Source organism: Agelaius tricolor, unplaced genomic scaffold, assembly GCF_023055355.1.
Source record: "Agelaius tricolor isolate 1412-34295 unplaced genomic scaffold, bAgeTri1.0.p SCAF_29, whole genome shotgun sequence".
Lineage (NCBI taxonomy): Eukaryota > Metazoa > Chordata > Aves > Passeriformes > Icteridae > Agelaius > Agelaius tricolor.
The window spans coordinates 2,214,899-2,667,171 of record NW_027269289.1 but is presented as its reverse complement, the minus strand read 5'-3'; the positions used below and the strand labels follow the sequence as shown (position 1 = coordinate 2,667,171).

At 50.1% G+C, this 452,273-nt stretch overlaps 4 protein-coding genes across 12 annotated transcripts; 3 read left to right on the top strand and 1 right to left on the bottom strand.

The window, feature by feature from the left end:
- The first annotated feature begins 1,984 nt into the window (after nt 1–1,984).
- TIRAP (TIR domain containing adaptor protein) lies at nt 1,985–4,357 on the top strand. Of its 3 annotated transcripts, XM_071449836.1 has the most exons (5): nt 1,985–2,068; nt 2,538–2,605; nt 2,805–2,859; nt 3,132–3,743; nt 3,884–4,357. In XM_071449836.1, exons 3-5 carry the CDS (start codon nt 2,853–2,855, stop codon nt 3,925–3,927), a joined length of 663 nt encoding a protein of 220 aa, XP_071305937.1. In that variant the 5' UTR covers nt 1,985–2,068; nt 2,538–2,605; nt 2,805–2,852; the 3' UTR covers nt 3,928–4,357. The 3 variants fall into 3 exon arrangements, with proteins under 3 accessions (XP_071305937.1, XP_071305938.1, XP_071305936.1); XM_071449837.1 differs by lacking the exon at nt 1,985–2,068 and having other exon boundaries at nt 2,558–2,638; XM_071449835.1 differs by lacking the exons at nt 1,985–2,068; nt 2,538–2,605; nt 2,805–2,859 and adding an exon at nt 2,868–3,015.
- On the top strand, nt 4,275–23,945 carry DCPS (decapping enzyme, scavenger). 3 transcript variants are annotated; one of them, XM_071449832.1, is made up of 6 exons: nt 4,513–4,680; nt 7,227–7,395; nt 15,732–15,877; nt 18,434–18,547; nt 22,577–22,687; nt 23,498–23,945. In XM_071449832.1, exons 1-6 carry the CDS (start codon nt 4,513–4,515, stop codon nt 23,762–23,764), a joined length of 975 nt encoding a protein of 324 aa, XP_071305933.1. In that variant the 3' UTR covers nt 23,765–23,945. The 3 variants fall into 3 exon arrangements, with proteins under 3 accessions (XP_071305932.1, XP_071305933.1, XP_071305934.1); XM_071449833.1 differs by lacking the exon at nt 4,513–4,680 and adding an exon at nt 4,994–5,592; XM_071449831.1 differs by lacking the exon at nt 7,227–7,395 and having other exon boundaries at nt 4,275–4,680.
- Nucleotides 23,946–28,165: 4,220 nt separating this feature from the next.
- On the top strand, nt 28,166–46,337 carry ST3GAL4 (ST3 beta-galactoside alpha-2,3-sialyltransferase 4). Of its 3 annotated transcripts, none has more exons than XM_071449861.1 (12): nt 28,166–28,270; nt 36,522–36,591; nt 42,736–42,808; nt 43,293–43,374; nt 43,929–44,012; nt 44,116–44,213; nt 44,567–44,627; nt 44,870–44,965; nt 45,037–45,226; nt 45,324–45,467; nt 45,564–45,707; nt 46,108–46,337. In XM_071449861.1, exons 3-12 carry the CDS (start codon nt 42,793–42,795, stop codon nt 46,192–46,194), a joined length of 1,002 nt encoding a protein of 333 aa, XP_071305962.1. In that variant the 5' UTR covers nt 28,166–28,270; nt 36,522–36,591; nt 42,736–42,792; the 3' UTR covers nt 46,195–46,337. The 3 variants fall into 3 exon arrangements, with proteins under 3 accessions (XP_071305962.1, XP_071305964.1, XP_071305965.1); XM_071449863.1 differs by having other exon boundaries at nt 28,179–28,270; nt 43,293–43,362; XM_071449864.1 differs by lacking the exon at nt 28,166–28,270 and adding an exon at nt 33,998–34,236.
- A 1,112-nt stretch (nt 46,338–47,449) lies between these two features.
- Nucleotides 47,450–447,428, bottom strand: KIRREL3 (kirre like nephrin family adhesion molecule 3). 3 transcript variants are annotated; one of them, XM_071449858.1, is made up of 17 exons: nt 447,181–447,428; nt 190,279–190,356; nt 161,353–161,502; nt 157,325–157,474; nt 113,143–113,300; nt 108,300–108,450; nt 101,959–102,064; nt 77,423–77,571; nt 76,988–77,115; nt 72,745–72,871; nt 66,347–66,447; nt 66,068–66,266; nt 64,635–64,670; nt 61,712–61,819; nt 56,127–56,236; nt 49,267–49,353; nt 47,450–48,354 (listed from the first exon to the last, which is right to left on the bottom strand). In XM_071449858.1, exons 1-17 carry the CDS (start codon nt 447,239–447,241, stop codon nt 47,911–47,913), a joined length of 2,343 nt encoding a protein of 780 aa, XP_071305959.1. In that variant the 5' UTR covers nt 447,242–447,428; the 3' UTR covers nt 47,450–47,910. The 3 variants fall into 3 exon arrangements, with proteins under 3 accessions (XP_071305959.1, XP_071305960.1, XP_071305961.1); XM_071449859.1 differs by lacking the exon at nt 64,635–64,670; XM_071449860.1 differs by lacking the exon at nt 190,279–190,356.
- Nucleotides 447,429–452,273: the final 4,845 nt, after the last annotated feature.

The window sequence follows — 452,273 nt, the reverse complement described above, 5'->3', positions numbered from 1 at the left end:
CAAGCTGCCTCCCAGGGCTCAGAGATGGCTTGGCTTGGGAAATCCTTGGGGATGGAGAGGTGTTTATAGCAAGGGGGCAAAGCCATCTGGGAGCCCCCCCATTTCACAAGGTTTTGTGTTTTGTGCTGCTGTGCCCTGGTCTGTTGTTTTGCTGAAGGTGGTGGGTGAGTAGACATGGAAGCACCTGTGGAAGCCACAGCCAGGTGGTGGCATGGAGGAACATTGTGTCCTATGGGAGCTCTTCAAAGACCTGTGAGACACAGTGGTGGGGTGGGCATGGAGTCCCCAAAAGCCTGACAGGTGCTGGTGGGTTTTGGGGGATCTCCTGACCTTCAGCCCTCCTTCCCAGGAGACTCCAAGGTCCCTGGGGGGGGAGGAAGCAAACAGCAGTGTGCTCAGCAAGGAGGTGGAGTCAGTCCTGGGGCACAGCTGGCTCATGGTGGCATTGATGAAGGGGAGTCTTGACTAGCCGTGGCATGGGATGTTGAGGTTAAATGGGGTCAGAGGACATGGGACTTTCCCTGAGGGGAATGCTTCCCTTCAGGCATGGAGGTGTAGGGGTTGTTGTCCCAGTCAGCTTGCAAGCAGATAGGGGATGGTGGGATTGGGTTTTGGGGACTGGTGCAGCAGTCCAGAAATTGGGGTGATGGGTATCTTCATGAACACACTGAGTTAGGTGAGCATGGCCATCTGCCAAGGCCAGGCCTTCAAAGGCCAGTGCTTGAAGCTAGCTGGATTGCTGGAAGGGACTTGGAACAAGATGGTCTTTAAGGTCCCTTCCACCCCAAACTCTTCTGGGGTTCTACAATTCTCTCTGCTGGGCTAGAGGTGAGGACCCACCTTGGTGGATCCTGGCCCAGCTCCTGGGGTTTGGGGACCCCACAGCTGGAGCTGTGGTACTGTGCACAGTGGGGTGTGATCGTCACTACTCTGCTTCAGGGTTAACAGTGAGGGAGATGCTGACCCAGCTTTGTGCTCTGGTCCACCCTGGGCTCACTCTGGAGATGCTCCTGTGTGAGTGCCAGGGCCAGCTTCTCTGGGGATCTGAGGTCAGGGGGCTTTGCTGTTATCCAGGGTGAGGACTCGGATGGGAGAGGGAAGGACACATTCAGCAGCAGGGCTGGACCCCAGGGCCCCTTCTCCTGGTGTCCCATGGGGTGTGGGACAGTGTCCACATCAGAGGTCCAGGCATTGTCCACTAGGCAGGGAAGAGATGGGGAAACCTCCTGTGCCAGGAACAGCCTGTCAGGGAGCTGGATGGGCATGTGGGCCCTGGAGACCCCCCCAGGTTCTTGGGGATGGAACTGGACTCACCTGGAGCTCATCTCTCACAGGTGGTTCCTCCTCAATGCCCTGTGAGAGATGAGCTCCAGGTGAGTCCTGGTTCCATCTCCCAAGGAGGAGGGGTTGAGGATGATGAGGAGATGAAGGCAGTGTCAGTTGTTGGCCACCACCAGCAGCACCAGGAGAACGAGACCTGGGGAAGGAGAAATACAGGGGTGATTTTGGGGTGAAAAAATGACTTGTTAGGTAAATTTAACTCATGAAGTAAGTGTGAGTGGCAAAGATGGACCTGTCTGTATTTAGTCAGGAAACCAGGGAGGAGAAGAGAGCAGGGTGCTGGTGAGGGCTGGGCACTCTGACACCCATTAGTGACGGCATGTGGCGGATGTGGGAGGGAGGCCCCTGGTGAGGCTTGGCTTCCCCTCCCTGCAGTCCCAGCCCATTTACCCTGCCTGTGCTTTCACATTTCCCAGCAGAGGCTGGAGCTGCTGGCAGCTGGGGACACCTGGGTGCTCAGGGAGCTCCTCCACTCTGTTCCTGGGGAGGCAGGTGGGTGCCCCTGCCCTCATTTCCACCCTGGGGGGGCTTCACTGGGAACCGCTCCTGGAAGTGGCAGCTGCAAGGATGGATCAGCCCCACCATTCACTGCAGACCCCATCAGACTGCAGAGTGAACATCCTACCTGTCCTTTCCCACCCAGGTAATCCCAGAAGATCTTTCTTTGCCAAACCCAGGGGCTGATGCATCCCCTTCCCTGCTCCAGTGCCGGACTCCTGCATTCCAGGTAAGATCCCTCCAACTTCCCCCACTGCTCACTGTCCCTGCTCATTGTTCCACTCACACTTGAGCTTTTGGCTGTCACTGAGTGGTGACTCTTGGGCACTGTGGTTTCCGTGGGTGTGCTGGGGTTTTGTGGGCATTTCCTGCTGTCCTGTGCTGTTTTTGGAGTAGGGGAAAGGCTTCAGCATGACGTGGGGTGTTTCAGTTCGGAAGGGATGATGCCAGCAGTGGAAAACAGCAGCTGTTTGCCGTGTTGCTGTTCCTGGGTGTCTGCAGGGAGTGTCTGGGCTCCCTAAACCGTGCTGGGAGCACAGTGTCAAGGATGGTGTGAGCTGGCAGGGAACAGACAGGAATGCTAGGGCAGGCAGCACCAAGGATGCACAGCTCTGGGCATCACACACACTGCCTTTGGTTTGCCAGCACCCAGTCCATCCCTGGTGATCCCAGCTGATTTCCCCTTCTCCTCTCCACAGGATCCTTTTCCCACTGATGGGAATGAGGGTTTCTCCTCCCCATTCTCTCTTGGCCTCGCTTGCTGCAGGTGTGTATCTCCAGTGGAGAGAGCCAGTAATAGGTAAATGTTCCTTCCTAGCACATTTTGGGGAGAGGCAGATGTGCTGGGGGTGATTTTGGGGCTGTAAGAGGACCCCAGAGATGCAGATCCCTGGAACAGACTGGGCTGAGGCCTGCCATGAAGCAGTTATTGCTCTCAGTTTTTAATTCCTCTTTTCTGCTCTCAGGAGAGGTGTCCTGCTGGCAATCAGTGGCTGAGCAGTGTGCTGCCCACTATGGCTGGTGAGTCTGGGAGCAAACCTGGCTCTGTCCCCTCCCTCACAGCATCCCTTCCCCAACAGAACACCAGGGTGCCCATGGGCTGCTCCTCACGATGCCATGGCATTCAGGTGTTGGTGGCAGCTCAGTTTCAGGGACCAGGATGGTTTTGGGGTCAAGGTGAGATCCTACCCACCCCTTTCCATCTGGGGGCATCCTGCTGATTGAATGATGCTGTGCTTGGGAAGTCCAGGGGCTGCTGAGCCCCCAAAACTGACTGTGACCTCACTCTGCAGGTTGGTTTAGGAGGCTCCTGCACAAACCCAAGCCCAGCTCAGTGGAAAGCCTCAAGTCCAGCCACTCTGCTTCATCCTCACCTTCCTCCTCCTCCTCCTCATCCTCTGCCAAGAGCTCCAGCTCTTCTCCTGGCACGAGCTTGGCCACCAGCTCCATCTCCCTGTCTCCTGTGTCAGCAGTGGACATCAGCGCCTCGCACAGTCCCCGGTGGGACAAGAGCTACGACGTCTGCATCTGCCACAGTGAGGGGGACGTGGAGCTGGTGTCAGAGCTGGTGTCCTACCTGGAGGGCCAGCCCGAGAGCTTACGGTGCTTCCTGCAGCTGCGGGACGCGGTGGCGGGGAGCGCGGTGGTGACAGAGCTGTGTGATGCCGTGCAGAACAGCCACTGCTGGGTCATGCTCATAACCCCCGGCTTCCTGCAGGACCCCTGGTGCAGGTACCAGATGCACCAGGCCTTGGCTGAGGCTCCCATGGCCAACGGACGAACCATCCCAGTGCTGAAGGACGTGGATCGCAAGGACTATCCCAGGGAGCTGCGGAACATCTACTACATCTACATGGCGCTGAAGGAGAAGAGCTTCAGGCAGATCAGAGACACTGTCATGCGCTGTGAGTATCCTCTGGGATGCTGGTGAAACCTCAGTCCGTTGGGGTGAGGACTATGGGAATGGACCACATTCCATACGTTTATTTAAAGTTGATTTTTAGAATAATTGTTTGCTAATGGAGCTCATCTGCTGTCCCTGCAGACCTCCAGGAACTGTGCAAGAGCTCCACAAAAAGCATGGAGTAGTGCTGGGAGCAGGCAGATGCATTCTCATGGGCATCATGGAGCTGTTGCCGTTGGATCTGGATGTTGGCATGTCCCATTGGACCTTGAGGTCAAACCTGAGCTGCTCAGACCAGACCTGGGACCAAAGATAGGGAGTTCTCCACATCCATGAGGGACAGCAGACTGGAGCCCACCACGTCATGGTGGCCAAAATCTCCTCAGCGGGAACAGGGACATCCATCACACAAACACTAAGCTCTGGTATCGGGTGGTTCTCAGGGTCATGAGAGCTCTTTACTGTGCTGGCATTCTCTGTCCTGGGGGCTCTGGAACCCCTACTAAGCTGACAAGACGCCTGCTGGGCGCCTATGGGCAGGACAAGATATGAGACAGGCAGTGACGCTGCACGGAATCGTTGCGACTACGAAAATGCAGAAGTTTTACATTTTGATGGTGTTGGGTATTTATTTTTGTCTCAATCTTCGGTTCGGGCGTTTGTGGGAGGAGGAGCCGCGGGGGTGCGCGACCTCCGAGCCGCCAGGGGGCGCCATGGCTCAGCGCTCCCCGAGGCGCCGCGCGTGTGCAGTGCGGGGGCGGGCGCGAGCCATGGCGGAGGGCCCGCAGCCGAAGAGGAAGCGGGAGGAGGAGGAGGAGAAAAATGGCGGGGCCGCCACTCAAGGCGGCGCCGCCGCCGCATTCACGCTGTCGGACCTGCGGGTGCGGCGCGTCCTGCGGGAGTCGGCGCGGGACAAGATCGTGTTCCTGCACGCCGAGGTACCGGGGAGTGGGGGGGCGGTCGCGCCGGCCGCCATCTTTCCCGCTGAGGGCACGGCCCCGCCCCCGGCGGCGCGCTCGGGCAGGCCCCGCCCCCGGCAGCGCGTGCTGCGAGCCCCCGGGCAGCCCGGCCCAGCATCGGCTTCGGCTTCGGCCCCGGCCCGCTTTTCCAGCCCGGCCTCGGCCCCGGCCCGCTTTTCCAGCCTAGCCTGGCCCGGCCTCGGCCCCGGCCCGCTTTTCCAGCCTAGCCTGGCCCGGCCTCGGCCCCGGCCCGCTTTTCCAGCCTAGCCTGGCCCGGCATCGGCCCCGGCCCGCTTTTCCAGCCTAGCCTGGCCCGGCCTCGGCCCCGGCCCGCTTTTCCAGCCTGGCCCGGCTCAGCCCCGGCCCGCTTTTCCAGCCTGGCCCGGCCCCAACCAGGCGGAGCTGGCGGCCGGGGAGGCGGCTGGAGGCCTTGTTGCAATCCTCTTGTTAGTATGATTTGGTGCCTTTGGGTTCCAGCACGTTGTTCGTGCTTGGTAGGTAAAGCGGCACTGGATTGCAAGCAGCTGTTACAAATAAGAAACTTGACTAGGCCAATATTCAAGCAGCAATCATTTTATTAATTAATATGGTCAAGTATGAGCAATACAGCACTGGGTACAGTGGGGGCAGTTTTCCCTCCAACTGCACACCCATAGTTGAGGTTTACAGGTATTTATAGGGGTACTCATCAGCTTTCTCAGCAGTTTCTATTCCAAATTTTCCTCATCAGCAGTTTCTATTCCCAATTTTTTATTGCATCACAGTTCTATGCACTATTGTGATTTAGTTTTTCTCAGGATGTATCTCAAAAGGAGTATCCCCAGATGGTGGTGGTCCAGTTTCCAAAAGAAGAAAGACGAATCCCGTCTGGTGAAGTCCAGCTCCCCAGATGTGGGTCCACCTTTTAATTACAAGGACTATAAATCTCATAACAGTGATGTCCAGCTTCCCTTGGTCAAAACTATAAATCCTTGAGTTGATGTTCATCTTCCTTTCTCAGGCTGTTTTTCTCTGCTTTATTAAGGTGTGAGATAAGCATATTTCCTTTATATATATTCCAAAGCTATAGTTTCAAGGACAGAAGCAGTATTCTAAAATTATACTTTAAAAGGTTATTATTGCAGAGCTCTTTGTCTTAACTGCACGCAAAAAGCAACATTCTTAACGCTTTAATTCCAATGCTCCTAAATCAACCAAGGTTAATTGCAAACAAAAGATGGGTTCAAAGGCCTTCTTCCATGCTTTACTTTCCTCAGTTATTATTAGAATTTGCAACTATCCCATTGTTGGTCTCCACACATATCGCAATCACAAATACACACATTGCCTGTATGTACCTGACATGAAACTCAGCTTTGTATTTCACACAGCGTGCTGATTCCGGGACTGTAAATAGTACAGCCATTACAGGAAAATGTGCAGTAATTCTTGGGGTTGTGCATGGCGAGGTTACCATGCAGCTGTCTCGGCCTCTGTCTCCTGAAGATGTTCAGCCAAGCAGGAGATGAGGACAGGGAGGTTCCAGGCTGCTGCTTTGGTCTCGAGTCAGTGGGTTCCTGCAGTAACAACTGGGCACAAACCTGCTCAGAGGTTTATGTTTAGAAGGAGATAGAGGAGTCCTTCAGCTTTATTCCAAGGGAGGGAGCCCACTGGGCCACATGACCGCAGGGTTTTCTCTCGAGGTTTTGGAGGGCGCAGCCTCCCTTTTATCCTAACTCCCGGCCGCATGTTTCCCTCTTCCACTCCCGATGGGCTGAGCTACTAGGGAGGTACAGCCTTCCCAAACCCCTTACCCCATATCCCCCCTTAAACCTGCCATTTTCCCCCGAAATTCAGGCTTGTGCAGACCCTTGTCTCTTTCTGGAGCCAAACTGCCCAAAGTCAATAGAGACATTAGGACCCATTTCAAAGCCATTAACACCCATCAAACTGTTTGTAAAGGCATCAGCACACATCTTCCTTCTCAAGCTGACAGGGTTGGGAGCCCCGTGGCTCTCCCCAGGTGGTGTGGTGAGGCCTCACCTGGGTTTTGTACAGACAGGAGCGAGGCTGGAGGATGTTCCACTCCCAGCATCTCCCAAAACCAGTGCGCTGAGGCCTCTGGATCAGGGGCTGTGGTTCCTTGGAGCAGAGCAGCTGTAAGGCCCCCTGCCCCAGAACTTGTTCCCTGACAATGATGCAAATCCCCAGGCCTGCCTTTGCCCTCTTCCTGGGAAGTGTCAGAGATGAAATTGGTGATGTGGGTCAACAGGAAACCTGGGAGCATCCGGGGAGGTGCAGATGGGCTGAGTCATTGACCACATCCCCAGCTACCCCAAAAACCACTTGTGTTCCCATGTGGGAAGCAAATTCCTGCTGTGCTTCCAGGCAAATGTACTGTTTGTTTTTGGATGGATGTCTGTCCTACAGGGGGTTTTGGGCATGAGGGCTGGGGGCTGCGAGGAGTCTGCCATGATCCCTGACCTCAGACTGGCCACCCAGTGCTGGATCTGTGTTGCTGATGACTTTATCCATTTATATTCCAGAGGATTGGCCTCTCTGGAGAGGGCACAGATGCTGTAGTCATCCTGGAAAAGACTCCTTTCCAGGAGGAGAAGATCCCAGACCTGCTGAAGAAGCCCATGCACGCAGAGCTGCAGATGCACAATGACATTTACTGCACCTTCTACCTGAGCCCTCCCCCAGAGCTGAGTGGTGAGTGCCCTCAGCCCTGCCCAGGGATCTGGGAGGGCAGCTGGGATGCCAGGATATGGTTCCTGCCCATTCCAGAGGGGAGGATGCAGTGAGATGGGCAGGTGCCACTGCTGGGCCTGGCTGTGTCACCCTGGTTGTGGTTTGGTGACAGCAGCACACCTGGCCCAGGTGGGAAGTGTCACTATAGGACATGAAAGAACACAAGCACACACACTGCTGCTCTCAAGGTGAAGAGAAAAGGGAAGTTTATTTTCTGACTCCAACATTTATAGTTTTCTAAAAGTGACAGTGGATTGGAGGGTGACAGTGCCACCTCTCCAATGACACTGGACAAACCAACAGTCCATCAAATTTCTCCTCCTCCATAAAAGAATGCAAAACAATGAGTTATTTACAGAAAGTGTGTGAGAAAGTTTGTTACAAGAATGCAAACATCAGAAGGCTTAGAAAATCTTAAAAAAACCAAAGCAACAGGGGAGGTCAGTGGGTTGTTGCCACACTAAAGGCAATGTCTCATCCTGAGGCTTTGAATGCTGCCCTGTTTCTTCCCTTTTTCCCATGCCATGGAGAGGTGGCTCAGCTGATGAGGCACTGAATGGCCATCGCTTGGTGCCCTCGTACAGGAAGGTGCAGAAAGGCTCAGGGGTGTGGGTGATTGTCAGTGCTCTCAGTGCTCTTACTTGGGTGAGAAAGAGTTGTCTCCTTCCAGAATGTTTCTCTTGAAACAGTCTGCAGGGCACATGCAGCTGCTTCTCATCCCATGGTGGCACCTCATGGGCTTTTTTGTCTCCTGGTAAGAACAGGCAGTTTGTATTTGGGGCAGGATTTAAGGGCTGGTAACCTTGAGTGCTGGGGCAGATGAGCCCCATCCCCCTTAGGACTTCACACATCTGTGTGTTATAAAACTCTGCTGATAACCAAGTGTGACAAAGACTGATGAGCAGGTTGGGGAGCTGCAGTGCAAGGCTCTCACCCTGTGGAGGGGACTCTGTCCCAGTGGGAAGGTGTCCTGAAGTGCTGATGATTTCCAGCTGCCACTGAAAGGCTGGGCTGGTCTTTGGGCACTTCAGTTTAATCACAGAATTCCAGACTGTTTTGGGTTGGAAGGGACCTTAAAGCTTGTCTTGTTCCAACTCTCTGCCATGGCAGGGACACCTTCCCCTGTCCCAGGCTGCTCCCAGCCCTGTCCAGCCTGGCCTTGGGCACTGTCAGGGATCCAGGGGCAGCCCCAGCTGCTCTGGGCACCCTGTGCCAGGGCCTGCCCACCCTCCCAGGGAACAATTCCCAATTCGCAATATCCCATCCAGCCCTGCCCTCTGGCAGTGGGAGCCATTCCCTTTGTCCTGTCCCTTCCTCCCTTGTCCCCAGTCCCTCTCCAGCTCTCCTGGAGCCCCTTCAGGCCCTGGCAGGGGCTCTGAGCTCTCCCTGGAGCTTTTTCCTCTCCAGGCTGAACACCCCCAGCTCTCCCAGCTTGTTCCAGGGCAGAGCTGTTCCAATCAGAGCATCTCCATGGCCTCCTCTGGACGTGCCCCAGTGGCTCCATGTTCTTCCTGTGCTGAGGACCCCAGAACTGGGGGCAGCCCTGCAGGTGGGGTCTCACGTGAGCGGAGCTGAATCACCTTCCACAATTAATTCCATCTGAATGCTGATGTATGTTTAAATTCCAGAAGTGCAGTAATAAAAGCCAATGCTTTCGTAAACAATAACACCCAAACAGGTTTAATTGTCAAAATTAATCTGAGTCCTTTAAGTAAGATGTTGTTGCAAGGCCAAGTTAAATATTCAGGATGTTTGATGTACCTTTCCAAAAATATTCTTGTTTTAGCTCTGTTCCCACGGTGTAGGAGGGAGCGCTGTCTGGATTTGTCAGCTTGAATTGTGCAAAACTCCTTTTCTCCTGTGAAGGACTCAAAGATTTTGTTGTTGCAGTGAGTTTGAGTCTGAGGAAAACACCATAACACCACGGGTGTTGTTGGAAGAGGAGTTAAATCTCCTCTTTTTTAGCTGGGAAAGCTCTTGCTTGGGTGCTTGCTGTGTTCCAGCCCGGCAGGAGTTGCAGTGATTCCCACGAGGTGGCATTGCAAGACTGAAATCCCCTGGGCTGCCTCCAGCTCAGCCCTGCCCGCCTTTGCCTTCCTCACAGCACTTGGCTGCAGGGCTGTGGAGCTCCTCATTGCTCTGATAACAGAATTCCTTGTTTTGTTTAAGGCTTATGCCAGGTGCAAAACCCCTCCTGCATGTTTGAATAGGGAAGAAGCCTCTGGCTTTCTTCTGCTGAGCTTTTATCTTTTTAATGACTTTTAAATCTGTCTTTAAAAGGTAATTTTTTGCAATATTTGTAATATTACCCAGTGGTGTATCTTTGCTTCCCACCCCTGTCCTTGGCACCCCTCAAGTTGTTCTGGATGCTGAGCAGCCCCAAGCAGGAGATCAGGAGGGGGCTGTAGACCCTGGAGCTGCTGTCCAGGCTCCCTGAGTTGGAGTGGAGAGCAAGGAGGCTTCTTTTGAAGCAATTAGCAGCAAATAGCTGTTTGGTGGGCACATTGCATGAGCTACTGGTGAACAGCTGGGCTGGCACTGGGCAAACAGCCCTGTGTGTCAGGAGGAGAAGGAATTTACCCTTTGGAGCTGAGTCAGCCCAAGGACATAGTGTACAGTTGACATGAGGAATGTGGCTTAAAAACATAAACATGAGGAATTGCCTGTAAAGCTGCAGTCAGGGTTTGACTGACCTGGGATGTCCAGTGATAATGTGGAGACCCAGGGAGCCCTTGCTCAGGGTCTGTTGGCTCCTTAGTTGCAGGGTTAGAGTTCCAGGGTTTTATCTCCTGGTCCTCACAAGTTTACACTTGGTTAGAAGATAACAGTAAAATATTTTGTAGAAAAGGCCAGCCTTTGGCATTAAGCAGTTTCATGGAACAGTCCTATGTTGTGTGATGAAGGAATTTACCTGGGGGATTTCACAGCACCCTGGGCAACTGAACCCTGCCACACTCAGCCTCTTGCTTCTGAGGTAAGATAACCTCAAGGCAGAGGAAGTGGTGACTGAGTGCTGATGCCATGAGGAGCTGCCTCCAGAGCATGTTTCTCAGTGCTGTCTCTGTGCTCCCAGGCACCTGGGGCTCTTCATTCAGCTGGAGACTTCCTTCACTCTTTCCCCACCTCCATATTGGCCAGCAGGAGCAGGGAGGTCATTCTTCTCCTGTAGTTGGCACTGGTGAGGCCTCACCTCACCTTGAGTGCTGTGTCCAGCTCTGGGCCCTCAGTTTAAGAAGGACATGGAGGGGCTGGAGCACGTCCAGAGGGGGCAACGAGGCTGGAGAGGGGCTGGGAACACAAACCCTGTGAGGAACCCCTGAGGGAGCTGGGGGTGCTCAGCCTGGACAAAAGGAGACTCAGGGGTGCCCCCATCACTCTCTACAAGAGAGATAGGCCTCCTTTCCTTCCTGAAAGGTGCCTGTGCTCAGCTGGGGCTGGGCTCTTTCTGCAGGCAGCACTGACAGAACCAGAGCACACAGCCTCGAGCTGCACCAAGGGAAATTCAGGTTGGTATCAGGAAAAAGTTTTTTACAGAAAGAGTGATAAAGTTCTGGAATGGCTGCCCAGGGAGATGGTGGAGTCACCATCCCTGCACGTGTTTAAAACAAGCCTGGATGTGGCACTGGGTGCCAGGGTTTAGTTGAGATGTTGGGGCTGGGTTAGACTTGATGAGCTTGAAGGTTTCTTCCAACCTGGTCATTCTGTGAGGAGAGTTGGGTGCTGCTCCCTCTGTGCAGTCAAACCAGCACAGACCCCAAGCAGTGATGACTTGTTTGGATGGTGACACAAGGAAAGGGAGGCCAAAGCATGTTACTTGAGCAAATGACTCCCCTCTGACCTCAGAAGGGACATTTCACTCTGATGAGATTTTTGGGTCTGGGAGCACACTGGTGTGAAGGCAGCACCAGATGAGTCTTGCTCATCTCATTGATTTTGCTGCATGTGTCAAGGCTAAAATGGGAAATAACATTTGCAGAGAAGCCAGTTATGTTCAGAGTTTGTCTGAAGGGCAACCCAAACCCGTGGAGTTAGGAGAGGGGACTGAATTTGTGGGGAGTAGTGTATCAGAGCTGATGTGACTGTGCTGCTACCAAAGGCAGGCATGTGCATCTAAAATAAGATGCATTAAAATAAAGGCCACTTTCTGGATGTTGCTGTGATTTAAGAGGCAGCTTAAGCCTAGATGTGAGAGGAACCCCCAGCTTTGGCTCTCCCCTGCAGGGAGAGCAAGGGCTGATTTCACAGGACGGGAAAAATTTTCCACTACCAAAGGTTGGATTGTAAAAGCCAGATGGTTCAATATGCATATTGCCTGATAACATCTAATTCCTCACACCCATTTGCCAAGGAGAGCTTGATGTTTGTGGCAAAAAGCAGCCTCTTTGTGCCTGGCTGCTGTGGGACTGTTTTTCCAAAAGCTGTGCTGGTGTGATTTAAGGGCTCTTATCAGTTCTCTAAGGATCTTTGCTCCCTGGCTGCACGCCGAAGCTTCTTATCTTTTTATCTTAAGATAATAACATCTTAAAACAAGCACAAGGGGAGAAGCTGTGGCTCCATTGCTCCAACATGGGGTGGAGAAATTGTGGGAAAAATGGGAGAGTGTGGAAGGAAAGTTTTCAGTCATTCAGGAAGTAATCCACATCCCAAAAAGTCTGGTTTCGGGCAGTGAGGAGCTGGAGAAACTTGCAGGAGCTGCAGTGGGAAGGCTGGTTCTTCTCCCTGAGTCTTCATACTTTGGCTGCCTCTGGGGTGTGCCCAGCCAAGGAAACGTCTTTCATTTGCACTTAAAATAAAAAGCTCAAGCCTGAAGCTGTGGGAGCATGTGGGGTGGTTTGGAGGAGGGTGGGGGGTGTCACTGTGCTTTGCTCTGTGTTTTGCAGGGGTGGTAAACTGCAGCTTTCCTCTTTGCAGTGCCTGTTACAGCTAAAGTCCCCTGAGCACCCCAAGTCCTCCTGCCATGATCCCCAGGGGCCAGGCAGCCTTAGCTGAGTCCCTGGCAGCTTGCTTGGCTTGCCCTGGCAGGTGCTGGCCTTGGAAACTGTGAGCTCTTGCAAGCTTTATCCTTTGCAGCTTTAATTCATTCACTTAAGAGTGCCCCTGCTCTCTGGGACAAAGCCATAGGCACACCTGGCTGGGGCTGGGTTGGAATCCACTGTTCCTGTGTGACTCCTCTGCAGTTGTGACCATAAAATCAAACAGAAGCTGTTCATGCAGAAGGGGAGGTTGTGTGTTAGATATTTACTTAGGGCATTATATATTTAGTTATGTCTGCATTCAAGGTGCTGTCTTTTCACCTGATGATGAGAAGACTGCTCAGAGCTGTGTGCAGCAGGAAACATGAAAAAAAAACCTGCAAGAGCTCAAATGTTGACTTGCCTGTTGTTCTCTGGCCTTGGCACCTTCCTGCATCTGATGGTGAGGTTGATTAGGGAGCTTATAAGTGAAAGCTCTGCTTCCTGCTAGCAAAGAGAGAAAAATGCACCCCTGCCCAAAAGGAGAAATAAGTTGTGCCTGCCCTGTGTGCTTCTCCTGGCTCCCTGGCAGGGTTACATCTGTCTAAAACAGGCTGGCAGTAGGTGTTAATGCTGCAGTGGGGTGGGAGAAGAGAGTGTGAGGCCTCTCCTCACTGATGTGCTGAGCTGGAGTGGGATTTTGGCAGGGCCTGGGGACAGTGTGGCACAGAAAGGGATGAGGCATCATTAGTGAGCTTGGTGTGCCCTTTCCTACCTGCACAAGCTCTCTCTGCTCATATTTCATCCTCTCCTCCTGACAGCAGCTGCCTCCAGCCCTTTTTCCCTTAAGTTCCCCAAATGGTGTTCTGATTTTCCTTTTGTCTTGGGTTGTGTTTTCCTCTCTTGTTTTTAGCAGGAGAGGGGAGAAGTGTGTGCCTGGTCAATCTGAGCCTCCTTTTCTCCTGGGCAGTTTCCCAGCACTGTGGTGATTTCCCTCAAATGCCTGTCGTAGAGTTACCAGCCTGGGCAGTTGTTCTCTGCCTCCTGCTCACCCAGGTTCCTTCAATTAAACCTCCTGGCTTTTTATAACCTCCAGTTAGTTGATGGTCAGTCCTGTCTTCCAGAACAAACCACAGCTGCTCTGTGGTGGCCCCGGGCCGGCGTTCAGGAACAGGCTGGCTGATGTGAGTCAGATGTGAGCAGAGACAATCCCTGATGCTTCAGCCAGCTTAGGAACCCACATCACGTGTCCAGCAGTTCCCTACCCCCATTTCCAGGCTGGGGCAGGCTTTGGGTGCCCCACGGTGTACGTGCTGCTCCGGTGCACGTGGAGCCTGCCAGGAGCAGACTTGGAAACTGGAGTGTGGCCGTGTGCCAGCACTGGAAAGGTTTTGGGGCGAGCCTGGGCTCGCTGTGGATGTTTCCTGCAGCCGAGCCCAGGCTCAGCTGTGACTTGGCATCCTGTGTGCAGCTCCTAAGGACTGTCAGGCTCTGAGCAGGTATCAAACAGCCTCTCTGGCTGCAGTGATTGATGCTAATTAGCATTGCTGGGGCATTTTGGGGTTGATGAGACCTTTAGAAGGGAAATAATCATAAGTGAACCACAGCTTTTCCCCTGCCTTCTCTTCCAAACATCTGCTCAGCTGCAGCTGCACATTAAGGAGTCCTATGATCTCTCATTTAAAGCACCCTGAGCTCTCTCCTCACCATGAGCAGCCACCCCCCAGTTGGGGAGGTGCCAGGGAAGCCATTATGGGTCTCCTGAACCCCACGCACTGTGGTTATCACCGCCCAGCACTGAGGGGCTTTTGCTGCAGTTCTTGCTCTATTTTTGGGGTATAAAATCAAATTGTGAAAGTTTCAGCCTGAGGCTGGCTGTGGTATTTTATCTTTTGCCTTTTTTGTTTTCTCCCCAGTGCTTTGCTGATCTTTTTAAGCGAGGAGAGCTACAGCCTTGTCTTTTTTTCTTTGGTATTACATCACCCTGCTAGAAGTGCTAATTGAGTCCTGGAAAACAACCTTGTTTGAACATGTGTATGGTGGGAATCAGACCAGACTGCCCTTGTGGTTTGCATTTTCATATTTCATGTTACCAGCATTTTCCTGTGGATTTCATTAAGCTGGGTTTGGCATGGAATGAAAAGGCAGAGTCTCTCAGATTGTGCAGCGCTGACCTTAAAAAAACAGAAAGCAGAAAACTAAAAAAGACTCAAACCATCCTAAATCCTGGCTCTGAGAACAAATAGGTGTTTATATTCTGTGTCTAGCTAGCCTGTATACGCACTTAAGGCATGAAGCACAACTTTGGTGCCCTGCTGTGTGTGCAGCCCCTGATTTTCTGTGGCAGACCCTGGGCACAGACTGCAGTGTTCACAGTGCCTCAGTCTGGTCTGCCTGGGGTTTGCTCAGGCTCATGGGGCTTTTCTCCTTCATGCACTGAAGTTTATAGCAGCTTTGTCAGCTGGGAAGGCAGAGACACTCCTGTGCCCTTGGAGCACCTTGGAGCTGTGGCAGACTCCTTATCACACATCCAATCTTGGCCAAAGACGGATGTATTCCGTGTGTTTTGGCCCTGTGGGTAGGATGTGCTGCTGCTGACATCACAGCTGCCAGGTTGACAAGGTGAGCACTTGCGTTCTGTTCAATGCCACAGAAATTACCCAGCAAAGTTCCAATCCTGAGGCAAACAGAAAATGTTTTCTTTTTGCCAGGGTAAATACTGAAATTATTTTTGTGGGCAGAGCATCACTCAACCCTCTTCCCTTGGCTCATCCTGGGCTGTGTTGACCTATCAGGTCACGTTGTTTGGTCTGGATCTGTCCCTGTGCCCTTGACTTCTTTGCCTCCTGTACTTGGGGCTTGAGGCCAAGCACTCTGAGCTCTGGGAAGAAGCTACTCCTTGGAATTCATCTGGGTTTGTGGCTGGATGAAGTTGCTGGGTGCGTCCTGTGAGCTTTGAATTTAAGTATGAAGAAGATGTGTCTCTGTCCCCAGGGTGGTGTTTCTGTCCTGGTTGTTGACTGCACATAAACACTGCCCTGGGAGCCCCACCTCTGCCCCAGTGTTGCTAATAGGCGTGAAAGAGCGAGTGTGGAAAAACTCAGACAGCCAACTCCTCCACCTGAACTGGAAGGACAGGCCCTGGCTGTGCCCTTGGCTTTTTCTTCCTCCAGAAAAGCAGCAGCAGTGCAGGAGGTTAAAGCACTTGTTTGCTTTCCATGTCCATTCTCCTTCACCCTCTCTTCAAAATGTCTTAGTGTGGCATTTTTTGGAAGGGAAAACAGGTTTGTTGGGGACTGAAGGAAGCAGCATGGTTGGTAACTCAGTCACTGTGTTTGTTCCTAGAGATCAAAGCCACAGTGGTGTACCCTGCCACAGAGAAACACATCCAGAAATATCTCCGTCAGGAAGTGCACCTCATCCGGGAGACCTGGGAGGATTACAGGAGCATAACCCTGCCCTTCATCCAGTCCCAGAGCTTCAGCATCCAGGTACGGCTACCACGCCCTCTCCTGCAGACACAGATGGCTTTGGTCTCCTCTGTCAAAATGCTGCTGTCAGAAGGTTTCTCTGAAGCCCATGCTGGAGAGCTGGGAGTGTTCTGCCCCATCTCCCTGTTGGTTGTGTTGGTGTCCCCAACACAACCAGCAGGGAGTCTGTGTCTGTGGTGCTGTCCCCTCTTATTTGGGTGGCTGGGACATCCTTTTCCATCTTTGCAGAAAAACATTTGCCTTAGAGCTGGACTTCAGGTTACCTTCCCCAAGGTTTCTGGAGAAACTGAGGTTTGTTTCTCCTTTCCAAGGTTGGTTTCCTGGGCATTGGTGCTGTTCACTGGGCTTCCTAGGAGTCTCTGGGTTGTTGTGGAAATGGAAAGGCACAGAATGTGCTTGGATTTCTGCATCACAACTCACTCCTCCTGCCATTTAGCCCCTCAGTTCATATTCCATGTGGTTACTTTTAGTGTGCTACTTGCCCCAGGCAGCCCCAGCTTTTTCCTTGGCTTTATCCTTTTAGACTGTTCATCTCCCTGTCTTTCTCCTTTAGTGACCAAAGGAATACAAGTCTGTAGGGATCAATTCATGCCAGCCTTTGCAGAAGGGGGAATAAACCAAATCCTGGGGCTGCTGAGGCTCTCCATTAAAAATAACTCCCCCAAACTAACCAGGAGCCTTGGATGCTCCCCCTTGCCTTCCCCCATCTTTCCTGCTGCCTTAAACTGCAGCATTTATTAGCTGGAGAAAGGCAAGTGTGTGTTTCTACCAGGCCACAGCCTTCATGGAATATTTTCTCTGTGCTTTTGATCCCAAATTTCTTATGTTTTCTGGTGTAGCAGCTGCCTTCAGGAATTACTTGAGCTCTCACTCTGCCTCTTGCCCCAAATGCTTGTGGCTGGTTTCAGTACATGGAAACATGTTCCTGGTGACCATCAGGAGCATCTGCTGAGAAATCATGGTCAGTCCTTGACCTCTGGGGTTTAATAATGCTGTTCCTTGTCTTTATCCAACTGGCTTTGCCAAGTGGAAGAGGAAATGTGAGGGGTGACAAATACCAGGGGACTACAGAGGCGTCTGTGTTTCCTGCTGGAAGAGACAAAGTGTGGATGCTTTCAGGATAATGGTTTCATTGTGGTGCCAGTCCCTGGACATGTGTTCTGCTTGTGCTGGGAGCAGCAGGAGCAGTCAGCCAAGGACCTGCCCATCACGAGGCAGCCTTGGGTTTGAAATTCAGCTCATCTGATCAGTGAACTTATTTAGGGCACTGATAGCTTGGCACTTGTGATCAGAGCAGGCTTAAAAATCCCAACAAAAGGCAAATGTCAATTTTCTGCTGAGCTTCCCTCTGAACTTCCCTCCCAGGGTTATGGAACAGAGTGAGCTTGTGCTGTGATTTTGAGAATCACTTGAAGAATCTAATCTCTAAGATGATGCTAAGGAGAAAAGATAGCAATTTAAGTCAAAAATCCCAGATCAAGGTACGAGAAGTAGTTTTTTGCCTCCAGATGTATTCAGGTCAGTTCACAGCAATCCTAAGTTTTTATTAGATTAATGAAACTCTTGATGGATTTCCCCCAAAGTGTCTGGGGGGAAATCCAGCCCAGCTCATTTGGTGTACTTGTGAAACTGGCTGCACCTTCCCTACCCACCTGGGGCAGCCAGAATATTTCAGACCTATATTTGGTGAGGAAAATGATGTTTCCAAACAACATTTTCAGCTTCCAAACTTTAGCAATTTCCTGCTGCCTTGTGTTACCACCTTCCAGGGACCTGGCTGAGGACTCCCTTGCCAGTCCAGTACTTAACCTAGGCTTAAGCTAGAGCATAACATGTATTTTGGAAGTGTAAAGAAGGATGCTGGAGCTGAGGCTGGGAGCCAGGGAGAGCAAAGATGCTTTTCTCTGGTCTTACTCTGTCACTTATCCCTGGTGTCTTCCATTTCCATAACTCTTCTCTGAATGGTGCTTTGCCTTGCAGGAGGAGCACGGGGGGATAACCAGAGCAGGGATTACAGGCAGGCTGGAGGCTGGAACCTTAAGTATGGAAGAAGAAGAGTGGTGAGCTGTTTTCTAATCAGCCAGTGAGCCAAGAGACATGCATTGCCCAAAAAAACCACAGGCCTTTGGTATCCCTGCAGAGAGCTGCCAGCAGCCAGAGCCACATCCAACTCTGCTCCTTCCTCTTTGAATAGGGAACAAAATCAGCCAAGTTCCCTTCCCAGACCTGATTGTAAAGAGTTTGCTGCAGCTTGGGGGGTAAAAAAGATGTAAACAGCCCCATGGTGCTGCAAGAGGTGTGTGCTGAGCCCCACAAGAGCTGGGTTCCACTGCTTTTTACTGAAGTGCTCATAATGTTCTGGAGTTTATTGGTTGATGTAGTGTTTTATGGCTAATTAATTACAAATTATTTGGTCATTTAAAATAAAATTGGCAGGTTTTTTATAAATTCTAGTTGCAGAGAATTTGCAATAATCCATGTGCTAGGGCTAAATACACCTGAGGTGTTGTTTTTTTAATTCTCTGCTGACTTCTAAATCACATATTTCTCTTTCAGTGGGTGTATAATATCCTGGAGAAGAAAGCTGAGGCTGATCGAATCGTCCATGAAAACCCAGATCCTTCCAATGGCTTTGTTCTGGTTCCAGATTTAAAGTGGAATCAAAACCAGGTTGGTTTGCTCCTCTAATGCTGCCTGTCTGAAGGTAATCCAGAGGAAATGTCCACTTTCAGGCTACTAAGAGCACCCTGAGAGAGTCTGAGTAGGTTTCTGTGCACACTGTTGGTAGTGATGACGTTGCCAGGGCCTTTTAGCCCAAGCTGATTGGGAATGCTGCAGACCCAGGCTGTTCTCTCCTGCTGAGATGCATTTATTAGATTTACTTTCTCTTGTCCATATCAACCCAAATGTTGTCAGGATGTGTTCAAACCAAAACCCTGTGTATTTCTTCTGCTGAACTTGTCTGGTTTTTGGTTTTGGTTTTTTGTTTTTGTTTTGTTTTGTTTTTTTTTTTTTTTTGCAAACCTTGACTTGAGGTGTAAACCAGGCAGCTGTGTTGTCCTTTGGTTGCTGCAATTAACTCTCCTCCACAGTGTTAAACAGATGGTTCTTGGCTGATGAGCAGCTGCTTTACCCCTTGTGGGAGTGGCCACTTGGTGAAAGTGATTTCTAAGACCAGGCTGTAATCCTAAATTGAGAATTATTTCTTGGGTTCTGGCTCCCTTTTGTGCTTTAAATTTGGGGAGGTGAAACTCCATACACACACCCCTCCCTTGAAGTTAGTGGCATCAAAAAAAGTTCCCATCATGTTTCTGATCCTCATATGCTTCACAAGGGGGCATGTGGGGAGAGTTGCTGAATGATTAAGACTTAGAAATGGAAATTAAAACTCAAGAAAATGGGAACAGAAGGCTCTGGTGGGCAGCTCCATCCTGTGTGTGTGTGCAGGGAGCAGCTGTTTGTGGTGCAGAGCTGAGCTGTCTCGGGGAGTCCCTGCAGGGCAGTGTCTGCTCCCTGTGAATTCCTTGCACATCACTTACTCCAGAAATCCCCTGTCACGAGCTGATGGGAAAGCTAAGCTCGAATTTCCACTTGGTCACCAGAGGCACACCCTTCTTCCTGATGAGGTTTTGCAGCACAGGGGATGCATGTCCAGCTTGTAGGATGTGCCCTGTTCAGTGCCCTCCCAGTGGAGCAATATTTAAAAACATGCAGCCTGTTGTCCCTTTCCTTGCTGTGAGCAAAGCCTTGGTGGATATCGTGTGCTGCAACCAAGCTTTGCAACTCACATCAGGATTGGGCTAAATCAGAGATGGGCTAAAATTTGTGTTTGGATTTCTCTAAAGACCTGCTGCATCCACATCTCCCAGCTGCTGTGGTCAGGGAGTGCCTCAGTGGTAGGATTTGTCCTTAGGGGAGGTTTCCCCATGTTCCTGTTGCCTCTTGGAGTGCTGAACAGGATCTTCTGGACTTCTCCACGACTGCTGGGCTGCTGTCTGCACCCCAGTCATCCCTGGAGCTATCTGGGCCCTTTGCTCTGCTGATCTCCTTCCCAGGCAGGCAGACAGCATCCAGGTTGCCTTTGAGTCAAGGAATTTCTTCTTGGCTGTGGGTGGCACTGAGCCAGAGCTGATCCTGACAGCCCCGGGGCTGCCAGGGAGCACAGGTTCCTTGTGCCACATCCCACCTGACAGGCAAGGCTGCTGAATGAAATCAGGGAGGTGAGATGGTGAGATGCAGCTCCCAGCAGGACTCTCCCTCAGAAGTCCTTTGAGCAGTGTGGCCTCACTCCTTTAGTCCCTGGCCCACAGATCCCACAGGTGAACTATGAATTCACCTGCAGTTATTTCAGACTACTGGATGGGGGGGAAATTCCCTTTAGCACTGTGAAATCCTGTGAAATCTGCTGGTCTCAGCCTTCTGGGTGCTGCTACCCAACCTTGATAATGGTTTGAACTGGTTTTTTGGGCCTTTCTTTTTTTTCTCTTTTTTTTTTTTTTTTTTTTTCTTTCACAACTTTTGAGTTGGTTTCAAATCTGCAGGAGCCCTGAGGCGTTGCCTGAAGCGATGCCTGGCATGACATCATTCCAGGCCTTTTTAGCAACAGGCTTATTTGTTTCAAACAGCAACATGCAGATGTTGTTCTAAGGAGAAGAGCTGTTTGCTTTTCCTCTCATCAGCCAGCCTGGAGCCAGAGAGCACAAGCTGATACACTGTCTTTTTCTGGAGCTGTGCATGGGAATCAAATAGAACCCTGAGCATGGCTGTGCTGGCTGGTGCAGGAACAGCTCTGTGCTTCAAGAGCTTTGTGAAGGGTTCTGAGAGCATCCTCTGAGACCAGCATCTATTTCCAAAGAGCTGCATTGGGTTTCTCACAGCCCTGAAGAGATCTGCTGGATCTTGAGTATCCAAACCCTTTACTGTCCAGTGTTTATATTATCAAGCCACTAACTGAGCTGGAGGAGACTGGGATTTTAATGTTTTTTAAAGTGTAATGATCCGCAACTTTGTGTCATGTTAAACATAGAATGTGCTGAGTGCTTCAGGGGATGCCAGAGGTTTGTCTGAGAGCTGCTCAAGGGACATATTTTATCTGCCCTGGGTTTGCACAGTGACCAATTAGGCCTTGAAAATTGTTATTTATAGACTTGATGTGATTCAAAAGTGGCCAGCTGTTTGCACAGTGGAAAAGTAGTGAGCTTATCACTGGGAAAGGTTTCAGTTTTAGCCACTTTAGTTTGTTGTAGTCCATGGTGGTGGTGGTGGACACAACCTTCCCTGAGACCAATGGGCAGGAGCAACAAGAGCACCAGCACAGACACACACAGACTCTCACACACAGACAGACAGAGCAGCTCAGCTGGGAAGGCATGGGAGGGTCCAGGCATGGAGCTCCAACATGCTGGAGGTGTCAGGGGACAAAGACAAAGGAGGGTCCAGGGTATAAATCCAGGGAAAGAGGGGGCCGAGGAGAGCCTCAGGGTCTGAGGCTCAGGGGTGGTACACAGGGAATGCCAGGGTACATGGACAGGGTTACACAAACCAATGGGATAATGGGGAAGGGAGAACTCACCAGGACATGAACATACAAGGGTAAAAGGGGTAGGGAAGGCCAACAGGGAGGACAGAACTGGGACAAATTAACATAGTGCTGCAGAGCACCATGGGGGAAGCTTCTTTGCTCACCCTGAGGTGTGAGGAATGCCTGGAGCCTAAGGTGCAGCTCTCCAGAGCATCACTGTTGTCTTCTCCCCACTAGGCTCATGGCTTTCCACAGTGGTTCACTGTAAATGCTCATCTCAGCTGTCACTGAGAATGCTGTGGGCTGTGCATGGGGGTGCTGGCAGGGGCTTAGTGACCCTACATGTCTGGGTGGGTTCCTGCACTTGGTCTCCAGCCTCCAGTCATACAGAGAAAGCATTTTTGAGGTGCTCAGGAAGATGTGAAGGTGGGAAGGGCAGCACCGAGTGCAATGCTCACAGTACAAGAGGGCTGGTCACTCCATCTGCCTCTAATGCTGAGAAAGTTGTGATCCCACTGTTTATGGGTTGGGATGAGGCTGTTCCCTTCTGGTCATGTCTGGACAAAACCCAGAAATAACGCTTTAAGGTGTAGTGGGATTGTGGGTGAGCTCATCCCATACTGGGACATTCAGCCCCCTGTGGTTGTTGAAGACCAGTATCCCGGTATGACACAAGGATCCCTTTATAACACAAATATCCCTGTGTAACAAAATATCTGTGTATGACACAAGAATCTCTGTATGGCACAAATATCCCTGTGTAATGCAAATAACCCTGTATGGCACAAATAACTCTGTGTAACACAAATATCCCTGCATGGCACAAATGTCCCTGTGTAACACAAATATCTGTGTATGACACAAGAATCCCTGTGTGGCACAAATGTCCCTGTGTAACACAAATATCTGTGTATGACACAAGAATCCCTGTGTGGCACAAATATCCCTGTGTAACACAAATAACCCTGTGTAATGCAAATAACCCTGTATGGCACAAATAACTCTGTGTAACACAAATATCCCTGCGTGGCACAAATGTCCCTGTGTGGCACCAGGATCCCTATATAACAGCCTGGGAAGCTGTGAATGGTGTGTCAGGCCCAGAGATGGGGCCTGAGCCAGCTGGGATTTATTTTTTCCATGTGCTGTTTGTGTGTCCCCTCCATGCCCACCTGCAGCTGGATGACCTGTACCTGATCGCCCTCGTGCACCGCCGGGAGATCAAATCCCTGAGGGACCTCACGGCCGAGCACCTCCCACTGCTGAGGAACGTCCTGCAGGAAGGGAAGGTGAGTGTGAGCCTGGTCCCACGCTGCTGCCCTGGCCAGGGAGAGCTTGGCTGCCTCTGCAAAGGCACGCCCTGGGTTTTCTGGCACAGCATCTGCCTGGGGACTGCTCCTCAGGAGATAATGACTCATGAAACAGGGCTGTGTTGCCCTCTCTGCCTGGACAGCCTGGCTCCTGCTCTCCATCAGCACCTTCCCCAGATCATGCCACATCCAGGTGCTGTAGGAATGCTCTATACTTCCTGTTAGCAGTGAGCTCTTCATATTAACAACCCCATCCCAATCCCTTGCCTGTTCTCACTGGCTGATGTGTTTTTCCACAGGGTGTGTTTGGGAGATGGATGTGCAGTAGCTTCTCTTTCTTTCACTGTGTTAGAATTTGGAAAGTAATTGCACTAGGGAAGGTGGGAGATTAATTAAGAGATTAGTCAGGGGATTGCAGCGAGCGGAGCCGGAGTGCCGGAGTTTGCTGTTGCTGTTCATAGCTTTAATTACACTGGCTGGTAACGGATCCCTGTCACTTTTCCAATGAGTTGGAGTGATAAGGGTGAAAGGGAAAATGATAGGGGTGGATAGCACATCCCATCATGGAGAGATAAAAGTGGGGCAGCCGGAGGCCTTGCTCTGTGCCTGCAGAGGCTGAAATGGAGGGTGGGGAAGAGTTCTGTCCTTCCCAACTTTCCCTTTTCCCTTGCTGTGAGGAAGCTGAACTCCCTTTTACCTTTCTCCACACCTTTCCTGCCATCCAGGGATGCTCTCCCCCATCCATTCCAAGGTTTTGCCAGTGCTGAGCTCTCTCTTTCCCCTCTGCAGGAGGCCATAGGGAAGCGCTTTGGTGTGCCCGGCTCCCAGCTGCGGATCTACCTGCACTACCAGCCCTCCTACTACCACCTGCACGTGCATTTCACTGCCCTGGGCTATGATGCACCAGGCAGCTCCGTGGAGAGAGCCCATCTCCTGGCTGATGTCATTGACAACCTGGCCATGGACTCCATGTACTACCAGAAACGGGCTCTGACCTTCCCCCTGCGGGCTGATGAACCCCTGTTTAAGAAGTTCCAGGAGGCAGGAAAAGTGTGAGGAGGCAGAGGTGTTTTTGTATAATTTTTTAAAAAAATAAATACCCATTTTTGGGATTTTTTTTAAGGTTGTGTTCCTTTTATGTTTTTAAACTCTGTTTTTGTACAAGGTGGGGCTGATGATCCTTTGCTATGGAAACGGTGTTGTCTGTTCAAGTCCATTAAAACAGTGATTGAATAAACCCCTTTGAGTGTGCTGGATTTTACCTCAGACTGGGTGCCTGTGGGATGCTGTGAGCAGAGGGGTTTGGGTGGGAGTGGCTTTGTGTATCCATCTTTTCCACCTGTCCCCAGATGTCAGCCCAAATAGGGTAATAGGTAGATGGACAGGTCCAAAAAACCCTGCTATCCTCAGAAAGCTTCATGTGTTTCTACAGATTTACCCCTGGGAGTGAGATTGTACTTTCCTTGAGCAGGGAGGGGTGCCTTGCTCCAAAGAACTCCAGTGACTAACCCGAGTCCTCACCCTTCCTGTCTGGCTGTGTGGAGACAAGTGCTGTGTGCTGCCTGATCCCCAGCCTGAGAGCCATCACCCCTCTGCTGCTCCTTAGTCATCTGTGTCTGAAACAGCCTCTTGTGCAGGGACAGCCCTTTCTGACAGAGGCTGCTAAGGGTTTGCAAGGATTATGGGTTAAAACCCCCCAGAAATAAATAATAGTGCTCTTCCTTCTGCTGAGGTGGTGGCAGGATGGGAGAGTGCCAGGAGTTGGATTCAATGATCCACTGTGGTGGAAGACCCAACTTCTCTGGGTGCAGGGAGCTTCCTTGGCCACCCAGCCGTTGGTTCCCTGGCAGCCTCTCCACTGAGCACCAACCTCTGAAAACTTCATGAGTTCTTGGTGTCAAGGAGGGCTCTGGTTTCTGGTTGGTAACCAGGGATGTAATTGCAGGAATCATCTTGCTGCTTGCTACCCCAGTTCTTCGCTCCTTTCCACACCCTGAGCTCTAAGAGGGGTTTTTTTGCTGATGGTGGAAAACCCAGATGGGATTTATTTTTTCCAGGCTGCTGGCTGTGCTGGAGCAGAACCTGGAGCTGGCTGGAGCAAAGTGCCATCATTGGAGCTGCCCTGGGGCTCTGCTCAGCTCATCCCATTTATAAATATTGAGGTCAGGCAGCTCCCTGATGCCTTTTAGCAGCAGGGAGAGGCAGAGCAGCTGGATGCAGCCACCTTCTGTTATTTCTCTGCAGAAATTCCCATTTCCTGGGTGAACACTTGGGGTTGGTGATCTTAGAAGTATTTTCCAAATTATTCTTGGAGTCTAGAAATGCAACCCATAGTAAGAAAGCTGCAGTGATCTGCTGTGGGAGCCTTTCCCTCTTGCTTCAGCTCTCCCCACCTCTAGAGCAGAGCAGAGCAGGCCAGTTGATTTGGGGAGCTGGGGAGCTTTAGGATGTGGACATGGTCAGCGGGGTTGCCTGTCCCATGGCTCTCCCCTTCCCTAGGTTTTATATTGCTAAGGGACAGGGATGATTTTTTTCCCATACCAAAGCATTTTCTCTGCCAAGGGGAGCTTGGTCTCTTTTGGTGAGGGAACATCCCAGTTTTATGTCTCCACCCAGGCCAGCCCAGGAACAGAGATGGTTAAACAACACACAGGCCCATGCTGTTTCTAAGGAAGCCTCCCTGGTCCTCAGGTATTGAAAAAACACCCTCAGTCTTGAAAATAGACTCTCAGAGGGCTGTGACAGACAACCAAGCAGCACATCTTCCACAGACCATCTGCCTGGCTCCTGCTGGATTGATCGTTTTCCTGGGAGACTGCACTGGAGAGCAGGGAGTGCGTGGAGCCTCTGCTGTCCCAAAAGAAGGGGTCAGGGGGAGGCATTCTGATGGATTTGCAGCCTTCAAAGGATTAACTGAGGTCCTGGGGCTGGGCCTGCACAGCCAGATGGCATTCCCAGGCTGTGGCTTGAGGAAGGGTGAGCCTGAGGTGATCCAGGACAAAGCCGGCTTGTGCTGGGCATGAATTGCCACATTCTTGTCCCTCTGGAGCAGATGCTGCTGAGGGCATTCCCTTCCTCCTTTCTGAACAGATCCTGCTTGCCTGGCTCCTGCTTTGGCCTCATCACCCTCTTGGGAGCATTTTGGCTGTGCTGTGATGGATGGCACAGCCTCTGCCCGTGCCCTGGTGGGGCAGGACACCAGTCCTGTCCTGCACTGGTTCCCCAAACCTTTCTGTCGGTGTGAGTTCCAAAGGGTGATGGCAGAGCTCGTTACAAATTCACTTCTCAAACTGCCAGCAATTTTTCCCTCTCTTTTCTTCTCCAAGTTACTCAGCGCTCATCATGCTGAATTAATCCAAGTGGCAGTTTATCCTTTGTAAATTAAATATTAGGGCAGGGTGTAGTCATTCACAGTGACTAACAACCCAGCAAAGCTCCTGGCACTCTGCTACAGCAGCAAATATATTCCCATTTTCTGGTGGGCTTTGAACCCTGTTGTCTGCTGAGGCTGTGGTGGCCACAGGGAGCTTGTGGTTGGTTTTTGGGGTCCACCCAAGGGAAGACAGGTACCTTGTGACTGCTGGTGTCTTGAGATCCCTTGGGATGGACACACCTGGTGTCCAACACTTGGAATGGGATCACCATGGCTTCCCAAACCTTGGTGGTGCTTGAGCCACAGCACCGTGACTGCAGAGGTCTGGGCCATCCCTGATCCTGGATTTGCATCTCTGCAAGGGCTTTTATCCTGCTCCCAGTCCTGTTGATGTTGCCCTGGGCCATGGGGGGATGCTAGAGATGGAGACCATCACCCCAAAACAAGCCCATCCACCATCACCAGCAGGATGCAGCTGCTGGGGACTGAGAAGATCTTGGGAAGAGAAGCTTTGCGGCCTTTTTTAATATTCTTTCTGTCTTGGGGGCACAGCAAAAATAGACATTTGGGATGCATTATTATTGCTGGAGTTTCATTGAATGCTGTTTATTATTTTCAGATGCAATAAACCAAGATGTGGAACACATGAGACCAAAGGGTCAAAATATCCTTCAAGCAAATCCCTGCCGAGCTGTGGCCCCACTAATTATCCCAGATTGTCTACAAGTCTGTGGCAATTAAAACCTAATTATAGCAAGTTCTCCTGTCACCACGGGTAAAACTGCCCCACTTGTTAATAGCAAGGAAACCCCATCTTAAGAAGGATGAGAAATGAGGCAAAGATTCTCTTCAAATATGGATGTAGTTCCCTTGGCAAAATCAGATGTGTCAGCTTGACAGATATTTTATCAATTTATATTGGCACTGGACATGTTGTCTCAGGGATTGGCAAAACTCACCCCAGGCAGGAGGGATGAGTTTGAGGCTGCAGACATAAAAATAAAGTTTTGAGGGGAATTAAAAATACTTCAAAAGTTGATTGCTAATTTTGTGTATTGTGGGGCGGGATGGAAATGGAATCCCATGGGAGAGCACGGTGGCCTGACATGGGGCATTCCTGTGGTGAAGAGTAATTAATTTTCAGGAAAAAGAAAAATACTTAATATTAGTTGATGATTTTAAGCAAAGCCATCCCCAGGGTGTTTGTGTGCCATCTCACAATGGTTTAGAGCTTAATCTCACGAGGCTTCCAGCATCATCTCATGGGGGTTCAATGAGGGAACAGTGCAAACCCCCTGTCTCCGTGTCAATCTCTGGGGAAATTTCCTTTTATCCCATGGAAAATGGCCTCTGTTTGCAGCCACTCGCCCTGTCCGACAGGGCTGTGCCATGCTCCAAACGGGCAAACTTTGCTGGACTTCTCCAAAACTAAAGCTGCCAGCAACTGGGACCCTACAAGTCCTTAGAGGCCCAAGGCCACCATTCATCTGATAGCAAGACCTTGGGGAAAGGATTTCTTTTTCCATGGAAAATGGGCTCCCTTTGAGGCCACTAGCTCTGACCAAAAGGGCGGTGCCAGGTTAGAAATTGGCAAACTTCGCTGGATTTCTCCAAAACTAAAGCTGCCAGCAACTAGGACCCTGCAAGGCTGCAGAGCCTCAGAGGCCACCATTCATCTGATACCCAGACGGTGGTAAATGACTTCTTATTCCTACAGAAAGTGGACTCCCTTTGCTGCCACAGGCCCTGCCCGATAGGGCAGTGCCAAGCGTGAAATTGGCAAACTTTGCTGGATTTCTCCAAAACTAAAGCTGCCAGCAACTAGGACCAGCGAAAAGGATGAGTTTTGCCCACCCCCAAAATCTGCTGCGAGCCAGTTTTGGCGGGTTTTGGCTCGGGGTTTGCCTTGGGAGGGCCTTCCCCCAGCCCCGTGATTTCTGGGGGTCCGAAGGACACGGGGAAAGCGTTGTTGCCCTCCCCAGCCTCTCCCGTGCCGGGCACGAGGGACCGCGCGCCTCCAGCTCCCGGGATGCTCTTCCCTCCTTCCTCCTCCTCCTCCTCCTCCCTCGGCCGCCCATCCCGCGCTGTGCGCAAGCGTGTCCGCCCCCCGCCCGCCCCGCGGGCCGGCCCCGCATCCCGCGCCCGCCCCCCGCATCCTCCGCCGCCCCGGCCCCCCGCGCCGCCCCATGGTGAGTCCGCACCGGGGATCCCCCCCGGTCCCCCCGGTCCGCGTGTCCGGAGCGGGGCTGCGAGCGGGGGGTGCTGAGCAGGAGCAGAGGGTGGGGAGCAAAGCCCCGGTGGTTTTGGGGGGCTGGAGGGGGCGCCCCGCGCTGGGAGGGCGCAGGGCAGGGCAGGAGCTTTGCCCGCCTGGGCAGGGCTGGCATGGGGGTGCAAACTGGGGGTATGGGGGGGCTCCCCGTTCACCCCAGCTCGGACCCCCCCTACCCCCCGCGAGCATCCCACGCCTTTGGCATCGATGTCCTGGCGAGCGCGGCACATGGGAAAGGGAGAAAGTGGCTTTATTTCTACGTTTTGTGGGTTTTTGAAAAATAATTATTATGATTATTTTTCTAATTAGCGCGATTAATCAGCGCCTGAAGTGTGAGTGTGGGCAGCGGCGAGAGGAAAGCCCCCGCTCTGCCAGTGCCCTTCCATCTGCTGTCTCCCCATTCCTGGCAAAACAAACCCCCTCATCTCGCCGGGAAAAGACGGCCCTTGGCATCGCTCCTGCCCGTGGCCACTCCCGGCGAGGAGATCCCACCCCGAGAGCCCCGGGGAGAGAGGGTCTGGCATCTCCCCATGGCACGGGGGGCTCCTTGCGGTGGCTCCGGGTGATCGGGATGCCCGGGAGCCGGGCTAGGGAAGGGAAAATCCTCCCGGAGGCCCTGGGAGGGGAGGACGTGCCCCGTGTGCAGCTCAGGACTCAGGACGGCATCGCTCCCTGAGGAACAACGGGCTGAGGAGGATTTATGAAGTGGTCTGAGGGTTTTCTCCCCATCCCTGAGCATCCTGCCTGCTGGGTGGATGTGCTGCAGTAGCCTGGTGATCCAAAAGGGGTAGGAGGGGTCCCTGCTGGTCCCCCACTCCATGCTGGTGTGGACAGAGCTGCTGGCAGCGAGATCTGGGCATGTTCATGCAGGATAAACCCCGTCCTGTCTCATCCCACTCTGTGTGCCTGGAGCCCTCTTCTCCCACGGGACAGGATTGCTTCCAGGCAGAGATGAGGATGCTTGCCCCCAAACCAGCAGGAAAAGGACCAGCTGGACCTTTCCCCACTATCTTTTCATGTCAGGTCTTTGAAGGGTGAACCAGTGGTGTTTTATTGTTCTGGGGAGTGGAGAACAAAGGAAAGTTCTTCCTCTGGGTGGTTTTTTTGTGTTCCTCAGCTTGGACACCATCTCTCCTGTTGGATCAGTAGGGTGGTGCCTGGTGGGTTGATGCTGGCTGCTTGGCAACTCTGATCTCCATCTCTTGGTGAGATGAGCTGAATAAAGTCTTGTGGTGGAACTTTTTGGGAAGCTCTGCTGGATTTCCCCATCTTTTCTGCTGGGCTCTTCCTCTGGATGCTCCTGGAGGCAGGTGATGGATTGCCCAGGCTTTGCCAGCTGTCTTTGCCAAGGGTGTCCCTGGGAAAGGCCCCCAGGCAGGCCAGAACCTGGGATCAGTGGCAGAACTGATGGTTTAGGTGTCCTCTTCCTACCCTGGCTCCTAACGATGTGTCCAACGTTTAATAAGCTCCTTGTGTTGCTATAAGCTCTAGGATGGGATCAACGCGCTTTGCTGGACTCTCCCTAACCCCTGTCCCTATCTGTCTGCATCATTAGAGGGCTGCTTGCTCATCCAGCTTCAGGCAGGGAGTTAACAGCAGCTGCTCCAGCAAGGCACCAAATTCTGGGAAATAATGCCTCTGCAAATGTAAATATAAAAGGAGGAGCTGTCTGTGGACACAGGTTTTAAGGGATGTCCACTATGGAGGTCTGCAAGTAGGGTGTGTTCCACATCTGGGATTGGAGCATCCTCCTGGAGGATCCACCCTGGAGGGAAAACATCCATTTGGAACTCTGGAGCAGCTGTACTCATGTCTACAAGCCTGTGTTTTTGTAGCTTGTGTCATCCCCATTCTTGCAACCAGCATCAGAGGTGGATGCCAGGCTGCAGGGTGTGGGAGTGCTGAAACCAGTGCCCTCCCCATGTCTGTGTTCAGGGGTTTTCAGCTGGCAGTAATCCTCAGGTTGAATCCTGCTAATTAATTATTTGGCAATATCTCTAAATCCCATGTATTCTGTTGCTTATTCTCTTTGATGAAGGGATGGTCCCATTGCTTTAGCTTCGAATATTCCAGCGCTGATGCAGGCTGGCAGCATGGAATCTGCTTCTCCACAGCTTTCTCTATTGTGAATTTTTTTTTTTTTAAGATTTATTTGATGTTAATTTTCCCCTTACATTTTTTTCCTCTGGATGTAGCATGATGGCTACATCATGGAGCAGGGATGTGGTCCTGCTCCTGCAGAGGTTGGCATCCTGGATTCACTGGGATCCCTCTGGGATCTCATCCTGCTTTACCCATTCCAGGCTGGGACCTCCTCATACTCTGCCCCCAGGGACACTTGCATGAGTGGTTTTGGTTTTACAGTGAGGAAAGGAAATTATTTGATGCTTTCATGCTGCTCGTTGCAACTTCTGGTTCTCTTATTTTTGGTGTTTCTTAAGTTCCTGTCACTTTGCTTTCACATTTCTCTGTCCTCCAACTGTAATCCTCATATTTATTGAGCTTTTTCTAGGAAAACCCTGCGTCTTCTTGGGAGGGAAGAGGAAAAAAAACCCAGTACTTGCTAATCTCTTGCTTTTCCAGCTGCTGACCCCTTGCATCTGACTGGGGTTGGGCTGGAAAGCTTCCTTGGAGGAAGGAGAAAGGCATTTGGCTGTCAGGGAACGGAAAAAGCAAAGGAGCCGCTCTCCATCCTGGTTTTCCTTCGGGCTGGCGGATGCTCGCAGCGGTTTCGGGCTGGCTCAGCTGCGGCTGCTCTCCAGGATGTGCTCTGTGTCTGCCGAGCCCCCGGGGCTGCAGCCGCTGCTCCCGGCCCCGGCAGGGCCCGGGCTGGGCATGGCCCCGCGGGGAGGTGCAGGGGAGCGGGGCAGGGCTGCTCTGCCCAGGGCTCCTGGTGCGGGATGGGGCTGAAACAGCGATCGGGGGAGCGGGACAGGGCAAGAGCACAGCGGGGCTGGAGTCTGCCCGTCCCACGGGGATCTGCCCGTCCCACAGGGATCTGCACTGCGTGGATTGCTCTGCTGGGATGTCCAGTGAAGGTGGGTTTGACCAACTGCTGCTTCCTGTCCCTTGGAAGGGGCTGGGGACTCCCCACTGCATCAGCTCCTGGTGGAGGACTGCTCTGTCCAAGCTGGGCTGGCGATCTCCATCGGCTCTTCCATGCCATCCTGAGGATGCTGGGATGCTCCTGGACCATCGTGGGATGCAGCGTGTGCCGGCAAGGGATGCTCGGAGGTGGGATGCACTGGTCCAAGGAATGGATGGTGCAGTGCTGATTGGTCAGTCTTCACTCCTGACACCACACCAGAAGTTAGATCCACAAATCCACGGAAGGATTTCTGCACCGTTTTGGAGTTTTGGTTTCTTTTTATTGCAAGTCAGAACAACCTTAAATCACCAAACCATGTCTGGATATGACCACGCAGGAAGCTGGTTTCCTTTCCCCTGTTCTTTGTAGGTTTTAAAACACATATCTGTGCTGAAGTTTGGTTCTTCTCTTTAATCCTGGGTCTGTGAAGGAGGCTTTAACCTGAGCTCACGCCGTTGGAATTCCCTGCTGCGCCAGGGAGAGGCTCCTTGCCTTCAATCGCTTCCAGATGCCATTCCCGTTCCGGCTCTTCCCCTTGCAAAATGTCTCCCCCAGCCCGCTGAAGTTTTCCCGGCTGGATTTGACATCCCCATATCCGGCCAGGCTGAGTAAGCTGAGCCTTAATTTTTTAACCAGAGCCTGGTGCCAGTGGCGGGAGGTTGGAACTCACCCGCGGTGTTGCACAAGCTGGAGCCCCGGGGTGGATCCTCCGCCGGGGTTTGAGCTGCTTGCGACATCGGGTGGTTTTTAAATTTCTTTTAAAACGGAGGTAAATGAGCTGGGATGGAGTTTGGGGTTTGGGATCCCTTGCTGCACCCTCTGCCCTCATTGCCAATGGGACAGATCTTCCCTCAGCCCCAAAATGGCAAGAAACTGAGGCAAGAGAGTGCTGAGCAAGAGCTGAGGAGTCTTAAACGCTGCTCTGGGGCTTTGCTGATGCTGTGTGCACCCAGCCAGCCCAGCATTCCCACCCTGGGTCATAAAACACCCCTGGATGGGGATTGAACCCCCAGCACAGCAGCTCTGTGGCTGTTGGGCTCCTCTGACCCCCCTGACTTGTGGTCTGTGGATGAGATTCTGTGGCATGAGGATGGATCAGACCTGTCTGTGTTGGGAATAGAGGAGAGCACTGAAGCATTGAGGGGAAAAATGAGGTGGAAAGTGAGAAGTGAGGGAGAAAAATGCAGAGAGGGGGGATGCAAGTGAACTTTGGGGATGCAGGACTGAACAGGCTTAGGGTGTGGGAAGTGGGATAGTGTCAGAAATGAAGGGCAGTGAGGGACTTTAGGGGTTAAATGTGGTGCTGCCTTCGAACAAGGCATCAGGAGCAATGCCAAGGGCTGGGAATTCCTCGGACCCATCCCTGTGCGATCACCAGTGCTGCTTCCAAAAAAATAGATGGGAAAAAAAAAAGAATCACAAAGAAATGTCTGTTTGGGCATATTCGGGCTCAACAGGTTTTGCTCCCAGGCGGGGTCTGGTATTTGGGGTGGGGGAACTGAGGGAGGCCAAGAGCCTGGCTGTTCAGAGCAGGCTCTTTATGCAACAAAAAGATGTGATTTGTCCTCAGAAATCTTACCCCGGGCTCCTTTCCACTGCCTTTTTTCTCGTGGGGTGACGGCAGCCCTCGAGGGCTTGGGTGGTGCAGGCAGTGTGGGAAGGGATGGGCAGCTCCTGATGAAGGGCTGGGGGAGCTGGGGGGGATTTTCTTAAAATATGGATAAACACAAGGTTTTGGAGCCCTGACACCTCAGCACCTGCCCCAGGACCAGATCCCACTGCCAAAGCCCTGCATCCCCCACACATTTGGCTTCTTCAGCATCCTGGTGGTCCATTGGCATCTGCCCTGGAGCTGGGGCTTCCCCGGCCCCTTTGCTGCCTAATTAACAACGTTGCTGCATAATCCCCCCTGCATTTACAAGTTAAATCGACAGATTATCTGTATTATGCAAACGCAGCTTTAAATCTTAATTATTTATTTGCATGGGGTGTCTGGAAATCAGCAGCACTAAGCGTGGGGATGCTGTTCTCTTGGAAGTGCAGACTTGTGCTAGGAAATGAACCCAAAGTAGGCTTTTTTTGGTGTGGTGGGTGATGCTCAACACCCCAGCTTGGGAATATGTCTATTTTTTCCTTTAATTTTTTTTGGGGTGGGGGGTGGTTATTGTGGGAGGCTCATCCTTAAATAGCAGTGGTTTATTTTTAGGTCGGTCGCTGCTTTGGATAATCCGGCTTGGCTGGGCAGCTTTGCTTTTCTTCCCATTCTCAGGGATTTGATAGAAATAGGTTTATTAAATTATTTTATTTTTAATAAAATGGTTTAATAAATTTAATTAATTATTAATAGAATTAAAGAAACACAGGGTTGAAGTATGGGGGTTCTGCTGGTGGTTGCCCTTTTCTGCTGTCCTGGACAGGGAGCATCCCCTGGGATGACCATTAGTGAAACCTCTTCCCAAAGTGTAATTCCCACACTGGAATTACAACTTAGGCTCGGCCAAAGGATGGTTGGGAAGCAGCTGGATTATCTCCCATTAAATACTTGCTGGATGAATACACTGCTGGTCCCGGGGCCACAGCGACTGTGGTGACGTGAGGGATGTGCCGGGCTTGGAAACACCTTGCTCCTGCCAGCTGGAGACGTTTTCTCTGGAGGAGGATGAGCTCACCTGGATTTTATTCCCCTCCCAGCCTGGCTTTTGCTCTCTCCCCCCTCGGGAGGTAATTTTAACCGAGGGAGGCTGGCGCCGGCGATGGAGCACCGAGGGACAGACGGACGGACAGCTGCCTCCCTGCAGGTTTGAGGGAGACTCTTCTCCATCTCCCCCTCCCCTATTTTAACAGCCCTGGGGAGATCTGGTTTTTGATGGGGAGGATGATGACAGGAGGAATTTGGAGGCTCATCCCTGCCCTGTGTGTCCCCTCCTGCCTCTGTAATATCTGTTCCTGCCGGGATGCTCCTGCACTGGGGCTGAGCCCCTCAAAGGGCCACTTCTGGCTGGCTTTAGTCTTTAGCACAGGAAGGGATGTGCCTACTGGATTTTTGTTTTCTTTTGCTCAAAGCCATGAACATCCCAGAGTGAGATGTTGGGGAGTAGGCAGAAAGTGCCTTTTCCCCCTCAAATTTGGATATTATTATTTAAATTATTAAACTGAGAGGCAGGAGAGAAAACTGAGGCCAGCAACAGAGCTGGAGAAGGAAAAGAGCAAAATCCAGCTTGTTTGGGACTTCTTGAGGAGTCTGGGATTTGCAATGTTCATTTCCTGCTGGGATCAGCTGCCGGATGGGTTGAGCTGCCTGTGGCTCCTGACCTGGTGGACACTGGAACCGTGATGGGGCTTTTCTGGACCTTGGGCTGGGAACAACCCATGAGCATGGGCTCATGGCAGGGAAACCACTCAAGTGGCTGGAAAACAACCCTGGGAAGAGCGGCAGCAATCCAGCTCCTGGCTCCTCCAGTCAATCTGGAAAGACCAGCATAGGGCAAGACCTCGGATCCACAGGATCCTGCCTGGCTGATGTGCTTTACAATATCACAGTCTGCTGCTCACCCAGGGCTGCAGGATCCTCCTGGAACCCCCAGGCAGCTCTGAACATCCTAATCCTCATTTTCATGGCAGGGGCTGATGCTGTGCCATGAAGTGCTTTAGCAGGAGCTCCCCAGGGAGAGTTTAACCTTATTAGTGGATCCTATAATTCACAGCTCTGAATGAAAAGGTTCTGTGTCAGAGGCAGCAATGTTGGATGCTCTGGTAGATTCAGGGGTTCTGGGAAGACCCTGGTGCCAAAGGTGAATTTTATGGCCTCAAGTGCATTTGGTTTGGCTGCTCATTGCCCTGAGCCCTCAGGATTAATTGCCCCCCAAGGCAAACAGCGATGGAAGGAGGAAGAAAAGATTCTTCGGGTGGAGAGGGAAGGTGACACTGGGATGGAGCCATCCCTGTCATCCTGGGGCATGTGAAGAAAGCCTGACCCGTGACGAGAAGAATCCATGAGAAACTTTCTCAGGCTCCTGGGTGGTTTCCATCCCCACCCCTTGGACAAGGATGTACCTCTCTTTGTCATATTAATGGGATATTAAGAGAGGAGCATGATAACGTCAGGCAGCTGTGGGGAAGGCTTGCACCTCTCTCAGCTCTGCTTTTTCTAGCTGGAGGAGATGGAGGGAGGTGAGGAAACCTCTGGCCCTTCAGAGCTTTCCCTTGGAAGTGCCTTCCCTGCCAGGGCTTAATGAGCAGCTGACAGAGAGAAGCTTGTGTTCCTCCCCTGCATCACTGTTTCTTGCACTGAAACGAGCTGACATTCCCTCTCCTGTGTTTTTCTGGGGGGAGCCATGGCTCCCACCACACCCCATCCATCCCAGGGGCACAGGCAGAAGAGCAAAGCTGCTGCCCTGGGGTAACTGGGACAGCAGTGGGCTCGCTCCACTGGCTGCCTCATTTCCCCATACCTTGGGATGCAGAGCAGAGAGGCTTTCTCTGAGGGGCAGCATGGCAGCAGGGTTTCTGTGCATGGCGGGGTTTCTCAGCAGGGCTTTTCCTGCCCCAAATCATAAGGATATTACAGTGCTGGGCTAGGATGTGCAGTTTGGAAAGTTTTGGGGGAAGAGATGCAGGAGTACGGAGCATTCTCTGTGCAGGAGGGCAGGAAAGCTGCATTCTCATTTCCCTGGGCAAGGGCACCGCTCCATCTCGTGGGGTCTTCCTAAAAGCCCGAGTGAGTCACGGAAGGGGATTTCGGTGTGAAAGGCCAAGGGGTGTTGGGCAAAGCTGCGGCGAGGTCTGCGCTGCGATCGGCCCCACCTCCTGCTTAAAGAGCGGCGGGACCCGGCCCTGGGTGCCGCTGCCGGCCGAGGTGGGTGGGAGGTGGCAGGTGGGAGGTGGGAGGCTTTCCGGAGGTGGCAGCCTTTCCGGAGAGCTCCCACCTCGGTGCGCCCTGTGCCGGCTCGCCGGGGCCCCGCTCCCCTGCCCGGGGCCGGCCCCGCCCGGCGCTCCGGGCCGCCCTGCCCGGGGATGCGCAGCGATCCGTGCATCCTCCGGAGCGCCCGCAGCCCTGAGGATGCTCTCCCTTCTCCTTTCCTAGGGGAAGAGAGGACGGCCGCGTAGATCCCGCCGAGCTCCCGCCTGCTCCGCCTGGACCAAGAGGACGGGCCGTAAGTAGCCGTGACTCGCTGCCAGCTAATCCCCGCCCTGCTGGGACTGGTTTCAGCCTCTCCCGCCGCTGGGGATGCAGAAAAAGGTCTCCCTGCCATGGGAATCCTCCTCCCTGCGTGGGTTAACGGAGCACTGAGGTGTTGCTGGGGGTGCAAAGTGATGGACTGGGTTCTTGCTGGGAATCTCCCTCTGTGCATGAGAGAAAAGAGCAGAGAAGAACCCAGACGATTTAGGGCTGGCCAAATCAGGCTGCAGGGTTGCTCTCGGGGCTCTGCTCCTCTGAATCTGGTACAAAACAGGAAACAGAGGAGAAACCACAGGGCCACGGTTGCAAGTGAGCTTTGCAAGGGGAGTGGTAATGTCAGGCAGCTTCTGAGCCCCAAAAGGGAACCCCCAGAGTCAAAAGCCATTGGGAGCAGGAGCTCCCTGCAGGGTAACTCAGCCCTGGATCCTGGACCTTGATATCCCTTAATTTCCCCCCCCCCCTCCCCCCGCCACCCTTTTCCCAGAAGAGCTGGGGCATTGCTTGAGTTTGGGTTGGGGATGGGCTGGAGCATCTCCATGGTTTAGTTTTTACCTTCCAGAACTGTAAGGGAGTGGTGCTCCCAGTGGGTGTTCTGCCTGCTGCTCCCAGGAGAGCAGGGAGAGGCTGCCAGCACCCTGCCTGCACCCTGCCTGCACCCCCAGCTCACTGCCTCCCCCTTTCTGCTGCTTTCTGGGGGGATTTAGCCCAGAACATGGGCTCAAAGCTGTGTTGCCAAAGCCGCTTTTGCTGTTGCTGCTGCATCCCTGGGTGATCCCTGAGGATGGAGATACCGGAGAGTAAACACGGCACTGAGGTGAGCGTGGCAGCAAAGGGGGGCTGGACGGGGCAGGTAGGAGAAGGGTGTGCCTGGATCGATGTCAGGGGATCAGGGATGAAATCCCACAGGATTATCACTGCCCTCATCTCCTTAGCAGGGGCTTGGCACCCCATGGGTGCTCTGCTCTCTTCAGCAGCTCGGTCATAACCTCCAGGATGTAGCGAGCTGCATACAGCAAGAAAAGGTCTTTATTTTAGTGTCTTAAATAGCAAAAGAGTGATTAAACCTATATAATAAAAATAATAATATGTTATCTCTAACATTATAGCTCAAGTGTAGCCCTGTAGCTCTGTGATGGCCCAGGGTTACCCCAGAGCAGTGAGATAAACAGGTATACCCACATAGCTGGTGGTTTGGGGCTGTAGGAAGGGATTTGTGTCCCATACCTTTGTTTTTTCTGCTGTGAGGATTGAAAAAGACATAGGGGGAGAGGAGAGGATAAACCCAGGTCTGGTCTGAGTTGCTCTGGAGCACATTAAAACCAACAGTGCCGTGGGAAGGCAGAAGCAGCTTGGATTTATCCTGAGGACCTGCCACTGTGAAAATACTTGTTGGACCTGAGCTTATGTGCTGTTGCCACCTTGAAAATTGCAGCCTGGTCATGGGTAAATGTTTTGTTAAGACTCACATGCCAAGGAGGGCTTGTTTCCCCTATTGTAAATCTTTCGCTGGGTTATTGTGTGCCTGGGATACCATGGTAAAGGAAACAGAGCTGCCTCTCTGAGTAAGAGGCAATTAAGATTCCTTTAAAGATTCCTTTAAAGTGACTCGCAGGGCTCTTAAAATAGGATAAATGTGGGTATCAGTGCACAGGCCAGGCTGGCTCCACACCCTCTGTGGGGTTGTGCCCAATGTCCAGTGGAGCTGATTTTTGCAGTACTGTGCCCTCATGACCCTCTTCATCCCCCCAGCCACGGCACTGCAGCTCTGGCTCTTGACATTGCTCTGCTCTGTGGTTTTTGGCATCCCAGGATCCCTGGTCCCCCCTTGGCATCCCTCTTTCCCTGCCATGCACCATCTCTTGGAGGGGGCTCAGATCTGATCCCTGCTGCCTTTTGCCCTTGCAGTGGTGGTTGTTGCAATCCCACAAGGATTTTCTCCCCGGCTTGGAAAAAAACCTCCCCGGGCACCCGGAGCTCACAGCGGCCGGGGCGAGGAAGGTTTGGGATGCCAGGCTGGGGATTTGGGTGTCTTTGATGCTGTGCCAAGCCCAGGCAGTGCCTTTCCCTGGGTGCTCTCCCTGCAGGATGGCCCCCGGCCGCCTCCCAGGTTGCGCTCAGGCTGCGGCAGGCGCGGGCTGTGCCGGGGCAGGGCGCGGCGTGGGGCGATCCCGGCCCTACCGCGCACGGAACACCCGCGGGACGGGGGCTTGGAACATCCCGGGGCTTCAGCTGCTTCTGTGGGGGTCATTGCTGTCCTCCAGGGAGCACAGGGTCTCCCTGCTGGTTCCCAAAAGCTCTGTGTGCCTGGAGAGCTCGGGAGAGATGGTGTGGCTGGGCTGAGGGGGTCTGGGCTGGCCTGGCTGTCTGTCTGTCTCCCTTTGGTTCCCACTGCTGAGAGTGAATCTTTAGGGACTGCCAGTGCATCCCTTCCTCGGGTGCTATCCAACTCTCCTCCAGTTAAAAATAAAGGCATGTTTTTTTGGGATAAACTGTTGGAGATGCCTATTTTTCAGTGAGCATTCTTCTCACCCAGGGAAGCTGGACCAGGCAGTGGGTGGCTCCGTGTCCCATGGGCATGTGGGATGGGACAGTGGGAGCACAGGAGAGGTGTCCTTGCCTCGTGTCATGCTTTCCCAATCCGCAGGTTACCATGGGAACATAAAAGTACCAAGCCTGCTGGTCCATGATGCTTTGCCAGGATGGCCTGGGATCACTATTATGCTGGGGGAATTTATAACCACTCCCCACCTCCATGCTTGTTCTGTGCCTTTAAATTCCTTTTTCCCCCCCCCTTTTTTTTTTTTGGCTGGGAGCAGCTTGGCATGTACTTTCTTCCACTTTGTGGATTGACATGACTTAAATCTGGAAATGCTGGAGCCATTGAGGCCATGGGAGGGAGATGGGAATGGGTGGATGGAGATACAGGGATGAACCTCTCTGCGTTTCCCCCCTGTCAGGAGGGTCGGTCTGTATGGGTGTTGCTGGCATCTCCCAGGGGACATGGGAAACTGGGGGGCAAAATGCTGCTCCAGGTCAGAGGCAGACAGGGAAACTCCATGAGGCTTGGCCATGAGCTGCCTCTGCAGCATCCTGGGATGGGGCTTTCCCAGAACACAGGGTGGGGAAGGGAGTGGGAGATGGGGAATGGGCCATGGGGCTTTTGGATCCTTTGTGCGGCAATAATTGCAGCCTGCGGTGCTGTGGGGGTGCATCCTCCAACATCAAAGAAGGGCTTTTCCAGTCACTTCTTCCAGGTGTGGGGAGCTGAATCCAGCTGGGACTTTCCCCCCAGCTTCAGGGATCGGTGGGGCAGGCAATGCCCTGGAACAACCCTGGGGGAGCCAGGGTTGATCCCAGTGAATGCTGAGTCTCCCCTGCCAGACAGGGATGCTGCAGTGCGGGGTCCAGGCAGGATGTTGTGGTGATGGTTCTGTGCTGGGGGGTCTGAGGGAAGCTGTGATGGGACAGGGATGCTGTGGGGGCACTGAGGATGCTGCAGTGGCTTTGAGGATGCTGTGATTGGGACAGGGATTCTCAGGGAGGCTCAAAGGATGCTGTGGGGGCTTTGAGGATCCTGTGATGGGATGAGGATGCCAGTGGGAGGGGACTCTGAGGACATTGTGGGGGACCAGGGATGCTGCAGGAACAGAGATATTGCAGGACTGGGGATGCTGTGGGAGGGCTCTGAGGATGCTGAGAGACCGAGTTGCCAGGGGGTGCTCTGAGGATACTGTGATGGGACAGGAATGTTGCAGGGGGCTCTGAGGGTGCTGTGATGGGACAGGGATGTTGCAGGGGGCTCTGAGGGTGCTGTAATGGGATAGGGATGTTGCAGGGGGCTCTGAGGGTGCTGTGATGGGACAGGGATACTCAGAGGTGTTCTGAAGGTGCTGTGATAGGACAGGGATGCTGCAGGCTCTGAGGATGCTGCAAGACTGGGGACCAGCAGGACCAGCAGGACCCTTTGGCATTGCTCACTCCAGCAACCCTACAAGGAGAACACAGGACCTGGCTCAGGGTGTTCAGACCTTCCTGCTTTCACCAGCTGCTCTGGTTTGGGCTGTGGGTCTGGGAGGGCTGTGGGGAGCTTGAGCTCATTCCAGAGGCACCAGGGGTGCGGGGGCAGCCGGGTGTGCTCTGTTTTGCTCCACATTCCCTGATCGCTTCACTAAACAAGGTTCCTTCTCCTCAGGGATTAAATGCCATGTTTGCCTTAGATAAATTTTGCATCAGGCCCAGCTTGTGCATACAAGCCTGGGAAAAGATCATAAAGCTTTCAAAAAATATTATTAAGAAAAGCTGGTATGTAAAGGCAAACATTGCGGGCAGAGAAGATTTCCCAGTGCTTTCACTGGTGGAAGGGGTGAAGTGTGCTTGGTTGAGTGTTTTGGCACGCAAGGATGAAGCTGGGCGGTGAATGTGGTGCTAAAATCAGGTCCTGATGCCCAGCACTTTCCCAGCCCTGGGCAAACAGGGGTACTCAGCCCACCCAGGAGCAAACCCAGCCTCCAGCTGAGGCAGTGGATTTCCCCTTGGAGCTTTTGTGGCCGGTTTTACTAAGAACAAAACTCCCCAGGAAGCAGAAGCTGCTTTTACCTTCCCCTAATTTTACTTTTTCCAAGCAATTGTAATATGTAAAAGGGTGAGACCCCCTGTGCCTTCTTCCTGTATTGCTCCCACCTGTGAAGATCCAGCTGTAGGTTTCATCTTCCCAAGCAAAAGGGAAGTTGGGCTGGAAATTTGGACGCAGGATGAGAGCCAGTTGGGATAGGGGGGTTGCTTCCCCTTTCTGGAGCCCCCACGTAATGATGGGGCACAATTATCCATGTTTTGTGAAGAAGTGGTTCAGAAGGAGGTGCTTTCCTAGGGGACCTCCTCACCTGCCCCATCCCTCTGCTGTCAAATGGACACAATTTTCTTTTTCTAATATCCCGTCCTTTTGCTTTTAGTGTGGTTTAATTGTCCTTAATTGTCTTTTAATTGCCCTTCCTGCCCTTTTTAATTAATTGCTCTCCTGTCCTTTTAACTTCAGAAGCCCGTGACAGGGAGGGGAAGAGCCTGGCTCTTGTGGGACCATCCTTGATCCCATTTCTCCTCATTCTTGATACATTTTTGTCCCCAAACCCAGTGTTCTTAGCTGGCTGCTGGGTGTTTGGCAGGTGTCAGGTTTGTTAGTGGCACTTCCCTGGGTAGGGAGGGGGATGAGGTGGGGGCCCTCCCTTGGCAGGTGACTAATCCCTGGAGGATCTGATGGGCAGGCTCTGACTGAGAGACTGCATCGCTCAGCCCCACATGCACCTTTCCCCTTGGCTGGCATTCAGCACACCGAGACATGGCTGGTCAGAGGCAGGAGCAGCTCAGTTACCAGGGGCGCAGCCAAGCCCAGCTCTGAGCCTGGCTTAGAGCAGGATTCACCCTGGGAGAAAAGCCTCCCCTGTACCCCAAAGCTTCTCCCTCCCGGTAAGTTCATTTTCCACCCTTGCCATGTCCTGGTGGGATGGGATGAGCCCATCCTGGGATGGCTCCAACCACAGCTCTTTGCTCCTTATTCCAGGAGCGAGAGGTTTCAGAGGAGCACAAAAGTGTCCCTGCTTCCCTGGGCAGTGTTTGTGTGGGCACTAAGCTCCAGCACCTCCTTTCCCCAGGCCGGGATGGGTAAATCCAAGGCGTTGGAGGTTCCCCAAGTACGTGATGCTCTTTGGTTTGATCCTGCTTGGCTGCTCCTGTCCTTTCTGACTGGCTTTGTGGTGGCACATTGGACTTCATACCTGCTGGTGCCAGGTGGATCCTTAAGCTGGGTTTTAAGTCTCCCCCATGGTATTTTGTGGTTGAAACCCCACTGGGGGCTTGCTTTTCCTCTCTAATTAATTTATTTTTTTCCTTTGGCCTCTAACCTGTAGGGCTGAAGCTCCTTGGGAAGTGCTGCTTGCTTGGCTTTGATAAGCTCTCTAAACCAACCTTTTTGCAGCAAAGAAATGTGAATTTAAATAAATAAATCCTTTGGGGAACCCTTACACCTGCTTGCCTGCAGATGCAGATGGGCAAGCAGGGGGTGATGCCTCTTGGATGGGGTTTTAGGGTCAGCTTTGATGGGTTTTCCCCTGTTTTCCTGCTGCAGGTGACCAGCCACGATGAGAGCTCTGGCCCCCGCCTGATCCCTTTCCTGCTGATAAAAATGATCAACAAGTCTCGTGAGTCCTCCAGGGATCCCCTCTGTCCAAGCAGGGATGGGGAGCCTGGGGAATTTGCATTTGGAATTCTGGGGGTTGGATTCTACTTTGCTGTGGTTCCAGTAGAGTGATGGAGTGTTGGGGTATCACAGGAGAAGGTCGCAGTGGGGAGGGTGGGTTTGGGCACCGGAACCCCTTGGACTTTGTTGTATGGAAATGGGATGGAGGCACACAGGAAAAGGGATATTTGCCTAGTCTTTGATGAAAAGCAGGAAGGAGGAAACAGAAAGGTCAACAAACAATGGCTTTTAAACCTGATATAAACCCACCTGGCTCATCTTAGAGCCCCTCCTCTCTGGGCCGTGGTGCCAGCCAAACCTGCTCCCTGAGGAGAGCGTTCTGCCATCCTGGGTCTAGCTAGGGGTGCTGTGGGACCCCACAAGCAACCATCTAAACCCCATGGCTGACACTGGTTTATCTCTCCCCCTCCCCACTGGGCTTGCAGGAGGGAAGATACTCGGGGTGCTGGCGCTGTTTCTGGTGATGGTTTGGTACTCGATCTACCGGGAAGACAGGTACACGCAGCTGTGAGTGCTCCTTACTCAAGTTTAAAGGCCCTCCTGCCCTTTCCTTCACTCCTGGGAGGCAGTTCCTTCCTGCCCATCCTTCACAGGGATGCCAGAGCATGGCATATTCCCTGGATCCGAGGGGACTGGGGAGGTGGCAGCATCCTTGGCTGCTGCTGGAGAATGGGGGACACAAATGGGGCTCCCCGTTGGTGGGTGGTGGTGGTGGTTGGGCTCTGTGGGGTTTTTTGCAAATGCTGCTTTTCCCAGTGCTTTTCTGAGCCCGGGAGGATGGGAAAGCCCTGCTCTCTTCCCAGTGCCAGCGATGCTGACAGAGATGGGGAAAGTGGAGTGTGAGGTTCATGAGCAGAGCAAGAGAGACCTCTTCTGATGCAAGGCTGCAAGCCCAGCAGATAAATGCCCAGGCAGTGCTGGCCTTAAATCCCACTGAAAATCTCTCTCTCACAGCTTGAATCCCGCAGTGGGGATGCCTGGGGGTGCTGGAGCCCCTTTTGCCAGGAGGGGGCTGCAGAGGAACAGGCATCATTTGATCTAATAAACCTCTTCCTTTACAGCTTTTATTTCCCTGTGCAAGAAAACAACAAGACAACGTGTCCCCTTGGGGAGGTGGAAAAGAAAGCGGCGCAGCTCATCGGGAAGTGAGTTTTGGGGCTGGGAGCAGGGAGTGGGGATGCAGAGCCAGGACCCCCCTCCCTGTGCCATCCCTGATCCCAGTGTCACTGACCCTTTGCTCCTTGGCAGCTACACGAGGGACCACCCACTGTTCTTGCAGCTGAAGGACTATTTTTGGGTGAAGACGCCGTCACTCTACGAGCTGCCCTACGGCACCAAGGGAAGTGGTAAGCCTGACAATGCTCTGTGGGATCTGTCTGTCTGTCTGTCCTGCTGCTGCTCCTGGGGTTTCAACTTCCCTTTTCCTAAAGACATCTGCAGGTTGATTTTGCTGGAGACTAGTCCCAAGCTATTTTCTTGGTTTTTAGAGTCTGCAGTGAGTATCTCCTCACACATGGTGCCTCTAAAAGAGTTTAGGGTGGACCAGGTTTTACTAAGCCCCAGCAACAGATTATCTGCTTGAAATTGGGATTAACAGTAGGAGCAAATTTGGCAGGGATGGGGCAGCACTCAGAGTGTTGTGCCAGGCAGGAGCTGCCTTCCTCACCTTCCTCACCCTATCCTTGCCCTTGCTTTGCAGAAGACGTCCTGCTGCGCCTGCTGTCCATCACCCACTACTCCCTGCCCGAGAGCATCCAGAGGTAACACTGGGGTGGGTTTAGGGGCTTTTCTCTCTTTTTCTTCATCATTGCTCTCTTGGGGGTGGTTGCAGTTTGTCTGCTGTGGGCCCAGGATTTGGCAAAATGAACCTCTGCAACCCAGAGGTGGTGGATGGAGCATGGGAAGGTGTGGAGACTGGACAGCACCAGATTTAACTCCCCCAGGGGTTAAAATCAGCCCAGTTTTGGAGCAGGTCTGGTTGAGACAGGGTTTTCTCTCACAGCCTCAAGTGCAGGAGGTGTGCCGTGGTGGGCAACGGCCACCGGCTCCGCAACAGCTCCATGGGGGACACCATCAACACCTACGACGTGGTGATCAGGTACAGCCCCGGCCCCCCGCTCCCTCCCCAGTGCCACCGCAGCTGGGGCTGACACCTGTGATGTCCCTAAGGCTGAACAACGCCCCGGTCCATGGTTATGAGCAGGACGTGGGCTCCAAGACCACCATGCGCCTCTTCTACCCTGAGTCAGCCCACTTCGACCCCCGGACCGAGAACAACCCCGACACGCTGCTGGTGCTCGTGCCCTTCAAGCCCATGGACTTCCAGTGGATGGAGGCCATCCTTAACGACAAGAAGAGGGTGAGTGTGGTAGGGAACCGGGTCCAGCCCCTCCCTGGCTGCTCCAGACTCCAGCTGTCATGCCACCCCACCCCTGGGGACATCCGGGCTCTTGCAGGTTCGGAAAGGGTTTTGGAAACAGCCCCCACTGATCTGGGACGCCAACCCGGAGCAAGTTCGCGTCCTCAATCCCTACTACATGGAAGTAACTGCTGCTAAACTGCTCAACCTCCCCATGAAACAACCACGGAAGGTCAAACAGGTAAGGGGTGGGGGTGGCCAGTGACCCTGCACACCCTGAGGGGGGTCAGCCTGTCCCTGTGCAGCTCCCTGAAGGCTGTGGCTCTGTGTCCCCCAGAAGCCCACCACAGGGCTGCTGGCCATCACCTTGGCACTGCACTTCTGTGACCTGGTGCACATTGCGGGCTTTGGCTACCCCGACTCAGCCAACAAGAAGCAAACCATCCACTACTACGAACAGATCACACTCAAATCCATGGCCGTAAGTGTTTGCCCCACAGTTTTGTCCCTGTTCCCCCCATTTTTTCCCCAGGAGGGGGGATGGCAGCCCAGGAGAGCAGTGCCATGATGCTGAATGGCGTGGGAGGCTCTTCCCTCTCACTCCCCTCCCATGATGAAGGTTGAAGTCCACCTTTGGATGGTCATCATCCAACTTCTCTTGGTAGCCAAATGTCTTTGGAGGCATGGCGAGTTGGATCCATCCCCAGTTTATGTGTGAGGAGAAGAGCTCATGGACAGAGGGATTGGGTGGGGAGGGTTCCCTCCCTGCTTTTGGGGGGCTGAAGTCCCTGCTGGTGGGGTGGGCAAGGTGGAGGGTGTGAGGACTGGAAGGAAAATGTGTGGCCCAGACTCTGGTGTCACCCCTGCTCCCTGTCCTGCAGGCGTCGGAGCACAACGTGTCACACGAGGCCGTGGCCATCAAGAGGATGCTGGAGCTGGGACTCGTCAGGAACCTCACCTACTTCTGAGGGCAATGGGGCTGTGCAGGGACAGCGTCCCCAGGGCGAGGGGACACCATCCCCTTCAGCGAGGGGACACTGCGCTGGCATGGCCGGAGTGACCGAGGGCAGAGCATTGTTGTCACCGCTGCCACCACGGCCTGGGACTCCTGGAGCAGGGCTGGGGCTGGGCCCGTGCTGGACCGCGGGTGCCCAGGGTGGGGCGGCTCTCGGGGTGCAGGGAGCCTGGCGGGGCCGTGGCCCAGCGCCTTTTCTACTGACGCACTGAAGCTACCGAGGACTTGAGGGGGTTTTTGGGGTCGGGGGGTCCTCCCTCCCAGCGGGCCTGAGGGGGTGAGCCAGGGCAGGAGCCCTTGCCCTGGACATTCTCTTTCCCTTAATTCCCTCATACACTGACGAGGGCCCTGCTGAGGGGCTGATTTTGGGGTCCTGGCCCCTCCCCGCCCAGGGAATGGGAGCCTTTGGAGGCTGATGTTGCCTCCTCCCTGTCCTGGACCTCCCTCCAAATATTTAATTCCCTCCCTTTTTTTTTAATTTCCTTTTTTACTTGGTGGCCCTGTCCTGTGCCTTAGCGCTGGCGTAGGGACTCGTCCCCACAGCCCCCCTGGGTGGGGGCACCCTGGGCTGCTTGGCTTTGGGATCTGCCAGAGCCCTTTGGTGGTGCAGATTAATTTAATTAATTTAAATGCTTATTTATGGTGGAGCCTTCACCCAGGGCCTGCATGCCACTGGTGTCAGGGACAAGGGGCCTTGGGTGGGCTGGTGTGTGCTTGGCTCCAGGGGTGGGCATCTGGGATGTCCCCCACCATGGAGGGGTTGACCTGGTGCCTTCTCCCTGCTGGTGTAGGGTCCCCTCTGCCCCCGTGGGGCTGCAGGTGTTGGGGGGACCCATGGATGGGGGTGTTGGGGCTCATGTTGGCACCCAATAAAGTCCTTGTGAGGCTGGGATGGGCTGGGTGCTCCTGGGGCATGGTGGGGGGTGGGGTGTGAAGGAGTTTTGGGGCTGTGAGATGCAGGGAAGGTCGCCTGTCCCCATGTCATTGTGTCCCCTTACCTGTTTGTGATGCCCCAGCTCCTGGTTCCCACGCTGGGCTTGTGGGGTCCCAGCTGACCCGTGCCTCAGTTTCCCTCCACCACCGGCCGTTTCTGCCCCATGGGGCCTGCCCCAGGAGGCCATGGCACAGCCAGGCTGCAGGCCGGGTGTGTGCCGGGGCAGAGTGCCGGGGAAGCCGATGTCCCCGCGGGGTGGCCATCAGCCCAGGCGTGCCACGAGAAACACCTCTTGTATTGACCGCGGTGCCGCGATACAGCGGAGAGGCCCTTCCCGGGGAGTCCCTGTCCCACCGCCGTCCCCACCTCCCGTCCCCATGGCGGGACCCCCCCGACCCCCCGACACGGACTCTATAAGTATGGACACCGAACACCACGAAGGGAAGGGAGGAGCCGGGGGCAGGGGGCAGCGGGAAGCGGAGGCGAGCGGCTGTGGGGGCGCGGTGGGGCCGGGGCCGTCCCCAGCCCCGCCGAGGGAGCGGCTCCCCGGGGCTCAGCGCGTCCTCGGCGGGGTTGTGCTTAGCGTGTGCCAGGGAGGGGGATGCTCGGCCGGTCCCCTGCCCCAGCCCTGCTCCAGGGGCCTGGATCCGGCTGCTCCCAGCGCCGCTGCCGGCGGTGCCGCTGTCCGAGCAGAGCACGGCGCCCACGGGAGGGTCCCGAGCGTCCCCGAGGGGCTCAAACGTGCGTCTGCATCCGCCTCTGCAGGGGCCGGCTGGGGTCTGAGTTTTGGGAAGACGACTGGGAGTGGTGGGAGGAGGACGCGGAGGCCTTGCTGGCCTTGTCGAACTGCACGTAGCCGTCCTGCTTGCCGCTGCTGCTGATGCTGCTGTCGCACTGGGTGTCGAGGAAGGAGCTGCTGTCGCTCATGGAGCCACGCTGGAACTCGCGCTCGCACAGCTCGATGGAGCTGCTGCCCATGCCCAGCACGAAGCGCTGGCTGTAGTCGTAGAGGCGGCTCTGCCCGCTCAGGGTGCTGTAGATGTTGGTGAAGGACATGCCCGTGGGCACCCGCTGCTTGCCCGCCGGGCGCAGGTCAGCCGGGCAGCCCGACAGCGAGATGGTGGGGGTGGAGTGGTGCTCCTTGAAGGTGTTCACGCTGTAGTAGCCGTTGGTGGGGTCCTGGGGGGTGGGAGAAGCGGGGCAGGTTGGTGGTGGCCTCTCTGGGTACCTCCCTGGGCATTTGGGGTGCCCACCCTGCCCATCCACCTGGGACACGCGAGACTTGTCAGAACCATGGAATATGCTGAGCTGGAAGAGACCCACAAGGACCATCCAGTCCAACTCCTGGCCCTGCACAGACACCCCCACAATCCCACCCACTCTCTGTGCCTCCTGGAGCTCAGGCAGCCTTGGGGCCGTGCCCATTCCCTGGGGAGCCTGGGCAGTGCCCAGCACTCTCTGGGCAAGAACCTTTACCTGATACCCAACCTAACCCTCCCCTGGTACAGCTCCAGTTGCTCTCTCAGGTCCTGGTGCTGGTCACAGAGAGCAGAGGTTAGAGCTGTCCCTCAGGAAGAAGCTGCAGACCCTGATGAATCTCCCCTTGGTCTCCTCTAGGCTGAACAAGCCAAGTCACCTCAGCCACTCCTCATATGAACCCTCCAGACCCTTCCCCATTTTCATAGCCCCCCTCTGGAGGACACCTCAACCACCAAACCATGCAGCAATGTCTTCTTGTGCCACCAGTGAATTCCAATCTGCTCAGCCCTCTCCAGGTGGGGATACAAGTGCCCCTTGCATGCCACTGTCCTGACACCAGACCTTTGTGTTAGCTTTAAAAGCTGCTGGGGCCACAAAACATGCCAGAGCCTCTCTCCCTGCACAGGGACAGCCCTCTGGGACAGGCCACCACCGGGGACACGGCCCAAGGACAGACAGCCTGGCAGCAGCAGTGCTGGGTGAGGCTCTGCCCGGTGGTGGGCACGGGGAGGGTCCCCAGCTCCCCGGGTGCAGCCCCTCTGCCAGGAGTGACGGGGGGCTCTGACCCCATCTCTCGCTGGGGACAGAATCAGGCCCCAGCATCCAACCCACCTTCAGGTTTTGAAACTCCTTCTCCTCCTCCTTGAGCACCTCGAGCTGCTTCAGCACCGAGTCCTGCTGGAACTCCCCCCGGTCCATCTAGGAGAGGAGGCAGGGTCAGCATCCAGCACCGCCCGACCCCCGATCCCCATCGCCCCAAGGCCATGGGGGTGAGCCCCGCATCCATCACCAGCCCCGGGGCACTGAGAAGTTGCCACCAGCCGGGTTCAAGGACTTGCCCAGGGGTGCCCCAGTGGTGTCCGAGGGCGGATGCCCCAAAGCCACACGATTCCCTGGGTTACAGATTGTTTTTCCAATTGTTTTTCCCTGTTTAGGACAGAAAAAGGCAGGCTGATGCAGAAAACGAATTATTTACCGAGATGAGGGCTGGGGCTGCACCCGCCTGCCCAAAGCAACACCCCCAAAATCGCCTGGTTGTTTTTTTGTTTTTTTTTTTTTTTTTTTTTTTTTTTTTTTTTTTTGTTCCCCTTCTTTTCATCCTTTCCTCCTCAGCTGAACTTGGCCGCCTTATTAGTTTTCCTTTGAAGGCTGGCTGTGACCGGGGGGAGGCGGAGAGGAGGGGCAAGGTGCACATTAATTACACCACAGCTTTAATTACCCTTCCTTCAGCACGCGGGGCTGTGCAGGAAGCAGGATAATTATCAACCAATTCCTCAGTTGCCTTTTTTTAGCTTCTCCCGTATTCGCCCGACGCCTCCAGCCCAGCTTCTCTGGGATCACAGCCCCACAGCAGCCCCAAAATCCCCTTTTATTGCCCAAATTCTCTCCTCTTTAAGATGGTAAGTGGCTGTGGAAATTCACCCCGCGGCACTTGCTGTTCATCTCCCGAAAGCCTTTGATGTGGCTGTTAAAGGCAATAAATTAAAGTACCTGAGTTTTCCTAGGGAAAAGAAAGCCTGTATCAGCCATTGATTTACCAGGATAAATACAAGTGTCGCCGAGGATTAAACGAGTGCAGCTAAAATGGGACGTGGAGGGTTTTTTTTGCTCTGCCAACCCCGGCGACCCCCTCGATTCTCTAAAGCATCTCTGCTAAGGCAGACTGGGGCTGTTAACCCTATCGGAAGGGTTTAACGGGTCCCAGCTCGGAATGAAAAGCAAAAAACACTTCTTGGATTTGGTTTGGTGGGTTCAGATCCAGAGATGGAGAGGGCAGAAGGGAGGTGGGAACCAAAGGAACAATGCCACTGTGACCAAACCTCCCTGGAATTAATGATGTCGGGTTTGATGGGGTGTTTGAAGCCATTTTAATTGAGCCATTTATTTTATTTAAGCCATTGAAGTGATGGTGGGAATGATCCAGGTACTGGGATGCTCCCTGCGCTCCGTGGGGACCCTGCTTGTCCCCTGTCCTCTCTGAATTCGGCTGCACCCCGTGGATTTGGGGACCGCAGGGAGTCTCCACATGAGGTCCACAAAGCGCCACCACATCACCGAACCTTCAACTCCCCCATTACAGCCGGTCATTAACGTCAACTTTATTAAAGTTTTACACCGTTAATTAGTGGGCGGTGGGATCCTCGTTAGTGTGATTTCCTCTTTGTCATCACTGAGTCAACACCGGGAAAGGACCGACCTTAAGTTCACTCCACCACCAATATTAACGGGGATTATGAAGGGGGAGAGGAAAATAGATGGAAAAAGATGCCTGAGAGTCCTGGCATGGGATGCCCCAGCGGAATTCCCGGACTTTTTTCCAGAGCCGTCCTTTCTCCAGCCAGGTGACAGCACCAATATGCTCAAGTTCATTCCATCACCAATATTAACGTGGATTATGGAGGGGGAGAGGGAAATAGATGGAAAAAGAGACCAGAGATGTCTGAGAGCTCTTGCATGGGATAGCCCAGTGTCATTCCTGGACGTTTTTCCAGAGCCGTCCTTTCTCCAGCCAGGTCACAGCACCAAAATGCTCCGGGCCTGATGGCTGGGGGTACACCCGGCTGTGAGTGCCACCATTCCCCCTGCCAGGACCTCATCCTGCCTGGCACTGCCAGGGGCCAGCAGCTCTCCCCTGCCCAGAACAGCGGGCACTGCAAAGCCCTGCCCGTGTCCCAACCCTGCTCCTGGGTCAGCAGGGATGTGACAAACTGCACCCCTGAGTGTCACTGCCTCAGTTTCCCCCGCTGCAGAAGGCAGGGACCCCCTCCAGGTCCTGAGGCATCCCCTCTGTACCCCAAAGTACAGAGATAAACAGATTCAGGGAAGATTTCAAACCGCAATTTTCAAGCCTGAAGATCTCCTTTTGGCAGTGCTCATGGAGGGAAGCATAAAGAGAGGCTCAGAGCAGGACAGTCTGACAGAATGTAGCATGTTTTAGCAAATACACACCCAGCAAGGCAAAATGCAGCTGACAATAACTGCACTCGGGGAAAAACTGAGCCCTTGCATGAACAGATGAAATAATTGTGAGTGCAGTTTCCCTGGAACAGTGCTCACAGCAACAGAGAGTTCCAGGCTGGCAGTGAGTGGTAACATTTTGTGTTTGCAGCCTGTGGGATTAATTTTCAGAGGAGATCTCCTGACCTTCAGATGGGCATGCCATTTGACCCAAGAAGTCTCCTAAAACCCACAGTGTTAACTTTTATTCAAGATGCTCTCCACTCCAGCTCACGGCTGGGGATTTTGGATTCTTCAAAGGATTCCTGTAATCAGGGAGTGACAGGGGCACTGTTCCTTCGTGACCTTAGGTCCCCACTGACTGTGAAAGACAACTTTAACTGGCTCCCCCCGCCCCGGGGCAGAGCAAAGCGCCTGCCCAGGCTCCCCCAGCGCCGGGAGCAGCGGGCAATGCCGAACCCCCGCTCTGCTGGTGCGGAGCTCTCCCGCGTTTCACGCCACCAAACGAAGCCTCTGAGATGGAGAATCCGACAGGATATTAAATTCTTGGCTTTCATTAGTGGACACAATATGTTTTTTAAAATGCTGCTTCAGGTTCCTGAGTATCCTCCAGACCCGGCGGGCTGGAAGTGCCTCCCCCCGCCTCGCTCCAGGTTTAATGACAATATTTCCGGCTGGGTGGGTAATTGGATGCCACCCGGCTGCCACTTGTGCGGGCCAGACGTTACCAGGGTGAGGGATGTTGATGGCGATTCTCGAGCAGCGAGATCCTCTGCTCCCAGGGAGGGAACAAACCCATGAATAAAGAACCCCTCTGGGAATTCCCAGCTCCATGAAGCTTTATCACCTTCAAACACCGGCTCTGGCGTCGGTCGCCCAGTGATGTTGGCTGCCCGCCTTGTCCCACCTCTCCCCACAATCCTGCTTTGGGATGGGCTGGTGCCGCTGGAGGGGCCGGTTGTGAGGCAGGGATGCTCCCCGAGCCTCCCGGCCGAGGCTGGATGTTGTGGAGACGCAGTTCTGCCCAGTTCAGACCCGCTCTGACAGCTCAGGGCTGCCCGTGCTTCCCGGGGTGGGCACATGGAACACGTCCCGGCCCGCGGGCACGGGGGAAGGCAGAGAAAGGGGCAGAGAAAGGGGCAGAGGAAGGGGCAGAGAAAGGGGCAGAGAAAGGGGCAGAGAAAGGGATGCCGAGTCCACTGGGCTGCAGGTAGGAAGGAAAATCACCCAGAATGGAAACTCTGCTTCTTTGATTTTTCCTCTTCCACCTGTCTGGAAAAGGTGTCTGGTGCTGGTCACCTGTGAAGGCTGTGAACGAACTGAGAACGGCCCTTGGAGCAGAGGGTTAAAGGAGACAGGAAAAGACAAACCTATCACTGGATTGATTATTTTGACTGTCCCAGTCCAAATATGAACCACAGGTGATGCCTGAATCTGCCTGGCCGCAGTGGGGCATGAATGATCCAGAAGGGAGGAATGATCCAGGGCAGGAGATCTCTGTCATTCCCTTGCCTCCCTGTCACTTTGGGATCGTCTCTCTCTGCTCATGGCAGTGGGGATGGCTCCTTTGGGATTATCGGCCCCATTTCACAGGTGGGGAGGCACGGGGTCCCATCAGCCAGGAATAAACCCAGCCGTGCTAAGGGGCTGACCACACTCATCATCTTCCTCCTCACAGCTGCCGTGCCCGTGCAATGCGTCCCGCAGCAGGGAGAACGCGGCTGTTGTGGTTTATTTTCCCCAGGATCAAACCCTTTACCGGGCTCCTTTGCCTGCAGCCACTGGAGCTGGCAGCCTTTTCCCTGCCCGTAGGCACCGCCTGGCAGAACAGCTCTCGGAGCAGGGGGTGGAACGCCGCTGAGGCAATGTGAACATAGGCAAATCAGCCAGCGTGACGCGTATCTGAAGGTGTTAATGAGTTTATAGATGCATGAATAATTACTCGTGAAAAGCACGGTGAGCTGCCGAGGTCACAGATGGCTGGAGAATGACAAGACAGCGTTTGTGGGGACGGAGAGTCCCGCTGGCACCTGCGGCAGAGCGGGACACGGGGCGACCGAGCACAAAGGCACAACCACGGCGCTGAGGAGCCTGAAATTCAGCAGGAGCAGCTCCGGCTGTGCTGGAGTCAGGGCCTGGGATGGGGTTGGGATGGAGAGCAGCGAGGAGCTGTTTGCCAGCGTGGCTGCTCCTCATTAACATCCCCGTTAATGATCTCGAGCCCGAGTGCGGCACTGACGGTCACAGATATTGAACTGCAGGGTGCGATGGACACCGTGAGGGCGAGATCATCCCAAGGGATGGAGATCTCACAGGACGCTCGCAGAAGGCAAATGGGGAAGCAGAGGGAATAATGCTGGCACTGGGAGGGGGGAGAGCTGGATAATCCCGGGGTGAGGGGAGGGAGGTGCTGGGCACTGCCCGCCTCCTCCTGCTAAAGAGGTCTCACTGTTCCCCGTCAGCAAGGAGGAGTTTTTAACTTGATCCTTCATTGCATTGACAAAGTTGGGGCATTTTATCAGGAACTGTTTGGCATCCAAAGCTGGGTGTCTGATGGCTGGAGGAGGATGCCCACACCAGCTGTTGGACACAGCAAGGAGGGGGATGAGGGACAGAGGCAGGGGGCTCTCCTCAGACTCTGTGGAGAGAAGGAATTGGGGAGTATTTCCTGGGAACGTGCTTGCTGAGGGCAGATGAGGGTGGGGAGGCTCTGATCCAGGCAGGGGAAGGGGCTTTGATGCCTTCTCCCAGCAGGTAGGATGTCCCAGCTGTCCCAAACCCTGCCAGCACCAGGGTCAGAGATCATGGACCGTCTCTTCCAGCTCCTGAACGGCACTGATCCAATGATGTCATTTCCAACTGCTCTATTTTCAGGAAAAATGCCTGGATTTGGCCAGGAAAGGGAAGAATTGCCCTCCTCCAGTCCAGCCAGACAGGGAGTCTCTGCTGTGTCACATCTGAAAGTGCTCAGCTTTAAGTGTGAACCCTGTTTGCACTTACACAGTTCCACTGTGCTGTGACCAAACCACCTCTCACCAGCCTGGCTGATTAACCAGAGGAGCTCCACAGCCTCTCCCTGTAAGGCATTTTTTCCCAGCTCTCAAACAAATATTGTCATTTTTTCTGCACCATTTCCACCCTGCCAGAATCCTCATTGCAACGTGCCCAGCACAGTTCTGCTCCCAGCCTCACCAAGGCCCAAGCTGATGTGAAATCACCCCCTGGCTCCTGCAAATAACCTAAGAAAGTGCCCAGGATGGCTTCCAAGATCCTGTGCTTGAGCTCCCACCACCATCCTCTTCCTTGTTCACTCAGAGTGGGAAATGTTCCATTCTGCTGAGGCTTTGTGTGTATTTCCAGTTATGGTCTGGAGTGGGATTTGGGTTGATCCCAGATGCCCCTGTGGGAGCCAGACCTGGGCTTGGAACTGCTGATCCCACAGATGATGTACAGGGTCCCATGAGGAGAAAACTTCTCATTTCCCTTCATCCCAGCAGATTGTTCCAAACCCAACCCCAGCCTCCTCTGTCCTTCCAGCCTTCCAAATCCCACCATGGACTTGCAGATTTCTCAGGGCAAAGCCCGACTGGGAACGAAGGGTCGTGCACAGGAACCCCAGTGGTGCTGGGATAAGTTGCCAGATCTCCACCTCCTCCTGCCTCATTGTTTGGAGGCTCCCTGGCTGTCTAAATACTCTGGCAATCCTGACAATTGCAGCGAGCAATTCCACCCACTCTACGATGATCAGCTTTGCCTTCCCACCAGGCATTCATGGAACAGCTTTTGCAGGCAGGACATACAAGTGCTGCCCAAAAATTGAGATTTAGAGGAGGAAAAAAAACACCCATCAGCCTAGAAAGCAGCCACTGGCTTCTTCAATCCCTTCCCCCTTTCCCATCTGCTCTTTTATCTCTTTTTTTTTTTTTTTTCAGGATTCTTTGCCATTTTTCAGCTTCTATTTGTCACCAGCAAGTGAAAGCCAAGGCAGACTGGGGCTGAGCCACCGAGAACAGTGACCACAGCGCACAGAGTGGTGAGGATGCTCAAGCTGCGTTTCCCGGCTCTCAGCCATCCACCCCTTGCCCTGCCCGTGTCCGTCGGTCCCCTCGGGTGAAGGCGGTGGCCTCGGGAGGGTGACAGCTCCCCGGTGTTACAGACCCAGGGGCCGGCGGGCCGCACACCCAGCCCCGTGCTCGCCTTGGGCACAGCCCCGCTGGGTGATAAGCTCGTTATCACCCCGTGCTCGCCCTGCCCTCTGCAGCTTTCCAGGTGCGAGGTGGCAAATTTGCTTTGCAATTAGCCCGGCAATAAACCCTTAGCAGCTCTCCCTCCTCGTTAGCCAAGTTTCACTAGAGGAGTTTTTATGGCAAGAGAACGTGGATCTCGAGAACAGCATTTTTGGAAGAGCATCTTTGCCTCGAGTGGTTATTAGGGGGCTGAACGACACGTGTCTGGGTTTGTTACCATCAAACCTTGCCCGGAGCAATTGCCTGGGGAGGGAAGGAATTCCTTACCATCAGCTGCTTGATGGTCGGGTGCTCCTCCGCCTCCCTGCCCGAGGCCGGCTCCTTGTGCACGATCTCCACGCGGATGTCGTTCTTGGCAGACACCACACCCTTGAGATCTGCGAAAAGAGGGAGAGGGACGAGGGGCTGAGCCCGAGCTTCTGCAGGGACATCACTGAGGAATCCCCGCAGCACCTGAGAAAATAAACCCGGCTCAGCGAGCCCACTGGAGAGCTGAGGAGCAATATTTGTGTTGCCAGAAGGTACGGACAGCTCAGACTATTCCTACAGGAATTCCTTTTGGAGCTCACGGTGGTGAAAAATGCATGTATTTTATGATTGGCTTTTCACAAATATTAAAATGAATATTAGATGTGTTATGTTAAAAAGTAATGCTGTATTAATTCTCTTAAGTAGTGTGTTCAATATAGTTTTAGGTTATTAAAAGTGTTAAAATAGAAACTATGCTATGTAGGATACTTTTTTAAAGAAAGGACTCACAGCAAAATAGCAGCCACAGGACACCTGAATCTTTCAGAGAAAAATAATTTATTGCCCCATTATCAGAAGAAACTTCTTCTCACCTCGAAGGTGCTGTTAGGATTCAGAGGAAGCAGCTGACACTGCCCAGACAGAATCCTGTGTTTGAATGGAATTTATCCATTTACCTCATCATGGATGAGGTGTATGAATATGCAACAGGCTGTTGCTTTTAAGGGTTAATCCTCTGTTAACGTGGGGCCTTTTTTGGGCTCGTGTTGCCCAGAAAAAGGTACCCGGACGTCTGGAACTCTTGGTCTCTATTGTCTCATATTGTCCTAATTCAATTTGTCCAAATTATTATTACTCTAATTGTATTACTATTTTTATAACCATTTTATTACTATTAAACTTTTAAAATTTTAAAACCAAGTGGTTGGCGTTTTTCACATGGTGCTGTTACCAGGGGCTGGGCTGTAGCAGAACTGCTCCCACAGGCAGTGAAGTCATTGTCCAGCCTGCTGATCCGTAGGAAATACTGCTCCTGAGGGATGGACCAGCTCTGCCCAGGCTCTGGGAACCCCTGAGAAAAGCCTCCCCCAGTCCGGGGTGCAGACAACACACGGAAAAGGCCAAGCCATGAGCACAGATGTAGCCAGGGACAGCTTTATCATCTCCAAGCAGCCTGGAAATGACAATGAGAGAAGAGAGCAATATTCTTGGAGAAACTCCCTGCCTTCCCTGAAGGTGTCAGGCGTGCTTTGAACAAGTCATTCCAGCAGGAGGAAAGCGCGGAGCAGCGGGAGCAGAGCGGCGGCGCAAAGCCGAGATGAGAAGCAGAGATGGAGGCAAATCTGAGCAGCGAGACCTCGACAGCTTTGAAGCTGTCCCCCAGCCACGGGCCTGGCTCTCACCTCCCGGGATGGCTGTGCCAGCCCTCCCAGACCCAAAAACTGCCTTGAACCACCGGTTTGTCAGATCTACCTCCAGCTGACGGATCCAGCAGCGCCCTGCCAAGCCAGGATTGTGGGGACCAGTCCAGAAAAGGCTGGACTGCCCGGGAGTTTTATCTCTAAACCAAATTGAATGATGCAACTGACACCAGCTCGAAGCTCTGTCCTTGAATTCATCTCTCCCAGCATCCCCTGTCCTCCACACCTCACCAAGTCTCAGGGCACAAGGCAAAGCCTTGCACTGGGAACTTACTACAGCTTCTTTTTTTAATGTTGTCCAGCTGGGACCACGTTCCTGGTGCTGGAGCCTCTGTCTTTAATCACAAGGAGATGCTAATCAGTGTCTTGCAGCTCCTCTCCCAGGAGTGTTCCCCCTCAAATAACTCTGGGCCGTTTAGTCACTGAAGATATAACAACAGTAACAACAGATGTGCAGTAAATTTTTTTTTCTTTTCCAGAGCCTCCAGGCTCAGTGTGTCTGCATCTGGTCCTTTTTTTTTTTTTTTTTTTTTTTTTTTGCTGCATTTTCCCAAAACATGGTCAGGAATTGCCTCCCCCATTGCTGTTAGTTGTGGTCAGTGGCTGGGGCAGGAGATTCCTTTCCTTCTCCAGAGTTACTCTGGGTCACTGTGTCCCCCTGACACAACAGTGCCTGCAGCCTGCACCAGGTTGTTGTTATAAATGATGGCACAATGCTCCAGTATTTGTCTTGGGAGAGGAATCTGCAGTCATCCTGGCAGGAAATGAGTCCTTCTCCTGCTGTCCAAGTGCTCTATCAATCCCATCATTCCTGAGCTGATCTGTGTAATAACTCTGCACATTGCACATCACTAACAGTGATGAAATTCCTTTCCTCACCTTTCAGCCTGGTGTTCCCACCCTCCTGCCACCAGAAACAGTGGCCACAGCATTCAGCTGCCATCAGCACCTCAAAACTGGGGTGAAAGCCCATCCACCTGGCACATCCAAGTCCTTCCCTGCAGGGCTCTGCACCCTGAGTGTCACTGGGCTCTGGTGCAGCTGCTGGTGCTCCCAGTTCCCCCAAACCCAAGGAGAGATTGTTTTGGCAGCTTCCAGTGGCTTTTGGAGCCAGGTAAAGGGGAACTGGGTGGCCTCAGTGCCACCAGCACCCCATGCATGGAACTCAGGCTGGGGAATCCCACCTGCACTCTGGATTTGCTGCTGTCCCCAGCTGGGTCTGGTTCTCCCCTTCCCACAAGGTTTTGGGGAGCTAAGAGAGATCAGGGCAGGGATCTTCACTGATCTCTTGGCTGATCTTGTGGTGGTGTTCACAGGGGTCCCAGGAAGAGAGAAGAGATGATCTTGACTCCATGTTTCAGAAGGCTTGATTTATTATTTTATGATATATATATATATTATATTAAAACTATAGTGAAAGAATAGAAGAAAGGATTTCATCAGAAGGCTAGCAAGCAAGAAGAATGGAATGATAACAAAATCCTGTGACTGACCAAGACAGTCTGAAACAGCCAGACTGTGATTTGCCATTAATTAGAAACAACCACATGAGACCAATCCCAGATGCACCTGTTGCATTCCACAGCAGCAGATAATCATTGTTTGCATTTTGTTCCTGAGGCCTCTCAGCTTCTCAGGAGAAAAATCCTAGCAAAGGGATTTTTCAGAAAATATCATGGCTACATGATCTCTTACTTATTCTGATCCCAAAGTGAAGCCTTGTAGGGAGCACAGGGACCCCTGCCCTGGCCTGGGGAGGCTGCTGACCTCTCCCTGGGAATCACACTGCCAGGGGAGCAGCAGAGCAGGGAACACCCCCAGACCCAGCAGCCTGTGGTGTATTGGAGACCCAAAAACCTTTTCTGAACAGGATAGCACCAGAAACACAGCAGAGAAAAGGGACTTCAAACCCTGCCACCACATCCCCAGTGCCTTCTTTCCAGAACCTATCTTCCCAGCCCTGGTGAGGAAAATGCCTCTTTTTCCTGATTTATCAATGGGGTAAATAACACAAGGCATTTGGCTGGGATAGCCTTGTCCCCTCTTGGCTTTCCCCTTGAAGAGCAGCCCATCCTTGCATGCCTCCAGCTTGTGAGGGTCTAAATCCTGGCGTTTCCACCACGTCTGGGATCTGTTGTCATGGCATTCCTGTGAAACTGTGTGTCCTGTAAAGAGCCCTGCACCATCTGGTTCCATCAAACGAGAGGGAAATAATGAACCACACGCTCTCTGTTTCTCTGAAGGATGTGGCATGGGGAAAAAACTGCCCATGGGCATGGGAACACAGCTTGGCCCTGCTTCCTTCAGGTGCTTGCATTGGCTCTTGCTGCCAATTGACATCACACTGGCCTGGTCTTGGGTGCTGTCCATCAGCAATCCTTCCCAAAAAAGCAAGATAAATGGCCTCCCCTATTTAATTCATTAATTCTTGCTAATAGAGGCTGTGGGAGTTCAAAAAAAATGGGATAAAACAGGGAGAGGCATCATTATCACACTGAAAATTAAACACATTTCTGCAGTGGGGGGTCGTGCGTCCTTACTGAATCCAGGAGCAGCCTGGTGTCTTTGATGGCTTTGTAAACCATCAAGGGGGGAAAAATAAAAGAACAACAACTGGGTTTTCTGGCACCCACGTGAGGAGTTTGGCATCCCGGAATCCGCACCACGCGTCTGGCGCGCCGGGAGCAGCGCCAAGGATCTCCTCCTCTCCCCAGAGGCTTGGAATGCTCCAGACAATCACACTCTTCTCCCTCCTGCTTTGGTGCCTTTTCACGGAGCCAACAATCCTCCTTTAATTTCCCGGTGTCTTTTTAATGAGGCCAGACAATGCTGCACTGCTTCCCTCTCCTCCTCCTGTACCTGCTTCTCTAATGTCACTTTAACTTGTATTCCCACTGCAGCCAGACTCCAGAATGCACAAGTCCCATGAAAAACCCCTCTGCTGGCTGTCATTCCTGCCAGGAATATGCATATCAGGAAAGTTGGAATTAAAACAGAAGCAGAACTGTGGAGGGTTTTTAAGCACCGATGTGGCACAGTGAGGATGCTTCTCCTTCTTGTACCTCAGGATTCCTCCAAGGGAGAGATTAAGAGGTCCCCTGCACACCTCCTGAGCTGCTAACAGGGATCAGCAGTTACCCTGGCATGTCTTCCATAAACCCTTCCCTTTTCCCACAGGGCTGCTGTTTGCAGCAAACACTTGGTAGACCAACAGGAGAAGCAGCTTGTGCAGAGAAGTAAATTCAGTAAATTGTGTTGGTAAATTCAGGCTCTGATTTCTCCCTGCTCCACTCAATTCACCCTCTCCCCAGAGTTCTCCCCCCAGCCCTTCCAAAGGGGTGCAGCGAGTTGGGGGTGACAGTTACAGTGTGATCTCAGGGTTTACCTCAGAACCTCGGGTCCCTCCCCTGCAGGTTCCCTCCCAGGTGTGTCAGTCCCCTCTCCTTTCCCCTCCCTGACCCCTCCCAGCACTGTCTGTCAGTCCTGGCATTCCAGAAGGGCATCAGTGATTGGCAGATCCAAAGGATGCCCTCTGTCCCTGGGGGCACTGGGCCATCCAGGTGTCCTTTGTCCCTTTGTCCCTCCCCTCCTGTCCCTGCTTGGTGGCTCCCTGCCCCTTCCCTGCCCCTCTCCCCGGGGTTCAAAGGAGCAGCAGCCACGGGCTCAGGGAGTTCTGTGGGAGCTGGTGCTGCATTCAGAGGCCTGAGGGCCAGAATAAAGCTCTGGATCCAAAGCCTCCCTCAGAACCGACTCCTTTCCTTCACCATGGCCTGAAAGCTTCTCCACAGAGGGAAACCTGAGGAGCAGCCCCTGTTATGGGGGGAAGCTCCATCCCAGCACCACCAGAGCTCCTGCAGGCCTGGACTTGTCCCCACGTGCCAACTGCAGCACCCAGGCAGGCAAAAGTGTCTGTGGGGTGAAACACCACACACCCAGCCAGCCAAAAGTGTCTGTGGGGTGAAACACCACACACCCAGCCAGGCAAAAGTGTCTGTGGGGTGAAACACCACACACCCGGCCGGCCAAAAGTGTCTGTGGGGTGAAACACCACACACCCGGCCGGCCAAAAGTGTCTGTGGGGTGAAACACCACAGTGCCACTGTTTGGTTCAGCAGCAGGGCCAGACAAGCCAAGGCATGTCCCGTACACAATATTGGTGATATTCCAGGAGGTGACACTTACTCCTCTGGGAGCGGGCGCAGCAGAAGGCGACGATGGTGGCCATCAGCACCAGGAACGCCACACCGGCCCCCACGGCCACCCCGATGATCACTGCCATGGGCACCGACTCTGCAAGAGCAAGGAGAGCAAGCGTGAAGCGGGCTGAAGGTCACAGAGGGGCCTTTTCCCCCAGGGACCCACCCCTGGCTACTGGCAAGAGGCCCAGTGATGAGCCCAGGGAGGGTTTTGGGGCCTCCTTCCCTGCTCCCCCATCCCTGCGTGGTGATGTGGGCACGGGCTGCCCGTGGGATGCTGCAGTTTATACAACCCTGCTCGTTCTGTGCCTCAGTTTACCCTGGGAGGAGAGGAGGGGGGAGCCAGAGGAGCAGATTAGCAACTGCTTTGTTAATGCCCTGCAGGTTAATGCATGAGATTCTCTAAAGGATGAAGTGCAAAAGAAGATTGTGTGTTAGTATTATAAAGAAAGAGAAATGACATCTGGGCAGGCTGATGGATGACTTAACCCAAGTCATCATTCACAGCCCCTCCCTATTTTATATACCAATTTCCTGCCTTCTCCTGTGGCTTATCAACTGTCATCCTTCCAAAATTCCTGAGGGTGCTACAAAGACTGGGACAGGAGGGATGGCCCATGCTGGGGCTGAGCACTGTGGGGTGGGATGTGTGGGCAGGGTCTGGGGGAGGCAGAGCACCCTCACATCCTTCTGCCTACAAGAACTCTGTCACCAAATTCCTGGTGGGGATTTTGGGCTGTGGCTCAGCCAGCAAAGCTGATTTATCTACGCAGGCCCTGACAGCAGCTTGTGAGGCGTGGGGAGGGTGGAATGGGAAATCACATTTATGGTGAGGGGGTCAGATTTGGAGCCCCAAAGCCTTTTTATCCCCCTGCTCTGTCTCTCCAGTTCCTCCAGGCACAGCTCTGACTTTGCAGTGAGTGTTGGTTTGGATTAAGGAGGGGCAGCAATGGGCAGCACTCACACTGTAGGACACCACAGCTGTGGGTACCACAAATTGCCTTCCTTGGCTGGGATGATAAAGCTGCATCCCAAAGACCCTCTCCCCTAAAGCTGCAGGTATCTCTAGGTCCCCATTCCTCTCTTTCTAAACACTCTGTAGGATCTTGTGAACCAAAAGAGGGATAACCCTGTCTGGGATGGCTGGATAAGGTGGGTGAGTGTGTCCTCACAACTTTCCTGGACAGCTCCTTGGAAGGTGTTTCCTTCTTGGAGGCCTTGCCTGGGAAATGGATGGGATGAATTTATGGAAAAATGTATGCAGAGAGGTGGTTCTCCTCAGAGGTCTGTGCAGGTGGGGACATGGATGCTGCTGGACCCTGGGGGCACAGGGGTGACCCAGCTGAGAAGCAAAGCCCAGGGGTTGTCACTTGACTGGGTGATACAGGAACTATTTCCCATTACCCATGAGTGTGGGGCTGGGGGTGGGCACGAATTTCATCCTGGACCTGAGAGCACAGATCCCACCTGTGCCTTCCATCCTTCCCAAGGGGGACACTCCCCTACTGGTGGGACTGGGGGCAGTTCTCATTCCACCAGCATCCACTGTGTAGTCAGCAAAGGGTGTCTTCCTTGTTTGTTATCCCTCTCCCAAGTGGGACAGGAGGGTTCTAAAGCCACTTCAAGGTACCCTTAAGCCATGGCTGTGGAGCTCCTGGGTCCTGAGCCCTAAGTTGGGAACTGCAGGTGATAAACATGTGGTGCTGATTGAGTTGAGGCTCTGCTCACACTTGATCAAAACAGAACTGACGTTTCTCACTTTGTGGCTTGCTCATGGATTTCCTGCTAGGGCTGCTGGTCCCTTGATGTGTCACATGTCACTCAAGCCAGGCCACTGGTGACACGACTCAAGTGGCCCTGAACCAATCCATCACCAAACCTCTGGGAGTGCCCAGCTGGTGAAAATCCCTTCAGTCCTCTGCTGGAGCTCAGGGAACAGGGGCTGCAGCTGGGTCCAGCTGCCCCAAGAAGCTCACCCTAAAATCAGCATCCTTTAGCCACCCTAAAGAAGCTCACCCTAAAATCAGCATCCTCCAGCCCAGCAGCTGGGCCATGGCACAAAGAAACCAGGAATTTTTGAGGCCGCCTGCTAGGCAGTGCTCCTGCCAACAGTGGCAGCTCCTCATGGGATTTTTTTGGCCTTCCAAGGGGAATATGGAGCAAGGGGCTGGAGAGGCAGGAGCCTGGCTGGCTCTCAGTTCTAGGGAATGGGATCTGCAGGGCAGAGCTCAGAGAGAAGCAGGTGGTGATGGGGATGAAGATGATGAAGAACCATGCAGGGAATGGGGTGTGGAAAATCTCCAGGGCTCTCCTGGGCTGGGATAAAGGAAACTGCAAAGAGGCAGTGACAGATGGGGATGGTAAACTCCTGTAGGGCTGGGTGAGCTGAGGGAGGGGCAGATTGCTGGCTCCCCCAGGAATTCTGCTCTGGGGCACAGGACGAGGAACCACAAGGACAGCACCTCCTGCAGATCTGCCCCAAGATCCATCCAAACCTGCTCTGGTGCCAATGGATGCTGGCCATCACTCTCCCACTATGCTGAACCAAGCTGATGTCTGCAAATGACCCTGGAAACATGGACTTTTCCCTCCGTTTTTGTCCCAAAGTCACACTCTGTGGGACTTCTGCAACATTTTAAACACGGCTGAGAAACAGCATCCCCCTTCCAGTGACTGAGGAACTGGGGCAAAGAAAGTGCTGGTTTCCAGAGTGGGTCAGTGGCACAGGGGGACTGGACCACTCCAGCTCCCCAGTCCTGCCCCAGTCACTGCCCTGCAGCTTCCCTGCACCCCTGCCTGCCCTGCCTGCCCTGGGGAAAGCTGCCGGGCCAGGAGGAGGACGCTGGGCCCTCAGGTGTGGTGGTGGCTGGGGACAATTCACGTTCACCGTCAGCTCATGATTTCCATACCTGCTTGAATACCAGCTCCTGATTTCATTTCCGTACCTGTTTGAAAATAAAGCAAGTGTCCACAGCCTTGCACAGCCCACGCGCCCACCGCAGCCTTCCTGAGCGCTCAGCCCTCTGCTCTGCTCTGCTCTGCTCTGCCTGCTCGGGGGCTGGCCCTGTGAAGGGGACCCTGCAGTGTCCCCTGTGCCACCCTGCGGTGTCTCCTGGCCTGGGCAGGGCTGTCCCCTGTGCCACCCTGATCTGGGCAGGGCTGTCCCCTGTGCCACCCTGCGGTGTCCCCTTGTCCAGGCAGGGCTGTCCCCTGTGCCACCCTGCAGTGTCCCCTGGCCTGGGCAGGGCTGTCCCCTGTGCCACCCTGCAGTGTCCCCTGTGCCACCCTGCGGTGTCCCCTTGTCCAGGCAGGGCTGTCCCCTGTGCCACCCTGATCTGGGCAGGGCTGTCCCCAGTGTCACCCTGCAGTGTCCCCTGGCCGGGGCAGGGCTGTCCCCTGTGCCACCCTGATCTGGGCAGGGCTGTCCCCTGTGCCACCCTGTCGGGGCAGGGCTGTCCCCCCTGGTGGCCCTGCAGGGACGCTGGGTGTGAGCTCGGCTGTCCAGCCCCCTCTGCTGGGACCCAGGCTCGCCGCCGAGCGCTGCCTCTGACTGGCAGACGACCTGGAAAAACCACTGGCTCTGTTTGCATTGGAAGAAGCCCAAGGCTAATTTTAAGGGGTTCATTTAGCTCTGATTTAATCTGGACGCCAGCCTTGCCTATAAATCACGGCTTAATGAGAACAATCCACCTGCCTGCCCTGGCATTTAATAAAATAGAGGAGAACTGGAGTTCCTCCAGGAGCTAAGCATTCCTCACACAGGCCATCTCCCTCCCCTGCTGTGGAGAGCCCCGAGAGTGGAATTTCCCTGGCCATCCCCTGGGAATTGCTGGGTGTGTGAGCCCAGCCCTGTGGGACACGCTGGCGTTGTGGCTGGTGGCCAGGATGGAGAGTTGCCACCAGTCCAAACGCCTTCCTCTGCTCACCCCATCACCGTGGAGCAGGGGCGTCTGCTGGGAGCAGCCACTCCTCTTTCTCCAAGGCTGTAAATGATCCTCCAGCCTGGGCAGTGACATCACCTTGTACTGTGGGACAGGGAGTAAGGGGTGCAGGATCAGCCTGTGCCCTCCAGCTTTGGCAGGACAGGTAAAATCAGCAATACCTTACCAAGCAGAGACTTTACAGGGTTTGCCCCTGCTCCTGCCCCTTTACCAAGATCATGTGCCTTAAGGATGCAATCCTGCAGCTAGCACAGCTGGAGCCTTGTCACCATCCTTCCTAATTTCCTCTGGCATCCCAAGAGCTCTCTGAGCACCTCCTCACAGCATGTCCCCACTCTCAGAGCCCAGCCAGGTGCTAATTCCCAGTGCCCCCAGCCCCAGCAGCCCCCAGCAGTGCCCACCTTGCTCCTTGAGCCGGATGATCTCGGTGTCAGAGCCAAAGCTGTTCCAGGCCGTGCAGTTGTAGATGGTTTGGAAATCAGCACGGACGATGTTGCTGATGGTCAGCGTGGAGATCACCCCCTCATCTGTGCTCACCGTCTCCACCGTGTAGCGCCCCGAGGTCCCAGATTCCAGAACGTTCTCCTTCCAGGACCAAGCCTGCCAAGAGAGAGAGGGGTGAGCCTGGAGCAGCCCCCCGAGGTGCTGCAGGCACCCCCTGTGCCCAGGGTGATACTCACGATCCGGTCTGGAGGCGGAGTGCTGCGGATGAAGCACTTGATCTGCCCCTTCTGGCCGTGCAGGGCGTGCTGGGTCTGCGTGCTGGAGATTATGGGGGGCCCTGTGGAGACAGGAGAGGCTGCTGGCACCCCGTGGGACTGCTGGGGATGGGGAGTGTTAGGGGAGCCCCAAATGGATATTGGAGTCCATGTCTGAAGGGCAGGGGTGGAGAAACAGCCCCATCTCCTCCTGTGATGGAGAACATTGAGTGGAGGCTTTGGGCTCTGCTGGGTTTTTGCAAAACCCCCACGACCCTCATCTCTGTACACCCATCCCTGGTGTAAAGGGTCCTTCTCCCATCTCCTTGGGGAGCCTGGCCTCTGAGAAGGGCAGTTTGCTGCAGGAGCAAAGCAGGATCCCATCCCACCTGCTGTTCCTCTTCTGTGCCCTCCCAGATTCATTAGCAACCATTAAACTAATTGCCCTCCAGGGCATTAAGGAAGATGTGGTGGAGAAGTTTCTGCTGGAAAACTTTAACACCCATCAGCTGGGCTCTCCTGTGCCATGAAAGGGTCATGAAAGGAGCCAAGGAGACAGGGTGGGAAAGGCTCTTCCTGAGCCAAACACCAGCTTGGGATGGGAAATGTCCTTGTGCTGCCTTGGTGAGCATCCTATGCTTGGGAGAAAAGGGATGGGAGAGGAGAGCATGTGGTGTGTCCCTCACTTTTCTAACAGCCCTGACGGCCCCAGGGGAGCAGCACAAGAGCTGGGATCCTAATTGCTGTTTATTAACCTCCTTAATTAAAGCAGATTTGCATTTCCATGAGTGGCTTGCTGCTGGCAGAAAAGACAACAGCAACAACTGGGCTGCAGGGCAGGGAGAGAGGGGTGGCAGGGGATGTCAGAACTCCCCCTTTGGGTGTTCACTTGGGGTTGCCACGCCTGGTTTGGAGTATGTCACTGGGTTTATCAGTAGTACAGCCTTGTGGATTTTTTCCCATTTTCCCCACCTCCCTGCCCTGCACCTGATGTGCTCCTTTTAAAAAAAGTCTCAGGGATTTGGAGTAAAGTGGAAAGAAAGATTTGCCTGGGTATTCCTGCCTGATTCTCATCCAAATCACCCATTTATAAATTTCAAAAATGCACAAAAATGTACCAAAATGCTAAATCCTTCACTCTCGGGCATTTGTACATACAGCTGCCTTTTGGAACTGTCCCAGTAACCCCTTCCTGCACCAAACTTGCACACTCCCCACACACTCCCCACTGAGGCACAGCCCTGTCCCTGCTTCCTTACACAGCTCCAAGGGGAGATGGATGGAAAACAAGCTCATTGAAGCACAATTCACTGACCAGTGACCACGGTTCTGGCAGCTCAGGAAATTACTACTGGAAGGGAGCCGCCATCAACATCAGGAATAGCAGGAGCTGGGCGTGAAGGTCAGGACTTGTTTTGCTGTAATGGACACAGCAGTACGGCTGTGGAAGCTTCTGCCCTTTTTGATCGAAGAAGGCAAAAAAAAAAAAAGACACTTTGTTGTGTTTTTCTCTCTAAATGCTCAAGATGTTGTTCTAGGCACGATCCCAAGGTGTGAGTTCTTGTTTATCCATCGCTGAAAGCTCAGCTTTCCCAAGGGTCTCAGTGGAGGTGACTCCTTGCTTTGCCTGAGGAGCCTGCTGAGGCCATTGATGCTCCTGCCCACCTGATGATTCCAAAGCCAGCAGAGGCAAGAGCAGTGATGGGATCTGCAGGCCAGACCTAAACAGTAATAAAAAGAACTGTCTCCTTTCCATTTTGATGGTTGTACGTTACTTATAAATTCTGGAAGTGCTCCAAGACTGGGTGACGCTAGAGAAAAATGGCTTAATAATCATTAAAAAGATCATTTTCCCCAAGGCGAGTGGATTTTAAATGGCACAAATGCCAATGGCTTTGGCTTTTATTATTGCTTCAGGAGTTCAGAGTCGAAGGCTTATCATCGTGATAATAGTAGATGACTAAAGACTATTTGTGAGATGAACATGCCCAGAAATAATAGCACAAAGTTGCAGCCTCTTCGCATTCAGGGCTGGTGTTTGATTCTCCACCAGGCTCTGGCTCCTTATGAAAGATGCCAATCTCCAGCTTGGCATTCAGCACTGAGTGTGAGACAGCCCACAGGCAGGGAAAAGGCTCTAAGCAATGTTGCTATGGATATAAATGATGGAGCTATTGGTGGAGGTTATTTTTAGCACCTCAGTGCCAATTTATTTGTGCGGTCCTGGCGGCTCACACAAAAGAGAAGTCTGAGGTGGAAGCCTTCAGGAATGAAAGGATAGGATGGCCTTGGCTTCTCCAGTCTGCTCGAGTCCATCTGAACTTTTCTCTCAAGCACTCAAAATGATTTTGGCAGGAGAGTTTTGTTTAACTCCTTGCTTCCTGCAGAAGTCTTGGGCTGGCTGGTTCTGCCTGGTGTTGATTACAAAGGAACACCACAGAATTATTTGGGTTGGGAAAGACTTTTAAACCCATCTCATTCCTGATCCCCTACCATGGGCAGAGACATCTCCCACCAGAGGAGGTTGTTCCAACCTGCCCTTGAGCACTTCCTGACACCCAATGTGCTCCTGACCAAGCGGGGTGGCAGGTCAACCCCTGCCCTGCTCCCAGCTCTCACACATGCCCAACTTCCTTGTTGGGGTGAATCCCAGGCAAATGATATCCTGAATTAATCACCTGGAGCTGTTCAGCCATTCCAACAAACTTCTCTTGCAGAACAAGGTGGGCAGGGGTGGTGGTCCCTGCTCAGCAGCCCCTGCCAAGCCTGGATGGTGCAGTGACAGATGGGATTGCTGCCGATCTGCCTGTGAAGGTGACCTTGGGGTGCTTCTGCTGGGGTGGGAGCTGTGACCAGGCTGGGTGCAGTCAAGAGCATCGAGGGGCTTTGGCTGTAAATCCAGCTGCTGCTGATTTATGATGGCACCAAGTTCCTCCTTTCCCTCAAGCCTCTGCTGCTCTGGCTCTGCCAAATGCTGCTGCTTTGCATAATCCTCCTTCCCACTCACCAGACTCTGAATCCTATCTGCATCCTTGCAGGCTGGTGGCCTTGGCTCTGGCATGGGGTTGGGCTGCTCGGCAACCACAGCCCTGTCTGAGGGAGCTGGGTGGGAAGGGCACAGGATGCTCTCCCACCCCACCATCACCATGCCATGATTTTGGATAATTTTGGGAGTGGATGGGCTGGTAGGACCACAGGCTCAGAGTGGGTTGGGTGATCCCTCAGTTGGGATCTCTGTGCTCGGTGAGATGGATCAGCCCCCTAAAATCCAGGTGCCCTGACCAGGGGCAGTGCAGCCAGCCCAGAACACAACTTCTCAATGCCTGATTTTTCTGTGACAGAGGGAAGCATCTGGTAATAACAGACAATTGTATCACCTTCTGGATTTAAAATCACTTCAAAATATGAAGGCATTCAGCTTCCCCCTTGAATTACATCAGAGCAGGCTTCCATCAGAATTCATCAGCTGGATTAAACACACTGTGCCATGCTCTGGAGCTGGAATGCTGCTCCCACTGCAGGACAGGCTGCCTCTTGTTCATGTGGGATGTGGGGATGCTGCTCAGGGGCTCGGTTCTCCTCACTTGGAGGGCCAGGAGATCATCCTGACCCGGAGGTGTGGGATTCTCCCTTGGTCCAACACCTGCAGTGACAACCTTGTCACCTTTGGGGTGCACCTGGCAGCATTTCCCATGGGATGGGGTGTACAGGCAGTGAGTTCTTGGCAGATGCTCAAGGCTGAGCAGTGAACTCCATGCATGGATTTCATTTGCTGCCCATCAGTTTGACCAGGCATAAACTGGGGGAAAAAAACAAGAATTGCTGGAGAGAAACTTTTCCAGTCAGTGCTGCATGCTCCAAATGCCCTGAGCTGTGGGGAGCTTTGCTCTGCTCTGCTCTCTGCCCTGTCCCTGGAGGTGTCAGGGAAGGAGCATGTTCTTCGTGCTAATTTGTTGCTTTGTTTTCTGTGAGCTCATTTAATTGTAATTAAAACCCAGCAGCTGCTGGGGAAGGAGACTGAAGGCACGAGGAGCTGAGTCCAAGTCAGGGAGTGGTTGGTTTTCAGTGGTTGGTTTTCAGTGGTTGGTTTTTAGTGGCTGGTTTTCAGTGGCTGGTTCTCAGTGGCTGGTTCTCAGTGGCTGGTTCTCAGTGGTTGGTTTTTAGTGGCTGGTTTTCAGTGGTTGGTTCTCAGTGGCTGGTTCTCAGTGGCTGGTTCTCAGTCCCTGCGTTGCCCTCAGCTTCCTTTTCTAGGATTATAGAAACCTGGAATAGTTTGGGTGGGAAGTGACCTTTAAAGGTCATCCAGTCCAACCCCTTGCCACGACAGGGACATCCTCAGCTAGATCAGGTTGCTCAGAGCTCTGTCCTTGAATGTTTCCAGGGAACTGGGGCATCCACCGTGTGCATTATCTATGTTTGAAATCAATGCTTGCCTGAGCTGCCTCCTGCTTATGCTCTCCTCTTGCAACAGTGAGTGGGGAGTGAAACCTGCCAGTTTGTCATGCAGGTGAGAGACAATGGAAAATTCATCCTCTGCTTACACCATTTGCAGCCTGCCTGGCTCTTTCCCTGCTGTATTTATGCTGAAATTTGTTACCAGCTGCTGTGAGGTCCTGGCCAGGGCCTCATTAAACTCCAGAGATGTGGCTGTGAGTCCAGAGCACATCCTGACACGGTGCTGGATGAGCCCCAAGCAGCCATGGAGATATCCTGACAGGAATCCTGACAGGAATCCTGGCAGGCAGAGTGTTCACAAGTATCCTCACAGGAATCTCACAGGTATCCTCATGTGGGATGGAGAGTGTGATTAGGCTGCTGGTCTTGGATCCAGACTCAATTCCCATCTCTCCAGGAGTACAATAGAGACAACAGCACTCTCCGACCTCGCGAGGGTTTTGCAAGATTAATCTATTAAAGATTTAAAGCTGCCAGCTCCCAACTACTCAATAAATCCCTGTTGATAATAGGGAACTGTGTGGGGCTGAGCAAATGTTGATTTTCTTTTTGATTTAACTTGTACATTTCCAGGCAAAATAATGCAAAATCCACTTTACTCCAATTGCCTGTATCTGTGATTCAACTGGGGGTGGGATTTGCTCCAAAAGGAAGTATCTGAGGGGGTAATTTGGGAACAGGAGCTGTCAGAGCAACAGGATCAAGGCAGGAAGGGAATGGGGGTAGGGAATGAATGGTGGTAGGGAAGCAGGAGAGAATGGTGGAAGGGAAGAAGGAAGGAATGAATGGCAGGAGGGAAGGAATGGCAGAAGGGAAGCAGGAGGGAATGAATCACAAATGGGAAGCAGGAGGGAATGGCAGAAGGAGAGCAGGAGGGAAGGAACGGCAGGAGGGGAGCAGGAGGGAATGTCAGGAGGGAATGTCAGAAGGGAATGTCAGAAGGGAGCAGGAAGGAAGGAATGGTGGAAGGGAAAAAGGAAGGAATGAATCACAAATGGGAAGCAGGAGTGAATGGCAGAAGTGGAGCAGGAGGGAAGGAATGGCAGAAGGGAAGAAAGAATTAATGAATGGCAGAAGAGGAGCAGGAAGGAGCGGCAGAAGGGAAGCAGGAGTGAATGGCAGAAGGGAAGCAGAAGGGAAGGAATGGTGGAAGGGAAGAAGGAATGAATGAATGGCAGGAGGGAAGGAATGGTAGAAGGGAAGCAGGAAGAAATTGCAGAAGGGAAGCAGGAAGGAATGGCAGAATGGGAGCAGGAGAGAGGGAATGTCAGAGGGAAGCAGGAGGGAATGAATGTCAGAAGGGAGCAGGAAGGAATGAAGGTCAGAAGGGAGCAGGAAGGAATGAAGGTCAGAAGGGAGCAGGAGGGAAGGAATGTCAGAGGGGAGAAGGAAGGAATGAATGTCAGAAGGGAAGGAGGAGGGAAGGAATGTCAGAGGGAAGCAGGAATGAATGTCAGAGGGAAGCAGGAGGGAAGGAATGTCAGAGGGAAGCAGGAAGGAATGTCAGAGGGAAGCAGGAAGGAATGAATGTCAGAGGGAAGCAGGAAGGAATGAATGTCAGAAAGGAGCAGGAGGGAAGGAATGTCAGAGGGAAGCAGGAGGGAAGGAATGTCAGAAAGGAGCAGGAGGGAAGGAATGTCAGAGGGAAGCAGGAGGGAAGGAATGTCAGAGGGAAGCAGGAAGGAATGAATGTCAGAGGGAAGCAGGAGGGAAGGAATGGCAGAGGGAAGCAGGAGGGAAGGAATGTCAGAGGGAAGCAGGAAGGAATGCCAGAGGGAAGCAGGAGGGAAGGAATGTCAGAAAGGAGCAGGAGGGAATGAATGCCAGAGGGAAGCAGGAGGGAAGGAATGGCAGAGGGAAGCAGGAGGGAAGGAATGTCAGAAAGGAGCAGGAGGGAAGGAATGCCAGAGGGAAGCAGGAGGTACCGTTGACGGTGAGCGTCACCTCCCGCTCCCCCGCGCCCACGCGCGGCACCACGGCTCTGCACACGTATTTCCCGGCGTCTTCCTGGCGCACTGACTTCAGGATCAGCTTGTTCTCATTGCTCAGGACCTGAAAGAGAGGAGGGGGCTTTCAGGTGGGCCATGAGAAGTTACAGACAAGACAAATGACCTGAGTGACCAGCTCCTGAGCATCCTTGGCAAAGCCGAGTGGATGAGCCCAAAGTCTGGCATCGCATGGAAATACCACTTGCTGCTATTGCCCAAAGAATAAAGAAACACCACAGGTGTTTTGGGGTAGAATTAGAAATCCTGTTCCTATTCATTTGAATTTTTACAAACTCCAGTTTTGTAACAAGTTCAAGATGCAAGAGAAAAATTTTGGTGGCTGCAGTGGCACAGGCAGAAAAACCTCAGAGAGAACCAATCTCCACACTTGCACCTCCACATTTACAGGCACAGGGGAGGCTGCTGGGGTTGACTCAGGGATTTTAAGCTCAGAAGTGGTGGCAGAGGTGGCAGACACCTTGGAACAGGGTCTGGATACCCAGGGAAATCTCAGCTGGCTCTGGCCAGCCCCCTGCTATGGACTGGCTGACTGCTGCTCCCCTGCCCGGCTGTGCTTTAATAAACCTGGAGAAGCACAGAAGCTGTGGGATCTGGCTGAGGCTGTCAGCAGAATCTTGGCACTGCTGGGTTTGAAAAAATCATGGCAGATCTCAAACAGAGACTGGTCTCTGGAGCACACTCCTCCAGTTGCCCTTGGCTTCCTCCCCCAGGGCTCTGCAGGTCACAGCCCATCATCTCTCCTCCTCCTCCTCCTCAGCTGGGTGAACCTCAGGCTCTGCTGGCTCTGCTCCCACAGCTCCTGGAATCAGCAGATGCAGTGGTTGGATGTGCATCTGGGTCTCCCTGTAGCAAGGTGGGGGTCTCAGCCCTAACCTGGGACAAGGCAGAGGCACAGAGGGTCAGATCCCTTTAAACCCACTGTGTTAGCATTGATTGCAAGTTAGCCATAAAAACACCTGTGTTTACTTGGCCTCAACCTCTCTTTGGTCCCTGATTTGCTTCCTTCTTGTGAGAAAAGGAGAAAAGAAGGCAATCTTGAGGGACTTCAACCTGGTTCTGAAAACAGAGGGGCTAGGGAAGAAGCAGGCGTGATCCCAGATCCCACTGGGATTGCTGGGTGCTGATGGCTTCACAAAGCAGCATCCTCTGCCAGGATCCCTCTGGGGAGGTGGAGGTGGCTCTGGTGACCACCATAACCATCTCTGCTGGGCTGCACCAGCTGGAGGGTCTGTCCTGAGTCACAGAATCATGGAATTGTTTCGCTTGGAAGGGACCATGAACACCTCGAACACATCTCATTCCAATCCCCTGTCATGGGCAAGGACCCTTTCCCCCTGTCCCAGGGTGCTCCAAGCCCCATCCAACCTGGCCTTGGACACTTCCAAGGATGGGGCAGCCACAGCTTCTCTGGGCAACCTCTGCCAGGGCCTTCCTACCCTCACAGAGAAGAATTTCTCCCCGATATCCCATCCATCCCTGCCCAAGGCAGCCATTCCCCCTTGTCCTGTCAGTCCAGACCCTTGTCCCCAGTCCCTCTCCAGCTCTCCTGGAGCCCCTTTAGGCCTTCGCAGGGGCTCTGAGCTCTCCCTGGAGCCTTCTCCTCTCCATGTGAGCACCCCCAGCTCTCCCAGCCTGGCTCCAGCCCTGGAGCATCTCTGTGCCCTCCTCAGGACTGGCTCCAGCAGCTCCAGCTCCTTCTGAAGTTGGGGGCCCCAGAGCTGGACACAGCACTGCAGGGGGGTTTCATGAGGGCACAGTGGAAGGGCAGAATCATCTCCATTCTGCTCCAGGAGAGTTCCAACGTGATGGAACTCAGCTGGAGAGAGGCAGATAAAAAGGGAGAAGGGGGCTGTGCCTGGGCACTGCTGGAGAGCAAAGCCCAGGTGGGAGGCTGGACTGGAGCGGGGGGGGAGGCAGCCCTTGCTCCCAGCTCCTGCAGCCACCTCGAGGCAGCAGAACAGCAATGTGTGTGTGAGAGCCTGCAGTGATAACCCAGAGAAACCCCCCAGGAATTACTGACCCACTGGGACTCCTTTGCTGATTCAAGCCATCAGCTCTCCCAAGTCTATAATTTCTTCCCAGGAGATGGCCTTCACCAAGGTCATTATGGTTGGAAAAAGCAGCCCAGCAGTTAATGCCTCAGTGTCCCTGGAGGAGGACAAGACTCAGCCCCTCTGTGGGGACCCAGCTCTCCAATTACAGCCTTGAGCATTCCCCATCCACAGATCTGCCCAGGTGGAGCTGGGAGATGCTTTTCAAACCCACACCTGTGTGTGCCTCTGAATGAGTTTCACACCTCAGCCCTCCTTTAGCTTTTTCCCATGGCTTTGCTCAGCCCTCCTGTCTGTAAGGAGGGATCAGAGCATCTCCTGCTTCCTGGGCCTGACTGAGCTGAGATTATGATTGGCAAAGCTCCTTAGGATTTCCAGTACAAAAGAGACGTGGAGGAGTCTGCTGGGACAGATCCAAACTCCTCCCTGGAGCAGGCTCTGGCTGACAGCAGGGAGTGCTGGGGTGAACATGCAGGGGTGTGAGATCCCAGGCCTGGGGGGCAGGAAGGTCCATCCCAGAAAGGTCCATCCCAGAAAGGACCATCCCTGGGAAGACCATCCCTGGGAAGACCATCCCAGGAAGGACCATTCCAGAAAGGACCATTCCAGAAAGGACCATCCCAGGAAGGACCATCCCAGGAAGGACCATCCCAGAAAGGACCATCCCAGGAAGGACCATCCCAGAAAGGACCATCCCAGGAAGGTCCATCCCAGAAAGGACCATCCCAGGAAGATCCATCCCAGGAAGGACCATTCCAGAAAGGACCATCCCATAAAGGTCCATCCCAGAAAGGACTATCCCTTGGAAGACCATCCCAGGAAGGACCATCCCAGGAAGGACCATCCCAGAAGGATCCACACGCAGGTGAACTGCAGAACTGCTCCCCATCAGTGAGGTGTTCAGTGATGCTCTGGTTCAACCCTTCTGTCCATCATCATTAAATAAATTCCCCCACTCTTAGGACCCCTTTGCATTTGGAGGAGCCAGCACTCATGCAGCCTGGAGCACCCAGACCACCTGGTTCTGCTCCATGGGAAGGGTCCTGCAGTGTGGGAATTCAGGACATCCCTCTGGCTGTCCTGGGGTGCCAGGACCCCTGCCAGGGGGCTCAGAGACCCTGGCACAGAGCCCAAGATGCCCCTGTGGTTTTGATTATGACCCATGGAGCAAGTTACCAACCTTAGATAAAAATCTGCAAGCCACAAGAGTATAAGTAGAATAATAATTAGTTTGTCATAGGGTGAAAAATAGATTTTTGGGGTTTTTAGCATGGGGGTTCAGGGGGCAAGATGGAGGGATCTGGGCATGTCCAGCCTTTCTCCTTCTTCTTCTTGGCCTCCATCTTCTGCTGTGATGGTGGCACTTTTAGATTGGTTTGGAGTAGAAGATCACTGTCTAACACAGGTGATAGGTATTGTGTGATGGTGTTCACAGAGGTCTAAGGAAGAGGGAAGAGATGAGGATCTGACTCCATGTTTCAGAAGGCTGATTTATTATTTTATGATATATATTATATTAAAACTATACTAAAAGAATAGAAGAAAGGATTTCATCAGAAGGCTGGCTAGGAATAGAAAAAGAAAGAATGAATAACAAAGGCTTGTGGCTCAGATAGAGAGTCCCAGCCAGCTGACTGTGATTGGCCATTAATTAGAAACAACCACATGAGACCAATCCCAGATGCACCTGTTGCATTCCACAGCAGCAGATAACCATTGTTTGCATTTTGTTCCTGAGGCCTCTCAGCTTCTCAGGAGAAAAAATCCTAAAGAAAAGATTTTTCAGAAAATATCAAAGCTACAGTATTGGAAAGTTATTGTAAATATTGCACATGTAGTTTTTAGTATAAAGACATAACACTGCCCTAGGGGCAGGCAGAGTGCCTCTATCTGTCCTGCTGAGCAGACCTTGGCAGAACAGGAGAAAGAATTTTATAGATAAGAAACAATAAACAAGAAACAAGAACTGAAGAGTTCTGACTCCTTCTTTGACTGCTGGGCTGGGAAAAGAGACTTTCTAACACATCTGGGGGTCACTGTGAGCAGCAGAGACCCCGAGAGTGCAGCCCCCCTGCCCTGGCCGTGGCCCTGCCCCCTGAGGTTCTTACCACGCCCGAGCCTCGCTTCATCCAGACGATGGTGAGAGAGGGGTTCCCAGTCCAGGCACAGTTGAACACCGCGTCCGAGCCCAGGTCCACCAGCAGGGACTGCGGCTCCGTGGCCATCCTGGGCCCAACTGTGCAGAGGAAACATCAGAGTTACTGCAGGGACGGGCTCTGCCAGCCAGGAACCCCAGCCAAACAGGGCACAGGGAGCAGGGGTGGATCCTGATGGGCCCCAAATAAAGAAAAGCCTCAGGACGGTGCCTGCTGCAGCTCCAGAGGGACCAGCTCCCCAGTGACCACCCCACCAGAGCATTTACAAAGAGTGAGCTGCAAGTCCTGCCACCCTGGGCAAGTCAGACTGAGCTCTGTCTGCTTCCTGCTGATTCTCAGCAGCTCTGCTGAGCCTGGAAGCCAGGCTGAAGCCATCAGGTTACTCACAGTAGACATCCACAGTCCTGCTGATGTTTGTGCTGCCCAGAGCATTGGTGACCTCGCAGGACACGGGCTCAAAGAAGAACGTGTGGTCCACGATGGTTTCGTAGAAGTCACCAGAGGCTTCCTTTATAACCTGGCCTTTCTTCGCCCACCTGTTGAAGGAAACAAAGCATTGTTGAGGTGCTGTTTTGTGTCTCTTGCCATGTCCACGTGTAGCTGTCACAGTGCTGGGGGCAACAGACCCAGAGTGCCCCTGACTTCAGAAGGGACAGGAACTTGTTGTCAGCATCATCCCCTTCCCTGGGGATTTAGGGACTACAGGCACAGAGAGGAGAGGAGCCATCAGAGACATACAGACATGTACCCCTACAGAAACCTTTCCAAAAGAAACCAACATTCTATTACTCTGTTTCACTGGGAATACACCTAATTTTTTAGGATTGTGAAGGACCTCAGTGATGGGAGGAATGGGACATGGGGGTCTCTACTTGATGGGGATGACAGTCTCTTCCTGAAGGCTTGCCAGCAACACTGGTGGTCCTTCCACATCAAAACCACTAAAAACATTTTCTGCTGCTCTCTGCTTTGGTCCTTTTCTTTCTTTCTTTTTTTTTTTTTTTTTTTTTCTTTCCCCAGTCAAAGAGAACTTTATCCCTTTAAGGCAGCTGAAATAACATTTCCCGAAAAGCCAAGCTGGCATTTGCAACACTGCAACTTGCAAATTGTCTTGGAGAACAAGCTGTCAACTCAGCACTTGAATTAAGCCCTGTTTGCCAAACAATGAGCAAATGTGACCTAATGGGGCACCATCTGGCAACCTGCCACTCGGGAGCGGGTGGGAAAGGCGGGAGATGCTGTCAGGCAGTCTGAAACTCCAGCCACTCTTCGGGAAAGGGAAAAAAAGCCTGGGAAAAAACATATAATAATCCTCCCCAAACAACTGACAGGTAAATTGGAGGGAAGAGGGTTTCTCTGAGGAGTCTCTGCCTTGTTGTTTTGGGGCTGCCCTTCTGGTGGTGCTGGGTGGGTTGGGAAGGATGCAGGCACTGGGAGCTGGCTCTGGAGAGGGGAAGGAGCCGCTGAAGGAGGCTGAAGGAGAAAGAAGGAGCTGCTGAAAGAGCTGCAGAGGCTGCTCCCCACACGGGGTCGGTGCCGTGGTTTGGGGAAAGCTGTCCCCTTCAAGGCAAGCAGCATCTGCTCCTGCTCCTCCCAGCGGTCTCCTGCCTCCCTCTGCTTGTTCCTGTCACTCTGCCATGGCTCCCCGCTGCTCCAATGCTGCCCCAAAGGCAGCCAAGGACAACTGGAGCTGCAGGGAGCTCCCGCTGAAGGTCCACAGGCACTGGCGTGCCTCAGTGGGGCTGCAGAGAGCAGAATGCGGGTGCATGGCAGAATGGAGAACACCCCGAGTGCTGCCAGAGCCAATTCCCCGAGCACTGTGAACCTCAGTGCCTCCTGCCAGTGACCTGCTCTGCCTCCCCCGTGGTGACACAGCCTCTGAGAGGTGTTCCCCAGTGGATGGCAGTGATTTGTATGCACTGACCTGCCCTCGCCCTCCATTTATCTCTGCACTTCTAACAGATGCTGACTGGCCACTTCAGCTTCCCTCCCCTGCCTCCCTCGCCTCCCCCTCCAATAATTAATCAGGAGATGTTTTATTTCTAGGGCTGATTTGTGTGTTAATGAGGGAGGTTCTGTGTGGAAAAACCTGCCCAAACAGAGCTTTCCAGGTGCTGCTCCCCAGGTCTGAATGGGCAGTGATGCTTTGGTGATGCCTTTCTCCCCCCAGAGGGAATTGCAGCCCAAGCCAAGCCTGCAAGGCTGAGCTCAGCATGCTGCTCCCCTGCCTCCCCATGGATCTGCCTTGCCCTGCCACAGGAACACTGCTGGTGGCTGTGGGAGGCACCTGCCAGTGCTGTGAGAGCGGCTGTTCCTTGGGAATGGGGCAGCAGAGGGACAGGGACATCTGCCCCAGGTCTGGCATCTCCTGCCCAAAGCTTAGCACAGCTTGGGGGATGGACAGGAGACATTCCTGGTGTCTCCTGTTTGGTTTGCTGGTCCAAAAGGACTGAATTCCTATCTCAGGAACTGCAGAGGAATGAAAGAGAAGAGGGAGGGAGGGAGGAAGGAAGGAAGGAAGGAAGGAAGGAAGGAAGGAAGGAAGGAAGGAAGGAAGGAAGGAAGGAAGGAAGGAAATGGGGAAATGCCCCATGCTCTTTGTCAGGAATATTTCTGCTCCATTAAGCTCCTTTTACACTTTGTCCCTGTAGAGATTCCCAGCCATGAGCAGTTTTCCAGCCTCTGGAGGGTCTTGTTCTGCCCCTTAGGTGCTCAAGGGAGGCAGAAGGTAAATGAAGTAATTTTTTTCAGCAGTCACTGGGACAGGGTGCGGCACCAAACTCGGGACAATCCAGAGCTTCTCTTGTGCCAGTTACTTTGCACAAATGCACCTTCCCTGCTGTGCAAAGGACAAGAAAGAGGCTCCAAGATGAGGATAAAAGTGACTTGTGGGGTCATGTCCTTGCACCTGCAGTTCATCCTCCCAATGTTCCTGTAGACCACCGGGAATTGGAACCAGATGGAGAAGTGTCTGGAGGTGGGTTTGAGCTCAGATGAGATCCTTCTGGATGTTGCAAAACAGAGAACAAGGTTTCCAAGAGCTGTTTGACATCGCAGCTGCTTGGGAAAACACCTCCCAACAACTGTGGCACGGTGCTTTATGGATTTGTTCAAAACCCATCGCTGCTGCAAAACTGGATTTCCTGATGTGTCACAAACACCAATTTTTTGTGCTTCAGCAGAGATCAAGGTTCTTGCTCCAGTTTTCCAAGGCTTAACATGGCTAAATCAATATGGCTGAACGAGCAGTATGGATCTTTTATAATGTCAAATTGGTTTTTAATAATGGCAGCTGATAACTCTCTTGTAAAGCTTCCTGTGATGAGCTCGTGGACAGCCAGAAGGGTTTTAACTGAGGGTTTTAACAAGCCCATAACGTGCCTTGCTCACCTATTAACCATTCAGTTGTTATTTATAAACAGAACCTGAATAAAAAGGGGCAGAGAAGAGGGGAGGATGCTCCTGCAGCCCCATCCACTACTTCCATTGTTGTGGCTCTCTGTGATTTCTTCCTCCTGTGTCCATGGCCTGCACCAAGCCTGGCTCCCAGCCAGTGCTCCTGGTCCTGCCTGCCTGGAGATCAGGGGCTCCTTTCATTTATGTTGTTCCCTTGAAGGTATTTATAGATTGCAAATGTGCCACTCAGGGTCTTTTCCAGACTCTATAAATCCACCTGCTTTAGTCTCTCCTGGGATGACTCGGCCACTACCTCACCTGTCACTGCTTGTGCTGATTTCCACCCTTGGCCAGACTCCAGTGCAGGGGCAGGGCTGGGCAGGGGGGCTCCCTGTGCCAGGAGAGGGGTGAGGCTCTGTCTGTGGGGACCCTGCCCACAGGACCTGTGACTCCCTTGGGCTGAAGGGCAGCACAGGCAGGGGGGATGCTGTGGGACCTCTCACAGCACCCATGAGCCCTTGGGTGGTCCCCACTGGGTGACTGGGGGGTGTCTTCATGTCCTGCCCTCTGCCACTGACAGGCACCCTTGGAGTACCCAGCTCCAAATTCACCCTGCTCCCATTGGGACCAATGCAGATCACAGAATCATAATCCCAGATGGGTTTGGGTTGGATGGGACCTTAAAGCTCATCTTGTCCCATGGCAGGGACACCTTCCTCTATCCCAGGCTGCTCCCAGCCCTGTCCAGCCTGGCCTTGGGCACTGCCAGGGATCCAGGGGCAGCCTCAGCTGCTCTGGGCACCCTGTGCCAGGGCCTGCCCACCCTGCCAGGGAACAATTCCCAATTCCCAATATCCCATCCAGCCCTGCCCTCTGGCACTGGGAGCCATTCCCTGTGTCCTGTCCCTCCATCCTTGTCCCCAGTCCCTCTCCAGCTCTCCTGGAGCCCCTTCAGGCCCTGGCAGGGGCTCTGAGCTCTCTCTGGAGCCTTCTCCTCTCCAGGTGAGCACCCCCAGCTCTCCCAGCCTGGCTTCAGAACAGAGATGTGCAGATTTTCTCATCTTTATTTCTTTTCACTGAGCACCATCTCAGTCTGTGTCCCCAGATGGGCATTTCTTCCCCTGTGGGCTGGGTTTCATTCTGTTGTTTCCTTTCTCATATTTCTAATGTGCTTTTGTTTTCCTCTGGCCTCTCTGGAGGGAGTACCAGGTGCCTCCCAATTCAGTATCTTTTGAAAATTGAATTTGCTCGGGTGATGGAAGAAAACAAATTTCAACCAGGAAAGAGATATTTTGATCCAAGTTTCAAAGGGGTTATTACAGTCAGCACTGAAAACCGGTGATTAAAGAATGAACAAAAAATAGAATACCTGCAGTGGATCCTTTTAACACTGAAGAGGGAGGGAGGAACTTTTCTAAGGAGACATTCTTCAGGGAAATAGCATTTTTCTGACTCCATCGATTGCTTCCCAGCTAAGAGTGCACACAAGCAAATAAGGGAGGACAGTTTGGGATTTGTCAGCTCCTAAACAATGCCGGGGCTTTGTTTTGGTTTTCATGTCTTGGTGTTTTTTCTTCTTCTGCTCTGCTTTCTGAAGGAAACCTGCCAAGAGCTGGGATGCACACCTGAGCCTCTTCCCAGGCATCAGAGGGATGCTCAGCTGCGTCTCCTTCTGCAGGAGGTTTTGCCCAGCAGTTCCATCCCTTTTTCCCATGAATTCTATTTCTGGCTGGGCTGCCAGGCTGGTGAAGCCTCCACAGAGTTCCCCAGTGAGAGCACAGCAAGCCCCACTGTCCTAGGGTGACGTTATGATGCTTGTATCCCCATTCATGTGTTCTGTTTATGCTGGATGTTATGTTCTGTGCTTTAAGACTGGCTCTGAAGAGTGAAAGTTTTGTTTGGGTTTTCTTATCAGCCTGGTGGGACACAGAGACAGGGCAGTACATGGTGCTGCTTTTGCTTTTTGCTTTGCTTTTCGCTTTGCTCTCGCTCTTGCTTCTGCTTTGCTCCTGCTTGCTCTTGCTTCTGCTCATTAGTTAGTTTAGCTAAGCAGTCCACACTTCTTCCTGGACTGTTTCTCCTTTCCCTTTTTTGGACCAACTTGAACCTGCTCCGGACGGGGACCTGGGAACACGGAGAGTTTGCACCTTGTGGCTGCAGCAGCTGCCCCAGTGCTGGAGGGACTGAGAACAGAGTGACCACCCCCAGGAGAGACTTTCTGAATTTGTCATCTTTTTTCAGAGCGGTGAAACAGTGGTGTCATCTGGTATTGTTAATTTTGTGCGCTGGGGGGTGCTGTGTCTGTTAAATAAACAGGTTCTTTCCACTTGTCTCCAAGGAATCCTTCCCAAACCAGTGTGGGGAGGGGCCATGTGGGTTTACCTACTGGAGGGGCCCCCCTTTGGAGATTCTCTACCAAATTTGCCCTAAACCAAGACACCCACAGGGTGTCAGTCCGTGGAGGAGCATTGCGAACATCCCTGCTCATGAATACTTCATCCCTGCCCACGCTCACCTGAACAAACACCCCTCTCTGTCTGCCCTACAGGGGCTTGTAATTCTTCAACACCCAGTGTGTGGGAACAAACTACCGACTTCCCAGCCCTGGGAAAGCTGTAGGACTCAACAAAATCTTCTTTAGAAAGGTTTTCAGCAGGCCACAGCTCCTTACAGCAGCACAGGGACTCCTGGCGAGTAACAGGGGCTGCTGGGGCTCTGAAATGCCCCATCAAGCACTGCACAAATCCACCCTGCAGGTTCTGAGGGAGGATTTTGGAGCTGCCAGCAGCTCTGAAGCAGCACTCCTGGCTGCTCTGGTGGCGAATAACCCGGGGAAGTGGAGTGTGTCGTCGGTTTTAATTAACAATGCAAAATAAAGTGGTTGCTTGCCATATAAATCGTGTTTACTAAGAATTACTTAAAATGGATAAATATTTTCTTGGACGCATTTTAATTGCTTAATAAAAGTACCAAGAACACCCACAAATACCTTAAATAAATGCATGGCTCAGAGAAAGAATTAATTAACATTTCATTCCTGGGAATGGCTATTAATTGCTACAAATTGCTCAGAGAATGGGTTTTGTTGCTTTATTGCCAGCAGTACCTTCAGTTCCTGGGTGTGATGTGACAGTCCCCTCCCCTCACCCTCACAGGAGAGCTGTCCCCAGCGGGATGCCCTGAGCACCACCCCAAACCCCCCGAGGCCCCAGAGCCTTGCTATCCTCCACAGGATGGATGCTTTGAGGATGACATTCTGGCATCCTTTGGAGGTCCAAAGGGGACAGGGACAATGGATGGCTCCTGCTGGTGCCAGCCTTGTGACAAATGATGGAGCGAGGTTCCCAGCCCGAGCGGTGTCGCGGACCCCCTGCGCGGCTCCGCCGTGATGCATCGCACAAATTATTTCTTTATTACGGGTAAATTTTCATAATGGTGATGTATGGGGTTGTTCCTCTTTTCCCTGCCTAATGAAGACGTGTGGGGCTCGTGTGGCTCCTCCACCTCCCCCTCGGAATGTGGGTTCATTTATCAGCCCTGGGCAACCTCTCCCCATCTGCATTACACGGCTGCGCCTCCCAGCCTGGGCTCCATCCAGCTCAGAGCCCTGAGGATTCTGGCTGAGCCTGGGCTGGCCCCGCAGCACGGGGCTGGGCTGTGGAATCACAGAGCCAGGGAATTGTTCAGCTTGGAAAGGAGCTCTGAGATCACCAGTCCAACTGCTGACCCAGCAGAGCCAAGGTTGCACTGACCCCAAGGTGTCCCTAAGCAGCACAACCACACGGTTTCTTTAACACCTCCAGGGATGGTGATGCCACACTGCCCTGGGCAGCCTGTCCCAATGCCTGACAATCTTTTCCATAAAAAAATCTTCTCAAATATCCAACCTAAACCTGACCTAGGGCACCTTGAGGCCATTTCCTCCTGTCCTGTCCCTGTTCCCTGGGAGCAGAGCCTGCCCCCCCCGGCTGTCCCCTCCTGGCAGGAGCTGTGCAGAGCCACATCGTCCCCCCTGAGCCTCCTTTGCTCCAGGCTGAGCCCCTTTCCCAGCTCCCTCAGCGACTCCTGGGGCTCCAGCTCCTTCCCAGCTCTGTTCCCTTCCCTGGACATGCTCCAGCACCTCAATGTCTTTTTTTGTAGTAAGGGGCGCAAAATTGGATGCAGAATTTGAGATGTGGCCTCACCTGTGCTGATTACAGGGGAAGAAAGCACATAGAAAGGTATTTCCTTGTGTATCGTATCCATTGTACTCAAGGAAATGTTTCCAAGCCTTCAGCTCCCATCCTGACAAACCTCCATGCACACACAGCTGCTGCAGTGATCACCTCTTCCCAAACCTCTCTATCCCAATTTAGGGATCTTGGCTCCACCACGAAGTGAACCTTGAGTTCTAATGGTGGAAATGCCACAGCTTAGATGCAGAGATGCCAACTTTGCCCATCTCCCCTCCCTACTTTTTCCCCATATGTTTTTTAATTTTTTAATCAAATAAACAAGGAGAAAGATTGCAACCTTTCCCAAAATTTCAGACTTTTACCCCTGACAAGGACATTTTTGGTGTCTGATTGCGCTCACCACGATGCACCAGTTGCTGCTACTGGACTTGGATTGTTTTTAAACACTCCAGGATTTTGATGATAATAATAACACCTCACTGCAGAGGAAAATTCTGGCTTGATTTTTCATCTCATCTCAGCTCCAGTGCTCCCACTCCTGCCAAGCCAGGAGGCTGGGATGAACCTGATTGCTCATCAGCCACAGGCTTCAAGGGCAGTGCCTGGGTTTTGCATCTCCTCCTCACCATCAGCAGGTCCCGTGGGTGGGAAAAATCCATGAGGAGCTACTTAGAGCTGCCCAAATCACACCTGAAGATGTTCAATGAGAGTTCAGCTGGGGTACTGGAGGAGAGATTATCAGGGACACCCTGGGGTCAGGTCTGTGCTGCCCAAGGCACAGACACCTGAAAGAAGTGGGGTGAGAAGGTTTCTCTCTCCCAGGTGACACAATTAAAGCCATGCCACCAGTCCATGCACCCACCATGGTTCATTTTGGGTGAGAAACCAATCAAAACAGCCTTTCTCTCAGCACAGTGATCAGAACAAATTGGCTGCAGAAGCGAGAGGGAGAAGTAAACAAAGCTGTTAACTTGTCAATGACTTGACTGATCAACCGTGGGGAATAGTTGGAGAGGGCTGATGAGCCGTGCAGGTAATCAATGGACCAGCACTGCCAGGGCTGCAGCTGGGCTGCACAGAGCTCCAGAGACACCGAGGGGTCCCAGAGCCCAGGGGCAGGGCTTGGCCAGGGCATGGAGGGAATAAACCTGCCTAAAAGTGCAGGTGCACCCAGGGTGGGGCAGACCCGCGAGGACTGGGGATGCTGGATTGAGCAGCAGGGAGGGTGCCCTGGGTTGTAAGGTATGGTTTGGGGGATTCTATTTCCCATCTGTTAGAGGTGGGGCAGTTCTCTGCTGTTCATTGGGCAATTTTTTTCTTTCCCACAACCATCCCTCCCTCCTGGAGATCTCTGCTGTTCATGGCCAGGGAGTGTGGGCACTTCCCACAGCACTGAGGTGATGCCAGCTGCCAGCAGCACAGACTGACCCTGGCCATGGATCCTTGGCTGCTGTGCTGTGGTCTGGCCCAGCCCAGGGTAAATCATCACCTCTCAGGTGTTCACTGATGGGGGCCAGAGATCAAACCCTGGTGGTGTCTTAGGCTGGAAATGGGGCTGTGTGTTCTATTCACCATCTCTCAGAGCTGGGGCAGTTCTCTGCTGTTCATGGGGCAGGTTTTTCTTTATCTCTCCCACAGCCAATCCTCCCTCCAGGAGATCTCTGCTGTTCATGGGCCATTAATTATTTATTATCTTCTGTCCATGGCCAGAGAGTGTCCCTGCAGGGCTGATCCAATCCCATCATCCCATGGGGAGATGCTGCATTGCCCAGGGGAGGAGCCAAGCATTCCTACCTGGATCCAATCTGAGCTTTGGGCCAGCACAGCAGCCTTTGCCCAGTGCATTGCCAGAGGAGCAGCTTCTGCTGCCCTGCATGGCCAGAGGGAGCCCAGGCCCATCTGCAGCAGCCCTGGAGCTGCAGAGGAAAACTCCCCCCTTGTGCAGGATCCCTGCTCCAGCAGAGCCACAGCTGGCACTGCAGGAGGGCTGAGCCCCCATGGGATGGGGCTGTGCCACCCCCTGACACACAGGGGGACAGGTTGTGGGGTTTTTTTTTTGTTTGTACTATTGCATTTGCATTTTTAATTTTCCTAGTAAAGAACTGTTATTCCTCCTCCCATATCTTTGCCTGAGAGCCTCTTAATTTCAAAATTATAATAATTCAGGGGGAGGGGGTTTACATTTTCCATTTCAAGGAAGGCTCCTTCCTTCCTTAGCAGACACCTGGCTTTTCAAACCAAGACAGAGGGGTCACCAAAGCCCATCCCACCGTGTCCCCCTGGTCCTTCCCTGCACCAGGGGCTGGGAAGGACCCTCATCCCTCCCTTGGAAGGAAACCAGAGAGGCCCTGCTGGAAAAGCTGTTACAGTTTCAAAGGGAAAGCATCAAACTTCATGGACTAGATGATACCTTCTGCAAATCGAGCTGTTTTTGTGACAGATCAAAACAAAATGCAGATGCTGTAAAAGTGCTGTTTTAATCCTGCTGTTTAAAATCCCCCCTCCTCCTCCACCCCATCACATGACAGGGCTGGGCACCAAACCTGTCCCCATTAATCCCTGTTTGGCACTTCTCTTGCCACTGTGGATGTTTTTCTGCCCCTCCACTTCCACAAATTCACCCTCTTTCACAATAACTTCTCTTCCCTCTAAGGAGGGGACTTAAGATTTAAGAATCTTTGGCCCCAGACTCATGGAATCATATGAAAATTGTACTTCTCCCCCCAAGTTAAATTATGAACATTAAATTCCTCATTTTAATGTATGCAGGGAAAGTTTAAAACCATTCAGACTATGACAGCCAGCTGCCAAAACTGCTTATCCTGGGGAAACACTGGGGCTGTGAGTCACCCCCCAGTCCTGGATGAGCTTGGAGGTGTCACCTCTCCTCGGGGAGTTTTCTACCCCTTTGGCAGTGATGCTGCATTTCATTTTTCCTGCCTACATCATCTTGACTTAGCCAGCCACACAATAGACATGACTAATAGCTTAACTATTATTTTGGGTAATCCAATTTCATCACGTGGTTTGTGTTTTCTCAAATCGTTTAACAGGATTAGTCTTTTCTGGGGTCTTCCTACCCCACTCCACCCCCGTAGCAGAATGTCTTTAGCCAGATTTATGGATGCTGGCATCTTGAAGAGCTAATTCTCTGCTGTGTTTATCCTCCTGCTCAGTGCAAAGTGAATCCTGGTGCTGTGAAGCTGCTGGAACTTGCCTTTCCCTCTATTCCAGTTCTTATTTTCCATCTGTGCTTGAGGCCTTTACAACTTTACACCTCGATGTGAAATTCCTTTGAGATTGGCAGGAAAAAGACAATGGTGAATGGAGACAGAAACTCAAAGGTCTTCATCAGAATAAGAAAGCTGCTCTTGAGGATCTTGAAAGTGGTGCTGGGCTGGGACCTCATGTTCCAGATCAGTGGAGCTGCCAAATCCACACATTTCAGGGCAGAAATGATTGGCAAAGCAGGCAGGAATGGCTTGTGCCTTTCTGCACATGGAACTCATGCAGCAGAGAGTTGCTGGGTGTCTGGGTCTTCTCCAAGGATTTTCTTTTTCTTGGCTGGCTCCTAAAGCTCCTCTGAGGCTTTGACCTGGTCCTGACTTTGGGATGTTTTCAAGGGCTCTGTGGTTTGATCTCTGCAGCATGAGAGGGTCTGCCCTCTCTCTGGCATGGCAAGAGCAGACAGACCTCGGGCCAAGTTTGTGTTGACTCTTCAAGGATAATGGCCAATCTTGGACATGTGAAACAGCCCAGGCAATGCTTTGGGCCACCAAAAATGGTGCCCACCAGCCTGAGCCAGCGCTGACTGACTGTCCAGCCCTAGCAGTGCCCCTAAAGCCTCTCCTTCCCTATGACAGCCACTGTTCCCATCCCTTGTGCTCTGTCTGACTCCTGGCACGTCCTCAGGTTGGTGTGAGGTACAGCTCCTTCTCTGGCAGGTTCCCTGGCCTGCCCTGCCAGGACAGTTAATTATTCAGGGCTCAACTGTGTCTAGATCAGATGGTTCACATTAGCATTATCAACAGGATATCAGGTTCACGTCAGGATTATCAACAGAGGCAGCTGAGTCATCTGGGTGAGATGGGCTGAGAGCCCTCATTTTGTGAGAATCTCCTCATAGAAGATGCCAAGGGCAGGGATTTCTGTGTAAGGAACTTGGATTTCTGCTGGATGGTGTGTGAGCAGCTTGGGGATCTGGCAAGTCATGAGGAGGAATAATAAATATCCAAAGTGTTCCCTTGTGCTAATGCAAACACACAGGCAGCTCACAGGGGAGTAGGATAAAGCTAGGAGTTCACCAAAAATCTGTTCATCTTTTCAGTAGGAAGTTCATCCATGGAATCACAGAATTGCTCAGTTTGGAAAAGACCTCCAAGATCATCGAGTCTGGGCATAACTTGGCACTGCCAAGGCCACCACTAACCCCTGTCCCCAAGTGCCACAGCTACACACCTTCTAAATCTCTCCAGGACTGGGGAGACTGTGCCAGGGCTGTTCAACCTTTTTGGGGAAGAAATTATTCCTAACATCCAATATAAACCTCTGCTGGTGCAACGTGAGGCTGTTTGTTCTTATTCTAGTATTCGTTACTTGAGACAAGAAACCAACCCTCACCTCACCACAAGCTCCTTTCAGGCAGCTGTAGAGAGCAATAATGTCTCTCCTGAGCCTCCTTTTTGTCAGCTGAAACAACCCCAGCTCTCTCAGCCATCCATCCATCCATCCATCCATCCATCCATCCATCCATCCATCCATCCATCCATCCATCCCCAAAATTATGGTCAAGTCCCTCTTCTCTCACAAACCTCTGGAGTGCCCTTGACACCCTGGCACAGCTCTGCCCTTCTCAGCCATGTCATGGGAAAACAACCCAGTGTGGTTCTGTCCTGGTACAAGAGACTGACCCAGAGAGCCCTGTGATTATTTATCGACTTCTCCATAGAACAGCATGAAACAGTATTAAAAAAAAAAAAAAGACATCTCCAAAAGTAACGACCATGAAGTTTTTCACTACCCACTGCAGTAACAAACTGGAGCTAAGCAATAAATGCTGGTTGATCCTTTACAAACAACTTTCTAACCCAGAGACAACACCCTGCCTTTTCTCTTTGCTTTAATATTTGCCTGCAGCTTCTGGAGCGGAACAGAAAGCCAAGGGTATTTCTGAGACCTGAAGTAACCCTGAACAGGGTTACTCCTCAACCCCAGAACTCCTTTGGGGTCTCTCTGTGATGGGGTGTGCAAGGGTAGGTGCTGTGTACCCCAAACAGTTGTGCCAAGATAACTCCATGCCAGGTGGAGAGGATGCTCAGGGTGCACAGCACGTCCTTGGCACAGGTACCACTGTCACATGGGTTTGGGGAGGAAAGGCTCCCCTGCCCCAGCTCAAGGCCAGCTTGGCCCTTGCTTCTCCTCTTTTTGCTGTTTCCTGATGAACTCAGCCTGACCTCCAGCTCCAGCTCAGCAGTGGATCCACGTTCCAGCAGCTGAGCCCTCTGCCAGTGCCCGGTCATGGTACTGGGGAGGCCACAGGACACGGGGCCCTGGAGGGCACCTGGGACCCACTGGGTTTGTTGGGGACCCACTGGGTTTGTTGTGGGACCCACTGGGTTTGTTGTGGCACACCAGCACCCACTGGGTTTCCCATTCCCCTGCCATGCCTGCTGGCCCACATTTTGCAGCTCTCCTGACTGCTCTGTTGGCAGAGACATCTCCAAGGGTGGCACTTGGGGAAGGAGTCACATGAACAACAACTGATGCTGCTGCAGTCACCAAATCCCCACTGGTTTACTGGGGCAGAGACAGTGACAGAAGTAGATGCTCACAGATTTGTTCTCCATTTAAACACATCTCTGGCCCCAGCAATCTGCAATAAAGGAGCAAAGAGGGAATCAAGGAGGGAAATCCCTTAGAACAGCTCCTGCAGGGCTGTGGTGGGTGCCACCTCTGTCCCTATCCCACATCCTCCTTGCACACTCTGCTTCATCCTTCATGCCTCGCTCGTCCCTGGTCACATTCCTCCCTTTCTGGCAGAAAAGCCTCAAACAGAGCTGAAGGCCTCTTAAATCAACGTCTTTCCTGACTCAGAAGCTGTAAGAGGATTCATTATTTATGTGGCAGAAACACAAAAGCTTAGCATATTTTAAGCTGTCTGAAACAACTTCAAGGCAACTCTTCCTCTGTCTTCTTTTTTTAACAAAACACATTGAGATGTCTCTGAACCGAGCAGCAGGGGGAAACTGTTTTTTTAATTCCAAAAGATAAAATAATATGCACAGATTGAGGGAGAGAACGAAAAAACCCCATGATCTATCTTGGGATCACCAAGGAATGGCCATCAGGGGATGTTGCCTGTGAGGTGTTGGCATAATCCTTGGACAGACTCTGCTGTGATGTGGCATTGATGTTATGGCAGTGGGAGAGGTCAAGAAGACAGCTCTGCCCCTTCACAAGCACATGCAGCTGTAGCCTTCAGAGGCAGCAGCAGAGGAGGTGCTGGGTGTCTTTTTTTCCCCTCTTTCTCCCCATTTTTACATTTTCAATTTAGTCACAGCATCTCTAATTTCCTTAGATCTGAAGCCACCTCGTGAGACTGGAAGGGAACGATATAGAAGAAAGATGAGGGGGAAAAAAACCACCAGTAATCTTGTAAAAGTCAGTTTTGAAAAATCAATTTTCTTGTGTGACAAGATTTGCTTAAGGCTTTTCGTTCTGTGAAATCAGCCCATCATCCTGCGGGAACGCATGAAGGAAGTGGCAAGTGTGGTTTGGAATAACTCAGATTAAAGACTGCTAAATTAGGCACAAAAAGCTGCCACTTCTTGCAAAGGGAGAGGAGATCTGGCCAGAGGAGGCAATGATGCTCCCTTCTGAATCACATTCCCAGCTCCAGGAGCAAGTCTGGAAGGAGGGGTGACTGACAAGGCTGGGAGCACACAACCACAGCCCCAAGGGCTGCTGGAAATGAGATGGAGACAGGTTCACTCTGAGGCTGGGAGCACACAACCACAGCCCCAAGGTCTGCTGGAAATGAGATAGAGACAGGTTCACTCTGAGGCTGGGAAAGGGCTGGAGCAGAGTTTGGAAAACTCCCGATGCTGCCGACTCCTGGGATGCTGCTGGTCCTGGCTGGGATGGAGATGAGCACCACCCACCATGGGGCATCCCATGGTTCTGTGAGCTCTCCTGGAACCCCCAGCCCCCTCTGGCAGCCCCACCATGGCAGAGCTCCATCACTGTGCTCTGGTACCTTTCATCATCTCTGTGTCAGGGATGGTGCTCACCAGTACAAAGCGTTTTCCTTCCCCCCGCCTTTCCCCCCTCCATCAGACTCTCTCCCCTCTATTCTCTCTCTAATTAGTTCAAGCTGCCTCTGAACATCTCCCACCTGCTTGTTCCCATTACCTTGACAAGCCAGGGAATGGGAAGACAAATCTCCCTGTCCTCACACCTCCATGAGTGAAGGCTCTTCCAGCCCTGTCTTCCCAGTCTCACCTGGAGCTCTGTGCCTTGGCAGAGCCCCCCCAGCAGCCCAGTCTCACTTCCCAGCTGCAGGGATAGTTGTGCCTTTTATTTTACTTTATTTCCTTTTTCTAAAGCCTGTCTCTCCACCTGCCACCCAGCCACGCTCTGCTCCCTGTCACAGAGAGCTGGCAGATGGGGCTGATGCATCACGAAGGAGATCTGAAGAATTCATTTCCTAGTATTTTTTTTTTCCCCCAGCTTTCATTTTCACTTCAGAGCAAAGGTCCAGTTGTCTGGGAGGAAGCTACAAAGACAAACCCAGGCAGGAAAACAGAGATAGTCAGGAAAAATGTTACAGTGCCGATAACTTGAGACCTCGGTGTGCTTTGCATTTATTTCAACTCCTGCTTTAGCTGCATTTTGCTATGTCTATAAATTAGATTTATTCTGTTACTGCTGTGAAATGCCTGCGGGCCCCTTCCCCACTCCAGCTTCTCTTCCCTCCCCTGCCAGGTTTGGCTGGGGAGGCAGCAGGAGAGGTGGCAGCCCTGCCCAGGGACAGCAGATGGGCTGCCAGCGTCCTGCGGCTGGACAGACGGCAGCCACGGCCACTGCAGGGGAGGCAGCAGATGGGAGAGGGGGAGCAGGGCAACAAAAACTGCACACTGGCAGAAATGAGAACTTTCCCAGGCTAGACTGGAGGAGGGAGCTGGCTGGGCGGGAGAAGGTCCAAAGGGTGCCAAGAAATGGCAGCAAAACCAAAGTGACCGTTCAGTTTCAAGATGCTGAAGTGCATCTGGTCTGGACCAGACATTTGTTGAGCTGCTCTCCACTCTCCTCCTCATCTCTCTGCAGCCTTCTGGGAACCCCTGAGACTCTGCAGAAGCTCTTATGGGGCTGCCCCAGAACAGAATTTGGGGTGGAATAGAATCACAGATGATCCCATAGAATCCCAGAACAGTTTGGGTGGGAAAGGACCTTAACGCTCATCTCATTCCAACACCTTCCACCAGACCAAGATGCTCCAAGGCCCATCCAAACTAGCCTTGAAAGGGTCCCTGTGCAGTCCCTGGAGGAGAAGTCTGGGTGATTTTCCTGTGAGAGGGACACTGAGTGCAATGAATGTGGAGAAAAGTGCCCATGCACCCACAGACTTCACACCTTGTCTGCAGCCACCGGGGCCCTGCAGCATTTCAAACCCTTGACAGTCACTTTTAAATATTAAGAGAGGCATGATTGTAATTTAATAGGAATTAATATGGCAGATCCTCCTCCCTGGTTGTGGTCCTGGTGATCAGAAGCTCTGGGAATGCAAGGCATGAGGGGTTGATCACTTTTTCCTGGGCCTTCCAGGAACAGGCAGAGAAAAGCAAGAACACAAAAACACACCAGCTCCCAGGAGACACCTTTCAAAGCCACCAGAATTGCATATTAAAATATATCCAGGTTTTATAGTGCCAGAAGAGGGAAAACAACCCCGGCTCTGGCTTGGCTGGAGGCAGTGCCCATTAAATGGATCATTTGCCACTTCTCTCTCAAAAGTTGCCAATGAAATCATTGCCCTGAATCTCTGATCAGCTTCCCACGATCCAATAATCCCTTCTGGCCTTTACAGCCTATGGATTTATTCCATACAGTGTGAATATATTCAGCTGACTGGAAGAGGTAGGGACAACTCTGAAAGGGTGTTAAACCCCAAACATGCCTTTCCCCGGCCTTTCACCCAGAACAGGGATCTGTGCACATCCAGAAGCTTGAGTGGCCAAGCAGAGAAGCAATGGAGATCTAACTGGAACAGAGCCATCTTGCTCCCACTGTCTGGGGTGATTTCTCCTTCTGCTCATCCCACCTGGCAGCAGCAAACAACTCCTGTGTCTCCTCTTTCCCTGAGACCTGAAATCCTTGACTCTATTATAGATATTATAGATCCTCATGCATGATGGAACAGGGTGCACCAATTCATGAGCACAGCTCTCCTCGCTGCCTGGATGTGGGAGGCAGTTTTATTTTACCTTCCCTTTTATCCTGCTAAGGATGTCTCCCTGGGGACAGACCTCTGGCATGGGAACAGATCTGATCCCTGGGAAGAGAGTGTGAGGAATTAGGGATGGGATTCCCTGGGCTCTCCATGTGAATCAGTAATGTGGGACAAGGGGAAACAGCCTCAAATTTCATCAAGGGAGGTTTAGATTGGATATTAGGAGACATTTCTTGGCTAAAATGTGGGTCAGACATTTGAACAGGGCAGTGGTGGAGTTCCCATCCCTGGAAGAATTTAAAAGATGTGTGGATGTGGCACTTGGGGACATGGATTAGTGGTGGCCTTGGAAGTGCAGGGGTAAAAGTTGGACTCAGTTTTCGAGGGTTTTCCCAACCTAATTGATTCTGTGATTCCACAACTTGCTGACCTTCATTCTGAGCTTCCCCTCTGCCATAACCAACCACTCAGGGATGGCAGGGAATGTCTCTTGGCTCTTTCCTTGGGATTTGTTTTGGACCAGCTGGGTCAGTGTGCTGAGCCCACGACTGACGGATGATGGAAGTGCTCCTGGCAGGGAGTTGGTCCATCCAGCCACATCCACTGGGGCAGGGAAAGTGCAGTGATTCTGCCAAGCCAAGCAAGGGCTCAGCAGCTGCTCACTCCCTCCTCCATTCCTCATCCCTTTGGTAAGGCTTTCCCAGATTTCTGCTGCTTTTCCTGCTCTTTGCCAGGCACCAAAGCAATGCTGAGCCACGAGGGAGCTGGTTCAAGTGTCTGAGCAAACTTCCAAGGCATTTCCAGCAGGACATGGGGCAGGTGCTCTTGCAGAACTTGACTCCCCCATGGGAGCTGAGGCATGTCATGAATAAATCTGGTGAGATGCCAGCAGGTCCCCAAATGGTGCAGCCAAGGCTCAAAGGATAAAGAGCAGCAAAGCTCTGTGGAGTTTGAATTTCTCCCCAGGTTTGTTCAAACCAACTGTGGGAATGTGTCTCCGTGGGAGGAATGCCTCCAAGCTGCACAGTGTAAGGCAGGCAGGTCAAAGCACAGATGATGCACATTGTGATTTTCTCTTTCTCTCTCACAGCTCCTTGATATCAGATGAAATCTTTCTGTATCTACCTAAATCCACAAAATTCTGCCAAGGCCAGTAGCCAAAACACCCCGAACCTGTACCTGGGCATGTGCAATCCTTGGAGACACCAAAGGTACTTGGGCACTTCATCCACTTGTTTTCCTAAAGCTGGGTGGGAAATGCCTATCCTATAGAGATGGGTGGAGGAACCAGACCAGGGAGCTTTTCCCTGTTGTTGTCCCTTTGTTTTCCCTGGGCAAAGCCAGGGGGAAGCCAGGACTGCCTCCCACCAGGTGTGTTCCAGCCCCAATGCCTTCAAAGAAAATCTCGTTAAGAAGCAGTTGAGTTTGGATTAATATTTGATGAGCGACAGTGAGCTGCTGTTCAGAGATAAAACAGTATTTACTGAGCAAGGGCTTTCCTGCCTTACTGAGCCAACAAACAAACAGTGCTCAGGGGGAAGCACGTGGAGGTGAGCACAGGGCATGCTGTGGGATGGCTCTGAGCTTGGGATGGCTGTGGGATGGCTCTGAGCCTGGCTTAGCAGGACCAGGGGATGGTGGGGCTGCCACTCACAGAGCTGGGATTCAGGCAGCAGCAGCCTGGGCTTCAGCCCAGCAGGGGTGGCTGGAACTTGCTTGGACTGCACTTGCTGTGATCCCTGTCTGGCTATGGGATGGGAAGAAGTGGGGCAGCACAGTCTCTTGGGTGGCTGGCAAATAAATGTCCCCTGGCTCCTCCTGACCTCTGCTCCTGCTGCAGCACCTGCTGGAGCTCTGCAATATCCCTCAGCTACAAAGAGCTGCTCACAACTGCTGTGCTCAACACCATGCAGCAGCTGGGAGGGCTGTCTCCCTCTTCCCAGCTATGTCTGTGTGCCTGTCTGTCAGTCCCACACCTTCCTTTGGAAGTGCAGTGGTCCCCACACTGCAGCTGGTGCTGGAGGGTGGCTGCACATGTCTCCCTCTGCCTCCAAAGATAACATTATTTGCAAAGGTCTCTGCCAGCCCTGGGGGCGAGAGCTCTGTGTGGATGCACAGACTGAGATTTGTATCACTGCCCTCCCTGCCTGCACCAGCTCCCCATTGCTCCACAAAAATAATCATCAGCTCAGGAGCCCGAAATGCTCAGGGACTCTGCCTCCTGCAATATTAAACCTTCCCATTTTCTTCTGCCACTTTAAAGATTCTCTTTCTTACTGTGAGTGATAAATAATAACAGCAAAAAAACACCCCACAGACACACAACAGACATCAAAAGCCACGAGAAGATTGGCAAATAGAGAGATCTGAAGGGAGCAAAGAGGAGGCCTGGTTGGGAGTCGGTTCACGTCGCCCTGACTTCTGCTGCTTCCCATTAATTTCACCGCCATCGCAGGTACAGAACAACGGCGACAGCTAATTACTCTCCCTTTCCCCTTCCTGCCCGCTTGCTTGCAGCAAAAGAAAGCCTGTAAATTCCCAAACTCCCTCCTCCCCATCCCAGAGCTGCCCAGGAAGCTGCAGAGGTGCATGGGAGGGGGTGTTGAGGTGGGATGGGCACCGGAGCCGTTTGCTGCTCCAGCCTGGCACAGCCTGGCACCGGGATGCTGTGCCAGCAAATGGGCTGGCAGGGGCTGGCAGTGGCTCAGGGAAGGGGAGAGGAAAGGTTAATGTGGTCCCCTGCCACCCTTGGGACACCAGGGAGCCTCTTTGGGCTTCCAGCCCCATGTCCATGGTGCTAAAGCAGATGGGGACACATCCATGGAAGCGCTGCTGAGGAGCCCAGGTCTCCTTGAGCCTTTGCCAAGTGGAGGATGCTGCACTGGCAACACCCAAGGAGGTTTTTGGTGGACTGAGCTGCTCTTCAGCTCCAAAGGGAACCTGACAGAGGTGGGATGAACCCAGGCCACATGGGTTTACCCCACCTCAGGGTCTTATGGGTATAAGACCCCTACAGAAGCTGTAGGATGTATCTGTGCAAAGTTTGCTGTATATGGAAGGAGGGAAAACATCCAAATGAGCAAACCCCTGCTGCCAGAGGGTTAATTCACCCTGTGCCAGAACCCCCTGCTCAGGATCACTGTGACACCTCACCAGCCTCTGTCCTCCCCTTGCTTTTGGTGACACTGGCCTGTCCTGTGTCCAAAAGCGAGTGACAGCCCAAGTGACACCGTGGGCACACAAACCTCCCTGGGGAAATGCTGCTCCTCAGCAGGAAACTGCTGCCAGCAAGGGAGCAGGGCTGGCATTTCAGCTCCAGCCTCGTCAGCTGGGAAAGGAGCAGAGGAGCTGTGCCTCCAGCCCAGCACAGCCTGCCCCTGCCCTGCCCGCCTCCAAACATCATGAGATGCCAGCAGGTTTTAGGGAAGAGGGATTCTTGCTTGGAAAATGCCACTGAGGCCAGAGATTTTGTGAAAATCTGTCAGTTTTGAGAAAATGCCATTAACCCTCTGCCTTCAGAAGAGAAGACAAGGTGCAGGCTGTAACTTTCCACTCTGGCTCTGGGAGTGGATTGCTCCAAGGTCTCTTTTCCAACCAAGTTTTTCTTGCATTAAAATCGACCTGTGTGTGATTATATAAGCAGGCATGAAGAAAACTTCCTAAGGAAAAAGCAGCTCAATTTAATCAGAACTATGTTCTCTATAGGGGCAGAGGGGCCTTTTCATCTCTTGGGAAATTGTGTTGAATTTTATTTCTTTTCCCTTGCCCTCCTAACTATGAGAATAGGAGGTCTGGGCTTAAAATCTTGGGTCAGCAGGACCACAGAGGTGGTTTAGTGGCTTCATCCTAATGAAGAGCCCAGTTCATGGATACTTCTATGGGTGAAATATTTGACCTCATGTGCTTTTCCCAGGAAAAAAACCCAGGATGCAACCCCAATGCAAAACCTTTGGCTCCTCAAAATCTCCAGCAAGGTGAAGCTTGCTGGTGTCTTAGTGGCAGGGATGGCCCTGCAAAGCTGGCTGTGGATTTATGGCCACAAAAGGGGATTTAGGTTCTTTAAACATTCTTCTTTTGTGTTTAGAGTTATTTACTGACATTTGGGGCGGGGGGGGGAGGTTAAAAATAAATATTGTCTGAAGATCTGGGATCTCTGTCCAAACATGAGGGAAGCCATAGGAGATACATCAGAGTGGTCCTTGCCCAAGGCAAAAAAAAAAAATAATCACACTTCCTATTTTTTTTTAAGGCAGAACTAAGCTCATTTTCACCAGTGGTGGGGTCCTGAGTGAGCCTGGGGATGGCACCAAGCTCATGTTCTGCCTTCTCAAACCTCCAGATGTCTCAGTCCTGGGGCTTTACAGTTCCCATCCTTCTCTCCTGGCCAGTGTCAGGGTGCAGGGGGCTCCTTGTTTGGATGACCCACTCCAGAGAGCTCCAAGCTTAGGTGCAGGAACATCTGCCTCTTTTACATAGTGAAGAGCTTTGGGATCTTAGGGAAGGAAAACAAATCCCCCCTCCATCAATCAGAGCCTTTAAGCAGAAGGAAGCCCCAGTGAGCACTGCTGAGTCCTGTTTGCTTGTCACAGTGGTAGGGAAAAGCCTCGTGTGAAGTTTACATGCTAAGGGAGCTCAAGAAATGAGAAATCCAAAGTGATTGAATTTGTCATGCCTCTTTTTTTTTTTTTCCCTGCCCCAAACCCTTTTTATAGGAAAGCATAACCTGAAAAAAATGCAATTACTTTTAAGAGTAAAATCCATCATGAAATGAATCCCAAAGCCATTTGAAGCAAAGTAGAATCATGGAGGCTCAGGGGACAGGAAGGGTGACAAGGCCCGTGGCCTCAGGATGGGTGAGAAGGGAGGAAGAGGGCAGAGGGTGGCATTTGCAGCCAGAGGGGACAGCAAAAACCTGTTCTACCAAGATGGCAGCAAAGATGGGAGAGGAGTGCTGGATCGACCTCTGCTTGGTGGAGAAAAGTAACTCAGATCAGCTTGGACATGGATCCCAAGGGTGGAAACAGCCAAGAGAAATCACAGAATGCCAAAATGGTTTGGGCTAGAAAGCACTTTAAAGCTCTTCTTGTTCCACCCCTTCCCCTGTCCCAGCTGCTCCCAGCCCCATCCAGCCTGGCCTTGGGCACTGCCAGGGATCCAGGGGCAGCCCCAGCTGCTCTGGGCACCTGTGCCAGGGCCTGCCCACCCTCCCAGGGAACAATTCCAAATTCCCAATGTCCCATCCATCCCTGCCCTCTGGCACTGGGAGCCATTCCTCTTGTCCAAAGTCCCTGTCCAAGGAAGTGGAAACCCTGGACTGGAGCCTTCTAGGCTGCTCCAGTGCACAAGGGATCAGCCCAGCTGGGTTCAGGGATGACGTAGACGGTTCCTTTGTTGAGAATCAGGCTGATGGAGCAGAAGTTTTGCCAGGATCTTGCCACTGTCTGGCTCCTTGACCAGAGATGGTTGTTTTGCCTTGTACCAGAATCAGTCCTGGGGTAAGAAGCACGTGGGTCCTTCACCCAGGCTGCCATGCACTTTGTTTTCCTTCCAGCTGTAAATATGAAACCAGGGCTATTTGTATCTTTGACATTAATTGACTTCTTGAATTAATAACTCTTCTGTGTAACCAAGAACACAATTACTGCTTTGTTGTGCTGCTATCCAGCTGGAAGGGATAGTTCCTACCCAGAAACTTGATTGTACTAATTAAGCTGCACGAACCTAACAGGAGGAGGGTCATGGTAACCTGTCCCCGGAGGTGCCTCCTCTGTTTTTATCCATGGATGGTTCTGCAGAGGCAGAATGGATGGTGAGCCTGTGTGTGCATGCTCAGGCCTTCCAGGCAGGAGGGGTGAGTGGCTGATGGATGAGGCAGGACAGGGCTGTACCTGTTATACAAAGCTCTTTTCTCCCAAAGTGTGCTGACAGCCTGCCCTGCTTCCCAGACCCATATTTTGTCTGCTTAGACAAAAAAACCTGTGATAGGAGGGGTGTTTTCTGATGCAGGAGACCTCACACCTGTGGGAACCCAGAACATCCCTCTGGCTGTCCAGAATGGCCAGGACCCCTGCCAGGGGGCTCAGAGACCCTGGCACAGAGCCCAAAATGCCCCTGTGGGTTTGATTATGACCCATGGAGCAAATTACCAACCTTAGATGAAGATCAGCAAGCCACAACAGTTTAGGTAGAATGATAGTGAAGTTATCACAGGGTGGAAAAGGAGATTTTGGGGTTTTTGCTATGGCGGTTCAGGGGGCAGGATGGAGGGGACTGGGTGTGCCCAGCCTTTCTCCTTCTTCTTCTTGGCCTCCATCTTCTGCTGTGATGGTGGCACTTTTAGATTGGTTTAGAGTAGAAGCTCACTGTCTAACATAGGTGGTAGGTATTGGGAAGTAATTGTAAATATTGTACATGTAGTTTTTAGTATAAAGACATAACCCTGCCCTGGGGACAGGCAGAGTGCCTGGAACTGTCCTGCTGGATGGACCTCGGCAGGGCAGGAGAAAATTTTTTATAGATAAGAAACAATGAACAACCTTGAGACCAAGAAATGAAGAGCTCTGACTCCTTCTTCAAGCGCTGGGCTGGGAAAAGAGACTTTCTAACTTTTCTCAGGGTTGAAGTGACCAGAAAGGCCCTGAAACACATCCTGAGCCAAGGGCCCATGGCACAGCATCTGCTCTCCTGCCCATCAATCCCTGGGTGTGCACTCACAGAATCACAGAATCTCCTGAGCTGGGATGCACCCACAAGGGTCATCAAGTCCAGCACAGCCCCTGCCCAGACCCCCAACAATCCCACCCTGGGCATCCCTGGCAGCGCTGCCCAACCCCTCCTGCAGCTCTGGCAGCCTCGGGGCTGTGCCCATTCCCTGGGCAGCCTGGGCAGTGCCAGCACCCTCTGGGGGAAGAACCTTTCCTGAAATCCAACCTAAACCTCCCCTGGCCCAGCTCCAGCTGTTCCTTCAGATCCTTTCTGTGGTCACCAGAGAGAAGAGAGGGCCCAGGGAGGCTCAGGGCTGGCAGGGACCCCATGCACTGCCTGCACCCCAGACCTCCATCAGCAAAACCAGACACATTTCCTGCTGCTCCAATTCTCCTCAAGCATCTGTGCCCTGCTCTGAGCTCACCGTGGCCAGTGCAGGGGCACTGCAGACTGTGTCCTGCAGATGTGACCCCCCCCCCACCCAGGGAGAATGTCCCACTCAAGGACATCCCATCTCCTGTGTCCCCTCACATCTCTGCCACCTGCACCTCTGCTCTGGCCCCTCCTGGGCTCAGCTCCACCATGCTGGGCACAGAAAGGCTTATGGTGGTTCCTTAAGGGTTACACGGAGATGACAACAGAGCTGCTCTGTTCAAATCATAAAAGAGTGTGCAAAAAAGGGAGAGGAATTCTCCCATAATAGACTTTTCACTCAGCATGCATTGCTCATGATGTCCCCAAACAGATGGCTCTGCCAGCTCAGTGCCAGGCCTCTTAATCCACTCCAGGTGCCCATGAATCCCTGACTGAGAAGCTATAGAATGCAGCAGACACTGGTGAATGGCAGAAGAGGAGCCTCTCAATGTGCAACAGCACCATCGAGGCCAGAGTGGCACCAGGGAGCCCCCAGAGTGGGGACAAGGACCCTGCCACAGCAGGGAGGGGGGCTGGCTCCAGCCATTGCTACAGGGGCAGCAGAGACCATGGGATGAGCCACAATAACCCAAGCTATTATCTCATTTAATCTGCCCAGTTCTGTCAGCACCAAGAGGTGAGAAACACAGGAGGAGGAGGTGGAAGGGCCACCAGAAGCCACAGCCAGAGGTGCTGAGCTCTTCTGGGTCACCTGGAGGGGATGTGAGATGCTCTCAGCAGAGGGCTGCACTGAGGTGCCAGGGGTGCCAGGAGTGCCAGCTCACCTGTACTGGGTGACAGCAGGGTTGGCCTTGGCAGAGCAGTGGAACTTCACAGTGTTGTCCTCCAGCACCGGCTGCGGCTCCACAGACAGGTTCACCAGGGGGGGGTCTGCAAAGAGAGAGAGCCCATGAGACACCCAGGACAGCTGGGGCACCCCCTGCCCGCTGCCTGCCAGCTTCTCAGGCTGTCAAAAGCCTGGAAAACCACTGAGACTCCTTGGAGCTGTGATATCACAGAATCCCAGAATGACTTGGATTGGAAGGGACCTTAAAGATCACCCAGTTCTGTCCCCTACCATGGGCAGGGACACCTTCCACTAAACCAAACTGCTTCAAGTCCTGCCCAACCTGGCCTTGAACACTTCCAGCTTCTCTGGAAGACCTTTCCAGGGCCTCATCACCCTCACAGGGGAGAATTTCTTCCTGAGATCTCATCTAACCCTGTCCTCTGGCAGTGGAAGCCATTTTTCAGTTTAAAGCCATATAAGGTTTGTCAGACAAGCTGATGCCACAAACGCTGCTCTTCTCTTGAAGGGCTTCAGCAAATAAGACAGGAAGAAGAGCCACAGACACCATTTGATGTAACATTTCACTTGGAAAATGTGACTGCTGGCTCTGATTCTCATTTAAGGACATAAACTTGCCTGCTTTGAGACACTCCAGTTTAATATCTTGCTGTATAACAATGATTTTTTGTCTATCCTCTAACTTTAAAGTGACATTTCTGCTCTTTCATCAGCCTAATCATCTATGCCAAGGCCTTACTGGTGCCACAGGCTGCTCCAGCCTTCCAGCTGCTCCTCGATTTCTCTCCTCCTTTTCACATGAGAAGCATCTAAATGCTTTAGCACAAATAAAATTTAGGAAAGAACCAATAAAAGCAAGCAGAAAATGGGTGAAATGTTCAGATGCAGAATATCCAGAGTTGTTTTATTTTTTGTGATGACTGAGGCCTTTTTAAGCATGGGACCTTATTTGAGGGCAAAAAGCAGAAAGAAATGACTTTGTGGGGGGGGTTTTGGTGCCTGAAGAACGAGCTGTCCCATGGCAGAGGGACTTGGGGCTCATCAACCCAGCTGAGGGGCTCTGCTGCTCTTGAGGTGGGAGTCTGCTTCACACATGCAAAAACACATCCTAAAACAGGACATGTTACATATTCAGCTTTCCCTGCTGCCTCTCTCCTCTTCCAAGTGCTCCAGCAATGCCCTTCCCAGCTGGAAAACAGGGAAAGGCTGCAGGTGACAGGGCAGGGGGCAGAGAAGCTGGGTGGTACCCCCTGGTCCAGGGTACCTCCTGTCGCAGACATCTTTTATGAAAAATCCTTTCCTTAGGATTTTTCCTCCTGAGAAGCTGAGAGGCCTCAGGAACAAAATGTAAACAATGGTTATCTGCTGCTGTGGAATGCAACAGGTGCAGCTGGGATTGGGCTCATGGGGTTGTTTCTAATTAATGGCCAATCACAGCCCAGCTGGCTTGGACAGAGAGTCCGAGACAGAGCCTTTGTTATTCATTCTTTTTGTATTCTTAGCCAGCCTTCTGATGAAATCCTTTCTTCTATTCTTTTAGTATAGTTTTAATGTAATATACATCATAAAATAATAAATCAGCCTTCTGAAACGCAGAGTCAACATTCTCATCTCTTCCCTCATCCTGTGATGACACAGGGACCCCTGTGAACACGGTCACAACCTCCCTTGGCCTCAGGTGTGCTGGGGCATCCCAGAGCCCTGGGCTGGCTGTGGGGTCAGCCCTGGACACCCCAGTGCTCGAGTTCCTGTGGGGATGCTCCAGCCAAGCCCAAGGGGTCTCCTGGTTTTCCAGGGATGGAGGTTTCCCTGCTGGCCTCTCCCTCCAGCATCCCCGGGTCAGGTCCTGCTGGAGTCACCTGCTCGGTGCCTTTGCTGGAGGGTGTGGGCTCCAACTGGGCAAACCGGTGTGGGAACTGCCTGCACAGCAAGGCTGGGCTATTCCAGCCCTGCGAGGTGCCAGGTCAGCCCCAGCCCTGCTCGGGGACACGGCAGAGGTCGGAGGTGGCCTCGGCAGTGACCTTGGCTGGGCGGGAGGGGAGAGGGAAAGGCGGAGTCCCGGCAGCGCTCCAGAGCCTCCCTCTTCTCCGCCCCGTGGTATTTACCCAGCCGGAGCCTGGCTTTGTTGTGAGCAAAGCCACCTGCCTTCCTGATGGGAAATTATGACGGGGAAATTATAGGTATTTTCAATTTACCCTAATTTCATTTTAAAATGTGCAATTCAAATGACAATAAAGATGGGCGCAGTTGGGAATATAAATGAGCTTCCCTGACACAGCAGCCCAGAGATGTATAGAGGGCTCCTAATTCATTCCCAGGCATCCTGACACTTCCCTATTGTTAGACAACAACAGCTAATCACCTTCCTTTGTTAAGTATGAATCACACTTCTCTTTAGTAGCTTCCCCATTGTTTGATGGGTTAGGAGCTGTGCCTACGATTTACAGAGAGGAACCTCTTTGTATTAAAATGAGCCCGGCTCCCTCCTGCACTCAAAATAATAAAAAAAAATAAAATTAAAAAGACAAAAAAAAAAAAAAAAAAAAAAAAAAGCAAAGGAAATGAATTAAAGTCTTTGATCTCGCCTTTCAGAAATGGGATTGGGCTTTCGAGTATTGTGGATGCTGTGATAGCGTGGGTTGCCTGTGCCACTGTGTTTCGGGGCATTTTAAAGGGAAAAAAGACACAAATTGTAACTCATCAGGATGTAATTCCACTCAGTTACAATTATAATTCCTGCCTGGCTTCTTGTAATGAATTTGAATGATGGAATGAGATAGAGCCAGCCCACAGTGCTTGTGCAGGTGCTGTGGGGACAGGCACTGGGACAGGTACTGCGGCCAGCATCACTCCTCAGCAGCCCTGCAGCCCAGGAGGCACCTTGGCAAACCCCACAGCTCCCACTGTTCCCACTCAGCACCTCAGGAATGGCTGCAGGCTGAGCTCCATGGGCTGCAGGTGCTGTGCTGGCACTTGCCCTGCCAGGTGCAGATCCCTCTCCGTGCTCCTCTCCCCTCTGGACAAACCCTTCCCAACCTCTTCACTAAGGCTGAGGTGCCACTTCAGCCCTGGGCTTTCCACTCCGCAGTGGGAAGCACAAAAGGGAATCAAACACTGCAAAGCTCCAAGGATAAACCCAGCAGGAGACCCTCCAGCAGAGCGATGTCACCCCTCATCACCCTCCACTTTCCTTCTCCTCCTCCCACCTCCTGCAAAAACATACAGATGCAGCCAAATCCCTTCTTGCCATGACAAAAAAAGGTGTAAAAATGAGCAACTGTACATGTGTGTGCAGAGGCTTGGAGCAATGGCTTTGGATAAGCAATAACCCTGCTCCTCCCATCCCAGCACGCTGGGTGTGCATTTCCATGGAGCCATTGGGCTCCTGCAGTATAAATAGTTTATGGCATATCAAACTATTAAACATGATTTTAATCCCACTTGTGATGTTCGGCGCATAACTCACAGGAGGCTGACTTTGATGTGGCTGGTGGAACGGAAATCACATTGAACAGATGTTCCAGCTGGAGCTGCTTAGTGTTTCCATTACAGAACCTGCACTGGGGTTTTTTCCAGCCCTTTCTGCCAACCCCCCTTTTTTTATATATTGGGAGGGGAGGGTTTTATGACTCAGCTCTTTCATTGCTGCTATCATGGTCAGGCATGAGATTGATGGGACCCCAACTTCAATTTTCCATCAGCTGAAAGAGGATAATCTCTCCCACCACACACACCCTTCCTGGGGATAACCTCCATCCTGGTGTTCCTCTGCTGCCTGTGAGCATTGCTGATGTTCTTTTGAGTTGCAGAAGAAAATGAAAGAAAGCAGTAGGAGTGATTTACCAGGCTGCTGCTTCCTGGGAAGGATTATTTTTCGTTCTCTGGGATTTTTTTGCAAGGCCACCTCTCAAACCACACAGCTGGGTGATGTTTGCTATGCTGTGAATTCAACCTGCACTGCTGGAGGCAGAGAGTGCAGGGTCCAGGGGGATGCTGCAGCTCATGCCAGGCTGGGAAGAGCTCCCCAGCCAACAGCAGCTGCCTGCTTTTCCTTAATCCTCCACAAACCACTTCTTTCTCTCCCTGAGGTGCTGCTTCTCTGCTAGATATTGGAAGAAGATCCATGAGCAGGACTTCCCAGAATAATTCCCTAGGGAAAAATGAGTGGTCCAGATACTTTTTGCTTAAGAAAAGCACCTTTAGCTCTTTGCAAAGTGAATGCAGCTGGTTGTCTACAAGGCTGGGAATGAGACCTCATGAGCTAGAACTGGGTTAATAGCTTCACTTGATGATCTTAGAGGTCTTTCCCAACTTTAACATTGCCATGATTCTGTTACTAGATGCAGCTAGAGCAGGCTTTTGCATCCAGGTCAAAATCCACCCCACCTCAGCTTGGTTAATCCATCTTAGTATTTTTCTCTCCCATCACCCATCCAGCTTTGGAAAATTGATATCCTCATTAGCCACCATTAAGAACAACATACTTTTAATAGCTGGGTAGAATATTACTGTTATTATATTCACAGCATGGAGAATTTAATAGCTCAGAGTGGAAATTGGTGTTCTTTATTGGGCTTTTCTCTTTTCCAAGCAGATTCCATGTGGCTCGGGGATTCAGCTCACGTCTCCAGCCCACACTGTACTGCCCTGGTGTAATGATGTCTCTGCTCCACGTTGTTTGTGTGAGTGTGTCTCCAGCTATTGTAGCTGTTTGCTGGCTGTGAAATAACCCAAGCTATTATCTCATTTTATCTGCCCAGTTCTGTCAGGACATGCAGGCAGCAACCCAAGAGCCTGGTAATCTTCCGGCAGCAAAAGCTGGAAGTCTTAAATGGTGAATTTTCTGCTGTGCTTGAGTTTGTTCAGTTGAGTTTGCCAGTTTTAATTGGTCTCTGGAAAGCAGCTGGCATGCTAATATTGAACATCCTGCTTTTGCAAGTCGTGGGTAAATACAGCTGCAGGAACTGGGTGTGTGAATGGAGCGTGGCTGGAAGGGGTTGGGAGGAGCCCAAGAGCAATGGCTGCTGCAGAGGAGGAGGGAAGAGGCCTGTGAAATGTGAATTTTGGAAGATGGCAGATTTTGCTCTGTGGATTTACAGCACAGGGTGAGTGGTACAGACCTGACCACAGCCCTGTTCCCTGAGATGGTGACTGGTGCTAGCTTTGTGTCATTAGGAGGGACACTGTCCCCATCATGTGTCTCACAAAAAACATCACACTGAACTGCCTGTAAGTCTGGAAACATGGATTCTGCACCAGAAACCTGAACAGGACTTATCTCTGCTACTGGCCATGCCCAAAGGTGTTGCTTGCTCACCCAAAACCCTTTGGGATCCATCCATGCTCCAAAGACCCCCGAGGGCCTGGATCAGGGCATAGTGGGGACGCCCAGAGCACGGCAGCTGGTGCTGCTTTGCTCAGATCCATGGACACACTGGAAACAGGATATATCTGTAGTGTGGGTGCTCCTCAGGGAGCTCAGGGGTCACGAAATCTCCTGGCTGTGACTTCACTCTGTGATACTCCGGTGTCCCAGATTACAAGGCAAGATGTATTCTATTACCATCTGGATGGCAGTTGTCTTTTGTCAAGTGGGCAGTTTGCCTTATCTCTTCCACACCCACTCTTCCCTTGGGAGGGGATATCTGCTGATAACAGCTATTGAATATCACTGCATGGCTGATAAGAACTACAGCATCCCATTGGGAGATGTGAGCCCAGAGGGAGGAGCCAAGCATTCCTACCTGGATATAATCTGGAGATTCTGGAACACCAGGTCAGCTTCTCCACTGGATTCCCCAGAGGAACAGCAGCTGCCTCTTCCCCTGGATCTTCAGAGGCAGAGACTGCACCTTTCTCCAGGATCCCTGCTCCAGCAGAACCAGCCCTGACACTGCAGGAGGGCTGAGCCACAATTCCAATGGTTCTGCTGCCAGCACCCTGACCCACAGGGTGTCAGGTTGGGTTCTGACTCTGTCAGTGCTGTTTTAGTTTACTGCATTGTTTATTTTATCCTTTTATTTTCTTCCCTATTAAAGAACTGTTATTTCCTGCTCCCATATTTTTTTGCCTGAGGACCCCTTAATTTAAAATTTATAGCAATTCAGGAGGGGGGTTTACATTCTCCATTTCAGGGGAGGCTCCTGCCTTCTTTAGCAGACACCTGGCTTTCCAAACCATGACATCCAGTATCCCAGTAAAGAGAAAGCCCCAGTTGCAGCATGCTGCTCCTGCCTGGAGTCAGAGCCCTGGCTGGAGAGGGCAGAGAGGCCGGGGTGTCCCAGCAGCCAGGGGTGGCTCAGCCAGCTGTGTACTCACGCTGGATGTCAATGGTGACCGAAGTCTCCTTCCCGCTGGGAATGGCTTTGTTGGTGGCTCGGCACACGATGCTCTCCCCGTTCTCGATGTCGGACGGCGCGATGAACAGCGTGCTCATGATGCTCTCCCTCTTGCCGTCACGGAGGAGTGTCTGCCAAGGGAAACAGGGAGGAGGAAAGTGCTGGAAATGAATTTGTTGCAAACTCCCAAAGCCTGACAGAGGGCTTACATCTGTATGCAAACCTTGAGATAAAAAATGTTGACTTAGAAATGCCATGGACTAGGACAGATATTGTAGAGAGAGAAATGGAACTAGAAACAAGTTTCAAAGGGTGGCCTTGCAAATAAAACTAGATACTTTGGAGAAAAGTACCATGAAAGATGCACTGTAATAGGACCCACGAGGGGTAATTTTAGATGATTTGCCTTAAGGCATTTACAGCATGGTGTGGTTAAAGCTGATAGGCTAAGAAACGCTTATGGTGTTTTGTAAGTGGGAAATAGTCGGCTTCTGATTGTGATGGTGTGAATTATAACGTCTGTATTGTTTCACCCTTCACATGAGATTGAAAAAGGAATAAAAAGTTTTTAAAATGCCTCTCAGTTGCCCCATCTCTGGGTCAGAAAAGGGCCTAATCTGACAGAAAGGACTTTCCTGCTGGAGAGGGGCCCTTTCCCCATCCCCAGGCTCAATAAGAGCTTCTCAGCCAAGCAGCTTCCTGTAATAACAGTTCCTCTGGCTGGAATCTGCCAAAAGCCTCAGGGGGAATAACAAAGACAAATTTCACTGTGCTTCCCTGGGAATTGGGCTCTTAACTCCCATCTGCTTCCCTGCAGCTCTGCTGTGCCTAGGCCAGGCAGGAAAGCTCCAGTGAGACACCTCACCCACCAGCCCAGCAAAGAGGGAGCAGAGGCAAATGGCTTTGTGACCCTGCCGTCATTTTCTGTCAGGTGAGTGCACAAAGCTGCCTGGGCACTTCCCACAGCACTGAGGTGATGCCAGCTGCCAGCAGCACAGACTGACCCTGGCCATGGATCCTTGGCTGCTGTGCTGTGGTCTGGCCCAGCCCAGGGTAAATCATCACCTCTCAGGTGTTCACTGATGGGGGCCAGAGATCAAACCCTGGTGGTGTCTTAGGCTGGAAATGGGCTTTGTGTTCTATCCCCATCTGTCAGAGCTGGGGCTGTTCTCTGCTGTTCATGGGGCAGTTTTCTTAATCTCTCCCATAGTCAATCCTCCCTCCAGGAGATCTCTGCTGTCCATGGCCAGGGAGTGTCCCTGCAGGGCTGATCCAATTCCATCATCCCGTGGGGAGATGCTGCATTGCCCAGGGGAGGAGCCAAGCATTCCTACCTGGATCCAATGTGAGCCTGGCACAGCCCAGCAGCCTTTGCCCAGGGCATTGCCAGAGGAGCAGCTTCTGCTGCCCTGCATTGCCAGAGGGAGCCCAGGCCCATCTGCAGCAGCCCTGGAGCTGCAGAGGAAAACTCCCCCCTTGTGCAGGATCCCTGCTCCAGCAGAGCCACAGCTGGCACTGCAGGAGGGCTGAGCCCCCATGGGATGGGGCTGTGCCACCCCCTGACACACAGGGGACAGGGCATGGGCTGACTCTGGCAGTGGGGTTTTGTGTTACTGCATTTTTATTTTATTTTTATTTTCTTCCCTAGTAAAGAGCTGTTATTCCTGCTCCCATATCTTTGCCTGAGAGCCCCTTAATTTCAAAATTACAATAATTCAGGGGGAGGGGGTTTACATTTTCCATTTCCGTGGAGGCTCCTCCCTTCCTTAGCAGACACCTGTCTGTTCAAACCAAGACAGGTGGTACCAGCTCTGCCTGCTCAGCCTTGGCACCTTGCTTCTTCCCTGGATTTATCTGACTTCAGCTGTAGTGCCCTGCTGTGCCTCTTTTGGGAGCACAGGAGCCTGGGAGTTCTTCCTTACCACCCCCTAATCCTCCTGCATGTTCTTACAAGAGGTCACGTCACCCTGTAACCCTGACTTTGATAAGCTGAGCCCTCAGAGCTCTCAAGATGTTGTGTGGTTTTCAGCCTTTGAATCATTCTCTAACCTCTGACCTCTCTTTGGTTTATCCACTGTGGATTTTGGACCCTGCCAGGCAGTTTTTCCTTCTAAATCTTTATCCTTCAAGTTTGTTGCTCACAGTGTAAGACAGGGCTTTACTGGGAGATAAACAGATGTCAGCAAGCTGTGTGCATGTGGCACTTGGGGACATGGTTTAGTGGTGGCCTTGGCAGTGCTGGGGGAATGGTTGGACTTGATTTTGGAGGGCTTTTCTGACCTTAATGATTCTTTGATTCCAAGACTAATGCTTTCCCTGGGTCATGGTGGCACAGCCTTCATGCACACAGGTTTGTGCCTCTCAAGCACATGAGACAAGGAAGGATGCTGAGAAATTGTCACCACAATCAGCCCAGAATCCCAGAGTCATGAGGGTTGGAAAAGCCCTCTGAGATCGAGTCCATCCATTTACCCAGCACTGACAGCACTGACCCACTAAACCATGTCCCTCTCCACCATATCCACAGGTTTTGGAACACTTCCAAGGATGGGGAATCCACCACCACCAATGGGCTGAGAGCCTGTTCCAATGGCTGAATATCATTTCAGTAAAGAAATTTTCTCAATATCCAATCTAAACATCCCCTGGCACAATTTGAGGCCATTTCCTCTCATCCTGTCCCTGCTCCCTGGGAGCTGAGCCCAACTCCTCCCCTGGATCCCCCTCCTGTCATGGAGCTGTGGTGGAGAGCAAGAAGGTCCCCCCTGAGCCTCTTTTTCTCCAGGCTGAACCCCCACAGCTCCCTCAGACACTCCTGGTCCTCCAGCCCCATCTCCAGCTCCATTCCCACCTCTGGACACAACTGCAGGATGCTGCCCTGTCCTTGCTTTATTGTCACCCTGTGTGCTCTTCCCTTGGGGAACAACACCCCGTTTTGTGCTGGGGTTGAGGTGAACCTTAAGTCTGTGTGGAATTGCCCCTATTTGAGGTTAACCTCCAAATCCTGCAGGATCTTGTAATGTTCCCTGTCCCCTTCAATAGGGGTCAGGGGGATTTCAGTCAGCTGTGGCTGTTCTGTGCTGCCTGGCTGGGATTGCAGGGGGCTGCATATGGATCATTTGGTGGACTGGAAATTCAGAGTAACAAAGAAATTATCACTCAGTGTAAATGGTTTCAGGCAGTCAGTAACCCAAACAGGACTTCTTTTTTTGGTTGGCTGGAATATCTGGATCAAAGGAAAGCTGGGTTGAGTTTCAGTTCTCTTGAAAAAGCAGAAAGAGGCAAATTGAGGAACTATATTAAAGGGAGCTTCAAAAGGGAAACGTTTCTGAGAACCCAAAAATCCAAACTTCCAACTCAAAAAATGTCTAAAATTGTCTGCTAGTTTTTCTAAAGGCTGATTTTCTTTTTTCATGTGGAAGGGCCTCATGGAAACCTTCAGGAAGTCAGAAGAAAATGAGGTTCAGCCTCAGAAACAGAGGTTATCCTGACTCCAGAGGGAGAGAAAGATGCTTCCCCTCAAGCAGAACAGGGGTCCCCTCCCAGCCCATCCCAGCCCATCCCATCCCTGCCACCTGCTTAAAATGCCATGGAGATCTCTGTGCTGTGGGAGATGGATCTGCAGCCTGGAAAACTCTGCTTTGGAAGGGTGTTTTGTTGGAAATACTTTGAAGATGGGCATTTCGCCTTCTCTGCTCCCCACTGCTTGTGGGTCTGAAAGGGAGAGGGCTCAAAATTTGTCTCCTCAGGGCCTGGCAGCCCTGGAAGGGAAGGCTGGGATGAGGGGGATAAGCTGTGAACAACTGTACATCAATGGCCTGGATTTTAATTAATTCCACTCCATTTGAGAGACAGAGAGAGAGGGGTCAGTTCTCCCTGGCTCTAATTAGTGCTGTCTCTCCTCTGCATGGCAGGCAGGGAGCTGGGGCAGGTTCCCCCTGCTCACCCCTGGCTGCAGGGAAGCAGCTCAGCTCCAGCAGGGAGGAGGAGGAGAGGGAGGAGGAGGCAGGGAGGGTGTTCTGCCTCCTCTGCTCTCCCCAGCAAATCAGGATATTGCTGGAATGAGGCTGGCTGGAGGCTGCACAGTGGCAGCCAAGGATGAAATGTTTATTAAAGATCTTTGGGAGCTCGAGGAATAGCTCTGACTGCCCACTTTGAAGTTTTGGCTGCAAACTGACCCATTTTAGGTTTTGATTTTTGCTGTTGAGAAAATGTCATTAAAACTGTCAAGTGTTACTGGATCTTTCACACTCACCAGCCATCAGGAGCCCATAAACAGGAGAACATTTGGGGTCCCATTCCCAGAGTGCTGCTGATTGCTCTTTGATTATTTCCTTCATGACCTAATAAAGACTTTCTGTCTAAATTAAAAAATGCCAAGAACCCTGACAATTTTTCATGGAAAACTGCAGTTGGAGGAGGGGACACATGTCACTGCAACCACCCCTTTGATCCAGAGCTTCTGCTGCAGAACCAGAACCAGGGCTGGGCCAGTGCTGCTGTACACAGCATTAACACCACACCCTGAAGGTGGGATTAACGGGGGAGAAGTGGCCACACCAGGTGATGACAAGCTGTGAGAAGGTTCAAAAATAAAGGTACAAATTCAGAGCAGAGCCCATTTTGGTGAGAGTTCATGGCTTCTCACTTGCATCCTGCTGAGTGTTCTCCTCCCAGGCTCCCCAGTGGGAAGGGCTGCAGGGCGACAGTCTGAGCTTGCAGAGCTGAGGGTGCTGCCCCAAATATTTTGGGGTTGTGTGAAGTGTCAGGCCTGGTGCCCCTTTCATGAGCACAGGCCTTGTCCCAGCCCCATCCTGCCTCACCTTGGAATAGGTGGCTCCATTGATGACTTCTCCCCTCCTCATCCAGATGATGGAGGCTGCTGGCTTGGCGTTGTCTGCGTGGCAGGTCAGGTTCAGGGGGTCTCCTGCTCTCAGGCTGATGATGGGCCCCCCCAAAATGACAGGGTCATCTGGAGGAACTGCAATCAAACAGCACAGAGGAGACAATGTCATTAGAAGCATGAACTCCACCTTCCTGGAGTCATCTGTGGGGGCTGAGCTGCCAGGGCTGGCCTGTGACCTCTTGGGCCCTGCAGATGGTTCAGGATGGCCATGGCAGCGCTACCCCTGTCCCCAGTTACAGCCACCTGCCTTTTGCTGCTCTGCTGCCTCAGATTTGACCTCCAGCAGCAGCAGCTTCTGAGGGGACTTGGGCCAGGTGGCTGAAAGCTTTGCAGGAATGTGAGGGATCAGGTCTGTGGCAGATAAATCCACTGAGGACTACTAAATACTCAACGCCGGGTGTCACCACATTTCTCTTCACAGAGAAAAGCAAGGCACAATTCTACCCAAGAATATTTCTGGGTTTCATGTTCTCTGAACCTCAGAGAAAGGAAAAACAATTCTTATAATTTGCTGTGCCTGTGTTTGTGCCAAAGTAGAATGCAGTATGGAGATTGCTTACCCAAAGTGTTTTGTTTCCTTGGCCTATCAGGTGTGTGTGTGTTGGGACTGTTGGCTGACAGTCATGAGATTCTGGGCAGTTTTGTGCAGTTGAGTGCTTGGCAGATTCAGTTTAGATTAATGTAATATAGTGTAATATAGTATAGAATAATATAGTATAATAAAGTAATTAATTAGCCTTCTGATAAGATGGAGTCAGATGCATCATTTCTCTCCCCCTCATTGGGGTTCATCCTGTTTTGATAGCCCTGGATGTCCCTGAGCTGCAAACTCTGCAGATGGGGAGTATTGAAAGCAATATCCCTGCTTGAAATAAATATCCCTGCTTCCTGTTCCTGCTCCTCTTTTCCTCCCTGAGGATCTCTAACTGGCTGCTGCTGGACACAGATATGGGGCTTGGAGAGGACTGGGTGTGACCCCTGCTCTGGCTGTGAAGTGGGAGGGAGGTGAGGCTGGTTTGGGGTGGAAGGGCAGGGAGGTTGGATTTGGACCTGCAGGACTCAGGGTGGAATAACCTCTGGGCATCAGGAGTGTGACCTCCAGGCCTGCCTTTGAGGAGGCTCCCGTGGCAGCTCTCTGTCCCAGAGGGACCCCGGGGGAATGGGGGCACGCCCTGCTCTCTTTGATGTCCCTGTCACTCCCACAAGCAGGTTGTGGTCACCTCCTGCCACAGGGAGGCTCCTCAGCACCTCCCTCTGGGAATGCAGATCTACACAGGGGGAAACAGACACATTTAAGACCTCAGCCTTCCTTTGAAGACACCTGAGAGCCTGTGGGAGGCTGCAGCTCCAGGTTCTGCTGGTATCTCACAGCCCTGGGCATCTCTGCTGGAAATGAAGGCAGAGACAGGGACAGGTGAAAACAGGGAAGCACAGGAGGAGCACCTGAGCGTGGTCTCCTCTTTTGGGACCAGCTCTTGGACCTGGCACCCCAGAATGCCAAGAGATGGGAAATCCAGCTGGAGAGAGGGGCTGCTCTTTAATCCTGCAGGGAGGAGCTTTTATCTCTGCTACCCTGATGGGTCTGCTCCATCCAGGATCTGTGCTGGGGATGGAGCTTTGTGCAGCTCCTCATGGAATCAGAGCATTATCTAGGTTGGAAAAGACCTTTAAGATCAAGTCCAATCATTTCCCCATTGTGGTAGCAGGACCCCAGCTGGGTAATAATTAGCATTGACTCCATGATCCAGAAGGCCTGAAAGACACTTTATTATTAGAAATCTACAGTTCTTATACAAACAATGATGGACCTAAGACCTGCTTGGTCTCAAAGTGAAAACCTTTCACACACTATTGGTGGCTATCAATAACACACTCTAGAGAACCCTATCTATAAACAATGGTTACAGAAAGAGAGATAATACTTTTTTTATTTTTTTTCCTCTAAGTTTCCCACAGCTTCTACACAGCTCCCCAGGATTTTTCTGGGAAAGTCTGTGCCTGCTCTCTGTGGCCAGAGAGCTGCTGCCACACCCCATCACTGCCAAGCCCACCACCAAACCATGTCCCCAACTGCCACATCCACATGGCTTTTAAATCCCCCCAGGGATGAAGACTCCAACCTGTTCCAGAGGTGAACCATGAAAAGTTTGGCCATTGGTGGGTGTTTCATCAAGAGATACAAAGTTCCTGACTAAGTAAGACAAATGCACTTTTATCTCTGTTCTGAGAGACCTGAGCTCAGCCCTCCCTCTCCCTGGCTCTTTAAGAGCATCCCCAGTCCCATGGATGCCCCACAGAATTCCAGGAGAACAGCAGGGAACCTCCTTGTGGCTGAGAGCTGCTGGCAGCCCCCTCCTTGAGAGCCCTTCCAGCCCAAAGCACTGCCCAAAGGCACTGAGCTCTTCCCAACCATCACCCCTGGAAGCCAAATTCTGTTCTTGCCACAGACAGGTGTGTTGGGGCACATCTGTCCTGGGCCCATGTGGGGCTGGGAGGCCACCAGGAATGTGAAGGACACATGAAAGCCATTCTCAAGAAATGGGAAATTGCTCCTTCACACCCTGCTCAGAAGTGGGTGGCAGAACCCTCTGACCCTCATCATCCTTCAGAGGGATGCAGTTGGGTGAAATCCAATGGTTTTCTGCCCAAGTGGAGCTGGTTTTGTTCCAAGCCAGTGCTGCTCCCCCTCAGTGTTGGAAGCCAGGACATCCCTCTGGCTGTCCTGGATGGCTCCAGCCCCTGACTGGTTCCAGAGCCCAAGACCCCTGTGACTTTGATTTTGACCCATGGAGCAAATCACAACCTTTATATGAAGAATTACAGGTCAAGAGATTTTAAGTAGAATAATAGTTTTTCATGGGGTGAAAAATAGATTTTTGGGGTTCTAAACCCCCCATTTTTAGAATGGGGGTTCAGGGGGCAAGATGGAGGAATCTGGGTGTGCCCAGCCTTTCTCCTTTTTCTTCTTAGCCTCCATCTTCTGCTGTGATGCTGGCACTTTTGGATTGGTTTAAGGTAGAAGCTCAGTGTCTAACATAGGTGGTAGGTATTGGGAAGTTATGGTAAATATTGTACAGGTAGTTTTTAGTATAAAAAGATAACAGCAGTGTGCCTCAGCCTGACCTGCCAGACAGACCTCAGTCTGTCAGAGAGTCAGAGAAAGAATTTTATAGATAAGATACAATAAACAACCTTGAGAATGAGAACAGAAGAATCCTGACTTGTTCTTCAATGGCCAGGCTGGGAAAAAGAAGCTTGTGCATATCTCAGAGTCACTGTGAGCAGCAGAGATTCTGAGACCTCGGAACCAAAGCCCCCTCAGAAATCCCCAAGCCTGGCTTTGCTCCCGAGCTGCCCCTGCCTCGTGGTTGGCTGAGGAGGATTTGAAATCTCCAGCACCGGGCTGGGGTGGGAGCTGGGAAGGGATTATGGTCCCTGACAACGCACAGGTGGCTGCGTGCCCCAGGCTGGGATTTGCAGATGTGCTGTGGGCACTCCCTGCTGTGCACAGCGGCTGCCAAGCACTGGGAGTAATGGGATTTTTCAGCTCAGTGGGTGGAACCCAAGGACCGGGGAAAAAGCTTTTCTACACGGATCCACGGATCCAAAATGTACTTTTTTTTCTCTCTCTCCCTTTTTTTTTTTTTTTTCCCCTCAGGCTAAAAGAGTGGAACAAGAAAGTGAAAATCTGTGGTTTGGGTTAGTTGGCTCGGCTGTCACTGAGATGTGAAAATGGGAACAATTCTGCTCCATTCTGATGTTATTTAACTATAAAAGAAGTATGAATTTTAATTTTTAAGACTTACTTATTTTATTTCATTGGATGAGTTTATGCTGTTTACCACCAAATCTGGCATTTTTCAATAGTTTTTTCTCCCCTCACTGAATCCATTAATTGAATTTGACCTCTGCTTGTAAAAAACATTGAAAATTCATCTTTTAGAGTGGGGAAAAAACCAACCTACAAATCTTTCTCTGAAGACCAACTTGGAATTTAATGAAGGAACTTTTATGGGGGGATGTTTGACATTCCTGACTTTTTTCCTGGCATTCCTGCAGCATCATCTCCCCTGCAAAGCAATCCATCGTGTCCACCAGGGGATATTGTGGGACAGGGGAGAACATAATGCAAACAAACATGGAATCACTTATTAGACCTGTGCCAGAAATCCTCAGTTTTTAGTTTTGCTCCTGTTTCTCTCTATGGGATCAGCAGCCAGCCTTGAGGAGCTGCTTATGGCAATGAGGAGAGGATGGGTTCTGGTGATCTCTTCCCAGGTAAATGGTTTTCATCACCCAGTCCTCCAGGTGACTGTGAATTATTGATGTCTCCAGGCTCCCTAACAGGGAAGTTGCTTGGGGTGGAGGGTTTGATGAAGAGGAATCAGTGATGTCTCTCTAACTTCTGCAGTATGAAGGATGGCTGTATTCTTCCCCACCCCAACTCCAGCCTGGGAAAAGAGGCAGAGGAGGAGGAGGAGGAGAAGAATGAAAAGATGAAAAGGGGAGAAGAAGAAAGGAGGGAAAGCAAGAAGCCATGATCCATTATTCATCCACTGTGCTCCCAGGATTGGTTGTTATTATGAGGCACCACTACAGAATCTGGTCTCCTAATTTTTAATCACGCAGCTATGGAAGCTCTACCCTTCCTGATTAAACCAGGGATATAAATAGGAAGAGTTGTTTGGGGTTGCAGGGGGGGGGGGTTATTCCTGACAGCAAAGCAAATGAAGTTAACCCACTCATGGCCAGGAAGACTGAAATGATGGAGAAGGGATCCAGGACAGCTCAAGCCCACAGGAGCAGAAAGCTGGAAGGAAAGGGCCTTAAGGTGCACCAGGAAGGTGTGGTTGGGATATTGGGGAAAAATCCTTCACTGAAAGGGTGGTCAGGTGGGAACAGGGTGCCCAAGGCAGTGTGGAGTCCCCATCCCTGGATGTGGCACCTGGGGATGTGGTTAGTGGTGAACATGGGACTCCATGGGCTTTACAGGGCTTTTCCAACCTGAATGGTTCCATGAGTCTGTGACATGCAGCTTTTTATGGGGTGGGAGTGCCCATAAATTATCCCCAATGGACACGTGAGTGATGTGAAGGTGAATCACCCCAGCTGAAGGTCTCCTGTTCCTCACGTTGCCCTCAAGACCTCAGCTGGACACTTGTCCCTCTCTTCACTGCAGACAAAACTTTCTAAAGAAATGCTGACAAACTTCTCCCTGCCAAACCCCTCATTTTCTGTCAAAATACAGGAATTGCTGAATATTTTTAAACCAGTCTTGGACAGGCTTCAATCTATTCTCCATAGCTCTGGGCTGCCTGGATGAGAGGGGACAGCTCGGGGTCTCTGCCCTTTGGAAAAGTGCACTTACAGCACATCATCGTAAAGAAACACAATTAAATGATGGTGCTCTTGGTGCATTCATCAGCTTTTTAAATTACTTGTTAGAGGCTTTCCTGCACACTGCCCCACCCTGCACAACTTGGTTAATTAGTGACCCCCACAGAATTCTTCTGCTGGGCTGAGACCCCAGGCTAAGGCTGCCTTTAGGAATGACCTGGATGTCTTAAATGCTCCCAGCAGCTGGACAAGGATGTGGCAAGCAAACAGAGCCTCAGTCATTAGCAATAGCTGCTGGGATAACAGGATCCTGCAGCAGCCAGGTCCTGGAAGTGCAGGAAGCAAACAGCCCTGCAGCCAGCAGCACATTTTCCCTAATTAAGGCTGTTTTCCTGGGTTGTGCCTGGTACCTTACTGCTGCTGGGTTTCTGTAACCACCTCCTCTTCTTCAGTGTTAAGTGATTCAACCCCAACACCTGCTGGTGGGCAAGGGCCACCCAGCTGCTGGGCTGGAGAGGCAGACACAGCAGCCCCTGAGGGCTGCCCTGAGCCAAATACCTGCAAGGAGTGTTCAGGGGGTGTGGACTCAGCACAAGAGTCCCCTGTGCAACCAGATCCCTTGGATAACGCTGTCACAGGAATCTTTTCTGAAAAATCCTTTCCTTGGGATTTTTCCTCCTGAGAAGCTGAGAGGCCTCAGGAACAAAATGTAACCAATGGTTATCTGCTGCTGTGGAATGCAACAGGTGCATCTGGGATTGATCTCATGTGGTTGTTTCTAATTAATGGCCAATCACAGCCCAGCTGTCCGGACTGTCTCTGTCAGTCACAAACCTTTGTTATTCATTTTTTCTTTTTATATTTTTAGCTAGCCTTCTGATGAAATCCTTTCTTCTATTCTTTTAGTATAGTTTTAATATAATATATATAATAAATCAAGCCTTCTGAAACATGGAGTCAACATTCTCGTCTCTTCCCTCATCCTGAGCCCCCTGCGAACACCACCACAAAAGGGTTAATTTGCTGTGGTATCATTTCTGTGCATCCTCTTCTCTGCCTGAGAGCTGCAGGGAGATGCCTCCTCTTCCCAGACAGCATCTGCTTTCCCCACCAGCCTTGGGGGCATTTTGGAGCTTTAGTGGTGTTGCTCTGCATGATGCTTTTGAGATTCTGGGGTGTTTGGTCACACTCATGGATGCAGAACTCCCTGGAGCTGATCAAAGGAAAAGAGCAGCTCCCCTACCAGGCAAAATCAGCAGAGGTTGGGTTGTTTAATTGGTAAAATGAAGGCTGGGAGGCTTCACTGGCATGAGTTACAGTGAAAGAACCAGGAGTAGGCTGGGAGAAGACAAAGGAAAAAGCAGGAAAATTTGGATGCTGGGGGAGAAAGAAGGTTCTCTGTTTCATCAAGTGTCTCGGAAAGATTTCCATGGGGAGGAAAAGGGGCTAGAACACAAAACTGCTTTTAGGATGAAGCTTGCTACATGGGATAAGAGAATCCCCTTACAGGGATTGTGTTTCTGGCAGAGTTTTCCAGCAGACTGCTCAGGGTCTTGCTGTATTATCAACCCTGAAGGCTGCAAATTGTGAGGACCTAAACCACTGCAGAGCAGCTTACAGCTCCAGGAGTGTTCAGCTTTCCATTTATCAGGCCTTTACACATTTAGGATTCAGATTTCCAGCAGTTCTTCAGAGCTAGGAAGGATATAAACAGACTCTTAGGTTTTGTCCAACACTTGAAAGGCAGGGATTTTGCTGTCTGAGCATTGTCACGGGCTGGGCTTCTCAGGGCAGCACAAAATGGGGACTTGGGGCAGGACTGTGGGGCTCAGTGACCTAAGATCTGGAGGAAACCTAGCCCTGGATGCCAACTGCATCCTCCCCTCCACTATCTTGAACATCTGTTCTACCTCTCCCCTTCCTGATGCAATTAGGATTTCAATCCTTTTCCTTTGGCAGGTAAGGAAAAACAAACAACACAGAGTGAGTGGTCAGAGTTTAAATGGGGGGAGCACAGGGCTCAAAGTCCTTCCTGACTCCAGAGTGGAATATTCCCCCTTCAAGTATGACTGAGCAGATCTTCCTTGGCATCCAACATCTCAAAGCTGGAGACCAATCCTGTCTGCAGCTGGAGGCTCCACTCTTCTCATCGTCATCTTCCCATGCTGGGCTCATCCCCAGCAGTGTGGGCAGCAGGGTGGGTGAGGGGATTCTGCCCTTCTGCTCTGCCCTTGTGAGCCCCCATCCACAGAGCTGAACCTGAATCCAGCTCTGGAGTCCTCAGCACAGGAAGGAGCTGGAGCTGCTGGAATGACACCTTGGAGATGCTCCAGGGCTGGAGCCCCTCTGCTCTGGAGCCAGGCTGGGAGAGCTGGGGGTGCTCACCTGGACAGGAGAAGGCTCCAGGAAGAGCTCAGAGCCCCTGCCAGGGCCTGAAGGGGCTCCAGGAGAGCTGGAGAGGGACTGGGGACAAGGGATGGAGAGACAGGACCCAGGGAATGGCTCCCACTGCCAGAGGGCAGGGCTGGATGGGATATTGGGAATTGGGAATTGTTCCCTGGGAGGGTGGGCAGGCCCTGGCACAGGGTGCCCAGAGCAGCTGGGGCTGCCCCTGGATCCCTGGCAGTGCCCAAGGCCAGGCTGGATGGGGTTTGGAGCTGCCTGGGACAGGGGAAGGTGTCCCTGCCATGGCAGGGTGGGACTGGATGATCTTTAAGGTCCCTTCCAAGCTAAACCATTCCATGCCTCTGTGATTCTATAAAACAATCCCTGGAGCTGTCTGCACCTTCCCTATGTAAGACAGGCTGAAAACTGCTGTCCACAGTCAATTTACAGAGGCCACACTGGCTCTGGGATGAGCTCTGGCATTGCTTGCAAGCATCCAGCCCCCCCCTGTGTGCTGCCAGCCTCTGGCCCTGCTGAGATTGCCATGGCATGGAAGGCTGGTGCTTTGCCTTCCTGCCCCCCTCCCATGCCAGGCCCTGGCAGGGTTGCCTACCCTGGGCTGGGATTCTTGCTCTGTGCAATACAGAGCTGTCCCCCAGTCCTTGCTGGGTCAGGGATGGATTGGAAGAGGAGGATTTTGTGTCTATAAGTTCCTGTTGTCCCTGCTGTGTCCTGGCCACATCTTTCCCAGGCTCTGCTGCCTCATTCCTCCCCCCTGCCCATAGGAGCTGAGCCTGGAGAGCCTGAAAAATGCTGGGCAGCTCCTGGTGCTCCAGAACTGCTGCCAGGAGAGGGAGAGGAAAGATGCAGGCAAACAGCACAGCCTGGGGAAAACACACTAAAAAATAAATCAAAAGAAACAAGGGGAGCCAGGGAGAAAAATAGTGATGAAAGTTTAAATAGTGCATCTCTCTCTCGGTCCTATTTGTCTTGTGGCACCTCAGGGTGTGTGTGTGAGCAGGAGGGGCTGGGGGGCTGCCAGGACTGCTGCCTCCTCTCCACCCCAAGCACCTGTGTCCCTGTTTCCCTCCTGTCTCTGCAGCTGAGCCTCATTCATGGACCCTCCTCACATTAAGGAGCTCATGAGAAACAAGCCACTAATATTTCCTAAAATTCCCCCCCCCTTATTTTTTTGCTATTTTCTCCTAATGATTTGTCTTTTTTCATCCAGTCTCACATGTTCCACATTTCTAGGGTCAGCAGGATGGATTTCTCCAGTGGAACAGTGTCTTGCTGGAGAATGAAGATCCCTAAAATTCAGAAATGATTCCTTGAGATGGTTTCATCTCACTGCAGCAAAGCACAGCTCAGCTTTCCCACTCACTGCCCTGGAGGGGCTGATTTTCCTCCATCTAAGCCCTCTCCAGGTCATTTTGAGGAATATCACTGGAATACTCTTTGCTTTTTCATGCTGAGGTTTGCTCCCAGATTCTTGGCTGGAGAATGTTTTAAATATTCAGTTTTCACAATGGATTGGAATTAAATCAAATGTCAAAGTTCTGAAATCCTTTGTGAGAGCTGGCTCTGGGCAGGATCCATTTTGGAGAGCACACAAACAGATCTGACATGGGATAAGTGAGCATTAATTTTTATTCCACTGAAAAGCCTTCTATGCAAGGAGAAAGAAGTTTTGGCAGCCCCCTCCACACTTTAACAAAGATCCAGATGCTGTGCAGGCAGGTAGCTGGCCAGGTATGGATTGTGTGAAAAATGCATGTATTTTATGATTGGCTTTTCGCAAATATTAAAATGAATATTATATGTGTTGTGTTAGAAAGTAATGCTGTATTAATTCTCTTAAGTAGTGTGTTCAATATAGTTTTAGGTTATTAAAAATGTTAAAATAGAAACGATGCTATGTAGGATATTTTTTTTAAAGAAAAGACTTGCAGCGAGATAGCAGCCACAGGACACCTGAATCTTTCAGAGAAAAAGAATTTATTGCCTCATTATCAGAAGAAATGAACTTCTTCCTGCCTCGAAGGAGCTGTTAGGATTCAGAGGAAGAAGTTGATGATGACCAGACAGAATCCTGTGTTTGAATGGAATTTATGCATCATGTATGAGATGTATGGATATGCAACAGGCTGCTGCTTTTAAGGGTTAATCCTCTGTTAACGTGGGGCCTTTTTCGGGCTTGTGCTGCCCAGAAAAGGTACCCAGACATCCATAACTCTTTGTTTTTGTTGTCTCATATTGTCCTAATTCAAAATGTCCAAATTATTATTACTCTAATTGTATTAGTATTTTTATAACCATTTTATTACTATTAAACTTTTAAAATTTTAAGAACAAGTGATTGGCGTTTTTCACAGATTGTTTATGTGGAATGTTCACTCTACAAAGCGTAAAAAACTTAAAATTTTCCTCTCCCAGTTGAAAGGGCAGCACAATGCCCAAGAATAGATTGCATTTGCCAGGTCCTTGTTAGATTCTCCCCACCAAGGCAGTGGTTTTGGATGGATCATGTCAGATGGAACAGCCATGCCAAGCCCTAACTCAGGACAGATTTGGAGGGAGCTGTTTTGCTTTGCTGGGTCTGCCCTGCCTGCCTGGAAACTGAAGATTGCTGCCCACAAAGAGAGAGGTGGGCCCCTGCTCCAGGACAGCCATGATTAATGGTTCCAATTCTGCCTGTCAGGATGGTGGAGAGTCAGGGTAAAGCTTTCCAGACGTGTCAGCAGGGATGGGAGAGGAGTGGAGGAAAAATTACCTGCCCACCTGGCCTTGTTACCACTGATGTAATCAAATTTACTGATAAGAGCTCCTATCACACGCAGGATCCCTGTGCTGGGGATGCCCCTCCAGTATAAAATCGTGGAATACTGGAACAGTTTGAGCTGGAAAGGACCTTAAAGCTCATCTTGTTCCACCTCCTGCCATGGGCAGGGACATCTTCCCCCATCCCAGAGTGCTCCAAGCCCTGTCCAACCTGGCCTTGGACACTTTCAGGGATCCAGGGGCAGCCACAGCTTCTCTGGGCACAGGGGAAACTGAGGCACAGATAGACCAGGTGTTGTGAATCCCAGAACTTTCCCAGCTGGAATATCCCCTCATCCCTGCTCTTGTGCAGGCCTCCTGCTCTGCCCAGCTGCCCTGCACCAAGGCCTGTGCCTGTCCTGTGCAAACCCCCCCTGCACTGGAGGGATGGCAGGGGGCTGTGGTTTGGGTGTCCCAAATTTTTGGGATCTTCTGTGAGAAAAGGAGGCTCAGGGGGAAAAACTCCCTGACAGGAGAGGGGAACCAGGGGAAGGTGTGGCACTGCTCCCAGGGAACAGCAGACAGGACAAGAGGAATCAGCCCCAGACTGCATGAGGGGAGGGTCAGGCTGGGCATCAGGAGGAATTTCTCCATGGAAGGGGAGCTCGAGCCTTGGCAGGGGCTGCCCAGGGTGGTGTTGGGGTCCCCACCTTGGGAGGTGTTCAAGGAACAGTTGGATGTGGCACTCAGTGCTCTTGGATTCGTCACAGGTTGGACTGCATGGTCTGGGAGGTGTTTCCCAGCCAAAATGGTTCTGGAACTCTCCAAATGAATCTGGGACTGTACAGAAGCTGCAGTATCCTCACTGATCCTACAGTGATGGGTAGAGATGCTGAAACTAAAGAGCACAGCCCTGGGTCAATCTTCTTTGGAGGCAGCAGGGCCCTGGTGGATCCAGGAGCCCCTGGGAATCGGGAGATTGCAGAGATGCTCCAAGCACATCTCACTTTGCTGCAGCTAAAAACAGCCTCCCACAAAGAGAAATACAAAGCTGAAGGAAAAGGCTGAGCCATACCCTGGCTCTCCTCAGCTGCAGGACATGGCTGAGCCTTCTCCTGGGAGGGGGATCAGCAGGAACATCATTATCTCCCCAATGTAGGCCAGCACCCCTGCCTCCTCCTCCCCCTGCACGCAGCTCCCGGGTGCAGACTGACAGATCAGAGAACGCAGGCGAAAAACTGAATTCATTATTTTTCCCATATGTCAGATAGTTTCAAATTGTTAAAAAAAAAAAAAAAAAGACAAAAAAAAAAAAGAAAAAAAAAGAGGGGGATTATTACTGTTCATAAAAAAATAGGAAAAAAAGGAAAGCAGGAGCAAAAGCTTGAGCTGGTCCCCTCCTTCTGGTGAGAGCTGCTCTTAGATGCCCTCTCTTGCAGGATGGGGGGGAAGAACTCCTGCCTGTCTCCTTCCAGGAGGTGCCAGGGAAATTCAGTGATGCACAGTGGGGTGACATGGGAGACTGGGACCTGCTCGTTAAGGTTTGGGGCTTGATTATGTGGATCTGTTTTGAGGCTGCACGTGCCTTGAACTCGTTAGCCAACACCTCTTCTGTTAATTAGCTGTGGTATTTGCTATCCTAACAGCACCTTACAGGCCTGGGAGCCTGAGCACAGCAGAATCCTGCATTTCCCTTGGGATGGGAGCTGAAGGGTCTGAGAGCAGGGCAGGCACCACCTCCCTGTGCAGCACCAGGACATCTCCCTGTCTCAGCCTCCATCCAGGGCAGGGTGGGTGGGTGATCCCAAGCATGGGCAGAGCCCCTCCCAAGGCCCTGCAGGCTGAGGAGAGCGAGGGGAAGTTTGTATTTTGAGCCTTGCTGCTTATCTAGCCTCAGCCCCAGGCTCCTGTCTGGTGCTCAGGGACGAGGAGACAGAATTAAATGTGGGTTTCCAGCTCAGGAGCTCATTTTCACCCTTGTGGTCCCCGTGCTGATTCACTTGCTCAGTGCAGAGGCTTTGCCCTCCCCTCTCCCGTGGCATTTCCCTGCCTGGCTGGGATGGGCAGGTTCCTGGTCTGATCCAGCTGTTCCAGTGTCAGATGGCAGAGAAGTGGCTGCTGTCACCAATGCCAGGCACACCAGCACGGGATGGAGACATCCCAGGGGCACTTTGTCATTCCTAGAGTGCACTTTGAAGAGTGGAGGGATTCTACCTTAGGGTCTGGAAGGACTGATTTTATTTATTTGTTTTTAAGGTGAAAGGCAGATTTTTGCTTTTTTCTCCTCTTTCCCTTGAAGGCCACAGCTTTGACATGTGCTGCCCCTTAAACCACTCCCTGCCCCAAGCCATGGCTATTGCTGCTTTTCCCAGCTGCAGCCCAGGGCTGGAGAAAACCCAGATCCAGCTGCTGGGATGTGTCACCGAGGAAACTGGGAACAGGAAAGGGTGAGAAGAGACGAGACTTTAGGGCCAGGCTGGGAAAAATCTCCCTGGCGCTTCCTGTGCCTAGGATTTAAAGTATGACTGCCATTTCAAGGGAGAAGGATTCAGCCTTTTCATTTGTACAGTCTCAGAATTGGTTTGGGTTGGAAGGGACCTTAAAGGGATCTCATTCCACCCCCTGCCATGGGCAGAGGTACCTCCCACTGTCCCAGGCTGCTCCCAGCCCTGTCCAGCCTGGCCTTGGGCACTGCCAGGGATCCAGGGGCAGCCCCAGCTGCTCTGGGCACCTGTGCCAGGGCCTGCCCACCCTCCTAGGGAAGGATTTATCCCTGTGGTTTCTCTGTCCCTGGCTGTTTGCACAGCAGGAGGGTCAAACTGAAGGAAAGGATGAAGGTTTTTCACACCTGTTCAATTTGGGTCACTATCAATTGGGGAAGGGTGGAGGTTCCCCAGGAGCTGTTGCCTTGTGCTGCTCTCCATGGACACACTGGGATGGACCCACCAGGGCTGGGAAAGCTCCTACCTCACTCTGCAGGAATGATGAGACAATTTCTTGACCCAACCACCCTTCCTTGGACATGGATCCTTGTTCCCAAGTGCTGACATCAGCACAGACTGAGTTTGGAGGGATGGAGATGTTCCCAAGACCTCAGAGCATGGTGACTGTGATGGAGATGGGCTAACGTGGGACCAGAGGAGGATGGGGGGTGTTGCCTACAGCTCATGTCTATGCTGTGGCTGTTGGAAACAAAGGACAACCATGACAGATCTGTCCCTTTCCAGTGTTGGAACTCAGGAAATTCCTCTGACTGCCCTGGAGGACTCAAGACCCTGACGGGGGGCTCAGAGACCTTTGCACAGAGCCCAAGACCCCTGTGCCTTGGATTTAGCCTGTGGAAAAAATGATTACCAACCCTACATGAAGAATTACAAGTCAAGAAAGTTTGAATAGAATGATAGTGAATTTATCACAGGGTGAAAATGTAGAATTTTGGGGTTTTTAGAGTGGGGGTTCAGGAGGCAAGTTGGAGGAATCTGGGCATGTCCAGCCTTTCTCCTTCTTCTTTTTAGCCTCCATCTTCTGCTGTGATGGTGGCACTTCTGGATTGGTTTAGAGTAGAAATTCACTGTCTAACATAGGTGATAGGTATTGGGAAGTTATGGTAAATAATGTACACATAGTTTTTGGTATAAAAAGATAACACTGCCCTGAGGGCGGCCACTGTGCCTCAACCCAACCAGCCAGACAGACCTGCAGCGGGTCAGAGAAAGAATTTTATAGATAAGAAACAATAAACAACCTTGAGAACGAGAACAAAAGAATCCTGACTCCTTCTTGGACTGTCGGGCTGGGAAAAAGAGACTTTCTAACATATGTCAGGGTCACTCTGACAAGCAGAGATTCTGAGATTCCAGCGCCCTTCCCAGGCCATGGTGGTGAAGCCCTGGCACAGGGTGCCCAGGGAAGCTGTGGCTGCTCCTGGATCCCTGGGAGTGTCCAAGGCCAGGTTGGATGGGGCTTGCAGCAGCATGGGGTAGTGGAAGGGGTCCCTGCTTGTGGCAGAAGGGGATGGAGTAAAATCAACTTTATGGTTCCTTCCATCTCCTTCCATTGTTGGGTTCTGTGATACTCTCATTTGCAGATCACCAATTGGAAATTCTTGCATCCCTCCTTCCCTGGCAGGAACAGGCTGTGCACTGTGTTGAGTGATGCTCTTTCCAGCCTCCACCAGGAGACAATCCCCCTCAGATCCCTGGCTGTGCTGCTGCAGAGGAATCGAGGGCAGCTCCCACCAGGGAGCCCCACAGGGACACGGAAATTCAGTGCTTTGCTCCTGCCTTGTGGTCGCGCTGAGATGGACGAGGCAGGAAGGGCTGGGCTGGGAGCTGGGAGCTTTGATTTGGGTACCAGCCAAACCCTCCCAGGTGTAAGACACCACCAGAATAATACATGAAATAAATAAATTAGAAAAAGACTAATCCCATGTCCCAGATCTGTCAGCGGCTTGCTTCCCTCCCCTTCCCAAGCACCATGGGCCTGCAAACAGCTGGACTCAACCCCCCTGTGGCAGCTCCAGCCAGATTAAAACACTCCCTGTTCAACACACCTGGGAGCAGATCACACACCTGGCCCGAGCCACCTCAGGCCTCACACCCCACATCCTCCCACTGCTCTGCTGGACAGGATCGTAAACCCTCTCCCTCTTTCAGGACATGGTGTTGGGGAAGATGAAGCAGGAAAGCCTTATCAATATGATTGCCTGGCAAAAGATTTGAGAATATGGAAACTATAAACAAGATTGAAATGAAAGCAAGCTTTGAGATCCCTCAGTTACTGAACAACTGGAAAACAATGGTGTGGCTGGCTGAAGGTGATCCCTTTTTGATGGAACAACACCCTCTGCTTGCAGACAGGCCCAAGGGTCAGAGCAGACCCTACAGCTTGGCAGAAGGGGCCCAAAGAGGAGTTTTTAGGGTTTAAAATGTAACACAGTATGGTAATGTAATGATTCTTATAGGCTGTATGTAAATGCTGTAGGATTTGTGTATTGTATTAGATTGGTTAGTGAGAATTAGAATATTCAGCACAGAAGAAGATTTATGGTATTGTGACAGGAACCTCGCTCTCTCATCCTCTTTACCACACTCTTGCCTTCTCTCTCTTTCCCTCTCTCTCCCTCTCTCAGTCCTGCTCTGAGCTGTGGCTGGCAGCTCCCAGCAGAGCCCTGTACCCAGGCCCCTTGCAATAAACCACAAGTTCCAAGCCCTGGCTTCAGAGATCTCTCGTCTCTGTCCATCCCATCCTACCCCCGTCATTCCTACAACACAGGAATCCCAGGGAGGCCATGCTGACCATCTCCTCAGGGAAAAGGGTGGCTGGAACTGGGCATCCAGCTCTGGCAAACAAGGAACATCCCCAGCTCTGTTTTAAGCACCGTGCAGAGCATTTAAAGATCAAACAGCCCGACACTGATGGTGCTGTGGCAGGTCCCTTGTTGGCACCAGGGAGGTGTCCCTGAGCTGCAGAGGTCACAGGCTCTGCAGACCTTCAGCTGCTCTGCAGTGAGGGCTGAGCAAACCCCCAGGGATGAATCCAGCATCCATCAGCTGACTTTGATCAATGCAGTGCAATTCCTTATCTCCAATGTGGCTGGGCCACACATTCAGAGCAAACCAAGCCCAGCCTGCCCAGGATGGAGCACGATCAATCCCAATGTCCCTGCATTGACACATGTCTGGGTTTGGTCTGAATCCCTTATCAGGCTGCAATACAGCTCCACAGGGAAAAGGTTCAGCCTCACAGACACTTTAGTGCCCTTGTCTGCCCTCCAGTCTCACAGCCTTTCCCAGGATAATTCATCCTGCATAGACCATTAGCATAGACCCATTTTAAGATAAATTACCCAAATCTTTAAACCTCTGCTCAGAGGGAATCCCCTGGGGTGGCTGTTCACTGTCAAGTCCCTCTGTGAAGGCATCCCCATGGAGCCAGAGCCGTTAATACAGCATTCCCAGAGAGCCTGCAAATTGCATAGTAGCAGGAAAATGGGGCTGGAAAAGCAGGAATCCTGACCCAAGGATCCTGGGAATACTGGCTTGGGGTTTGCTCTGCCTCCATGATTTACCAAAGGTTTTCTTGGAGAGAGCACAAAGATAGAGGTGTCACCCATCCTTAGGGACATGGTGCCTGTGCACAGGACCCTGCAGGGAAACAGGCAGGTTCCCTGGGCCTCACCCTCTAGAAATAGTGACAGCCCTGCCAGAAATGGTGGGATTTGTGGGAAAAGTCCAGAGGAGAGGATGCAAATGAAGAGAAGAGGGACTGGAGAGCATGGGAAGGCAGAACTAACAGAACTTGTTAGAAAAGGGAGTAGATGTACTACCTGGGGCTGCTCCAAAATCTGCTCCCAAATGTGTTTTTTTATTTTTTTATTTTTTAATAGGATATTGATTTTGTTTCTTCTTTTTTTTATTTTTATTTTGACGGATGGAGTGTTTCAGAGAAATGTCTGCTTTGGTGGAATTTTATTCTTTTTTAATTAAGGAATCAATAGCAAAAAAAAGGCAGCAGCATGTCAATAGGGGAAATGTTTTGGTCTCGTTCCTCTTGAAAGGTGATGGTGAATCTGAGCAGGTTTGGCCTGACCTGGGAAATGAGGCGAGGAAAGAGCAAGGGAGGGAGCATCAGGTGTCTGAGTGATGGCTCCCAGGAGCTTCTGCAGCAGAAATAGTTGTGTTTCCTTCTGACTTTTTTGCTTGATTTTTTTGTTGTTTTATCTTTTCTGGCAGTTCTCATTATGGTTTTCTATCCAACACCTCTGAAATGTTATGGGCTGAGAAGCAGCAGCTCCCCTGGGGTTGTTCCCCTCCTTAGACTGAGACATGCACAAAGCAATTAGGACAGCACTAATGACATCCCAGCTCTGGCTCCTGCTCACCTGTTCCTGCTCCCACTGTACCAGGATCCTGCTCACCAATCCCACCACACCCAGTTCTGCTCACCAGGTGTTTGGCTGTACCAGGCTGGAGCAGAAATGACCTTGCTCAGTCACAGCAAAGGAGCCTCCAAGGACACAGAACAAGCTGGGAGGTGATGCTGCTGTTGGTAATGGAGTATCAGCTTTTTATTCCATGGGAAATCCCACTGTGAGGGGTTCTACCAGACCTTTTCCCATTATTCCCACTATCCAAGTGCATGAGGAGCTCTTTCTCAGTTTGACTCACAAATTGATCCCAAAGTTTATGTATCATAAACCCATAAATGATAAAGAAACACCATCATTGTACCCCTGGTCTGGAGCCACAAGGTGCTCCCATACTGGGGAGATGGATTTCCCTGGTGGGGAGCACAGAGAGAGGTGCCACTGGCACTACCCAAAGCATCCATCAGCATCCCCCTCCTGCCTCCTGAGGGTCTCATCAGTCGGGTCCTCCTGCCAAAAGGAAGATAAAGGGAAGAGAGATGAGAAAGCCCAAAGCTGGCTGGCCCAAGGGGCAGGACAGAGCCCAGCTCTGTCACAGCTGAATGGAGAAGGCAGGACAGAAACTGTGCTGGATGGGAAGGGAATGGAAAGAAAATCCTACTCAGGAATTTAGGTTGTTTTTTTTTTTAAACAAGAAGTGCTGAGTTAGCACAAAAGGAGAGGTTTGGAAGATGTCAAAACACTGGATTTGGGTTTTTCCCTGCCTAGCCTTTCATTTCGGAAAGGCTCATGTGAAATTTTTGGCCTTTTTCAGGAACATAAAGCCCTCTGCTGCCCTGTCCCAGCTGGAATGCTTTCCCAGGTTTGACTCACACAACAAACAGCTTCCAGTGAGTTTATCAGCAATGGAAAAGCAGTCACCCAGCTCTGGACCACTGGCTCCATCACTTTGTGAGCTCTCATTTTGGGACAAGCTGTGCCTGAGCAGAGAGACTGGGCATGCAGGCCTGGAGGTGATGGGTTAAATAGAATAGACTGAGCAAGAAGAGGCAAAAAGCTGTGAGAAGGGGGATCCAAGTAGTGGTTGGTGGGAAAATGGCTGGAAAGGATGAGGTCCTGTCTGGACATGTGGGCTTGGAAGGCAGGGGAGTGATGCAAAGGTCCTTCCTGAGCTCCCCACTCACCCCTGTAGTCCATGGAGCCACTTCCCAGCTCTGTCCCTGGACCCTCCCCATTATTCATGACAGCCTGATAGTGCCATTTAACAAGGCTAATAATTAGAAAATACCATGAGGTTCAAAAGCAGAGAGGCTGCTCAGAGGTCGATGAAGGAGGGAAGGGACAGCAGGATCCAAGTCCTACTGCAGCAGGAGGGGACAGTCAAAGCCTGGCTTGTCCCAGTGTGACCAACCTCCTCTGGCAGCAGCAGATTTAGGGGCTCAGCACAGGATTCAGCAGGGCCCTGTGTGAGGGCTGGAGTGACTCTGAGCTCCCCTCAGCCCATCCCACTCCCACGGATCCGGCAGCATCTGCGGCCCTGAGCCGGCTCTCAGCAAAGTTCTCTCCTTCCCTCTCAAAGTGCACATTGGGGGAGCTCCCAGCCCCTGGGTACTTGTCAGTTATCCCTGAGATGCTCCAGCTAATTATTTTTATCCTTCACAAGTCGTGTGGCATTCCGGAGGTGCAGAAAATAGGCCATTCTCAGCATCTCTGTCTCTCTGGCGTGGGCTAATGGTGCCTGTAAATTGCTGCTCCGTGTCAGGGGATCACTGTTCCTAATCAGACTGAGATTTCTGATGGGCTCCACGCTGACCACACTCCCCTGCTTTGCTCCAGGAGGAAATGCAGGATGTTTTTTCCAGTGACAGAAGATTTTCCTTCCCCTTGTGCCCATCTCAGTTCATTATGGGCTTGCAGGACTCTGGCAGGAGTCCTGGAAAGGGATGTATGGACTGGGATGTCATTCCTTTTTTGGCCTGCAGACCACCAAAACCGTCTGAAAAGTGTCTCACAAGGAGGCAAACCACTGCTTTGGCTCTGCCAGCACATGGTTGTGTCCTGTTCCCATCTGTTTTTGAGAAGTGGAAGGTGGTGAAGACCGGAATGTGAATTTGTGCTTTCCCTGGGTCCGTTCCTCCTGTGCTGAAGAGCTTTGGCCCTGAGGGCTGTGAATGGTGCAGGGTTTTTCAGGGATGGGGGGCAGTGGTGGGGGTGAGCTGTGGGTGCTCTCCATACACAGAGAGCCTCCCAGGCGTGTTGTGACCACGGCATTGCATGTGCTGGGGAAGGATGGTGGTCACAGCCCTGGTGGTACCACAGTGACCAGGGAGCTCTGCCCACACACAGGAATTCAGGTGGTGAAAATACAAGGCAGAGGAGAAGGTGTTTGTTTTCCATCAAACAAACAAACAAACCAAGCAGATCTGCTTGTGACTATGTTCCAGCTGCTCCAGGCAGCGACAGAGGAGTTGGTTTGTTGTTTACCCACTCGGAGAGGAGATAAGGTCAGGAAATCATAGTTGGCTTCTGCAATCCTAAGGGGGAGAGCAAAGCTCAATCTGGCAGATGAATCACTCGCTATTGACTGCTCTTCTTCTCAATTATTCCTCCATTTCATGAGAAACTTCCAAAACACACACAAATATTCCCACCCACGCCACAGCGATGCTCGATGCTCTCCCAGAGATCCCATTCTCCCTCACCAGGAGGTGCTGCAAGTCCTGTTGCACATTCTGGGTCAGGGCAGGTCCCAAGACAACCTCCTGGAGAAGATTTTTGGAAGTCAGTCACTGCCATGCCAGCCATGGGACAGGTAGGAGATCTGCAGGCAGGGATGTTGGGCCTCAGCACAGGTTGCCTTGTCACAGCTGGATGCAAACTACTATTTGCATTAGGTTAAAATCTTGAGTAAATTGAAATCACAGCAACATCTGCTGCATTTTTATTAAGCTTGTGTTGACACCGGGGGAGGGGGACCTTGGAAAGACAGATGGAAAGGAGGGGGAAAGGTGGATTGACTCAGCACAGCTCTTGAATTGCCTCTGGCAGGAGCCCTGGGCTGGTCCCAGGCTGGGCAAAGTGACCTCATACAAGAAGGTCCCTCCACCTTGAGCTTTGCTTTCCACCCCAGAGAGGGGTCAGGGAATGCAGGGCACAGCTGTCCACCCTAGGAGTCACCCCCTTGCCAGAAATGGGGCTGATGGCACTGCCAGGAGAGCTCCCAGGGGTGTTGGACTGATTTAGAGAGAGCCTTGCTCGGCTTCTGCAGAGCAGAAGGGATGGGGATGAACATCTGCCAGCAAACTGAGCGTCACCAAATCCACAGAGCTGTACCCTGCTTGTCACATCATCTCTCACTCTTCTTCCAGCCCAGATTCCAAAGCCATCAGAGGCGAGGAGGAGCTGAGCTTTTCATCACAAGAAAACCAACACATTGCTTGTCCTCAGCACTGCAGAGCTTCAGAACATGACCCTGGCATGCTCCACCAATAAGAGAGGCAAAGCAGTTTTATTTTCACTAGAAATTCCCTCACTCCTTCATGCAGTCTCAAGGCTTTGGGGAGCTGACATCTGATTCTGGAGTGCCACTTGTGCAGCGCAGCTGTTTCTGAGCCTCATCCCAGGGCCTCACAGCAGCCGCTTCCCAAAAGAACCAGCTGAGATAAAAAGGGTTATACATGTCTGCAAACAGCCACCCTTGTGCCAGAGCTTGTTTAGAGGATTGTTTGAGGAGAAAAAAACACACTGAGGAGCTTTTGTTGGGCTGTCCAGCTCCAGTCACTATAACCACCGACATGGGGCTGTTCCCACTGCATTCCATGCTGGGAGAGCACCCACGGCACACGCTGGGGTCCTGGCTGTGGCACTGCCAGCACATTCACACCATCTGCAGCCATGGAAGGGAGGGAAAGCCTTATCTGTGTGGGAAATGATGGACTGGCACTGGTTTTTGGGGAGCTCTGCAGTATTCATGGGCAGGGTTATGCTGTGGGTTCGGATGGGGCCCCTGGGAGCACAGACGTGATGGACTCACAGTCCCAGTCCAAGTACCAACATACTGGGACTGTGCTGAGACACAGGTGCCACTTCTACCTGCTGGAGAGACACCAGCAAGTGCCAGTGGCCACCCCAGCCCTGGTCACTGCACTCCAGGGCTGGAACCAGCACCGTGCCAGCTCACAGTGCAAAACCAGCAGCATCCTCAGAGCCTGTGGCTTTGCTGCACACACAGAGCTGTCCCTGCAGGCCCCTCCCTCACACTGTGCCACCCACCAGCATCATTCCATGATTTCCCAGCCTGTGGCTCATCCTGGCCATGCCAAGTCCTGCCAGCTCCTGTTGGGGGCTCACAGGAGCTCATTAGGACTGTGCTCGACACTGGGATTTGCCACGTGAGGCAGTCATTGGTTTGTTACTTCTGTGGTTTTGGTTCTGTGGATTTTGTTCTCCAGCATCCCTAAAGAGAAAGGGATGACTGTTCCCATTTGTCCAAGAGGAGTGTCCAAGTGGCCATCAGGTGGCCTAGCAAAGCCAGGGATTAACACAGCAATTCCTCTGTCCTTGCTCTGCTCTTGTCCATGTTTGGGGCCCAAGCAGAGAGCAATTAGGGCTGACAATGAGCTGCAAAGATCATCTGGAGATCCTGACCAGGATGAGCAACACTGTGAGGTCAGGAGAGCAGGAATACTTCAGAAAAAATGACTCATTCCAGTTGAGAAAACGATGCTGCTGCTCCTGCCCTGGGCTCATTTTGTACCAATTCAATTCACCGTTTGCTGTGCTGCACTAATGCAAAGGCAGCATGAGGAGCAGGGCAGGGAGAACACCTCACATGGGGGTTCAGCTCTGCCTGCCTGGAGCAGTGTTGGTTTCTCCTTTGTTGGATCCTCGAATGGGTCGAATAGATTTAGAAACCTGGCTTGAGGTGGCTGCCTGTTCCCAACAAACCCTGAGTGCTGCCGGCAAATAAAATACCCAACACACGCCAGATTTCAAAAGTGATTTGGATGAAGGAAGTGTCCCCAAAAGAAGTGCTGTTAATTTTCTCCTTCACTGCAGCAAGGCTGCTGGAGGAATGGGGTGCGGCTCCAGGCAGACATCCCAGCCCTGCCCAGGTGGCACAGCTGGATAATTCACAGCTCTCGTGAATATTCAGGTGTGATGTGAATAAAGAACATCCACTTTCCTCCTCTGATTCCCCAGGGCAGGACCTGCAAGGGGAAAATCCTCTAATTCAGCCATTGCCAGCCCCCAGGGGAAATGAATGTGGTGCAGGAATGGGAGCAGCACCAACACCCTTGGAGGATTCTGCCCTTCCCACCTCCCTCTTGGTACCTGTCCCTCTGCCCTGGCACCCACTGAGGTATCATATTGTTCCAGATTGCAATGCAAGATGTTTCCATTACCATCTGTATGGCAGTTGTCTTTTGTCAAGTGGGCAGTTTGCCTTATCTCTCTCTTTGAGTGACCACAATCACAACTCCCTTGGTAGGGGACATCTGTTGATAAGAGGCTATTGAATGCCACTGCATGGCTGATAAGAACTACAGCATCCCATTGGGAGATGTGAGCCCAGAGGGAGGAGCCAAGCATTCCTACCTGGATATAATCTGGAGATTCTGGAACAGCAGCCAAGCATTCCTACCTAGATATAATCTGGAGATTCTGGAACACCAGCACAGCTTCTCCACTGGATTTCCCAGAGGAACAGCAGCTGCCTCTTGCCCTGGATCTTCAGAGGAAGAGACTGCACCTTTCTCCAGGATCCCTGCTCCGGCAGAACCAGCCCTGACACTGCAGGAGGGCTGAGCCACAATTCCAATGGTTCTGCTGCCAGCACCCTGACCCACAGGGTGTCAGGCTGGGTTCTGACTCTGTCAGTGTTGGTTTAGTTCACTGCATTGTTTATTTTATCTTTTTATTTTCTTCCCTATTAAAGAACTTCTATTTCCTGCTCCCATATTTTTGCCTGAGAGCCCCTAATTTAAATTTTATAGCAATTCAGAGGGGTGGGGAGGGTTTACATTCTCCATTTCAGGGGAGGCTCCTGCCTTCCTTAACAGGCACCTGTCTTTCCAAACCAAGACACACATGTACTCCCAATGGACACTGCCAGCACCAGCCCCTCCAGTCCTGTCACCCCATGAGCAGGGCAGGGGTCCCTGCTGATTGCCAGCTCTGCAGGCACTGAGAGGAGCAAGCAAAACCCCAACAGAACTCATCATGCCTGCATAGAACGAACAATAAACTCCAGCATTTCATTCTGGACAGACAAGATGGAATTTTTTCAGTTTTTCAGTGACAAAAAACCTGAAAATGAAGGTTATTCACCTAATTTAGCTCAGTCATTTATTTTCTTTCTTCCTCTCTGGAGAAAAGAAATGGAGGAAAGAGGAGAACAAAGCTTAAAATCTTATCAACAACTTCACGTGAGTGTCTTCCACTGAAACCAAGGAGGAAAAAGAGCATCTTGGCCTGTTCACTGATAAACTTTTCATCCCAGCTGCTGCATCTTTCTTTCATCCCAGCTGCTGCATCTTCCCAAAGTGTCTCCCAAAGCCCATGGGAATCATGCCCTGTGTCCATCTCCCTCCCACACCGATGGCACTGTCTGCATTAACAGCATCCTTGGCACTGCAGAAGTGCCACCACTCCCTGCTTGTGGCACTTCTAGAGGCCAGCTTGGAATTCCAGTTCAAAGTGGAGCTGCCTGGATGGAGGATCACCCTGCAGGAACTGCTGATGAAAGGCTAAACCAGAACTGGGGTGGAGCTCCTGGATTAAGGGAAAAACCAGGAGTGGCTAAAGATGCAATAAGGGCCCCCATGTTCAGTGGGGCTTTGATATGGGGATTAGGGATGAAGCAATCAGGTAAAGGTGGAGAAGCTGGTGAAACTGTAATAAGACACAATTTTCAAAGCCTGTCAGATTCATGGGTTTGAACTGGCAGGATGATTTATCCAAAGGCTTGGGTCAGAGACTCTGCTATTCATTCCCTCCAGCAGCCTCTGCTATACTATTCTTCAGGATGATTCAGCCTCCTACTCAGGAGAAGCAAAGCAACACATGTACCCACCCCACACTGCCACTGCCAAAAGTCTGATCATCCATTTTCTGGAGCCCTACAGAGAGAGCTGGCCTTCCCAGAAACCACACTCTGCTCACCAGTAATTCCCTTCATGCTGAAGAATAAATGAAAAACTCTCAAACCACCTGATGATTGTTTTGTTTGGCCCACTGCTACTAAAAAAATCTCCCAATTCCTCGTTGGATGATTGTTGGTAATGCTGAGCACCAGCCTTGGTTCTGGAGCTATTAAGCTGAGTGTGAAATGTGAGCAAGTGTTGGGTTTAGGATCGCTGGGGGAAATCCACCCCATTTCTGCTATTGCTCTGAGCAAAGCCGTGCCCTGAGCAGGAAGTGTGGGATGAGCACTTTGGGATGCTCTAGGCATGGCAGAGACTCACAGGCAGAGCTCATTCACAGAATTCACAGAGTCACAGAATGACCAGGTTGGAAGAGACCTTCAAGATCATCGAGTCCAACCCAGCCCCAACACCTCAACTAAACTTTGGCACCCAGTGCCACATCCAGGCTTTGTTAAACACACCCAGGGATGGGGACTCCACCACCTCCCCAGGCAGAACATTCCAGAACTTTATCACTTTTTCTGTAAAAAACTTTTTCCTGCTATCCAACCTGTATTTACCTTGGTGCAGCTCGAGGCTGTGTGCTCTGGTTCTGTCAGTGCTGCCTGGAGAAAGAGCCCAACCCCACATGACCACAACCTCCTTTCAGGGAGTTGTAGAGAGTGATAAGGTCACCCCTGAGTCTCCTTTTGTCCAGGCTAGACAAGCCCAGCTCAGTGAAGCTGGGAGAGCTGAAACACCAGAGGTTTGGTTCTGGCCCTGTATTTTCATAGAATATTCTGAGTCAGAAGGGATCCACAAGGATCATGGAGTCCAGATCCTGGCCCTGCACAGACACCCAACAGCCCCACCCTGTGCCTGGGAGCTCCTTGAGCTATGGCAGGCTTCAAGCTTGAGCTTTTGTGGAGCAGGAGGAGGTGGATGAGTGAGGAGATGTGAATGCAGATTTTACTCTGAGGCACACCAGAGAAATGAGTTGCTGCCACTTTCAGTGGTTTTTTTACCCAGTCAAATACCACAATCAACACACAGAGCATTATAACCAACCCAGAGGCAATTCTGTGGCAGAAAATAAAGGGAAGCAGATGAAAGAAACCCTCTTATTCTTAATTTACTCCAGTTAATTTTAGTCTAATTTGATCACAATGTTCTTCTGTAAATATCAGCCCTTCTTTAATAAGGCAGGGTTGGCCACAGAGGCTGTGACTGCGATGTAATCACCTGGTGTGTCGTAAAAGACTTTCTCTGTTAATTGTTAAGAGGAACTGGAGCTATTCTGAGGCAGGCATGGGATTTCAAAGAGAGATGATTATAACCCGATCTAATTAGTAATTATAACAGACCTCTCCTAGAAATTGTTTTTTACTTAAATATTCCCCTGGTCCTCCTAAACAGCTGTCGGTGCTGCTGTCAGGAGGTCCCTGGGTGACACTGGGGCCAGGACAGGGTGTGGGCACTGGGCTGCTGTGTCCCTGTCCCCATGGCCCCAGCCCAGGATGTGATGGAGCCTCGGCCCTGGTATCTGCCAGGGGAGGAGCAGGGAGACAGGCAGGCAGAGCTGAGACAGGAGAGGGTGCTCTCGCTGCAGCAATGGGTTCGAGGAGGGACATGGGGTGTGTGGTGCCCGGGGCTCACAGGGTGAGGGGTCCTGCTGCCATCCCAGGAATGCTGCTCCTCCCGGAGCCTGCAACAGCAGCAGAAATCAGAAAGGGGTCAGGGGAGATGGGAAAACAGGAGAGGCTGCAAAGAAAGCTGGGAGCTGGCTGGGAATGGCTCCTGTTTCATTTTTTCAGTTGTGTTAATGGATACAATCCCCCCAAATCTTCCTGTGACACAGCTCCAACTCCAGGACAGAGCCCGGGGCTCTCGGCCACCAAGACATTTCACAGCACATCACGGGAGGCATCCAGGTCCAGGGAATCCAAGGGCCCAGGCACACCCAGGGTGTGGCAGCTTTCCTGGGGGGTGGGATTGGATGAACTGGTTTTGTCCCTGGGGAAGTCTGCCCAAATCAATTGTTTTTCAGTTCAGTTCAGTTCAGTTCAGTTGTAGCAGAATCCTTCATTCCAAAAGGGAATTTTTTCAAATCTCTGCAATTTTCCTCTCCCACTCTTCTTGCTGCCTCTGCACCAGCCAAATACCTCCAAGTGCTGTCTGGAGAGCTGAGACAGAAACCAACAGTGCCAGGAAAGGGAGCAGCCTGACCTGAGGAGCCTGTGCATAGAAATCCTTGCTACAGAATGTTTCCTGAACCTGTAGCCCCCTTTTCAGCTCTTCCAGAGGTACTGCCAAGACTGGGTTCTCCCTTTCCTCCCCACCCCAATGCCATCCTACTGTGAATCCTTGTGATGCCCTGGGACCACCCAACGTGCTTTGGAGGAGTTGCACAGCTTGGCCTCTGCAGCACGGACAGGCAGGACTTTGCTGCCAACCTGCCTGGATTGCCAAGGAATGGTGCAGCCTCAGGAATTAGGCAGAAAAGTATCAACAAGCAAGAAACCTCAGGGATGGAGCAGGAGCTGTCCTGACATGGTCCTTTCTGTGAAGACAGGGCTGGGAGATGCGAGGAGTAATTAAACACAGCTACTGAAAGCTGGCCTTAAAGGATTTAATCTCTGAAATCCAGGCTCTAATTACAGGGCTGCACCAATTTTGACCCTGAACTGATGTGCTATTTTTTAATTGAGTTATTTCTTCCAAGCAGAGCTGTCTCCAGGGGCTCGCCTGGGCAGCAGTGTTAGCTCACAGCTGGGAACGGGCTAACTAGGCCAGCACTGCAGGAATTCCCTGGGATTGGTTTTTTCTGCATGTCTCAGTATCATTCCAGCAGGGAACACCCACAAACAGGAACCTGTGGGCAGCACACGTGTGTGGGGTGGAGGGAACCACCGTGAGAGGAGCGGGAGGCGGCAGGTAAGGCATGGGACTCACGGTGCCACTGTGTCCACAGGGATGCTGCTGTGACTGTGGGATGGCTCACGGTGCCACTGTGTCCACAGGGATGCTGCTGTGACAGTGGGATGGCTCACAGTGCCACTGTGTCCACAGGGATGCTGCTGTGACTGTGGGATGGCTCACGGTGCCACTGTGTCCACAGGGATGCTGCTGTGGCTGTGAGATGGCTCACAGTGCCACTGTGTCCACAGGGATGCTGCTGTGACAGAGGGATGGCTCACAGTGCCACTGTGTCCACAGGGATGCTGCTGTGACAGAGGGATGGCTCACAGTGCCACTGTGTCCACAGGGATGCTGCTGTGACTGTGGGATGCTAAACCTGGATGCTAAACCTGGAGCAGGACATTAATTTGAGAGCACAATGCTAGTCTGAGAGTGGGAAGCTAATCTGAGAGTCACATGCCTAAGTAAGTCTGGCATGCTAAACCAGGAGCAGGACATTAATTTGAGAGCATGATGCTAATCCAAGAGTGGGATGCTAATCTGGGAGTGGGAAGCCAATCTGAGAGTCACACGCTAATCTAAATCTGGGATGCTAAACCAGCAGCAGGATGCTAATCTGAGAGCAGGATGTTAATTTTAGAGAGGGATACCAATCTGAGATCAGGATGTTAATCTTAGAGCAGGAAACCAATCTGAGAGTGGGATGTTCCATGGAGAGCAGGATGCCAATCCCAAGGGCAGGATGTTAATCCAAGGCTGGGATGCTAATCCAAGCACAGAGATGCCCATTTCCCAACCTGAAACATCCCTGAAACAAAGGAGATCCCCCTGAAGCACCTGACTGTGGTTCAGCTGCTGTTGCTGTGTGTGGAGGGACAGATCACCACCTCCACCTCCACCCTGAGCTGGCCTGGCACAGGATGTGCCTTATCTCGCTGTGTTATCACCAGGGCTCCACCTCTAATCAGGGCTTCTCGCTCCCAGACAGAGCTGCTGACCTTGATCCCTTCCAGTTCAAGGCCCCTCCATGGCAAAGTGATTCAATTAAGCCCTGGTTCACAGAGAGGGCTAAAAACAAGGAGGGAGGAAAAAAGAAGTGCCCAACAACAACAAAAATCCGCACTCCTGAGAACAATTTCCTTCTATGGATTTTTAAGACCAGCGGCTGGAGAATCGCTTTCTCGTTTCTGTGCTGTCTCTCCAGTCAATAAATAAGAGGGAAATAAAGGATTTCAGAGAAAATAGAATGCAGTCAAAAGGTAAATTGTGGTCTTAAAAGCCCCTAAGAGACTGTCACCGACTTTGAAATGTTTCCTAGTTTGAGACCATTTCTTCCTGACTACATGGTTTCCGCTCCTTTATTTGCATCTCTGGGAGGTAATCTTTAAAACTGATTTTCCCCTGGTTGCATTTCATTGGCAAAGAAACTAAACAGGCTGCTGCATTACAGTAATAACATCAACACTGCAGCCACCTTCGCCTTAATTATTTCTCTGTCTTGCCAACAGAACCAGTTAAACAAGATTTATATTGGGGTGGGGAGGAGGGGGGTGAAGTGGCAAGTGTGTGGATGGGTAAGATAACCTGGAAAAACCAATTTCTCCCTTGTTATGTGTCACCAGCAAAAAAAAAAAAAAGTAAAATAATAATAAAAAATACATGAGGTAAAAGGTTTGGGCCATTTAAGTAATAATAATGCCAGCATTTCACCTGTCTTGCTTAATTATTTCCTTCTCTCAGCTCTGCCACCTGAACCAGTTTAGATAAGATTTCAGTGTGGATAAAGAGGAAGAACCTGTATTCTCCACAGCAGATAAGCTGCTTTTTCCAGTCAAAAGGACGAGAATACATCACTAAAGCTTTCCTGCTGCCTACTCCAGATTTATCAACAGCCTCTTAGCAAAAGTCTTGCCACTAAAAGCTTGTGAAGTTTTGTAAAATACTACTAGATAAGAGAGAAGCACTTGTAAAGACAAGAAAGAGGCTGGATGTGCAAAGTAGCTCGCCATGTCCAGCCAACCCACCTTCAAGGTCACTCCAAAAACCCCAGGGAGGGGGAACCTGTGTTTAAGGAGAGTCCACAGGCTCTGTGAAGGTCTCCTTGCACATGTAGGAGTCCAAGCTGCCTTCTGAGCTGTGCTTGAAAGTCAACTCATTCCAGACCTCCTGCTCTGCTGTTTTAGGTCTCTCTCCTTTCCAAGACATCCACATCCACCTTCGTCCATCAGCAAGGGGCTTTAGAACAGTGCTGACTTGCCAGGAAAGGAGCTTGATGGAACATAAACCCATAGAATCATGGAATCCCAGAATGGTTTGGGTTGGAAGGGACCTTAAAGATCACCTTGTTCCAACCCCCTGCCATGGGCAGGGACACCTTCTACCTGACCAGGTTGCTCCAAGCCTCAAGCTCCAGAAAATCCCATTGCCACCATCCCTCCCATCCACCTTCACCATAAATACAGCTTCGATCTTCCATCTGGTTCTCTCTCTCTGACAGAGACAGAGACTGACATCACAGAATCTTCAGAATCCCAGACTGGTTTGGGTTGGGAAGAACCTTAAAATCCACCCCCTGCCATGGGCAGGGACACCTTCCACCAGACCAAGTTTCTCCAAGCCCCATCCAGCCAAGCCTTGAGCATTTCCAGGGATGGGGCAGCCACAGCTGCTCTGGGCAATTCTCACAAGGAAGAATTTCTTCCCAATATCCAACTCAAATCTCTCTCAGTTTAAAGCCCTTGCCCCGTGGAGCCCTGCGTGCCCTTGCAGCCAGGGAGAGGAGCTCGGACCCTCCTGTTGCAGGATTGGTGATATTTTGCCTGATTGGTGGGAGGAATGATGAGCAGGACTCCATGATATCAGAAGGCTAATTGTTGCCCTGATTTTTTAAGATTTTCTAAGCTTTCTGATGCTTACATTCTTGTAACGAACTTTCTTACACACTCTATGTAAATAACTCATTGTTTTACATTCTTTTATGGAAGAGGAGAAATGTAATAAACTGTTGGTTTGTCCAGTGTCATTGGAGAGGTGGCACTTTCACCCTCCAATCCACTGTCACTTTTGGAAATCTAAAAATGTTAGAATCAGAAAAATAAAAGTTCCTTTTTTACCTTAAAAAGAGCAGCAAGTCCGCATCATGTTGTTTCGGGTCCTATAGTAACAGCTAATTAATTACTTTATTATACTATATTATTCTATAGTATATTACACTACATCTAAACTGAAATTGCACAAGCACTCAACTGAACAAAATCTTGTGACTGTCTGCTGACCTTGGACACGTGCTTGGCCCTGATAGGCCAAAGAAACAAAACCCCATCACTCTGGGTAAACAATCTCCATATTGCATTCTACTTTGGCACAACACAGGAGAGCAAATGAAATAAGAATTGTTTGGATCATTCTTTTCTCTGCTTCTCTCAGGTTCAGAGGATGTGAATCCCACACTGCAGGGCTGCGGGTCCGGCAGGCTGAGGCCCCGTGGGTTGGGACTCACAGCTCTGGGTGCCTGTGCCCGCTGCTCCTGCAGCCCTTCCAGCCAAACCCTGCCAAGCCACGTGTTCCTCTGCTGCCGAGGCACAGATGGGCCTCGAGGGCCTGTGTGCAAACATTCCCCCACACCTCGAGGCGCCCGTGAAGCCGCGGCAGGCGGCTGGAACCCGGCCATCCGCGGGAGAGGAGCAGCCGTGGGGAGGGCTGGGCTGCGCCGGAGCTGCTGCTGGCAGAGGATGAGATGCTCTTGGCTGCTCTGCACTGCATGACACCTCTAGTACTGCAGAGAAGCATTTTAAAAGGGAGAGAAGCAGCTCCCCAGTACAAAGCCAGGAGTTTTTCCTCTGCTTGTACTGCAGAGTTTACTTTTATTATACAATTTTCACCCTTCATGGCTCAGATGTTTTGCTTGCGTTTCATTGCTGACCCACAGGCCAATCCTCAAAGCAGTATTTGCTCAGGGTTTTGTGTGTGTGTGGCTTTAAAGTTCTTTTTTTTAAAAATAAATTCAGTGTGGGCAAAACTTTTTTTCTTCATTTATGACAGGCAGGGGAGTGATGATGGGTTTTTCTGCTGGAAGGCAGGAGAGCAGGAGATGAGGAGGGTGAACCTGAGCAACCTGGGGTAGTGGAAGGTGTCCCTGCCCTGGCAGAAGGTTGGAATGAGGTGGCCTTTAAGGTGCCTTCCAACCCAAACCATTGTGGGATTCTGTGACTGTGTGGTGCTTTCTGGGCTGTGATGCATGTGCAGGGTGGAGCAAAGCCCTCGTTGCAGGAAGGGTGCTTGTCCCTGTGCACTGCCTGTTCTCAGCTGCTGACCCATGAGAAACTTCCCCCACGAATCACTTCCCAGCTCTGTGTTCTCCTTATCATATCACCCAAACCTGGAAGCTAATTGGCTGCTCCTGCTGCATCCAGCAGTGGGGCTGGATTTGGGCTCTTCCCACAGAGCCACCCTGCTGCTGTTTTTGCTTCTGAGCTCCTCCAGCTTCCCTTCCCCGGCCTTGCCTTCCCACCCTGCCTCATGCCTGATTATATTGGGTCTGCATGTGTAAGTACAGCCTCCTGCCATCCTAATCATCCAAAGTGGCTATTTGAATAACAGTTGTTGGTGCCTGTAGCTTCCTGTAATTTTCCAAAGGAAACAAATCCATGCAGACTGCAATTTTGCGCCCATGAATTTTGAATGAATGTCTCTGAGAGCCTTGATTTCTCTCTGCCTTCCGTCCTCCCCTCCCCTCGCCTGCCTCCCAGGCCCAGCTGAGCCAGAGGCTGCCACCAAAGGGGCATAACTGAGGGGCTCCTTTCAGATTCAGGAGGACTTTGGGCTGGAAAGGCTTCATCCCTCCCAGGACAGGCAGCAAAACACAGTGACATGGGCAGAGCTTGCAGGGGGAAGGCTGAGTTGCACCCAACACATTTGCTCCACAGCAGGACAAAGCAAAGCATGGAAGAAGAAGCATCATTTGAGCATCAGGTGTCAGGATTTTTCTTTCTGTTGCTACCTCCAAAGTAATTTTGGGAGGTCCCTGACTACCCAGCTCTGATGGTACCCATGCTTTGGGGCTGCTCCTGCTGGCCAAGCTCTCCACCTTCTAACTCAGAGCAGCTGCAGGACATTTCTTCTCCAGAGCTGATCTTCCTGATGGCAACTGTCCCTATTCATTGTGGAATAATGGAATGGTTTGGGTTGGAAGGGGCCTTAAGGCTCATCTCATTCCACTCCCCTGCCATGGGCAGGGGCACCTTCTATTGCCCCAGGCTGCACCAAGCCCCGTCCAACCTGGCTTTGGACACTTCCAGGGGCTGGGCAGCTTCTCTGGGCAACCTGTCCCAAGGCCTCCCCACCTTCACAGGGAAGAATTTCTTCCCAATATCCAACCCAAACCTACTCTGCTTTATTTTAAAACTGTTATAACCTTCTCCCTCTCAAGTTTCCCCTCCTGTTCCTCTGCGTGTCGTTTTATGACACTGAGGGTTCTCCTTTTTTATGACATTCTTTTTAAAGTGTTTTTATCACCTGGTTTTATTATAAAATTACTGTAGAGCACCCCAAGTGCTGTAGGAGTGAGGAGGGAGAGCAGCTCTGGAAATGCAGCAACTCTTTCCTGAACAGCTTGCAGGCTCGCCAGGGAAGGGGCTGTGATTTGGTGATGGATGGAGTGCTTGTTATCCAGTATATTTTTATCCATACATATATAAAGCACTTTGTGATCCCAGCGGATACAAGGCACTATATAAATGTAAATCATTATCATTATCATTAAATACCTTCTGTATCTTTTAAACCTACCAGTTGGAATCAGATACGTACAGGGCAGCTGCTATCTGGGTTTTGTTGGGGAACCAAATGTGAGAGCTGTGATTTTTGTCTTCGTTAGCAATTAAATGGGATCTCATGAAAGACTCTTATTTTTCCATTGCAATTTTTTCATGCTGCTACTGATTTGAAAGTCACTTCTCACCCACTAGGAGAAATCTCTGCAGAACTCCCTAGCAACAACGTGAATAAGAAACAGCCACCTCAGGTACGAGGATGTTCCTGGGATTATCCGAACCCACCGCAGGCTGTCCGGCGCTCATGAGGATGGGGAGAGGATCCACGGGGTCACGGGGAGGAGAGTTCAGCTCCTCCATGATTTATGACTCAGTGGAGATTACAGACACTTGTCTCCACAAATCTGCAGTGTTTCTGCTTGGCCGCTGCCCAACCCTGGGAGTGAGTGACTGCACCGAGCTCCTGGATGTGCTCCTGGTGCAGCGGGAGCTGCAGTGAGCACAGGGACCATGCCCATGACCCAAGGGCTGCTGTTCCTGCCTCACCCTGCTCCGTTTTCCTGCTCTTTAAGGGAGGGATTTGAGCCTGAGGGATCTGAAGGATTGCACATGGGGGCTTTGGCACCACAGAAATGACCCCAGGCTGTGTGTGTTTCCATTATGTTTAGGCCATAAATGACCCAATTCCCTTTCTGCCCACAGGACAAGCCAAGCAGGCAGCACTCTGGGAGCCCCTTCCCTGATTTTCCTCCCCTATTTGATTGCTGAAGCCTGTCTTCCTTCCTGCACTTCCAGCAAAGCCACTCAGTGACAGCTACTGACAGCTTCTCCCTGTGGGAATTCATCTCCAGATGCATTATCCCAAATCCTGGAATGGTTTGGGTTGGAAGGGACCTTAGAGATCATCACATTCCACACCCCTGCCATGGGAAGGAACACATTCCACCAGACCAGGTTGCTTCAAGTCCTGTCCAACCTGGCCTTAAACCTCACACTTGGGAGCCAGGAGCCTGCTCTAAGATAAAAATGAATTTTTCAGTGCATTTTTTTATCTGTCTGATGCTCCATTGGTATTTCCCAAAGGGAAATGACAAGATGCAGGGTCAGGCTACACTCAGAATGTAGTGAAGGGCAGGTCCTGGCCCCAGAGACAGGGGATCAGTTGTGCTGAGCCCCCAAGGGACCATCATCAACAGCATTTCATTTCCCCTTGTCATGACAACTAAGGGGATGGATTTAAAAATCTTGGATGTGTCAAGAGTGTAAGCCCTGGCCTTTAAACCCCACTAACCTGCATGCAGTGGCTTGCAAAGGTTTTGCAATATTTAGTTAATGGAACAAGGTTTTTCCTAGTTCTCTATTTTTTCCCCATTTTTTTCATTCTATTTTCCCCAGCCTCTCAGGAACTGCAGCCTCCTGCTGCCCAGGGGAAATCTTCCATTTAGCTACATTTTCCTTTCTCATTTCATGCTGTAATGGGGATTCATCATAGGTGTTAAATCCATAATTTGCCATGAATCCCTTGTCTCTCTCTGTGGAGGTCAGAGTTGAGTTTAAAGGAACCCGATATTGTGGCTTTGTGGCTGTCCCTGTGGGAGAGCACTGGCCCAATTCCCTGGAGCAGGAGGCTGGAGAGTCCTGGGTGGGTCACCCAATGCCATGTCCATGCTTTCCACCATTCTTTGCCACTGAGGGGGGCAAATTTGAGCACATCAGGGACCTTTAATGTAAAAAAAAAAGAGTAATAGCTCCTTCCAGAGGGCCATTTGTCCATCTTGGCACGTGTGAAATATCCTGAAGCAGGAGAGGTTATTCTCCTGTTAATTACCAAGGGCACCCACAGGTCAGTCAGTAAGACATGACCATCCAGTTTTACAGCCCAGCTGAAGCCAGCAGGAATGGCACAGCTCCCAACCCATCCCAGTGCTCCTGCAGGATGGGAGGCTGGAATCCATCACACTGACAGGGCCCTGGGAATGCTCTGTATGGATGTGTAACTGAGAGATTCATTCCTTCACCACGGGCTGGGAGATGCTGGCTGAGCTGGGAGCTGAGCTGGGAAGCCTGAACCATCCAATGATGACAGAGTAGCTCAGGCACAGTGGGGCAAGGCTGGGCAACGCTTCACGGAGCAGGGAAAGGCAAGACAAGCAAAAAGGGCTGGCCAAGCTCTTGGAGCCAGGAAACAACATTCCTGCAGGCTGGGCACGGGCAGGGGGCTGGCATCCCTTCAGGCAGCCTCTCCCAGAGCGGCTCCGGCCCTGCCCTGCCGAGCCGCCGCTTCATTTGTCACCCGGGCGATCGATGGCCGAGCGGGGGCTGTCGCTCAGGTGATGTCACGCTCCGAGAGCCTCGTTCTTTGCCAGCTGACAAGGGAGAGACAGTCAATACCTGTGTCAGGTCACCAACAACCCACCGGGCTCCCGGCATCGCCTCCGTGCGCAGCTGGGAGAGGCACAAAGGGCTGCTGCGAGCACAGATGCAGATGCAGAGGAGCACGGGCAGGATGCAGATGGGGGAGCTGGGTCTTGATTGGCAAGAGGGAGAATCGTGCGTAGGAGTGAAAGCAAAGCGAGGTTTGCTCGTGCAGAATGTGAGGTGTCAGCGGTTCAGCAGCGCATGAAGCAAATAATGCCCGCTGTCCACGGGCACCCCAGGCAGCTGGAGATGCTGGGTGGGGAAAGGGAAAGGCTGGTGGGGCGTGCAGGGAGCTGCTGGCCCCCAGCTGGCTTGTGCAGTGAGGTGCAGAGGGGCCGTGCCCAGAGCAGGAGGGGCTGCGGGAACAGGAATGAGTGGTGAGCACGGCAGCACAGAGGGGTCCTGACACCAGCACCCCCACCTCACTTCACAGCACCCTCATGGCCACCACAGGCAGAGTAACGGGGCCAGGGCAGTGGCAGAGCCAGCAGAAGAGGCTGGGAAGAGACAAAGGCATGACTAAAGATCAGGAGGGTTTTTTTATCAGCCCTCTGTGCTTTGCATCCATCAGGTCAGCCCAGCCCAGCAGACTGCAGGGAAAAGCCAAATGCTTGGTGTTCGATAAAACCACGGGTCAGAACCACGATGCCCTCCCTGCATCAAGACAAGGAATCACAGATTGGTGCAGGAACACGAACATTAATCATTTCTATCTGTGTCTCTGTGGTACTTCAGTGTGCAGGTAGGAATGCTGGTGTGGCTCTGAGGGCTTAGGGAAGGGAAGCTTTGATGAGAGAGGAGGCATCAGTCAACCCCAGGGCATTTAGGAAATACAAAGTTTGTAAGAACTGTGTGAGCCCATCTGGAGCAGGGTTTGAGGGACCAGAGGCAGCATCTGCTTAATGCTGACCTGGCCCTGCTGAACTTCCCTGATGTGACTGAACACCAGCCCCTGCTCACACCCAGCCCTGTCCTGGCAGAGGGGCCCAGAGGAGGCCACGGAGGTGCTTCAAGGGCTGGAGCCCCTCTGCTCTGGAGCCAGGCTGGGAGATGCTCACCTGGAGAGGAGAAGGCTGCAGGGAGAGCTCAGAGCCTCTGCCAGTGCCTTAAGGGGCTCCAGGAGAGCTGGAGAAGGAATTGTTCCCTGTGAGGGTGGGCAGGCCCTGGCACAGGGTGCCCAGAGCAGCTGTGGCTGCCCCTGGATCCCTGGCAGTGCCCAAGACAAGGTTAGAGGGGGCTTGGAGCAGCCTGGGATAGTGGAAGAGCAAGGAAGCAGAGCTAAAGGATCTTTAATATTCCTTCCAATCCAAAGCATTCCATGGTTCTATTATATTTGCCATTTTTAATGTCTGTAAGGTGAAACAAACCCTTTCCTTAGCTTTCTTTTCCCCATGTTTGTATGACTGCAAAGTTGTTACTTCACTGCTGTGGCCCTGGCAGAGCCTGAAATGGATGGCTCTGTCCCACTGAGAGTTTCATCCTGGCACCCACCACTAGCTCAAATGTACTTACTGGGGATGTAAAGATATAATTTTGCTTGTCTCCTTCAAAGTAAGGAGAACAGAGCTCATGCAAATGCTGCCTTCTCTTCTCCTCCTCCTTCTCCTCACAGACAAGGTGCAAACCCCTTCAGAAGGGGGGAAGCAGCACTTCCCAACACCCAGGTGAAATGTTGCAGTAAAGTAGAAAAATTATAAAAGAAAATCCTCATAAAAGCAGGCCTGCTCTGTTAAGTGGATGGCTGGCCTTGTCAAGCTAGCACTTTGCAAGTTCCCATGTGAAATCAATCCTGTTGTGAGCAGTTCATTAACATAACAATCTATTCCTGGGTGAAAAACCACTAACACCTGCATAAGCATTAAACCTATCCCATGAAAACCAGTGAAGAAAATAGGTAAACAATTGAAGAGTAGAGAGATTTGATGGACAAGTAAAATACCTTTTACTAACCAATAATTGGCAAGAAGGCTGCTAACCCATTGGAGTCACACACAAGGTCTGTAAACTATATAAAAATGAGTTACACGGATAAAGTAGGGGCTTTTTCCACCATGAAGAAAATGGAGTTTTGTGTGATTTATTCCAATAGTGAAACCCACCTAGGGAGATCTCAAGACCCAGTTTTTTAGCCCTCTCTGTGGTCTGTTTTCCAGCTCTAGACTGCTCCAGGCAGTAGCTGCCTTTCACCTCTAAGCCCCTGGTTTTTTCTGGAATGGTCTATCCCATGGAGATGCCTTCCCACCCCAGAGCCACACAGGGATGAGAGCAAGGAAACCTGGCCACCCTGCTATCAGAAGGAGCTGGCTCAGAGAGCTGTAAACTTAAGCTGCTCAGACACGACATCAAATATTTAGGTTATTTGGGATTTGCGCTCAATTGTTTGATGTTTCTGTTTCGTTCCCAGTAGAGCCACTTGCTGTTTTCCCACTGAAAATATTCCCAGCAGAAAATGCAGCTTTGTGAAGACCTAAAGTTGTTCAAGGAGAAGAGACTGTCTGGAAGAAAATGATCACATTTTCACCACTTTTTTTTTTTTTTTTTTGTTCTGAATTGACATCCCAGCTCTACATGCTCTGAATTTTACATTCAGATAACTGAATTCTATTAAAAAGAGTGGAAAAAGGGTTCCAAGCTGAACTGTTTCTAGATTTGAAACATCACCTCCTCACTTTTTTTCTTGCAGCTCAGCATTACAAACAAATGTTGAGAAAGGGCATTTACTCAGGACATAACCTCTTTATTTCCTGATCAAACTCCACTAAAGAGCTTGAAAGCTGGGAAATGCAGATGTCTCAAGCTGCCAACCATCGTTTTGGTAATGGAAATGCTTACTCTGCTCTGCAGGGGAAGACTGAAAAAACTTGGCAAGAAAGAGGATTGGAATAAAATAAAAAAAAATAAAATAAAAAGAGGAAAATGGCTGTGATTGAATGTGGATGCACTTGACACCCCAATGACCCTCCTCCTGTCCCTGCCTTGTGCCATTGTAAAGAGACAGGAGCTCTCACTTCAAATTAACTTAATCTGTAGAGTTAAATAATTCATGTTGATTTAAGAAAGCTTTATTCCTAATGGGACACACGTGAAGACAGAGTTAATATTAGAAGAGGCCGTGGAGGGGAGGAGAGAGGGAATTAGACTATAAAAGGTGAAGGTACAAGTTAATTGCTTATCAATTATTCACCTTAAGTCTCTGGAAGTAGCTCCCCTGCCTCCCTCCTCACACCCTCATATTGCCTTTTCCTGCTTGTGGCCAATTTCCCACTGGCACCTCTGGGACCAACCTTTCCCCTGTGCCAAGCAAGTGCTGCCTGGGAGCTTCCTGGGACAGCCTGAGGTATGTGGCTGGTGATGCCTCAGAGTTTAGCTTTTATATTTTTCAGATTCTGTGCTGCTTTAGTGTGTGGGTCTAGGCTTCACATTATGGGACGGTGAGCTCTGTGCACAGAGCAGGGAGACAAAACAATTCCTTCTGTGCTGGGGACCAAGGACAAATGATCCAAATCTCAGGCCCAAGAGCACAAACAACGTGGGCTGGAGAGAGAAAAACAAGAAGGATGGGACTTCATAACCTAAAGCTGGAATTGGACAATGAACTGCAAGATGCAAATGGAGCAGAACTGATAAAAGTGTGAGACCTCATGACCGACCGGTTATCCATTTTTGTGACCATTTTGGTTCATCTTGGATGTAGCCCTGGCTGGGCTCTTGTGCTGCCCAAGGTGTGTCCATTGAGGCCTTTTAATAAATCCCTACTTTATTCTTTAGCTCTGTCCAGTCTCTGTTCTAGGTCAGCCTTCACAATGCATCACTGGGCTGGAGGTGCCATATCTCCTGATGAGGAGGACAGACCAGGACAGCCTTGGGATGCTCCTGCCAAGGTGCCACAAAGGAGAAGAGCCATTCAGTTTCCCAACACCTCATCCATCTGCTTCATTGTCCTTGTTTCTCTATCCTCTGGGCATGGTGGGTCCTGCTAGCCCTGGTCACCACAGGCCGAGGTGTCACTAGGCTAGGCTGGAGAATCAGGACTCCTGGACAACTAACCAATATGATTAAGCAGAATCCCTTTATTGTTTACATTATGCACTTATTTATATATTCTAACCCTCCTGCACACACTGATCACACATCTCTTGATTGGTGCCTCTGGCTTGTCCACATGTTCTGCACGCACTTCTCAGAATATGTCACTGGTTACACTCCAGGTGGTTCACCACCCTCCTTTATCTACTTCTTGTGGTCTTGGAATTCTGTTTCTCAGCTTCTTCTTTCTTAATGTAGCACAATTTATATCTTAGTAACCTTGATGAATTCCAGAGGACTCTGATAAGAATAACTACAAGCAGCATGGCTGGTGCTCGATGTGGCCTCAGTTGTTCAGATACATTGCTACAACCACAGGCCCAGGCGTTACCACAGGCCAAGATGTCACTGCCGATTGACATGTCGCTGCAGGCTACGGTGACACCACAGGCCCAGGTGTCACTGCAGGCCCAAGTGTCACCACAGGCCGAGGTGTCACCGCAGGCCAAGGTGTCACTGCAGGCCAAGGTGTCACCGCAGGCCCAGGTGTCACTGCAGGCTGAGGTGTCATGGCAGGCCAAGGTGTCACTGCAGGCCCAGGTGTCACCGCAGGCCCAGGTGTCACCACGCTGTGGCCACATCGGCCTGGTGAGCCAGGGCTCCCCTCTCCCTCCCCACTCCCTCCCAGGGAAGCCAAAGCTCTCTTCAAAGTTTCTCCTCGCTTGGCTGCCTCTGAGATCTGGGAACTCAATGCTAATTAACGTGTCTGCAAATCCCAGCTCGGCTGCCGGGGCCTCAAATTCCTTCACGGTCCCGCGAGTGCAGAAGGATCCACGAGCGAGCCCTCTGGCTCCTGAAGCTACACGGCTGGCAGATGCATATTTTAACAACACACATCTGTTGGCAATATAATCTCTTGTATTTGCCCTCCCTGCTCTGAGCTTTGATGGAAGACTGGAGGGAACTCTCCAGTGGTTACAGCCAAAGTGTTTGCTTTGCAATTTCGCTCGATTGCTGCCTGATTTTATTTTTAAATTTCTCCAAGTCCTAATCAGGCTCTTACTTTATTTAATTAATACCCTGGCTTAGTTAAATAGATCATAAATTAAGCAGCCTGCCATTAGAGATGTACCAGGTAGCAAATAGCCCTCCAGTGGCTTCCCAGAGCCTGCCTGGCTTGGGCTCCCCTGCCAAACTGCCTTGACATCCTTTGCTTGCAAAAAATCTGAATGCCTCCATATGTCCCAAATCCCATCCCATCAGATTTATGAACCTTCCCTGCTTGGCGCAGATATCCTGAGGAGATTGGGCAGGGACTCCTTCCCCAGAGAGTTTGGGCAATGGTTGGAGGGAAGGTGAGGGAGACCTGGAGAAGGGGAACCCTCCAGCTTTGGGACGCATTAACAACATTTCCCAGCAATATTTGTCCCTGGAACTCCACAAAGAAAAGACTTTCCCTGATGCTGATGACAGTAATAGGCTCGTCTGTTTGAGTGTTTGGACTTCCAAGGCTATGGAATGATCTGTTCCACTACATTTAACCATGTAGATTTGAAAACAATGTGACAAAACCTTAAATATTTAATTAAAATATGGTGTAGCTCTGCATCTGAGCAGGGAGGTAGGAGGCATCAGCCCCATAAAGCTGTTGTCAGACATGAATGACAGCAGCTGGAGCCTGAATCTGGAGGCATTAGGGGATTTCTTGATACCAAGGAAGTGGAAAATCTGGCAAGGATAGACAAGGCAGCACCAACACATACAAAAAAACCAGGCAGGGTCATTTTTCCAGAGACAAGGCTGGGGGTGATAGAGCAGGATAGAGTTCCCCAGAACTGCCTCTAACACCCAGCTGCCTGAAGAGTCACTGAGAAACCAAGTGAGTCCCTGAGAAACTAGCAGCAGATATTGGGCTCCCAGCCACCAGAGCCCCCCCAGCCACCAGAGCCCCCCACAGCCACCAGAGCCCCCCACAGCCACCAGAGCCTCTCAGCTCTGCCTCAGCTGTGACTGATCACTTCCTAGAGAGCTGCATGGTTTGCACCCAGCTCCAGGGATGCCTCAGGGATTCTCTCCTGCCCAGGGGAAGTTTGCAGCCTCAGTGAAGCTGGGCAGACTGGGATGAAGGAACGTCCCCCAGGCATCTTCTGTGAGCAGCTCAGGCAGCCTGGCACATCCCTTCCCAAGCCAGGGAGATGAAATCTGGGAGATCCAGCTTCCTCCAGACACAGCTGCTTAGCTCACAACTACAGCAGGCTCACACACTGCATGCTAAGAGCAGACATGCCTGCACAGCTGGTGGTGCTGCACATCTGGAAGCACCAGAAATGTCTCTCCCCCTTCACAGACACGTGTTACCCCCCTGTCATGCAGTGAGTTTAGCCTGACAGGCTGCACATTGTTCCCAGCTGTCAGAAACACAGGGGCTTAAGGCTTCTACTCTTCATGTGCCACATCTGTCCCCTCCACTGGGGTGGCTAAAACACAGAGCACGGGTCCCACAGCAGCCCCTGCCCTCGCTGCCAGCACAGGACACCCCATCCCAAAGGAGCAGTGTGAACTACTGATCACCAACCCCCTGAAAAGGTGGGATCATCACTCCTACCTCACCAATCTGCCTGAAATGTCATAGAATCACACAATTTCCTGAGCTGGAAGGGACCCACAGGATCATTGAGTCCAACCCCAGGCTCTGCACAGACACCCCAACAGTCCCACCCTGTCCATCCCTTAGAGCATTATGCAAATGCTCCTGGAGCTCTGGCAGCCCTGGGGTTGTGATCTCTTTCCCCCCCTCAGAACATCTGCATAAACACCCCTAAAGTTAAAGATGAGCTACCAGTCAGTTCCAAACCCACACTAGCTCATCGATTTGGCCTAAATTGAACATGCTGTAACTTTAATTTTCTTAAAAGGAAAACACTCTGCAAATATAAGCTGCTGAACATCTTAGGTAAATGTACCAATTAGCAACTACTATGTATATCCACATAAACATTAACTACCATCTATTCAACACATTCCATAACCCCAAAGATAATAACGATTTCCTTTTGATCCACAAAAACATCTCTCTGCTCAATCAACGCTTCGCAGCATCTCTGACGTACGCCCTGGGACTAAATTAGTTTTGAAATCTTTAGCTCTAATTAAATAACATTATTTCTTTTGTCTGGCTCCCACAATGTATTCTGCTTTCACAACAGAAGGAGGGAGCCCAGGAGAAGGAGGGGTTGTCGGTGAGCAAGACAATGTTCCCCTTTCCTATTCATTTCCAGGATTATTTCATATATGGCACATGTCAGAGCTCTGAGCTGCTGCCAAGGGTTGATTGAGAAGAAGGAGGAATCAAAGGAAAATCATCATTATCATCAGGGTCAGGGAAGGAAGGGATGGCAGCTGTGAAATTTGGGAGTAGGGAATGTTGTAGGGTTGTGGAGGGAGGAAAACAAATGCAAGGGAGATTGCAAACCAGGAATTGGAACTCATTTTCATAGTGCAGACTCCAGAGAAGTGCACCTTCAACCACAGCTGGTACCTTAATTCACTTCTTTTGGGTGCTTAGAACTAATCAGTGTTGATCTGACTAAAAGCACAGAAATTCTTGATTTGGATCTTTTTAAAATGTGGGGTTTTTTTCTCCCTAGAAACTAACCAGGAATAAAAACAACAAGGAAAAAAGAAATCCAATCTTCAATTTAAACAAACTTAAATATGCAAATGGTTTCACTTTGAGGGTTGAATAATCAGGATGAATGTGGGAGCAGCAACACAGACTGGGTTTTGTCCAAGCTGCTTAAGAAAAATACCATTTTCATTGAGCTCTCTGAAGCCACGTCCATGCTGGGAAGCCTCACTGACGTGCCTGCCTTTTCCCAGCACTCCTGTGGGGAGAGCCTCCCTCCTGCTCTGCCAGATGGCCAAAGCCCTCCAGCTCTGCCAGTGCTCCCCACCCACCTCCCACAAAAAAAAGTCCTCAACATGATTTTGGGATTCCAGGTAATATCCTCCTGTGCTGCTCATGGGAAAGATGAATTGCTGAGAAACACAGGGTGATAAAATATTAGTATGTAGATAGTTTAAAAATACTGCATAGTATGAAACCAGTCTTTCCTCAGGGGTTGGAGTTGTCCTGGTCCTGTAGGCAGGGTAACGCATAAGTGATGGCACTGACACTCTTCATATGCTTAAATTTATGGACAGACTCTCTTGAATTGGGGCATAAATCTGTAAAGCTGAAGTGCCAAACACTTGGCAGCTGTGTTACTCCTAGAACTGTCATACTCCACCCCAGAGCTGCTTCACTCCCCAAGCAGCTTCCTTTGATCCTGTTCTCAGGACTGAGCTGCTCCCCCACTGCTCTCACCATGGATTCATTCCCAGCCCTCTTGATCCAGCAGCAAAACATTTTGTCAAAAGCTACTCAGTGTGAGCACGAAGGCAGTGAAACCCCAAGAAACCCCGAGGGTGTGAGAAGCCAGGACTCACCGAGGACGGTCAGCCGGGCAGGTCTGGATCGGATGGCGGCCTGGATGGCCTGGCACTCGTACACGGCGTCATCCTGGAGGTCAGCTCGCAGGATCTTCAGGTGGTGCTGACCTGACAGGTGGTCTCCTACGACCAGATAGCGTGGGTAACCTGCCCAAGGCAAAGCACGGGTCAGGAGGCAGCTGGGGTAGGCACACAGTTTGTGATGATTGGGATGGGGCTGAGCCTCATCCCCCATGGGTACAGCTGTGAGCAGCACTGACAGCAATGAGCCATGGAGTGCCCAGGTGTGCTGAGCAATCACCCAGGGAATACAGGTGTAAGGCATGAACCATGAGGACTAAAGAACAAGAAGTGCTGATGCTTGAAGCCTTCTGAAGTGGTGTGGTGTTACTCTGTATGGGTTGAAGCTTTCTGAAATTGTATAATGATACTCTGTGTATCGTGGCTGTCTTAACTGCAATATATGCTGCAACAAGCTGGAGCCACGAGCTCAGGGATGAGGAGAGCAGAGCATGGATCCAGAGCCCCAGCATCCCACAGCAATTCCCAGGATCCAGGCAGCTTCCTCCTCTCCTGGGCACCCAGCCCAAAGAGAGAGAGAGAACCTGCCAAATCTAGGAAAGAGACTGCATGTTTTGCTCTACAGGTTCAAAAAACTGCTGATGAAGGAGCATTAACTGAAATCCCAAGGAATCATGGGATCATAGAATGTTAAGTGTTGGAAGGTTTGGTTTTGGCCTTAAAGATCATTGGGATCCAAGTCCCCCTGCCATGGGCAGGGACACCCCCCACTAGATCAGGTTGTTCAAAGCCTTCTCCAGTCTGGCTTTGAACCCTTCCAGGGCTGGGGCATTCACAACCTCCCTGGGCAAGAAAAAGGGGTGAGCCCTTCCACCAGGAAACCCACCACCTCCTGCTCCTCTGCAACCCACCATGGAATAGCCTCAGCTCCTGGAGTCAGCTGAGGTGACACCCTGGAATACAACCATGATTAGCTCTGTGTAAAGCTTGGACAGGGGTCTGGGGGTGTAAGAATCCGTGTCTGGGTGGGCTGTTCAAGTCATAGGATACAAATCATGTGAACAGTGCAAATTACCAAACACTCAGTGCAAACAACTAAATAACAATTTAGTGCAAAACAACATGGGGGCACCTGCAGCCCTGGTCAGCCTGGCTGGACACACAGGATGGACACACGGGAGGAAAGGTGCCACCCCTGGGTCCTCCTGTGCCCTGTGTAACACAGCACTGGCACACACTTGTGCTTCTGTTGTTTCTCGAGTTAGCAACAGCAGGATTTGCTCTCCTGAACCGCGAGGAGTACAAATGATGGGTTTGTTTGTATTGTGCTAATTAGACACTGGCTGAGCTGGTATCACGCGAGCTGGCAGCTCCTGTGGCTTCCAGCAGCCCTGGCTCTGTTAATTGTGGAAGTCATTCACATCAGCTCCCTACTTCACTGGAGCTCTTGTTACTCAGTCGTGTTGCAAGGTCTTGCATGGGAAGCTCAGCTCTCTAATAGATGCAAAAATTGTGGCTCAGAGCTCTGAAAAACAGGCGAAGATGGGGCTGCTCACTCAGGCATGGCTCTAAATGAGCAATTATATGTATTAATAAAAAACTGAGGGGAAGAAGGAGCAGGCACTGCACTCTAGGGGAGAGCAGGGTCCCTGGAGACCAAAAAGCATGGAGCCTCCCCTGGTTTCTCAATGCTGCTTCTTGCCTTGGGGAAAACTCTCCCAGGTCACTGGGAGCTGAGCGGTGTCACACGTGCACAAACTCTGCAGAGCCTGGGGGACACTGCAGCTCCTGAAGGGCTCCATGTCCTCCCAGGCTGTTTCCAGCAAACACTCTTCCTATTCATGTGAAATAGTTCCAAATTAGTGTTTTCCAGCAAAATGTACAGAATAAACTTGAAACTTCCTCAGTATTGCCCCAGTCTTCACCAGCTGCAATTAACCCTCAATCCCAGTGAGGATGTGGGACTAAGGAATGTGACTTCTGAGCAATTTGGTCACCAAACTAAAATTTGTCAAAACGAAAGCCTGAGGAAGCCACAAACACTTGTCCAAAGCAAACAGAGGCTTGTGGGTCCCTTCAAAATCAGGATATTCTATGGTTCTTTTTGTTTTTGAGAATATCAAAACAGGCACTTGCAACATTTATAAAACATTTCATCCCATATTTTGGAAAGGTGACGTTAATTTCCAAGGAAATCAAGCCAGGCCTTTCCAAAGGGTCAGGCGACATCTGTGGGAGCCAACAGATTTGTTTCAGGTAAGAGCAAAACAGATTTTAATTTATTCCAGGCATCAGTGCCTATGTTTGGGTGGACTGGAAGGTGTTGGAGTTGAAATGAAAACATTATTCCCCAAATAAATGTCGGACGAGGAGAGCTCCTGCTTTCCTTGTTTATGGAGGGTGGGAGGGGATTTTTTTTTTTCTTTTGGTTAAAGTTGGGATTAAATGTGTGAGATGGTATTTTTCATTTGGATTTAGATGTTTATTCATTTTTATTTATATTACAGTTTTATAAATTATGAGTTTTATTGTATCTTATTTTAATATGTTAAAAAGGGAGTTGTATTTTATTTATAAGTTTTTTTAAGGATAAATGGTTTAATTAAGAAATGACACTGAAATTAGTTTTATTTTTACCTTAATAACGAATTATTTGTGACTTGTTTTATTTTGTTTATATTTAAATTTATAATTTATAATTATAAATTAATTATTTATTTTATTTAGATCTATTATTGCTATTCTTATTTATTTTTATTATGGTTTTATTTATATTTATTTTTATTATTAATTAATTTTAATAATTTATTTTAATCGTATTTATTTTGTATTTAATGATATAATCTTATTTAAACTTATGAAGAAGGATTGGTTTTTGTTTAAAAACTTTTATTTTGTTATATATTAAAAGTTATATTATTTTATATTATATATAAAATATATTAATAATTTAAATTTTAAAATTTTAAGCTTTTTATTACATGATATTATACACTTTTGTTTAAAGTATACATACATAATTTTCATTTTATTATTTCATTTTGGAAGGTTTTTTTATGGTTTTAGGTTAAATGTAGTGTTTTCTTTGGGGTGTTTGTCAGTACAGAAAGTTTAAAATTCTTAGTAACTAGAGTTCTAACAGGTGGGTGCTGACTTATTTTTTAGAAGATTTTTTTTACAGTTTTATGATTAGTAAGAGCCTGATTGAGGTATGTGGGACTCCAGGGGCTCTTCAAAATGCAGTTTAATGTGTCCAAAATGCAGTTTATTGTATACAAAATGCAGTTTATTGTATCCAAGAGGTTACAGCAGTCCGGGGTTGTGGGTGACAGAGCTGTGCCTACAGCTGTGAGCTGCAGGCAGGCCTGGAGACCCTTTGGATTTGGTTACAATGCATTATAGACTTTTCTTTTGGTTACAATGCATTATATACTTTGCTGAGCATCTTAATACAGTAGAACCAATCTATACCGTAACTATTATGTATAGCCTATCATAACTACTGTAATTACCATATTCATGTTACTGTTCTCCAATCACTCAAAGTCAGTACATTACAGTTTAAGCTAGAAGTTGCTTTTCAGTTTCCTTGCAGTGGAAAATTCTGAGACCTTTTTTCTATTTGCCACATTTGCTGACTTGTTTGCCTGGCTATTTTTCTGCTTGGTACAAACATCTTCTTGTTTGGGGTGGGTTTATCCTTTGCTCTAAGCCATAAAAACCCCTTCTAACTAACACACCCTTTGCCTCCTTGGTTATCCAGTGAGACTGGCTCAGCAATTCTTGTCTTCTATATCAAAACTTGCTTCCATCTCTATTCCTTCATCAGACTCTACATTTAAAAATCTTTCTGCCAAGCACACATTTCTGTGAGACTTTCTTGTCAAACTTTCATCCTTCTCAACAATGGTCAAATGCAGTGTTTTCTTGAGGGTCAGTGTTTGCCAGTACAGAAAGTTTACAGTCCTCAGTCCCCAGGGTTCTAACAGGGTGTCCCCACTTACTTGAGAGGTCCCGTCCGACGCCGAGGGCCAGCCCGTCCTTGATCCAGAGCACGATGCCATTGTACTCGGGGATGGCGCAGAGCAGCGTCACCGGCTGCCCCGCGATCACCACCTGGTCCTGCGGCTGCTGCGTGAACGAGGACGCTTGGCCTGCAAGGAACAGAGAGGAACAGGACACTGTCAGCTCTGCAGTGCCTTCCCACACCATGCACTCCTTGGGATGCAGCAGGCCAGGATGCTCCTGGCACAGCACAGATGGGAGACTGAGCTCAGCAGCTCTTAATTATGTGTTTGCTTAATTACGTGATTGACCCATAGAATGATAGAATGGGTGGGAAGGGACCTTAAAGCTTATCCTGTTCACAGGGAGGAATTTCTTCCCAATATCCCATCCATCCCTGCCCTCTGGCACTGGGAGCCATTCCCTGTGTCCTGTCCCTCCATCCCTTGTCCCCAGTCCCTCTCCAGCTCTCCTGGAGCCCCTTCAGGCCCTGGCAGGGGCTCTGAGCTCTCCCTGGATTCTCCTCCAGGTGAGCACCCCCAGCTCTCTCAGCCTGGCTCCAGAGCAGCCCTGGAGCATCTCTGCAGCCTCCTCTGGACTCACTCCAGAAACTCCACATATTTCCTGTGCTGAGGACCCAGAGGTGGACACAGCACTTTGTGACAGACAAATATTTGCAATATTTTTGCTCCCTGGGGAGGGGGAAAAAAGCTCCAACCAAGAGGCACCAGCATTTCTTGTAACAGTTTTATTCCAAATTGTGGTGGTAGTGTTTCAGCCACAACGATCACAGACAGAGAAGCAGCAGGATGTTCAGCAGCAGCAATATTTTATATTACACATAATAAAAGAGGATGTTGATTCTCTGCTTCTGAGCCTTGCTCCCACCTCGTGTGCTCTCTGAAATCAGGATGTGCAAGGAAACAACCTGCTATAAAACACACTGGGAAACAACCAACTGCTGCTGTTCTGCTCCCTCCCCAGGTGTCACCTCCTGGCATTTGCTGGGAACTTCCCACACATCTGGAGGGGAAGGGAAGGCCCAGCTCTGCTTCAGCACTGCCTTTCTCAAAGCTGCATTGTCAAACTCACAAATCTCTCCTCACCCTTCCCTACCTGCAATGCTGCAATAACAAATCCCAGCCCCGGGTCATCTCCTGCCATGGTGGGATGTCTCACACCTCAGGTGTGACATGGCACTTCTCATTTTCCATGGGAAGCACTCCAGTCACTTCTTCCACAGCAGAGTTTACTCAGTTTTATTTTCACTCTCCCTTGGTTTTGCCATGATTGCAAATTATTCAGAGAATCAGAGAATCCCAGAATGGTTTGGGTTGGGAGGGATCTTAAAGCTCATCTCATTCCACCCCCTGCCATGGGGGGGGACACCTTCCACTATCCCAGGCTGCTCCAAGCCACATCCAACCTTGGACGTTGCAGGGATTGAAAGTGTTCCAGGGATTCAAAGTGTTAAATCCTGCTATTTCTTTTTCTTTCCATAATGAGAGCATGGGACAACCCCAAAATCCCCCTGCAAAGCCACAGTCTGAAGCTGGAAGATCCTAAATGTGGGGCCATTTCAAATCTGCTGATATCTGGGCTGCTGTGGGTACAGTTTTTTGTGTGAGTTGGTTGTAGAGCATCCCAATTGCTCTGCCCTCACTTATTCTTGCTCTGATTCTGGATTCAGGAGATGATCTGGGAAAAAGGTGTTGGGGGGAAGGCAGAACCACTGAATTGCCCCTCAGTGAGTTACCTGTGGGGTTTGTAGGACCGGGAGCCTCTCTGGGTAGGAATTATGGCCCTGCATCAGGCAGGAATTCAGAGCCTGTGCCCTCCACTGAGTGTCTGTTCAGTCCACGGAAGGGAACTGGGCTGGAGGAAAAATTCCTCTTGAAAACCAATTTGTCAAAGCGGGACAATCTCCATGTGATCCACCCCAAATCAATTCAATCCTAATTTACACTGACTACATTTAATCATTGCCTGATGATTAATCCAGAACCAAGGTTAAGTGTGACACAAGTTCTTGCATCTGAACTTGTTTCCAGATGAGCTGCAGAGCCTTTCCTACAGGGCAGGGCTCCAAAGCTCCATCACTTTTCAGCTCATGCTGTTGAACCAACGTGCGCCCCTACATGAGTGCTTATATTTCAATTTAATTTATTATAGCTTCAGCTCACTCTTAGCCACCTAAAGGAGCACAGGGAAAAGCAGAGCTGCCCTTTTGAAATTCCAGATGTGTTAGATTACAGGAAGGTAAAAGGCCCAGCTGGAATTTTTGCAGATCTCCAGGAGCACCTTGGGCACCTTGTTTGTGGGTATTTTGGAGATCCCAGGTCTCCAGCACCCACATATCTCCAAGGAACTCTGATTTTCACCCCAGATACTCCAAAAGGCCACAGTGGTCTTTTGGCATGGTGCTCCCTGCACAACAGGGCAGGTTAATTCCAGAGGAGATTCCAGTTTTTCCTGCTGGGAGGCACTCGCCAGAGGTCATGGTGGCCTCTGACACAAACCTTTGTGCTGAGATTTGAATATTTGATTTCAAAGGGAATATGAGTCAGCTCTGTAGCTCTGTAATTTTTTTTTTTTTTTTTTTTTTGGATTCATAAAGGACAAACACTCCTAGGACAGCAGGGAAAAATTGAATGAGAGAATGAGAGAGAAAACTCAGAAAGCAGAAAAAGTGGGTGTTTTGCTTTGTTGTTTTGTTGTTTTATTTTAATATATACTTTCCACCCACTAACTGGGTTTTCACAGCTCACTCTGTAATCCTGACAATTCTCAAGGCAGAGCTGGGCGAGCAGGGACAGTGCAGGAATGCAGCAATAACCCAAAAAGATTTGTTTTATCAGTGAGAATTATCAGGTTGTCAGCTGGGAGCTGCACGAGCTCTAATGAGAACGCAGAGGCACAAAGTGGTGTCTGTGCCCTCTGCAAATGCCCATTAAGCACAGGCTTCATTTGATAATTGCTGCTGGAAATGAAGCTCTTTTTATGTTTTATTTTTCCTTTTTCTCCTATTTCTTGATTTGTTTTAAAGACGAGCTGATGGCCATGGAAAATCAGAGCAGAAACATGGCATATGTCTCCTGTATTTTCCTTCCCTGTGTTTGTTCAGTATGAAGAATTGTCACTTAAACCCATTTTTTATTCATCCAAGGCTCCATTTCAGCTACAAACAGCTCAGATTCAGTCACAGGAGAGGAAAGATGGGTGCAAGGACCTTAAGAGCATTACCTGGCCCAGTCCCTGCTCCACAGCAGGATCATCTCTCCCTAAATCTCAGATAAAATAAAAAGAAAAAAGTACTGAAGACAGAGCTCAACTCACTTTCAAATCAGCTTAAAGTCTGATTACTGGGTTTAACTGGGTTTGGAAGATCAGAGGCCTGTCCACGTTGCAGCTTATGTCTTAATGTCAAAGGAACAAGTAATTTGCAGAAAAGTTTTAAGGGAGATAAGATACTTGACAGAAAATAACTGAAAATGAGGAAAGATTGGGAAAGGGTGATTTACAAATGCAGGCTGAGCGTTTTCAGCTACAAGAAAATGGGCTGAGAGATGTCAGTTGGGTATTTTTCTAGGAATGTTTAAAATGGAATTACAAAATGACGCTTTGGTTTCAAAGCAGGAGGTTTCACTCCAACCTGTTGGGAAGCAGGAGCTTCCCAGCTTCTCCCCTTCCACTATACAGAGTTTCAGCCATACATACTGGTTAATCCAAATCTCTGCAGAATAGGAGCTCATCTGAGAATCATGGAATTGTTTGGGTTGGAAGGGAATTTAAAACCCCATCCAGTTCCACCCCTGCCATGGCAGGGCCACCTTCCTCTGTCCCAGGCTGCTCCCAGCCTTGTCCAGCCTGGCCTTGGGCACTGCCAGGGATCCAGGGGCAGCCCCAGCTGCTCTGGGCACCCTGTGCCAGGGCCTGCCCACCCTCACAGGGAACAATTCCCAATTCCCAATATCCCATCCAGCCCTGCCCAAGGGAGCCATTCCCTGGGTCCTGTCCCTCCATCCCTTGTCCCCATCCCTCTCCAGCTCTCCTGGAGCCCCTTCAGGCCCTGGCAGGGGCTCTGAGCTCTGCCTGGAGCTGCTCCTCTCCAGGTGGGCACCCCCAGCTCTCCCAGCCTGGCTCCAGCCCTGGAGCAGCTCCGTGGCCTTTTCTGGACTGGCTCCAGCAGCTCCAGCTCCTTCCTGTGCTGGACCCCAGAGGCAGATACAGCTCACCACATGAGCCCAACAAGAGTCCAGGCATGGCACCCTCATCACCCCTGTCCTTGTCATCTCCTGCTGCACAAAGCATCCCCAAATCTGGATTTGGGAAGTGCTGCATAACAAAGCAGGGAGATGCAACAACATGTCCACGTGCCCCCAACCCAAGTGTAGCCCTGTTTTACTTCCACATCCCATCTTTCCTTAAGTGTGAAGACTTGGAATATTTTCAAGGAAATGACTGAGTTGATGCCTGGCTTCCTGGGAACTTCACTGGGAGTCACTGGGCACTGACTCTGCCCCTGAGAGTGTCCATTGAGGATCTGCCCATCCAGCACAGACATGCTCTGAGCAGAAGCAAAGCTCAGGGCTCTGAATTCGTTGTTGAATTTTTTTGTTTTGTTTTAAAAGCAAACAGCTATGGAAATGAGATGCTAATGAAGCCACTTGGCCAGGGTCCAGCGCAGTGTCCCACTGCACTCTGGAGCTGCCCTGCAGCTGGATGTGCGCTGTCACCACAGGTCACCTGCTGTCACCACAGGAGCTCTTGGTCCCAGAGCCTTCCCATCTCCTCCTGCTTGCTGCTTTGCCCCTCTCCCTGAGGAGCTGCCAGTGCTGCAGACATATTTTATGAAAAATCCTTTCCTTAGGATTTTTCCTCCTGAGAAGCTGAGAGGCCTCAGGAACAAAATGTAACCAATGGTTATCTGCTGCTGTGGAATGCAACAGGTGCATCTGGGATTGGGCTCATGTGCTTGTTTCTAATTAATGGCCAATCACAGTCCAGCTGGCTCAGACTCTCTCTCTGAGCCACAAGCCTTTGTTATCATTCCTTCTTTTTCTATTCTTAGCCAGCCTTCTGATGAAATCCTTTCTTCTATTCTTTTAGTATAGTTTTAATGTAATATATATCATAAAATAATAGATCAGCCTTGTGAAACATGGAGTCAGATCCTCGTCTCTTCCCTCATCCTCAGACCCCTGTGAACACTGTCACACTGCCAGGCACCAGCAGGACCCCCTTGCTTGCCCCAAGCTCCTCAAGGAGCCTCTCTCATGGGGGGCACTTCTGCAGCCACTGAAACCCCCAAGGGCAGGAACAAAAGGGGACAATAAAGGCACCACGGTGAAGAGCAAGAAGGCAAGAACACTAACCCTGCTTTCAAAAACCCCAGGCTGGATCCTTGTGAAGTCACAAGCGTGTCATAAAAGCTTAAGGAAGAAAAAAGGAGGAAAAAAGAGAGAAGCACTTTAGAACTCTTTCTATTTCCTTAATGGATTTTGTACGTGTGGCTCCTGTTTCTCAGTGTTTCTCTGTAATGTTGCCTTGTTCTTTCAAACAAAGGCTGAGACTCTTCTCTGTTTGTGACTTCCAAGGGAAATAACACTGCCAGTGCCAGGGCATTGCTTTTCAGATGTCTCAACGCCCACGGATGGCGAGAAGGCCCGAAAATCCTGTTTAACAACCCAGAAAACAGAGGAAGGCACCTACACAATGACATTGCCACGGTCTGTGCTGCAGCAGGACCTTGAAGCCCCTTCCATCTCTAAAGCCAGAGTCTGTGACAGGCTTTTAAAGCTCTCTGAAGACTGAAATCTGTTTGCATGAGTTCCTGGCTGAATTATTTCAGCTTGCAGCCTCCTGTGCCCAAACCAGCAACCGGGAGCAGCAGAAAGTTAAATTTTCATTACCCAAGAGGAGTGAGTATTGTAGTAGGAAGCGAGGGACTCACCGAGGGAACAATGACTCATTAGAAATGGAGACATTGTGGCTGCTTTTATGTAAGTGAAGCTTTGAATGTCCATTGTGCTCTGAAAAGAATTAGTCCTTTTTGTTGAGGAGAGCATAGAAGTGGAGAAGGAGGACTATGAGCTCCTTGTCAAAATATTACTGTTCTGAAATGAAAGGCCTGGTGATTAGGAGTGGTGGGACATTCTCCTTGTCCCTCAGTGGGAAGAGCTGATCCCTCCCTCAGCTTGGAGCCGTCACGAAGCGTGGTGGGAGGATGATCAAGGGCTGCTGTGAGACATCCTAATCCTACACAACATCCCAGGAGGGGCTTGCTTCAGACCAAGCAGATCCCACCTGATGGAAATCTGGGCATTTTGGCCCAGGGGCTGAAATTACAGCTGATTTCAGGAAAATCAGCCCAGCTTGGGGCTGGTTTCTTGTGGCACGACACCTGGAGATGGAGCTGTCTCTTGGTCATGGAGAGGGTTGGGAAGAGATGGCCCCGTGCCCACAATCCCCAGCAGAGCAGGGCCTGGCTCTGCACCACCCCACACAGCTCCTGCTGTGGCTCTGTGACAAACAGGCTGGTTCCCAGTGCTCCTTTGGGTCCCCTCCCTGGAGCCAAGGACACTGAGCCCCTGCACAGGGCCCATCGTGCTCCAGAACACGCGCCCACATTGATTTTCAGATGAGGAGGAAGAGCAAGCAGACAAAAGCTTTACATTATTTACAAAGCTCTCTGGAATTGTCAGTCATGGGGAAGCACAGGGAGGAGCTGTGCAGGCAGCAGAGCTGCTCATGACCTGCCTGCAGCCCAGTTCCCTCCCTGGTGGGACACAACACCCAGACCTGCACTGAGGTGGAGCCCAAGGCCTGGCCGGGTACAGAGCACAGGGAAGAGGGAGCCACGAGTTCCCAGGGGCAAGGATTTCTCCAGACAAGGACAGAGATGAGCTTTTCCTACAGCATCAGAGAAGCAAAGAGCTGTGGCTGCCCAGACAGGAGCAGAGGTCTGGCACAGTGATGCTGTCCTCAGTGAGGGGATGTGGATCAGCCTCCCCACAGGACAGCCCTTTGCTGGTGATGGCCACAGCCATGTCAGACACTGCCTTGGGCTTCACTGCACAAATAAGAGAGGTAGCTTGAGTTCAGCCCTTGCATAAGATTTCTGTTTTTTAAAATTTGGCTTCCTTGGGGAGAAAATAAAATCAAATCTGTTTGAACAAAAATGTCAGTTTGGCCTTTTTTGAAGAGACTGCGTAAGTCCAGCTCACATGGCCTCAGTGCTGAATTATTCAACTTGAAAGAAACCAAAGCACAGCACAAAGTCAAGGGATGACTCAGGTGTATGCATGGTGCTGGTCACTGACCAGCTGTGTGACCTGGCAGAGGAGGGAAGCAGGAGCTGAGCTCGTGCCTTGCTCACCCACAGGCACACAGGGAAATGAGGCTTTCCCTGGAAGCACAGCCTGGGGGTCCCCATTGGTTCCACCTCTGCAGCTCCCAGGGGAAGGTGTGGGATGCACTGAGGTGAAATCAAAGCCAAAGGGATGCCCAGGAAAAAGCAATGAAAAGTAGGGCAATGAATGTGGGGAAGGGGCTGGAGGAAAGGAGGCTCAGGGGGGACCTTCTCCCTCTCCACGACTCCCTGGCTGCAGGGGGCAGCCAGGTGTGGGGCAGACTCTGCTCCCAGGGAACAAGGGACAGGACAAGGAAATGGCCTCACGTGACAGCAGGGGAGGTTCAGGTTGGATATTAAGGAAAGTGTTCTTCACAGAAAGGGTTGCAAAGCATTGGAAGGTGTGGTGGTGTTCACAGGGGGCCCAGGACAAGGGAAGAGATGAGAATGTTGACTCCATGTTTCAGAAGGCTGATTTATTATTTTATGGTATATATTGTATTAAAACTATACTAAAAGAATAGAAGAAAGGATTTCATCAGAAGGCTAGCAAAGAAAGGAAGTGGAATGATAACAAAAGCTCGTGAATCTCAGAGAGTCCAAGCCAGCTGACTGTGATTGGCCATTAATTAGAAACAACCAATATGGACCAATCGAAGATGCACCTGTTGCACTCCACAGCAGCAGATAATTATAATTTTTCTTTTCCTTTGAGGCTTCTCAGGAGAAAAATCCTGGCAAAGGGATTTTTCAGAAAATATCATGGCTACAGGAAGGGGCTGTCCAGGGCAGGGGTGGGGTCCCTGTTGCTGGGATGTTCACAAGAGATGTGGATGTGGCACTTGGGGACATGGCTTAGTGATGAATATGTTGGAGGTGCTGGGTTGAGGGTTGGACTTGATGATCTTAAGTTGTTTTCAAATAAATGACCCTGTGGTCCTAATGCCAGCTGCCAGAGCAGAGTTTAAGGTGCAAAGCCAGTGCTCTGCTCTCCTGCCTGGCCCCTGGGAACGCGTGGTCTCCTGGCCGTGACCAGCTCTCAGCAAGCCCACGTGCTGAGCTGAGCTCATCCCACAGTGATGTCAGATATTTTCCTAGCACTGCTTTGAGAGGAACCATCAACATCCCACTGTGTCCACTAAGTAGCTTCAAACAGGAAACAGGGAAATTTTGAGTAAGATATTAAACCTTTCAGAGTTCTTTTTGTCTATTAGTCACAGAGGCAAGAGATCTGAACTATCGAGTGTTCTGCTGGCTTTGATACCCACATGAAATCCCAGCACTGCTTTCAAAGTCGCTGTGAGGAGTTTGATCAGCCATGCAGAAAGGGCTGAAATGTCATCGCTGCTCTGCTATTAGCTGCCGATTGGGAAAGGTGTAAGAGTATCCTTACCGTGGGATATTTATTAGCAAACTCTTCCCAGCAGCAGCCTGGAGAATTACCTCTTGTGAGATTAAAGGCCTGCTCCTGGGAGCTGCACTGATAGGAAACAAACTAATGTACTGCATCGAGGTGCCAAAGAGCAGCATTCAAGTGACCTTACAGACTGGATCACACTGAATATTCCAGCTGCATGCATGGATCCAGGCTCCATGGATGGTTCCAGGCTCCACAGATGGCTCCTGGCTCCATGGATGGTTCCTGGTCTGTGGATGGCTCCAGGCTCTGTGGATGGCTCCAGGCTCTGTGGATGGTTCCAGGCTTCGTGGATGGTTCCAGGCTTCGTGGATGGCTCCAGGCTCCATGGATGGATGGCTCCAGGCTCCACGGATGGTTCCTGGTCTGTGGATGGCTCCAGGCTCCGTGGATGGCTCCAGGCTCCGTGGATGGATGGTTCCAGGCTCCATGGAAGGCTCCTGTGAATGGCTCCAGGCTCTATAGATGGCTCCAGGCTCTCTGGATTCCTCCAGGCTCTGTGGATGGCTCCTGGCTCCGTTGGATGGTTCCTGGTCTGTGAATGGCTCCAGGCTCTATAGATGGCTCCAGGCTCTCTGGATGGCTCCAGGCTCTCTGGATGGCTCCTGGCTCCATGGATGACTCCAAGCTCCCATGATGGCTCCAGGCTGCTCCGCTCTCCCAGCCTCTCCTGCTGCCCAGATACACCAAGCTCTGAGCAGGCAGCGTTATCTCCTATTAGACAAGCTGCCAGAGCTGGGATGTGTGCTTTGGAGCACACAGGACTTTTGCAGAGTTGGAGACAGAGGCAGCAAACTGGATTAGGTGGTGTTTTACCCACGGCCAGCATGGGAGGAGGGGGAAAAGCAGGCAAGCTGTTGCAGGGGGGTGTCAGAGGAGCTGAGGGGTCAGCAAGAGGCAAAGCTGGTGGTGTCACTAAAGCTGTGGCAGAGAGGTGTGAGAGCTTCCCAGTGCCTGGGCTGGTGTGGCTCCCTCTCCAGGGGCAGCTGTAAGCTTTGAGCCTGTGCCAAGGCTGCTCAGGGCACAGGTGATGCCTGTCCTTGCTGGGAACAGGGACAGTGGCACCAGCAGCTGTTCCAGAGGCACTGGAAACCCTGGGCAGGCCCTGAGCACCAATCCCTCATGGAGACAGGAGCAGAGGGGAATAGATTTCCTCCCATTGATCCACCTGCAGGCCTGGCTCCACTGAGCACTGCCAACGACTCTAAGAAATATTTTGTTACCAGTGGCACAATAAGAAATCACCATTTGTTCTCCTGTCAAGCTGCAGTGTCCTGGCACAGCTCCCCAGGCCAGGCTGATGGGCTCAGGGGGGAGAACAGAGCAGGGGAGGCTCCTGCTCTGGTAATTCCAGCCAAGCCAAGCAGCTCTCTCTGTGGCAACTCCAGCTGCTTTTTGGATGATAACTATTTGTAGCTCAGAAAGGAGGTGGCAGGTCCCCAGCTGCAGGAGTCTTGCACAGATACTCTTGGGACCTAAAACCTCCCACCTGAATCCACAGAACTTTTCCTTCTAAAAATAACAGCAGATGTGCAAAGCAGTGGGCAGCAGCTGCCTGCACCAGGTCTTCCAGATAAAATCCTTAAGGATTTTATCCCTTGTGACCTTCTGAAATCTCTCAGGTGATCCCCCCTTTCCTGGATTACAGTAAATCCAAGTGCCTCCCCCTTTGCCCACCCTTTGTTCCCAGATCAGGGCTGCTCTTTTGAAATAGAGTCCTTTAAATCTCAGCTCATCTTTGAGTTAGAGGGCACAGAGGACACTTGTCTGTAGGAAAACGAGAAGGATGAATAATCCATTTCACAAACGATTTGGAGATTTCAAAGTCTGGCTCTGCTCCCAGGAAGAGCTGCAACTGGAAGTTGTGCAGTTCACGGGGTGGAAAATTAGAGCAAAGAGCTTGCCTTGGGTCGCACCATGTTTCACTTCCATCCTCGTTTTTCAAAATCTGTTATCACAAGCTATGAGGCATGGAGAGAAATCAGAATGAAGATGCAGCTCAGAACAGAAAATGCAGATATTGAATGTTACATTCTCTGCATATGGAAGTGGGGTTGGATGATCTTTAAGGTCCCCTCCAACCCAAACTGCTCTGGGATTCTATAATATTAAAATGAGTGGAAAATTCTGCTCCTTCTCACAATAATTTTAACTAGTCTTGCTGTGATTGGTGAGACATTGTATAGATTGGAGAATCCATCCAAGGAGGGGTTAAATGAGTCTCTCTACAGGGTGTTTCCATCTCTGCAGGTGTTGAAAGTTCCACCATCAAAGATTTCCCGTCAATACTTTCCTGAACAAGAAATTCCTTGGTGGCACCAAAGCTCACGGATGGAGGGAAGAGAAGGCAGGAATAAATCTTATTATTGCCCTGCAAGGCTGGGAAGCTGCTGTCTGCATGAAACATCACCTGGGTGGCTTTTGGGGGAGCTCCTGGCCAGATGAGCTCTGGGATATTGCAGAGCAGGCTGTGGACTCACTCCAGCTCCTGCTGTTTACCAGAGCAGGGCGGGATTGCTCGGGGTTGTGCTGTGTGAATTATCAGCTCTGAAGATGAAGTGGAGTGAGAATTAGCAGGTTTCTGCTATAATTATTGTTTGCTTGGATTTTTACAAGTGGAAGTGATTGTAAATATGTGCATTTTTTTTTACACATGTAAGATTCATATTTAAAATTAAAACAAATTATTCTGAAAAACAGCCTAAAGTGAAGTATATGCAATATAAACACAAAAAAAAAAGTGGCAGGGGGGAGGCAGGAGGGGTTGGAGATGCTGAGATGAACAGACAAGGAGCAGATCATCTCTGAGAAGGAAATATTTCACACATGTGTCCATCTTGTTATCCCAGGAAAGTGCTTAAAAATTCACTTACTTCTCTGTCTATATGTGGGAGTGTAATAAAAGCTCTCCTCCACGAAAATCTTGGCTACACTATCCCCAGAGCCAAGGAAATGCCTAGAAAGTTCATTTATCCATCACAGAAGAGGCCAGTGACCTGCACCACTGCTGACAACAACCAGCTGGTGCTTTTTACCTGGGTTTTACCCAGTAAAGCAAAGAACCATGAAAAATGAGAGGCAACATGAATCCAGTCAATATTTACAGCCCTGCAAGTGCTTTGTCAGCCCAGGTGCAGGCCTGGGAGAAGGCCCAGGGAAGGGGCTGTGCCCTGTCAGACAGACCCCGGGGCTTCTCCCCTTCCCTGCTGGAGAAGGAGGCTCGGGGGGGACTTGGATTATTGAACACGGATTTTGCTTTTTGTTTTGTCACCAACTCCTTCTCAATGTTCCCCACTGCAGAGTCAATGGCTGCCTGGTGCAAAAGCCCGGTCCAAGAGCAGATTAGCACATTGCAGCCTGCTGTGTTAATTAGCAGGTAATGAGAGATGCTGTCAATAAACTCAGCTGTGTCTGACCCCCCTCCTGGGCGCTGCCTGCAGGACTCAGAGTGAGGAGCCCTGCTGGGGTCACTTAGGAGATGATGTGCTCTCAGCCCAGAGCAGAGGCACAGCTTTGGGAGAGCTCACACAAGCAGCACAGCAACAAATGCCTTTCACTCAGGTTCTTGGGGACAGGGGGGAAATGCTTTTCCACCTGATTTGCTGGTAGAGGAGCCCTTGCTCAGGGTTCAGAGCTGGGAGTGTGAAGCCAGGAGTCAAAATGAAAGGAACTTCATTATTGTTAATCAGGAGTTGGACTCTGTGATCCTTGTAGATCCCTTCCAAGTCAGTGTATTCTAGAATTGCATTATTCTCTAAGTATAGAATTATACTCCCCTGGAGTAAATCAGTGATCTCTCCCCAAGGATTTCCCCACTCTTGAGAACTTATCCGCAGTGGGGATAAATACCCCCAAGGAAAAATAAACAAAAAACCTACATAAATAAAGAAATAAGGCTCTTTTGCAGCTTAAATCAGAACAAATTTCAAATGCAGGTCCCTTCTCAGGCTGAAATCCTGAGGAATGGTGAGAGGAAAGTCCCCAAACAGTAACAGTTGCCTGTGCCACGTCCATCTCTGACTTGAGGAAAAGCTCCCTGCCTTCAAGGTGGCAGGAACATAACCTGTTTGAGGCCTCAGAGAGAGACACATAACCATCATCATCATCGTTTTTAAGGAGCAATGTGCACCACGGTGCCTTATGGACACCTATAAATTACCCAGCACCCGCCTGCCAGCTCAGCCTAAGCTCGATATTGCCTGCAGTAATTATTTGGATCAAATGCAGTTTATCTGCTTCATATTTGTGTTTCTGTGCTCTCTGGTAACTTATAAATGTCATTGCAGTGTTTATTTGTTATAATGAAACTTAATGACGTTTGAAACCAATAGCTGTGGTTGCAGGCTGCAGGTTCGAAGTAATCTCTTCATCTTTGGAGCAGGAGGCCCAATGATAACATTAAATTATCCCACAGAAAAGGAAGATGTATGCAGACAGATATTCAGGCCTGTGTATTATTCATTGGAGAGATGACTAGCAATGAGCCACAGTGCCTAAGGCGACGGACTCAAAGCATTGTCACCCAGCAAGGCAAATGTTCCTGTCCAAGGGGAGCCAGTTGTCAAGCCACGAGCCCAAGTGCATCTCAATCTGTTTTATTAAACCTTCGAAGGCATGCTGGGTGCCAGCCGCCCGTGTGAGATGGCTGGCAGGGAAGAAATGAGGTGGGGCTACTGTAAAACAGCAGAGCTGTGTCAGGAGGGGGAGCATCCAGCTTGGGGAGGCATCAGAGGGGTGGGTGTTGGAAGCCAGGACATCCCTCTGGCTGCCCTGGATTGCTCCAGCCCCAGCCCGGGGGGCTCAGAGACCTTGGCACAGAGCCCAAGACACCTGTGCCTTTTTTTGAACCATGGAAAAAATTACCAAGCTTATATGAGGATCTGCAAACCACAAAAGTTTAAGTAAAATGATAGTTTGTCACAGAGTGAAAAGTAGGATTTTGGGGTTTTTAGAATGGGGGCTTGGGGTCCCAAGATGGAGGAATTTGGGTGCACCTTGTCCTTCTTCTTTCTTCTTCTTGACCTCCATCTTCTGGGTGATGGTGCCACTTTTGGATTGGTTTAGGGTAGGAACACACTGTCTAACATAGGTGATAGGTATTGGAAAATAATTGTAAATAATGTACAGGTAGTTTTCAGTATAAAAAGACAACACCACCCTGAGGGTGGGCAGTGTGCCACTGACTGACCTGCTGAACAGACCTCAGCAGGCCAGGGAAAGAATGTTACAGATAACAGAAAAATAAACAACCTTGAAAACCAGAACAGAAGAATCCTGACTCCTTCTTCGGTTCTGGGCTGGGAAAAGAGACTCTGCCACATCTTGGGGTCAGCCAGGACCACAGAGACCCCTGAGAGCTGGGAGCAGAGCAGGAGCTTGGCAGTGCTGGGACCCCACCCCAGCCAGCTGCTGGGTGCTGCTGGCTGTTCTCCCTCCATGCAAGACCCAGAATAAACTTTTCTTGCTTTGCTTCAGGCACAGCTCCTTGTCCTCCCTCCTTCTGAATAATTTCCTCCCTTGGTTTCTATTTCTGTGTGTATTTATAGACTCTGGTCGTGTCTCCCCTTGAGCCTCCTCCAGACTATATAAATTTACCTCCTCCAGTCTCTCCTCTTACAACCTGCTGTCGAATCCCTGGGCCATTCCTGGCACTGCAGTCAGAATTCTCCCTGGCTTTGCTCCGTGCTCCCCCCTGCAGGTCCCGTCCCACCGCAGCCCACGTGGAGCTGCACAATTACTGCTGCTGAGCACCTCGGGACCTGCTGAAGCAAAATGCCCGTGGCAACAGCCAGGAACATCTTTTCCCTCAGCTCCCTCCGTGCTGTCAGGAGTGTGGAAGTACCCAGCACACAAAGAGCTTTAACCCCTGCAGCACAGCTGAGCTGTGCAACTTCTGGTTTTCAGCTGCTTTCCTTCACATGAGCTGGGCTGGGGCTCCCACACCTCCTGCTCAGGCTGCTGCATCCCCCAGGAATATGGAAACAACCTCACTAGAGCCCTCCTCACAAGGGCAGGGAAACTTTAGGGTCTGCAGGAAAGTGGACCCTGGTGAAGTTTGGCTTTTTGTCTTCACCTGCTTCTCCTGCACAGGGTCAGACAGGTCTGGAAACGCCCGTGCTGCAGCAGCTGCCCCCAGCAGCAAAGCTCCATCCTCTGCTCTGGCCCTGAGCAATGGGACAGCTTGGCCAGAGGGGGAGGGAAGGGGCTCTGCCCTGCTCAGATGAGACCCCACTTGCAGAGCTGCCTCCAGCTGGGGGGCTGTCATCATTGGAAGGACATGAACCAACTGGAGTGAGGCCAGAGAGGCCATGGAGCTGCTCCAGGGCTGGAGCCCCTCTGCTCTGGAGCCAGGCTGGGAGAGCTGGGGGTGCTCACCTGGAGAGGAGAAGGCTCCAGAGAGAGCTCAGAGCCCCTGCCAGGGCCTGAAGGGGCTCCAGGAGAGCTGGAGAGGGACTGGGGACAAGGGATGGAGGGACAGGACACAGGGAATGGCTCCCAGTGCCAGAGGGCAGGGCTGGATGGGATATTGGGAATTGGGAATTGTTCCCTGGGAGGGTGGGCAGGCCCTGGCACAGGGTGCCCAGAGCAGCTGGGGCTGCCCCTGGATCCCTGGCAGTGCCCAAGGCCAGGCTGGATGGGGCTGGGAGCAGCCTGGGACAGGGGAAGGTGTCCCTGCCATGGCAGGGGATTGGAACAAGATGGTCTTTAAGGCCCCTTCCAAACCAAACCATTCCATAATTCTTTGATTCTGTGACACCCATGAGTCTCTTTTCTTTCCCAGGGCTGTTGTGTGAAGCCATTCCACATCCCTGAACTACCCTGAGAGTGCCAATGTTTAGAGCTTCATCTCATGTGATTGCAGGGCAAGATTGTTTCCCCCCAGACCCTCCAAGGACCAGCCCATGGGGCACATCCATCCCTGGCATCTCTGGGGTCCCTGTGGGGCACCTGTGGGGCAGGGAGGTGACCCCTGCCCAGGGCAGACCCTACAAGCAAGCCCTGGTCAGTGCTTTATTCAGTGAGCACCAGGAGTGCAGGGAAGCCTGGGCAGCTCACTCACTCCACCCCCTGAGCACCTGGATGGCAACCAGAGACCTTTACTGGCAGACAGGCTACCTGATGACAACTGACAGGAGAAATTCATCTTCGTTACTCGCAATCCTTACACAGCCAGAGCTAAAGAACCCCCTGCAAGGCTCCCACCACTGAGAGCTCATCCCAGCCCCCAGCTCTGATTTCCCTGTGAGCAGACCTCTTTTCCAGCTGGGAGCACCTTGGATTAACTGACACAGCTGTCCCTGGGTCCTTGCAGCCCCCAGAGCCTGGGCAGGTCTCCCATCCACACTCCCACTGGGTCTAACATTGCTTAAAACCTCAGTGACATCGATTAATGAGGAGGAGAGACCTGTGCAGGGCCACCTGCAATGCCCTTGATGGAAACCCTTGAAAAGGGAGTTAATTCTGGACTCTGGCCGCGCTCAGCTCGGAGGGGATGCAAGCTCTGCCACCTCCCAAGCAGCTCTGGGAACAAACAAGTTGACAAATGAGGCTGCCTCTTAATGAAGCTGCAGCCAAAGTCAATACTCGGCCCTTCTATCAGGGCACAGATCAAAGATGGTCTCAAGGGCAAACGACCTGGCAGGGGTGGGACAGCTGTCACTCTCAGGAGGGAGGGATGGCTCCAAATGAAAAGGAGCAGCCTCAGAAGCAGAGGGAGACAAGGGCAACTTGCAGGAGCAGAAAGGAAAAGGATTTAGAATAGGAGACATACAGAAGGTGGGGGAAGCTTTGCTTCCAGGCCTGGAGTGCCCTGTCTGCAGTTAAATTCTGGTATTCTCTCTGTCTCCACCATCACTGCTGCACATCCAGAGCTACATCCTCACAAACCTGTATTTCAGCTATTTCCCTGCAGAAGTTTTCCTTTTCCTCCCAGCCAGCTGACAAAAGATGAGATAGGGAAGGATTAAGGTTCCCCCATCTATTTACAAGTATCTCGAGGGGTTTAAAACTTCACCTCCAAGTTAGGTACACTTGGGGTGATTTTCTGGGGGCAGGGATGGGCAAGAAGGAAGGAAAACAGCACAAGAGATAAAGAGACCCCTCCCACAACAGCAAATCAGCTCCTCAAAATCTACAGCTGTTTGTAGCTTGGAGGAAGGATATTCTCACCAGGGAGAGAATGACCTTTAGATCCAGCAATATTCACTGCACCCTCCAAGCCAGCACTTCAGGCTGTCCCCTGTCCCACAGAGCAGCCTCACTACAGGGAGTGGCTGGGACAGGAGCCCTTTGGTGGATGGTGGCAGCTGGGACTCACCTGGGACAGGACAGGAGCCCTTTGGTGGATGGTGGCAGCTGGGATCACCTGGAGCAGGACAGGAGCCCTTTGGTGGATGGTGGGAGCTGGGATCACCTGGAGCAGGACAGGAGCCCTTTGGTGGATGGTGGGAGCTGGGACTCACCTGGGACAGGACAGGAGCCCTTTGGTGGATGGTGGGAGCTGGGACTCACCTGGGACAGGACAGGAGCCCTTTGGTGGATGGTGGCAGCTGGGATCACCTGGGACAGGCCACCCCTGATCCCAGCCTGGCTTGGACAAACCCCTGGATGCAATTCCATACCCGGCTCTGGCTGGCTGGGAGCAGGCTCCTGGGGCAGGGATTGTTCTCTCATGTTTGGGAGGTGCCACAGCACCTGGCCCAGCAGGGATCTGACCCTCAGCTGAAGGTGAGCCCACCCAGTCCTTTCCTGTCTCCAGAAAAATCCATGGGCAGCTCGGCTCCCCCTTTGAAAGCTCCAGGATTGAGCACTGGTCTGAGCTGATGGCAACAGCGACCCAGCACACTTATCTCCAGGTCAGCTGAAATATTTCATTTAGCTTCTAAAGGAGTCAATGCCTTTCTCTCTTTCTTCCTTTATTTTAAATCTCGGAATGCTACTGACTCTCATGAATATTGATGAGAATCATTAGTCACTGAACATTTCACTTCCCTTCTCTTTTCCCGTCTATATAAAAGCTTCATCTTTGTTAAAGGGAAAAAAAAAAAAACCCTCCATCTCAAGTTATATCTTTGGATATGCTTTAAGATTAGCTCCATTAATACATTTATAGAGGAGTAAATACCCATGGGAGCAAATAAAGGGTATAAAAGGGCAGGGAAATACTGACTCTGAGACTGGTGCTGCACTGGAGGGAACTGGGAAGGTTTGTGGCTGATGTTCTTTGCCCTCTGAAGGTTCTAAATAATCCTTGCATTGACTGCCTGGCCCGGGGGATTCTCCTCACACACGATCCCTGCCTATCCTGCAGGTTTTTGACCATTCCCACTCCTTCCACCTTCATCATCAGCCTCAGCCTGAAGGCTTCAATCACACTGAGTGAACACAGGTGGGAGGGTTTGGCCAGATACAGCAAATAATTTGGGGCAAACAAGAAAAGCAGGACTTGCAGCATTCAGCTGGACACTTCACAACCAGATTTTCCTATTTCCTTATGATAAGAATTTTTAGAAGGGTTTAAAACAAGTCGGCTCAAACACAGCTGTGTGCATTGCTGGGTGCTTGGCAGTGTCTTTCACACAGTCCCACTTCACTGAGGAATGGAAGCAGGATCACTCTGCTGGCCTGAAACACACAATTTCATCCCATTTTGTCATTACAGCAGTGAAACAGAGCTGCCTCACACTGCTCCTGTAAGAGAGGAGCTTCATGCTGTGGGTTGGGACTGCAGGGATGGTGTTATGTGGCACACAGGGAAACCCTGGGGAAGGAGCTTCAAAATGAGTTATTTAAGCCTTTTCCAAGCACAGCAAAGCCACCAGCTCCCCAGTGCCCAGAACACCAGAGGGTTTCATCTTCACACCAGTCTTAGCTCCCACCCACAGCCTGTTGGGCTGGAAGTTCTCCAGTTTCTGCTCACAATTGCACAGCAGATTTCCTTGTGCTGGTTCAAGAGCCATTTCAATGGCAGACCTGGCTGTTCCTTGATCTGAGGGTGTCTCAGGGTGGGACTTACAAGGCTGCAGTGGTTTTAAGTGATATTCTAAGTGACAGGAGCTTGGTACTGCTTCATTGCTCCAGTCTGGGCATCAGCAAACCATCTCTGCCTGCAGAGAGCATGTGGCTGCCTCCAGGAGAGGGAGGTTGGGGATCCAGAGCAGGCAGGAACAGTCCTGCTGTCTCCTTGCAGCCATGCCTGTGCCACACAGGTGCCCCCCAAAATAGCAGAAATTATGCTCTCCCTTTCTCCAGCCTTGGGTAGAGATGTGCTATCACAATATTACCCCCTTTCTGACCAAAATCTGGATTGTTTTCTTGAAAGCAATGGCTTCCAGATACCTTGAGAGCTGGAGACTTCCACACAGCCAGGCTATTGTGTCCATGTCAGGGGAATTTACTGTGACTGTGTTTACAGGGGTCTCAGGATGAGGGAAGAGACGAGGAACCTCACTCTCTTACCTTTTTTACTCCCTTACTCTCTCACCCTCTCATCCTCTCTCCCCCTCTCTTCTCTCAGTCCTGCTCTGAGCTGTGGCTGGCAGCTCCCAGCAGGGCCCTGCACCCAGGCCCTTTGCAATAAACCACAAGTTCCACACCCTGGCTGCAGAGATCTCTGGTCTCTGTTGGTCCCCACTGTCCTATCCCCTCACATCCCACCACTACCTGCTCTTGTGAAGAGCCTCTCCAGCCTAAGACTCTGAAATGTCTTTAGTGGGCTCCCCAGAGGCAGTCCCTGCAAGGGAGCAGTGCACAGATCCCACAGGATCCAGGTTCTCCTGTACACACCTGCAGGCTGAACAGCAGCTCCTGGAATGTCTGATGCTGCTACTCAGGGAGTGAGGAAGGATCGTATTCATTTATTTAAGACCATGCAGCAATAGCTTTCCACAGGGGACTGCTGCTCAAATCAATAGATAAAATGATACCCTTCAACCATTAACTGCTACAACAACACTGTTACCGTAAAGCTCCTGAGCTCTGATCAGATTTATGACCAGCAGAGTTGTTCAGCCGCTCCACAGCTGCTGTAGATGACTGGAACATCATGGATGGAGCTCTGCTCCCCCTCTCCAGAGGAGCAGAGAGCAGCAGGGAGCTGGGGAGAACAAAGAGCAGGTAACACAGGAATGCATTCCCTTGGCAGCATCCCTGGGAATGTGTGTGCTGCACCAGCCAGGACTCAGCTCATGGCCGCAAAGGTCCTGCCTTTCCCAGTGTTCCAGCTCACCCAACCCAGGCACAGTTTCCCCTGACACCAGACACAGGCAGCTCCTACACTGGTTTTCCTCAGGTTTCACTTACATCCCTGCCTTGTTCAGCTTCCAGACACACAAAACATCACGGAAATATCAATGAGACCTCTGAGATAACAACGCATCCTTAACAACTCCTTAAGAACAGCTCTATCCACTCTCCTCTTCCTTCCCAACGCCTTTGTCAGATAAAGAACAAAAGGCTCAGTGCAGCTCACCCAGAGCTGCTGGCCCTAATCAATTGCTGAGTGACAATGCTGGTGAGGGAGCACCCCCATCACAGAGCGGGTGGCACCTTCACTGGGAGTGACAGCAGCCTGAGCAATGCAAAGTTCCCACTTCATCCCGTGCCTGGAGATCAGCTGATAACGGAGCCACCATCCCTGGAGATCAGCTGATAACAGAACCGCCATCCCTGGAGATCAGTACAGTGTTTTTGAGGTACCCAGGACGAGGTGAGAGATGGGAATTTGACTCCATGTTCTCAGAAGGCTGATGTATTATTTTATGATTATTATATTATATTATATTATGCTATACTAAAACTATGCTATAGAAAGAGAAAGGATATATCAGAAGGTTTAACAAGAATGAATAATAAAAACCTGTGACTGACTCAGAGAGTCTGACACAGCTGGCTGTGATTGGCCATTAAGAAAAAAACAATTCACATATTTGGATAAACAATCTCCAGACCACATTCCAGAGCAGCAAACACAGGAGAAGCTGAGGCTTCTCATCTTCCCAGGAGAAGAAATCCTGGCAAAGGATTTTTCAGAAAATATGACAGTGACAGATCAGCTGATAACGGAGCCACCACCGCTGCACCCCTTTGTGCCAGGGTTCCTGCAGCTTGCAGCAAAGCTTGGCAGAAATCCCATTTCCAGGGGGCAGACCATGCAAAGCCCAGAGGGCACAGCTGTGGGAAGATGCTGGGGTGCTGTTGGAGCTGCTTCTGGGCTGTTGAGATTTGCTGTATTGGCTGAGCAGAGGCAACACTGTTTGAACTAAACCAAGGGACACGTCACAGGTCTGCTCCCAAAGGACAGAGCCTTTCCACTGTCAGGCCAGAGAACCAAGAGCAGTTTGACCTTCTACAGCAGCACTGAGGTTGTTGGCATCTGGTAGAGGAGAAAGGTCACGTTTTACAGGGATAAGAGGACTAGCTCCTATTTATCCTTGAGGCTCAGGAAGATTCATGCTCAGCCTGTGCTGCTGCAGATGTAAAAGTCACTTGCAAGATCCAGATTAAGTGTTCCCATAAATCCAAGTAATTCTGAGGCAGCAACTGCCTTGCTGGGCTGTTAATGGGTGGCACAAATATGCCACTGTGCCTCAGTGCCACGCTCTAATCAGAGGTTTTCCTGGCAGGAAGGGTTCACTGAACCCAGTTTGAACTATGGCAGGGAGCAGAGGAGGCGGTCAAGCAGAGAGACATTTGGAGCAGAGGCACAGCCAGCCTCTCTGAAATAGCCATTTTTCCCCAAAAGAGCAAGGACTCCATCCCAGAGCTCAGCTGGTTTCTCTCCAGGCAGTAACATGGGGCCTGACAGAGACAGGAGCTGCAAATCAGACCATTGCAGAAAGGATGCTCAGGCTCTGGGAGGAAAAAATATTGTGAGTCCCTCTGTTCTCCACTGGAGAAATGGAGGGGTATGGTGGGATGGATGATGAGGAGTGGGACATCAGAGGGACATGGAGCTGCAGGAGTGAGTCCAGTGAGGTCATGGAGCTGCTCCAGGGCTGGAGCCCCTCTGCTCTGGAGCCAGGCTGGGAGAGCTGGGGGTGCTCACCTGGAGAGGAGAAGGCTCCAGGGAGAGCTCAGAGCCTTTGCAGGGCCTAAAGGGGCTCCAGGAGAGCTGGAGAGGGACTGGGGACAAGGGATGGAGGGACAGGACACAGGGAATGGCTCCCAGTGCCAGAGGGAAGATGGGATATATGGGATATTGGGAAGGAATTCCTCCCTGGGAGGGTGGGCAGGCCCTGGAACAGGTGCCCAGAGCAGCTGTGGCTGCCCCTGGATCCCTGGCATTGTCCAAGGCCAGGCTGGATGGGGCTTGGAGCAACCTGGGACAGTGGAAGGTGTCCCTGGCACAGCAGGGGTGGAATGAGAGAAGCATTAAGTCCCTTACAAGCTAAACCATTCCATGACTCTGTGATTCTGTGACTGAACTGGGCACACATCTGCCCACAGCTCTACAAGCAGCAACGCATCCACACTCCGTGCCCACCACATTATCCAGGATTTCAATATTTGTGACATGCTTGAAAAATTTAACCCACTTTGGTGTTTAGATCCATCTCCTTCCCTCTTTGTCCTCCTTGGTGTTGTGTTTCCCCACCTCAGCACTGCTGCCCAGCTCCCCAGGGACCCCAGCTCTGCCCCGCAGCAGCGCTGCTGCAAAGGAGCTGCAGAAGGAGCTGCAAAGGAGCTGCAGAAGGAGCTGCAGCCCTTGCTCCTGCAGGAGCTGCAGATTGCCTCAGAGAAGCTATTAAGAAGCAGTCAAATAGAGCAACCTTTCATTGACAAGGCACTTGGCCCTTTAAACGATTCCAAATAGTGTTTTCTTTTTATTGCTTTCTGCAGTTTAACAGCCTTGATTTCAAGTTACTTTGGCTTATGATAAACTCTGGATCTATAACACCTCTATTCTCTCCCTCTTTGGTCTCTCTTGCCTGCTTCTTCTTTATGTTTTTATTAAAAAAGATTCAGGAAAACAGATAGCAGATTAAAAGGGAAACAAATTGAAATGGGTCAAATGTATCTTGCTTAGATGACAGCCACCCCATTAGATACTTTTAAACAGGACAAATAATCCTTTTGGAAGCATAAGTGGGCTTTTACATTTATTCTAAATTACAAACCAAATGATTGCAGCCTCAAATGGAAGCACTGGCTAATTGCACTAATATCTCACTAATTCCAGCACCAAGGAATGGGGGAAAAAATGAACAATTTTCACCATTTTACCAATTATTCAATTTAGGCCAAGGTACATTATGCAAACCCTGGGCTGAGCTTCCTCTCCATTTTGTGATCTATGACAAGGACTGGAATTCCAGTTATTAATAATGGAGGAGCTATAATTATTCTAAGGATGGGTATGAGATAATTACAAGCCATAAACCCAGCTTTCATATGCACACACAATTCTCTCACTGTTTCTGGCAGCACCAAAACCTTGCTGCAGACTGGAGACACCCTGAAGCTCAGGACAAACCCCCCATGCAGAGCTGCTCACAGGTCATGATGTGAAGCCAGAGCTGGGAACATGAGCAGGAACATGAGCAGCTGCCCAGCTCTGCAGGCAGGCAGGGGCTGGTCAGAATCAACCTTCCAGAGGTGGAATTGGGTGATCCTGAAGGTTCCTTCCATCCCAAACACTGTATGACTCCATGGTTCTGTGATCCTAGAAGCTGCAGTCTGTGAGGGCTGCATGGATGCAGGAATCACCCCAAACAGAGCAGGCTGGTGGCTCTCCTTGCCTTTAGGCCACCACTGTCCCTGTCTCTCTGGGCCAACTCACCCCTGTCCCATATTTGATGTATGTGGATGAATTCCATCTTTCCCCCTTCCCCCAGGAACTTGCTGTTGGAGCAAGGCCAGAGGAGGCCATGAACTTGACAAGAGGATGGGAGCACCTTCCTGGAGAAGATTGGGTTGTGTGGAGACCTCACAGCCCCTGCCAGTATCTGAAGGAGCCACAGGGAAGCTGGAGAGGGACTCTGTCAGGAACTGTAGTGACAGGACAAGGGGGAATGGGTACAAATGGAAATTTAGATCAGATATCAGGAAGAAATCCTTCACTGTGAGAGTGGAGATACTGGCACAGGTTGTCCAGGAGGCTGTGGATGCTCCATCCCTGGAAGTGTCCAAGGCCAGGTTGGACAAGTCCTTGAGCACCCAAGTCTAGTGGGAAGTCTCCCTAAACATGGCAGGGGAAAGTTGTGACCAGATGATTTTTAAGGTCTCTTCCAACCCTTAACATTTTGGATTCTATGAACAAAAGAACAGAGCTTTCCATTAGTCCCTTCTAATAAGATCCCAAACCTTCAGAACAGAAGAGTCAAGGTGAGATTGCAGCTCAGACTGTGAAACTTTCAAAGCCTTACTCCTTACCCTCCCAAAACTGAAGATTCGTTTTATGCTGCCCAACAGCCCCAGGTGGCTTTTAAAGAAAAGTTGTGCCCCCAGGATCTGGGCAGCCCTTCTCTGAGCTGATTTCTGCAGCCCTGAGCAGCAGAGGTGACCTGCCACGCTCTCCCTCTGGCACAGAAGGCAGAGCACTCGTTGCTATGTGGAGCTGCAGCTCTGCAGCACAGGCTCCTGGCTCTGCTGTGCTTTGTGTGGTGACTGGAGACACCTTGAATGCACAATCCACCAACGGAGAGCGGCTGCTGCTGGAGATAACTGCGGCACAGCCTCCTCCTGGCACAGCAGGCAGGGTTTGCATCCCTCTGAAGAGGAGAGTTTGTCCTTCCCTCAGCACAGATCATTAACCACTCACTGCTCCAGGAGGAAGAGGCTGCACCAAATCCTTCTGTCCCTTTCCCTCTCCATGCTGGGCACGGGGATGGAGCCCACCCCTCATACTCCAGGAGCTGTGTCCACCCCATGGAGATGCCACCTGTGGGGACATGAGAGCCAGCAAAGTGACTGGAAGGGGAGGTCAGAGAAGGGCAGGGAGCTGCCCTGCCCCGCTGCCCTGCGTGGGGGGACGTTGTTGTAGGACCTTCCAGCAGCTGGTGGCTGGTGGGAACAGGTGGTGGAGGTGAAGGCTGACACCTCTCAGTGCTTAATCGTTCCCGTTAGTAGCTTTATGAATGGCAGCCAAAAAGTGCCATAATTGCTGCAGTGACGCTTGCTAATGACTCGAGTTAGATCTGGCAAGTAGTCAAAGGCAGGAGACAAGGAGTAAAATTGCAGGAGCTTGCATCTGAATTCCTGCCTTGGACCACTGCAGAGGAGAGCAGAGCAAACCCGGCTTGGGACCTGCAGGTATGGACAGGGAGGGACCAAGCATGATGGGTGAGCAGAGAGAGATATTCCAGCACACCCCTGCCTGCCCCTGGGGAGAGAACTGCATGAGAAAGGAGAAGTGGGAATAGAAGAACAAGCCCAAATTTTCAGAGGAGCTCAAAATCCTTTTTCTTGGGGGACGAAGGTGACCCACCCCTAGAAAATATCTTCCAAAATCACCTTGAATCAGGGGGGCACAAGCCCTGGGAGAAGCAGGGTTAAGTCAGCCCACAGCATCACCTCCAGCCCCAGCAGCACCTCCCTTGCCCTGCAGGTGCCTCGGGACATCCAGGCCACCCGCCGGGGCTCCCACTGCTCCACACTCATGGCCATGGCAGAGCTGTTCCCAAGGAGCAATCCAGCCCCTCCTGAGCTAACAGCACGCTCCTCCTGATTATGTATCTGTTTCTGAATGTTAACAAACAGTTGGCAGCAGCTGATTGAGTGGGTTATTAGCAGAATGAAGACAGATGGTGGAGGATTAACTCCAGAGCGTCTTTATTGCGAGGCCGTCATTGCAGACAGCTCTCCCTCTCCCTCTGTCTGCAACTGCCACCAGCTCCATTTCACCCCACAGCTCCCAGTGCACACCAGAGCGTGGGCCCAGCACGAGACGAGCCCATCATCAATCACATGAGCACAGAGCAGCCACGCTGGAGCTGTGCCTTGCTGTTCCCCAGCCAAATTCCACCCCCAAATCCAGACTTTTCCTGCTGAGGGCTTTACAAAGCGAGAAGTGGTCGCACCTGATACAGCACAGCAGGGCAAGGACAGTGCCCAAACTGTTTGCTGTGCCCATCATGTGGGGCCTGACAGCTGGGAGAGGCTCCAGCATTGCACCTGGGCCTGTCTGATCACTACACAGAGAGTGAGATGAGGAGCTGATGGAGCTGATGTGGGCAGAGGCACATCCATTTGTAGGGGGATAGAATATAAGTAAATAAAGATAGTATAGAAAGTAATCTTAACCCCTAAAGAGTTGCAGCTGGGTTAATTATTAAAGATTAGGAGCAGGCCTGATTTTAACAGGCCACAGTTGTAGCCAATAAGAAGAGTGTTATAAAAGAGTGGATTGGTTGGTTGAGGGGAACTGGAGTCAGCTGGCTACTGTGAGGACAAGGAAGAGTTGGTGCCTAGAGGAGCTGCCTACAAAAAACCATCAAGGAGGTACAAAACTCTGGCAATATGGAACCCTTGCAATGTAATGACAATAGAACTCTTGTAATATAGTAACAACCAATGGTGACCCTGATGTGATTTGGGGAGAAGGACTAGAACTCTTGCACTATAATGACAACATTCATGGATACTGATCTTGGCTCCTCATCCTGGGGCCAGCTCAGCTGGAAGAGCCACCACTGCAGCCAGCTGGTCAACAAAGAGCACAATGCCACCAAAGGCCCTTGCTGGGCACCTCTAACCCAGATCTTTTTTATCACACTGGGAGAAGTTGCCCAACTGATCTATGAGCATCCAGACTGGATCTTCTCTGTGAAGACAGCAAAAACCACCATGTTCACAGAATCTCCTGAGCTGGAGGGACCCACCAGGACCATCCAGTCCTACCCCTGTCCCTGCCCAGAACCCCCAACAACCCCACCCTGTCCATCCCTGGCAGCGCTGTCCAAACTCTCCTGGAGCTCTGGCAGCCTCGGGGCTGTGCCCATTCCCTGGGCAGCCTGGGCAGTGCCAGCACCCTCTGGGGGCAGAACCTGTTCCTGAAATCCAACCTAAGAAATTATTTCCCATCAGAAAATTATTCTTCCACACTGTCAAGGCTTCTAACTCCTCTTTTACCTATCTCCCTCCAAGCCATTGTAGGTGTCTCCAGTAAATGACAGGAATGTTCTAATGGTCCCTGCAATTACCCGTTTCCTCTGGGATGGAGAGCCCACACCTCATATTATCCCACTGCCCCACTGCCTTCCTGTGCTTTCAGTTTCCTCAGCTCCCTTGTAATTATTAATAGAGCTGCTCTTCAGCCTTTTTTTAAAGGGAGAAAAAGCTCTCACTTGGCACAAATATGAAGGGGGACCTGCTCTCTCTCCTCACCCTGGCAAGGGAACTGGCCCAAAGAGTCTGGCTCAGGCACCTTGGGCAGGAAATTCCTGTAGATGACCAGACACTGACCCCACCCCAGCTCACACACTGTACAGTGTGGATCTGTACTGCAATCCACCAAAACCCTGGGAAGCGGGATGTCTGCAATTGTCATCTGTAACTGCTTCTAATGAAAACACAAGTCCTAGGTGGTCTTTGTAGCCATGGAAATCCCCCTGACTTTTGTTTTTTGGCAGATTGTACCTTTAAACATAATGGCCCTGCAGCCTGCAGGGGCCAGAAACTGGCTGCATGTCAGGCAGAACACTTTGTTCCCTTTCCCTCACAAAAGCTTTACTTTTGGCCTTTCATGTTTCTTTGTTCTCTCCACACAAAGCCACGCTCAGCCTGAAAAGGGGGCTCACTTTGGCTGACGCAGGCTCTGAATCCATCAGGGGACAGAGCAATCCCAAAGGATTGGCAGGATGCCCAGGGTCCTGCCAGCTCTCCAACACTCTGTGAGCATCCCAGGGTCTGGGCACAGCCACAGACAGCCTGTCCAAGAGGCTGGAGGGACAGGAAGGTATTGAGAGGGAGGCTGCACCTTCTCACAGCATTAGTGTCCCATGGGGCAGCCCCTTCCCATTAAAAACAGCCTCTAATCAATGTTTAAAGAGCGTGTGGTAATTAACAAGCATGAGGTGAAGCCTTGTGAAGTACTTTCCTCATGTTATCAGCTCACTATCAGGGCTCCTGGGAACGTGAAGGAACCTTTGATCTTCTAACTGATATTTGAACCATAAACTTGCCTCTATGAGAGTTTTACTTCATGGAAACAAACTCACCTTTTACTCTCATGGAAAAAGGCTTCCTGCAGGAGCAGACACCCCCACAGCTAACTGCTGGCTAAACTCCATCCCATGCAGGGAAAAAGAATCATGCAATAGTTTGCTTTAGAAGGGACCTTTCAGGTTCACCCAACCCAAGCAGTGAGCAGGGACACCTTCCCCTAGACCAGGTTACTCAGAGCCCCATTCAGCCTGACCTTGGACGTTTCCAGAAAAGGAAGCACAGCAGGGCAAGAGATCACACCCTTTGTCCGAATTATTTTCAATCAGAATCCCTAAAAAGGGTTAAATCCATGCTTGGGTCAAGTTTCCAGTTCCTAGAGTGACCTCACAGAAGCCAAACTCCCTGTGACACATCCTGGAGACCCTCCCATCTCGCAGGGCTCTGGGCTTCCTTCTCTCATCCAACATTAATCAGAGGGAGCTGCACCAGGGCTGGCTCCAGGAAAAGAAGCTACCAGAAGCAAGGATGGCAGTTCTTCTGAACATAAATAGTTTTTGTTTAGTTATTATGCTTCATAATTATTTATGATATTTCTATGGATTAATCAATGCTCATAAAGTACTTGGGGAATGACTGGAATATAAAATAGGGAGATTTTAGCAGAGGTTTGAAGAGCAATGTAATGGTGACTCTGAGAGGTTCAGAGGCACTGGAAACTGGATTCTGGAAGTGGCATGGTGACCACTGCCACCCTACTAGAACAAGAAGAGTAGATGCAGCAATTGCTGCAAGAGCTTCCTGTGGGACAAATCCTTTCTGTAGGAAAAGACAGTGGATTTTGGATGGATGGAACTACAAAGCTCCTGCTCTTCTCTTGCAGCTTCACACAGGGGGCTCCCCACATGCCCTCTAAGATGTTCCCAGAGATCAAAGGTGAAGCAGGATTTTCTCCTGGGTGGGAACAAGAACCCAGCACACTCTCAGAGGTGAAGCCCCTCACAATGAGATTGCTAAAGAGGAAGAAGAAGAAGAGAAGGTGAGAGAACTGCTCACCTTCAGTCATCCTGCGGTACTTCTCCTTGTACATGAACCCCAGTACTAGGCAGCATCCTCTTCCTGGGAGCCCCAGTTCTGCAAGAGAAGAGAGCGTGGGGTTAGACTGGGCTGAGGACAGGAGCAGGCTCCTGGGGCTGCTGCAGGGAGCAAATCCTGCTGGAGAAACCCTTCAGGAAAAGCACCAGGAAGGTGGGCACCTAACTGAAGTCTTTGGTCAGCCTCACAGAGCTGAGCTTGGCTGGGCCCCAAGACTGTATCTAAAGACAGGAGGGTCAGCATCCTCTCCCTTGCCTGTCCTTAAGCTCTCCTCTATTCCAAGTGAGGCAATGAGCTGCATCTTCTTCCACAGCAGCGTGTTGCAACAACAGGACTCTTTCATCCCTTTCTCCCTTAGTGGGCAGCAAAGGGAAATGGGAAATGGGCCTCAGTAGGGAAGAGAATTCTGGCCTGAGGAATCTTGCTCTTTAGAAGCAAGCAAGTGACCCTGTGAGCAGGAGAGTGCCAGAGTCTGAGGAGGCACAGGCCTTTGATGCCTTGATTTGTTAATGGGGCTTTTTGACTCTTGGTAACAAACAGAGAGATCTGAGCGTGGGTTTTTCCAGAAGTAGGCTGCGAGCACAGGCGCTCTCCCCGTGCGCATCTCAGAGAGGCAGAGAGCTCTCGTTCTTCAAACAAATTCTCCTGTGTCACAGTGCAGAAAATTAAGGTACCATGTCCCCAACGCTGCCTGCGGACTTGCAGAGCTCCTCGGGGGCTTCTGTGCTCTGCAGAGCCCTGCTGATCAAAGCCCCTTTGATGTTTACTTAATGTGGCTGTGGACTGTGCAGAGCCCCCTCTGTGGAGTTGTGTCGCTCTCTCGCTTGCAGGAGGGGAAGGCAGCGGGACCAGAGCCTGGAGAGCAGAGCAGGACCTGCCTGGCAAGCTTGGCTTTCAGTGCCATGAGGCAAATTTGGGGCTGAATTGATCTGGATCGTGTCCAGAGGAAGAGGGATGTGTGATGTGATGTGATGTGATGTGTTGTGATGTGATGTGTTGTGATGTGATGAGGGAAGATCCCCAGACCCATGGGGTGGTGTTTGCAGGGGTCCCAGGACGAGGGAAGAGATGAGAATCTTGACTCCATGTTTCAGAAGGCTGATTTATTATTTTATGGTATATATTATATTAAAAGAAAATGATATATTCAAACTATACTAAAAGAATAGAGGAAAGGATTTCATCAGAAGGCTAGCAAAGAAAGGAAGTGGAATGATAACAAAAGCTTATGACTCTCAGAAAGTCTGAGCCAGCTGACTGTGGTTGGCCATCAATTAGAAACAACCACCATGGACCAATCAAAGATGCCCCTGTTGCATTCCATAGCGGTAGATAATTATTGTTTTTCTTTTCCTCTGAGGCTTCTCAGCTTCTCAAGAGAAAAATCCTGGCAAAGGGAATTTTCAGAAAATATCATGGTGACAGACCCAGACACAGAGAATCCCTCCCTAGCAGGGCTCGCTGCCACGGCATCCCAGCAGAGTGGTTACATCCTCCTCTTGTGCATAGTATGAGGTAGAATTTGAGCCTAAACCTAGGAAAAACCAGACTTCTTTTGATGCCACACACAAGCCCAGTTAAAGCACTTTCTCTAGCTTTATAGAGGGTTCCACCTTGCAGGACGCCCCTGGTCCTAAGGCTCCCACCAGGGAGGAACCAGCATCTAACCAAACCAAATCACACATGCCAATCCACTGAGGCTGATGATCAGACAAAGGCAAGGCTCTTGAAATAATCAGAGTAAGATGAAATTTAATTGCTCCCCTAAATTGTCCTTGTCCTGGAGGGCGTGCCCTGGAGAGAAACAGGCGTCTCAAGAATGTGACTCCACCTTGGACAGTGTCTTTGGGGGTGCTTGTAACTCCTTCATTGGACATAAAAGCTGGTGACTAACTCGGGTGAAGATGTCTAAAGATCAGGGCAGATGACTCAACCACCAGAACTCTCAGTGGTTTCTTGAATTAACAGGAAGGAGTAATGAGCAGCCATTGTCCAGGTCTGATGGTGGAAGCCAGTTCTCCTGCTCTCCAGGACAGAAATAACGTGCTCCACCATGGTCTGCACCAAGTGCACAACCACAAACACACCCAGAGAGGTGTCAGCCTGCAGGTGTTGGATGCCTCTGACTGCAGGGCCAGCCAGCTCAGGCTGCCTCCCTCAGCCCTGGCTGATAAGGAGGATCGATAAGACCTTGCTGCCCTTGGTTCCATCAGGATCCTGTGAGGACACACACTCCGTGTGCCTGGCAGAGCCCCGAGCCTGCCTGAGCCCCCGGGGCCGCCAGCACAGAGCCAGCACAGCAGGTGAGAGCCTTCATGTCTTTATTGATAGGAAAACAAAACCACATCGATTGCTATTGAGCCTCCAACGAGCACCAAGGTATCAAAGTAATTAAAACAACACAATTAGATTAGTGTCAGACAAGGCAGCAGAGCCCACAGTGCAGCTGAGCAAGCCAGCTCTGCTTGCTCAGACGTGCGCACAGGGCCTGTGAGTGGATGCTGGATGGGTTTTCCTGGACACAGACCTGGGCTGAGGGGGCCTGCCACACACCATGAGCACAGACATCACCAAGATCATGGAATGGTTGGGTGGGAATGGGCCTTAAAGACCCTGCCATGGACAGGGACACCTTCCCCTGTCCCAGGCTGCTCCCAGCCCCAATGTCCAGCCTGGCCTTGGGCACTGCCAGGGATCCAGGGGCAGCCCCAGCTGCTCTGGGCACCTGTGCCAGGGCCTGCCCACCCTCACAGGGAACAATTCCCAGTTCCCAATATCCCATCCAGCCCTGCCCTCTGGCACTGGGAGCCATTCCCTGGGTCCTGTCCCTCCATCCCTTGTCCCCAGTCCCTCTCCAGCTCTTCTGGAGCCCCTTCAGGCCCTGGCAGGGGCTCTGAGCTCTCCTCAGAGCATTTTCCTCTCCAGCTCTTCCAGCCTGGCTCCAGAGCAGAGGGGCTCCAGCCCTGGAGCAGCTCCATGGCCTCTCTGGACTCACCCCAGCAGCTCCAGCTCCTGATGATGATGATGGTGGCCCCAGAGCACCCCAGGCCAGGGCAGTGCTGGGGGCAGCAGGAGCTGCAGTGTCCTGGGACAACCCCACCACTCAGGTGTCCAGCTCTCACCTTCCCCTTGCAGTGAGCAGAAAGCTCCCAAAAAGGGGGTTGTGGGCAGGGGCTCTGCCCCAGGCAGTGGCTGTGCTGCCCCACAGGTCCCAGCCCAGCTGAGCCCTCAGGGAGGGAGGGAGGCTCAGGCTGAGCTGGATCTCAGTGAAATGTGGGTTCTTGCCTCTCTGGAGCCTGGCTCAGATGGCTGCTGTGGGTGCCTGGCTCCCGTCTGCCTCCCCAAGGGGTGCTATAATTAACACTTATAAACCACTTTGATATCCCATGATGAAAGGAGCCGTACAAAAGCACTGCATTATAATAATTCATACCAGAAATTTGTGAGAACATGCAAAAATCTTTATAGCTAAAGGCATCTTTAAATACTTGAGAGTTCCTTTAAAAGGTAAAATACTTCAAGATGATTCTGCTGCCTAAGGATGTCTCACCATTTTGGCTTTTAGTGGCTACCTAAAGCTAAAAGAGTTAAGCAGATATGCAACATTTTAAATGTCTTGGCTTTAGGGGGGCTGCTGAGACACACCAAAACCAGAATGTTTTAACCCTTGTGTGTCCTCATCTCCCCCAAATCAATCCCATCCATTTCCTTGTGATGGTAATTGAATTTCTCAGCATGGCAAAAGTAGTTATAGCTGAAGTTGATCATCCCACGGACTGTGATGAAGTGGGAGCTAAGGTCTGCTGGTTGCAAAACACCCAGCAGAACCATGGTTTTGACCCTCTCAGAAGTACCTGCATTAATTCACCCCCAAACTGGCAGAAGAGCCACTCACTGGGCAAAGCAGGAGCAACTTCAAACCACAAATTGCCAGTGACAATGAAGCAAAAGCCAATTAAAAGAAACAAGACCTTGAAGTCTTGGAGAAATGGATCCTCACCCTGGGAAATGGAGGGGAAAGATGCTTAGGAAGAAAGATCTCTCAGTGCTGGCCCAAACTACACATTACTTCTGCTTTTTCCTTGGTTCTTTCATTGTATGCCATTTCTTGTCTCAATTTCTAGGCAATTCCTTCCCTCACCACTCAGGAAGGGAAGGAAATATCAGATCACCGGTGCACTAAAGGCTAAAGCTGCAAAGCTGTAATAAGGGTTTATTAACATAATCATAATATGTACTATTGTGTAGCTGTATCCCACCAGGAATGATAATAAACATTTAATAGCCCAATAATACCTGTTTAATAATTTTTCAGCTCACCCTGTCTAATTGCAAGTTTATTAAAGAACGATAAACTTTATAATCGTTGTAAAGGCATAATTGCAATTCCATTGCTTATTTAATATTGAGCTAATGATATTACAACTAAGTTATATTTTCCCATACATATTAAATATCAATTAGCTGGTTTAAACTATTGATTTGTATTTAATTAACTATGCTATTATATACCAATTAAACTCTTATAAGAGAAGCAGAAACAGCTGGTCTCTAAAATTAAATTTTTAAAACTTTGTATTAACATAAATATCACGTTTCCATTTTGTCATGTTTTCCTTCTACAGCGATGGCAATTTTCTACCTGTAAATATTTTTTCTGATTGCATGTTATATCCATGAGTTTAACTCTGCTTTTTGGGATGGGGAATGGGCAACCTCCATGGTAGATATCCTACTGTCAGTGACATCAAAATATGGAAACTGGGCAAGGCAGAGGGCTGGAAAAGCCTTATCTCACCTGGAGATCCCAGAAGCAAAGAATTCAGCTGGGAGCTCTTCAGAGAGCATGAAATTCTCCAAGGAAAGAAGATTGACACATTCCTAAGTTGGTCAGCAAGGAGAAGATCCTACTTGACCAAATCTAAGAGATTTTGGTGGAGAATCCTCATCCTCCCACTCAGGAGTTTCCTGTCCTGGTGGATACAGTTGCCTGCTGTACATGGGTGCCTTGGTAAAGAAGCAATAGGGACAGAAAATCCTGATTTCCCAAGGATTTCCATGCTCTTGGCTTCACTGTGTCTGGGGATGCTGCATCCCAAAAGTTTGAAGAAATAGGTGATGGAGCATTGTAGCAGACCCCATGGACCTGGCGAGAGCTCCACGGAGGATTGAGACTTAACAGTAGGAGCTGCTGAGTCATGATGAGACAGCAAAATAAGCTCCTGTCTCTGACCCTCCGCCCCATAGCCTTATCTCTATAACCTCATAGGTCATTCTCCCTGACCCTTACTATTGGACAAGTTTGGATCCCCCTATGCCCTATAAAAAGGGGCTGTTTTAGCCCATTCGACAGAAGAAGAGCTGTCGCTGGAACCCTTCACAGACTCCCCAATAAACCATCGCTGTGGAACACCAGGACCTCTCCTTCTCTGCTCTCGCGTCTGCTTCTGCCTCAGCCAAAGGTGCCCCAGTGAGCAAGCAAAGAGCTGAAATCTTAAGAGAGCTGATAATCACTAAAGAGCTGGCAATCACCAAGCTTGCTTAGCGTAGCCTGTGGCGGCTGCGAGCTGACTGGGTATTCGGGCACTCTGTCCCCAGAGGGATTGAGTACCCAGACCATCCTTATCACTCGTTGATAAGGCCAAGATCGGGGCTTTATCATAGAGCATTTTCTTTGTTTTTCATCATTTTGATTTGCAGGCTCTGAACCATCCCAAACATCCCTGTAACCTCTCCTTCAGAGGACCCTGCCCTGGGCAGCCATGGAGCACCTTTCCTCCAAGTTCTCCTGCCATCAGTGCTGGGTTCAAGCTTCCCCCCTCGATGTCATTTGCATCCATGAGCATTCCTGAGCCATCCAAACTCCTGCTGCCATTTGGCAGAGAGCAAACAGATCCTTTGGCACAGAATTCCTATATTACACTGTTAAGTCTGCAGAGCAATCCAAGATCTTCAGAGATGAAAAAAGCCATGCAAATTCATGTTGTTATTAAATCTGTGCCTGGTTAATTTATAAAAATGTATTAAAAAACCTAAGAGTCTTCCCAGATGAGAAAATGGGCACATTACTATTTGAAATATGAATGAAGCAGAGATCAGTGTTAAATGCTGGAGTGGTATTGTATTTTATTCTACAGTGCTCTGCAAAAAAGTTGCATTTATAAACCCATTTATTGTATTATGTACTTGCAAACCACCTTGTCATCCATTTATTGCACAAATAAAATCTTAAAAGCAGAGGATTAGTTGAGTGTGTCCCTGTGGGACCACAATCTGACTTTAAAGAATCCATCAATGAAAGAAAACAGATGGAGCAGAGATGTTTGCCAGCTCATTGCTCCGAGATGGAAAACACAACTGGCTATTCTCCCACAACCCACAGACCTGGAAAGAGAGAAGGACATCCACAGGGCTTGTGGGAAACTACCCCCATTCAGGAGCCAGGTCTGGATGAAGAATTTATTATTCCAGTCTCCTCTCCTATTGCTGTAAAGGTGAAGACCTTGGAGAGGACAGCTCAACTTTGCACGGTGAGAGAAAATTCCCCAAAACTGAAGCCCTGTGTAGAAACTCTTGGTAGGTCTGTAAGAACCTCTAGGTAGGTCTGTGTAGAACTTCTGTTAAGACCTAAATTTGCCTTAAACACCACTGGAGGGGCACCTACCTGCATTTGGGGACAGCAACAGCACAAACCAGTGCCAGGGCTGTTGTCCCTACTGGGAATTTGAAGAGTGAAGGTCTGGAGGATCCTTAAAACTTCTCTCAAACATTTCTTTTGGATTAAAAACCATAATGGAAAAAGACAGGAAAGCTTGGATGTACTGATTTTTGCCATGCCTCTTTCAACCCAGTAGAAAACCTGGGTCTCCATAACCCAGGAGGGCATTTTTTGGGACAAACAACTTTGGACAGGTACACATGCCTTGAATATTGGAATTCAGCTTTCCAGGTGCCTTGAAAGGCAGCAACACTGGAAACTTCAAGAGGAAGAGCAGAGAAACACCCAGGAGGCAGCTCTTCCCAGGAACAAGCTCTGCCCTGGTACCAGACAATTAAAAGTTGTTCTTAGCAGGAAACACAACTGGCAGGAGGGGAAAGAAAGAAGAGGGATTTGTGCTGCTGAGCAAAGAGAATGATATCCCTGTGTTCCCTGGCTAATGAAGGGAAAAGAGGCACCTCCAAGTTGTAACTCAGCACTGGAGTGTTTTGAAGAGGCTTTTTTCTCTAGTGGCAACACAGAACCTTTGGTCCCTAAAGTTCAGAACTGAATCTGTCTGTATTCCCCACTCTCCTCCCCAGCCCTTCATGGCTGATGCACTTTTTCTGAACCTCTCACAAACATGTCCAATTTGGGGAGCATCTGACAAGTGAAGAAAAATCTTCACAAACCTCAAATCCAGTTATTCTTTGGATTATTTTTTTTTCCTTTTCCTGAAGTTAAGAAATCTGATGGAGCTGCAGTAGGAAAAACAATTCACCCCAGAGTAAGGTGGCTGTTGGTACTTGAACCTTCCCACACAAACAGCTTTCACAGCTTTGTGTGCACAGGCATGTGTTTACCCTGGTCAAATTGTCCAAAATGCTTTGTTAAGGCCTTGGGGCAGCAACTCCCACAGTTTAACTACACCTCATGTGCAGGAAAAAGTATTTTTGCTGTATTTCCTACGATAAAAGTTATAACTTCTACACAGGGTTTTAGTTGAAAGAAAACCAAGAAACAATCTGTTTTTTTCACTACTGAATATCAAACCCAGTCCTGTTTGCTCTGCTGAGAGCTGGGTCAGGTACCCTACACAGTCAGAGAATCATGGCAAAAAAAACCCCACAGCCAGGCATTGGAGAAGGCTGGGGGGGGTGCTGATGATCCCAATATCATTGGTGGGGCTGCCCATGATCCCAAATCCAACTAGCACTCCCATGGGAGTTTGGGGTGCACCTGCTCCCTCCTTACCCCACTTCTGAAGGCTCCACTCTTGTGGGGTTGGTGTTTCCTTCCACAATCTCATAGGATGCAGGGGTAGCTCCAGCATTTTCCCCCAGTTCACCCAAGTTTTGGAGTATTTCTCAAGAGCTGCTCTGGCTCAGCCTGGCTCAGCCCCTCTGGTGCTCCTGGCTTGGCTGCAGCCCTGGAGCTCAGATCCTCCTTGAGAGGTTCCTGAGCTGTTAAACCAACTCCCCTGCTGGTGCCTCTGACCTGCACTCCAAGGGGGATGAACGTGCTGCACTCCAGCCCCTTGTACCTGCAGCTCCAGCCAGCCCTTCAAATGCTCTGTTCCAGTGCAGGGAGCTGCTCAGGAAGGGCTGGGACAAGCCTTCCAGGGAAATTAAAGCAACAGGCAAGCACCTGGCCAGGCATTCCCCAGTCTCTCCTAGTGTTTGCCCAGGTCAGCCCCTGAAACCAGCACACGTCACCATCCATGCTGTCCCACCAGGAGGAGATCTGAACTGACAGGATCTGCTGATTCTGGGGAGGTGGCAGGACAGCCAGGGACAGGGCAGGACATCCAGGGACAGAGCAGGACAGCCAGGGGCATGGCAGGACAATCAGGGGCAGAGCAGGACAATCAGGGACAGAGCAGGACAATCAAGGGCAGAGCAGGACAGCCAGGGACAGGGCAGGACAGCCAGGGACAGAGCAGGACAACCAGGGGCCTGGCAGGACATCCAGGGACAGAGCAGGACATCCAGGGACAGAGCAGGACAGCCAGGGGCATGGCAGGGCAGCCAGGGACAGAGCAGGACATCCAGGGACAGAGCAGGACAGCCAGGGGCATGGCAGGGCAGCCAGGGACAGAGCAGGACAGCCAGGGGCATGGCAGGACAGCCAGGGACAGAGCAGGACAGCCAGGGACAGAGCAGGACAGCCAGGGACAGGGCAGGACATCCAGGGACAGAGCAGGACATCCAGGGACAGAACAGGACAGCCAGGGGCATTGTAGGGCAGCCAGGGACAGGGCAGGACAGCCAGGGACAGGGCAGGTGTTGGGCACATCTGTCTTGGCCTCACTGCAGGGGCAGTGGCTGCTCCCACCAGCCCACACGGATCCATGTGCTCCATGCAGCTCCTCCATGGCCAGGGCAGGAGAGGGGAACAGGCAGTGTCCCTCACCCTGTCTGGCTGCTCCACCTCCTCCAGGGATTCCTCTGCTCCAGCCAAGGGCTGGAGTGGCCCTGGCCTGGCTGTCACCTCCCCCCATGCTCTATTGGCAGCTCAGCCCTGCACTTGCAGGGACTTGGGGACCTGCCTGGCAAAGGCTGCAGTGGCACATAGATTCCTCCACCCACCTTCTCCCACCCCACCAAACCCAGGAACTGCACATTCAACTCCAGACAGCAGAAAAGTGACCCCACCCTCCGTGTATGAAACCCATCCCACCTTTCTGCAGCACTGAAAAAAATCTCTCCAGGCAAAGCAAATGCCCTAATGGGGCCATGGCCCAGGGACTGGTGAAGCCCCAGGGTGTGCAGCACAAGGGGTCTGTGTGAACTGGGGGGGCTGCAGGGGAAGGGGTGTTTGGATTGAGCTGCTCTAAAGCTGTGTTGAGCCTTCCTGCTCCATCTCCAGTGATGTGATCAGGATGTGCTCCTGCAAACTGTGAGGGCTTTCAACAGCAGGGATTGTGAGACTGAGATGGTCTAAAACCAGCTTAGAACAAAACTGACAAGGAGAAAGACACAAAATCCACATATTTTGATTCCTTTAGAGTGCAGTGTTTTCTCTGAAGGCCTGATTTCACTGGGGCTTCTCCTTTCACTGAATGCCCCACCACTGCTCCTTGCTCCTGCTGAAGGACCCTTTGTGTGTCCCACCCCAAGACAAACAGCATCAGCCACAGCACTGGGGCCTGGTGGGAACATCTCATGGTGGATGATAATAAATAACATTGTTTGTCACTCAGAGAGCCACATTTACATGCAGGTCTAGAGCTCCACACAACAACAGGAGTGTCCCTGACTCACTCCCCATCCAGAGCACCTTGTGAAAAACAAACAAACAAACAAACAAAAAACAAACACCAACCAAACAAAAACCAACCAACCAAACAAACCAACCCCCTAAGGTGAATATCCAACACAATAAAACAAGCTCAACTGGGAGGAGAACATGGCAATGGAAACACTTTGCAATAAACCCTGGAAGTCCCCACGCTGCTCTGACAGATTGTGGATAAGCTGGAGAGAAAAATAATAAAAATAAACCCACAGAACCGTAAAGGTCACATCTACAGCCGTGCTCTGGATCAACAATGGCTTCTCACACCTCCCACCTTGGATGTGTTTCTGCCTAAGCCATCCTTGTACAAGTCTGGAAGATGGACAGCAGCACTGGGAAGCCCAAACCACTTCTGCCCTTGGAGACGTGCTGGGATCACAGCTTTCCTCTGCCTGACCTCAGCCACTGCCTTCAAGGCCATGTGCCCCAGATCCTGCTGCCCCTGATGCAGAGACTCCCATTGCCCAGCTGCTCCAAAGGCTGCACGTGCTGCCCACCCCAAGGAGAGCCCAGCTGGTCCAAGCTGGAGGAGCTGTGGCCATCCCTCCCCTCTGGAGGCAGGGAAAGCACTGCAGCACCATCCTGCTCTCTGTGAGCACACACACAGCCCAAGCAGGGATCCCTGCTGTCCTCCTATTACTGGGAAATCACACTCCAGCCTCACAAGCTCCATTACTCCTGTGTTTTGTATAATTAAATTCTATTTGCTGGTTACCTCACAGCACGGCTGCAATTCTTCCACATCTGAGGCGTTTTAAAAATATTTCTGATCTTCACTTTCTATTTCATTTTTCCTCTCCTTGGCAAGTCTCAGCCATCTCTATTAGCTGCCTTCCTGCCTGTGAGGTGGGAAGGGGCAGGGGACCTGCTGTGACCAGTCCTTGCTGTGCTGTCTCCTCTCCAAGATGAAAGAGATCAGTGACGTGAATGTGTAACTTAGGGCAGGCCCACGGCACAGGTTAATCCCCATTTCCTCCTCAGATATCCAAACTTGAATCACTTCCCAGGAATTTGAATGGGAGCTGAGGTTCCTAAACAGCTTGGGGAACCTTGTGGTGGTGTCACCAAACCATCACAGATGAGTAAACTGGTCAAGGAAGAAGCAATTCCAGGTGAATCCCACTTGGAGGTGCATTTGCTGCAGTCCCTGCTCCCCCCACTCTGTTCCTTTCTGGAGGAGCTGTGGTGCTAAATGGAAGGGGCAGCGTGAGAACAGGCACCAACCCTCCAGCAAGGAACAAGGCACCAATTACAGGGAGAGGAGAAAGCCATAAGAATTAAGGGATTATCTCATCACCACACTCCCGTCCCTTTCGGCTTTGATTGAGGTATTGAGGTTCAAGGCGCTGGCAGGGAAGGCTTTGGCCACGCTCAGCAGGAGGAGAAAGGAAAGTGAGTGGGCAAATCTCAGGCTGTGGGAGGCTGATTGCTGCCCTGTCCAGACCCTGCTCCTTCCATGTCCAAGGAACAAATGCATCCCCCAGGCCACGAAGGCATCCACAGCAGTGCCCTCAGGCTGGGGTGCTTCAGCTCACCCTGCCCTGGCACTGCTCAGCCTGCCCAGCTCCAGAGAGGACACCAGAGACACTGAGCATCCACAACAGCTTCTGGCTGCAGCATTCAGCCTAAATCTTCTGTGATATTTGTGTATCATGATCATCCCTCTCCCCTTTTTGAGCATTTTCAGTTTCCTAATTGACCTGAAAACTCACAGTTTCTGCACTTGGTCCCACTAGCTGGATCTCCATGCAAACCCTTTGCTAGCCATGCTCAGCTGCCTCAGCTGAAATCATTGAAATCACACCACACTAAACCCTCCTTCCACCTCTGCACGTGCACTTAGCACAGGTAAGGGGCAGGAAGGTAAACCAGGGAAGATGGGTATGAGGGAGGGACCAAAGCAGGCACAAAACAGGGATCTCCCCCCCAGCAGCAGGGATCTCCCACATCCAGCAATGGGATCTCCCATATCCAGCAATGGGATCTCCTACATCCAGCAATGGGATCTCCTATATCCAGCAATGGGATCTCCCTCACCCACCAATGGCATCTCCCATATCCAGCAATGGGATCTCCCCCACCCAGCAGCAAGATCTCCCTCACCCACCAATGGGAGTTCCCATATCCAGCAATGGGATCTCCCCCACCCAACAATGGGATCTCCTACATTCAGCAGTGGGAATTTCCCTCACCCAGCAGCAGGGATCTCCCCTTCCCAGCAGTTCCCCTCCTTGTGACCAAAGGACCAAAAGGACCTTGTGCCCTGACCAAAATCAGCCCCCAGTCAGGGCTGACTCGTGGCACTCTTGCCTTTATTACCTTCCCTGCTCCCTCCCTGCCAAGCCCTGTCACTGCACACAGCTCCTGCTGCCAGGGGGGCATTTTCCCAGCATTGGCCATAACTTGGATCATCTGTGGAAACAACTCCCCTGCTTCCCCCAGTGCTGCTCCCCATGCACTCTCTCAATCCCATTAAAAGTAATGGGATGAGATTGTCCAGCCCATTACTTTCAATGGCTTAGTTTCAGGCAGACAGCCTAAAGCTCCCTTATCCTCCAAACAGCCAGCAGAGGAGCTCCAAAACTCCCCATTTCATTAGCACATCGTGCATTCCAGCTTGCCAGGGTTTAATTGGAAAGAGAGCCAAGCCTGCGTTAAGGTTTGCTAATTGCTGCAGGAGAGACATGAGCACTCCTTGCACCACTGATGATTATTTCCTTGCTCAGCAATTTTGGGTTCTCCAAGGTGTGAGGTTTTATGAAAATAGTCCAAGTTAAAAAAAAAAAAAAAAAAAGAGAGAGACATAAGCAAACACAGCCACAGGAGAGGGACTTTATGGAATGGTTGTGTGCTCCAAGATTCTGCTGGGCTTGCTGGTGCTGGAGGGCAAATACAGTTACAGGAGGATCTGCCAGGATGAAACATTGGTCTTGCAAAAAGCCAAGTGAAAATGGTATATTTAAGATGCATCACAGGAGCTGCAGTTTGAGTCTTTCTGAACTGTAAGTCCAATAATCCATTGAGGCCAGAGACAGGCCAAAAATCAAACCACTTTACTTCCAAGACAGTTTGATATTACAAGATGCTCAGAAAGCTGCACAGCCAAACACCTTTCTTTGGGAGGCAGAGAAATCCCACTTCTGGTCTGATTTCTGACCTCACCTTCTGCTCCAGGTTTATAAAAGCCTGTCAGAACTTGATAATGTAAAGCCACGTGCCCTGTTACAGCCAGGGAAGGGACCTATCAGGGATGTACATAATGATGTATCTGGAAGATTGAAATAATGATACCTCAACAGCTGGCTAAAAAAAGTGGGAAGAGCTGAGTAGTTAAATCATAGAATATCCTGAATTGGAAGGGACCCACACAAGGATTCAGTTGATCTGGCTCTGCACAGGACACCCCAAGAATCCCACCAGGTGCCTGAGAGGGTTGACAAATGGTTGATAAAAATCTCCTCTAACCATAAAACACCAGGAAGATGCTGGTGACGCTCACAGCCAAGTGCTGGAAGCTTCCAGCCCAGCCTGGACTTTGCCTCTGAGCTGAGCCAAGAGCAGATAAGGAAGTGCAGCTCTCCTGAACGAACGCCTGCGAGGTCTCTGGTGGCCCCAGGGGCAGGGGCTGTGCCCTGCTGTGATGTTGGGTCTCTCTGCTGCTGCTCCAAAGCTGTTAGCAGGGTGATGCTCCAGCCCTGTCCAGTCCAGGACAGATGGTAATAAATTTTTCAGTGACTGGAGCAGAGTGCAGCAACTGTGTGATTAGCATCTTTTTCTCCACTGCACATTTCATCTGTAAACTAAGATTAAATACCTGGAGGAAAAAAGCTTCAGGAAAAGAGAACTTTAATATGTTTTCACTGCAGAGCTCCCACGAGTGAGTAAACAGCTCAGATCCAAGGCTGGGGCAGCTCGTGGGGCAGGGAGCTTTCCCCATGTGCAGAGTCAAGTGATCCACGTTTCATGAAGGTGTTCTGTTAGAACCATGAAAAGGATGGGTTGAGAGGGACCTTAAAGATCATCTCATTCCACCCTCAGAGACACCTTCCACTGTCCCAGGGTGCTCCAAGTCACTTCCAGCCTGGCCTTGGGCACTTCAGGGATCCAGGGGCAGCCCCAGCTGCTCTGGGCACCCTGTGCCAGGGCCTGCCCACCCTCCCAGGGAAGGATTTCTTCCCAATGATGCCTTGTGAAGGGTGCCCTAGAACAGAGGCTGGACAGAGCTAAAGAATAAAGCAGGGATTTATTAAAAGGTCTCAATGGATGCACCTTGGGCAGCACAAGAGCCCAGCCAGGGCTGCACCCAAGATGAACCAAAATGGTCACAAAATGAACAACCAGTCATGGGGTCTCACACTTTTATAAATTCTGCTCTGTAATTGTACAATTACACCTTTAGCCCATGCAGTCCCACTCTGCTTGTTTTTCTCTCTCCAGCCCACGTTGTTTGTGCTCTTGGGGCTGAGATTTGGATCATTTGTCCTTGGTCCCCAGCAGAGAAGGAATTGTTTTGTCTCCCTGCTCTGTGCACAGAGCTCACCATCCCCTGATGTGAAGCCCAGACCCACACACTAAAGCAGCACAGAATCTGAAAAATAGAAAATCTAAACCTGAGGCATCACTAATATCCCCCCTAACCCTGCCCCCATCAGTTTGAAGCCATTCTCCCTTGTCCTGCACTCCCTCTAACCCAGCTGCACCTCAGGATTCTCCTGGCTGGAGCAGGTGCCTCTGAAGCAGCTCTGTGAGGAGCAGCAGGGTCTGCAATCCTCTCAAAGTGAACAAGGGGAGCAGAACCGCTCCATTACCTGCCTGGCTTTGAACTCTCAACTCATTTAAACCCAACAAAACCTATTCCAAATGCCTGTCAAGCCTCACCGACCTCACTCGCCTGCAACCTCAGCCAGAGATAAAACAAGGGAATGAATTTCATGAATCGCATGGGAGATGAGGAATGGTGCTTGCTGTTGAGAAGGAAGAAATCATCACCTACAATTTCAGCAACCATCAAAATATTGCTCTTCATCACTGTAACACGAGTGCCAGGGCAGTGATGCTGATAGGGCACCTCAGGTGGTGAGCACATCACCATTTAAAAAAAAAAAAACAAACACAAAACCTAACAAAAAGTCATACACACAGAGAAAAAACTACCACACTTTTTGTATTGGAGTGCATCCAACTGATAGCCATAGAAATGGTGTCAGGGCTTGTGAGCCATCCTTCCCAATCCCAAAATAAAGGCTCTGCACCCCCCAGGTGTTGTACCAAGCTTTCATTTTGCTCACATATAGACATGACCAGGGCACCCTGCACATAACCCACTTCTTATGGGAGATATTGTCTGCTCTGAGAGGGAAGGACAATGAGATTTCAATGCTCTGGCTGCACCTGTAGGAAAATTTTTTCAAGCACCTTCTTGCCTAAAGGAAAATTCCAACGTGCTGAAGGCCAGGGAAATATCATAGCATAGTTCGGGTTGGAAGAAAACTTAGAGCCCATTCAGTGCCACCCCCTGCTATGGGCAGGGATATCTCCTGGATACCTGCCCAGCCTGGCCTTGGGCACTGCCAGGGATCCAGGGGCAGCCACAGTTTCTCTGAGCACCCTGTGCTGGGGTGTCAGCACTGTCACTCAAAACTTCCTCCTTGTGGGCTGATACTGCCCTTTGCTGTTCTATCTGCAAACAGCTGTGAGCCACCTTTCCCCACTCCTGCCCCTCACCTCTCCCAGGGAGCCAGGCCAGCCAGGCACACAGAGCTGACCTGCCCTGAATCCCCAAGGAGCAGGAGGGTGATGGTGTTCACAGGGGTCTGAGGATGAGGGAAGAGACAAGGATCTGACTCCATGTTTCAGAAGGCTTGATTTATTATTTTATGATATATATTATATTAAAACTATACTAAAAGAATAGAAGAAAGGATTTCATCAGAAGGCTGGCTAAGAATAGAAAAGGAATGGAAGGAATAACAAAAGTTTGTGTCTCAGACAGAGTCTGAGCCAGCTGGGCTGTGATTGGCCATTAATTAGAAACAACCTCATGAGACCAATCCCAGATGCACCTGTTGCATTCCACAGCAGCAGATAACCATTGGTTGCATTTTGTTCCTGAGGCCTCTCAGCTTCTCAGGAGGAACAATCCTAAGGAAAGGATTTTTCATGAAATGTGTCTGTGACACAGGAGGATCCTCATTCGGAGCGCTGATGGATGGGCAAGCACCACCTGCCTTTCAAAGGACATTACATGCCACTGCTGTAATCAATAATGTATTATTTCCTCTGTGTTTTATATCCTCGTGTTTATTATGTGTAAATAGGGATTTACAGTGATCTGAGCATGTTCATTTAATGCAGCTGACACCCTGCACGTGAGATCTGCCAGCCGCCCCTCGGGACCTGCGCGGAAATGAAGCGAGGCTTCTCTCACAAAGCCTTCTGTTCCAAAGAAATGGGGAAAGAAAGGAAGAAAAAAGGGAATAAAACAAGGCCAAGGTAGAGAGATCAGAGCCTGTGCACACGGGATGGAACGCAGAATGAGTGCCAGTTCTGGGATTCAGAGTCATGCTGGCATCACTGTGAAAAGGACGTCAAACACTGCTCTCATCTCGAGTCCAAGGTGCTGCTTCCAGGGGGAAAAGGAAGGCTGGGCTGGGGGGAGAAACTTCCCCTTGAAAGGCATTGGCATACCTATGCAAAGTTCCTTCTTATTTGATCTCGGGCACAAAGAGCAGAACAGAAGCATATCATCCTTTGCAGCTAAAATGAAAAAATAAAGAGGACTTTTATCCCAGATCCATTTATCTCAGGTAATAAATTCTGCTCCTGCCTGCAGCCAGTCAGTATTTTCCAGGTGGATAACTTTCTCACTGGAAAAATGAACAAAGCAATCAAAATAATTTGCTAATTCATTTCATACTCTCTTTTTTTTTTTTTTTTTTTTGGAAACCTAAACTGCAAGTTAAAACAAACCTGAATAGCCTGGTGTGTTGTGTCAGTGTTTTGTTCAACAAATATCAAAGCAACACTGAAATTCTTAATTGTCTCTTAAGAGATCTTAAGACACCTCCAGAAGTTTCACAGCACGTCCCAGCAGGAAGTGGCACCACAGCTGGGTTGAACAGCCATGTGTGGTTCCTGTAGGATGGCAGCAGCCTGGAAGTGCCACCAGTGCCACCCCTGCCATGGCAGGGCCACCTTCCACTGTCCCAGGCTGCTCCAAGCCCTGTCCAGCCTGGCCTTGGGCACTGCCAGGGATCCAGGGGCAGCCAGAGCTGCTCTGGGCACCCTGTGCCAGGGTCTCAGCACTGTTACTGTCAAAACTTCCTCCTTGTGGGCTAGTATTGCCCTTTAGGAAGTGCCTTGTTGGCTGATATCTCCCTTTGGGGACTGCCTTGAGGGCTGATATCACCTTTTGGGAAGTGCCTTGAGGGCTGATATCTCCCTTTGGGGAGTGTTTTGTGGGCTGATATCACCTTTGAGAAGTGCCTTGTGGGCTGATATCACCCTTTGGGAAGTTCCTTGAGGGTTGATATCACCTTTTGGAGACTGCCTTGTGGGCTGATATCACCTTTTGGGGAGTGTTTTGTGGGCTGATATCACCTTTTGAGAAGTGCCTTGTTGGCTGCTATCACCTTTTGGGGAGTGTTTTTTGGGCTGATTCCACCTTTTGGAGACTGCCTTGTTGGCTGCTATCACCTTTTGGAAGTGCCTTGTTGGCTGATATCACCTTTTGGAAGTGCCTTGTGGGCTGATATCACCCTTTGGGAAGTTCCTTGAGAGTTGATATCACCTTTTGGAGACTGCCTTGTGGGCTGATATCACCTTTTGGGGAGTGTTTTGTGGGCTGATACCACCTTTTGAGAAGTGCCTTGTTGGCTGCTATCACCTTTTGGAAGTGCCTTGTGGGCTGATTTCACCTTTTGGAAGTGCCTTGTGGGCTGATTTCACCTTTTGGAAGTGCCTCTGCCTGTCTCCACAGCAGCTGCAGCCCGTCCATCGTGGAACACCTTGGGATGTGAGGACATGATCCTGCTCCCACCTTCCCAGTGGAGCCACCAGATGAAATGAAGCAACCTGACCTGTCCCCAGCCCGTTCTCAATCCTGATCAGCAGAGCAGCTCAGCAGAACAGTCGAGCACACCGCTGGGAAATGCAGGCTCTGAGCAGCTTTCCTGTGCCAAGTGATCCCTGTGTGCCTTTCCCAACATCTGTGCCCTGCCTCGTGTCCTCTCAAGCTCATCTTGGTGCATCCAGCCAAGGAAAAACACGGCTCTGCACCAGAAACAAACCCCTTAGGATCAATCTTCCCTTCTGGCTGTGCCAAAGCCTCCTCGTGCAGCCCAGTCTGTTATTATTTACTCATCTGTGTTATTTACTCCCAGCTTAGCTATGAAACGCAAGTAATAAACGACACGATTCTGAGGGTTTCTTTTTAGGTGAACAGAGAGGGGGAATTGTGGGAATCCACAAAATCAGAGGGTTTTGGAAAAGCTGCAAAAGGCAGGCTTCAGAGACAGCAGAACTGTGATTGGAGCTAAGCAGCTGCCATGAGATTGGTCAGCAGAAAAATTATTTAAACTGTAGAAAAGTAAGGACAAATAGAACAATGGTCTGTGTATTAACACTTGTCTAGAATAACTCTCTAAGCTACAGAAAAGTTTATCTGGCAAGATATTAGAAAAGTTGAAGCTTAATAATGGAGCTCTGTGCATTGTATCTTAAGGCTTACAAGTCGAAATAAGCAAGCATTGTTTAACCAAAGGTATGTGTGCTTGTAGTGGTTAGGCAGAACTACTGTCAATGTGCTTTTGCTTTGTGTGATTGGTCAAAAAATTTATAAAGTAAGTTGTAACATTAAATTCTTGGTCTGCTGCCTGGGATGTGAGCTTCTGGCATCTTCCCATTGTCATAATGATGTAATGAGACTGATGCTGGAAAATCAAACAGCTCAAGGCACGTTCCACAGCAATCCCATCCCGTTTGTGATTTGTACAGAGACCCCTGCCAGTGTCAGGAAAGAGCAGCCACAACCTTTTTTTTTGCTTCTGGGAGGATGTGGGACCATGTTTGTGTCACACAGGAGACTTTCTGCAGCACTACAGAGGGGAGGGAGGCTTTCCTCACTCCCTGAGCTCATCTGCCTCGCCAGGCTCCTTCCTGCACCATTAAACAGCTGCCACGTTCCACCTCAGAACTTCTTGCAACTCAGCAGAAAAAATGAAAAAAAAAAAGAAAAGAGGGAAAAAAAGGAGGCCTAGCAGAAAAAAAAAAAAAAAAAAAAAAGATAAGTGCCATAAAACACTGGAGAAAACAGACAGGCCCCCATTGGTCAACAGCTGTGCACTGCTGTGGCATCGTCCTCGCTAGGAGACACTGCATCAGGGAAGCAATGATCATCATCATTAAATGCCTTGATGGAACTCAGGCATCTGGTTTGCAGCATTTAGCTGATGAAATAAATAAGGGTGCTTTTGGCAAACACACAGGGAACAAACATGAGAGGATCACAGATGCTGGAGGGATTCCAACTTCCCTAATAGTGTCCTTCCCTTTTGCCAGCTCAGGGACTTCCCAGAGGAGAGTCCTGCAGCACATGAGGGCACTCACACCAGGGCCTGAAGGCTCTTTGGGCAGGCAGATCCCATCACCAAGGGCACTCAGCCCTCCTGGTGTGGGAAAAGGGGCAATCTGCATTAAACAATCTGCATTAAAGCCTGACAGACACACTGAGACTCCATGGCACAAGTGGAATACCCGCTGTCCCCACAGCCCTGAACACTGAGGGATGGATCCCCAGGGCTCCTTCAGGAGGACATGAGCAGAGTTCTGGTCACCCTCTGCCATCTGCCCACATGAAATTCCCTTGTTTGGGACTCTCTTGCTGTTTGAGGAAACTCTTCCTCATCCCTGGAAGTGTCCCAGGCTGGGTTGGACAGGGCTTGGAGCGACCTGGTCTGGTGGAAGGGGTCCCTGCCCCTGGCAGGAGGTGGAATGGGATGGTCTCTAAGTTCCCTTCCAACCCAAACCATGCTGGGGTTCTCCAATGCTGTGGGCATCCCACAGGGAATTGCACTGTCAGCCCTGCCTGCAGCGAGGACAGAAGGAACATCTCCATCTCCACGTGGAGCAAGTCACTACTCACAGACCAGTTGCTCCTTCTTCCATTCCTGTCCCAGGGATGCATCTCTGATCTGTGGGACTGGTCTGGGTAACCCAGCAGTGCTCAGCACCTGGGCTCTCCTATCATCACAAAGTTGCCCAGCCCCAGACACTCTTGTTTCCTGTATTTCTGTCTCAGGATGGGTTTTTACTTCTGGCTGAATGCAATGCAGGACAATCTTGGTGACAGATTGGGCCCTGTGATGCAGTCCCTGCACGTTGAGATTAGAAATGATTATGACTTTCATGAAATAGCTGAACACAATTTTCATGGCCATCTATTTCCACCCCTCCTCTTTCAAAGACAGCAAGTGGTGCAGAGCAAGTCTAGAGGGATAATAAAGATGCCAGGATCCAGTTCTTGCCCTGCACATTGTGTTAGGGCAGCTGAGGTGCAGGAATGCAGCTGGATTTACAGCAGATCAAGACAGTGTCTTTCACCTCAACATTCTGTAATCATCCTCTCAGGGAATGGCAGAAACATCTCCCTCCCTTCCACAGCCAAAGGAAGGAGGATTGGGCACAGAGGACAGCCCACACAGACCCCAAAATCCCCTTCTTGGGTAAAATAACACAGGAACAACTTTGGAAGGAGGAGACAGAGTTCCTTTGTAAAGGAGGGCTGGTAGGTTCCCTAAGGAGCATGGAGAAATGCTGGACCTCCCTCATCACAGCATCAGAGCAGAGCAGAGCAGGGAAGGTTTTCCCTGGACTATCAGATGCAACACAGGGACATCCAGAAGGCCTTAAAACAGATATTCCCTCAGCAAGCTTTAAATGGTCTGGGGAATAAACTGGTGACCACATTCCCTGGCATTCCATGGGCTGGAATATTCCCATGTCTGCAGCCAGCAGAAGGCTGCTGAGACTGGTGAGAATGTGCTGGAGGGAATGGACAGAGCTGCTGACCTTTCCCAAGGCTTACCCCAGTCCTGCCAACGCTGTGGGAGGGTTTCTTCACTTGGAGCTACATAAGATGGAGTGAAGGAAGCCCATGTTCTTTTAAAGTTCCATCAGGCACCACACCTTAGGGGAAGTCTTTGGAAAGAAGTTTATCCATTACCAGGAGGCAAAGGTGACATTTCAGGGAGACACAGGCAGTGTCACAGCCCTGCCAGGCCATGGAAGAGAATGGGATCAATGAACTTTGAATGTCTGACCTCAGGGGGACCTCAACACCTTCCTGCTCTCAAAGCCACCAACAGAGTGAAGCACACATCAGGAACTGCCTGCTGCAGAGAGGGACCCCAAAAATGCACCCCCAGCCCCTCCTGACAGAAAACACCTCCCAGAGCACTTGTGCTTCTCCCATCAGCTCCCACCCCCATCTCAGCACATGACCAGCCTGAGGGAACAGCAAGGTCTTGGGTAAATTTAGGGCTGGATTATAGCCCAGCTGGCTGTGACTAACCTTCTGAAATGAAGGTCAGAGCTGCTACCTTGGGATGTGCTTTTCTTCCATTTATTTCTTGATGGGAAAGCGATGGAGAGTGTAATTACTGCACACAAGTTGTGAATGTCCTAGTCCAGGGAAAATGAAGATTTGGATACAAGTTCTGTGCCAAGAGGGGGAAAGAGGGATGTTAAACACTCAGAAAGGGGGTGTTAAACAGTCAGAAAAGGAGTGTTGTGACATTCACATCATCTGAAAAATCCCTTTGCCCAGGATTTTTTTCCTGGGAAGCTGAGAAGCCTCAGAGAAAAGGAAAACAATTCTTATCTCATTTGCTTCTCCTGTGTTGTGCTCATCTGGAATGTGTTTGGAGATTGTTTACCCACAGGTGATTGTTTCATTGGATTCTGCTGTGAGTTGTTTTCACTCTTTGGCCAATCAGGGCCAAGCTGTGTCAGGAGTCTGGAAAGAGTCACAAGTTTTCATTATTATCTTTTCAGCATTCAGTAAGTATCATTTCTGTATTCTTTAGTATAGTTTAGTTCAGTATTCTTGAATATAATATAGTGTCATAAAATAATAAATTAGCCTTCTGAGGACATGGAGTCAGATTCATCATTCCTGCCTGCCATGGGGATCCCTGCAAATACAATAGGGTGTTAAACAGTCAGAAAAGGGGTGTTAAACAGTCAGAAAAGGGGTGTTAAACAGCCCCTGCCAGCTCCCACTGCTCTGAGGGAAAAGCCCCCAGGCTGTCCCATCACCCCATGTGTGGGAGATGCTGCACAGCAGCTGAAGTGCAGGGATATGGGAAGCAGCATCCATTGCCTGCTCTCAGCTGTGCACTCCTGAACCTACAAAAACCTTTTAAAAACTCCCTGTGACCCAAGCAGCTGCAGCACCACTCAGCAAGAGCTTTGGAGAGGTTACAGAGATGATCACAGCAAACTCTGGGATCCTCCAAGGCTGGGAGCATCCCAATCCCACCTCTCTGCAGCTATGGGCACATCAAATCCAGGTGCTGTGGATGGCAAACTCCTCAGCAAATCCTACTGGGAGCTCAGGAAAAACAGAGCAGCTACTCCAGAAGCAAAATAAAATCCAAACCCAACTGAAATCCCACAATTAGTGCTTCAGCAACAGGCCAGGAAAGAAGAAGTGTTTTTACCTGGACTGAGACACCCCCTGTGCCCAAAGCCCCGAGGGAGGGCAGCCAGTAGACCCCAGCACACCCTGGAGCTGCAGAGCCTGTGGGGTTTGGGAGCCAAGCCCACATCCACACCCTTCCTGCAGGGCCTTTGGAGGGAGGGCACTCTGTTTGGACAGGGTGCTCTGCAGCCAGAGAGCAGTGGCACAGCCCAGGCTGCCTGCCACAGCTGCCACTGGGGTCTCCTCACCAGGGCACCTGTCTCACCTCCTCACCTCACCATGGCATCACCACAGCATCACCACAGCATCACCATAACATCACCACAGCATCACCACAACGTCACCACAGCATCACCACAGCCTCACCACAACATCACCACAACCTCACCACAGCATCACCACAACATCACCACAGCATCACCACAGCCTCACCACAACATCACCACAGCATCACCACAGCATCACCACAACCTCACCACAACCTCACCACAGCATCACCACAACCTCACCACAGCATCACCACAGCATCACCACAGCATCACCACAACCTCACCCTGGCATGGCCACCCCCAGCAGCAGAGCCAGGGCAATGGAGGGAGGAGCTGCCCCAGGGCCCTGCTGAACTGAACCCTGGCACCTGGGACTGAGGAGCCCCCATGCTTGGGGCACCTGAGAAACAGAATCAGAAAATCACAGAATATCCTCAGCTGGAGGGGACCCACCAGGATCCAGCCCCTGCTCCTGCCCAGACCCCCAACAACCCCACCCTGTCCATCCCTGGCAGCGCTGCCCAACCCCTCCTGCAGCTCTGGCAGCCTCAGGGCTGTGCCCATTCCCTGGGCAGCCTGGGCAGTGCCAGCACCCTCTGGGGGCAGAACCTTGCCCTGAGCTCAGCCTGCCCTGCCCTGGCCCAGCCCCAGCCGTGCCCTGGCTCCTGTCCCTGTCCCAGGGCAGAGATCAGAGCTGCCCTCGGGAGGAGCTGCAGCCCCTGAGCTCTGCCCTCATCTCCTCTGCTCCAGCTGCACAATCCCAGTGCCCTCAGCTGCTCCTCCTGTGGCCCCTCCAGATCCTTTCCCCTCTCTGGGTCCCTCCTTTGGACGCTCTCCAACACTGGAGATTGATTCATTTTGTGGGGCCTCCCCTGCCCCCAGCACGGGAGCTGAGGCTGCCCCAGGCCCAGCCCAGCAGGACAGTCCCTGCCTGGCCCAGCTGATGGCCCCAGGGCACGGTGGCCTTTGGGCTGCCAGGGCACTGCTGCCTCATGCCCAACCTGCCCTCACAGAGCCCTCAGGTCACTTCCCTCTGTTCTACTCTTCAGCTCCTCCTTCCCCTTCCAGCACCTTCCTCTTCCCTGGGACAAAAATCATTGTGAATGATCCCAGCACAGAGAACCTGAGGGGGAAAATTCAATTAAACTCCACAAAGCCCCTTCCCCTCACTACAGGTGGCTGAGGGCTGAAGGCATCTTGCCTTGAACATCCCCCTGCATGCGGAAAGGGACCCCAGGGAGGGTTTGTACACATGGTTTTGCTTCCCTTCATGCTTGTATAAAGAGAAAAGGACAAATAAATTGAGATTTATGGGATGCCAGAACAGCTGAATTTTTTAAAAATAATTTTTCCCTCCCCCACCTTGAACTCAGTGTGTTATTTTCTCCCCTGCAGTGGCTGTTGGAGGCTGCAGATGGAGCGGGGAGAGCAGCTGGGATCTCCTTGAAGAGAGATCAGTGACAGCAGGATGGGCTGGGATGTGTGTGGTGCCCTCCCAGCATCTCATTCACCTCCATGTGCTACTGGATATCTTGGATATCCTGGAATCCCAGGATGGTTTGGTTTGGAAATGACTTTAGAGATTGTCTCATTCCACCCCTGCTGTGGGCAGAGTCAAGTGATCCATGTTTCATGAAGGTGCTCTGTTAGAACCATGAAAAGGATGGGTTGAAAGGGACCTTAAAGATCATCTCATTCCATCCTCAGAGACACCTTCCACTGTCCCAGGTGCTCCAAGCCCTGTCCCACCTGGTCTGGGACACTTCAGGGATCCAGGGGCAGCCCCAGCTGCTCTGGGCACCCTGTGCCAGGGCCTGCCCACCCTCCCAGGGAAGAATTTCTTCCCAATATCTAATCTGATTTCCCTTCATGTGCTTCTTCAGGAGGCACCTGAGCAAGGCCCAGCCTGGTTCCCAACATTTGAGCATGAAATAATGTAGAAATTATTTTCCTACAGCTGCTATGCAAGTTGTTGTGGGGTGTGCTTGGCACAGGGGTCCTGTGTGCTGGGAATCAGAGGGAAGTGGGAATGGCTGATGCCTCTTGATGGAACCACGTCCTGCAGCACCTCCTGAGCTCCCAGGCAGGAGCAAGACACCATGAACAGAGAGGGGAAGGGGCTGGAGCATGAGAGGAGCTGGGGGGGCTCAGCCTGGAGAAAAGGAGGCTCAGGGGGGACCTTCTGGGTTTCCACAAGTCCCTGACAGGAGGGGACAACCAGGTGGGGATGGGGTTCTGCTCCTGGGGAAGAAGTGACAGGACAAGGGGAAATGGCCTCAAGCTGCACCAGAGGAGCAACCTCACCATGGTGTCTTTAACCTCTCCATGGTCTCTACAACCTCACCATGGTGTCTTTAACCTCTCCATGGTCTCTACAACCTCTCCATGGTCTCTACAACCTCTCCATGGTGTATTTAACCTTACCATGATGTCTTAACCTCACCATGGCGTATTTAACCTTACCATGCATGATGTCTTTAACCTCACCATGGTCTCTACAACCTCTCCATGGTCTGTACAACCTCACCATGATGTCTTTAATCTCACCATGGTCTGTACAACCTCCCCATGGTCTCTACAACCTCTCTATGGTGTCTACAACCTCACCATGGTGTCTTTAACCTCTCCATGGTCTCTACAACCTCTCCATGGTGTATTTAACCTTACCATGATGTCTTAACCTCACCATGGTCTGTACAACTTCTCCATGGTCTGTACAACCTCACCATGGTGTCTATAACCTGCCCATGGTCTCTACAACCTCACCATGATGTCTTTAATCTCACCATGGTCTCTACAGGGTAATCAAGTCTCTACAGCTTCACTGGTCTCCACAACATCATCATGCTTCATCCTCAGCACGGTTTCTACAAGCTCACCATGGTCCCTTCAGTCTCACTAAGGTCTCTTCTGGTCTGTCTGGATGCACACACGTGCAGAGGCACACCCTAAAGGTGTTCACTGGGTGCACACCTGTCCTGTGTCACCCAGGTGTGTCCCACAGGTGCAGCCCCTCCATGCACAGCCCTGTCAGCACAGACATGAGTGCTACAGCCACACACAGGAATGAGAACATCTCACAGGTATGTCCCTTTTCAGTGCCTGGTTTCTTCTTTTACTGGGAACCACAAACTGGTGTTGCATGGATGGTCTGGATTTTCCACCCTGCTTTTAAGCTGCTCCTGAATCTACACTCCTCTGGGTGTCCCACCCCCCAAACCATCTCTGTAGCTGCTCCTTTTCATGTCCCAGCTGACTCCTCAGGGATGGGAGCAATGATTAATATTACATTTTCCATCTAAACATGCAAATGCCCAGAGTGGAGCTGAAAACAAGTGACTTCTGACCAGAGTGATGTGATTAGGAAATGCAGATTTTCCCTCTCCCTCAATTCCTGGTGGCTGGAGGCAGGTCTGTGTCACATCTGCACACTGGCTGTGTCAGGCATCTGCCTTGGCTGCATCTCTTAACGAAGCCCCAGTGACTGATTGCTCCCTGGCCTTACAGGGATGCTGCTGCCCCCGACCGCTCCTGCCAGCCAGAGGGTTCAGGCAGAGGGGGGCACAGACATCTTTTCTGAAAAGTCCTTTCCTTAGGGTTTTTCCTCCTGAGAAGCTGAGAGGCCTCAGGAACAAAATGTAACCAATGGTTATCTGCTGCTGTGGAATGCAACAGGTGCATCTGGGATTGGGCTCATGTGGATGTTTCTAATGAATGGCCAATCACAGTCAGCTGGCTTGAACTCTCTATCTGAGACACAAGCCTTTGTTATGATTCCTTCTTTTTCTATTATTAGCTAGCCTTCTGATGAAATCCTTTTTTTCTATTCTTTTAGTATAGTTTTAATATAATATATATCATAAAATAATAAATCAGCCTTCTGAAACATGGAGTCAGATCCTCATCTCTTCCCTCATCCTCAGACCCCTGTGAACACTGTCACAGAGGGGCTCAGCCCACGCCAGCCCCAGGCCTGTCTCTCAGCTGAAATTTCCTCCCTTCCAGCACGGATGTGCAGCATGAGCAAAGTGACAAGTTTGAGCTGCCGTCAGCAGAGGAGCCCGTGGTCTCATCTGAATAGCGGTGCGCGGGTTTAGGTTTTAATTAAGCCCCTGTGGCTTCCTTGAAAGGTTGGAGATGACACAGCCTCCTCTGAAGCTGGCCCAGGGAGACATCCAGAGTCAGCACCAAAGCCTGCCTCCTCCTTCAAATGATGTGAAACTGGGACCCTGGAAAAAAGGATGAATTCTGAAGAGCAGCAAAAATGTTGTGGTTTTCTTTTTCCTGAGCTGAGGTCGGCTCTGAGAGGAAGGCAGGCTCCTGCCAGCTCAGCTCCTGTGCCAGCACTGTCCATCCATGCCTGGCCAACCCTTCAGGCTCTTGCAGGGACCAGTGTGATCTTTCACCCCCAATTTATCGCTGCTCTCCATGCAGATGCCAACAGGGAAGGGCTCTCCTGTAAGAGCCGAAATGAGGGCTGCGGGACTCCAGGAGCTCTCCAAAATGCAGTTTCTTGTATCCAAAATGCAGTTTCTTGTATCCAAAATGCAGTTTATTCCATCCAAGAGGTTACAGCAGTCCAGGGTGTGGGTGACAGAGCTGTGCCTACAGCTGTCAGCTCCAGCTGCAGGCAGGGCTGGAGCCCTTTGGTTTTGGTTACAATGCATTATAGACTTTTCTTTGCTGAGCATCTTAATACAGTAGAACCAATCTATACCTTAACTATTATCTATAGCCTATCATAACTGCTATCATTACCATATTCACGTTACTGTTCTCCAATCACTCAAAGTCAGTACATTACAGTTTAAGCTAGAAGTTGTTTTTTCAGTTTTCTTGCAGTGGAAAATTCTGAGACCTTTTTTCTACTTGCCACATTTGCTGACTTGTTTGCCTGTGCTCTCTTTCTGCTTGGTAAAAACATCTTCTTGTTTGGGGTGGGTTTATCCTTTGCTCTAAGCCATAAAAACCCCTTCTAACTAACACACCCTTTGCCTCCTTGGTTAGCCAGTGAGACTGGCTCAGCAATTCTTTTCTTCTATATCAAAACTTGCTTCCATCTCTATTCCTTCATCAGACTCTACATTTAAAAATCTTTCTGCCAAGCACACATTTCTGTGAGACTTTCTTGTCAAACTTTCATCCTTCCCAGCACTCTCCCTTGCACTGGCACTGCTGGACACACTGCTGGACACACTGCTGGACACACAGCCATCAAACACCCTCAGTCAGAGACCTCTGGTAGTGCCCAGCCAGTCCTGGACCAGCCTGTGTCTGTGAAATCCAAACACGCACCGTCTGCTCCCTGGACAGATGAATGTGCATCTTCCCTCCCCCTCCTGCTCCACAGTGTTTTATTTCAGTACTGACTGGAAGATTCCTATCAAACAATATAAGCACATTTGTCAAGACTGGGCTTCTCTGAGGAAACGATGGAAAAGGAGCAATGTTTAATTCCCAGGTTGGTGGGATTTGCAGTGATGTTTTATTTGAGATTTGTTTCCTCCACACTTCCTTCTCTGCTTTTTTTCTTTTCAGGATGGAAAATCCCTCAAGCTAAAATATTTTTACCTGGCTTGCACTCATTTCTAACCCAAACAACAACAGCAACAAACAAACCAGCTTGGTAGTTTTGAATTGGTTTATGAAGAAAACAAAACAAACAACGATGCAGAGCAATTTTTTGAGAAGGGCTTGCTTTGTTTCTGGTTCAAACAAGAACAAAATTGTTCATTTTCCCCACCAGTCCTCTGGCCATTTTAAAAAGGAGGGTAAAGAAATAGGGATAATGGGGAGAAACATATTTATAGCTGGAAAAATGAGATGGGAAAGCCCCAAGGGAGGAGACATCATGGATTTGCACAGGGAAGGAGACGCCTCATCAAAGCAACCCTGAATTTCACAGGGGCAGTTTGAGTGATGAACGTGGGGGAGGAGGAGAAGGAAAAGCAGAAGGATGAGGATGAGGAAAAGGAGAAGGAAGGCTTCTACTGACAGAAAGCAGATAAAGTGGAGCTTAAATGTCACATCCTCTCATGGCAGTGCCCCGTGTCCCCCGCTGTGACCTCCTGCCCCTCCGATCCCTGGCTTTGTCTGGAGGGGAAGTGGAGACGTCTGGATGCTGATGTCACACAGTCCCAGGTCTGCACTCCCGGGGCTCTGTCTAACAAAACACCCAGAACAGCCTCTGCAAACGTCCTCTGGACAACGTGGAGTGAGAATTGACACTGAACACCCTGAACACCATTTCTAGAGCCACTTGTGCCATGAAGCTGAAGAGCTCTTCTGTGCTGTCTCCTGCTTTGAAGAGCTCTCTGTGTGACACAAGGGTTTAGGTCAAGCATTCTCACTTCCTCCAGTTCCATCCACTCCTGGGAAACACATTTCTAGGAGGAGTGGATCTGTGCTTCTCCCTGTCACATCTTTAGGCAGCTTTTCATTCCCTAGTTCTTGTTTTCCTCATTTCTAGCAGGTTAAGGAACAGCCCAGAAGATGCACAAAAAAGCCCAAATCCTGCCATTATTTACACATCTCCACTCCCCAAAACCACTTCAAGCACTTAAAAAATGTGTGTGAGGCCAAGGTGCTTTCAAAATAATAAAAAAAAAAAAGAAATGATGAAATTTTTCAGAAATAGAAATAAATAGCAAACGACTTCTATGTCCTTTTTATTTGCTCCCTGGCTCTGCAGAATGTAAAGGTTATGTTTTCCAAATTTTCCCTGCTGCTGTAAAGATCAAACAGTCAAAAGGCAAGGAAGGCTGAGCCCCTCATTTCATGTCATGACTTCAGGAACCCTTTGGAAAAGCAATAAATATCCTGGGCCTGATGCTCTAGAGTATTGGTGAGATTTGTGAGTAAGAACAGAATTTTATGGGCCTTGACTGTCCTTAAGATCCTTCAGGGAGACTTTTGGTTATTCTAAATATAACTTGCTTCTTTTCCAGAGTCCTTTCTCACCTGGCTTGTGCTAAAAGCTGTGCATGGGATTGTGAGCTCTTCCACCCTGACAGCAGAGATTTCCCTCTCTGCTTTCCATAGCTGTACCTGGGCCCATGGGATGCTGCCTTGGCTCATTGTGCCTCTGTGTGTATCTCACAGCCTCAGCAGCCTCTCTGAGACATCAGGGCCATTTCTTTTCCCTTTTTTCCTGCCATAGGCCAAGCACTGAAGGAGGGCTCTGGCCCCAGGGGATGCTGCTCTTGAGATGGTTCCAGCGGGAGCAGATGGCGATGGCACATGAGCATTTCAGGCATCACTACCACCGTGGATGGGCTCACCTTAAGGAAACAGAGAAACCCATTTGTCCTGCTATTCAAACCATGTCTCTATCCTTGGCTGACACAACTCAGCCTTGTCAGTGCATGCAGCCAGGTTGTTGAATTGAGCTCCCTGCAAGCCAGGAAGGGGAGCAGGAAGGATCCCAGCACCTCCTGTTACTACGGTAACACAGCAGCCCTGCTCGGTACCACGCTGGTGACTGCAGCAATACTTTCCTCTAACAGTTTCCACTCCTTTCCACTCAATCCTGCCTGGGAAAGAGCTCAAGCCAAGGGGAGGGATACAAACAGCCCCCCCTCAGCTGAGGGGGCAGCTCTCCCCACTGCCCACAGCCACCCCGACAGCCACCCCAACCTTTTATTAAGTGTCGAGCCATTCCCTCTGCCTGTCGCTGTGTTTTATTTCCATTGCCTTTCAGCGGGGAAGATTTAGGATCCATCTCCCTGTTTAGCAACATCCATTTGTAACAGCGGGACCGCTGGGGAGCAGTCAATAAGTGCTACACCGGTCCATCCCTGCAAACTGTGCAGCAGTTAGTGCAGAATATGAAATATATATGGCTGCCTTCACCTAATCTAAAACTGTATCAAATGGCTCTTAACCTTGCCCGAATGAATTCAATTTGGCTACCGGATGCGGATCCAATCCTTGGGCTAGAACAGAAAAATCACTTACTAAAGCAATGCTCCCGAGGGACGAGCTTCTGAAAGAAAACTCGGGAAGATTTCCAGTTCGCTAGTGCTGTGATAGTTCACGCAAGACAAATCTGGAATGATGAGATCTTTTCGTCAAACACAAGCAAACCCCAGGAAACACGGGAATAGCATTACAAGTGCATTGGAGGGGGGATTGTTAGGGAAGCTCAGGGGAATGCAGGAGAATACAAGGATGGGCAGAAGATGGAGATGTGAACCAGAGGATCTTTGTGTATTTCTGGGGGTCTCATAAGAGAGGGGGTTTGTGAAGAGAAGCAGAGAGTGCTGAAAGTGAGGGGAACAAAAGCATCTATCCCTGCCCTCTGGCAGTGGGAAGCCATTCCCCCTTGTCCTGTCACTCCAAACCCTTGTCCCCAGTCCTTCTCCAGCTCTCCTGGAGCCCCTTTAGGCACTAGAAGGGGCTCTAAGATCTTCCCAGAGCCTTTTCTCCAGGTGGACACCCCCATCTCTCCCAGCTTGTCTCCAGAGCAGAGGGGCTCCAGCCCTGGAGCATTTCCATGGCCTCTCTGGACTCACTCAAACAGATCTGTGTCCTTCCTGCACTGGGACCCCTGAGCTGGACACAGTATTCCAGGTGAGCTCTCGTGAGAGCAGAGTAGAGGGGCAGAGTCTACACCCTCAAGCTACTGGCCACACTTGCCCATTCCTGGGCTCTATCCCTAGAGTACAGACAGCTGTGGAGAGACCAGGCTGTTCTCACAGACAAGGCTGCCTGTTCCCATGGGGGATGCTCTGGGAGGTGCTGGTCTGTGCAGCACAGCTCTGTGCCCCATGGCAGCCCCTGGCCAGCAGGCAGCAGGATGATTTCCTGCTGCTCCTGTGGGAGATGCTCTGGGAGGTGCTGGTCTGTGCAGCACAGCTCTGTGCCCCATGGCAGCCCCTGGCCAGCAGGCAGCAGGATGATTTCCCCTGGCTCGGGAAGCGCCGCGCTGTTGACTCCCGCTGCAGTTAATTGAATTGTCTTGTACTACACTTTGTTTAAGCTGATGAGTGATGGCTCTCACTCGAGCCTTCAGCTCCCGGTGAAATGAGGACAGAGACAGGTCCTCAGTGCCAAACCCCCTGGCCACCAACACCGTGCCCAAAAGCTGCTCCCCCTCCCTGGGGACCCTCTGTGCTGGGCATGGCTGGAGCTGATCCGGCTCTGAGCCCTTCTCCCGTTGAGCATCAGAGGATGGTGCTCTGGGGGAAATCGGGATGGCTGCCCCAGGGATGCCACGGGGCTGAGCAGGGAGCAGGTGAGAAGGTGCAGCACAGGCCACGACCAGCAGAGCGGGGAAGGGAGAAGGGTGTGAGGAGAAGGGAGGTGAGCAAGGCGAGCTCAACAGCTTCATCTGGAGCCGGAGGCCGCGGGGCCCTGGGCACAGCTGGGCTGCGGCACAGCCGTGGCTAATGAGGCATCTGCTGGGGCTGACAGGCGGCAGCTGCTGCTGCTCCCTCCTCCTGCCCAGCTCCTGGCAGCCAGGCTCAGCCTCCCACACAGCCAGGTGTGCCCACCTGTGCTGCTCCCACAGCCCTGGGCACAGCCAGGTGTGCCCGGGGCAGGGACAGCTCTGCGAGGGACGGGAGCAGCCAGGGATGCCTGCACATGGAGAAGCCTCTCTGCAGGGAGGGAGCAGGAACCTTTGCTCCAAAGCATACCCGTGTTCCCCTCTAATTGCTGGTATTAAGCCATAAAATTTTATGTTTGCCGTCTCTCCTTTTATGTCTGACTCCCTGTTTACAATCACTTAGGCCAAGCTGCCAGGCCTGGCATTAAAATACCCTGTTCAATTACTGAGGGAGCCCAGGGCAGCAGGGGCAGTGGGAGCAGAGCTGTGGGATGCACTTCCAGCCAGGAAATGGGAAAGGCTGACCAGGACTGGCTTTAACTGAGGTGGAACTTGGCAGCTCAGCCAGAGATGGCTCAAAAACAAACCCCAAAACTGGAGCAATGTGAAGATGAGGAGAAAATCTGGATTCAGCCTCTCTCTAAACTAGAAGTGTTGGGGATGGGAGGGTTTTATTTTCCTTGGGAAAAGGGTCAGTCTAGAAGCAGAGGAACCTGTTGGCTTTGTTTAGGGGCTCTGTGGTGCAGGCCAACAAGGAGCAGGGAGGTTTGGCTAACAATCAGAGGTTTGCCATTATTTTTTAAGGAGGAGCATCTGCTGGTGCTGCTGGAAACCTCTGTCCTCTTCTGAGTTGCAGGTGCCTCTTGCCCAGGGCAAATGAATTATCAAGGGTTCTCTCAAGATGAAATTCTTAATCAAAGTTTTGATCACTATTGTTCATCCCACACCCCACATGGCTTTGCTAATCATGGATGAGGAAATCCACTATCTCAATCAAATCCTGGTTAATTAGATTCCCAGTTGAAACTCGATATTTTCACCATACTCATTTCCCGGCCTGTTCAGCTACACTGTTGTACCACGTGGGAAACATATGGGAAATCTTTCCAAAGGTGTGGGTCTGTGCACGTGGTAGCTGTGAAATCCATCTGTGAAGCTCCTGAAGCACTGAGAGATCCATCACAAGCAAGTGTGGAATGGGAGACATAAATCCAAAGACAGTTTGAGCACCCCACCTGAATGGCAGCACTCCTGCTTTGATTTTGCCATCTTTAAGGGAGAAATATGTGTATCAGGGAGACAGTGCATATCAATAAAAGTAACAGAGGGACCAGTGCTGACATAACAGGGGCAGGCAAGTGGTGGGTATAAAGCCCAACCTGATTTCCATATGAGGAACACAAGGCACCTGGGCTGCTCCATGCTCTGCTACAGAGGCTCTTGACCTTTGACAAGGACCAGTTTTCCTTGCTCTGCCTCACTTTCCCCAGCTAAAAACTAAAAACCTCACACTATTGACACTCAGTGCCCTGATGATGATGAAGCCCTTTCACAGGCACTGAGAGGGGCTGAAAGGGAAGTTTGGCACCCCCTGAGCTCTCCTCAGCTGGGCAATCCTTGTTTAGTGTAGCACCTCCCACATATGAAATTAATGCAGTGCCCATGAGAAAAGGGAGGAAAAATGGGTCATTGCCATGTCCAGCCCAGCCTCACCACCAGCTCTGCTGCACAGGGACTTTGCACCCTTCAGAGCCCCTCTGCCACCTCCAGCACCACAGGTGAGGCCCTGCACAGAAGCTGACAGATCACATGGCCAGGCAGGGGACGAAGCCTGGGTTTGCTGCATTTTAATCCAGCCTGACTCTTCCAGCCTGGGTTTTGCTGCATTTTAATCCAGCCTGACTCTTCCTCTTTGCCAGGATCCCAACAGCATCTCCTCTTTGCCCAGGACCCATCTGGCTCCTGTCCTTCTGCAGCCCCATGGCCCTGCTCCTCCCTGGCTCTGCACCAGCTGCTGTTAACGGAGCTCGTGACTCTCGGAAACTGGGGCTGTCTTAAATCCGAGGCCCTCCCTGGATATTTCCATATTTCGGCAGTTTAATGCTTTGTATTTAATGTACTCAATTTGGAAGCCAGCAGGCAGCGCAATTTTCAGGTGCACACAATGTGAATAATGAAAGTCTCTGAGTCCCCAGTTCTCAATCCACCTGAGTCCCTGGAACTGGATGAGAGGAGGGAGAGAGGAGGGCTGGCCAAATGAAACTCAGCAGCTGAGGGATGAGGGACAGAAATGAGTCAAGGGCTGATGGATGGATTTTGGATATCCCAGCCAAACTGGAGGACACGCTGTACTGAGCTCATGCTGGGCACGCCATCTCCAGGAGACATTTAACTGGCCTTAATAATGTCAGTGTCTCTTAATGAAAATAGTCTGCTCCACTTAATAAGTACAGTGCAAGCTGGAGCCATTAATCCACTGAACCTGGGGTTTTCCAGCATGGGAAGTTGGTTAGTGCCACTGCAGCCTGGAGCTAAACCAAGAGATGGGAACAGGAGAGCATCTTTTCCCTCAGCCATTTCCAGATTAATCCCAGCCTCTACAGAGCGGTCACCAAGCCCAGCACCAGTGTGGTTACTGGTGTCAGTGATGTGTTATCCACTGGGAGGGAGGGAGCCCTGTGAGGCTGTGGGACACAGAGAGGCACCAAAGCTGGGTGGTGGAAAGCCCTGCCCTGGGTGTGCTGCCTTGTTCACGTCCCATTAACTCCCAACCTGCTCTGAGGGTGAAGGCAAAGCCACTTCCCTCAGTTACCTCACGCTACACAAAATGAAGATTAATTTTAGGCAGCTGTTAAACCCACAGAGACTGTTAACTCCATTCACTGGAGTGGAATAAACATCTCAAGGCACATTATCGGCACGGGAACATCATCCTCTGGTCCTCTGGGGACGGGGCAAGAAGCAGAGGAAAATACTCCCCCTGGAACACGTGGGCTAAAGCAAGAGAGAAATTCTGGGATGCAGAATTAGCCAAGGATAAGGGACCTGCAGCTGATGGAAGAGGAGTTCTATGGGAAATAGGCCCCCCAGCACAAAAGGCTCTCAGCCCATAATTGGGGCTGCCAGGCTCCAAGTTAATAATGCCAGTTAACAACAATGTTAATAATGAATCCACTCATGCAGGATTTGCCTGCGCTGTGCCATCGGGGTCCTTCAGAAAGCAGCACGGAAGGGAAATTGAAACTACTGAGCAAAGTGATAGTCCAACCTCCCCCGTAACTCGCTCGGTTATCATGATGTAACTTAAAATCTGCTTTAGCAATTACATTCCTCACAAGATCTGAAGTGGTGGAAAGGAGAATTATAATGATAATATTAATATACAGCTTCTTCCTAGCGAGAGCAAGTCATTAGGCAGCACACGGGGAAGATGCACAGGCAGAAACAGATGGGAAAAGCGCTACATCAAGAGTTTAAAGGCAGGCTTACAAAGGGGAAAAAAAGCTGCAAATTCTAAGTGGATTATGGAAGGCAGACTGCAAAGGGGAAGCGAGAATTGCTCTGTGCCATGCCGGAAAAGGCTGTTCACACATGGCGTGTGAGAGGGGGATGGATGAGGGGAAAACGAGCACTGATGGCAGAATAAGTATTCTGGGGATGTGCTTTGCTCCCTGTAACTCCAGGTGCTGAATAGGTTTTTGTCTCACGGATTTGACCAGGATGTTTCTCCTCAGCACAGACAGATCAGTACCTCTGCCAGGTGACACATCCTGCCTGTGACAGATGGGCAGCAAAATTTAGGTGGGATAAATCTCAGTGTGGTAGCAAAGTGCATGAGGCTGCACCAGGTTTGCTGGGGAGAGTCTAAAATCAGTGTTGTCAAACCCACAGTGCTCTGTGAGGTATTTTCATCCAGGACCAGTAAAAGCAGGAAATCAGAACTTTAAACACACACAGGCTTTATCTCCCCTTCCCCCTAAAATGTGGGCATTCCCAAATGGTCTTCCCAACTGCCTTGTGGCTATCAGCCCATGGGTGGGTTCATTAAACACAACATTATCCCCACTTTTGTCTTCATCCAGCTCTTTGCACCTCTGCCTGCTGAGGAGAGGGAGTCCAGGCAGCTCCTGGGTGGCTTTTCCTCCTGTTCCTGGCTAGAAGGAGCCTCGATTTACACACACACACACACACACACACACACAAACACACACACAGACACAAACACACACAGACATAGACACAGACACAGACACAGACACACACATAGACACACACACACACAAACACACACAGACACACAGACACACAGACACACAGACACAGACACAGACACACACACACACACACACAGACACAGACACACAGACACACAGACACACAGACACACACACACACACACACACACACACACACACAGAGCAGCAGCAGAATTCCAGCAGCACGGAGCTGTCCCTGGTGCTTGTGATGCTCCCTGAGCCCGCTGCACACGCAGGGGTGGCAGCAAAAGGATGAGGCTCATCCCCCACCTGGGTTTTCAGAACATCAGCAGGGACCCCAAGCCATGAAAATAAACTCAGTGACCCCCAGCAGTTTCCCTGGGGCGAGGGAGGACAGCTCTGCAGCCCAGCTGGGGTCACCCCCTCACCTGCTGGGCTCTCAGATGCCACTTGGATCTTCCCAGAGCTGGGCACTGCCCAGGCTGCCCAGGGAATGGGCACGGCCCCGAGGCTGCCAGAGCCCCAGGAGGGGTTGGGCAGCGCTGCCAGGGATGCCCAGGGTGGGGTTGCTGGGGGTCTGGCAGGGACAGGGGTGGGACTGGGTTATCCTTGTGGGACCCTTCCTCAGGATATGCCATGATCTGTGATTGCTTCTCTACATGCCAGTGCATGTGATATTAATGATTTTGGGTCTCCACCCCAGCCATTCCCCCCTCCCTGGCTGTCCTAGAGGAGCTTGCAAGCCCAGCAGTTTCCTCAGCTGGGGTTACACCGAGCCCAGCTGGGGACACTTCAGCAAAGAGCAATTGGTGCAATTATTCTCAATCTTTCACTCCTCACCAAAGCAGCAGAGATCCATCACACACAATATTCCTCCAGAGCCTGCAGCCTGCACCTGCCCAGGCCCCTCAGCTCAGCCAAGGCCTCTGCAAGGGATGCTCTCACATCACCTGGTGACAGCAGACATCAGGGCACTCCCTGGCTCAGAATCCCCAGGAATCCAGGGCTCAAGGATGACACAAACCCCCCAAACCACCCTGAATCCTCAGCAGAGTGGGACAATGTTGCCACATTTCTCTTCACAGAGAAAAGCAAGGCACAATTCTTCCCAAGGATTTCTGAGGTTCACATTCTCTTAACCTCAGAGAAAGGGAAAACACAAATCTTATCACTTGCTGTGCCTGTGTTGTGCCAAAGTAGAATGCAGCATGGAGATTGTTTATCCAAAGTGAGGATGTTTTGTTTCCTTGGCCTATCAGGTGTGTGTGTGTGGGGACTGTGGGCTGACAGTCATGAGATTCTGGGCAGTGTGAGCAGAGTGAGTGCTTGGCAGATTCAGTGTAGATGAAATGAGTATAGAGTAGAGTATAATAAAGTAATTAATTGGCCTTCTGATATCCATGGAGTCCCCATCATTCTCTCCCCCTTGTCGGAGTCACCTTTGATTTACAATAGGACCACATGGGACAATTTGGGATGAAGATGAAACTGCTGCCATCAGGAGAACTCACCAAGAATTCCAGTGGCTTTGGAGGAGGAGGAGCACCCAGCTGGAGGTGTGAGGGGTGTTTTTGTAGTGGGAGTGAGAGGGCAGAGGCCTCCTCTGCCACACTGTCTTAATATTTCAGCCCGCTCTGCCATCAGCCAATTGAAATGCAATTATCTCCCAAACACTCAGCTATACATTACTCCCTTATTGTTATCTTACTGGATTTTTTCGGCTGTTCCATGCCAGATAACCTTAATTTTTCCCCATTTGTTCCAGCATATAACTATTTGTTTGCAATCATTGCCTATTAGATAGACAGATCCTGCAAAGAAGCCAACATTCTCCCCCCATAATGCAGTCCCTAAAACTTCTAATAGTTCATTTGATCAAATAATCATTGCCATATCAAAGCAAAACTATTTTCTCTTCAAAACTATGCATTTATTAAAATGTAAAGTAGTCTGATCATATTTGGAGCAAAATATAAAAATAATATTATGGTCCTTTGCAGGAAAATATTGCATATTTATTTTGGATGGCTTCCCTGGAATTTTAATTTAGGTCTTTATATATTTATTTCCATTGCCAGCCAGCTGGAGAGTAAACATAGAAGGTTTGATGTTCAATTTTTTTTTTTATAGAACTGTGTTCAGGACTTCAAATTTTATTTTTAAGAGTGGTTTTTGCCTTTGGGCAGAGACTCTTTTTTTTCAGACTAAGATCCATGCAGGAAACAGAATGTCCTGCTGCTGGAAATGGAGGGGCTGGCACTGAGAGGATCGAGCTGCTTGGAGAAGTAAGGAAACTGGGAATTCAGCTGGGAGCTGGGCTCTGGGAGCAGCTCTGTGCTAGATGAGAAGTCCATTTGAAGGGGCTTTACAAGCTCAGAGCATCCATTGCTCTCTGGCTCCAAGGAGAAAGAGCTGCATTTCCCAGCCCAAGCATTCAAATAAAGCCATGATTTATGTCCCCACCTCATGGGACCAGCTTAAAAAAAAAAGAGGAAATAACAGGCATTTATAAAACAAGTAAATTTTAGTGGTTTCTTTCTATTTCCCTTCTGAGCCTGGAGCTTTTAAGGGGTTGTATTTTAAAACCTTCTCTCTGCAAGTGCATGAGACCAGAACTTTTTAAGATGCTGTTTATCCCTCTTATTTACACAGCTTCAAGGATTTTCAGACACTGACACAAACAGGGTGATGGGGCTTTTCCTGATGGGGAAAGGAGGTTACAGTGATGGGAAGATGCAGCTGGACCCCGTCCTTCTCCTGCAGGTGTGACCCTTGGGACATATGGGCACAGTGGCACAAATCTGCAGGTGACACTGAGCTGGGATCTGTGTCCATCTGTGGGAGGGTAGGAGGGCTCTGCAGGGAGACCTGGAATGGTTGGAGGGATGGGCAGAGTCCAATAAGATGAAGTTTAATAAATCCAAGGGCTGAGTTCTGCAAATTGGCCACAATAACCCCTGCAATGCTCTGGGCTGGGGATGGTGGCTGGACAGTGCCCAGGCAGAAAGGGACCTGGGGGTGCTGGTCAGCAGTGACTGACCATGAGCCAGCAGAGTGCCCTGGTGGGCAAGGAGGCCACGGGCTCCTGGCCTGGGTCAGGAATGGTGGGGCCAGCAGGAGCAGGGAGGTCACTCTGCCCTGCCCTGGGCACTGCTGGGGTCACACCCTGAGTGCTGGGCCCAGCTCTGGGCCCTCAGCTTGGGAAGGACCTTGGGACACTGAGCACATCCAGAGGGGCTGGGAACACAAACCCTGAGAGGAACCCCTGAGGGAGCTGGGGGTGCTCAGCCTGGACAAAAGGAGACTCAGGGGTGCCCCCATCCCTGCACAGCTCCTGAAAGGTGCCTGTGCTCAGCTGGCCCTGGGCTCTTTCTCCAGCAGCAATAACACAACCAGAGCACACAGCCTCGAGCTGCACCAAGGGAAATACAGGTTGGATAGCAGGAAAAAGTTTTTCACAGATAAAGTGATAAAGCTCTGGAATGGCTGCCCAGGGAGGTGGTGGAGTCCCCATCCCTGGGTGTGTTTAACAAAGCCTGGATGTGGCACTGGGTGCCAGGGTTGAGTTGAGGTGTTGGAGCTGGATTGGACTCAATGATCTTGAAGGTCCCTTCCAACCCAGTGATTCTGTGAAATGCCTCATTTTACAGATCTGGGCTTGTCCATGTACCCTGGGGTCACATGGACAAGCCCAGAGAGTCCCTCTTCCCATCTCCAAGACCACCCTGGGTCCCAGCACCCAGCAAGATTAACAGCTGCTCTCAGCAGGATTAAAATATAAAGAGGATGCTAAAACCATAAGGCCTGGCATTCATAAATCTCCCTTTTTTATGCCACTTACAGGCAAACAAATGTTCTTAACAGCACAATCTCCACACCAGATGGGTGCCAGCTCTCTTTGGAGAGTGGACATTCTCTGCTGGAGCAGTTCTGGTGCAGGACAGGGTTCTGGTGCCTGTCCCTAAACTGGCCAAGCAGCAAGGGCTGCTCCAGCTCAGCTGAACAGGAGAGAGAATTGAGGTGTGGAGACGCTCAAAGATTTTGTAATCCCACTTTAGCCTGACACTAATTTCCCTGGGGCCACATCAGAGCTGGGTCTGCTGCACACATATGTTGGGTCTTAAATTCAGCCTCCCCCTGCCGTGACCTTGGCAAAGCCCTGGCACAGTTGGGTACGTGTAGCTCCACACTTCATAATAAATCAAAAGGGATGTTTGTAGCAAAAAGCTGCTTGCTTTACACCAAATGTTGTCTTTGGGGTTGTCCTGTGCCAGGCCAGAAGTTGGACACTATGATGCTTGTGGATCCCTTCCAGCTCAGGAGGTTCCATGATTCTATGAAGGAACCCCCCTGTTTGCTTTACAGCAGGACCTGGGGTGAGCTCCTGGCTGATTTCCAGCCTCCACTGCATGGGTTCCCCCACTGCAACTCCCATTCATGCTGGTGGAGCTGGTGTGCACGTCCTGGGAGCACTGATGGATCCAGGAGGATTAAATCCATGCACAGCACAGGGATCAGCTCTCCAAGTGATACTGGATGAGCCAGAGGGGTGAACCAGTGCCTGGTTTCCTGATGAACAGCACCCTCAGTTTCTCATCATGTTGCTCCATCACAGTTTTCCTGCATTAATAGATTGCTTAGGAAATGTCATGGCAGGGCTTTGATCCCAACTCTCTTGGCAAAGCTGTGAGTGCTGAGGGGATGTAAAGACTCCAGCATGAAGGCCTGGCCCCTGAAGGCATTGTCCTGCTGGAAGGGATGTGAGATTTTCAAAGGGAAAAGCCCCAGCCTGGGTACCCCTGGTGCCTCAGGGGCAATGTCCCCTCTGCCAGGGCAGGGGTCACATCAGGGCCCCACGAGCTCATGGGACCACGAGTGAGGAGTTTAGAATCACAGAATCAACAAAGCTGGAAAAGACCTCCAAGATCAGGTCCAATCTGTGACCAAACATCACCACGAGCACTGAATGACATTGGCCAGTGCCACATCTGCCACTCCTCTGTTTTGGATGGTGACCCCACCAGTTCCCTGTGCAGCCTCTGCCATCCTGGCTGCTGCCATGGACAAGCTTTTGCTCAGGGTTGGAACTGATGATGGGGCAGGGTCAGGATTTGGGCACCTCCTCCCCCACCTCCCTAAAAATTAAACTGAGAGCTGGGTCTCATTCAGCTGCATGGGGCTGGTTGTGAAAAAAGGAAAGGATATTAAATTAAAATATTTTCATTTGAACAGAATGCACCATAACTTGGGGGGTGGAAGAACAGGGACTCTTTAGATCCCAGCTATTTAATAGGTAAAGAAAAAGCCACACAAAATGTGCTTCTATTTCCTGAAACACCCATATAATATCTTCAATTAGGGTCCAAGCACAGGAAAGATCATTATTAAAAATGAGACCCTCCAGGAGTTTCCCAAAGTGTTTGCTTTTTGCTGTGGTGGGGAAGATTGCTCGGAATAATATAATTTTGTGTGTTCAAAGACTCAAGAGTACGCTGAGTGGGGAACAGGAGAAAAACCCAGCTAATGGTAAATGACCTCTTAAAAGCAAAGGAGAGGTTGGAAAAGTGGATCCATGCAGAAAATAATACACTATTATTTAAAAAAGTGAATTGCTGAAATGACACTCTTCCCTGATTCTGTCTCCAGAAAAACATCTTGGCTGAATCCTTAATGTACAAGGGGTTGGGATTATTTTTTTTTTTAGTGACAGTGTAAAACCTGCAGAAATATCTTAGTTATTTACCAAGTGATTAAACCCCAGTCATTTATTACAGTTTTACTAGAACATTTTTTTCCTGGTTCTTCCAGGGTTTATTGCTTCCAATATAACACGCCTCCCCCTTTAATAATCCCCATTGCTTTGCCTCTATTGCCTTATATTTTTAGATTTCTTTTAGCGTTTTGCATAAAATTTCAACTCTAATGGGCTTTATAAAATGAGATGTATTGTCATGGATCCAAGCCCTTATGAAGATAATTATCTTGTCCATTTGTGTTTTCATTATGTTGAGAAATACTTTTTCTCTCTCCCCCCAACATTTTATTTCCCATCCCAAAACACAAGGGTCCTTTATTTTTTAATTTTCAATCCATTGGCAATGGAAGAAGGAATTCCAAGCAATCGCCATCCTCTGTTTTTGGCTGATGGAAATTCATGAATCCTGGAGCAGAGAGGGGAGGAATGGTGCTGTTTGTAGGATGTGAATGACACCATGGTGGAACACAGGACAAGGTGGAGGAGGAGGATGGAGGAGAGAGTTGACATGGAGCCAGGTGTACTCCAAAATGGAATAAAGAGCCAGAATACTCCAGTAGGTGATGGGAACACCCAAAGGTGGAAGCAGCTCAGGGGGGAAATCCAGAAAGGACACATGAGGTCCAAAGCACCAAACACCCCATGTATTTCTGGAAGGAATAAAAGCAATCAGGGAGGTCCAAGGCCAGCAAGGGGAAAGTGGAGCCCAGAGCTGCCTGTGGCACCCAGGGTGGGGCACTGGGCCAAGAGGGATTGAGCCAAGGGTTCAGAGAGAAGGATGGGACTGGCTCTCAAGGAGAAACCTGCCCTTTGGAGCTTCCAAATTGGCTCCAACACATGATTTAACCACTGGGAAAGCTTCTCCAAACTGCCTGAGGCTGTGTTTTCCACTAGGATCATTAATTCCATAAGACAGAGCCTGTGTTTCCCTGTGGATATGCACTTATCCTGACCCAGTCATGGCACTGGTCTCTTCTGGGCTCTTCCATATAAACATGGATTATCATCTGAGAACTGACTACACCTTCCAGGGGCCTCATGGCTCTGGAGAGCCAGCACCAGACACAGAAAGACAAGGCAAGAGAGCACCTTGCAGAGAGTCCTCTTGCAGAGGCTTCTCTGACAACCCTGAAAACCTTTTGTCTTTTCCCTGAGGGCTGTTGTACGGAAATGGGAATTTGTGCCATTTGCTCGAGAAAAGCTCCCCTGGAGCCATGGAGAGCAATCACAACTGGTGCGTGGGGGAGGTGGCTCTGCCCTTGTATGGAGTTAGGCTGGGTATATATTTCCACATTCCCATAAAACTGGGGTTATTATTTCCACTTGAGATACATCCAGAGCTCCTTGTAGAGCAATGACAATTAGAGAGCAACAGCGACGTGCGAGCTGCACCATTCACCTGCCTAACAGGGCCCGTGTGCATAGTCCAGAGTGTACTGGGAAATAACTTCCATTGATCCAGCAGCACAACACTGCCAGGAGCCATGGAGACAGAGATTGCATCAGGACCAGGCCCAGAGCATCACAGCTGTACCAAGGAAGAGCCAGATCCTTCCCTGGTTTGTGTGGGTGTGGTTATGCAAAAAATAAACACCCTTCTAGTGTAAAGTCAGAAACAACCTGGCCTGAAATCTGGCAAAGTGGCCCAAGCCCAGGGCTAAGGCAATGGCTTTCCCCAAAGATCAGCTGCTGCAGATATTACTTCAGTCACCCTTGGAGCTTTGCTGGTCCCATTAATCTCGATGAGGTTGTAACCAGGTGACCCACCCCAAACACACATGGCACAGCAGCCCTTGCAGGCCTCACACCCCAGCCCTGCAGGACACTCATGGGCTCCTGGCATCCTCCCTGCCACGGGGGACATGACCCCAACATCCCAACAGGACCCAAAATAACCCCAACATCCCAACTGGGGTCATCCTGCACAGCCAGAGAGGAATGGGACAGAGGGCAGGAGCTGTGAATAGATGCATTGTTGGAGCTACAACCCAGGTTTTCTCCCTGGGCACTGCCAGGTCAGTCAGGCTCCACCTCAGCACAAGGGACAGCATCCCAGGACAGCCAGAACCACAGCCTGTGTGAAGGCAGAGGATGAGAGTGGATTTAAATCAAACCCTCCTACCTCAAAGTCCCTGCACCTAAATGAGGTGCCCATGTCTGAGTGATAGCACAGTCCCTTATCAGCTGGTGCCCCGGCTTTGCCCTTCCTTCAGGAAAGACAGAAAGCAGAAATTGCTGGCTGAGTTTGCTCCCAGGCAGTGATGGTCCCTTGTTGTAGTGCGTTTTTATACTTTGTAATACTCTGAAGAAGTTTTGTTTTGTATCCCCATATTTTTCCCAAATGGTTTATCCCAGACTGTACCCCCCTCCCTTTACCTGTGTAATTCCTCTCCTGGGATGAGATCATCCCCAAACCCCCACCCTGGCTCTCTGTCAATCACTCAGATCCCATCCCCTCCATGCAGAAGCTTCGGTCCAGGATGTCGAGTGATGAGCCAGAGGCCAGGGGTCAGCCCCCCAAGCCTTGCCCCATATTCTGTCCTAAATGTCCATCCCCCAGTACCCATCCCTTAGGGTCACTTCTTAGTTAGTAAAATGTTATCTACTTTGGGTTTCCACCTCCCTTTAAATGTAACCTTGGCACATCTCCCGGGGCTCTCAGCAAGAGCCCCCTGAGGTGCAGGAGCTCCTTTGGGACTCCTAATAAAACCTTGGATTAACCCCTGCTAAGAGTCGGCCCTTTCTCTTCTACCGATGTCTCTGGAGTCTCTTGTGCTGCACAGGGGCCCAGCCCAGGTGCCCTCAGCACCCTCGGGGCACAGAGGGTGTCTCCCCCCTGCCCAGGTGCCCTCAGTACCCTCGGGGCACAGAGAGTGTCTCAGCCCAGCCCAGGTGCCCTCAGCACCCTCGGGGCACAGAGAGTGTCTCAGCCCAGCCCAGGTGCCCTCAGTACCCTCGGGGCACAGGGAGTGTCTCCCCGCCAGCCCAGGTGCCCTCAGTACCCTCGGGGCACACACACAGAGTGTCTCCCAGCCGTGTCGGGGCTGTCCCCTGGTGTTTGCCGACTTGGCACTGGCCGAGGGTTCCTGAGAGGCTCCCAGAGAAACAGAGACAGCGCCTCTGGAGCAGCTTGAGGGCAGCAGGACAGCAGCCCAGACAGGCCAGGCCCTCTCTGGAGCGAGCAGGGTCCCTGAGCTGGCACGGCCACCTCGCTGTCAGCGCTGCCTCCCTCTAATGAGAGGTGGCATCGTGGCCACGCTGCCCGCCCTGAGTGACGCTGCCAGTTGTGCTGTGCTTTAGCAGTGTCACATCCAGGAACATCACAAACATCACATCCCAATTAACTCATCTTGTCAGGTCCAGCAGTCGGCTGCGGAGCACGCTCCCAGCAGCTGTCGCTGGGACCCAGCTGAGGGACCAGGACCACCTGGCTAGGTGGCAATTCATTGTAGTGAAGGTTTTATTTCAGGAGAAAAGGTCCTAAACACCCCATAGCAGAGGCAACAGGACCAGTGAGTGACCCACTGGAATTTTCAGGGTGCAGGGGGCCTGCATCCTTCCCTCCAAGCCTTTGAACAGAGCAGTGGCAGTGCAGGGCATCCCTTTGTGTACCCCAGAATCATCAAGGCTGGAAGAGATCTCACCATCACCTAATCCCCAGCACCACCACAATCAATCCCCCCTAAACCACATCCCCAAGTGCCACATGCAGAACACTTTCAGAGATGGTGACTTCCCCTCCCTGGCCACTTCCAACACCTAATGAGAAAAGCCATCCTGCAGGGGAGCACTGCCTTCCCTGGGCTTGTTTTGGGTGAGCCCTTCTCAGGTGGCTCACAGCTCTGAGTGGTTTTCTGTTGGGATGCAGATGCCAATGGGCACCCACGAGTGTGGGATTCACATCCTCTGAACCTGAGAGAAGCAGAGAAAAGAATGATCCAAACAATTCTTATCTCATTTGCTGCTCCTGTGTTGTAGAATGCAATATGGAGATTGTTTACCCAGAGTGATGGGGTTTTGTTTCCTTGGCCCATCAGGGCCAAGCGTGTGTCCAGACTGTGGGTCAGGAGACAGTCACAAGATTTTGGGCAGTTGAGTTGAGTTCTGTGCTTGTGCAGATTCAGTTTAGATGTAAAGTAATATAGTGTAATATAGTATAATACAGTAATTAATTAGCCTTCTGATAAGATGGAGTCCTCCTCATCATTTTCTCCCTGCCACGGGGGTCTCCTTGTCACTGAGTGAGGTGATGGTGGCTCTGACCCTGGTGGCAAGCTGGGCTTTTTGTCTAGGGGCTGGGTGGAAAGGGGAAAGCAATTTATCCCATCTCTTCCTCATCTTGTAACAGGACAAAAGCAGCATCCAGCATTCATTCATGCCTTGAAAACAGAAATGAGTTCAGGCTCCCCAGTGACCCTGCACAAGGGTTGGAGAAAGTCCCATCCATCTCCCGGATGGACAACCTTGCTCAAGGTCACTTGCCACATTGGATGCTCTGATTTTTCAGTCCCCAGCATCAGGCATGAAAGGGAAACAGACTTGACACATCCAGGGACTGAACTTATGCACCCTGGCTCTGCTGCTCTGCTAATGATTAGGCAAGACAGCTTGGCACAGGTGAGTGCCAGGCCCAGGTGTCCTGGCCCCTCGGCTCTTCCCAGGGATTAAACATTTAACACTGCTGCAGAGAGGGCTTGGACACAGCCTGGCTGTGACCCCACTGAGCTGCCACGTTCTCCTTCTAGCCCAGCACCACAGCCACAGGCCTGAAAAAGCACCAGCAATGGGAAACACAGGAAATGAGGGATTTTGTCAGAACCCAGCACATCCCTCCGGCTGTCCTGAGCAGCCCAGACCCCTGCCAGGGGGCTCACAGACCCTGGCACAGAGCCCAAAATGCCACTGTGGGTTTGATCATGACCCATGGAGCAAGTTACCAACCTTAGATGAAGATCTGCAAGCCACAACAGTTTAAGTATAATAATAGTGAATTTATCACAGGATGGAAAAGTAGATTTTGGGGTTTCTAGAATGGGGGTTCAGGAGGCAAGAGGAAGGGATCTGGGCGTGCCCAGCCTTTTTCCTTCTTCTTCTTCTTGGCCTCCATCTTCTGCTGTGATGGTGGCACTTTGGGATTGGTTTAGAGTAGAAGCTCACTGTCTAACATAGGTGATGGGTATTGGGAAGTTATTGTAAACATTGTACAGGTAGTTTTTAGTAAAAAGACATAACCCTGCCCTGGGGGCAGGCAGAGTGCCTGGAACTGTCCTGCTGGATGGACCTCGGCAGGGCAGGAGAAAGAATTTTATAGATAAGAAGCAATAAACAACCTTGAGACCAAGAAATTAAGAGCTCTGACTCCTTCTTTGACTGCTGGGCTGGGAAAAGAGACTTTCTAACACATCTTGGGGTCACTGTGAACAGCAGAGACCCCAACAGGATTTTATAAGGGATTCTTTACCCACATTATAGGCTCTCTTATAATTCTCGATCCTGAAGTGCATCTGAGGGGTGAGGACAGTGCTCTTCAGCAGCAGAATTTGGAAGGGGTCATTAGTGCTTTAATTGAAAATAAGGCACAGACCAGTGGCTGTGAAAGGTCCTGTGGCACTTTGGACTAGAAGAAGGTTTGGGGGCCATGGCACTGGCCAAACCCCACTCTGATGCAGCTTGCAGGGATCAGGCATGGAACTCCCCTCAATTCCAGGAGCACAGATAGAGATATTCATGGCAAGATGCTCAGCAAAATCTCTGCAGACCTAAAGTTCCTCTGGAAATACTCCTGCTGGGTCAGACAAGGTGTGGTGGGAGCTGCAGGCCCTAACAGGCCCTCCTGAGCCCCCAGAGCCAAATTAACTCTTGCCAGCACACCTGGCTTCTCCTTTAGCCTCGTGTGAGGTCATGAGCAGCCCCACTGGAGGTGGCCTGGCTGGAGCAGTGAGACCAATGGAAGCAAATCCCTGGAGCTGGGATGCTTCTCCCTGAGACAACAATTTCTGCTCCTTCCCTCTGCTGCTGGCCCATCTGTACCCCATCAGCAATCCAACCCACAGACAAAAAGGGCTTTTCCAAGCAAATGCACATCCCAAGTCAGTGGAATTTGTACAGCTTTGATAACGAGCATTTAAAGGGTAAAGCCTAATGAAGGGATCCGGAAACAAGCTGCAAACGAAGGCAGGATGCAGCTTTTTAATTAAAACTCTGATGCTTTTTTATCTCTTTCCCTCTCCCTTGCTCTTCCCTCTGCCGACGGAGGGATTTCTCCATCTGAGGCCCGTTGCTGTACAAAAAGCTCAACTTTAATATTCTCTTTGATTAAATGAGATTTTTTTTCTTCCTCATCTTCTGGTGGTGCTGCTGTCGTGTTCCTTGGTGAGGATTTAAAGGAAGAAGGGCCCTGCCAGGAGCCAGGCAGTGCCTGCAGAGGGGGAAGGAGACACGGGCCCAGCTGTGCTCCAGAGAGGATCAAAGCCCTGGGGTGGCCACGTCCCTTTGGAGCCCCAAATGCTGCCCTGTCCCACAATGTGTCTCTGCAGCACCTTCCCCTAACACCAACCAAAATATGCTGGTACAAAGGGTTAAGCAGCAAGACAGAGGGAGAAGATCAGGCCCATTTGAGGGGATGATGAGACGCTCTAATTTGATTGATTTTCAGTGAATTCTTGGCACTTCTCATTTGCAATTCCCCTCCTTTTAATTAGCTGGTGCTTGTAGCTATCACATTTGATTCTCATTACTTAATTAAATAGGGTCCTGCACCTTTAGGCAGTGCTGGGAGGTAGTGGAAGGAAGCAGCTGGAGGGAGGGTTGGACAGGAACAGGAGCATCCCCCAGTATTGCTCCATGCTGGCTGTGAAAGCAGCATGGACCTCAGCATTGTCCTGGACAGCCCAAGCTCCTGCCCTGGCTGCATCCTGCTTGGCAGTAAAACATCCCTGGACTGAAAGGGAACAGAGCCTGAGCTCTCCCTGCAGCCCCTGGAGGGTTTCCATCACTCCAGGTGATCTGTGTTCAGGAGCTGCTGGAGAACTGTACTGGCACCAGTGGGATTTAAATCACAACTGGGTGGGCAAAGATGTCTTTGCCACTCTGATGCTCAGCTAAAGAGGCATCAGGAGCTGTTCTGGTCCCCAACCCACTGCAGCAGTTTATCTCTGCAGGAAAAGCTACTAAAAAAGACATGCAATTTAAAATCCACCAAAAAAAATACAGCAAACTGCCTGGAAACTGTAATGTTAATTGGTGCCACAGTGAAATCCAGACCTCTGGAATGCTGGCAGTATTTGGCTGAGTGGCTTGTGACAGGGATGGTGCTGGCATTGGGACCTTGTTGTGTCTCCTTGCTGGGAGGTAACTGGGACAGATGTGCTGGCAGTCACACCTGCTGTATTTCTCCTTCTCTGCTGTCGTTTCCCTGCCCTGTGCTCCTCTGTTTTATCTGTCCAGCTTCTGGCATGTTTGTGCTTGTGTTTTTACACCAGCCCAGCTGAAATGTGCAGCCTGTATAAAGGATTTACCTCCAATGCAGCAGGTCTGACTGATTTTGGGTGCTTGCAACCCAAAGAAACTCCTCTCTGTGCACAGGAATGGTGCTCTGGAGATGAATTGCTCCAAAGGCAGACACAAGGGCCCCAGTCCTACAGACCTGCAGCTCTTTAATGGCACATCCTGGAAACCCTCCTCAAAACACCCCAGAGCAGCATTGCCAGGCACCTGGGCAGCTTTAGCCCTTGTCCATGGTTGTGTTGGCACCTAAAGCATCCTCTCACTTCAATTCCAACCTATTTACACCAACAGAATGATTCATTAAGAATTGTTGGAACTCAGTGCATCCCTCCGGGTGTCCAGAGTTGCTGAGGACCCCACTGGGGGACTCGGAGACCCTGGCACACAGCCCAGAGCACCTGGGGATTTGATTTTGATGCATGGAGCAAGTTACCAGCTTTGTATGAGAACCTGAAAGTCACAGAAGTTTAAATAGTATAATAATAAAATTATTTTTTTATGGAAATGTAGATTTGGTGGAAATGTAGATTTTAGGATTTTTGGTATGGGGGTTATGGGGACAGGATGGAGGAACTTGGGCGTGTCCAGCCTTTCTCCTTCTTCTTCTTGGTCTCCATTTTCTGCTGTGATGTTGGCACTTTGGGATTGGTTTAGAGTAGAAGTGCACTGTCTAACATAGGTGATGGGTACTGGAAAGTAATTGTAAATATGTTATATTTAGAATAGAAGCTCACTGTCTAACATAGGTGATGGGTATTGGGAATTAAGTGTAAATATATTTTATGTAGTTTGTAGTATAAAAGGACAACACCACCCCGGGGATGGTCAGAGTGCCTGTGGCTGCCCTGCTGAGCAGATCTCGGCTGGGCAGAAAGAAAATTTTATAGATAAGAATTACTAAACAACTTCAAGACCAAGAAGTGAAGAGTCCAGACTCGTTCTTCAGCTGCGTGGGCTGAAGCAGAGACACCCTGCACATCTCAGGGCAGGAATTATCAACAGCAACCTGAGCAAGAATTATCCATGTTCCCATACTCCATGGGTTTGGGGTGCTGATGGTGCTGAGATGAAGGGACACCCCTCAAATTACAGCTCCTTTGATTTGTGACAAAGGCAAAGGTTGTGATAGTGACATCCTGGCTTGGTGAGGATTTCTGTGGGTCTTGGGTAATTGTCTCAAAAGCACTTTGAGATCTGGGGATAGGATGGGTGACTGAGGCACACTGAGTTATTATTATTATTATTATTATTATTATTATTATTATTAGGGATTTCCATTTGGGCCTTCCCTGTTGGAGCATAATATATTCCATCAATTATGGGAGAGCAGCACGGGGCTGAGCAGCACCCCAATAATGAAGGGCTCATTCCTTTCCCCTGCTCATGCACAGACCAGTTCAGAGGCTGGGAAAGGAAGGGCTCCCCCCTCCACTGATGGCATTTGAGAATTCTTTCAACAGAATAATTTTATGGTTCTTGACTCAGGAAGTCAGTTTGAACTTTGGTTTTAGATATAAAAGGACTGACAAAGCATCCCCACAGGACGCCCGGACTCGTTTGCATTCATAAATGTGGAGCCAGCACCAGAGCCCTCTTCCACACGCCAGGAATTACCTTCGCTCAAAGGTTTTTCTGTATTCACTTATCATCTAATGAGCAGTGCAAGAAACTCCACTTTAAGGAGGAGAGAAGGGAAAGGAGGATTAAAAAAGAAATCCTCTCTTGGTGGATGCTTTTAAATGGAATTCGATTTCTGTGGCTTTTTCATATCCTGCCAGCGAGCAAGACAAGGCAAAAGAATGAAGAGCTAAAGAGATGCAGAGATGAAAGGAGCACGAGTCCCTTTAGGTGGGGACAGGCTGGAGCATGAGAGAGCTGGGAGAGGGCAGGATAGGCAGGAAGGACCCATCCTGGGGTCCCTGCCGAGCTGGGGAGGAGCAGGAGGGCAGGGGAAGGAAAATACCACTGGCAAATGGATGGGGAATTGTTCCCTGGAAAGGCAGCTCCATGATGTGCTCCATCCCTGTGGAGAGGAGCAAATCTGGGACAGCTCTAACAATGCCTGGCAGCTTGTGCCTGTTGTCCCAGGGCCATTCCAACCCTGGCCCGCAGGCAGGACACCCAGAGGGAGGAGAAATGGGACAACAGTGACACAGACACCACCTCACACATGAATCCAAGGCCCCGTGTCAGCTGAAGGCTGGTGGTGAAGGAGCTGGTGAAGGAATAAAGCAGCTCCTGCCCACTGGCAGCCACTGCACCAGAGATGCTGCTCAGCAAAGCCTATGGGCTGAGGGGCCACAGTGAGGTGTTTGAGGCTGGGGACAGACAGACACAGCTCAGAGGGACACTGCTCATGGCTCAGGAATGCCAGCCAGGCACTTGGCAAGGGAGAGCAGAGGTGCAACAGGCTGGGGAAGAGAGAAAGCTCCATCCCCCTCCCCATTCCTCTGTCCCTGCCTGGCCTCCCTGCTGCTCCAGCGGGTCTTGGGCAGGACAGCACAGGGAAACAAGGGGTTTCCAAACAGCATCAAGCCCAGGGAAATGTCACATTGTCTGTGGCATCTCCACACCTCTTCATGGGGGCCGTGTACTGCCCTTTGCTGCTTTATCAAGGGAGCCAGGTTGGAGCCCTGACCTTCCCTTGCATCCCAGGCTCCAAGCTTGTCAGCTGGTAAAGCAAGAATGGCAGGGATCTCACAGAGCCTTCAAACTTTAACACTCCCACACAGCACACCATTAATCTAATGAGCCAGAAAATACCCAGGGAAAAGGCTCCTGATACTGCTCCTCAAGCTGAAGAATCACCAGCACTTTATTTTGGTCTTGCAACAAAGCAACTAAACCATGATTTTGTGTGAGATGTCTCTGCACCAAAAGTGGTGAAATGTGGATTTTCCTGTTTATTCACCCTACCATTGCCATTTGCCCCTTTCCAGCCCCCAGGGAGCAGAAAGCTTTGCTTTTGTTGCCCCACCTTGATTTCCCAGAGCTTTCTTTTCCCAAGCCTGGTGACCTTGTGAAGGTGGCAGCCCCTGAGAACCTGGGGACCAGAGGCTTGGCCACCACAGGTTGGATGCAGCTCCAGGTACCAAGACACAGTTCCATGTCCTGCTACTGAAAAGGACCTCAGTGGTAACCCTGGAATTTGTCTCTCTGCCATTTAAGCACAGGGCTCAGCAAAAGGCTGCCCAGGACAAAGGGTGTGGAAAGCTGCTCTTCTGCACAAGTCTGTGTGAACCTCTTGAGCATGCAGACCCCACTGCTTCCAGCCTTCCAGCCTGAGCTTAACTTCCCAGTCCTGCCTCTGGCCTGATTTAGCACAGTCCTCACCTGTTCCTGATGTTTTAAGGCAGATAAGGACAAGATCAGCCCAGCTACTCATGAGCTCAAATGTGTATGCTGAAATACTTGGTGGCATTGAGACCTGAAGAAAGAAACCACAGCTCAACACAAATAAAACACCACAGATCAGGCTGTGGGAATCCTTAAAATCAGAGGGTTTTGGGAAAGTTGCAAAAGGCAGGCCTCAGAAACAGCAAAACTGCAATTAGAGCTAAGTGGTAGCCATAAGATTTGTGAGCAGAAAGTTAAACGAGAAGTAGAAAAGTATGGACAAACAGAGCAATGGTCTGTGTATTAACACTTGTCTAGAATAACTCCCTAAGCAACAGAAAAGTTTATCTAGCAAGATATTAGGAATTTCTAAGCTTAATAATGGAGCTCTGTACACTGTATTTTAATGCTTACAAGCAGGTATGTATTCAAAATAAGCAAGCATTGTTTTAACAAAGGAGTGCTTATAGTGGTTGAGAGAACTACTGTCAATGTGCTTTTGCTTTGTGTGATTGGTCAAAAAACTTTTAAAGTCAGTTGTAACATTGAGTTCTTTGCTGTCTGGGATGTGAGCTGCTGGCAGCTTCCCATTGTCATAACCATGTAATGAGACTGATGCTGGAAAATAAAACAGCTTGAGAGACACATTCCTCAGCAGTCCTGTCCCATTCATGATTTGTACATACACCCTTGGCTGGCATTACAGGCAGCTCCTGATCCCTCACTGCTTCTGAGGCAGGAGAAAGCAGAAGCCCAAGGCGATGGTTGGGGCACCATCTACTCACCCAAAGTGTGTTTGAGCAGCAGTTGTGAGCTGCTAAAGGCTGTCAGATCAGTATTCTGGGCCAGGCTGATTGTGTTCAGATATATTGCTGACATCAATCACCTCTTCCCAAACTCATCTGTCTGGATCAGTCAATTACAAACTTATTTTCAAGCTGTGGGTACTCATCTGAGATAGACCCAGGGAAGGAGCTAAACTCATTTAGGGGGCTGACCTCTCTGCCTGGCTGATCAGTGGCATGGTTTAATAACTCTGCTCCATCCACTCCAGTCTGGGCTCAGAGCAGCTCCCAAATGGCCACCCTGGGGCAACACAGGTGTTGCCCACACTGATGGCAGGAAAGTGCCACGATGGCCCCGTGAATACTAAATAAATTCATTATGATCTCTGCTAAGGCCACGGATACAAAGTGAATTCATAATTATAAGACAATTAACCTGCTACCTTTCTCAGCCTTTTGGATGGCTTGCAGCATCTTTTATTACCTCTGCCATGCAAATTGCAAGTACAAAGGATTTTTTTTCCCCCATAAAATTGTTCCCATCCTTCTCCCATTGCATTCCCCCAAGTTAAAAGCTGCAATCAGTGAGACTGGCCTTGGTTCGCCCGCTTTTTCTTAGTAAGAGGTACATAAATAAAATAATAACAGATGATTAATAACCCTGAGAGCTTTCCAAATATTAATGAATTGATCTTGTTGCTCGAGAAGAATGGGAGAGTTTTAGATTTAAAGCTTTGATAGATTTTCTCCTGAGAAGGCACGGTGATAAATACTGCGTTAAAATGCTATTTGTATCTGTGTTGCTAATATTAAGTTCGTGTGTTCATAGATTTGAAAGCACAGAAGGAGAATTATGTCACCTGCTCTGACTCGTAATGAAGGCCATCGACTTTCCCCCGGCGAAATGAGTAGAATTGAGTAAAACTGAAAAGATACATTTCCAGGGAAGTTCTCTTTGAGGACCCTCCTGAGCTTTTCCATGGGGGCCACCTGCCAACCACCCTTTGTTCAGACTGCTGGAGCAGGGATGGGGCAGGTTGGATCATCAAATCCATCTCCAAACCCACATTTTCCGCCTTACAACCACCCCTGGTCTCATCTATCCTCAATTAGAGACAGCACCACAAATCATTCTGGCTGCTCCTAAGAGAAGAAAAAGCCCAACAGCTTTTCTGTGCAAATCACAGAATCTCCTGAGCTGGGAGAGACCCACCAGAATCATCCAGGGCAGCTCCTGTTCCTGCCCAGACCCCCAACAACCCCACCCTGTCCATCCCTGGCAGCGCTGCCCAACCCCTCCTGGAGCTCTGGCAGCCTCGGGGCTGTGCCCATTCCCTGGGCAGTGCCAGCACCCTCTGGGGGCAGAACCTTGCCCTGAGCTCAGCCTGCCCCAGCCATGCCCTGGCTCCTGTCCCTGGTCACAGAGAGGAGAGATTGGCACCTGTCCCTCAGGAGAAAGCTGCAGATGGTGATGTCTCCCCTGAAAAAACCAAATCCTCACTGATCTGCGGGATTTTGGGAGAACCAGTTGTTGTTTTGTGCAATAACTGAGAACCTGTCCTGGGTGAAAACACCCTGCAAAGGCACCCCCAAAATCCGGATGCAACAAGATCAATTAGTGAATATTTGAAAGCTCTCAGGGTTATTAATGAGGCAGAAAGTACCATAGTCCCTTAATTCCACAGAACCCAGAGCACACTTCTGGGTGAAAAACTACTGAAAGACAATCTAAACACTAAGAAGATCCTGGCTCTAACCCTGTCAAAGACTTTTTTGTGTCCTTCCCAGGCAGAGAGACGATGCAAAGCAGGGTCCTGGCTGCATGAACTTGGCCCTTTCGTGGTGCTGCTAATGCTCGTGCACACAGTAATTAAGGCTGGATGGATGAAGGCTGAATATTGAACTCTGAAGTCTGTGAAGGTCAGGGATGTGCTACCAGAGAGGCAATTTATCCCCAGTCTGTAATAAGGTCTCACATCTGACCTATTAACTGAATGTTACATGATATTAATAATCTCCCTACAGATTGGGGAGAGACAAACAAAAGTCAAGTTTGGAGGTTGATTTGCTGGAGTTAATCCATCAAACACTCTCAAAATCTACAGTCAAACTGATTATTTTTAACTGAATATGCCTTTCTTTGATGAGGCTGTGTGTGCATCACACTCCACACATACCTTTCGATGTAATAAAGATCGATGAATTATTCATGCCAACATTATTAGTCCTCTATATAGGACACTCTCCTACAGATGGGTGAGCTCCTTCCAATCAGAAACCTCATTTGCTGAAAACTGAAGAGTCAGATAATGTCCCAAAATCGTTGACAACCAGCTTGAAACGCTTCTAATTGGAAATACTCTTCTTCTATGGGAAAATTGGGAAGTTTTTATCTCTGCCTTCTCAAAGCACAGCACTAGGATGTTTTTTCTACTTTGAAATGATGGTTTGTTTTAAAATTTACCTAAATTTAATGTAAAGCTTTTTTTTAGAAGCACCACAAGGCAGTCCTAAAAATCCAAGCACTTCAGTGCAGCTCCAGCAATATAATTCATTTTAGCCAAACCCCAAACGTTTTGTTTTCGTGCTATCAAAGGGCTTTGATTTGCTTTTATTGTTTCAACTTTATAATCATATGATCCCATAAACCAGAAAGGAAACACGCAGTCCTCATCAAAGCAATGGCTGCTATCAGGTTATGTTGATACAGCAGGAAAAGAATGGGGGGGGTGGGAGGTGGTTTTTAGTTTTTTTTTTTATATTCTTCTAGAAAACAGTTGATTTTATAAGAAATTCCATTTTTTATTGTGCTTCAGGTGAGCTGTGCTGTGTTAGAGTCTCCTATGGAAGGAGAAACTCTAGAATCACAGAATCATGAAAAGCTCTGAGTTGGAAGGGATCCAAAAGGATCATTGAGTTCAAATCCTGGCCCTGCACAGACACCCCAACAATGACACCCTGTCCCTGAGAAAGTTGTTCAAACACTCCTGGAGCTCTGGCAGCCCTGGGGCTGTGCCCATTCCCTGGGGGGCTGTTCCAGTGCCCCAGCACCCTCGGGGGGAAGAACCTTTCCATAATATCCAACCTAGACCTGACACAGCCTCCTGCCATTCTCTTGGGCTGCCAGCTGCCATTCTTAGCAGTGGAACAAGATGAGTGGTTTATTGGAAGGAGTTGGGGCATCTTGGAAGAGGTTGTGGCATCTCAGCAGGGACAGGCAATGGGCTGGTCCCAACCAACCAGTAAAGCTGGAGAAAAATCTGGTGAATCCAGAATGGTTTGGGTTGGAAGTGATCCTAAAGCCCATCCCAGTCCCACCCCCTGCTATGGGCAGGGACACTTCCCACTATCCCAGGGTGCTCCAAGCCCTGTCCAGCCTGGCCTTGGACACTTGCAGGGATCCAGGGGCAGCCACAGTTGCTCCGAACAATGCCAGGGGATGGGTGCACCCTGCTGGCACCATCCATCCTGCAAGGGGGAAAGAAACCTTGGGGGACCACCAGGGTTTGTCAGCTGAGAGGTTTTGGGAGTCAAGTGCCAGCCCTGCAGGGTCTGAGCTGAGCATCTTTGAGTCAGGGCGGGATGGAGGAGCTCACAACTGGCAGGAGGCCACATGGGGACCTGTGAGTGCCAGCCCTGCCCAAACCTGCCCCGTGTGACACCAACCACTGCAGAACTGCCAGTGCTGGCACAGGACCAGCCCAGGTGCCACCCAGTGATGGGTACAGCTCAGCAAACGTCCCTGAGCTGCTCCCGCCTCTGCTTCAGCACTCCTGCAAAGCCCCTGCTGGGATCTCCACCCCTCCCTGCAATTACTGCAATGCAGATCTGTGCTTCATTAGCCAAAAATGCCATAAACTCACCCAACCCCTTCCTGGCTGCTGTGCTGTGGAAATGTGCACGGGCAGGGCAAGCACGTCCCTTCACTCCTGTTTTGTGTCCCTAATTCCAGCAATGCTTGTGCTGGAGGATGAGTGACAAAGCCACAGCTCAGATCCACGGCAGCTGGAGCTGAGCAAAGTTTTTCCCAGCTATTTGATTCTCCCAAGAACCTGCCCCCAAAGATCTTCAGAACAGGGAAGAAACAACCCAAACCACCCAGCTTGCAGCTGGAAGTGGAGAGAAGAGTTCAGCACCTTGTAAAACATGATGGGCTCCCCCCAGCCACAGCATGGAATTAACACCCTTCAACAAAAAAAAAAAACAAAACCAACCCCAAAATGATGCTTTTAAGAAAAGGGAAAAATCAGAGCTGTTGGGGACCATTCTACTTGGGGCAAAGGGGACAAAGCACTGGGCAGGCAGACGGAGGGAAAACACTCCTGAGCACTGCAGATGGCCACTGCCACTTCTCACTCCATTTCTCCAGCTGTCAATCTTCAGCTTCTACAGGAAAATGGAGTTTTCCACAAAATGTCAGAGTTTCTCAGTCAAATAATAGTCCTCTCCCTGAAACATCACTAAAATTATTTTACAGCAGCTGGAGAGGTCATCTGCTCCCCACCAAGGTCACAGAGGGAGATTTTCCATACTCTCCCAGGCTCCTGTGGTCTCATGAGTGTGAGGAGTGTGGTTCAGTGTCTGTACCTGGGGTCTGGCTGGACCCCAGAACCTTTCAGTGCAGGGGTTTCCAAACTCAGAGCCCAGCAGCACATCCATGCACACCCAGCCCATCTCCTGCCTCTGTTCACTGAATCCCTGGACAACTCCCAACCACGGGATAGAGGGGCTCTGCACTGCTGAGGCTGGAAAGGCTCCCAGGCTCACATCACCTGCTTCAAACATTCTCTGTGCAGACAGAAGGGCAAAGTCTAGGAGGGCAATTTACAAAATAAATGGGGTTATCTCACGTCCTCATGAGAAATGGAATGTTCATCTTGTCACTGCACCAGCACAAGGTACTGGAGCCACCTGTGTCAGAGCTGCAGGAGGATTTTCATGGGATAAGCCAAACACCCTCTCCTAATCACTCTGCTCCCTATCCTTGTCTTCAGGGGACACCACTGAGGTGCTCCAAGGGCTGGAGCCCCTCTGCTCTGGAGCCAGGCTGGGAGAGATGGGGGTGCTCACCTGGAGAAGAAGAGGCTCCAGGGAGACCTTCCTGTGCCTGAAGGGGCTCCAGGAGAGCTGGAGAGGGATTTGGAACAAGGGATGGAGGGACAGGACATGGGGGAATAGGTTTAAACTGGCTATTTGGAAGAAATTCTTAGTTGTGAGGGTGGTGAGGCCCTGGCATGCGGTGCCCAGAGCAGCTGTGGCTGCCCCATCCCTGGCAGTGTCCCAGGCCAGTTTGGATGGCTCTTGGAGCAGCCTGGGACAGTTGAAGGTGTCCCTGCCCATGGCAGGAGGACTGGAACAAGATGAGGTTTAAGATCCCTTTCAACATAAACCATTCCACAGTTCCATGACTCTCTGATTCCTCATTGTGAGCGCCCTTTGAGGACAGGATGAGAGATCTCATCCCACCTGCAGCAGAGAGCAACATTTGCACCCCAGGAGCCCCGTGCCCTCCTCTTCCAAACTGGGCTGTGCTCTGTGGAGGAGGGGATTTGGCTGTGTGAAATCCTCTGGGGGCCTGGTGGGGGAGTTGTGTGCCTGAGCTGGATTTTGGAAAAGGGAAAAAAAATTTGCAGAGAGAGGTGAGCCACACACAGCGAGACAGCTGCAGTGGTGCACGCACGTCAATAGCGCCGCTTTCCCAGAAAATGAGGTTTTGATTCCTTTTCAATTTTGTTAAAAAATGACAAATAAATGTCTTAATATTAATAAAGAAAAAAATAGATCCTCCGTCGGTGTGAATATATAATGTGATTTGACATACAGAATGGAATTAAATTAGCGAAATACAATGGGCTGGAAAGAAGAGCTGCTTTCCTTTAGAAGATTGGCATCGGTGTGGAACCAAAGCCCAGCTTTTCATGCTGGCATGCAGCTCCTGCTCCTCACAAATCTCAGCTGGCTGGGTGCAGCAGCCAAATCCTCAGATGGTGGAATTTGGCACAATCCACCCCAACACCGGCGTGGCGATGCCAGACCCTGGCAGGTGAGGATCTGGCTGGAGGAACACTCATCGTGCACATTTCCCATGGGATGGGTGTGAGGGGACAGCGTGTCCTGCTCGTCCTCCTGTCTTATGTGGGTGGAGAGGGATATTAGGAGCTTCAGGGGCTGGAATCTCTGCGTGCAAAAGGGTTGTGAGCTCAGATGGCCTTGAGAAGTGGCGCTTCCTTGTTGTGACTGCAGGACATCAGGGATGCAGAACAGACCTCAAGGCTTAATACAAAGGAACACCAAGAAAAAACAAGACTTTTGTCCTTGTCTGGAAGGCCACCCAAGGCAGGGGACAAAGGGAGAGCCCCAAAGACCCTGTGAGCATTTTGATGGTGAGGGCTGGCATTACACCATCCTGGGCAGTTTGCATGGGCACACCATGGCTGAGCTGCTGCTCTGGGGAGGGTTTTACACAGGTACTTGCAGGTGGCAGCTCCTTGCTGCTCTCAGAGCTGTGCCTACCTCCCTCATTTTGCTCATTTCCAGAAAGTTCAATTTAAATGTCAAATTTAAATGTCAAAGTGATGAAAACTTGCGAATCAAAAAAACACATGAAGGGATCAGAGAAAGCACCAACGTTCCTTCCTTCTACAACTCCAACCCTCTGGAATTTAGTCAGGCACTGACACTGGCTGCCCATGGCAATGGAATCACCATCCCTTGAGGTGTTCAAAAGCTGTAGATGTGGCACTTGGGGACAGCTGTGGCCTTGGCAGTGCTCAGGGAACTGTTGGACTCAATGATCTCAGAGAGGTTTTCCAGCCTCAATGATTCTGTGTTTCTACCTCTGCTCCCATGGGTACCCTTGACTGCTAACGATGCTTCTCAGACATCCCAGCCCCAGGGATCTGCCAGGCTCTGGCACTGCTGGTTCCCACCACTCCTGAGTATCCATTTCTTACCAGCTCCCAGGCAGGTTGTACTGTTGCATTGTGTAATAACATATTGATTAGCCAATCACTCCAAATTTTAGTACTGTGCCTACAAGATAATTAAATTATCTGCCTTTGTTTAACTTGTAATTTTATTTACTCTTGATCCTACTCTATAAAATTCACAGGCTTATGGTGTGTTACGTGTCTTATTAGCGCTTAACTCCGGCGCTAATTTTCAATACTCCATCACCACAAGTATTAAATAATTGCTACTGTTTATTCTTGGTGATTGCACCGCGCTCGGATCCGCGCCCGGCATCGCAAGAACCGGCGGGGCTGAGCAGGGCCGGCCCTCCTGATGGATGCGAGCTGCCCTCAGCATGCATGGAATGTGATTTCCCCCTTTGTCTTCCTTCTCTTAGGTAAGGAAAGATCCAGGGCCGGCCCTCCTGATGGATGCGAGCTGCCCTCAGCATGCATGGAATGTGATTTCCCACTTTGTCTTCCTTCTCTTAGGTAAGGAAAGATCCGGGGCCGGCCCTCCTGGTGGATCCAGGTGCCCTCAGCATGCGTGGAATGTGATTTCCCACTTTGTCTTCCTTCTCTTAAGTAAGGAAAGATCTGATTGTCATGCACGTGCTCGGAGAAGCGGAACCAAAGCTCCCAATTTATGCAGCCTGCTCCCTGGGCTTTGTTTGGGATGGAATGCTGGGGGTGTAGGACTCTGTCCATCTCTAGGGGCTGGGAATCATTGAACTTCTACAGGCACAGACCCCAGGGCAGGGCAAATCCATCCTGTCCCACTGCTGCAGGGCTGGGGCAGGCACACATCCAGGACAGGGCAAATCCATCCTCTCCCACTGCTGAAAGGCCAGGGGCACTGCAGGGAGGCGCACAGGTGGAGACATCAAAGATGATTCCCCAGGCGTACTCCTGGCTCTGAAAGCCACCAGGGCTCTCAGCAGCAGCGGTTCCTGCAGAAGGGAGGATTAGGCTGTGGAATTGAGCTGCTGCCAGGCCTTCCCACCCTGGTTTTCTGCAGAAGGTGTGGGAAGAAATGGTATTCAAGACATTCTGCTGGCCCTGGGGCGAGTGCAGGAATGATACAGCCGCCTCTGGGATGAATGCAGAAGAGATTTTAGTGGGTTTAGATTGGTGTGACATGAATTATTTTTCATAATTAACGAGACTGTTGATTTTACATGGTAGGTGTTCAGGTACTCTGGTGATCCGTGGCTGTTAAACACCCAAAGGTAATTCTAAATGCTGTTGATCTATGTCTGTTCTCAAGGGATGACTAATCTACATTTCTCTTCTCCCTCTACAATTAATCCCTGGATAATCTTATCTGCAAACACAAATTTGCTACCTGGAGGCAGATGAGTCACAGATCTGCAGCGGAGGTTCCGTTCAGTGTTCAGTGCCAGAAGATCTCTGGCACAGAGGGAGCCGTGGGTGCTTCCCCCACCTGGCCCCAGCTGCCACCCTGCCCCTCCTCGGGGGTGCCTCACCATCAGACCAAACCCAACCCAGCTGCTACAGAGCTCTTCAGACTGGTCCCAAATCCACAATGTCACCTCAGCCTCGGGATCCTGCTCCTCTCCCCACAGAGCCTTCCTCCATCACCCTCCTCCTCCTCCCAGGGGCTCAAGGCTCCCCTGAGCCTTCCTCCCTGGGTATCACAGTCCTTTTCTCTGAGCTTTCCAATGCAAACTCTCCTTGCTCGTGTCCTGCCTGAATCCCAGCTCAAAGATCACCCTCGTTGTGCTCTGCCCTCCTTGTGACACGGCCTCTCCTCCCATCCTTTATCCAGCTGATTCCATCTTCCCACCCCACTCCTGTCACACCCTTGGTGCTTCCTTCCACCCCTCCCAGCCCCTGTGACTCTCAGCAGGGACTCCCCAGCCCTTCCTTTTGCCTCAAGACCTCCAAAACCCTCTGGCTGGCTGGGACTTTGTCCCCACATCAGCTCTGTTTCCCTGAGTGCCTGCTCCCCTCTCCAAGGCTGGGCCAGGGGCCTGGATCATCCCCACATTCCGTGGGACACTGGACAAGGGAGGTGCTGCACTGCAGGAGCCATAATGATAATAGAAAAAGTCAATAATTACAAGGATTGCTAAAGCATCAGCTGCCCAGCAGTGAAAAATGAGCTGGTTCCAAGGGTAGCAACAGCACTGTGAATTCCAGGAAAGGGGACATGGATACCTCCAGTGGGAGCTGCTGGGCTGGAAGCGTGGACACCCTCACACCTGATCTCTGGAGCACAGCCACGATTCCCAGAGGGCCTCCCTGTGTCACCCTGGCAGGTCCCACAGGGCACACAGCAGAGCTTTCCTGTGCCTTGGAGACTGTAATTGAGTCCCTAGGATAGAGCCAAGCAGTTTGGTCGCACTTTAAAATAAGTGTCAGTGGTTCATGGCTAATTACTCCTGAATTAGCTAGGTGATTCATCAGGTCTGATTATGAATGCATAATGAATTTACCAAATCCACATGTATTAGTGAGATATTAATTCCATACGAAATCCCACAATTCATTCATGTGCCATTTGTTTTCATTCCCTTCTTTTAATAAGCTAATTAGTTCAAATTATTTGTACTTCACTAAAGGCTTGAAACACATATAAGGAATGATTAGCTTAAAACTCAGCAAATGGACAAGTATGGAGCTCACATTAATTGTGATGGGATGTTCATAAAGAATTATTATCTCTCAGCCATCTCTGTTTGCAGCAATAATAATAATGTCTAATCGTGACAAGTGGATAAAACATGTGAAGCCCTGAACTAATGCAGCTGTACATGAATTTCTAAAATGAATATCTCCAGGCTCGGCACTTGCCTTTGAAGTCGAGCTCAGCAGAAAGTTTTGTCTCTCTCCGACAGAAAACAAGACCACAGCTTTGGGGTGGATCCACCCTTTTCCTTTGCTCCCTTCCTTCCCCAGTGTGTAAAGAGGGAAGAGAAGGGGATGTGGAATTAACTCCTCCCATGCCCACACCATTCAGCTGCTCCCCGGCTGGGTTGTGGCGTTCCAGGCGTGCCCTGCCCTCCTCACAGCAATGCAGGAGAGCTGGGGTTTGCTTGCACCCAGCCTTTCCTGCTCCTCACAGCAAATGCCCCAGACCCCCAGAACTGTAAAGGATTTGAGTGAAGAAGGAAGAGAAGAACACCTGCATTTTTTCTGTGTGCAGGAGGAATGGGGACAGAACACCAATGCCAGAGGCAGGTGCAAACATCCCCCTTTGGAGCAGTGCTGGGATGAGGAGGTTTTTAGATAGAAGAGGGGAAAAAAAGACAGGATTTGTCCCTTTAAAGCAAATACTCTTTCCCAGTGTCAACATTCTCTCCCAAGCACTGTTGCCTCTTTCTTCTGTTTTTATTTTCCTTCTCCCATTTACTTCTGTTCAAAGAGGGGGAAAAGTCTCCTGCTGGCTCCTGCTCTCCAAAGTGGGTCATGCCAAGGCTTCCAAAGGAGCTCTGCCAAGGAACTAAATGCCTCCCTTCACTGGAGGCTCAGGGTCTGGAAAGGGCTTTGTTTGTTTTCCTGCAAACTTTGACTGGCTGAGAAATGCCACCCTTCCACTCCCCTCAACACCACCCTGCTCCCCTTCCTTCCCAAGCCAGACATTCCTGGCCCCTTCCTTCCTCCTCTCCCTGCTGCTTTCTCCACTTGGCTTTTAGCAAGGAGCTGCAGATCATGGGATTTTTTTAGGTTGGAAAAAGTCTCTGAGTTCATTGAGTGCAACCATTAGTGCAGTTGGATGCAAAGGATCCCAAAGGGGTTGCAAAGGATCACATCTGAGCCTGGAGCTCTGGATCCCCCTCAGGAAGGATGCTGGCAGGGATACACAGGGCTTTGTGCATGGAGGGGATGTGATATTTGGGAGTCTGTGTAAATGTCCACAGGGAATTCTGTGTGACTGGGACAATACACAAGCTCCTTTACATTAAAACTGCATCACTGGCATCCACCTGTAGCCTGTTGGGGCCTCTAGCTGGCCACAGTGACCCTGAGAAATGTTAGAAAGTCTCTTTTCCCAGCCTGGTGGTCGAAGAAGGAGTCAGAGCTCTTCATTTCTCTGTCTCAAGGTTGTTTATTGTATCTTATGTATAAAATTCTTTCTCCTGTCCAGCCAAGGTCTGTCCAGCAGGACAGACAGAGGCACTCTGCCTGCCCCTGGGGCTGTGTTATCTTTTTACACTAAAAACTACCTGTACAATGTTTACCATAACTTCCCAATACCCATCACCTATGTTAGACAGTGAGCTTCTACTCTAAACCAATCCAAAAGTGCCACCATCACAGCAGAAGATGGAGGCCAAGAAGAAGAAGGAGAAAGGCTGGGCACACCCAGATTCCTCCATCTTGCCCCCCTGAATCCCCATTCTAAAAACCCCAAAATCTCCTTTTTCACCCTGTGATAAATTCACTGTCATTCTACTTAATTTGCCATGGCTTGCAGATCTTCATCTAAGGTTGGTAATTTGCTCCATGGGTCATAATCAAACCCACAGGGGCATTTTGAGCTCTGTGCCAGGGTCACTGAGCCCCCTGGCAGGGGTCTGGGCTGCCCAGGACAGCCAGAGGGATGTGCTGGGTCCTGACACCACCCTGCCCCCAGTGAAAGCACATCCTCTCCCTGTGCCATCTCTTCCACCAAACCCAAAGGCACTCACAGTGTTTTGGGGAGAAGAATTATTTTTATGGTATCTCTGGCCTTTGGGGGTGATCTTGCCCCTTTGCTGTGGGAAATTGTGAGGAATATGTGGCCCCTGTCCTGCTTCCCCTCATTATTCCCTTCAGAATTACATATTTTACAGCCAAATGTACACATTTTATCACTCACACACTCAAATTCAAATCCAGTGCCTTGGAGGAGAAGAAAATGGAAGAGAAGGGTGCTGGAGAAATGTAAATAATTGATGGATTGACTTTCCAGGGGTTTGTTCTGGAGCTCTGGAGGTGAATCTCCCTTTGCCTCTAAGGTTCAACATCATCAATCTCTTAAACCTCATCCTCTGCACACACAGCACAGGTAGGGATTTATTAAAGATGCCCAGTGCTGTGATCAAAGAGCTCTCCTGTCCACCACACCCCAAACGAGTGCCTGGCACTGTGGGATCAGGATGAAAGTTTCCCATAGGACCCTGTCCTGTGTGGCACAGAGGAGGCAGTGAGGACAGACCTGTTCCACACACACGAGGGATGGAGCAGCTCCTGGGTCGAAGTGGATCCTGAATTTACTCTTTTGTGGAACCAGAATTACTATCAAATCACAAAAAAGGGGGTTTGGGGCCAATTTCCAACCCAGGAGCTCTGTTACTCTTGCCTCTTCCATAGATCCCCCAATACAGGCCAGCAGCACAGGACTCCAGAGACAGCAGGAAAGTTTTGGGGAGCCCTGACTTCTCATACCCTGGGGGTCATGGCACCCAAACCAGCAGGTGAACCCTGTGACAAACTGGGTTAAACACAGTGAAACAAATGCAAATATAAGCACAGATCCACAGCCTGTGTCCTATAAACATCAGGCACTGGCAGCAAGAGCAGCATTCAGATCCAGAACAGGCAGTTTGCAAGGAGAGAGCTCTCAGAGAAGGGGACCATGGAGTTTCAGGTGGTGATGGGGTGAATTTGGGCAGAGAGGAGCAAAGCATCCTGTGGCAGCACCCAGCACATCCAACCCAGTGGGTCAGACTGCAGGATCTGTGCTCCAAGATGTTCTGCAGGTGCCACTTTGGGTGCAGGTGTGCGAGCCAGGGCAGGAGGTGGGCATGGCCAGGCTGGGGACACTCAGCAGAGCCTCAGGCCAGCCTGCAGCAGAATCCAAGGGTGGCCTCGTTTCCTCAGTGGGTTTTCCATGCCTGACTTGGTTGTTTGGGGTGACCCCAAGCAGCTCCTGCAGCCCTGGAAGCTGCTCCTCACAGAGCTGCTCTTTCCAAGCACCTGGAATTCCCTCTGTGCCTGCTCCCCTGCAGCCCCACGTGCCTGATGGGAGGAGACCCCAGTTTGGAGGTGTTTTCTCAGGGTCTTTTCCCCTCTTCTGAAGGGGCAATAAAAACCTGAGCAGCCAGGAAGGATTAAGGGACTTGAGGAGTGTTCCCTGAGGCAAACCCACAATGACACAAACTCCATCACCAAATACAGGTCCTGCCACCTCTCCCCAAACTGTCCCCATGGCAGTGCCAACCACAAGTGTTTGTGCAGTGACCCCACAGCTCTGGGTGGGGAAAACTGCAAGAGAACAGTGAGATAAAATAATCTAACTTGTCATAGAGTCCAGAATGATCTGGGTTGGCAGGAACATCAAAGCTCCTCTCATCCCATCCCTGCCATGGCAGGGTCACCTCCCACTGTCCCAGGCTGCTCCAAGCCCTGCCCAGCCTGGCCTTGGGCACTCCCAGGGTGGGGCAGCCCCAGCTGTTCTGGGAACCCTGCATCTTCTCTTACCTATTCCAACAAAACCAATATGTGGAGCAAAATCCAGCTGTGCTGTCTGATTCCTCAATTTGGGGCTGATTTAAGTCCCTGAAACCCCCGGCAGAGAATGCATCCAGCACTGATGTATATAAAATATTCCCAGCAAATCAAATATACAATAGGTTAGGAGGAATAAAAGCAATCAGCCAGTCTGCTACTAATGAATTCAATAGCAGCAAAGCCCATTTCCTTCTGTTGGTTTTCTATAAACAATTTACAGAATAAATGTATTTTTGAGGTGTACAAATTGGTCGGTATTAAGATGCTTGATAAACAGTTTCTGGGGAAAGACAGGCTGTGAAAGCCTTCAAGTACTTCCTGAAATGCTAATTTATTTGCTCGCACCCTCACTTTTAACGGAGATGAAGCGTTTGTGCCGGGAGTGAGTTAAAATCCTGCGGAAGAGAACGATGGCGGAGCTGGAATGAAACCCAAAGGACTGCGTGTAATTAGATGGAGACACACAGTGCCAGCTGCTTCAACAGCACCTCGGATTTGCAACATATCCATGTTTTATTATGCATAAGAGAAGACATCAATAATAAACCAGTGGGATATCCAGGTGAGACGTTTTTCCAGCACAACCTGGCAAGGCTGCAGTGATTTTGTTGCAGTTTTCCCCGGTTATGAATGGTGAAACATCCCAGTTCACCATCATTTCAACCCCAAAATCCCATTGAAACTACACACTATGCTGTTACAACTTCAAAAAGCCCCTAAATTGTGTTTTTGGCCCTTTGGTGCCTGTCACCCTTGCAGGTGACTTAACTAGGGGATTTTTAATGCTTTTCAAGGTTTTTTGGAAGATGGTTTTGCAGCAGCCAGCAGTAAAGATACTCCTAAAAAAAAAAATAAGTATCTAGCACAAGAAGTCCATAGCTAAGACTTTCTAAGGCAGTGATTCCAGGGGATTTAATAAGAATGTAATTTGTATAATTAACCATTCATCACTGTCAATTTCATTAAATGAATGCCAGAAATATTACTGGGGTAAAAGGTAAAAGGTCTTTGACTGGTGGGTTTGTGCCTCAGCATGGCAGCCCATGGGCCATGGATGTGCAGGATGCTCCCAGTGCAACACCAGCACTGAGAGCACATCCAGGGTGGAATTGGAATTCTCTGGCTGAAGAGCTCTGGAGAAAGAATGAGAGGTGAAATCCAGCTCTCAGTCAACAGGATTTTACCCTGCAATGTCTAAGAGGCAAGAAAAATTACCTATCATATAGGAACAGCTCAGTCTGATGTTCTTCCTGTCCCTTAGAGACGTCTTGAGAAGTCTATAAAGCAGAAAGCAGTGAGGAAAGCAGCCCAGGAAGATAATGAAATTCTAATATCAGAGCCATTGTGGTGGGAAGAGCAAAGGATGCTGCTTAATGCAAGAAACATGCACTGAGCTGGCAAAATTCCAGCTGCCATCATCTCCTGGGGAGGCTGGTGGGGCAGGGAATGAGCTACTGGCACCAGGAACATTTAGCAGGGCATGGAGAAGGAGGGTACCGAGGCACCTTTGGCAACCTTTAATTCCTAAATCCATCAGTTCTTGAAAATAAGAGAGAGATTCCTCATGTTTTGATAACTCCACAAGAGCCTGTAGACATTATGCAAATGCTCGGGGAGCGCTGTGAAGAATAAGGCCAGGACACCCAAGGCAGGGAGTTTATAATTGCTTTTTAATATATTTTCTAAATTCATTGTGCATGCGCTATCTGTCCCAGGGGCTGAGCTGGCAGAGGGGACAGTGTCAGGTGGAATAAATAGGATCTCATAACTTTAGTCATTCTGTATTAAATAGCACTGAGCAGCACAATAAACAGAGGGACTGGGAAGCACATGCAATAACGAAATAATTCAAGCACTGTGCATGCAAATCTTTCTCTCTCAGATCACCCTCATTAATCACCTTGTGCTCATTTATACACTTAAAGAAGCCATAAACAAAGGCAGAGATGGTTCCTCTCATTATTAGTTTTTTTATTGAGTTAACTTCCAGAATATTTTATAATAATAGTCATGGCTGGTGATGGAGTTGCCTGCTCTAACCAGCTCATAAAGTTCCCCCTGCTCCTCCTGTCTTGGTGTGATATAGGTGGTTATACAGAGATTATGAAGCTTATTGAGTCAAAAGAGGGAGATGTGATGGCAGCTCCATCATTTCTCCAGCCTTTGGCTTATTCCAGGCTCCAGAAGGCACCAGGGGATCAGCCCTTTGCTATGGAGACACAGATCCTGGGGGGAAGGGAGGAGGGAGATGGATGAAACCCCAAATCCAAATCAAAACAAGTTGTTCAATTGTGACAATTCCCTGCAACCTCTGTGCGTCTCCAGCCTCCCTGGAAAATTAGGTGGAAAATAAGGAAGAAAACAACACTCATTTTTCTCTGGGCTGAAAGAACCTGGGGACAGCCCAGGACCAGAGAGCTGCTGGGAGCAGGTGGTGATGCTCCCAGTGGTAGTTTTTGGACCTGATGAACACTATTCTGCAGCCTACATCATTAGAGGATTTTTGATTTTTGGTGACACTCTGCTTGTGCCCAGCAACACTCCACACTCTCCTCCATCCTCAAAGAGGTCATGGCTTCTTTCTTAATTACTGACTGCTGCTGTTCTCTGCATTGAGCCAGGCAAAACCAGCCTGAAGTTTAGTTAAAGGATAAGGAGAGGCTGCAGGAAATGCTCTGTCCCCTTGGGATACCAGCAGAAAGAAGGGGATGGGGAAATAAGTGCATCCTGATCACCTTCAGAGCACTCCACCCCCCTTGCACCCACCTCTACCCCCCAGCACAGCTCCCCCCTTCAGAGCCCCTAAATCCTGGCCAATATATCCTGAGTGCTCATACATAACTCTGTCGAGTAAGAAGATTAAGTGATGTTAACTTAAGTCTAATATGAGGCTGGGTAATAAATTTCCCTGGGAGCTGCGGGAAGTGGGCGCCGTGGCGGAGCGTCAGGTGCCTGGCAGCACTAACACACATCTTAGGGAACTTATCATCTAATTAGAAGGGATAAAGCTGATTTTTCCAGTGTGGTTACATGTGGTAATGAAGCATGCAGAAAGCCACACAAGATAGATGGCCACTCTCACTGCTGAAGCTGAAAACTTGCTTAACTTAACAGTCTATTTATTACATTTACTCCCTGCTTAATAATGCCAGCTCATCCCGTGCCCTGCAATTAAAACCACTCTGTGTGTTTGCAGGGCTTGGGAGTGGGATGTAACACCCTGGGAATAAGCAGGGGTTAAAGGTTGGTGCCTTCCTTTCCTAAAAATGCTTCCTGGGAAATCAGGGATGTCCATGGCTGATTTTGTCCACCTTACAGAGGTGAGGGGAGTTTGGTTCTACTGCCCTGGAAGCGTTCAAAAGCCGTGTGGATGTGGCACTTGGGGACAAGGTTGGGGTTAATGGTTGGACTCGATGATCTCAGAGGGCTTTTCCAAAATGATCCCATGATCCCACGATTTTTTATCAGCAGCTCACAGTTCCCAGGGCATTGCATCCCCACCCAGTGACTGATCCAGTGGGACACGCTGGCATCCTGCTGCTCTCCCCCCCAAAATGGGAAATTGCACTGCCAGCTCAGGGGGAAAATTCAGCCAAAAACCAGTCTGAATGCAAATTTTGCATCCAGCCCTGTTTATCCACTCTTAATCCATTTGTCACAACAATCGTCAGAAAACTTTTCTCTCCAGCGCCTCCAGAGCCGAGAGCAAGGGATGAAAAGTAAACTCATGCAAGGACAGGGGTTTAAGCATCCCATTAAGATTAACTTATCTGCAGTAATTGACTTAACTAGGGGATTTTTAATGCTTTTCAAGGTTTTTTGGAAGACGGGTTTGCAGCAGCCAGCAGTAAAGATGCTCCTAAAAAAAATAAGTATCTAGCACAAGAAGTCCATAGCTAAGACTTTCTAAGGCAGTGATTCCAGGGGATTTAATAAGAATGTAATTTGTATAATTAACCATTCATCACTGTCAATTTCATTAAATGAATGCCAGAAATATTACCTTCACCAGCACGACCTAACAGGATTGGAATATATTATGTGAGAAATGAACGCTTAGTGGGGTTTTTTTCCCTCTCTCTCCCTTTCTGTGCCTGGGCTCTGGCTGTCAGGAGGAGCTGTGAAATAATTTAAAACAGTAGTAAATGAAAACGACTAAAGAAAATGTGTGGATTTGGGGAACCAACCCTCATCATTATGTATGAAAGTTCAAGTCAAAATGTTTTCCCTTGTTCAAAGAGGAGCAGAGGAGCTCCTGTCGGAAGGCTGCGGTGCTGGGAGCCATCTGCTGAGGTCCTCAAGGATCTCCTGCAGGGTGGAGACAGCCAAGAAGGGGCTTGTGGGGGAAGAAATGCTGTCCTAAACTTCTAATTTTGGTTCTTTCTATTTTGGGGTAGAGGGATGAGTGACAAGAGGGTTGGAGAGGCAACAAACGAGAGTTTCATGTGCATTTCCCACTCCTGTTGGGTACAGAGAACCCCCCAGACCCTTTACCTCCAAACTCCCACCATTTCTCACAAGAAAATAAAGGAGGATTTCTGGGACAGGGTTCCTAAAATTCCTGTTGATCAGCCATTAGAGGGCAACATCACACAAATTCCTCATGACAGCACAAAAGCCCATCCAAAGTGCACCAGAAGAGGCTGAGGGGAAGAGAACACCCAAGGAAAACCATTTCCATTGGAGGCACGTAGGGAAGAGTTGAGATTTTACCTTTAGACATGTTTAATAATCTCTTCAGATGTGAGAAATGAGGAGGAACCGAGAAAGCAAAGTCAGTTTTTGTGCTTTTTTCTCCTTTCCTGTGGGTTTCTGTGCCTCTGCCTCGTTTGAAATGCAAACGAAGAATTTATGAAAATGTTCATTTCACAGGTCGTGGTGGCTGCGATCACAAGGAAGAGGAAGGAAGTGGTGGAGGAGCAGCTAGACAGACAGATGGGATGCTGGAGAGATGAAAGGATGTTTGCAGACCAAGAAACCAAACGTTTCTAGATGCTTTTTTTGGGATAAATTCCCCACCAGGGCACAGAGGAGACTTCAGCTTCGTTAGAATTAAGAGTGAGCAATGAAAATAAATACCAGTGATATTTAAAGAAGGCAAAACCTCAACACATCAACAGTATCACCCTCCAACGGTGGTGGTGAACAGCAGATGGAAAAATCGATTCTCACTCTCTGAGCCTCCCAGAAATTTGTGCCTTTCTCATGAAAACAGAAAACTGCCCTTTTTTTGCTTGTTTCAAATTAGATGCAAAGGTGGGTTGGTGCAGAAGCTGAGTCTGGCTCCTGTGTCCTTCCCTACAGAGCTCCCCAGGAGCCAAGTGTCCCCTCTCTGTCCCTGATGTGTCCTGAGAGTCTGTGGCTATTTTTCACATATTCCTCCTTTTTTTCTCATTTACAATGACCGTGTGTTGCTGCTCTCTGGCTTAAAAATCCAGAACAAATCAGCATTTCAAGTCAAAATGTCAATTCAAAATAAATGTTTTCATTTAATTTCCTGCTAAAATGTCATTGCTGCCAGGTTATTTTGGGTTGGGAAAGAAAGAGAAGGCTTTGGAAAACATGGACTCTAAATTAAAAAAAAACCCCACAAAATCAGTGCAGGTGAGGGGCCTGTTTCCTATTGCAGTTCTATCTGTGAGACAAAGTGCTCATCCCTTTGGACTTCCAAGGGTAAGAGCAAAATCTTCCTGACAAAAGATATCCTGGGATTCAGGGTTTTCTGCTTGAGTTTCATTCTGAGGAAAATGCGGATTTTCCAGCAGGATTTTCTTTGCCTGCTAAGTGGGATGGAGCCAATGGCACCTGACCACTCTTGGCTCAGGGCTGAGCCTTTCCTTGTGGGAATAAGAGGGATTGGAATGATCTTCCAGGTCCCTTCCAAGCCAAACTATTCTATAATTCCAAGAACCAATTTCACCTTGTCCCACCTGAGAGCAGCAGTTTGGACTTTATGGTTTCACCCAAGGATCCACGTGGGTTTCAAAGACAATGATTATTTTTAATGTCCTATCTCCATTTTAAATCCAGGAGGGAAAGCACAGCCAGGCAGAGTTGGTCATGTCAGATCAAGCACCAAGGAGAGAGGGAAGAAAGAAGAATAATGAAATGTTTAATAATGAAATGTTTATGGGCTCTGTCCATTTGTGTGTGTTGGTTTGTAGCACCTGTGGTCACAGAGGAGGTGACAAAATCAATCATAAATATCTTAATTTGGGCCTGGATGTCTTTCCAGGGCACTGATTGCTGCTGGGGGTGCTGAGCTGTTCATGGCAGAGGTTCATGAGATGCTCTCAAGGTTCCAGGTGACTCAGTCCAGGTTTCCAGGAGCACCAGCCCCACCTCCCTGCCCCGCTGGGTGACAAAGGACCACACATTGCTCTGGCACTGAGTGTCCCTCCTGAAAAAACACGAGTGGAAGGATGGAGGAAACTTTGGGGTCCTCCCCCTGCTCAGAGCAGGGAGGGAAGCTGCAGTTTCATATCCAGAGGTGAAGGATGGAGAGAGAAATAAATACATAAAGGGACAGGAGAGAAGAATTTATGGCCTGCTAAAGGTGCAGAGCATTTAAATCCGAGAGATAAGTAATTTTATTTATGTTGATGCCAAAGTAAGGAAGATACACGACTTTCTTAAGAATAACTCGCGTCTCCTCGGGCTGGTCAATGCTGAAAGGCATGTAATGATTTTTTTTTTATTATTTTCATTTTTCCTCCCCCCTTTTATACACGAAGATGGATGCTCACTAACAGCATTGTATTGTCAGGGCTGTAAATTAGGGAGCAGGGAGAGATCGTTCCCTATCCATCTCTCTGCCTTGGGGAGTGCTTGGCAAACTTCTGTCAAATTTGAGCTGCAAGCTGCACTTTCTCAGAGAAAATCCCTCCTCCCATTTCAAGACTATCCCTAAATTCTCCTTTCCCTACTTCTAATGGGACATGGTGTAAAGTGTATTGACTGCTAAAGATTGGTACCAATCAGGTGGAGTGAAAAAAGTAGGGAAAAAGGAGGATGAAGCAGAACCAGGTGCAAGAGAAGGGAAAAAATATTCAGAAAAAAGAAAACAAAGACTCTCATGGATTTTTCTGCCTGGAAGCAGCAATGTTGTGGGGATCTTCCTGCTTGGGGGAATTGGGGGAATTGACAATCAGCAAACCAGTGAGGGTGGAAAAAAAATAGAAGGGAAAAGGAAAGAAACAAAAATAGGGAAATAAGCTGTGGTGGATATGATCAGAGGGTGAAGTCATCTCTTACTGCCTCTCCAGCCTTGTCGAGCAGCACCACTGATGCATCTAACCACAGTTAAATTGCAGGGAGAAGCTGTAAGCCAGCCCTGACAGAAAGAGGAAAACTCGATGGTCCCTGAGTCACTGGCAGCAGGAGGGGGAAGCCGGGGGGTGAGAGGGCATCACTGCCAGAGGAGCTCCTGCCAGGGCTGCAACGGCCAGAGGGGCAGCAGGGAGGCCACAAAGGGCCCTGAAATCCCTCTCCCAGCCTCTGGAGCCCCTTGTTGCCATCAAGGAGCGCTGCAGGAGCAGCGGGGCTGGTTGGAGCTGCTCCTTCCCCACACAGCAGTGTGACAGCATGTCGGGGTCTCTGCTGCTCACAGTGACCCCAAGATGTGTTAGAAAGTCTCTTTTCCCAGCCTGGCACTTGAAGAAGGAGTCAGGGCTCTTCATTTCTCGATCTCAAGGTTGTTTATTGTTTCTTATCTATAAAATTCTTTCTCCTGCCCTGCCGAGGTCCATCCAGCAGGACAGTTCCAGGCACTCTGCCTGCCCCCAGGGCAGGGTTATGTCTTTATACTAAAAACTACCTGTACAATATTTACAATAACTTCCCAATACCCATCACCTATGTTAGACAGTGAGCTTCTACTCTAAACCAATCCCAAAGTGCCACCATCACAGCAGAAGATGGAGGCCAAGAAGAAGAAGAAGAAAGGCTGGACATGCCCAGATCCCTCCATCTTGCCCCCCCTGAGCCCCCATTCTAAAAACCCCAAATCTCCTTTTTCACCTTGTGATAAATTCACTATCATTCTACTTAATTTGTCATGGCTTGCTGATCTTCATCTAAGGTTGGTAACTTGCTCCATGGGTCATAATCAAACCCACAGGGGCATTTTGGGCTCTGTGCCAGGGTCTCTGAGCCCCCTGCAGGGGTCTGGGCTGCTCAGGACAGCCAGAGGGATGCCCTGGGTCCTGACAACAGCAGAGGGACACTCACAGCCTCAAGTGTCCTCCCACATGGTTGGGGTGGGAATGGGAGCCAAGGAGCCTGAGCACAGCGTGCCAAAAGCAGCCCCAGCTGTAAACCAGGGCCTGGGGGCTGTGTCTCTGCAAGGCATCTTTCAGGACAGGGATGTGAGTGGTTCTTCAGGTCTGAGAGCTGTCCTGCCCAGGGTACTGCCCCAGGATGTCAGACAGATGGGTGTGAGCTCAGCATGGCCCCAAAATGTGTCCAATTGCCCCAACAAAGCAGGGCAGCGACCATGGGAGAGGTCTTGGGAATCTGAGCCCTGTTGAAGAAGGGCAGGGACCATGGAAAAGGTTTTGGGAGGCTGAATCCCATGGAAGCAGGCAGGATGGATGGAAGAGGTTTCAGGAGCTGAGCCCTGTTGAAGCAGGGCAGGGAGGATGGGAAAAGTTTTGAGGGGTTGAGCTCCATGGAAGCCAGGCATGGAAGAGATTTTGGGGAGCTGAGTCACGTTGAAGAAGGACAGGGACTATGGGAGAGGTCGTGGAAGGTGGAGAACAAGTGGAGAGACATCAGTTTTTGGTACCCATGTGCAAACAGGCAGAGACACTCAGACCTCCAGAGCTCGAGCACCTCCAAACAGCCAAACCACCCAAAAGGATGTTTTGGTTCACAGCTCCATAGAGAAGGAACAAAAGAGACACAAGGGTCCCTTGCAGCAGCAGCAGCAGCAGCTAAGGGCAAAGGGCAAAAGCTGCCCCTACCCTTCAAACACCAAATTAATAATAAATAATAAATTCCCTTCCCATCTCTCACTTCCCATATTTTGCTTGCAGCCATTTATTTTGATTCCAACTTATTCATTTTACTGAGTTCTTATTTTATCTCTGTGTTTCCCCATGTATATCGATTTACAGGACACAAAGGAGTCCTCAGACTTCAGGTAGCCTCAAGGTCTGGCTGGAAGACTTTGAAGCAAAGCATTCTGACAGGGCTTTTAAGACATGGCAAGAGGGAAAATAAATGTATTACACACATATAAATACCCAGGTTTGTGTGTCAGAGTGGTTTCCATTGCAAAGGAGCTGCTGTCACCCCTTGATAGGAGTTTGGTAGGAGCCAGGGACAACGTGGGACATCAGGAAATAGTTACAGGTTCACCACAAACATCATCCCCAGTGTTATCATGGGAGCTGGGAGAAAGTTTGCACCCAATTTATCATCTTCTTTCCAAGAGAAAGAAAAGCTGACAAAGGACATTGTGAATCATCCAAGTATTCTCTTTTATTACTATTATTATTTTCCTGATTCAGAAAACTCAACAAATGGCCAATGGCAATGTTTTCAAACCAAAGTGACCATAATGTGAAAAATAAACTGTTGAGAAATAACCCTTCAGTGCTGAAATCAAATGTCTTGACTTGGGTTTAAAAAAAAAATAAAGCAAAAAAAGAGTGGTGAGCCACCCAAAATAATTCCTGTTTACCTCCTCAGCACACTCAAATACTGAAAATAAATACACAATTAACACAAAATAGTGATTTGGGTTGAAAGTGGGCTGTAATTAGCTGCTGGCCTTGAGAGCTGCCTGCCCTCCCTGCTGCTTGCACACATGGAACCATGGAGTATCTGGTGTGGGAAGGGACCTTTAAAAGGTCACATAGTCTAAACATGCTTGAAAATGTCCCTGGCGAGCTGGAGAAGCCCAGAAATCACCAAACCTACCCTAAATCAGCCTCCTGAGGGTTGATGTCCCAGGGGAAAATATTTAATTTTCCAGGCTGGGGAGATGTGTGGGTGTGAGGGGACCATCATTCATGGCTTCAGAGCCACAGCACTGGGAGCACCTGAGGTTCAGGTGGTGACCATTCAGTTCACCTCCCAGATTGCATCCCATGGCATCCTCACCCGTGGTGGGGGCTCTGAACTCCCAGCAAAGCCTCTCCCAAAGCCTCTCCCAAAGCTCTGATGCTGTCTCCCATCAGAGCCTTTCCCTCCTCCTGCAATCCAGGGCTGCTCCAGCGGGGTCCGAAGGGACGCGGAGCCGCGATTTGGGCAGAGCAGCACACGGCTGAGGACAGAAACAGCAAACTCCTCCCTGGAGCACAGATGGGAGGGAGAGGGTAATCTTCTGGAAAAGCCTCTAATTGTCTGCCCACACCAATAATTCCAGCGTGCTCGTCCCCCTCCCCGTGTGTAATTACAGCGCTCCATCTGTCTATCAGCAGGTTTTTACAGCTCCTGACGGCAGCCGCCGCTCAGCCCCGCAGCCAGACCAGGGCTGGCTGGGTTCTTTCTGAAGATTTAAGGATGTTTCTGACACACATCCCAAAGACAAGGCTCTGGGGACAGCAAATCCGTCTCGTGGGCTGGCGAAGGCGCTGTTAAAAATCCTGGGATAATGGCTACGAGCTGCATTCCAGTGCCAGAGCAGGAGGGGCCGACGGGGCTGGTTTGTTTGCAGCAGTTTGCTGTTGCTTTAGGGCTGGGTTTCATTTTTTTCTCTAGGACACCCTCCTATTTTAATTCATAAGTAAGTCTGGTTGCTCTGCAGCAGCTCGGTGCCGCTGGCTCTTGAGTGAGCCAAGATAAAAACCCAGCCGGGAGTGCTGGCGCTTTCTTGGTGTGAGAGAGAGCCCAGGAGGGTGGTTTTGATGGTTTTACCCTCTTCTCCCATCCCTTCCCAACAGCAAGCAGGTGTGGATGCTCTATCGAGGGAGGTTTGGCATTGTGGGGTTGCCTCCAGCCCTTTCAGATGGGAAATCCAGGTGAGGTGGGAAATTGGGGGCTCGACACAATTTTGTGACCCAGAAATTTCAAATGAATCCAGCAGGGAGGGTTGAGGTGCACTACAATTAGAGAGAAACCAACAAAGGCCATATTCACCCCAACAGAGCTTTGAAAGGGTGTAGCAGGGTGTGTCTTTGCAAAAAAACCTAAAAATATATAAAAAAAAATAGAGATATAAATAAACCCTCACATACTGTTTGAACAAGGCAGCTCCAGCTAAATGATGTCCATGCACTTCCATCATTTCACAACATCAAGGCTCATTTTTCAATATCAAGGTCCTTTAGATGATAAATGAGTTGCAGGATTTGTGGTGGGGTGATTTTTCAGACTCCTTTCCAAGAGGAATTTTGGGATCAGGCATGTCCAAAGCTATCCATCCACTACCCCAAACATCAGGATCATGGAATCCCAGAATGGTTTTGGTTCAGAGGGACCTTAAAGCTCATCTTGTTCAACTCCCTGCCATGAACAGGGACACCTTCCACTGTCCCAGGCTGCTCCAAGCCTTGTCCAACCTGGCCTTGGGCACTTCCAGGGATCCAGGGGCAGCCACAGCTGCTCTGGGCAACCAATTGCTCACCAAGCTCTGAAAGAGCTTTTAAGCTTAAAGAACTTTTTATCACAGAATCCCAGAATGGTTCAAACTGGAAGGGACCTTAAGGATCATCACACTCCAGTTGAGTTTTTTAATTCAAATCATGCTTTTTTCTGCCTTTTTTTCTTTTTTTTTTTTTTTTTTTCCTTCTTGGGACAGTAAACTTCAGAAGGGATTCCCTTAATCCATAAACTAATTGGATGCAGCAGCTCTCGCTGCCTATCGATGATAATCCAGGCACAGCCTTGTGATCTAATGATATTGTGATCTAATTCCTGCTGACACAAACACCCAGGAGCTGCCCAAGTTTCAGGAATGCTCAAGACTACCCAGGGAGAACAAAGAGCTCTCCTTGGTTTGCTTGGTTTTATTGCTCTCCTTGGTTTGAAAGTGGTTAGGCCCATTGCTCTCATTTTTTGGGTAAACTCAGAGATGCCTGTGTGTGGCTCTTGTTGCTGTCCAAGAAAGGCAAAATGGACATTAAATGACCTGAGTGCTTCCAGCCCCCTGGAAAGGCCCCTGTGGAAAGGTCACACATGTTGTCCTGGCACACAGAGCTGGACACAGGGAACTGAAGTGTGTTTTACACCAGGGAAGCAGGAGATATTTCCCCTTGGGCTGGGTTGCAGCATTCCCTGCCCTAAGAGGAATCCTGCCCCACTCACTCTGAGCCCAGCACTTCTGGCAATCCCAAAGTCATTAACATTGGAAAAGACCTCCAAGATCATCCAGTCCAACCCTCAGCCCAGCACTGCCAAGGCCACCACCAACCATGTCCCTTGGCACCACATCCATGTGTTTTCTGAGCCCTTCCAGGGACAGTGGCTGCCCTGGGCAGCCTGTTCCAGGGCTTGGCCACTTCTCAAAGGGTGCCTCAGAGCATGTCCTGACAATGCTGGAGTATCACAATTCCAAATCTCTCTGGGAATGGAGGAAAGTATTCCTGCCTGCCACCATCTTCCCAGGCAATTTAAAGTTTGAGAGGTGACTGAATGATCACCACTTGAACCTCAGGCCCTCAGGTGCTCCCTGTCCCGTGGCTCTGAAGCCATGAATGATGGTCCCCTCACACCCACACATCTCCCCAGCCTGGAAAAATCAATATATTTATCCCTATGGTCACTGGGTTATTTCCTTCCCCCCTTCTCAGTGTTTATCACATTTTCTCCTGGCAAATTGCAGCACTGCTTTGCTTTTGAAAGGAACTAAATGAGCCTGTGAAGTCAAGCATTGGAGAGTATCAAAATGTCTGAAATAAATAATATCAGAATAATGATCCTGTAATAGCACAGATTGTTTGTTGTTGTCGGGTACTTTTCCTTTTCCCCCCTGTTGTTATTTGTGCTACAAGAGCACCCGGTTGGGATCCTTGTTTCCTTTTTAAAAGCCACATTAAAAGGGGAAGTAATTAAATCCCGATTAAAGGCAGCAGTTGCTCCCCTGCCCACCTTCCCATCTCCTTCCAAGGCAAAAATGTTCTCAACAAGAGCGTTTTAAATATCACTGCTGACCCTGAAGGAACCAAACTGTCTGGATAATGGACTGGGGAGCCTTTCCCCTTCACATCAGCAACACAAAGCTCCAGCCAGAGTGAATTCTGGGGCTTTTTGTGCAGCTCATTCTTCCCCCCAGGGCACCACAGTCACCCAGATGCTTGGATGGAATTTTATTTCCCTTCCTGTGGGTTTCCAGCACTCCACCAGAAACTTCTCCCAGTGCTAAATGGGATTTCTAACAAATAACCAAGCAAAAGGTGAGTAATTCCCTCCCTAGATCAGGGAGGGGCAGAGCTGCCCAGGATGGCACAGAGCTGGCACAGGCAGAGGCTGTCCCATGTCCCAGCTTTCCTGTGGAAAGGAGAAGGAGCCCTGGAAGCTCCCGTGAGCACAAGCTCAGGGAAATCATCCCATAAATGCCACTCTCCATGAGAAACCATCACTTTTCACATTTCTTCAGTCACCAGGAGTGAGGGTGGGGAACTCCCACAGCACCAGGGAAAGGTGCCAGGGAAAAAAAAATAACCCCCATGTAATTAAATGTCTCAAGTAAAGAGTTGATTTAGATTTAATAAGAATGTTATTCTAAGTCAAACAAATGCCAATTGGTTATTAAGAACCTCATTACTGCAGTGGAACACCTGCCACCAATGGGCTTGTTTTCTGGCTGCAGACTTGTTAAATCTCAATAAATACTCTTTTAATAATTAATTAGCATTTAATTAATAGACAATAACAGTTGAGAAAGGTTGGTGTATCCTTCTGTATTGAGCAGGAGCTGCTTGGGAGCTGAGACACAAAGCAGAGAGGGACACAAGGACTTGTCTGCATCCAGGATTGAATGATGGACCTTCATCCAACACTCCTGCTCTGCAATTTGCTGAGAGCCCACCTCAGTCCAGAAATGTGATCTGATCCCTTGGGATCACACCCTGCACCCGAGACTGCCAGGAGGATGCAGCTCACACACAGACAGCTCTGGAGATGCTGGAATGCCTCACCAAAGCCTTGGCAAAGTTTCTGGGGCTCGAAGAGCTAAAACCACAGCAGTCAAAAAATAAACAAACAATTCCCCCAAGGAATTAGAGGGATTTGTTTTGACACTGGCAGAAAAAATAAGAGGGACACATTTTCCACCTTTAGTTTACTTTTAATTTCAAATTATTCCTCTCTCTTAGCAAAACCTGTACACAAACACTCGTTGCTAAGAGGGAACATGGCACCTGGGAGTTGAGCAAAGCTCTGCATTTGATCTCAACCTTTCTTTGTTTTTTCTATCACTGGTTTGCTGAAAATCACAAAGAATCTTCCTTAGGCTCAACCCAAGGCAAACCCTAACCCCACCCCACGCTGCTGCTCCAGCCCCTGGCAGCCTGCAAAGCAGTTCCTCACACAATTCCTGTTCCCTCTTTACCTCTGGAGCCTGGGGTTCATCACCACTGCCCAAAATGTGGGGGCAGCACCCCTGTCCTGCCTCCCTGGCAGATGTCAGGGGGTGTCCTTGTGGATCAAGGATATTTACAGGGATGATCCAGCCAGAGCTGCTGCAGCACTCGGGTGTCCAATGCCACCTAAAAGTGGCATCAGCTCTCTGGCTGTCCCCCCGTGCTGGTCAGGCACAGGAACCTCATCCTTGAGAGGCTCAGGGGTGAGGGGGGAAGCCATTCCCTCCTGGTGGGTGAAACACCCTCTGCTTTGCCCTCCCAGGAGTGCAGGACCCTCACAGGATGGTTCATAGAGAGTCCTGGGCTTCACCCTTGAGTCAGGGGGCACCTCCAAGCCATGGGAATGGTGCAGCTTCAAAGAGCTTAACCTTTCTATAAGCAACACCAGGGAGGGCAAGGGGGTTGTGTGTGCAAAATGCAGCCCTGTGGGCAAGTGAGAGGCCCCTTCTCTCCAAGGAAAAACACTGCCAAATCTTTGCATCATCACACACCAGCCCCAAAGCCCCTGGGGGTATCAGCTCTTTCCCTCCTTTCTGGGGTGAAGGTTTATTCCACTCAACCACAGACTCATCTCCTCCCCAGGGTGAATAAAGAACCTTGGCATTGGGTAGAGACTGAAGAATCCTCAAGTGGTTTGGGTTGGAAGGGACCTTACAGCTCATCCTGTTCCACCCCTGCCATGGCAGGGACACCTTCCCCTGTCCCAGGCTGCTCCCAGCCCTGTCCAGCCTGGCCTTGGGCACTGCCAGGATCCAGGGGCAGCCCCAGCTGCTCTGGGCACCCTGTGCCAGGGCCTGTCCACCCTCACAGGGAACAATTCCCAATTCCCAATATCCCATCCAGCCCTGCCCTCTGGCACTGGGAGCCATTCCCTGGGTCCTGTCCCTCCATCCTTGTCCCCAGTCCCTCTCCAGCTCTCCTGGAGCCCCTTCAGGCCCTGGCAGGGGCTCTGAGCTCTCCCTGGAGCCTTCTCCTCTCCAGGTGAGCACCCCCAGCTCTCCCAGCTGGGCTCCAGAGCAGAGGGGCTCCAGCCCTCAGTGAGGTCCCCTCAAACACTTTGCACCCACCCATTCCCCATCAAACCCCATCCAACAGGCACCCACATGGATCTGGCCAGCCAAGGGTTACCTTCTTATTTCCATCCTGATTTATGTAAACTCCTGCACCGCGTCCTAATAAGAAATCAGTTCCTGTCATCATCTTTATTTCTTATTCCAAGCTGCAACACTAAAACACTTCACGGTGATTACAAATAGCAAAGTTATTTTTTGCCAAGTCCTCGCATCAAACTTAATAGCACGGTGTAATGCCACCCCGCGCTGATGTGTGGCATATTTAATATCCATCTTTCTTGGAAATAACAGTGCTCTGAAATTAGAAGGGACTTAAGCAGCAAAATAATTAATGTGGATAACCATCATAAATGCCACAAATGGAACAAATACAGATAGCAGCGAACTGTGATTGTTAATACTCTAACCTGGTGTGACAGAAATTTAAAAAATGAAACCCTTTTCCCCAGAGACTGGTGGAAAATTAGAAAAAAAGGGGATTTCTCTAATTGCATCATCCCTCCTCATTAGCAGCCACCCAGCCCGCAAGGCACATGTGGTACCTGCACTCCCAGCCTGCTGCACCCCATTAGCAACAGGCTCTTATTAGGGCCAGGCTTCTCAGTGCTAATTATTTGGGTTGCTATTAGAGGGAACAGCAGAGGTGCAGCACAGTCTGCTTCACATTCCAACTTCAGCACAGGAAGGGCCAATCCAGCCAGGATTAAACTGAACCCACCCCATATATCCCTTTTTTGTGGGGAGGAAAAGCCTCATGGTATGTCCTCAGTGCCTCTTTTGGGTGAGCATCCCTTCTTTTGTCTGTTTGGTGGGTGCTCTTTGGGCCAGGCATCCTTTGGCTCAGGGCATTTGGTGCTTCCAACCTTGAATCAGAGAATGCCAGAATGGTTTGGATTGGAAGGACCTTGAAGATCATCTCTTCCCAAGCCCCTACCATGGGCAGGGATGCCATCCACTAGATCAAGTTGTTTCCCCATCCAAATTGGCCTTGAACACTTCTCAGGGTGGATTGAATACACATTAAAAGAGGAGATTATAACAGACATGAGAGGGAACAGCCCCTTTGTCCATAGGGAGCTGCAGCTGGCACTGTGGAGGGACATGAGGGGACACAGAGCCCCTCTGGCACAAACAGGAGGGTCACAGACTGCAGGACATCTCATCCCAGCCCTGCTGAGTGCCAGTGTTTTCACTCCTTCCCCTGAGACCTCCCTTGTTCCTTTCAATTATCTCTCCAAATGCAGTCTGAAGGAGTGGAAGGATTTCTCCTCACTAACCCCATGCTGTGCAGAAATGACACAGACTGTGCTGGGCTGGGGACAGAAGGGCAGCCACTCATTCCCTCCTCACCCCATGCACCACAGACCGGGAGGGGGCCTGTGGGGTGTGAGGGGACATCACAGAGCCGTGAGTTCACAGAGTCTCTGAGGCTGAGGAGGTGAAGCCCAAGGTGTTTTCAGCACTGGACAAGACTCATGTCCCTGGAACAGGGTCACTGAACAGCACCTTGAACATCAGCAGCACCAGCAAAACCATGGAAACCATGGAATCACAGGACATTCTGGGTTGGAAGGGACACACAAGGGTCATCGAGTCCAACTCCTGACCGTGCACAAGACACCCCAAAAATCCCACTCTGTGCCTGAGAGCAAAACTCAAGATGGAAGTAATAGACCATGGATTCAAAAAAAAAAGACCTTGCAAAGTCCTCTTCACTCCAAACCACTGAGACCACAGCAGATTTCATGCCCTGGGGACATAACCTCATACTCAAGCATGCCCTAGACCAAGACTTCCACTGCTCTGTCTGGATCACAGCCATGACCTTGTTTCAATCCAAGAGCATCAAGGCCTCAGCAGACTGGAGCCTGCTCCACATTGGCAGATCCTGCTCAATATTGGGCATTTCAAGAACCCCAGCATCTGCTGGATGTGATGCTCTAAATTCCCTTAAAACTCCTTTTTTTGCTCTGAGCAAGATGGGGGATTTTCACCCGTAGCCTCCCATGATGATCAGAGGGTTTCAGAGGCATCAGAGGACTCTGAGTCAGCAGCAGCTGAATTTTGGTGCCTTTTGCAGGGCTGCAGCACCGGGGTTTGGCAGCATTTCACACATCTCCCAAAGCAGGGACAGGTGTTTTTACACCCAGCCTGTCCTGCTAAAGGAGCCCAGTCTGCCCACCCAGCCCTTAGAAAACAAATCAGGAAGCAGAAAAGCCAAAGTAAAATCTGAAGCAGGCAGTGATTTTCCTCACTGGCCTAGCGGAGGAGATGTGGAAGGAGCTGGCTGGCAGATGGGTCCCCTTGGGGTACATGGCTTTGTCACTCCCTATAAGGCATCGCAGAGCAGCCGCCGCACTCAGTCCCTCCCTCTGCCTGGAGATGGATCAGGAATAACCCTCCCAAAATCCCAGCACCTTCCTCCCTGCGGGGACGAGGCAGGGCCATCCTCATGCCTGCTGTGGCCACAGGAGCATCCCTTCCCTGCTCACCTGCAGACAGGTCCTGCAGGACTCTGCACACACACACGGCCAAGGGTTATTTATGGTGCCAGCGCGAAGTCATTGAGGCAGAGGCGAGTGCGAAGCGTGACATCCTGTGATGTATGGGTTAGGACAGCTTGGTGCTGAGAATGCCATGAAGTATTAATCTCAAGGAGATGCTACTGAACTCAAGAGAGACTTAACATCAGCACAGAGAGATCAAAGATATGATATCTCTGGCAGAGCGCGCTATCAGAAGTGATCATAGGAAAAACAAAGGGGTCATTTTAGTGCCTTTGCATTAGCAGAGCGACTCGTAGCCTCCAGGCAGAGGAGAACAGCAATTTTTCCCCGATTCAAACCAACGTGCACATGGGATTTTCTGACATTTCTTTACATCTCATTGTGGGCTGCCAATAAATGGAGGCATAAGAACGTCAAATCGCTTTTCTCTCGGAACTCGTGAGCTGCCCTCGGTGTTTTTCTCTTTTGGAGCTTTCCAGACAGCCCACGACCCGAACTCTTAAGACCTCTAAATGCAAAACTTCAGCAGTAAATGAATGCTTAAGCATCTAGGTCACAACAACATCTGCATGCTGGGAAAATCCTGACAGGAGACTCAGCCACTCTCTGTGTAAGGGGAAAAAAGGGAAATCCTGTCCTGGCTAAACCTATGATGGCTTTGGGGAAGGGCTTTGTGTAGTGCTGGATTTTCACCAGGCACCAAAAAGCCCTGAATATGTTTTGAGCTGCTCTTTCCCCAAACCAAGTTGTGCTTTTCTGTACTGAGGGCCAAAGAGTCTGGTGAAGGAAGTGTTTGGTCCATGCAATGTTTGTCCTTGGGATGTGGGACCAACCTCCTGTGAACTTGGGATGCAAATAGCCCAGGAGTGTCTGGAATATTTTGAAGACAATCATGCCTGGAAATTGTTAGTGGTGTCCATCATGTGCTGGAGAGGGAGGGCTGCACTTGAGTGTCCTGGGAAGGAGCAGCAGCACAGATAATTCATGGGTAAAGCTGTCCTGAGGCTCATCCCAGCTGCCAGCACTGTTTCCTGCCTGCTTAGAGGGCAGCAGGATTCCCTTTGCAGTATGGAGACCCCAGGAATGGGCACTGTCCCCTTCAGACTTGTCCTCCCATGCCATGCCTCAGTTTTCCCAAATCACAGAATGAGAGAACCACAGATTATCCTGAGCTGGAAGGGACCCACAGGATCATCCAGTCCAACTCCACAGACCCCCCAACAATCCCACCCTGGGCATCCCTGGCAGCGCTGCCCAACCCCTCCTGGAGCTCTGGCAGCCTCGGGGCTGTGCCCATTCCCTGGGGAGCCTGGGCAGTGCCAGCACCCTCTGGGGGCAGAACCTTTCCTGAAATCCAACCTAAATCTTTCCTGGCCCAGCTCTGTGCTGTCAGTGGGAGTGGATGCTCTCCTTTGAACAGCAGCTTGGGAGCTGCAGCACAGAAGGATGTGAAGAGTTTTCTACTTCTCTAAGAAAACAGGAAAGCCTGGAGACTTCAAGTAGCGGAAAATTGAACCCTATGGGAAGTCAAATCTTCATGCAGTCCCCCAAGAACCTCCTAAGCTTGAAATATCCAAAAGACCTCATGAAAATACAGAGTCAAGTGAAAAAACAAACCACCCGAAATTTTCCAGTTCAGGCCCTCATGGCATCCCCTTCCTGAGCCCCAGTTGAGCCCACATCCCACTGTGGCACAGCAGAGAGACACGTGCTCCTGCAGCTCTCTGCAGCCTCTTAATTCCCTTATTCCATCTGCAGCTGCCTGCACTTTCAGGGGGTCACTTCCCAATGCTTTTTAATTACTTCCATTAGGTAACACCATGCCCTGAAGGCTCGCTGGGAAATCCTCCGTAAATCACGGCATTATCAGGACTAAGGAGAATTCGGGCTCCCCAAGGACAGAGCTATTGTAGTCCTTGTACAGGAGAGGGCAAAAGGCACGGGGAATAATTAAGAGATTTGCTCTATAGCCCAAAGGTATTCAGTGCTGGAGTCCAGACAAATCTGACACTGATTTCTGGCCCTTAATTCAAACGTGCTGGGGAGGGAAGGGGATGCTCAGCTTGTCTTGCACAGCTTCGGGCCTGACCTGAGTTTTCCAATTATATTCTCTGCTATATTCAGGCCTCAGGTGTGGTGATTGCACATGCTCCAGGCTGGAATGGAGGAGGAAGCAACCCCAGGAACAATTGGTGGCTCCAAGCAAATTGAAAGTCAAGAAAGCAGCAACATATTGGAGGATGAAGAACACACAGGAACCTGACCAGGAATGTTTAAAACTAATTAGGACAAAGCCTGGGAAGCAGACAGCACAATACAACATGGACTGGATGTAGGGAACAAACCCACAGAAGCCCCTATCATGTAATTTTTAGGGATGCAGTTCACTCATGGGGCTGAAGGAAGCCCTGCATGTCCCTGGCAAGAGAAGAGGCTCCATTCTTGCTCACTTCAGATCTCTCACTCCCTGGAAAGAAACCTGCTCTTCTGGCAAGATCCAGGCTCTCATCAGCTTCCTTATGCCAACAGCCAGGCAGGAGTCTGGTGGCCTCCTGTATTGTCACATAACATAAAGTCTGAATCATTGCTGTTCTGCTTCCATCATCGTTAATATTCTTAAAAGGTTCCTGGAAACACATTTACACACGGCTACATGAGCTGTTTCTGCGTTGTCTTGAAATTTAAATGTGAGTTTTAGCCAGGCTTTTGATGTGCTGTTTACTTTAATTATTGTTCTCCCCCTGTCTGTGTCTTGCCACGATGTCATTTAATATTTTATACGTTTCCCAAAGTCCCCTTTCAGTCCCCAGCGTGCGCAACTCCGCGTCCTCCCCTGCCTCCTCCCCACCCCACAACTTGCACTTCTAACTTTTCAGGGGCCGGCTGTAAACAAGATGTGGCATGTCACTGAGATTATCCTCCCGTGGTGACTGCAGAGGGGATAAATAAACCAGGAAACAGATGCTTCCCAAGCTGGCACGGGGAGCCGACACCAGCTCCGTGCAGATGCGCGGCTCCTTGCCTGGCACAGACAGGTACCCGGCAGCCAAAGGGATGGGAGGATGCTAAAAAAAAAAAAAAGCATCTGCACTCCATGCATCTTTCAAGGATACACTGGAAAATCCTGGAAATCCGCTTCTTTCCTCGTGCCTGGCACAGCTCTGTGTTACCAGATTGCTTCAGCCACACAGGAATGCGACGAGTTCGCATTGCAGGTGCCAGAAGATGGCACTCCAGAATGCACAGCTCTGTGCCTGCCTTTGCCAGCCCAATAAAGCAGAGGATGTCTCCCTGTGGCTGCTTTTATACCAGCTCATTACGTTAGGAAAACTTTGGTATGAGTTCTGCATGTTGTGAGCACGAGGGCTGTTAATTTGATATTCCTTCTCTGGTCCCTAATGGCCAATCCAGGACACGTCTCCATGGGCAGGGCAGGGGGTGGGGGATGTAAGAAACTCAGCTCATCTCATTTGTGAGCTCCCAAATATGAGCCAGACTGGGACCAGGAGCCAGGGAGGGCCATTCAGAGCACAGAGGAGTCTCCACATCCACCTGCATTCCTCCACTGGGGCATCCTGAACTGCCACCTCTCTTGGCCAAAGCAAACCCAGAATATTTGGGTGAAGTCTTGAAGGCTGCACCAAGACAAGGAGCTCTAATGTCATATCTATATGTCTATATAGATCCCTATATGATGTCTATGATGTCTAATCTCATGATATCAAGAGCTGGTGACCCTGATATGGCTTTTCTTGCAGGAGTTGGGGGAGGAGTGGTGGAGAGCCATGGAGGGGCACAAACACCTCCTCACTGTTCAATCTCCCCTTGGCAGGGAGGAACAAAGTGTCTGCCATTTCCCACTCTCTGCCTTCAGGTGTGGGAACCAAATGAGCTGAGGGAACCCCAGCCTTGGGGCAAGGAGGGACCTGCTCAGAGCTATTAAATCACACAACTTTTACAGGCACTGCAAACGTGCTGGGGAAGAGCGAAGCACAGAGCGAGGCACAGGAGGCAGCCAAAGACAACGCAGGAAAGAGCTGAAAAAAGACGGATGGTGAGAGGAGGTTCTGAGCATCCTGCCTTGTTCTGGGCCTGCTGGGGCAGTGCTGTGTTCACACCTAATCCAGCTCCAGCCACGGCTGGGTGAGCAATCAATAACGCTGCGATGGCACGGGTGGCTAAAAAGTCTTGAGGGACAGAAATCCGATGCTGAACTCCAGGTAACGTGCTGAAGGGAGGTGGGGAGGCTCTGCCCAGGCAGCTGTCATGGCATGACAGCCTGAGGAGAAACTGAAATTACTCACTGCCAGACATCCTGGCTGGATGCTGCTCCCTCCTCCTCCTCCACTGCTTCGGGGAGAAAATGCTGCCGGGGAGCAGACTCCAGCTCAAGCTGTCACTGTTTCACTGGGCTGCCATGCCAGACGGGGCTCCCCCAGGTTTTGGAAGCACCAAGTCTTTCTCCAGGCCCAGGTAAACATGCCCTTGGAGCAATGCCAAGGAACCTGGGATGCTCCAAGAGTTTGCCACAAGTGTTGGATAAAGAGGATGCAAACTCCAACCTCCCTTATCCTGGCGTGTGATGGGAAGAGCATCCAGCACGAGCCATGGAGGGAAGGGAATCAGTGGCTGGGAAGGTCTGCTCAGCCCTGTGGTTATGGCTGAACAGAGAGGATGGAGGGAACAGAAATATGAGGAGCAGGGATGATATCTGACCCACCCACCATTGGCAGCACAACAGCAGGAGAGTAAAGCATCATCTCCAGGTGCCACAGGAAAATAATGACCTTGATCCCACACCTCTCATCCTGACCACTGGAACCTCCAGTGTTTTCCAGATCAGAGAATCCAGATGAGGAAACCCAGATCAGCATTTTGGGTTTTTCCTCTCTCAGAAACCCCATTTCATTTCCTCTTTCTTTACTCCCTTTACCTTGCCCTCACATGTCCCACACCTGTGTGACCTGCTCTGCCCAGGCAAGGGGACAGTGAGCTCCTGCTGTCCCTTCATCACATGTGCCCATGATCCTGCTCAGTAATTCTTGGAGCATCAAGCTAATTAATCTATCACTCAATGAAATTGCACTGAGCATTAATGAAGCCATTTAGTATTCACGCAGAAACTTCTCTCTCCATTTCCACAAGTGCTCCATTGTAGATCAGCATTTGTTGGGCAGTAATTAATGGTACTTAATCCTTAAATCCTTAAATTGTTTCTAATTTGGTAAGCAGCAGAGTTGCAGCAATCCATCTCTTTGCTGCATTTCTGTGGAGCTGTTTGAGACCCTCCCCTGGGTTATCCAGAGGTTCACCAGGGGCTGTGCCAGGGAAGGAGGGTTCTCTCACTTTCCCTCATTTCTGTCGGTGACTTTCTGAAAAATGACTTCATCTCTTTTACACCCGTGTGTCCATTTGTGTAACTAAGGAAAATGCTTATTTTCCCTGAGGAGGGTGAGTCAGTAGCACAAAGAGCTCCTAAAGCAAAGGGATCGATGTGTAGGAGAGTGGAGATTTCCACCTTTTGATCTCCCATGCATGTCCAGGAGCTGGGGGACACTGAGGCATGAAGTGAGAGAACAGGAGCCTTTCACTCCTTGCTTTGCTCTTTGAAACTGCTGCTCATTCACCAAGAGATGAAGCAGCACTTACTGCTCCTCACACATTTTATGGAAGTTCTGAGCACATCCCCATGCAGCCACAGGAATAAATGAGTCCTCCCAGAGTGAGCAAACACCTCCCTGATATGCAAACAGATGCAACAGATGGGGTTCTTCTCTGCCCTGTGGTTTTCTTTTGAAGACAACCAGAGTTTCATGTCAAAACACCAGAACCAAAGGCAATGCAAGGGGCTGGAGAATCGGATTCTAGAATTAAAGGGAATATTGGGTCAGTCTCCATGCAGCTCCAGGGGCTGGATGAGAGCATGGAAACAACCACAGGTATTTGGAGGACCTATTCCTAATCAAGCTGCTGATGAAGGTGAGTCCATAACACTCCACATTCTCTGTCCTATACCCCACCATCCCAGCAGAAGTGGGGATTTTATTCCTCTTTCAGCTTTCTTGCTGAAGCCAAGCTGGTTTCTCCTCCTCTCTTCACTGCAAGACTGTTCAGTCTTATCCACAGTATCCACTTGAGGAAAACCATCCCTTATTTTGTACACAAAGCAACCCCCAACCCTCTCAACTTTTCCTCACTGACAGCTTTCCAAAAAATCTTTCTTTTCTGGACACAATTTGCATTTATCCCGCTGTGCAATACCACAGCTTCCCACCTCTCCAAATGTTTGGATACACTTTGTGTTTGCTTCCTCAAACAGTGACCAAATATTTGAGGTTTCTGGTTTGTTTGGTTTTCTTGTTCTCCAGTGAAAGTAAGCAGGGAAAGAAAAACATAAGGGGAGGGAAAACACCCATAAATCTCCCAGTGGTTACTCATCAAGCTGAGCCAGGGAAAAAAAAATTCCCTTTCTCACTTCTTTTCTGGCCACTCCATCCTCCATTCCTGCCCCACCGTTAGGCAGGGCTGTATTAGGACAGATTAAGACCCTATGGGGAGACAAAGCCCCAAAGCTGAGGGTATGTGCTGGCGTTCCACGTGCCAAATCTGCAGTCCTTTGTAAATCCCTGCTGTGGGAATGTGCTGGAGAAATGCAGACTCACTCCTTGCACAGACTCTTTCAGCAGAGGTAACCTCAGCTGCCTCCAGAAAGGGATTGAAAAGGTCTTTGGTTTGCAGCTGCTGAAGGGGTTGGATGAGAAGAAGAGCTTACAACATTTTTTGACACCACACTTTGATCAATTGGACAGATTTAATATTACAGAAATATTTCATTTTTCAATGCGGATGGGAGAGAGAAAAAAATATCTAATCATCCATCCAGAAGGCCTCTATATTTTTCATAATTCACTCGAAAGAAAAGTAAAAAATACAATCCCCAAACCTCTGATTTAAAATCCAACTTAACTCGAGATAATTTCTATCATTAGTTCAAACTGTGCGATCTTCACTCTCTCCTTATTTTTCAAGCCATTGTTCTGTTTTTTGCCAAGGTATTACTTAACCAACACAGCATCTAATTGTGTTTTCTCTTTGCATTAATTTTAAAGGAGGAAATGAATGGTGTGGGGGAAACAGCATGATGAATTCATGTCAGGGAAGGTGGATGGGACTGAATCCCACACATGGAATCAAATCTGTTTCCACAAACACCCAAAGATGGAAACAAGACACCTGGAGAACACCAGGGAAAGGTTTCCACCTGCCACCTCTGCAAGGTGACACTGAGGAGGCACCTTCCCAATAACACAATTAAGGAATTAATGGGAGACTCCTCAATTCTTTGGGAGCTGAACCGGGATGGGGACGCTTGAACAAAGTCATCGCTAATGAACTTGGCTTGTTCATCAGGCAGGAGCTGTCCCAGACCCTGGCTGAGCTTTACAACATTTATAGCACAAGTCACCTTCTCCTTTGAAGGGGAACTAGTCCAAAAGCCACCTTTCAGGATGCAAATCCTGTCCCAGGAATACTTCTTAAGGATGATGCACCTGCCAATGCTTTGGGATGGGAAGGAGCAACAGTGTAGGTCCTGCCTAGACTAGAGGTCTATGACCTCTTCCAAATGAAACCTCTTCCAAAGTCATCACTCTGCCCTTGATCTCTTTCTTTCCATCTCCCTCTGCCTCTCATTTCCTTGGATGTGTAAAACAGATGATGAGAGGGAACAGCAGCATTATTACACCTTGAATCAGGGCAAGGTCTGGAGGAGAGGAATGACCAAGGACTGTCCAACACACTCAGCAAAGTGTTTCTGTTTATCTGGTTTCCAGGCCTCTTGAAAAAAAATTCCCCAAAAACCCATGGAAATAAACCCAGCCAAAGTATGCTGGAGAAATGAGGTCAACAGGAGAAACACCCAATTAGCGGTGTTTTGTGGCTGGATGTGGTGTGCCAGCTGGGATTCAGGGAGTTGCTGCGCCTCAGGAAAAAGAAGAGAAGCTTAAAATAATAACATCTAGTGCTCAGAGAGCATTTTGCATCTTCCCAGTGTGACATGAACTTTAATTAGTTTGTGAGTCAGTGCTGGGTGAGTGAGAGATACCTGTGCAACATGACCAGTGCCAGAGGCTGGTGTGGGGCTGTGGGGGCTGTGGCCACTTTAGGGAGAGGGACAGCTCCAATGCTTCCAGGTGGCACAGGGAGGAGGAAAACTCCTGGCAGAGGGATGGAGCTGTCTGAGCTTCGAAAGGGGCACTGGTGAGTTCAGCTCCAGGGCTGAGTTCCAAGAAAACTCTTTTTACATGGAGGTGAGGTCGTGGTTAAAAAAATAACCCTGAAATGCTCTGGGCTCAAGCAGCAGCACGTGAAACAAGAACTGCAGGGTGAGGATGGAAAGTCTCCCACTTCCATCCTGCAGAGGTTTGGGATGCTGCTGGAGGCACACAGTGGGAAACGCCGGGTTGAGACAGCTGGGATTGGACTGCAGCCTTTCTGCAGAAGATGTGTGGTCTGGAGGAGATTTCTGATATCAGACATAGGGGCAAAGGGAGAATTGCTCATTTTCCCACCTGAAATGTTTCCCTCAAAGAGCTGGTTTGTGCCAGGAAATGCTGTTCCTGGTGTGGTTCCTGACTGGCTGAAATGGCAGCCAAGAGAAAGTAGATGGCTGCTCTTGGGGTCTCTTGCTGGTCACAGTGGCCCTGAGATATGTTAGAAAGTCTCTTTCCCCAGCCTGGCAGTCAAAGAAGGAGTCAGAGCTCTTCAGTTCTCAGTCTCAAGGTTGTTTATTGTTCCTCATCTATAAAATATTTTCTCCTGTCCAGCCAAGGTCCACTCAGCAGACAGTCAGAGGCTCTCTGCCTGCCCCTGGGGCTGTGTTATCTTTCTATACTAAAAACTATGTGTACAATATTTACAATTACTTTCCAATACTCATCACCTATGTTAGACAGTGAGCTTCTACTCTAAACCAATCCAAAAGTGCCACCATCACAGCAGAAGATGGAGGCCAAGAAGAAGAAGAAGAAGAAGAAGAAAGGCTGGACATGCCCAGATTCCTCCATCTTGCCTCCCTGAATTCCCATTCTAAAAACCCGAAAATCTATTTGTCACCTTGTGATAAATTCACTATTATTCTACTTAATTTGTTATGGCTTTCAGATTTTCATCTACGGTTGGTAACTTGCTCCATGGGTCATAATCAGACCCACAGGTGTTTTGGGCTCTGTGCCAGGGTCTCTGGGCCCCTGGCAGGGGTCTTGGCCATCCAGAACAGCCAGAGGGATGTTCTGGGTTCCCACAGGCTGGGAGGTTGATGAGGTCTCTCCTCATTAGCAACCCAACAATGTGGGCAAAGACTCGTTTATTCTCTCTATCTGTGGCCCCAGGGCATTTGTCCTGCTCCCTGCTGGTGGTGGGTGCTCAGGAGCTGTCAGGGCTCACACTGATCCAAGATGACAAGAGATCTCCTGGAGCCTGCCAAGCCAGGCCTGTCTTTTAGCACTGATGGCCTGGGGTCACCACCATGCTGATTTAGGCCAGAGGTGCAGCTCTCTGGAGCTCCCTTGGTGCAAAATCCAATTAACGAACAAGTTGAACAAACCCCTTGTGTTGGCCAAGCCCCTGGCAGGGTGGGACTGGGAGCTGGAACATCCCACAGGGAATGAGCAGCTCCCACAGAGCAGGCAGGAAGGGCTGCCATGGAGGCTCAGACTCACCAAATGCAACCCCAAATTCAACCCTGCAATAATAAAGATGGTGGTAGTCTCTATTCAGGTCAAGTCGTGAGTCAATGAGAATATATTTATCCCCTCCTGCTCCTACCCCCAACATTCCCTGAAATAGCAGGGAGCAGGCTGGGAGATCTGCCTGGCCAGTGAGCACCCACGCAGTGGCTGAAATGATAAAGAAGAATAAAGCTCCTGAAAACATCCTTCAGTGATTAAGAAATCAGTTTGGTTGTGACCAAGCATCACATAGGCTGAAAGTGGAATTGCCATTTAATGAAGAGTCAACATCTGGTTTTACCCTGAAATACTGAAACAATGGTATAAAAATGAAACAAAAAAAGAATTACTTGGTGAAGAGGCTACAGATCAGTGGGACACTCAAAGCAAGAGAAGAGAGAAAGGCACAAGTGCTGTTCAGCTGTCACAGCTCCCGGGTCCTCAACTCTGCTCAGCTTTTGCCCTCGTCTGCTAATTTGCTTACTCCCCCAGTAACAACCTGGTTTTCCTTTACTGGAGACAGCTTTAGCCTGGGGAAGCTATGGAAAGCAATAAAAAAAATAAACTGTTTCTGGGTCACCAGCAGTTCCAGTCCCTGCGGGTTATTTAAACAATGATTTCTCCTTCGCCTCTGTCAGAGCTGAGACTCGGCCCCCAAGGTTGTTCCATCAATAACTCCTGAAGCACCTTAAGGGCAGCAGCTCACCCCCAACAGGTTTTGAAGCCAGAGCCTCCTAGAACACAGGTTTTATCTGCACTGATGTATTTAACACAAAGAGATGGTGCTCCTGAGGCCAGGGAGAGGTCTCACAGTCCAGGCAGGGCTGTGTGTGAGACTCTGGCCCCCAGAGCCACCTCTGAGGGCTTTGGGTCACCCAGAGGTGCTTGGGACAAACATTCTGCATTCCTGGAGGCTTTTCCCTCTGCAGCCATTAACCTCTGTGGCACTCAGCTGGCTCTGGAGCAAAGCAGACACCCCAGTGAGCCCCCAGATTGCCCCCAAGGCCCAGAGGGACGGTCTGTCACACTCTGGGAGGAGAAGAAAGGCACCGTGGGCTGCTCAGGCCGTGGGGTCTGGCAGCAATGCCCTCACCTGAGCTGCCATTCTCCAGGGACACCAGGCACCTGCAGGAGCAGAGAGGCACCTCCCTGGGAAAGCCAGCCCATACCAGAGGTTTTCTGTAGGGATTTACAGATAACAGCAGCCTCCCCTTGCTCTGAGTGCGGCCAGCACCTCTGAATGGCCTTGAGAGACCCATCCTGCAGCTTGTGACTTAATTTTCCATTTATTGACCCCCTAGACAGAACCCCCTCAAGAGAACACTCCAATGGAGCCAGGCTGGGAGAGCTGGGGGTGCTCACCTGGAGAGGAGAAGGATCCAGGGAGAGCTCAGAGCCCCTGCCAGGGCCTGAAGGGGCTCCAGGAGAGCTGGAGAGGGACTGGGGACAAGGGATGGAGGGACAGGACACAGGGAATGGCTCCCACTGCCAGAGGGCAGGGATGGATGGGATATTGGGAATTGGGAATTGTTCCCTGGCAGGGTGGGCAGGCCCTGGCACAGGGTGCCCAGAGCAGCTGGGGCTGCCCCTGGATCCCTGGCAGTGCCCAAGGCCAGGCTGGATGGGGCTGGGAGCAGCCTGGGACAGGGGAAGGTGTCCCTGCCATGGCAGGGGTGGAACAGGATGAGCTGTAAGGTCCCTTCCCAGCCAAGCCATTCCATGATTCCATGGTCAGCTCTCCCAAGATCCCTGCTGTGCCCAGGCTGGCCTGGAGGGCTCCATGCTGGGGCTGCCTGTGGAGGCCCCTCAGGCACATGGGGAGAACAAAACTGCCCAAAACAGAGCCAGGGTCAGGCAATCTCTCTCTGTGACTCTCTGTGCTGAGAGACAAAGGCTGCAGCAGAGAAAAACGAAACCATAAAAGCAGAGGGGTCACAGAGCACACAGTGCCCTGAGAAACTTCCTGAGGAGAGGCACCTGAGTGGATTGAGGATGAGCTGGGCTGCAGGGAGCATCTGCCTGCAGGCGTTTGAACTCTGTCATCTCCAGCACCTGAGCAGGCACTGGGCACAGCTGCTCCCTGCCCGAGCTCTTGGACACAGAACACTCCCAGAAATCCCCTCCCAGGACCTGACCCTGCACACATGGCCTGTGGGACTACAGGAACTGGCAGCACTGATGCCTTAGGATGGTAGCTTTTATCATTTTTGTAATATGAGTTCCAAAATAATTTTGTGGATTACAAAATATTTTTGTAAATTACAAAATTTTTGTAATATGAATTATTATTTATATTTTTTGTAATATAAATAATATTGGAGGATTTGCAATCCTGCAGTTCTTTAGTGTAGAACTCTAAACTCCACACACAGTGGGAGCTGCTGCTTCCCTATTTTGGGCAGACACAACAATTCCTCTCCAGGCCTGGCAATCAAGGACACCTCACTGCCTCAGGCCTGAGGGATGGGAACAAAAGTGAGTTGGGGGCAGCAAACTTGGGGTAAATGACTTCATTAGCTGAAACTATAACTGGAATATTAGCCCCCAAAATGCAAATGGACCAAATTTATAAAAGTAGGAAACCTATGAGTCCATTTATTGTGTGTAGCCCTTGGGGGGCTTTGTCTGCCCTAAATGTACCTGAAGGCCCTTCAATAAATAAAACTGCTTTTTATTCCCTTAATTTTGTCTGGCCTCTGTTTTTAGGCAGCCCAAAAGGCATCAGCACCACTAAAAGCAAAATCTTCCAAGGCAAAGGAGGCAGCCTTGGCCTGGATGTTCCCTTTCTCTGTGTCTGTGCTCAGGAGAGAACGTGCTCCCCCCTACCCAGGTGGGCTTTGGGGGATGGAGAGGTTTTGGGGAAGATGGATGACAAGGTGAATCACCAAAATGAAAAAAGCAAAATCTGTGCTGGGATGGATTTGGTTTCTGCCTGAGGAGAAGCAGCACTGAGACACAATGGAACACCCACTGCTGGGGGTGCTCCACACCCAAATTAAACCTGAGCCTAATTCAGCTGGGGGGGAGAGGACATTTCCCTGACTACCCTGACCGTGCCCAAAGACCCACTTCAGCTCTAGCAGGGTTTCCACACCAAAACCACTGGCAGCACATCATCAAACCAAAGCACTGGCACCTTCAAGGTGAAGAATTCCTGGCTGCCAGGGAAGCACCGAGGAGAAAAACATTGAAAATAAATAAATTAAAAAAAAAAAAAAAATCGTCATCATCATAATCAAAGTAAAAATGAAAATTAAAAAAATAGTAAAAAAAACCCAAATAAAAAGATATTACAAAAAAATAAAGATACAATTAAAAAAAAAATGGAGGAGAAGGAAAGGAGGAAGAGAAGGAAGAGGAATTTAAAAAGGAAAAAATGATGAAAATCCCAACACTTGAAAGCTTCAGTGTTCCAGTGCTCCCAGCCATGGGGATGGGCTGGCCAAAGGGATGAGGGAGGGTCCTCTCTCACTTCAAGCCATGCCCTGTAACTACAGCTTTATCCTCATCACACACATCCAGCCATCCATGAGCCCTCCAGGGCACAGACTTGCCTCCCATCATGCCCAAAACTGGTCAGGGAATGGTCAGGGCTCAAAATACAAAAGCTTGGGGCATCAGCCTGGCTGCCAGGCTGAGATCAGCACCACGGGGGCACTGGAACCCAATGGTCCTCAAAGTGCTTTGGGGCTACTCTGGAACAAATCCTGGCAGGACTTGAAAAATAATGAGAAAAAACCCCAAGTGGATGCACTTCTAAGGGCAAAAAAAAAAAAGAATGTTTTGACCAACCTTCCTTTCTGATGGCAGATTGCTCAATGAAATGGGTTTGGACCAGCCCAAAAGACATGTCTGATAAGAAATATCACTCTGGGAGCCTTGTCTTGGGAGAGTGTAAGCAAATAAATCGCCAGGGAGACAACAAGGCTATCTCTGACCCAAAGCCCAGCCTTCCCCACCACCAGGGATGCTGCATTTGTCATTTCTCTCCTGAGCATTCCATAGGAGCCTCAACTCCATTCTCTTTAGATGATATTTATATTTTTCTAATCTACTGGCTGTGATGGATGGGAAAGAGATTTCTCCCTGCAAAACCATTTACAATGGAAAAAAGCCAGAAGCACAATATAGAACTTGTGTGTGTGTGTGTGTGTGGTGCTTTAGACAAATAAACATTGCTCCTTTTTCTAAAACATCTCAACATCTTGTACAGGAAATATTAGATCTCAGTTGACTGGAAAATGAAACCAGCTTTATGTTCTCTTCCAAAGCCTCTTGTGATATTAGCAATATTTTTTCCCCTGTCGAGAATAATGGCTTTTCTACAGGCCAGCAGATAGGAAAGTGCTTACAGAGATTTCCAGATGCAAAGACTTCCCTGAATTACCTTGTCTTAATGTACTCCAGAGTTTGGAGCAAGTTCCTTGATGACTCTGGATAATCAGAGCCTGTGGAGGAAAGCCATGTTGAATCAATCACTCACTGCACAAGCAGGATAACATGGTGACAAAGGAATCCCATGGGAATTCCCACAGGTCTTGGGAAGCTGCTTTAGGGCTGGCACAACATCAGTAATCCTATTCCAGGCAGGGCACACTAAAGGCACAACAATCCAGGTTTGGGGTTTGGGTTATTTTTAGGAAGCTCCCTGCTGTTCCTGAAGGATGAAAGGAAATGGAACCCTCTGAGTGCAGCACAACCTTCTTGATTCTCCCCCAGGTGAAGCTGGATCTGGCTGGGAAGTGCAAAAATTTTACCAACTGATAAAGAAAATAACTTCTGGCTGAAAGCCTGAGACTGATGGAATGGCCTGGATTAGATGGGAGCCTAAAGTTCTTCTTATTCCGGCCCTGCCATGGCAGGGACACCTTCCTCTGTTCCAGGCTGCTCCCAGCCCTGTCCAGCCTGGCCTTGGGCACTGCCAGGGATCAGGGGCAGCCCCAGCTGCTCTGGGCACCCTGTGCCAGGGCCTGCCCACCCTCCCAGGGAACAATTCCCAATTCCCAATATCCCATCCATCCCTGCCCTCTGGCACTGGGAGCCATTCCTCCTTGTCCCATTCTTCCAGGCCCTTGTCTCAAGTGCCTCTCCAGTTCTCTTTTAGGATCCCTTCAGGTTCTGGAAGGACACAATTAGATCTCCCTGGAGCTTTCTCTTCTCCAAGCTGAGTAATCCCAAATTTCCCAGCTTTTCCTCACAGCAAAGGTGCTTCATTCCTGTAATCATTTCCCTTTCCTCTGGACTCCTTCAGCAGCTCCAGCTCCTTCCTGTGCTGGAACCCCTGAGCTGGAGGCAGCTCTGCAGGTGGGGTCTCACCTGAGAGGGGCAGAATCAGCTCCCCCAAGGTCCTCCCCACGCTGCTTTTGAGTCTCCAAGAGTGTCCAAACCAATCCCAAACCAACAGAATAAGCTAGAAAAGCATCTCAGACCTTTTTCCTCACATCCTTCCTGCCCGTGCCATAAAGTCTGGAAGATCAAAACCCCAATCCCAAACAAAGAGTTGGTATTTTTTCTTCTGTGAATTGAAACCAGGCAAGAGGTAGGAGTCCCACGAACCCAAAACCTTCTCAAAGGAAACACATTATTGTTTTTTTAAGCCACATTTTGATGAAAATCTAATTTTCAGCCACAGTAAGGTTTCAGTGGAAATGCTGGAATAACCCCACAGAGAAACCCCTGCATAAGGAGATGTTTCTGTTCCCTTTAGGATGGGAATTGCAAAACAAAGGGCATGAAAAAATCCTACGTTGTCACTACTTATCATTCCCAGTTAACAATATAAGATATATGATAGGAGCAAAACAATTTGGTGGCAGAACATCATAAATGAAGTCTGTTTTCCCTGGAAACTGCATAACCATTTGAATTAATTTAATTTGAAATATCAAATTAAATTAAACTGTAGAATAATCCCCAAGGGGAAGCATATTTCATTTGCAATGTCTTCTGATAGAGTATTCTCTGCCAAAAGTTTTGCTATGCATCTGGCTTTGGATCTAAATTTATTACATTAGCTCTGGGAAGACTTTTAATAGAAAGTGAGATTAAAGGGGAAGAAAAAAAAAAAGAGGAACTTCTGACAGGGAAAAAAAAGACCCCAAAGTTGATAAAGAGCAAAAGAAGTGCTGAACACGGATGGATCTGGGCTGCTGCAGCTCACCTGGCTCTGCCTGTGCCAATCCAAGCTCCAATCCAAGGGGAATGAGATGTGTCATTAAGCAACTGGAGAGCTGCAATGTGTGTATCCATATGCACAAATGGGATGTCTTCAAATGTACCTGACAGGCTCCGACACCTCCCGACTCTCGCCAGCCAGCGTAATAGCAACCCACGGGAGGGAAACCAAAGAGGGCCAGGAGATGATGAGTGGAGGGAGATTATGTGCTTTTAAATCAGCTCTGAAGGATGGAGACAGCAAAGGAAGCACTTTCCTGGTCAGGTGGAGCCAGGCTGGGATTTTCATCTCCAAAGGAGAGTAAAGGGGAGAGGGAAAAAAAAGCAAAAAATCAAACCTCACCAGAACAACACCGTCTTATTAGTAATAGCTACCTTGCTTTTTAAATAATCTCTGAGATAAATACAATCTAGGAGAGATCTCAGACACTCTTTGGTTCAACAGGTTGGGAGGAGGGAGGTGGTGACCCCATCAGTTTTCAAAATATAGGTCACACACAAAAGCAGCACTTACAAAATGAACGCTCTTGCTTTTCACGGCAAGAAATTGAAGAAAATTGCAGCCAGCAGATGCCTGTAGGTTGATGCAGTGGGAATAATCTATTTCTTTCTTTCTTTTTCTATTTTTTTTTATAGTTTCCCCTGCGAGCAAATACAGAGCAGCAGATGTTGGCATGGAAGAAGGGATTTGCTCTAAACAAACAACCCACTCCCTCCACAAAAAGCTTTGCACCAGACCAAAATCAAGCACAACCCCCTCACCCATCCCCTTCCCTCATCTACCCCCCATAACCCAAATGCTCAAAGGTCTCTCAGTCAAAACAAAAAGCTTTAGGACTTGAACTACCAGCACTTTAGTAACCTCCCAGTTTGTTTTAAATCTTGATTGGGAGAATTATCCTGACAAGAAAATTAGCGGAAAGTCAATAAACCTGTAGCCCGGAGACAGAGCAGGAGGAACTGGTGGAACTCATTTGCTCACGCACACCACGGCAATGTGGGGCTGCCTGGGCTGGCAAAGTTCATTACAATTTTGCCTGTGAAGCCATGAAGTGCAGGTAATCATATTTAAAGAGATAAGAAACACAAGGAGAGCGGGCCTGAGCTGCGACACAGAAATTCTCATTTATAGCAGTCACGGGTGGAAAATCAATACCCACTTTTGGATGCAAAAGGAATGTCAGACTTGACAAAGCTTCTTTGGATTTTTCTAGCCCCCTCCCTCCCCTTGCCTGCTCTGCTACTACTTCAAAACCAAAAAACACAAGGAGATTTGCATGCTCGCTGCATCCAAGGCTCCCCCCAACTTGGCTCACAATTCCTTGAGATTTTCTCTGGCAACAACCTCATTCCATCTATCCTTGTCAGAGTGCATCTTCCTCCCCGGTCCAAGCAAATTGTCTTCATGCCACTTACTCGGATCCTTCTGCCTCCCTTCTGCGCTCACATGGGCAGATCCAGCTCCAGTGCCAGAGGGGGGTTTGTATTTACATGGGAATTGAGGAAGTCTGCTCCAAAAATGCATTTTGGGAACAGGACAGATTATTCTGCAGCTACTTTTAATTCACTTTTTAAGGTGATAGGAGAATCGTGCATTTTTTCCCTTTGTCCTCTATAAAATAATGAATTATTGGCAGCAAATGGTTCAACAGGCCCTGGCATTTATGAACTTCCCGTGCTCAAGCCTCATTATTTATGAGCTGATTCTTTCTGTAGCATTCCTGGAGAAATGGGGGATGCAAACATATTTCAGCCTTTGGGCTGCTGGGATGATTTACTGTGAGGGCCCTGCCTGGGATCCATTGGGATCAGGGTGATCAAACACAAGCATTGTGTTAAAAGAAGGAGCTGCAGCAGCTGAGAGGAACTTCCATGAAGTTTGGGGACCAAAAAAACCATCCCTGACCTCTACAATTCCTACTGCTTGGGCTAAGATGGGATAGGGAATCACATCCTTGCGGCCCTGTAAATTGGCAGAGCTCCTTCTGCTCCCTACATGAGGGATTTTTACATCCCCAAGGATCTTACCAAGGATACCATCCCTAAGGATTTTACAGGAGTTTACATCCCCAAGGTGTGTTCCCATCCTTGGTGACAGGAGCTGGACAGTGGGCACTGGTGATCCCACTGTTCTACAGGAAGGTGACACACACAGCTTCCTTTTCCTCAGAGCTTGTCCTGATCCTGCAAGCACAGGTGAGGAAAAGCGTTTCCATCACATCTCTGCCTAAAAAAGAACTATCTCCATGGCTTGCCCCACTAGAACATTGTTGGTTTTCCCAGCTTTTACAGAGATGGGGCAACTGAGAGGAGTTTTAAAAGATTCTATTCCATTATCAGTCTCCATGAAGGGTGAGACATAAGAGATGTAAAACTCAATGCCATTCTATCAGAAGCCAGCCTATTTCCTGGTTACAATACCTTAGAAATGTTTTTCAGCCTATTAGCTGTTGCCACACAAAGCTGCTATTACTTCTAACACCAATCATCCATATTTTTACCCCACGTGTCCTGCTACAATGCATCTTTCACAGTTCTAATTCTCCAAAATATCTGGTCTTTTTGCAAGGCCATATTTTGAAGCTTGTTGAGACTTGTTTCTAGCTCAATCTCTCTCTCCACAATGTCATCTCTATTCCATGGCCTTCCTAAGCCAGCACACCTTATCTCAGAGTTTGCATACAGATGTACAAGACTGTGTGAGCTTTCTGTCAGGTTTTAAGAATTCCTTACAAGTCCATTTCTCACATCTCCCCCTCTTTCCTGATCTGTAAAAACTTTGATGGTCTTATTCATCATGTGCTGCACACAGTGAAGGCACTGTTAGTAATACTGCTACTGTAACAACCAATACATAGCAGGCTACACACCCTACCTGTTTACTACAGGGTAAATACATCCATTCTCACAAACATGGAGCAACCAAGAGCAAGGCCTTGGTACATGCCAAGGCCTGGATCTCATGTGGATGGGTTGACTTGGACCCACCTCAGAATTCACAGAATTCACAGAATGACCAGGTTGGAAGAGACCTTCAAGATCATGGAGTCCAACCCAGCCCCAACCCCTCAACTGAACCCTGGCACCCAGTGCCACATCCAGGCTTTGTTAAACACACCCAGGGATGGGGACTCCACCACCTCCCCGGGCAGAACATTCCAGAACTTTATCACTCTTTGTGTAAAAAACTTTTTCCTGATATCCAACCTAAATTTCCCTTGGTGCAGCTCGAGGCTGTGTGCTCTGGTTGTGTCAGTGCTGCTGGAGAAAGAGCCCAGCCCCACCTTGTGAGATTCACATTCTCTGAACCTGAGAGAAGCAGTGAGAGAAGCAGAGAAAAGAATGATCAAAACAATTTTTATCTCATTTACTCCTCCTGTGTTTTGGAACGTGTGGAATGTGTTAGAAGATTATTTACCTGAAGGAATTTGCTTGATTAGATTCTGGTGTGAGTGTTTTGTTTTCTTGACCAATCTCTGCACTCTGTGTCCTGACAGCTGGTCAGGAGACAGTCAGAGGTTTTGTTGAGTGCTTGTGCAGTTTCAGTTTAGATGTAGTGTAATATAGTGTAGAGTAATACAGTATGATGAAGTAATTAATTAGCCTTCTGATGTCATAGAGTCCTCCTCATAATTTCTTCCCTGCATTGAGGCTCTGATTTTCCAAAACCACCTGAACACAGGCACCTTTCAGGAGCTGCAGAGTGATAAGGTCACCCCTGAGTCTCCTTTTCTCTAGGCTGAGCACCCCCAGCTCCCTCAGTGGTTCCTCACAGGGTTTGTGTTCCCCCTCCTCATTGTCAGAGTTGGGAAGGGAGAGTTTGATCCAAGCATCCCTCTCAAGAAAAAAGAAATCACCAGGCAGCTCCTTGACTGAGTCCTGGAAGCTGTAACAGGGCTGGACTGAGCTGGGTGAGAAGGGGAATCCCATAGGAGCTGCAGTGACAGGACAAGGGGGAATGGCTTCAAGCTGGAATATGGGGATTTAGATTGGATATTAGAAAGAAATTCTTCTCTGTCAGGGTGGGGAGGCCCTGGCACAGGGTGCCCAGAGAAGTTTCCCCTACATCCCTGAAAATGTCTCAGGCCAGGCTGGACAGGGCTTGGAGCAGCCTGGGACAGGGGAAGGTGTCCCTGCCATGGCAGGGGTGGAACTGGGTGGGTTTTAAGGTCCCTTCCCACCCAAACCATTCCATGATCCATGAGCTACACTTGGAGGAAGACTCTGGTGTTTGTACATCCCCCACTGCACGTGCCATTCCTGACTCCTGGGCCTCCCCAGCACCAGCAATCAACAGGAAAAGTTCTGGGGCAAGCTGTGAAATCTCCAAAATGAAAATCAATTCCATCTCCATTTCACAGGGCCTAATGTGGCATTTACAACATAAACAATCACTTCTGTTAGGGAGGGAAATTAAAAAGCTGTGCTACATAAAAGGGAGCAATGTTTAAAGTTCTGCTGGAAATGAGCAGTTGGGTTGGAGATAATTACAAAGGGGTGCCAGGCACGGAGGGAGCCACAGCAGCCACAGCTCCACTGCCTCAGGGACAGAGCAGGGGACTCAGAAACCAACACCAAAGCTGGTGGGAGTGCTTTGAGGGAGGCAGAGCATGAAGCTGAGGTTCACAGGACAGCCAGGTTGCAGGAATAGCTCTGATCTCAAACAATCACCACCAAGCTCCTCCTTTCCAGCTGGAGAGGAGCTTCCCAGAGCCAGAGAGGAGCCCAAGCCAGAGCTCTGAGTTAATTTTACATCCTCATCTCGCAGCAGGGTCAAACAGCCCTAGGATGCAGAAGTCCTGCATTAATTACCACAGAGTTCTCAATTTCAGCATGGCAGTGGGGCTTGTGAGCTGCCCCATGGCTATGACCCTCTGGGCTGGCAGCTCAAGTTAATACCTAGATTTATATTTTCCTGAGATGGGTGAAACATAATCCTGGGCAGAGGAGATTTGCTCAGGAACTCCCAACACAGGTGAGGAACAGGAGCAAAGAGCTTGGGAGCCTGTGCTGTTTGGTTTCTTTGCCAGTGGATGCTCTTTTAGGCCAAGTTTTCCATGGCTGTGCATGGGGATGATTTGACTGAACAGCAAGTGCATCACCAAGCCTGTCTGACAGGACTTCTACCCTTTTGCCACACCTGGACTAAGTTTGTCTAAGCAGTGCTTAAGCACCTGCAGCAACTGAGATTTTGTAAAGCTATATTTTTATTTCATTTCTTTTTCAGGAAGCTATATCTAATGTCTTTCTTAACATTTCCTTGCTGCAATTTAAGCTTATTATTTTTTATCCAATCTTCTGTGGACACGGAGAGAAGCTTTCTTCCCTTCTGCCACCAGTTGTTTCTGTGTTGGAAGATTATTCCTGTGGCTCTCCTCAATCATCTCTTGTGCAGACAAAACAGCCCCTGGTGGCTCACACCCAGTCCTTTTTGGGGTGTTTTCCTGTCCCTGCTGCCACCTGGACCCTCATCCCAGTCCCTGGCATGGTGGTGCTGCTGCTGTGTGGGAGCTGAGCAGGGATTCCCTGTGTCCTACAGCTCCTGCTGGGCTTTGGGCAAAGGGAAACCAAGTGTTCATGGCAGGGGGAGATACACAGAATCTATTCCAGCTGGAGCTGGGAAGCATCCCATGCCCAGGAGATGGTTGTGAGATTCCCCAGGAGCAGTCCTGGGGTGCCCCAAGAGGGACTCATTAAATGAACAAGGAGGGACAGGACAAGGGGAATGGTTTCACACTGACAGGGGCAAGGTTAGGTTGGATTTTGGGAAGAAATTCCTCCCTGGCAGGGTGGGCAGGCCCTGGCACAGGGTGCCCAGAGCAGCTGGGGCTGCCCCTGGATCCCTGGCAGTGCCCAAGGCCAGGCTGGATGGGGCTGGGAGCAGCCTGGGACAGGGGAAGGTGTCCCTGCCATGGCAGGGGTGGAATGGGATGAGCTCTAAGGTCCCTTCCACCCCAAACCATTCCATGATCCTTGATTCCATGGCACATTCAGCCCTCTCCTCTCACAGGCATCCCCATCTCAGGGCTGAGTTTAGAGAGGTTCCAGAGTTTGAGGCATGAGCACTTTCCCCAAGGCTTTTTTCAGCCCTCTACATGCACTGACATCTCCTGATGCAAGAGGCTAGATCCTATTTTCCCTATCTCAGGAAAAAAGATTTTGCAGGAGAAAGATCTTTCTTTCCCTGGCAGAAATAGCACAAAACCCCAGCAAACAAAACCACAAGGTCTTCATTTTCCTTTGAATGGGGAGTAGCTGTGGGGGAGGACTGGCTCCCAGATCATTCCAGGGGATGTCTTGATTTACCTTGATCAGAACAATTTAGCAGACATTTCTTTCCAAAGAGCACTAATCACTTTTTTCCTCCTTCCTGTGCATAAAATAAGATTGAAACACACTGCACAAATTGCTTACCACAGTCCCAAAAATGCTAATCAGCTGCAAACATCTAAATCACGGCTCCAGCCCCAGCCTGGTAAGGTAAGAAAACAGTGTCAGTGCATAGAGAACTATTATTTACTGGTGTCAGAAATAACTCTGGCATTTCCATAACTGTGAGCCTGCATGACAACTTCCTCTGGGAAACTGCTTCAGCTGCAGAAAAATCCATGACTTGAATGAATTGGGTAATTTTGTTATAAGGAGCAAGGAAATATGAACTAGGATGCAAGCTTAACCTTCCAAGGGCTCTGTCAGCTGGTGATCTGGGGAGAAATGTGCTCTTTAATAAACAAGCCAAGGTACTTTTCAGTGCTCTGCCTGGACATGCTAATGCCTGCTGTGTTGGTAAATCTACATGTGGATGACAGGGCTGGATAACAGAGCTGGCCACGGCTGTTGTGGGTTTTAGACATCAGTGGTCACTGCGAGGACCATCCATGGAAGCCTTGGGTGTCAATGGGCTCTTCCCCTCCCTGCCCTGTGAGCTGCCCTCCAGCTCTGCTCCCAAGGCATCCTGCTCTTCTCTGGGACTTCAGTTGAGCCAGAGTGGGAAATCACTACTGAAGAATGCCAAGCCAAAGATGTGCCAGGCTGGTGGATGTCTCTGCTCCATCACCAGCCCACTCCAGGCTCCAGCATACCTTGGGAGAGCTTCCCTCTGACAGCCACCACACCCAGAGGTGTCCTCCTACTCCACATGCCTGTCCCACGGGCAGATTCCTGCATGAAGAGCCCATCTCAGCCTCCCTCCTGTGGTTAAAGCAGCATTTTAACAGGCTCCAGCCAGCCTCAGCAGCAGTAGGTGCAGCTGCACACCCCCGGCTCCAGCAGAGCCTTATCACCACTGCCAGCTGTTTCCCCCCTCCAACCTCATCTTCTCCTATCTTTTGGGGAGCACTCCCAGTTAACAGGGCATGGCAGAACCATTTTCCCTGAGTTTGTGACCCTCTGGGCTGGCAGCTCAAGTTAATACTTAGATTTATATTTTCCTGAGATAGTCCTGTTGAAATGAAAGGGGGGGAAATTTCCCATCTTGATTTGCATTCCCTAGGGGAATACTGGCCAAGTTCATACAGATTTATGAGAATGGGGGTAGATATTGACTTAGTCCCTCCAAGGGCTCCGTGGAGGAAGGGACACAGAGGACTCTTATCTTGCTCACACTGTTATAAAGCCTGGGTCGACTCCACTGAAGCTGACTGAGGATTTACACCACTACAACCAAGATTAAAATCTGGCCCTGGCTCCAGTCAAATGAAGTGAGCTACTGAGGATTAGGGCACTGCTAATAACTAATTCTCACTGCAGCCACCGAACAGATAAATCGAGTAATGAAAGCGTGGTGGATGGGGAAATGCTCCTGGGCTGTCTCCAGATCAGGGAAAGGCAGGAGTGCTACACATCCACAGCAAAGGGAACAGAGGGAAATGATCAGCTCTGGCCACGGGAAGCAGCTCCTCTGGCAGGGAGGAGGAGCAAGGCTTTGTCAGGAGGATGCTCAGGGAGGGACCCAGGTCTCCCTTTCCTCCCAGCACACAAAGCAACAAAGCCTTAGCAGGAGCTTGAATGAAAGGCTTTTACACAAAGGTAAGGCAAGGGTGAGACAAACCTCGCTTTTCTCTCTCAGAAACGAGCCCCCTTAAACCTGCAGCTGAGCTTTCCTTGCAGTTCCACTGCTGGAGCCAGAGCTTCCCTCTGCAGAGCTGGCAGGAGCCAGCAGGGCCCCTGCTCGCCCACCTCAGCCCATCCACAGCCCTGGAGGAAGGGGTGACTTTTCCCAGGCATTGCCCAGCCTGGTGAGAGGCTGGGTGAGGCTGAGAGCACCAGCACTGCATGGCACAGCCTCCCCTGGCTGCAGCTGCCCTGCATCCCCCATCTCCCTGCAAGGCCCTTTCTGCCTTTACCCTTTGCCAGGGAACAGCCGAGGTAAGGCTGTGCATATGCTCACTGATATTTCAAATCCTCCAATTAACAGGAAGATAATTCATGCATTTGAGCATTAAAAAGGTACTTAAATCAGAATAAATTCCGCTTCATTGTTTTCCAAGATTCACCAGCTCCCACAGCTGAAGGAAATTGAAGAGGCAAACACAGCCTGCTCCCCGGTCCAGCTCTCCTGGCCACCACATCCACCATCACCCTCTGCTTGCCCACTAATGAATTGCTTTGTCAAACCAGGTAATATTAATCAGTTCAGTGTATCCCAACCCGAGGGTGCAGCCAGGGAAGGTTATTTTAAGCTAATTGTCTGGGAATATCCCTCCACAGATCGAGCATCCTCATCTCTCTGTGTGAATTCCATGTGACACTACAGAGGGGAGAGTTAAAAGCATCAGGAAGAAAGAAACAATCCTGTGTGCATCACCTTGAAACAAAACAAACTCTTATTTCAAAGGCTAGCTGCTTTAATCTCCCTTATAATGGGTTTCCATGTTCCTACAGTTTAACAGGTTTGTGGCTTCTGCATTTAGCACTGGAATAAACAATGCTCCAGTAATTGCCAGGTCACTGGTATTTACTTCTGTATTTTTAAAAACCCTCCCAGCACAGCTGCCTTGAGTAGGACAGACTGTAATTTTCTTTACTGTCTCCCACTAATGAAGGCAAGAGGGCAGGAGGACCAAGTCAGATGGTGGAAAACGAAGCCAAACAGCCTGGTTGACTTTCAACATGATATTAAAATAAACTCCCACCTGTAACAGATTAATTGGCCTGGTCTTTGGCAGCCTGACGGGAAATAAAGACCACTGCTCGAAACCCAGTGCATCATTGTTTTTAATTATAGCTATTTTTCTCAGCTGGCCTGGTGAAAGGATTATTTTCCCACATGAATGTTTCCCGTGCAATTCAGGATGAGCAGATAACAGGGATGGGGCCAGTGCAAAGCATGGGGAGGGGACAGCAAAGCAGGATTGCTCCAGCACGCTCCCAGAGCTGGGATTTATTGCTTCCTTCAGTGGAATGGGTCTCTGGGCTCCACGTGCCACCTCCCAAAAATTGTGGGCACTTTTATCTCCTTGCTCTCCTTTTATCTCCCTGCTGCTCTCATGGTGCAACAGCCAGAGGCAGAAGCAGGGACAGCTCCCACCCTGTGGGGACGTGGGCAGGGCTGGGACCGAGGCTGAGGCTGGCACGGGTGAGACATCACATCCCTGACCAAACAGAGCTGTGCTTGAGGAGTCCACAGGCACTTCCCAGTGTGGCAAAAGATTGCCTGGCAAAAGGTTTTGAGAATATGGAAACTATAAACAAGATTGAAATGAAAGCAAGCTTTGAGATCCCTCAGTTACTGAACAACTGGAAAACAATGGTGTGGCTGCTGAAGGTGATCCCCTTTTGATGGAACAACACCCTCTGCTTGCAGACAGGTCCAAGGGTCAGAGCAGACCCTACAGCTTGGCAGAAGGGGCCCAAAGAGGAGTTTTTAGGGTTTAAAATGTAACACAGTGTGGTAATGTAATGATTCTTATAGGCTGTATGTAAATGCTGTAGGATTTGTATCTTGTACTGGATTAGTTAGTGAGAATTAGAATGTTCAACACAGAAGAAGATTTATTGTATTGTAATGGGAACCTCATCCTCTTTTACTCTTTACCTCTCTCTTCTCTCATCTCTTTTACCACACTCTTGCCTTCTCTCTCTTTACCTGTCTCTCTTCTCTCAGTCCTGCTCTGAGCTGTGGCAGCTCCTAGCAGGGCCCTGCACCCAGGCCCTTTGCAATAACCCACAAGTTCCCAGACCTGGCTCCAGAGATCTCTGGTCTCCATCCATCCCCACCATCCCACCCCCTGATGCTCCTACATGGCCCCTTCCCAGCCCTTAGGAAAACCAGTTCATCTTCCCAGCAGAATAAAGCAAAAGCTGTCCTGTATCCCTCCATCCCCTCATCCTCCTAACTTCCACCCTGGAATCACATCAACACATTCCCTGGCTGCTCCTTTAAAGTCCCCATATTCCTTGAATCTGGATGGAATTCTTTGCCATTTTCTGGCTGTGAGTTGGCACAAATGCTCATCTGCATCCTGAAGGAAAGCCAAGCTGCACGCACAGGTCACCCTGCAGACACAGGGAGAAGTCCCTGCTCCAGGCAGAGCATCACAAGAGTTTGCAGCTCTAAATTTAAGCTCTTTAAGCTCTTTCTGCAGGTTGAGTTATTAATTGCAGCTCTGGAGTGTTTGATGACAGTGCCTATTCACTGCCTGTGCTCTGCCATGAGGCGCTGGAATAGCACTGGATAATTCATGGAGGGGAACAGGAACAGAGGTTTACAGCTCATTGGGAAATTCACTTCCATGAGGAAGTGCAGCAGAACACAAGGAGGCACTGAGGATTTCACCACATCCCCTCTTTATGCTCCAAGCTGGTGGATTTGAAAAGCAAGGAATGCTTGGTCAAAAACGAGCCATCAAATTTTGGCCAAAATTAGCAATATGTTCTTTCTTTGCTATGCTCAAATGTTTGATGGAAAACAGACAGCTCCTGCTGGAAAGCCCATGCTAAAAAAAACCCAACTTATTTTCTGTGGGAGAGGGGAAAAAAAAGAGAACACAATCTGCTATCAGCTCAACCATTATTAAAGGGAGAAATCCTATCCCATATGCTGCCACTTACTCAACGATCTCCACCACATGTACACAGTGTCCTTAGAGAGGAGAGATGAGAAAAGAAACCCCAGAAAGACAAAATTGGTTCCCCTCCAAACTGGTTTTGGTAACAGAAGCTGAGCAGAGCAGATCCTCCAACCATGTCCTGACCTGGACAGACTCATGGAATTGAACAAGGCCAAGGGCAGGTGCTGCACCTGGGCCAGGGCAACCCCCAGGATCATCCAGGCTGGGCATGAAGGGATGGAGAGCAGCTCTGGGAGAAGCACTTGGGGTGCAGGTGGGGGAGAGCTGGACAGGCCCTGGCCCAGAACCCCCCCTGTGCTGGGCTGATCCCCAGCCTGGGCAGCAGGGCAGGGGGGGATTCTGCCCCTCTGCCCCCAGGTGAGACCCCACCTGCAGAGCTGCCTCCAGCTCGGGGGTCCCAGCACAGGAAGGAGCTGGAGCTGCTGGAGGAGCCCAGAGGAGATCATGGAGATGCTCCAGGGCTGGAGCCCCTCTGCTCTGGAGCCAGGCTGGCAGAGCTGGGGGTGCTCACCTGGAGAGGAGAAGCTTTGGGGTGAGTGAATTGTGGCCTTCCAGAGCCTGAAGGAGTTGACAAGAAAGATGGAGAGAGACTGTGGACAAGGAATGAAGTGACAGGACAAGGTGGAATGGCTTCCACCTTGGATGCCAGGGTTAGATGGGATATTGGGAAGGAATTGTTCCCTGTGAGGGTGAGAAGACCCTCTCACAAGTTTCCCAGAAAAGCTGTGGCTGCCCCTGGATCCCTGGAAGTGTCCAAGGCTGGGCTGGATGGGACTTGGTGCAGCTTGGTCCAGTGGAAGGTCTCCCTGCCCATGGCAGGGGGTGGGACTGGATGAGCTTTAAGTACCCTGTGAAGCCAAATTATTCCAGGAGTCAATGATTCTATGACTTCTTCTCCTCACTGTATTTCTAGGCATTTTTGCTTGGCCTTTTCTTTGTCTGCTGTACCACCAGGGTTCAAAAAGCCTGCAGAAAAAAATGATAAATAGGAAAATCTCTCCATGGCATTTGAGATGTGATGCTTCTGGCAGTAAGATCCTTTATGTTCTCTTCAAGTTTTAAAAAATCTGAGCAGAAGCTGCATCGTGAGAGAAGAAATCAAAAAGGTTTAAAAAGCCCTAACACTGCTGTGGGGTAACTCCAGAAGAGGGAGAGAAGCCTCCCACGATGTGTTCCTTGCAGGTAACGAGGGGATGCTTCATTACAGGCAGTTTCACAGAACTTGATGTCTTAAATTTTTTACAGCAGCCATGGGCATGGCAGGATCTGGTGATTTGCCACCTGCACTGAATTCATTACCTGCAATGATGGCACCTTCCTAGGAGCAAAGGAAGAGAAGGAAAACGAGAAGCAGGAGAAGTTCCTCCAGCAGGGACACACCGTGTGGCCTCCTGTGTGAGCAGCAGGCCCAGCAGGCAGTGCTGGATGAATTAATGCTTCATTAAGGACCTTACCCAACTCCAGAGCTCCGGTGTGGCGCTGAGCACGCTGAGCTGGGGCAGCGCCGTTCCTGATGAGCTACAACCCAGTGCCTTCAACATTTGGGTTATTAGAGTCGGGAGAGCAACTCCAAGGTTATTGCCTCACTCCAAACCAGCTCTGCATATTTTGTGAGTGACTGAAGACTCTGCTGCTTTTCCTCTGCTTCTCTCTCACAGCCACCAGGCCCTGCCGAGCCCCGGAGTGGCTGCGGGTGGCGGTGACAAAAAGCTCACAGTTTAGCTCCAGTTGCTTCCGTCTCATCATAAACTTTACAGGCTGCTGGAGGGCCCTTTTTCCATGAAGAACGAGCGTGGGAGCACGGGCTGCACACAGCAGTGAGGCTGAGAGCACAAGCTCCAGTTGAGATTTGCAAGAGATGATGGGGAATTTTGCCTTGCAACTCCCATTAATTTCCGTCGCAGCCGGGTGATGTTGAGCACATGATTTATCGGGAGTCTCATGCTGGTTTGTGTTGCTTTTCACAGTAAAATATTGCCTTCCCTTTAGATAAGAACAATCCCCTCTCCCAAAGTCCTGGCTCTGCCAGTGGCACATTAGGAGCATTAATAAAAGTGAGTGGAGCGTTAATAAATTAGCAGGTACCTCACAAACTTCAGCACAGAATCCCAGAATGGTTTGGGTTGGAAGGAACCTTAAAGAACATCTCATTCCACAATCTGCCATGGGAGGGACACCTCCCACTGTCCCAGGTGGCTCCAAGCCCCTCCAACCTGGCCTTGGACACTTCCAGGGATGGGGCAGCCACAGCTTCTCTGGGCACCCTGTGCCAGGATCTTACCACCCTGACAGGGAAGCATTTCTTCCCAAAATCCCATCTTTCCCTCCTTTATCTTAAAGCCATTCCCTCTTGTCCTGTCACTCCAGGCCCTTTATGACAAAGGTAATGGGGAACTGCAGGGCTGCTGTAGATTTTTTACCAATTAGGGCAATAAAAACTGAAAATCAGCTCTGGGAGCCCAAACTTCCTCACAGGCTTTGCACCCAACACCCACATATCTGGTTATGGGGAATATTCTTCCCAGCAAGAATAAAGGAAAACAGAGAGAATCAGGCATCAAAACTACAATTTCCATTAAATCTAGGCAAATAGGGTGTATATGGACCTGTTCCTTCTGCAGGTACCTCTCAGTAGAGGTAAGCAAATGGAATAACCAGATATGTGGCATTAGAACAGCCCAGTCCAATCCCAGGCTGTGCTGCCACTGAGGAGGAAGAAAGGAGATCTTGGGGAACTTCTGAAATAATTTTAATAATGAAGCCAAACCTCAGGTGAAAGCTTTTCAATAGCACTCACTATCCACACCTTGGGCACTTGGAAAGAGCTCATGCATCCCACGGTCCTGCTTGCATTTATAGAATTTCCTCACACTCAGAAGGGTCCCAAAGTGATTAGAATTGACTGGCAACAGGATTCATTTCCCTGGGCCTGAACTGCATCGATTCTGGTGTAGAGCACAGCAGCTCTTTAACGATGAGCAGTAACAAACCATGAGAATTCGAGGCAGGAGGTCAAGAACGACTCAGCCATCCAAAACCACCCAAAAAAAAAAAAAGAAAAAAAAAAGGGATTGAGGGAAAAGCACTGTAGTTAAAATAATCTAAAATCTGAGCAGAGCCCATGGCCAGCACCTTCAAGCTTCTGGAAATTTCCTTCAAGCAGGCAGGTGATTACTTTCTCAATTTTGTTTGAAAAAGCCCAACGTGGATGTATAAAAACTCCTATTATTTGCTGGGTACAACAGAGGGAATTACCAGCCTTATTTGACAGCATCTTGAGCTTTCTGATTGATTTCCCAGCTAAGCTGTTGACCAGGGATGACCCAGCAGGGATGGCGGCCCCGGCTCGTGCAGCTCCCTCCCAATCTGCCTGCAGAGTGAGTGATCTCCGTGCACCAGCAGTGACCCCACAGGCAGAACAGTTTCTTGGCACCTTTATTAGAAAACAGTAACGATATGAGAGCAAAGACCCCTGGTTTTATTTGAAGGTGCACTAAATAATTTATTTTCCAGTGAGACTCTCAGCTGGTCTGGCTGCCTTGCTCTGGGAATCACAGAATCCCAGAACACTTAGGGTGGGAAGGGATCTCTGGACATTGTCCTGCCCTACCTCCCTGCTGAGGCAGAGTCACAGAGAGCAGGTGCCACAGGAACACATCCAGGTGTGTTTTAAATATCTCCAGAGATAGAGACTCCACAACCTCCCCGGGCACAGGAGATGCAGCCAACAGGAGACACTAACCTGGATTTCTGAGTGTCAGACCCTAATTCTGGCAGCAGGGACCAACAGAGAAAGACCTTTAATACTAAACCCTTTCCACTGGCCATGACCTCCAAACACTCTGGGTCTCTCCATAGTTCCTACAACTCAACAAGAGCACAGTCACACCTTGGACTTCCCTTCTGGCTGGGGCTGTGCGTTAGATGTGCCACCTCCTCCAGCCAGGCTCACCTCCCTCGCCTCCCAGACACAGCATTCCCAGGAATGCCTTGCAAAAAGCTTTCATGCTGCTGGAAGGACCATGGGGAGAGAGGAAAAAGGCTGTGCCAAGCCTGCCATTAGCACAAACCCTGCAGATCCAAAACCACTGAGCCAGAATTACGCCTCCCACAAGGCTGGACCTCTCTGCACCAAAGGATTTAGTTTGCAGTTTGCACACACAGACTGTGGAGCAGGGTCCCTTTCCAACCTCCACCAGCATCCCCCTTCCTGGCTGTACAGCTCTATCTGAGCCTTGGCTTCACAAACACCTCAAACCCTACAAAAGGTTTGAAAGGACAGTGTCTCCTCTCTGCATCCTGGCTGTGCTGCTTTCCCAGGTTCCTGGGAAGCCTTTTGTGACACGTGATGCTCACGTGTCTGAGACATAACACAGGACAGACCTTGGCTGTTCATCAGCCAAACAGCCTGTTTTATTGCTCAGGGCTTGCTTTTATAGGCAATTCAAAGCTCCTGGCTCTTAAACAGCCATTGGTCTAATCCCTATGCCTCCCAGACTCTGATCCAGTCAAATGCTTGTATTTTAGGGGAGGTGTTATTGGTTGAGGCCTCTGTCAGTCAGCCCAGAGGATGGTTTATGGAGCTGGGGTGGGTTCCTTATTCATAACTGGATTGGTGTTCAGTATTGTGGGAATCTACAAAATCAGAGGGTTTTGGGGAAAGCTGCAAAAGGCAGCCTAAAAGACAGCAGAACTGTGATTAGAGCTAAGCAGCAGCCATGAGATTGGTCAGCAAAAAAATTATTTAAAAAGTAGAAAAGCAAGGACAAATAGAACAATGGTCTGTGTATTAATGCTTGACTAGAATAACTCCCTAAGCTACAGAGAAGTTTATCTAGCAAGATATTAGGAAGTTCTAAGCTTAATAATGGAGCTCTGTGCATTGTGTTTTAAGGCTCACAAGCAGGTATTGTATTTGAAATAAGCAAGCATTGTTTTAACCAAAGGTATGTGTGCTTATAGTGCTTCGACAGAACTACTGTCAATATGCTTTTGCTTTGTGAGATTGGTCAAAAAACTTATAAAGTCAGTTGTAACATTAAATTCTTTGTCTGCTGCCTGGGATGTGAGCTGCTGGCAGCTTCCCATTATCATAACCATGTAATGAGACTGATGCTGGAAAATCAAACAGCTCAAGGCACGTTCCACAGCAATCCCATCCCGTTTGTGATTTGCACACAGACCCCAGCCAGCAATCAGTACAAGTCAGCCTGTGCTGTGACACTTTCCCATGTCCCTGGCCAGGCAGGGCTGTGGCTGCCCCGTGCAGGCGGGAGGTGAAGCGTGGTCAATGCTGGAGGTGATGGCTGGAATGTCCCGTGGCTCCCAAATGGATGAAGGGAGGGGGAGGTGGCTTCCATGGCACACAGCTTTCCTAAAAGAGCCAAAACATCTGCTGGAAACATCTGTAGCCAGCTAGCCCTGGAGAAGGCTGGCTACAGGATGGATGAGTGCCTCAAGGGACCCAAAACTTCCAAAAACTGTATCACTGCCTGAGTGGTCTGTCCCAATGACACCAAAGGTCTTTCTTAGCCAGTTCAGAGCTGCTGAGCCCTGGGGATGAAGATTCTGCTCTGAAGGTAATAAATCAGAGATGACAGAGGGAAAACTGGTGGGGAATGCACGAGGCAAAGAGCATGGAAGTTGGCTAAGAGATCCCAGAGACCGCATGGGAGAGAGTTCATTACTTTTCTCAAGTCAGTGCTGTTAATTACATTCAGGGCTCAAAATAAAAGTCATCTCTAGGTGAGGGAGCCTGACAGGGCTTCGTTGTATTTTGTGTTTGCTGAGTTACCTTTCCTGCATCGCTCACCTGGTGGGGAAGATTTGCTCGGACCGTGGTGACAGCAGATAAATCACTGGCTTTGCTGCCATCTTTGAAAAATGAATTTCGGGCCCCCACATTTCTCATCAGTGCATTTCCCTTCCTGCTGCCTCCTCGCTGGCACAGGAGGGCTGGAGGCTATTTTAAATGGAAAGCCAGGACAAATCTGTGGCTGAGCTCCTCTGGGCAGCCTTTGAGGTGAAGTCTGAGCTCCTGCCCCGGGGGCTGCTGCGAACACAACCAGTGCCACCAGTGGGCATTGAGCCCTTACCTGGGCTGGGATCACTACAAATCAGGGTCTGGGTGTGTTTTTAGGAGTGGATGGGCAGGCAGGTGCCCTCACCTGAGCCAAACTGAGCTTGAAGAGTCGTGCCAGAGGCTGAGTGCTCACTGCTGCCCAGCACCCACCGTGGGCACACTGGGGGCTCAGGAAAGGCTCTCGGGGCTCCCCACAAGTGAAACGCTGGGGGCTGCTCTGCAAGGCTCATCCAGGCCACCAGGCTCAGCCTCCCCAGGAGGAGCTGGCCTCCCCCACCAAGTGAACCCAGCCGCTGTGACAGAGCCGGATCCGCCGGCGATGCCGCTACCAGGTGTTTGAAACAAAGGCATGGGAAGAGCAAAATTAGGTCAAATCTGCTGATGAGAGATGAGTAAATAACAGTTGCTATTCCAGGGAGCTTTTGTTCTCGCTAAAAGGAGAGCAGGCAGCTTTGCAGATCTGTCTCCTCTCATTCCTGCTGAAGCAGGGGTTTAGGCATCCTCAAAGTTTCATGGGAGCATAAAAGGAGGCTGCGGGGAGGGAGGGGGGTTTAAACTGTGCACGCTCATGGAAATGTGTAGCTGAGGCTGTGAAAAGTGATTAATAGAGCCAATCAACAAACAATAGTGAGAATATTATTGAAAGACTTTCTTTGCGAGTGTCTGAGCACGATGGACTGACAATACAGAGGAGTGTGCTGCTTCATAACTGGAATTTTTTCTTTGCAAGTATAATAAGAAAGTGGCTAATAATAGGATGGAGAATATTTTCAAGGTGTGTTTTATTATCCACTTATCTCTGACGCTTGCCAAAAGAGGCCTGAATATTCCTCAGTACATTGGAGACTTTCTGGCAGGGGAGAAAGACTGATGAGTGCTATAAAATAGGGAGTTAATGAAAGCAACTACATCTAAATGCAATATCTGGGTCCCATGGCTGAGATTTCCTGCGGACCGACACCGTATCCCTCTGAGGCTCGGGCTCTGCAGCCAAGTGAAATGATGTTCTCTGCCACAGGAGGTGGGGGAAGCTGAGAGTCATTGCCAGCATTTAATGACACAAAAGTAAGATCGTAGAACCATAGAATGGGCTGGGCTGGGACCTTAAAGATCATCAAGATAATTGCCATTATCTAATTTGCTGATAAAAAGGAGTTCCACAAGCCCCCTGCTTCCCAGAGGGATGCAGGCAGAGAAGCTGGCAGTCTCCAGGCAAAGTAATTCAAGAAAAAAGCCCGGAGTGCTTTTTATCTGATACAGAGGGAAATAAGGGGCATAAATGCTCAGTTACACATATTCCCTACCAAAGCATCTGGGACTACCTGAAACCCAGAGCTACCAGCAGCATCCCAGGGCCATTCAAACAGCAGGACCCCCCAGGTGTCCTCTGCTGAGGGGAAATGTTGGAGTTTGGCTCATTTGTCCTCTCATTCCTGCAACGTGATCCCAGCCAAGCTGAACATGCAGGAGCTGGAGATGTGCTTTATGCTCTTTGTAATACCAGCTGACAGTAGATATATATATATTTATATAAATAAAAAAAAAACCCTCTATACACAAAAATCTATCTATATTTGAAGCATCTAAAAGAATTACTTCGCTGAAAAACATGGGAGATGTTGATGGCAGTAGAAGCTGTCAGAGAGGCGCAGAGATTTAGCACTGCTGGGCCTTAAGAAATGCTGTTTTGTGGATGCTCCTCGTGTGCTGCAGCTTCCCCAGCTCAGCTCCATCACTTCCCCTCATCTCCACAGCCACCAGCCCTGGCATCCCTCACCTCATTCAAATTCCAGAGGTTCCTCTCTAACGTGCTGAGCAAAAGCTTCCCACCTCTTATCCCAAGCTTTCAATCTCGTGAGTAATGTTAAAATGAAAACATGAAAATTACAGGAAAAGTATCCAAAGGATCATAACCTGCCACAGTAATGAAAAATCCAATTGGGCTTGGAGTGGAGCTGGGCTGATGTAAAATAAAGAGGAAAATGAGGGATGTTTAGTCCTGCCTGTGAGAAGTGCTGCTGTGTGGGGCAAGAAACAGAATGCTAAATAAAACCACAGATGGAACATTTCTTGGGAATTACAGAAGTATGGAATATTCTGAGTGAGAAAGGGTCATCCACAGGATCATCCAGTCCAGCCCCTGTCCCTGCACAGACACCCCAAACTCCCACCCTGGGCATCCCTGGAGCATTTTGGAGCAGCCTCTGGCAGCCTCGGGGCTGTGCCCATTCCCTGGGGAGCCTGGGCAGTGCCAGCACCCTCTGAGGGAAGAACCTTTCCCAATATCCAACCTAAACATCCCCAGCATAGCTCCAGCCGTTGCCTCAGTTTCTGGATGCACTACAGAGGGAAGATGATGGGTTCAGTTATCCTTGGGAAGCCAGCAGGACCTTTGGAAAATGGCAGGGTAGGGAAGGAAAAGGGTGTGTTGGGGTGCCAGTGCCAGTAGCAGTGTCCTGATAACGCCCTTGCCAGGCTGTCCCTCAGAATCCCTGCTGTGCCAGGCTGTGTCCTGATGGACCATCCCTGGCTGGAGCCCAAAGCTGTGCCAACAGCCCCATCCCAGACTGGCTGCACCACCCTTTGTGTCTCAGTTTCCCTCTCACCAAAACCACTGCAGCATTTTGGAGACCCCTTTTCCAACCCCAGCCCCCCAAGTCCCACCTCTTAGCCTGAGTTAAACCAACAAACCCCACTCCCAACCCTCATAACTCCCTTTGTCAGGCGTGGAAAAGCGACTTCCCTGCCAAGCTGTGCAGCTCCAGCTCTCCATCCCACCCAGCACTGCAATATCCACGGAGCCACTCAGAGACAGGCAGGGTCTATTAGTGCTAATGAAACTGGGGAGCCCAATTCCCCACGCAGATGAACTTGCAGGAAGGGGATTACAGCTCCTCACATGCACGAGGTTGAGATCTGGCATTCGTGGCTCTCTTTAAAAGTCTGACCTCATTCCTGCCTTGTAAACACCCTTCCAAGTATGAATAATAATAAAACCCCCTCACTTTTCTTGCAGAATCATTACATTGTTTCATTATTTTCCTATTCATGCTGTCAATAATAAATCACATTACCCAAGATGTTCACATTTATTAGACTATTTAGAGCTCAGCATCGCTGCCGTGGGTTTGTGTTCGTGCTGTTACCAGAGCTCAGGGTTTGTTAATAACTTCAGGTCCCCAGCACACACCTTTCATTAAACAATGCAAGAGGGGACAATAGTCCTGAATTAGCAACACCATCCAAACATCCCAGTGCCATGGGAGTGTCAGGAGAGTGGCTTTGGGCTTCAGGGCCAGGCTGGACAGGGCTTGCAGCAGCCTGGGACAGTGGAAATTGTCCCTGCCCATGGCAGGATGTGGGATTGGATGAGTTTAAAGTTTCAGTCCAACACAAACTGTTCTGGGATTCTACAGAGCTCCTGCAGACATTGGTAAAGGGGAAGGAAAGACTTAAGGGGGGTAAGAGATGCAAAGAAACAAACAGAGCTTAAAAGCAATGCTCACTCCCTTCTCCAGCACCAAACTAATCCAAGAAACAGCAGGAAAGCTGAATTCCTACAAATTACTTCTCTGCTCACCTCAATTGCCCCCTTACTTCCTCACCTGCCAACCTGAACATGGAATTTTTCGCCCATTTCCAGTTGTGACCCTGGGCACATTGAATGAGCTGGAAAAGGCTACACAGGGCCCTGGGAAATGAATTTCTACCAAGTCTGCAGCCCCTTCCCCGGGGCCCTTTGGGCCACAGAGAGTTTTAATGGTGACACACACAGTGCCACCCATCTATGTGAGCTTGCAAATCCTGGGATCACCAAGAGAAGCACGTGGGCTTCGTGAGGAGCTCAGTGTGGAGGCAGGTGGCCTCGAGCAGGGTGTGCTGGGAGAGAAATTGAGGGACAAGAAGGGGAGGAATTTATTCAGCAGATACACACAGCACTGGCATAACAAATCCAGGGTCTTTACTCTTGACTTCACTGCTGAAGCCAGAGAATCTCCATCCCTTGGCAGCAGAGCAGCGGGATTTGGGGATGCACCTTCCCTGCCAGCCTCCTTGAATAAAGTGCAATTTAGCACTTCAGGATTGTTTGTGCAGGCTCAGCCTGGGGCTGCTGCACAGCCAGGGCAGGCAGAGCTCCCAGGGCAGCAATGAGAAAACAAACCCGGCCCTGGCTGGTGCATGTGAGCAAAAGGGAATCATATGGTTGAAGAGAAGAGTAATTGTAGTGGAAATTCAAAATCACTTCACTGAGCCCATTTCATGCTGTCCTTGTTGATCCTGTAAATCAGCCGCGGCAATTTATTCCTAAACAACAACAATCCTGAATGGGGAAGAAAATGAAATAATTGTGTTTTGACCAGCTTGAGACAATTCCTCCATATTTATAAACACAGGTGTCGAGTGTAAAAGCCCTGTCATGCTCATTAGGCAGCACCAGGCTGGGCTGTGCAGCATGGCCAGGGCAGGAGGCTCCTCCTGCAAAACTTGGCCAAGGGTTTGGGATTCCCATCTGGCCTCCCAGAAACCAAAAGAATTCATCAGTGTTTCAGGGAAAAGCAAAGCCAAAACAGCCAGGGCAAAACACCCCCATGTGGCTGAGCCCCAAAGCAGGACTGTCCTGCTTCTGGCATCTTCCTGTGCCATCCCCTCCAGGCCATCGCACTCCCACACGTGTTCACTGAGCTCTGCTGCTTCACCTCTGTCCCTGCACCCTCTGGGGGCAGAACCTTTTCCTGAAATCCAACCTAAACAGCCCCAGCACAGCTCCAGCCTTTCCCTCTTGGCCTCAGTGAGGACAAATGTCCTCACTTCCCAGCCCTTGGGAGATGCACAAATCCCAGAATCCCAGAATGGTTTGGGTGGGAAGGGACCTTAAAGCCCATCCAGTTCCACCTCAGGGCCACCTTCCACCATCCCAGGCTGCTCCAAGCCCTGCCCAGCCTGGCCTTGGGCACTGCCAGGGATGCAGGGGCAGCCCCAGCTGCTCTGGGCACCCTGTGCCAGGGCCTGCCCACCCTCCCAGGGAACAATTCCCAATTCCCAATATCCCATCCATCCCTGCCCTCTGGCAGTGGGAGCCATTCCCTGTGTCCTGTCCCTCCAGGCCTTGTCCCCAGTCCCTCTCCAGCTCTCCTGGAGCCCCTTTGGGCACTGGAGCTGCCCTGCCCTGCCCTTTAGGCTCTGAGCTCTCCCTGGATTCTTCCCCAGGTGAGCACCCCCATCTTTCCCAGCCTGGCTCCAGAGCAGCTCCAGCCCTCAGAGCATCTCCATGGCCTCTCTGCCTTGCTCCAGCAGCTCCATCCACACCTTTTCACAAGCAGAGAAGACATCCTGGTTTCTGTTAAGCTGTGCAAGGCACACTCAGCCCTTGCTGCCCTCGGAGCAGGGGGTGCTGAGCCTGCCAAGGGTGGGATTGGCTGGAGGGGGCACTGCTCACACCCCCTGCAGCCTCCCCAAACCTCAGATCCATCCCCTGCAGGGCCTGCAACAGCCTGCATTGCCTTTGGCTATCTCAGAGCCCTTCATCCCAGATCAGAAGATAATCAATTGGCAGAGAAAGGATCTGACATCCAACCACTTCTGCTATTAACCATCCTCAGGATTGTACCTGTCAGTCTCCCACACTCCTCCATGAATCCCTGGGGGGTTTGGGACTCCCTCAGCCTCTGTGTCACCTTCCTAAGAGCTCTGACAGCCCCTGCATCACAGAAAAGAGGTGCCAGCAGCCAAGACCCATTTGCAGAGGAAACCAAGGTAGAACAGCTCCCCAGGTACATCAATCAAAGTGTCTTCTAGGGGAACATTCTGCCTTTTTTCCCTAAAAAATGTATTTGGCAGGTGATGAAAATAATGTCAGACTTTGTCTGCCTCACAGTTCTCAGCAGAAGACCTCTCAGCTCATTTTCTACAGTCTGTACTCCAGGTGCCAGATCCTTTATGATCCCCACTGGATCTAGCAGCTGGAAAACCTTCCAGCCTCTCTCCTTATCCATTTCATTAATTATTATCTTTAGTTTCACCCTCGTTTCCTTAAGCTGTTTTGACAGCCTTGTTGGTCCATCAATCAAGTGTCTTGTAAGTACTTTTGAAATTCTTGGTGAATCTCAACCAAACTTGACAAGGGATGATGAGACTGCACTGTTAAAGGGAAAAAGGAATATGAAAAAACCTAAAATAACAGCAACAAAAAAGCAAGATGTAAAAAGGGGCTGGGTAAAGGGAAATGCCCCCTCTCTCTGGAGGTAGGGAATATAAAACATAAAATATAAAACTTCTTCCCTCCTCAGCACAAATTCCTTATTCCTGTGCCCTGGGAAGGGGGAAGGCAATGCTCACCTCCCAAAAAAACCCAGCACAGGCCACGAGACAGTGCCCAGGGAAGTTTAAGTGCAATCAGTGGAAAACTTTGCTCAGGATGTTTGTTTGAAATCTGTATCACAGACAGGGAGCTGTGCCAGGGGGAACAAACATCATCTCCATTAAGATTCTGCTGCAGGAGGGTCAGGAAATGCCTCCTATGAGAAGTTTGCCCTCTGAGCCTGCCGTGCCTGGAATCTCTAGAGACAGAGACAAAAGACAATTCCAATACATTTTATTCTTTCTTTTCTCCCTTAAGCCCAAAACACCCCCATGGCACTTTGACCTTCCAGTTTCACTCTCACTGTAATGAGCCCCAGGCATCCCTTTAGCAGAAGCCTGGCTGTGACACTCCTTCCTCTGGCTGAGGACAAGGACATTTCCTCAGTGTTTTGCTGGGATCATTCACAAATCTCCCTTTCCAGCCCAAATTCAGCTGCACGGGTCTGCTCGTGCTCAAGTTTAATGATGCCACGGGCTCCAAGGAGCAGGGAGATCATTTTATGGAGTTGTGGCTGATGGATTGATGGAGGAAGGAAGGGGCCATCCCACAGTTTGCCAGTGCACGCTGCAGGAAATGTACTTGGGCTGTCATTTGGGCTGAGATGGACAGATGGAATCAGGGCATCGCTGCAAGGGAAATGATGGAAATAGGAGGTGATGCCAGGTTTTGCTTCATCAGGCTCAAGTAGATGGTGCAGGATGAGAGGAGAACTCAGGGGAGGTCTGGGGGGATGCAAAGCAGCTTTAAGAGCAGGGAGATGTAGCAGAGGTGGATTGCTGGAGCACTGGCAGTTTCTCCTGTCCAATTAATGTCCTGACACGAGGGCTCCTGTCAAATCTGAGCTCTTGCACTGCCCTCATGACTTGGTCCCTGGTCAGAGTCTGGGTTTGGGCACCCTCATCACCCTCCTGTCCTTGCCTTCAGCCTCAGGGAGGTTTTAGCCTCTTCTCCAAGGAGTCCAGCAGCAGGCACTTGGCACCTCACAGGGATTTCTGGGCTGCATTTGGAGGCTGATGCCCACAGTCCAAACCACAATTACCTGAGATGGTTTTGCTTCACACAGTGCTAACAAAACCTCTCTCTGGTTTCCTGCTGCTGCCTCAGACTGATCCCTGATAAAGGTGAGAATACCTCAGACACACACAGAGCTGCATTTCCCATTACTGCTGTTGCTACTGAAGTTATTAAGATAATTGCAGTGCCAGACTGGCCACAGCAGCGCTGTTAGGAGCTGCTAATGCTGCCTGCCTGCTTTACACTTGTGGGGATGGATAAATGGGGGAGATTTACACCCAGGCTGACAGTCAGCTGCATTCCCACACCTGATAATTTGCACTCGGAGCCCCAGAAAGGCCAGTGCCTCTTTTCCAACCTGCTTGTTTTACTTTCCCTTTGGTTTTGCTATCAACTAAGTGCACTCAAGGGTAAAGGCTCCTCAGGGACCTGTGAAACGGTGCTGCTGCAAACACAACATCTGTATTTGTTGCCACGGCGATGGTTAATAACATCAAAATGGAACATGGGCCCTTTTTGCAGTGGGACACGTGGGCTGGTGCCTCTGCAGAGTGGGGCAGATGGAGGTGTTCTAGATGGATAATGAGATGATTGGCTCTCACAATTAAGGGATAACTATTGTGTGAATATTAAGACAAGCTTTAGTGATGTACAGTTATGTTATTGCAGTTTAGATGGCCTCTGTTCTCCCCATGGTTCCCTTTCCCCCCTGTATTGCTGCCCTCAGACAGCCTGGGCTGTCCAGGACAGGTACAAAGAAGCTGCACAGGTGTCCCTTACCTGGGGCAGGTGGGAATGGAAAAGCTTGGGGGTGCTCAGGGGGTGGGCATGGCAACACCTGAGCTCCAATGCAGTGACAAGAAAGCAGTTTGCACTGATAAATGGCACAGAAGAGCTGAGTGACAGACCTTGGGAGGGGCCAGGGCTGGCTGATGCAACCCCAGGGTATAAAAGCCTGAGCACCCATCTTGAACATGAACTGGCCATGTGCTGTGCACGAGGGGCAGCTCCCAGCGCTGCAGCTTTTCCCTTATGTGGTCCTTTGTTGGATTTTGGTTAAGGTTTAATAAATCTTTTTAAATGTTCAAGGTGAGTAGCTGTCTTTCACAGAAGCAAGGGGGGACACAGAGCTCGGTGCCTCTGCCTCACATGCCCTGGGGGGCTCCTGTGCCCATAAGGAGACACCAAGGACAGCTTTGCATCCCAGCCGGGATGGAGAGGATGGAGAAACCTGGAAAATGTGAGAGGGGTGGTGCTGAGGTCTTTACAGCTGGAGAAAATGCCACCTTGGGGCCACACCATGTCCCTCTGGCCACCAGCACTGAGTTCTGCAGTGCAGGAGTCTCCAGGATGACCTTTCCTAGACAGACACTAGAAAGCCATTACTGAGCACAAGCCAATTTGCTCTGCAAGTCTAAGTGGCAATTTTCCTTCTTAAATACATTACAGTTGAAGGTAAATGGCTATAAACAGAAAGTTACTCCTCACTCCCTCCACAGAGACCTCTCCCTGTGGTTATGAGCTATGATCTTAAAAAATACTGTAGTGAGGCACTGGCAGCACAGGACATGGTTGTTTTCAGCAAGTGACTTTTGTGCCAGGCTTTTATTAAGAAGGAAAAAAAAAAGATTAAGTGATAATATCCGCAGGGGGCAATGACTTCTTCAAATATCCTTATGCAGCAATTTTACCAGGGAGTGAAAAATTAAGAGCAAGGTTTAAGGTCTCTTGGATTTTATTCCAAGTAGGTGCACTGGCTGAAGAACTGCAGCTTGCCAAGGAGCTCATGAAAATTCAGCAGGGCGAGGTCATAAGCTGTGGTTATGTGAGGAATTTCAGTACAGGAGGAGGAGGAAACACAGGGGCTGCAAAGAGCTTCCCCCCAGTCCCACTGCAGGCTCCAGAGAGCTCCCACTGCTGAGGGAGGCCGTGCTGATGAAAAGGGGAGGTGCTGGTACAGCAAGGGAGCCCTGCCCTGCCTTCTCAGCACCCCCAGGTCCCACCTGAGCCCCAGGAGAGCCTGTCCTGCCCTCCTGCACCTGCAGCTCTGGTGGCCAAACAAAGGCATTTCCCCTCCCAGCCCCTCCTCGTGCCTCTCAGCAAACAACCTGAGATTCAACTCTTTAATTAGCAGCTCTCAAAAGCATTGTGGGATTCCCTTCTTTTTGATCAACTCCTTGGTCTTTCCTATCCAATACCTGCCTGCAGCTGCAGCGCAGTGGCTCCAGACAGCCTCACACAAAGGCAGGGTAATCACACCACCCACCTTGGAGAATTTAATCCTTCTCATCTCTTATTTTGGCCTGACATTTCTGTTCATTAGGAGCATGCTGTGTACAACACTGTACATCTTCATTGGGAACACACCATTTCTATTAAATGTAATTATTTCTCCCTGCGGCTTGCATGCTAAAGATGGGCACGGAAAAGCAAGAGGCTGCTGCAGGAAGGGATCACAAAAGTCTTTTACAATCCATGTGCTTTGCAGCAGCCTTCATGGACTGCATGAGATGGACCCACAGGTTTTGGAGGTGTGCAGGACCATTGGGGTGGGTTATTTCCACCTCTGGGCTCTGCAGGAAAGGTTTGGGGTGGAAGGGACCTGAGAAAACACCAAACCCCGAGGGCTGCCCTGCCAGCACCTGGCTGAGCTGCAACACCTGGGGGTGAGCAGAACATCTGCTTTGCCCTGGAACCCCTCCAGTAACAAGAGACCCACGGTGACCCCTGGCACTCTGTGCCAGCAGCTAATTAGCCTCCTCTTGAAGCTGTTGTTGATTTTCCAGCCTGAATTTGTTTGCAGGGTTTGTCTTCCAGCTACTGGGTTTTAGTGCCTCTCTGATGGCCAGACCAAACCACCTCCCTAATGCTCCCCTGGGACCAGGTTATCCCTGTCTCTCACTCCTCTGGACATTTTCCAAACCCAGAAGAGAGAGAAAAATTAGGGGTAAATTAAGCCCTAAACGTTTCCTTTTTTCCCCTAAGCATTTTCCCACCTTGTAACATTATTTTGTCTGAAACATTTTTTTTTTTTTTTTTTAGAAAGTGTTTTTCAGCTTGACCAAGCCAAAAAGCCATTTACAAAGTAATTTTCAAAGCTGTGGCACATCTTATTTTGGCAATTTGGTATCGGGCCTGTGCTCTTTTGAAATGAAATGGTGTTTTAGACGTATTACAAAAGTAAGTAACAGTCTTTCCGAGTACTTAATTTGAAATTAAATGCTATTTCAAAAGTAAGCAAGAACCATCAGAGCACAGTTTGCTTATGTTGAATGAAAGAATGAACCCTTTGCAGGAAGGGGTTTGTCTGGGTGGGGTTTGGGGTTATTTGTTTTTAAATGATGTTTTCACAATGTTTCAAAATGCTGTCATTTTGTCACATTTTAAGCTGAAATTGCCGTTCTTCACTAAAGAGCGGAGCCTAACTAAAACCTTAGGGCAGGAATTTCAGCTGGCCACAGCCAGAGGGGATAAATTCCATTCCCTTGATTCCAAATGATGGCCAAGCACACAGAAAAACAACCTCCATTAGCAGCTCCCTGGCACCGGGACCTGTGTGAGCCTTTTCAATTCCCAGAGTCTCAGAACTTGAAAAAGCCATTCCACACTTATTTAGTGGAATATCTTTATTCAACCCTAAATGTAGGCAATCAGCATTAGGTTGATGTATTCCAGCCAGCAGCGACTTGGGGGATCCACTTGAACAGGAGACTTCATGAATATTCTACAGACTGACATTTGTTTGCAGTATTTGAATATTTCCTAATAACCAGGGGAAAAAAAATGCGTTCCAGGAGGCCAAGCTCATGAATGCTTTATAAAGTCAGGTCTCCCCTGAAATATCATAAATGGCAAACATTGCTCACTACATATGCAAAAAACATTGGGCATTTCCAACACCTGAACTCCACTGGGAGCTCCCCTTTCTGGTCTGGGGCTGGTGGGCAGCAGGTCCCAGCTCCAGGTCTCTGCCATGGGATGGAGGGGAGGAGGTTCCCACCCCTCCCTGACACTCCTGACATCCCCAAAGGTTGTTTTTTTCATGGGAGCAGAAAATAGGTGTCTCACAGTTGGCAGAATCACACAATCACAATCAGAGAGCTTTGGGTTGGAAAGAATTTTAAAGATGCTCCATTTCCAGTCCCCCACTGTGGGCAGGGATGGCACTCTACAGCTGGAGAAATCCCTTCTTTTAAGGGAACTCTTATCAAGGATTATTAGTATTTTTTATGAGCCTCAGTCCTGCAGCAGCACTGCAGGAGTGTTTTATTTTTTACTGCTGTAACTTTTCTCGTTCACATCATAAACTTCAACCCCTCAAAATATAACTTTCAATCTATGCCACCCCCAGTACTTGAGCACAAGGCAAAAACCACACTCGAGGTAACTGCAGCCATTAAGGATGTGAACAGTTATTTCCTCCTGCTCCTCCTCAGTGACCCTTATTTAAAGCATTCCAAAATCCAGCCTTTTTCCAGCCTTGGCCTGTGCTTGTTGAGGGCAAGTAAAATGGATTTTCATTTGCTACACAGTTCTCTCCAACCATTCAATCTTTCTGCCCTTATTTATCCTTTTACAAAGTCAGTGGGTCCCTATCTAATATTAATATTTCTTTGTCTTGAAGAAGTACAAGGATTACTCATGAAATCTCTGCTTCTGCATATTTTGAAGAGTAAATAAGGGGATTTTGAAAGCCTATTTGGCATTGGCCTAAATCTGCCTTTCAAAGCTCCTTTGTGACCAAACCAGTTGTCCAACACATGCCTCATTGTCTCAACAGCTTCATAATTCTGACAGCACTGTCTCACTCCAAACAGATTGCTTCCAGCTCCAGGATTAGTCCAGTGACGTGCAGCCAAAGTCAGGGAATGCAATTCCTCTTAAAACACTCAGAAAGCACCAGAAAGCTTCGATGTTCAGAGCAAGCGGGCAGAGAGCTGGAGTCAGACACTGAGGGATGAATCCATCACCTGAGATTTCTCTTACAGCCAAAAGGGAGGAATGAGCACTTTTAGCAGGCAGGGCTCCTCAAATGCCCATTTTCAGCTGAGACAAATCATCCCTGAGGTTGTCTCTTCCCATTGATTAAAATCCCAGGAATCCGGGAGCACAAGGCTCAAGGCTTGTGCCTGGAGACTCCACCTGGAACATGAATCCATCCTCAGAAACACCAGCCTGACACAAAATCCTAACAGACCACAGGGCCTGCCCTCCATCCCAGCTTCATTTCAGCATATTTTCCCTGCATTCAAGAGATTCCTCAATCCAATCAAGTGCTTATTAACTGCCCTGAGCTCTTATCAGCAGAAATGTGCTGCTGCTGCCAAATTAATGCAACAAGGATGAAATCAGCCCTGGAGTGTTTTATCCCACAAAACCTGTGTGTACATCCAGGTAAGGAAGTCCTGATGGAGTCCAGGTCATGCTCCTGCAGAGGCAGTGGAGGTCCTGGTCCCATTCTGGGTCTGATATTTCCACCATCAGCCATCTGGAAATGTTTCACTAATTAAGAGATCTCCCTGAAAACTCAATTTGGCGAAACTCCTCCAGCTCTGCAGTAGATTTGACCTCGGTGACCCCAACTATTGTGCTCTGCAGGTTGACAAGGTGCTGAATAAACAGGTAAGCACAGATTTTGTCTCCTTTACTAATAAATCAATTTTAATTACGGCGACAACATCAGTGACAGAATCGAGTCAAACTGCTGGGGCCATTCTTCTCCCCAGCTAACCATCCCAAATTAAAGGGTGAATTGCTCTGTGCTTGGGGTATTATCATGCAGACGAGAGAAAACAACTCGCTTTCCAATTTCCTCATGCAAATGCAGGAGGAATTGTTGAGACACAGAATATATTTTGCCATCTCAGTGGTTCTTTAGAAGATAAGAGGAGCCGCGAAAGTTTTGCAATTTGTAAGCTGGCAGCTTATTAAATAAATAAATAAGAACCCCCACCCTGCAAACCCAAATGTTTAAATAACATTACAAGTAAACTGTCAAGGTCAGCAAATAATACGTTTAAACAATCTCGTATTCTTTTTGCCTTTCTGCAAAGACTATGCTATAATTTATGGGTTTATTTCCTTTTCAAAAGAAGTTTCTTGATACAGTCTCAAACTCTAGTGGAATATTAAAAAAATAATAGCAAAATATTCCAGCCTGAAGGCTCGTGCAGGGTGCTCTGCATTCCCGAGCTGGTGCCTCTCTAGCACAAGGCACTGCAACACCAATTCCTGTCAAGTTACACCCGACCCAATAATTGCAGGAAGCCAGAAAAAGCTTCACACCACAGCTGGTGTGCAACACCCACCAAGAAGAAATAAACTTGTGTGGATATTCAGATGAGCCAAAGCAAAGGGGGAAAAAAAGCAACTCAGTCATATCCAAGAAGGACCTGATGTTATTTTTTACCTTTTCACGACCAAATGAAAGCTCAAGAGCAGTTATGTGAGTCTGAGTTCTCCTCCCAGGCTCCTTATGTTTCATCTCCATGATTCCATGTGTCACTCCTTCCCTTTTGTCCCACATCTGAGAGGATCCCTGCTCCCACAGGAATGCTCTCCATGTCCTTGGGGTTTGTGTAAAGGCTGGACCAGGTGCCCTGCTGCAGGACACCCTGTGATGGGGACATTTCCAGGGTGTCACCCACAGCTGTGGCCAGTGACACCACTAAACACCACCTACACCCACACTGCCCCAGCTCATGTAGGGCCAGAGTTTGGTGATTTCCATGCTGAAGTCACCCCCAGCACCATTAAACTCAAATCTCCAGTGCCAGGGACAGCAACAGGAGCCAAAGCCCAGGAAGTGAGACCCTGATCCATCTGGCAAGGAGAGAAGATCACAGAATTATTGAGTCATTAGGCTTGGTAAAGACCTCCAAGATCATCAAGTCCAACCTTTGACCAAGTTAAATTCCAGGCCCACTAAACCATACCTTGAAATGACACAATCACTTCTTTTTCTGAACACTTCTAGGGGGGATGACTCCTCCACTTCCCTGCTCCAATGCTTAACACTCTCTCTATGAAGAAATGTTTCCTAATAACTAACCTGAACCTCCCTTGGTGCAACTTGAGGCCATTTCCTCTCCTCCTGTCCCTGTTCCCTGGGAACAGAGCCTGACCTCCACCTGATTGTCCTCTCCTGTCAGGGAGCTGTGGAAAAATAGAAGATCCCCCCTTGTTGGAACTCAGTGCATCCCTCCGGGTGTCCAGAGTTGCCCAGGACCCCAGTGGGGCCTCGGAGACCCTGGCACACAGCCCAGAACACCTGGGGATTTGATTTTGACCCATGGAGCGAGTTACCAGCTTTGTATGAGGACCTGAAAGTCAGAGAGGTTTGAATAGTGTAATAATAAAATTATCACAGGGTGGAAATGTAGATTTTGGGATTTTTGGTATGGGGGTCATGGGGACAAGATGGAGGAACTTGGGAGTGTCCAGCCTTTCTTCTTCTTCTTCTTGGTCTCCATTTTCTGCTGTGATGCTGGCACTTTGGGATTGGTTTAGAGTAGAAGCTCACTGTCTAACATAGGTGATGGGTACTGGAAAGTAATTGTAAATATGTTATATTTAGAATAGAAGCTCACTGTCTAACATAGGTAATGGGTATTGGGAATTAAGTGTAAATATGTTTTATGTAGTTTGTAGTATAAAAGGACAACACCACCCTGGGGGCGGTCAGAGTGCCTGTGGCTGCCCTGCTGAGCAGATCTCGGCTGGGCAGAAAGAAAATTTTATAGATAAGAATAAATAAACAACTTCAAGACTGAAAACTGAAGAGCTCTGACTCTTTCTTCAGATGCCCAGGCTGAAACAGAGACACCCTGCACATCTCAGGGCAGCAATCAACAACCAAAACCCCAGACCCCCTGAGCCTCCTTTTTTCCAGTCTGAAGAGCCCCAGTCCCCTCAGTCACTCCTCCTGGGACTGATTTCCAGATGTCCCACCCCAAGACTTGCCCTTGCCTGGGCCTCCTCTCCTGGTCCAAACGCAACCAGCCCAGCCAGTGTCACACAGGGATCAGCAAAAGGTGCTTCCCTCTTCTCCATGGGTCCATCTCAGCTGCTCTGGCACGCTCTGAACTGGATATAATGGATATAATCTTTAAGAACAGCCTGATGGGGCTGGGAGGAGCGAGCTGATGCTGAGCACTGACCATGTGCACTGAGCACGGAGAGGGAAGGGAAGCAGGACTGGGAAGAGGCTCCTGCCGAGCAGCTGTCAGCCCAGCCTGGCTCTTTGTGGGACTAAAAGCGTGTAATTCCCAACTCCTGCATGCTGCACAAGTTATCATTTGGAAGTTGTTGCTCTGCAGTGACTTGACAGTCTAACAATGCAAAATAAATCTATTCACGCTGCTTTGGCGAGCCCAAATCCCGGGAATGTGCCGCAACAGCAGAGAGCAGTGATAAGTTCTTGTAACTTACAGCAACTCAGTGCTGTCCTCATTACCATAAATTATCTTCCTGCACACACAGGAAACCTTTCCAATGGACTCCAGCTTTTATTGCCTGCTCTGTGTTAAAGCTGGGGGTGCTTTGTGTGAGCCCAGAGCCCTCCTGATAGCGCCGGGTTTGAAGTGCCTGAAGCTGCAGCGCTTCTCTGACCAGAGCATTGGTGTTAGCAGCACTTTCTGAAGGCTTCTGAAGAGGATTCACAGCTGGATTTTGTGCTCTGGAATGCACAGGGACTTTGCACATCATCTCTCTGTGCAGGCTGGGTAGGGCTTTGTAGCAGAATGTGGTTAAAAGGAGGGGGAGCAACTTCTGCCTCAGGGGGAAGAGCAGAACCAAGACAAATTCACAGAGCCCAGGAAAGAGGCACCAGATTAATCAAAGTGGACAGGTGAGGGAGCAGGGCTCTGCCTATCAGTGGAATGCATCAGTGTTGATGAGAAAGGGCAGTGAGACATCTTCATTTACCTGGTCCCTCATGGAGCCAGCTGGGGCACGTGCCCATGGCCAGGACCAGGGAACACGGATCCCCACGAAGATGCTCCCAGTCTGGTACCAATTCCTTGCCTCATCTCCTGCACCCTGTGTGCACTGGAGCTCTGGAAGGACCTGCCCATGCCCACTGCTCCACCCAGGATCTGCTGGCCAGCACACCCTGCAGGGCTACAACAACTGGAGATCCCCAGGTCCTGCCCAGCAGCAGGCAGAGACACACAGGGCCTTGACTGAAATAAAAGTGGTGGTTTTTGAAGCTTTGTCTGGATTTGCAGCTCAGAAAAGTTGCCCTGTGAGGATATTTGGAGCCCCAGCCTGAAAGGAAGCATTTGTTCAGGATGAGACAGCTGGAACTGGGACAGGCTGGAGTAGCTGGGAGTATTCAGCCTGGAGAGGAAAAGGCTCTGGGGAGAGCTCAGAGCCCCTTGCAGAGCCTAAAGAGGCTCCAGGAGAGCTGGAGAGGGACTGGGGACAAGGGATGGAGGGACAGGACCCAGGGAATGGCTCCCAGTGCCAGAGGGCAGGGCTGGATGGGATATTGGGAATTGGGAATTGCTCCCTATGAGGGTGGGGATGGGCAGGGATGGAATTCCCAGAGCAGCTGTGGCTGCCCCTGGATCCCTGGCAGTGTCCAGGGCTAGGCTGGGTGAAGTTTGGAGCAGCCTGGGACAGTGGAAGGTGTCCCTGCCATGGCCAGAGATGATCTTTAAGGTCCCTTCCAACCAAGACCATTGCTGGATTCTGATTTCACAATCCACTGTGGTGGGTTGACCTTGGCTGGACACCAGAGCTCACAGAGCTGCTCCATCTTTCCAGCTGGACAGTGGAGATAAAACAAGATGGAAAACAACTAACAGGCTGAGATAAGGAAGTTTACAAAAGCAACGAGAAAGAAAAGGTTTATTTTCTCCTTCCTATCAGCCAGGGATGCTCAGCCACCTCCTGGGAAGCTTCAGCACATGAAGTGGCTGCTCTGAGAGACAAATACAAATAATGAGTGCCCCCTGTTCCTGGTCCCTTCCTTCTGTCTGTGCTCTAAGCTGGGGCTCTGGAATGTCCCTTTGGTCAGGGTGGGCCAGCTGGCCTGGCTGTGTCCCCTCCTGGGGTCGTGCTCACCCCAGCCCCTGGATGTGGGGAATGTTGGGATACAGTGCTGAGGCTGTGCCAGCTGTGCCCAGACACACATGGGTGTGTTCTAAACACCCTTCCAGCTCCCACTGGGAGCACAGCACTGGAATGGCTCCTGTGGGAAATGAACTCCAGCTCAGCAGACCCAACACACCCCAAAAATGCACCTGAGCAGGCACAGGAGGAGCATCCACCCTCCCCGTGCAGCCCAGCAGAGATGGCAGAGTGGGAAGGGTGTTTGTTGTATTTGCAGGGACCCTGTGGCAGGGAGGAATGATGAATCTGACTCCATGTCCTCAGAAGGCTAATTTATTACTTTATGGTACTAGATTAAATTAAAGAATACTGAACTAAACTATACTAAAGAATACCGAAAGGATCCTTACTGAATGCTAAAAAGATAATAATGAAAACTTGTGATTCTTCCCAGAGTACCAACACAGCTTGGCCCTGATTGGCCAAAGAGTGAAAACAATTCACAGCAGAATCCAATGAAACAATCACCTGTGGGTAAACAATCTCCAAACACATTCCAGATGAGCAAAACACAGAAGAAGCAAATGAGATAAGAATTGTTTTCATTTTCTCTGAGGCTTCTCAACTTCCCAGGAGAAAAATCCTGGGTGAAGGGATTTTTTCAGAGAATGTGAATTTCAGAGATTTTTCAGAGAAGGGCATGAGGGACTTCCTTCCTCAACAGAAGATGCAACTACAGAAGGCTCCAAGCACCAGACTCAGCAGCCTGACAAAGCATATCCTGAATATCCCAGTTCTTCCCCTCCAGGTGGATTTTGGCTCTACAAAGGCTCTAGGGGGGCCACAAGTTCACATTAGCAAATTGCCAAGCAGCAACTTATCTCCAAAAGCTCTTCCTGGAGAAAGGATTTTGGAGGTTTTCTGTTTGGGTTTAAGGCTTTCTCCCAGTTTTCCTTAAAACAAAGATTGCTCGCACTGGGGCAGGCAGAAATGACTGCCTTGTGCAGGGGATGGGGGAGCAGATTTAGGGAATGGGAGGCACAGTCCCAAGGGCTGGTTCAGGTGTCACACACCTGCATGAGCCATGTGCTGCATATTGCACACCTCTCTCCACGTGGAACGGAGGCCTTCCAGCTTATTCCCTTGAAATCCCACCAGTTGAAATCACCTGACACCAGCAGGAAGCAATTTTGATGTTGAAATGTTTTTTTTTTCCAAATCACAGGGGTCAAATTCAATTTGTTTTTCCTCTCTATTCCAGCCAGTCTAAAAAGCACACTGCCAAAATCCCCAGTGCTGAAATGAGGGAATCTCCCCCAAATCCTCCCCTCTCCAAAGGCAGGCTGGGAGATGTGCTCCTCTCCAGGCTCCACACCAGGAAACATTTGCAGCTCTCCATCCCAAATGTCCCTGAGCTCTGGTCCCACGCAGATCCAAGCCTGGTGTTTGGCTGGGTTTTCACTGCGCTCCCTCCTGTCCCTTTGTTGGGGATCAGCTCTCAGGGAGCTGTTCCCAATTTATTCCTCAAGCTGGATGCTCCTAAGCAGGCAACAGCCATAAGTGTTTCTTGACAGGAGCTTGGAGATATAATGTGCTGCAGGTTGTATTTCCTTCCTCTTAATAGGATGCAAAGCTCCGTTTTCAAAAGGATATGCTAACATTTTAAGCTCTTTTTGTTCGTATAAATGATAATGTAGTCAACACAAGGGCTTCATCTCTCCTTGAAGTGAATATTATTCCTATTCACCTGAACATATGAGCACCAGGCTCAAGAGTAAACCTTAGCCAAGCTCCCCCTGAGCGGGCTTGTCCAAGGCTTTGCTGGTGGAGGAGAAGCAAATCTGGGCCACTGCTAGAAAGGCAAAGGATGGACTTGAGGCCTCCTTAAATTGTACAAGCTCCTCCTTTAGTGCCGTGCTAAAGGAGATCTCCCAGCCCCAGAGGAATGATTTCCTGGAGGAAGGATGCAATAAAGAATTTGCCTGAAATAGAGAGGTCAGGGCATTGTCCAAGACATGAGGAGATCTTTGCTGTGGGCAAACTTCAAAGAAAGTGTGAAGTCATAAAAGACAAAAAACTTCAGTTTTTAGTAGCACTGACTTCTCCAAGCCCCTTCATCATCCTTCCAGTGCCTGAAGGAGCTGACAAGAAAGATGGAGAGAGACTCTTTACAAGGGCCTGGAGTGACAGAACAAGGAGGAATGGCTCCCAGTGCCAGAGAGCAGGGTTGGATGGGATATTGGGAATTGGGAATTGTTCCCTGTGAGGGTGGGCAGGCCCTGGCACAGGTGCCCAGAGCAGCTGGGGCTGCCCCTGGATCCCTGGCAGTGCCCAGGGCCAGGCTGGGCAGGGCTGGGAGCAGCCTGGGACAGGGGAAGGTGTCCCTGCCATGGCAGGGTGGGACTGGGTGAGCTTTAAGGTCCCTTCAACCCAAACCATTCCATGATTCTGACACTGTGACTACTCAGGCTCGTGGTGCTTTTCCACGCTTAAGGAGCAGGATCCCCTCCACATGCCAGCCCCTCTGAACACACCCACCCTGCTGTCTCCAAAAGACATTGCTGGCAAAGCACACGAGCAGCACTCAGATTCAGGCAGGGAGGAGTTGAAACCCTTCAGGTTTCCAGCTTGTGAGGTTTTGGAAGATGCTGTTCTCCTTGTTTTCAGCGCCCGGGCTCCTCATCACACCTGTCTTACACACAACCCCTGACAGGTTCACAGACAGACCTGTCTGCCTGCTCCCACTTTACAAAGGAAGGATCAATTCCAGCCTGTCAATCCCTCCGTTTCATTAGCAACTGATTGGGAGGCATCACATCCTGTCTTCCAAGAGTCAAACCCGTAAACAAGACAACATTGTTAAAAAAGGAAAAAAAAACCCCAACCACTGAAAAAACAGCTAATAAAAAGCTCTGACTGCCAGATGCCAGGGATTGCTACAAGACTGCAGCAGGAATAACAATTTGGGAGATAATTGAGCTATTCCTGTTGGCCATGAAACCACAGCTCTGGTGGGACAGGAGAAAAGAGGTTTCCCGAAGTTACTGGACACCTTGGAAGATGCTTTTCCTTTTAGGATGAGCAGGAAAAAAAGGTGCCATAAGGAGAGAAGGGGAGTTGTTCAGAAACCCATCCCTCTCTCCCTAGATTTTTGATACAACCTCACCATTTCCAAAGCTGGGGAGGTGCTGGCTGGGTTCCTCAGGAAGGACTAAACCCATCCATGTTTTTTTCCTAAAGCACCAACTGTCACGACTGTCAATTCAGCTCCTTTCATGGAGATTAGAATTCATTTGCAAAAGGAAAAAGAAAATGGGGGAAAAAAAGTAAAAAAAAAAAAAAAAACAAAGAAGGAAAAGGAAAGAAAAGGTATTTAATTGGCAACTGAATTCTTCATGAAACAAAGAGATGGATTCATGCAAAGAAGAATAGGGAGAGCTGTTTTGATATCTGAATTTTAATGACTCCATGGCATCCCTATTTGTTATGTATCTGCTTTCGAAATGTCACGGCTGGCTCTAGTGGTAATTACTGAATTTCAACATTTATAGAAAAGCAGCACATACAGTATGGAGATAATTGCCCAGTTGGAGAGTTATGAAGGATCCAGGTTCCCCCCGCCCTCCTCCCTCCTTCTGTGACTACAGATTTTTGGTAATTATCACTAGAGCCACTTGTTAAAAAATCAGAAAGCAGGTAAACAACAAACACCAGTGTAGTTTATTCATTAAAATTCAAAAAACACATCATCATATTGATCTTGAAATTACAAACTGCTGCAGCTTGCAAAAAGCAGGGCCCTCCTGCTACCCTGGTGTTTAGTGTTGCTGTAAATCATACACCAGCCACTTTCCTGATAGGAATTGTTATGTAATAAACACTATTGTGGGGCACTTACAGGTAAAATAAATTGATTTATCCAGGTTATAACATCAGCCATGATCAGCCCACAAATCCTGGGTGGATCTGGTGTCAGCACAAAGCAGGGAGCACCCACACTCCAAGGGGAAACACACTCCAAAGCAGTTGGGGAGTTTGATTTTTGTGTTTTGGCTTAAACTCCGCGTGCCTTCTGGCTCTGGTCTGTCCCAAAATGCTCCTGCACCCATAAAAACCCCAAAGGAAAGGGCAGCTCAGCTCTGCCTCTGCCCTGCTTTCACCCACACAACTCCTGCTCTTGGTAGGAAACACTCTCCCCATGTCACAGACAGGAAAATCCAGACACAGCTGTCCATCCCCTCTGGGTTTCTCTCAGCTCATCACTGGGGGGCTGAGGGATGTCCCCCACCTTGTGCCCACCCCAGGAGTCCCAGCAGTGCCCACAGCAGAGCCAGCAGTGCTGGCTCCACTCAGATTCAAACAGCCCCAGGTGCTGAGTTTCCAGAACAAGGGATTCTGTGACGTTCCCATCTTTAATCAAAGTCAGGTACAAAGAAAACTCGCCTGCTTAGAAGTGGGGATGTGTTAGAAGCAGGGCCATGGGTTGGGGAAGGTAAACACACAGGGATATAATTAAAGGAGAAACGACAGTTAACGATGAGAATGTCTCGGCTTTTACAAAAACACAGAAGGAAAAGACCATTATGCAGACACAGAGATAAGTGGATCCAGCACAGATAAGACTGACAGAGGGAAATTGGAGGCAGAAGAGGATAAGAAGCTGACACCGACACTTACAATATTTACTTTTCCATCTGTGTTCACAAATGAAGAGGATGAGGATTTGCCTAAGTCAGGGATCAGAACCCTGGGGAGAGGAGAAGAGGAATTAGGGAGTGTGCAGATAACACAAGAAATGGTCAATAAGAGCTTAGGGGAACTTAAACTGACACAAAGCATTAGGGACCAGATGGCAACATGTGTGCAAGGGATTTACCAAGCAGGGGAAGCAATGGCAGGGCAGGACTTCAGCCCCATGGATTCCCTGAGAATGGGGAGGGCAGGGAACAGAGAGCTCCAGCAGCAGGTGGACATTTACACCAGAACCATCTGTGATCTCTCAAAGTCCCCATTACTCTGACAATTCTCTCCTGGTGATGCTACAGACAGCAAGGTGGATTATCCCAGCTGCCCAAAGTAAAATTTTTTGGACAAAAAAGTCACTAATTTCATTGCTCTGAGGCTCCTCTTGAACTGCTCTTCCCACTTTTATTTTTACTATTCAAGGTTTAACCTGTCCAGGAGAGAATTAAAATTTGGGTGTTTTCTGAGGGCTTACAACTAAATCTTAGGTAGAAATATCAGGGCTGAGCCAGCTTTCTCAAACCACCACTCCGCGAGACAGTTAATTGTAATTAAATCCATCTTTATTTAAGACCAAATAAAAGATTTGCTTAACTTAAGCCTCCCTCCAAAACCAACACACATGGCCAGCACAAGGCCAGAGTGGTGCCTCATTCAATACAAACCTTAATGCTGGGGGAATGCAGAGGGAATCAGCCGCCCATCGACTGGAAGAAGAGTATTTATTTGGAAACTCATTTTTAAGGGGAAGAAAGGCTTAAAAATGCCCAGGTTCATTAAGAACAGCCAAGATGATCTGATGAGAAGCAGATGAATCCTTATTAACTTGTTGGGGGCCTTCAAAGAGGTTTCTGGAGCCTGTGGACACGGGAGCTGTGACTGGCAGCCCTCGCTGGCCTGGGAGTCATGGACAGTGGCCCCGTGGGGCTCAGGCCAATGGAGCCCCTGGGAAAATCTGGGGAGAGAAAGGAGACCCACAGGGACACCCCACAGTGTCAGAGCTGCCCTGAGATCCTGCACAAGGCTCCCTGAGGAGGTGAGGGGCAGTTTTACAGCCCCCTCTGCCCAGCCTGCAGGGTAATTCAATGAATTTACCTTCTCTACACACATTTGTAGTGTAACAGCCAGCTTTGCCCATTTTATTGCACCTCCCAGCTCTCTGCCTAGCCCACAACTCAGCTCTACAACTCCCTGGCAGGTCTGAGCACCCTTCTCCTACTAAAGGTACTCCTGGAGCCGAGGAAACAGGAATCTGACCAGAAACACCAATGGAAAGGCTGAATTGGAAATATTACACACACCAGGAAAGGCTGAAATGGAAATATCAACACACACCAGGAAAGGCTGAATTTGAAATATTAACACACACCAGGAAAGGCTGAAATGGAAATCTTAACACACACCATGCAGCACATCCTCCTGGACATCCTTCAGCCTCATCTTGTTCACATGAGTCCAGACTGAGCAAGCCACAATGTCTTAGAAATATTCCTCAATATTTTTATTCCCCAAATATTGCTGTTCCAGAGGAAATCAGGACTGGGCTGGTAATAATCAAATAACTCCCCAGAATATGTATATCCCTCCGCCATCATTAGGGATGAATGCTATGGAGATGAAGCAGTGGAACAGGATAATGAGGTGTGCAGTGGGGGAGGCTGGGAGCCTGCCAGACAGGGAGGATGCCACTTCCTAACATTATTCATTGGGAAAATTGATAGCTTGTGCCACCAGCCTCTCCCCCAGCTCCACATTCATCCCAATTAAGGAATCACAACTGATCTCAAGGAACAAAAGTGTCACAGTGTTCAGCTGGGCTGGAGCAACTTTGCCTCCCAACTCCCACAGCTGCTGGACAAGAAGCTCCAAGCACACCTGATGTTCCACACAACAAGAAAAGAACGTTTCTCACGACCCTAGAATGTTTACTTGTTCTTGCTTGGATGAGAAGATGAGCTCACACCTTTGCCTCTCCTTTGTGCCCACCTGTGCAGAAAAAAGTCTGTCACAGACATCTTTTATGAAAAGTCCTTTCCTTAGGATTTGTCCTCCTGAGAAGCTGAGAGGTCTCAGGAACAAAATGTAACCAATGGTTATCTGCTGCTGTGGAATGCAACAGGTGCATCTGGGATTGGGCTCATGGGGTTGTTTCTAATTAATGGCCAATCACAGTCAGCTGGCTCAGACTCTCTGTGCGAGCCACAAGCTTCGTTATCATTCTTTCTTTTTCTATTCTTAGCCAGCCTTCTGATGAAATCCTTTCTTCTATTCTTTTGGTATAGTTTTAATACAATATATATAATAAAATAATAAATCAAGCCTTCTGAAACATGGAGTCAGATCCTCATCTCTTCCCTCTTCCTCGGTCACACAATACCCATCACCCATCACCTGTGTTAGACAGTGAGCTTCTACTCTAAACCAATCCCAAAGTGCCAGCATCACAGCAGAAGATGGAGACCAAGAAGAAGAAGAAGAAAGGAGAAGAAGAGAATGGAGACCAAGAAGAAAGAAATACGTCCAAGTTCTTCCATCTTGTCCCCATAATCCCCACACCAAAAATCCTAAAATCTACATTTCCACCCTGTGATAATTTTATTATTATACTATTCAAACCTCTGTGGCTTTCAGGTCCTCATACAAAGCTGGCAACTTGCTCCAGGGATCACAATCAAGTCCCCAGGTGCTCTGGGCTGTGTGCCAGGGTCTCCGAGCCCCCCAGTGGGGTCCTTGGCAGCTCTGGACACCCAGAGGGATGCACTGAGTTCTGACAGATGTGTTTAAAACAAGCCTGGATGTGGCACTGGGTGCCAGGGTTGAGTTGAGCTGTTGGGGCTGGGTTGGACTCCATGATCCTGAAGGTCTCTTCCAACCCAGTGATTCTGTGATTCTCTGATAACACCCCTCGGAGAAGCGCTGCAATCCCAGATATTAGGAGGCAGCAGAGCCTCCCTCTCTCACACCTGACTAAGTCCCCTAATCACAGGCAAAACTTCAATCAGCACTTACAACAATCCCACAACACAAATCCATCCGACGCTCCATTAATGCTCGCAGTGTGACTTGTTATCCACAAAGGAAACACTGCTGGGTGATAATGAAGGCGTTCGATTGGGATTTCGAGATGAGCAACAAGAAGTGCCTGGTTACCAGAGCGTGACACTCCAAGCTGGGATAAATAAGCTCCTGATTGCTGTGCTCAGCCCAAGTCACCTGTGGCTCCACTGAAGAGCCTCTCCCTGCCCTCCACTGCTTTGGACTGGCTGGGATGACCACAAAACCATGGTTATGCTGCCTCTTTCATGTTTCCCAGCCAAGCTGGCCTTTCCTGGCACAGGACTCACACATTTGTATCACCACCAATGCCATGAAACCCAGCGAGGTCATGGGAGGTAGCAGAGCAGAAGTGGCTCATTGTGAGTGGAGCATTATCTCCATTAATTGAGGCTGGCTAAGAGCTGTACAGGCCAATTTTTACCCATCATTCTCTCATAAGGACCAGCTCACCTCTCTGGGCCCTGAGCCATTAATGTGGGGGTTTTTATGCCCTGCTCAGGATTCTTCATTAAACCAGCCTGGCATTTCTGCCAGCACAGGGTCACGATTGCACTGCACAGCCTCATTGTCTGCACCAGAGCAGCACGAGCTCTGCAACAAAGGAGAGGAAAAGCACAGAATTGTGTTGTTTTTCCTGACACGAGGCTCAGGGAGGGGCTGGCACCACTGAGGACTTGCCTTCTTCACTGCTGGCTGCAGCTGCCCTGGGAAAGGCAGCCCTGCCCTGCACCGCTGAGCACCAGTGTCTCATCTCACCTGCCTGGCTTGGGATGTAACAAAGCCCTTCCTGAGCTTAGGCTGCAAAAGTCTAATAATTCTCCTGGCAGCTGGAGTCCTGAGTGGAAGTCTTATTTTATTGCTTTCCTGCGACTTTTTTGCTCAGAAGGCAAGGAAAATGTCAGAGAAGTCTAAAACCCCTCCTATTTTCATATTCGTTGGCACAGAAAGCAGTGAACTTTCATCTTCCCTCAGCATTGATTTAGGGCAACTTTGCTGGGACAATTCAGAACACAATAATAATGATGATGATAAAAAATATAAATATATAATGGTCTCACATATGTGCATATGACCATCATTAGCAGGGAAGAATCTGGGACTGAGTGAAAGCAGAAGAAAGCAGAACTTCTCCAGGCAATGCTGTGCCACCCACAGGTTTGCATTCCTTTCTGTCACAGATGAAAAACATTTCAAAAACCCGAGGGACACATTTGGAGACAGTCCCCACTCACTGCCTGTAAGAGGGGATGTGTCTCCCCCAACAGCAGCTCATGTCTCTGGTGTGAGTGGCAGCAGGAGCCTGACCCTGGTGGGTTTGGAGGAACCAAAGCTTGGTTTGGGTGCTGAGGGTGAGCGGGGGCAGTGAGGCTGAAGGGGAGGAGCAGTTTGGGACAGACAATGAACACCTCTGGCTCCAGGCCTTGAGGCAGTTTTTGGCAATTTAGAGTTAGGGCAGCACCTGCCTAGGAGTGGAGGCAGGGGACCCTCACTTCTGCTGCCGCATTTTTTCCAATCTTCCTAAGAAATCCCTGATGCTGGTGCCAGGCAGTGACAGGACAAGGCTCACTGGAACTGTCCTCGCTGGCAGCTTGGGGACTGTCACCAGCCCCAGCCCCCAGGCACTGCCAGAGTGAAGCAGCTCTCCCAGGGGTTCCCTTTCTCCCTACACCACACTGTCCACTGCACAAAATGTTCCCCACACTCCCAAATACAGCAAAATGCAAGATATTGGTGAGCCAATAGATAAGTGTGGTTACACAAAGTAAAATATTACACCTGTGGCCCCACCCACCTGGTAAAATTTCCTATAATCAGCTCCAAAAAGCTTTGAGTTGGTCAGGAAGGACCAGCTGAGCAGCTGATGGGGGCTCTGCCCCATTTACCTGCAGGTGCTTTATTCACCCCCCCCTTCCTTTTATTTTTAATATCATCACTGCTCTAAAAATGAAATCAACTTGACACTGATGGAAGCTGAAAAACCCCACCAGACCAGTTTCTCCATGTGCCTGACTCCAGGGCCCCTTGATCAAATTGTTTTCCTTCTCCCTGCTGATCCCCACGAACTCCTCAGCTCTGCCCAGGGGGGACAGGGCTGGAAATGGAAGCCCAGGTTTCCCCTTGGCACTGATCTGTCAGAGACAGCTCCGTGAGCATCATCAGCTCTGTGGCTGCTCCTCGGGAGCGAGGCACGGCTTTGGAAATGGAAATGAAACATTTCTTTCCCATTCTCTTTTCCCTGCCAAGCCTGTAACAAGCTGGAGATGGGAAGCGCCAGGAATGGATGAAAATAGAAGGCAAATAGCTGATAGTATTTCAGTAAACCAGCCCCAGGGTGAGGCAGGGAGCATCTCCTGAGGAACCCTGACCTCACAGTAAAGCCCTGAAAACAAGGAGGTCATTTCTGCCACGGGAAACAGCCCTGCCTCAATTAGCAATGTTTTCAGCCCAGATGGAGCAGGGTGATTATCTACCATAACTATCACTGCTGCTTCACCTGCAAAAAGCCCTGCCTGGCTCCACAGCCCTTCCCTCTCCACCCAAAGCACATCCCAGCTTCCAGGCTCCACCATCTCCTTCCCCTTTCAAGGCTGATCAACCTTGGCTTGTAAACGAGGTGAGTGGCTGCAGCCCTTGCTCCTTTACGAGCTCAGTCCTGCAGCTTCTTTAGGAGGTTGGTGGGGGAGAGGGAGGAGAAATAGCACATTCTGCTACCACTGGAAACCAAATTATTCCTTAACCAACATGAAAAACCCGCTCATGAACTGACCACGGCTTGCTCATTGCTCCCACTTGACATTTATCACCAAATGAATCCTGTCACCAGCCTTTGCACGCAGTTGCCAAGTCCCAGGAGCAGCTGGAAATTTTCATTAATAAAATTTCAGGATGTGCTTTGTTTGGGCTGGAGACTGCCACTTCCCATCCTGCCACCCTACAAGAGTGAGGTGGCACCAAAAGTTGTGTGCAAGAAAGGCCTGTGAATTGGAAATAGAAACAGATGTTGGGAAATGCCATCATCCAACGTGGGCTCCAGGAAACAGCATTAACATTTCCCAGAGATGGGCTCTGAAATCTGGATGCTGCAGGGGATGTGTTCACAGTTAATGAATGGGATCCTTCCACAGGTGGTGGGACAATGGGGTCACATCTGCTGCCATTGGGGTGGCTGTGGAGGTACCTGGCTGTGAGGGATGGGTCTGAGAGATGCCACAGGTGGCACCTGGCTCTCCTCAAGCCACGAGCTCTGCAGTGCCAGAGCATCAGACTGGTCCTGCAAACCCCAAAGTTTGGTATTGCCTTCATGCAGAGACACAGAGCACTGAACAGAGGATAAACAGAGCTATCCCAGACAGCTCAGATTGAGACAGGACTCCTGCCCTATTCAGGGCCAAGCTGTGTCAGGACTCTGGAAAGAGTCAGGAATTTTCATTATTATATTTTTAGCATTCAGTAAGTATCCTTTCTGTATTCTTTAGTATAGTATTTTTTATTGTATGTATTATATTTTTAATATATATTATTTTATATCTATTACATTTTATTTATTTTTATTATATATATTACATTTTTTATTATATATATTATACTTTTAGCATTTAGTAAGTATCCTTTCTGTATTCTTTAGTATAGTATTTTTTATTGTATATATTATATTTTTAATATATATTATTTTATATATATTACATTTTTTATTATCTATATTATATTTTTAGCATTCAGTAAGTATCCTTTCTGTATTCTTTAGTATAGTATTTTTTATTGTATATATTATATTTTTAATATATATTATTTTATATCTACTACATTTTATATATATTTTATTATATATATTACATTTTTATTATCTATATTATACTTTTAGCATTTAGTAAGTATCCTTTCTGTATTCTTTAGTACAGTATAATATAATATTCTTTAATATAATATAGTATTATAAAGTACTAAATTAGCCTTCTGAAAACAGAGAGTCAAATGCATCATTCCTGCCTTTGTCAGAGTTTCCCTACAAACACAATAAGTCAGACCAGACCTGTGGCTGTGAAATCTCAGCAGAAGAGGCACAAACCATGGGGACAGCCGGGTCCAGGTAATCCCTGCAATCCCACCCTGAGCGTGGCTCCAGCAGCCTCCCCACAGCTCATTCCCCTCTCACTGCCTGCCAACCACCAGCAACTTCTGCTCTTCCTGCTTGCAAGTCAAAAAGCTGGGAAATTAAGGAACAGAGGAAAAATATTTGCTCGTTATCCAACCAATTAGTTGGTGGTAAAGACAGCAAACAGAAGCGAAGTCTCCGAAGCACCACATTTTTCTTTTAAGTGCTGTAAGCAGCTAATGACTCTGCAGAGCTCTGGGAAAACAGACTGGAAGCTCCAGCTCTTTAGAAAATGTGAAAATAATCTGGAGCTCACTGTGTTGGTTAGGTCTGAAAAGAAAAGCTTTGGGAAGGACAGCCCAAAAGATTTTCCCTTTTCTTCCCCCACAGACCTTGGTAACACCCAGCAGCCCCTGCAGGTACCACAGGCACCTTTGGAGGTGTTAAATAAAGGGAGCAGGGACAGCATCATCAGTGTCCCCAAGGATAAGGAAAGGGGATACACTTCAAACTCACCAAATTCCTGATAGCACCACAGCCAGAAGGGTTGAAAAATACCATGAGCACACTGCAGCACCGAACTCCCAGGAGAAAATTTGCTGTGGGTTCATTATTAGTTATTCAGTGTGGGAAAACTCTTCATAACCAGATCCAGATTTGATACCACACACCCCCACACTTTCCCCCAGGTTCTGACCAAAATGCACACCCAGCACAAACACTCCTGTAATCCTGATGGCTTTGAATCATGGGTGTCACACAGAAATCAAATTATTTATTTTACTATTCCCACATCCCTCCCAAGCTGCTTCTGTCCCAAAATTGCCTCTTACATTTTCTGTATACAGATAGTAATAACTAAAATAACCATGTGGATGGATATCATGAACCTGGAAGGTAATAAGAGGCAATGACTCCAGTGACTGAAATGAAGGAGAAAGACAGTTAATGAAATAGAGATGCCTTCCAACAGCTTTTAAATCAATTCACAGAGGCAATTTAAACAGCCCATCCTGTCATGATGTTTAAAATATGTCAATTCTGCTACTTTTTCCCTATTTCCCTTTTTGGCTGGGTTTCTTTCAGTTTTCCCTTTTGGTTTAAAAAAAAAAAAAGGGTGTGGGGGGATGTAGAAAAACTCACCTTCTTGGCTTCACAGCTTGAGCTTGCAGAAAGACAAAAATCTACTTGAACAGAAGTGAAGTAACTCCAATGACAGAGTGCCCTGGTTAGAAAATTCCTAATAAATCACCAAAACCAATTGCTGCTCCAATGCCACGTTTGACAAATTGAAAATAAATTGCATCAATTGCATGGGAGCCAGGAGAGCCCAGTTCAATATTTTCTCCCTAATGCATCTACAGGTGGTGTTGGGGGGGACATTTCTATTATTTATTTATTTTCCCCTCCGATCGATGCCGTGTTCTTTTCCGATACACCCTGCCCGGAGCTGGGCAGTAAATATTCATCTCTTCCCTTAATTAATGTGTGTCCAGGAATAGCCAAACACTGCATCTCCCCCTTCTGCACAGGGCAGGCATCAAGGGGGTCAAGCTCACACAATTTTGAGCTATTCTAGTGGAATTATTTGAAACCTGAAGTTTTTGCTCAGACATTCTTCACACATCCCATTCCTAAACACAGATTCCTTCATCTCAGCTCCCTCCAAAATCATGGGGAAGGCCAACATCTTCCCAGGCACAGGTTTTTGAGGACTGTTTTTCTTCACCTGTATGGCATTGATAAAAACTAAAATTACTACAAGCTGAAACTAAACGAGAAGAGCAAAAATATAAATATTGAGAAAGAATTGTTCCCTGGGAGGGTGGGCAGGCCCTGGCACAGGGTGCCCAGAGCAGCTGGGGCTGCCCTGGATCCCTGGCAGTGCCCAAGGCCAGGCTGGATGGGGCTGGGAGCAGCCTGGGACAGGGGAAGGTGTCCCTGCCATGGCAGGGGTGGCACTGGATGGGTTTAGGGTCCCTTCCCACTCAAAATGTGCTGGGATCCCATGATTCCCACCATCACAGCACCACATGTAGAATTCTGCTGCATTTCTGCAGCTCCAACAGGTCCCAACAAAGTCAGAATTTGGAGTCTGCCCACTTCATCATGTAATTCTCATTTTAAGCAGAGCCTATGCAGGAATTCCAGTCAAGGCCAGGTGAAAAAAGGACAAAATGGGGATAGTGGCTATATAAAAATGGAACAGCCCCTCTGATCCTCCTGTGAACCCTCTCTGCCCACAGGGATGCAGCAATTGGAAGATGGTGGTCAGATAACAGCATTTCTGACTAAATTAAGCATTGCCAGGGGAAGGCCACTAAAACATTGCAGTACTTCCTCCAGCCCACACAACAGACAGAGCTCCTTTCATCAGCAAGTGTTTAATACCAGCATTTCTCCTTAGGTCTTATTTTGCTTCCCATTGCTCTGAAAGAGGTTTTTTTCCTGGAGCTCACCACAACCAGCTCAGCTCCTTGGGTGAGTTCTGTCCACCCAGTGAGGGCATGACCTGCTGGAAATCCAAATCTGCTGTGACTGTGTAATTAAGGCTCTGCAATTAAATTCTCTTATAAAGCAAATGCAGCAGAGCCACCTCGTTCTCTTCACTGCATGACCAAGCAGGACCATGGAAATGAGGCTGGGCCTGCTCTGGTTTGCCTGGCAGCCTTGAGGACAAATGACACAGGGGACAGTGCCACCACAAAGTGCTCCCTGGGGCATTCCCCCAGCAGTTTCTACCCTCTCTATCCACCTGCACACTCAAGGTTGTTCCCAATGCCAGGAAGAGGTTATTTTTCCTCAGGTGCAGTGGCTTTTCCAAGATTAAAATAAGGCATTTTCATGATCCACCAAAAAAACCTTGTCCCTCTCCTGAAGCACTCAGGCTCTGGAGATACTCATTAGTGATTTTTGCAGCAGGCAAACCCAGGGAAAATGTCTTTTCTCCACTGAACTCACTCTTGGAAACGATAGAAAAGGCTGGCTCTGATTTCAGCTAGGAAAAAGCAAAAGCACCAACCAGCCCTGCTGTCCCCATCCCTCCTCGTCCATCCCTGCAGAACAAACAAACAAAGCCTGTGAGCCCCAGAGGACATCTGGCCCTGGGAGCTCCAGCCCAAACAGTTTCAGCCTGGCACAGACCAGGCAAGGGAAAGCAGAGTCTGGAGGGAGGGAGGTGTCACAGAGCCTTAATTACAGGCTGTGGGTAACACAGCCCTACACAGCAGGACCTGCCCAATATTCCCATCTTTGAGAGATCTCCTGCAGGCTTCACAGACACAAACCCTCTATTCCATCTATACAGCTGCAAACATCTCATTCCTGACCAGAATTGCTCCTGTTAGGAGCAATTTCTACCAGTGCTGAGAGCAGTGATGCTGATAAAGCAGTGCCTGTTGCCCAGCTGCCAAATGCAGAGCCCAAAAATCCCTGCAGCACCTCCAGCCTCAGCCCTTGTCCATGGCACAGGGGGCTGGAGATGTGGGAGGAAGCCCAGCCTGCTTTCCCCTAGCACATTGTGTGGTTGCTAATTTGTGCAATTATTAACTGGAAGCAAGTAGAAAATGGGATATTTGGGGGCTACAAGGAACTTTTGGGCCATTTGTTGCTCTGCTCTGAGGAAAGCAAGAGGCCATATCACCCTGAAGGGTGCAGGGATTAATGAGGATCAAGGGGCTCCACTGGTGACTCAAACAAGGTCCATCACAGAAAAGCAGATCCCAAACTGCCAGAGGATGGGGTGTGTTAAAAATGCATGTATTTTATGATTGGCTTTTCGCAAATATTAAAATGAATATTATATGTGTTGTGTTAGAAAGTAACCCTGTATTAATTCTCTTAAGTACTGTGTTAAATATAGTTTTAGGTTATAAAAAATATTAAAATACAAACTGTGCTATGTAGGAGATTTTTTATTTAAGAAAGGACTCGCAGCGAGATAGCAGCCACAGGACACCTGAATCTTTCAGAGAAAAAGAATTTATTGCCCCATTATCAGAAGAAATGAACTTCTTCCTGCCTCGAAGGAGCTGTTAGGAGTCAGAGGAAGAAGTTGACAATGACCAGACAGAATCCTGTGTTTGAATGGAATTTCTGCATCATGGATGAGATGTATGAATATGCAACAGGCTGTTGCTTTTAAGGGTTAATCCTTTGTTAATGTGGGTCCTTTTCGGGCTTGTGCTGCCCAGAAAAAGGTACCCAGACATCCATAACTCTTCATCTCTATTGTCTCATATTATCGTAATTAAAATTGTCCAAATTATTATTACTCTAATTGTATTACTATTTTTATAACCATTTTATTACTATTAAACTTTTAAAATTTTAAAAACAAGTGATTGGCGTTTTTCACAGTGTGGAACAGGGATATCTGCTCCCTTCATCACCCCCCAGGCACTGGTGAGACAACTAGAGATTGCCCTGCTAGAAATTCTAGAAATTCTGCTGGAAATTCTAACCCCAGCCCAAGGAAACAAAGAGGAACTTGGAGATTTCACACCAACCCAAATTGAGTCCCCGGAGAGAGGACTGGAAACAGAAAAAAAATTCCAGTAAAGGGCTTTGGCATTACCACGGTTCACAGTCCAAGAAAAGTGGGCTTTGCCATGGCCCTGCTCTAAAGCTGTGCCTCTTGCATTAAGGGAAGCATAATTCAGAGTCGCCAAATCCCAGGCAACAAGCCCAGGCAATTGTGTTTGTGTCTCTACTCAGGGTAAGAAATTAGTTATCTGCCTAAAACAAGCAGGCAGTTTCCAATGCTGTATTTGTGTAATTTGCATGCCTCAATAATGTTTTATGTATTACGCTACTTATAAGCTAAAATGTACATGCACGCTCCTGCAAATTTAGGTAAATTATGAATAAATTAAATCTTATCTAAATAAACAAGTGTCTTTTTGAACAGAAATGCGAGCTGTCATGAATATTTAAGTGGACAAGGATAAATCCTCTTCATACAGTGTTACTTCAAAGAGGATTTTAGAGCTTCCTGATTTTTAGTTAGGGGAAAGTAAAGAAAAGAAAAGAAAAGAGGAGGGGAAGGAAACCTTGGGCCCAGCTATTCTCCAGAGAAATCACTATTGAGGAATCTGGCTCTGTGGGGAGAGGCAGCAAAAGGTTTTTTTGGAGGCCTGTGAGGGGTTTTGTTGTTATTTTTTGAGCAAAGGAAGGCTTGGAGGTTGGGTTTGCAGGGAGGAAACTCGAGCAGAGCCAAGGCGTGGAGCCCATGGAGAGCCAGGACTGGGAAAGGAGGAAAGGGAGACTTGGAGGACAAAGTCAGCATCGTGCACCACTGACAAATCTCAGCATCCAGCTCATTCTGGGGCTGCAAAAGGGGATCCACACATTTTCAGTCCGGTGCAGCACCTTATGAGAACTTTGGGCAGGCAGTGCAACCTCTGGGTTCACTGTTCTCAACTGCACAGGGAAGATAAACATGCAAATAAGACAGCAAAGACGAGGCAGGAGATCATGAGCCTTATCTGCCCGCCCGAGCCGATCCCTCCTAATTGCAGCTCCTCGCCCGGGTCTCACCCGCGGCTCCAGGGGGCAACGTGAGCCTTAATTAACTGAGCCTGTGAAGAGCTCCGAGATCCGCAGATAAAAGGTGCTATGGAAGGGCAGAGTGTTATCAGCTGGAAATAAACCCTGGATAATCTTCTCTCATCCAGAACTGGATGTCTCTCAATAATAACCCCACGGCGCTCCCGATTAAGCCCCATCTGGTGCTCCAGCAGGAGCCATGCGGGAATCAGGAGGGCTGGGCAGCAGCTTCCCTTTGGTGCATCCACTGGCACGTCCATATTCCCTCACTGTCCCTGTCCTGGAAGTCCCAGCTCCTGCTGATGACCCATGAATTCCCCACGGGGCGCCAAGGATGGAGGAGGGCACGCAGAGGATGTGGGAGGAGAACCCCACTGGCACAGGGAAACTGGAGAATGTTGTGTTACACATTCCCAGGGAGGAATGCTCCAGGTTTTTACCTGGTAAATTGGAGAAAGTTGTCAGGAGCCAGAACATCCCTCTGGCTGTCCTGAGCAGCCCAGACCCCTGCAGGGGGCTCACAGACCCTGGCACAGAGCCCAAAATGCCCCTGTGGTTTTGATCCTTTGGAGCAAGTTACCAATCTTAGATGAAGATCTGCAAGCCATGACAAATTAAGTAGAATGATAGTGAATTTATCACAGGGTGAAAAAGGAGATTTGGGGTTTTTAGAATGGGGATTCAGGGGGGCAAGATGGAGGGATCTGGGCATGTTCAGCCTTTCTCCTTCTTCTTCTTCTTGGCCTCCATCTTCTGCTGTGATGGTGGCACTCACAGATTGGTTTAGAGTAGAAGCTCACTGTCTAACATAGGTGATGGGTATTGGGAAGTAATTGTAAATACTGTACATGTAGTTTATAGTATAAAGACATAACCCTGCCCTGGGGCAGGCAGAGTGCCTGGAACTGTCCTGCTGGATGGACCTCGGCAGGACAGGAGGAAGAATTTTACAGATAAAGAACAACAAACAACCTTGAGACCGAGAAATGAAGAGCTCTGACTCCCTGCCCTGACTCCTTCTTCAAGCACTGGGCTGGGAAAAGAGACTTTCTAACACATCTTGGGGTCACTGTGAGCAGCAGAGACCCTGACAAAAGTGGAGATGTTTTTACTCAGAGGAAGAAAAAGAAAAAAAAAAAGAGGAATAAAGGACCTGGTTAGGTGGATTCTGCTGTAGGACATGGAGGTTTTCCTGCATTCAGGCTGGGTCTAGAGCAATGAACGGCTGAAGCTGTTTGCCCTCAGGCCATATCAGGGAAATACTGTGTGAGATGTCAGCCCTGCTCCCACCTAGAACATGGCACTGAACAGGATGAGCCTGGCAGGGAGCTCCTCACGGAGCCAAAGGTGGCACCACCAACCCAGCTGCTGATGCCAAGGGCTCCTTCCCCCAATGCCAAGGTTGGGACACATCAGTGGAATTCCCTGGGTGCTTTCCCACCAACTCCATGGACCCTGAGGGAGTTTGGCTCTGATCTGCTGCCCCATCTCAGTGGAGACCCTTCCCTTCACACCTGGGCTGCCTGGCAACCAATTCCTCTCCCTGATGGCAAATCCAGCTCTCCAAGAGCAGGGACCCTCCTGGCATGAGAGCCTTGGGCACATTTTTGTCCGTGACTTTCCCGCCTGCCTGTCAGCAGGGCAGCTTAAGAAACAACAGCCAATAGGGACAAACCAAAAATGCCCCAATGAGCCTCTTCAGAGCCCACTGGGGCTGGATTTGTTGAGTGAACAGCAGCGTTATCATTCCAAGGTGCAAATGAACAATCTGGCTTCATAATGAATGTGTTTCTTATTGGGAGATAATGGCAGTGTCACTGCAACAGGCAAAGCCACTAAGGCCATTTCAGGCTGAGAAACAGCAGCAGGAAACACTTAATGAACTGCAAAGACATTGCTGGGAGCACACCCCGGCTGAGAGGGGCCTCCTGCAGCCAACCATCACATCAAATCACCACGGACACGTCACTTGTCCTTCCAAAACCACAGCTCCAAACCCTGCTCTGTCCTCTCCTGGCACTCCTCTTCCTCACCCCCCCATCCTTCCCCTATGGGGTCACTCAGCCCAGGCCTGGATCTTGCTGTGAGAGGGACCAGGGGATGGTGCAGCCTGGGGAAACCAAGTCCTTGTGTGACCAGCATGTCCCCAGCTGGCAGTGGAGGGGCAGCAGGAAGCACTTCCCAAAGGAATTGCTGCCCCCCTCCCCATACAGATGGTCCCACACAGATTTTATCATCTTTCAGGTTTTGAAGGAGTCAGGGAGGAAAAGAGGAGGGGAAAGAAAAGATCTTTAAGGTCTTTTGGCTTGTCAGATCTTAACCTTTAAATCAAAAGCAATTTTTAGAGTCATACAAGAGTAAAAAGGCTATTGAAATCAGTGCAATATTTTTTTTCTTATCAGTGCGTTCTGCGTTTCCCAAGTCAGACAGATCAGTTTTGGTCTGAGACCAAAGCCTTGGATAACAAAAGCAGAGGTTGCTGCCTCATGCCAGCATCCTGGGGAGGTTGTTGAGTTTTGCCCTTCCTGAAGGATCTACAAGACTCATTTACAAAGGCACTTGGTGGCCTCCCACCTGCGCTGTTGCAATTCCACGCTAATGAGTCAGTCCCAGTGCTCCTGCAGCCCCTGGGGAAACAATCTCATCCTCGTTCCAGCTCAGCTCTTTATGAAAGCATAATTACAGTTCTAGCTGAGGATTTTAGCCCAGGATACTCATCTTCAGTCCCATTTGCTGCTGTTCCCAGGAGAAGATCCCAGCACGTGCCTGGTAACAGCAGCTCAGAGCTCACTGCAAATCCCTGCCCTTGGCGGCCAAGGGGCTCCTGAGCCACCCTTGGAGAGACTCCAGCAGTGGGATTTGAGCTCAGCCAGGCAGCACAGGGCCATCCTCCAAAGGGAAAACAAACTTGTGGTGAGAGGAGATACCAGAGCCCCTCTGAGCTTCCCTGAGCACTCCTCATTGGCCAGGCAAGGCTTCCCCTTCCCATGGACTCCCTGCAGCCTCACCAGGAGGGACCAGGGCTGGCAGGGCTGAGTTTGCTCAGCCCCTGCTCCCTTCAGAGAGGCTGAGGGCTCCCTCATCCACCTCTCCATGCAGCTCTGCTGATTCTGTCCCTAAGGCCCAGGGAAGAGCAGTGTGACAGTAAAAATGCTGACACAGCTGTAGTAAGAGAGCAGCATGTGCTGTGTTCTCTCTGGAAAGGTGTTCTATGGCTTCCTTACCCACTTTTGTCCCCCTGTGACATTTAATCCATCAAGCTAAGTTGGAAGCAAGCTTGGGGAGGGGGGAACAAAAAAAACCAAAACAACCCAACCCAAACCCTCTAAGATGTGTCCCATTTAGCATCCTCATAGCTTCCAACAACAACAAATTTACAGCAGAGAGAGGGAGGGTGAGGGAAGATGAATGAAATCGCCTAAGAGAGGGAAATGAGCAAACCCAAAAAAGCAATGCCTTTATTTAAAAATATATAGTTGAGAAGTTTAATCACAGAGCATTCAGCTGTGAGGTCTATCCATTATCAAGAGACTGACAACACACACCAGTAGCCAGTTGGGGAACGTTACTTAATAAATCAAAGCTGACAAGCGCTCCCAAACTGATATAAAAATGCTCTTTAATGTCTGTGACCTGCATAAGTTTTATTCATTTTACTTTCTAAAATAATAGATGAATAGCAATCGAAAACAATCTATTCTGCTCAAGTAGGCATCATACATCTTTATTTTTCAAGTGGTTATGGGAAAGAAAGAGAAGTCCCTGGGTGTGGAGGCACAGGGCAGGGCCGTGTGTGCCATGGGCACCTCTGAGGTAAATTATTCCTCCAGCTGTTTCTCTGCCTCTCCCTTCCTGAGCAGTCAGCAGCCAGTTGATGTGAATGCTGTTGACATGTTGGAGGGGCTGAAGGATGCTCAGCTCCACAGATGCCACAGCTGGGCTGAGACGGGCCCCACGTGCCAAGGGCACACCTGACACCTGCTCAGCTCAGCACAAAACCCCCTGGAAATCTCCAGGCTTAGCATTCTGAGCCCTCACCCATCCTGCAGCCCCTGATTCCACAGTGCTCCTGTGAGCCTGCATCCCTGACAGCAGCTTTTATATCCAACATTCCAGTGGCAACAAGGGTTTGAGGAAGCAAGGAGCATCCATGAGAGCCCTGGTGACCATCACGCCTCCAAAAGGCAGAAGCTGTCGTGGGAAGATGCCCTGACAGCCAGAAATGTTGCTTCCAAAAATTAGCTATAGCTGCTTTGGAATTAGCCCAGACTCCCTGTAACTCAGGCTATCAACCTCCCTGCAGGGTTGTTGTTTGAAAAGTAAAAGAAAACAAAAGGAAGCAGTTTCTCCATTGCTCTCAGTTTCCATTAAATGATGATCTTTCAGGAGAAAGAAGATTGAAATTGCTGTGTGTGTGTCGCCTCTGCCACCCCACCTCTCAGCTTTCAGAAGAAATAAGGTTTGATCTTTTCAAATGGAAATTAAGCAATTTGCAAAATATGTATTTTGGCATTTCGGCAACTTGGCTTTCAAAACAAACTGGGGGTTTATTGATTCCATGAACCACCACCAGAGTTATCTGCAGACCATAATTTTCAGCTTTAATGAGAAGAGCAGCTTTTTATTTGAAATAATAAGTGCCCTGCTCTTCTGTTTTGGCCCATGCCCTCCTCTCCCATCAGTGCCTGGCAGGCAGGGACCTGGTGGAGCACAGGCAGGGATGGATGCTCCTGACATCCCAGTCCAAAAACCCAGGGTGAGGCAGAGGGGAACCTTCCCTCAACTTTAATCAGCCTTAATTCACACTGTGCTACAAAGTGGTTGGGAGGACTGGTAGGCATAAATCACCATCCTTCCCTGCAAGTTTAATCAACATCCAACTGAAGCAAGCACCTTTCTGGTGATGAAAAGGACCATAAAACCATGGAGAGAGATATCCTGAGTGTTATTGCTTCCATGGCCTTAGGTCTGGGAGCAGCAGTGCCATAACCCTGACAGGAGCATCTTCCCTCATCTCAGCTCTGACAAACACTCATCTGATAAACACAGGGGAAGGCATTTGCAAGCAGCTTTTCCATCTTCTGGGTGCCCCTCCAGGTGTGTCCCAAAGAGGGAACACCCAGCCTTTCCCAGGCATTGCTGCAGGAAGCACAGCTTTAGTGGGAAGTTTGGGAAGGAAGGCAGGCAGGAGACAGCACCAGGGAAAATGTTCGGTACCTATAAAATGAGAAGAGTGATTCTGCTTTTACATGCCAGGAACAACAAGGATAAGCTTCTCAGCAGCTGTAAAATGCCCAGTGCTTCATTAAAACAATGTCCCAGCAGTCAGAAGGATCAGGCTGGATGCAGGAGAGCAGGGAATGTACTGAGCTTAAAATAACATCCAAAAGGAGCAGTTCGTGGTTCAGCAAGGAGACTGGGGTCTGGCTCAGCATTTGGGATGTTACATCCTGCCCTTCCACAAGTCCTGCTGTGATCAAACATATGAACAGGCATGGGAACAGCAAAAAGAACAAAAAAAAAAAAAAAGAGACAAAACTAAAAAAAAAATGGGAATTATGCATGGCAGACCTCTGAGATGTGCTAACAGGGCTCCAGCAGTCGGCTGCTCCCTGCTGATGCACAGCCCAGGAAATGAGGCTGCACGAGACAGCTGAGAGGCAGAACATGAACAGGAGATGGTTCACCTCCCCGCTCACCTGCCCCAATTACTGAGCTGTGGCAGCTTTGCTCCTGCTCTGCCTCTCCCCCAGGGAGGCTCCTGCTCCATTCCCTGCTCAGGAAGGTTCCAGCAAAGCCAGAGCAATCTGGGGAGGGCTGGGGAAGGGATTTGGCCTCTCCAGGTGGAGCCTGACAGGCTTGAGAGGATGGTTATGGCACTGCTGCTCCCAGATCTGAGGCCATGGAAGCCATAACACTCAGGATATCTCTCCCCATGGTTTTATGGTCCTTTTCATCACCAGAAAGGTGCTTGGTTCAGTTGGAAGTTGATTAAACTTGCAGGGGATGAGCACCAGGCAGTGTCCCAGGCTGGATGGGGCTTGGAGCAACCTGGGCTAGTGGAAGGTGTCCCTGCCCTAAGGTATTTTTCCAACCCAAACCATTCTAGGATTCTGTGATTCTACAAAATCCCATCTCCAGTGAGCCCCAAAAGCTGCAACCATGCTGGGAATTGCTTGGTTTGGGGACATTCCCTGTGGAGCTGCAGTGCTCAGCCTGGTTCCTGGCTACAAAACTGGCCAGGATGTAGGAAATGTATGGAATAAAGAGTTTCAGAGAAACAGAAAATATTTGTGAATGTCACCAATGCCAAACTGCTAATGGAGTTTGCTTTGTTTTTTAAAAGCCAAATGTTTTACCGTCAGCACTTCTGAAATAAAGTAATTTGACATTTTGGAAATAAATTCCTTTTGATAGAGCATTTTAAATTCAAATTACTCTAAAAACAGAACGCTAAAGCAAACATGAGGGTTAAATAGTCCCAAACCCCACAGACGAACATTTTGCATAGTTTTACAACAATCTGCTTTAAATTTTCCTTTGTGAAAAAAAAGCCAGCGAGAACTCCAGCGCTGCTGGCATGGTTTGACCTGAGTTATTGGTTTTTTCCTCCAAAGCTTTTGGCTCAGGCACAGCACTGATCCAGGCTCTATTTAGAGACACTGACACAGGCAAACCTCCCGTGGTCAGTGCATCCCCTTTGCCCAGGCATAAAGGAACCTATTTTCAGCCTGGCCCCATTAACAGGGCACGGCCCCCCCTGCTCCACCTCCCACCCCAGACTTCTTCAATAGGAACATGAATATCAATAAAGCATTAATGAGCAATTTTCCCAGCTTCACCGGCTCTTACTGGAAATAAACCCTGACATCTCTTATGTCATTGACTACCTCTCATCTCCCTGCCTGCCCTGACAGATCCCCAATGGAGCCTGGCCTTCCCTCGCCTCTCAGAATAGCAGCTTTGCTCCACGGGCCTGGGGCCGTGTCTGGGCTTCAGCTCCCACTTGGCCCCTCTCAGGTGGTCTGAAGCCATGCCAAGGAATAGTCAAAGGCCTTTCCTTTCTTCTGAAGTTACCTTCCTTCTTCTGAAGTTTCCTTTCTTCTGAAATTCAGTTTTGCTGCAGGGTTGGTGGTGCTGCCCTGGCACCAGCCAGCCCTGGAGGGAGGGTGGGAGATGCAGGTTCCAGCTGTGGCTGCCCCACCCCTGAAGTGTCCAAGACCAGCTTGGACAGGACTTTCAGCAACCTGGGATAATGGAAGGTCACCCTTTCACCAGCCTCCCAAATGGGCATCTCTACCTGCCTCCACAACCAAATCCTCCTTCCAATAAAATAATCCCTAATCCTGGATACAGCCAGCACTGCCTAACCCTGGACTTGGAGGAAGATGGATGAGTTATGTGATGCCTCCAGGTCCTCTCAAGCCATTCTTATTCTGCATTTCTCCAGTACCAGGAGGAGCTGTGCCCCCAACAAAAACAGCTCATGTGTGTCTCAGCTGCCTCAAACACCTCCAGGGTTCTCTCTCCTCACAGAGAAAAGGATTTTCCAGATGCTCAAGCTAAATGTCCCCACTGGAATTTAAATATGGGATTATGACCCTTTCCCCATGGCCAGCCACGGTTCTCCTCTGCTTTGCAGCAGTTTTTGGCATGTCCAAGGCTGTTGGTGCTGCTCTCCCACTCTCTGTGCTCAGCTGCTTCCAGACCACCCCAGAAAGGCACAAGGGAAGGAGTTACAGGCATGGGAACTGCATGGCCTTGCCAAATACAAAAACCCAACATAAAAAACTCCAAACACCCCAATCCACCAAAAACAAATGAAGAAAAATCCCAAAACACCAGAGGGGAAATGGAATTGGCTTTGAAACCTCTCTAAAACCTCAGCAGCAAGGAAAATGGGGGGTGAAACCATGGTAGTGAATGAAAAGTGTGGCTGACCCAAGTACTGGCTGGGAAGGCCCAGGAGTATTTTGTGAGGATGGTTTGCAGGGAAATAAGATATTAAGAAAAACCCTTAAGATGGAAATAAAAACGAAGGGGATTGTTTTTTCACCCCTTTAGAGCAGGTTTTCCTGCTCCATCATTACAGGAAACCTCTGCCATGAATTGCCCCCAACACAGAAGATTTCCCTGCATGAAGAAGGGATCATTTCTGCCTTTTCCCCTTCCACACATCATTTACACCATTCTGCAGTGATTTACCAACATCAGCTGCTCGCCCTGGCACGAAAGCCAGGAGAGGAGCAGCTACAGAAGAGTTTGTGCTCCATTTTTCATCTCCTAACCTGCACTGAGCCATTCCCTAACCCTGCCCCATGGGGGCACAGGGAGCAGCTCCCCTGGCTCAGCCCTCAAGCCAAGGATGCCACCCTGGAGGTTTGGAGAGCTCCTTAAACCTGAGCCCCACTGCAGTGCTGCAGAGCCCCCTGAGCCATGGAATGTGTCTGAATTAGCACACTGGCATCTGCTGCCCTCAGCAAGGCACACTAAAGGCAGGGAGCACATCAAGCAATGGAAAAAGAATAAAAAAAACCCAGCCCTGCCCGGCTCTAAGTGGTTCCTTCAGTGGGACTGGGTGAGTGAACTCTAAACTCACACTCAGGCGCCTCCCAGTGCTGCTCTTGGGGTGAAAATCAGGGGTGTTGGGGTTGAGACCAACTGTTTGCTCAGGTGCTGTTTTTATCTTCATGTTAACAGCCACATGGTGAGATAAAACACAGCGAGGGGAAAAGCTGCTGTGTCCAAGGCTGACCCAGAGAACAGCAAGCTGGTGGAGCTCCTGACTCCCTCCAGTCAGGAATGGGAAGAAAGGCAACACTTTACTCCATGCATTTTCAGAGGCAAACGGCTCCTTTATTGCAATCTCATGATATTTATCAATATTGCACGATATTTATAACCAACATCATTCACCCAGAACCTAATTGGTTCTTAACACCCCTCACATGACTGGCTAATTAAGGAGATACCCTTTGGTAAACATCTTATGGGAAAACAACTGTTCAAAACACCAGCTGCAAGATTGTTTTAATTATTTCTCTCTCAGCCTTCTCAAAACTCCCCAGAACAATTCCTGGGAAAGTTTGTCTGGTTCCTCCCTCTGACCAGGCTGTCAGTATCCACATCCTACAGGTCCCTGGAAGTTGTGGCCAGGTAACAGCAACAGGACAAGGGATGCACTGGGGATGTTCAGGTTGGATATTAGGGACAATCCCTGCCCTGAAAGGGTGGTCAGGCATTGGAAGGGGGTGTCCAGGGCAGTGAAGTCCCCATCCCTGGAGGTGCTCAAACAAGCAGATGTGGCCCTGCATGACATGGCTCAGTGGGGGTGTCCCATCAAAGGATGGATTTGATGATCTTCGAGGTCTTTTCCAACCTCAAGGTTTTTGTGATCAGGCATCTCCACTTTCCCAGAGCCCAGTGGAAGAGAAGAGACTTCCCCAGGGTTCTGTGTCCTGGGCCACCGCAGGAAATGCTTGGCTTGCTCAGCTGCTCTGGAAATTTGCCTCTAAACAAGCAGCCAAGCCAACACACGTTAAAGATTTATATATATTTATATAAAATCATGGAATCCCAGAATGGTTTGGGTTGGAAAGGACCTTAAAGCCCATCCTGTTTCACACCCTCCCATGGGCAGGGACACCTTCCACTACCCCAGGCTGCTCCAAGCCCTGCCCAAGCTGGCCTTGGGCACTGCCAGGGATGGGAAATGTACATTTATGTGCAGCCAGGGATGCAGAACCATCCAGTGGCTCAGCCAAGACTTCATCCAGTGCCTCTCCACTCTGGTTGGATCCTCTTAGGATCCCACCCCAGTCACTCTTGGGGCCAGCCTGGGCCCACTGATGAACACAATATCTTCTCACAGGAAAAAATCCATAAAAGTCAAATTTTCTCTGAGCAAAAAGAGGGAAAAAAAGTCAGTTTTGACAGGACTTTCATTTAAAGAACTTCTTTCCCTTTTACAAAGAAAGAGTGCTTTAAAAATGTCAAAACATTGGATTTATTTATTTATTTATTTGGAGCAAAATGACATTTCACTTGGAAATGTCAGTTAATTTTTAGCTTTGAAAGTTTTGCAAGATGAAGCAGTCAAACTGATTTTTCTGACAATACCAAGACAATTTCAATGAACTTGACTGGAACATGTTTTGGGAGGGAAGTGCAGGGCTTGAAGAGGGTAAAAAAAATTAAAAAAAAAAAAAGAAAAAGAAAGGAAAAAAAAATCAGTGCTCTTCTAAAACCTTTAGAACAACAATAGGGAATGAAAAATATCATTTGAATCCTCAGAAAGCAGTGAAGAAAATTGCCAGCTCAAGTGCTTTATGCCCTGTTGGAATTTACAAGTTTTACTTGAAGCAATTAAACTTCCTGAGTGGATTTTGGTGATTGCTCAGAATAGAAAGTCTAATGCTGCTCCTCCAGCTCTCCTCGCCTCCTTAATCCAAGGAGAGGCGGGAGGAGAGCAGTCACTGGAGAGGAGTTCATGGAATAAACGCTCCTGGCTCACTGCACCTCCAGCCCTGGCTCTCCTGGAGCTGCCAACACCCAACAGGGACAGGGGATGTTCCACAGGATCACAGAATCCACAGAATTCATAGAATTCACACAATCACAGAATGACCAGGTTGGAAGAGACCTTCAAGATCATGGAGTCCAACCCAGCCCCAACCCCTCAACTCAACCCTGGCACCCAGTGCCACATCCAGGCTTTGTTAAACACACCCAGGGGTGGGGACTCCACCACCTCCCTGGGCAGAACATTCCTGAACTTTATCACTCTTTGTGTAAAAAACTTCTTCCTGCTCTCCAGCCTGTATTTCCCTTGGTGCAGCTCGAGGCTGTGTGCTCTGGTTGTGTCAGTGCTGCCTGGAGAAAGAGCCCAGCCCCAGCTGAGCACAGGCACCTTTCAGGAGCTGCAGAGAGTGATGGGGGCAGGCCTGAGTCTCCTTTTGTCCAGGCTAGATGACCCCTCCTTGGTGCCACTTCAGCTGAGACCTCCCATCTCATCAGGGGAGAAACTGATGCAATTTAATGAGCACAGAACAGTTGTTGATCTGTTTGTTAAATAGGAGGGAGAATGACCATGGGAGCCCAAAGAGCTGCTGCTGCCAGCCCTGAGCCTTGGAGCCAGCATGGATTTGGGGAAGAGTTTGTAAAGGAAGGATTGAAAGGACCTTCACCTCTCCATGTCACTGGCCCAGCTCTTTGCACACCTTAGGTTGGGCTTCAGGGAGAATTTCCTCATGTAAAGGGTTGTCAGCATGGAAAGGGCTGCCCAGGGTGGAGTCACCATCCCTGGAACTGTCCACTTAGGGCTATGGTCTGGGTGACAAGGTGGTGTTTGGTCACATGCTGGGCTTGAAATCTTGGAGGTCTTTTCATGTCTTAAATATTTGATAGAACAGCAGAAACATGGAATGGTTTGGGCTGGAAGGGACCTTAAAGATCATCTCGTTCCACCCCCACTGCCAGGGCCAAGTGAAGCTGTCCTGTGACCGTGGTCACAAGGGTTTTCAGGATGAAGAAGAGACGAGAATGTTGACTCCATGATCAGAAGGCTTGATTTATTATTTTATGTTATATGTTACATTAAGACTATACTAAAAAGAAATAGAAAGGAAAAGGTTTCTTCAGAAGCTAGCTAAGCTAAGAATAGACAAGAATGAATAACAAAGATCTGTGTCTCAGACAGAGCAAGAGCCAGCTCTGCCATGAGTGGTCAGGAAATCCAAACATCCACAGGAGACCAATCACAGGTCTGCCTGTTGCATTCTACAGCAGCAGATAACCATTGTTTACTTTTGGTTGCTGAAACTGCAGCTTCTCACAAGGAAAAATCCTAAGAAAGGATTATTCATGAAAGATGTCTAGGACACTGTCCCACATCCATGGGCTGATTTATTGGAGAATGGAATTCAGGATGAGCACCTGGCTTCCCTTGCACCAAAACCATTCACCAAGAGTTTGGAGTAATCTTCAATCATCTCCACTAGGACATCCTGAACTGATGAAGATTGACCACCAACCTCTTTTTTGGGTGATAACCCCCAAAGCCCAGGAGGGGCACAGGGCTGTTCCTGTGGTCATGGGAATGAACAACTCCAAGGGCAGCCCTGTGGCCCCTCCTGATGTCCTTGGCACACCCAAAGACAACGCCAGCCAACAGGACAGATACCCCCTCTACTCTGATCTCCTGCTGAAAAAATCCAGAGAAAGCCATGGAGATGCTCCAGGGCTGGAGCCAGGCTGGGAGAGCTGGGGGTGCTCACCTGGAGAGGAGGCGGCTCCAGGGAGAGCTCAGAGCCCCTGCCAGGGCCTGAAGGGGCCGACAAGAAGGATGGAGAGAGACTTCTAACAAGGGCCTGGAATGGCAGGACAAAGGCAGGGCTGGATGGGATATTGGGAATTGGGAATTGTTCCCTGGGAGGGTGGGCAGGCCCTGGCACAGGGTGCCCAGAGCAGCTGGGGCTGCCCCTGGATCCCTGGCAGTGCCCAAGGCCAGGCTGGGCAGGACTGGGAGCAGCCTGGGACAGTGGAAGGTGTCCCTGCCCATGGAACAGGACAATCTTTAAGGTCCCTTCCAATCCAGACCATTCTGGAATTCTCTGATTTCTGTGAGCAAAACACCTCCTGCAAACAGGGTTTGTGCTGCAGCCAAGAACTTCCCTTGCACGCTCTGGACTCCCATCAGTTTCCAGCACTGAACAGTTTTGTTGAAGGACCCACTGAAGATTTCTTTGCCAGGGCAGCTCCTTCAGAGCATTGGGGATGCCCTGTAAAGGATTGGCCACTGGTGCAGGGATGGACAACGCTGCAAACTCTGACCCTGGATAAAAGCCAGCAAAGGCTCCAGCCCTCTGTACCTCCAGCTCTCTCCAGCTGCAATCCCAACACCTCCAAAGCCACGGAAATGCTGCACACAAGAATCGCCCGCTGGAAATTTAAAGCCAGCAAGCTTTGTCAATGAATAAGTGTTCCAAAACAGTAAATTAATAAATTCCCCCGAATCCATAATAGATACATCTTTGTTCAGCCACAAAGCTTTGATATAAATTGTAGCTTTTTAGGGCTGCACTGTCAGAAGTGTAATATATCACCTGAGAGTGGATCCGAGTTCAAAAGTACATATAATAATATAATTAAGATAGCTTGACAAGAATGTATTTTAAAAGTATAAAATACCTGCAGGTATAATGGCTTCATAAAGTCTGTCAGATTTACTTCTGCTGTGAAGAAATTTAAAATGTTTTACTCTAATGCAATGCAAATTAAGCCAAGGATATTCATATAACAGCGTCCTGAAGAAAAATAAAAAGAGGTGGGGAGAGGGAAGAATCAGAAGTCAAGAGCAGAGCAAACAAGGTACTGAGCTTTCCAGGCAACTGGGCTGCTCAGTGGAACGACCAGAGGCAGCAGAGCAGAGTTTGGTGCATCCCTTTGCTGAGTTTCCTTCCAGGTTGGTGTTATCATCCCAGATTCCTCACCTCACACTGCAGCACTGATGTGTTTTATAGGATCATTTGCAAGTGGAAAGTGATTTTCTTCTTTTTTTTCCATTTTCTTTCCTTGCTGCACTGAAAGCTTAAAATAACAGAGGTGTTCAAGGGGGAAGGAGTGCACGAGGGTGGAAACCCAGTCCAACCTTGCCAAAGTTGCTGTATTTTCTTCACTGGGCATTTCCCCTCCAGGGCAGCTTGGGACTCAGCCTAGGGCACCTTCATGGCACCCCTGACACCCCTGCCCCACTGCCAGCCCCTGCCCCAAAATCATCACAAAGCACCTTCCAAGCACAGTAAATATTTGCTGTTTCCAGGAAGAAAAGCCATTAAGAAATCAATACAGAATGTTAATAAAATACTTTTCACTTCTCAGTTTCCTTGGCTCCAGTGGTTGTGTTTGGATTTAACTCTGACAGCTCTGCTGAGCCACACAAATCCTTCTGACAGCACAGGCAGGGAGGGCCTTTTCCCCTCCCTCACTTCACATGTGGATTTTTTTTTTAGGCAATATGAATTAATCTCCTTTCTAACAGGAAGACACCACATTCAAAGGCCACTGTGTGCAGCAGGTGAGACTTGGCTTCTCTCTGCCTCCATCAGCTTGGCTTTGTGCCTCAGTTTCCCCACCCAAAGCACAGAGGCTGCTCTCCCTGAAGCCCCTTAGCAGGATCTATTCAAAGAAAGACTCTTTTGGGGTCATCCTTCCCACGCAACAAAACTTCTTTGCTGGGGCTTTCATTCGTTTTCCCATCTCAAAGGGAAAGAAATCATCTTTTTAAGCTTTAATATAGTGCCTGAGGGCATTTGGGATTTTTTTCCCCTTCTGTTCCCTACTGAAAGCAGCTTGAACGTTCAGTAACCAGTTCCAAGAGGTGGGCTCCAGGAACCCAAGACATGAAATATTAAGAAGTTTGCAAGCAACAGCAACACCTACAAGGGTGGAACAGCCCCACTTTTAGCAATATTTGGGACAAAGCTGAGCCTAAATATATTTTAAAGCTGGGGAGAAAGAGAGGGAGCGTGGAAATGAACCAGACAGCCAGGACAGAAAACAGCAGTCCCAGCACTGGACAAGCTCTCTTCCTCATGCTGTTCTATCTCTATCCTACCTTGCCTTGCTCCCCCCAAAAAAACAGAGTCAAAAAATCAAAAAGCAAAGCAGTGACAGCCAGGGAGGGACCGGGCTCGTCCCTGTGACAGGTGGCAGAGTGCTGGGCTGCAATTGCTGCTGTTGAGTCACAAGAAAACAAAGATGTCAAGAGTCCACGGGGAGAGCTGGGAGGACGCAAATCAAGATCCATTTCCTGGTGTCTGTGCCAGGTGGAAAAGGGAAGTGTGAGCTGATTAAATCTGTGCTGGTGTCAGATGGGGAGAGGGCTCCTTCCATCTGTTGGCTCCTGAGCTTTTCCCAGGGCTGGCAGCTCCGAGGGAGCTCAGCAGCCACAGGTGAGCAGAGCCTGGCCTGGGGCTGCCTGTCCCTGTGCAAACTGATCCTGCTGGGCATGGATGGGCACAGCAGCTCTGCCTGTCCCTGTGCAAACTGATCCTGATGGGAATCTGGGCATGGATGGGCACAGCAGCTCTGCCTGTCCCTGTGCAAACTGATCCTGCTGGGCATGGATGGGCACAACAGCTCTGCCTGTCCCTGTGCAAACTGATCCTGCTGGGAATCTGGGCATGGATGGGCACAGCAGCTCTGCCTGTCCCTGTGCAAACTGATCCTGCTGGGAATCTGGGCATGGATGGGCACAGCAGCTCTGCCTGTCCCTGTGCAAACTGATCCTGCTGGGAAATCTGGGCATGGATGGGCACAACAGCTCTACCTGTCCCTGTGCAAACTGATCCTGCTGGGCATGGATGGGCATGGATGGGCACAACAGCTCTGCCTGTCCCTGTGCAAACTGATCCTGATGGGCAATGTGGGCATGGATGGGCACAGCAGCTCTGCCTGTCCCTGTGCAAACTGATCCTGATGGGCATGGATGGGCACAGCAGCTCTGCCTGTCCCTGTGCAAACTGATCCTGCTGGGCATGGATGGGCATGGATGGGCACAGCAGCTCTGCCTGTCCCTGTGCAAACTGATCCTGCTGGGAAATCTGGGCATGGATGGGCACAGCAGCTCTGCCTGTCCCTGTGCAAACTGATCCTGCTGGGCATGGATGGGCACAGCAGCTCTGCCTGTCCCTGTGCAAACTGATCCTGCTGGGAATCTGGGCATGGATGGGCACAACAGCTCTGCCTGTCCCTGTGCAAACTGATCCTGCTGGGAATCTGGGCATGGATGGGCACAGCAGCTCTGCCTGTCCCTGTGCAAACTGATCCTGATGGGCATGGATGGGCACAGCAGCTCTGCCTGTCCCTGTGCAAACTGATCCTGATGGGCATGGATGGGCACAGCAGCTCTGCCTGTCCCTGTGCAAACTGATCCTGATGGGCATGGATGGGCACAACAGCTCTGCCTGTCCCTGTGCAAACTGATCCTGCTGGGAAATCTGGGCATGGATGGGCACAGCAGCTCTGCCTGTCCCTGTGCAAACTGATCCTGATGGGAATCTGGGCATGGATGGGCACAGCAGCTCTGCCTGTCCCTGTGCAAACTGATCCTGCTGGGAATCTGGGCATGGATGGGCACAGCAGCTCTGCTTTGCCTCACCTGTTGGTCCCTGCATCCCTCCTGCTCCAGCTGGCTGCTCCCCACCACACCCAGCAGGTTCTCTCACACCCAGAGTGTCCTTTCATGAGAACAGTGAGAGTTCCCATTTCTGTCTGCACAGCAGGAACAGGAATGTTCCCCACACTGCAGGGGAATTAATACAGGGCGGTTGGCCACTGAAATAATGGAATCCTGCATTAGTTTGGGTTGCAAAGGACATTAATTCCATTCCCATTCCATTCCCATTCCACTCCCTGCCATGGCAGGGACACCTTCCACTGTCCCAGGGTGCTCCAAGCCCCATCCAGCCTGGCCTTGGGCACTGCCAGGATCCAGGGGCAGCCACAGCTGCTCTGGGCACCCTGTGCCAGGGTCTGCCCACCCTCCCAGGGAACAATTCCTTCCCAATATCCCATCCAACCCTGCTCTCTGGCACTGGGAGCCATTCCTCCTTGTTCTGTCACTCCAGGCCCTTGTAAAGAGTCTCTCTCCATCTTTCTTGTCAGCTCCTTCAGGCACTGGAAGGATGATGAAGGGGCTTGGAGAAGTCACTGCTCCTAAAAACTGAGGTTTTTTTTCCTTTTATGACTTCACTCCCCACTTTCTCTGTGGTTTGCCCACAGCAAAGATCTCCTCATGTCTTGGACAATGCCCTGACCTCTCTATTTCAGGCAAATTCTTTATTGCATCCTTCCTCCAGGAAATCATTCCTCTGGGGCTGCAGGACCACCTGTCCCTCCAAGCTTTGGTATCCAGCCCCTCACCAGCCCCACTGAATTTATCCTCTGCCTTCACCAGACAGACCTGAAAACTCAGGAGTTTCTCCAAAAGAATTTCCAGGTTTTTGGGAGTGATCCAGCTCCACCTCTGCAGTGCATACTTCACACTTCACTTCATCCTTTTGTTGATTTTCTCAGTTGTGCAGCCACCTGAGGTAGTTTATTTTTAATCAAATAACCACAACACTCCGGAAGCCAATGCTCCATCAACAGACTAAAAAGACTCTTTGCATCGTGGCTCTTTGCTGCTGCATGCTCAGTCTGACAACACTTCCTACGAGGGCTAATGCTAAAAAAAAAATAATAATAATAAAATGCTTTCCTCTATTTCAGCTTTTATTGGCAATCCATTCTCATTAAGCCAAACACATTTGTCTTCATAACGTGTACTTCACAATTACAATATCAAAGGGTTTGTATCTACATAATAAAAATGATCTATAGAATAATACAAGGGGAAAACATCGGAACATAATGTTGTTATTAATGAATCCAATGGGACGTAGGCAGGAGATATTCCCATGGGGCACCTCCATGGCCTCCACTGCCAGATGCTGTGGAGTGAGCTTGGGTCTGGGACCAGCACTGGGAGGGGAGGGAGGGCAGATGGGAGTGGAATGAAATGGAATTAAAGGACAGTTCCCAGTGGCAGAGGGAAGGCAGCTCCAGGGCTGTGTTAGCACCTCTCAAACACCTGCGGGGGTGACCCAGCCCCAGCTCCAGCCCCAGCCTCCTCTGCCCATCCTGGGCACCAGCTGGGCACAGACCCCCAGAGTCACAGATCACAGAACCTCCTGAGCTGGAGGGACCCACAGGATCATCCAGGGCAGCTCCTGGCCCTGCCCAGATCCCCAACAGCCCCACCCTGGGCATCCCTGCAGCTCTGGCAGCCTCGGGGCTGTGCCCATTCCCTGGGCAGCCTGGGCAGTGCCAGCACCCTCTGGGGGCAGAACCTTGCCCTGAGCTCAGCCTGCCCTGCCCTGGCCCAGCCCCAGCCGTGCCCTGGCTCCTGTCCCTGTCCCAGGGCAGAGATCAGAGCTGCCCTCGGGAGGAGCTGCAGCCCCTGAGCTCTGCCCTCATCTCCTCTGCTCCAGCTGCACAATCCCAGTGCCCTCAGCTGCTCCTCCTGTGGCCCCTCCAGATCCTTTCCCCTCTCTGGGTCCCTCCTTTGGACGCTCTCCAACACTGGAGATTGATTCATTTTGTGGGGCCTCCCCTGCCCCCAGCACGGGAGCTGAGGCTGCCCCAGGCCCAGCCCAGCAGGACAGTCCCTGCCTGGCCCAGCTGATGGCCCCAGGGCACGGTGGCCTTTGGGCTGCCAGGGCACTGCTGCCTCATGCCCAACCTGCCCTCACAGAGCCCTCAGGTCCTTTTCTGCTTCCTGGAAATCCCCCTGGGTGCTCTGCAGGAGCCGTGGCTCAGGCAGCCTCCTGAGGGCAACATTTCAGGGCTGAAAGTCTGAAATGGAGGAGTGGGGCTGGCAGAGCCCCGTGCCCAGGTGGGAGCTGATCCCTGGCACAGCCCCGTGCCCAGGTGGGAGCTGATCCCTGGCACAGCCCCGTGCCCAGGTGGGAGCTGATCCCTGGCACAGCCCTGCACAAGCAGCAGCTCTCCTGGAGGCAACTCAGACACTGGAAAAAGCTTTTCAACACTCAACCTCTTTAATTCCTTTGTGTCTCCCAGACAGGATTCAGCAGAGCACCAGTGGGTTGATTAAGCTACATTGTAGGAGATTACAAAGAAGGAGGATAAATAGAAGAGGGAGGTTCCTGCAGTCGGCAAAGACGTTTTGGTCCAGAAAAGTGGGGGAGGAGGAAATAACCCTGAGCGAGAAGGCAGAGCTCATCTGCAGCATACAGGGAGAGACTCAGAGCAAGGGGGAGGACGTTCCAGAGGCACCCAGCAAGCAAAAATCATCATAGATAGAAATAAAAATAGCAAGGTTGTTATTTAAAATAATTAACACTTTTAATTATAGCAGCAGTATGAAAATAAGGGGAAGGGGAAGGTGGAACATGAGGCTTAATTCAAAATTTGTGTTGTTTGCCCAAAGCTCTTCATTTCCAAGTGCCCAAGGTGGGAGGACAAGGCCACTCCCTTGTCTGACCCCCGCTCAATATTCTCAGAGCCAAACACACACAAAAAGCAGCTGAGGCTCTGAGCCAAACTTTGTCATTTAGGAGAAGTGCTCCCCTTTGTGCTCCATCAAAGTGAGAAGGCAGATTTTGTATAAAAGGGCACATTATTGACTATCATTGGTAGCTGCTGGCCAGCTCCAGGAGTTTAACCAAGATACATGGCTGGCCTCAGCAAAAAGCAGCTACACACGGGGCCTGGGATGGTTTTTTCTGAGGCAGCCAAAATAATGATGCTCTCAAATGCAAAAAACCCACCCAATACTATCAACATTTCACAAACAGTCCCCAATTGGAAAAAAGCCCTGGGAGATTAGGCAGGCAAGGCAGTGACAGCAATTCTTCTCAATAACTTTGACGTGCTGCTTGTAGTTCTGTTTTTTTCTCCCTTTCCTTCTTCAAACAGACCAACACAAACAGCATTTGAAAACAGCCCTTTCAAACCAGGAGCTGGAATTTTGGACATCAATGATGTCAAACCACAGCAATCCAGTGCTTACAAATAACTTCTCGCCTCCTGACAAGAGAAAACTGATTTTTGCCTACAAGGTGCTTGTCAAGAGAAGCACTCGGTGGCTGCAGCTCCCTCCTCCCCAGCTCTCACATGGGGGCAGAGTGTGGGATATCAGGGAATATCCTTCAGATAGCAGGGGAAATGTGGGAACCCAGCACATCCCTCTGGCTGTCCAGAATGGCCAGGACCCCTGCCAGGGGGCTCAGAGACCCTGGCACAGAGCCCAGAACACCTGTGGGTTGATTATGACCCATGGAGCAAATTACCAACCTTAGATGAAGATCAGCAAGCCACAACAGTTTAGGTAGAATGATAGTGAAGTTATCACAGGGTGGAAAAGGAGATTTTGGGGTTTTTAGAATGGGGATTCAGGGGGCAAGATGGAGGGATCTGGGTATGTCCAGCCTTTCTCCTTCTTCTTCTTGCTTCTGCTGTGATGGTGGCACTTTGGGATTGGTTTAGAGTAGAAGCTCACTGTCTAACACAGGTGATGGGTATTGGGAAGTAATTGTAAACATTGTACAGGTAGTTTTTAGTATAAAGACATAACCCTGCCCTGGGGGCAGGCAGAGTGCCTGGAACTGTCCTGCTGGATGGACCTTGGCAGGGCAGGAGAAAAACTTTTATAGATAAGAAACAATAAACAACCTTGAGACGGAGAAATGAAGAGCCCTGACTCCTTCTTCAAGCACAGGGCTGGGAAAAGAGACTTTCTAACATATCTGAGGGTCACTGTGAGCAGCAGAGACCCCAACAGGGCAAGGTTCTGCCCCCAGAGGGTGCTGGCACTGCCCAGGCTGCCCAGGGAATGGGCACAGCCCCGAGGCTGCCAGAGCTGCAGGAGGGGTTGGGCAGCGCTGCCAGGGATGCCCAGGGTGGGGTTGTTGGGGATCTGGGCAGGGCCAGGAGCTGCCCTGGATGATCCTGTGGGTCCCTCCAGCTCAGGAGGTTCTGTTCCACCCCCCTGCCATGGGCAAGAGCAAATCCCACCAGACCAGGCTGCTCAACCTGGCCTTGAGCACTTCCAGGGATGGGCAGTCCACAACCACTCTGGGCACTGCTTCTCACCACCCTTATAGTAACAAATTTCTGCCTAATATCTCATCTCAACCTACACCTCCAGCTTTCTTGTCTTTTAATTGTCTTAGCTCCTATAAAAAATCACTTTTTTTTCATAGTAAGAAAAAATCAAGACTGGAATGCTTTTCCTGTGATGAGGTGCAGCACCTGGATTTCCAGCTCTCTCTCACACTCAGCACCATGCCAGGTGTGCAAGCACATGCTGGAGGGAGAGCCAGGCACCGCCTCAGAGCTCAACCAGCAGGATAGGAACAGAGTGAAGTGCATTGCCCATCACCAACAGTCCAGGCAAGGCACAAACTCAGGATCAGAACTCTCTCTTTGGGACCACAGCTCTGGAGCTGCCTGCTTTTCACCATATTTATTTTCTTGAAAAGGGAAATTTATATAAATAGCCCTCCCTCCCAAATTCTGTTTGTAATCTCGGTGAATAACTATTGCTTTAGGAGGGTGGAATTGCTGACTCCTTTATTTCTGAAAAATGCATTAGAAAACCTTCTCTTTATAAGAAAAAATGAGAAAAACAAAATCAATAGAGTATGAAGGAGCATGAAAAATGCATTTTAGAGTCTCTATTTTTTTTTTTTTTTTTTTTTTGGTCCAACGTTGCTTTCCTGTAAAGCTTCTGCAGAAACACACATTTAAATGTAAATGTTCTGAAAGTAAATGGGTAAGGATGGAAAAGATGAAGAGGAATCGTGAGCCACTTGCAGCAGCTCCTTGGGATAAGTAATGCAATAAGCAGGGACAGGCCAGCATGGCACATGGGACTTCCCTGGTTCTTCCTGTGCCAGTGGGGATGTGCTCCTGCTGGAAGAGAACAGGCTCTGCTGCTGCCCAAAGAATCCCAGAATCCCAGAATCAGACACTTAACTTGGGAAGGGACCTTCAAGATCACCCAGTGCCACCCCTGCCATGGCAGGGACACCTTCCCCTGTCCCAGGCTGCTCCCAGCCCTGCCCAGCCTGGCCTTGGGCACGGCCAGGGATCCAGGGGCAGCCCCAGCTGCTCTGGGCACCCTGTGCCAGGGCCTGCCCACCCTCCCAGGGAACAATTCCCAATTCCCAATATCCCATCCATCCCTGCCCTCTGGCACTGGGAGCCATTCCCCCCAGTCCCTCTCCAGCTCTCCTGGAGCCCCTTCAGGCCCTGGCAGGGGCTCTGAGCTCTCCCTGGAGCCTTCTCCTCTCCAGGTGAGCACCCCCAGCTCTCCCAGCCTGGCTCCAGCCCTGGAGCAGCTCCATGGCCTCCTCTGGGCTCCAGCAGCTCCAGCTCCTCCCCAACAGGAGCCCAGAGCTGGAGGCAGCTCTGCAGGTGGGGTCTCACCTGAGAGAATCAAACCCCTCAGCTCCTCGTGGCTACAAAGCTGAGAGTTGGAGACACCACACATTGAAGCTTTTGGGCAAAGCAGAATCTCACAGCTCATCAGGATGGAAAAGAATAAAATCCAGGGAGCTGCCCCTCACCATAGGTCAAACACAGCAGCAACAAGAACCCCCCCTTGAGCCGTAATTCATAGATTTCCATACATTTCCCTGAGTTGGAAAGGGACCTACATGGATCATTGGGTCCAATATTTGGGCCTGCACAGGAGAATCCCAAAAATCCCACCCTATGCCTGAGAGCTTTCCTGTCACTGTCATATTTTCTGGAAAAATCCCTTGGCCAGGATTTCTTCTCCTGGGAAGCTGAGAAGCCTCAGAGAAAAAGAAAAATAATATTATGTCATTGCTTCTCTTGTTTTGCTGCTTTGGAACGTGGTTGGAGATTGTTCATCCAACAGGTGATTGTTTGATTGGTTTCATGTGAATTGTTTTGACTTAATGACCAATCAGGGTCAGGCTGTGTCAGGATTCTGGAAGCAGTCACGAGTTTTTATCATCATCCTTTGTAACCTTCTGTCTGTATCCTTTGTCTATTCTTTAGTATGGTTTTAGTATAGCATTCTTTTATATGATATAATATAATATGATATGATATGATATAATATAATATGATATGATATGATATAATATAATATAATATAATATAATATAATATAATATAATATAATATAATATAATATAATATAATATAAACTTTCTGAGAACATGGAGTCAGATTCTCAATTCCTCCTTTGTCCAGGGGACCCCTGAAAATACCACACTTTCCAAACACTTCTGGCTGACCTTCCCTTGCCCAGACAGTTTTTGTCCTTCAGCAGAGCAGGTCAGAGCCAATGCAGTCCATGCCCAGCCCTGGCAACACACCATCCCATGGCATGTCCCAGGGGCCCTCCTCCAGCCCTTGCAGCCCTCATTAGCAGCAAGGAGAGGGAATTAACCCCCCCAGCTGCTTGGGAGGTATAATACCAGATCTAATTTCATAGACACCGTATCTAGGCCACAAGCCTATAATCAGAATAATACAGATGTGAGATACAGATGTTCCCAGCGCCAGGCTGGGTGCATCCTGTTAGAGAGTGACTCAGTCTGGTGCTAAAGCTGAGCTAATACCGAGCTCCTGAGAGGATTAACAGACATTAACAGGGCATTATCCAACCATTAAACACACTTGGGATCGTGCTAGGCCGGCCCTAATGCTCCCCATGGTCATTGCAGCAAGGTCAGGGATTCTGAGGGTGCTGAGCTCCCTGGCTGGCTCACAGCAGCCACCGAGCTGCTCCTGAGCACAACCTACACTCCATCCTTGCCAGCTCTCACTGTGATATTTAATGAAAATCCCTTCACCAGGATTTTTCTCCTGAGAAGCTGAGAAACCTCAGAAAAGAAATGTAAACAATAATGATCTGATGGCTTGGAATGTGCTCTGGAGGTTGCTGACCAACAGGTGCAGCTTGGATTGGTTCCATGTGAATTGTTTTAACTTAATGACCAATCCCAGTCCAGCTGTGTCAGGACTCTGGTCAGGCACAAGTTTTTATTTTTTTATTATTATTAATTCTTTTCTAGCATTCTGAGGTCTCCTTTCTCTTGCTTTAGTATAGTTTTAGTATATAATTTATATGACATGACAATATAATATGATATAGTATAATATGATATAATAATATAATATAATATAATATAATATAATATAATATAATATAATATAATATAATATATCAGTCTTCTGAGAACTTGGAGTCATCTCTCACCTCGTCCTGGGACCCACAACACCACAACAATTGGTGACCACACTGGCATCTCCTGGAGAAAGGACATCCCCAGAGGGCAGGGATTTGGGGGATCCCAGCCCCAGCAGTGCTGCCTTGCTCCTGTAATGCCAGACACCTCTGCTAGAGCTGGCACCCAGCCCAGGGAGGAAAGAAAATTGGTTTTTTGGATAAGCCAATATGCTCAGGTAGTGGCAGCTCTAAGGCTGGCACAATTCCTGTCCCACCTGGCAGAAACAGGCTCAGACTGAGAGGATGAGAGGAAGTGGCCTCAGGTCATGCCAGGGGAGGTTTAGATTAGAAAGATTTTATATTAGGAAAATTTTCTCCATGGAAAGGATTGTCAAGCTTTGTACCAGACTGCACAGGGATGTGGTGGAGTTGCCATGCCATGGAAGTGTTCAGCAAACACGTGGATGTGACACCTGGGGACGTGGGTTGGTGGTGAATGTGGTGGGGCTTGGTCAATGGTTGGCCTTGATGGTCTTAAAGGTCTTTTCCAATCTTAGTGATTCTGTGATTCTCTGACCGCCCTGGATGAAAAGAATCAGACATTATTTCCTGACATCTCCAGAAGATAGTGGAGAAAATGTGTTCCTGCAGAAGAAGGGAGAATATTTTCCTTTGGAACCAGAAGCAGACAAAGGCAGAGGACAGAAGATGGGAAGCAGTGACTGTTAAGGCCGTTCCTCACTCATTTCCCTCATCACTACAGGAAGGGAGAAGAAGCTTCCCAAAGGATTTATTCATAAGGCTCCTCTCAGGAACAATCCAAAGAATTATTCCCCACTCCAGACCAATTTTGCAGTGCACAGGCCTCCACATCTCTCCAGTAGCCAGAGGCCACAAAGAAACCTTGTAATGTGAGACCTGAACCACCCAGACCAAATACTCAGCCCTTCACCTGCTGGTAGGAAATATCAGGGTTCAGTCCCATCAGAACTGGGGGCACAACATGAAACTTGTAATTCCAGAGCCCAAACAAGCGCTGCTTTAGCAAAAGGGATAAAATCCCATCAGGCAGCAGTGGGAACAGGCTGGTATTATCCTTGTTCCCAGGCAGGAAGGATGTGCCTCAGCCAGCACAGAGCACCCTAAAGAAAAGAATCTGAAACCCTCCCTGGCCAGCAATTGTTGCATTGACCACTTCACCTGGTTTATCATCATACACTGCTTTTTCCTTCTACCTTTATTCAGGTCTTTCAGCACCTATCTCGCAAGATTTATTGACTGAACATCTATGAGGTTTTCTGTTCCTTACTTGGCTCTGAAGGAAGGGGAGAAAAAAAAAAACCTCTCTTGAAATTATTTGTATTCTTCCATATAATACCTCTTTCAGAGACCCATCAGAAAAGTCCTTTACAAGCGAGGAAATAGCCAATATTTTAGAATCTGCAGCGAGGCGCTTCAGCTAAGCTCACTTTATTGTAAAATTAGATGTCATTGTGAGAAGTACCCATATAAATACAAGTGCAAAGGGCCCTTGTGCTAATGCAGGAGCCAGGGTAACAATGTGCTATTTCTACCTGTCTGCAAAAAACTTCCCTTGATAGCTTTGCCCATATAATACACAGCATATTTACATCCAGCATTAAATAAATATTATGCAAAGAGTACCACGCTCTAATATCCAAGTGTATTTATGAAAAGCTAAATTATATTGCTGAGTTTGTTTTAGCCCTAGAAAGCCCCGTGGGGAAAAGATATTGTGCATCTTAAAAGGTAAATGTAAGCTCTTCAAGAGAAAGGAGCCTTTACTGGAAGCAGCACATTGTACCTGGGTAAATCTTGGAGCAATTACACAGCAAAGTTTTCTTTGATGAGGCAGAGATGTGATGACATGTAATTACTTTTTCAATGCTGCCCTGTGTGTTTATCAAAATGTTAATGCAAGCATAATAACAGGCTGTATGTTTGTGCCGAGAATGTCAGAGCCTCCAGATGTCAATCACATCTGAAAATAAAATTGCAAATAAGTAGGAAGGCTTGATGGCACAAGTGACAGCCCGGTCCTCGGGCGGCTGACAGGCACCAGCTCCCTCTCCCCGGGTGCTTTGTCACTGTAATGCACCTAATGGAACAGAGATTCCTTCTATTAACCCAAATGGAACAGCCTGGCTCCAAAGTGAGCTAAGCCATGCATGGCCACGGACACAAGGAGGCTGCTAATGAGCACTTCTGTAGGCAAAGTTTGATGGGTTTCTCATTTCTGCCATCCCCCTCACTCTGTGCAGACCAGCACAGGCATTACTGGGCTCCTGCTGCACAAAAACAACCTGGAGCAGCTGCACTCCCAGGTGAGGATGGAGGGTTGGAGCATGCCAGGTGAGCCCACAGCACCCCAGGAGCCAGCAGCCATCCCACAGCATGGACAGGGCACTGCAGACAGCAGCCCCGTGCCACTGATGCCTTTTTGGGACTTCCTAAAAACAGAGGCCAGACAAAATTAGGAGAATAAAAAGCAGTTATATTTATTGAAGGGCCTTCAGGTACATTTAGGGCAGATGAAGCCCCCCAGGGGCTACACCCAAAAATGGACAATGGGTCACGGGTTTCACACTTTATAAGTTTGGTCCATTTGTATATTGGGGGGAATTGTCCAATTACAGCTTCAGCTAATGAAGTCATTGACCCCAAGTTTGCTGCCCCCAACTCACTTTTGTTCCCATCTCTGGGGCCTGAGGCAGTGAGGTGTCCTTGATTGCCAGGCCTGGACAGGAATTGTTGTGTCTGCCCCAAATGGGGAAGCAGCAGCTCCCACTGTGTGTGGAGTTTGGAGTTCTACACTAAAGAACTGCAGTGTTACAAATAGATGGAAAATATAACAGCTAAACTCCTAAGGCATCAATACAATCACGGAATCAGGGAATGCTTGGCTGGGAAGGGACCTTCAAGCCCACCTTGTTACTCCTCCTCCCCTGCCATGGGTTAAGAGCAAATCCCACCAGACCAGGCTGCTCAGCCTGGCCTTGAGCACTTCCAGGGATGGGCAGTCCACAACCACTCTGGGCACTGCTTCTCACCACCCTTATAGTAACAAATTTCTGCCTAATATCTCATCTAAACCTACACCTCCAGCTTTCCTGTCTTTTAAATGTCTTAGCTCCAATAAAAAAAACCCAAAACACTTATTTTCATAGTAAGAAAAAATCAAGACTGGAATGCTTTTCCTGTGATGAGGTGCAGCACCTGGATTTCCAGCTCTCTCTCACACTCAGCACCATGCCAGGTGTGCCAGCACATGCTGGAGGGAGAGGCAGGCACCGCCTCAGAGCTCAACCAGCAGGATAATCAATGGGATGAGTGGGCAGAGAGCTTTGGGAAATACATGCTAATAGAGCCAGGGAAGATGATGTCAGGATGGGAATAATGCTCCCTGGCCTTCCCAAAGCTCCTTGCCCAGGGAAAACAGCAACCATGGAGAGTGGAGCAGCAGCATTTGGGTCCAAACATCTTGAAGGCGGCCTGAGCATCTTGGAAATACAGCTGACAGTTGCTTGGCAACTGTGGTTACAGAAAGATTTTCCAAGTAAGCAGCAGGCTGAGGGAAGTTTAGCATCACAGGCAGTCGATAATCCCAGTTTGCAGTGGGCGAGAGGAGCGCGAGGGGAATTTCTAACACCCCCCTCCCCAAAATACAGCAGACACCTCGTGGGGATGCACGTGAGGCCACTGGATCAGGAGCAAGGGGACAGGGACAAGGCAGTGACAGAGAAGTTGTGTCTCTTTCCAAGTGGGTGACAAAAGTACCTGGAGTCAGGATGGGACTCCAAAGAGAAGGAATCAGGATGGGACTCCAAAGAGAGGAGTCAGGATGGGACTCCAAAGAGAAGGAATCAGGATGGGACTCCAAAGAGAAGGAATCAGGATGGGACTCCAAAGAGGAGGAATCAGGATGGGACTCCAAAGAGGAGGAATCAGGATGGGACTCCAAAGACAAGGAATCAGGATGGGACTCCAAAGAGGAGGAATCAGGATGGGACTCCAAAGACAAGGAATCAGGATGGGACTCCAAAGAGAGGAATCAGGATGGGACTCCAAAGAGGAGGAATCAGGATGGGACTCCAAAGACAAGGAATCAGGATGGGACTCCAAAGAGGAGGAATCAGGATGGGACTCCAAAGAGAGGAATCAGGATGGGACTCCAAAGAGGAGCCTCTTTGCTCTGCAGACCCCCTCTCCTACCTGACTCCAGCTCAGTACAGTCAAGAATTTTGGGTTTCAAGGCTTTGTATATCACAACCATAAGCAAAAGCAGTGTTTCGAGAGCAGGGGGCTCCTGCCTTTCAGGAGGGATGGAATAGTCAGTTGTCAGCAGGAAAGCATCCAACCAACTCTCTAACAAACTGAGACAGCACTACTGACACCATCAAAACAGCCAACGAGTCTCACTTGAGCAAATATGCTGAAAAAAGGGGGAGGAAATAGCAAAGCTGACGAATTTGCCATGGTAAACAGCTTAATCCTCAACAAAAGAAAATAGGGAATAACCACTTGTTGAGGGAAGATGTGCCATGTGCTGATTCCAGGCTGGACAAAGCACTGAAACATTGGTTTCATTTATCCTTCCAGCACGGTGACAAAACTGCTTAGCAGAAAATTATTGCCTTCAGAGGGCTGCTGGTGACGGCTGATTGAGCTGATGATGTGGAAATCACACCTCAGATCAGTATGCAAAAAACCCCAACAGAACGGAATAATAATAATGAAAAACCCCAAACCAGCTTTTCCTCTCCCATCTCCTGTTTCTCTTCCCCATTCCAAGAGCACTTGGCCACAGCCCTTTGGTGGATCCCTGCACTCATGCCTGGGATACTTAACCTTTGCATTTGCCACTCAGCACCTGAAAAATGAATCCTCTTTTTTACCCCTCTTTTTTTAGCGTAGCTTTGGGAGCTGCCAGCAAACTGAGTGTCATTTGGACACTGACATGAGACCCAGAGCACTGTAAGAATTCACTGGGGCTTTGTGAAGGACGTCATTGTCATCATCCTCATCATCATCATCATCATCCTCAACGCCACCTTGGGAGCATCCGAGTTAATGTTTGGAGTCCTGCTTAATTGGCTTCTTGAAAGTTGAGCCTGCAACATGACAGCTTCACTACCCTGCCTAAAAATAAAGGATAAATTCCAGCGAGGCGCCTCTGGGAAGCTGCAGCCAGCGTGAGGGATCTGAGATGTGTCTGACAAGGCAAGATCTCGCCTTCCTCAAAGCAAGGGCCTTACAATGCAAAATGTATTTATATTTTGGTGCTGCTCTCCAAAGCAGGTGTTAGATAATTCAGTAATTAGTATGCACATCTAACTTCATTGCAGCCTCTGTTGATCTCTCAATTAGAGTTAGCTGGGTCCTCTGAAGTTTGCAGTAGTTAATTAGAGCATTATTGAACAGCCAGGCTCGGCGGGAGAGCTCTGCCACAGCTGCCGGCTCCGGCTCACGCGGCCCCGACCCCGCCGTGCCCGTGGGGAGTGGGGATTCTGACCCACACTGCTGTGGGCACCCCCTGCCACAACCAGCCACACCATGGGGCTGGGAATAGAACATCCTTCAAGTCACTTCCAACCCAAACCATTCTGGGGGTCTATAAGGTAACCCTGAGAAGCTCTGCATGCTGCCGTAATATCTGGGGGGAAAAATGGGGCACAACAAAGAATCTAATCCAGCACTAGTGAGATCAACAGGGAATAAAAAACCCCATCCCTACAGGTTTCAATGTAGAACTCAGACCCAACAAGGCAGGGAGAACAGAGAGGGGGAGTTTAACAGTGGAATACAACACAAAAAGAAGTTTAAAATATGGACAGCACATACTGGAGCTGTTTTCATAGACTGATGGGATCACAGACTGGTTTGGGTTGGAAGGGACCTCAAAAGACCATCTTGTTCCACTGCCTGCCATGGGCAGGGACACCTTCCACTATCCCAGGCTGCTCCAAACCCCATCCAAACCTAACCCAAACCTGGCCTTGGGCACTGCCAGGGATCCAGGGGCAGCCCCAGCTGCTCTGAGTAACCTGTGACAGGATATCCCCATCCTCAGAAGGAACAATTCCCAATTCCCAATATCCCATCCATCCCTGCTCTCTGGCAGTGGAAGCCATTCCCTGTGTCCTGCCCCTCCATTACTTGTCCCCCGTCCCTCTCCAGCTCTCCTGGAGCCTCTTTAGGCCCTGGCAGGGGCTCCAAGGTGTCCCTGGATCCTTCTCCAGTTTGTGAGCCTCTGAATACTTGAGCAAACCACAGCCAGTAGTTTGAAACCCAGCACTCAGTAAATAATTGAAGGTGTCATGTCAGCTCCTGAAACCTGTTTTTGAGAAGCTCCTGATAATCACTGAAGTGCAGCTTAGCATTTATCCTATAAATATTAGAGGAGGCATGTGTGTACATCATTTCACATTCCAAAGCAAGCCTGTGAGCTGAACTTTAGGGAAATCCATGGGAAGAAAACATGAAGCACGGAGAGGCACACCATGCAACATGATCAAAACCAGGAGGTTTTTCAAACACTTGTCTCAAACACAGCTGATGATTTTTACAAGCTTCCTGCAGAAACAGCAGTCTTTGAGGACTTGGCAGAACGTATTGTCCAGGTCCAAGGTAAATAAACACCCTAAAAGGCAGCACCCACGGGAATGTCTTGGAGACTCCAGAAATTTCATTCTGGGGGATTACAGTCTTTGATATGGATGCAGAACAGATGTGGGGCCATGGCAACGCTGCTGAGCCAGACCCAGAAACCCAGAAAGCAGCAAAATACAGAGCTTTGAGGCAGCAAAACTCCTGCAAGCCTTGAGGAAAGAACCCATGTTTGATGCTCCAGGGCTGCCTCCCAAATTCCCAGAATCGCCAGAGGATGCCACCTGTTGAGAAGCCCCATTAGCAGGGACAAAAGGCCCACGTGGCACATTAGGAACTCCAACACCTGCTATCAGCTGCAAGTTCCTTTCCAGGTGGCTTTATCACTGACCTCCAGATGGAGGTGAGCTCCGCGGCAGGCTCCGAGCAGGGCTCGGGGAGAGGCATAAACAAAAAGCCATGTTTTGAAAAATTAAGGAAGCAATTTAGAAGTGGGTAATTAGATCTCCTTTTCGTGCTGCACTGGGAAAATTAAATTACTTTTTTATGAAGGTGTGTGTATCAGCTCTGAGAGCATTGTAGGGAAAGATTATTTTTCTAATATTCCTTCTCCCTCCCCCCCGTCCCAATTCCCCAGCTCTCTGCTCCTCACGCATCCAAGGAAGTGGCACTTGTAGCCTTCAGCTGTGGCAGGCGTTCATCTCCAATAATTGCGTTTGCTGCATAAATTGCCAGTGACACGGAGAATAAAATTAGTTTAAAATGAACCCAAATGGCAAATCTCAAACAAGTATCAGATGGAAGAACTCATTAATCCTCATTTCAAAACGGGCAGAGTGTTGGGGTGGCTGAGCTGGCCCCAAGCCGGGTGGGAGGGTGGGTTCTCTTTGGAGATGGTGATGGAGCTCAGTGAGGTGGACCAGACTTCAGCAGAGGTTCTGGTCAGTGTGGAACTGCTGCCTGTTGAGGCACTGACTTCACTCTGCTTAGAAAACCCTCCCCACAACCCCACCATGAAGAAGGAGCAGGTGAGCAGCTCCACTCTGCACTGCCCAACTCTTGTCAGGAGACAAGGAACTCATCCAAGCCCCTCAGCTGCCTGTGAAGCACATCTGGCTCCAGGCTCCTTCTGCCTGGCAGCAGCTCCTCGAGGGGAATGCTACAGCCTCACTGGGATGGGCACTCACAGAATCACAGAATTGTTAAGGTTCAAAAAGGACTTTCAGATCATCAACTGTCAACACCAGCACCATGTTCACCCCCAGACCATGTCCTCATGTGCCACATCCACATGTTGTCTGAACACTGCCAGGGATGCAGGCTCTGCCTGGGCAACCTGTTTCAGTGCCTGACAACCCTTAGGGTGAAGAGACTTTTCCCAATACCCACTCTAAACCTACCCTGGTGCAGCTTGAGGTGGTTTTCTCTCATCCTATCATTTGTTCCCTGGGAGCACAGCCCGATCCCCCCGGCTGTCCCCTCCTGTCAGGAGCTGTGCAGAGCCACAAGGTCCCCCCTGAGCCTCCTTTTCTCCAGCCTGAGCCTCTTCCCAGCTCCCACAGCCTCTCCTGGGGCTCCAGACCCTTCCCTGGACAAGCTCCAGCCCCTCAATGTCCTTCCCCAGAACTGGACCAGGGATCAGAGGTCCCTCAGCAGTGCTCAGTGTCAAGGGACAGACACTGCCGTGGTCCAGTGCCCACACTGGAGCTGGCACAGCCCAGGGGCCATTGGCCACTTGTCCACCTGGCTCATGTCCAGCCACTGCTGACCACCCCTGCCAGGCCCTTTCCCATTTCCCAGCCCCTCCACCCCAGCCTGGAGCCCTGCAGAGGCTCGGTGTGACCAAGGGCGGGACTTGGCTCCTCACTCTGGACTCACACACACTTTGCCCTCACACTCAGAGGTTTTGGTCCTGCCTGGCCCTGGCCAGAGATCCTGGATCGTGTCCCCACCGTGTCCATTCCCAATGCTGGGTTCCTGAGCTGCTTTTGCCGACTTTCTTTAATGAGGTTTATTGTTTGCACTGCATAATTTTCAAAGGCATGTCACCCACTTGGAGATGGCCCTCAGATCTCCAGCTTGGGGAGGGGGAGGGTCCTTTGAAGCCGCAGTCATTAATTCAGGAGCTGGTTTCTGCAGTTAAGAGCACACGTGTTTGAAGCACACAGAAGCCACCGTGGAGACATCTGAGAGGTGTCCCATGATACTGCACATTAGACAGAGCGATTAGAAAACTGCCAGGCCTGCCGTCCTTCCCTGCTTTGTAACTTCCCTCCAGATATCAAAAAAAAATTGTCTAGAATATCAAAATATCACTGTCTGGCTCTGATGATGATCTTAGTACTAAAGACCACATGGAACAAAGATTTCACTTTAATTATCAGCAGATCCATTTCTCCTAACCCTGTTGTTGAAAATGAAAGAAAACCAAAACAAATCACAAACAAACAATAAAAAAAACCTCTCAAAATTTCATACAGACAGCTGGGAAACTGAAGTGTTGTGAAGCTGAGAAGTGAATGTGTTCATAAGCCAGGAATGCAGACAGGCACAGCTTTTTTTAACATTCTCAATGGCTTTCCACCCCTTTACTTGTAGTTCCAGTAGAAAGAAAACTGTCCTGGTCACACCAAGGCTGTTCCTGATGTTGTCACCCTTGGTCTGCTCCCTGAACTCCAAGCCTGCCTTCCTGTACATGTGCCACTCATCAGCGAGGCAGGAAGAAGACAAAATTATTCTCTTTATTAAGAAGGTAATTTATCACCTGTGTACATGAAAATAGCCAGAGCACAGCCTCCTGAAGAGATTATTCCTTGGTCAACTTGTCTCTAATTCAAGAGACTGATCTTCCAGAAGTTTTAGCTTTGGGGAGAGGACTCACAGGTGCTTCGGGATAAAAGCCTCAGCATTTCTCTTTTTTTTACCCTTTATTTCTTCCCTTTATGTTCTTTTTATGAGTTGCATCAGGGAAAGTTTAGATTAGGGAACTTTTCTCTGTGGAAAGAGCTGTCAAGCACTGGCACCGACTGCCCAGGGCAGTGGTGGAGTCACCAAACCTGGAAGTGTTCAAAGAACAGCTGGAGGTGGCACTTGAGGCCATGGTTTAGTGGTGAACAGAGAATTACAGAATTATTGAGGTTAGAAAAGACCTCCAGGATCATTGAGTCCAACCTGTGCCCATTCCCCACCTTGTCACCAGCCCAGAGCACTGAGTGCCACCTCCAGGCCCTCCTTGGACACCTCCAGGGGTGAGGACTCCACACGTCCCTGGGCAGCCTCTTCCAGTGCCTGAGCACCTTTTCCATGGAGAAATTCCTCCTGATGTCCAACTGATCCTCCCTTGGTGCCCCCTGAGGCCGTTTTTTCTCATTCTGTGCCTGTCCCCTGGGAGCAGAGGTCTCTCCCATGGTGGTGGCACTGGATTGATTGTTGGACTTGGAATATTTTCCAACCCAAACAATTCCAAGGTTGTTGGCAGCACAGGTGAAGGCTCTGACCCCAAATCCATGACTGCAGCCTCATGAAGGAATCACCTTTTTGGCAGAGCAACCATCAGCTGCAGCTGGAGGAACTCCCCTGTGGTTTCACCCAGACTCAGCAGTGGGACCCCACCTCACAAAGGACACTGGAGAACCCAACAGGCACAACCCTCACTCAAAAACCCTCTTTACATTCAGCAGACAACGAGAGCCACATTAACAAGCTGCCAGTGAAGGAAACCAAGCTGCTGCTGCTCATTATGGCAGGAAACTTCTCCCCCTGCTCCAACACGGGCGCAGCCTCGGCATTGCTGGCCCCGTATCACTCAGGCATTTATTTTTATATACCTCAGCAATATGTAGCAATTAGCAGAGGTAACACTAATTAGATGTTACATTGTAATGCAAGTCCCTCTAAACTTAAGTCATAACATACCTCTCTCCTAATGACTGCAAGGTCATTTTGGTATTCCGCATAATTGCTTGGATGCTAATGAATCGTTTGCTATGCATGGGAACATCCCGGCTTTTCCCTGGGTGGTTTTCACCATTTACCAGTGGACACTTGCTGTAAATTGCTGCTGAGCCTAATGTGGTCTTGAAGAAGCCACCTAAGCACCCCGATTAATTGCAGCGTTTTGTGGCTCCCAAGAAAGCAAGACCCCATGGCAAACGTGCTCCAAGGGCAGGGAAACGCTTGTTTGAAGGGATTACTTTGAGATTACAATGGCCTGAGACTCCAGGAGGCAGAAAACCTGAATTTCCTTTGTGTCTTGTAATGGAAAAAGCTGGAAGACAACAGGCTTACAGGCAGCTTAGTGCTGTTGCTGTGTCTTTTCCATCATCTATGTCCTAATCCCCTTAGGACCCAGCACGGCACCATGCCACGTCAGGATCCTACACTTTGACTCCCTCAGTTTCCCAACCTGCAGCCACCACCAGAGCTGAAAAAAAATGGAAATGGCAGCATTGAGCAAAAGTAAATTCATTAAAAAATTTGAAAACAACATTCATGGGCTTAATAATTAGCTTTTTAATTAATTTCCTATTCTCCTCTAATTAGTCTGCTTGCAAAGAAAAATTATAAGAGCTATAATTGTTTTACTAAAAGCAACTGGATTATTCCAAGACTGAAACCATGCATGCCATAGGCAGTGGGAATAATGGGAGTCCCCGGCTCAGACCTGTTGATTTGGGGATGACACCGTGGTCCCTGCACAGCTGGGCTCTGATGGGACCTCATGGTTTGGAGCACAGGGCGTTGCTGCTGGGAATTCACCCAGGTAAAGGCACTGCCCAGCTGCAAGATGTGCAACAACTCAGTCCAGGACTGACCTCACTTCCAAGGACTTTCCTGAGGCAAACCCCAAAAGAAAATCTGCATCCTGTCTTCAGCACAGAATGGGAACAGAATCCTGGAACCTTTTGGGTGGGAAGGGACCTTAAAGCTCATCCCATTCCCTGCCACATCATGGGCAGGGACACCTTCCCCTGTCCCAGGCTGCTCCAAGCCCTGTCCAGCCTGGCCTTGGGCACTGCCAGGGATCCAGGGGCAGCCCCAGCTGCTCTGGGCACCTGTGCCAGGGCCTGCCCACCCTGCCAGGGAACAATTCCCAATTCCCAATGTCCCATCCATCCCTGCCCTCTGGCACTGGGAGCCATTCCCTGGGTCCTGTCCCTCCATCCCTTGTCCCCAGTCCCTCTCCAGCTCTCCTGGAGCCCCTTCAGGCCCTGGCAGAGGCTCTGAGCTCTCCCTGGATCCTTATCTTCTCCACTCTGAACAGCCCAGCTCTCCCAGAATTTCCATGATGGGAAACTGCATCAAATCAGGAGGGAGGGAAGAGTGTAAAGAAGTTTTGAACCTCTGGCTGGAGGCTGGGTATGACAGACAATAAAATCAGATTGAACAAATGACTCATGATTTATCTCCTGAACTTTGATCACTTACGAAAAATCCAAGGAGAAGCCATGCTGGGATGCATTTTCCAGGGCCCCAGAATCAATGCCTGCAGTAACTAAAGCACTTTACCATTAGCTGGAAAGAGCTGCTGCCATTCCAGGCTCTGCAGTGCTCAGTCTTTAAGCCCTGAGCCTTCCTTTCTGCTGGAGTGGCCGGATGGATCCAGCCTGGCTCTTGCCACAGGGTCACACAGTCCAGCAGAAGCTGGAAGCATCTCCTTGCATAAATCAAGGGGCTTGAACTTGCCGAGAGAAATTTGCCAACAGAGGAAAACACACTGAAAGCAGATGGAAGAAATCCTCTGACCCCGACTACAAGTCCCTGGAGCAGAGGCTTTGTGATTTTAAAAGCAATTTAGGCAGATTTCCCTGCCTGTTTGGATAGGAAGGCAGGGGCAGGTAGGCAGCTAAATCCCTCAGACCACTTCGTGCATCCCAACCCGCGTCTTTAGCGAGACTTAAGCCAAGACTGTGCACTCTGCAAACGCCAAAATCATCACGCCAGCAGGATTTTGAAATTCAAAAGAGCCCTTTTTGCAACCCGCCGAGCTGAGGGGGTTGAGAGGCGGCTCTGTCGCTGCTCTGGGTCTGAGTGCTGAGGAGAGGGTGCTGCAGTGGATTTGTTGGTTGAGAGAACAGTCTATTCTCATGCTCAGATAATGCAGAAATAAAGTGCATTTGTAACAGACAACAAAAGGATTATCCCCCATTCATTTCAAAGCACCTTTCATTCCACTCAGGGATTACATTTTCCTTTACTTATCTTGCAAATGGTTTTTCATAAGAGAGCGTGGCTTATGGCAAATACCAAACTGTGGTTGGGACAATGGGAGTGTGTTCTGCAGGAGAGAGATCCAGCTCCCAGCACAGCTCCCTGCTGTAATCTACTGCCTCACAAGGACCACTCTTCTCAAGAGCAGAGGCGGATCAGCTCAGAAACCTTGGCACACTTCAGATTTGGGGAAAATTTCTTACAAGTGCAGCTTCAGCACTCAAATCTTGTTGCTGGAGAAGAACAACAGAGCTTTGCACTTCTGTCGGGTCCATCTGCCCAGAATCTCAAAGCACTTCTGCAAACACAAATCCCATCCAGTAAACAAAATCTAACCCTGCACGGCTTCTTGACTTGCTGGAAAGCAATTGCTTCTGCAGTTCTCTGTGTCTGGGACACTGGTGCATCACAAAAAATTCAACTGCTCCTCATGCACAGGAGAATCCAGGGCAGAGACACACCAGAGCCTGGTGCAATCACCACACATCCTCTTTTCCAGTGAAAATCCAAGAGGATTGAGAAGATGGCTCTGCTCCGAAAAAGACTCAACACTTCAACCATCAACACCAAACTACTGGCACTGGGTAGAGCTGTTTCCACCCAGACCAGCAATTCCCATCTCATCCACTCAAAAATTTAGGATTTTTAGAGACTGTGAGAGAAGTTTGCTTGGTCTCAGCCCAGATGTGAGCAGTGATTTGGGAGTACCAGAGTTGGGCTCTGCAAGCCAGGGAAGCAGGATAAGGGAGGTGCAACTCACTGGTTACAACTGCCATGCCTCTTTCTGCCTCCACTAACACAGAATACAGAGTTTCTCAAAAGAAAAAACAAAAAAAAAACCACACAAAAAAACCCAACCAAACAAAAAACAATGTGGGGATGCAGCGAGCAGGTGCTGTCTGTAAATCAATGACTCTTGGAGAGTTATGATTGATTGGAGCTGGGGAGGGGACACCTTTCCATGCCTAAAAGACAGATAGTCCCTGCTTGCTCCATCTTAGCTTTCCAAATAAAAATTGAGAAGAACACAATGCTTGCCATTACAGTGTCACTCAGCCAAAAAATAACCCCCCATGTTTGTCAGCCCCCAGCCTAACAGAAAGCATTCAGTTATCTCTCCTGTCCTGCTGTTGCTGATAAAGTAAATTACAGCATCATCGAGGAGCTGTAGGAGCAGCCCTGCTCTCCACTGCTGCTCCCTTGTGATTTATTCCCCGTGGTCGCCCTCAGAACCCCCAAAATGCTGGTGTGTACTTCCCTGTCCCCAGAGAGATATCAGTGCCACAGGAGCATAAACACCACTGCTGGCAGGACTGGATTTTCCCAGTGACACATGAGCTGCTCCTTTCCAAAGCCAAAGGTAGAGTCATAATATAGGGGATATGGAATTAGGGGAAAAGTGGGAAAACACCCCACTGCTGTGGGAGCTGCTCCCCACACTCATGCATTGATTCCAACCAGCCCAGAGTCCCCAGTGCAAACCATAGCTGGAGGCAGGAGCTGATCACAATTGGCCCCGTTTGCCTTCTCATTGATCAGCCACTTTCAGCTCTGTGTTTATGGAACTATTTGGTCTCCTATAAGACCTATGGGGCTCCCCCTCTTCCTCCCCCTTCCTTCTAATGGATTGAAATTTTTAAAGGAAAAAAGAAATCCAGACAATACGACCACACTGCAAATCAATGCATCTTGTGGATAATAATACCCGAGATTTATGTAATGCTTAATGTTTGCAAAGTGCTCTGGAAAAAATAAATTAACCTGCAGAACTGCATTGCAATGGGGAAGTGTCACCATTCAGCTGTGCCGTGGGGAGGAGCAGAATCACAGGGATTCAAACAAGGAGAGTTTGAACTGATGCTGTTTTAACCACTGGCCTGGGCTATCCTGGGGACCCTGCATCGATCTCTGCAAGTTGTACAAATAAAAGATTGTGCTACAGATGCCCAGTGGCACTTGCTTGAGTCAGGAGACCAAGGTTTCAATCTTGCTAAGGACCAAACCCATGAGAAAATACCCAAAGCTCTGGAACCCTTGGATGATTTAACAGACCTTTGGGTCATGGCCAAAGTCAGGACCTCGTTTAAAACCATCCAGGTCTGGGACAAGCAAATTGCCAAAGGTGGCTTGACTCCCACTCTTGAAGAAAAAGGTGAAGTTGGGGAAGAGTCTGCAGAGTCAGTCCTATGAAAAGGAACTGGTGAGGGAGCTGGGCAGGGGCTGAGCCTGGAGCAAAGGAGGCTCAGGGGGCCCTTGTGGCTCTGCACAGCTCCTGCCAGGAGGGCACAGCTGGGGGGGTCGGGCTGTGCTCCAGGGAACAGGGACAGGAGCAGAGGGAAAGGCCTCAGGCTGGGCCAGGGCAGCTCAGGTTTGAGATCAGGAGGAATTTCTTCACTCAAGGAGTTGTCAGGCATTGGCAGGAGCTGCCCAGGGAGGTTTGGAGTGCCCATCCCTGCAGGTGTCCAAGGAAGGGCTGGACGTGGCACTCAGTGCTCTGGGCTGGGTGACAAAGTTGGGATCAGTCACAGGTGAGATCCAATGATCTGGGAGGTGTTTTCCAACCCAGGTCAATGATTCTGGGATTCTCTGAAGGAATACCAGCACAAGAGGTGCTCAAACTACTCAGGCTGGTTCCTGGGCTCACGAGGCAGTGGTGCAGCAGAAAATCTCTCTTGTACCTTTGCCAAAAGCTGGCAACTCCATCCTGACACACCTGTACCTACAGGAGCAGCTGGAGCATCCATGGGTGTCCAGGTAGATGTTCCACACTGCTCCATGGCAAAGTCCTGACCTCCTGGATGGAGGCTGAGCCTGGACCCTGGAAGGGGCTCTCTAAGCTCTCCCCAGAGCCTTCACTTCCCCAGGCTCTCCCAGCATTTCCATGATGAGAAACTGCCTCAAAGCAGGAGGGAGGGAAGAGTGTAAAGAGTTTAACAACCTTGCTGCCTCCTTGGCCTCAGAACTGTGCCTCAGTGCTGATGTGCATATCCCAGGCATGGAAAAGCACCACATCCCTCCCTCCTGCCTGCAGAGCTCCCTGTCCCAGGAGAGGCAGCAGGAGAGCCCTCCCATCTGTAAACACGGGATCAATGTGCTTGCCAGAAGATGGATTATTTGTGCAGATGTTGGTGCTCTTCAGAGCAGTTTCCATGTGAAGGTGAACAGAAGCACAGCACACTTCAGCAAAAGCTCATTTAATTCTCATCATTACCAGGTCCCTAATGTATAATTGATCCTTAAGCCCGTCGGATAACTCCAGCTCCAGCAGCTGCAGCTCCCAGGGATGGAGTCCTGCCTGCACCCAGGAGGGCCCTGACTTAGGCTGGAAATGGGCTGTGTGTTCTATCCCCATCTGGCAGAGCTGGGGCAGTTCTCTGCTGTTCATGGGGCAGTTTTTTCTTTATCTCTCCCACAGCCAATCCTCCCTCCAGGAGATCTCTGCTGTTCATGGGCCATTAATTATTAATTCTCTTCTGTCCATGGCCAGAGAGTGTCCCTGCAGGGCTGATCCAATTCCATCATCCCATGGGGAGATGCTCTGCCCAGGGGAGGAGCCAAGCATTCCTACCTGGATCCAATCTGAGCTTTGGGACAGCCCAGCAGCCTTTGCCCAGGGCATTGCCAGAGGAGCAGCTTCTGCTGCCCTGCATGGCCAGAGGGAGCCCAGGCCCATCTGCAGCAGCCCTGGAGCTGCAGAGGAAAACTCCCCCCTTGTGCAGGATCCCTGCTCCAGCAGAGCCACAGCTGGCACTGCAGGAGGGCTGAGCCCCCATGGGATGGGGCTGTGCCACCCCCTGACACACAGGGGACAGGGGACAGGGCATGGGCTGACTCTGGCAGTGGGGTTTTGTGTTACTGCTTTTTTTTTTTTTTTTTCTTCCCTAATAAAGAACTGTTATTCCTGCTCCCATATCTTTGCCTGAGAGCCTCTTAATTTCAAAATTAAAATAATTCAGAGGGAGGGGGTTTACATTTTCCATTTCAGGGGAGGCTCCTGCCTCCCTTAGCAGACACCTGTCTGTTCAAACCAAGACACCCCAGAGAACAGAAACCAGTTCCAGTGAAAGGGGAAAGTCAGAGCCCAAGTGCAGGATAGCTGGAATCAATACAGCTCCCACAGCCCTGGGGCAAAGCCTCTGCTTTTCCTTGTCCCACTCACATTCCAAGTTCAGAGCACTGGTGAGAATGGAAGCTCCCAGCTCTGTGCTCCAGGGAACTGCATTTGGCTTTGGATTGGAAAAATTGGAATTGAATATTTCCCAGGGTTTTGCTCCTCAGTTTTGCTAGAAGAATACTTGTGCTGCTGAAAGATATTTGGGTTTGGTTATTCTGGGTTCTGTTTCTTGCCTAATGTAAGAGTTCTGTGTGCTGTAACCCAAGGCTAAACCTATCCTCAGGTGGAATTAAACCCAAGGCTAAGGCTTTTTGCTCAGTTTTGATGTATGAGCACAATGCTGGCTTGGGATGCACCAAAAATTACAAGGTTGGTTGAGCACTAATAACAGGAGGTTCGTAGGCTCCCTCAGCTCTGGTGGTATTGATGGAAATCAAATCCTCCAGAAGCCAAGAGCTGCTCCCAGCAGTGTCTGTACATAAAACACCTCCATGGACTCACTCCTGCTCTATTCTTTGGCATGACTGATGAGAGCTCTGCAAAGGAGGGTCTGTCTGTCACAAACTCTTTCAGAGGAAGGTTCCCAGCCTGCAGCTGTTGACCAGCTCTGAGAAATCCCAGGTTTTCTGCCTGTCCTTCTGGCTTAGTCAAGACTCACCCACAACACTGCATAACAGGAATGACTCTGCTTTTCTCATGGAAAATGAACCCATAACTCCTTAATCCTGGAGCAAAGCAGGTTGAGAGAAGGGTGAGTTAAAAAATACCCCAAGCCTGGTGTTGTTTGTGGAGCAACAGGAGCCCTGCCACCAAAACACCGTGGGCTGCCACCTCCCCCCAAGCTCGCCACCCTCCAAAGGATGAAAAGAGCAAATAATTAAACAATGGGTTTGCCATAAGTGCTGGACTTCAGAGGCTGCTTTTCCCTTTCTTCTTTTTTGTACGAGGAGGAAAAGGGGAAAAAAAGATTTAAGATAATGGCCTTTTTTCTCTTCAGAATAAATTAAGCTCAAAGATAGAGAATCCCATTACTAATGCCTTTTAGCAAAGCCCAGACATTCTTTTAAAGTCAAACTTTAAAGTCTAACGTGCAGTGATCTCGGTGAAATCTTTCCTGTAATGATATTTAAGTGATGGCCAAGTATATCAGTGGGTTCAGGAGAAGTGCTGATTGCATATCTTCAAGGGAATGAGGCACTGCAGGGCTGTGGCAAAGGAACCCACGCTGCTGATATAAAAGTTGCCTTTAAAACTACACACACACAGTTGCTAGTAACTAATTATTCCAGGAGTCATGACAGAAGAAAAGAAAAAGGTAAAGAAATCAAGGCAAAGGATCCGCCTCGAGGAGGGGAATGTGGGACACGCGGCTCTGATGTGCGATAGGAAAACTTGTTCCCATCCCTTCTGTGCACCCTTCCTGAATTTAATATTCTTTTCAAATTCTTCTTCCCTTTTTTGGAGCAGGAGGAAAGCTGACAAAAGCACGATCTTCACATCTGCTCAGGGAAAATAAAATGTAAAAGATAAGGGGGTGATGGGGGGAGGATTGAGATTGCTCTTTCAAAGAAGGCCACCCCTTAGGAGAGCCAGTGGCCAAACTGGGCAGGGGTCTCAGCTCACAGCACCTGTCTGGATTTGGGGGCCCAAGCAGCCTCTTTTCTGGCCCTTCTCCAGCCCATCTGGGGCCAGGCTACAAAACCCAGAGGCTGACCCTGGCCCCAAAGCCAGGCTTTTCCATGGAGACAGAGAAAGGCCAGAAGGAGCCATTCCCTGTTCCCTGTGTGGCAGCGAGCTCCCAGGGCACAGGGAATTTATAGCAGTGCCTCCAGCAGCAGGGCAGCCTCTCCATCTGCTGCAGCCTCTGCAGCTGAAGCACTGCCCCGGGCTGGGCAGGAGGCAGAGCAGGGGCACAGCAGAGGGGGGAACTCCCCCTGTCTGCTCTGCACAGCCCCTTCTCCAGCCAGGCCCCCGGGGCTCTGCTCTGCCCGGCCTGAGCACGACTCCACATGGAGGGAAAGGCAGCAGATAGTGGAGAGAAGAGCTGGAAAGCACAAGGGAAGCAGCAGATCTGGCCAGGCAGGGGTAGCTTCACTCCCTGAGTGCTCCCCAAGCACCCCTCCAGAGGGATGCAGCTCTGACCTACACGTGCACCTCATCCTTCAGCCTCTCTAAACCACGGGCTCAAAAGGTATGGCCACAAGCTTTCAGGCTAATCCCATCTTTTGGAAACAAAAAGGCAGCAGTGCTTTAGTCCTGTCTCATACATAAACATCCCCACATCAGCTGCAAATCTGGGTTTCCCTCGATGCTCTCTGTAAAGAAGCTATTCTTGTTTTAGGCAGTGTGGTAGGAGAGGTTAGAATAATAATGGACACGGGGGTGAGGTGGCATCACCTGAGCTCCTGCAGCCAGGTTTGAGCCCTCCCAGAGCTGGTGAGGTCCTGTCTCACCCATTTCAAAGCTGTTTGCTGCCAAAGCAATGAAATAATGTAATGTACAAAAATCTCTCCACCCATACCACATCCCCCTCATTTCGTCCCCTAAATAGTTATTGCTACTATAGTAGCAAAATATTTTACACAAATAGTTTGGTGTTTGGGTGGACCACCCAAACACAGAGCCCAAAATGGAACAGAAATCCAAACAGCAGCAAAATCTTTAAGCCACTCTCAAGACAACAGAAGATTTCAGTGCAGTCAGGAATCAGCACCTGCTCCAGCATCCTTTGGTCCCCATGAGAGGCTGCAGAGAACTGGAAGCTGGCAATGAGTGACAGCACCTCCAGCTCTGGCCTCTTCTCCAGGTGGGTTCATCACCACCTCATACAGAGCCTCCCTCCATTTTCAAAACAAGCTTTTGGTTCAAGGAATTACAATTTAAAGGATATTGAACATTAATGGTCATCGACTGTGCATTTAAGGGGTAAAATAGAGCAAGTCCCTCTGGCAATTACCACTCCCCAAGAACTTGGGGCTCTCATTTCTCTGTTAACACTGCAGAGATCAGACTTACACATTTATTAAGAAGAGGCCACTTATGTTCAGCTTGGCACAAACACGCTGTCAGCAGTGGTGTTTAATTAGGGATTACAGCCACGGAACTGGATAATCAGGCCTGCTAATGAATCAGGAAGCTCAGTAAAGTGCAGAGATAAAGATTTTGGCTGCTTTCCTTTGCCTACCCGTGCTCCTCCTTCACCATATCCTGCTCCTTCCACCTAGAATTGCAGGTTTGGAGATGTCAGAGCAGAAGACAAAGCTTTATCTTCCAGTGCAGCCCAGGTGAATGCAAAAAAGCCTCCACAACATCAGTGAATATTCACAGTTTGCTCTGAGATCCCTAAATAAACAAACAAACCTCATCATTATTGCCTTGCTTCCAGAGGGCCCTGACCAAGAGAGAGAACCTTCCCTTCTGCAGCACTGCCAGCAGGAAGGTGCAATATTTAAGGCAATTTTTATTGGTTGGACACTGAACATGGGGTGATACATTTCAAGCCTCATTTGGCACAAAATTGAAATGGTTTGAGTCAACATTCAAGGTAAACGTCTGCATTTTTATAGCCAAAGGCCTCAAGTTATTATTATTTGCTTCTCTGCTGGTTAAATTCAGCTTTGGTATATTTACTGCATCATCCTAAACTCCAATCAGACTGATTGCTGGTGGGGATATTATGGCTGGGAAAAAAGGTCTTTTGCTGAGACTCCTTTTGCAAAGTCGCTCATAAATAAGAGGTCATATCTAATAATGTTTGCTTAAAACTTCTTAGCAGAGCTTCTGTTCTCAGACACTGCTTGGCTTTTTAGTTTCAGCTTTAAATAACTACATGGGGATGGATTTGCTGGTGAGAGCAGAAATAATCCCCCTCAGCTGTTCTACCCCTGCATGTGCACGGGCAATGGGGACATCGAGAGAATAATGAGGAAAGGAGGAAGAAAGTTTATTCTAGAAGGGAAAGGAGGAAAAGTTCATCACCCACAGCCTCACAGAGCTCCCTACCCATCCTCAGCTACAAATCCCTCCAGGCTGGGGATGAAGGGATGGAGAGCAGCTCTGGGAGAAGCACTTGGGGTGCAGGTGGGGGAGAGCTGGACAGGCCCTGGCCCAGAACCCCCCCTGTGCTGGGCTGATCCCCAGCCTGGGCAGCAGGGCAGGGGGGGATTCTGCCCCTCTGCCCCCCAGGTGAGACCCCACCTGCAGAGCTGCCTCCAGCTCGGGGGTCCCAGCACAGGAAGGAGCTGGAGCTGCTGGAGGAGCCCAGAGGAGGCCACGGAGATGCCCCAGGGCTGGAGCCCCTCTGCTCTGGAGCCAGGCTGGGAGAGATGGGGGTGCTCACCTGGAGAGGAGAAGCTTTGGGGTGAGTGAACAGTGGCCTTGCAGAGCCTGAAGGGACCAAAACAAAGATGGAGAGAGACATGGACAAGGGCTTGGCATGACAGGACATCAATTTTGGACACCACCACTCCCTTCCACAGCCCTGGTCTGGCTGCAGTGACTGTGCCAAGGCTGGGGGATGCCTGTGGTCTGCAGGAGGAGACTTTGTGAACATCACTGAGCCCCTGCACTCAACAGTGACATCAGTCCTTGATCCAGCAAGCACCTCTGCAAGGGCTGGGACACTTGCAGTGGTAATACAGGAAGTTTATAGGACATTCACTCTACAAGTACATGACTGTGACCGTGTTCACAGGGGTCTGAGGATGAGGGAAGAGACGAGGATCTGACTCCATGTTTCAGAAGGCTGATTTATTATTTTATTATATATATATTATATTAAAACTATACTAAAAGAATAGAAGAAAGGATTTCATCAGAAGGCTGGCTAAGAATAGAATAGGAAGGAATGATAACAAAGGCTTGTGGCTCACAGAGAGAGTCCGAGCCAGCTGGGCTGTGATTGGCCATTAATTAGAAACAAGCACATGAGCCCAATCCCAGATGCACCTGTTGCATTCCAGAGCAGCAGATAACCATTGGGTACATTTTGTTCCTGAGGCCTCTCAGCTTCTCAGGAGGAACAATCCTAAGGAAAGGATTTTCCATAAAAGATGTCTGTGACACATGGCCATGGAGCCCTATCAAAAGGAGGAAGCTGAGGGGGTATCTTGGGTATAGAAGCACACATGTGACAAACTGAAATGGAGGCAGAGCACAAAGGCCAGCACGCAGAGCTTTGTCATCCAGAAGAATTTGCCATTAGAATGACATGCCTGAATTAGTCTCTGGCACCAGGATGGGGATGGAGCTAACTTGGCTGGTGACAAACTCCTGAGCATGGAAATGTCGAGGAAAGACCCTGCTCAAAGCTTCAGACTGAGCCCAGGAACCAAAGCACTGCCTGAGCAGGGAACTGCTACAGGAACCAAGGCCCAGGGTTGGCAAAGGCCTTGCACAGAGCTCTGGCCAGGGCCCGGGGGAGAACTCGTGCAGCAAGGCAGGAACACGAGGGTGGGCAGTGAGCAGCTCCTGGGGAGGGCGGGGGAAGGGGCACTGAAGCATTTTCCTGATGCACACACACAAATGTCAGTAAGCAGCACGGACATGAACCAGCCCTGACAGATGGAGCCATCCTGGTTTTTGTTTGTCTCCAAAGTTGTCAGTTCAGGTCTCCAGGTCAGAAATCATTTTATCTGTTAAACCATATGCTTTGTGGAACAAAACGCCTGGCAGACTTCAAGGCATATGTATTTTAAGGAGCACAGTAACACGATGAACATCACCAGACACTTGCTTCCCAGTTGTTATTGCTGTGCTACAGGCGAGGCTTTTCTCCTCTTGCCCCGTCTGTGGCCTGCAAATCACTGAGGAAAAGAAAAACACAACTTCACTCCACTCCAACTTAACCATTTATGAGTATCCTGGTCTAGAAATCCAGTAAAGAATCATAAAAAGGCTTCTGCAGGAAAGGACCTTAAAAATCATCTTTTTCCACTCCCTGCCATGGGCAGAGACACTTTCCACTATCCAGGGGTGCTCCAAGCCGTGCCCAGCCTGGCCTTGGGCATTTCCAGGAATGGACAGCATCTCTGGGCACCCTGTGCATCACTAGCACCATGATATTTTCTGGAAAATCCCTTTGCCAGGGTTTTTCTTCTGAGAGGCTGAGAAGCCTCAGAAATGTAAACAATAATTATCTGATTGCTTGGAACGTGGTCTGGAGGTTGCTTACCAGCAGGTGCAGCTTTGATTGGTTCCATGTGAATTGTTCTTAATTAACGACCAATCCCAGTCCAGCTGTGTCAGACTCTGAGTCTGTCACAGGTTTTTTTATTATCATTCCTTTCTAGCTTCTGATGTATGCCTTTCTCTTTCTTTAGTATAGTTTATATAGTTTAGTATATAATTTTATACTATAAAATTTATAGTTTAGTATATAATTTCTTTTAACATGATATTATATGATATGATGATATGATATATGATATGATATGATATGATATGATATGATATGATATGATATGATATATAATATAATATAATATAATATAATATAATATAATATAATATAATATAATATAATATAATATAATATAAATCAGCCTTCTGAGAACTTGGAGTCAAATTCTCATCTCTCACCCTCACAACACCACAACACCTCACCTCCCTCACAGGGAACAATTTCTTTCCAGTATCCAACCCCAGTCTTTATAAGAACAGCAGCATAAATCCCATCCCAGGCCACCCTCCCACTGCAGGACCTTGAGTTATCAGAGCTGAGGGTTCTCTGCCTGCAGCAGGAGGTTGGTTTCACTCCAGACAAAACAACCACATCTAAACCTCAGCTGAGGGGAGTTTTCCAAGCCCAGCTCTCAGGGGATGATCACCTGGGCTTTGTCTCTGCAGAATCTGCAGAATCTTTCTCCAGAAACCCCACTCAAAGCAGATGAAATTTCTTGCTTTGCATGAGCCCCATTAACACCCAGCAGTGCTTGGGCTGGGACAGGAGAGCCCCCTCCCCTTATTGCTTTTCCTCATGCCCCCACTTTGTACCAAACACCCCCTGGTCTATTTTAGGCTGCAAAAGCCAGATGCTGTTTTCTGCCACTGCCCACAGCTCTTTGACAGAGCCCAAGCAACAGATTCTCCCTCTCCTAAATGGAAATAAATAAAAATAAATGATGGACAGTCTATCAAACCGATTAAGCAGGCCCAGAGAAAGCATCCCCAGCAGTCAGGTTCAGGGCCATCGTCTTGAGCACTCAGAATAAATGTCCAGGAGCCATCTCCAAGCTCTAACTCACTGCCTCAGAGTCAGGGGTTCAACTCACACACAGCATTTGGGGCAGGGCAACAGCTGCTCTTGGACGTTCCTTGCTGAAATCATGTTAAACCATCTTTATTTTTCTCCAGCCAATAATGCAAAGTCTTTAATCCCAGCTTGTGGGCAGCCTAATTAAGCAGTGAGCAGAGAAGGTTGGATTCTTATCTGACAAATAATTGGAGTTTCCCACCCCACCCAGCCCAAAGCCAGCCCCCTCTGGCAGCAGAGAGCTCGGAGCAGCACCAGGTTATTGCAGCTGGACAGGGGCAGTTATCAGCCTTTGTCCAGAGCCATGGATCCTGCTGGCTGTGGATGTGCCTGCCTGGAGCTCACAGACCCTGCTGGGGCTGGGAAATGGCAGCTGCTGCTTCTCCTGGGCTCCAGCCGTGGTGACAGGAGCTGCAGAGGCAGGTTTTCCATTGGGATGATCAATATCCAGCCATTTCCCACTGAAAACCTGGCTTTGACTGAAAAGCTGCCTTTTCACTAAAGAAAAGATTGCCTTTTTCCACCAAAGAAAAGATTGGCTTTTCCTACAAAACCCCAGAATCATCAGAGGGAAACCAGTGACTAGCTGGACTTTCTTTTGTCAGAGAGGCAGCAAAATCCTGAACTAATATCAGGAAGGATAAACTGCTCTGTTCTATCCCCAGGACTCCTAAAAGCTTCACCTCCCATCCACTGCCTCCTTCCTTTAGACACCTATTGTGCCTTTGCAGTGAAAATAAAGGCAGGAAAAAGGCTCAGAGAATTGGGGTGCTGAATATTGCAGTAAAAGGGGAAAAAAAGCACCATGAGGGCTCAGACTGGCTGCCCATGCTGGGGCTGCCTGGGGGGACAGAGCATCCCTCAGGCCTGATTTCTGAGCAAGGAAAGGAGAGTTTGGAGGGCAGCAAAAACCAGAGACTGCTCAGGAAATGGTCCATGTGGGATAGGGCTTGGTGTCACTACAGGACATGAAAGAACACAAGCACACACACTGCTGCTCTCAAGGTGAAGAGAAAAGGGAAGTTTATTCTCTGACTCCAACATTTATAGTTTTCTAAAAGTGCCAGTGGATTGGAGGGTGACAGTGCCACCTCTCCAATGACACTGGACAAACCAACAGTCCATCAAATTTCTCCTCCTCCATAAAGGAATGCAAAACAATGAGTTATTTACAGAAAGTGTGTGAGAAAGTTCATTACAAGAATGCAAACATCAGAAGGCTTAGAAAATCTTAAAAAACCAGAGTGACAGCTTGGAGCAGGCTGGGCTGGTGAAAGGTGCTCCTGTCCATGGCAGGGGGGTTGAGATGAGCTTTACCCAACCCAAACCAGCCTGGGGTTCTGCACTCCAAACCCCTGTGATGCTCCCAGAGACACACAGAGGTGCCTGAGAGCACACACAGAGGTGCCTGAGAACACACACAGAGGTGCCTGAGAGCACACACAGAGGTGCCTGAGAACACCAACTCTTGGGCCTTCGGCAGGAGGATTTCAGTGCCTCGCTTTATTTAACATTCAAGCTCCTGCAGAGCAGAAAAACAATCTGTTCCCCCCTCCTCATTCCATTCATTTCAAACAGACCCTGCAAAGAGAAACATCTTTTTCCCCTGCCTGTCCTCACCTTGGGCTCTCACTGCTCACCTGTGTCCATTCCCAATCCTCACTGCCAGCCCCTGTGCTCTGCAAAGGCTCCTCTTCCTTTTTCCTAACAGAGCACTGATTTTTAGTACCAAAAAATACCCAAATGGAAAAACTTCCTCGAGGGGAAAGTGTCCATGGCAGGGGGTGGAACAAGATGTTTTCATGGTCTCTTCTAACCCAAACCATTCTGGAAGTAAAGTTGAGGCCGTTTTACACGTGCTGGTGGATGTGAGACACATCTTTCCTCAAAAATGGCTCCTCAGCAGCTCCCCAGGCACAGCCAGCCCTGCTGAGGAGCAGCAGGACCATCACAGGAGGCTCTGTGAGTGCCCAGCCCCAGGAATACAACAGACCCCACATGAAAGGTGGAAAAGCCCTCTCAGATCACCAGATCCAACCATTCCCCCAGCACGGCCAAGGCCACCACCAAACCATGTCCCCAAATCACAGAATCACAGGAGGATGAGGTTGGAAGAGACCTCTAAGATCATCAAGTCCAACCTGTGCCCTGACACCTCACCTAGACTACAGCACCAAGGGCCATGTCCAGTCTGTTTTTAAACACATCCAGAGATGGTGATTCCACACCTCCCTGGGAAGAGCATTCCAGTGCTTTATTATTCTTTCAGTGAAATTTTTTTTCCTAATATCCAACCTATACCAGCTTGAGACTGTGTCCTCTGGTTCTGTCAGACACCAACCCCACCTGTCTGCAACCTCCCTTCAGGAAGCTGTAGAGAGCAATTGTGGGAATCCACAAAACCAGAGGGTTTTGGGAAAGCTGCAAAAGGCAGCCTCAGAGACAGCAGAACTGTGATTAGAGCTAAGCAGCAGCCATGAGATTGGTCAGCAGAAAAATTATTTAAACTGTAGAAAAGCAAGGACAAATAGAACAATGGTCTGTATATTAACACTTGTCTAGAATAACTCTCTAAGCTACAGAAAAGTTTATCTAGTAAGTTATTAGGAAGGTTGAAGCTTAATAATGGAGCTCTGTGCATTGTGTTTTAAGGCTTACAAGCAGGTATTGTATTTGAAATAAGCAAGCATTGTTTTAACCAAAGGTAGTGTGCTTATAGTGCTTAGACAGAACTACTGTCAATGTGCTTTTGCTTTGTGTGATTGGTCAAAAAACTTATAAAGTAAGTTGTAACATTAAATTCTTTGTCTGCTGCCTGGGATGTGAGCTGCTGGCATCTTCCCATTGTCATAACCATGGAATGAGAGTGATGCTGGAAAATAAAACAGCTCAGGGCACGTTCCACAGCAATCCTGTCCCATTTGTGATTTGTACAGACCCCAGCCAGTGAGGAGCAATAAAGTAAAGGCCACACCTGAGTGTTTTTGAACATTTCCAGAGATGCTGACCCCACCACTGCCCTGGGCAGCCTTTCCCAGAGCTTGAGCACCCTTTCCATGAGGAAATTTTCCATCATATCCAATCTAAACCTCATCAATGCCATCATTTTGCACTTGCAGAGGCACGCCAAGTCTATTAAGTGCCACCAGAAATGTCAGTGGGATTTAGGCACAGGCCAGCCAATGGCTCCCTGGAGATGCTGGCCCTTGGGAGTTCTGCCAGGGCACCCCTGCATCCCATGGCAATTCCTGGATGGGCTGGGCAGCGGCCCTGCCAGCTGGGAGGGTCACAATTAAGAGAACACTGAACCAATCCAGGCACTAAAAGGGCCAGGACTGAGCTCCAGGCAACCAGTGAGAGCCTTTGCCAGGGATTTGGCAGAAATCTGTGAGAGCAGATCCATTCAAGAGGCACCAGATTTCCCTGGCATATGGGGCAAGCAATTTCTGTGCTGCTGTGCCTGATTCCAGCAAGCTGAGGCTGTTTTTAGAGGATATTTTTCCTCTCCTTGCAGGCTCTGATGTGCTGAGGTAGCTTGAATGAATCACCAACGTGCCTTTCCCAGGGTGCTGTGGGAGCCTGGGAATGGACAGGGATCACTGGAATCACACAGCACAATCCATCCGTGTCCCCCATGCTGCAGCTGCCCCTTGGAGAGCCTCTGCCAGGGTGTGGAGCTGCATTTCATGGCACATTTCATCCTGGGGACACCCACAGAATTCACAGAATGACCAGGTTGGAAGAGACCTTCAAGATCATCGAGTCCAACCCAGCCCCAACCCCTCAACTCAACCCTGGCACCCAGAGCCACATCCAGGCTTTGTTAAACACACCCAGGGATGGGGACTCCACCACCTCCCTGGGCAGCCATTCCAGAATTTTATCACTCTTTCTGTAAAAAACTTTTTCCTAACATCCAACCTGTATTTACCTTGGTGCAGCTCGAGGCTGTGTGCTCTGGGTCTGTCAGTGCTGCTGGAGAAAGAGCCCAGCCCCAGCTGAGCACAGGCACCTTTCAGGAGCTGTGCAGGGATGGGGGCACCCCTGAGTCTCCTTTTGTCCAGGCTGAGCACCCCCAGCTCCCTCAGGGGTTCCTCTCAGGGTTTGTGTTCCCAGCCCCTCTGGATGTGCTCAGTGTCCCAAGGTCCTTCCCAGGCTGAGGGCCCAGAGCTGGGCCCAGCACTCAGGGTGTGACCCCAGCAGTGCCCAGGGCAGGGCAGAGTGACCTCCCTGCTCCTGCTGGCCACGCCATTCCTGACCCAGGCCAGGAGCCCGTGGCCTCCTTGCCCACCAGGGCACTCTGCTGGCTCATGTCCAGCTGCTGTCAGGAGCTCCTCCTGACAAGTTTTGGGGTGCCAAAGCACAGAACATCCATTTTTCAGGAGCAGAGATGCTGTCCCTGGCCACAGACCGTGCAGCACCCAGGAATAAGTGCCAGGTGAAGGTTTCATCTCAAACCTTCCACCAAAAGCACTCCTTACACTCCACCCTCATCCCATATTGTGGCTCTGATCCCAAATCAGTTCAATTCTCAGAACAGAGGGATGGGGTCATGGTTAAAAGCCAAGGCCTGGCCACAGCTGCTCTGAACTGAGGTCCCACCTGAGCCATGGTATCCCTGGCTGGGGTCTCTGTACAAATCACAAACGGGACAGGACTGCTAGGAATGTGCCTTGAGCTGTTTTATTTTCCAGCATCAGTCTCATTCCATGGTTATGACAATGGGAAGCTGCCAGCAGCTCACATCCCCAGCAGACCAAGAACTTAATGTTACAACTCACTTTAAAAGTTTTTTGACCAATCACACAAAGCAAAAGCACATTGACAGTAGTTCTGTCTAAGCACTATAAGCACACTACCTTTGGTTAAAACAATGCTTGCTTATTTCAAATACAATACCTGCTTGTGAGCCTTAAAACACAATGCACAGAGCTCCATTATTAAGCTTAGAACTTCCTAATATCTTGCTAGATAAACTTTTCTGTGGCTTAGAGAGTTATTCCAGACAAGTGTTAATACACAGACCATTGTTCTATTTGTCCTTGCTTTTCTACAGTTTAAATAATTTTTCTGCTGACCAATCTCATGGCTGCTGCTTAGCTCTAATCACAGTTCTGCTGTCTCTGAGGCTGCCTTCTGCAGCTTTCCCAAAACCCTCTGATTTTGTGGATTCCCACACCATGGATTCACTCCATGACCTCAGACAAACTCTCTTCCACCATTTAAATGTGGTTGTGGCGCCTTGAACCAAGGGAATGAGGAGACAGTGGGAGCCACGGGCAGAGCACAGTGATAAAGATCCTGACAGACACTTTCACAGGAAGATTCGGAATTTTCTCCAGCCCAAAATTCAAAGAGTGCTTCCCCAAAGTGACATTTTCAGGGAGTTCTGGTTTTTGAGGGGGAGTGACAAGTAAAAAAAGTCAGAGAGAGTGAAGTAATTTTACAAATCTGAGCTACACTCAGAGAACACCTTCAGCTCATGAAATGAAAGTATTTTCAACCCCAGCATTCTTTATTGCAAGGAAAAAAAGTTATCTGCCTTTTTAAGTCACTTTGAGATTTAAAAAGAAACATTTTGTTTGCAGTATACTCCCGACAGATCAACAGGAAACTTCACTTTGGTGAATATAAACCACCTGTATTTAATTTCCAACCAGAACAGACCCCCCAGCCTGCTGGGACCCTCAGCCAGGTACCAAACCTGAAAAAGCTGTAATTTCAAAGTGCTGTGTATTTTACCTCAACAAAGCTTTCTCACTTAGAGAGCTCTAGGAAAAAACTACCAGTGGGATAAGAGGCAGCCCTGGCCCCTCCTCCTGCAAAGGAAAGCAAAACAAAGAGAACTTTGCCAATCCCCTCAATCCCTAAAACCCCAGGCTGCAGTGTGGGCACCCCTGGAAGCAGCACAGGCACTTTGCTGCAGCCTCTGAGCACAGATTAACACCAGGGACCACGAAATCCATTTGAAGCTGAAGACTGATGAGCAGAAACCTGTGTGTGAGTGGACATCAATGCCTGTGCTCCCAGGACACTGAGGAAAGGCACATTCCCAAAGCAGGGGTGATTTCCAGCTGAGGAAGGGCACACTCCCAAAGCAGGGGTGATTTCCAGCTGAGGAAAGGCACACTCCCAAAGCAGGGGTGATTTCCAGCTGAGGAAGGGCACACTCCCAAAGCAGATGTGATTTCCAGCTGAGGAAGGGCACACTCCCAAAGCAGGGGTGATTTCCAGCAAAGGAAGGGCACACTCCCAAACCAGATGTGATTTCCAGCTGAGGAAGGGCACACTCCCAAAGCAGGGGTGATTTCCAGCAAAGGAAGGGCACACTCCCAAAGCAGATGTGATTTCCAGCTGAGGAAGGGCACACTCCCAAAGCAGATGTGATTTCCAGCTGAGGAAAGGCACACTCCCAAAGCAGGGGTGATTTCCAGCTGAGGAAAGGGAGAACCACCCCTGCCTGTGGTGGTCCTGCCCCACCCTGGAATCCCCCTCATCTGGAGGGAAACTTGCTGTTTTCATGTCTCCTTCATCCTCCTAAGCCATCAATCAGCGAGTCAATAATTGGCAAACACGCTCCAACTTTCAACTCCGGCTCCCTTGGAGGAACAGATTCACCAGCAGCTACTTCAAAATCCACTGGGCACTTCCCTCCCCGTTTCACATGTTTATCACTGTCAGAGAGCAGCTTCTAAAGCATTTTTGCTGTGTCTTGAATTCAGTTGCTCCAAATTGTCTCTCAAGTATTGCATGTACGAGTTCAAAGCCCCGAGATGTTAACAGCAGCAACACATCCTGGCATCTTTATCTGCAGTCTTACTGAGGAATTTCATTCCAAAGAACAGAAACTCTATTTCTTAACAAGTTTTGCTTTTCTCCTGACGTGCAGCTTTATGCTCTGTGCCTCCTGGCTGGGCTGGATCACCGGTCAAGGAATCAAAGCCTGGCTCAGGCTCCTCCAAGCCCTCACTGTGCTGACACCACCAAGCAGCTCAAATTGAGCTCTGGGGAAGGTGAAATGCTTTGGAGCTGTCAGCAGCCCCACAAACCACGAGCACTTTGCAGAAAGCCAAAGCTGCCAACCAGGCCGTGCAAGGAGCCCCAAACAAAACTGGGTCCCACAAAAGGGGAACCCACAGCAAAGCAAAGCTTTCCACAGCCCTGCAGAGCTGTGCAGGGGGACACACCTGAGCCACAAGCAGCTGGGAACACACACCTGGCACTTCCAGGAGGGGACAATGAGGCCCAGCATCCTCAGCCTGGTGAGGAAGGGATGCTCCTGCTCTGCTCTGGGCTGGGGCAGCCTCACCTCCAGCCCTGGAGCAGCTTTGGGCACCTCAGCATGAGATGAAAAAGTGTTAAAGGGCATCCAAAGGAGAGACATGGGGATGAGGAAGGATTTGGAGGGGAATAGAGCCACAGGAGGAGCAGCTGAGGGCACTGGGATTGTTCAGCTGGAGGAGATGAGGGCAGAGCTCTGGGGCTGCAGCTCCTCCCGAGGGCAGCTCTGATCTCTGCCCTGGGACAGGGACAGGAGGTTTAGGGGTTTAGGCTGGAGATCAGGGCAAGGTTCTGCCCCCAGAGGGTGCTGGCACTGCCCAGGCTGCCCAGGGAATGGGCACAGCCCCGAGGCTGCCAGAGCTACAGGAGGGGCTGGGCAGCGCTGCCAGGGATGCCCAGGGTGGGGTTGTTGGGGGTCTGGGCAGGGCCAGGAGCTGCCCTGGATGTGAACCTGTGGGTCCCTCCAATCACCAGCCAAGGAGGTTCTGTGATTCTGTCTCAGGAGCTGCAAATTCACAGCTTGGGATGGTCAGGGCCCTTCTGCCCCAGAGCTCTTTGCTGTAACACAGAGTAAAACTGAGCTCATCCTCGGGGCTGGAGTGGGGCACAGCCCAGCCTGGATGAGCAAAGTGTTATTTCCACCCCATGACAACTGCACAGAGGATTCTTCCCTCAGCAGTGCAGAAAAGCACTCATGGATAACCAGGAGTCCCCCCACCTGCATTTCCCTGTTTTCTGCTGCACTCCTTATGAAATGACTCAGAATAACTAAAACCCTGTGAAGTTCCCAGGTAATTTTCATTTCGCTGTGATCCGACCGTCTCCTCAGAGCAATGAGACCTCTCAGTGCCAAAATTTAACAACTGCAACAATTCTCCTTAACACCTCCTGCCAGCGATATTGTTCATCGCTGAATTGCTTCATTAATTCCAAGTCGATACAAGCAGCTTCCTTTTGTCAATCTTGCTATATTAACATATAATTTCAATGTTTGGGGCCGTTTTCAGGCTTGGAAATGAGATTAGCGTCAAGTGATTAAAATAAGTTCTCAAGACTGGGCTAATTCACCAGCTCACAAAGGCTATAGATTGATCTTTGCAATGGAGAATGCAACAACCATTCCCAAATTATAAGTTTACCGTTACACCACTCAATTTTTGAAAGCTGTTTGCTTTCAATATCTTGTTTTTGTTTTCCCAGAAAATCAGCATGGGCAGACTTCATCAGAATAACTTATAAGTTTATATTATAAGTATATTATATTATATATCATAAATTATATAATATATTATATTATGTATTAATATTATAAGTTTACCGTTACACCACTCAATTTTTGAAAGCTGTTTGCTTTTTCAATATCTTGTTTTTGTTTTCCCAGGAAATCAACATGGGCAGACCTCATCAGAATAACTTATAAGATTATATTATATTATATTATATTATATTATATTATATCATATTACGTATTATATACTACATATTACATATTACATATTATATTATATTATATCATATTACGTATTATATACTACATATTACATATTACATATTACATATTACATATTATATTATATTATATTATATTATATTATATTATATTATATATTAATATTATGAGTTTACCATTATACCACTCAGTTTTTGAAAGTTGTTTGCTTTCAATATCTTGTTTTTGTTTTCCCAGGAAATCAACATGGGCAGACTTCATCAGAATAACTTATAATATTATATTATGTTACGTTATGTTATATATTAATATTATAAGTTTACCATTACACCACTCAATTTTTGAAAGTTGTTTGCTTTCAATATCTTGTTTTTGTTTTCCCAGGAAATCAACATGGGCAGACTTCATCAGAATTGCAGCCCTGATTCCAGAGGGTTGCAAAGGCTTTGCTGGAGGAGCCCGGGTGCATTTCCCTGCTAATGGGATGTCAGGACTGGCTGTGCTGAAGGACATGAAGTGCAGGGAAGTTGGGAAATCCTCCCAGCCCTCCCTGTTCACGTCCCCTTCGCCATTCCAATTGCATGTGACATCATCAACCACAATTAATGAATTAGACTTGTCACAGGAGATCTTTTCCTGCAATAGGACTGGTAAGTGATGCTCCCAACGGAGCGAGCTCCAGCTCAGAGCTGGATTTGGCTCTGGGAGATTGATGGTCTTACCCTTTCCTGGTGCTGCACAGGAGGCTCCCAGCAGGGCAGGCTGGACATGGGCAGTAAAACACGAGTGACCCGTGGCCCACTGTGCCCTGGCTGTGACATCAGACTGGACCTGCCCGCTCTAAGAAGGACCCAGATCCAAAGGGATCCATTCATCACCCCTGGCCAGGCAATTAAAGCAAGCACAGGCTGTCCTTGAGCACACACCAGGATTTCTCCACTTGCACGTTCAAACTTCACCTGTGGTGCCCACCTGGGCTCAGGGGGTGTTCACTGCTCTCATGGTACAAATCCTCCTTTGCACCTCCTCCCTTCACCACAGGGGAGAGGTCATTACACTGAGAGGGAAGAAGAACTGACGGGGTCTCTGGTGTCAAGATGACCCCGAGGTGTTGGAAAGTCTCTTTTTCCCAGCCCTGAGACCAAAGAAGAAGACAGAGTTCCTTGGCTCTGGTTCTCAAGGTTGTTTATTTGCTCTTATCCAATGCATTGTCTCTCTCTGACCTGCTGAGATCTGTCTGGCAGGTCGGTTCATGGCACACACTGACCACCCTCAGGGCAGTGTTGGCTTTTTATACTAAAAACTACCTGTACTTTATTTACAGTAATTTTCCAATACCTATCACCTATGTTAGACAGTCTGTCTCTACTCTAAACCAATCCAAAAGTGGCACCATCACAGCAGAAGATGGAGGCCAAGAAGAAGAAGGAGAAAGACAGAACATGCCCAGATTCCTCCATCTTGCCTCTTGAACTTCCATTCTAAAAACCCCAAAATTCAACATTTTCACCCAGTGAAATATCATTCTATTCAAACTCTTGTGGCTTGTAACTCTTCACACAAAGTTGGTAATTGTTTCCAAGGGTTAAAATCAAAGGCACTGGTTAGACCAGTTTCTGGGGACTAGTGTCTTTACCTGGGATGACGTGCAAGCCATATTGAGAATTTTGTTTACTACTGACGAAAGAGAGATGATAAGACAAGCTGGCATACGAGAATGGGAACACTGGAATCCCCAAGATTTAACTGGGGATCAGAAATGGCCAAATCAAAGGCCTGTAGGCTCAAACAGAAGAGGGTCGTTGACACATGGTTGATTTAAGAAACATTATCATACAGGGGATTCAGGAGGATGTACCCTGAGGGCAGAACATTAGCAAAGTGATTGGAGAATGCCAGGGGAAAGACAAAACTCCTACGGAATGGTTAGAGAGATTGAGAAAAGGTTTGCAAATGTATTCAGGAGTTGATCCAAATTCACCCGTAGGGGAGGCATTATTAAAAACACAATTTGTAGGGAAATCTTGGGGAGATATATGGGAGAAACTTAAGAAACTAGAGAACTGACAGGAGAGGGGATTGCAGGAATTGTTGAGAGAAGGTGTCTTTGACTCTGTGCCAAGGTCTCTGAGCCCTCTGCCGGGGTCTCAAGTCCTCCAGGGCAGCCAGAGCAATGTCCTGGGTTCTGACAAAGAACCTCCCCAGAAGGCCAGAAGTGAGGCTGAGCTGATATTCCCCTCAGCCAGGCACGTCTGGAAACCTCCTTCAGCCCTCACTGCTGCCTGAGGCTGTTACGGCTCCCAGACTTTGGCTTTCATGTTGGAATGAAAATATCATGATGTACAAATTATTACTTTGTAATTAATTATGCAGAATAACTAAAGTGAACATGACTTCAGCATTATGACAGCTTTGAAATTTACCACTTTGTAAATTAATAAGTAATGAATCTGGCTTGCTGGGTATATGTTTAATATAAGAGAAGGTTACCTAAACAAAAGGGAAGGCTTCAGCTGATTTAGCCATAGGAGAGCAAGAAGGAGCCTTAATTTTGTTAGCAAGGAGGAGAGAGGAAAATGCACTTTTTGTACCCTCTTCAACTGAGACCCACTGGCAGGGGTGTGATAATGCCACTCCACACAGCTCCTGCACCCAGAACTGACTCAGATTTCCCCAGACTTGGCAGAACCTGTGGAGCCAGAGCAGGGAAGGAGAGATGAGGAAATGTCTGCAAACAAGCTTTGTTTAAAGCTGAATTCAGGGAAGATTCTGAATTTTGCCCTGCCCTGAAGAATGCCAATGCTCCTCTGTTCCACAGGCAGCTCTGGGCATCAGGCTGAGTGCCATGGGAGCCTTCCCAGCCTGCTCATCCTGGCCAGAGCTGCTCATTCACCACCTCCCCACCCACAAACCAGGCTCTGACACTGCCACCTCAGTCCTGAGTGAGGTTTTGAGGTGAGGTACCAGGTTCCAGAGCAAACACCCCTCCTTGTGTGAGCTTTGCTGCTCAGCTCCTGCCACCCACCTCAGGTCTGTGCTTTGGCCCCAAGGCAGGGAACCCAGCCAGGCCTGTTGGTATTCCTGAGCTGTTTCTGCTCTCACTGCCTGGCTCTGCATGGGCTGGGAGCATGGCACAGGACCCAGGGGCCAGCTGAGCATGGCCAGCCTCAGCTCTAAAGGGTCTTTCATTCCTCTGGTCCTGCCCGAGAAGGGAAAGGAACCAAAGGAGCTCCTTCCTTCCTTCCTTCCTTCCTTCCTTCCTTCCTTCCTTCCTTCCTTCCTTCCTTCCTTCCTTCCTTCCTTCCTTCCTTCCTTCCTTCCTTCCTTCCTTCCTTCCTTCCTTCCTTCCTTCCTTCCTTCCTTCCTTCCTTCCTCCCTTCCTCCCTTCCTCCCTTCCTCCCTTCCTCCCTTCCTCCCTTCCTTCCTCACAGACATTTTTCTTCAGCACACATTTCCAGGAGTCAGGGAAGGTTTGAGGCCTCTCTGCGTGGTATTTTTCCAACCACTTCTTTTGTGTCCAAATTCAGCTAATTTTGGGAGTACAGAGGGGGAGAAAAATCTTCAGGAAAAATCACACTCGAGAGAGCTGGCTGGAGTGTAAAAATAGCTGCTGAGCTATTCCCTAATAGCCCCTGTGGTTGGGCACGAGGCTTCAGCCACTGACGAGGTGCTAAAGAGATGACAGGTGGCATCTCGGCACTTCTCCCATGCCAACAGGTTTCAATGCAAACAGCTGAGCTTTTCCCCTCCTCCTAAAGGACCTCGCATTTCCTTAAGAAGAGGGACTGGGATTTTATGTGTGCTACTCCATCCCTGAGCTCTGCTGCACCAGCCTGGGGTTTGTTTAGGGGCCCAGGAGGACCTGAGGACCCACAGCCCGGCACGTGAGCTTTGGAAAACAGAAATACTTAAAGCCTTAAAATAACACAAATGTGTTCCTTGGGGAGGGCCCAGCCCTGCAGCAGGCACGGATATGCCTCTCCTGCAGGGAATGTCCCTCTCTTCCCCAGAAACCTGCACTGCTCCCTGTCCAGCCCAGTGCAGGATGTGAACCAAGCCCCCAGCATGGGATGTCCCTGTGTGTCACTGTCATATTTTCTGGAAGAATGCCTTCGCCAGGATTTCTTCTCCTGGGAAGCTGAGAAGCCTCAGAGGAAAAGAAAAAATAATATTATCTGATTGCTTCTCCTGTGTTTGCTGCTTTGGAATGTGGTTTGGAGATTGTTTATCCAACATGTGAATATCTATATCTAATATCTTGTGTGTTATAGATACATATTATAATATTGGCTTTTTTGCAAATATAAAAATGGATTTTATATGAGTGGTGTTAAAGTAACTTTGCTATAAAGATATAGTTTTTATTTCTGTTGTTAAGCTTAGGGAAATAAGTGTGCTTGTGTTAGAATGCCTGCTGGGATGGGATCACACCCAATGCACACAGGATGAGCACACCTGGACAGATCTGCCAACCATCAGCACTCACTGGCTGAAGGCAGTGAGGACCAGGGCCCAAAACTGGAGGGGATCAAAAAGGACTAAAACCACAACCAAGGAATACACATGTTCTAAAAAGGCAGATCCAAGGAGAAGCCATGCTAAACAATTCTTGGAACATGTAAACTAGTTTGGGGAAAAGTTTACTATGCATAAGGGTTTATGAATATGCAACAGGCTGAGGTAATGAAAAGGTATTTAAGGGGTATCTCTGAAGATAACAGGGTGATCTTGGCTGAGCACCAAGATGCACCCTAATAACCTTTGCTCTGTGCTCCTTGTCTCCTCTTGTCCTTTATTACACTTTCTACATTTTCCCTGTTGCCTGAAGGTGTTTTTCACATGTGGGCTCACTGCTCCCCACCCCAAACGCAGCTGAACCCGCTGCCTCGGGACCCACTGGGAGCTGTTCCTCACAGCTGCTGCTGCTTGTTTGATTAATTCCTGTGCCTGCCTCTCTCAGCCAGGTGGGGAGAGTCAGCAGTGTCTGACAACAAGGGCAGTGTCTCATTTGGGCTCCTCCTGCCCGGCAGCTGCTCCCTGAGCACGGGCAGATTGCAGGGCTGGATGTCCGGGCGGGGGCTGCACAGATCGCTGGGATTTAGGGATTAGAGGAGCAGATTGGCAGATTCGAGGAGGGATCAGTGTGAAGACTGAGTGTGAGAGCAGATGTTGGTGACTCCCCCGCCCCCCTCACTGCTCATCCTTTCCCCAGTGCTGTCCCCTCCAAGCATTATCCACTCTCAGCATCAGAGATCTCCTGTCATCCCTTTTTTCATTTGCCAGCCTGGCTCTAAAGCAGCCAGCTGCCTTCCCCAAATCCACAGGCAAAAAGACTCAGTTAATATAAAAGATTAAAGGTGTCTATCTGGCTATCTTCCCTTGTTTCTTCTGCTCCCTCCATCACTCCTAAAGACACGTCCTTATCCCCACGCTGTGAGCACTCAGAGCCCCTCACCTGCTCAGTCATCGCCCTCTTTGCCCAGAGAACAGCAGGTCCTCAATACAGAAGAATCTCCTCTTTTCCTGCTTTTAACCTTTCCTGCCCCAAACCCTGGAAGTTCCCTGTGAGCACCAATCCTTCTGCTCCTGCAGCAGGCACAGCAGACCCTCCCTGTGTACCTGTTTACACGGAACAACAGATCTGCAGCCAACTCACCCCTGCACCACTGGCAGCACATAATGAGTCCCCAAGGCCTCTCCTCGAAGAGGCTCCAGCAGTTCCCTAAAAAAGCCCCACCTGAGCAGCTTTCACAGCTTGACCTGTGTCCCTCCTTGCTGGTGCAGCCGTGCTTAATGAGCCAGGCCTGTGGCACGGCTGGGCTGGAAGCATTGCACTGCCACCCACCGAGGGGACATTCCTCATTAGCCCAGGTACCCCCGAGGCTGCGACAAAAAAAGACTCAGAAAATAGGAAAAGGGCACCAAAATGCCTGCCCTGAGCAGCAGCAACGTGAGGAGAGACTCAATGCCCTGGCAGTGCAGGATGAGTGCAAAATGGAGAGGATGGAGGCCAAGGGGAACAATTCCCAACCAATCAGTTCCCTTCTGTGAAAAATGTGTATTGTATGATTGGCTTTTGGCAAATATTCAAATGAATATTATATGTGTTGTGTTAGAAAGTTATGCTGTATTAATTTTCTTATGTACTGTGTTAAGTATAGTTTTAGGTTATAACAAAATGTTAAAATAGAAACTATGTATGTAAGATACTTTTTTTAAGAAGGGACTCACACTGAGAGAGCAGCCACAGGACACCTGAATCTTTCAGAGAAAAAGAATTGATTGGTCTTATCAGAAGAAACGAACTTCTTCCTGTCTTGCTCAGACTTAAGGACACTGTCAGGATTAAGAGGAAGAAGTTGACACTGCCCAGACAGAATCCTGTGTTTGAATGGAATTTATGCATCCTATATGATGTGTATGAATATGCAACAGGCTGTTGCTTTTAAGGGTTAATCTTCTGTTAACCTGAATCCTTTTTCGGGCTTATTTTGCCCAGAAAGAGGTACCCAGACTGTCCTTAACTCTTTGTCTCTTTTGTCTCATATTGTCCTAATTCAAATTGTCCAACATTTTTATTACTCTAATTATGTTGCTATTTTTATAACCATCTTATTACTATTAAACTTTTAAAATTTTAAAAACAAGTGATTGGCATTTTTCACACTTCCAAAAAAATCCTGCACATCAAAAGTGGTGAAATATCAGCTGCTTCCCAGAGCCACTTCCCAAAGGAGCTGAGAGGGAGCCAGCACTCACCTCACACCCATGACAGCAGGGAGGGAGGAATCACCAGCGCTAGGTGAGGACAGGCCCTCGAGCTAAGTCACAGCAGCACATAAAGCAACCAGACACAACTTACCAGTGTCACAGAGAGGGAAAAAAACAGAATAGAAATAAAATAAAACCAGCTAGGATGGCCACCACCAGATCCCCTGGCTGAGCAGGTCCCCCCTGCTCAAGGATGACAATTTACAGGGGGAGGAAGGCCAGAAAAACAAGTAAATAACTCTGTGCCTGCATTGCTTATACAGGAGAGAAGATTTAATAGACACAGGGAACGGAGCCTTATCAGCACAACTCACGCTCAGCAGTGCAAGGGAGGGCATCATACATTAGCTTGCTTTGACCTGCAGGGCCCTCAGTGGGAATTTTCTCCACCACACTGACATGATGTTGTTTAGATGCAATGCACATCTCGCCTGCATGGAAACATGCTGACACTTTGGAGGCTTTTGAATGCGGAAAAGGAGCGGAGAGAAAAAAGATGTCTGGGTCAAAATGTTTCTCTAATGGTTATAGATTTAATTCCATGGTCTGGAGGGAAGGGTGGGAGAAAAGATTATTTTTTTTTTCCTCCCTATTTCCTTTTCAGAACATGAAAAAGGAATCCAAAAGCATATTACTGTCCTGCCCTGCTTTGCTTTTCTTCAATTCTCTGCTTTGGCTCTGGCTTTCCCTTTCCCTCCCACCTCCATCACTGCATACAAGTCCCAGGGAAGATCTGGCCAAAACTGCTGAGAATTTAGCTTGGATAAAACATTCTTGGGTTCCTCTAAAAAGGAACAAATTAACATCAGATTTCTCAACACACAAGGCAAAATAAACAGGGAAATTATTTGCCCAGCCATGCTGGTACTTTAAATTATCTCAAAGAACTGGGTTGCATCCAGAGAGATAGAGAATATGACACATTCTTTCAGCTGAAGTTGCTTGTAGCCCCTCAGATTTCCCACTTAGCAGCTGTATTTGATCTCAGACACAACTCACAGGACACCAGCACCCAAATCCAGGGGGGAGCAAGACCAGGGGTAGCAGCAGGAGGCTCTTGGGCTTGGCTTTGGCTCTGAAGATTGAAGTGGTCACAGTGGGGCTAAAGGGCACAGCGAGGAGGATTTACAGAGACCACAGAATCACTGAGGTTGGAAAGGACCTTGGAGATCAGAGAATCCAGCCTGTGAGCCACCACCACATAGCCAGACCATGGTGCTTAGTGCCTTGTGCAGTCTTTGCTCAAACACCTCCAGGGACAGGGACTCCCCCACCTCTCTGGGCAGCCCATTCCAGAGTCTGATCACCCTTTCTCCAAAGAAATTCCTCTTGGTGCCCAGCCTGCACCTGCCCTGCTGCACTTCACAATGGTGCCCTCTCACCCTCCCATCGGTTCAGAGCAGAGCCTGACCCCACCTGGCTGTCCCCTCCTGCCAGGGAGCTGTGGAGAGTGAGAGGAGCCCCCCTGAGCCTCCTTTCCCCCAGGCTGAGCCCCTTTCCCAGCTCCCTCACCAGCCCTGCGATGCCCAGGGACCTCTCGCACCCCATTCCCTGGGCAGGGGGTGCCAGGGCCGGCACAGCCACCCCGGCTCTGCAGACACAGGAGGCAGAGGGTGCCTGGCAGTGCCAGGCTTTGCAGCAGCCCAGAACTGCAGAACCAGGCACTGGGAGCAGGAGAGCAGCGCCGGCTTTCCTGGGCACGAGGCAGCCTCGTTTGTCTCCATCAGGTGCAAATGGGCTGTTCAACCTTTAAGCGCCTAATTAGTTTCCTTTTTGTTTTTAAAAGCAGCGCTTGGGTGCCGCGTTCCCCGGAAGGGGAGCAGGGAATGATGGATGGGCTGGGCACAAGAGCCCGGGCCTTCAGCTCCCAGCCCAGCTCCCAGGGAGGAGCTGCAGCCATCCCAAAGCTCTGCTCCAGTAAACGACCAAAGAATGGCTCAGCCCTGCTGCTTCCCAGAGAAAAGCCAGTGCTATCCACCCCCAGCATCCCAGAGAAACCAGTGCCACCCATCCCCAGCATCCCAGAGAAAATCCTGGTGCCATCCATCCCCAGCATCTCAGAGAAAAGCCAATGCCACCCATCCCCAGCCTCCCAGAGAAAAACCAGTGCCAGCCATCCGCAGCATCCCAGAGAAAATCCTGGTGCCAGCCATCCCCAGCATCTCAGAGAAACCAGTGCCAGCCACCCCCAGCATCCCAGAGAAAAACCAGTGCCAGCCATCCCAGCATCCCAGAAAAAACCCTGGTGTCATCCATCCCCAGCATCCCAGAGAAAAACCAGGGCCACCCATCCCCAGCATCCCAGAGAAAAACCAGTGCCAGCCATCCCCAGCATCCCCCTGCTCTGGGACACCCACCCAGGCACGGGTGGCACCTCCCAGCCAGGGCACACCCCCAGAGGTGTCTGTGCATGCCCAGAGGTGTCTCTGCATCCCCAGAGGTGTCTGTGCATGCCCAGAGGTGTCTCTGCATCCCCAGAGGTGTCTCTGCATCCCTGGAGGTGTCTCTGCATCCCCAGGTTCACAAAGTACCAGCAGGTCTCTGATTCCTCCCTCCACCTTGGCTTCCTGCTCCAGCTCCAAATGAGAAATCTGCCTGTGCCAGCAAGGTGGACAGGAGCTAAGGAGAAACAAATCTGCTTCAGCTGGGGTCACAGTGGGTCAAAGAGATAAAAAAATACACGTTGGGAAAGGCACTGACTGGCTGGAGGATTGATCTGCTGTGCTGGCTCCCAGGGAAGGCAGGCTGGGAATGCTCCATGCCCATGGATCAATGGGAAAAGTGCCCAGAGCAGCCCTGGGTACCTGCATTGCTGCCCCCAGCCCCAGCACTCACAGTTGTTTTCTTTCCTGTTTAATTCCTCATAACTCATTCCCAAGACATCCCCCTCCCTCCTTTCCCCATGCTTTTCCTCCTAGATAAAAACAATATGTGGTGCTTTTTTTTTTATTCCAGCGGGGTTCCAGCTAATAAAAAGATTTATAATTAAGCCAGTAGATTTCCTTTTGCTATGCTGTCCTGGATTATGAGAAAGTATATTTATATGCAATTATGAAATGAACAGTATTTCTTACCCAAGTGAAGCTTTAAAAGTCATTATGAATCCATTAACTCAGCAGACCTTACAAAAGGCCTTCTCTGCTCTGGATTTATTTTGATTTAAAGCAGATAGGAAACTTTTCCCCTCCTTATTTTTTAAACCCAGCCTTTCTGCAGTAGGAGTGTGCGAAAATGAACAACATGCATCAAATTCAGCAGGAAAGCCAAACTCTGGTGGACTCAGCACCACTTTGAGTCCTTCCAGAGCCTCTGCCCTGTGTCTGAATGCTGGGATCCAACCTAGCAGGGAATCATGGAATGGTTTGGGTTCAGAGGGACCTTACAGCCCATCCAGTGCCACCCCTGCCATGGCAGGGACACCTTCCCCTGTCCCAGGCTGCTCCCAGCCCTGCCCAGCCTGGCCTTGGGCACTGCCAGGGATCCAGGGGCAGCCCCAGCTGCTCTGGGCAATCTGACACCTTATACTGAAGATGCACAATTTTAGAGTCTCCCTTGGCTGCCCCTTCCTTGACTGCCCTGCAGCTCTGGGGGCTGCTCTCCGTGGGATTGCAGGGAAGGCTTGAGGTGCTGCTCATAGGAACCTCCTGTTTCTTTTTTGCTTCCCTGCACATCCTCACCTGGAGGTTCCCATGGAGCTTTATGTGCTCAGTGGTCTGTGATGCTTCAAGCACAGGCTGGAAGAGCCAGCAGACAAGAAATTGTTGGGAAGGATGAAAGTTTGACAAGAAAGTCTCACAGAAATGTGTGCTTGGCAGAAAGATTTTTAAATGTAGAGTCTGATGAAGGAATAGAGATGGAAGCAAGTTTTGATATAGAAGACAAGAATTGCTGAGCCAGTCTGACTGGATAACCAAGGAGGCAAAGGGTGTGTTAGTTAGAAGGGGTTTTTATGGCTTAGAGCAAAGGAAAAACCCACCTCAAACAAGAAAATGTTTGTACCAAGCTGAAAGACAGCACAGGCAAACAAGTCAGCAAATGTGGCAAGTAGAAAAAAGGTCTCAGAATTTTCCACTGCAAGAAAACTGAAAAAACAACTTCTGGCTTAAACTGTAATGTACTGACTGTGAGTGATTGGAGAACAGTAACGTGAATATGGTAATGATAGCAGTTATGATAGGCTATAGATAATAGTTAAGGTATAGATTGGTTCTACTGTATTAAGATGCTCAGCAAAGTCTATAATGCATTGTAGCCAAAAGAAAAGTCTATAATGCAATGAAACCAAAACCAAAGGGCTCCAGGCCTGCCTGCAGCTGGAGCTGACAGTTGTGGGCACAGCTCTGTCACCCACCACCCTGGACTGCTGTAACACCTTGGATACAATAAACTGCATTTTGTATACAATAAACTGCATTTTGGAGAGCTCCTGGAGTCCTGTATCTCTCATTTAAGCTCTTAGAAGAAATGAAGATGGGAAAAGTCAGAGAGGAAAACCTGCAACCAGCCCTGCTCAGAAAGCTGCTGCAGCACGGAAATCCAGGTGGGCAGAGGCACAAAAGCTTTGATCAGGATGTGAGGTCCCTGCTGTGGCTCTGGAGCAGGTGTGGGTGGCAGCAGCCCAGTGCTCCCTACACTGTGCTGGGGCAGGCTGGCACCTCCTGCACCTCTGGGGAGGGGAGCAGCAGCCCCTGCCCCCCCTGCTGCTGCTCCCAGCCCTCCTCAGCTGCCAGGGTAGCTCTGCCTGCCCGGGGGGACACATTCCAGGAGCTGGGGCATCCCAAGGAGACCTGGACCCCCAAGGGCTGAGGGGCTTTCTCCTCCCAAGCTCTGGTGAGGTCCTCAGTGCCCTGGAGAAGGCTTCATAGAGAGCTCAGAGTCTCTTCCAGTGGTGCTCCAGGAGAGCTGGAGAGGGACTGGGGACAAGGGATGGAGGGACAGGACCCAGGGAATGGCTCCCAGTGCCAGAGGGCAGGGATGGATGGGATACTGGGAATTGGGAATTGTTCCCTGGCAGGGTGGGCAGGCCCTGGCACAGGGTGCCCAGAGCAGCTGGGGCTGCCCCTGGATCCCTGGCAGTGCCCAAGGCCAGGCTGGACAGGGCTGGGAGCAGCCTGGGACAGTGGGAGGTGTCCCTGCCATGGCAGGGGTGGCACTGGATGGGCTTTAAAGTCCCTTCCAATGACTCAAAAAGCCCCACCTGCCCCATCCATAGCTGTGCCTGACAAGAAGGGACAACCTGCAGGATTTTAAACAACTCGTCAGGCAGAAGGATGGCCTCCACCCAGCAAAATATGCTCCAGTCCCAAGCATCCCTCAGCATTCCTTATCTCCAGGCAGGCTGGGGATGGCTCATTTTGCTCGCCTTAAGAGGAAATCCATCTCCAAGTCACCAAAGGAGCCTCAGCTGCAATGGCCTTTTCATTAATGTGGTGGCAATAAAGCACAGCAGCATCCCCTGGCTGTCATGGGGAAGGGAGCTGGCAGGAATATTAAAAGGGAATTTGCTGGCAGGTGGGTGCAGGGAGGAAGGCAAAGCTTGGTGGGGCACAGCTCTGCCCCTCCACCACCCAAATCCACCTGGAGAGGGCCACCAGTCCCCAAGTGGCACCAATGAACCTTCCCTCAACTCCTGCTGAGCTCCAGACAAGATCTGAGTGTTCATTGGGAGCCCCCCCAGCAGGCATGAGGCTCTCGGGGTGGCACAGCCATTCCCTGGCCCCTTGGGCACAGCCAGGGCTTGGAGGGGCTGCAGCAGCTCCCTGGGCACCTCCAGCCTGCAGGGGCACCTGCCTGGCCCTGCTCTCCTGGCCCTGCACAGGCACCTGCTTGTCCTTGTGGTATTTTCAGAGTCCCCAGATGAGGGAAGGAAATGATGAATCTGACTCCATGTTCTTAGAAGGCTAATTTATTATTTTGTGATCTATATTATAATAAAGAATGCTGTACTATGCTATATTAAAGAGTAAAGAAAGGATACTTATAGAAGGTTTAACAAGATACTAATTAAAAACTCATTACTCTCTCCTCAGTCTGACACAGCCTCACCAGTGATTGGTCTTTAAGTAAAAACAATTCACATGTTGGATAGTTATAGATATAGATATTAGATAGAGATAGATTAGATACTATATATCTATCTATTATATACATTATCTTTGTATATTATATGTATATTATTTATATATTATCATATATAATATCTTATATATTTTATATATATAAATACCTATTTATTACATATTGTAGATATATATTATATATAATATGTGTCTATATTATATATAGGTATATAGATTAGATATTAGATATAGATACTGATATAGATATTCACATGTTGGATAAACAATCTCCAAACCACATTCCAAAGCAGCACAACACAGGAGAAGCAAATGAGATCATATTGTTTTCCTTTTTCTCTGAGGCTTCTCAGCTTCCCAGGAGAGAAATCCTGGCCAAGGGATTTTTCCAGAAACTAGGCTGGTGAGATGTCCCTGCTCTCCTGTGCAGCCCTGCAGGGCTGGGAGTGTTCTCAGCCCTCAGACGAGTTAAACCTCCCTGACAGGCTCGATCTGCCTCTGGTTGCCCGTGATGTTTTCACTTCCAGTTGGCTCTGGCAGCGACAAAGCTGCTCTGACACCTTGGCTGTGGCTCAGTCTCATTCTCCCGTGTGATCTGCCTCTCCCTGTCTCTTTGCCGTGCTCGGTGTGAGCTTTGCACTGACAAACCCGTTTTGATCTCCTCCCCCTGTGCTCCCCCCTCCCAGCAACTCCATCTCTGCAATTCTTCCAGATCCAGCATGACTGCTTTATTTAATAAGAATAAAGGAGTGCCCGTGCCCAGGGAGTTCTCTGCAAACCAAATGCTCTGGATCTAATCTGGGCAACACGGTCACACTTGGTTTCATTACACTTGCCCCCTTGGCCCATAACACTTTCTTTCTTAGCCATGGATTTTTCAATTCCACTGGAGCAGAATTGCCCATGTGTCTTGCACCACGAGGAGCAGGGCTCTGAGCTCCTGCTCCCAGTTTAATCCCTGTTTGCAATTTACAGAAGCTTTGGCTAAGGGTGAAAGGTTCTGTGTTTCATTACAAAGCCTCACAGGGACCTCTGCTAACCTGCACTGTGCAGCACTTCTTGTCACAGCACAGCAGCTGCACTGAAAAAAAAAATAAATAAAATCCAGTGTCTGGGATCCATCCCCAGCTCCAGCAGCCATTCCCTGTGCCATCCCCTGCCTGGAACAGCAATAAGTCCATGAGGAACTCTGAAGAGCAGCCCTGCTCCCAGGTGTTCTGCCCACAGGCACGCCCAGTGTGCCCCACAACCAGCTCTGCTTTGCATCCCCCTTGAAGTGTTTCCAGACACACCAAATAATGATCCACTGGAAGAGATTCTTGCACCTGCTGAGGGTTTTTTTACCTCCTGAAGCTCTCGGAGCACTTCAAAGGGAAAGAAGCTCTGCTAAGCTCGTGCTGCAAAGGGGGAAAGCTCCATCCACGAGGCAAAGATGGAAAAGCAGGGGCCCCAGGCCGGTGGGTGGGAACCAGCCCTCACTGCCTGCAGCAATCGATGTGTCTTTGCTCTTAACGCCCACCTAAGGAAAATCTTTTCATCCCTTTCTCTGTGTCTGTTCCTCCAGAAGCACAGACCCTTCCTCTGATCAGAAATACATCAGCTCTGAGCACACGTCTGTGGTTAATGAAAGAGCCTTCCTTTAGAAATTCACTGTGTTCTACTCAAGTCCATCTCCTCAGAGATGCCTTTGTCACCTGTGAAACAACAGCAGCCAGCACCACTGGGACCCCAAATCCCTTTGGGAGGGATCTGTGGTGCAGCAATGCTCCCTTGAATCCCTGTCCTTTGCAGCTGGCCACTAACAAAACACCAGCACAGCCTGTTCAAAAATCAAAGCTGGAGGTCAAGCAGCTAAAAGCTCCAAATTTGACACTTCCTATCCCATTCATGGGATTTCAAAAGAGAACACCAGCTTGGAAATTATGTTATTAGCAACAGCTCCTGGCTCCCAGCTCTGGAGAACACTGCCCTTCTGTTGTCATACCGTCAGGGAGCAGAGCCCAGTCCCCTCGGTAGCTGTGGGTCATTAAATGGTTCAAGCACCATGTGGAGGATGCAGGGGATGTGGGAGCAGCAGGAAGGGCCTTGGAGCAGCAGCTGTTCCACACCACTGCCTGCTGCTCTTTGCTCTCCCAGGTCATGGGTGGGAGCCAGACCCTAAAGCTCCAATGTCACAGACACATTGTATGAAAAATCCTTTCCTTAGGGTTTTTCCTCCTGAGAAGCTGAGAGGCCTCAGGAACAAAATGTAACCAATGGTTATCTGCTGCTGTGGAATGCAACAGGTGCATCTGGGATTGGGCTCATGTGCTTGTTTCTAATTAATGGCCAATCACAGTCCAGCTGGCTCAGACTCTCTGCCCGAGCCACAAGCCTTTGTAATGATTCCTTCTTTTTCTATTCTTAGCCAGCCTTCTGATGAAATCCTTTCTTCTATTCTTTTAGTGTAGTTTTAATACAATATATATCATAAAATAATAAATCGGCCTTCTGAAACGTGGAGTCAGATCCTCATCTCTTCCCTCATCCTCAGACCCCTGTGAACACGGTCACACTCCATGTCTGGGGCACTGAGGAGGATGTCACTATAGGAGGATGTCACTATAGGAGGATGTCACTATAGGAGGATGTCACTACAGGACATGGGGCACTGAGGAGGATGTCACTATAGGAGGATGTCACTATAGGAGGATGTCACTACAGGACATGGGGCACTGAGGGGGATGTGTCACTACAGGACACAAAACAACACAATGTGAACTCGCTGCTCCTTCCAAGGTAAAAAAAGGGACCTTTATTTTTCTGACTCCAACATTTATAGATTTCCAAAAGTACAGTGGATTGGAGGGTGAAAGTGCCACCTCTCCAATGACACTGGACAAACCAACAGTCTATCAAATTTTTCCTCCTCTATAAAAGAATGCAAAACAATGAGATATTTACATAAAGTGTGTAAGAAAGTTCGTTACAAGAATGCAAACATCAGAAGGCTTAGAAAATCTTAAACAATCAGGGCAACAGGGAGAGGGAGCTGCTCCCAAACCCCCCAAGTCCTCTAAGAGCTCCAAGTTCACAGACTCACAGAACCCCCAGATTGTGTGGCCTGGAAAGGACATTAAAGCCCATCCAGTTCAATCCCCCTGCCCTGGACAGGGACACTTTCCCCTAGCCCAGGTTGCTGCAAGCCCTGTCCAACCTGGCCTTGGACACTTCCAGGGATCAGGAATCCACAACCTCTCTGAGCCAGAGCCTCACCATCCTCACAGAGTAAAGGATTCCATCCTGACATCAGATCACAACCTTCCCTTCCTCAGCTGGAACACTGAGCTTTGCCAAACTGGCCACAGCCTCTCCCAGCTCTAGGGCTCCTCATTTAATACCTCAAACAGTTTTATTACCTCAGATTGCTGAGTGATTCCCTGATTTCATGATCTTGGTGCCCACTTCTCTTCCAGCTTATACACACAAAGCACACAGACCTCTCAGCCTAAAGCTTGAGCTTAAAATGCAGCTGGCACTTGGGTGGACACTTGCAGAGGGGATTTCAAAGCCTTGGTGTGTGTTCCTGAGCACTCCCTGTGAACCTGGGAGATTTGCTCCGGCAGATCTTCCAACGGCGAGAGCACAGGAGGCAGAAAACACATCTTTACATTTTCCCCAAGCTGTCTCCTGGACAGACAATCCCATTAAGTGAAGCAGAGGGACCTGAAGCTGTGTAAAAGCAACAAGGTGAATCTCCTTAGCGCAGAAGCCTGACAGATGAGAGCAAAATGCCGGATTTAACTCCAGTGTAACACAACAGAGCACATCGTGTCACCGGAGGGTGAAATGCAACCCGCTCTGCAACCGCTGCACACAACCAGGTGAGCTCCCAGCTGCCAGCAGAGATTTCATTTAGGCTTCTCTCTCCAAATGGAGGGACTTCATTTGGAGATAAGACAGTAAAATGAGACAGCTTTGAAGCAATATGCTCAAGGTCACCGAAGGAATTAATTGCAGAGCAAGAAGCAAACTCAAATCCAACCAGGATGCACACTTAGCCCCAAAGCCACTCGTTATAAGACATGCCATTTATCAACATCTATCAAATTAGGCAAGTACCATAAACCCAGGCTTCTGGAGCATTTTTTAAAATGGCAGGAGAGGAAATGCAGTTTTCCAGTTCTTAAGAGCATCTCATGGAGAAAAATACTGGTATAATAAAAGTATTTTAAAAGGCACCTCATGTACTATTTATCTACTACTCAACAGTCTCCCTAAATCTGAGTGCAACACGTTGGTAATGGGTATCTAAGACACATAATTTAAAATGTTACTGAAATTTCTTCCATGCAGAAGATCAGCTGCTGAGATCAAAGGCTGACGCATCCAGTGACTCTGTCTGTGACAAAAGAGAGAGATTTCTAACAGTGAATTACAGTGTTAAACAAATCGAGCTCGTCTCCCCCAAGAACGCTTCCCTTGGCACTCAAGAGTACAAAGTTTGTGTTAGATAGGCCACTTGGAGAGAAATAACAGCCTGTCTGGGAGGGAGTGACTCATGGAAGGAAACCACGGTGCTGGAGGCTGGGGAGGGGAGAAATGCACCCAGAAATCAGCTGCCAGGCCAGGAATTAGGGAGAATATAAAGTTCTGGTAAACATAAGTTAGAACAGGCTCCTCAGGGAATGGGCATGGCCCTGGTGTAGCCCCACATTTCTCTTCACAGAGAAAAGCAAGGCACATTAATGAGCCTTCTGATATCAGTGGAGTCCTCCTCATCATTCCTCCTTCCTCCTCATCATTCCTCCTTCCTCCTCATCATTCCTCCTTCCTCCTCATCATTCCTCCTTTGTCAGGCCCTCACAGCACAGCTATACCCCGAGCTGCCAGAGCTCCAGGGGCTCTGGACAATGCTCTCAGGGACAGGGGGGGATTGTTGGGGTGTCTGGGCAGGCCTGGGGTTGGACTGGGTGATCCTGGTGGGTCCCTTCCAGCTCAGGATATCCCAGGACTCCATCTCCAGGCCCCAGAGAAAACCATGGAAACCATCTCTGCTCAGCCTCCCTGAAGCAGCCCCTGCCCAGGAGCAAACACCTGTCCTCACATCCAAGGGCAGAGCAGCACATCCCTCAAGGAACAGCCTGAAATCTTGGGAGAATAGAGGCAGGAGACTGCTGCACCCTTTGGGAAGCAGTGGGAATGCCCCATCTTCGGACATGCTGTAATTCAGCCACCTGAGAGGACATCAGAGTGTTCCAGTCACAGCCACCCTTCACCATTCCCCATGAGAGGAACCACATCCCTGTAATCCTTTTACAATGACCTCCAGGTGGGTGATTTGAAAGGAAACTCCCCAGTGAGGGCCAGGCTGAGCAGCCTCCCAGTCCCTCCACACTGGGCATGGAGGCACAGCTGGAACTCACCGTTCCTGGCTGGAGACTCCTGGTCTCCAGCTGTTCATAAATAAATAGAAGTGGCCTTTTCCCAAGCTCACAGCTGGGGATGGTGAGGAGAGCTGTGCAGGAGGTTCCCTCCAGTGGAGCTGGGTGTCCTGGCTCACTCCTGACTCATTCCCTGGAGTTGGCTCTTTGCTCCTTGCCCACAGAGGAGATTCCTCTCCAGCCCAGGCTCTTCAAACACCAGGAGCTGCATTGTCATTGCAGGTTGCACAGTTTGGGAATTGCTTTTTTCTCCCCTCCCAGCTCCAAGTGTTTCATTTGTTCAATTTTGCTGAACCACAGGCATATTTGCACTAACGATATAAAGAATTCTTTGCTGGGTTTTCCCCACCTGAATATCAAATACTCAGGGCTGTACATCCACGCCTGCCACCTACATGGATGCTTGGATTCCTCCCATCAATGGGAGCAGGGAAGGCTTCCTTTCATTTGTTTTCTTTACAGGATCACAAAGCAGTTTCGGAGGTGCTCTCTGCAGGGAAAAAAATACCTTCAAAACATGATAAGCAACCAGCAAAACAGCTCTGTCTTGGGATTTTAGGGAGGTTCCATGCAAACAACAGGAGGCAGAGGGAGTCCAGCAGTGGGCACACACCAGGCTCTCCTTTCTCCACCCCCCGGATGCTCCCAGGGCTCTTTTCCCACATTCACCTGGCACAGGTGGAGGCTGGAGCTGGCTAACATCTTTCTAAAAGCCTTGTGGGAGGACACTCAGCTAGAAAAGATTCCCAAACAAGCTCCTGGCGTGGCAAAGGGTGGAGGAAGGGAAATAAAACCTCCTGCTGCTGGTCTGAGACCTAAACACGCTCGAACTGATGGCAAGGCAGGGTCACTGCCTGCCCTGCACTGCTGAGAAGACAATGCTCGTGTCCTCCAACCCCAGTGCTGCTTTCCACTCCATTTGCAGCTGGAAATTGCTCTGGTTTTCCCTGTCTCTCCTCGTGTCCTGTCACTCCAGGTCCCCAGCCCGCTGCCCCTCCCCTGGCTGGATCTTTCTCCCCCGGTTACCGTGGCTAATGTCAGAATCATTCCATCTGACAAAGTCTCTGCTCCGCCGTGTCTCCCCTGTCTCCTTGCATCTCTGTCAAGGCCCTTTCCACATGTCTGAGCATTTTAATGACATATGGTGCTGGGACAGGGGGAGGGAGCAGCGGGAGGGAGATGGAAACCCAGCACCCTCCACAGCTGGGCAGGAGCCCTGGGAGAGAACTGGGACGTGCAGGAGGCACCTGAGGAGGATCACCTTGGAGAAAGTTGCTCCAGCACAGGTTCAGCTCTTCTCTCACCTCTTCCACAACTGGTTACCCAGAGGAAAAGGCACTTTTTGAGGGTTCTGCTGTCAAGAATGGCTGATCCTGCTCTGCATCTCTATTCTAAACCTGTACATTGAGGCCACCAGAGCCTGTGGGGCCACCAGCCACACACAAAGGCACAGCCTGACTCTTCCTTAGCCCAGGAGGTGTTTTATTATCTGCTGGATTTGACTCACACCCCCAGACTGGGTTAGAGTGGGCCAGGCCACACACACCCCACAGCTTGGCAGCGTTTCAGTGGTGTAGGAACCCACCAGAGGCTGCAGCACAGCCACTCACACTGCCCTAAATGTGGGGATCTGAACCCACATTGCCCCAAATATGGGGGTCTGAACCCTCACTGCCCCAAATATGGGGGTCTGAACCCTCACTGCCCCAAATGTGGGGTCTCAACCCCTTCCCTGAATCCAGAATGACCCCAACATCACCTCCAGCCCAGCAACCTTCCCCCCTCAGTGCTGCAGACTTAAGGCTACTTTTCTCAAAGCTCAGTCTTAGCAGATCCCAAAGCTTTCCGACAGCTAAGAAGTCCCAAAAGTCCTTATAAGACAGGATATTCAGCAGAATCCTAGGGGATTTCTCCCTAAGTAATTACATTTTGGCTTCTTATAATCCTCCTGGTATTTAATTCTTCTTCACCTGTCGTAAACCGGTGGGAGATGTGGCAGATGATGACACTGGCTTGTGCTCCAGGCATGAAAACAAAGTGATCTTGTCTTAAAGAAACAAGAGACACTCAGCCCCCAAAGCCTAAAAAGAAAATGGACCAAGATCCAAATGACTCCAGCACCTCCCAGCCTAGGAGCTTCAGGACAGAGGTGCCAGCAACACCCACGTTGGAAACTCCTCATCTCTTCAGGAGCTCTGATCCCATTGCAAGGCAGCTGAAGTTCAGCTCAAGGATTTTGGCAAATCCCATCTCTGGCAGACTAAGGAGAAAGCCAGCAGGGCACAAATCCTTCACAGCACCAAGAGCTTGTGCAGAGCCCTCGAGGCTTGGAACAGCCTGGGTTACTGGAAGGTGGCAGGAATGAGAGGAGCTTTGAGGTCCTTTCCAGTCCAAACCAGTCTGGGATTTTAGGATTCTCCAAGACCAGCAGGCTGCAGAGGGAACAAAGCATAGCTGGGATGAATCTGGCACATATGGCTAGATTATGCTTTTTCAGCTTTGTTCGGTGGCACTGCAGCATCTGGTGTTTATTCTCCATCCCTCACATATTCCTGGGGTTTGGGGAAGCTTCACAAGACTCTCCAAGTACAACAGCTCTGAGCACACTCCCAGCCTGGCTTGCACATAAAACACTGCAACACAGGGAAGCAAAGACAAGCAGGTGCACAGCCAGTGTCCCAAAATGTGGCTCTGGGGACCAAGAGGTGACTGCTGAGAGGAACAAGCGGACTTCTCTTCTCAACATTGTATTTTATAATCTGCAACAAAGCCTTGAATGAAAATGAGGAACCACAAAAAAAGCACCTCTGTTCCCAAATGAAAAACGAGCCCCTAAAGCTACAAGCAAGAGGCTTGTGCTGCCTGGGCTCTTTGCTCTCTGCATTGTATTAAAAACAAATAAGTCAATAAGGGATGCCAGACAAAACAGTCATTTGTCAGCTGACATGAGGGAAGGATGAGGATACACTTCAGGAATTTATCAAGGAAATCTGTTGAGATGTGCAACTTTTTTTCTTTTTTAAGAAGGATGCTGAAGAGAAAGCAGCTTCCCAGCTGAACCTGTAAGCTGCTCAATGAATTATAAAGCAGAAATACCCCCTTAACACCCAGCATTACCTGGCAGCCTATTTACCATTTCTGCCAAGGCTGGAAAGCTGGTGGATCATGGCCAGTGCCTTCTGTCCTCCCCATTTCCAGTCAGCCTGGAAATTGCTGGAGCCTCTGAGTTGTACAGAGACTCTTGTAACACCAATATCTGCCTGCCTTCCTCTGGGGGTGGGGCAGAGGGGAATATTTCCAGAGTGTGCTCAGTGCTGAACAAAGTTTGTTTGAACTGGGCTTAGCTGCAACAAGAGCAGCATTAAGCCAACCTCAAGCACTTGTGAAAACACTCTGCTTTAAATAGTGCCTCTTCAAGCTTTAACGTCATGTAAAGCTCAAGAAGATTTTATGGGCCACCGAGAGCATCTAAAGCCTTGGCATCCCATCTGCAATCCCAGCAGCTCTGCAGCAGCAGCACAAAGGAGCTTTGAAGGGTGGCTGTGAGCCCCGGGCAGGCCCAGCCCCAATCCACACACCTTCCTATTGGAATATTCCCAATATTGCTGGATGGGACGTGCCTTGGCTGGTATGCCTTTGGTTCACCCTTGGTGCTGAACAAACAGTGGCACTGTGGTGTTTCACCCACAGACACTTTTGGCTGCCTGGATGTGTGGTGTTTCACCCCACAGACACTTTTGCCTGGCTGGGTGTGTGGTGTTTCACCCCACAGACACTTTTGGCTGCCTGGGTGTGTGGTGTTTCACCCCACAGACACTTTTGCCTGCCTGGGTGCTGCAGTTGGCACGTGGGGACAAGTCCAGGCCTGCAGGAGCTCTGGTGGTGCTGGGATGGAGCTTCCCCCCATAACAGGGGCTGCTCCTCAGGTTTCCCTCTGGCAGAGAAGCTTTCAGGCCATGGTGAAGGAAAGGAGTCGGTTCTGATGGAGGGTTTGGATCCAGAGCTTTATTCTGGCCCTCAGGCCTCTGAATGCAGCACCAGCTCCAACAGAACTCCCTGAGCCCGTGGCTGCTGCTCCTTTGAACCCCGGGGAGAGGGGCAGGGAAGGGGCAGGGAGGCACCAAGCAGGGACAGGAGGGGAGGGACAAAGGGACAAAGGACACCTGGATGGCCCAATGCCCCCAGGGACAGAGGGCATCCTTTGGATCTGCCAATCACTGATGCCCTTCTGGAATGCCAGGACTGACAGACAGTGCTGGGAGGGGTCAGGGAGGGGAAAGGAGAGGGGACTGACACACCTGGGAGGGAATCTGCAGGGGAGGGACCTGGGGTTCTGGGGTAAACCCTGAAATCACAAGGCAAAATCTTCCCAGCAAACCAGGCTGGGAGCCAGCCCTGTGCCCCTAACCCTGCCCTTCTGCAGGGTTCCAGCCATAAGGGAACTTCCAAGCAGAGTGCTCAGTGACTCCTTCAGGAAATGATTCCTCAGCAGCCTCCTGGCTGCTGTTCATTCCTGTCACCAGGGTCAGAAGCTGCACTGTTGGGCCAGGCAGGCACTTTGCATGCTCAAAATTCATTAAAGTCAAATACTGCTAAGACTTTTTACACATGAAAAAGCAGATGAAGGTGAGACAGGGCGGTGCTGTGCAGTACAGGCAGTTTTATTTAATGAAGGTATATTTACTCAGAAGAGCTGAAGGGCTGCTTCTTCACAGCAGGTCAGGGGCTGCTATGCAAATACTAATAAATATTTTGCACTTTTCAAGAATGCTTTACCCAAGTGCTCTGCAAGCATGAACTGCACGAAACCTCCCAGGATCTGGAAGGAGCAGGGAGAGAACAGGAACAGACACTTTGTCCACAACAGAAAGACAGAAACCTCTTGGGCTGAAAGCAGAGACATTTGACAGCACCAACAGCTTTCCCAGCTTCCCCACGGAAGCTCTTTTCCATGGCTAACCTCACACTTTTGTGGCTGGCAGCTTTCTAGAAACAGCAGCTCAGAAAACAGAGTCATCTGTGGTTCATTACTCCCAACAGATTTCATCAGGGATCCTGCCTGGTGCCTCAGCTGCTCCTAAGCCAGCTCAGCCTGCAGGATCTGGGGTGCTACAGAACAGCAAAGCTTCTTATGAAACACCTCACACAGGACAAAAGCCACCACAGGGATGGGTTCATCAAGCCTGGAGAGATTTGTGCTTTATTAAATGGAGTTCCAGGAGGCCTCCTTGGGCTGGGGGACAAAATGTGCAAAGGAGCTTGCTTGTCACACACATCTTTTATGAAAAATCCTTTCCTCAGAATTTTTCCTCCTGAGAAGCTGAGACCTCAGGAACAAAATGTAACCAATGGTTATCTGCTGCTGTGGAATGCAACAGGTGCATCTGGGATTGGGCTCATGTGGTTGTTTCTAATTAATGGCCAATCACAGTCCAGCTGGCTCAGACTCTCTGTGCGAGCCACAAGCCTTTGTTATCATTCCATTCTTTTTCTATTCTTAGCCAGCCTTCTGATGAAACCTTTTCTTCTATTCTTTTAGTATAGTTTTAATGTAATATATATCATAAAATAATAAATCAAGCCTTCTGAAACATGGAGCCATCCTAGTCTCTTCCCCAATCTGAAAACCCCTGTGAACACCGTCACACTTGCTGGTCAATTCAAGAGCTCTGAAAACCAGAGGCAGCTGAGAACAATCCCATGGAGAGGAGCAGCTTCTGCCCTGCAAGACATTGGGGGGGGAAAGAAATAACTGAGGATGGCTCCAGGCAGAGGGGTATTCCAGAAAGAGTCAGGAGAAGGTGGCACTGAGGTCTCAAGTTCCCAAAAGCCTCCCCCTGGGAGCTGTGAGATGCCATGAAAGATTTATGGAAGCCCAGAGGAGCAGTTTCCCCCCTCTGTGCCTGCAGTTTGCACCCAGCAGCCTCTGAGAGTGAGGGGCTGGGAGCCATCCCGAGGGACAGAGGAGATCCACAGCCCGGGGAGCTGAGAGCAGAGCGGGGATCACACCACAGGACCGCAGGGTTTTACTCCTGACACAACAAATCCAGGCTGCTCCCTTCAGCTGAAGTCCCATCTCTGGAGGGGTTTGAGATACAGACACCCAATCCTGCTGCTGGGGGGGAAGGGGCAGCCCACAGATAAAACCTGGAGAGCTGCAGTGGGGAATTCCCACAGCAGCAGAGCCCGAGCTGCCCGGAGCCAGCGTGGCTGCACTTCCAAGATACCAACTTGTTTTGAAATCAATACTGAGATTATTGATCCAGGAAGGAAATACAGACTGGTGAGGAAGCCTGGTCAATAGTAACCCCAGTGGGTAATAAGTTTTAATGGAGACCAGGGAAAATTCCAATCAGAATTTTGTGCTGGGGTGAAACTCTGCATTCGCTGATTATCTCAGCCCTGGAGCAAGGCAAGGCTCCTCACTGATATCTGCTGATAGTGCCAGTGACCTGCTCAGGTGCCAAGGTCTGGGAATGCACATCACTGCTGAGAGAATGAAAAGAGAAACCCCATTAGCTGCTCCCAGCAATCTGTCTGGCACAAGACGAGCTGCTAATGCCGACTGCCTTGAAAATCAGAGCAAGAAATTCAACCTGCACAGTCAAGGCCAGAGTCAGGCATGTAACTCAGTGATGGCAGCAGTTCAAGCACTTAAACTGTCTTTTGAAACCACAGTAAAATCCTGCTGTCCCATCCCTCTTGGAAATGGACTCTACTGAATGTCAAGGCCCTGAAAGGCAAGAACACAACAGCAACAAAAAAACCACCCCAAACCAGCTCAGCTTGACTGAGGCTGGGAGGACTGCAGCAATTTCCCTTCACGTGCCAGCAAAATCTCATTGGCCACATAAAAATACAAAGAGGGTTTAAGTTGCCAGGAGGGCATCCTCAGGACTGGGGCAGGGGTGACCCCACACCACAATTCTGATGTAGAGAAGATAAAGCCTTAACTCCAGTATTTTGGAAGCAAAGTTCCACCTTCAGGGGAGCATTTCTGGTGTGCTGCAGATCCACACAAACTGCAGGAGCAGCCTCCTGCAGGACCAGGGGATGAAGAACCCATTCTGCACTTCACAGATAACAACAGCTCTGACCTCTACTCACAGGTTTCTAAGCAGTCATTGCCTAAACTCCCCCTTTATTCCCCAGTCAATACCTGCCAAACAGCTTTAGAAGAACAAACGGCTCCTTCTGGCCCTTTGAAAAGACTCAAGCAGGCCAATACTGCCTTGGGATACCTGAGGTAACCCCAAGGCATGAGGAGCTGCAGAGAGAGATGGGAAAGGAAGTTTGGAGAGCAGGATTTTCCTCGGGGCAATGCTGGCATAGAGGCTAAAGGCTGCCAGCACCCAGGGAAGCAACTGGCAGAGTCTGACAGCCCTGCAGGAGGATAATTGAGCAGACAGTGCTGTGCAGACGAACTAAAGTGTTTACTGGCTTTAATATTTAATTGTGTCAAATGAAGAGAGAGGAGCTGGGGGATTGGAGCTGCAGAGAGAGGCACGTGTGTGCCAGGGGCTCTGCTCCTCCCGTGCCAAATGCACCCAAATGAGCCAAAGCACCAACCCAGCAGCACCCTTGGGACGTGCCCAGGGGCTCCCCCTGCCCTCTCCCTGGCACAGGAAGGAGTGCTCCAGTTTGGGAGAGCACTGCAGGCAGAGCGGGGAAAGGCAAAGGAACCACCACATGCAGCAGCTGTGGAAACAAAGATGGGAAATCCATCTCCATGGGCTCCACCCAGCCTCGTGTATTGGTGATGTTCAGGACCCCTGATGCAGGGAAGAATGATGATCTGACTCTATGCTATCAGAAGGCTAATTAATTACTTTATTATACTATATTACACTATATTACATTACATCTAAACTGAATCTGCACAAGCACACAAGTCAACTCAACTGCCCAAAATCTTGTGACTGTCTCCTGACCCACAGTCTGGACACACACTTGGCCCTGATGGGCCAAGGAAACAAAACCCCATCACTCTGGGTAAACAATCTCCATGTTGCATTCTGCAACACAGGAGCAGCAAATGAGATAAGAATTGTTTGGATCATTCTTTTCTCTGCTTCTCTCAGGTTCAGAGGATGTGAATCCCACACTCGTGGATGCCCATTGGCATCTGCATCCCAACAGAAAACCACTCAGAGCTGTGAGCCACCTGAGAAGGGCTCACCCAAAACAAGCCCAGGGAAGGCACTGCTCCCCTGCAGGATGGCTTTTCTCATTAGGTGTTGGAAGTGGCCAGGGAGGGGAAGTCACCATCTCTGAAAGTGGATGTGAATGTGGCACTTGGGGATGTGGTTTAGGGGGGATTGATTGTGGTGGTGCTGGGGATTAGGTGATGGTGAGATCTCTTCCAGCCTTGATGATTCTGGGGTACACAAAGGGATGCCCTGCACTGCCACTGCTCTGTTCAAAGGCTTGGAGGGAAGGATGCAGGCCCCCTGCACCCTGAAAATTCCAGTGGGTCACTCACTGGTCCTGTTGCCTCTGCTTATGGGTGTTCACCTGTCTTTGCACCACGATTTCCCTTGAGATGGAGGCTGGGAGAGCACAATTGCTGTCAGACACACTCAGCCCTTCCTGTTCCTTCCCCAAAGATACCAAATCAGCTGCAAGCAGGCCTCTGGAAAGCCCTACATCCCAGCAAGGGCAAAGCCTGGACTACTGTGTTTCTAAGCCACTGTTTGTGTTTTCTCTCTGCCTTTGGCCAAAGCCAGCGTGGAAATTCAAAGGAAGGCTGGCTCCATAAATATTGCAGTGTGAACAACACAGGGCCTTTGCTGGATTATCACTGCTAAAAGGAGCTGCAAAGCATCCAACTGCAGGAATGAAAGATGCTAATGGAGCGTTCCCAGCGGACAGCAGGGCTGTAGATTATGGGGAGCTGCTTTCACATCCTGCAAAACGTGCAGATTTAAATAAGGCTCCCCTTTCACACGGAATAAATCTCAGCCTTGGCCACAAGCACACACAGCTCAGGCCCTCGCTGGCCCATTCCAGGGGGCAGGTGGCTTGTGGGAGATACAGGTGATGGATGAACACCTGGAATTCGTGTCCACTGGTCCCAAACACTCTCTGAGATGAAGGCTGTGCCACGCCTGCATGTGCATCTCTCTACCCACAGCACGCTTCAAACACACACAAAAAGGGTTAAGATGAATTTTTCTCTCCAACCTTTTAATTAAGCCATTAGTCTCTTCCCCCTTAACCCAGGAATGAGAGGCCTGTCTTCACAGGAGCAAATGATTTCCCCAGAGTAATGAAGATGCATTATCATACAGAAAAAAATCATTAGTTGCTATGTCCAGAACAATGCGATTGCTCAATTACTGCACTAAAAGAGATCACAGCCTTCCCAGTGCTCCATGTGCTAACTTGGAGGAGATGCATCCAAATGGATGTGCCCAGAAAAACAGCACTGGTTCAGCACAAGACCTGGACACTACAAAGGTCCCACAGAATGATTTCCTAACCAGGCTTTGCTCACTTCACATTTCAGACACCACAGCAGCAGATCCCAACAGAGTTTTCTCCAAGTGCTTTACAGCAGCCTCAAGCTTCATCAAGGGAAATACAGGCTGGATAGCAGGAAGAAGTTTTTTACAGAAAGGGTGATAAAGTTCTGGAATGGCTGCCCAGGGAGGTGCTGGAGTCCCCATCCCTGGGGGTGTTTAACAAAGCCTGGATGTGGCACTGGGTGCCAGGGTTGAGTTGAGGTGTTGGGGCTGGGTTGGACTCAATGATCTTGAAGGTCTCTTCCAACCCAGTGATTCTGTGAATTCTGTGATTCTGTGAACAAAGGAGTTGGGATGTTGGGAAGGGGAGTTTCCCTTTGCGCTGAGAAGGTCCCAATTACCTTGGTAAGGATTCACCAAGGAACTGCTGGTGAAATGCAGTGGCCAGCAGGGTTTGGGAACCCAGCACCACCAGCCAGAGCCTCACAGGGCCCCTCAGGATGAGGAAGGATCAACACCAGGGATTGTCAGCGGGGTTTGGTTCCCTCTCTTGGAAGGGACCACCAGAGTTATCCAGTCCAACTCCTGGCCCTGCCCAGACACTCCAACAATCCCCCCCTGTCCTTGAAAGCATTGTCCAAAGGCTCCTGGAGCACCAGCAGTGCCCATTCCCTGTTCAGTGCCTGACACCCTCCAGGGGAAGAACCTTTTCCCTTCATCCCATCCCTCCGTCCTTCATCCCCCTCCAAAGCTCTAGGCCAGATGCAAAATGCTGTTCCCCCCAGTTTATCTGATGAAGATGCTCCAAGCCCCAATTTCCCCTCCTCACCGCCCCCAGGATGATTAAGAGCAGGGTTTAGTCACCCAACCAGGGTCCCATTATTCCTTCAAATGGATAATTTCAGTCCTTCTCTCACCTACTGAGATATCCATTAAAAAATGACTCATTAACTCTTCCCCCTGTGTCTTTGGCACAATAATTCCAGCACGGATGTGGGTCAAGCAAAGATGTTCATGAATTCCCATCAAACCCATTTGGCCTGCAAGGGGAGGAGTGAGTGTCAGAAGTGAGTGGTTTATTTAGACATTCTGTCCTCCACATGAAACATTTAGACATTCTCCCCCCGCCGCCCAAGACACCTCTGAAGTTAATTTACTTAAAAAAAGGTTTTTAAAATCTGAACAAAATAACATATTGTAACTAATGAAATGTTCTATTTGACCTGAAAAAATGATTTTTGTTCATGTTTTTGGTTAACCCAATACAGCATGTTTTCTTCAGTTTTTCAGTTCAGACAGACAAGGGCGAAAAAGAAAAAAAATCAATTTCAGAGCTGCAAACAGCCCATTCTGTAACAGTTGTCACAGAGACTGCAGCTTATGTTAATATTAAAGTACTGCTTTAGCAATTTATGAACATTATCTGGAAAGTGAAGGCACAAATTAGCAGAGATGAAGGAAGTTACCCGAGTTAATGCATTTTTGGCACTAATATCCTTCTATTGTTCAACTCATCTGAAATTGCTACAGGTCTGCAGTGACAAACCAGGGAGAGCTCAATGGTTAACACAGCTTGGAGACGATTCCAGGAGGCTTTGCACCCCTTGGAGGACAAGGCACACAATGCTGGGATGGTTTGGGTTGGAAGGGACCTTAAAGATCCTCTCATTCCACCCCATGGACAGGGACACCTTCCACTGTCCCAGGCTGCTCCTGTCCAGCCTGGCCTTGGGCACTGCCAGAGATCCAGGGGCAGCCCCAGCTGCTCTGGGAAATCCATTCCAGGTCCCCATCACCCTCACAGGGAACAACTTCTTCCTAATATCTTCCTAATATCTAAGTTTACCCTCCCTCAGCTTAAGGCCATTTTCCCCTGTCCTGTCACTCCATTCCTTGTCCACAGTCTCTCTCCATCTTTCTTGTCAATTCCTTCAGGCTCTGGAAGGCCACAATTCACTCACCCCAAAGCTTCTCCTCTCCAGGTGAGCACCCCCATCTCTCCCAGCCTGGCTCCAGAGCAGAGGGGCTCCAGCCCTGGAGCAGCTCCGTGGCCTCCTCTGGGCTCCTCCAGCAGCTCCAGCTCCTTCCTGTGCTGGGACCCCCGAGCTGGAGGCAGCTCTGCAGGTGGGGTCTCACCTGGGGGCAGAGGGGCAGAATCCCCCCCTGCCCTGCTGCCCAGGCTGGGGATCAGCCCAGCACAGGGGGGGTTCTGGGCCAGGGCCTGTCCAGCTCTCCCCCACCTGCACCCCAAGTGCTTCTCCCAGAGCTGTTCTCCATCCCTTCATGCCCAGCCTGGATGATCCTGGGGGTTGCAACACCTGCCCTCAGTCTGATTAAACTTCCTACAGATCATTCCAAGAGGAGGTTTTCAGTACCCACATCCTGGAGAAACCACGAAGAATTCACTTCCTGGACTTGACTACCCTTCCAACCCAACCATTCTCTACACAAGGAATGTGACATTTGAGTATTTTGGAGAAGGCTGGGGACCTCCAGGAGAAGGTGGTGTGGCTGTCAGGGGGGTTGGTTATTTCCAGCCAGGATTGGTGCTGAGCAGTTTGCAGGAGTGAGGATCCCGGTGCCGCATACGGTGCTTGCTTTAGTTAAATGCAAACCGGCAATCTCTGCCTTCACATGTGACAATTGCCATGCGATTTCTGTCTCATTAAGCTCTGAAATGTAAAACAAATGGGATTTATGCGGCTGCTGCTCGGCATTCTCACACGGAGTCAAGTCTTGCCTTCAGTGGCTCTTCAGTCTTATCACTGTCTTATCTCAGTACCTGGTGCTCCCCCACCTCGGGCTGAAACAGCAGAACAGACACACCAGGGGCAGCTGTAGCACACAAATCCTCCTGTTTTCCCCCAGGTTGTGACACCAACTCTCATGGATGTCACACGAGCCTTCTGTGCCTCAGTTCCCCCCATGTGCCACTGTCAGATCCACTCGGCTCATTCAGATTCCAGCCCACCCACCCAGCGTGTTTATTTACAGCACTGTGCATGGAATAACAATCTCTGAAACGCAGCTCTTTGTAAGGCTGGCAGGAGAAATTGTACAGGCAGCATTTGGGAGGTATTTTGGAGAACATGGACCATCAGTGAAGTGCTTTTCCACACACAAACCATGAAAATTTAAAGGCTGTTTACAGAGCATTTGATTCCAGCAATCATTCCCAGGGGTACAGCAGTACTGTAAACTCAGTATTTGGGGTGATTTCATTGGTGCCAATGGTACCAGGCTGGCCTGGCCAAGGCTCAGGACATGAAGCTTTATGACCACAGGGGTCCAGGGCCATGACTCTGATCCTTTTCTTCCAACTACAAAGATCAAGAACCCCCAATTCTCCACAGACTGGCAGCACCAACAAGGATGCTCTGAGATCCAGGGCATCTACAGCAGCACGACTGGTCACTGAGTGTCCTGCAGATGTCAGAGAATCATGGAATTGTTACTGAAAGGTCTTTGGAAAGGTCTTTAAGGTCATCAAGTCCAACAGTGAAGTTAAGGGGATTCACTCAAACCACATCATTGGGATGCCCCATCCCTGGAAGTGTTAAGGGCCAGCTTGGACAGGGCTCAGAGCAACCTGGTCTAGTGGAAGGTGTCCCTGTGGCAGGGAGTGGAACTGGGTGGGCTTTATGGTCTCTGCTAAATCAAACCCTTCTGGCATTGCCTGGAAAACTGCTGGAGAGCACCAGCCTCCACTTTGGGCAGCCCAGCTTAATGCTGAGTTTTGCTGTGAGCAGCTCAGTTTTGGGTACCTAAATGGCCAGTTTAAGAGGTGTGACATTTACTCAAAGTACCCAGCAAATGCCCAAACCACCAGGAATTCGGCACCCAGAGGCAGAACATCACCAAGCTCTGGCTGCTCTTGGCTCCTCCAGCCTTGCCCAAGGGTGCTCAAGGAGCCAGAAACGGGACAAGGACCCAACCCCAGCTCTACACACCCTGCTACCCCAAGGCCACCTCCCCAAGGCACAGAATATTGTCACCTTGGGCACAAAACACCCAGCCAGCAGCAGAGCCAGCGTGCCAGGAATTGTAAAGCCAGAGCACAAAGCGGCACAGGAGGAGACGGATTCTGGAGCGCCTGGAAAACCAGGGAGAAACACAACAGCAGGGAGGAGTTTCTATGGGAAGCACAAAGCCAGGTGTTGTTCAGCAAAGCCCCGCTCTGCACGCTCAGGAGGAGAGCCTTGGACAAAAGCAAGAGCTCCCACTGATGCCATTGTCGAGCTCATAGAGACGAGATTTCTCTGGAAGAAAAGCAGCCCTGCGACAATTATTTATTGCCACAAAAACATCTTCCTCCTCAGCTTTTGTTGGTGCAACACAGACCACGTGTGGCTCCAGCCAGGGAGAGAAAAGCTACCAACAGGATCAAGAAAGGCTGAGATTAATCTGGTTTAGCATAGATAAAAAACCAACTCGAGCAATCAGTTTTAAAATTAATATTAAAGTTGTAAGTCACCTTTGACTATATTAAAATACAAACTGGAGCACACAATAAGCCCCAAATAAGCCCCACTGGCAGTCAAAACAGCTCCCTTATCAACCTCTAACATCCTCTATAAAATAATAACTGGAAGGCAGACTGCTCTGAGAGAAACTCCCTCTCCTGGGGCACGGTGATGTGACCCAATTCCTGCTGCCATTTCAGGAGCCCTGGCTTGGCCAGTGCTCCCTGTGCCAGCCAGGAGCTCAGCTGCAGCAGGAGTCACTGGGGAGGGAGAGCAGGCATGGAAAGGCTGGGCACAGAGCTGTGCTCTGGGTGTGGCTGTGGGGCACAAAGGGACTCCGTGCTGCAGCTCAGGGGCTCAGGTGTCTTTCTCCCCCTCCCAGTAATGCTGTGGAGTTTTGGGAACTGATTTTCTCCCAGCCCTTGGCTTCTCCTTCTCAACATTTCCAAACTTTCTTCATTATTGCTTTGCAAGAGGCTGGGAGGCTCCTGTTGAGGGAGCACAGTGTGGGTGGAGCAGGGCAGCACCAAGGGAATCTGGGGATGGATGGGCAGCACAGCCCAAGGCCCATGCCAGGGGCAGGTGCCCAAGGACACCAGCAATAACAGCCCCATAACAGAGAGGAGGAGCATGGGGAGCTGTGGGCAGCACCCCAAAGTCATGGAGAGAACGGGGACAGGCTCTGGTTGTTCTGCCCTGGACCTCTGCAGTCACCATCAACAAGGTGCACTAGCACAGAAATGTCTCACCCACACCCCGTGAGCACTGGCATGACCTAAAGAGGCATCTCTGGGTAGTTCAGGGGGCTGGAACTGTTGATCTCCACACAGGGTGCCCACCAGAGCCCACCAGAGCTCACCAGAGCCCACCAGAGCTCACCAGAGCCACCAGCCTCAGGTGCTTGGGCACAGGGGCCAAAATGGGTCTTGGGACAGAACTGAGGCTCCTCGTGCTGCCACAGAGCTCTGTCAGCAGGACAGCTGCATGAGCTGCTCCCCAACACATGGCTGCCTGCTTGAGAGGGCTCCAAATAAATAAATAAAGCCACTGCCTCATTAGCATGCAAATGTATTCAAGCCCCATTTCAATTTGAATTCTATGCATACGATCAGAGTGCAAAATGCAAATTATACAAGTGCACCCATAGGAAGAAACAAGCAGGAACTCTGCACAAAGGGATTAGGGCCAGGCTACTTCCCTCAGAAGGTTCCAGTGCTGGGGGGGCTCTTGTTGGGGAGGATCCTTTAATGGCCACCAGTCACGCTGCACTGAGCTTTGTTACCAACACTTGGAAAAGCATCCTGACTCCAAACACTTGGAAAAGCATCCTGACCCCAGCTCTGGAGCAACTGCTGGCTGGAAACTGGCTCAGGGAGAGGAGGGGAGGGTGGACAAACAGACACCAAGAGGGGCTGTAGTCTCAGCACTCACAGCCAAGGGTTTCCCCAAGGGATCAGCCCCCGTTCAGATTGGCCTGAGAGAGCAAAGGTGTCCCCAGTGCTCCTCAGCAGCTCCCAAAAGGCAGCATCAGCCAGGTCCACCCACCAAGCCAGGGAAATGGGTCAGGACAGCCAGAAAGGGGCAGCAAGGGGCATCTCAAGCAGCAGAGATCATCGGGAAGAGGGTCACCACCACTGTCCCCATCTCAGTGACAAGGGAGGTGATGCTCCCCCAGTTACCCCACCCCTCCTTCCCATGGAGATTTGGCTGGGAAGGCTCTGCAAGGTGTGGGGGGAAAGACAGAAGCCCAGCTTGGAAGGTCCTCTGCAGACCAAGGTCAGCTCAAGAGACCCCCATTGAACCTGATTTTAGCTGAGTAAGGCTGAGCTCTGCTCCAGCCCAAGCCCCAGGCCCTTTGTCCAGGCTCCCAGGCCCAGCAGGCGGTGGTGTGGGAGATCTTGCTCCCAGGGACACTCCAAGCCTGGCAGAGCAGATGGGAGGCTGTGCATGTTCATCTCTCCCTCCTACGTGTGTGAAATTCTCAACCCACCATTATCGTATTACATTTTCATTTTAAAGTAAATATCTGTTTTCAATTAGTACTTACCGTGAGGGGCATGCATCACTGAGAACACTTATTTCTCTTCCTTTCATTATTAGATTAGGAGTCGCTCAAGTTTAACCACATTTAGCAGCAGCAGACACCCAACTGCTCTGCAGACACTAATCCTCTTCCCATCTCCACCCCCACCAAGGTCCCAATCCAGCTGCTGCAGCCTCCCTGCCAAGGCTCCAGACCAAGGTGTGGCATCAGCCTGGTGCAGCCCTGCCAACCTTCCTGAGCCCATCCACCAATGCCCTGCACATCCTCCCTCCAGGCTGTTACATTTCCACTGCTTTTCCTTCACTCACAAAGTCTGACCCGCTGGCCATGCCATCTGTGTAGCAACAAGGGCCACATGGACTCCCCCAGGGTTACAGAAGTGAATAAAACCTGGAGCACAGCTGCCCCAAACCTCACAAATACAACCAGAAGCACGGGGAGGAGCAATCATTTCTGGTGCTCCACCTGCTCATCCAGTCCTGGGTTAGCACTTGGCCACCCAGTATCCTTCCCAAATCTCCCACTCCTCATCTTCCCCAGGGAGGAAAGTCCTTCCTCCCAGTGGGATCACCCAATATTCTTCCTACTCCTGGTATTTCCCCGGTAAGGAAATCCCTTCCTCACAGTAGGATCACCCAACAGCCTTCCCAAGTCTCTCACTCCTCATTTTCCCCAAGGGAGGAAAGCCCTTCCTCGCAGTAGGATCATCCAGTATTCTTTCTAAGTCTCCCATTCCTGATATTTCCCCAGTAACAAAAGCCCTTCCTCCCAGTAGGATCACTCAATATCCTTCCTAAGTCCCCCACTCCTCGTCTTCCCCAAGGGAGGAAAGCCCTTCCTCCCACTATGATCACCCAATATCCTTCCCAAGTCTCCCAGTCCTCATTTTCCCCAGTAAGGAAAGCCCTTCCTCCCAGTGGGATCACCCAATATCCTTCCCAGGTTTCCCATTCCAGCCCTTCCTGCAGTGAGCTCCTCCCAAGCTCTCCGTGCTCAGCCCTGGGTGAGAGCACTCTAAGCATTATAGTACTATTATACCTTGCTCATTATGCCTGGTTTTTATTACCTGGCCTCATTAAGTTAAGAAGCCTCTGTAATTTAACTGCATCTCTTGGTCTCCGCACGGGGGCTCCAGCTGTGCCTGTCGTCAATCACTTTATTAAAAACACAGGACAAAAATTACAATTATCCCCATTACTGCCCATCAATCTCTTCAATTGCCTCTTAGGTCCTTTCTTTACCTGCTCAATGCACCAGTGCCAGACTGATATCATTGGCACCCTCAGAGTCTTTCCATATTTCCAATAATTAGGGGCTGGTTTTAAGGTGCTTTCAGAGCTGTGCAAGTGAGGCAGATGTTGGCACACCATGGCCTCGTGGTGCGGAGCAGAACAGGCAATAAAAGCACGCAAGCAGACCAAGAGAAATAAACTGTGTTAGACAATAAAACCTAATTTCATCAAACTCAACACAAGATGCTTTACAGACACACAGATCAGATTAACACTGGTTTAGAATTCAATATACTGTGACAAATTGGGATGTTCAGAGAGCCACCACAGTGGCTCACTGGCCAGGCCAAAGGCAAGAAGAGACCTGAAATCCATTTCCAAGTCCCAGAGAAAAACCAGCAATCAGCAGACAAATGATTTTTACAACAGTTTCCCCTTCACCCACCACAGGGATACTCAACATCCTTTGTGCAAAAAACCCTTCCTACACTCCATGTTAAAATTTCAGATATCAAAACGTGGTATTTTGCCAAGTCTACTTCCAAGTCTCCAATCCCTAACTCTTGGACGTTTCCTGCTCTACAAGTTTCAAAAGTTCAACTTTTCTTCCTGATTTTGAACAAGATGCTCCCACTGGGACAACAACTCTGATCTGCTTGAGTCAGCAGAAACTTGCAGGGGTTAAGAGCACTGCACAGATTTCTGTCTATCCTTGGGATAAAGCCAAACCACGGGGAGAAACCTCCCTGCTGCAGGGAAAAATCACTGTGCTGGATGAAAGGTTTGCTCCAACTTCCCCTACAAAGACATCACCAAGGGACATCAACCCCTTGGCACTTGCTCGTGGCGTTTTTCCTTGAGATGTTTCACTCTTCCCCACCACCCCTACTCCTCACCAGGACAAAGCAGCCTTCCTTTAGCACTTCCCCTCCTGATTTGCTTCCAACACAGAGAGAGTGAACAGAGGCAATGTGGGGAGACCAGAGGAGGCTGCACAGAGATGCTGCTCAGGTGTGGCAGACACCAGCTTGCTGCAGCCAGGAGGGGAGGAGGGTGAGGGATGGCAGCTCTCTTGAGGCACAGCATCCTTAGGAGCAGGTCAGACAGAACTGTGGCAATGTGAACAGCCTGGAATGCTCTGGCTCTGCCTTTCCAGCCAGGCCTCTTGACGAGAGAGAGCTTTGAGGATTTCAAAGGGCGCCGTGTTCCCCGGTTTATCACAAGTGTCTATCTTAAACCAACATTATCATTTTAAGCATGACCGGAGCAAGAGGAATCTTCAGCAGGCGCTGCTGCCTCGGGAGAGAGACACAGAGACAGAAAAGACCCCTCAGACTCACAACCCCGTGCAGACCCCGACACAGCCAGCCCAAGAGCTGTGCTGCTGCCATCAGCGCAGATCTGTCAGCAGGGACGTGTACCCTGCTCCAGGCTTGACAGGAAAGACATTTCAGCTCTGCCATGAAATTCCTCCTGCTGCCCTTTCCAGAGTGTTACAGCTCCACTTTGGTGCCACCCCAGTGGAGGGGAACGGATGTTTTCCAAGGGGTGGCAGGTGACAGAGACAGCCACCTCCTCCCAAAATGCTCCCTACAGCCACTGCCAGGCCAAACACACCTGGCAGGGAGCAGCCCTGGGGTGACACCCACCCCAACACCCAAACCATGAACACACAGCCTGCATGCACCAAAAATGCCCAGAAAACCTTCCCCCTCACCAAAGCAAGAGCAGATGACCATGGCCAGGGTGTGGGACTGGAATCACCATGGCCAGGGTGTGGGGCTGGGACAACTTCAGGTGTGCAGAGGCTGAGCTGGGCCGCAGAGGTTGTCCAAGCTGCACATAGAACAGGGTTTAGGCACATAAAGGCTGAGGGACAGCAGGACTGAAGATGTTTCCCCTGGTCCCTGGTGGGGAAGCTCCTGAGCAGTCCAAACCAGCAGTGTTGTCTCCCAGGTACAGAGAGAAGATCCTGTCTTGTTCCCTGGCAATTCCCATCACTATAAGGGCCCATAAAGGAAATCACAAGAAATCTACCATCAGTAAGTCAAGCTTCAGCTTAGACAGAAAGAGTTAATTTACAGCCACTCCAAGCTTTGATATCTTAAACCTTTTCAGTGTCTGGACAAGATGAGGAATAAGCACAGACAGTGTCAGACTCTGTGATCAGGAGGACAAAACGCTGCAAACAGCTGTGCCTAATTTTAGCATCTGTTGGTTCTGTTTCTCAGGCACTTGTGGAGGATGGGGGGTGGCCCCGTCACTCCTGGCTTATTAAAGACACAGCCAGAAGGAAAAGAGGCGAGTGTTGAATCACACTCCGGGGATTAGCTCAGGGGAGGGAGCAAGAACAGACCAGGAGCAGCAGCCATTCACTGCTGCAGGGCATCCCACAGGATCCACAGGAGGGGTGGAGCTGCTCATGGAGGGCAGAGACCCCTTGGGTGCATTTATTGCTGTGGGGGGCTCAAAGTTGGGTCAGACAGCACCAAGTCCCCTCCTGTGACCATGTTCACAGGGGTCTGAGGACAAGGGAAGAGATGAGGATCTGACTCCATGTTTCAGAAGGCTGATTTATTATTTTATGATATATATTATATTAAAACTATACTAAAAGAATAGAAGAAAGGATTTCATCAGAAGGCTGGCTAAGAATAGAAAAAGAATGATAACAAAGGCTTGTCACTGACCAAGACAGTCTGGACAGCTGGACTGTGACTGGCCATTAATTAGAAACAACCACATGAGACCAATCACCTGTTGCATTCCACAGCAGCAGATAATCAATGTTTACATTTTGTTCCTGAGGCCTCTCGGCTTCTCAGGAGAAAAAATCCTAAGGAAAGGATTTTCCATAAAAGATGTCTGCGACACCCTCCCACCCCCCGGCCCTTCCTCCTGCGGAGCAGCCCAGGGCACTCACACACGATGTGCTCCAGGCAGGGTCACCTCAAGTGTCCAACCCCGCACTGGGGTGGCACCTTCAGAGGGTCCCCAGCTCTCCTCCCAGCCCAGCACTCAAACACCCTCTCCATTCCGAGGGCACGGCCTCAGCTGCGGAGCCCCAGGCCAGGCTTGGTGGCCTCAGCACCTCCGGAGCCCAGCGGTCACCTTGTCCCTTTGCGAGGTGGTGACACGGGCAGGTGCGAGCGGAGCGCTCGGCTCCTCCATGCGAGCGCGGCTGCTGCCACCGCCAGGCTGAACGGCAACACTGAGGGTGAGACCTGCCCAGCTCCGCCAGGTGACCGGGATCGGGGCCCAGCACTCGGGCACTCCCTCCAGGTGACCGGGATCGGGGCCACAACCCTCCGGCATTCCCTCCAGGTGACCGGGATCGGGGCCCAGCACTCGGGCATTCCCTCCAGGTGACTGGGATCGGGGCCCAGCACTCGGGCACTCCCGCCAGGTGACCGGGATCGGGGCCACAACCCTCGGGCATTCCCTCCCCGTGCACCCCCGGCGCTCCGGGGACATCCCCGTGTCCTGCACTGCTCCTCCGGCGCTGGAACTGCGCGAGTGAGGAGGTGAAAATCCTCGGGAAAGCTGTGGCTGGCATCACCTGGAACGGGCACTAAACACACACACCGAGGGGAATGAGTGCTCGCAGGGTGGAGGCAGCCGCAGACATCGGAGGAGCTGATAAGGCTCGTGTGAGTGATAACGATTTTGTCTCCAGTTATTTTTGTGCAGCTGGGAACAAGTGGCTGCAGTCAGCGCCTTGCCAGCTGGGGAGAGAGCAGCGGTTCTGCATGGTCGGGGATGGAAGCACAGCCAGCTCAGCCCCCACCACACTCCCTGGGTTTTCTCCTCGCTGGCAGAACTTGTCACAGCCTGACCGAGAGAGCACCGAGTGACACCTCAGGGTGACAGGTGAAGATGCAAAGCGAGGAGTGGAAAGAGCAGGGTTTTCCTGCAGACACAGCTTGAGGGAAAGATTCAAGCCTTGGCTGCCTCAGCAACATCTCCATGCGCTGGCTGGGTTTAAACTTTTAGAGAAGCCAGAGGCCTTTTCCTGTTGGGCAGAGAGAAACTCTCACCCAACACCTGAAGGCAGAGCAGCCAGAGGTGACCATCTCCCTGCAGGCCCTACAGCACTGCCAGCATGGACCAGTGCCACCCTTTCCTCATCTCTGTGGCTTTGGGAAGCCTTGAGCTGGAGCTGAATCAGGGCTCGCAGTTTGTCACACAGCAGTGACAGCTGAGCCTTGGTCTCAGCAGCTGCAGCCAACAACTCCCAGTTAGCACTGGGAAAGGCAGAGGCAGATCCAGCTGAGCACTGGGCACCTGGGCAGATCTGCAGGAGCAGCCTGCTCCTCCTGGACCAGCAGCCTCACCAGACCCAGCCAATATTGGCCAAACCACGTTTTCATCTTTGGTTTGCAGCCAGCACCAAAGAATGAGCAGGCCTGGTTGTCCAGAAGGAAGCTCCATGCACCTCTCTGCATTCCACACCATAGAATCAGAATGGTTTGGGAAGGGACTTTGAAATGCATCTCATTGCACCTCCCTGCCATGGCCAGGGCTGACATTCACTATCCCAGGTTGCTCAGGTTCCCATCCAACCTGGCCTTGGGCACTCCCAGGGACAGGGCACAGCTCCTCTGTGCCAGGGCCTCACCACCCCCACAGGGAAGGATTCCTTCCCATCATCAGCTACCCCTGCTCCAAGGAGCTTCTACACCTGTCTCCACATCCCCTCGTGATCCAGGGGCTTCAGATCCATCCACAGCAGCTCCTTCCATCCCACTTTTTCCAGAGATTCTCAAAATCCCTGCTGTTGTTCCTGCCGTGCTGGCCATTATGCAAGTTCGGCTGTCTTAACTCGCTGCTGAGCATACAAGTGGGGCTGACATTTATTTAATCCTCATAGTAATGTTGACTGTGTACTTACTGAAACACCTCATGCTTATGGAAGACATTTGTTTCCAAGCAGCTTATGCTAAATTGCAGTGATATAAAGGAAACACTTATCCAATATTGACATTCACTGACTGGCAGCAGACTGCTTGAATACTCATTTATGCTGGGGGTGGGAGGGGGACGGGACAACAGGCACCTGAGAGGGAATCAGGCCTTTCCTTTCTGACCTTTTAACGAGTTAGGTGATATAAGGTTAATGATAACCTGCCCAAAATGCAAGGTGGGACTCCAAACCCTGTGGCTTCTTCCACTCACATTCCATGCTTCCATAGGGCCCACAGCACAAAGATTGATCCCTCATCCATGGGGAAGTTTGAGGAGCTCATCCCTTCCACCATTGGTGCATATTTCATAATTAGCAGGGCTCCTCTCACCTGCAGTGTGTCCTGCTGGGCACAGCTCCTCAGAAAAACCACATTATTGAACATTTTCTCTGTTATTTCCCCTCCCACAGTGTTGGGGTTGCTCACCCAGAAGGCTCCTGAAACCTTCAGGAGGTGCTGCTGCATCCTCCCAGAGCCGGCCCTGCCAGGCAGGGTGTTCACCACTGCCTTTGCCTCATATTGAGCATGACAGCCCCAGAGCCCAGAACATAAATCCAGCAGCCCTTAGGAGGTGAATTAGCCACCACACGACCACACACATGTGAAACCTGCGAGGCAATTCCACCCAGCGCAAAGTAATTGCAAACAAAAGACAGCATGTATTATCCGAGTTGAAAGTCTGACCGTGCCTGCATCAATGGTTAATGAGCAGCAGTTATGGCAAAGCCCTCAAAAACCAATTACATCCTGCTCCACCCCAAATGCAGCAGACCAAGAGCTGCTGTAGCTTTTGTTGCGAGTGGGGGCGTTGAATGAACACATTAAGACAAGATCTTATCCCCAAGTTAGCATCTGAATTTAACAATGCGAGTGTTCCACCTCCCACTTCCCCAGCATGTGACACTACCCGAGGCAGGACGCCCAGAGCCCATCGCTCACAGGCACTAAAAGCACATTTAGATTTTAAGCTGTTTAATGCAAGTCAGTAAAAGGAAGAGCCATGTAACAGCCAAGCGACCTCCAGCTCCTTTGCTCCACTTTGGAGGCTGCTGCTGCCACCAGGGAAAGGCAAACACTTGAGCGTGGGTCTTGCCAGCAAGGCAATGAATAAACAGGCTGGGCTACACTCAAAGGGCATATTGAATCAGGACATCTGGTAGGCCACCGTTTCCAAGACCAAATCCCAGCATTTTCTCTTTCCTACCACAAGGAACAATTCAAAAATGGATACTTTCCTCTTCCACCTTGAGCAGTCTGGAGTAGAGATGTGCCATGAGGTGCAGTGGAGGAATGGGAACCCACGAGATCTGAGCAGCACCAGGATCCTGCTGCTCAACCTTTACCTGGAAAGACGAGCCCAGGTTTTAAACTTTATTTCTTCCCAGCCAAGAAACCCTGCACATCTCCTGGTTTGAAATGAGTACTGGGTTCCCACATCCCTGCAAAAGCCAGGCCATGTGCCAGCCCTGAAGGCAGGGCAGACCGCCTCAAAAACTCACAGCTCCACCAAAGGCCTTAAATCTCAGCAAATAAGAGACTGATTTACAACCAATTTGTTTCACTACCTATTGATTTATACAATACACTGTACATGGTCACTGTGGCTCTGTCACTCTCTTTGGCCAGAGGTGGCTCTCAATGAAGCCAAAGGAAAGACTTGTATTGCATCTGAACAGAAGATAAATTAGGGCCTTCAGCAATTGTTGGTATAAATTTGCTGGGTTTTAAAGTAAATAAATAAATAAACAGAAGCTGTTTAATCCTACTGGAAGGATTCTGGAAGTGATGTAAAGCCAATTCTCCAGCAGCATTTCCATAAAGCCCCCTGCACCCAGCGTGCTGAGGAGCTGAGAGCACTGTACAAACTCGCAAAGCCGATCATTAAATCAGAGCTTTGGAGCAGCCACACTCTCCATCACAGGCTGCTCTCAGGAAGAAAACAGTTTATTCAAAGCCCTTGATCCTCAGCCAGCTCACAACCTAAGGGGCACATTGGCCTATCCCCCCTTTATTTACAGCTACAAAAGAAAGAAGAGCACGGAGCTTTTTTATCCTGACGTTTGCAGTCCGACTACGGAGCGGCTGGAGCCGGTGCCACGCGGTGCTGGGAACCTGTCAGGGATTTCCAGGCACGTTCAGACTCCAGTTGGTGTCCCCTAAACCAACAGGAAAGCACAGAAATAATCGACATCAGCCTGAGATGTGCTGTGCATAAACTGCCTGGGCACCTCTGCTTAACCTTGGCAGGGGGAGGCTGGTGGGGAAGTGGTGTCAGCTCTGAGGAGGAACATCTGAGGGGGAACATCTGCCCAGCTCCCCTCCCTCTGGCACAGGGCACCTGAGCAAAACCCCAGCTCCTCCCTCCTGTGCTTTTCTGGGAGCTGAAACCTTGCAAGAAAAGCTGATTTGAGCAAAGTCATCAGTGGTCCTCACGTGGCTCTCACTGCAGGAGGTGCAGATGGGAGATGGGAAACCTAAATTGTGTTAAAACAGGTGTTGGAGGAGGCAATTCTGCACCATTCCTTTGGGACAGCACAGACTGGACCACACCAGTTTTATCTTGAGGCTTATTTCAGTTCCTTTCCCATGCAGCCCAGTTGTGAACACATTGCCCCTGCCAAGCCTGCACCTTTCCACCAGCAGCACCTCACAAAGCACTCTCCAAACCACCTCTGTCTTCCACTCAACCATTTCCAGTTCACAGAACCACAGAATATCCTGAGGTGTGACCTCTTGGGCTTCAGGAGCCCTTCCTCACCATCGTTTTCAAAGCTCACTGGGTGCTTCCACTCCTTTGTACTTCCTGAGCAGCTCCCAGTAATGGCACTGGGCTTAGGGAAGAGCCCAACACACCCCCTGGCAAAGCTGCCCTGCTCCCCACATGGCAGGAGGAATTAACATGGAAGAGGGACCAGAGCCACAGATTTCCAGGCTTTTCCTTGACAGACTCGTGGTTGTCAGACTCAGAAACCCCCCAAGTGCCCCAGCTCTGGCACACATGCTCCAGCACCCCAAACCTTGTACTTTCCCTCCCCATCACCCACTAACCACCCCCAAGATGTGAAAATCCTCATCTCTTGGTCCTAATCAGTGTTGGTGGGTGGAATTGGCCTGGTTTCTCTCATCAGCATAATTTCACCCTTCTCCACCTGGGGGCTGCTGCTGAGCCAGTGGGAAGTTGAGCCACTGCTGCTGCTAACGGGCCCCTCTGACAGAAGATTGTAAAGCATTTGCTTCCAGGGAGGAACCAAGTGAACTGTGAAGGAGAAAAACATACCCTGCAACACCCAGAGAACTCGGTATTCATCACCCCGAGGGAAAGCAAACATGCCTTTGGAAAGAGAGCCCCAGACAGGCAGAAATCTTCCCATCCAAGGTAAATTTAAGATGCTGCCAAATCCACCTAGTACAGGTCAGTGAGAGGAGGGGGTGGCTGTAGGTTCATCTTCAGTGCTGCTCTCCCCACAGCCCCAGCTCCCACACTGAGACACTTCCCCAGTTGTCTCCAGCCTCCCCCAGTTTGGCTGGCACTGCAGCAGGGGAGGGATGGGTGAGTTATTCCCCAGGCAGATTCATGGCAGCAGCAGTTCCTTCCCACCAAGGGTCCCACACATCCCATCTCCACAGGAGGCCACTTGTGCTGGGACTTTCTCTCCCTCCCACCAAAGCCTGGCCCTGGCAGCCTGGATGGGGTGGAAGAGCGAGTGGTACCAGGGCAAAGCAGCCCTGGAGCACTGACCCAACAACTCTCAGAAACAGCCAGCACAGGCTGCTTCAGACCATTTGCAAGGGGGAAAGACAGAGGGTGCTCCAGGGAAGGCAGTTTGTTCTGCCCAGGTCCCCTGGAGCAGTGAGCTGTGGGACAGATCCTCCTCCCTCCCAGGCTGAGCCATGCCCAGGTGCAGCACGGCCCCAGAGAGGAGCAAAAAGCAGCTTCCTCCTCCTTCCTCCTCCTTCCAGCTGCATTGGAAGCCCAAATTCCAGCCTGCATGAACAGCAGGACGCCAGGATATCACCAGGATGCCCATGAAATACAAACCCAAGGGCACAGGTGTACAAATCCCGTGATGGAAAATGTCCTTTTGGGGAGGTTTGGGATAAGGAGATTTTTTGTTAAGTATTGTTCAGACCAGAGATCCCAAGTGAGGTTTTTCAGCACAGGTGATCCTTCCAGCCCTGCTGCCCTTGGCTTGGGGGGATTTAATTATGGCAAATCCCTTCAAGCCACTTTGACAAGAAAACACAGCCCTGCCTGCCCCTTGCCCACAAAAAGGAGCTCCTGAAACTCCTGAAGGGCAGAGCCAAGTGATTTAGGTTGTCCCTTGAAGTGAGTTTTGGACCAGCAGCTCCTCCTGGGCAAGGCAGGGCTGCCCCGTGGGTGTCCACACAGCATCCCATCCCCCTGAAACAGGTAAATGGGGTGTCCCATGCCCTCACCTTAGGGACACCTTTGTCACAGCCAGCCAGTGCCACCACATCTGGACACTGCTCGAGGGGAGGCAAACACAAGACACCTGCTGGAAAAGCAGCTTCAGCACCTCCACCCAGCCTTTCCTGCCCCTCAGCACCGTGTGGCTGCAGGAATCCCGTGCATTAAATCCTGTTAGGGATCCCCTGCACGGTTTCACCCCGCAGGAAGAGCAACGGCGCTGCCGACGGGGCCTTTGTTGTGCACGGGGAGCGGCAACTCCACAGAAACGCTCCTGGCTCATCCTGGAGAGAGAAATCAGCCGAGAAAACGCTCTGCAAGGCACTCTCTGTGCCTCCTAACCCCGCATGAATAAGCAGGTACCAGCTGCACGATCCTGCAGGAGTCAAAGCAGCTGAGCTCAGGCAGCAGAGCCGAGGAGCCGCCGTGGCTTCCCAGCACCAGCGCTATTAAAAAGTGCATTAACCCACATTAAAATCATGGCTGCAAAAGGAAGGAGCGGGGGGAGAACCCAGCAAATCCCGGCTGGATGCTGCTCACAAACTTCTGCAGCCCCGCTAGCAAAGTGCCATTTGACCTGCAGGGACTGACGGGGTCCGTGAGGGCAGGGAGGGTGCAGAAGGCCGGGAGCAGCTCCCGAATCGCTGCCGTGCCCGGCCCCGCCGCTGCCCTGCTGTACCAGGAGAGTTCAGATTTGTTCAGCCAGAAACCCACACGGAGGACACAGTGGGTTTCTTTTGTGCAGCAGCAAAGGCAAATGCAAACACAGCTTCCTCCCCGAAGGAATATTAGTACAAGCAGAGAGTGAGGGGAAGAGAAAAGGGGAAGGGAGGACAGTGTAGGAGCCCAACATCACATCCGAGCCCAGGAAAAGAGGAGGGAAGGATAACCAGGAGCACAGACACCACAAACAAGGCGTCCCTGCTCGGGGAATAGGGTGAAACCCAGCGTATGGTGGGGGATGTTCAGCACTAATGTCTGGCTGAGCAAAAAACCAGCTGCCCGTGGAGAAGCACTACTCTCTCCAAAAGTTTTATCCTTCATTTAATCAACAGATGGACTGGCTGCGTGGGTTTGGGGTTTTTTTATCCCTTTTTCTTTTTTTTCCCAAGCATCCCCAAGCCGTACCCTCACAAAAGCTGGCGTGGGGACCACGGCGGCGTGACACAGATGGGATTTGACACCGGCGTTGGGGGGATGAGCAGCACAGAGGCGAAGCCGGGGTCTGGCTGCAGCTCAGCGTTCTCCACAGGTGACAGATAGCCCAGGGAGCAGGCACACAGCAGCATGCCAGATACAGCTTCCCAAAACGCACCCCCTTCACAAATCCTTCTTATTAAATTTCTTTTTTTAATTTTTTTTTGCGTGGGAATCAAGCAGGTTGTAAAGTTGCGGGGTGCATTCCTGCGATGCCCACGCTGCTGCCCGCGCCGTGGGGAGGCGGCGCGGGGCTGTGACACCCCCGCGGGGTGCCCATCTCCCCCGGGCTGCCCGCATTGGAACAACTCTCCTTCCTCGCACCTCCCGGCACAAATCGCTCCCCAGCCCGGCTCCACAGCCGCAGGCTCCTGTCCCCGGGCTGGAGCCGCTGCCGCCAGCCCGAGCGGCTCCTCCGCTGCACCGAAACTGAGCATCCATCGCCCTCCTGCACCGGGGGGAGCACCGGGCGGCGATGGGGGCCGGGGGGGGCTGTTACTCAGCCAAGCCGTGTTTACACACAAACACGATCCAATTTACCGAGCTGGAACAGAAAGCACTCATTTGCATACTAAAGATTTTTCGCTTATTTTTAAAGGAAAGAACGGTAAGGCGCCTCGGCGGGGATGCAGGAGGGAAAAACTCTGCAATCCTCCCTGTCTCTCCCCCGCACCCTTCTCCCCACAGCAGCCCCCGCACCCCACCCCGAGCCGGGGACCCCCCCGGGTCCGCCCCGCTCGCAAAGTGCGGGCTCCTACCGTGGCTGAGCAGGAGGCAGCCGAGCAGCAGCAGGAGCAGGTCAGCCTGGAGAGCGCTCATTCCTCAGGGTGGGCTCGGGCTCGGGCTCCGCTGCCGCTGCCGGCGGGGGCTTCAGGCCGCCGCCCGCCGGCTCCGCTCCATCGCCGCCCCCCCAGCTCCTCCCTCCCCCGGCAGCGCTGCCTTCACTGGCGGAGCCTCGGCGGCGCAGCCCGGCTTTTGGAGCGGGGGGGGAAGGGAGGGGAGGGAGCCAAAGTGCCGGGGAAAGGGGGAGTAACTTGCGCGCAGCGGGGAGGAACGAGCGCGCATCGCCCCCTCCCCAAAGCGCCGCGCAGCCAGGGGGTGAGGCTGGGCTGGGGATGCTCCTGCCTCAGGTGATGCTCGCCCCCTTCCCGGAGCTGCCGCCGCCCCAACGGGGCACCTAAAGCAGGAGCGCGAACACCTGCACGGCTCTGCCCGCCCCAGGTCAATTTAGGGTGTGGGGGTCGGTGCCCATCGATCACGGCACCCCTGGACCCCTCCTACAGTCCGTGCCTTCCCGGGGGGCACCCAGAGCCTCCCCATGAAATACAGGGGAATACTCCCAAAAATACTCCCAAAATCCCGGGAAAAGAGAGGGGGAAATAATGTGTGTATGTCATTAATGTGTGTATGTCATCCCCCTCCCCACCCCCCGGAGATAAATTATATCCAATAACCTCCCACAAGTGCAGAGGGAGGGGGGGAGTCCTCAGTGAGACCCCCAGAGCTGCACCCTCATTTCCTCCAGGAGGGGAGCAGCAGCTCTTCACACCTGCATAAAAACATACATTGGAGCTGGGAATGAAAAATAAGAGAAGCCCTCCTACAGTCTGTGCCTTCCTGGGGGGTACCCAGAGCCTCATCCTGAAATACAGGGGAATGCTCCCAAAAATACTCCCAAAAACCCAGGAAAAGAGAGGGGGACATAATGTGTGTATGTCGTGTCCACCCCCCTGGAGATAAATTACATCCAACAATCTCCCCATAAGTCCAGAGGGAGCTGGAGATGGAGGGGGGGTGAGTCCTCTTTGAGACCCCCAGAGCTGCACCCTCATTTCCTCCAGGAGGGGAGCAGCAGCTCTTCACACCTGCATAAAAACATACATTGGAGCTGGGAACGAAAAATAAAAAATACACCTCTCCCCCCAATAAAGTTTTGTTTGTGAGGGGAGGACCCTGTGCAAGCACTTCCTGCTGTCATTTTGCAGGACTGGGCAAAGGGACAAAAGGGCCTTTTCCCTCCTTTAATCACCATTTTAATCTTTTTTGGGTTTTTTTAACCTTCTTTATTTTCATTTTCACCCAGCAGGAGTTTGGGGGCAGAGCAGAAGTGCCCAAAAATCAAACCCACCCAATAAAATCATTGCTACCACTACACTTTAGATGCCTACTGATGCCAGAGCCTCCCTCATCACCAGTCTGAGGGGCATGTAGGGATGGCTGAGGCAATTATTAAACCAAAATGAGAAAGTAATTACAGCTGTGGACTCTAATTACTGCAAGGTGAGTTTGGAAAAAAGGCTGCACAGCTCTTCCTGCTCTTCTGGGGCTTCCTGCTTACCTTGGTGGGACCATGGTCAAACCATGGCTACCAGTCCTGGGCTGGCTAAAAAAGGATAACTTTCTAAAATCCACTTGTGCTAACAAGCTAAACTGCTGCCAGGTGGTTAAACCTGGCTTAGGAGCAGCGTGGAGCTGAGTTTTATTGATTGAAACACAAGCACCGCACGCAGGCTCTGCTCTCAGCGCAGGGGGAGTCACCCTGCAAATAAAGAGCTTTTATTATTATTTTTAGCCTGCATCCCTAAGGAAATCAAGCTTATTTAGGTTTGTCCACGTGTGCTGGTTTGCCCATCCCTGCCTGCTCGTGTCCCTGGCAGAAAGAGGTGCAGAAGTGGGGCTGGCTGCTCAGAGCTGTCCAATTCCTGCATTTCTCCACTCCAAGGGAGACTGGCACTCCTGGAATGCATTTTCCACCGGGACATCACCTCCAGCCCTGGCAGGGATTCTGGCAGTGGCCACAGCTGCAGTGGTGTCCCCGTGCCTGGCAGGTTACAGGTGGTGCATTTTTTGGTGTGTTTTTTTCTGGCAGCAGCACTGATTTAAATGTGCGTGGAATAAATTGCTCAGTGCCTGATTTCAGTGGGAATTAGATTTCTAAATAATTCCAAGGCTCTCCCTGTTGTGTTTCAGTTTATTCTGCAAAATGTTGTTTGCTTGCAGACGAGGGGTACTAATGTATATTAAGGCTGCTACACAAGTCAGGCTTTCCTGTGAAGCTTCAAAACACCATTAACATTTGCATGGCAATTTCTTCTTTTCCTTTCACAAAAAATATTATTCCTTGCCTGCATCCAAAACAGCAGAATTTTTAACTTCCAGGAATCATGAATATTTTTCTCTTCCTTTTTTTTTTTTCCTTCTTCTTTCTCCTTCCCAGTGAAAACATTTCAGCTGGAAAATTCTCATCATTGCAATACTGACCTTTGCAAAGGGCTTTAAATCCTTGAGTGGAAGTAGCAGGTAAGTGCGAAGTTTTATTAACTGATTACCTCTGTGGTTTCAACTACATTGGTAGTCAAATTTGATTTAGAGGACCAGGCATGCAAAAAAAAAAAAAAAAAAAATCAGCTTTTTGACATAATTTTGGCTTGTTGCAGCCTGAGCAGCGTCCTGCAAGATCAGCTCCTCTCCACCTGATTCAGGAGAGCAAATCGAGTGCAAACTGATTATTAGCTGCTCCTCTCGGATATCTCATTTAAATCTGCTCTGTGTTGTGGAAGGAAATGAATCATTCCAATTAAAAAGCTGAGAAAATCAGGGAGCTGGGGGGAGCAGCCTTTGGGGAGGAATATTAAGCTGGTGCTGGCAGCTCTGCCCCAGTGCTGGGCCCAGGGTGCGTTTGCAGCTGCAAACCCCACGTGGGGTCCCTCTGCACCCCCTGCTCCCCACCTGGGCATGCTGGGGCCGTGTCCACATCTCCCCTGTGGAATTTGGGGTCACACTCCTGCCCTGGGCAGTATCTAAAGGCAAAGGGCAGTTCCAGAAGCTGGAAAGAGCAGAGGTTCAACCTCTCCCTTCCTCCTTTTATCACCCCACTATCAGTGGGGATAAAACAGGCAAATTCCTCTTTTCCCCCCTGCTCCCCCCTATTTTTAATTTTTTTATATTCTGCATTGACAAGTGTAATAGATATGAAACACCACAACAATGAAAGCCCAGACTTTCTCGTGCCTTTGCCTCTCTTACTTCCAGGCTATTTACTGAGAAGTATTTACTGTGAAGTGCAAGAAGCAAAATGTTCTGAAAATGCTGCAGCAAAATGGAGGGGGGAGAAAAAAGAGAATAATATAAAACATGTAAGCAGCTTGATCAAAATGAAGCAATATTGACAGAAAATGGGGTTTTAAGCAGCAGGACAACAGCAACTCAGATGGATTTCATTCTTGTGGTATTACAACGCTAAGCCAAGCACCTGGAAGAGAGAGAGAGAGGAAAATAATCACGTTTCCCTGGTTTAGAAAATCTTTTCCTTGTCATTTAAAAATACACATGACAAGTGAAAGCTGTGCAGAGTCCTGCTGGAAAGGCATGGAGCTGGGACTTGGAGGTTTTCCTGCTCCTGTTTCAGAGGCTTAAAGCCTTCCCAGGCTTTAAGGAAACACATTCCTTGTGCCTCAGTTTCCCCTCTGCAGACCACCACTCCCATTTGTCACCTGCTCACAGCACAAATGCTTCCAAGGTAGGCTGAGTCCTGATTGGAAAGCAAAAAATGGGATAAAGGAATGGAGGAAGGTGCAGCTGTCCCTCCAAACAACAGGAGAGAGGCACAGCCCTTGTCCCACCCTGCAGGACCTCGCTGCAGTTTTGGGGCTGAGAGGTCGTGGAGGTGCCAAGGATACCCCTGGGGATGGCAGGCTGGGGTTTTGGGGGGATATTTGGGGCTGTGTTTTTCCTACCAGCAAACCAGGGCCATTGAGGCAGGAGGCTGAACTCCCAGGAGGTCACCCCATTGCTGAGATGCTCTTGGAGAGGGCAGAAAACAGGGAGAAAAAAAGAAAACCTTTTCACTTGGCCCCAGGTAGACACTGCTGCCACTGATTTTCCCTGCAAGAGTGAAGGCAGCTGCCTCTCAAAATTCCCCAGTTCTGCTGACCCTCTGCCCAGGCCGTGAGAGGAGTTTGAGTGTTCCAGCTCTGGTGCTGCCTCACTTTCCAGAGCAACCCCAGCCAAAAATGCCAGTCCCTTTCCACAGCTCCCCCCGGATCCTCTTTGAAAACAGCCCAGGGAAGGCCAGGGAAGCAGATCAGTGGGAGAGCCTGGGCTCTTTTCTCTCCTTGTCTCCTGTTCCTGCCATGTGGAGAGCTGCCAAGGCCCCTCAGCCTGCGGCACTCCATGAAGCTCTTGTGCAGTGGGTCTGGAGCAATGTGGGCAGCCACAGGCAGGGCCTGGGAACAGCCAGGGGAGGGCAGGGAGAAGCTTTGAGGGTTAAAAACAAGAAAGAAAAGAGCTCTGATGGCATTTTGGGCTCTGGTGGGGAGAGCTGCCTGCGCCAGCCTGGCCTCCCCTTTGTCTGAGGGGAGCGGCTGTGGGCAAGGCTGGAGCTGGGGGTCAGGAGCAGGGATGCAGCTGGGACCTCTCCTGCTCCATCACGATGCCCTGGGGGCTTTCCCTGCTCTCCAGCCTGAGCCTGCCCTGGAGCCGCTCAGTGAACTCCCAGGGCCCTGCCAGATCCCCCTGGAGCACACCTGGGTGCAGGGCCAGGCTGGGAATGAGGGGCTGGAGAGCAGCACCACAGCAAGGGACCTGGGAGCTCTGTGAGGGCAGGTTGGGCATGAGGCAGCAGTGCCCTGGCAGCCCAAAGGCCACCGTGCCCTGGGGCCATCAGCTGGGCCAGGCAGGGACTGTCCTGCTGGGCTGGGCCTGGGGCAGCCTCAGCTCCCGTGCTGGGGGCAGGGGAGGCCCCACAAAATGAATCAATCTCCAGTGTTGGAGAGCGTCCAAAGGAGGGACCCAGAGAGGGGAAAGGATCTGGAGGGGCCACAGGAGGAGCAGCTGAGGGCACTGGGATTGT

What these genes read in the sequence shown, in the direction of transcription:
- ST3GAL4 (XM_071449861.1), top strand. An exon ending in GAAGACAGGTACACGCAGCT is followed by an intron (nt 43,375 to 43,928) that starts GTGAGTGCTCCT and finishes CTTCCTTTACAG; the next exon opens with CTTTTATTTCCCTGTGCAAG. An exon ending in CTGCCCGAGAGCATCCAGAG is followed by an intron (nt 44,628 to 44,869) that starts GTAACACTGGGG and finishes TTTCTCTCACAG; the next exon opens with CCTCAAGTGCAGGAGGTGTG.
- KIRREL3 (XM_071449858.1), bottom strand. Translation starts at nt 447,241, where the DNA reads ATGAGCGCTCTCCAGGCTGACCTGCTCCTGCTGCTGCTCGGCTGCCTC. An exon ending in CTGCCTCCTGCTCAGCCACG is followed by an intron (nt 190,357 to 447,180) that starts GTAGGAGCCCGC and finishes CTTCTCTTGCAG; the next exon opens with AACTGGGGCTCCCAGGAAGA. An exon ending in GGTCACCATTGACATCCAGC is followed by an intron (nt 102,065 to 108,299) that starts GTGAGTACACAG and finishes CTCTCTTTGCAG; the next exon opens with ACCCCCCCCTGGTGAACCTG.
- TIRAP (XM_071449835.1), top strand. Translation starts at nt 2,934, where the DNA reads ATGGGCTGCTCCTCACGATGCCATGGCATTCAGGTGTTGGTGGCAGCT. An exon ending in AGGATGGTTTTGGGGTCAAG is followed by an intron (nt 3,016 to 3,131) that starts GTGAGATCCTAC and finishes CTCACTCTGCAG; the next exon opens with GTTGGTTTAGGAGGCTCCTG. An exon ending in CAGAGACACTGTCATGCGCT is followed by an intron (nt 3,744 to 3,883) that starts GTGAGTATCCTC and finishes CTGTCCCTGCAG; the next exon opens with ACCTCCAGGAACTGTGCAAG.
- DCPS (XM_071449831.1), top strand. Translation starts at nt 4,275, where the DNA reads ATGGGCAGGACAAGATATGAGACAGGCAGTGACGCTGCACGGAATCGT. An exon ending in TAAAGTGGAATCAAAACCAG is followed by an intron (nt 18,548 to 22,576) that starts GTTGGTTTGCTC and finishes GCCCACCTGCAG; the next exon opens with CTGGATGACCTGTACCTGAT. An exon ending in ACGTCCTGCAGGAAGGGAAG is followed by an intron (nt 22,688 to 23,497) that starts GTGAGTGTGAGC and finishes TCCCCTCTGCAG; the next exon opens with GAGGCCATAGGGAAGCGCTT.